General features: G+C 46.2%; 3 protein-coding genes and 1 long non-coding RNA gene across 14 annotated transcripts in view; 1 reads left to right on the top strand and 3 right to left on the bottom strand.

Annotated features, from left to right (window-relative positions):
• Nucleotides 1–64,692, bottom strand: part of LOC137532046 (Fc receptor-like protein 5) — a 238,957-nt gene extending 174,265 nt beyond the window's left edge. For 2 of the 4 annotated variants that reach the window (XR_011023844.1, XM_068252155.1), the window contains exons 1-8: nucleotides 50,946–51,118; nucleotides 48,831–48,851; nucleotides 36,488–36,748; nucleotides 32,578–32,838; nucleotides 28,272–28,535; nucleotides 23,945–24,247; nucleotides 17,551–17,802; nucleotides 14,832–15,098 (exon numbers count right to left, since the gene is read on the bottom strand). Coding sequence is in view for 3 of the 4 variants with exons in the window: in XM_068252155.1 (XP_068108256.1) it covers nucleotides 14,832–15,098; nucleotides 17,551–17,802; nucleotides 23,945–24,247; nucleotides 28,272–28,535; nucleotides 32,578–32,838; nucleotides 36,488–36,748; nucleotides 48,831–48,851; nucleotides 50,946–51,048 (1,732 nt within the window). In the remaining variant the exon portion in view is untranslated. Of the gene's footprint in view, nucleotides 1–14,831; nucleotides 15,099–17,550; nucleotides 17,803–23,944; nucleotides 24,248–28,271; nucleotides 28,536–32,577; nucleotides 32,839–36,487; nucleotides 36,749–48,830; nucleotides 48,852–50,945; nucleotides 51,119–64,654 lie in introns of those variants that run through there. The other 2 variants (XM_068252154.1, XM_068252157.1) reach the window with 2 other exon arrangements.
• LOC137532047 (low affinity immunoglobulin gamma Fc region receptor III-B-like) lies at nucleotides 51,221–64,590 on the top strand. Of its 2 annotated transcripts, none has more exons than XM_068252159.1 (6): nucleotides 51,221–51,284; nucleotides 54,523–54,543; nucleotides 57,339–57,599; nucleotides 59,573–59,830; nucleotides 62,612–62,872; nucleotides 63,982–64,590. In XM_068252159.1, the coding sequence occupies exons 1-6, from the start codon at nucleotides 51,260–51,262 to the stop codon at nucleotides 64,287–64,289; spliced, it is 1,134 nt and encodes a 377-aa protein (XP_068108260.1). In that variant the 5' UTR covers nucleotides 51,221–51,259; the 3' UTR covers nucleotides 64,290–64,590. The 2 variants fall into 2 exon arrangements, with proteins under 2 accessions (XP_068108260.1, XP_068108259.1); XM_068252158.1 differs by lacking the exon at nucleotides 51,221–51,284 and adding an exon at nucleotides 52,987–53,058.
• Nucleotides 64,693–167,515: 102,823 nt separating the features above from the next.
• Nucleotides 167,516–520,551, bottom strand: LOC137532040 (Fc receptor-like protein 5). Of its 7 annotated transcripts, none has more exons than XM_068252142.1 (18): nucleotides 520,499–520,551; nucleotides 513,559–513,579; nucleotides 507,368–507,391; nucleotides 471,737–471,988; nucleotides 455,145–455,414; nucleotides 425,309–425,590; nucleotides 415,226–415,480; nucleotides 375,791–376,057; nucleotides 351,706–351,987; nucleotides 302,840–303,091; nucleotides 278,597–278,854; nucleotides 262,328–262,624; nucleotides 243,140–243,436; nucleotides 208,665–208,943; nucleotides 183,977–184,279; nucleotides 172,483–172,584; nucleotides 167,994–168,054; nucleotides 167,516–167,890 (listed from the first exon to the last, which is right to left on the bottom strand). In XM_068252142.1, exons 1-18 carry the CDS (start codon nucleotides 520,527–520,529, stop codon nucleotides 167,866–167,868), a joined length of 3,558 nt encoding a protein of 1,185 aa, XP_068108243.1. In that variant the 5' UTR covers nucleotides 520,530–520,551; the 3' UTR covers nucleotides 167,516–167,865. The 7 variants fall into 7 exon arrangements, with proteins under 7 accessions (XP_068108243.1, XP_068108244.1, XP_068108245.1 ...); XM_068252143.1 differs by having other exon boundaries at nucleotides 167,516–167,887; XM_068252144.1 differs by lacking the exon at nucleotides 520,499–520,551 and adding an exon at nucleotides 516,794–516,813.
• Nucleotides 505,434–507,347, bottom strand: LOC137532041 (uncharacterized). The gene is made up of 2 exons (XR_011023843.1): nucleotides 507,213–507,347; nucleotides 505,434–505,590 (listed from the first exon to the last, which is right to left on the bottom strand). It is a non-coding gene; the product is annotated as an uncharacterized lncRNA (long non-coding RNA).
• Nucleotides 520,552–543,544: the final 22,993 nt, after the last annotated feature.

Raw genomic sequence — 543,544 nt, 5'->3', positions numbered from 1 at the left:
CAGCAGATGGAAGCATGAAGTGCTCCACAATCTCCTGATAGCTAGCTGCATTGAGCCTGCCCTTGATAAAACACAGTGGACAAACACCAGCAGCTGACATGGCACTCCAGAACATCACTGACTGTGGGTACTTGACACTGGACTTCGGGCATTTTGGCATTTCCCTCTCCCCAGTCTTCCTCCAGACTCTGGCACCTTGATTTCCGAATGACATGTAAAAGTTGCTTTCATCCAAAAAAAGTACTTTGGACCACTGAGCAACAGTCCAGTGCTGCTTCTCTGTAGCCCAGGTCAGGCACTTCTGCCGCTGTTTCTGGTTCAAAAGTGGGTTCATGCTTCCATCTGCTAAAAAGCTTTATGGAGATGAAGATTTGATTTTTCAGCACAACCTGGCACCTGCTCACAGTGCCAAAACCACTGGTAAATGGTTTACTGACCATGGTATTACTGTGCTCAATTGGCCTGCCAACTCTCCTGACCTGAACCCCATAGAGAATCTGTGGGATATTGTGAAGAGAAAGTTGAGAGACGCAAGAGCCAACACTCTGGATGAGCTTAAAGCCGCTATCGAAGCATCCTGGGCCTCCATAATACCTGAGCAGTGCCACAGGCTGATTGCCTACTTCTGCAAAAGGATTCCCGACCAAGAATTGAGTGCATAACTGAACATAATTATTTGAAGGTTGACTTTTTTTGTTTTAAAAACACTTTTCTTTTATTGGTCGGATGAAATATGCTAATTTTTTGAGATAGGATATTTGGGTTTTCATGAGCTGTATGCCAAAATCATCAATATAAAAACAATAAAAGGCTTGAACTACTTCAGTTGTGTATATTTGAATCTAAAATATATGAAAGTCTAATGTTTATCAGTACATTACAGAAAATAATGAATTTTATCACACTATGCTAATTTTTTGAGAAGATCCTGTATATATATAAAATCGGGTGTGTGTGTGTGTGTGTGTGTGTGTGTGTGTGTGTGTGTGTGTGTGTGTGTGTGTGTGTGTGTGTGTGTGTGTGTGTGTGTGTGTGTGTGTGTGTGTGTGTGTGTGTGTGTGTGTGTGTGTGTGTGTGTGTGTGTGTGTGTGTGTGTGTGTGTGTGTGTGTGTGTGTGTGTGTGTGTGTGTGTGTGTGTATGTGCCGAACGAAACTTGGTATGCAGATCCCTTACTACCTGGGATGATAGGTTCTGGGGGTCTCGCGGCCCCCCTGCACACGTGGGCGGAGCTAAAAAGAGCCAATCAGATTTCACCCATTCAAGTCAATGGAAAAAATGTAAAAGGCTGCCATTCTCACAGTAAACAAGCCAGAGTCCCCACACTTGCCACAGTTGGTCACTTGGTGACCGAGGTTACAAATCCAGGAAAAGTGGGCGGAGCATAAAACAGCCAATCAAATTTCAGCCATTCATTTTAAATGGGAAAATGTAAACTGCGACCATTCTTAGACTGTTAATCGCAGGGTTCTCAAACTTGCCACAGTTGGTTACTGGATGAATGCGATTCAGATTCAAGAAAGTAGGTGGAGCCTACAACAGCCAATCAAAATTCACCTATTGATTTTCAAGGGGAATATTTATACTGCTGCCATTCTTACAACTGTTAATGGCAGAGGCTTCAAACTTGCTACAGTCGGTCTTTGAGTGGCTGGGGTCAAAATTCACAAAAGGGGCGGGGCCACAAACAGCCAATCAGATTTCCTTGGTGGATAAACTGCTTCCATTCACACATTTTTGATGCCAGGAACCTGAAAGCTCACAAACCTGGTCATTGAGTGACTGTGTGTCCAGGTTACAAAAAGTGGGCGGAGCCAAAAATAAATTTTACTAGGAAAATATAAACTGTAGCCATACTTACACCGTTAATGGCAGTGTTCTCAAACTTTGCACAGTTGGTCACTGGGTGAATGAGATTAAGAATTTGGAAGGTAGGTGAAGCCTACAACAGTCAATCAGAATTCACCTTTCGGTTTTCAAAGGGAATATTTAAGCTGCTACCATTCTTATACTGTTAATAGCAGATGCCTCAAACCTGGTACAGTTGGTCACTGGGTGATTAGGGTTCAAATTCAGAAAGGGGACGGAGCCACAAACAGCCAATCAGATTTGTTTATTTTTCAATGGGAATATACAAAGTATTGATACCAAGGACCCCAAAGATGATACACTTGATAATTGAGTGACTGTATGTCAAGGTTAGAAAAAGTGTGCGGCGCCAACAACTTAATTTTTTACATGGCAGGGTTCCCAAACTTGACACAATTGGCCACTGGGTGACTGGGATTAATATTCAGAAATGTGGGTGGAGCCTAAAAACAGCCAATCAAAATTTACCTATTGATTTTCAAGGGGGAACATTTACATTGCTACCATTCTTACACTGTTAATGGCAGAGTTCTCAAACCTGATACAGTTATTATTATTTGACTGGGGTCCGAATTCACTAAAGTGGGTGGAGCCACAAACAGCCAATCTGATTTTTTAGATTGATTTCAGCCATTCTGTTATTGGCAGGGTTCTCAAACTTGACACAGTTGGCCACTGGGTGACTGGGACTAATATTCAGGAAAGTGGGTGGTGCCTACAGCAGCCAATCAAAATTAACCTTTTGATTTTCAAGGGGAATATTTACATTGCTCCTATTCATACATTCTTAATGGCAGAGGCATCAAATCTGGTACAGTCAGTCACTGGGAGACTGGGGTTTAAATTCTGAAAAGGGAGTGGGCCAAAACAGCCAATCAGATTTGTTTAATTTCAATGGTATTGATGCCAAAGACCCCACAGCTCATAAACTTGGTCATTGAGTGACCGTATGTCAAGGTTAGAAATAGTGGGCAGAGCCAAAAACAACTAACTTTTTACATGGGAAAATATAAATTGCAGCTATTCTTACACTGTTAATGGCAGGGTTCTCAAACTTGACACAGTTGGTCACTGGGGGACTAGGATTAATATTCGGAAAAGTAGGTGGAGCCTACAAGAGCCAATCAAAATTCACCTATTGATTTTCAAGGGGAATATTGAAACTGCTGTCATTCTTACACTGTTAATGGCAGAGGCCTCAAACCTGCTGCAGTCGGTCATCAAGTGACTGGGGTTCAAATTCACTAAAGGGGTGGAGCCACAAACAGCCAATCAGATTTGCTTTTTTTGGATAAACTGCTTCCATTCACACAATTTTGATGCCAGGAAGCCAAAAGCTCACAAAATTGGTCATTGAGTAGTGACTGTGTGTCAAGGTTACAAAAAGTGGGTGGAGTCAAAAACAGATTTTTCTGGGAAATTGTAAACTGCAGCCCTTCTTCGCTGTTAATGGCAGGGATCTCAAACTTTGCACAGCTGGTTACTTGTGACTGGGATTAATATTCAGAAAAGTGGGTGGAGCCTGAAAAAGCCAATCAAAATCACCTGTTGATTTTAAAGGGGAATATTAAAAATGCTACCATTCATTGCACTGTTAATGGCACAAGCCTCAAACCTGGTACAGTTAGTCACTGGGGTTCAAATTTAGAAAAGAGGACAGAGCCACAAACAGTTTCATTTCTTGGGAAAATACAAATTATTGATGCCAAGGACCCCAAAGCTCACAAACTTAGTCATTGAGTGACTGTATGTCCAGGTTACAAAAAGTAGGCGGAGCAAAAACCAAATTTCACTGGGAAAATGTAGACTGCGGGCCTTGTTACACTGTTAATGGCAGGGTTCCCAAACTTTGCCCAGATGGTTACTTGGTGACTGAGATTAATATTCAGGGGAGTGGGTGGAGCCTATAATAGCCATTCAAAATTCACCTGTTGATTTTCAAGGGGAATATTTAAATTGCTGCCATTTTTATACTGGTAATAGCAGATGCCTCAAACCTGCTACAGTTGGTCATTGGGTGACTGGGGTTCAAATGCTGGAGAGGGGAAGAGCCACAAACAGCCAATCTGATTTGTTTAATTTCTATGGGAATATACAAATGATTGATGCTAAAGACACCAAAGCTCACAAACTTGGTCATTGAGTGTTTGTGCGTTAGGGTTAGAAGAAGTGGGCGGAACCAACACAAGTCAAATACATACCCGGGCAACGTCGGGCAATCAGTGGGTGGAGACAAATACAAATTTTACTGGGAAAATGTAAACTGCAGCCATTCTTACACTGTTAATGGCAGGGTTCTTAAACTTTGCACAGTTGGTCACTCAGTGAATGGAATTAATATTCAGAAAAGTGGGTGGAGCCTACAAAAGTGTATTAAGCTTCACCTATTGCTTTTCAAGGGAATATTTAATTGCTACCATTTTTGCACTGTTATTGGCACAGGCCTCAAACCTGGTACAGTTGGTCATTGGGTGACTGGGGTTCAAATTCAGAAAAGGGGGTGGAGCCACAAACAACCCATCAGATTTTTTCATTTCAATGCAAATTATTGATGCCAAAGACTACAAAGCTCACAAACTTGGTCATTGAGTAATTGTGTGTTAGGGTTAGAAAGAGTGGGTGGAGCCGACACCAGCCAAATACCTACCCGTGCAACGCCGGGCAATCAGCTAGTATATATATATATGTATATATATATATATGTATATATGTATATATATATGTATATGTATATATGTATATATATATATATATATATATATGTATATGTATATATGTATATGTATATATGTATATGTGTATATATATATATATGTATATACAGTGGCTTGCAAAAGTATTCGGCCCCCTTGATGTTTTCCACATTTTGTCACATTACTACCACAAACATGAATCAATTGTATTGGAATTCCACGTGAAAGACCAATACAAAGTGGTGTACACGTGAGAAGTGGAACGAAAATCATACATGATTCCAAACATTTTTTTTACAAATAAATAACTGCAAAGTGGGGTGTGCATAATTATTCAGCCCCCCTGAGTCAATACTTTGTAGAACCACCTTTTGCTGCAATTACAGCTGCCAGTTAGGGTATGACTCTACCAGCTTTGCACAGCTAGAGACTGAAATCCTTGCCCATTCTTCTTTGCAAAACAGCTCCAGCTCAGTCAGATTAGATGGACAGTGTTTGTGAACAGCAGTTTTCAGATCTTGCCACAGATTTTAGATTGGATTTAGATCTGGACTTTGACTGGGCCATTCTAACACATGGATATGTTTTGTTTTAAGCCATTCCATTGTTGCCGTGACTTTATGTTTAGGGTCGTTGTCCTGCTGGAAGGTGAACCACCGCCCCAGTCTCAAGTCTTTTTCAGAGTCCAAGAGGTTTTCTTCCAAGATTGCCCTGTATTTGGCTCCATCCATCTTCCCATCAACTCTGACCAGCTTCCCTGTCCCTGCTGAAGAGAAGCACCCCCAGAGCATGATGCTGCCACCACCATATTTGGCTGTGGGGATGGTGTGTTCAGAGTGATGTGCAGTGTTAGTTTTCTACTACACATAGCGTTTTGCATTTTGGCCAAAATGTTCCGTTTTGGTCTCATCTGACCAGAGCACCTTCTTCCACATCTTTGCTGTGTCCCCCACATGGCTTGTGGCAAACTGCAAACGGGACTTCTTATGCTTTTCTGTTAATAATGGCTTTCTGTAACAATAGGTGTCAGCAACCAGAGAGAGAATCTGATCCTTGGCGATCTGCAGTATCCCCAAGAATACAGATATACCTGATTATTGGGGATCTGCAGAATCACCAATAATCAAATATGTCTAACCTATAGACACCTGAGTGTGTAAGTGTTTTGGTGCAACAGTAACCTTTGGACCACCAGGGTAGCAGGTGGTCCAATAAGAAAAAAAAGACTCTACTGCAGTCAAGGACACCTGCAGAGGCAGTCCCCGACTGATAAGGAGCAGTGTCCCCTCTGAAGAGCAGGGGACCCCTGCGGAAAGGCTGGACACCCTGCGGGGGGTGACAGTCAGAAGGTCAGACAGGCCGGGTCGGCAACAGAGTATCAGATATGCAAAGTACCAAATCAGAGATCAGAAGAATAGTCAGGAAAGCTGCAGGTCATAACAGATATCAGAACAAGGCCTAGTCTGGGGTGTGAGGGCCGTTATCTCAACACCCTGGAACTATTCTAGAGAATAACACAGATGATATACAGTATTCCTAGTCTGGGGTGTGAGGGCTGTGATCTCAACACCCTGGAACTATGCTAGAGAATAACACAGATGATATACAGTATTTCTAGTCTGGGGTGTTAGGGCCGTGATCTCAACACCCTGGAACTATGCTAGAGAATAACACAGATGATATACAGTAACTGGCTAAGTGTGGATTCCCAGGTCCTCCTGGTTCCACCACACTGAAAGATCTGACTAAGGTCTGAGTGCTAACACATAGGCGTTCGCAACGCCAGACAACCAGCAACTAAACAGCAGGAGATATATATAGTAAAGCGCTCCAAAACGCCGCCCAGCTCCCATCAACCAATCACTGACTGAGCAGGGATCAGCTGACCGCCCTGATCAGCTGATCTTCCTCCTAGTGGTATAAAGAGCTTGTCTTGCAGTGCGTGCGCGCGCGCGTAGCTCTCGATCTGTGTGCACTACTAGATCCAGACTGCCCAGACACATGTTGCTGCGGGGAAACCGCCGCACTGGACGCGGAATCCGCCGCCTTACCATCAGAACACGCGTCGGCCCCCACGCCATTCCTCCCATGTGCACCACCAGTTCCAGACAACCCAGACGCATGCTAACACGGACAAACCGCCGCATCAGACGTGGAATCAGCCGCCTTACTGTCAGAACATGTGGCGGCTTTTCCGCTATTCATCAAAGTATCCCCCCCCCCCCACCCTCACCCGAGGAGTGGACTCCGGACACTTTCCACCAGGCTTTCCAGGATGTAAATCATGGAACTCTTTCTTCAAATCCTCCGCATGCATGCGGCAATCTGGCACCCAAGATCTCTCCTCTATGCCATATCCTTTCCAGTGGACCAGATACTGCACGGAATTCTGCACCAGGCGAGAATCCAGAATCTTTTCAATCTCATACTCTGGTTGGTCATCCACCAACACAGGGGAGGGGGGGGGGGAGAGGAGTCCACCTGTACAGCTGGTTTCAACAGGGACACATGGAACGATCTCACACCTTTCATGCTGGGTGGGAGATCAACAGCATATGTGACATTATTACTTTTCTTGGCCACTGGAAATGGTCCTATAAATTTAGGACCTAGCTTGGGTGACAATTGTTTCAAGGCCAAATGACGAGTGGATACCCACACCAGATCTCCAGGGGAGAATCTCCACTCTACCGACCGATGTTTATCTGCCTGCTTCTTCTGGGTTTGGAAAGCTTTCCCTAGGTTTCTCTTAACCATTCCCCAAATCTCTTTTAAGGCCCTCTGCCAGTCCTCCAGAGCTGGAAAAGGAGTTGATGCGACTGGCAAAGGAGCAAACTTAGGTGATCTACCTGACACCACTTGAAAAGGGGAATACCCAGAAGAAGAGCTTTTCAGAATGTTGTGCGCAAACTCTGCAAACGGCAAAAACTTTACCCAATCCGTTTGCGCATCAGCAACATAGCACCTGAGAAATTGTTCCAGGGATTGGTTAACTCTCTCGGTCTGGCCGTTGGTCTGAGGGTGGTAGCCTGATGAGAATGCGAGTTCCATGTCTAATTGATGGCAAAAGGCCCTCCAAAATTTCAAAACAAATTGGACTCCCCGATCTGACACTACATTTTCCAGAATGCCATGCAGCCGGAAGATGTGCTGGATGAAGAGATCAGCCAGTTCCTGGGCCTAGGGGGAGTCCTTTCAGAGGGACAAAGTGCGCCATCTTACTGAAACGATCTACTAACACCCAAATGACCGACTTGCCTTCAGACCGAGGGAGTTCACCCACAAAATCCATGGAAATACAAGTCCAAGGTTCATTGGGGACTGGCAAAGACTATAGCGTGCCCACGGGGGCCTGACGAGAGGGCTTACTCCTCACACAGATCGTGCACTCCCTTACAAATTCCTTACAATCAGACGCCAAACTAGGCCACCAGGCACATCTAGCCAATAGAACCTGAGTTCTGGTGGCTCCAGGATGACCGGCGTTCTTGTGAGAGTGAAAAAACTGTAGGATTTGTAACCGAAAGGGCAGTGGCACAAACATGACCCCCTCTGGCTTCCCCTCTGGAACATCCTGTTGATAGGGACTCAAAGTGGTTGACCAATCTCTCCAAGTCTCAGTGGCTGCCAGGACTACCTTTGGAGGCAGGATAGTCTCCGGAGCAGTAGACTGCACTGACTCAGGCTCAAAACACCTAAAGAGTGCATCGGCCTTGATATTCTTACTTCCGGGAGTATACGTGATTATAAATCTAAATCTAGCAAAAAACAGGGACCACTGGGCCTGACGGGGGCTAAGTCTCTTAGCCCCCTCGATATACTCCAAATTCTTATGGTCTGTGTAAACCGTGATAACATGTTCTGCACCCTCAAGCTAGTGTCGCCATTCCTCAAAAGCTAATTTAATGGCTAGGAGCTCCCGGTTGCCGATGTCATAATTTTTCTCGGCAGGTGAAAATCTGCGAGAAAAGTAAGCGCATGGATGTAGCTTGCCCTGCAATCCTGACCTCTGTGACAACACCGCTCCTACCCCCACCTCTGAGGCATCAACCTCCACAATGAAGGGAAAGGCGACATCAACATGCCTCAGTATTGGGGCAGAACAGAACAGCTTCTTTAAAGTCGAGAAGGCTGTATGAGCCTCAGGTGACCAATGATGAGTATCAGCCCCCTTCTTGGTGAGACTGGTGAGAGGAGAGATAATGGTAGAGTACCCCTTAATAAACCTTCTGTAGTAATTGGCAAACCCAAGGAACCTCTGTAGTGCCTTCAGCCCCACGGGCTGAGGCCAGTCCAGGGCAGCAGAAACCTTCCCTGGGTCCATCGAGAGACCAGAAGTGGAGATGATGTAACCCAGGAAGGCTACCGATTCTACCTCAAAGAGGCAGTTCTCTAGTTTGGCATACAGCTGATTCTGTCGTAACCTCTCTAATACCCATCTGACATGCTTGCGATGTTCAGCTAGGTTGGACGAAAAGATTAGTATATCGTACAAACAGACCAGAACAAACTTCCCCAACACTTCCCTGAAAACTTCATTGATTAACTCCTGGAAGACAGCTGGTGCATTGCACAACCCGAAGGGCATCACCAGGTATTCGTAATGCCCATCGGGTGTGTTAAAGGCCGTCTTCCATTCTTCCCCATCTCTGATGCGAACCAGATTGTATGCACCCCTGAGATCTAGCTTAGAAAAAATCTTGGCGTTGGTCACCTGTGTGAATAAATCGTCAATCAATGGTAAAGGGTAGCGATTTTTCACAGTGATCTTATTCAGTCCTCTGTAATCAATACAGGGGCGGAGACCTCCGTCTTTTTTCTTCACGAAAAAAAACCCTGCCCCTGCTGGTGACCTAAAGGGACGTATGAACCCTTTCTCCAAGTTTTCCCTGATGTATTCCTGCATAGCTAGTTTCTCTGGCCCAGATAGATTATAAAGATGACCTCTGAGCGGCATACAACCAGATCTCAGATCGATAGGACAATCAAAGGCCCGATGGGGGGGAAGTTTGCAGACTCTCTCCATGTAAAACCCCCACCTTGAGATGCACATTAGGAGTCTGGGGCAAGGGGCGGTTACTCTGCAGAGGAGAGTCATCTTCCGCAGTGACCAAGATTGGTTGATTCAAGGGAAGCATGGGTATACCCAATCTTTTTGCAAACTCGTAATCGATAAAATTAGCTGCTGAACCAGAATCAATAAAGGCTTCCGTAGAAGCAGTCTGACCCTCCCATGTGACCGAACAAGGGAGTAACAGACGATCATTATGTAGAGGTAAAGACTGCGCGCCCAGGGTATTACCTCTGACTACACCTAGGCGGCAGCGTTTCCCGACTTCTTGGGACAGTTCCGCACTATATGACCCTCCTCTGCACAGTATAGACAAAGCTGCTCTGTCTTCCTACGATTCTTCTCTGAAGGAGTTAATTTGGAGTGACCAATTTGCATTGGCTCAGGTGGTGGTGTGGTAGGTGGGGACGTGGCATAAGAGACATATCTAACCCTGTCTTTACCACGGGTTTGCTTTTGGTATCGTAACCGACGATCCACATGCACTGCCAGAGAGATTGCTTCCTCAAGTGTCTTAGGTTCAGGGTATCCCAACATCAGTCCAAAAATTGCGTCTGACAACCCCGATAAAAAACAATCTAGTAGTGCAAAAGCCCCCCACCTAGCCGACACTGACCACTTCCTGAACTCAGCCGCATAGACCTCCACTGGATCCTTGCCTTGACGCAAGGTTTTTAGCTTTCGCTCAGAGGTAGACGCAATGTCTGGGTCATCATAAATTATGGCCATGGACTTGAAGAATTCTTCAACTGACCTAAGTGCTTCATGCCCTGTTGGTAAATTATACGCCCAGGTTTGAGCATCCCCTGAGAGTAAGGTTTTGATAAAGGTGAGTCTCTGTGCCTCTGTCCCTGACAGATTAGGCCTCAATTCAAAATATGACATCACACGATTCTTAAAATTCTGAAAGTCAGATCTATGGCCAGAAAACGTTTCCGGTACAGACATTCAGTCTGTGACTGGAGGGGATCGCACTGAATTGACAGTCGTCTGTAGGACTTGTAGTGACTTAGATAAAGCAGAGATCTGGGCCTGCTGACCGTCCATCACTCTGATGAGATTCTCCACCGAGGTGGTGAGTGTGTCCAGACGAGTGCTAAGTGCATCCATATTGTTTTGGTCTGGCGTTCTGTAACGATAGGTGTCAGCAACCAGAGAGAGAATCTGATCCTTGGTGATCTGCAGTATCCCCAAGAATACAGATATACCTGATTATTGGGGATCTGCAGAATCGCCAATAATCAAATATGTCTAACCTCTAGACACCTGAGTGTGTAAGTGTTTTGGTGCAACAGTAACCTTTGGACCACTGGGGTAGCAGGTGGTCCAAAAAGTAGAGAAGACTCTACTGCAGTCAAGGACACCTGGAGAGCGAGTCCCTGACTGATAAGGAGCAGTGTGCCCTCTGAAGAGCAGGGGACCCCTGCGGAAAGGCTGGACACCCTGCGGGGGGTGACAGCCAGAAGGTCAGACAGGCCGGGTCGGCAACAGAGTATCAGATATGCAAAGTACCAAATCAGAGATCAGAAGAATAGTCAGGAAAGCTGCAGGTCATAACGGATATCAGAACAAGGCCTAGTCTGGGGTGTGAGGGCCGTGATCTCAACACCCTGGAACTATGCTAGAGAATAACACAGATGATGTACAGTATTCCTAGTCTGGGGTGTGAGGGCCGTGATCTCAACACCCTGGAACTATGCTAGAGAATAACACAGATGATATACAGTATTCCTAGTCTGGGGTGTTAGGGCCGTGATCTCAACACCCTGGAACTATGCTAGAGAATAACACAGATGATATACAGTATTCCTAGTCTGGGGTGTGAGGGCCGTGATCTCAACACCCTGGAACTATGCTAGAGAATAACACAGATGATATACAGTATTCCTAGTCTGGGGTGTTAGGGCCGTGATCTCAACACCCTGGAACTATGCTAGAGAATAACACAGATGATATACAGTATTCCTAGTCTGGGGTGTGAGGGCCGTGATCTCAACACCCTGGAACTATGCTAGAGAATAACACAGATTATATACAGTAACTGGCTAAGTGTGGATTCCCAGGTCCTCCTGGTTCCACCACACTGAAAGATCTGAGTAAGGTCTGAGTGCTAACACATAGGCATTCGCAACGCCAGACAACCAGCAACTGAACAGGAGATATATATATAGTAAAGCGCTCCACAGTGAAGCCCAGCTCCCATCAACCAATCACTGACTGAGCAGGGATCAGCTGACTGCCCTGATCAGCTCATCTTCCTCCTATTGGTATAAAGAGCTTGTCTTGCAGCTCGCGCGCGCGTAGCTCTCCATCTGTGTGCACTACTAGGTCCAGACAGCCCAGACACATGTTGCTGCGGGGAAACCGCCGCACTGGATGCGGAATCCGCCGCCTTACCATCAGAACACGTGGCGGCCCCCACGTCATTCCTCCCATGTGCACCACCAGTTCCAGACAACCCAGACGCATGCTGACGCGGACAAACCGCTGCATCAGACGCGGAATCAACCGCCTTACTGTCAGAACATGCGGCGGCTTTTCCGCTATTCATCACACTTTCTTCTTGCCACTGTTCCATAAAGGCCAATTTTGTGCAGTGCACGACTAATAGTTGTGACTCCGCAGTTCGTCCAGAGTTGCCATGGGCCTCTTGACTGCATTTCTGATTAGCGCTCTCCTTGTTCGGCCTGTGAGTTTAGGTGGATGGCCTTGTCTTGGTAGGTTTACAGTTGTGCCATACTCCTTCCATTTCTGAATGATCGCTTGAACAGTGCTCCGTGGGATGTTTAAGGCTTTGGAAATATTTTTGTAGCCTAAGCCTGCTTTAATAACTTGATCCCTGACCTGTCTTGTGTGTTCTTTGGACTTCACGGTGTTGTTGCTCCCAATATTCTCTTAGACAACCTCTGAGGCCCTCACAGAGCAGGTGTATTTGTACTGACATTAGATTACACACAGGTGCACTCTATTTAGGCATTAGCACTCATCAGGCAATGTCTATAGGCAACTGACTGCACTCAGATCAAAGGGGGCCGAATAATTATGCACACACTACTTTGCAGTTATTGATTTGTAAAAAAATTTTGGAATCATCTAGGATTTTCGTTCCACTTCTCACGTGTACATCACTTTGTATTGGTCTTTCATGTGGAATTCCAATAAAATTGATTCATGTTCGTGGCAGTAATGTGACAAAATGTGGAAAACTTCAAGGGGGCTGAATACTTTTGCAAGCCACTGTATATATATATATATGTATTATATATATATATATATATATATATATATATATATATATATATATATATATATATACACACCTGATAGTAAAATATAGGGCGTTACTATAGGGCGCCTCCTACTGTGTATCTCTGCTACTGCACTGGTGCAGCATAGCTGTGCTCGTACATGAAAAGGAACCTGGTCATTGAACATATTGGAAAAGCTCTTATGAACAGATATGATCCGGGGTGGTCGCAATCTTCAAGAGAGTCCCAGGTAGCGGTGGTGGTCTACAGGAGGACATTGGAGGCCTCCAAGGGGATACAGAGGCTTATTAGGTAAGTATATTTTTTGTTTATAGGTTTGCCTTGGGTTTACTTTAAGCCTGGTACACACAAATATCATTTTGATTGGCCAATTCTATGACTTCCACGTCATATGAGGGGTTACCTAAATAATCTGTTGGCCCTCATGCTACATGGAGGTGGTATAATTAGTCAATCATTAGCTAATCAAAAGTGAATGTGTATCGGGCTTTAGGTTTTAGAGAAAAAAACTTTTGTCACATGGCTTGAGTTTGTTGTCCTTTGCTCTGCTTGGCTAAAAGGATACCCAAAGGGACATGTGACATGATGAGATAGACATGGGTTCATCATCCTGGGCGACTTCAACAATGCAAATCTGTGCCAGGAAATGCCCCGCTATAAGCAGCACATTACCTGCCCCACTGGGGAGGGAGGGGGCCACTGACACCACCAGGGAAGCTATATTTGGGAGGGAGGGGTCCACTGACACCACCATGAAAGCTATATTGGGGAGGGAGGGGTCCACTGACACCACCAGGGAAGCTATATTGGGGAGGGAGGGGTCCACTGACACCACCAAGGAAGCTATATTGGGGAGGGGTCCACTGACACCACCAGGGAAGCTATATTGGGGAGGGAGGGGTCCACTGACACCACCAGGAAAGCTATATTGGGGAGTGAGGGGTCCACTGACACCACCAAGGAAGCTATATTGGGGAGGGAGGGGTCCACTGACACCACCAGGGAAGCTATATTGGGGAGGGAGGGGTCCACTGACACCACCAAGGAAGCTATATTTGGACCATAAACCATTTTATATACCACCACCAAGAAATGCAGCTTACTTAGAACAGAGAGGAGCACAGTATGAATACAGGAAATCACAATCCCATAGAGATCTTCACATCATTCTACAGACAGTGACATCTTGTGGTTGCTTTACTATACTGCAGTTTAAAGTAATTCTGTTGATACTGCCAACAGTATTCATCACAGGTACACTTTAAGCAACTTCTATACAGATTGGAAATGTGCCAATCCAAACCTTCATGAAATGAATTTGATTGGCCTAGTTCCAAACGGCATACGATTTGCTTACAAGCCGGAAGTACTGGCATCTCATTGGCCATCTTTACTGACCTGTAAGGGGGACAAATTCACAAATTCCAAAACAATACCATCACCCAGCCCCCGTACAACAACCTACAGACATGAAAGTGGTATGGGTGGGTAGTGATGTGCATGTGCTCATTTGTGCTGCAAAAATCATCTTCCTATATGTTATAGTCTTTGAGATATTCACATTTTTATACAGGTCAAAAGTTCACTCAGCCCCCCCTACAACATCGCAAAGGCTGAGTAAACTTTTGACCTTTATAAAAATGTGAATATCTCAAAAACTATAAAAGATAGAAAAATGATTTTTGCAGCACAAATGAGCACATACACAGCAATACCCACCGATACCAGTTTCATGTCTGTAGGTTGTTGTATGGGGCTGGGTGATGGTATTGTTTTGGAGAAAATAAGTGCTACTATCTTCAAAATGAAAGCAGCACACATCTTAATTTTTGCAAATGGGCATAAACGTAGCACTAACCAATCATGATGGATTTTTTTATTTGTGCTGATTTTAAGGGGGGCAGCTTCCTGGAGCCTAAATCACATGGTACCTTTTACATAGATCTGGATCTCTGATGAGCCAGAGAAGAGAGTGCTGTTATAGGTCTGCAATAGCTGAGTACATCTGTAGACTCCACTGGAATTTCCGTCCAATCGACCAATAACGAGCTGTGGGTCATCGGTTGAGACATGGATCTCATCATCGTTCTTGTAGAATGTTGTGTTCATCCCGTTATAGCCAGAACGGCTGTGACATCTCAGAGTTATGGATTGACCTTCGTAGACAGAGGTGCTGGATCTCTGTAAGATGATATCAGCTGAAACAGAGGAATGTTATTGCAGTATATTAACCACCTCAAGATCCCATTTTTTTCCCCTTCAAAACCAGAGCAATTTTCACATCACGCTCCTCCCATTCATCCGCCAATAACTGCGCCTGTGCAGTACAGTCCTGATGACATCAGCGCGACCACGTGAGCCGCACGTTGGAGCGCAGAAGAAGCCAACCCGGAAGCTGATCTGACAAGGTTGGCTTCTGCAGCGGAGGAGACCGGGATTCACCGGAGCTGCGACGAGGGGAACAGGATGGCTGCCAGGGGCTGGAGGAAGCCCCAGGTAAGTGGATTTTTATTTAGCCTGGACGTAACCTTTAAGGTGTCGGGAAATTTGGTCGCAGGGTAAAGCTGAAAAAAGGCAGTGTTAATTACAATTCTCCCTCCGCACACACCGCCGAAAGACATAATTCTGCTTCCAGCTATTGCTGGTGGATGAATTTTGCGTTTTTTAATCAAAATTTGGGCTCTGTCTTTTGACAGCACCCAAATCACTGAGTGCTGCTGTAGCTGCAATTCACAATACGGCCTATGGCGGTGCCGGCGGCATCCAAATTTACAGAGCTGTTTTTGCCTAACTCACTGATAAACAACCCCATGCCATAACGGCAACACAGTGGTGTAGTGGTTATCAGTCTCTCCTTACATCAATTGGTTTCTGGTTCAGATCCCAGCCAGCCAGGACTCTATCTGGATGGCGTTTGTATGTCCTCCCTGTGTCTGCGTGGGTTTCCTCCGGGCACTCTGGTTTTCTCCAATATCCCAAAAACATACAGATAAGTTATTTGGCTTCCCCTTAAAGGGAGGGTCCACAGTGTTAAAAAAAAAAAAACTACTAATCCACTTACCTAGGGGCATCCTCCAGCCCGTGGCAGGCAGGACGTGCCCTCGACGCCGCTCCGGAGGCTCCTGGTCTTCTCCCGTGGCTCACCCGACCTGGTCGGGCTCTTCTGTGCTACAACATGCGTCTCAAGTGGTCGCGCTGACGTCATCGGACGTCCTACGGACTGTACCGCGCAGAGCAGTACAGCCTGGAGGATGTCCGATGACGTCAGCGCGCCTGCGTGAGATGCACGTTGGAGCACAGAAGAGCCCGACTTGGAAGCTGGCCTGGCCAGGTCGAGTGAGCCACCGGAGAAGACCGAGAGCGGCGTCGAGGGCACGTCCTGCCTGCCACAGGCTGGAGGAAGCACCAGGTAAGTGGATTAGTAGGTTTTTTTTTACCGTGAACCCTCCCTTTAAAGTGGATCCGAGATAAACTTTTACTCATTGCATAATTGTGTTCCTTTCATATAGTTTATAGGGCATTCCTCAAGCCAAATACATTTTTTGTTTTGTTTTAATACTCTAATTCCCTATAAACTAAGGCTAATTTCACACCAGGACGTTGCGTTAGAGGGGGCGTTAAGGTCGCATAACATCCCCCTAACGGAACGCCTGGTGGTGCTGGATCTGGACGTCAGAGTGAGCCGCGTTGTGCAGCTCACTCTGGCGTCAGTGATGCCGTGATGCGCACTCTTGTGCGCATGCGGCATCACGTGGTCCCGCCGGCCAATCGCCGCACAGAGCGGCCGCTCCAGGAAGTAAACACTGCACGTCACAACGTGCAGTGCATATTAATTAGCCATGTGCCTGGCCGCTCTCCGCTCCTCCACAAGATTACTGAGCATGTGCAAACAGTCTAACGCGGCTCAGCCGCGTCTAAAGTACTGCATGCAGTACGTTGTCTTGTGACGCAGCGTTACAATGTAACGCAACGTGGGCACTGTGAACAGCCCCATTGATTTTTCATTACTGTGCGGTGGGCTGCGTTACAGGCTGCTCTAACGTGCGCCTGTAACGTCCCACTGTGAAACCAGCCTAAACAAGCCTCGCCCACAGCTTTTCACAGTGCTTTGGCACTGTAGCAAGGGCTTATGGGAGCTCAGTCTGGGCAGGAGGAGGTTACTAGCCATTGATTTCAGAGGCAGAGGGGAGTAGGGAGGAGGAGAGGGGACTGAATTTACACACAGGCAAGCTGATAGCATCTCCAGCCCTCAGGCCTGTGACAATGTGACAAACAGAACATGGCTGCCCTCATTGTATCACAGGAATAAATAATGATAAACTTTAGAAGTTGTTTGCAGCTAGATATGCTTCAGATAAGATAGATAGACAAGTTACTGGTTATAGTTAGTTTTTCATCTCGGATCCGCTTTAACTTGGCCCTAGACTACAATACATACACTACTTGATATATACATAGACATATGACTATGGTAGGGATTAGATTGTGAGCCCATATTTGCGGTGATATAATGAATAATAATAATAACCCCACTTCCATCAAACTGTACTCATAAAATTATCGGATCACAATGTCGATCAGCCTGCAAAATCGAGTAACATATGGGCACCCCCTTAGTTCATAGTTTGGTACAACCCCACATATACTCACCATCGCTGACCTCCAGCAGGACAGGATAGCTCATAACACTGGTTCTGGTGCGGCACTTGTACTCTCCGGAGTCTCTCCAGGAAGCTGAGGGAATGGTGAAGTTCTGCTGGTGATGGTCCAGCACTCTCTCATCCCTGTACCAGTAATAGGGCTGATCGTCTTGCAATGCAGAGTCACATGTTATGGTCACCGATTCCCCTGATAAGATATTTCTCCAATGGGGTGTGAAGGTCACCACAGGTCTAACTGAAGCTGAAATCCAGACAATAAGGGGAAAAGAAGTATATTATGTTATCAGAGAACTCACACATAAAGGTATATGTTTAAAACAGTAAGGCTTTGTTTACATCTAAAATCGAAATCGCTGACGCCTGCATTTTTTTGCACGATTGTTTTTAGCGCTTCCCGGTACTTACCTGCGGGCTGCGGTTATGTATAAAGCGCTTTTCTAAATGCTTTTGCAGAGAGATTCTGCAAAACTCTTTCACCCGGAAATGAATAAATACAATGTATTTATCCATGAAAGCGCTGGGAAAATCGATATATAAAAAGCGTTTTTTCAGGCCCTTTGCAATTTCCCTATACCTTCCATTGAGGCAAATAGCCCTGAAAATGTTACAGGCAGTGCTTTGGTGAGCACAGATTGGGATCGAACCGCTCACATGTGAACACTATCATAGGGAATCATTGCACAAGCGCTTTTAGGGCCCTTTTCCACTAGCAATCGCTAGCGTTCACGCTGAACGCTAGCGATTGCTGAATTGCAATTACCGGCGATTCCCCGACGTTCGCGAGCCGCGATTTTGCTATGCTATGCACTGCATAGCAGAATCGCGGCAATTATCGCTCCGCCGCGCGTTCGCGTTCCCGGCAAAAACGAATCGCGGTAGTGGAAATGACCTACCGCGATTCCCATGTTAAAAAGCAAACCGTAGCGATTGTAAAATCGCTAGCGGTTTGCGTTTTTGCGATTCAGTTTGTTTGCGCTGGTGGAAAAGGGCCCTTAGGGTGATTTTTGCAAATTTGCGGTTTAAAAAAAAGCCGAAACTCCGCCTCTCGTCTAACTCACCTCTCCTCCCGCTCCTCTGGTGCTGCCCCTCCCCTCTTTGCCAAACCCTCCATTAGCTGCCAGTGGCCCAGACTATGCAGTTCAAACTTACAACCCTCTCCTCTAAAACTTTCTGAAGCTGTCCCCCCCTCTTTGCAGATATTATCCTATTCGCAAACTTCACTCCACACATGAATACTCCATTTTAGTCCCCGCCTCTCACTTTTGCACCCAGGAGTTCGCACAAACTTCATCCCTCATTTGGCATGCTTTTCTACACCTTCCCTGCCATTCTTAAAGCCTTGGGGCTGTCAGGCATACCCTTGAGGCTCCTTTCATACTTCCCAATTCACATTGCATTGTGGTACTCTTCCCTGCCGCAGTATGTTGCAGTGGCCATTAAAGCGAACCTCCAGACTAAAAATCTACTCAGCAGCACTGAAAAGGCTTGGTGTTTTAGGGCCCGTTTCCACTAGAGCCAATCTGCATGCGTTTCCTGCATGCAGATTCGCATAGACAATGCAAGTGGATGGGACTGTTTCCACTTGTCAGGATTTCTGAGCGTTTTTTTTGTGCAGAAAATTCGCATACAGCTATGTGATTCGCATGCAATGTATTTAATAGGAAATTCGCATGCGGTTTTGGTATGCGAATTTTCATGCGAATTTGCATATGATTTCGCATAGAAGCAATGGAAAGGCACACAGGCACTGCCATGGTTAAATTCACATACATAGTCATTTATGCGAAATCGTATGCAAATTCGCATGAACATTTTCATACAACCGCATGCGAAATTCGCACCTGCATGCGATTTTTTTTCCGTGGCGATTCCCAACGCACAGGTGGAAATGGTCTCTAACAGTTTCACAGCATCAGAACTTTGTTTTTCTTACTTAAGTCTTTTTTTTAGCTACACAGAAGAAAACTGCCCGGGCATTTTTCACCTGATGCTGTGCAAAGCATGATGGGATTTCTGATGTTGTTGTTCTCCTTCTGCTGGTTTGGCGCAATATTTTTTTGTTTTAATTTGGAATTTGAGATTTGAAGCCTAGCGCATGCAGCTGGGAGGGGTAATCAGCACACAGGACAGTTGGAACTGTCTCATGCTCCCTGTCACCTCCTTTCAACCAAAAACATGGCTGCCCCCATGAAGAAGATGGCTGCCCCCATGAAATCACAAACATTTGCCTGTTCTTTTAAAACAGGGTGGGTAAGAGTAGAGAGTATATTACCTATCTATTTTAATAAACATAACTAATGTAACTTAATGACAGTATGTAGAGTATGTTTATGCTGAAGTTCCCCTTTAATGTCTATGCCACAGTACCCGCAGTGCGAGGGAGGTGCTCTGGATACTGCAGAAGTAACGCACAGGCTGCTGTGCCTTACACTGCAATTCCTGGATCGGAAGTCCCATGCTATTTATTATTTTTACGGTCACACCGCGGCTATAACACTTGATTCAACTTGCCTAGCCTGGAAGAGGCCTTATGCTGTGCCTCAGGGCCGGGCCGAGGCATAGGCTGGATAGGCTCCAGCCTCAGGGCGCAGTGTAGGAGGGGGCGCGCAATTCATTCAGCTGTCATTCCTAATTGTGTTTGAAGCAGAAAGAAATAAGAAAAGGGAATACATGGAAGTGACTGCAGCCAGATAACTAGAGATAAAGGTGTTGGGGGCCCTGGGGTGCCTCTTAGTCTAATAACAATCAGTGTGTGATGGCTGGGGTGGGAGGGATGGAGGGGCGCACTTTGGTGTCTAAGCCTTGGGTGCTGGAGGACCTTGTCCCGGCTCTGCTGTGCCTGATGCTCCTCCTCCTATCCTCAGGGCGTGTGCCTACAGGGCCAGCACCCGATGGTGGTAAGGCAGCTCACTCCCCTCCCCTAGTGCCTCCCACCTTCCCTATGCAGAGTCCTGAGCGACAGCAGACACGGGTTACTGTGTAACAAAAAAGTTTTATTCATACACTCCACAATTTTTTGCCAAAAAAGCAAGTGTATCAATAAAACATTTTTTGTTATACGGTAACCCGTGTCTGTTGTCGTGTCGTTTGGAGATGGTAAGAGTCCACCTCCACCACCTCCATGGTTTAAACTTTTTATGTACTTTTACCCTGTTGGCGCCTCTGTTCACCCTCAGCTGCTGTGATGTCGGTGCACAGGCCCGGATTTACGTTACAGGAGCCTATAGGCACAGATGTCCTAGCACCCTAGACTTCACCCTCCACGAACCTACAAACTCCCGCCAAACTGCACCGCAAGTGTTCCAGTTTACCCAGCTGTCATTTCTCCCTTACTTCCCTTGCCCGTCCTAGGTAGCTATAGGTGCACCTTAGTATTAGGTAGCCAGAAGTACCCTCAATATTAAGTAGCTAGAGGTGCCCTCAAGTATTAGGTAGCTAGAGGAACCTCCGTATTAAGTAGCTAGAGGTGCCCTCAAGTATTAGGTAGCTAGAGGAACCTCAATATTAAGTAGCTAGAGGTACCCTCAAGTATTAGGTAGCTAGAGGAACCTCCGTATTAAGTAGCTAGAGGTACCCTCAAGTATTAGGTAGCTAAAGGAACCTCAGTATTAAGTAGCTAGAGGTGCCCTCAAGTATTAGATAGCTAGAGGAACCTCAGTATTAAAGAGACACTGAAGCGAGAATAATTCTCGCTTCAGAGCTCATAGTTAGCAGGGGCACGTGTGCCCCTGCTAAAACGCCGCTATCCCTCGGCTAAACGGGGGTCCCTTCACCCCCAACCCCCCCCCCCCCCCCCCCGCAAAATCAATGACCAAATTGGTCGTAAATTTTGCTCTTCCTGGAGGCAGGGCTAACGGCTGCAGCCCTGCCTCTCAGCGCGTCTATCAGACGCGCATCGACGCCTCTCCCCCGCCCCTCTCAGTGAGGGAAGACTGAGAGGGGCGGGGGAGAGGCGGAGGTACGCGTCTGATAGACGCGCGGGATGCAGGGCTGCGACGGTTAGCCCTGCCCCAATGCGGAAGAGATTCCGCGATGTACGGAGGGGATTTGGGGGTGAAGGGACCCCCGTTAAGCCGCGGGATAGAGGCGTTTTAGCAGGGGCACACATGCCGCTGCTAACTATGAGGTCTGAAGCGAGATTTATTCTCGCTTCAGACTCTCTTTAAGTAGCTAGAGGTGCCCTCAAGTATTAGGTAGCTAGAGGAACCTCAGTGTTAAGTAGCTAGAGGTACCCTCAAGTATTAGGTAGCTAAAGGAACCTCAGTATTAAGTAGCTAGAGGTGCCCTCAAGTATTAGGTAGCTAAAGGAACCTCAGTATTAAGTAGCTAGAGGTGCCCTCAAGTATTAGATAGCTAGAGGAACCTCAGTATTAAGTAGCTAGAGGTACCCTCAAGTATTAGGTAGCTAAAGGAACCTCAGTATTAAGTAGCTAGAGGTGCCCACAAGTATTAGGTAGCTAAAGGAACCTCAGTATTAAGTAGCTAGAGGTGCCCTCAAGTATTAGATAGCTAGAGGAGCCTCAGTATTAAGTAGCTAGAGGTGCCCTCAAGTATTAGGTAGCTAAAGGAACCTCAGTAATAAGTAGCTAGAGGTGCCCTCAAGTATTAGGTAGCTAGAGGAACCTCAATATTAAGTAGCTAGAGGTACCCTCAAGTATTAAGTAGCTAGAGGAACCTCAGTATTAAGTAGCTAGAGGTGCCCCCAAGCATACCTCCCAATTGTTTGAGATCAGAAAGAGGGACACTTAAGCCACACCCCTGCCACACCTCTAACCACGCCCCGACACGCCCAAAATCATGCACACTATAAAGATTTCATATGAAAAATATGTTTTAGAATTTAAATCACAGTGGTACTTTCTATCTTGGTCCATTTTCCTTCATAGTATCATTGGAAAATAAGAAATGTAGCAATTTAAAGTTCTTGGAATAAAGTTTAGAGTCAATTAAACACATCTTTCAGTAGAAAAATTACATATATTTACATATGTACGAGTCCTGAAAGAGGGACAAATAAGGAAGAAAGAGGGACAAAGGGACAGGGTTCCCAAAGAGGGACTGTCCCTCTAAAAGAGGGACAGTTGGGAGCTATGCCTCAAGAATTAGGTAGCTAGAGGAACCTCAATAGTAAGTAGATAGAGGTACCCCTGACTGAAGGGAGATATCATCAGTGGAATGCTGAGAGCTGGGTGCATAACCTTTCATTTGGACTCTCATCAGGACTCTGCATAGGGAAAGAGGGAGGGAGGTGCCTTTCCATCATCAGGCGCCTGTAGACACGTGCCTACACTGCCTTATGGTAAATCCAGCCTTGTCGGTGCAACAACAGGAGTGAAGTCGGCTTCCCGTATATGACTGCACTGGGTTCAGCGACCGGACACAGATGAATCATTCCCCACATCAGACGTGCCATTTGTATTGTCCCTGGTAATCCCTGGCGTTATCACCCCACTACCTATTTCTTCCTGGGAACTTTTAGGAAGATGAGTATAGATTTGTGTAGCGGGCAGGGGTCCTAGTAACAATGGGGCCCCAAGGCAAAATTAATCTGGGGGGCCCTTTCTTGCTGCCAAATTTCCCCACAGATCTGGCTGCTGTCCCTCTCCCTTCCCCCCAATTTAACTGTGCTCCCTGTGGCCCCTGCAAAGTCTTTGGCAGAGCAGTGTCTCACCTGTTCTGGTGGGCATACTGCTCTGTCAGCGCATGCCTCTCCATGCACTCCCAGGATGGCCTCATGGCACATGTTATTACGTCATATCATGCCACAGGTCACAGAGAAGATGCAGCCAGTGGTGGATGAAAACAGGAGTGCATGGAGCCCGGACAGGTGAGACACTGCTCTGCTGAAGACTCTGCAGGGCCGCCGCTACCAATAGTTAAGTTGAGAGGCAGACACCCCTTGGGGGCCCCTACAGGTTCTGGGACCCGGGGACAATTGCCTCCTTTGCCTCTATGGTAGTGCTCGCCCTGGTAGCGTGATCTACGTAGGGGAGAGGAAGGCTGAGGGTGGTTACGCCCCTGCTTGGAGGGAATCAGAACCTACTTAATACTGGGGGCACATCTGCTACTACCTATACTGGGATGGGCATAAATGGGGGGGGGGGGGGGGGGCATTTTGGAATCTCTGCCTCTGGTGCTGGGGTACCTTGTTCCGGCCCTGTTGGTGTGTGTGTGTGTGAGTGTGAGGGTGTGGCGGGGGAGGTTGTTGAAATACAACCCCTTGCATAAGGGCCTCCTAACTGGCTGGATCAGCATGGGGTGAGGGCCAAAGCATGTGGAGAAAGGAAAACCCCATCAGTGTTTTACTGTCTTGACCTTGCATTCTTCTAGTGGACATTATGCCCTTTTTGGGAGATTGTACGGACTTCATAGTCCCTGCTTACCTTTCACAGTTATGAAGGTCACAGCTGAATCTGTCAGGAAGCGTTCCTTAGGCCCCTTTTCTTCATGGGCTGAATATTTAATTTGTCTTCGTTGAGCACATCTGTAAATCCCACTCACACTCGCGTCTACTTTGTCGATGTGGAGCTCAGAGTCCGTGGGCGAGTGTTTGACCACTCTATCATCTTTGTAGAATGTTGTGCTCACCACTACATCATCCGGGTAACGATTTCGGCATCTCAGAGTGAGGGGGTCACCACTGTGGATGGAGGTGGGCTTTTGCAAGATGGTATAATCTGTTAAGTCTTAAAGATTGACAAAAAAAAACAAAAAACATTATAAGAGTGAACAGAGGCGCCAAAAGGATAAAAAGTTAAAACATTTTTTAAAATGTGGAAGTGGTGGAGTAGAAACGTGTTAACATATAACAAAAAGTTTATTCATACACTCCGCAATTTTTGCAACGCATTTCACGGGTGTGACCCCGCTTCATCAGGCAGTCAGACAGGAGTATATAGCTAATGCCGTCCAGGTCTATGCGAAGCGCCTATATTTTTGTATAAAATTACACTGAAAGTACACCTGTAATGGTTAAAAAAAAGATACTGTCACTTGTCAGGAAACTTGACAGGCAGCCTATTGGGCCAACAGGGGCTCGGGGCAGGACGAGTGGAGCTCTCGTCATTGCCAATTAGCAGGCATAAGTTAGTAACGCTCGCTATTCTACTCTGATAAGGCACACTAACTCTGATAAGGCACATTTACTCTGATAAGGCATGTTAACTCTGATAAGGCATGTTAACTCTGATAGGACATGTTAACTTTGATAGGACATGTTAACTCTGATAAGGCACTTAACTCTCATAAGGCGCGTTAACTCTGATAAGTCACGTTAACTCTGATAAGGCACTTAACTCTGACAAGGTACATTACCTCTGATAAGGCACGTTAACTCTGATAAGGTTCGCTAACTCTGATAAGGCAAGTTAACTCTAATAAGGCACAATAACTCTGATAAGGAACATTAACTCTGATAAGGCACGCTAACTCTGTTAAGGCACGCTAACTCTGTTAAGGCACGCTAACGCTGATACGACACACTAACTCTGATAAGACATGTTAACTCTGATAAGGTACGCTAACTCTGATAAGACAAGTTAACTCTGATCAGGCACGCTAAGCATTCAGTAAGGGGAGCAAAAGTAGATAGCGAGCGTTACAGGAGGTCAGGCTCGCCATTTGTTATAGTAAATCAACCCCTAGAAGTGCTATAATGAGGAGGCAGAGGACACATTACAGAAAATGGACGAGCTATTGAGGTTACTGGGATAGTAATGCTGATGAGCGTAATCTGCTAATCACAATTACGCCTAATTTCACGTACATTTTTGCCATTATGGCCATACGCAATCACAATTTGGACATTTCTGATTACATTTACATGCAAAATTAATTACGATTTTCCCGAAATTTAACATTATGATTTTGCACCATAATTTGCGTATTACAATGCAAAATTAAGATTACCGTATATACTCGAGTATAAGCCGAGTTTTTGTGACCAAAAAAGTGGCCCAAAAGTGGGGGTTTCGGCTTATACTCGAGTCACAAGCAGAGTCCCCCCATAACGCGCCGTCTACTGCAACATAAAAATCACATCTGCACATGCAGAGTGGCAGTGCCTCTCCAATTATTGCCTGTGCAGTCTCCACGGCAGTGTGACAAGTGCTACTAGTAACTGGAAACATTTTTGCGATTCCCCCCCCCCCCCAAGTATCTCCTGGCATATGTGCAGTATTTGGGCGCCGTTGCTCACGGTTAGCAGTGCACAGTGTGTGAGTAAACCCCCGCACGCTATAGTAGCATACCTCTTTGTGATCCCCTAAGTATCCCCCGGCATCTATACAGTACGGTAGTTGGGCTCCTTTGCTCTCGGTTACCGGCCCGCGCTGTACATTTTCCTCTAGAGCTTGTCTGCTGCAGTCTTGTCACTATGACGCTCTCTAGTGGCGCCACTTAACACGGGCGCTACTGTGAGATCAGTGTGATGAGTCTGCGGCTGACAAGTTGCAGAGAAAACTTTACTGCGCGGGCCGGTGACCGGGAGCAAAGGAGCCCGACTACCGTACAGTATAGATGCCGGGGGATACTTAGGGGATCACAAAGAGGTATGCTGCTCTGGCGTGCGGGGGTTTACTCACATACATCGTGCACCTCTAACCATGAGCAACGGCGCCCAAATACTTTACATATGCAGGGTGATACTTTTGGGGGGCGCATCGCGAGGAGGTATGCTGCGGGCCAGTAACCTGAGAGAAACGGAGCCCAAATACTTTACATATGCAGGGTGATACTGGGTGGGGTGGCATTTCGCGAGGAGGTATGCTGCGGGCCAGTAACCCGGGAGAAACGGGGCACGAATACTCTACATATGCAGGGTGATACTGGGGGGGTGTTTGGTCGCGAGGAGGTTTTCTGCGGGCCAGTAACCCGTGAGCAATGGCACCCAAATACTATACATATGCAGGGTGATACTGGGGGGGGGGGGGGTCGTGAGGGGGTATGCTGCGGGCCAGTAACCTGGGAGAAACGGGGCCCGAATACTCTACATATGCAGGGTGATACTGGGGGGGGGGGGGCGGATCGCGAGGAGGTATGCTGCGGGCCAGTAACCCGGGAGAAACGGGGCACGAATACTCTACATATGCAGGGTGATACTGGGGGGGGGGGTGTTTGGTCGCGAGGAGGTTTTCTGCGGGCCAGTAACCCGTGAGCAATGGCACCCAAATACTTTACATATGCAGGGTGATACTGGGGGGGGGGGGGGTTCGCGAGGGGGTATGCTGCGGGCCAGTAACCTGGGAGAAACGGGGCCCGAATACTCTACATATGCAGGGTGATACTGGGGGGGGGGGGGGAGGCGGATCGCGAGGAGGTATGCTGCGGGCCAGTAACCCGGGAGAAACGGAGCCCAAATACTTTACATATGCAGGATGATACTATGGCTGGTGGGGGTTTACTTTACCACCGCGTGGGCCAGTAACCGGGTGCAGTGGAGCCCAAGTACTGTACAGATGCCTGTATATATCTGGGGGAGTTCACAAAGAGGTATGCTGCTCTGGCGGGCACAGCGGGCAGGTAACCGGGAGAAACAGAGGCAGGGCTTCAAAGTTTACCATTAGCACTCATCACATTGCCAGGGGGACCATGCAGACAGTGATCGAAGAGAGAAATTATATAAACAGCTACTGGGCAATTACATTTCCTCATCTGGGTCACATTAGATTAGATCTTTGGCCCGGTGCACACCAAAACCCGCTAGCAGATCCGCAAAATGCTAGCAGATTTTGAAACGCTTTTTATTATTTTTCTGTAGCGTTTCAGCTAGCATTTTGCGGTTTTGTGAAGCGTTTTTGGTGTAGTAGATTTCATGTATTGTTACAGTAAAGCTGTTACTGAACAGCTACTGTAACAAAAACGCATGCAAAACCGCTCTGAAGTGCCGTTTTTCAGAGCGGTTTGCGTTTTTCCTATACTTAACATTGAGGCAGAAACGCCTCCGCAATCCAAAATCTGCAGCAGCCCGGGAGTATGCGTTTCTGCAAAACGCCTCCCGCTCTCGTGTGCACCAGCCCATTGAAATACATTACCCAAGCGTTTCCACATCCGCAAACGGATCGAAAAACGCTGCCGAAACCGCTCTGGTGTGCACTAGGCTATAGTAAGGATTGCTTTACAATTGCTTGCATACATCTGCAGGGAGAACTGTAATCAAGGACAACTTACATTTATGACAAAATTTGCAACTATGAGTGCATGTATGTGTTTGGAACAATACATTAACTGTCTTCAAACAATGCCTTTGTTCTGCCCCATGAAGCCATTTCTCACCCTTCGGCTTATACCCGGGACAAGCATTTTTCCCGCTGATTTTTGGTAAAAGTTGGGGGATCGGCTTATACTCGAGTATATACGGTATGCAAAATTTTGCTACATTGGAACAGAAGTTTGGTGGGTGCCAAAAAACTGAGACAGCAGATGGTTGTGATCCTGCTCACTTTTAGCCAGGCCCAGGGGTGTTTTGAAAAAAAAAATCATCAAGACATTAACTCATTAGCTGCTTCAAAGGCAATATTTCGTTTGAGATAAGTGCACTGCTTTTGACCTCAGCCGGCAGAAATTGTTGTGCTGTAAATTCTGTGAAAACTTTGATGTCTCTCTACTAGCAGAAAATATAGAAACTGAAAGCAGAATTCCTCTGTTAATGTCTGTTTGAGAACCACTATGGCCCTAAGAGTTTTACGAGGGAAGTGGGTAAATTTAACTCACCATAACCAACATCCAGTTTGGCAGGTTCACTGATATCGCTGGTATTGGTCCGGCACTGGTAATATCCATGGTCCATTGCCCAACTAGCGAGTGAAACAGTAAAGTTCTGCTGATTGTTATCCATCAGTTGGTCATGGTGGTACCAGTAGAAGGTCTCCTTCTCTTGGGAAGGAGCTGCTACATTACAAGTTATAATGACATGGTCTCCGTCCATTATATTCCTCCAGTCAGGGGTGAAAGTCACCACAGATCTGACAGTATTTCCTGCAACAACAAAACAGGAACAAAGCTCCTCCTAGTGTCACAAGTAAGCTACAGGGTGTTTTTAAAGAGAAACCATGACCAAGAATTTAGCTTCATTCCAATAGCTGATACCCCCTTTCCCATGAGAAATCTTTACCTTTTCACAAACTGACCATCAGGGCAGAGGGCTCTGTATGGCTGACATTGTGCTGAAACCCCTCCCACAGTGTGATGTCAGGACCATGGTCCAGGCAGTTTCCTGTCTGTGAACCTCATTGCATTGTGGTAAATAACAGCTGTTTACAGCTAGATCTAACTGCCAAAAAAGCCAAGCAGCATCTCCTTCCACTGACATCACCTGCCAGCGGTAAAAATGTCACCATGTGATAAAAGTCTGAATGTACATCAAGGAAAGGAAAGATTTTCCAAAGGGAAAACAATGACTAAATCATTTATACATAATTATTGTAAAAATATATTTTTTATTACTGGAGTTCCTCTTTAACCACTTCCCTACTAAGAGTTTTTTCCCCTTCTGGACCAGCGCAATTTTCACCTGTCAGTGCTCCTCTCATTCATTCGCTAATAACTTTATCACTACTTATCACAAATACATTATCTATAGCTTGGTTTTTCCTCATCAATTAGGCTTTTTTGGGGGTAGAACATTTCTTTAAGAATTATTTTATTCAAAATGCATTTTAACAGGAATTGTATAAAAAGAATTGGTAGTGCGTGTTTTGTACATAAAAACGGAACACCAAGAGCCCCAATAGTGTAATACGTACTGGGTAAGGTGGCAATAAATTTGTATTGCTAGATACTCACAAGTCAGGGTCACCAGCAGGTAACCACTGTAAAGGCAGGTGGGGAGATTGTCCTGACCCCACTCAGGATTAAAGTGCATCCGAGGTGAACTTTTACACATTGCATAATTGTGTTCCTTTCCTATTGTTTATAGGGCATTCCTCAAGCCAAATACTTTTTTGTTTTTTGTTTTAATGCTCTAATTCCCTATATACTAAAAAAACCACGCCCACAGGTTTTCAGAGAGCCAAGGCAGTAGCAAGGGCTCATGGGAGCTCAGTCTGGGCAGGAGGAGGGGGAGGTGTTACTAGCCATTGATTTCAGAGGCAGAGGGGAGAAGTCGCTCTCTGTAGACAGGAAAAAAGGGTAGCAACCCTCCACCAAGAGGCGCTTAACTTGAATCCTTGTGCAGATCGCTTGATACTCCTCCTTGTATTGCCTGATGAAGCAGGATTGAGCCTGCGAAACGCGTTGCAATTTTTTTGGCGTTTCTAATAAATGTGTTTGCCAGCTTGAATCGCAGTCGTTGTCGTGTCTGCTTGAGGGAGGTAAGACCACCACTTCCTCCTTCATTTTTGCCAATTAAGTTGGTTTTAAGCTCATTTAATCTAATTTTATACTTTTGCCGCCTCTGTTCATTATATACAGTGTTTTGTACATAAATTGTGAACCATATATAATATATAACTGTACATATAGAGTTTGTGAGTCCAATATCACATTAAAGGATTGGTAGCTCTTCAAGCTTGTTTGTCCCCACCACCTCGCCCAAAGAAAGGGACACTCTTCCAAGACCCACAGTTAGATGGGTATCGACAGTGCATTGTGGGTCATCTAGGCTGCCCCCGCCTTATCCAGACCTCTATGTCTATGTTCCCCAAGTGTTGACAACATTAATCCATTACAACTCAAATTAAGGACAATCGAGGAGCTTCCATAGCTTAAAACCGTTAATATAATCAAAATGCAAACTCACCAGAGCTGGGACAAGGTCCTCCAGCACCCAAGGCTGAGACACCAAAGTGCGCCCCTCCATCCCTCCCACCCCAGCATCACACACTGATTGCTATTAGACTAAGAGGCACCCCAGGGCCCCCAACCCCTCTAGTTATCTGGCTTGCAGTCACGGCCATGTATCCTCTTTTCTTATTTCTCTCTGCTTCAAGCACAATAGGGGAATGATAGCTGAGTGAGTTGTGCGCCCCCTGTTGTTACACTGCGCCCTGAGGCTGGAGCCTCTCTCGCCTCTGCCTCTGCCCTGGAACTCACATTCCATTAGCAGACAATAGCGCATAGAATTTTTCTAAAGGGCTCTCCCCCTTATGATGGCCGTTCGTCAGGCTTGGAGTTGCGCCCTTTCTACTAGTTAGAATATGCCAATTTATCACATGATGCAATGACAGGTTTGTGGTTTATATGATTTGGTGTCCCTTTGGGTTACAGTATGTAGGACGCACCACCAGGCCATTGAGGGAAAGGATAAGCAAACATATTTGTAATATCACTAATGGCCTGGTGGGGCACACGTTGTTGGCCCATTTTAAAGTAGTATATGGATGTGACCCATCACTGATTTTTTTTTGTGACCTTGATTATTGTAGTGGCCTATGATTGTTGTAGTTAGGCCACTACAATAAGTAGGTTCACACTAGGGGCTTGATTCACAAAGGCTTGATAACTGTTATCACGGTCGTGCTAGCGTTTTGCGCGCCCTATAACGCACGCAACACGAATAAACACGAATTTGCGCGCAAAATTGCGCCCGTTTTCTCGCACAAACACAAATTTTCGCGTGAAAATGGCCACGATTTCACACGCAAATTTGCGTTTGCCTGCGAAAAACGACACGCGCATCATAGCGTGCGCAATACGCTAGCGCGACCTTGATAAGAGTTATCAAGCTTTGAGAATCAAGCCCTAGGTCTGGGAACTTATCCATGGCTCGGTTTTTGAAACCTGATCCACGGATAGCAATGTTAAAAATAGCAGGTCCTCTTTACCTAGATCTATTTTCACGCAACGGATCTGGATCCTGAGACACGCAGGGGTAGTGAGAGGCAATAGGGAAACGGATCCCCCTCTACGCAGGCAGATTTGGACACAGAAACGGATCCGTTTCTGTGTGTCAGCCTGTGGGTGAGGAGGAGGCTGCCATGCTAGAAGAGGCTGCCATGCTAGAAGAGGAAGCAACCACGACGGGGGTGGCAGCGGGCAGCGGAGTCGTCCCCCCCCCCCTCACCTGGGTCCCCTGTCCCCACTCCCCCTCCAGTTATTTGTACAAAAACTTGTTTAAATGTAATTTCCGCAGCGAGCGAGGAAGCGCTTACCTTCTCTTTAGTTCCTCCGCTCGCCGCGTCACTTCCTGCAATGCCGCCCTCCGAAGTATATAGGGCGACAATGCAGGAAGTCTAGCGGCGAGTGGTGGAATGCAAAGAGAGAGGGTAAGCGTCCCCGCTCGCTGCGGACATTACATTTTAACAAGTTTTTGCGCAAGTAGCTGAAAGAGAGTAGGGACGGGGGACTCAGGTGAGGGGGGTCGGACGACGACCCGGAAACATATGCTCCAAACATATGGTAAACTTAAAAACAGAAAAGAGGGGAAAAAACAAAACAAAAAACAGATCCGTTACAAATAGATCCGATCTGTAGACGGACCTAGTGTGGACCTAGCCTTAACCTCCTTGGCGGTCTGATTCTTTACAGATTTTAGGGTCTAAAAGCGGTGCAATTTTTTTTCACTCTTTCAGACCCTAAAACCTGAAAAAAAAATCATTCTGGCAGGGAGATCTGCAGCAAAATAAAAAAAAATTTACCTTCCTGGGCTCCTGGGCTGCAGTTTTCTCTTTGCCCACAAGATGGCGCTAATATACATATAAACAAACTTCTCTATTTTTCTCTAATATAGAGAAGTTTGTTTTCAATGTTAGCCCCGCCCCCGATGACGTCACGCTGCCACCACCGCTCTGCTGCCACCACCACGGCTGCGCTGCTCCAACTGGCTGCCGGGTCCCCGGAAGAATAGCGGGGACATGGGGGATCCCGGCGGCCAGGGAAAGACCCCACACTGCCGGGGAGAGAGGCTGGAGTCCCGCCGTGCAGCGAGATCGCGTGCGGGACTCCACAACTACAGGTAAAGCTCTGCAATGCCTACCCCGACCTGAGCTCGGGATCACCGATAGCAGCTGCTTTTTTCTACCCCGAGCTCAGGTCGGGAAAACCGGCAAGGAGGTTAAAGAACTAACAAGTCAGAACTTACCTCTCACATAGACATAGGTTTTGGCAAACCAGTCAGAGTAGGTATGCTGAAGGGTCAATATCTGATTGCAGCTATACATCCTGATAGCACTTCTGTCTACCTTATCCATATGCAGCTCTGTGTCATTGACTGAGAAATGTATCAATTTGCCATCCTTGTAGAAGGTTGTGTTTTTCACAGAGAATGCAGGTGGGCTATAACATCTCAATGTCAGAGGGCCTCCTTCGTAAACTTCGGAGGGCTTCTGCAGAATAATTGAACCTAAAATAAGGAAACAAATATTCATAAATTACATTTTATACTACACTCTGCAGCCTTTTACAAACACCACCCTGCCATGTAGATCTGTATTTCACCAAGAGAAGCTGAAATTCTAGTGTTCCTTTAGATGAGTCATCCACAGCAGTCTCCACCCCTGAGCAGCTTCCATTTACAACTGTCTCCACCCTAGAGGAGCTGAAAGTCAACTGTTCACCATATTACTTATTTTCAACAGCCTGCGCCCCAGAGGAGCTTATATCCTAATAATTCCTAATTAACCCTTCATCTCTTCACCCCAGAGAACCACATAGTTCAATCTTCCCCAAATTAACGTGAACCTGAGGTGAAAAAATCAAATACTTAACTAAGGAGATGACATGCTGTCCTCTGGACCTTTGTCGCTGCCCAGAACCCTCCTGCACTTTGTGACTGCGCTCATGGGCGAGTGTGGCTGTTCTGCACGCACTTGAGCATGGCCACACCTGTGCAGTAGCTGAGCCTTTCATGCACGAGCAGCTCCAACTTACTACGCAGGCTCGACCGTGCCCACACAGGAGCAGTACAGTCAGCTTGTGCTTGAAGAGGAGCTTACAATCCAACAAGATCTTGTTGAATTCCTTTGGAGGGGCCGAGCTTCTCTAGGGGAAAGCCTAAAGAGGCTTTACACTCCTCCTCAGCAGAGGTTATCCTCTGCTGAGGAGGAGGCTGCCCTGAAAGTCCACTTGTTGGCAGTGTGCGCAGGCCCACTAACGGCTTTCCAGTCGGGCTCTGGTGAAAATAAGCAAGCCTGATTAGGTCCAGTCTACTGTGCAGGCATGAGAGCACCTGTGAAGTAGAACAGACCTGATTGGACTTGGCTATTTCTGCTGGAGCCCGAGCAGATAGCCGCTAGTGCGCCTGTGCAGGCAGGCCAATGTAGATATTATAGTTGCTGCTTGTATGGGGGAGACAGCGCTGGGTCAGGCTGGCTGAGGACATGGGAAGCCTCACTTAGATCCAGAAGCTGGTAAGCACTGGCATAACTATAAGGGATGCAGCCCCCACCCCTGCGGGTCTGTATTATGTTGCTGCTGATAATAGATGCTGGAGGGGAGTGCAGAGAGGAGAGCCCAAGCCCACCGAGGTGCGGCCATTCTTTCCTCTTGTGCTGCGACCCCTCCTACAATACAGACCTGGGGGGCAGGGGAGGGGGGCCTCATCCAAATGTTTGCAAAGAGGCAGGGACGGAGCAAGACCAATTTGCGCCTGGGGCAAGGTCATGTTTTGGCGCCTAAAGGTCAGGTTTTGGCGCCTAAACTGCCATTAATTTTGCCACCTTTTTAAGAATTCAACAAACTGTGCCTGGGGCAAGATACCCGCTCGCCCCCCCCCCCCCCCCCCTAGATCCGTCCCTGCAAAGAGGCCCGGTGATTTCTAGTTACTCCCCACTGGTAAGTATCTGTTTGTTTTTCCTTAGGTCACAGGTACAGTGGCTTGCAAAAGTATTCGGCCCCCTTGAAGTTTTCCACATTTTGTCACATTACTGCCACAAACATGAATCAATTTTATTGAAATTCCACATTAAAGACCAATTCAAAGTGGTGTACACGTGAGAACAGGGCCGGATTTAGGCCAAGGCCCCCTAGGCCATGGCTTAGGGCACCACAGGAGCAAGGGCACCAAAGCAGCAGGCTAAACTGGTGCAGCATTTGCAAGTTGCAATGAGGGGAGATCGGGCGAACGCTTGACCGCGGTACTCTGCTGCTAACCGGCTGTGCAGCAGCCACCTTGCTCTCTGTGCACATTTGCATTGTGGCCAGCTGCTATGGACTTGGGCAGCATTGAAAGGAGATTTATTTTATTTATTTATTGTATTTATAAAGCGCCAACATATTACACAGCGCTGAACATTAATTTAGGTTACAGACAATATTTAGTGGTGACATAAAGCAATACGACAATACAGGAATACAAGAAAACCAGATCACACAGCACAGTATGAGTACAAGATAATGCTTAGTCAGTCACTGGAGGGATGCACAATTGAAGGTAAAGAGGCGCCCTGGTTGAAATAAAAGCATCTAAAAACAGCTTAAAGGGAAAGTTCGGGGAGGGCTGTAAAAAAATCAAAATCAAAATCCACTTACCTGGGGCTTCCTCCAGCCCGTGGCAGGCAGGAGGTGCCCTCGCCGCCGCTCCGCAGGCTCCCGGTGGCCTCCGGTGGCCGACCCGACCTGGCCAGGCCGGCTGCCAGGTCGGGCTCTTCTGCGCTCCAAATGCCGTCACTTCTGCGTCCCACGCGGACGCGCTGACGTCATCGGACGTCCGCCGGGCTGTACTGCGCAGGCGCAGTAGTTTTGCGCCTGCGCAGTACAGCCCGGCGGACGTCCGATGACGTCAGCGCGTCCGCGTGGGATGCAGAAGTATCAAGGAAATAATATGAGGTGGCTTACCTCAATAACGAAATCCTTGTATATGACAAAAGATTTTTATTTAGCACAGGCAACGCGTTTCGCGGGTCCAAGCCCGCTTCATTAGGCCAATAAAAGTGCCTACAATAGTGAAAGAGCTCCTCAGTATAACTGTATCGACAGCGTTATAGGTTAATACAATGAATACTTATGCATTAGACATTTATATCCTAATAGTATACATACCATTATGGTTAAATGAAAAACGATCAAAGGATTCGATAGATCCATCAATCAGAAAAACGATTTTTTGAAAAAAGTAAATATAACCTAATTTAAGGATCTGGACTGCTGATCTAAAATGGGAGATGGTAAATATGCAAATGCAGTGTTCAGCTGCATTTGAGGCAGAGGCGCTGAGTGTCGTTTGTTTTGCTAGATGCTGTAACTCCTTTTTCTATTGAGGAAGCGGGCGCTGACCCGTGAAACGCGTTGCTTTGTTTTATCTGGAGTTCGTTAATAAATAGACTGAATGTACAGTCGTGTTGTGTCTGCTTGGAGGAGGTAAGTCCACCACTGCCTCCTCTAATTACCACATTTTTGGCTTTTAAGCTCCTTTAAAACCCCTTTTATCCTTTTGGCGCCTCTGTTCTCTCTTATATACTATAAATTCCTTGTAGGAGATGACACCTGGACCCCAGAACCATGGTACAGGCAGGCCCGGATTTACCTCACAGGAGCCTATAGGCACAGATGTCCAGGCAGCTTAGACTTCACACTCTATGAACCTACAAACCCCCCCACTGCAAGTGTGCTGGCTGCCCCCGCTGTCACTTCTCCCGTCATAGCTACAGGTGCCCCTTAGTATTAGGTAGCCAGAGGTACCCTCAATGTTAAGTAGATAAAGGTGCCCCCAAGTATTTGGTAGCTAGAGGAACCTCAGTATTAAGTAGCTAGAGGTGCCCCTGACTGAGGGGAGATCTCATCAGTATCAGTAGAATGCCGAGAGCAGAATAAGTAACCTCTCATTTACACTCTCATCAGGACTCTGCATAGGGAAGTAGGGAGGGAGGCACTCGGCGGAAGGGAGTGAGCTGGCTTTCCATCATCAGGCACCGGTACACTTGTGCCTACACGGCCTTATGGTAAATCCGGCTCTGGGTACAGAAGTGGAGTGATAACTATCGCTCCACCGTAATACCTGGATTGGTTTAGGTCCTCAGTATTCATCACCCTCGCTCATGAGCTGCACAACTTACTGTATTCAATATAAAGTGGAACAGGGTCACTGAAATCACTGGTAATGGTTCGACACTGGTAGTCTCCATAGTCATAATCCGAAAAAGCCAGCTTGATGGTCAGGTTCTGCTGATGGATGTTTAGCAGTTTCTCATTTCTGTACCAGTAATAGGTCTCATTTTCCAGTGGGGCCGAGCCCAGGTCACATGTCATATTTACATCGTCTCCGGACACTATGTGTCTCCATGGGGGTGTGAAGACCACCACGGGCCTCAACGAAACTACAATGAAAAACAAAAACACACAAAGAATTTAAAAGGGCTCTCCACATAAAATGAAAAGGAGATCCTTTGATGAGACCTTTAGAATACCAAAGTCACATTTCTGAGCTAGGCCAGCCTCATGGAATTCTGAGCATTCTGTTGACAAAATCCATTAAAATGGCTCAAATCGGCACAGATCAGAACGAAGGGCAATTTTTATTTCAGAAACAATTGGTTCAATGATCAGTTAGATTGATTGGTAAAGGCAGAAACAGGAACCTTTTGGAGATTGACATAGAAGTGTTTATTGAAATTGTATGGCTTCCATCTAAAGGTCATTAATGGTATAATTTTTTTCATCAGATGAGATCTTTCGATGCATTCTTTACGATTAAATGTAATAGGAAGGCACAGTGGTGTGAAAAACTATTTGCCCCCTTCCTGATTTCTTATTCTTTTGCATGTTTGTCACACTTAAATGTTTCTGCTCATCAAAAACTGTTAACTATTAGTCAAAGATAACATAATTGAACACAAAATGCAGTTTTAAATGATGATTTTATTATTTAGTGAGGAAAAAAAAAACTCAAAACCTACATGGCCCTGTGTGCAAAAAGTGATTGCCCCCCTTGTTAAAAAATAACTTAACTGTGGTTTATCACACCTGAGTTCAATTTCTGTAGTCACCCCCAGGCCTGATTACTGCCACACCTGTTTCAATCAAGAAATCACTTAAATAGGAGCTATCTGACACAGATAAGTAGACCAAAAGCACCTCAAAAGTTAGACATCATGCCAAGATCCAAAGAAATTCAGGAACAAATGAGAACAAAAGTACTGTAATTGAGATCTATCAGTCTGGTAAAGGTTATAAAGCCATTTCTAAAGCTTTGGAACTCCAGCGAACCACAGTGAGAGCCATTATCCACAAATGGCAAAAACAGGGAACAGTGATGAACCTTCCCAGGAGTGGCTGGCCGACCAAAATTACCCCAAGAGCGCAGAGAAAACTCATCCGAGAGGCCACAAAAGACCCCAGGACAACATCTAAAGAACTACAGGCCTCACTTGCCTCAATGAAGGTCAGTGTTCACAACGCCAACATAAGAAAGAGACTGGGCAAAAACGGCCTGCATGGCAGATATCCAAGGCGCAAACCACTTTTAAGCAAAAAGAACATTAAGGCTCATCTCAATTTTGCTAAAAAAAATCTCAATGATTGCCAAGACTTGTGGGAAAATACCTTGTGGACCGCCGAGACAAAAGTTGAACTTTTTGGAAGGTGCGTGTCCTGTTAAATCTGCCGTAGAAGTAACACAGCATTTCAGCAAAAGAACATCATACCAACAGTAAAATATGGTGGTGGTAGTGTGATGGTCTGGGGTTGTTTTGCTGCTTCAGGACCTGGAAGGCTAGCTGTGATAGATGGAACCATGAATTCTACTGTCTACCAAAAAATCCTGAAGGAGAATGTCCGGCCATCTGTTCGTCAACTCAAGCTGAAGCGATCTTGGGTGCTACAGCAGGACAATGACCCAAAAGACACCAGCAAATCCACCTCTGAATGGCTGAAGAAAAACAAAATGAAGACTTTGGAGTGGCCTAGTCAAAGCCCTGACCTGAATCCTATTGAGATGTTGTGGCATGACCTTAAAAAGGCAGTTCATGCTAGAAAACCCTCAAATAAAGTTGAATTACAACAATTCTGCAAAGATGAGTTGGCCAAAATTCCTCCAGAGCGTTGTAAAAGACTTGTTGCAAGTTATCGCAAACGGTTGATTGCAGTTATTGCTGCTAAGGGTGGCCCAACCAGTTATTAGGTTCAGGGGGCAATTTCTTTTTCACACAGGGCCATGTAGGTTTTGAGTTTTTTTTCTCACTAAATAATAAAAACCATCATTTAAAACTGCATTTTGTGTTCAATTATGTTATCTTTAACTAATGGTTAACGGTTTTTGATGAGCAGAAACATTTAAGTGTGACAAACATGCAAAAGAATAAGAAATCAGGAAGGGGGCAAATAGTTTTTCACACCACTGTAATTCTCGATTGTCTCCATAAACAGGTCAATTAGGGCATTTTCTCTCTTCAGATAGGATTGTAAAATCCATCTTTTGGATCAACCGAATTTTCAGTTCGACCAGAGAATCGTTGCACATCGATTTTCACCGAACACTGAGCTGTTTTCTGTACAGTTTGATTGTAAATACTGAGTCGAAGGATCGCATCTGATGCAGGGACGTAACTAGACTTAATATGGCCCCCCGTTCAGAAATGATAGCATGTGCCCCCCTTGGTCCCCGAACCCCATGAGGGTCACATGATAGGGAGTGGCACATGGCAGTAGGGAGTGTTCTGCTGTGAAGCAGGAAAACATTACAGACGCTCTCACTACTCGCTGCTCTGCATGGAGGGAGGAGGTGGCAGAGATGGTTAATGTGAGGAAAAGTGGTTTTTTTTTTGATAATTGGCTTCACTTGAGGTTGGGGAGAGGGAGGTGGGGCCACCTAAAGCCTCTGGCCCCCCCTGCGATGGCGGGGGTCGCAGGGGTAATTGACTGTTATGTCCCATGATCTGATGAAAATATTTTACCATTAATGGGCATGTGAAATGCTTGAAATAAATATTATTATTTTTTGTCCTAGATTTGGCACACAGAGTATGTACTGTACATTTCACCACAATTGCAGAAACCCGTATTTCAGTAACTGTTTGGCAATCCTTGCTTCGATGGGATCCAGACTAGGCTGGCTGCAATCTAATAGCATTTTTTTTAACCCTTCAGAAGCTTCAAACTAAATTTTTTATTTGAAAGCGGCTGTGCAACATAAACCTCTGTCGGCAAATCTCGTTTAGTTGCCGAGCGCAGCAAAACGAGCGGGCTGCAGGGAGCATTTATAGTTACCTTTTCCGGACAGCGTCTTCCCACCGCCGCTGCCTGTGTGCCTGCTCGCTCGTGTGTGCTGCCCGCTTGCCCGGAGATCAATGAATGGGCATGTAGTTCTATGAGAAGCCAGCTCGATCATTGTGGAAAAAAAGTTTCCTATTCTCAGTACACTTCCTGTAAGCATACATAGTATGCTTACAGGACCCTTTAGGCTGCTTACACACCAAGACGTTACAGGCGCACGTTAGTGCGCCTGTAACGCTCCCCCAACGCACAGCAATGTAACACAAGTGGGCTGTTCACACAGCCCACGTTGCGTTACATGTAACGCTGCACGTTCTGTGCAAAGTGCAGCATGCTACGGCGTTGGAGCGGCTATAGCCACGTTAGACTGTTTGCACATGCGCAGTGGGGGGCGGAGAGGAGGCGGGGAGAGCCAGCTACAGTAGCCTCGCACATGGCTACTTAATATTCACTGCACTGGCGGGCGCTGATTGGCCGGCGGGACCACGTGATGCGGAGTGTCTCGCTCCGCATCACGTGGTCCCGCTGGCCAATCAGCGCCACTCTGGGAGACATTATAGGACTCGAGCCGCCTAACGCGGCTCACTCTACCGTCGGCTCTTGCAGCACCATACGTTGTGTTAGGTGCACGTTATGCGACCTTAACGTGCCACCTAATGCAACGTCTTGGTGTGCAAGAAGCCTTAAAAAAATGACTAAGGCCATCTTGTGGCCAAATATTTTCATTAAAAACATTTTTTTTTTACATTTAAACATAACTATTTCCCTCCCACACTCTCCCCAAGGTACCCAAACTTTTTTTTTTTTATAGAAAACAAACAAATTGTCAAAAAAACCCCAAAAACATAAATAGTTACCTTCGGGACTGAACTTTTTTAATATGTACGTCAAGAGGGTATATTAGTTTTTTTTTTTTAAATTATGGGCTTAGTGATGTAAATAGTGATGGACGCAAAACTGAAAAAATGCACTTTTATTTCCAAATAAAAATTTGGCGCCAGACATTGTGATCGGGACATTATTTAAATGATGTAATAACCGGTACAAATGGGCAAATGAATTACGTGGATTTTAATTACAGTAGCATGCATTATTTAAAAACTATAGTGTCCGAAAACTCAAAAATAATGATTTTTTTTCTATTTTTTTTCCATTAAAAATGTTTCGAATAAAATAATTCTTGGCATAATGTACCACCCAAAGAAAGCCTAATTGTTGGGAAAAAAATAACAAGATATAGTTCATTTTATTGTGATAAGTAGTGATAAAGCTATTGACAAATTAATAAAATGAGCACTGAAAGGTGTAAATTGCTCTGGTACTCAAGTGGTAAAACCTAGTGTTGGGCGAACATCTAGATGTTCGGGTTCGGGCCGAACAGGCCGAACATGGCCGCGATGTTCGGGTGTTCGACGCGAACTCCGAACATAATGGAAGTCAATGGGGACCCGAACTTTTGTGCTTTGTAAAGCCTCCTTACATGCTACATACCCCAAATTTACAGGGTATGTGCACCTTGGGAGTGGGTACAAGAGGAAAAAATTTTTTAGCAAAAAGAGCTTATAGTTTTTGAGAAAATCGATTTTAAAGTTTCAAAGGGAAAACTGTCTTTTAAATGCGGGAAATGTCTGTTTTCTTTGCACAGGTAACATGCTTTTTGTCGGCATGCAGTCATAAATGTAATACATATAAGAGGTTCCAGGAAAAGGGACCGGTAACGCTAACCCAGCAGCAGCACACGTGATGGAACAAGAGGAGGGTGGCGCAGGAGGAGAAGGCCACGCTTTGAGACACAACAACCCAGGCCTTGCATGAGGACAAGAAGCGTGCGGATAGCAATTTGCATTTTGTCGCCATGCAGTCATAAATGTAATACAGATGAGAGGTTCAATAAACAGGGACCGGAAACGCTAACCCATCACAGATGTTCATTGTTCATGTTACTTGGTTGGGGTCCGGGAGTGTTGCGTAGTCGTTTCCAATCCAGGATTGATTCATTTTAATTTGAGTCAGACGGTCTGCATTTTCTGTGGAGAGGCGGATACGCCGCCGATCTGTGACGATGCCTCCGGCAGCACTGAAACAGCGTTCCGACATAACGCTGGCTGCCGGGCAAGCCAGCACCTCTATTGCGTACATTGCCAGTTTGTGCCAGGTGTCTAGCTTCGATACCCAATAGTTGAAGGGTGCAGATGGATTGTTCAACACAGCTACGCCATCTGACATGTAGTCCTTGACCATCTTCTCCAGGCGATCGGTGTTGGAGGTGGATCTGCACGCTTGCTGTTCTGTGTGCTGCTGCATGGGTGTCAGAAAATTTTCCCACTCCAAGGACACTGCCGATACCATTCCCTTTTGGGCACTAGCTGCGGCTTGTGTTGTTTGCTGCCCTCCTGGTCGTCCTGGGTTTGCGGAAGTCAGTCTGTCGGCGTACAACTGGCTAGAGGAGGGGGAGGATGTCAATCTCCTCTCTAAAGTCTCCACAAGGGCCTGCTGGTATTCTTCCATTTTGACCTGTCTGGCTCTTTTTTCAAGCAGTTTTGGAACATTGTGTTTGTACCGTGGATCCAGAAGGGTATAAACCCAGTAATTGGTGTTGTCCAGAATGCGCACAATGCGTGGGTCGCGTTCAATGCAGTCCTAGGCCGAAGAGGTCATAGCCTAGGGTCACAAAACCTGTTTATTGGGCAATTTCAATGGTGGCGAGTCTGACGTACATAAATCGCAGCAATGGCCGTTAGCAACGTCTGAATCTCACGAAATGTCTCATGCAGGTAGAAGACATATTGTTAGACTTGGGCTCCAAAGATGGGGTCCCTACATCTCTGCAAACCAGAGTTACAGGGCTCCAAATTTGGTAAAATCCCCCATAGGCTTTCATTGGGCCTCCTATTTACAGTTCCAAAATCTCACATCTTTTCAAAGGGCAATTACTCAGCAGTGGCAAATTTTCTAGCATTGTAGGGACCCTTAGGGGGAACATGACTGGTGAGTTTCGGGCCCCTAGGCCGAAGAGGTCATAGCCTAGGGTCACAAAAACCTGTTTATTGGGGCTATTTCAATGGTAGTGATGGTGACGTACATAAATCGCAGCAATGGCCGTTAGCAAAGTCTGAATCTCACGAAATGTCTCATGCAGGTAGAAGACATATTGTTAGACTTGGATTCCAAAGATAGGGTCCCTACATCTCTGCAAACCAGAGTTACAGGGGTCCAAAATTGGTAAAATCCCCCATAGGATTTCATTGGCTCCCTATTTCACTTTCCAAAATCTCACATCTTTTCAAAGGGCAATGGCTCAGCAGTACCAAATTTTCTAGCATTGTAGGGACCCTTAGGGGGAACATGACTGGTGAGTTTCGGGCCCCTAGGCCGAAGAGGTCATAGCCTAGGGTCACAAAAACCTGTTTATTGGGGCTATTTCAATGGTAGTGATGGTGACGTACATAAATCGCAGCAATGGCCGTTAGCAAAGTCTGAATCTCACGAAATGTCTCATGCAGGTAGAAGACATATTGTTAGACTTGGATTCCAAAGATGGGGTCCCTACATCTCTGCAAACCAGAGTTACAGGGGTCCAAAATTGGTAAAATCCCCCACAGGATTTCATTGGCTCCCTATTTCACTTTCCAAAATCTCACATCTTTTCAAAGGGCAATGGCTCAGCAGTATCAAATTTTCTAGCATTGTAGGGACCCTTAGGGGGAACATGACTGGTGAGTTTCGGGCCCCTAGGCCGAAGAGGTCATAGCCTAGGGTCACAAAAACCTGTTTATTGGGGCTATTTCAATGGTAGTGATGGTGACGTACATAAATCGCAGCAATGGCCGTTAGCAAAGTCTGAATCTCACGAAATGTCTCATGCAGGTAGAAGACATATTGTTAGACTTGGATTCCAAAGATAGGGTCCCTACATCTCTGCAAACCAGAGTTACAGGGGTCCAAAATTGGTAAAATCCCCCATAGGATTTCATTGGCTCCCTATTTCACTTTCCAAAATCTCACATCTTTTCAAAGGGCAATGGCTCAGCAGTACCAAATTTTCTAGCATTGTAGGGACCCTTAGGGGGAACATGACTGGTGAGTTTCGGGCCCCTAGGCCGAAGAGGTCATAGCCTAGGGTCACAAAAACCTGTTTATTGGGGCTATTTCAATGGTAGTGATGGTGACGTACATAAATCGCAGCAATGGCCGTTAGCAAAGTCTGAATCTCACGAAATGTCTCATGCAGGTAGAAGACATATTGTTAGACTTGGATTCCAAAGATGGGGTCCCTACATCTCTGCAAACCAGAGTTACAGGGGTCCAAAATTGGTAAAATCCCCCACAGGATTTCATTGGCTCCCTATTTCACTTTCCAAAATCTCACATCTTTTCAAAGGGCAATGGCTCAGCAGTATCAAATTTTCTAGCATTGTAGGGACCCTTAGGGGGAACATGACTGGTGAGTTTCGGGCCCCTAGGCCGAAGAGGTCATAGCCTAGGGTCACAAAAACCTGTTTATTGGGGCTATTTCAATGGTAGTGATGGTGACGTACATAAATCGCAGCAATGGCCGTTAGCAAAGTCTGAATCTCACGAAATGTCTCATGCAGGTAGAAGACATATTGTTAGACTTGGATTCCAAAGATGGGGTCCCTACATCTCTGCAAACCAGAGTTACAGGGGTCCAAAATTGGTAAAATCCCCCATAGGATTTCATTGGCTCCCTATTTCACTTTCCAAAATCTCACATCTTTTCAAAGGGCAATGGCTCAGCAGTACCAAATTTTCTAGCATTGTAGGGACCCTTAGGGGGAACATGACTGGTGAGTTTCGGGCCCCTAGGCCGAAGAGGTCATAGCCTAGGGTCACAAAAACCTGTTTATTGGGGCTATTTCAATGGTAGTGATGGTGACGTACATAAATCGCAGCAATGGCCGTTAGCAAAGTCTGAATCTCACGAAATGTCTCATGCAGGTAGAAGACATATTGTTAGACTTGGATTCCAAAGATGGGGTCCCTACATCTCTGCAAACCAGAGTTACAGGGGTCCAAAATTGGTAAAATCCCCTATAGGATTTCATTGGCTCCCTATTTCACTTTCCAAAATCTCACATCTTTTCAAAGGGCAATGGCTCAGCAGTACCAAATTTTCTAGCATTGTAGGGACCCTTAGGGGGAACATGACTGGTGAGTTTCGGGCCCCTAGGCCGAAGAGGTCATAGCCTAGGGTCACAAAAACCTGTTTATTGGGGCTATTTCAATGGTAGTGATGGTGACGTACATAAATCGCAGCAATGGCCGTTAGCAAAGTCTGAATCTCACGAAATGTCTCATGCAGGTAGAAGACATATTGTTAGACTTGGATTCCAAAGATGGGGTCCCTACATCTCTGCAAACTAGAGTTACAGGGGTCCAAAATTGGTAAAATCCCCCATAGGATTTCATTGGCTCCCTATTTCACTTTCCAAAATCTCACATCTTTTCAAAGGGCAATGGCTCAGCAGTACCAAATTTTCTAGCATTGTAGGGACCCTTAGGGGGATCATGACTGGTGAGTTTTGCCACTGCTGAGCCATTGCCCTTTGAAATGGTGTGAGATTTTGGAACGGTAAATAGGAGGCCCAATGAAAGTCTATGGGGGATTTTACCAATTTTGGACCCCTGTAACTCTGGTTTGCAGAGATGTAGGGACCCCATCTTTGGAATCTAAGTCTAACAATATGTCTTCTACCTGCATGAGACATTTCGTGAGATTCAGACGTTGCTAACGGCCATGGCTGAGATTTATGTACGCCACCATCACTACCATTGAAATAGCCCAAATAAACAGGTTTTTGTGACCCTAGGCTATGACCTCTTCGGCCTAGGGGCCCGAAACTCACCAGTCATGTTCCCCCTAAGGGTCCCTACAATGCTAGAAAATTTGGTACTGCTGAGCCATTGCCCTTTGAAAAGATGTGAGATTTTGGAAAGTGAAATAGGGAGCCAATGAAATCCTATGGGGGATTTTACCAATTTTGGACCCCTGTAACTCTGGTTTGCAGAGATGTAGGGACCCCATCTTTGGAATCCAAGTCTAACAATATGTCTTCTACCTGCATGAGACATTTCGTGAGATTCAGACTTTGCTAACGGCCATTGCTGCGATTTATGTACGTCACCATCACTACCATTGAAATAGCCCCAATAAACAGGTTTTTGTGACCCTAGGCTATGACCTCTTCGGCCTAGGGGCCCGAAACTCACCAGTCATGTTCCCCCTAAGGGTCCCTACAATGCTAGAAAATTTGGTACTGCTGAGCCATTGCCCTTTGAAAAGATGTGAGATTTAGGAAAGTGAAATAGGGAGCCAATGAAATCCTATGGGGGATTTTACCAATTTTGGACCCCTGTAACTCTGGTTTGCAGAGATGTAGGGACCCCATCTTTGGAATCCAAGTCTAACAATATGTCTTCTACCTGCATGAGACATTTCGTGAGATTCAGACTTTGCTAACGGCCATTGCTGCGATTTATGTACGTCACCATCACTACCATTGAAATAGCCCCAATAAACAGGTTTTTGTGACCCTAGGCTATGACCTCTTCGGCCTAGGGGCCCGAAACTCACCAGTCATGTTCCCCCTAAGGGTCCCTACAATGCTAGAAAATTTGGTACTGCTGAGCCATTGCCCTTTGAAAAGATGTGAGATTTTGGAAAGTGAAATAGGGAGCCAATGAAATCCTATGGGGGATTTTACCAATTTTGGACCCCTGTAACTCTGGTTTGCAGAGATGTAGGGACCCCATCTTTGGAATCCAAGTCTAACAATATGTCTTCTACCTGCATGAGACATTTCGTGAGATTCAGACTTTGCTAACGGCCATTGCTGCGATTTATGTACGTCACCATCACTACCATTGAAATAGCCCCAATAAACAGGTTTTTGTGACCCTAGGCTATGACCTCTTCGGCCTAGGGGCCCGAAACTCACCAGTCATGTTCCCCCTAAGGGTCCCTACAATGCTAGAAAATTTGGTACTGCTGAGCCATTGCCCTTTGAAAAGATGTGAGATTTTGGAAAGTGAAATAGGGAGCCAATGAAATCCTATGGGGGATTTTACCAATTTTGGACCCCTGTAACTCTGGTTTGCAGAGATGTAGGGACCCCATCTTTGGAATCCAAGTCTAACAATATGTCTTCTACCTGCATGAGACATTTCGTGAGATTCAGACTTTGCTAACGGCCATTGCTGCGATTTATGTACGTCACCATCACTACCATTGAAATAGCCCCAATAAACAGGTTTTTGTGACCCTAGGCTATGACCTCTTCGGCCTAGGGGCCCGAAACTCACCAGTCATGTTCCCCCTAAGGGTCCTTACAATGCTAGAAAATTTGCCACTGCTGAGTAATTGCCCTTTGAAAAGATGTGAGATTTTGGAACTGTAAATAGGAGGCCCAATGAAAGCCTATGGGGGATTTTACCAAATTTGGAGCCCTGTAACTCTGGTTTGCAGAGATGTAGGGAACCCATCTTTGGAGCCCAAGTCTAACAATATGTCTTCTACCTGCATGAGACATTTCGTGAGATTCAGACGTTGCTAACGGCCATTGCTGCGATTTATGTACGTCAGACTCGCCACCATTGAAATTGCCCAATAAACAGGTTTTGTGACCCTAGGCTATGACCTCTTCGGCCTAGGACTGCATTGAACGCGACCCACGCATTGTGCGCATTCTGGACAACACCAATTACTGGGTTTATACCCTTCTGGATCCACGGTACAAACACAATGTTCCAAAACTGCTTGAAGAAAGAGCCAGACAGGTCAAAATGGAAGAATACCAGCAGGCCCTTGTGGAGACTTTAGAGAGGAGATTGACATCCTCCCCCTCCTCTAGCCAGTTGTACGCCGACAGACTGACTTCCGCAAACCCAGGACGACCAGGAGGGCAGCAAACAACACAAGCCGCAGCTAGTGCCCAAAAGGGAATGGTATCGGCAGTGTCCTTGGAGTGGGAAAATTTTCTGACACCCATGCAGCAGCACACAGAACAGCAAGCGTGCAGATCCACCTCCAACACCGATCGCCTGGAGAAGATGGTCAAGGACTACATGTCAGATGGCGTAGCTGTGTTGAACAATCCATCTGCACCCTTCAACTATTGGGTATCGAAGCTAGACACCTGGCACAAACTGGCAATGTACGCAATAGAGGTGCTGGCTTGCCCGGCAGCCAGCGTTATGTCGGAACGCTGTTTCAGTGCTGCCGGAGGCATCGTCACAGATCGGCGGCATATCCGCCTCTCCACAGAAAATGCAGACCGTCTGACTCAAATTAAAATGAATCAATCCTGGATTGGAAACGACTACGCAACACTCCCGGACCCCAACCAAGTAACATGAACAATGAACATCTGTGATGGGTTAGCGTTTCCAGTCCCTGTTTATTGAACCTCTCATCTGTATTACATTTATGACTGCATGGCGACAAAATGCAAATTGCTATCCGCACGCTTCTTGTCCTCATGCAAGGCCTGGGTTGTTGTGTCTCAAAGCGTGGCCTTCTCCTCCTGCGCCACCCTCCTCTTGTTCCATCACGTGTGCTGCTGCTGGGTTAGCGTTACCGGTCCCTTTTCCTGGAACCTCTTATATGTATTACATTTATGACTGCATGCCGACAAAAAGCATGTTACCTGTGCAAAGAAAACAGACATTTCCCGCATTTAAAAGACAGTTTTCCCTTTGAAACTTTAAAATCGATTTTCTCAAAAACTATAAGCTCTTTTTGCTAAATTTTTTTTCCTCTTGTACCCACTCCCAAGGTGCACATACCCTGTAAATTTGGGGTATATAGCATGTAAGGAGGCTTTACAAAGCACGAAAGTTCGGGTCCCCATTGACTTCCATTATGTTCGGAGTTCGGCCATGTTCGGCCTGAACCCGAACATCTAGATGTTCGCCCAACACTACACGTGACCCGTTCGGCCAATCACAGCGCTAGCCGAACGTTCGGGTAACGTTCGGCCATGCGCTCTTAGTTCGGCCATATGGCCGAACAGTTTGGCCGAACACCATCAGGTGTTCGGCCGAACCCGAACATCACCCGAACAGGGTGATGTTCTGCAGAACCCGAACAGTGGCGAACACTGTTCGCCCAACACTAGTAAAACCCCCTCAGTTGTGAGGTGAATATATATGGATTTACTCTGTACTTACTCAGTTCTGATGGACCCATGGCTGAAAAACAAACCATGAAACACAAAATTAGATCTCTATAAATGTATTGTATACAGTTATACTGTTTCTATATTATAAATGCAGCCTCTCCAGATGTCATTGCATCAAACCCTAGACACCATCCCAAATGTAATTCTCTGCTCTGGAATCAGATTTCACTATCCTCTTATACACTCAAGTCTCCTCCTCCCACAATCACTTTCAGGACTTCTCACAAGCCGCCTCTCTTCTCTGAAACTCCTTTCCACAATCCATGTGACACTCACCATCCCTTGCAACCTTAAAGTGATACTGAAGCAAAAAAACAGGAAACATAAATGTATGCTCTAATGAATTGTATGTGTATAGCATGAATAATTAAAGGGGAACTGAAGAGAGAGGTATACGGAGGCTGCCATATTTATTTCCATTTAATCAATACCAGTTGCCTGGCAGTCCTGCTGATCCTCTGCCTCTAATACTATTAGCCATAGCCCCTGAACAAGCATGCAGCAGATCAGGTGTTTCAGACTTTAAAGTCAGATCTGACAAGACTAGCTGCATGCTTGTTTCTGGTGTTATTCAGATACTACTGCAGAGAAATAGACCAGCAGGGCTGCCAGGAAACTGGTATTGATTAAAAGGAAATAAATATGGCAATCTCCATATACCTCTTACTTCAGTTCCCCTTTAACAGAACATTAGTAGCAAAGAAAAGTTATATAGCTTTTATTTATAACATTGCATCATTCTGTCATATATGCAATTTGCAAACCACAATCTGTATTTTAAACTAGAAAACAGAGCAGAGCTAATACTCTTTGAACTTTCCTGCAGTAAAACCTTTGGGTGACTTTGCCTATCTGCAGGAACCATGCAGTGCCAGCTGGATTGTGAGAAGTTTTTTTTTGGCTACAATATCAGGCTTATCTAAGCATGTAAATAACTGAAGGCTTCCTACAGATAAGATAAGGACACTATGACCAGAAGGTAACTGAATCAGGAGGATTAGCCATACTATGCCAGGGAAAAAAAACATATATAAGTAGATAAATACTTGATCTACTTACATAACACATGTAACCACGTCCTTAGGCTCCTACCTTGGGGCTGGTAGATTGGTGCAATTTATGTTTGGTGATTAGGACTGCGATCCATTGATAGGTGGACTTTTATGTGGTAGTTTATTATATGTAATTGTATGTACGGTATACACAATATTTGTCTGCACACTATTTATTGTTCATTTATTTATCAATTGCACATTATTTCCCTTCAGCCCTAGATCTGATGACGTTCGGCATAGTTAAGGTGGCCATACACTGGTCAATTTGCCATCAGATCGACCAACAGATAGATCCCTCTGTGATTGAATCTGATCAGAGAGGGATCGTATGGCTGCCTTTACTGCAAACAGATTGTGAATCGATTTCCGCATGAAACCGATCACAATCTGTGGAGCTGCTGCTGCCGCTGCCGCCGCCCCCCGCCAGCTATACATTACCTGATCCGGCCGGCGCGAGACCCCCTCTGTCCCCGCTGTCTTCTTCTCCGCTGGGCTCCGTGTTCCGGCTGGCTTCACTTCCTGTCCGGGGAAGTTTAAACAGTAGAGGAAGTCCGGGACAGGAAGTGAAGCCAGCTGGAACCCGAGAAGAAGACAGCGGAGACCAGGGGACTCGCGGCGGCGGAACAGGTAATGTATTGCCGCTAGCATCGGTCATCGGGCATTCGAACGCCGCTATGGACGCACTCCCGACCCGCCGGCGATCGAGCAAAATCTTCCGCACAGACGGATCGACGGGAATGATTGATTTCGGACGGAAATCGATCTTTCTGTCAGCGTTTGCGCAACGATTTCACAGCAGATTCTATCACAGTGATCAAATCTGCTGTATATCGGCAGGAAAATCGTTAGGTGTATGGGCCCCTTTAGGGTCTCCATAGATCAGGTAATGTATGGGCAGATCGACCAAGAGACAGATCTCATCATAATGTGAATGTGCCAGGGGAATGTTTGTTCTACAAACTGCACAAAATGAAATGTTCCCCTGAGAGTTCTGAGAAGAGGCTGGATAGAAGCCGAGATGAAGGAATATCAGATTAAATTATACTCACATGCTATAATCAGGAACACAAGTTCAGACAAGACACCCATCTCACTCCAGCCGCGGAAACAACAGTGAAAGTATCCTTCGATTCCTCTGTGACGGGTTTCCATATCCTGTTGCAGTAAAACTCTGATTAATTCTCAGTGCTCTATGAGAATTCTCTGTCTCCCTTCCGCCCACTCACTCATTGTACTGCCAGATTATAAACACTGCGTACTGTATTATTGGTATTATTTACCTCTCACTGCCACTTTTATTATTATATGTGGGAGTGGTCCAGAGGATTGTGGCCGTGTCACGTGCGAGACAATCAGAACCAAGATGAACCCCCCAAAAGGGAGAAAGGGTTGGTACACCATACAGGAGTGTAGAAGGACAGCCACACACAGATCAATCTACCTTTCTGCTACCAGACCCCAAATTTACAATGTATTAGACAACTGGGCTACTTTGGGGTGCGTACCTCCCTGTCCCCTGACCGGTCCTTCCCTGGTATAATCTGCAGGTCGTTGCTGTCTGCCTATCATTGCTATCATCTACTTTTCATTGGTAATATCTGCATGTCATTGTTGTCTGCCTATCATTGCTGTTATCTGCTTGGCATTGGTAATAACTGCATGTCATTACTGTCTGTCCATCATTGCTAGCATCTGCTTAATATTGGTAATATCTGCATGTCATTGTTGTCTGTCTATCATTGCTATTATCCGCTTGTCATTGGTAATATCTTCATGTCATTGCTGTGTCTGCCCATCATTGCTATCATCTGCTTGTCATTGGTAATATCTGCATGTCATTGCTGTCTGCCCATCATTGCTATTATCTGCTTGTCATTGGTAATATCTGCATGTCATTGCTGTCTGCCCATCATGCTATTATCTGCTTGTCACTGGTAATATCTGCATGTCATTGCTGTCTGGCTGTCATTGCTATCATCTGCTTGTCATTGGTAATATCTGCATGTCATTGATGTCTGCCTATCATTGCTATAATCTGCTTGTCATTGGTAATATCTGCATGTCATTGGTAATATCTGCATGTCATTGCTATCATCTGCCTGTCATTGGTAATATCTGCATGTCACTGCTGTCTGCCTATCATTGCTATTATCTGCTTGTCATTGGTAATATCTGCATGTCATTGCTGTCTGCCTATCATTTCTATTATCTGCTTGTCATTAGAAATATCTGCTTGTCATTGCTGTCTGCCCATCATTGCTATTATCTGCTTGTCATTGGTAATATCTGCCCATCATTACTATTACTATATCTACTTGTCATTGGAAATGTCTGCATGTCATTGCTGTCTTCCTATGCCGCTCCAGAGTCTATGCTGCCTGATAAACCTGCGTCATCTGGCATCATGGGCCAACCGCCCCTACATATTGTTTCCAGTACAGGAAGAGTTAAGAAACGTCAGTTGCTATCTATGCAAAAGGGCTTCTCTGAGCTCTCCCACCCAACAAGTTGCTCGGCTACAGCGCTGTTTTCTGGAACACTTATACATCAAAGAAACAGTCAGAGATAGATTTAGATACTTTTTTTTTTTTGACTGCAGGAAAGTTGAAACGCTCTGCTTGTTTTATAGTTTAAAATAGAGAGTGTGACTTTTAATTGCAGACATGATAGAATGATGTAATGTTATAAAAGAAAGCGATATATCTGACAATAAAAATGAGACTATTTTCTTTGCTACTAAGGTTCTATCAATTATCCGTACCACATATACCATTCTTTATATCAGAAGTTTATTTTCCCTTCAATGTCAGTTTAAGGCGACTGAGCGTGTGGATTTGGACTAAGAAATGAATGAAAGCATACTTTGTTTTTCTCATGAATGTACCTATATCTTGGCAGATCCTTGAAAACTAAGTTCACTGTTTTTAAAATGTAGTATGTAGAAACTGAAGTTTAGTATGCTGCAATTTGTGAAGACAGATCCGGGAAATATTAGCAAACGCTGAGGCTTTTGAAACTCAGGAAACAAAGAAAGACAGACCAGTTTCCTAACAGGAAGTGACAGCCAAATATATTATAAAGGTTATAACATCTCCTTTATAGTCCAGATAGAATATCCTCCACCTGCCATCATGTTTACTTTGGCTCTCGTGGTTTTGGCCTGTAAGTACAAATGTTCGTGTTTGTTTTTCTTTGTCTGTCTCACACACCTCAAGTAACTTTTTGTGACTTAAAGTGTATCTGAGATGGGACTACAGGGTATATTCATACTCACCTGGGACTTGCTCCAGCCCCATGAGGTGTGTGAGCTTCCTCAACGTCTTCTCCAGTCGCTCTGTTGTCTTCTAATCCCCCCGGTAATTCGGCCGGCCTTGCTCTTCTGCGATATACTACTAGCACCAATCCCCTGCACCCTTTTACCAGGAGCCTTTTTTTCATGTATGCCCTGTAAGTGCCCCATCTCTTTACATTAATTTTTAAAGTGGTCTGAAAGTCAGCATTTCTACTTTGCTCCAAAAGATTCCTTACAGCTTTAAAGCTACTATCCCAGAAAAAAATTGTAGCAGAACATCACTGAAATGGTTAAACACAGCACTTTGTCCTGCTATGCAAAGGCTATTCAGCTTCAAATCCACAACCAGACTGGAGATAACAGTGTCTTTGGTTACATTCCAACGTTGTTACATTGGTGTATAAACAACTGAAAACACTCTCTCAGAAGTTCTCACACACACACAGTTCTGAACAGCACACTACAAGATTTTAATATATCACAAAACACAGCTGGTATAAAATGCAATGGCAGCTTTCAGGGCAAGATAAACAACACTTTGGAAACTTGTAATTTGTAAACAGACAATATTACTTGTGCACAAAAGCAAATTTGATAACTGTATGAGTAATAAAAAGTAGGAAAACACATTTTTGTTAAATGTTATGTCAGAGTTTCAGACCACTTTAAAATAACCTGGAACTGGGAAGTGGGTGAAGTTGAGACTGTAGATTGTTGTCTGTTCATCTTGGGGAAGCTATAATATGCCAGATATAGCCGGGTACAAACTGGCTATTTAGCGTGTAAAGATGGTGTGGCTATTGGCAGGGATAGTGACGGGGACGATTAGGGTTAAACATTGGTTCAGAAATTTGGCTAGGGATAGGCATTGTTTTGGGGGGTGGGGTTGGTTAGGGTTAGGCCATAGTTGCGGGATCGGTTAGGCATAAGGCATAGCGATAGGCATTTTTTCGGGGGGGGGGGGAGGGGGGGTTGGTGTTGGTTAGGGTTAGGCATCGGTTGGCTGTTGGTTAGGGTTAGACATCAGTTCAGGAGTTCTGTTAGGGATAGGCATGGTTTTTGTGGGGGGTCAGTTAGGGTTGGGCATTGGTTGGGGGTTGGTTAGGATTAGGCATGGGCTGGGAGGTTGGTTAGTGTTAGGCATCGGTTGGGGGGGAGTCAGTTAGGGTTAGGCATGGGTTGAGGGGTTTGGTTAAGGGTAGGCATCAGTTGGGGTAGGGGGGGGGCGGTTTGGAGAAGGCATCGATAGAAGGGGGTTATCTGCAAATGTTGCTTTAGAATTAATGATGGAAACCTAGAGGACCTGATTGTGTTTTCTCTCTTCTCTTTCCCAGCTCTGGCAACATCAGGATTGGGTAAGTAGAAAGTTGATGGTTGAGTTGATGGTTGATCAGTTTGCAAAGCCTCTTGGATTGCACACACAGTAACAAAGCACAGCAATAGCTGAAAGCAAACACTGCCCTGCAGAAATAAAAAAATAGAATAAAAACTTTATCTGCACCCTCACGCCATGCAAATAGATAAATAGTATTAACTTACTTACGTGTAAATAGACTGGTCATGTGACTGTGGGGAGGGCCTCAGCATCTTGCAGCATTGCAGCACCACGTTACCGGCGTCACCTTCTGAGAGGGGGCGGGGCTCATGCTGTCACTCCTCCTCCTGCATGCTACTGTGCCTGAAAAGGGTGTATTATTTTGTATCACGCTCTGAGGATTTAAAAATAGGCCACAACCCAGGAAATATTCATAAATCATGGTTATATATTTTATTTATATTTTTGTGAGTAAACTTATTTTGAACACTTATTATAATAAATTAATAAATTCAATTTTCTACCTTTGCTACCAATCGGCACCTGGAACCTTTAACCCTTCCAGATGTACTGACCTCCTGGGCAGGTGGCAAGGTCATAAAATTATTTTGAGTATTTTTCTTGCTTGCTGGTGGCTTGAAGGATACCCAAGGTGACATGTGACATGATGAGATAGACATGGGTATGTACAGTGCCTAGCACACAAATAACTAGGCTGTGTTCCTTTTTTTCTTTCTCTGTCTGAAAGAGTTAAATATCAGGTATATAAGTGGCTGACTCTGTCCTGTCTAAGACAGGAAGTGACTGCAGTGTGACCCTCCCTGATAAGAAATTCCAACTATAAAACACTTTCCTAACAGAAAATGACTTCTGAGAGCAGGAAAGAGATACAAAGGGTCAATATTTCATAGATTTTAGCTCTGGCACACTTCAATGAATGTGTCATTGAGCAAAAACAATAAAACAGTTAAAACTTAAAAAGTAGATTTAAACATGAAATAAAACTGTGGAATATCTTAAAAAGTAATTTTTAGGAGAAGGAAGATAGATACAATCGTTTATTTCACTAGTTTATTTTCACCTCGGGTGTCCTTTAACCTCCTTGCCGGTCTAAAAAATCCGGCAAGGAGGCAGCGCCGCACATTTTTTTAATTTTTTTTTTTTTTAAATCATGTAGCGAGCCAAGGGCTCGCTACATGATAGCCGCTAAGCGGCGGCATCCCCCCACCCACTCCGATCGCCTTCGGTGATCAGAGTATGCAGGGAATCCCGTTGAGAACGGGATTTCCTGCAGGGCTTCCCCGGTCGCCATGGCGACGGGGCGGGATGACGTCACCGACGTCATGGACGTCGGGACGTCATAGGGAATCCCGATCCGCCCCTCAACGCTGCCTGGCACTGATTGGCCAGGCAGCGCAGGGCTCTGGGGCGGGGGGGAGCGACTCGGCGCAGCGGATTGCGGCGGATCGGTGGCGAGCGGCGGCGAGCGGAAGTTACAAGCAGCTAGCAAAGTGCTAGCTGCTTGTAACAAAAAAAAAATTATGCAAATCGGCCCAGCGGGGCCTGAGATATCCTCCTGCGCAGGTTACCCCGAGCTGAGCTCGGGATAACCGGCAAGGAGGTTAAAAGGCATTTTATGGCAAAGGGCCTGATTCACAAAGCGGTGATAACTCAGTTATCACGCCTAAAAGACTTTAGGCATGATAACCTTTGCACCACACTGGTGAAAAGCCAGTTTAGGCGTGATAAGTTTAGGTGTGATAAGTTTAGGTGTGATAAGTTTAGGCATGCTAAGTTTAGATAAGTGTAGATAGCGTGCAAAGTCCCGCACGCAAAGCAGCGCCATTAAACTCTATGCGAAGTGCACCAGACTTTGCTAGCGCAAAACTTTTGATCAGCTGTGCACTGCGGTGCTAACGCAGTTGGTGCTTAAACTTATCATGCCTAAACTTATCACACCTAAACTTATCATGCCTAAACTTATCACACCTAAACTTATCACACCTAAACTTATCATGCCTAAACTGAGTTTAGGCGTGATAAAGGGCTTTTCACCAGCGTGCTAACTGTTAGCACCGCTTTGTGAATCAGGCTCAAAGTGTGAAAATATCACCTAGAAGAAATCTCAGGAGAAAAAGGGAATTGCATATTGGCCCCAGTGTCCTACTACCTGGAGGCAAGTCCACCTGTTCCTCCCTTTTAAACTGTTTTTAATGAATTTTATCCTACACTGGCCCTCTGTGTTTTTTTTACCTATGTGGCTTTGTAATTTTGCACACTACCCATGTGAGTAGGGAACCTTTTTTTTTCTGGTCCATGAAGTATAAGCACGTACCTCCTTGTTTAATTGTTACATCTTTGATTGTGATGAGTAAGAAGGCCAATATTTTGAGACCTCGCAGAGTCTCTTCATCAGGGTATGCTCTTCTTAACAAAATCTGGTGGGCTGCCAAAAAGAGTTCCAATAGGTGAAGAAGAGCATGGATGTGTTGAGTTCACCAAGTGGCAGCACCACTTGGACCAAACACACTGCTCTTGAGCCAATATTCAGAGGTGAATTCACGTCATCCATGTTCCTGACCTATTGAAACATCACGCCTTGATAAAGAGACCCTGGGAAGTTTTGAAACGTTGGCATTCTCACTCATCACAATAAAGTTTAACGATTAACCAAGGAGATGCCGATTTATACTTACTGGATCTATATTAGGATTGGCGTCATCCAGTTGTTTCAGGGTTTGTCACTCTATAACATCGGACTGTTGTCAATACTGATAGGAGTGCAGTATTCTTCTTCTGCCCTTTTAATGTTGTTCATGTTGTTCTGCGTTGTAGCTATCATCCGACCTGTAGTGACCTTCACTCCTGAGTGGAGGCATATTGTACTCGGAGACTCGTTGACCATCTCATGCGACTTGGGCTCTCCTGCTCAAGAGAATGAGACATTTATTTGGTACAGAGATGAGCGATTGATGGACTTCCACCAGCAGAACATCACCATCGAGTCAGCTTCAGCTGTGTTTCATGGAGGAGATTATCAATGCCGAACCAACACCAGTGATGTCAGTGACCCTCTCAAGCTGCATATTAGCCTGAGTAAGTAATCCATCACAGTCGTGTCTACATTGTAGCTAAAAGTAGCCAAGAAATGAGCTTGTTCACAGCTTAGTGTTCCAATCCTCTGGTGCCAGAGTCCTGGTTCAATTACCATTCATACCTGGGCTTTCCTGGATTTCCTCTCACAAACAAACACTGTAGTCCTTTTATTTATTCAAAGCTGCCTGACGTTAGCTGCTTGAATAATTGTGTTTTCGGAATCTAAGATCCTCTGGGGCGGAGACTTAATTAATTAAAAATTTAATTTAATTAAAAAAAATTAAAACATGTACAATTAAAAAAAATACATAAATAGTTACCTTAGGGACTGAACTTTTTAAATATTTATGTCAAGAGGGTATAACACTGTACTTTATAAACTATGGGCTTGTAATTAGGGATGGATGCAAAACTGAAAAAATGCACCTTTATTTCCAAATAAAATATTGGTGCCAAACATTGTGATAGGGACATAATTTAAACGGTTTTATAACCGGGACAAAAGGGCAAATACATTTCATGGGTTTTATTTACAGTAGCATGCATTATTTAAAAACTATAATGGCCGAAAACTGAAAAATAATTAATTTTTTTCCCAGATTTTTCCTATTTTCCCATTAAAACACATTTAGAGTAAAATAATTCTTAGCATAATGTCCCACCTAAAGAAAGCCTAATTGGTGGCGGAAAAAACAAGATATAGTTCATTTCATTGCGATAAGTAATGATAAAGTTATAGACGAATGAATGGAAGGAGCGCTGAAAGGTGAAAATTGCTCTGGTGCTCAGGGGGTAAAACCCCTCAGTGGTGAAGTGGTTAATAATATCTGTTTAAATACTGCTGTATGTAATAGGGTGTGACTTTATATGTCTGATGTTCCTGTGAATTAAATATATATATATATATATATATATATATATATATATATATATATATATATATATATATATATATAAAATCGGACGTGTGTGTGTGCGCGTGCGTTTATGTGTATGTATGTGTGTATGTGTGTGTGTGCATGTGTGTATCTGCCGCGATCCCTCGAAAACGCCTTGACCGATTTGAACGAAACTTGGTGTACAGATCCCTTACTACCTGGGATGATATGTTCTGGGGGTCTCGTGCCTCTCCCCTGTTTATCTGGGTAGAGCCACAAGCAGCCAATCAGATTTTGCCCATTCATGTCAATGGAAAAAATGTAAAAGGCTGCCATTCTCACAGCAATAAAGCCAGTGTCTCCAAACTTGGCACAGTTGGTCACTCGGTGACCATGGTGAAAAATTCAGGAAAAGTGGGCGGAGCATAAAACAGTCAATCAAATTTCAGCAATTCATTTTCAATGGGACATTGCAAACTGCAGCTATTCATACACTGTAAATAGCAGGGTTCCCAAACTTGCCACAGTTGGTCACTGGGTGACTGAGATTAAAATTCAGGAAAGTGGGTGGAGCCTACAATAGCCAATCAAAATTTACCTATTGATTTTCAAGGGGAATATTTAAACTGCTGCCATTCTTACATTGTCAATGGCAGAGGCCTCAAACCTGCTACAGTTGATCACTTGGTGTCTGGGGTTCAAATTCTGAAAAGGGGGCAGAGCCACAAACGGCCAATTGCATTTGTTTAATTGATTTTAGGAAAGTTTCAACTGCTTCCAATTTCACATTATTGATGTCAAGGACCCCAAATCTCACAAACTGGGCGGAGCTAACAATAAACAAATAAATACCAGGTATTCAGCCAGTAACAGAGATTAGTAAGAGATGGTGTTTGTGGTGGAGACATAAATATTTAAAAAACTCTGCAGTAGAGGTATGAATTATTATTATTTGCTATTTACCTGTATATAGCGCCAACATTTTCCATATCGCTGTATGAATAGTTGGTATCTTCAGTGTGTACTCTCCAGATACTGATGTTGGTGGATTGGTGTAAAGTATAGATTGTGATGTTATGTGTGAATATTTTTCAGCATGGGTGCTTTTGCAAAAACCACCCAATGTGTATGAAGGCAGCCCCCTGACTCTGAGGTGTCACAGCGCACCATTATACAACGGGACAAACACAACCTTCTACAAGGATGGCCAAGTGATACAATTCTCTGTCAATGATTCTGAGCTTCATATTGATAAAGTGGACAGAAGTGCTACAGGAATATACAACTGTACCAAAATTATACGATTCAATGACCCTGTTATCAGATCTTCTGAAGCCTATGTCTACGTGAGGGGTAAGTTATGGTTTGTTAGATCTTTAATAGTAATGAAGTAGTACTGTAGTTCCAAATAGGGATGCTCATTCAGATTCCGGGGAAATGCAATTTCCGAAAATTCCGATCGGAAATTACATTTCCACATCGGAATGCGGAAATCGGTAGTGCAAGTGCGGTAGGCGGATTTCCGCCGGAAATTGCGGAAATGTCTGCCGACTTTACCATCGATTTTCTCAAAACTATAAGGTCTTTTTGAAAACTTTTTTTGCATCTTGTTCACAAGATTCAGTTTAATAAACCCTGAAAATTTGGTGTTTCTAGGACTTACGGGGCTTTGCTATTAACCACTAAAGTCGGCAGATTTTTACTGTAATGTAACATGCAGAAAATCTGCATCTGCCTATTTTCTGCATTTTACATTACAGTAAAAATCCGCAGATTTTAGCGGTTAATAGCAAAGCCCCCGTAAGTCCTAAAAACACCAAATGTTCAGGGTTTATTAAACAGAATCTTGTGAACACGATGCAAAAAAAAAGTTTTCAAAAAGACCTTACAGTTTTTTAGAAAATCGATGTTAAAGGTGGGCGGAATTTCCGCAATTTCCGGCGGAAATTCCGCATTGGTAAGCGGAATCGGTAATTGGCAATGGCGGAATGCGGATTTACCGCGGAAACGGAAATTGGCATTTCCGACCATCCCTAGTTCCAAACCATCTATCTATCTATCTATCTATCTATCTATCTATCTATCTATCTATCTATCTATCTATCTATCTATCTATCTATCTATTCTTAAAGTATACCTGGAGTATGGACAGAGGTATGTTCATGCCGACTCCACATACCTCTGTGTATTGTCCATTCCTCTCCTCCCTATACTATACTAAGGGGAGGGGTCACCTGGCTACCTATACTGGGGAGGAGGGGGCACCTATGCCTGAGTGGGAATACATATAGCTACTTATACTTGGGGGGGCTAAGCCTGGCTGCCTATACTTAGGGAACATCTGGCTTCCTATACTGATGGAAGGGGGCTACCTATACTGGGGGCTACCTATACTGGGAGGGCTGGGTACATCTAGCTACCCAAACTGGGGGGAGGGCATCTGGCCACCTATACTGGGGGACTACGCCTGGCTACCTATACTTAGGGACCATCTGGCTCCCTATACTGGTGGAAGGGGGCAAGCTATGCTGGAAGCAACCTTCACGGGGGTGGAGGGGGGGGGGGGGGCTGTGATGGATGGGTACATCTAACTACCTTTACTGGGGGGGGGGGGGGGCATGTGGCTACCTATACTGGGGGACTGCATCTAGTTACCTGCAGCGATGGGCTTTCAAGTCCAGATGGACACCAATTCGGAATTCAAGTGAAGTCTAATGACTTCAGGTGTGACCACAGGCAGCAGAGAGAGCCCAGAGTCCACCTCAAAACCTTTGGAGACAGAGCCTTCTGTCATGCTGCCCCTACACTTTGGAACTCCCTGCCACACCCAGTCAGGACATCTCCATCCCTTTAAGCATTTAAGTCCAAACTGAAAAGCCACCCGTTTAGTCTGGCATTTATGAAACACCTGACTATATCCCTGTAACACAGTCCAGCCTCAGGGCCGGATTTGAACACTTTACTGCCCTAGTCCACTGTCAGCAGCCGGCCTGCTTCAGTATAGGTAGCCAGATGACCCCTGCCCTCCAGTATAGGTAACCAGAGCACCCTTCTTCCTCCCTCCAGTATAGCTATCTCCACAACCCTTTCCTCTAGTATAGATAGCCAGTCGACTCTTCTCCCCCATATAGGTGGCCAGATAACCCTCCTCCAGTGTAGATTGCCTGTTGACCCCCCCTTCCCTCCAGTATAGGTAGCCTGATATCCCCTCCCCCGTCCCTCTATTATAAGAAGCCAGATGACCCCCCCTTCTTCCGTATAGATAGCCTGATGACCCCTCTCCCTCCAGTATAGGTAGCCTGATATCCCCTCCCCTCTATTATAAGAAGCCAGATGAACCCCCCCTCCTTAGATAGACCCCCCTCCCTCAAGTATATGTAACCAGGTGACCCCCCCCCCCCCCAGTATAGCATGCTGCTCAACCACCCTTGATCCTGTAATGCCCTAGGCCATACATATTTATACATAGTTATTTTGGTTGAAAAAGACATACGTCCATCGAGTTCAACCAGAGAACAAAATACAACACCAGCCTGCTCCCTCACATATCCCTGTTGATCCAGAGGAAGGTGAAAAACCCTTACAAGGCATGGTCCAATTAGCCCCAAAAGGGAAAAAATTCCTTCCCGACTCCAGATGGCAATCAGATAAAATCCCTGGATCAACACCACTGGGCATTACCTAGTAATTATAGCCATGGATGTCTTTCAACGGAAGGAAAGCATCTAAGCCCCCTTTAAATGCAGGTATAGAGTTTGCCATAACGACTTCCTGTGGCAATGCATTCCACATCTTAATCACTCTTACTGTAAAGAACCCTTTCCTAAATAAATGGCTAAACCGTTTTTCCTCCATGCGCAGATCATGTCCTCTAGTCATATGAGAAGGCCTAGGGACAAAAAGCTTATCTGCCAAGCTTTATATTGCCCTCTGATGTATTTATACATGTTAATATGATCCCCTCTAAGGCGTCTTTTCTCCAGACTAAATAAACCCAGTTTATCTAACCTATGTGACTTAGGCTTAAATGCGGCCCTGCCCTGCATTGATCTGAGACATATCTATGTACTTTGAGCCCTATGGGAGAAAAGTGCTTTACAAATATTGTATTGTATTGTATCTTGCGTATCGCAGATCCTGTTAGACCTGTGGTGAGCTTCACCCCCAACTGGAGGAACATATTAGTGGGGGACTCTGTGACTATCACATGTAATGGGGGAACCTTCACGCCAGAGCAGGAAACCTATTACTGGTACAGAGATGACAAACTCATCGATATTCATCAGCGGAGTTTCACCATCCAATCAGCTCACTGGAGAAACGACAACGGCTATTACCAGTGCCGGACCAGTGCCAGCGGCGTCAGTGATCCACTCATGCTTCAAGTCAATAGAGGTGAGTTTTCTACCTGATTTAAAGGACCACTATCATGAAAAATTGTAAAATGTAAAATGCATGTAAACACATACAAATAAGGAGTATGTTTCTTCCAGACTAAAATGAGCCATAAATTACTTTTCTCCTATGTTGCTGTCAATAACAGTAGCAAGTAGACATCTGATGGAACTGACAGGTTTTTGACCAGTCAATCTCTTCTTGGGGGATTCTCAGTATTTTATTTATTCTTTACAAAAAAGCACTCCCTGGGAAGGATCTATACAAAGATGCAGGCAATCCCTCCTACCTGTTTGCACACTATTCTGGAAGTTGGACTGAGCAACTGCCGTGCACTAAGTGCTTTTAAAAATAAAGAAAAACTTGAGAATACCCCAAGAAGTGATGGGCTAGTCCAAAACCTGTCATACCAGGAGAGGGCGGCCAAGCCTCCCCCTCTCCCCAGAGCCCTTGTCCAGTTCGTGAACAAGGGGCTCTTCCCCACTTCCCGTCCCCCAGGAGGAGGTGGGAGCTGATGACGCCGGGCGGGGGGGCGGCAGTTTCATGGTGGCATCTGGGAGTCTTCTTTAAGAAGAGGACCCCCATGCCAGCCCCCTCCCCAGGAGAAATGAGTATAGGTGTACAGAGTACCCAAACCCATTTCCATAAAGAGTTAAAAGGAAATACAAACACAATAACGAGAAAAGTCCTTTAATGTTTGTAGTTAACAATAAATACCTTCAAAAAAAGTTCCCACTCCGATATCCTTGGAAACAGTCCCATGCCAATATTTTCTAATGTTGCTACTTTGATTGAAGATCTCCTCTGGCCGCCACATGCAAGTTGCAACGCTTCCCGCTGCAGCTCTCAGATATACTAAATATAGCCCTCAGCCAGTCAGTGAGGAGCAGGAGTGCAGGAGGAGAGAAGACAGGCAATGTACCAAATAGAGCCAGTCTGACTGAGATAAGATTTATTACAGCAGAAACATTTCTGATTAGATTGGCATGCTTGCAATGCAGGGTTAGGTTGCAGGCTGCATAATAAACACTGAGCAGTGAGTACATTGAATTTGATTTTGTGGCTGATAATCCTGCTTAAATGAAAGCTCTGATTTGTTTATCTGGCAGGTCGCATCATCCTGCAGAGGCCCAGCATTGTGTATGAAGGGGACTCCCTGACTCTGAGATGTCTGAGCAGCAATGAATATAATGCAGCAAACACAACATTCTACAAGAATGGGCAGGAAGTGAAGTTCTCGGCCAGCGATAATGAGTTGTTCATTGCCCGGGCAGATAGCGGCTCGACCGGGACCTACAAATGTGCCCAGCTCCTACAGCTCAAAGCCTCAGACCCAAATGGAGAGCTGGAACCGTACAGGAGACGCTTGGCTGAATCCAGTGTGTTTGTGCAGAGTAAGCCAATCTGTGGCTTCTAAAAACAGCTTTCCATGCAGCTTGGGAACACTTAAAGGACAAGTAAAGCGGAAAGAAAATTATGATATAATGAATTGGTTGTGTAGTGCGGATAATTACTAGAACATTAGTAGTAAAGAAAATATTCTTATATTTGTATTATTAGTTATATCGTTTTTTTTTTTAATAACATTGCATCATTCTCTAATATTTGTAGTATACACACTACTCAGCATTCTAAATAATTTCACAGAGCAGGCTCGTGAACTTTTGAACTGTACTCTGCAGAGAAAAATAAAATACGACTGACACTTAAAGAGAACCTGTACTGAGTAAAATATTTAAAATAAACACATGAGGTAACTTCAAATGAACATTACATAGTTACCTTGCCATCAGTTCCTCTCAGAAGCTCACTATTTTCTTCTGACAATAATCCCTTCCAGTTCTGACAACATTTTGTCAGATCTGAAATATATCAGTTGCTGTCAGTAAAATATCAGTTGCTGTCAGTTATAGCTGAGAGGAAAACTGATGCATCAGGTAATGTCCATGTTTCCCTATGGCTCAAGTGGGAGTGATGTTACAGTTTAACTGTGTGGTGACCAGAAAGCTGTTATGGGTAATGGCCATTTTCAAAATGGAGGACGGAAAATTTCCTTGATCACAGTGAACAAACAGGACGCGGGACAGGAGAGGAGAAAGACACTGAGGAGTAGAATACATGGAAGGTAAGTATGACTTATTTTGACTTTTCATTTTCAGTTCAAGTTTTCTTTAAGATAATAAGCTTCAGAAAACAGAGCTCTCTGCAACTTTGCAAGTCGTGGAGCTCAATGGCTCTTTTGCATAGATATCAATTGGAGTTTCTTAACTCTTCCTGTACTGGGAAACAATATTAGACTTATGTCTCTGCTCCTAATGTTTTATTTCTTAGCTGTACTACACATACAAATCATTTTCGCTTTAGTGTCTCTTTAAGGTGCTCATTAACGGTATACTTTTTCACTAAATGCGATCTTTTGATGCAATTTGAACAATCGTAACTGTAAGAACCTATACGCTGGTTGCTATTGGCAACAGCACAACACACCTTTTACTCCGGCACCAGCAACTCATTAGAGTTGCAGCTCACAGCGACAGCATACAGGAGATACAGCGGAGACAGCCACCTTCACCTTTCAAGGGGTTTATTCAGCAATCAGGCATCTTGTGTTACATGTCGATTTCTTCAGAGTATAAACAGTCTTTCCTATGTCCTGTGTACATCACATATATTTACAGCATACAGACAGGAAGCTAGTATTCTAACTAGGAAGCGTAGAGAGCAGGATACCATGCAGAAGACAAAGTAAAGTCTCTGCCATCCCGTCTATACTTTTATGTGAACATCAAAGAGTTAAATTCTGACATCACCCGAGCCATACCCCCAAGCCTACAATTGGCGGGCATGGGCATGTGACCCACCTCATCATCTAGTGCGCCAGTGCTTTATGCCCTAGATGCACGGAATGCAATGTTTTCCAAAATATCTGCTCTGTTTACCTGTTCGTAGTCTGAATGTCGGGACATTTAGACCTGATAATAACCCATTATGTGCCCTTCTAGAATCTAGAGTAGAGTTGGGCCGAACCTCCGATTTTAGGTTCGCGAACCGGGTTCGCGAACTTTCGCGGAAGGTTCGGTTCGCGTTAAAGTTCGCGAACCGCAATAGACTTCAATGGGGATGCGAACTTTGAAAAAAAAAAAAAATTATGCTGGCCACAAAAGTGATGGAAAAGATGTTTCAAGGGGTCTAACACCTGGAGGGGGGCATGGCGGAGTGGGATAGATGCCAAAAGTCCCCGGGAAAAATCTGGATTTGACGCAAAGCAGCGTTTTAAGGGCAGAAATCACATTGAATGCTAAATGACAGGCCTAAAGTGCTTTAAAACATCTTGCATGTGTATACATCAATCAGGTAGTGTAATTAAGGTACTGCTTCACACTGACACACCAAACTGTTCACTGAACAGAACAGGTATGCAGTGGCGGGTTCACTGAACAGGTATGCAGTGGCAGGATCAATGAACAGGTATGCAGTGGCAGGATCACTGAACAGGTACGCAGTGGCAGGATCACTGAACAGGTATGCAGTGGCAGGATCAATGAACAGGTATGCACTGGCAGGATCACTGAACAGGTATGCAGTGGCAGGATCAATGAACAGGTATGCACTGGCAGGATCACTGAACAGGTATGCAGTGGCAGGATCAATGAACAGGTATGCACTGGCAGGATCACTGAACAGGTATGCAGTGGCAGGATCAATGAACAGGTATGCACTGGCAGGATCACTGAACAGGTATGCAGTGGCAGGATCAATGAACAGGTATGCAGTGGCAGGATCACTGAACAGGTATGCAGTGGCAGGATCACAGTACAGGTATGCAGTGGGCTAAGGGCTCACTGAACAGAACAGGTATGCAGCCAGGAAGAAGTTAAGCCTAACTAATCTTTCCCTATGAGAGACTGCAGCAGCTCGCCCTACTCTCACTAATGCAGGCACACGAGTGGCCATAACGGCCGCCGCTGCCTGCCTTATATAAGGGGGGGTGGGGCTCCAGGGGCTAGTGTAGCCTAATTGGCTACACTGGGCCTGCTGACTGTGATGTAGAGGGTCAAAGTTGACCCTCAGGTGCATTATGGGGCGAACCGATTTTTTGCGAACTTTTGCCGCAAAACGTTCGCGTGCGACACCCGCACGCGAACCACCTAAGTTCGCGCGAACCACGTTCGCCGGCGAACCGTTCGGCCCAAGAGGAACATGCTTCTTGTAAATTACTTCATAATTTCTCTCCGAGAAACCATGCTTCGAGACCCTGCATCTCAAGTCTTTCCTAGACTTTAGCACCTGAGGCCTAGAATTCAAGTATACTTACATTCTAACAGTAACTATTTGGAAGGCAATTATTGAATGTTTACATTACATTTACTGAATGATTCTTACTTCAAATGTGAGCATAAAATCCAGCTTTGAGATCGACTTTATCCTATTTAGGATTCGACGAAAGAATCATTCCTTATCGATTGCCTTCTTAAACTGCAAATTTTCTATAAAATTTGATCGTAAAAATCGCATCGAAAGATCGTATTTGGTGAAAAAAATCGTGCCATTTAAACTTCACTTTTTATTTAAGCAGCAGGGACAGCCATACTATCCCAGGAAAAAAACAACACATACTGTACATAAGTAGATAAATACTTGTTCACACTGCGCGCGTTTCCAGCCGCGTTTTGGAAACGCGTGCGGGAGGCCGACACGCACGACATCAGACAGTGCATAGAGTGCACTGTCTGATGTTCACACTGCATGCGTTCCAGACCTGTGCGGTCCGGGAACGCATGCTGCACGCATTTTTTGTAAAAACGCGTGGCTGTCCCATTCACTTTTCAGTAATGGGATCAGCCGCTCAACGCACACAAACGCGGATGGCGTGGGTTCGCATGCGTTGCGTTCTGCACGCATGGCCATCCGCGTTTGTGATGTGAACGAGGCCTTACATAACACATGTATTGTACTGTCCACTGTTTGATTTCAGTGAATTTTACATAGTAGTATATAAAATGGTGTTTGCATTGCCAGACCTCCTCCCCACTGAGCTCTGTACTAAAAACTGCATTGTCATAATCAGCTTGCTTTGTAAACACAGGTGAGCACAGCATAGATCGTATTTCAGCAGCTTCTGCAGATGAGTGCGGTGTATTTCCCTTCTCAGCATCCTGTGAGGAGGATCTACTAAATATTGATTTCATTTCTTTTTTGTGGTGCCCAAATTTATGCACCTGACTAATTTTATTATATATATAAAATCGTGTGTGTGTGTGTGTGTGTGTGTGTGTGCGTGCGTGCGTGTGTGTGTGTGTGCCGCGATCACTCGAAAACGGCTTGACCGATTTGAACGAAACTTGGTATACAGATCCCTTACTACCTGGGATGATATGTTCTGGGGGTCTCGCATCCCCCCTGCACACCTGGGCGGAGCTACAAACAGCAAATCAGATTTCACCCATTCAAGTCAATGGAAAAAATGTAAAAGGCTGCCATTCTCACAGTAATTGAGCCAGAGTCCCCACACTTGGCACAGTTGGTCACTCGGTGACCGAGGTTACAAATCCAGGTAAAGTGGGCGGAGCATAAAACAGCCAATCAAATTTCAGCCATTCATTTTAAATGGGAAAATGTAAACTGCAGCCATTCTTAGACTCTTAATGGCAGGGCTCTCAAACTTGGCACAATTGGTCAATGGGTGAATGAAATTAAAGGAATACTTAAGTCAAAAAAAAAAAATGACATTTACTCACCTGGGGCATCCCTCAGCACCCCGAAGCTGGATGGTGCCCTCGCAGCCCCGCTCCGATCGCCCTGTCCCCGCCGGCGGCTACTTCCGGTTCGGCGACAGCCGCCGACAGGCTGGGAACGCGGCTGATTTTCCGCGTTCCCAGCCGCTGCTATCACCCTCTATGCTGCTATAGCGTATAGCAGCATAGAGGGTGATAGCAGCGGCTGGGAACGCGGAAAATCAGCCGCGTTCCCAGCCTGTCGGCGGCTGTCGCCGAACCGGAAGTAGCCGCCGGCGGGGACAGGGCGATCGGAGCGGGGCTGCGAGGGCACCATCCAGCTTCGGGGTGCTGAGGGATGCCCCAGGTGAGTAAATGTCATTTTTTTTTTTGACTTAAGTATTCCTTTAAGATTCAAGAAAGTGGGTGGAGCCTACAAATCTAAATTCACCTATTGATTTTCAAGGGGAATATTTAAACTGCTGCCATTCTTATACTGTTAATGGCAGAGGCTTTAAACTTGCTACAGTCGGTCATTGGGTGACTGGGGTTCAAATTCACTAAAGGGGCGGGGCCACGAACTGCCAATCAGATTTCCTTGGTGGATAAACTGCTTCCATTCACACATTTTTGATGCCAGGAACCTGAAAGCTCATACACTTGGCCATTGAGTGACTGTGTGTCAAGGTTACAAAAAGTGGGTGGAGCCAAAAACAAATTTCCTTGGGAAAATATAAACTGCAGCCATTCTTACACCGTTAATGGCAGGGTTCTCAAACGTTGCACAGTTAGTCACTGGGTGAATGAGATTAAGATTTTGGAAGGTGGGTGGAGCCTACAACAGCCAATAAAAATTCACCTTTTGATTTTCAAAGGGAATATTTAGGCTGCTACCATTCTCTTACACTGTTAATAGCAGATGCCTCAAACCTGGTACAATTGGTCACTGGATGACTAGGGTTCAAATTCAGAAAGGGGGCGGAGCCACAAATAGCCAGATTTGTTTATTTTTCAATGGGAATATACAAAGTATTGATACCAAGGACCCCAAAGCTGATAAACTGATAATTAAGTGACTGTATGTCAAGGTTAGAAAAAGTGGGCGGTGCCAACAATTTTTAACATGGCAGGGTTCCCAAACTTTACACAATTGGCCACTGGGTGACTGGGATGAATATTCAGAAATGTGGGTGGAGCCTACAACAGCCAATCAAAATGTACCTATTGATTTTCAAGGGGAATATTCACATTGCTACCATTCTTACACTGTTAATGGCAGAGGCCTCACACTTGATACAGTCAGTCATTGGGTGACTGGAGTCCAAATTCACTAAAGGGGGTGGAGCCACAAACAGCCAATCAGATTTGTTAGATTGATTTCAGCCATCCTGTTATTGGCAGGGTTCTCAAACTGGGTGGGTAGGTGACACAGTTGGTCACTGGATGACTGAGACTAATATTCAGGAATATGGTGGAGCCAACAGCAGCCAATCAAAATTCACCTTTTGATATTCAAGGGGAATATTTACATTGCTGCCATTCATACACTCTTAATGGCAGAGGCCTTAAATCTGCTACAGTCAGTCACTGGGAGACTGGGATTTAAATTCTGAAGGGAGCGGGCCAAAAACAGCCAATCAGATTTGTTTAATTTCAATGGTAAAATGCAACTTATTGATGCCAAGGACCCCAAAGCTCATAAACTTGGTCATTAAGTGACTGTATGTTAAGGTTAGATATAGTGCAGAGCCAAAAACCACTAACTTTTTACATCGGAAAATATAAACTGCAGCTTTTCTTACACTGTTAATGGCAGGGTTCTCAAACTTTGCACAGTTGGTCACTGGGTGACTAGGATTAATATTCGGAAAAGTAGGTGGAGCCTACAAGAGCCAATCAAAATTCACCTATTGATTTTCAAGGGGAATATTGAAACTGCAGTCATTCTTACACTATGGCAGAGGCCTCAAACCTGCTACAGTCGGTCGTTAAGTGTCTGGGGTTCAAATTCAGTAAAGGGGTGGAGCCACAAACAGCCAGATTTCTTTGCTGGATAAACTGCTTCCAGTCACACAATTTTGATGCCAGGAACCCAAAAGCTCACAAACTTGATCATTGAGTGACTGTGTGTCAAGGTTACAAAAAGTGGGTGGAGTTAAAAACAGATTTTTCTGGGAAATTGTAAACTGCAGCCTTTCTTCACTGTTAATGGCAGGGTTCTCAAACTTAGCATAGCTGGTTACTGGGTGACTGGGATTAATATTCAGAAAAGTGGGTGGAGCCTAATAATGCCAATCAAAAATCACATTTCGCTTTTCAAGGAGAATATTAAAATTGCTGTCATTCTTGCACTGTTTATGGCAAAAGCCTCAAACCTGGTACAGTTGGTAATTGGGTCACTGGGGTTCAAATTCAGAAAAGGAGACAGAGCCACAAACAGTGAATCAGATTTGTTTCATTTCATGGGAAAATACAAATTATTAATGCCAAGGACCCGAAAGCTCACAAACTTGGTCATTGAGTGACTGTACGTCCAGGTTACAAACAGTGGGCGGAGCCAAAAACAAATTTCACTGGGAAAATGTAAACTGCAGCCATTCTTACACTGTTCATGGCAGGGTTCCCAAACTTTGCCCAGATTAATATTCAGGGAGGTGGGTGGAGCCTATAATAGCCAAATTCACCTGTTGATTTTCAAATTGCTGCCGTTTTTACACTGTTAATAGCAGAGGCCTCAACCCTGCTACAGTTGGTCATTGGGTGACTGGGGTTCAAATGCTGGAGAGGGGGTGAAGCCCTAAACAGCCAATCTGATTTGTTTCATTTCTATTGGAATATACAAATTATTAAAGCCAAGGCTCACAAACTTGGTAATTGAGTGTTTGGGTTAGAAAGTGGGCGGAGCCAACACCAGTGAAATGCATACACAGGCAATGCCGGGTCATCAGTGGGTGGAGACAAATACAAATTTCACTGGGAAAATATAAACTGCAGTCATTCTTACACCGTTAATGGCAGGGTTCTTAAACTTTGCACAGTTGGTCACTGGGTGACTGGGATTAATATTCAGAAAAGTGGGTGGAGCCTACAAAAGTGAATCAAATTTCACCTATTGCTTTTCAAGGGGAATATTTAATTGCTGCTATTCTTGCAAAGCTCACAAACTTGGTCACTGAGTAATTGTGTGTTAGATTTAGAAAAAGTATGCGCAGCCAACACCAGCCAAATACATATCCGGGCAATGCCGGGCAATCAGCTAGTATGATATATTTAACTGACATGTTTTATCGTAACAACAAATGATTTATACAGGAAAATCATGACGATTAACAAGGTTACCCAGACTTTCTCATCCCACTGTACTTGGCTAGCTTGCTAGCATGCTTTAATCCTTACTTGCAAGCAAGCTGCTCCTCTGTGGACAGATCGCAGGCAAATCATTCCAGACCCCAGCCTGTGTCTCATGACTCTATAAGCTAGGGGAGGGGGAAGAGACAGGTGGGAGAGAAACACTAAGCATTGCTGGAGACTTGATTTTGTATTTTATAGACATTACATTTTGAATCAGAAATATTATCCTGATTCAAAATTTCCTGTAAGTAAAATACAAGCTCTGGTTTATTGGCTAATTTAACCACTTCTGTGCCAGGGGGTGGTTTGCCTGATCGGTGCTGCGTGGACTCTCCAGCCCGCAGCACCGATCAGATAGCAGCCAGGGCGATCGGACTACCCCCCTTCTTTCCCCACTAGGGGGATGTCCTGCTGGGGGGGTCTGATCGCCGCCGGCTGTTTGCGCTTGCGGGGGGGGGGGGGGGGTCTTCAAAGCCCCCCTCCGCAGCGCTTCCTGGCCTCCTTCTCCTTCCCTCCCTCTCCTTCCCCCTGTGAGCGGCGCAGGATGGAATTCCATCCTGCGCCGGATAGGACAGGCTTCAGCCTATCAGGTGCCGGCGATCCCCGGCCAATCAGAGGCCGGGGATCACCGATCTCCACTACGGCGCTGCTGCGCAGCAGCGCCGTATACATGTAAACAGCGGGGAAGATCTTCCCCGTGTGTTTACATTTACCCTGCGAGCCGCGATCGGCGGCTCGCAGGGTGTTCACTGAGACACCCTCCGTGAACTGACATGGAACGGCCGCTCGAAAGAGCGGCCGTTTCCATGGTATACACTTCAGGGTTCAGGGGCGTACTTAAGCGTACGCAGAATCCTGAAGTGGTTAAAAGAACCAAAAGTAAGCTTTCAGCTTGTAAGACTTCTTCAGACTCTATTACGGTTGACTGACAATGTAAGAACAAGCAATCAGAAGGCGGTATAGAGATTGTTTTTTTTTTTTGCAAATATACAGTAAATGTCACCCAGATACATTCATTACAAGGGATCTTGGAAGGATTGTAAGGTATTTATGGCAAATAGATCAGACCCTTGGTTTATTTAAAGCTTACATAGACTCAGGCTGACATGGAGAGTTTTATACAGACCCTACCCTGTTCGCTGTTAAAACCAGGGATCAGTTAATGGTTTGTCACTGAGCACTCCGAGGGGCACAATGATTCCCTGGGGGGGGGGGAGGGGGGGGGGGGTTACAGTGCCCTAGCGAGCTCCTGTGTAGCGATGAAGTCAACTTTCTAAACAACACTGATTGCAGTGTATCAGGATGCAAAGATGCAGAAAATAATAAAACAAGAGGGTAAACATCTGTGATAGGTAAGATCGATATAACGCCATCTTAAAAAAATTAACCGGGGGCGTGGCTAAGATGGCCGACTGAACAGACGCTTTTCACAGAGCTCTGCTGCCCAGCATCTCCCACACGGATATTCCACGGATTCTGGAGCGGTCTTTTATAGTCATAACTATTCCTATTACCCCCTGCAGTAGAGGAGGCCAATCTGGAGTCGTGGTGCGTACCTCCCCGGGAGGCAACTCAGCTAGATAGCCTTCCATCGGTCTCCACGTGGGACTCCTGTGCCGGCCCGGAGAGAACACCCAAAACCCAGCACCGGGCCTCCCCATATCCTGAGATGCCGCCTAAAGCAAATAAAAGCAATAAGGAAAAGGAGGACGGTGGAGAACATGCTGACCAACCCTCCGCAACACCACTACAGCAGAAACTAACTCATCGTGGTAGACAGCACAAAGATGGAGGCAGCCAGGAGGAAAGCGTGGAGGAGGGAGCGGACTTGCCATCTTCTGCTGAACTCCTGGAGGCAATCCGCACTTGCCAAACTACCCTGACGGTTAAAATCGACCAATTGGACACTAGCCTTAGCCTGTTAAGAGGCGACATGGGGAAGCTAAGGGAAAGAACGAAAGAGGTGGAGCGGCGCACGTCGGCCCTTGAAGATACAGTGCAGGCCCACAGAGTAGCAATCCCTGGCATGCAACTACGTCTTACCCACTTGGAGGAGAAGTCGGTGGACGCGGAAAACCGTAACTGCCGCAATAACCTGCGTATCATAGGGCTGCCGGAGGGAATCAAGGGAAGCAATGCAGTCACCTTCATGGAAGATCTTTTCCGAGAGCTGCTCCCAGATGACACATTTTCAAATCACTTCGTGATAGAACGTGCTCATCGAGTACCAACAAAAAAGGGACCCCCAGGCTCACTCCCTCGACCCATTATACTGAAGCTGCTCAACTTCAGGGATCGTGACGCCATATTAACAGCAGCAAGGAAATCTGGAGAGCTTCGCTACAACAACTCCAAGGTCATGATCTTTCTAGATTACACAATAGAGACTCAGCGCCAGAGGCAGTCTTTCCAGAATGCCAAGAATAAGCTTAAGGAAAAAGGCATCACCTATTCCATGCAATTCCCTGCTAAACTCCGGGTTGTGGACGGAGAAACTGTTCAATTTTTTGACAAACCTGCTGATGTGTTTAAGTGGCTGGACACCTTACCGGCCAAGTGAGTGAGTACACACATATAACTGGCTATGACTTTCAACTGTTTCACTTATGCTAATATTTGGGGTTGAATGTGCTTTGTTGCTGGAGGGAATGGAATAGAGTCCGATATGGTGCTTTAACTGTAACACTGGATGCAGTTCGAGTACAGGGGAGACACACATGGAAGAACTTAAAGATGGCCGCGGGTCTCTTATGAGCGGGCTGCTATCACTCATTCTGTTGTTCTTGCTGCTTAGACTTCCCGCTCTCCTTCTCCCGCCCTTGGAATTGGGCCAACTCCATAACAGTATGAGTGCTGGCCTGTGTGGGTGTGCACTGATAGACCCGCTGAACTTTTAACCACTTCCCGACCGCCGTATGTACAATTGGCGGCCGTGAAGTGCACCCCACAAGGACCGCCGTATTGACAAATGGCGGCGGTCCTTGTAGGGGCATGGGCGGAGCGATCGCGTCATCCGTGACGCGATCCTCCGCCTGGCGCCGCTCACCCGCCGCAACATCCCGCCGGCCATACGGAAGCGCCGGCGGGATGTCAACCCGACGATCGCCGCATACAAAGTGTATAATACACTTTGTAATGTTTACAAAGTGTATTATACAGGCTGCCTCCTGCCCTGGTGGTCCCAGTGTCCGAGGGACCACCAGGGCAGGCTGCAGCCACCCTAGTCTGCACCAAGCACACTGATTTTTTACCCCCCCTGCCTCAGATCGCCCACAGCACCCATCAGACCCCCCCCCTGCCCACCCCCTAGACCCCTGTTTGCACCCAATCACCCCCCTAATCACCCATCAATCACTCCCTGTCACTATCTGTCAACGCTATTTTTTTTTTATCCCCCCCCCTGCTCCCTGCCCCCTCCTGATCACCCCCCACCCCTCAGATTCTCCCCAGACCCCCCCCCCCCCCAGACCCCCCCCCACTGTTTACTGTATGCATCTATCCCCCTGATCACCTGTCAATCACCTGTCAATCACCTGTCAATCACCCATCAATCACCCCCTGTCACTGCCACCCATCAATCAGCCCCTAACCTGCCCCTTGCGGGCAATCTGATCACCCCCCCACACCAATAGATCGCCCGCAGATCCGACATCAGATCACCTCCCAAATCCATTGTTTACATCTATTCTCTCCTCTAAACACCCACTAATTACCCATCAATCACCCATCAATCACCCCCTATCACCACCTGTCACTTTTACCTATCAGATCAGACCCTAATCTGCCCCTTGCGGGCACCCAATCACCCGCCCACACGCTCAGATTGCCCTCTGACCCCCCCTTATCAATTCACCAGTGCATTAATTACATCTGTTCTTCCCTGTAATAACCCACTGATCACCTGTCAATCACCTGCCAATCACCTATCACCCATCAATCACCCCCTGTCACCCCCTGTCACTGCCACCCATCAATCAGCCCCTAACCTGCCCCTTGCGGGCAATCTGATCACCCACCCACACCATTAGATCGCCCGCAAACCCGCCGTCAGATTACCTCCCAAATGTATCGTTTACATCTGTTATCTTCTCTAAACACCCACTAATTACCCATCAATCACCCATCAATCACCCCCTATCACCACCTGTCACTGTAACCTATCAGATCAGACCCTAATCTGCCCCTTGCGGGCACCCAATCACCCGCCCACACGCTCAGATTGCCCTCAGACCCCCCCCCCCTTATCAATTCGCCAGTGCATTAATTACATCTGTCCTTCCCTGTAATAACCCACTGATCACCTGTCAATAACCTGCCAATCACCTATCACCCATCAATCACCCCCTGTCACTGCCACCCAACAATCAGCCCCTAACCTGCCCCTTGCGGGCAATCTGATCACCCACCCACACAAATAGATCGCCCGCAGATCCGACATCAGATCACCACCCAAGCGCAGCGTTTACATCTATTCTCTCCTCTAAACACCCACTAATTACCCATCAATCACCCCCTATCACCACCTGTCACTGTTACCCATCAGATCAGACCCTAATCTGCCCCTTGCGGGCTCCCAATCACCCGCCTACACGCTCAGATTGCCCTCAGACCTCCCCTTATCAATTCGCCAGTGCAATATTTACATCTGTTATTCCCTGTAATAACCCACTGATCACCTGTCAATCACCTGCCAATCACCTATCACCCATCAATCACCCCCTGTCACTGCCACCCATCAATCACCCCCTGTCACTGCCACCCATCAATCACCCGCTGTCACTGCCACCCATCAATCAGCCCCTAACCTGCCCCTTGCGGGCAAACTGATCACCCACCCACACCAATAGATCGCCCGCAGATCCAACATCAGATCACCACCCAAGCGCAGTGTTTCCATCTATTCTCTACCCTAAACACCCACTAATTACCCATCAATCACCCCCTGTCACTGCTACCTATCAGATTAGACCCCTATCTGCCCCTAGGGCACTCAATCACCCGCCCACACCCTCAGAATGCCCTCAGACCCCAGCCCTGATCACCTCGCCAGTGCATTGCTTGCATCTATTCCGCCCTCTAATCACACCTTGAGACACCCATCAATCACCTCCTGTCACCCCCTAGCACACCTACCTATCAGATCAGGCCCCAATTTGCCCCGTGTGGGCTCCTGATCACTCGGCCAAACCCTCAGATCCCCCTCAGACCCCCTTCCGATCACCTCCTCAGTGCATTGATTGCATCTATTTTCCCCTCTAACCACCCCCTGAGACACCCATCAATCACCTCCTGTCACCCCCCTAGCACTCCTATCCATCAGATCAGGCCCAATACAACCTGTCATCTAAAAGGCCACCCTGCTTATGACCGGTTCCACAAAATTCGCCCCCTCATAGACCACCTGTCATCAAAATTTGCAGATGCTTATACCCCTGAACAGTCATTTTGAGACATTTGGTTTCCAGACTACTCACGGTTTTGGGCCTGTAAAATGCCAGGGCGGTATAGGAACCCCACAAGTGACCCCATTTTAGAAAAAAAGACACCCCAAGGTATTTTGTTAGGTGTATGACGAGTTCATAGAAGATTTTATTTTTTGTCAAAAGTTAGCGGAAATTAATTTTTATTGGTTTTTTTTCACAAAGTGTCATTTTTCACTAACTTGTGACAAAAAATAAAATCTTCTATGAACTCGCCATACACCTAACAGAATACCTTGGGGTGTCTTCTTTCTAAAATGGGGTCACTTGTGGGGTTCCTATACTGCCCTGGCATTTTAGGGCCCCTAAACCGCGAGGAGTAGTCTAGAAAACAAATGCTTCAAAATGATCTGTGAATAGGACGTTGGGCCCCTTAGCGCACCTAGGCTGCAAAAAAGTGTCACACATGTGGTACCGCCGTACTCAGGAAAAGTAGTATAATGTGTTTTGGGGTGTATTTTTACACATACCCATGCTGGGTGGGAGAAATTTCTATGTAAATGGACAATTGTGTGTAAAAAAAATCAAACAATTGTCATTTACAGAGATATTTCTCCCACTTAGCATGGGTATGTGTAAAAATACACCCCAAAACGCATTATACTACTTCTCCTGAGTACGGCGGTACCACATGTGTGGCACTTTTTTACACCCTAAGTACGCTAAGGGGCCCAAAGTCCAATGAGTACCTTTAGGATTTCACAGGTCATTTTGCGACATTTGGTTTCAGGACTACTCCTCACGGTTTAGGGCCCCTAAAATGCCAGGGCAGTATAGGAACCCCACAAATGACCCCATTCTAGAAAGAAGACACCCAAAGGTATTCCGTACGGAGTATGGTGAGTTCATAGAAGATTTTATTTTTTGTCACAAGTTAGCGGAAAATGACACTTTGTGAAAAAAAACTATTAAAATCAATGTCCGCTAACTTGTGACAAAAAAATAAAAACTTCTATGAACTCACCATACTCCTAACGGAATACCTTGGGGTGTCTTCTTTCTAAAATGGGGTCATTAGTGGGGTTCCTATACTGCCCTGGCATTTTAGGGGCCCTAAACCGCGAGGAGTAGTCTTGAAACGAAATTTCTCAAAATGACCTGTGAAATCCTAAAGGTACTCATTGGACTTTGGGCCCTTTAGCGCAGTTAGGGTGCAAAAAAGTGCCACACATGTGGTATCGCCGTACTCAGGAGAAGTAGTATAATGTGTTTTGTGGTGTATTTTTACACATACCCATGCTGAGTGGGAGAAAGATCTCTGTAAATGGACAATTGTGTGTTATAAAAATTAACAAATTGTCATTTACAGAGATATTTCTCCCACCCAGCATGGGTATGTGTAAAAATACACCCCAAAACACATTATACTACTTCTCCTGAGTACGGCAATACCACATGTGTGGCACTTTTTTGCAGCCTAACTGCGCTAAGGGGTCCAAAGTCCAATGAGCACCTTTAGGCTTTACAGGGGTGCTTACAATTTAGCACCCACCAAAATGTCAGGACAGTAAACACACCCCACAAATGACCCCATTTTGGAAAGTAGACCCTTCAAGGTATTCAGAGAGGGGCATGGTGAGTCCGTGGCAGATTTCATTTTTTTTTGTCGCAAGTTAGAAGAAATGGAAACTTTTTTTTTTTTTTTTTTTTCTCACAAAGTGTCATTTTCCGCTTACTTGTGACAAAAAATAATATCTTCTATGAACTCACTATGCCTCTCAGTGAATACTTTGGGATGTCTTCTTTCCAAAATGGGGTCATTTGGGGGGTATTTATACTATCCTGGAATTCTAGCCCCTCATGAAACATGACAGGGGGTCAGAAAAGTCAGAGATGCTTGAAAATGGGAAAATTCACTTTTTGCACCATAGTTTGTAAACGCTATAACTTTTACCCAAACCAATAAATATACACTGAATGGGTTTTTTTTTATCAAAAACATGTTTGTCCACATTTTTCGCGCTGCATGTATACAGAAATTTTACTTTATTTGAAAAATGTCAGCACAGAAAGTTAAAAAAATCATTTTTTTGCCAAAATTCATGTCTTTCTTGATGAATATAATAAAAAGTAAAAATCGCAGGAGCAATCAAATAGCACCAAAAGAAAGCTTTATTAGTGACAAGAAAAGGAGCCAAAATTCATTTAGGTGTTAGGTTGTATGAGCGAGCAATAAACCGTGAAAGCTGCAGTGGTCTGAATGGAAAAAAAGTGGCCGGTCCTTAAGGGGTAGAAAGCCCTAGGTCCTCAAGTGGTTAATACTAGTGACTGTGGGACCCCAATCCTATGCCCCATCAGCACACCGGGTATTGAACTCTCACACTGCAACCCCAAGTGCTTATTCATCTACGGAATATGACTCCATAATGGGAATATATTCGCTAACGTTCTGCTACGAAGGAACTCATTGCCTGCTGGAAGTAGTATACGGACTTATGCATCTGCGCTTACGCTAACTGAAAATCAGCTTATCTGCCTACAAGTGAAACCCCATCTTGCCATGCAGGCTCTATAAATCGATTTTGCAGGAATAACGCACTGACACACACTATTATGTGACCGGAACTGTCTGGAATGCTGGGGAACATTTGCAAAAGTAACTGCAGATTATGTGATCCCTCTACTATAATATCATAAAGTGCTAACTGCTGGACACGCTCATATTTTGAATTTCCCGCTCTGGGTTTTCCCGCCACTGTGCACTCACTTCGGGGATTACGGTGGCGGCAGTTTATGCAGACCAGTACGTAACCAGCCTTTTATTATTACAAACTTTGATTCAGGAACCCTACTTCTGGTCGCGCCGTGGTCCGTGAGTGAGTGTACAGAGGACTAATATGCCACTCCATGATATACAGCAGCTGCAGGGTTAAATGTTAATGCTCCCGATACCAGCGGGTGAGGTTATACTGCAACTGAGAAATTAGTAGATGTTATACCCCAGATCGAGCTGACTCTTTGTATTCCTTCTAGGCTCTGGTTTACAAATATATTGTTTTATGTTAAAATGTTTATAGTTACCCCTTAAGTCTTTGCCTCTATGGTGGATGATATCGAGAATGATAATATAGCTGCCTATTGTTTCACTCTTCACCAAATATGATGAGCACCTTCCTTTTAACAATTCTGGGACTTCCTATATGATAGTCCTGCATAAATACTTTGGTACCAGTTAAGAAAGGAGGGAAGAGGATCTAGATAGCTAGGCTGGATACTATTTTTATTTCCTGTCACTAACTATCTAGGAGTGACAGGCAATATGGTTCACAGCTAGATATCCTATTTCAATATGTTATGTCATCCTATTTTCCTCCAGCAGATGGAGCTAAAGGATCATAATTGAAAAATATAGCAGATGATTAGTGCCGGGCCATAACAGACTGCCAGGCTGCATCGAGTTCTAACTTTGTTTTATGTTAAAATGTTTATGTGTACTCGTATTGGACTGCCCTTACGGCGACTTGCATCAACACCCATATCCCAGATTTACTCTCACTTTTATACCTGTCTAAATATGTGGGGCACTCCACTACCACTGCATATAGCCTTATAAATTACCCGATGCACCAGCTATTAGAAGCTCAGCTCTTGGTGGAGTAGCCCAACTGTTAATAACTTTTCAGGATCAAATAAGGGGGGTGGGGGAATGCAGTTAATTAGTTAAGCTTTATACCTCCTAGCAATAGCTGGGTGTTGCTGGGCAGTGGACCTCCTCAGCCCATCTGACCGCTCCCACACACAGGTGTGTAATCATATTACACACTAGTTTAGTAGTTAGAACCTCTCTGCTTGGCGGATAGCTAAGGGAAGGTTGGGGAGTTCAGGGACTAAGCTACAATACAAGTTAGTAGACGTAGCAGGGCGGGCGTTGGGGTTTATAAGTAGTGGATTATAAGTCTTTGAGGCTCCTGGGAACAGGAATGGTGCTCTCTCCCTTACTCTATCTTTTGTCTCGGTCCTCTCTTGGACCAATCTACATTAAAATAATGTCATATGTGCAGATATGCTTTCCAAATGTATATGATGGCAGCTTCACAACAGGTTGATATACCATCCAGCTTGACCTGTGTCTCTTGGAATGTTAGGGGTCTTAACTCTAAATTTAAACGGTCCCTGGTCTTCGATTTCCTTAAAAAATATCACCCCCATATATGTATTCTCCAGGAGACCCACCTTATTGGTAGAACAATTATGGCCTTGAAGAAACCATGGGTTGGTCACTATTTCCACTCTACGTATTCCACTCACTCAAGGGGAGTCAGTCTACTATTCCATAAATCCCTGCGCATTGCGATACACCAGGTCAAGCTGGATAACTTTGGCAGATATATAATGGTACAAGCAACTATTTTTGGTATACAGTTTATTATTATAGGTCTGTATCTTCCTTCTGCCGGTAACACTGAACTTCTCAATGAATTAATTGCTATAATTTCACAGCTTCCACCGGCAAAACTTATTTGGGCAGGAGACTTCAATTTAGCACCTAACCCTATCAAAGATAGACTTAAATTTACAGGTCCAGAAAGATTCAATTTAAGTAAATGGGCGGATACACACGCTCTAGTGGATGCCTGGAGATGGAAATATCTAACTGAACTAAAATACACTTGCTCCTCAGCCACACATAGGACTCTCTCCCGTATTGATCTCATATATACATCCAGTGATATACTACCTATGAGAACCAAAGTAGACATCTTGCCTAGTGGTATTTCCGACCATGCCCCAACATTACTTACACTTACTATTAGAGAAACATTAAAGGGGAACTTCAGCCTAAACAAACATACTGCCATTAAGTTACATTAGTTATGTTAATTAGAAGCGATAGTTAATATAATCTCTTACCCACCCTGTTTTAAAAGAACAGGCAAATGTTTGTGATTCATGGGGGCTGCCATCTTTGTCATGGGGGCAGCCATCTTTTTGGTTGAAAGGAGGTGACAAGGAGCAGGAGACACAGTTCCAACTGTCCTGTGTCCTGATTACCCCTCCCAGCTGCACACGCTAGGCTTCAAATATCAAATTAAAAATGTAAAAAAAAAAATTTGCACCAAAACAGCAGAACGAGAGCAACAACATCAGAAATCCCATCATGCTTTGCACAGCATCAGGGGAAAAAAGCCCGGGCAGTTTTCTACTGTGCAGCTAAAAATGAGGCTTGGGTAAGAGAAACAAAGTTCTGATGCTGTGAAACTGTTAAAGAAACACCAGGCCTTTTCAGTGCTGCTGAGTCGATTTTTAGTCCGGAGGTTCACTTTAACATCCAAATCGTGGAGACTGTCTAGGTTCTGGATTACGGAACCAACAGTAGATACTGCAGTGACTAAGGCACTACAAAATTATTGGACAGATAATGAGAGGACGGCCCCCCCAGACGTGGTTTGGGATGCGCAAAAAGCATGTATCAGAGGGTACTACATAGCTGAAATCTCCAATGCCAGAAAACAAGCTAATATTGTACTGGAAAACGCCGAGCAGCGTGCCACACAGGCTGAAACTACATATATTAATAATAAAATGGCTCAATCCTATAAGGATTGGCAAGCTTTACTCACTAAAGTGGAGCTTCTGTGGACTGCTGTAGACGTGCATTGCTGGCTAAATCCCAAACTATATTTGCTAAAGGGGATAAGAATGATAAACTTTTGGCCTGGATACTTAGAGATACAAGGTCAAATGCTGCGATCCCTGGGATCAGGTCTGGGGATGGCTGTCTACATGAAGACCAGCACACCATTGAGCAGACCTTTCTACAATACTACACAAACTTATACTCATCTAAAGTAGACTACTCCCCCTCACAACTAGATAAGTTTCTGCATAACATTGCATTCCCTACCCTTAGTGAGGAGCAAACCAAAATCCTGGATGCACCTCTTACCCTGGATGAGATCACAGACGCTATTGCAGAAATGCAGTGTGGGAAATCTCCAGGCCTAGATGGATACCCATCAGAATATTATAAGCACTACCACCTTATCCTTGCCCCCAAATTGCTAGCTGCCCAGAAGGCAGCGCTCGAGGATGGTATGCCCCCTACTTCCTGGTCGGAAGCATTAATCGTATTGATTTTAAAACCTGGTAAAGACCCCACCCTGTGCACCTCCTATAGACCTATTTCACTCATTAACATTGATGCGAAAAAAATAGCAAAAATCCTTGCTACCAGGCTTAATAAATGCATTCTTACCATAATCCACCAGGATCAAACAGGGTTTATGCCTGGAAAGGGAAACTGACATAAACCTTTAGGAGGTTACATTCCAATTTAGTTGCCAACCATAGCAATACCGGAGACAAGGTCCTGGCCTCATTAGATAATGAAAAGGCCTTCGACTCGGTTGAGTGGGGATACCTCTGGAAAGTAATGAGCAAATTTGGTATTGGTAGTAACTTTATTAAAATGGTACAGTTGCTATATGTAAACCCCATGGCTAGGCTACGGATTAACAACAAAATATCACAGCCTTTTCCGCTATTACGGGGAACTAGACAAGGGTGTCCCCTCTCGCCAAGTCTGTTCGCCATAGCTATTGAACCACTGGCTATAATGCTTCGAAGTTCTGACGGGTTTGAGGGGTTAAAATTGGGAAGGCTAGAGGAAAAAATCTCACTCTATGCAGACGACATACTACTATATCTTGCGGACTCAGGGCCTTCCCTCTCTACAGCTTTACATATAATAGACCACTTTAGTAGATGGTCAGGATTAAAAATCAATAAAACTAAGTCCATTCTCTTCCCTTTGAATCTATACAAGAGAATGCGTCCGCTACTCCCACAAAACCTATAGTGTGCTGGGGTTTGCACAAAACTTGTAAAAGAGGAAGAAAAAGACAACCCCTAAAATAGCACCACTCAGGACAATCCAAAATCTCAAAAATTAAATAAGTCTTTATTAGTAAATCAACATGATGTGAGCTACTATACTTCACAATTGATCCATGATATAAAAACAATTAAAATACGAAAAACAAACACATCAAAACCTCTGCCCCATCATGATAAATCCGCAATGCTTGGTAGGTACCATCTCATGATAAAATATCAACTCCTCAAAGGGCTCAGTGAATGAGCCCTAATCGGACAGAACCCGGGTTCAGTAAACATGAGTGTATTAAGATGAGAATCTCTCAAGGTGCATGAGTGTCAAACATATATAATATAATAGTCATACAATTATCAACAGTGTGCCCACAATAACAATACAATAAGTTATTATAAAGTGCTCATAATACATAGACAGGCAGGACCAATGAATGTGCAGTACGTCCTATAGTGAAAGAAAAGAACGTAAATAGGATACTTAGCCGGATAGGTAGTGGAGGCAAGAGGCAGAGCGGAGGCAGAGTGCGGTCAAGGACCCCTCAGATGGACCCACTAGTTTCGCGGGAGTGATCCCGCTTTTTCAAGGTAGGAGGGAGACGCCGTGCTGTTTCGCCGCCATTGCGGCGTTTAAATAATATCAGAGGGTAAGCGCAAGTAGATCCCCGCCCCCCGGAAGTGATGTCATCCGAGGCGGGGAACAGTAAAACAGGCATCCGGAACCACAGACCACGCTGGAACGCGGAAGTGTCAGGTGCGAGTTCCGCATAGCCAATAAAATCCATAGAATGCAGAAAGTCCGCATTAATGCGGAACTCCCAATGCATCATGTGTTCCATGGACAATAACGTATTCCGCATCGCCACACAATGTAAGCATCCGTGGCCATACGGAAATGTTCATCTGTCACTGCTGCGGAAATACCTATAAGAGGGTCCCCAATGCGCATTCCGCACTGCTCAATCGCAGAAATAAAATACATTTATATCTATCTATATGCTGCACATAGGGATTAACCCTAAATCAAGGGTGGTCTATATAACAATTGATTTCTATATTAACATATATATCAAGGAAAATGGGACATTGGGCAGGCCAAAATATCGGCTCACACCAGCCTGAAATAAAGTGCAGACCCCATAGAAAAAGAACATGGAAAAAGGAGAGAAAAAAGAAAAAAAGAAAAGAAAAGAAAGGGCAGTATATTGTATAAAAACACAGAGACAGAACAAGGCAACACCAATCCTATCCAAATTATTCAATACCCACATTTATCAAGATCTTATATTTAAATTAGAGCCTATTTCCTCCCATATAAGGATATTAACAATACATTAAACAAGTTCCTACAAGGAACAAATAACTAGGGACAAATTAATTAACGGGGTATGTCCCCCTAACATGACTTCAGGATGGGCAATCTTCCATCAATCAGATGACTCCTTCTATGATCAGATACTTCAAGATGGGCAATCTTCCATCACTCAAATGGGCTCTGGCGCAACCAAACCCTTCACGATGGGCAATCTTCCATTATTCAGATGAGAATTTCTGCAAACCAATATTTTAAGAAGGGCAATCTTCCATTATCAGTGGTTACAATCGCATTATTTATTCAGGGCCACTTCAAGATGGGCAATCTTCCATTATCTACTTTAATCTTCAAAGGGCACCATGACTGGTAATTCTCATCGAATCTTAGCATATAATTTCAGCAGTCGGTGTCCCACATGGATTAGTGGATATGATCGCGATCCGGGGCTCCATAGCAAGGTCCGCCCTGCCCATGCTCACCACAGGCACAAACCCTTCAATATGTAAAAAGAATAGAAGGACAAGAGGGAGAGGGCAACATCAATGTTATCCAGCTTCATATTCTACCATTTTTCTGAATCAACTCTATGGGGATATTTGACTAACTATTCTACAGCTTCCAGGCCTCATCCTAAAAAGCCAGACCAATCTATTTCTTCGTTTAACCCCGTAGGGGACATACTATTGAGCTGGCATATCCATCTCGCCTCCCTTCTCAGCAATGATTTCACTAGATCTCCTCCTCTAATGTTGAGTTTAATCTGTTCTATGCCACACACCTTAAGACCTCTACAAGAGCCGTGATGCTCCTGTAGGAAGTGCGATGCCACCGACGTCAACTTCTTCCCTTCCTCCAAATGTTTCGGGGCCAATCTTATATTTGATAGATGTTGCTGTATACGAGTTTTTAACATGTTCTTAGTTTGGCCTACATACATTTTTTGACATGGGCAGGTGATGGCATAAATCACTCCTGTACTCCTACAGTTGATATATCTCCTAATGTTAAACTTTTGATTTCCCCTGCACCTACTGATATTCATACACGGGTGCATGTACCTGCATATATTGCAGTCCCCGCATGGATGGCTGCCTCGAAGGGGGCCAGTGCACCTTCTCCTATCCATGTTCCTGTAGTGGCTTGAACAGAGTCTATCCTTGAGGGTAGGGCATTTCTTTGCTGAAATGGATGCATGAGGGCTGATGAATCTCGCCACAGTTTTGTCTGACTGTAGAATGGGCCAAGTACGATTTAAGATTTTGTACATATCTCTCCACTGATTATTATAGATTGAGCTAAATCTCACCATTTCATCAGTGTTCCTTTGGGTGTTGTGGAGTAGGTCGATTCTTACACTGGATTTGGCCCGTTGATAGGCCTTGGATATAACTTTCTGGGGATAGCCCCTTTCCCTAAACCGATTTGTAAGATTCCGTGCCTGTAACGAGAAATCAGTCTCATTAGAACATATACGGCGAGCTCTTAAAAATTGCCCTGTGGGGATATTATCCCGTAATGATCTAGTATGTGCACTTGTGTAATGTAGCAGCGAGTTCACTGCTGTTGGCTTACGAAATAGATCTGTTTGCAAGCGGCCCTCTGGATCGATTTTGATCTTAATGTCCAGGAACTCCATCTCTGTAAAGGAAATGTGTCTGGTTAAAACAATGTTCATCTTGTTGTTATTCAGAATGTTAGTGAATTCATCACATAATCCTTGGGGCCCATCCCACAGCATAAAAATATCGTCTATAAATCTGTGCCAACCTAATATATGTGGATGAAATCTTTCCATGGCTTGTCCAAATACGACTTCTCTTTCCCAGAGTCCAAGAAATAAGTTGGCCACCGATGGAGCGCACTTTGCGCCCATCGCAACGCCACATACCTGTTTGTAGTATGTGTTGTCAAATACAAAATAATTGTGTCCCAGCACAAAGTTAGTTAGTTGCAAGATGAATGATCTTAATTCTCCTTGCTGGTTATCTTCAGTCTCAAGGAAATATCTAATTGCTCTAAGGGCCCATTCATGGGTGATATTGGTATATAATGATTCAACGTCAAAACTCACCAAAATGGTGCCCTCTGGCACTGACAGATCTTCTAGGATCCTCAAAAGGTCCATACTATCTCGAAGATGGGAATTTAAGCTTAATACATGTTGTTGTAGGAAGAAATCAATAAACTCACAAGATGGTGCTGTGATACTGCCGATCCCAGAGACTATAGGCCTACCGGGAGGGCAGTTTTGATTTTTATGGATCTTAGGTAATAAATAAAATGTAGGCACCACAGGATGTTTGACAGTCAGAAAATCATATTCCTTCTTAGAGATTATACCTTTATCCCTTGCGGAAAATAGAATCTCCTCCAACAGGGCTTTATAGTACTCTGTGGGGTTACCAGGGAGTCTTACATAGTTTGTCCGATTATTCAGCTGTTTGTGTGCTTCCTCCAAGTACATCACCCGAGGCCAAAGGACAACGTTGCCCCCTTTGTCCGCTTCCTTAATAAGAAACAAATCATTATTAGACAGATTATTCATGGCCTTCAATTCATCTCTAGTGAGGTTCTGGCCCTGGTTTGGTACTAAAGGTAAGGATACTATTTCCTTCCATGTAGTTTCAAAAAATATTTTAATTGCTGGGCATATGTTGAAAGCCAACATACATTTAGACGGAGGACGAAATTTCCTGGTTCGTTGATTCACCCCTAGTTGTTGTTCATTCTCTTCCAACAGGCCAATTAGATCATCAAGGGCCTGTCTGTCTATTGCCTCCAAGTCTAATTGTGCTGAGTTTCCACTCTCAAAATATTTTTTAAAAAGTAATTTTCTACAAAATAGGTACATGTCTTTCAAAAATTCAAATTTGTCAAGGCTCTTTGTAGGTGAGAAGGATAATCCTCTTGCCAGCACCTTTTGTTCTGCATCTGATAGCTGATAATTTGACAGATTGATTACCCTCAATCCACCAGATGTTGTGTTCTCTGCCGTTTGTTGGGTTGCATCTGTTGGCCCCTGAGAATTCTTTGCCTTATATCTCCTACCCCCCCTCCTGGTTCGCTTTCTAGATCGGCATCGCTGTCCGATAAAAAATCACTTGCAGAGTCTATGGAATGTTGTGCATTCTCACGGTTATCTGCTGGTAGGGCCCTAGGCATATTGGGACCCTCTCCTTGTGGGTCCTGGGGTTTGGGGAACCTCCTCCGCCTCCTCCTGTTACCCCTATGCCTCCATCTATAGGCTACCCCATTCATATAGTCCTGCCGGTCCCTAAACATTTTCTTTTGTTTGCCATCGACTACAAATTGTTCAAAGTTAGCCATATCCCTCTTTAACTGTGCCAAAAAGGGCTGTATGACGGTGCTCCTATCTAGAGTTTGCATAGCAGTTTCTAATTCTTTCAACTCCTTCTTTTGTTTGATCAATAGTTTTTCATCATGTTCAATCAGCATGTCAATTATGATAACTGAACATTTGCCCAAGCCCTCCTCCCAGGTCTGTTTAAATTCATCAACCACCTCCCAAGTAGGGAAGATTTGAACTCTTAGGCCCCTGGGATATACCTGGTCCTTTTTGTATTGTTTAAGGCTATGTATATTCCACCAGGTTTTCAAAATAGATTTATTGGTGTCTTTGTAGGCCCTGCATAATTTTCTGGCTTCATTAGGAACACCGTCATTGCCCTGTGGATTCTCTCCTGCAAGAGCTATTTGTAATCTGTGATTCCATCCTGTTTCTAAAGATTCAATAAAACCCTCCATCATGGAACAATCAAATGAAGTACAAAGATATCACATAAACAATATAATGTAATCTATTTAACACTATTGCGGGGTGCTGGACAGAAAGGAGGGGCAATGGAAGGAAAGTGTCCCCCCAGAAAGGGAAACTATACAAGAGAATGCGTCCGCTACTCCCACAAAACCTATAGTGTGCTGGGGTTTGCACAAAACTTGTAAAAGAGGAAGAAAAAGACAACCCCTAAAATAGCACCACTCAGGACAATCCAAAATCTCAAAAATTAAATAAGTCTTTATTAGTAAATCAACATGATGTGAGCTACTATACTTCACAATTGATCCATGATATAAAAACAATTAAAATACGAAAAACAAACACATCAAAACCTCTGCCCCATCATGATAAATCCGCAATGCTTGGTAGGTACCATCTTGTGAGTTTATTGATTTCTTCCTACAACAACATGTATTAAGCTTAAATTCCCATCTTCGAGATAGTATGGACCTTTTGAGGATCCTAGAAGATCTGTCAGTGCCAGAGGGCACCATTTTGGTGAGTTTTGACGTTGAATCATTATATACCAATATCACCCATGAATGGGCCCTTAGAGCAATTAGATATTTCCTTGAGACTGAAGATAACCAGCAAGGAGAATTAAGATCATTCATCTTGCAACTAACTAACTTTGTGCTGGGACACAATTATTTTGTATTTGACAACACATACTACAAACAGGTATGTGGCGTTGCGATGGGCGCAAAGTGCGCTCCATCGGTGGCCAACTTATTTCTTGGACTCTGGGAAAGAGAAGTCGTATTTGGACAAGCCATGGAAAGATTTCATCCACATATATTAGGTTGGCACAGATTTATAGACGATATTTTTATGCTGTGGGATGGGCCCCAAGGATTATGTGATGAATTCACTAACATTCTGAATAACAACAAGATGAACATTGTTTTAACCAGACACATTTCCTTTACAGAGATGGAGTTCCTGGACATTAAGATCAAAATCGATCCAGAGGGCCGCTTGCAAACAGATCTATTTCGTAAGCCAACAGCAGTGAACTCGCTGCTACATTACACAAGTGCACATACTAGATCATTACGGGATAATATCCCCACAGGGCAATTTTTAAGAGCTCGCCGTATATGTTCTAATGAGACTGATTTCTCGTTACAGGCACGGAATCTTACAAATCGGTTTAGGGAAAGGGGCTATCCCCAGAAAGTTATATCCAAGGCCTATCAACGGGCCAAATCCAGTGTAAGAATCGACCTACTCCACAACACCCAAAGGAACACTGATGAAATGGTGAGATTTAGCTCAATCTATAATAATCAGTGGAGAGATATGTACAAAATCTTAAATCGTACTTGGCCCATTCTACAGTCAGACAAAACTGTGGCGAGATTCATCAGCCCTCATGCATCCATTTCAGCAAAGAAATGCCCTACCCTCAAGGATAGACTCTGTTCAAGCCACTACAGGAACATGGATAGGAGAAGGTGCACTGGCCCCCTTCGAGGCAGCCATCCATGCGGGGACTGCAATATATGCAGGTACATGCACCCGTGTATGAATATCAGTAGGTGCAGGGGAAATCAAAAGTTTAACATTAGGAGATATATCAACTGTAGGAGTACAGGAGTGATGTATGCCATCACCTGCCCATGTCAAAAAATGTATGTAGGCCAAACTAAGAACATGTTAAAAACTCGTATACAGCAACATCTATCAAATATAAGATTGGCCCCGAAACATTTGGAGGAAGGGAAGAAGTTGACGTCGGTGGCATCGCACTTCCTACAGGAGCATCACGGCTCTTGTAGAGGTCTTAAGGTGTGTGGCATAGAACAGATTAAACTCAACATTAGAGGAGGAGATCTAGTGAAATCATTGCTGAGAAGGGAGGCGAGATGGATATGCCAGCTCAATAGTATGTCCCCTACGGGGTTAAACGAAGAAATAGATTGGTCTGGCTTTTTAGGATGAGGCCTGGAAGCTGTAGAATAGTTAGTCAAATATCCCCATAGAGTTGATTCAGAAAAATGGTAGAATATGAAGCTGGATAACATTGATGTTGCCCTCTCCCTCTTGTCCTTCTATTCTTTTTACATATTGAAGGGTTTGTGCCTGTGGTGAGCATGGGCAGGGCGGACCTTGCTATGGAGCCCCGGATCGCGATCATATCCACTAATCCATGTGGGACACCGACTGCTGAAATTATATGCTAAGATTCGATGAGAATTACCAGTCATGGTGCCCTTTGAAGATTAAAGTAGATAATGGAAGATTGCCCATCTTGAAGTGGCCCTGAATAAATAATGCGATTGTAACCACTGATAATGGAAGATTGCCCTTCTTAAAATATTGGTTTGCAGAAATTCTCATCTGAATAATGGAAGATTGCCCATCGTGAAGGGTTTGGTTGCGCCAGAGCCCATTTGAGTGATGGAAGATTGCCCATCTTGAAGTATCTGATCATAGAAGGAGTCATCTGATTGATGGAAGATTGCCCATCCTGAAGTCATGTTAGGGGGACATACCCCGTTAATTAATTTGTCCCTAGTTATTTGTTCCTTGTAGGAACTTGTTTAATGTATTGTTAATATCCTTATATGGGAGGAAATAGGCTCTAATTTAAATATAAGATCTTGATAAATGTGGGTATTGAATAATTTGGATAGGATTGGTGTTGCCTTGTTCTGTCTCTGTGTTTTTATACAATATACTGCCCTTTCTTTTCTTTTCTTTTTTTCTTTTTTCTCTCCTTTTTTCATGTTCTTTTTCTATGGGGTCTGCACTTTATTTCAGGCTGGTGTGAGCCGATATTTTGGCCTGCCCAATGTCCCATTTTCCTTGATATATATGTTAATATAGAAATCAATTGTTATATAGACCACCCTTGATTTAGGGTTAATCCCTATGTGCAGCATATAGATAGATATAAATGTATTTTATTTCTGCGATTGAGCAGTGCGGAATGCGCATTGGGGACCCTCTTATAGGTATTTCCGCAGCAGTGACAGATGAACATTTCCGTATGGCCACGGATGCTTACATTGTGTGGCGATGCGGAATACGTTATTGTCCATGGAACACATGATGCATTGGGAGTTCCGCATTAATGCGGACTTTCTGCATTCTATGGATTTTATTGGCTATGCGGAACTCGCACCTGACACTTCCGCGTTCCAGCGTGGTCTGTGGTTCCGGATGCCTGTTTTACTGTTCCCCGCCTCGGATGACATCACTTCCGGGGGGCGGGGATCTACTTGCGCTTACCCTCTGATATTATTTAAACGCCGCAATGGCGGCGAAACAGCACGGCGTCTCCCTCCTACCTTGAAAAAGCGGGATCACTCCCGCGAAACTAGTGGGTCCATCTGAGGGGTCCTTGACCGCACTCTGCCTCCGCTCTGCCTCTTGCCTCCACTACCTATCCGGCTAAGTATCCTATTTACGTTCTTTTCTTTCACTATAGGACGTACTGCACATTCATTGGTCCTGCCTGTCTATGTATTATGAGCACTTTATAATAACTTATTGTATTGTTATTGTGGGCACACTGTTGATAATTGTATGACTATTATATTATATATGTTTGACACTCATGCACCTTGAGAGATTCTCATCTTAATACACTCATGTTTACTGAACCCGGGTTCTGTCCGATTAGGGCTCATTCACTGAGCCCTTTGAGGAGTTGATATTTTATCATGAGATGGTACCTACCAAGCATTGCGGATTTATCATGATGGGGCAGAGGTTTTGATGTGTTTGTTTTTCGTATTTTAATTGTTTTTATATCATGGATCAATTGTGAAGTATAGTAGCTCACATCATGTTGATTTACTAATAAAGACTTATTTAATTTTTGAGATTTTGGATTGTCCTGAGTGGTGCTATTTTAGGGGTTGTCTTTTTCTTCCTCTTTTACAAGTTTTGTGCAAACCCCAGCACACTATAGGTTTTGTGGGAGTAGCGGACGCATTCTCTTGTATAGTTTCCCTTTCTGGGGGGACACTTTCCTTCCATTGCCCCTCCTTTCTGTCCAGCACCCCGCAATAGTGTTAAATAGATTACATTATATTGTTTATGTGATATCTTTGTACTTCATTTGATTGTTCCATGATGGAGGGTTTTATTGAATCTTTAGAAACAGGATGGAATCACAGATTACAAATAGCTCTTGCAGGAGAGAATCCACAGGGCAATGACGGTGTTCCTAATGAAGCCAGAAAATTATGCAGGGCCTACAAAGACACCAATAAATCTATTTTGAAAACCTGGTGGAATATACATAGCCTTAAACAATACAAAAAGGACCAGGTATATCCCAGGGGCCTAAGAGTTCAAATCTTCCCTACTTGGGAGGTGGTTGATGAATTTAAACAGACCTGGGAGGAGGGCTTGGGCAAATGTTCAGTTATCATAATTGACATGCTGATTGAACATGATGAAAAACTATTGATCAAACAAAAGAAGGAGTTGAAAGAATTAGAAACTGCTATGCAAACTCTAGATAGGAGCACCGTCATACAGCCCTTTTTGGCACAGTTAAAGAGGGATATGGCTAACTTTGAACAATTTGTAGTCGATGGCAAACAAAAGAAAATGTTTAGGGACCGGCAGGACTATATGAATGGGGTAGCCTATAGATGGAGGCATAGGGGTAACAGGAGGAGGCGGAGGAGGTTCCCCAAACCCCAGGACCCACAAGGAGAGGGTCCCAATATGCCTAGGGCCCTACCAGCAGATAACCGTGAGAATGCACAACATTCCATAGACTCTGCAAGTGATTTTTTATCGGACAGCGATGCCGATCTAGAAAGCGAACCAGGAGGGGGGGTAGGAGATATAAGGCAAAGAATTCTCAGGGGCCAACAGATGCAACCCAACAAACGGCAGAGAACACAACATCTGGTGGATTGAGGGTAATCAATCTGTCAAATTATCAGCTATCAGATGCAGAACAAAAGGTGCTGGCAAGAGGATTATCCTTCTCACCTACAAAGAGCCTTGACAAATTTGAATTTTTGAAAGACATGTACCTATTTTGTAGAAAATTACTTTTTAAAAAATATTTTGAGAGTGGAAACTCAGCACAATTAGACTTGGAGGCAATAGACAGACAGGCCCTTGATGATCTAATTGGCCTGTTGGAAGAGAATGAACAACAACTAGGGGTGAATCAACGAACCAGGAAATTTCGTCCTCCGTCTAAATGTATGTTGGCTTTCAACATATGCCCAGCAATTAAAATATTTTTTGAAACTACATGGAAGGAAATAGTATCCTTACCTTTAGTACCAAACCAGGGCCAGAACCTCACTAGAGATGAATTGAAGGCCATGAATAATCTGTCTAATAATGATTTGTTTCTTATTAAGGAAGCGGACAAAGGGGGCAACGTTGTCCTTTGGCCTCGGGTGATGTACTTGGAGGAAGCACACAAACAGCTGAATAATCGGACAAACTATGTAAGACTCCCTGGTAACCCCACAGAGTACTATAAAGCCCTGTTGGAGGAGATTCTATTTTCCGCAAGGGATAAAGGTATAATCTCTAAGAAGGAATATGATTTTCTGACTGTCAAACATCCTGTGGTGCCTACATTTTATTTATTACCTAAGATCCATAAAAATCAAAACTGCCCTCCCGGTAGGCCTATAGTCTCTGGGATCGGCAGTATCACAGCACCATCTTGTGAGTTTATTGATTTCTTCCTACAACAACATGTATTAAGCTTAAATTCCCATCTTCGAGATAGTATGGACCTTTTGAGGATCCTAGAAGATCTGTCAGTGCCAGAGGGCACCATTTTGGTGAGTTTTGACGTTGAATCATTATATACCAATATCACCCATGAATGGGCCCTTAGAGCAATTAGATATTTCCTTGAGACTGAAGATAACCAGCAAGGAGAATTAAGATCATTCATCTTGCAACTAACTAACTTTGTGCTGGGACACAATTATTTTGTATTTGACAACACATACTACAAACAGGTATGTGGCGTTGCGATGGGCGCAAAGTGCGCTCCATCGGTGGCCAACTTATTTCTTGGACTCTGGGAAAGAGAAGTCGTATTTGGACAAGCCATGGAAAGATTTCATCCACATATATTAGGTTGGCACAGATTTATAGACGATATTTTTATGCTGTGGGATGGGCCCCAAGGATTATGTGATGAATTCACTAACATTCTGAATAACAACAAGATGAACATTGTTTTAACCAGACACATTTCCTTTACAGAGATGGAGTTCCTGGACATTAAGATCAAAATCGATCCAGAGGGCCGCTTGCAAACAGATCTATTTCGTAAGCCAACAGCAGTGAACTCGCTGCTACATTACACAAGTGCACATACTAGATCATTACGGGATAATATCCCCACAGGGCAATTTTTAAGAGCTCGCCGTATATGTTCTAATGAGACTGATTTCTCGTTACAGGCACGGAATCTTACAAATCGGTTTAGGGAAAGGGGCTATCCCCAGAAAGTTATATCCAAGGCCTATCAACGGGCCAAATCCAGTGTAAGAATCGACCTACTCCACAACACCCAAAGGAACACTGATGAAATGGTGAGATTTAGCTCAATCTATAATAATCAGTGGAGAGATATGTACAAAATCTTAAATCGTACTTGGCCCATTCTACAGTCAGACAAAACTGTGGCGAGATTCATCAGCCCTCATGCATCCATTTCAGCAAAGAAATGCCCTACCCTCAAGGATAGACTCTGTTCAAGCCACTACAGGAACATGGATAGGAGAAGGTGCACTGGCCCCCTTCGAGGCAGCCATCCATGCGGGGACTGCAATATATGCAGGTACATGCACCCGTGTATGAATATCAGTAGGTGCAGGGGAAATCAAAAGTTTAACATTAGGAGATATATCAACTGTAGGAGTACAGGAGTGATTTATGCCATCACCTGCCCATGTCAAAAAATGTATGTAGGCCAAACTAAGAACATGTTAAAAACTCGTATACAGCAACATCTATCAAATATAAGATTGGCCCCGAAACATTTGGAGGAAGGGAAGAAGTTGACGTCGGTGGCATCGCACTTCCTACAGGAGCATCACGGCTCTTGTAGAGGTCTTAAGGTGTGTGGCATAGAACAGATTAAACTCAACATTAGAGGAGGAGATCTAGTGAAATCATTGCTGAGAAGGGAGGCGAGATGGATATGCCAGCTCAATAGTATGTCCCCTACGGGGTTAAACGAAGAAATAGATTGGTCTGGCTTTTTAGGATGAGGCCTGGAAGCTGTAGAATAGTTAGTCAAATATCCCCATAGAGTTGATTCAGAAAAATGGTAGAATATGAAGCTGGATAACATTGATGTTGCCCTCTCCCTCTTGTCCTTCTATTCTTTTTACATATTGAAGGGTTTGTGCCTGTGGTGAGCATGGGCAGGGCGGACCTTGCTATGGAGCCCCGGATCGCGATCATATCCACTAATCCATGTGGGACACCGACTGCTGAAATTATATGCTAAGATTCGATGAGAATTACCAGTCATGGTGCCCTTTGAAGATTAAAGTAGATAATGGAAGATTGCCCATCTTGAAGTGGCCCTGAATAAATAATGCGATTGTAACCACTGATAATGGAAGATTGCCCTTCTTAAAATATTGGTTTGCAGAAATTCTCATCTGAATAATGGAAGATTGCCCATCGTGAAGGGTTTGGTTGCGCCAGAGCCCATTTGAGTGATGGAAGATTGCCCATCTTGAAGTATCTGATCATAGAAGGAGTCATCTGATTGATGGAAGATTGCCCATCCTGAAGTCATGTTAGGGGGACATACCCCGTTAATTAATTTGTCCCTAGTTATTTGTTCCTTGTAGGAACTTGTTTAATGTATTGTTAATATCCTTATATGGGAGGAAATAGGCTCTAATTTAAATATAAGATCTTGATAAATGTGGGTATTGAATAATTTGGATAGGATTGGTGTTGCCTTGTTCTGTCTCTGTGTTTTTATACAATATACTGCCCTTTCTTTTCTTTTCTTTTTTTCTTTTTTCTCTCCTTTTTCCATGTTCTTTTTCTATGGGGTCTGCACTTTATTTCAGGCTGGTGTGAGCCGATATTTTGGCCTGCCCAATGTCCCATTTTCCTTGATATATATGTTAATATAGAAATCAATTGTTATATAGACCACCCTTGATTTAGGGTTAATCCCTATGTGCAGCATATAGATAGATATAAATGTATTTTATTTCTGCGATTGAGCAGTGCGGAATGCGCATTGGGGACCCTCTTATAGGTATTTCCGCAGCAGTGACAGATGAACATTTCCGTATGGCCACGGATGCTTACATTGTGTGGCGATGCGGAATACGTTATTGTCCATGGAACACATGATGCATTGGGAGTTCCGCATTAATGCGGACTTTCTGCATTCTATGGATTTTATTGGCTATGCGGAACTCGCACCTGACACTTCCGCGTTCCAGCGTGGTCTGTGGTTCCGGATGCCTGTTTTACTGTTCCCCGCCTCGGATGACATCACTTCCGGGGGGCGGGGATCTACTTGCGCTTACCCTCTGATATTATTTAAACGCCGCAATGGCGGCGAAACAGCACGGCGTCTCCCTCCTACCTTGAAAAAGCGGGATCACTCCCGCGAAACTAGTGGGTCCATCTGAGGGGTCCTTGACCGCACTCTGCCTCCGCTCTGCCTCTTGCCTCCACTACCTATCCGGCTAAGTATCCTATTTACGTTCTTTTCTTTCACTATAGGACGTACTGCACATTCATTGGTCCTGCCTGTCTATGTATTATGAGCACTTTATAATAACTTATTGTATTGTTATTGTGGGCACACTGTTGATAATTGTATGACTATTATATTATATATGTTTGACACTCATGCACCTTGAGAGATTCTCATCTTAATACACTCATGTTTACTGAACCCGGGTTCTGTCCGATTAGGGCTCATTCACTGAGCCCTTTGAGGAGTTGATATTTTATCATGAGATGGTACCTACCAAGCATTGCGGATTTATCATGATGGGGCAGAGGTTTTGATGTGTTTGTTTTTCGTATTTTAATTGTTTTTATATCATGGATCAATTGTGAAGTATAGTAGCTCACATCATGTTGATTTACTAATAAAGACTTATTTAATTTTTGAGATTTTGGATTGTCCTGAGTGGTGCTATTTTAGGGGTTGTCTTTTTCTTCCTCTTTTACAACTCTTCCCTTTGAATAATAATACCCCTGGGGAACTCTGGTGGAGCGGGCCTACAATGGGTAACCAAATTTAAGTACTTGGGAATTGCGATACAGAAAGATACTAAACTATTTCTGGCAAATAACTTTTTCCCTATTATACAACAGGTTAAAGATAAATGTAACACCTGGCAGGACCTACCATTAACGTTAATAGGTAGAGTTAACGCGGTCAAGATGATGCTATTACCAAAATTCACGTATATCTTTCGCAATTCCCCAGTATGGATTCCCAAAAAATACTTTACCGAAATAAATAAACTCTTAATCCCCTTCATATGGTCCAGCAGTGGTGCTCAGCAGAGCTCGAATATTCGAGTAGCTCGAATATTCGAGCTCTTTTTCAGCTATTCGAGCTCGGTATTCGAGCTCCGAATAGCTGGAGCTATTCGAATGGGCTATCCGAGTACACTCGAATAGCCCATTCACTATTCGAGCTATTCGAGCAACCCGGCGCTATTCGAGCTCGGTACCGAGCTCGAATAGCGTCATAGCTAGTGTTGGGCGAACATCTAGATGTTCGGGTTCGGGCCGAACAGGCCGAACATGGCCGCGATGTTCGGGTGTTCGACCCGAACTCCGAACATAATGGAAGTCAATGGGGACCCGAACTTTTGTGCTTTGTAAAGCCTCCTTACATGCTACATACCCAAAATTTACAGGGTATGTGCACCTTGGGAGTGGGTACAAGAGGAAAAAAAAATTTAGCAAAAAGAGCTTATAGTTTTTGAGAAAATTGATTGTAAAGTTTCAAAGGAAAAATTGTCTTTTAAATGCTGAAAATGTCATGTTTCTTTGCACAGGTAACATGGTTTTTACCGCCAGGCAGTCATAAATGTAATAAAGATAAGAGGTTCAATAAACAGGGACCGGTAACGCTAACCCAGCAGCAGCAGCAGCACACGTGATGGAACAGGAGGAGGCGCAGGAGGAGAAGGCCACGCTTTTTGAGACACAACAACCCAGGCCTTGCATGAGGACAAGAAGCGTGCGGATAGCATGCTTTTTACCGCCATGCAGTCATAAATGTAATAAAGATAAGAGGTTCAATAAACAGGGACCGGTAACGCTAACCCAGCAGCAGCAGCAGCACACGTGATGGAACAGGAGGAGGCGCAGGAGGAGAGGGCCACGCTTTTTGAGACACAACAACCCAGGCCTTGCATGAGGACAAGAAGCGTGCGGATATAGCAGCAATGCTTTTTGCCGCCATGCAGTCATAAATGTAATAAAGAGAAGAGGTTCCATAAACAGGGACCGGTAACGCTAACCCAGCAGCAGCACAGAGCACACGTGATGGAACAGGAGGAGGCGCAGGAGGAGAAGGCCACGCTTTGAGACACAACAACCCAGGCCTTGCATGAGGACAAAAAGCGTGCGGATATAGCAATGCTTTTTGCCGCCATGCAGTCATAAATGTAATACAGATGAGAGGTTCAATAAACAGGGACTGGAAACGCTAACCCAGCAGCAGCACACATGATGGAACAGGAGGAGGCGCAGGAGGAGAAGGCCACGCTTTTTGAGACGCAACCCAGGCCTTGCATGAGGACAAAAAGCGTGCGGATATAGCAATGCTTTTTGCCGCCATGCAGTCATAAATGTAATACAGATGAGAGGTTCAATAAACAGGGACTGGAAATGCTAACCCAGCAGCAGCAGACGTGATGGAACAGGAGCAGGCGCAGGAGGAGAAGGCCAAGCTTTTTGAGACACAACAACACAGGCCTTGCATGAGGACAAAAAGCGTGCGGATATAGCAATGCTTTTTGCCGCCATGCAGTCATAAGTGTAATACAGATGAGAGGTTCAATAAACAGGGACCGGAAACGCTAAACCATCCCAGATGTTCATTGGTCATGTTACTTGGTTGGGGTCCTGGAGTGTTGCGTAGTCGTTTCCAATCCAGGATTGATTCATTTTAATTTGAGTCAGACGGTCTGCATTTTCTGTGGAGAGGCGGATACGCCGATCTGTGACGATGCCTCCGGCAGCACTGAAACAGCGTTCCGACATAACGCTGGCTGCCGGGCAAGCCAGCACCTCTATTGCGTACATTGCCAGTTCGTGCCAGGTGTCTAGCTTCGATACCCAATAGTTGAAGGGTGCAGATGGATTGTTAGACACAGCTACGTCATCTGACATGTAGTCCTTGACCATCTTCTCCAGGCGATCGGTGTTGGAGGTGGATCTGCACGCTTGCTGTTCAGTGGGCTGCTGCTGCATGGGTGTCAGAAAATTTTCCCACTCCAAGGACACTGCCGATACCATTCCCTTTTGGGTACTAGCTGCGGCTTGCGTTGTTTGCTGCCCTCCTGGTCGTCCTGGGTTTGCGGAAGTCAGTCTGTCTGCGTACAACTGGCTAGAGGAGGGGGAGGATGTCAATCTCCTCTCTAAAGTCTCCACAAGGGCCTGCTGGTATTCTTCCATTTTGACCTGTCTGACTCTTTCTTCAAGCAGTTTTGGAACATTGTGTTTGTACCGTGGATCCAGAAGGGTATAAACCCAGTAATTGGTGTTGTCCAGAATGCGCACAATGCGTGGGTCACGTTCAATGCAGTCTAGCATGAATTGAGCCATGTGTGCCAGAGTCCTACCAGAATCCTCATCATCCTCTTGTGAGCGTTGTGATAGTTGTTGTGATGCATCATAGTCGTCACCTTCCTCCTGGTCTGCTTCTGCTGACCATTCGCGTTGAATTGTGGAAGTCCAACGTGCACCGCTCTGGCCCTCGTCAGTGGTGGCATGAAACTCCTGCTCCAACTCCAGCTGTTCCTCCTCCTCTTCTTCGTCATAGCTGCTGGGGCCAGCGTTCCCTGAGGCGGATGGCCTGATGTTGGTACCATCACGCTGATCGTTTTCTCCTTCAGATTCCCCCAGTTGCATCATGACAGCTGTTTCCTTGATTTTTAACATCGACCTCTTCAGTAAACACAGCAGTGGTATGGTAATGCTGACTGAAGAGTTGTCACTGCTCACAAGCAACGTGGATTGCTCAAAATTTTGGAGGACTTGGCAGAGGTCCAACATGTTGGCCCAATCGGATCCACAGAAGCTTGGCAGCTGGCCGGATGCGCCTCGGTACTGCGCCGTCATGTACTGGACCACTGCACTCTTCTGCTCGCAAAAGCGGGCTAGCATGTGCAGCGTAGAATTCCAGCGCGTAGGGACATCACACAGCAAGCGATGGTGGGGGAGATTGAAGCGCTCCTGCATCTTGGCGAGTGCCCCCGAAGCAGTACTGGAAGTTCTACAATGTTTGGCCACTCGACGCACCTTCAACAGAAGATCGGCCACGCCTGGGTATGTCCTCAGGAACCGCTGAACTACTAGGTTCATCACGTGCACCAGGCAAGGGATGTGTGTCAGCTTAGCCAACCTTAAAGCGCGAATGAGATTACTCCCATTATCACACACAACCATGCCCGGTTTCAGGTCCAGCGGTGCCAGCCACAAATCCGTCTGTTCCTTTATTCCCTTCCAAATTTCCTCCCCTGTGTGCTGCTTATCCCCAAGGCAGATTAGCTTCAGCAACGCTTGCTGACGCATGCCAACAGCTGTGCTGCACTGCTTCCACGATCCTACTGCTGCTGGGTTAGCGTTTCCGGATGAGGTACAGCTTTGAGATGCGTTGGAGGAGAAGGAGTCAGAGAGGTAGGTGCTGCTGTTATCCAGTGTGAGGGACGGCGGTGCAGCTGTTTGTGGCGTGGGCAACACCCGTGCCGTAGCAGGTGAGGAATCGCTGCCAGGCTCCACAAGGTTCATCCAGTGCGCGGTAAGGGAGATGTATCGACCCTGGCCGAACGCACTCGTCCAGGTGTCAGTGGTGAGGTGAACCTTGCAGGCAACGGCATTCTTCAAGCTTCGGGTTATTTTGCTGACCACGTGCTCATGCAACTCAGGCACTGCAGAGCGTGCAAAGTGGTAGCGGCTGGGAACCACGTAACGTGGGATGGCCACTGACATCATGCCCTTGAAGCTGTTTGTCTCCACCAATCGATATGGCAGCATTTCGCAGGCCAGAAGCTTGGCTATGCTGGCTGTTACTGCCACGGCCCGGGGGTCATTTGCTGGCAATTTCCTCTTGCGCTCAAACATCTCCGACACAGACAACTGAACCGTAGCGCTGCACACGGAAGGGCTGTTGGTTGTTGTGTTTGAAGAACACTAGGAGACCTCAAGAGCACTACTCCGGAAAGTGACAGTGTCAGCGTCGTCTGATGTTTGTGAATGTTGTGAACCACGCAATGGCTGGGCTACTGCTGCTGCTGAGGCGGGTCTGGTGAACCCAAGGGAGGCAGTGTTGTTTCTGGTACCCTGTCCTGACGCGTTTGCCCAAAGAGTGGGATGTTTGGATAGCATGTGACGGCTCATGCTGGTGGTGGAGAGGTTGTTAATACTTTTCCCCCTGCTCAGGCGGGTCTTGCACACCTTGCAAATCGCCATGGTAACATCCTCAGTGCAGTCTTCAAAGAAAGCCCAGACTTTGGAGCACCTGCCTCCTTGCTGGCGATTTCTGTTTGCTCCTCTTTTGCCTCTCACTTGAACTTCCACGCTTGTGGTGCCTGAAATTGCGCGCCGCCTACCTTGTGGCACAAGGCGAGCTCGTGCAGCAGTGGGTTCTTCAACAGACTCATCTGTGCTGCTGCTACGACGGCGATGTTCTCGTTCACAAACAAAATCTGGGTCTCTGTCCACATTGTCCATACCCTCCTCTTCCATCTCCTCAAACTCGTCATATGTCATTGTGGGCCGCCGCCGTGGAGTAGAGCTCCCCACAACAACCTCTGCGCAGCACACTCCAACGTCGTCTTCCAGATCTTGTCGGCCGACCTCCTGCAATTGCAACCCCTCCTGCCCAAATTGCTCTGGGATTTGGGTTTCCGAGTCCTCTTCGGACTCGCCTTGTATTTCAGTGCGCGGTGCATTTCCCACAGTTAACGGTTGTGAATCCAGGCACAACATTTCTGGCTGTTCCTCCATTGACCTTTGAAAGGTGGAAGTTTGTTGGGCTGGGAATAGCTCCTGCGAATACCCCATTGTGTCCTGAGGTAATTCATCGGACTGGTTATCTGGCAGTTGTGTGCGTGGTGTCGCTGCCGGTTGTGTCAGCTTTGTGCCCACTGGCTCCTTGTAACTGGCTGAGGACTCGGACCTCGTGCGTGATGTGCTGGTGCTGCTTAACCCACTGCTGGACGCTTGAGAGGTCATCCAAGTAATTATCTGGTCCTGTTCTTTTGGATTTGTGAGGGTTGTTGTCCTGGACAACATGGGCGGTATTGAGTGGGTTTTCTTGGGTGCTCCCCTGTGGCCTGTACGTGAACCGTCAGGGGAAACACCTCTTCCCTTGCCCCTCCCTCTTTCACCGGATTTCTTCCTCATTTCACTTATCCTTACAGTACACGCTGACTGGCAGCAGTACAGTGGCAGTACAGAAATGCTATACAGTACCACTATTCCCAGCAGCGACACAGAGCACAATGCTATACAGTGACGGGTGAGCGGTGTACCACTATTCCCAGCAGCGACACAGTGCACAATGCTATACAGTGGCGGGTGAGCGGTGTACCACTATTCCCAGCAGACACAGAACAGTACACAGAATGCTATATAGTGTGGCTGAACGAGCGGTGTACTACTGTTCCCAGCAGACACAGAACAGTACACAGAATGCTATATAATGTGGCTGAACGAGCGGTGTACTACTGTTCCCAGCAGACACAGAACAGTACACAGAATGCTATATAGTGTGGCTGAACGAGCGGTGTACCACTATTCCCAGCAGACACAGAACAGTACACAGAATGCTATATAGTGTGGCTGAACGAGCGGTGTACTACTGTTCCCAGCAGACACAGAACAGTACACAGAATGCTATATAGTGTGGCTGAACGAGCGGTGTACCACTATTCCCAGCAGACACAGAACAGTACACAGAATGCTATATAGTGTGGCTGAACGAGCGGTGTACTACTGTTCCCAGCAGACACAGAACAGTACACAGAATGCTATATAGTGTGGCTGAACGAGCGGTGTACCACTATTCCCAGCAGACACAGAACAGTACACAGAATGCTATATAGTGTGGCTGAACGAGCGGTGTACTACTGTTCCCAGCAGACACAGAACAGTACACAGAATGCTATATAGTGTGGCTGAACGAGCGGTGTACCACTATTCCCAGCAGACACAGAACAGTACACAGAATGCTATATAGTGTGGCTGAACGAGCGGTGTACTACTGTTCCCAGCAGACACAGAACAGTACACAGAATGCTATATAGTGTGGCTGAACGAGCGGTGTACCACTATTCCCAGCAGACACAGAACAGTACACAGAATGCTATATAGTGTGGCTGAACGAGCGGTGTACTACTGTTCCCAGCAGACACAGAACAGTACACAGAATGCTATATAGTGTGGCTGAACGAGCGGTGTACTACTGTTCCCAGCAGACACAGAACAGTACACAGAATGCTATATAGTGTGGCTGAACGAGCGGTGTACCACTATTCCCAGCAGACACAGAACAGTACACAGAATGCTATATAGTGTGGCTGAACGAGCGGTGTACTACTGTTCCCAGCAGACACAGAACAGTACACAGAATGCTATATAGTGTGGCTGAACGAGCGGTGTACTACTGTTACCAGCAGACACAGAACAGTACACAGAATGCTATATAGTGTGGCTGAGCGAGGTACACAGTGGCAGTAAACAATGCTATATATAGTGTGGCTGAGCGAGCGGTGTACTACTGTTCCCAGCTGCGACACACAATGACTGGGGGGGACCCTGGCTAGCGTGGCTGGAGCGCGAACTACCCTGCCTGCCTACCCAAAGCTAAACCCACAGACAAATGGCGGAGATATGACGTGGTTCGGGTATTTATTTACCCGAACCACGTGACCGTTCGGCCAATCAGAGCGCGTTCGGGTCCGAACCACGTGACCCGTTCGGCCAATCACAGCGCTAGCCGAACGTTCGGGGAACGTTCGGCCATGCGCTCTTAGTTCGGCCATGTGGCCGAACGGTTTGGCCGAGCACCGTCAGGTGTTCGGCCGAACTCGAACATCACCCGAACAGGGTGATGTTCTGCAGAACCCGAACAGTGGCGAACACTGTTCGCCCAACACTAGTCATAGCCCAGATTGATGTCCTTAGAGCCAATCAGAGGGCTCCCAGGCCCTCTGACGGCAGCCAATCACAGAGGGGGACCCTGGCCAGCCCCTACCCTATAAATAGCGGCCGCCATGTTCCGTTTCTCCATGCTTGCCTGAGACTTGTACAGAGAGAGAGTTGCTCCTTTGTGCTTTGGCTTAGCAAGAGCTCTATTGTGGTCATTTACCTAGCGTTTTTGCTCACATACACCTCCTATACACACCTATATTGTTGTTAGTTATTTAGACATTGTATTTTAGTTAGTAGCTTGTGTGTTACATTAGAGACAGGCAGCTGCTGCAAGCTTACAGGTTTAGGCCTCAGGGGGGCCTTGCCTCTGTGGGCAGCTGTCCTCTGTTTATTTCTCTCATCTATACCAGTATTTCTGCTGTCCTTTACTAATAGTATTGTAGTTATACTGTACTAGGAGTAGGACACTCACTGACTGTCACTGTTTATAGGCTACTAGCTAGCTCCTGCGTGTGTGCACTCACTCACTGTCTGTGTGTACACACACTCTATTTCCTTCTGATTACTGATAGATTATTGTTAGTTAGTTGTAATTACTTACTACTTACTCTTACTGTACCCGTAGGGACACTCACTGTCACTGTTCATATAGGCTACTAGCTCCTGCGTGTGCGCACTGCACTCACTGTCTGAGTGTACACACACAACACACACTCTATTTCCTTCTGATCGCTGATTGATTATCGTAATTAGTTAGTTGTACTTACTGTTACTACTTACTCTTACTGTACTAGGAGTCTAGGACACTCAGTCACTGTCCATAGGCTACTAGCTCCTGCGTGCGTGCACTCACTGTCTGAGTGTACACACACCCACACTCCATTTCCTTCTGATCGCTGATTGATTATCGTAATTAGTTAGTTGTACTTACTGTTACTACTTACTCTTACTGTACTAGGAGTCTAGGACACTCAGTCACTGTCCATAGGCTACTAGCTCCTGCGTGCGTGCACTCACTGTCTGAGTGTACACACACCACCCACACTCCATTTCCTTCTGATCGCTGATTGATTATTGTAATTAGTTAGTTCTACTTACTGTTACTACTTACTCTTACTGTACTAGGAGTCTAGGACACTCAGTCACTGTGTTCATAGGCTACTAGCTCCTGCGTGCGTGCACTCACTGTCTGAGTGTACACACACCCACACTCCATTTCCTTCTGATCGCTGATTGATTATTGTAATTAGTTAGTTCTACTTACTGTTACTACTTACTCTTACTGTACTAGGAGTCTAGGACACTCAGTCACTGTGTTCATAGGCTACTAGCTCCTGCGTGCGTGCACTCACTGTCTGAGTGTACACACACCCACACTCCATTTCCTTCTGATCGCTGATTGATTATTGTAATTAGTTAGTTCTACTTACTGTTACTACTTACTCTTACTGTACTAGGAGTCTAGGACACTCAGTCACTGTGTTCATAGGCTACTAGCTCCTGCGTGCGTGCACTCACTGTCTGAGTGTACACACACCCACACTCCATTTCCTTCTGATCGCTGATTGATTATTGTAATTAGTTAGTTCTACTTACTGTTACTACTTACTCTTACTGTACTAGGAGTCTAGGACACTCAGTCACTGTGTTCATAGGCTACTAGCTCCTGCGTGCGTGCACTCACTGTCTGAGTGTACACACACCCACACTCCATTTCCTTCTGATCGCTGATTGATTATTGTAATTAGTTAGTTCTACTTACTGTTACTACTTACTCTTACTGTACTAGGAGTCTAGGACACTCAGTCACTGTGTTCATAGGCTACTAGCTCCTGCGTGCGTGCACTCACTGTCTGAGTGTACACACACCCACACTCCATTTCCTTCTGATCGCTGATTGATTATTGTAATTAGTTAGTTCTACTTACTGTTACTACTTACTCTTACTGTACTAGGAGTCTAGGACACTCAGTCACTGTGTTCATAGGCTACTAGCTCCTGCGTGCGTGCACTCACTGTCTGAGTGTACACACACTAAATTTACTTGTGATTACTACTGATTATTGTAACTGCTAGTTGTACTTCCTGACTGTTACTACTTACTTACTGTACTAGGGGACACTCACTCAGTCACCTCACCAACCAACCCACTCCATTAAAGTACCCCACTTTTCACCCGCCCTTTTAAAAAACTTTTGTCTATACGCCCAAAACATTGAAGATGTCTGGAAGTGGCAGCCAGCGCGGTTTGGGCAAGGGGAAGGGCAGCAAGGGAATCAGGAGGAGAGGGAGCAGCATTGTGGCAAGCCGCGGCCGCGGGCGCGCCACCATGCACAGTTCCGCAGCAGCAGCAGCAGCGTCAGTGGCTAACATTCCTCCCATAGCCACTGGCCGTGGACGCCTTGGGCGCCGCCCAGCAGGAGCATCTGCAACTCACGCTGCAGAGACACAGCAGCAGCAGCGTGTAGCACCTGCTCCCATTTTCCTCCAGCCGGGTCGGAAACGTCCCATTGAGGAAAAGGATGCAGACACTGTGGTGCAACTCATGACGGAGGATGAGCAGCCCGCCATCAGCTCTGCATCCGAGGCCTCCACCCTCACCACCACCACCACCACCACCACCACCCCTGTTCGCAGCAGCCGCCCAGCAGGGCCTGGGGAGGAGGCCAGTTCACCATCAGTCGCCGACCTGTCACTCAGCAGTCTTTTTACCCCAGGCACCATCAGGGTATTGTCTGCTGTTGTTGGCGATTTTGAGGAGGAGATGCTGATGGGCACTTTGGGGGAGGAGGGATTGGACAGCAAGACTGTGGCGACAGTCAAGCGTCCCATCCATGCATCAGGAGAGGAGTTTGGGGGGTCATCATCCCAGCAGGACATGTTTCAGGAGGGGCATGATGATGATGACCCAGTGACAGACAGAGACTGGGTGCCACCACCTCCAGGGGATGTCGTCCTCAGCAGCTCTGAGGAGGAGGAGGAGGATGCGCTTGTGGGCCTTGCAAGGAGGCGCATCATTGCAAGCATTGGCAGCGTCCCACAGCCTGCTGGTGTCTCAGGCTCAGCAGCAGCAGCAGCATCAGCCAGTACCACCACCAGCCGCACCCAAGCCCCCCCCCCAACCACCACAGGGAGACAGGCAGCAGCGCTTCCATGCCGTAGGGGGAAGTTTCTGTCACCAATCTGGCGGTTTTTCACCATGCCCACTGTGTACAGCAAGTACGCCACTTGCAACCACTGTCAGCGGAAGTTGAGCAGAGGTGCAGACCCCTTAAAGTTCAGCACCAGCTCGCTCATCAACCACCTTGCGGCTAAACATTTCCACCAGCATGAGGAGTTCCAGAGGCTGAAGGCATCTGCTGCTGGCAGTGGCACCACACCCATCACTGCACAGCCTTCAGCAGCAGCAGCAGCAACAGCAGCCACCCGCCCTCCTGCTCCTCCAGCAGCACCAGCAGGAGTGCGGAAACGCACTGCTCCTCCCCCCTCTGCAACTCCTGCCGCCGACACTGAGGCCTGTTCTGGCAGCCAGTCCTCAGTGGCCTCCTCTGCTGTGTCTGCTGATTCCCGTGTCAGCAAAAGGCCACGCCAGAGCCTTTTGAGCGAGTCCTTCCAGGGGGTGGTTAGGGCTCTGCCTCCCAGCAGCCATCGCGTGCGGCAGCTGAACGGCTTGCTGGCACGGGCCATGTGCTCCCAACTCCTGCCGTACACGCTCGTGCAGGAGGGGAGCGACATTCGTGCGCTGCTTGCTTGCGCAGCCCCAGACTGGCAGCTCCCCAGCAGACACTTCTTTGCCCGCAAGGCCATTCCTGCACTGCACCACTTTGTGATGGCCAATGTGGAGCGAGGGCTGGAGCACGCGGTTGGTGAAAGGGTCCACGTCACCATGGACTCCTGGAGCAGCCGCTTCGGGACAGGCCGCTACCTGTCCTTCACTGTCCACTGGGTCAGCTTGGTGGAAGGGGGTGAGGATGGGAGAGCAGCAGCGGGCACAGCAGCAGCAGCAACACAGTGGGTGGTGCCACCCCGCAGGGTCAGGGGAACTGCAACAGGTTCCTCCGATCCTCTGCCATCCTCCGGCACACCTGGCCAAACCCCCCGCCTCAGCAGCAGCGTGAAGGCCCGCCACTGCCAAGCGCTGCTGCACTTGGTCAGCCTTGGGAAGACCAAGCTGACGGCAACCCATGTGTTGGCCAAACTCCAGGAGCAGGAGAGGATTTGGCTGACCCCCAGAGGCCTCAGAGTCGGAGAGGTGGTGGCCGACAATGGGGCCAATCTGGTTGCCGCAATAGACAGGGGAAACCTGACCCACATCCCCTGTCTTGCCCACGTGCTGAACCTGGTGGTGCAGAAGTTCCTGCGCACCTACCAGGGGATGGGCGAACTGCTGGAAACGGCAAGGAATGTTGTGCGTCACTTCCGGCGCTCGGCTGCAGCCTGTGCGAGCCTGGAAGACGTGCAAAAGGAGCTGGATCTGCCACGCCATCGGCTGATCCTTGACGTTCCGACTCGCTGGAACTCCACCCTGGCGATGTTGGAGCGTCTGGTTGAACAGAGGCACGCTGTCAAACAGTACCTTGCCCTGGCCACTGTTTCCGCAGCTCAGAGAAGGGACAAGACCAGCAACATCCCGTCCATCGTCCCCGATGATGACTGGAGGCACATGCAGCAGGTGTGCTTAGTGCTGGCTCCCTTCCTGCAGGCCACAAACATGGTGAGCAGGGACCATGCTATGGTCTGCGAGTGGGTGCCCCTGGTTTCTCTGCTGAACAGGGCCCTCGATGCTTTGCTGGAACAGGGAGCGGCAGCCTTGGACCAGCAGGAGCGGCAACCAGCTGCGCAGTCCACCTCTGAGGGGGAGGAGGAGGAGGACTTGGTGGAGGTCCCTGACCTGGCTGCTGATGAGGGGGATCAGCACAGCGCAGCTGAGTTGGTGCGGGGGTGGAGAGAGGATGAGGCGGCAGAGGAGGCGGATGAGGACAGCACTGACGTCGATGTGCCAGCAGACATGGCCCGCCTCTTCCCAATGGCAGCGCACATGCTGACGTGCCTGCGCAGGGACCCCAGGGTGATCCAGATGAAGCAGAGGGAGGACATCTGGATCAGCATGATGTTGGACCCACGCCTCAAGGGGAAGTTGAGCCAGTTCCTGCCGCCTGCAGGAGGAGACCCAGCGCAACAAATAAGGAGCTTGCAGCAGGCCCTTGTTGAGCGCTTGGAGGAAGCCTTCCCCCAGCCTTCCACCCCCACTGTCCAGCAGCCAGCACAGAGGCAGCAGCAGGTGCCTGCATCCAGCAGCAGCAAGCGCCCCACAGACCTGCTGTCTCTCAGCCACGAGCTCTACAGGACTGTAGAGGCTCCGGCAGCAGTGACTAGAGAGGAGATGCATGCAGCAGCATCCTCCTCCGGTCACAGCCAGCGCCTGACCCGCATGGTGGCTGACTACATGGGGTCGTACAGCGGGCTTGACAGCGATGCCCCTGTTGATCCCATGGAGTATTGGGTCAAGCGCATGGAGATCTGGAGCGAGCTGGCGCAGTACGCCCTGGAAGTGCTGTCCTGCCCCCCTTCCAGCGTGCTGTCCGAGCGCTGCTTCAGTGCAGCTGGTGGCGTGGTCACCGAGAAACGCTCACGTCTGTCTCACAAGTCTGTGGACAGACTGACGTTTCTCAAGATGAACCAGGCGTGGGTGGAAGGCGAGTTCCTGGCCCCTGTTGTCGGCGAGAGGGGGACATGAACTGGCTGCCGGAACCATCGTTAATGTGCCTTACCACCCTTTACCACCTCCTGGCTCCTGCTCACTAAGCCAGCCTGGTTCACTTTGACTATTACGTCGCCTGCAGCCACACATTTTACACCTACAGTGGGCTGCTGTGTACTGCCCTTCTGCTGTCTGTCTGTGTTTCCCACTGCCAGGGTACACAGAATTACCTTCTTCTGCTGCCACTCTGCCACCAGCTATTACGTCAAACAATAGCTATATTGGTTGCAAAACCAAAACCAAACAAACCATTAAAAAAAAAAAAGGTTTAATTTTTCTGAGGTGCCCGGGTTGAAAACTGTGTTGTTCCAGTTGTGTATTGGACACAATGTGGGCTGCACGACCGCTGTCTGGGACCTCCTGTTGTGTTTATTTACAGCCCTGGTATCACCGCTAGGTACCAGGGCTATTATGTCACGCTGCCTACCTGCTGCCACACTCACACTGCTCCTCCATACCTCCTCCTGCTGCTGCTGCTGCTGTCTGTCTGTGTTTCCCACTGCCAGGGTACACAGATGATTTACCTTCTGCTGCCACTCTGCCACCAGCTATTACGTCAAACAATAGCTGCTCGCCTACTCCTCCATTCCTCCTCCTGCTGCTGCTGTCTGTCTGTGTTTCCCACTGCCAGGGTACACAGATGATTTACCTTCTGCTGCCACTCTGCCACCAGCTATTACGTCAAACAATAGCTGCTCGCCTACTCCTCCATTCCTCCTCCTGCTGCTGCTGTCTGTCTGTGTTTCCCACTGCCAGGGTACACAGATGATTTACCTTCTGCTGCCACTCTGCCACCAGCTATTACGTCAAACAATAGCTGCTCGCCTACTCCTCCATTCCTCCTCCTGCTGTTGCTGTCTGTCTGTGTTTCCCACTGCCAGGGTACACAGAATTACCTTCTTCTGCTGCCACTCTGCCACCAGCTATTACGTCAAACAATAGCTATATTGGTTGTAAAACCAAAAACCAAAAAACCATAAAAAAAAAAAGGTTTAATTTTTCTGAGGTGCCCGGGTTGAAAACTGTGTTGTCCCAGTTGTGTATTGGACACAATGTGGGCTGCACGACCGCTGTCTGGGACCTCCTGTTGTGTTTATTTACAGCCCTGGTATCACCGCTAGGTACCAGGGCTATTATGTCACGCTGCCTACCTGCTGCCACACTCACACTGCTCCTCCATACCTCCTCCTGCTGCTGCTGCTGCTGTCTGTCTGTGTTTCCCACTGCCAGGGTACACTACACAGATGATTTACCTTCTGCTGCCACTCTGCCACCAGCTATTACGTCAAACAATAGCTGCTCGCCTACTCCTCCATTCCTCCTGCTGCTGTTGCTGTCTGTCTGTGTTTCCCACTGCCAGGGTACACAGAATTACCTTCTGCTGCCACTCTGCCACCAGCTATTACGTCAAACAATAGCTATATTGGTTGCAAAACCAAAACCAAACAAACCATTAAAAAAAAAAAAAAGGTTTAATTTTTCTGAGGTGCCCGGGTTGAAAACTGTGTTGTCCCAGTTGTGTATTGGACACAATGTGGGCTGCACGACCGCTGTCTGGGACCTCCTGTTGTGTTTATTTACAGCCCTGGTATCACCGCTAGGTACCAGGGCTATTATGTCACGCTGCCTACCTGCTGCCACACTCACACTGCTCCTCCATACCTCCTCCTGCTGCTGCTGCTGCTGTCTGTCTGTGTTTCCCACTGCCAGGGTACACAGATGATTTACCTTCTGCTGCCACTCTGCCACCAGCTATTACGTCAAACAATAGCTGCTCACATTACTCCTCCATTCCTCCTGCTGCTGTTGCTGTCTGTCTGTGTTTCCCACTGCCAGGGTACACAGAATTACCTTCTGCTGCCACTCTGCCACCAGCTATTACGTCAAACAATAGCTATATTGGTTGCAAAACCAAAACCAAACAAACCATTAAAAAAAAAAAAAAAGGTTTAATTTTTCTGAGGTGCCCGGGTTGAAAACTGTGTTGTCCCAGTTGTGTATTGGACACAATGTGGGCTGCACGACCGCTGTCTGGGACCTCCTGTTGTGTTTATTTACAGCCCTGGTATCACCGCTAGGTACCAGGGCTATTATGTCACGGCGAGCTGCCTGCCTCATTGACTGCCTGCTGCCACACACTCATCCTCCTCCTCCTGCTGCTGAATTTACCTCCTGCTGTCTTTGTGTTTCCACTGCCAGGGAGCACATACAATGGCGCTTCCAACATGCGTGCGCCCACCAGCTATTTGTTACGCTCAAAAATAGCTGCATTTCTTTAAAAAAAAAATTGAAAAGAGAAATACGTGAAGAAGAAGAAGACGATATTGAAAAAGAAGGAGAAGGAGAAGATGAAGATGAAGAAGAAGATGAAGAAGAAGATGAAGAAGATGATGAAGAAGAAGATGAAAAAGAAGAAGAAGATGAAGAAGATGAAGAAGAAGAAGATGAAGAAGAAGAAGATGAAGAAGAAGAAGATGAAGAAGATGATGAAGAAGATGAAGAAGAAGAAGAAGAAGAAGATGAAGAAGAAGAAGAAGAAGATGAAGAAGAAGAAGAAGAAGATGATGAAGAAGAAGAAGATGAAGAAGAAGAAGATGAAGAAGATGAAGATGAAGAAGAAGAAGAAGAAGAAGATGAAGAAGAAGAAGAAGAAGAAGATGATGAAGAAGAAGAAGAAGATGATGAAGAAGAAGAAGAAGAAGAAGAAGAAGAAGAAGAAGACAATATAGAAGAAGAAGAAGAAGATATAGAAGAAGAAGAAGATCTAGAAGAAGAAGAAGAAAGATAAAGAAGAAGAAGAACAAGTATATACAGTAACACTACTGAACAAAATTAAGGACACAACTTCTCTTTCCACATTTTTTTTTAAAGGAACATCCCCACATAATCACTTGCTGTTGTTACTTGGAAAAAAAGATGTTTCTTGCATCATTCACCCTCAAAACAAGTGTTGGAAGCTATTTAAGGCCAATTCGAATAGTCAGCTCGAATAGTGAGCTCGAATACCGACTCGAATAGTGAGCTCGAAGTCCGAGGTCGAATCGAATAGTAAAAATTATTCGACTCGAATATTCGACTGACCTCGAATGATTTACTATTCGAATTCGACCAAACTCGAATTTTAAAAAGGGGTATTTGAGCATCACTATGGTCCAGTAAACTCCCCAGAATGTCTCTAAAAACACTGATGCTTCCGACCCTTGAAGGTGGGCTATCCATGCCTAATTTCCTTTATTACTTCTTGGCAGCACAGCTAGTCACAGTGCGGTGGTGGTTCTCCAGAAATGAACTCAATCCTGCAATAGTAGTGGAGGCGGCAATTATGGGATCATATGAGGCCCTCCTGAATCTCCCCTTTAGAGGTCCAAACTCATCCCCACACAACATCACTATAGTCATGAAAACCACGATCGGTGCGTGGCAATACCTCCAAAAGAAATTAGCTTCACCCCTAAGGAAATCCCCATACACCCCTCTTTGGGGCAACCCCAATGTCCCTCACTTTTCTACTATACCAGACCCGGCTCTATGGGCACAACATGGGGTCAAAGTATTAAAAGATATTACCAAGACAGGAACCCTACTTTCCTTCATAGAACTCGGACAACTCTACAATATTCCTCGACAAATGTATTTTAGGTATCTGCAGCTCTCCCATGCATTTACTGCCCAATTTGGTAGAGAGGGTATACAGCTAGAATCCGACCCACTGGAGTCTCTTCTTATACAGGAAAACCTTGAAAAGCCCCTATCAGCTATCTATACAGACCTACTAGTCCAAATTGGCCACAACACTGATAAATTACGCACACAATGGGCAGGCGACATTGGAGAGATAGAGGACGAGGAGTGGGAGGAGGTGGTGGGTAGGGGTGCTGGGATCTTGATCTCATCCAGGGATAGGTTAATCCACTTAAAGTATCTTCATAGAGTATACTTTACTCCAAATAGGCTGCATAGAATCAATCATACCCACTCTGATATCTGCACTAGGTGTGGCACACAAGTGGGAACTTACTTACATATGTTCTGGGCATGTTCAAAACTTAAAAGGTTCTGGGAACAGGTCGAAAAGACTATTGGGAAAGTAGTAGATCTACCGTTCAAATTAGATACAAGAATGGCAATGTTAGGAACATTTGCTAAAAATAGCTATAATAAATATAAACAAGCCATGATATTCACACTCTGTCATGTTGCTAGAAAAATAATTCTAATTCACTGGAACCAACCAGTAGTGCCCTCTAAGACTGAATGGATCTCTACCGTCAATCATATGCTCCCCCTGTGCAAAATGACATACAAAAGCAGAAACTGCCCTAATAAGTTTGCGAATATATGATCTCGGTGGTGTGATAAGAATTGCAGGAGTCTCCAAATAGATATCTGAACATTTAATTTATTGATTATTATATACAAGATACACTATGTATATTCTCCTACAGTAGTGAGTTAACCATCTTAGCGGTATGGACGAGCTCAGCTCGTCCATCACCGCCGATGGCTGCCGCTCAGGCCCTGCTGGGCCGATTTTGCTGAAATAAAGAGCAGCACACGCAGCCGGCACTTTGCCAGCCGCGTGTGCTGCCCGATCGCCGCCGCTCTGCGGCGATCCGCCGCGAGCAGCGGCGAAAGAGGGTCCCCCCAGCCGCCTGAGCCCTGCGCAGCCGGAACAAATAGTTCCGGCCAGCGCTAAGGGCTGGATCGGAGGCGTCTGACGTCAGGACGTCGGCTGACGTCCATGACGTCACTCCGCTCGTCGCCATGGCGACAGGAGAAGCCAAACACGGAAGGCTGCTCATTGCGGCCTTCCGTGTTACTTCTGGCTGCCGGAGGCGATCGGAAGAACGCCTCCGGAGCGCCATCTAGTGGGCTTTCATGCAGCCAACTTTCAGTTGGCTGCATGAAATAGTTTTTTTTTTATTTAAAAAAAACCCTCCCGCAGCCGCCCTGGCGATCTTAATAGAACGCATCTCTATAGGCAATCGAATAACAGGATATACCCCATCACTTTGGTCATAATACATTCATAGACACCCTTTGTGAGCAATATGATGTACTGTCACGTATGACATATCGATAATTGATCTGTGTTAATATATTTCTCTTCTGATGAATAATCTACTATAAGCAACAACAATTAAGATTCCTTCATATCTTTTCTCTCTGTCTGATCTTCTTTACTCTTCTCTTCCTTTCTTCCTCACCTCCTCCCCCGTCTTCCGGGGACCTTGACTTACCACAACTTATTGTTCTGGGTAATATGTTCAATGGTTGTAATAAAAGTATATGTTGTACTGTTGTACTGAAAAGAAAATCAATAAAAAATTTACCTGTTAAAAAAAAAAAAAAATTAACCATGGATTTAAATTCTTACAAACCCTGTACCCATTTGTCATCCTCCCTTCTCTGTGGTCTCCAGTCGTGGTGGTAATATCCACTCAGTTACCTTCATGAAAAGTCATGACTCATTTGCATCATATGAGGTAAATACTCTCGCACGTCACATGATTGATATGTTTACATCAATGTGATTACATGAGATTTTTAAAAGTTCATAATTACAAAGAACATGGATAATTTGCCTCTATAAATATACATATATTAAATCTGATCAAGCAGGAAGTATTGAATCTGAAAGTATGGACCTGAAGGACACCTGCTTATGATGTCATATCCTTTTCTCTCAGCTCTTCACATCCTCTGGGAGTTTCCACCACTTCAGAGTTCCAACCCTGTGGGAGTGGCCACTAATCTACACACACCTTTGACCTTACACAGCTGAAATCATACGCCACAGGAATGTTCCTCTCCAATACACTTTCATTCACCCTCCCGCTTGTAATTTCACATCTCTTACACACAATCCCATGTCACTTACACCCAGTTCCGGTTCTAGATTTTTTTTGCTGCCCGAGGCAAACAGTGCGGGTGCTCCCTCCATTTAGAATGATCGCATAGCACTCGACCATTTGTACTGCACGTTATAGATGCGGTTCAACCAAAAAATAAAAAACATCCTCAGTATAGGTAGGTAGGTAGCCAGGTATAGGTGTCCCCTGTATAGAAAGCCAGGTATAGGTGCCCCCAGTGTAGGTAGCCACGCATAGGTTACCTCAGTATAGGTTAGCCAGGTATATGTACCCCAGTATAGGTAGCCAAGAATAGGTGCCCCCAGTATAGATAGCCAGACATAGGTGCTGCCAGGATAGGTAGCCAGGCATAGGTGCCCCCAGTATAGACAACCAGGCATAGGTGCCTCCAGTATAGACAGTCAGGCATAGGTGCCCCCAGTATAGACAGCCAGGCATAAGTACCTCCAGTATAGACAGCCAAGAATAGGTGCCGCTAGTATAGACAGCCAGGCATAGGTACCTCCAGTATAGGTAGCCAGGTATAGGTGCCCCCAGTATAGGTAGCCAGGCATAGGTGCCTCCAGTATAGACAGCCAGGCATAGGTGCCCCAGTATAGGTAGCCAAGCATAGGTTACCTCAGTATAGGTTAGCCAGGTATAGGTGCCCTAGTATAGACAGCCAGGCATAGGTACCTCGAGTATAGGTAGTCATGTATAGGTGCCCCCAGTATAGGTAGCCAGATATAGGTGCCTCCAGTATAGACAGCCAGGCATAGGTGCCCCAGTATAGGTAGCCAAGCATAGGTTACCTCAGTATAGGTTAGCCAGGTATAGGTGCCCTAGTATAGACAGCCAGGCATAGGTGCCTCCAGTACATGGGTGCCTGCTTACTGTAAGCAATGTGACATTCAAGAAAATAATTTATAGTGCATTTTACTCTGGAAGAAATGTACTTCTTAAATGAATGTGTATACATATATTTCAAGTTCTACAATTTTCTCAATAGTGGTAATTTAACCACTTTCCTACTAAGGGGTTTTTCTCCTTCTGTACCAGAGCAATTTTTACCTGTCAGTGCTCCTCCCATTCATTCTCCAATAACTTTATCACTATATATCACAACAAATCAATCTACATCTTTTTTTCCCCACCAATTAGCCTTTCTTTGGGTGGTACATTTTGCTAAGAATTATTTTATTCTCCATGCATTGTAATGGGAAAAATGAGAAAAAATGGAAAACAAAAATCATTATTTCTCAGTTTTTGACCATTATAGTTTTAAAATAAACTGTTCTACTGTGGATAAAACCGTCACATTCTATTTGCCCGTTTGTCCCAGTTATTGCAACGTTTAAAGTATGTTCCTAGTACAATGTAAGGCGTCAATATTTTATTTGGAAATACAGGTGTATTTTTTCTGTTTTGCATCCATCACTAATTACAAGCCCATATTTTAAAAAATAACAGTAATATACCCTCCTGACATAAAAAATAAAAAAAAGATCAGTCCCTGAATTAACTATTTATGATTTTTTTTTAATTGTCATTTTTTTTAAATGCATATGTTTTATTTGGGTAACTATGGGAGAGTGTGGGAGGTTAGGGGTTAATTTTAAGGTTATGTATGTGTATACCAGCTGATATGACCTTGCTGTGTGCTGGGATTACAGGACTGGTGCCCAATTGGTACCGCACCGCTATGTCCTCACTTGCTGGCCACCTCTTCCTCCTCTTTAACTCCCGCTAGGGCTTAATTTTGGGGTAGGGCTTATATTTCAAGCTTGCTCAAAATTCCAGCTAGTATTTTCAGGGTAGGTCTTATTTTCAGGGAAAGAGGGTATTATTAAAAAAAAAAGTATGTAGGTTTAATTTTACTATTTGGCCACAAGATGTCCTCTCACATTATATTCTTTAACCTACTATTGGTATATTAACAGGAAGTAATGCGTAGCTTACTTTGTTACAATGACCACAGGCATCTCATTGATGACAGCGATCATTGATACCAGCAATGGGCGTAGATATACTACCACGAACGGCATAAGTAGTTAAACATAAACATACAGTATGTAACTGTGAGGAAACGCGGAAAAGCCGCCGCAAGTGCTCAGAGTGAGGCAGCTGTTTCCGCGTCCAACATGGCGGCACAACGCGAAGGAACCGCCGCATGCCGCATGGGCAGAGCGGTGGAGTCCGCGTTGGACGCGGCGGATTGCGCGCATAGCAATACTGCTGACACTGTGGGTGGATGCGGGGAAGCCGCCGCTTGCTTGGAGAGCAGTGCGGCGGTCCCCGCACCCGAATCAGTGGATACATTGCAAAACATGTCTGGTGTGGCTGGGACTACTAGTCCACACAGGTTCAGAAGGACGCGCGCGCGTGCTGAGAGGCAGAGCTTATATGACAGCCAGAGAAGAGTCAGCTGACCAAGCTGGTCAGCTGACATTTTTACCACCTTCCATTGGTCCAGCACTTTAGGGTGGCGCTGGAGAGCACTTTAGTATATATACTGGGTGCTGGTCATTTCTCTGGTGTCTGGCGTTGCGATCACTACGTGGTAGCACTCAGACCTTGTCTGTATCTGTGTTCTAGCATAGTTTCCAAAGGTGTTGACATCAAGGAGCTCACACCTTAGCATTAGGAATATTACCTGTATTATTTGTTATGACCTTCTGCCTGCCTGACTATTCCTCTGAACTCTGATCCTGTACCTTGCTATTTCTGATTTCCTGTTGCCGAAACTCTGCTCATTCCTGGACTCTGTATTTGCCTCCTGATTCTGTACCCTGCAATTCTGATACTCTGTTGCCAAACCCTGCCTGTTCATCGGATTCCGTATCTGTCTCCTGAATCTGTACCTTATCTGTCTGTGTGTTAACGACCTGGCTTGCCCGACCTCGAGAACTGGCCTTACTGTTAGAGGCAGTTCCCAGACCTGTTACTGACACCCTCTCTCTGGTGTCACTCACACTCTGTCCTTCCTACTCTCAGCCGAGCTCCTCCCCCGGGAGAGTCTAGGCCAACGGAAGGGACATACTTCTGTGCAGTACTAGGTATTGCTGTTGCACTTAACACTCGCTTAATATCTCAGGTGTCCAGAGGTTAGTAGATATATCTGATTATTGGTGATACTGCAGATCATCAATAATCTGGTATATTCTGTATTCTCGGTGATACTGCAGTTCACCGGTAATCAGACCCTCTCTGTGTTACACCGATCGTTACAGTAACCTATTTTTTTTTTTAAGTCTCCCCCACAGGTACAATTTGTAAAATAGTTTTTGTCAGTTAAAAGGTATCATGTATATTTTTAAATAAAAAAAAAAAACGTATAAATATATGACTGTGGTGCACTGCTAGAACTATAAACATAAACGAATACTTAAAGAAAACCGGAACTGTCTTTCTCCTCACTTGTATCCTGTTTGTCCACTGTGATTGTCATGATCGCTTCTGCAGCATGTACTGCTGGCTGCAATTGTACTGCAGCCAAGCAGTTCTGATTTATTTACATGCATTTGCTTGCATAGCTTTGCTTGCACTCACATTAAGTGTTGCTTCCATCTGCAATAGCTCTGCAGTTCATGGCAGCTTGAGATGCTCTTGTGAATTCAAACATTGCCTGTTGCAGCTGAGCTGCAATTCCTTTCATGCAGGTTGCATAGTTTTATCTGCCTTTTTCTGCTGCCAGCTTGTGACTGATTGCCATTCACCTGTGTGGGAATCTGCATGTCCACTCCCATTGGATGACCTCAGCATAAAGAGTTGCTTCCTGCTGTGCTCCCTGCCCGTCATAGTTTCAGTCTCAGTCTGTCTAAGCTGCCTGTTACTCCTGGGCCCCTGTTCCTGGTTCACGTGTTATCTCATGTGGATTGCACTGGCTCCTGCAGAGGAGCAGTGAATCCTTTCAGTCTTGTTCCTGGAGATTAGTCATATAGCTGCGGTTGCTATTGACTATCTCACTCCTGTGTGTTTGTCTACGTATGAACACTTGCTGTTGCAGAGGCAGTGACTAGATTAGCAAGCGTTCATTCCGTTTGTCTCAGTCCTTGTTTATGTGTGTTCTTTGGGACTGTAGTTAGTTCCTGATACGTGCATATATATTGGTTTGCCAGTATATTCGTATCTCAGTTAGATTTGTTATTTTCCTAGTCTTGCGTCATATACTGGTTCATTGCAAATATATACGCATACTAGCGCGTTTGTTATTTTCCATATTGCGACGCAGATGATTTCATCTTAGTTAGTGTTGTGTCATATATTGGTTCATTGCCAATATATACGCATACTAGCGCGTTTGTTATTTTCCGTATTGCGAGGTGGATTAATGTATATATTTGTGTATTTGCTTTACTTGTTTCTTGCTCTGCCTTTGTCTTGCCTTGTGGATTGCGCCATCTCCTGCGGAGGAAAAGCGAATCCTTCCAGTCCTGTTCTTGCGAGGTAAGCCTTCGCTGCGGTCGCGATTGGCTGCCTCGTTCCAGTCTGTCCTGTTTGTGAATGCTTGCTGTCACTGAGGAGTGACAAGATTAGCAAGTGTTCATTCTGTCAGCCTGTCCTTTTCTCTCTGAGTTCTGGTTAAGAACGCTCAGCGCTGCTTTTACGCTGAGCAACCTTTCAGTGTATTTTGTGGTTGCTCGGAACTATGCCTGCTCTGGGCGCAACATCTCCTACTGGAGTCAGTCCTCTCCTCCACCAGTGCGTTTGCACTATAACTGGGGAGATCCTTGTTCCTTGCTTTATGCTTGCATGCATGTCTCCTTCACGTCAGGGTGTGCATTGCGCGCTGACTGTAGAGGATACACCGCCAAGCGTTACATTATGACAGGGCCAACACAAATCCCCATAGTGGAGGAGACCTCCAGCAAAAATGACACTGTTAATTATGATTCCTGTTCCTTTAAGAAATTTGAAAAACTTAACCCTGAAACAGGAGAGGAGTTTTTGTCTGAATGTACTAGGTTTCTAGCTAATCCTGAACTCCAAGCCACTCCTGTTTCTACCTGGGCACCCCAGATAGTTTATATCCTGTTTAAAGGGTACCTGTTTATCTGGGCCTATGATGTTTTGGATCACAGCGACCTGAGAGAAAAACCTTTGGAATTTCTAGCCTTTGTGATCCATAACTGGCTCAGAATAACTCCTTTGCCTTACCCTCTTAATGAGCTCCTGTCAGCTAGTCAATCAGCTGTTTCTTCTACTGCTTGCACAAACAGTCAGCAAGCAGGTGGTTGCACTGACAGTTTTCCTTCACCTTTGAAAAAGTCACCAAAAGCTGCTAAGCCTAAAATTTCGAATAGAGCTAAACGGAAAATATCCCAAAAAGCAGAGCTGGGACAAGGTCCTCCAGCACCCAAGGCTGAGACACCAAAGTGCGCCCCTCCATCCCTCCCACCCCATCTGTCACACACTGATTGCTATTAGACTAAGAGGGCCACAGGGCCCACAACCTCCCCAACACCTTAATATCTAGTTATCTGGCTTGCAGTCACTGCCATGTATCCCCTTTTGTTATTTCTTTCTGCTTCAAACACAATTAGGGATGACAGCTGAATGAATTGTGCGCCCCCTCCTACACTGCGCCCTGAGGCTGGAGCCTCTCCAGCCTATGCCTCGGCCCGGCCCTGCCAAAAAGTTTCCCAGCCCATAGTTTCGTTACCCATAGCAACAGCATGTGAGAAGTCTAAGTCTGTGAAATCTGTAACCCCGTTACCCATGGCAACCAGACCTTTATTTCTCAGCAGTGGGTTGAGACGTTCCAATTATGATCCTGTGATGGTTAAAATCCCTAGACAATTTTATCTTGTTAAGAAATCTGCCAATCTACTGCTAAATGAATCTATCCATGTTCCTGTCCCAGCTCCACTTGCAAACTGTGCTCACTATGATGGCTCAGCTTTTGTCAAGTGTGCATGGGAGCCCCCGTTTGAGAAATGGGAGATTGAAGCTCTGGTCTACGAATTGGAGTGTGATTGGAAGTAGTTTTGTTATTATTACATTGCTAAGAGTGAAGCAGTTTTTAATGCATGCATTGAGTCTGCTTATACTTTAATAAAAACTGGTGAGTGTATGTATGACTTTGTGATTCCGTTGATTGACGTGTGGGAAATGATTTTGGATGAACTACATGCGCTTCAATCTGCTGATACCTGGGGAAGCACACTGTCAGCAGGAGATTGTTCCAGTTCTTCAGTTCCCGAGGCTCAGCAATCCAGTCTGGTGACCTCAGAGCCCCTGTCTCTGAGTTTTCCAGTTTCACAATTGAACTTGACTCCAGATTCGCAAATTTGGTGTTCTGATCCACCTGCTTCAGCACTTTTGGCTGATTCAGTGAATGATTCAGAGCTCCCGCTATGTGAAACTGAAGCTCCAGTGTCCTTGTCTTGTCCAGTGAATGTTCCTGTAATTTCACCCTGTACCATGGATAACTCAGTGTTACTTTCCAGTAAGACTGAAGCTACAGATTTTTCCTTAGCCTTGCCCTGCACAAATTTCTCAGCAGAGGACTCAGAAGTCCTGCTGACTTCTGTTGGTATCGCAGTAATATTCACCTGTTTATCAGCCATTTTAAAATTACAGTCTAGTTTAGCTAGTACTCATGATTCTTTGTTCAGTGAAACAGAAACCAAAGAATCATTGCCCTCTTCAGCAAACACTTTTGTGGAGTTAACCTGTGTTGATAAAGTTCAGTCCCTGTCTGTTGCAGAGACACCCATGGAACTCCAGCCCTGTTCCTTGAATGTTTTTAGAAGTCCTGTCCTGTAACATGGATAGTTCTGACCCACTGGTGAATTGAACAGAGATTCTGTCTTGTTTTATGTATTCTCCTGAGGCCTTGCCTTGTATCATGGAGAATTCTGATTCTCTGTCCAGTGTGGCAGAAGTTCCAGGGTACCTTTCCTGCCACTCGAGTTCCTCAGAAGTGTCGCCCACTTTAGAGGGCATTGCTGAAATGCCTACCTGTTTAGCAGTAGTAAAGCAACGTTGGAGGCTGGCACTTCCAAAAATAGAAAAAGCTCTTTTATTGAAACATTAAAATCAGTGGTAATTCAGCGACAGCCCGCTGTTTCAGGTATCAGCCTTTCTTCAAGCTGTTTCAACCACAAGTGAGATAGCACACATATACAACATATATAGTGTCAACCCACCACATTATCCAATCAGTTTAAATTTCTCACAGCCAATCACATTCCCTGTACTCTCCGGAGGACCTGAGAGGAGACTGTGAGTGAGAGTGAAGTCTCCTCTCAGGTCCTCCGGAGAGTACAGGTAATGTGATTGGCTGTGAGAAATTTAAACTGATCGGATAATGTGGTGGGTTGACACTATATATGTTGTATATGTGTGCTATCTCACTTGTGGTTGAAACAGCTTGAAGAAAGGCTGATACCTGAAACAGCGGGCTGTCGCTGAATTACCACTGATTTTAATGTTTCAATAAAAGAGCTTTTTCTATTTTTGGAAGTGCCAGCCTCCAACGTTGCTTTACTACATGGTCTGGATTCAAAGGTGTGAGGATCCTTTGAGGCTTGGGCACCCTTATCCCTGTTTTTGTGAGTGCCACTCTTTTTACCATTGTTTCTACTACCTGTTTGGCAGCTCATTTGAAATGCCGGTCGAGTATACTCATTGATGAATCTCTGTTTAGTCCAGAAGTCACAGAGGCCCTGTATATACCTGAAGAATTGTCTTGTCCTGTTGGTGCCTCAGAAAGTGTTTCGTCATTAGTCCTAGTTAAGTCAGTGACTTTGTGAAAATCCAGTAGTTGAGACTGCTGGTCAGGATGGTTCCTTGCCCTGTTCTGGTCCTGGTCTGGCTGTGACGGTTTCAGAGGTCCACGGTTCCCCAACGTACCCTAAAGTTGCTCTTGTGCCAGTGTGCCCAGACGTGCTCCATGAGTCAGGTTGCCCAGATGTGCCCAGTGTGTTAGTGTGCCCTGATGTTCCCCTGGTGGTGCCGTGTCCAGATGGTGTCGGTAGTGCCACATGTCCTGATACGCGTCTGATTCCTGAAAACTCTGATCAAGACAGTTGTCCACGTGAGTCTGGCCTGGGAGTTTCTCTGAGTTCCATTGGGGGTCTCGATAGATCACCATGTGACCTCCAGGGATGTTCTAATCGCTTAGAGTCTCTTTGGAACTTCAAAGTGTTCTGGGAGATCTCTGAGGAATCTTGCCTTGGTACTGGTTCGACAATGAGTGTTTTGGAAAGGACATCTGGAATTCGCCTTTAAAGGAGGGGGTACTGTCATGATCGCTTCTGCAGCATGTACTGCTGGCTGCAGTTGTACTGCAGCCAAGCAGTTCTGATTTATTTACATGCATTTGCTTGCATAGTTTTGCTTGCACTCACATTAAGTGTTGATTCCATCTGCAATAGCTCTGCAGTTCATGGCAGCTTGAGATGCTCTTGTGAATTCAAACATTGCCTGTTGCAGCTGAGCTGCAATTCCTTTCATGCAGGTTGCATAGTTTTGTCTGCCTTTTTCTGCTGCCAGCTTGTGACTGATTGCCATTCACCTGTTTGGGAATCTGCATGTCCACTCCCATTGGATGACCTCAGCATAAAGAGTTGCTTCCTGCTGTGCTCCCTACCCGTCATAGTTTCAGTCTCAGTCTGTCTAAGCTGTTACTCCTGGGCCCCTGTTCCTGGTTCTCGTGTTATCTCGTGTGGATTGCACTGGCTCCTGTGGAGGAGAAGTGAATCCTTTCAGTCTTGTTCCTGGAGATTAGTCATATAGCTGCGGTTGCTATTGACTATCTCACTCTTGTGTGTTTGTCTACGTATGAACGCTTGCTGTGGCAGTGACTAGATTAGCAAGAGTTCATTCCGTTTGTCTCAGTCCTTGTTTATGTGTGTCCTTCGGGACCGTAGTTAGTTCCTGATACGTGCATATATATTGGTTCGCCAGTATATTCGTATCTCAGTTAGATTTGTTATTTTGCTAGTCTTGCGTCATATATTGGTTCATTGCCAATATACAGCATACGCATACTAGCGCGTTTGTTATTTTCCATATTACGACGTGGATTACTGTATATATTTGTGTATTTCCTTTACTTGTTTCTTGCTCTGCCTTTGTCTTGTTTTGCATATAAACTTTTCAAGTTTCTTCAGTTTTTTGCTACATATATCCTTTTTATTAGTATAAAGTCTATGTAGGTGTTGTGGCACACCTGAGAGGATATTATTACCACTTCTTTTGTTTCCCAGTATATGGAATATATTTTAATCTCAGTCACCCAGTGACCATCTGGGCAAAGTTTGGGAACCCTGCCATAAATAGTGTAAGAAGGGCTGCAGTTTATATTTTCCCAGTGAAATTTGCTTTTGGCTCCGCCCAATTTTTGTAACCTTGACACACAGTCACTCAATGACCAAGTTTGTGAGCTTTGTGGTCCTTGGCATCAATAATTTGTATTTTCCCAAGAAATGAAATGGTTTGTGGCTCTGTCCCCTTTTCTGAATTTGAACCCCAATGACTAACTGTAGCAGGTTTGAGGCTTGTGCCATTAACAGTGCAAGAATGGCAGCAATTTTAATATTCCTCTTGAAAATCAACAGGTGATTTTGATTGGCTTTTTTTTGGCTCCACCCACTTTTCTGAATATTAATCCCAGTCAATTAATCCCAGTCACCCAGTAACCAGCTGTGCAAAGTTTGAGATCCCTGCCATTAACAGTGAAGAAAGGCTGCATTTTACAATGTCTCAGAAAATAAAAATCGGTTTTTGACTCCACCCACTTTTTGTAACCTTGACACACAGTCACTACTCAATGACCAAGTTTGTGAGCTTTTGGGTTCCTGGCTGGCATCAAAATTGTGTGAATGGAAGCAGTTTATCCAGAAAAGCAAATCTGATTGGCTGTTTGTGGCTCCGCAATTTTTAGTGAATTTTAACCCCAGTCACTTGATGACCGACTGTAGCAGGTTTGAGGCCTCTGCTATTAACAGTGTAAGAATGACAGAAATTTCAGTATTCCCCTTAAAAATCAATAGGTGAATTTTGATTGGCTCTTGTAGGCTCCACCTACTTTTCTGAATATTAATCCTAGTCCCGCAGTGACCAACTGTGTCAAGTTTGAGAACCCTGCCATTAACAGTGTAAGAATAGCTGCAATTTATATTTTCCCATGTAAAAAGATAGTTGTTTTTTGCTCTGCCCACTATTTCTAACCTTGACATACAGTCACTCACTGACCAAGTTTATGAGCTGTGGGGTCTTTGGCATCAATAAGTTGCATTTTACTATTGAAATTAAACAAATCTGATTGGCTGTTTTTGGCCCGCTCCCTTTTCAGAATTTAAACCCCAGTCTCCCAGTGACTGACTGTACCAGATTTGAGGACTCTGCCATTAAGAGTGTATGAATGGCAGCAATGTAAATATTCCCCTTGAAAATCAAAAGGTGAATTTTGATTGGCTGCTGTAGGCTCCACCCACTTTCCTGAATATTAGTCCCAGTCACCCAGTGGCCAACTGTGTCAAGTTTGAGAACCCTGCCAATAACAGAATGGCTGAAATCAATCTAACAAATCTGATTGGCTGCTTGTGGCTCCACCCCCTTTAGTGAATTTGGACCCCAGTCACCCAATAACTGACTGTATTAGGTTTGAGGCCTCTGCCATTAACAGTAAGAATGGTAACAATGTAAATATGCCCCTTGAAAATCAATAGGTGAATTTTGATTGGCTGTTTTAGGCTCCACCCACATTTCTGAATATTAATCCCAGACACCCAGTGGCCAATTGTGTCAAGTTTGGGAACCCTGTCAAGTAAAAAATTAAGTTGGTGGCGCCACCCACTTTTTCTAACCTTGACATATAGTCACTCAATTTTTAAGTTTATCAGCTTTGGGGTCCTTGGCATCAATACTTTGTATATTACCATTGAAAAATAAACAAATCTGATTGGCTGGGGCTCCACCCCCTTTCTGAATTTGAACCCTAATCACCCAGTGACCAACTGTACCAGGTTTGATGCATCTGATATTAACAGTATAAGAATGGTAGCAGCTTAAATATTCCGATGCTCAAGAAAAAAGCAGGTGCGGCACCAGTCTCAATACTTCAAAAGTAATTTAATCCAACAGGTACAGTAAGGTCATTAGGGGTACAGAAAGAGCGGCCTGACAGCCGTTTCACAGGTCTCCCTGCTTCGTCAGAGGCACACACACACACACACACACACGATTTTATATATATATAGATATGTGTGTGTGTGTGAGTGTGAGTGTGAGTGTGTGTGTGTGTGTTTGAGTGTGTGTATATGAGTGTGTGTGAGTGTGTGTGAGTGTGTGTGTGTGTGTGTGTGTGTGTGTGAGTGTGTGTGAGTGTGTGTGTGTGTGTGTCACTTGTTTATGTCATCAGTTTATTTTCACTTTAATTTTAAGTGCAGACATTCCTTCTGAAGGCTAGACTTGTGAACGAATCATGAGTTTCTGAAATAATAAATGATTTATTAATGATTTTTGCAATAAAAACATATTTTTGTATATTGTATATATTTTTTTCATCATTATGCCTTGTAGGTTTTTATGAAAACAGTAATTTAAATAATATGCTAACAATTTTTGAAGTCCATCCTGTGTCACCCCAAACTGATCTTTTTAACTTGTTCTGTATGTGGTTCACTCTTCTTTTATTCACTGAAATCTGCCGGAGAAAATACAACATTAATCACTTTTATAGAAATTTTCTTAACGGACTAATTTACAGAGTTAAAGACGAATGCCAAAGCAAGCCAAATGACACTGACCCTTGCACATTGTCCACGCTTTCCATACATAGGGAGTCATCTTCATCTCGTTTCTTGAAGACTGAAAATAAAGTTTAATTACACATTAATTAGAATGCACAATTATTAGCAGTGATGAATGAAAATTCCGATATTCTTTTCGCATTCATTTTCGTGAAAAAAATGTAATGTTCGACTTCCAAGCAAAAATGCCTTTGATAATCGTTTTGTAATAAGTTTATTATTATTTCAATTATTTAGTATTTATATAGCACCAACATTGTACGCGTCGCTGTACAGAGAATATAGTTTTGTCACTAACTGTCCCTCAGAGGAGCTCACAATCTAATCCCTACTATAGTCGTATGTCTATGTATGTATTGTGTAGTGTATTTAGTGTAGTCTAGGGCCAATTTAGGGGAAATCCAATTAACTCATGTGTATGTAAGTTTATGATTTTTTGCTTTAAAAGGTGTTGTTAGAATCTATATGTTGGTTGCTATTGGCAACAGCACCACACACCTTTTGCTCTGGCACCAGCAACTCATCAGAGCTGCAACTCACAGCGACAGCATACAGGCGAGAGAGCGGAGACAGCCTTCTTCACCTTTCAAAGGGGTTTATTAAGCAATCAGGCATCTTGTGTTACAGAATGATTTCTTCAGAGTATAAATAGTCTTTCCTATGTCCTGTGTACATCACATATTTTTACAGCATACAGACAGGAAGCTAGTATTCTAACTAGGAAGCGGAGAGAGCAGGATACCATGCAGAAGACAAAGTAAAGTCTCTGCCATCCCGTCTATACTTTTATATGAACATCAAAGAGTTAAATTCTGACATCACCTGAGCCATACCCCCAAGCCTACAATTGGCGGGCATGGGCATGTGACCCACCTCATTAATTAATATTCCATTGCTTTATAACCTAGTTGCAAAGAATGCAATGTTTTGTAAATATCGGCTTTGTTTACCCTTCATGTCGTCTAACTGTCAGGGGCAGTTAGACCTGATAACCCATTATGTGGCCTTCCACAAGGAACATGTTCCTGGTACATGACTGCATCATTTCTCTCCGAGAAACTCTGCTTAAAGAGAACCAGAGTTGATTTAACCAGTTCACCCCCAAGGGTTTTTATCCTAACGGACCAGAGCAATTTTCAGTTGTCAGTGCTCCTCCCTTTTATTCCCTAATAACTTTATTACTACTTATCACAATAAAATGATCTATACCTCGTTTTTTTCCGACACCAATTAGGCTTTCTGTGGATAGTACATTTTGCTAAGAATTGTTTTATTCTAAATGCATTTTAATGAGAAAAACAGAAAAAAAAGAAAAAAATCATTATTTCTCAGTTTTCAGCCATTATGGTTTTAAAATTAAACATTCTTCTGTGGATAAAACAAACACGTTTTATTTGCCCAGTTGTCCCGATTATTAAACCATTTAAATTATGTCCCTATCACAATGTATGGCGACAGTATATTATTTTGAAATATAAGTGTTATTTTTCTGTTCTGTTTTTTTTTTCTGGCCATAATTACAAGCCCCTATGTAATAAATTAAAATTAATTTCCCCCCATAAAATATAGAATAAAAAAGCTGAGTCCCTAAGGCAACTATTTTTTTTTTAAGCTGTTTTTTTTTTTTTTTTACATGTGTTTTTTTTTTTGGGGGGGGGGGGGGGGAGGGTTGGAAGTGTAATTTTATTAATGATGTGTATATACTTGAAAATTCATGTATTTTGTAGGTGTAATGTACTTTTTGGCCACAAGATGGCGCTAGCAAACACGTTACAGGTAGTGTTCACTTTTTTTTTTTTTTTACTACACTTTATTTAATTGTTACATTTCCTGTTTTTGTGAATAGACGTAGCCGCTGTTCGCGGTCACGTCCATTCACTCCAGGCACTGCGATTGGGGTAGAGGACCGTTCGGTCTTCTTCCCCAATCACCCAGCACGGGATCCTGACGGGAACAGCGGCGGTAGCGGCCTGCACACGGCGGTAGCAGCGGTGGGAATGCGCGACATATTAAAACGTCATGTTGCCGTTAATAGCGGTAAGCATGACGTTTTAATATGATAGGATGCCGTTAAATGGTTAAAAAAAGCTTTTATACATACCTGGGGCTTCCTCCAGCCCCATACGCACGGATCGCTCCCACGCCGCCGTCCTCTGCTGCCTGGATCCGCCGGTACCGGGTCCCGTCATTGCCGCCAGTCGGCCAGTTGGCCAGCGGACGCGGCCGATTCTCCGCATCACACGGCACTCCCTCTATACAAGTACGCATGAGGCTGCCTACTGCGCAGCCGCATGCGTACGGGTATGGAGGGAGCCCCTGTGATGCGGACAATTGGCCGCATCCGCCGGAAGTGACGGGCCCGGTACCGGCGGTTCCAGGAAGCGGAGGATGGCGGCGTGGGAGCGATCCAGGCTTATGGGGCTGGAAGAAGCCCCAGGTATGTATAAAAGCCTTTTTCTATTTTTAACCAGCGTTCCTCTCTGGTTCCCTTTAACGAGACCCTGTATCTCAAGTGTTTACTAGATTTCAGTACCTGAAGCTCGAATTTAAGTATACTTACATTCTAACAGGTGTGGGTTTTTTTGTGCTATTTTTTGCTTTAGAGGGTAAGTTGAACTTAACTCATGAATGGCAATTTAGGCAAACATTCTGGCAATTTTGGCGGAAATTTTGGCAAATTGTTTGTGTGAAAATTGACACATATTTTCGAACTTAAAAATAGTATTTTGGACGCGAAAATGACTTTAGCAAGAATTCGCAAGCAACACTGATTATTTGTATTTATTTATTGTTTATGAGGCTTAGCACAAAAAGCTAACGTTAAAATATGTTTTCTATGGATGAATGTTTCATTTTTTCAGTTTTGTCTCCTGATTTGACAGTGTCTGTAAGTGCAAAATATATGTACAGACACATTCAGAGGCTTCATTTTCAGCTTAACTTTACTTTTTAGTCATTACTGTATTGTGCAGAAGTGAAATAACTATCTTCTCTAGTTACACATCTTCAATAGTAAAATTTAAAATACGTATTTATTAGAAGTACATTTCTTTCAATTAACGCACTATGAATTACTTTTCTCCTATGTTGCTGTTACTTACAGTAGGTAGTAAAAAATCTGACAGATCTGACAGGTTTCGGACTAGTCCATCACCTCATGGGGACTATTAGTATTTCCTTTTAGCTGTACAAAAGCCCTCTAGGTAAAGGATCTATATAAACATGCAGACCAGGGTCCCTACTCACTATTTTGCCAGTTGGACTTAGCAACTGCCATTCAGTTAGTGCTTTTAAAAATAAAGAAAGCCCTGAGGAGTTGGACTAATCCAAAACCAGTAAAATCTGTCAGATTTTCAGTATCCACTGTAAGTGACAGCAATGCAGGAAAAGGGTAATTTGTAGTACAAATTATTCTGTAATAAAACAACATTTCAAACATTGGCATAATAATTTTGAATTTTATAATTGTTGTGATAGTGGTGCGTCAAGCTAAGTACCCACAATTTATGCTGCAAAGATTGTGGCTCAATCTTTTGGGCGACAGTTCATGGCCAATCTCTATGTTTGTCATACAGACTAGTGACCAGTGTTGCTGGCAAATTTTCACCATAGTCATTTTTGCATCGTAAATGCTTTTTTTTTTTTATTTCGAGAAAATATTCACAAAATACTTTTTATTTTTGTAATATAGGATCAAAGAAAATGATTTTTCTTTCTTTCCAATGTGTAAATCCACAAAAAAACCATTATTTTTAAAGTGAAATTTCACAAACAGTGCAAAAATTGTTTTATTTTAGCATGAAAATTTGTGAAAAATTTGAAAAATCCCAACCTTATTACAAGATGATTTTCAATGGCTTTTTCACTCGAAAGTCAAATTTTACATAATTTTTTTTTTTTTTGCGAAAATTGGTGCCAAAATAATATCCTCATTTTTGCTCATTACTGCTAGTAACACATTTGTTTCTTTGGAGGGGTGGCATAAGGAGTGGTTTTCCACTTGGATGGGGCCCACGGGACCAGGGCAAGGGAAGCCCTGGTCCCCTGGACCCCCCATTCATTAGTAATGGACCAAAATGTTTGCCAGCAGACAGTTCCCAGGGACCATCGGCCGTTTGCAAATATTGTGCAGTTCCATCTGCCCCATAGACTTGTATGGAGACAAAAAATTACCCCTCACCCTAGAGTCAGCAGACACATGGCAGCCAATCAGGTATACCTCCCTCCTGGACCCCCCCCCCCATAAAAACAGGAGCACAGCAGACATTGTACATTCTGCATGTGACTGCTGTGCTAGGCAGAGTAGGGAGAGCTGTGCTGCTGAGTGAGGGATAGCATAGATAGCTTGCTGTTCAGTGTGTCCAGTGCACTTAAGCTGTTGTAGACAGGTGTGCAGTAGAGATGGCCCGAACCTCCGATTTTCGGTTTGCGAACCGCGAAAAGTTCGGTTCGCGCGAACTTTCGCGAACTGCAGTAGACTTCAATGGGGATGCGAACTTTGAAAACTAGAAACACTTATGCTGGCCACAAAAGTGATGGAAAAGATGTTTCAAGGGGTCTAACACCTGGAGGGGGGCATGGACGAGTGGGATGGATGCCAAAAGTCCCGGGGAAAAATCTGGATTTGACGCAAAGCAGCGTTTTAAGGGCAGAAATCACATAGAATGCTAAATTGCAGGCCTAAAGTGCTTTAAAACATCTTGCATGTGTATACATCAATTTGAGAGTGTAATTAGAGTACTGCTTCACACTGACACACCAACACACTGTGTAACGCACCGCAAACAGCTGTTTGTGTAGTGATGATCGTGCTGGACTGGTGTGCACCATGGCGAGAGTGCAGGCCATGGCGGTTTTCAAGCCCATATGGACGCCGGGCTATGGTAGCTCAATGATAGAACAACAGTGACTGTCCAGCTGATCAAATTTGGTCTGTCCACAATGAAGCAATGACCTTATTATCTTCTTGTATGTAGGTAGGCATAGGTAGGTGCCCCAGTATAGGTAGGTAGGCATAGGTAAGTCAGTGATGAGCGAAAATGCAAATATTCTTTTCGCCGAATTTTCGCGAAAATGAGTACTATTTTCGTTTCGAAAGGCGAAAATTCGAAAAGTCCATTTTTTCGCGTTGAATTTCTAAGCCCCCTTACAAGCTAGAATCACCAAATTTGCAGGGTATATTAAGGAGATATGTGGGTACAAGAGGAAAAGGAAATTTTTCAAAAAGACCTTATAGTTTTTGAGAAAATCGACTTTAAAGTGTCAAAGGAAAAAAGTATACATTTAAATGCAGTAAATGACAGTTACTGTAGCAAACCTAGCAGTAGTGTAAATTTACTAATATCAAAAGAAAGGGCCAAGTGTAAGTGCCATGGGCTAAGTGCCAAGTGCAAACTGCCAAGTGCAAAGGGCTGAGTGCCAAGTGCAAAGGGCCAAGTGCCAAGAGCAAGTGCCAAGTGCAAACTGCCAAGTGCAAAGGGCCAAGTGCAAAGGGCCAAGTGCCAAGTGCAAAGTGCAAACGGCCAAGTGCAAGTGCAAAGGGCCAAGGGTCAAATGAAAAGGGCCAAGTGCAAAGGGCCAAGTGCAAAGAGCCCTTGGCTCTTGGCCCTTTGCCTTTGCACTTGGCCCTTTTCATTTGACACTTGGCCCTTTGCACTTGCACTTGGCCCTTTGCACTTGGCCCTTTGCCTTTGCACTTTGCCTTGGCACTTGGCCCTTTGCACTTGCAATTGGCCCTTTGCCTTTGCACTTGGCCCTTTGCACTTGGCCCTTCGCACTTGGCCCTTTGCACATGCAATTGGCGCTTTGCACTTGGGCCTTTGCACTTGGCCCTTTGCACTTGGGCCTTTGCCCTTGCACTTGGCCCTTTGCACTTGACCCTTTGAACTTGACCCTTGGCCCTTTGCACTTGGCCCTTTGCCCTTGCACTTGGCCCTTTGCACTTGGCCCTTTGCACTTGGCAGTTTGCACTTGGCACTTGGCCCTTTCTTTTGATATTAGTAATTTTACACTACCTCTAGGTTTGCTTAAAGGGATACTGTAGGGGGGGGGTCGGGGAAAAATGAGTTGAAGTTACCTGGGGCTTCTAATGGTCCCCCGCAGGCATCCTGTGCCCGCGCAGCCACTCCCCAATGCTCCGGCCCTGCCTCCGGTTCACTTCTGGAATTTCAGACTTTAAAGTCTGAAAACCACTGTGCCTGCGTTGCCGTGTCCTCGCTTCCCCTGATGTCACCAGGAGCACACGGCGCAAGCACAGACCATACTAGGCCTGCGCAGTATGCTCCTGGTACCATCAGCGGGAGTGAGGACACGGCAACGCAGGCGCAGTGGTTTTCAGACTTTAAAGTCTGAAATTCCAGAAGTGAACCAGAGGCGGGGCCGGAGCATTGGGGAGTGGCTGCGTGGGCACAGGATATCTGTGGGGGACCATTAGAACCCCCGGGTAACTTCAACTCATTTTACCCCGACCCCCTCCAACAGTATCCCTTTAAGTAACTGTCATTTACTGCATTTAAATGTATACTTTTCTCCTTTGAAACTTTAAAATCGATTTTCTCAAAAACTATAAGGTCTTTTTGAAAAATTTCTTTTTCCTCTTGTACCCACATATCTCTTTAATATACCCTGCAAATTTGGTGATTCTAGCTTTTAAGGGGGCTTAGATATTCAACGCGAAAAAAACGGACTTTAGGCGAAAATTAATGCGAAAATATTAATGCGAAATTTCGCCTTTTGAAGCGAAAATAGTACTTATTTTCGCGAAAATTCGGCGAAATCGAAAATAGGATTTTCGATGCGAAAATGGCTTTGGCGAAAATTCGCAAGCAACACTGAGGTAAGTGTCCGAGTATAGGTAGGTAGGCATAGGTAGGTGTCCCAGTATAGGTAGATAGGCATAGGTAGGTGCCCCAGTAGTTAGCTAGGCATAGGTAGGAGTCCCAGTACAGGTAGGTAGGCATAGGTAGGTGTCCCAGTATAGGTAGATAGGCATAGGTAGGTGCCCCAGTAGTTAGCTAGGCATAGGTAGGAGTCCCAGTATAGGTAGGTAGGCATAGGTAGGAGTCCTAGTATAGGTAGGTAGGCATAGGTAGGTGTCTCAGTATAGGTAGATAGTCATAGGTAGGTGCAGGGCCGGCCCACCCATGAGGCGGGGTGAAACTTTTGCCTCAGGCGGCACTTCTGGGGGGCGGCACCCGCCCGTCCGTGGGTGTGGGGGGCCGCCTGAGCTGGAGGGGATAGGGGGCAGGAAGGGGGTATTGGGCCTAGCGGTATTGGGCCTGAGTCCCCCGTCCTCCGCTCCCCTCCAGCTTTAAACAGTTACGTCGCTGGCTGCAGCTATAAGAGGCAATGGCCGGGGATCACTCACCTCTTCCTCGTTCCAGCGTGCGCTCCACTGACGTCACTTCCTGCGGCATAGCCCTGCCCGCTATCCCCTCCAGCTCGGGCGGCCCCTCACACCCACGGCTTGGGGGGGGGGGGGGGGTTCGGCGATTTCTTGTAAGCTTGCCTCAGGCGGCAAAAAGTATAGGGCCAGGCCTGGGTAGGTGCCCCAGTAGTTAGCTCGGCATAGGTAGTAGTCCCAGTATAGGTAGGTAGGCATAGGTAGGTGCCCTAGTATAGGTAGGTAGGTAGGCATAGGTAGGTGTCCCCGTATAGGTAAGTAGGTGCCCCAGTAGTTAGGTAGGCATAGGTAGGTGTCCCAGTATAGATAGTTAGGCAGGGCCTGGCTGGCACAGTAATAGCAATTACCAAGGTCCAGCTGCAACAGATAGGGCTGTATAATGCAGTGTCAGTTGGAGACACAAAAAAACAAAAAACACACATCAGGAGAACATTAGCTCTCAAAAGAGCTGTTGAGGGGTGCTATTTTAGCAATAACAATCAGCCAGGAGCAAGCTAACAAGCCTACAAGAGCCTAACTAATCTTTACCTATGAGAGTCTGCCAGCAGCTGTCCCTTCACTAATTAATGCAGGCACATGAGTGAGTGTAATGGCCAGCGCTGCCTGTCTTTTATAAGGGGGGAGTGGCTCCAGGAAAGAGTGTAGCCTAATTGGCTACAATGTGCCTGCTGACTGTGATATAGAGGGTCAAAGTTGACCCTAATGGCGCACTATGAGGGCGAACCGAACTTCCGCAAAAGTTCGCCTTCCAGGGGAGGACTGGGACCTTTTGGCCTGGGGGGAAACACAAATCAGAGGCCCGTTATCGCAGCCCCAGCCAAAATGATGTCTCAATACTAAATAATAATATCAATAATTTGCCTCACCAGGTTTGCACTTTTATTTAGCTTTCCTGTATAAGAAGAAGACACAGACACCCAGCACTAGGGGAAAAGGGAAACAAAGGTGAATGAGAGAGGGCTGGTGCCAACCAAGAGGGCTTCTGAGCATTTTTCAAATCGACAGTGATTTGAAAATTGCTTGGCTAATGTTACCCTATGAGCGTGTTCTCACAGCAGTGTTCTGATTTTTTAAAAATCGCAAACACACTGCATGTAGCATTTTTTAGAGCAATTCATTCAAAAATCGCTTCACAAAATCGCAAATTGCTAGCGATTGCTATTGTGATTTTGGCGTGTACTAGCCCAGAGAGAGAAGGAGTGGAGAGATACTGAGAATAGCCTGAGATGGAGCAGAGAACTTATCTGTACACATCACACAGAGGCTACTTGCCTGTAATAGGACTCCTGTCCCTGCTGGTCTCTCACACAAGTCAGAAAGCAGCCCTCCTGGAGTCTAGGGACTGTCAAAAACTTTTCAACTTTTTTAACACCTTATCCAGGGGCGTAACTAGAAATCACTGGGCCCCCCTGAGAAAATTTGGATGGGGCCCCCCATAGGTACCAAATAATTGTAATGGGGCAGCGTTTCACTATAAAATAATTGTAATGGGGCAGTGTTTCACTATAAAATAATAAATGCACCAGAAATTCATCGTAAAGTGGGCAGCATTTCACTGTAAAATAATCGTAAAGTGGGCAACATTTCACCAGAAATTAATCGTTAAGTGGGTAAAGTGGGCAGCCCGCCATAAAATAATCGTAAATAGGGCAGCATTTCACCATAAAATAATCATAAAGTGGGCAGCATTTCACCATAAAATAATCATAAAGTGGGCATCATTTCACCATAAAATACTCGTAAAGTGGACAGCATTTCACCATAAAATACTCGTAAAGTGGGCAGCATTTCACCATAAAATAATCGTAAAGTGGGCAGCAGTCACCAGAAAATCGCAATGTGGGCAGCAGTCACCAGAAAATCGTACAGTAGGCAGCAGTCACCAGAAAATCGTACAGTGGGCAGCAGTCACCAGAAAATCGTACAGTAGGCAGCAGTCACCAGAAAATCGTACAGTGGGCAGCAGTCGCCAGAAAATCGCAATGTGGGCAGCGTTCACCAGAAAATCGTACAGTTGGCAGCAGTCAACAGAAAATTGCAATGTGGGCAGCGTTCACCAGAAAATTGTACAGTGGGCAGCAGTCGCCAGAAAATCGTACAGTTGGCAGCAGTCAACAGAAAATCGCAATGAGGGCAGTGTTTACCAGAAAATCGTACAGTGAGCAGCAGTCACCAGAAAATCGCAATGTGGGCAGCGTTCACCAGAAAATCGTACAGTTGGCAGCAGTCAACAGAAAATCGCAATGTGGGCAGCGTTCATCAGAAAATTGTACAGTGGGCAGCGCTCACCAGAAAGTCGTACAGTGGGCAGCGCTCACCAGAAAATCGTACAGTGGGCAGCGCTCACCAGAAAATCGTACAGTGGGCAGCGCTCACCAGAAAATCGTACAGTGGGCAGCGTTCACCAGAAAATCGTACAGTGGGCAGCGCTCACCAGAAAATCGTACAGTGGGCAGCGCTCACCAGAAAATCGTACAGTGGGCAGCAGTCACCAGAACATCGTACAGTGGGCAGCATTCACCAGAAAAATCGCAATGTGGGCAGCGTTCACCAGAAAATCGTACAGTGGGCAGCAGTCACCAGAAAATCGTACAGTGGGCAGCAGACACCTGAAAATCGTAATGTGGGCAGCAGTCACCAGAAAAATCGCAATGTGGGCAGCAGTCACCAGAAAAATCGCAATGTGGGCAGCAGTCACCAGAAAATCGTACAGTGGGCAGCGTTCACCAGAAAATCGTACAGTGGGCAGCAGTCACCAGAAAATCGTACAGTGGGCAGCAGTCACCAGAAAATCGTACAGTGGGCAGCGCTCACCAGAAAATCGTACAGTGGGCAGCGCTCACCAGAAAATCGTACAGTGGGCAGCGCTCACCAGAAAATCGTACAGTGGGCAGCGCTCACCAGAAAATCGTACAGTGGGCAGCAGTCACCAGAAAATCGTACAGTGGGCAGCATTCACCAGAAAAATCGCAATGTGGGCAGCAGTCACCAGAAAATCGTACAGTCGGTCGGCAGCAGTCAACAGAAAATCGCAATTCCCTTGGGCTGGCCCGGGTCAGAATTGTATTATGTGGGGGTGGCAACTGGCAACAACAAGAAGTACACAATCAAAATGTATAAAAAACCTTGCCTGGCGAGTGGCGACCTGGACCCGACCTGATCCCTCCGAGTCTGACTCCTCCTCCAGTCAGCCCAGCAGAAGGCTCCCTCTGACAGCCAGGCTTCTCCTCAGCAGATCAGTGAGCTGAGCGGGAATAGCTGATGGCTCCAGGCGGGGGGCGAAGTCAAGTGAAGTCCCGACTCCCAACTCCCAGCCAAATAGCGTGAACACGCTCATGCAGCACGCTGCCTGCACGCAGCCTGCACGCAGCCACGCACCAGGGCACGCACGCCACGGCCATGCCGCCTCAGCCCGATTGGTTACTTGAATTACAAGGGGAGGATGGAGGCAGACCGATGCAAGCCGTGCATCTTTATTCATCAGCCTCTGCTCCGCCCATGCAGTAAGTCTGTCTTGTCTGACTATAACAGGGGGGTGGGCTGGGGGCTGGCTATTGAGCGGCCGTGGTAAACATCGCGCGTACAGCTCACTACTGTAACTATTCACTGCGGTCTGCACAATTGTCCTGTGCCCGCACGCGCCGCCGGCCCTAAGTACTTGGTATCTGAACGGCCCGGGGGGCAATTGCCTCCCGTCCCCCCGGGTCAGTCCGCGCCTGTCGCCTTCGCTGGCGGACGCGAACCACCGACAGTTCGCCTGGAACCATTCGCCGGCGAACCGTTCGGGCCAGCTCTAGTGTGCAGCAGGGTTGCTCTCCAGGACTCCCGAATGCGAATCTCGGGTAGATTTCAGCGTTGCCGAAGTTGAAGCCGAACCCAAAGATTAAGCGTCATGCCGAGTCCAAATGCGAAGGTTCCCGAATATGCCCACTCGAATTCGGCTGGATGACACGGTGGGTTCGGCATCGGGATTCGGGAGTGACGTGGCAGGTAACTTGGGTCAATCAAAAGTCCTTCAGCTGAGGCCCTGGTAACGCTAGCAACCAATCAGAAGAGGGGAGCCTGGCCCTCCCCTCCTCTATATAAGGCGGCGGCCATGTTGCGGAGCCACAGACTTGTGTGACTGTGCTGGTACTGAGAGTATCTCCAGTGCTGTGCTGCGTCTGAGCAAGTGCATTCTCATTGCTAAACCTAGCGTTTTGCTTCCTAAACACCTCCTAAACATTGATTGTACTCTTACATAGATAGATAGTAATTTGATTTGTTTTTAGTCAGCTAGTGTATAGTGTATACTGTGCTAGGCTAGTGTTAGTCTGTGTGCAGGCTAGGCCTGCTAGCCTAGGGCAGCCTTAGCCTACTACTAGCTTAGGTAGGTTAGGGATTCTAGTTAGTTGTGTACTAGTACTACTTTAGTTAATTATTTAGTACTGTTGTAGTCTGTTAGTTTATTAGCTTCAATACTGTGTTAGTTAGCTACTGACTGTGTACAGGCCAGCAAACATCCATTGTGATCTGTGACAGTCATCTGCCCGACCCTATTGATTGAATGCGTCTGACCGTGTGTGACCGACTTTAATTGTCACTAACTGTCTGCCGCACAACTTAGTTATTGTATAGTACACTAGGGATTTATTAGTTACCTGCGTACTACTAGTCTAGTACTACTACTACCCGTTCAGTAATTTTTTTCTACTGTTAGTCTGTGATTTATTTAGCTTTTGTACTGTGTAACAAATAATCGTTACATCACAGGCCAGCATCCGTTGTCAGTGGCGCACGGAGGGGGTTGTTCTGAGTGTCTAGAACAACCCCCTGGACCGGAAGTGGGGCTGCCGCATGGCCCGGCCGGCTGGGGAGAGAAGACAGAAGAAAATGATGGAGGCGCCAGCCGCGCTAATAAGGGATGCAGGAGCTTTATTCCTCCCTCCCTCCCTCTGAATGCCCCTCACCTGCAGTGAATGTGTGCCCGGCTCCCCCATGAGTGTGTGCGCAGCGGAGCGGTAGGTCCTCTTACCGCAGATCAGGCGCACCAGCAACTGGAGTCTCATGCTTCCTGTTTACCATGACGTCACAGGAAGCATGAGACTCCAGTTGCTGGTGCGCCTGATCTGCGGTAAGAGGACCTACCGCTCCGCTGCGCACACACTCATGGGGGAGCCGGGCACACATTCACTGCAGGTGGGGGCATTCAGAGGGAGGGAGGGAGCGAGGAATAAAGCCGGTTCCCGCATCCCTTATTAGCGCGGCTGGCGCCTCCATCATTTTATTCTGTCTTCTCCCCCAGGCAATCTTCTCCCCACACAGGGGGCGGGCACCTTCCTTCACCTATCTTATACTGGGGGGCATATACCTATCTAATCTATCCTGGGGGGGCATATACCTATCTAACCTATACTGGGGGGCATATACCTATCTAATCTATACTGGGGGGCATATACCTATCTAACCTATACTGGGGGGCATATACCTATCTAACCTATACTGGGGGGCATATACCTATCTAACCTATACTGGGGGGCATATACCTATCTAACCTATACTGGGGGGCATATACCTATCTAATCTATACTGGGGGGCATATACCTATCTAACCTATACTGGGGGGCATATACCTATCTAACCTATACTGGGGGGCATATTCCTATCTAAGCTATACTGGGGGGCATATCCCTATCTAAGCTATACTGGGGGGCATATCCCTATCTAAGCTATACTGGGGGGCATATCCCTATCAAACCTATACTGGGGGGCATATCCCTATCTAACCTATACTGGGGGGCATATACCTATCTAACCTATACTGGGGGGGCATATACCTATCTAACCTATACTGGGGGGCATAGCCCTATCTAACCTATACTGGGGGGCATATCCCTATCAAACCTATACTGGGGGGCATATACCTATCTAACCTATACTGGGGGGGCGTATACCTATCTAACCTATACTGGGGGACATATACCTATCTAATCTATACTGGGGGGCATATACCTATCTAACCTATACTGGGGGCAACTATATGGGCTACCTATACTGGGGGGGACCTATAGCTGGCTACCTATACTGCGGGCACCTATACCTGTCTCCACGTTGGGGGCGCATTTTACGCCCTCACCCTGGGTGCAATTTAGCCTAGAAACTGCTAGTATTTGGCTCCACCCACACCATATTTTGGCCACGCCCACACGCCACTTTCAGGAACCCCCCCCTTGGAAATCCTGGATTTGCCCCTGCTTGTGACCTGTGAGTCACTGTCATTTGCCCAGCCCTATTGATTGGGTCTTACCTGTCTGACGTCTTCTTCGTCCGTCCCTCGGCGCCTCCCAAGATGCGCTCCACGCGCGTCACGTGATTACAAACACTTCCTCCTTCAACCCGGAAGGAGGAAGTGTTTGTAATCACGTGACCGCAGCTTGGAGCGCATCGTGGGAGGCGCCGAGGGAGGGAGGAAGGCGTCAGACAGGTAAGATTGGCCCCCCAGCAAAGGTTTACTGGGAGATATCCAGATAGAACTATCCGGATGTCTCCCGGTTTCAGATTTGAGCAGCCCTGGTCCTTGGCATCAATAAGTTGCAATTTCCCATTGAAATTAAATAAATCTGATTGTCTGTTTGTGGCCCGCCCCCTTTTCAGAATTTAAACTCCAGTCTCCCAGTGATTGACTGCACCAGATTGAAGGTCTCTGTCCTTAAGGGTGTAAGAAGAGCAGCAATGTAACTACTCCCCTTAAAATCAATAGGTGAGTTTTGATTGGCTGTTGTAGGCTCCACTCACTTTCCTGAGTATTAATCCCAGTCATCCAGTGACCAACTGTGTCAAGTTTGAGAACCCTGCCAATAACTGAATGGCTGAAATCAATTTAACAAATCTGATTGGCTGTTTATGGCTCCACCCCCTTTAGTGTATTTGGACTCCAGTCACCCAATGACTGTTTTAGGTTTGAGGCCTTTGGCATTAACAGTGTAAGAATGGTAGCAATGTAAATATTCCCTTTGAAAATCAATAGATGAACTTTGATTGGCTGCTGTAGGCTCCACCCACATTCCTGAATATCAATCCCAGTCACTCAGTGACCAACCGTGTCAAGTTTGAGAACCCTGCCATTAACAGTGTAAGAATGGCTGCAGTTTATATTTTCCCTACACTTTATAGAGAATTTATGTGTGCATCAAACCAAGTAACACCTGACAAATCTGGCTTTGCAAATTTGGCCTAATTGGCTACTCACGAGACATAGCTCATGCAAATATGCATTTGCTTTCGCTTGCCAAAGTTTGCAGGGTTAAAACCAATACCGCTGTCACGATCGGTGTAGCAGAGAGGGTCTGATTCTCGGTGATCTGCAGTATCACTGGGAATACAGATATATATCCGATTATTGATGATCTGCAGTATCACCGATAATCCGATATAACCAGTGGCGGACATACGGCCGTGCAGGCCGTGCCGCCGCACGAGGGCCCCTGAAGTTCTGCTGCTTCAGGGGCCCATTAAGTATTGCAGTTTTTTTTTTTTTGTTTTTTTTTTAACCTGGGGGGCCCAACTCCTGTCCTCCCCCCTCACCTCGCCCCCCCCCCCCCTCATGCGGCGGGAGAGCGGAAAATACAAGAAGTCTCCGGCCGGGGCGGCAGCTGCCGCTTGGTCTCCAACTTTGGAGACATATCGGAAACTAAGCAGCAGCTGCCTCTAGCGTCTGCTGCAGCCCCGGCCGGAGACTTCCTGTATTTTCTGCTCTCCCGCCGGCTGCAGCGCATACCGGGAGGGGGGGCCCCGAGGTGAGTGAGGGAGGATAGGAGTCGGGCCCCCCACCCGGATAGCTACCCACCCGGCTACCTTACCCACCCACCCGGCTACCTACCCCGCTACCTAACCATCCACCCGGCTACCTACCCGGCTACCTAACCAGGCTACCTACCCACCCACCCGGCTACCTAGCTACCCACCCGGCTACCTAACCACCCTGCCGGCTATCTACCTGGCTACCTACCCACCCGGCTACCTAACCACCCTGCCGGCTATCTACCTGGCTACCTACCCACCCGGCTACCTACCCACCCGGCTACCTAGCTACCCACCCGGCTACCTAACCACCCTGCCGGCTACCTACCTGGCTACCTACCCACCCGGCTACCTAGCTACCCACCCGGCTACCTGACCACCCTGCCGGCTATCTACCTGGCTACCTACCCACCCGGCTACCTACCCACCCGGCTACCTAGCTACCCACCCGGCTACCTAACCACCCTGCCGGCTACCTACCTGGCTACCTACCCACCCGGCTACCTAGCTACCCACCCGGCTACCTGACCACCCTGCCGGCTATCTACCTGGCTACCTACCCACCCGGCTACCTAGCTACCCACCCGGCTACCTAACCACCCTGCCGGCTATCTACCTGGCTACCTACCCACCCGGCTACCTACCCACCCGGCTACCTAGCTACCCACCCGGCTACCTAACCACCCTGCCGGCTACCTACCCACCCGGCTACCTAGCTACCCACCCGGCTACCTAACCACCCTGCCGGCTATCTACCTGGCTACCTACCCACCCGGCTACCTAGCTACCCACCCGGCTACCTAACCACCCTGCCGGCTATCTACCTGGCTACCTACCCACCCGGCTACCTACCCACCCTGCTGGCTACCTACCCACCCGGCTACCTACCCACCCACCCGGCTACCTACCCACCCACCCGGCTACCTACCCACCCGGATACCTACCTACCCACCCGGCTACCTACCCACCCACCCGGCTACCTACCCACCCGGCTACCTAACCACCCTGCCGGCTACCTACCTGGCTACCTACCCACCCGGCTACCTAGCTACCCACCCGGCTACCTGACCACCCTGCCGGCTATCTACCTGGCTACCTACCCACCCGGCTACCTACCCACCCGGCTACCTAGCTACCCACCCGGCTACCTAACCACCCTGCCGGCTACCTACCTGGCTACCTACCCACCCGGCTACCTAGCTACCCACCCGGCTACCTGACCACCCTGCCGGCTATCTACCTGGCTACCTACCCACCCGGCTACCTAGCTACCCACCCGGCTACCTAACCACCCTGCCGGCTATCTACCTGGCTACCTACCCACCCGGCTACCTACCCACCCGGCTACCTAGCTACCCACCCGGCTACCTAACCACCCTGCCGGCTACCTACCCACCCGGCTACCTAGCTACCCACCCGGCTACCTAACCACCCTGCCGGCTATCTACCTGGCTACCTACCCACCCGGCTACCTAGCTACCCACCCGGCTACCTAACCACCCTGCCGGCTATCTACCTGGCTACCTACCCACCCGGCTACCTACCCACCCTGCTGGCTACCTACCCACCCGGCTACCTACCCACCCACCCGGCTACCTACCCACCCACCCGGCTACCTACCCACCCGGATACCTACCTACCCACCCGGCTACCTACCCACCCACCCGGCTACCTACCCACCCGGCTACCTAACCACCCTGCCGGCTATCTACCTGGCTACCTACCCACCCGGCTACCTACCCACCCGGCTACCTAGCTACCCACCCGGCTACCTAACCACCCTGCCGGCTATCTACCTGGCTACCTACCCACCCGGCTACCTAACCACCCTGCCGGCTATCTACCTGGCTACCTACCCACCCACCCGGCTACCTACCCACCCGGATACCTACCTACCCACCCGGCTACCTACCTACCCACCCGGCTACCTAACCACCCACCCGGCTACCTAACCACCCACCCGGCTACCTACACACCCACCCGGCTACCTACCTACCCACCAGGCTACCTACCTACCTACCCACCCGGCTACCTACCAACCCACCAGGCTACCTACCCACCCACCCAGCTACCTAACCACCCACCTACCCACCCACCAGGCTACCTACCCACCCGCCTACCCAGCCACCCACCAGGCTACCCACCCGGCTACCCAGCCACCCACCAGGCTACTTACCCACCCGGCTAAGGGCTACCTACCTACCCACCCGGCTGCCTACCTACCCACCAGGCTACCTATCCACCCAACCACCCATGGGAGCTGCGCGCCGGATGGAGGCTGGGACAGGAGGTCTGCTGCTGCAGGTGAGTAAATGTTTTTTTTTTATTATTTATTTTAGCAGGTGTATGTTCTGGGCAGGTCTGCCACATGATTGCGTGTATGTTCTGGGCAGGTCTGCCACATGATTGCGTGTATGTTCTGGGCAGGTCTGCCACATGATTGCATGTATGTTCTGGGCAAATTTGCTACATGATTGCATGTGTTTTCTGGGCAAATCTGCCGACATGATTGCACGTATTTTCTGGGCATATCTGCCGACATGATTGCAGGTATTTTCTGGGCATATCTGCCGACATGATTGCAGGTATTTTCTGGGCATATCTGCCGACATGATTGCACGTATTTTCTGGGCATATCTGCCGACATGATTGCACGTATTTTCTGGGCATATCTGCCGACATGATTGCACGTATTTTCTGGGCATATCTGCCGACATGATTGCACGTATTTTCTGGGCATATCTGCCGACATGATTGCACGTATTTTCTGGGCATATCTGCCGACATGATTGCACGTATTTTCTGGGCATATCTGCCGACATGATTGCACGTATTTTCTGGGCATATCTGCCGACATGATTGCACGTATTTTCTGGGCATATCTGCCGACATGATTGCACGTATTTTCTGGGCATATCTGCCGACATGATTGCACGTATTTTCTGGGCATATCTGCCGACATGATTGCACGTATTTTCTGGGCATATCTGCCGACATGATTGCACGTATTTTCTGGGCATATCTGCCGACATGATTGCACGTATTTTCTGGGCATATCTGCCGACATGATTGCACGTATTTTCTGGGCATATCTGCCGACATGATTGCACGTATTTTCTGGGCATATCTGCCGACATGATTGCACGTATTTTCTGGGCATATCTGCCGACATGATTGCACGTATTTTCTGGGCATATCTGCCGACATCATTGCACGTATTTTCTGGGCATATCTGCCGACATGATTGCACGTATTTTCTGGGCATATCTGCCGACATCATTGCACGTATTTTCTGGGCATATCTGCCGACATCATTGCACGTATTTTCTGGGCATATCTGCCGACATCATTGCACGTATTTTCTGGGCAAATCTGCCGACATGATTGAATGTATTTTCTGGGCAAATCTGCTCACATTATGTGTATTTTCTTGAGAAAACCTGCACAATTATGTGAATTTTCTGGGGAAAGGGTCACCAAAACTTGGGCCCACTGTCTTTGCGTTGCACTTTTCAAGGGAACCTGAGGTGAGAATAATATTGAGGCTGCCATATTTCTCTCCTTTTAAGCAATACCAGTTGCCTGGTTGCCGTTCTGGTCCTCTGCCTCTTATTCTTTCAACCATAGACCCTGAACAAGCATGCAGCAGGTCAGGGGTTTCTGACAATATTGTCAGAACTGAGAAGATTAAGCTGCATGCTTGTTGCTGGTGTAATTCAGTTTATTACTGCAGCCAAATAGATCAGCAGGGCCGCCAGGCAACTAGTATTGTTTAAAAGGAAATAAATATGGCAGCCTCCATATCACTCTCACCCCGGGATCACTTTAAATTACAGTTAGCTCCGCCCTTATCCGGTCATTGCCACGCCCATTTTTTGCCGCGGCGCTATGCGCCGCAGGTTCTATCCACGCCCATTTTTTGCCGCGGCGCGCTTAGCGCGCCGCAGGTTATAGCTGCACCCATTTTTGGGCGCGGCGCGCTTAGCGCGCCGCAGGTCAGGGGGGCCCACAATTGATATTTTGCACAGGGGCCCACTGCTACCTGTGTCCGCCACTGGATATAACGCTAACCTCTGAACACCTGAGTAGTGTGAGTGCTTGGTGCAACAGTAATACCGTGAGGACTAAGCCTCAGAAACAAGTGCCGTACAGTATGAAGTACTGCAGCAATACAGATTCCTTCCGAAGGCCTGGACTCTCCCGGGGGAGGAGTCAGGCGGAGCGTAGGAAGGACAGAACATGAGTGACACTTAGGAGAGAGTGTCACTAACAGATCTGGGAACTGCCTCTAACAGTAAGGTCAGTTCTCGAAGTCGGGCAAGCCAGGTCGTAACACACGGACAGATACAGTACAGATTCAGAAAGCAGAGGCGGAGTCTAATAAACAGGCAGGGTTCGGCAACAGGGTATCAGAAATATCGGGGTACAAGATCAGAATACAGAAGAATAGTAACAAGCTTGGGGAACCTGAGGAGCGAGTTCCCAATGAATACAGGATGGGCCCTGAGGCAGCAAATACAGAGCTGGCCCTGTGGAGCAGGTGCCCAACAAATACAGAGCTGGCCCTATTGGGCAGGTGCCCAGCAAATACAGAGCTGGCCCTGGGGAGCAGGTGCCCAGCAAATACAGAGCTGGCCCTGTGGAGCAGGTGCCCAGCACATACAGAATTGGCCCTGTGGAGCAAGTGCCCAGAACATACAAAGCTGGCCCTGTGGAGCAGGTGCCCAGAACATACAAGGCATGAACTATCTCCTAGTGATAGAGATAGTTCTCAGGGTCGGGAAGGCCCTGGGGCGCAGGTGCCCAGCGAATACAGAGCTGGCCCTGTGAAGCAGGTGCCCAGCACATACAGAGCTGGCCCTGTGGAGCAGGTGCCCAGCGAATACAGAGCTGGCCCTGTGAAGCAGGTGCCCAGCACATACAGAGCTGGCCCTGTGAAGCAGGTGCCCAGCGAATACAGAGCTGGCCCTGTGAAGCAGGTGCCCAGCACATACAAGGCATGAACTATCTCCTAGCGATAGAGATAGTTCTCAGGGTCGGGAAGGCCAGGTCGGCAACTCACAGACAAACAAAGTACAGGATCAGAAGACAGAGGCAGAATTAGGGGCTAGCGGAGGTTGGCAACGGAGTATCAGAAAGGCAAGGTACAGGGTCAGATATCAGGAGAGTAGTCAGACAGGCAGGGCCGGCCTTAGGTTTCACAGCGCCCTGAGCGAAGCCAGATTTTGGCGCCCCCCCCCCCACCCATCCTCTTAACACACACACCCATGCACGCACGCGAGCACACACACACACACACACCCATATGCAATTCACCTTTTCTCTAGAGTTATCTCTTAGTAAATTTTCATCTTCGCTTTAAAATAACTTTTCAGCATTTTATAATTTAAAAAAGGACTTAAAGAGAGTCTGAAGCGAGAATAAATCTCGCTTCAGACCTCATAAATAGCAGGGGCACGTGTGCCCCTGCTAAACTGCCGATATCCAGCGGCTTAACGGCGGTCCCTTCACCCCCAAATCCCCCTCGATACAGCCGGGGAGCGCTTCCTGGTTGGGGCAGGGCTAACCGCCGCAGCCCTGCCCCACGCACGTCTGTCAGCGCGTATGTAACGATTGTGGGATATCTCCGTGTTCAGCGCACAAAAATGTGTGCTGACACTGCGGAGGTCCTCCACAAGCGTGTCAAGATACTAGAACCCAGCTTTTGGTGCTACGCACCAGTAGAGGGAAAATTCCTGTCGGCAGATGGCGCTGGGGAGTGCAGAGGAACCAATCCTCTGTACCTCCACAAATGCCAGACAGGAATTTGTACGAAGCGCAGAACGCAATCGCAAGAGAGGCGATTGCGAATGAGAATGAGCAAAGGGACAGATTGTATGTGTGTGCGCCAATCTAGTCGCCACCCCGCGACCACGCATACACAACAGCAGATATGAAATAGGAACGCGATCGCGAGAGGTGCGATCGCCAGACGTGACACAAGGCAGATCAGAACAGAATACGAGGTTAGCAAAGGCACAGCAAATAATACAATGAGAATATACGGAAAATAATAAACGCTAGCTAACCGCGAACACCGCACTCATTCGCAACAGTGCACGCGGTTATGCGCGGTCTCCACGTGATAAGCACAATAGAGACAAGCACGCCTAACTAACCATCAACAGACAAACACGAAACAAAGAACGTGAACGCTTGCTTAACGGTTACCTCATCGAGCCTACAGCAAGCGCCCGTATCAGACAAGACAGACAAACGAGAAACAGGAACTAGGCAGAAAGGATCCACCGCTCTTCCGCCAGAGTAAGTGTGATCCAAGCAGGAACACAGATCAGAAAGATCCACAGCCGCTAACGCTAGCGGCTAGTGCGATCTAAACAAGACAGATCAGATGAGGTAGCCGGTAGCAACCGCTGCTCCAGCTTACACTCCAGGAACTCAGATCAGAAGGATCCACAGCCGCTACCGCTAGAGGCTAGTGAGATCCAAACAAGACAGAGCGATTCGCTATCAACCGCCACTGGTGACAGCGCAATCGCGACAGACAAGACAAGACAGAATAGGCAGTACAAATTATACACAAACTGACTGCACTAACTAGGAATGCAAGGAGCACTCCCCAAGAATTAACTATACTAAGATAGCAGTGGCTGACACTCCAGGTGAGTCCAGCAGGAACAAACCTCTATGAGCAGCGAAGCATTGTGGGACACACATAGTACTTATAGTACACGCCTCCAATGAATGTGGCCAGGCAATTTGCATGACAACGTATGCAAATTCCTCAGCAAGCACAAGCTGCAAAACTGACAGAAGGACTTCTTTCCAGAGTCCTGCAGCATGCAGACCTGAATAATGATCAAAAGGCTGCCTGCCTGCGCAGGCAGCTGAGCGGATCGTTACAGTACCCCCCCCTCTAGGGACGAATTCCAGACGTCTTTCAAAACTGGCGTTACCAAAAAACTCTAACTGAAGACTCATGAAGGTCGGGGCAGCCCGACAAGGTCCAATTCCAGAGTCAGTCCACCCGAAACCGACCTCATCGGAAACAGAAGCCACCGAAACATGCCCATCAGTACTACCAGTCTTAGCGTAACACCCATCAGGACTGTGGATACCAGAGAAAAAGCCATCGACACCCTCCAGACAATACCCACCACCTTCCAACGAGCGTCCGAAAATACCAAACCTGCCACAATACCTGTTCGAAGTGTCCCTTACAACACAAAAGCCACCGTTGATCTTATCCAGGGGACCAAGCAAAATCTCTCCCGGAATCTCCCAGAACCTTTTGAAGCTCCACAGAGATCCCAAGAGGGCAGAACAATCACCAGGCTCACATGGAGAATTACCAAGAACCCCCATGGAACCAATGACAATTCCGGATTCAGAATTACGAGGACACCCATCAAGATCAAGACTTTCAGGGACCACTTCTGGGCATGCAAGCAGGCAGGCTAAATCAGAGCATGTCTCCACCGAGGAAGCATCTGAGTACGCTGGTAACCGAGGCACACTTGGGCTTTCTGGGTCACAGAGCACACTGGGGTACACCAGCACAGGAGAAACCTCAGTACATGTCGGGGAACTGCCAACCTCAGAGTCCGGCACGACAAGACCAAAACCAGTACCGGACAGAGAATCATCATGAGTGGAGGTCACAGGCACTGTACTTTCACAAGAAGACTCGGATACAAATTCAGAAATTTCTGTGACAATAATATCATCATTGACTACATATGAGTGAAGCTCCATCAGAGCTGAAAAGGTAGCCAGCAAGGCAGCAATGCCTACGGAAGAGGGTAACACCTCAGAAGGACTTGGGGGCCAGGAGACATCTCCTACAAGTTCTGCACCCTTTGGGAGGAACTCTGAGACCTCCAGAACCTCAAACAAGACCTCAGGAACATCATTTTTCAAGTTTTCTCGGAAGGATTCTGAACTATCCATGTTACAGGGCAAAACTGGAAGTTTATTTTGTGGACAGGGCAGATGTCCCAGGAATGGTTCCACCATAACCTGAGGCTGGATCTCATCATCATGAGGGGAATGTACAGGTATATTTACTGGAACACACACTGACTCCCTAACTTCATTCTCACTGTACCCAGAATTCTGTGTGGCAGTCAAACTAGCTTGTAACTCCAAAACTGCAGAAAAACAGGTGAGTATAGTGGCAATACCTAGACGAGCCTCTAGGGACACTGCAGGAGACTCTAAACAAGGCCATCTTAACTCATCCAGAGTACAGGGTGCAGAATCAGCACTTTCCTCAGAACAAGAAAGGGACTCACAAATGTCAGTGTGATTGGACATCATATTGTTATTCATGGTACAAGGCAGGCTCAGAGAAACTTTCTCTGGACCCAGCAAAGATGTTTCAGAGTCAGATTCGCAAAACCGAAGCGCTGTCTCACTCTTAGATTCGGCTAACAATGTCAAATCCGAGGAGCCAGAACGCAAAACCTGCGAATCCAAGATCGCTTTAGGTTGTGAAACTGACGCTTCCATAGCGCAAATCTCCGCGATCTGCGGAGCAGACTGCAAGGCATCTAGGGTCGAAACACTGGAGCAATTGTCCCCAGGCAACGGGCCCTTACAGGTGTGAACAGGGTGAGACAGAGACTCATCTGCAGAAGAAATAGCGACATCAACAGAATAAACTTTATTAGGCATATTAATTTCACTTTTGATGCTGCATAGTTTAGGAATTTTTCCCATAGCAGGATCATAGATGGAAGATCTTAAAGATCTGTTCTTAGATGACAAGGGATCCCACATATCTTTGAGAAAACTGGCACATTCATGTTGATCACAATCTGCAGGAACATCTGAGAAACAGGCATTACATCGCATAGATTCAAACTTCACGCAATCAGGAGAGAATCTTTCAAGATTCGCACAAGAATCAACCACAGTAGTGCACCCATTCATGTCAGGTCGCACAATATCTAGACTCACATGCTTTACCCCAGAAAGGCAGGAACAATCATCCGATAACGATGTCTCTTTATTGAAGTCAATTGATTGGTGTGTGTGCAATTCATCCAAAATCGTCTGCCACACATAAGTCACCGGATTCACAAAACATTCGTCACACTCATCAGAGTCAATCAAAGCGTACACCGAATCAAGACAAGCATAAAGAATCTCTGCGCTTTTTGCGATGTAAAAATCGCAAAACGCCTTCCAATCAATCTCGAACTCCTCAATTAATGCTCCAATATCCCATGGAGCAAATGGGGGTTCAAACAACTCGGTTTCCAAGAAACCCTCATAAGGGTTGGGGTCAGGAACATGCAAAGACTTTCTCACTCCTTTAATATAGAAAATAATTCTGCCTATCAAAGGATCCACAAATGCCCTTTCTTGGGGTAATGAAACCTGAGACTGAGAAATTTCAGACTTTACAGAAACAATTTTTTTATTTGTAATTGCTATGGGCAACGGTTTTTTCAGCTGAGAAGTCTTCCTTTTTTTCCTGCTTTTAGTCCTTGCTGCTTTAGGTGGCTGCTGTTTAGACACAGGGGAATAGTTACTGCATTCATTTTCAAACTGAATGGTTTTGCATGAAGTAGGTAGAGCAGCTGACTCATTAGCAACTACACACTCATACAGGGCAGGTGGCAAGCAAGGCAACTCAAACCAGTAGGAGAATGTAAATGTAAGAAACTGATATAGATTATCATTCCAAGAATTGTCTTGCAAGATTTCATGAGCCCATACAAACAGATCGTCTTTCAAAAGCACATAAGCTAATTGGAGAGCAGACGTGGACGGATCAGTAATTTGAAAAGTAGGATTCAGACAAAATTTTACGCATTCAGAGAGAAAATCCTCTTTCGTCTCTGAATTTAATATTTTGAAACTCTTAAAGACACAGGAACCATACTCAGCAAAATCGTACAAATCAGAAATTCCCTCTACACTGGGGTTTTGGGTTGGGCTGCTCATAATGTAACGATTGTGGGATATCTCCGTGTTCAGCGCACAAAAATGTGCGCTGACACTGCGGAGGTCCTCCACAAGCGTGTCAAGATACTAGAACCCAGCTTTTGGTGCTACGCACCAGTAGAGGGAAAATTCCTGTCGGCAGATGGCGCTGGGGAGTGCAGAGGAACCAATCCTCTGTACCTCCACAAATGCCAGACAGGAATTTGTACGAAGCGCAGAACGCAATCGCAAGAGAGGCGATTGCGAATGAGAATGAGCAAAGGGACAGATTGTATGTGTGTGCGCCAATCTAGTCGCCACCCCGCGACCACGCATACACAACAGCAGATATGAAATAGGAACGCGATCGCGAGAGGTGCGATCGCCAGACGTGACACAAGGCAGATCAGAACAGAATACGAGGTTAGCAAAGGCACAGCAAATAATACAATGAGAATATACGGAAAATAATAAACGCTAGCTAACCGCGAACACCGCACTCATTCGCAACAGTGCACGCGGTTATGCGCGGTCTCCACGTGATAAGCACAATAGAGACAAGCACGCCTAACTAACCATCAACAGACAAACACGAAACAAAGAACGTGAACGCTTGCTTAACGGTTACCTCATCGAGCCTACAGCAAGCGCCCGTATCAGACAAGACAGACAAACGAGAAACAGGAACTAGGCAGAAAGGATCCACCGCTCTTCCGCCAGAGTAAGTGTGATCCAAGCAGGAACACAGATCAGAAAGATCCACAGCCGCTAACGCTAGCGGCTAGTGCGATCTAAACAAGACAGATCAGATGAGGTAGCCGGTAGCAACCGCTGCTCCAGCTTACACTCCAGGAACTCAGATCAGAAGGATCCACAGCCGCTACCGCTAGAGGCTAGTGAGATCCAAACAAGACAGAGCGATTCGCTATCAACCGCCACTGGTGACAGCGCAATCGCGACAGACAAGACAAGACAGAATAGGCAGTACAAATTATACACAAACTGACTGCACTAACTAGGAATGCAAGGAGCACTCCCCAAGAATTAACTATACTAAGATAGCAGTGGCTGACACTCCAGGTGAGTCCAGCAGGAACAAACCTCTATGAGCAGCGAAGCATTGTGGGACACACATAGTACTTATAGTACACGCCTCCAATGAATGTGGCCAGGCAATTTGCATGACAACGTATGCAAATTCCTCAGCAAGCACAAGCTGCAAAACTGACAGAAGGACTTCTTTCCAGAGTCCTGCAGCATGCAGACCTGAATAATGATCAAAAGGCTGCCTGCCTGCGCAGGCAGCTGAGCGGATCGTTACAGCGTATCTCCGCCTCTCCCCCGCCCCTCTCAGTCTTCCTTCACTGAGTGGGGCGGGGGAGAGGCGGCGATGCACCGCTGATAGACGCGACTGGAGGCAGGGCTGCAGCCGTTAGCCCTGCCTCCGTCAGCGACCAAGTCTGCGACCAAGTGTCGCAGTGGGGGGTTTGGGGGTGAAGGGACCCCCGTTAAGCCGCGCTATATCGGCGGTTTAGCAGGGGCACACATGCCCCTGCTAACTCTGAGCTCTGAAGCGAGATGTATTCTCACTTCAGAGTCTCTTTAATAGTTGTTGAAAAAGTGGCTTGATTGATGGTGGCGCTTCCGCAAGTGCACTAGAGGAGACAGCGGGACCCCTGGCTGGCAGCTGCGAGCAAAGATGCGGCGTGGGACATGTCGGCTGCAAGGGGCTGGAGGAAGCCCCCGGGTAAGTATATTAGGGGGCAGCATTTTAAACTTGATAATACCTTTAAGTGTATCTGGGCAGATTGCACCCCCCCTCCTCTTTAGCGTGTATAGTTATACCCAACCTTTAGCATTGGGTAGATCCCCTTTTAGTGTAGATAAGCCGATTCCTTGCCCCCTTCCTCCCCCCCCCCCCCCCACATAGACATTTCCCCCTTTTAGCATTGGTAGATCCCCTTTAGTGTAGATAAGAGCAGTTCCCCACCCCTGTATAGGCATAAACCCCTCATTGGCAGATCCTTAGTGTAGATAAAAGTAGATAAGAGCAGATTCCCAACCCCCCCCCCCCCCCTGTATATAGGCATAACCCCTTCATTGACAGATCCCTTAGTGTAGATAAAAGTAGATAAAAGCAGATTCCCATATCATCTCCCCCCCCCCCCTGTATATAGGCACATTCCCCCTTCACTTACTGTGCAGTCATAGTGTACCAGAAGAAGATGGCCAGTCCAGGACCAGGAGGAGTGTCACACAGTGGCTCTCGCTCCGTCACTGAATGCAGATGTGCTGGCTGCCTATGCGCAGCTCCGGTCCAGGACCAGCGTAGCCTGTGATGGGAGGGGCGGCGCTACTGTCTCACTTCAAGATAGAGGCAGTAGCAGCCGCCAGTCGCTTCCTGGTCTTCGCCCCCATCACCCCCAGCGGCACCAGGGGGCGTAGCACGGCTACTCGTACCCGCCCGCAAGCCGCAGCCAGATCGTGGACGTTACGTGACGTCACAGACCCGGCGCCCAGCCGCAAAACAGGTAGATGCGGCCAGATGACCTGCGCGTATGGCGCCTACCTGGAAGCCGGCGCCCTGTGCGACCGCTCCGGTCGCACAGGTCAAAGGCCGGCCCTGCAGACAGGCAGGAAGTCATAACAGATAATCACAATCAAACTAGTACTTTAAGCTATCAACAGAATCTAGCTAAGTGTAGGATTACAGCTTCAGCTGGTCCCGGCACACTCAAGGATCTGACTAAGGGTCTGCGTGCTCCCACATTGTGATCGCAACGACAGGCAACCAGCAACTGACCAAGCAGCAGAATATATAGTTGCTGGACACTGCCGCCCCGCCCGAACCATTCAGCCAATCATGAGTCCTGCAGGAATCAGCTGACCTTCCTGATCAGCTGACACTTCCCCTGCTAGTATAAAGGTTCTGGATTCAGGCCCGCGCGTGCATAGCTCTCCATCTGCCTAAGTGCACTAACAGACCCAGCCACACCAAGCACACGCTGCTGCATGCAAACAGCCGCTTTTCTGTCAGGACATGCGGCGGCTTTTCCGCGTTCCACCACACACCCAGACGCATGCAAACCGCCGCGTCGGACGCGTAGTCAGCCGCCTAGCTCTTGGCACACGCGGCGGCTTTCCGCGTTTCCTCACAGTACCCCCTCCTCCCGAGGTGTGGACTCCGGACACGCCCCAGACAGATCCCCAGGAGACAATGATAGCGACGTCAGCTACCAAAGTCGAGGACCGTCCTGTGTCAGATTCAGGATTTTGGAACAAGGCATAAATGTGATAGTCACTAAATTCCTCGCATTCAGAACATAAATACAACCTTTCACAGGTGCGAGATTTCTCATGAGTGACAACCGGTGGATCAGGCGAAAAACATTTCCCACACTCAGAACATTAATGGGATTTCTCATCAGTGTGAGACTTCCCATGACTGAGAAGTTCTTCCTCACATACAGAACACCAGTACAGCTTCTCACCGGTGTGAGATCTCCCATGGGCTACAGGCGGTAGATCGGGTACAAAAGGGACCCCACACTTAAAACATGAATACGTTTTCTTATTGGTGTGAGACTTCCCATGACTGAGAAGTTTCTCCTCACATACAGGACACACGTATAATTTCTCACCTGTGTGAGATTTCCCATTAGTCACAGGTCGTCCCTCAGGTACAAAAGAGTCCCCACACTTAGAACATGAGTATGTGTATCCCTTAAAGTGGGGCCTACTATGATTAACAAGATCTAATTTCTGCTCAGAACATGAATGTGGTTTCTGGTTACTTAGAATCTGGTCAGATGATGGAGCTGAAGACTGTACGGTTTCAGACTCCTGAACTCGATTTGCTGCAATAAGCAAGCTTGACCCTTGCGCAGCAGATTCATGACTATAGATAGAGCCATCACTCTCATAAAGTTCGGAAATGTTATCCGCATAGTAGCTCTCTATCTGTTCTTCAAAACTATTTTCCGCTCCCAGTGAGGTCATACTTCCCCTATATGAGTTCTCACCAGAACGTGATTTCTCAGGAATCATAGGTTGTGCAGGATGTACGTGGGACTTTCTATGATTGAGGAGATCCGCATAATATACAAAATCCTCTTTACACTGTGAACATGGCAAGGATTTATCAGACGGACGGGAGGTATCTAAATCGGGGAAAGACTTGAGCGACAGACTTCCCACCAGGAGTTCAGATACACCAGCACATGGTTTCTGGAGACCGGGATCTGAACTAGCACCAGATCCCGTATTTCCCGGGGATGGCGCAGGAGACTCCTTAGAACTCGGGCCTCTCACCACCATCCCCCAAAAAATTTTTCTTGATTTTTTCCTGCAATCTCGTACCCAATGGTCATGTTTTCCGCAATAGAAGCAAAGACCCTCTAGGCGTCTTCGCGTCCTCTCTGATTCAGATAACCTAGAGTGGTGCCCTACAAATTTCCCTGGTGAGGGTACTCTAGATTGAATTACAGAGGGGGGTGACACTGGTGTAACAGAGTTTAAAATACACTTAATTGACTCAGTCAGTTGGTTAACCTGAGTCTGCAATGTATCAACCGTTTTCCTAACCTCCTTAAGAGTAGCGGTTAATACATTGATCCGTTCATCAAGTGTCACCATGTTTTTTTTGGGCCTGTCGTTCTGTCACGATCGGTGTAGCAGAGAGGGTCTGATTATCGGTGATCTGCAGTATCACTGGGAATACAGATATATATCCGATTATTGATGATCTGCAGTATCACCGATAATCCGATATAACGCTAACCTCTGAACACCTGAGTAGTGTGAGTGCTTGGTGCAACAGTAATACCGTGAGGACTAAGCCTCAGAAACAAGTGCCGTACAGTATGAAGTACTGCAGCAATACAGATTCCTTCCGAAGGCCTGGACTCTCCCGGGGGAGGAGTCAGGCGGAGCGTAGGAAGGACAGAACGTGAGTGACACCTAGGAGAGAGTGTCACTAACAGATCTGGGAACTGCCTCTAACAGTAAGGTCAGTTCTCGAAGTCGGGCAAGCCAGGTCGTAACACACGGAAAGATACAGTACAGATTCAGAAAGCAGAGGCGGAGTCTAATAAACAGGCAGGGTTCGGCAACAGGGTATCAGAAATATCGGGGTACAAGATCAGAATACAGAAGAATAGTAACAAGATTGGGGAACCTGAGGAGCGAGTTCCCAATGAATACAGGATGGGCCCTGAGGCAGCAAATACAGAGCTGGCCCTGTGGAGCAGGTGCCCAACAAATACAGAGCTGGCCCTATGGGGCAAGTGCCCAGCAAATACTGAGCTGGCCCTGGGGAGCAGGTGCCCAGCAAATACAGAGCTGGCCCTGGGGAGCAGGTGCCCAACACATACAGAACTGGCCCTGTGGAGCAGGTGCCCAGAACATACAAAGCTGGCCCTGTGGAGCAGGTGCCCAGAACATACAAGGCATGAACTATCTCCTAGTGATAGAGATAGTTCTCAGGGTCGGGAAGGCCCTGGGGTGCAGGTGCCCAGCGAATACAGAGCTGGCCCTGTGGAGCAGGTGCCCAGCGAATACAGAGCTGGCCCTGTGAAGCAGGTGCCCAGCACATACAGAACTGGCCCTGTGGAGCAGGTGCCCAGAACATACAAAGCTGGCCCTGTGGAGCAGGTGCCCAGAACATACAAGGCATGAACTATCTCCTAGTGATAGAGATAGTTCTCAGGGTCGGGAAAGCCCTGGGGCGCAGGTGCCCAGCGAATACAGAGCTGGCCCTGTGGAGCAGGTGCCCAGCACATACAAGGCATGAACTATCTCCTAGCGATAGAGATAGTTCTCAGGGTCGGGAAGGCCCTGGGGAGCAGGTGCCCAGCGAATACAGAGCTGGCCCTGTGAGCAGGTGCCCAGCAGATACAGAGCTGGCCCTATGGAGCAGGTGCCCAGCACATACAAGGCATGAACTATCTCCTAGTGATAGAGATAGTACTCAGGGTCGGGAAGGCCAGGTCGGCAACTCACAGACAAACAAAGTACAGGATCAGAAGACAGAGGCAGAATTAGGGGCTAGCGGAGGTTGGCAACGGAGTATCAGAAAGGCAAGGTACAGAGTCAGATATCAGGAGAGTAGTCAGACAGGCAGGAAGTCATAACAGATAATCACAATCAAACTAGTACTTTAAGCTATCAACAGAATCTAGCTAAGGGCTCGTTTCCACTATAGCGAATCCGCATGCGGGCACTGCATGCGGATTCGCTTACTTAATGTTAGTGGATGGGGCTGTTTCCACGTGTGCGGCGGCGGCGGCGTTTTTCGGTGCGGGGAAAATCTGCACGACAGGGTCGTGCAGATTCGCGTGCGGCAGGAATGCGGGCGAATCGCCGCTAATGTATTTAATAGGGAAATCGCATGCGGCTTTGTCATGCGGATTTCCCCGCGATTTCGCATGCGATTTCGCATGAAAGCCAATGGAACTTAACACAGGCAGTGACATGGTTAAATTCGCATGGCTCCTTGCCATGCGAAATCGCATGCGAAATCGCGGGGAAATCCGCATGGAGAAACGCAGCCGCATGCGATTTCTTCAGCGGTGGAATCCAGGCGATTCCGCACCGCTACAGTGGAAACAAGCCCTAAGTGTAGGATTACAGCTCCAGCTGGTCCCGGCACACTTAAGGATCTGACTAAGGGTCTGTGTGCTCCCACGTATGTGATCGCAACGACAGGCAACCAGCAACTGACCAAGCAGCAGAATATATAGTTGCTGGACACTGCCGCCCCGCCCGAACCATTCAGCCAATCATGAGTCCTGCAGGAATCAGCTGACCTTCCTGATCAGCTGACACTTCCCCTGCTAGTATAAAGGTCCTGGATTCAGGCCCGCGCGTGTATAGCTCTCCATCTGCCTAAGTGCACTAACAGACCCAGCCACACCAAGCACACGCTGCTGCATGCAAACAGCCGCTTTGCTGTCAGGACATGCGGCGGCTTTTCCGCGTTCCACCACACACCCAGACGCATGCAAACCGCCGCGTCGGACGCGGAGTCAGCCGCCTAGCTCTTGGCACACGCGGCGGCTTTCCGCGTTTCCTCACAACCGAAAAGTGGTTGCCCTGCGGGAATTAGTTCATGCTACATTAGCACTATCCAGGAGCGCCACGGGAAGGCTTCCCAATGCCCCCATACAACCAGTATGCCGCGGGGCCCCAAGCGCTCTCACTGCCTGGAAACCACAGCGGCATCCTGGAGGGGGAGGCTGGGAGGTGCAGGCGACCCCCCCAAGTGTGGCCAGCGCCGGGAAGAGCCGCCCGCACCTGCCTCCCAAAATTTAAATCAGGCACTTACCTTAACGTCCATTGCATTCTGCTACATGAGCACGACTTGGGAGTGAACACACATGAAAGGAGTGAAGCATGGGACACTCCAAGCTTTGGAGCTCAGAGCTGGCTTTCACACAACACTCCAAGGGGGGGAGGGCAGGCGCAGACAGGTCGCTCCAGGGCTCTCACCTCCTAGAACAAGCCATCCACCACCCGCCTCCAAAAGGGGATAGAAATGAAACACTGCACGTTATAGAGAATTTATAGAACGTATCGTCCCAGCTTGTAAGGGATCTGTATACTAAGTTTCGTTCAAATCTGTCAAGCCGTTTTCGAGTGATCGCAGCACATACATACACAAATCCGATTTTGTATTATACTAGCCGACCCGCGTCGTAGCATATGCCGCATCTTCTATCTATCTAATAGAGTACGTGCCTCAACCTTGAAGCAAGAAGAATAAAGGTGGGTACACACATCAGATAAAAGTCTTTGGAAAATCAAAGATCACAGACCAATTTTACCCCCTTCCATGTAGTATGAGAGCCATACTCTACACAGTCTATTCTATGGAGCTGCACTCCCCATCAGACAGAAATCTTTGCAAGATGCTACACACAAAGATGCTGTACACATGCAACAGATCATTATCTGCAAAAGATCAGCACCTACAAAATACATTCATAGTCTATGATATCTGCAGATCTCATACACACCTTGTTTAACGGACAATCATCTGCAGATCAGATCAACCAGGATGGATCTTTGGATCTGCAGATGATTGTCTGATCTGCAGATGAATGTCCGTCAAACAAGGTGTGTATTATGCTGGGCATACATGGTACGTTTTCTACCGTGTAATCGAGCCGCTGGCTCGATTCCCGCTCGATCCCCGCGGGCGCCCGGATCGATTCCCGCTCGTCCCCGCGAGCACTTTCTTATTTTCCACTCGTTTCTTCTTTTGTCCTGCCCGCCGGTATCGAGCGCAGAATCGATCCGACAGGGTATCGGGCACGTCGTAAATTATCAATCGAGCCATCAGCGGCTTGATTACATGGTAGAAAACATACCGTGTGTATGCCCAGCATGGGATCTGCAGATATCATAGACTATGAATGCATTTTGCAGAAACTGATTTTTTGCAGGAACAGATCTTTGGCAGATACTGATCTGTTGCATGTGTACAGCATCTTTGTGTGCAGCATCTTGCAAAAAATGTTATCTGATGGGGAGTTCAGCTCAATAGAATAGACTGTGTAGGTATGGCTCTCATACTACATGGAAGGGGGTAACATTGGTCTGTGATCTTTCATTTTCCAAAGACTTTTATCTGATGTGTGTACCCACCTTTAGGCTTTCCATTAGAAAATGTATGCGTGCTCAAACACCAAGTTTAACTCTAGCAAGTCTGGCTTTCCAAATCTGGCCTAATTGGCTATTCATGAGGCAATGCTCATGCAAATATGCATTTGCTTTCGCATGCCAAACTATGCAGGGTCAAAAAACCAATACTGCAAAGCGGTCGCCCTGCGGGAATAAGTTCATGCCACATTAGCACTATCCAGGAGCGCCACGGGGAGGATTCCCAATGCCCCCCTTTTTATACAACCCAGGGGACCGCAGGGTCCCAGGCTCTCTCACTGCCTGGGAACCACAGCGGCACTGCGGAGCCACCCCCCCCCCCCAAGTGTGGCCAGTGCCAGGGAGAGCCGTCTGCACCCACCTCCCAATATTAAAAACAGGCACTTACCTTAACGTCCATTGCGTTCTGCTACATGCGCATTAATTTTCTCATGGAAAGCATTTTTTGCAGTTTGTATCCTTTGGAGGCAAGTGGTCGATGGCTTGCTCCGGCGGTGTGAGCCCTGGAGTGAGTTGTCTGTGCTTGTCCTTCCCCCCCCCCCCCCCGGAGTGTTGTATGTGAGCCAGCCCTGAGCTCTAAAGCTCGGGGTGACCCATGCTTCTCTCCTTTCTCATGTGGTGCCCCCAAGTTAATGCGCATGTAGCAGAACGCAATGGACATTAAGGTAAGTGCCTGTTTCTAAGATTGGGAGGTGGGTGCAGACGGCTCTCCCGGTGCTGGCCACGCTTGGGGGGGGGGGTCGCCTGCACCACCTAGCCTTCCCCTCCGGGGTGCCGCTGTGGTTCCCAGGCAGTGAGAGAGCCTGGGACCCGCGGTCCCCCCGGTTGTATAAAAAGGGGGCATTGGGAATCCTCCCTGTGGCGCTCCTGGATAGTGCTAATGTAGCATGTAGCAGTTTTGCATAGAAAATCCCATTTTCATTTTTGAAAATCTTCAGAAATATTTGCGTTTTCGACCAGCATCGAAAATTCATTGTATGCGGATGCTTATGCCCTTATGCAGAAAAATGTCCACAATAATCCGCATGGAAATTCAGTCTATGCGGACGTTTATACGGAAAAATGTCCGCAATAATGCGCAAGAAACTTCTCTGAATGCGGACGCTAATGCCCTTATGCGGAAAATGTCAGCAATAATATGCAACGTGAAAATGACTGGCATTAGGCGAAAATAAACGCGAAAAAAATAGATGGAAAATTTGCCTGTCAAAACGAAATTGACGAAAATTCGGTAAAAATTTGTCGAAACAAATTTTTGCATTTTCGCTCATCACTGGCATGTAGCAGGGCGACCGCTTTGCGGTATTGGTTTTTTAACCCTGCATAGTTTGTCATGCAAAAGCAAATTTGCATGAGCATTGCCTCATGAATAGCCAATTAAGCCAGATTTGCAAAGCCAGATTTGCTAGGGTAGGCCTCTTTACCACGGACAGTTGATAGGCAGTAAAATGCCTCTCAAACTCTTACAACTGCTCACTACTGCCCGGTAACAGCTTGCTGCTGCCTGGTAACTGCTTGCTGCTGCCTGGTAACTGCTTGCTGCTGCCTGGTAACTGCTTGCTGCTGCCTGGTATGGTAACTGCTTGCTGCTACCTGGTAACTGCTTGCTGCTGCCTGGTAACTGCTTGCTGCTGCCTGGTAACTGCTTGCTGCTGCCTGGTAACTGCTTGCTGCTGCCTGGTAACTGCTTGCTGCTGCCTGGTAACTGCTTACTGCTGCCTGGTAACTGCTTGCTGAGCACACAGCTTAACAGCCCGTGGAAAAGAGGCCTTAAACTTGGTGTTTGAGCACACAAATTTTCTCATGCAAAGTACTTCTTCTTCTTGCTCGAAGGTTGAGGCACTTAGTCTATTATATATATAGATAAATAGGGGATGAAATTGGAGAAATAGTGTATTAGCCTTGTTTTTCCCTTTTAAAATGCATAAAAAAATAAAGTAATTACTGAAAACAAATATTAACCCCAAAAAGCCTATCAGGATTGCTTGTGAGGACCTTGTGATCACGGATAACCCGTGATCACGAGTAGTTTTTCATGATCACTGGCTCGGTATTAGGATCCCGTGATCGATGGCGATCACAGGTCTGAATTCGAATGTACCCGGATTTTGCACTCAAATCCGGCCATGATCCATGAAATAAAGGAGCACTGGGTCAGCCCATACCTAAAATAAATAATAAAACAACAATAAATGACATAAAAGATATACATGAGCACAAATCACCTTAAAGAGGAACTCCAGTGAAAATAACATTTTGAAAAAGTGCTTAATTTTTACAATAATTATTTATAGATGATATCAGATGTCAGTGTTTGCCTATTGTAATTTTTTTTCTCTCCCTGATCTACATTCTGAAATTCATCACATGGCGACATCTTTACTACTGGCAGGTGATATCAGTGGAAGGAGATGTTGCTTGCTTTTTTGGCAGTTGGAAACAGCTGTTTTCCACAATGCAACGAGGCTCCCACAGTGTGATGCCAGGACCATGGTGCTCACATGACACTGTGGGAGGGGTTTCACCACAATATTAGCCACACAGAGTCCCCTGATGATCTGTTTGAGAAAAGGAATCTCATGGGAAAGGGGGGTATCAGCTATTGATTGGAATGAGATTCAATCCTTGGTTACGGTTTCTCTTTAAACAATGCCAGCACATAAGCTGAATATTCACCTGCAGATGGATCTGGGAACCTCACAGTGATGCCTCCTGACCCCCGATCCATCTTCCTATCCGTGGGAACAAATGACAGGCATAAATGGGAGATCATCAAGATTGCAGTACTTTGAGCGTGAGTTGTTAAGGTTCTTAAAGATCCAATCAGCCACGACGGTTGTAATCTCCACGTGGTTTGTGTAATCGCACGCCTGTACCTACATTGCAAGATTGTGGAAATGATGGGCGGCACTCAAAAAGATTGCCGGTGCTTGTAAAAGTCACGTAGTTGGTACAGACCGTTACAATTTGTAACTGGCTACACCACCTGTACTGGAGTGGGGGGTCTGGCTGAGGGGCCTGCCAGTGTCATTGTAACCTGCACTGAGAGGTGGGTCTCTGGCTGTCGGGGCGAGTGCGCACAGGCACAGTCCAGGCGCTCCCTGGACTGGGAGCATTCAGTGCCTGCACAGAAGCCCCAAGTATGTATAAAAAACTTTTTCATCCTTTCGTCTCAGGTTTACTTTAAGTATTTTTCTTTTTTTTACCTCTAAACCTAGGTGCGTCTTAAATTCCGGAATGTTTTACATTCCAAAAATGACAATGGCTTCAATTCATCAAGCATTACCGCATTCGGTAATGCTGAAAACAGCTGACTTTACGGAGCACTTAGTAAAATGTTAATTCATCAAAGCAGTTACCGCATGAGAAGCAGACATTCCTGTGCAGAGAGATAAATTACCGACTTGTTAAGTGATTACCTCAACACATGTCAGTAAAATGTCAGCAAATGTTAATTCATCAAGCTCACAGCATTCGATAACATGTGCGGTGTTTATCTCCAGCTCTCCCCTGTCGATAAGGAGCTTGGAATGCCTTCTGGTGTGTGACAGTACCATAGAAACCTCCCCTGTCCCCTGCAAGTGCTGCTGATAGGTTGGCCAGGCTTCTCGGTGGAACAGACACCCCCAGGCAGCCAGGGGAGAGAAAATAATTAAAGTTATTTTCCAGGCACCCTTCTTTTCTAGGCACCCTTCGGTAGTGTAACCCCTTGAGTGCCTGTTTAAATATGCAGGGATGCAAGTGGGAGCTTGTGGCAAAATGACCTAAGCAGGGAATGTGTAATGTTTCTCAGCAGTTCATCTAAGCTGTGGCAAGTAAATAGAAACTTAAGACTAATGAGACAGATTCAGCAAGAGCAGAGGCAGCACAACAAATATAAAAGGCACATGTATAGGGATGTCAGTGCTGCCTCTTTCCTATTGTAATGCCCTCACTGCACGGACCTCTTCGGTAACTTACCGAACATCTACCACATGTGTGAAAATATTGATGAATTAGCACAGTGAAGTGTAAAATACCGAATGCGGTATTTTAAGGACTGGGATTTTGTTATCGAACACCCTTTGATGAATTGAAGCCAATATATATTATAGTATATATATTATATATTATAGGAATAAACCATGATTATGCACACATTCTTTGTATTAAGCTTTAAATTAATTAAGAATTATTCAGATTTGTTTATCTATAATTTCTTATTTTTCATGCTCAGAATTTACAAAAATTGATCGGTTTAGAAAATATCAGATGCTCCTTTAGCGCAGCACAAGTATATCCTGGTATATACATATTACTCATTGAGAATTTAGGCACTAGCTGCTCCTCTAGCAGAGAATTGTGTTGCTTGACCGCTGCAATAAATCTTTAACTTCCCGCCCCATGACATGAAAATAACTCTTTGCACTCCCCTCTCTACAAAATCCTAGATAACACTGTTTATTTATCTCTGAGCTGATAACAATGCTACACAGTTGTAAAGAAATGACAGCAAACCCCTCTCTTCCTCCCAGGGAATTCAATGGCAGGATTAATGTGTAAACAAGTGTAAACCAAACATTCCAGGAGCAGACATATGTAGCAAGAGGGTAGGGTATATACAACATGTTACTAATACATATTAAAACAAATGGACTGTTTAAATAAGCAGGAGGAATAGACAAATAAAATGTGTGTCTTTAATGTACAATAGAACTGTTTACATTAAAGCTATAATGTGTGAAAGTGGATAAATGATGTATTTTTTCACTTTTGTCCTTATTTTCCTTTTAAAATACAAAGAAAATAACGTCATTACTAAAAACAAATATCAGTCACAAAAAGCCTAATTTGTCCTGAATAAAACAATATATATATCACTTAGTTGTAATATTTATTGATAAAGTTATTGCTAAAGTAATCAGAGATGAGCTGAACTGTGAAAATGACCAGGGTAGGGAAGTGGTTAAAGTCCATCCTGTGTCAAACCAAACTGATCTTTTTTACTTGTTATGGGTTCCACTCTTCCTTTATTCACCGGAATTGAAAAATCTGCTGGAGAGATATAGCATTAATCACTTTTATAGAAAATAAAGTTAATTTTTAAAATATTTATTTACAGGGATAAAGGCAAACGCCAAAGCCAAATTACACTGACCCTTGCACGTTGTCCATGCTTTCCATACGTAGTGAGTCATTTTGATCTTGTTTCCTGGAGGCTGAAAATAAAGTTTAAGTAAACATTAATCAGAATGCACGATTATTAGCAGTGATGAGTGAAAATGCCGATATTCTTTTCACATTCATTTCTGCAAAAAATAATGTAAAAATTGACTTTTAAGCAAAAATGCCTTCGAAAAATCTTTTTGAAATATTTTTATGATTTTTCACTTTAACCACTTAAGGACCATAGGCTTACAACCCCCTAGTGACCAGGCAATTTTTTACAATTCAGTGCTCTGCAGCTTTAAAAAACTTGCTGCAGAGCCGTACAACTTAGCACACAAATGACATTTTTCCCCTTTTCATGCCACCAACACAGCTTTTTGTTGGTGGCATCTTATTGCTGCTGTTCTGTTTTTTGTTTAAATTAATTGTATTCTTATTTTTTTTTAAATAAAAATGCATATTTTTTATTTATTAAATCCTCCCCCCCCCCCCCCCCCCCCGATCCAATCACAGGGATTCCTTTCATAAGCATCAGCCTATAAGAGGGGATCACGATCGAAGCCGGCGATCCCCAGTACAGCGATGTACAATGTAAATAGATGCCGTTTTTACTGTCTAACAGTCTGCTAGGGGCGATCTCTAGTAAAACTCCATCATTCAAGCAGGGATGTGCGCGCATCGGCAAGTACGATCCCTGCTAATCTCCGCCCATCACTCTTGACGTCTTTCGGCAGGCTGGCGGTCCTGGGGCTGCCACTTTCCCGACGCCCATCAGCGTTAGGCAGTTGGGAAGGGGTTAAAAGGTGTGATTTTTTTTGTGGCTTTTCAAAAATGTTTTGCTATTTTTAGCTTTAGAAAGTAACTTGCTCTTAACTCATGAATGGCAATTTAATAGAAAATTCTGGCAATTTTGGTGAAAATTTTGTTAAAATATTTTTTTGCAAAAATTCTCATGTTTTTGAAGTCCAAAATAGCAAAAAACATTAGCAAACAACACTGATTATTTGTATTTATTTATTGTTTACCAGGCTTAGCACTAAAAGCTGAGGTTAAAATGTTTTCTACGGATGAATGTTAAATATTCTAAATATTTGTAAGTACAGACACATTCAGAGGCAATCTTAAGCCCCATCTACACCATACGATTCTTTGTGCGATTCGATTACGATTCTATTTACAATCCGATTAAATCCGACATGTCTGATCAGGATTCGATTCGATTAGATTTGCCATTGTAAAATCGCAAATCGAATTGAATAGAATCCCGATCGAGTTTAATCGGATCGTAAATAGAATCTTAATCAAATTGCACAAAGAATCGTATGGTGTAGATGGGGCTTTAAATGCACTTGTTCATTTTCACCTTAACTTTATTTGTTTGCCATTATTGTATTATGCAGAAGGGAAATAACAATCTTCTCTAGTTACAGAACTTAAAGGACCACTATTGTGAAAATTTTTTAAATTAAAAATACATATTTATTATGACTTTTCTCCTATGTTGCTGTCACTTACAGTAGGGAGTAAAAATCTGAGAGGTTTGGGGCTAGTCCACCACCTCATGGGGCTATTCATATATCCTTTTAGCTTTACAAAAACACTCTCTGGAAAGGATCTATATAAACATGCAGACCAGGGTCCCTACTCACTTGCACATTATTTTGCCATTGCTGCCGTTTAGTTAGTGCTCTAAAAAATAAAGAAAACCCTGAGAATCCCCTATAAGTAGATGGACTAGTCCAAAACGTGTAAAATCTGTCAGGTTTTTACTACTTACTGTAAGTGACAGCAACACAGGAAAAAGGTAATTTGTAGTGCATTTTATTTTGAAACATGAGCATTTAAAACATTGACATAATCATTCATTTTGAAATGTATAATTTTTTGCAATAGTAGTAGTACACACGATTTCTGTTGCAGAGATTGTGGCTCAATCTTAAAAAAGATGCACTGCACAGAGAAGAAATAGGAAGCCCAGTCAGCTGACACCTACCTATTATTTTAAAGGTGGCCATTTACGGTACAATTTTTAATGAAAAATCACATTTGTGATCAGATTTTTCAGATCGTGGCATATGGAAATCGAGAAACTGGTGGGCCCAATCAATCCTGAACAATCACATTATCAATCAATTCCTTAAAGAAATGGTTGATTGGCATGGCAGATTCCTCATATATATGACCGTAAATGGTAGATGCAGCATTAAAGAGTTGGATTATTTAATACTCTAGATCATTCACTAAAAATTGTGCTGTTGTTGGTCACCTTTCGACAGGGCCGCACTCAGAAATGTATGGTCCCCATACCGGGCAAACTTGGCCCCCTTATTCCCTCTGCCCCCCCCCCCCCCCCCAACGAAAGCAGTGTTTCTCCATAAAAAAACATGATGTCAGTGCTATATAGATACATAACAATAATAGTATGATAAGACATTAAGCTATGGTAGGATTAGATTGTGAATTTTGTGAATTCCTCTGAGGACAGTCAGTGACAGGACTATGTACTCTATAAAGTGCTGCAGATGATGTCAGTGCTATATAAATACATCATAATAATATGGTAGGACAGATATTAGAGTTAGTGCAAGCTAGCAGTATTCTAGATTTTCTAGTATTTGCGGTTGCCAGAATGCATATCGGCACTTACAGTATGTGTAGAAGCTCTGTACTACTCTGTAATGTGACCTGCTGTTCAGAAAAACATTTAGTCTATAACCAATACAAAATCTTCTTTTTGTTTACCTAATCTAAAATGGTCTGGATAGCCAGTTAATTAATGAGCTGATACCAGGAGAATTCAGCTGTGGGACTGAAAAAAAAAGCTCGGTGTTTGGACAACTGTTGAACGCAAAAGGAAAAGACATGCCTGGATGGAATCGAACCTGTAACCTTGCTGTTACCAGCCAGACACACTAACCAATTGCACCACAGCCAGGCTAGCTGTGACCTAACTCTACATGGCTATCTGGGGCTCTGTTGGCTCTGTTTGGACAACTGTTGAACGCAAAAGGAAAAGACATGCCTGGATGGAATCGAACCTGTAACCTTGCTGTTACCAGCCAGACACACTAACCAATTGCACCACAGCCAGGCTAGCTGTGACCTAACTCTACATGGCTATCTGGGGCTCTGTTGGCTCTGTTTGGACAACTGTTGAACGCAAAAGGAAAAGACATGCCTGGATGGAATTGAACCTGTAACCTTGCTGTTACCAGCCAGACACACTAACCAATTGCACCACAGCCAGCCTAGCATTTAGCACTGTGAAACCATCCTCTGCTAGGCATGATTTCATTTTTGCACCTCACTCTATCGCATGGTCCAATCACAAAGCCCTGCACCCAGCATGTGTCTCATATGACTGTCTACAAGTAAGATTTAGGTTAGCAGTTTATTTAGTGTGTGTTTGGTGGTATGGTGGTGAGCATAGCTGTCTTCCATGTGGTTGGCCTGGGTTTGATCCCTGGACATGTCATGAATGTGAGTATGGTTTTGAAATACTACAAATCTCTGGGGAGAGAGAGAGGGAGGAGGAGGAGGAGGAGGAGGAGTTGGTTGGTTATTCATTTTAGGCATCTAGAGGGATAGAAACCTTTGCAAACTTTAAAATACTAAATTTCGTAATTACGAAAATTTGCGTAATTTGCGAAAATTACGAAATTTCGATTACTGCTAAAATCGTAATTGTAGTAATTTCGCGAAATTTCGGAAATTCGTAATTAGGTCATTACGCTCATCTCTAATTGGAAGTTTAAAGTGACCATCCCTACACTTCATTTTTACTCCATATCTCCTTTGGTATATTGGTAGCCAACCTACCCCAACATGGGGTCACATAGCAGCATTTCAGGGGTGCTGCTAAGGTTTCTGTGGCCCCAAGTGGTAGATTAGTTGTGCCATACCCCTCAGTCATAGGTCCCTTCTTCCATAATTATATGTAGCTAAAGGTTCCACCCCCTCAAAAAAGGAATATGTAACCACCCAGTATAGGTAGGTATCCAAAGGTTAACCCCCTAGTATATGTAGCAACACCCGGTATAGGTAGTCAAAGTGTCCCCCAGTATAGGTAGCCAAAGTGTCCTCCCATTATAGATCGTCACCCCCAGTATAGATAGCCAAAAGATGTGTAGCACATTTGGATGTGTTTTTTTGCTGCTGACAACGCAGGTATAACCTGTGAATCAGCTACCCTTTTTATGTTGTCTGTCAGTTTTGTGAGGATGTATTAATGGTGATGCTGGTCCTGAAACCTGTGGTCTGGTGCCCAGATTCTTTCCACTTCAAATGCTGTAGTGATCACTAATGGTCTGGAGGCACAGTCCTCTTCACCTGATGTCCTCTGGTGCTGACCCTCTACACCTATCTGAATTATACGGGATCATAAATTCATTTTGTAAATCATAACAACAGATACGATTGTAGTTATGCCTCTAGAAACCTCCATTGTATACCATTACAAAAAAAAATATTTTTTTTACCTTGACTTTGCCTATGACGATATTTGTAGACCACAACAGCAGTGAGGATGGTTGCGACTACCAAAGCCACAGCATAAAGTGAAGGAGCCAGGTAAGGATTCCCTAAGAAATAAACATATACCATAATTGATTAGGTGTTTATATACATTTCTTTGCATGTTTGTCCATTGTAGTTTTGAGCTTAAATTTTGCATAAATGTGATTTTGAAATTCGCAAGCATGATGCAAAATTGTATTACAACAATTCTGGCAAATCCATAAACTCACGCATAACTGTAATTATATTTTTTAATTTTGCAATTACATGTAATTGTACACAAAATTGAAGTAGGATTCTGTTGGAACAAGTTGGATTCTGTTGGAACATTTCTTTTTCAAAAAATACCTTGTAGTTTTTGATAAAAATCGATTTTAACCACTTCAGCCTTTAGTGTTTTTTCACCTTATGTATCCGAGCAACTTTCACCTCCCATTCATTCGCCAATAACTTTATCACTACTCATCACACCAAAATGATCTATAATCTTGTTTTTTTCACCATCATTTAGGCTTTCTTTGGGTGGTACATTTTGCTAAGAATTATTTTATTCTAACTGCGTTTTAACATGAAAATTAAGAAAAAATTGGAAAACATTAATCATTTCTCAGTTTTCGGACATTATAATTTTAAAATAATACATAATTAAAACCACTGTATTTTATTTACCCATTTGTTCCAGTTATTACACCATTTAAATTATGTCCCTATCACAATATATGGCTCCAATATTTTATTTGGAACTAAAGGTGCTTTTTTTTTAGTTTTGTGTCCATCACTAATTACAAGCTCATAATTTAAAAAGTGACAGTAATATACCTTCTTGACATACATATTAAAAAAGATCAGCCCCTACGGTAACTATTTATGTATTTTTTTAATTGTGTATTTTTTTTTTTTTTACAAAAACATTTTTTATTTTGACCACACTTGGTCATAGATGGGAGCATGATCGCAAACATCTACAGGGTCCTATTGAGGGATCAGTGTTCTTGAGGAGAACATTGGTAAGCTTCTTGAGGGTCCTTGAGGATCTTCTTGAGGTATTCAGAACTCAATATATATTAATGTGTACCACAGCAAAAAGTAATTTTACCAAGTTTGAGGCTTGGAACCCACTAGAGCCTTTTTTTGAACGTTTAGGGAGTGCTTTAAATTGCTAGCAATTTCCCTAAATAACCAGCCAATGTAAATGGATGGGACAAATTCCAGTACAGTGATTGAGATTAAGCAAATTGCAATCGCAGGACCTGCAGCAATTTGGGAGCGTTTCCATTCTAATTAATTGTATAGGGGCCGGGAAATCGCTCCCAAAATCGCTTGCAAAATGCTATTACAAATCGCTTGCGATTGTGATAGCGCTTTGTACTTTATAGTGGGTTCCAGGCCTGAAAAAGTTTTTTTCTTTGAAATTTTAAAAATCTTTTTTTTTTTTTTCAAAAACGACTCTCTGCAAAAAAAATAAATAAAAAAAAAATGGGGTTGTTCCTACTTGCTTCTGGTTTGTACAAACATATTTGTGCATAAAAATTGTTTATGACGTCCGCGTTCATGATTTTGTAAAAACATGCAAAATTATAAATAGATTACATGAAACAAATTCAAGTTCAAAATCGTAATTATTTATAATCGTAATTTAGAAATGTTATGCATAATTTAATGTAAGAGAAATTAGCACATTACGGTCATCACTAACCAGGGCCGGGCCGAGGCAGAGGCGAGAGAGGCTCCAGCCTCAGGGCGCTGTGTAGGAAGGGGCGCACTCAGCTCAGCTATCATCTCTATATGGTGTTTGAAGCAGAGAGAAATAAGAGAAGTGGATACATGACAGTGACTGCAAGCCAGATAACTAGAGATTAAGGTGTTGGGGGGGGTTGGGGGCACTGGGGCGCCTCTTAGTCTAATAGCAATCAGTGTGTGACGGCTGGGGTGGGAGGGATGGGGGGCGCAGTTTGGTCTCTCAGCCTTGGGTGCTGGTGGATGTTGTCCCGGCTCTGTCACTAACCCATAATGTCTATCAAGATGTAAAAAACAGCCAGTGCTTTACCACACACCAAAAATTGATATTCAAAGCAATAATTTTGTTATACAGAGTTTAACCTTGTTCCGCAGCACTGCTCCACATATCTACAGCCCCGGAGACTCCACTTCAGCAGCGGGGGCGTAAATACAGGTGTATTAAAAAAGTATTTTAAAAAGATCTGTGCTCTACCAAGAGGAAAGTTCCAAGGGTAGATATCCTATAGGTGGCACAACGTTGCTGCTCTATAAAAACCTCCCAGGATGGTAGACATTGATGTCTAGAAAAAAAGTGGAAACTAGAGCACTCTCTAGTGCAATAAACCATTTTCTCAAAATGGATAATTAAAATTTCACTTACAGGAAGCATGCAAGTATCAAGCATATCGCTCTGCCCAAGCATATCGCTCTGCCAGTGTGCAGGATCATGCTCTCATCGGGGTGCCAGTGTCCAAGCGGTTCCCCTTCACTTCACCATGGCCAGCAGTTTAGCTAAAGATGGTCCATGGGTACTTGGCATTGGGGTTGTTTTCCACTTTTTTTTCTAGGAATAGATAGACATATCTGCCTGTTTACAGTGGCAGAGTACTGATAAGGGAATGGGAAAATCTGTTCCCAAAGCTGATCAAAGAGCCCATAGTAAATGAGCACCGCCATCAATGAGATGCCTGTGGGCAGGAGCATAACATTAGGGGAAGCATTCACGGGGAGTGGGGGGGCGGGGCTCGCTCAGGGCCATTTTGAGGGGGCAGGAGGGGTCGCAGCATGAGGGGAGAGCATTGCACTTTGGCAGAGAGGAGGGACAGTCCCTCTGTGCCCCCCCTCTGCATCTATTAGCGGCAGCAGCAGCTATAAATACCTCCATTTACCACGGAGGTCTCTGGTCTGTAAGGGCTTTACACTACTTCCTATTAAAGCAGGAAGTAATGTGAAGCCCTTACAGATTGGAGACCTCCGGCGGGGAATGGAGGTATTTATGGCTGCTTCCGGCTGCTGCCAAAAATAGATGCAGGAGGGAAGTACAGAGGAGAGAGCCCGAGGTGAGGAAGGCGGGGTGGACTGTCCCCCCTCCCTGAAGATGTGCAATGCTCTCCCCTCATGCTGTGACCCCTCCTGCCCCGCAAAATGGCCCTGAGTGGGCCCCCCTTAAATTCTTGCAGGGGGGCCCGTTGACTTCTAGTAACACCCCCGTCTGTGGCCATTTAAAAAGTAAAAATATAAACACACTACTCCCTGTGTACTGTTCAGTACACTATATAGTGCGGGAACATCTAGTGGCTGAAAATAAACAATTTGTAAGGAAACGCGGAAAGGCCGCCGTCTCTTGAGGTGAGGCGGCTGTTTCCGCGTCCAGCATGGCGTCACAACGCGGAAAAAACGCAGCATGCCGCATAGGCAGTGCGGCGGAATCCGCATTGGTAATGGCGGAATCCGCATCAGAGGTGGCCCCCGCACTAGATACATTGCAAGACAGTACTGGTGTGGCTGGGACTGATAGTCCACCAAGATTCAGACTTACACGCGCGCGAGCACAGAGGCAAAGTTTAAATAGCTGTTAGAAGGGAGTCGGCTGATCAGCTGGGTCAGCTGACAAATTCCACTGCTCTCATTGGACCAGCAATTAGGGAGGTCCTGGAAAGGTCCTAGAGTATATATACTGCTGGTTGTTCACTTGCTCTTTGTCTGGCGTGCGATCACATATGTGGGAGCACCCAGATCCGTAGTCAGATCCGCAAGTGTGCCGGGACCAGCTGGAGCTGTAATCCTACACTTAGCTAGATTCTGTTGATAGCTAAAGTACTAGTTTGATTGTGATTATCTGTTATGACTTTTGCCTGCCTTGACTATCCTACTGAACTCTGATCTTGTACCTCGATATTTCTGATACTCTGTTGCCGAACCCCGGCTCGTTCCTTGACTCTGCTTCTGCCTCCTGTTTTTGTACCCCGATATATCTGATACCCCGTTGCTGAACCCTGCCTGTACTTTGACTCCGCCTTTGCCTCCTGATCTTGTACTTTATCTGTCCGTGTGTGTACGACCTGGCTTGTCCGACCTCGAGAACCGACCTTACTGTTAGAGGCGGTCCCTCGCTCTGTTAGTAATCCTTCCTCCTGAAGGTTACTTCCAGTCTGTCCTTCCTACTGTCAGTCTGACTCCTCCCGTCTTGGAGAGCTCAGGTCTGCGGAAGGAATCTGTGCAGTACTCCTTGCTGCACTGAGGCCTAGTCCTCTAAGTGTTACTGTTACACCTAACACTACACTCTACTCAGGCGAACAGAGGTTAGTTTGTATATCGGATTATCGGTGAGACTGCAGATCACTTATAATCTGGTATATATCTGTATTTCCGGTGATACTGCAGATCACCGGTAATCAGATACTCTCTGCGCCCACCGATCGTTACAGAACGCCAGACCATAAAACAGATGGAACGCGCTGATCCTCTGACTGTGCTTGCCACTTCGGTGGATAGCATTCATCAAGCACTGGGCCAGCACAAAGCTTTGATTGATTCCCTATCGGGCTCTGTGCGAACCCTCCAGATGTCAGTTGATTCAGTGCGATCCCCTCCTAGTGATGACATACGTATGCCTGTACCTGATAAATTTTCCGGCCACAAGTCTGACTTCCGGAATTTCAGGAGTAGAGTGTTGTGATACTTTGAGTTGAGACCCCGATCCTCGGGACTGAGACCCAACGGGTCATTTTTATTAAAACACTGTTAACTGGGGATTCCCAATCCTGGGCATACAACCTGTCTCCCACAGATACAGCTCTGACCTCAGTAGAGGATTTTTTTAAGGCTATGGCCATGATATACGACGACCCTGACCTTGCGGCAACTTCTGAGCGGAAGCTCAAACTTTTGCGGCAAGGCAGAGGGTCAGTCGAGGATTACGCGGCAGAATTTCGTAGGTGGTCTGTTACCACCAGATTTGACAATTTTGCTCTGATGGATTATTTTCTGTCTGGGTTGTCGGAGGAGGTCTCTGACTTGATGTTAACCTTACCCGAGCCCAAGACAGTCGATGAGGCCATATCATCGGCCATCCGAGTCGATCGTCGACTACGCCATCAGAGGCAGACTAGGGGCAGTCACCGGGTCAGGGTGACTTCATATGTGGCACCTTCTGCTACATCCGCAGTAACAGCATCTCCGCCTGTGTCACCCTCTCCGGCCTTACCTCCACCCGAACCAATGCAAATTGGTCGATCTAAACTGACCCAGGTGGAACGTAGGCGGAGAATAACAGAACAACTGTGCCTGTATTGTGCAGAAGCAGGGCATAGGGTGCGAAACTGCCCTAACAAGTCGGGAAACGGGTCTGCCTAGGAGTAGTGGGGGGTGACACCCTAGGCACATCATTCTCACCCCAAAAAGAGAAGAAGTTACTTCTCCCCTGTACTATTACATGGGATAATAAGTCTGTAGCCACTGAGGCTTTTATTGATTCCGGCTCAGCGGCCAATTTTATGAACCTTGAATTTGCTCAGGAGTTGGGTATTCCTCTCACTCCAGTAAGTCCCCCCATTCAGGTCACGGCAGTAGACGATTCCCCTCTGCAACGGGATCGTCCCCTGTCACAGACTCCGCAGGTGAAGGTCACGATAGGGGTACTGCATGGGGAACAACTACAGTTTTTCGTTTTACATATGTCAACCTCCACCATTATCCTAGGCATGCCTTGGTTACAAGCCCACTCTCCACAAATTGACTGGGCTACGGGCCAGGTAACCAGATGGTCCGATCATTGCCATCAGCAGTGTCTGGGGAAGGTGACATTGGGTCAGACCAAGGTTTACGTGGAGGGTGTTCCCGAGGTATATTCCGATTTTTCTGATGTTTTTTTGTCCCAAGTCTGCTGATCAATTACCTCCTCATCGCCCGTTCGATTGCCCCATTGATCTCCGTGCTGGTTGTATGCCCCCTAGGGGTCACCTGTATAACTTGTCCGGTCCCGAGAAGTTGGCTATGCAGGAATACATTCGTGACAACTTGGCCAAGGGGTTTATTCGGCCCTCTCGGTCACCTGCTGGGGCCGGTTTCTTTTTCGTTAAGAAGAAAGACGGGGGTCTTCGACCTTGTATCGATTACCGAGGTCTCAATAAAATCACGGTGAAGAATCGCTATCCGTTACCATTGATAGACGACTTATTCACGCAGGTCACTACTGCTAAGATCTTTTCTAAGTTAGATCTGAGGGGGGCATACAACCTAATCCGCATTAGAAGGGGCGATGAATGGAAGACGGGCTTTAACACACCCCACGGGCATTACGAGTACTTAGTGATGCCCTTCGGGTTGTGCAATGCGCCAGCCGTCTTCCAGGAACTAATCAATGAGGTATTCCGGGAGGTATTGGGTAGATTCGTACTGGTATACCTCGATGATATACTAATTTACTCCAATAACCTCTCCAAACACAGGGTCCACGTGAAATTTGTCCTAAACAAATTAAGACAGAATAGGCTCTACGCTAAGGTGGAAAAGTGTATATTTGAAGTGACCACGGTCACGTTTCTGGGATATGTAATTTCCACCTCGGGCCTCTCAATGGATCCTGCCAAGGTCACAGCCGTGTTGGAGTGGCCACAGCCAGTGGGGTTGAAGGCCCTGCAGAGATTTTTAGGGTTCGCGAACTATTACAGGAGGTTCATTAAGGGATACTCCACGTTAGTTGCCCCCCTTACCAGTCTCACGAAAAAAGGGGCGGATACCAACCACTGGTCTCCTGAAGTCGTGGCGGCATTTGCGCTATTGAAAAAATTATTTTGCTCAGCACCAATTTTGAGGCATGTTGACACGTCCTTTCCCTTCATTGTGGAGGTTGATGCCTCAGAAGTTGGGGTGGGGGCGGTGCTGTCTCAACGGTCTGGGTTGCAGGGCAGATTACACCCATGTGCTTATTTTTCCCGCAGGTTTTCACCTGCAGAAAAAAATTATGATATAGGCAACCGGGAACTTCTGGCTATTAAGTTGGCATTTGAGGAGTGGCGTCACTGGTTAGAGGGGGCAGAGCACACAATCACTGTTTACACTGACCACAAGAACTTGGAATACATCGAGGGGGCTAAGAGGCTGAGTCCCCGTCAGGCCCGGTGGTCCTTATTTTTTACGAGATTCAGGTTTATAATCACGTACACTCCAGGCAGCAAAAACGTCAAAGCAGATGCCCTCTCCAGGTGTTTTGAACCTGAGACAGCACAGCCCCCCGCTCCTGAATCCATCATCCCGCAGAAACTGGTGTTAGCAGCCACGGAGACTTGGGAGGATTGGACAGAGATTTTGGGTCCCTTTCAGCGGGATGTTCCTGAGGGGAAACCCGAAGGGGTCTTGTTTATCCCACTGCCATTCCGGTTACAAGTTCTGCAACTCTTTCACACCCACAAGAATGCTGGTCATCCTGGAGTGGCCAGAACGCAGGATCTGATTGCCAGGTGTGCTTGGTGGCCTTCCTTGGCAACAGATTGCAAGGAGTTTGTTAAGGAGTGTGCGGTATGTGCCAGGAGTAAACCCTCCTGGCTGGCACCTGTAGGAAGGTTGCAGCCTTTGCCCACCCCGAGTGAGCCATGGACCCACCTGTCCATGGATTTTGTGGGGGAATTGCCCAGGTCTGAAGGCATGTCTGTTATTTGGGTGGTAGTCGACCGGTTTAGCAAGATGGCCCATTTTGTGCCCCTGAAAGGACTTCCCTCGGCTCAAGAATTGGCCGAATTGTTTATCATTCACGTCTTCCGGCTGCATGGCATTCCGGAAGACATTGTGTCTGATAGGGGAGTCCAGTTTGTGTCTGGATTCTGGAGGGCATTTTGTCACCAAATGGGCATGAAATTGTCGTACTCGTCAGGCTACCACCCACAGACGAATGGGCAGACAGAACGCGTTAACCAATCTCTGGAGCAATTCCTGAGATGTTACGTTGCGGAGGCACAAAGTGACTGGGTGAAATTTTTGCCCTTCGCGGAATTCGCCCAAAATAATTTAAAGAATTCCTCGTCTGGGTTTTCCCCATTCCAGATTGTAACAGGGAGGTCACCCAAATTCTCCCCTTTTCCAGTTGTCTCGTCCCCATTTCCTGCACTGGAGGATTGGCAGAGGTCACTCAGGGACAATTGGGGAACTGTTAAGGGGAATTTGCAGAAGGCGTTCCAGAGTCAGAAGGGTCAAGCAGATAAGAGACGGTCCGTGGAATGGAAGTTTCAGCCAGGGGATCTAGTCTGGATGTCCACACGTCACTTGACCCTAAAGCAGCCATCTGCCAAACTGGGTCCCAGGTTTGTGGGCCCATTTTCCATGACCAAAAAGATTAACAATGTTACGTATACCATTGACCTTCCCACCAGCATGCGGGGGGTAAAGTCCTTCCACGTGTCCCTTCTTAAACCTGCAGTCCAGGTGGGTCCTACTCCTCCTCCTCCCGTGTTGGTAGATACCCAACCCGAATATGAAGTGGAAAAAATATTAGATTCTCGCAAGGTACAAAACTCGGTACAGTACCTCGTACATTGGAAAGGATATGGCATCGAGGAGAGGCAATGGGTACCTGGGAACCGTATGAATGCGGATGAGTTGGTGAGGGAGTTTCATGCCTTACACCCCGAGAAACCTGGTGGGAGTTGTCCGGAGTCCACTCCTCGGGGGGGGGGGGTACTGTAAGGAAAGGCCGCCATCTCTCGAGGTGAGGCGGCTGTTTCCGCGTCCAGCATGGCATCACAACGCGGAAAAAACGCAGCATGCCGCATAGGCAGTGCGGCGGAATCCGCATTGGTAATGGCGGAATCCGCATCAGAGGCGGCCCCCGCACTAAATACATTGCAAGACAGTACTGGTGTGGCTGGGACTGATAGTCCACCAAGATTTAGACTTACACGCACGCGAGCACACGAGCACAGAGGCAAAGTTTAAATAGCTGTTAGAAGGGAGTCGGCTGATCAGCTGGGTCAGCTGACAAATTCCACTGCTCTCATTGGACCAGCAATTAGGGAGGTCCTGGAAAGGTCCTAGAGTATATATACTGCTGGTTGTTCACTTGCTCTTTGTCTGGCGTGCGATCACATATGTGGGAGCACCCAGATCCGTAGTCAGATCCGCAAGTGTGCCGGGACCAGCTGGAGCTATAATCCTACACTTAGCTAGATTCTGTTGATAGCTAAAGTACTAGTTTGATTGTGATTATCTGTTATGACTTTTGCCTGCCTTGACTATCCTCCTGAACTCTGATCTTGTACCTCGATATTTCTGATACTCTGTTGCCGAACCCCGGCTCGTTCCTTGACTCTGCTTCTGCCTCCTGTTTTTGTACCCCGATATATCTGATACCCCGTTGCTGAACCCTGCCTGTACTTTGACTCCGCCTTTGCCTCCTGATCTTGTACTTTATCTGTCCGTGTGTGTACGACCTGGCTTGTCCGACCTCGAGAACCGACCTTACTGTTAGAGGCGGTTCCTCGCTCTGTTAGTAATCCTTCCTCCTGAAGGTTACTTCCAGTCTGTCCTTCCTACGGTCAGTCTGACTCCTCCCGTCTTGGAGAGCTCAGGTCTGCGGAAGGAATCTGTGCAGTACTCCTTGCTGCACTGAGGCCTAGTCCTCTAAGTGTTACTGTTACACCTAACACTACACTCTACTCAGGCGAACAGAGGTTAGTTTGTATATCGGATTATCGGTGAGACTGCAGATCACTTATAATCTGGTATATATCTGTATTTCCGGTGATACTGCAGATCACCGGTAATCAGATACTCTCTGCGCCCACCGATCGTTACACAATTCACATATATAATAAAAATGGATAAGTAAAAGAAAAATCCCCCATTAATTTTAACCTCTTATTTCCTCTCCGCTATATTTACCAAAGTAAAACACTTGTTAAAAAAAAGTGACATCATAAAATAATTATTTCCCTAAATAGTTACCTTGGGCTTTTTTAATATGTATGTCACAAGGGTATATCACTATTATTTCTGCAAATTAGGCCTTGTAATTATTGAATTATTAAAGAAACATAAAATGGAAAAAATACGGACACAATATTTTTTTTTGTATTCTTATTACCTTTAAAATGCATATAAAATAAAATAATTTTGTAACGATCGGTGAAGCACAGAGAGGATCTGATTTCCGGTGATCTGCAGAATCACTGGGAATACAGATGTATGCCAGATTATAAGTGATCTGCAGTATCACCGATAATCCGATATACCAGCTAACCTCTGTTCACCTGAGTAGAGTGTAGTGTTTTGGTGTAACAGTAACACTTTGAGGACTGAGCCTCAGCGCAGTAAGGAGAACTGCACAGATTCCTTCCGAAGACCTGGACTCTCCAAGACGGGAGGAGTCAGGCTGAGAGTAGGAAGGATTGTCTGAAAGCAACACCCTGAAGGAAGTGTCACTAACAGAACAGGGAACCGCCTCTAACAGTAAGGCCGGTTCTCGAGGTCGGGCAAGCCAGGTCGTACACACACGGACAGATAAAGAACAGTATCAGGAGGCAAAGGCGGAGTCGAGGTACAGGCAGGGTTCGGCAACAGGGTATCAGATATATCGAGGTACAAGATCAGGAGGCAGAAGCAGAGTCTTAGGACGAGCCGGGGTTCGGCAACAGAGTATCAGGAATATCGAGGTACAAGATCAGAGTTCAGGAGGATAGTCAGGCAGGCAAAGGGTCATAACAGATAATCACAGACAAACTAGTACTTTAGCTATCAACAGAATCTAGCTAAGTGTAGGATTACAGCTCCAGCTGGTCCCGGCACACTTGCGGATCTGACTACGGATCTGGGTGCTCCCACGTATGTGATCGCACGCCAGACAACCAGCAACTGAACAGCCAGCAGTATATATACCAGAACACTCTCCAGGCCCCTCCCTAATTGCTGGACCAATGAGAGTTGTAGAAAATGTCAGCTGACCAGCCTGGTCAGCTGACTCACTTCTGGCTGTTATATAAGCTCTGCCTCTGTGCGCGCGCGTGTCACTCTGAGTCTTGGTGGACTATCAGTCCCAGCCACACCAGTACTGTCTTGCAAAGTATCCCGTTCCAATGCGGATTCTGCCGCTCCCAATGCGGATTCCGCCGTTCCCAATGCGGATTCCGCCGCTCTGCCTATGCGGCATGCGGCAGTTTTTCCGCGTTGTGACGCCATGCTGGACGCGGAAACAGCCGCCTCACGTTGAGAGACGGCGGCTTTTCCGCGTTTCTTCACAAATTTTCAGCAAAAACTACCACTCAAAGAAAGCCTAATTTATGGCAAATAAAATATATAGATCATTTTGGTGTCATAAGTAGTGATAAAGTTATTGGAGAATAAATGGGAGGAGCTTGATGTGTGAAAATTGCTCTGTTTTTTAAGGAGAAATAACCTGTGGTGGGAAAGTGTTAATATTATAATATGTTACACTCATTTCAACAATTCATCTGCAAGAAGTAGACATACCTAAGACATGGATATTTATTATATTGCTCTGCGATTTCAGTTCTTTTGTGGAGATATATTGTATGGTCAGGCACTGGTATTGTCCTCCATGGCCAGCATTTAAAGACTTTATATATAAAAGCTTCCCATTATCTCTGACCTCGTGAGTTTCGGATATTTCCTCGAGTCTCACACCATTATGCAGCCAAATAAACGGTGATGAGGAGTTTTTAGCTGCAGAACAAGTGAGTGTGTAAGGTTCACCAGATCTCATCTCTAAAACATCCTTGTTGTCAAAACCAAGTGTGACATCATGTACAGGATCTACAAGAAATTATTACATTGCATTATTATTCTACTCAGTTTATTTAGTGATAAAATATGACATTGGACATGATTCACAAAGCTTTTTCACCTGTTTTCCTCTGTTTTCACTTTATCTATGTTACTATCTAAGCTCCCAAAGAGCAAAAATATAATAAAATTAAGGTAAGAAAAGTAATATTGAAATGAAGTTTGTCAGGGACAACTTTGAGTGATTATTTTGCTTGCAAATGTGCTAAAAGTTATCAATTAGGTGATAAATAAGTCATTTATGGGAAGTTTTGTGAATAAAGCCCGTTGTCTTACCAAAATATTTTTAGGATATCTTAAAGAGCAAAAAATAAAAATAAAAAACACATATTCGCTAATTAATGTGTTCCAATCCTGTAAAAGTGTTCGTGCAATTAAGTTACTGTGCTAAAATGTCCTAAAATGTGGTTCTTATTTCTTAAAATAATTTATTATTTTAGAGTTTTTTATAATCCATTGTAATCAGCAATTATTGCTTTAAATGGTGAGGCAGTAAATTCAGAATTCAAAAGAAAATTATATTGTAATGATCGCTGCTGCAGCAGCTATTACTGGAAGTAGTAGTGCTGCAGCTCAGGCAGTTCTGATCTATTTCCATGCAGGCTGCATAGCTTTGTCTGTCTTTCCCTGCTGTCAGCTTGTGACTGATTATCATTCACCTGTGTGGGAATCTGCATGTCTGCTCCCATTGGATGACCTCAGTATAAAGATCTGCTTCCTGCAGGGTTTCCTTGGGTTTTCATAGCTTCAGCCTAAGCCTGTCTTGCTGTCGCTTTAGCCCCCAATCGTGTTTCTTGTTATAAAGATACTTTGCTGGTCTTTGCATTATATATTGGTTCATTGCCAATATATATGCATACCAGCACGTTTATTATTTTCCTTGTATTTGTGTTACGTTAATACATCAGTGTCGCTGATGTATACGTACACGAACTGTTTATATCCTGTGTGCAGTTAGTCAGCTTTCCAGCACGTTTTGGTAGGTTGCGCGTACCGTGACCACCCGTGCTGAGGTAGTTACCCTGCTCCTGGTTCTGTTTGTGGATTGCGTTCATCTCTGCGAAGAGATAACGAATCCTTCTGAATCCTGTTCTGTTACCGTTTGTGGATTGCGTTCATCTCTGCGAAGAGATAGCGAATCCTTCTGAGTCCTGTCCCCTGTATTACTCCAGTCCTAGTCAGCGTTCCTGCTTATGTCATATATCGGTTCATTGCCGATATATACATATGTTAGTCAGAAGTTACAAATAGTTTCATTGATAGCTGTAATTGTAATACGCTAGGAAAACATACTTATTGTATATTTATCTGTGTTACGTTCATCTATCTTAATCCTGCTATTTTCTGACTGTCCTGTCCTGTCTTTGTGAGGCACGCCATCGCCGCATCGCATTGGCTGCCTCATTCCAGTCTGTCTGGTTTTGGACGCTTGCTGTCGCTAAGTAGCCGCTAGCTAGCAAGCGTTCATTCTGTCTACCTGTCCTGATCTCCTCAGTTCTGGTTTATGCGCTCAGCGCTACTTTGCGCTGAGACGTTATAACGAAAGCATTGTTTGTGGCTGTCAGATCTGCACCGGCTCTGTGCGCCACAATCTCCTATTGGAGTCAGTCCTCCCCTCCACTATACTAGGGATAGCCTGTTTCCTGGTGCTAGTGTGTGTACCTCCTCCACGCCAGCTCATGCGTTGCATGCTGACTGTGGAGAATACACCACCAAGCCTTACATTATGAAAACCCCATTACCAATCCCCATTGTGGGGGGGATTTCCAGAAAGTATGACACTGTTAATTATGGTTCCTGTTCCTTTAAGAAATTTGAAGAACTTAGCTCTGAAACAGAAAATGAGTTTTTCTCTGAATGTGCCAGGTTCCTGACCAATCCTGATCTCCAAGCGACTCCTGTTTCAACCTGGGCACTCCAACTAAGTTATATTTTGTTTAAAGGGGAATTATTCCAGTGGGCATTTGATGTTCTCAATCATTCCGATTTGAAAGATAGACCGCTGGAATTTCTAGCGTTTTTGATCCATAACTGGTTGCGCATAGATCCATTGCCTTTTCCTCTTAATGAACTCCTGGCAGCAGGCCAATCAGCTGCTCCTTCAATTGCTTGCAAGAATGAGCAGCAAGCAGAAAGTGTTACTGATAATTTTCCTGCAGCTTTGAATAAATCACCAGCAAGGTCAAAGGCAAAACGCAAACGTTCTAAGAAACGTGTCCAATCTGCAGAATCGTTATCCTTAGCGACTGAGACCTATAATGAGATTCTGCCATTAACAGATAATGAAATGCAATTGTCTTTCAGGGGAGTTAAATGGACTTATGAAACTACTAATGAACTTTCCTCCCTGGCTAGGGAAAATAAAGATTTTTGTTTAAAAGAATTATCTGAGTATGATTATGATGAGATATTACAGAGTATTGAACAAATCAACTTATTTGTGAACCAAGGGAAGTTTGCATACACTACAGTTCAACACTTGCTACAGGTATTGGAGATTCTTAAGAATAAGGAATCTGCCAATCACCTGCTAATTAACCCTATACATGTGCCTGCCACAATCATATCTGCAGACTGTGATCAGCCTAAATGTTTCGCTGTTAAGTATGCATGGGATCCTCCATTCGAGAGGGTGGAGAGATGGAAGCCCTGGTCTGTGAATGGAAGAATGATTCAAGTTCATTTTGTCAATTTTACAGTGCAAAAAGTGAAATGGTATTGAACGCATGCATTAAGTCAGCCTATAACCTAATAGAGGCTGGTGTGTGTAGGTATGACTGTGTGGCTCCTTTGATTGATGTGTGGGAACTGATTTTGGATGATTTTTATGTGACTCCGAATTAGCAAATTTGGCGTTCTGACCCGCCTGCTTCAGTACCTTTGGCTGATTCAGCAGGTGATTCGGAGCTCTTTTTGTGTGAAATTGAAGTTCCTGCAATTCCACCCTGTACCATGGATAACTCAGTGTTACTTCCCAGTAAAACAGAAGCCACTGATACATTCTTAACCTTGCCCTGCGCAAATTTCTCAGCAGAGAATCCAGAGGTCCTGCTGACTTCCGAGTCCAGCCTAGCCAGTACTCATGACTCTTTGTTTAGTGAAACAGACACCAGAAAAATCTTGCCTGTCTCTGCAAACACTTCTGCAGAAATTACCTGTGTTAATAAAGTTCAACTCCTGTCTGATCCAGCAGATGCCAATAGATGCACTACATCAGTTTCCGAGTCCCAGCAATCCTGTCTAGTAAACTCAGAACCCCAGCATCTGAATTTTCCAATTTTACAAATGAATGGTGATTCAGATGCGCAAACATTGTGTCTTGATCTTCCTGTTTCTACACCTCGCTCTAGTTTCGTGAATAGCTCAGAGCATCTGCTATGTGAACCTGAAATCGCAGAATTATTACCTTGTTCAGAAAATTTTCCAATAAATTTGCCCTGTACCATGAATTGTGCAGTAGATCTCTCCAATGAAACTCAGGTCACAGAGTCATTATGCTGTCCAGCAGGTGCTTCCATGGTTTTGCCCTGCAATATGGACTGTTCAGTGATCCTGTCCAGTGAAGCTGTGGTCGCAGAGTCTTATGCTTCACCCAGTACTTTGGATATTTCAAACCCTCTAGCAGAAGGGTCTGAGGCACTGCTTATCTCAGTTGGTGTTGCAGTAATATTCACTTGTCTAGCAGCTGTTTTGGAATTACAGTCTGCTCTAATAAAACTTGGTGAATTTCTGCCCAGCAAAGCAGAAGCCATTGAAATATTGTCCTCGTCAGCAATTGTGTTAGATACCTTGCCCTGTACACAGTCTGATTTAACCAATGTTGAGTCCCTCTCCAGTGTTGTAACAGCCGAGGAACTCCAGCCCTGTCCTCTGAATGTTTCAAAAGTCTTGCCCTGTAACATGGATAATTCTGATTCTCTGGTCAAAATAATAGAAATCTCAGAATTTCAGTCCGGTCTGATGAGTGTTCCTGAAACCCAGCCCTGTATCCTGAAAGATTCTGGTTCTCTGGCCGCTGTGGCAGAGGTTCCAGAGTCCCCTTCCTGTCCAGGGAATTCCTTAGTTTTGCCTAGTCCAGTGGGGGCTGCTGCAATACTGACTTGTTCTGCAGCGCCTCATGAGCTCCAATCCAGTGTATTAAATGAGTCTCTGTCCAGTCCAGAGGTAGTTGTGGAGTCCCTATCTGGTTCAGTGCATACATCAGAAGATTTGTCCTGTCTTGTTAGTGCCCCTGAATCTGATTTGTTACTGACTTTGCTGGAATCAGCGACATCTAAGTCTGATCCAGCATTCTCGTGTAAAAGTCCAGTAGTTGCGAAGTTTAGTCATGATGATTTTTTTTGGCCAGTCCTGGTTTTGGTCCTGTCTTGGCTGACCCTGAGGCTCACAGTTCCTTGACATGCCCAGAGGTTTCTCTTGTGCCAGTGTGCCCAGATGTTCTTTGTGTGCCAGAATGCCCAAGTGTGTCTAAGGTGTTAGCGTGCTCTGATGCTTCCTTAGTGGGAACACGTTCTGATGTTGCCAGTCTGCCTGCATGCCCAGAGATGGTTCTGGTCCCTGAAAGCCCTGATATTGATGTTTGTCCTTGTGGCCCTGACTCGGGAATTGCCCTAGGTTCCATAGGGGTTCTTGATAGTTCTCCATGTGAGCCTAAGGGGCATTCTGACCTATGGGGATCTCTTTGGAGCTTCAAGGTGTTCTGGGAGGTCTCTGAGAAAACTTGTCCTGGTGCCTTGGACTGGTTCAACAGTGGGTTTTGTGTTGGTAAAGACAGTATCGGTGGGCATTGCAAAGGCTTTGGCGTTTCTGAACGGTTCCTGGAAGGCGGTGGGTATCGCTCAGGGAATTTCGGAGGGCTTTCTTCTGGAAATCATGGTTCTGATGGGTGTCACACTGGGGCTTGTAGTACTGATGGGCATGGTTCTGTAGGTTCTGGTTCTGATGGGTCCAGTCTTGTGGGGACTGATTCTGGAATTCGGTCTTGCCGGGCTGTCCCGGTCATCATGAATTATCAGTCAGACTGTTTTGTTGGGAATTTCGGTTTTGAAAAGCGTCTGGAATCCGCTTTTAAAGGCGGGGGTACTGTAATGATCGCTGCTGCAGCAGCTATTACTGGAAGTAGTAGTGCTGCAGCTCAGGCAGTTCTGATCTATTTCCATGCAGGCTGCATAGCTTTGTCTGTCTTTCCCTGCTGTCAGCTTGTGACTGATTATCATTCACCTGTGTGGGAATCTGCATGTCTGCTCCCATTGGATGACCTCAGTATAAAGATCTGCTTCCTGCAGGGTTTCCTTGGGTTTTCATAGCTTCAGCCTAAGTGTAACGATTGTGGGATATCTCCGTGTTCAGCGCACAAAGATGTGCGCTGACACTGCGGAGGTCCTCCACAAGCGTGTCAAGATACTAGAACCCAGCTTTTGGTGCAAGCACCAGTAGAGGGAAAATTCCTGTCGGCAGATGGCGCTGGGGAGTGCAGAGGAACCAATCCTCTGTACCTCCACAAATGCCAGACAGGAATTTGTACGAAGCGCAGAACGCAATCGCAAGAGAGGCGATTGCGAATGAGAACGAGCAAAGGGACAGATTGTATGTGTGTGCGCCAATCTAGTCGCCACCCCGCGACCGCGCATACACAACAGCAGATATGAAATAGGAACGCGATCGCGAGAGGTGCGATCGCCAGACGTGACACAAGGCAGATCAGAACAGAATACGAGGTTAGCAAAGGCACAGCAAATAATACAATGAGAATATACGGAAAATAATAAACGCTAGCTAACCGCGAACACCGCACTCATTCGCAACAGTGCACGCGGTTATGCGCGGTCTCCACGTGATAAGCACAATAGAGACAAGCACGCCTAACTAACCATCAACAGACAAACACGAAACAAAGAACGTGAACGCTTGCTTAACGGTTACCTCACCGAGCCTACAGCAAGCGCCCGTATCAGACAAGACAGACAAACGAGAAACAGGAACTAGGCAGAAAGGATCCACCGCTCTTCCGCCAGAGCAAGTGTGATCCAAGCAGGAACACAGATCAGAAAGATCCACAGCCGCTAACGCTAGCGGCTAGTGCGATCTAAACAAGACAGATCAGATGAGGTAGCCGGTAGCAACCGCTGCTCCAGCTTACACTCCAGGAACTCAGATCAGAAGGATCCACAGCCGCTACCGCTAGAGGCTAGTGAGATCCAAACAAGACAGAGCGATTCGCTATCAACCGCCGCTGGTGACAGCGCAATCGCGACAGACAAGACAAGACAGAATAGGCAGTACAAATTATACACAAACTGACTGCACTAACTAGGAATGCAAGGAGCACTCCCCAAGAATTAACTATACTAAGATAGCAGTGGCTGACACTCCAGGTGAGTCCAGCAGGAACAAACCTCTATGAGCAGCGAAGCATTGTGGGACACACATAGTACTTATAGTACACGCCTCCAATGAATGTGGCCAGGCAATTTGCATGACAACGTATGCAAATTCCTCAGCAAGCACAAGCTGCAAAACTGACAGAAGGCCTTCTTTCCAGAGTCCTGCAGCATGCAGACCTGAATAATGATCAAAAGGCTGCCTGCCTGCGCAGGCAGCCGAGCGGATCGTTACACTAAGCCTGTCTTGCTGTCGCTTTAGCCCCCGATCGTGTTTCTTGTTATAAAGATACTTTGCTGGTCTTTGCATTATATATTGGTTCATTGCCAATATATATGCATACCAGCACGTTTATTATTTTCCTTGTATTTGTGTTACGTTAATACATCAGTGTCGCTGATGTATACGTACACGAACTGTTTATATCCTGTGTGCAGTTAGTCAGCTTTCCAGCACGTTTTGGTAGGTTGCGCGTACCGTGACCACCCGTGCTGAGGTAGTTACCCTGCTCCTGGTTCTGTTTGTGGATTGCGTTCATCTCTGCGAAGAGATAACGAATCCTTCTGAATCCTGTTCTGTTACCGTTTGTGGATTGCGTTCATCTCTGCGAAGAGATAGCGAATCCTTCTGAGTCCTGTCCCCTGTATTACTCCAGTCCTAGTCAGCGTTCCTGCTTATGTCATATATCGGTTCATTGCCGATATATACATATGTTAGTCAGAAGTTACAAATAGTTTCATTGATAGCTGTAATTGTAATACGCTAGGAAAACATACTTATTGTATATTTATCTGTGTTACGTTCATCTATCTTAATCCTGCTATTTTCTGACTGTCCTGTCCTGTCTTTGTGAGGCACGCCATCGCCGCATCGCATTGGCTGCCTCATTCCAGTCTGTCTGGTTTTGGACGCTTGCTGTCGCTAAGTAGCCGCTAGCTAGCAAGCGTTCATTCTGTCTACCTGTCCTGATCTCCTCAGTTCTGGTTTATGCGCTCAGCGCTACTTTGCGCTGAGACGTTATAACGAAAGCATTGTTTGTGGCTGTCAGATCTGCACCGGCTCTGTGCGCCACAATCTCCTATTGGAGTCAGTCCTCCCCTCCACTATACTAGGGATAGCCTGTTTCCTGGTGCTAGTGTGTGTACCTCCTCCACGCCAGCTCATGCGTTGCATGCTGACTGTGGAGAATACACCACCAAGCCTTACATATATTTAGGCAAAATGGGCAGACTCTCTGTACCAAATATAGAAAAAAAAAAACTATAATGCAGCATAGCTAGCTCCCCTGGCCTATCCCAAATCTATGCACAAACACTGCTCTGCTCACTCAAATGGGAGGGTCTACTATGGGCCAAAGACCACAACACAAAAGTCCTTGGAAACAAACTGCCCGCACTATAGATACATGGCAACCTCAGATTTAAAGTTAACTTTCAGCCACACCCTTCCCAACTTCTGGAAATATGGGGGTTAGAGCTGATCAAAGAGCACCCTGAAGACACAAAAAACACACAACAACGGGAGCTCCAATGGTGCAGTATGTCACAAAATACTGAGAGAAAGATGTAGGTGGTGGAATAGGATACTCCCAAAGGAGGTTGCAGAAGGGCAACCAACCACTGTAGGCAGGTGGAGATCAACAAACCCAACTCCACTCGTGTATCCAGCAGGCTGAATGAAGGTCCCACTCTAGTAAAATTAGGCTAGATGGTCCACTGCATCGTGATACCACAAGGGGCCGACCAGAACACCTCTTAAAAGGAGGATGTAGATGCGCAAGGGAGGGAAGAGGCGGGCAGTGATAAAATTTCGTTAAAATCAATAAAATAAAAAAAGAGTTGAGGTGGCTTACCTCAAATGAAAACAAATTCATGGAAACAATACATTTTATTATGCACTGGCAACTCGTTTTGTGCATCTAAGCCCACTTCCTCAGTAAATCAAGTGTCGGGAAAGGGCAAAAAGCTTTCCTCAGGCCTTGACTTGGTCTGAGGATGTGGGCTTAGACCCATGGAATGTTGCTCTATTTCATTTTATTGATTTTAATGAAATGTTATCACTATCTGGGTGACACTTCCCTCCCTTGAACTTCTGGAGATATTTCATCATCGTGATTTCTCAGAAGGTACTAACTGCCTGGCATTCACCTAGTGGTATTAAAGTTTTTTTAACCAAAGCTGCTACACTGAGCTCCTTGTACCAACTTGTACCAGGCCTTAGTGTTGGGCGAACATCTAGATGTTCGGGTTCGGGCCGAACAGGCCGAACATGTCCGCGATGTTCGGGTGTTCGACCCGAACTCCGAACATAATGGAAGTCAATGGGGACCCGAACTTTTGTGGTTTGTAAAGCCTCCTTACATGCTACATACCCCAAATTTACAGGGTATGTGCACCTTGGGAGTGGGTACAAGAGGAAAAAAAAATTTAGCAAAAAGAGCTTATAGTTTTTGAGAAAATCGATTTTAAAGTTTCAAAGGGAAAACTGTCTTTTAAATGCGGGAAATGTCTGTTTTCTTTGCACAGGTAACATGCTTTTTGTCGGCATGCAGTCATAAATGTAATACATATAAGAGGTTCCAGGAAAAGGGACCGGTAATGCTAACCCAGCAGCAGCACACGTGATGGAACAGGAGGAGGGTGGCGCAGGAGGAGAAGGCCACGCTTTGAGACACAACAACCCAGGCCTTGCATGAGGACAAGAAGCGTGCGGATAGCATGCTTTGTACCACCATGCAGTCATAAATGTAATAAAGATAAGTGGTTCAATAAACAGGGACCACGCGGCAACGCTAACCCAGCAGCAGCACACGTGATGGAACAGGAGGAGGCGCAGGAGGAGAAGGCCACGCTTTGTGAGACACAACAACCCAGGCCTTGCATGAGGACAAAAAGCGTGCGGAGAGCATGCTTTGTACCGCCATGTAGTCATAAATGTAATAAAGATAAGAGGTTCAATAAACAGGGACCACGCGGCAACGCTAACCCAGCAGCAGCAGCAGCAGCAGCACACGTGATGGAACAGGAGGAGGCGCAGGAGGAGAAGGCCACGCTTTGTGAGACACAACAACCCAGGCCTTGCATGAGGACAAAAAGCGTGCGGATAGCATGCTTTGTACCGCCATGTAGTCATAAATGTAATAAAGATAAGAGGTTCCATAAACAGGGACCGGCAACGGTAACCCAGCAGCAGCAGCAGCAGCAGCAGCACACGTGATGGGACAGGAGGAGGCGCAGGAGGAGAAGGCCACGCTTTGTGAGACACAACAACCCAGGCCTTGCATGAGGACAAAAAGCGTGCGGATATAGCAGCAATGCTTTTTGCCGCCATGCAGTCATAAATGTAATACAGATGAGAGGTTCAATAAACAGGGACCGGAAACGCTAAACCATCCCAGATGTTCATCGGTCATGTTACTTGGTTGGGGTCCAGGAGTGTTGCGTAGTCGTTTCCAATCCAGGATTGATTCATTTTAATTTGAGTCAGACGGTCTGCATTTTCTGTGGAGAGGCGGATACGCCGATCTGTGATGATGCCTCCGGCAGCACTGAAACAGCGTTCCGACATAACGCTGGCTGCCGGGCAAGCCAGCACCTCTATTGCGTACATTGCCAGTTCGTGCCAGGTGTCTAGCTTCATGCCCGGTTTCAGGTCCAGCGGTGCCAGCCACAAATCCGTCTGTTCCTTTATTCCCCTCCAAATTTCCTCCCCTGTGTGCTGCTTATCCCCAAGGCAGATCAGCTTCAGCAACGCTTGCTGACGCATGCCAACAGCTGTGCTGCACTGCTTCCACGATCCTACTGCTGCTGGTGCTGGGTTAGCGTTTCCGGATGAGGTACAGCTTTGAGATGCGTTGGAGGAGAAGGAGTCAGAGAGGTAGGTGCTGCTGTTGTTATCCAGTGGGAGGGACGGCGGTGCAGCTGTTTGCGGCGTGGGCAACACCCGCGCCGTAGCAGGTGAGGAATCACTGCCAGGCTCCACAAGGTTCACCCAGTGCGCGGTAAGGGAGATGTATCGACCCTGGCCGAACGCACTTGTCCAGGTGTCAGTGGTGAGGTGAACCTTGCAGGCAACGGCATTCTTCAAGCTTCGGGTTATTTAGCTGACCACGTGCTCATGCAACTCAGGCACTGCAGAGCGCGCAAAGTGGTAGCGGCTGGGAACCACGTAACGTGGGATGGCCACTGACATCATGCCCTTGAAGCTGTTTGTCTCCACCACTCGATATGGCAGCATTTCGCAGGCCAGAAGCTTGGCTATGCTGGCTGGCTGTTACTGCCACGGCCCGCGGGTCATTTGCTGGCAATTTCCTCTTGTGCTCAAACATCTCAGAGACAGACAACTCAACCGTAGCACTGCACACCGAAGGGCTGTTGGTTGTTGTGTTTGATGAACACTGGGAGACCTCAAGAGCACTAGTCCGGAAAGTGACAGTGTCAGCATCGTCTGATGTTTGTGAATGTTGTGAACCACGCAATGGCTGGGCTACTGCTGCTGCTGAGGCGGGTCTGGTGGTGAGTCTGGTGAACCCAAGGGAGGCAGTGTTGCTGGTGGTACGGTGGTACCCTGTCCTGCCGCGTTTGCCCACAGAGTGGGATGTTTGGATAGAATGTGGCGGCTCATGCTGGTGGTGGAGAGGTTGTTAATACTTTTCCCCCTGCTCAGGCGGGTCTTGCACACCTTGCAAATCGCCATGGTAACATCCTCAGTGCAGTCTTCAAAGAAAGCCCAGACTTTAACTGGCTGAGGACTCGGACCTCGTGCGTGATGTGCTGGTGCTGCTTAACCCACTGCTGGACGCTTGAGAGGTCATCCAAGTAATTATCTGGTCCTGTTCTTTTGGATCTGTGAGGGTTGTTGTCCTGGACAACATGGGCAGTATTGAGTGGGTTTTCTTGGGTGCTCCCCTGTGGCCTGTACGTGAACCGTCAGGGGAAACACCTCTTCCCTTGCCCCTCCCTCTTTCACCGGATTTCTTCCTCATTTCACTTAAAGTACACGCTGACTGGCAGCAGTACAGTGGCAGTACAGAAATGCTATACAGTGGTGGGTGAGCGGTGTACCACTATTGTCAGCAGTGACACAGAGCACAATGCTATACAGTGGCGGGTGAGCGGTGTACTACTGTTCCCAGCAGAATCAGAGTGGCAGTAAACAATGGTATATAGTCTGGCTGAGCGGTGTACACAGAGTGTCAGTAAACAATGGTATATAGTCTGGCTGAGCGGTGTACACACAATGCTATATAGTCTGCTATATAGTGTCAGTAAACAATGGTATATAGTCTGGCTGAGCGAGCGGTGTACTACTGTTCCCAGCAGAATCAGAGTGGCAGTAAACAATGGTATATAGTCTGGCTGAGCGGTGTACACAGAGTGTCAGTAAACAATGGTATATAGTCTGGCTGAGCGGTGTACACACAATGCTATATAGTCTGCTATATAGTGTCAGTAAACAATGGTATATAGTCTGGCTGAACGAGCGGTGTACTACTGTTCCCAGCAGACACAGAACAGTACACAGAATGCTATATAGTGTGGCTGAACGAGCGGTGTACCACTGTTCCCAGCAGACACAGAACAGTACACAGAATGCTATATAGTGTGGCTGAACGAGCGGTGTACCACTGTTCCCAGCAGACACAGAACAGTACACAGAATGCTATATAGTGTGGCTGAACGAGCGGTGTACTACTGTTCCCAGCAGACACAGAACAGTACACAGAATGCTATATAGTGTGGCTGAACGAGCGGTGTACCACTGTTCCCAGCAGACACAGAACAGTACACAGAATGCTATATAGTGTGGCTGAACGAGCGGTGTACCACTGTTCCCAGCAGACACAGAACAGTACACAGAATGCTATATAGTGTGGCTGAACGAGCGGTGTACTACTGTTCCCAGCAGACACAGAACAGTACACAGAATGCTATATAGTGTGGCTGAACGAGCGGTGTACCACTGTTCCCAGCAGACACAGAACAGTACACAGAATGCTATATAGTGTGGCTGAACGAGCGGTGTACTACTGTTCCCAGCAGACACAGAACAGTACACAGAATGCTATATAGTGTGGCTGAACGAGCGGTGTACTACTGTTCCCAGCAGACACAGAACAGTACACAGAATGCTATATAGTGTGGCTGAACGAGCGGTGTACTACTGTTCCCAGCAGCGACACACAATGACTGGGGGGGACCCTGGCTAGCGTGGCTGGAGCGCGAACTACCCTGCCTGCCTACCCAAAGCTAAACCCACAGACAAATGGCGGAGATATGACGTGGTTCGGGTATTTATTTACCCGAACCACGTGACAGTTCGGCCAATCAGAGCGCGTTCGGGTCCGAACCACGTGACCCGTTCGGCCAATCACAGCGCTAGCCGAACGTTCGGGGAACGTTCGGCCATGCGCTCTTAGTTCGGCCATATGGCCGAACGGTTTGGCCGAGCACCGTCAGGTGTTCGGCCGAACTCGAACATCACCCGAACAGGGTGATGTTCTGCAGAACCCGAACAGTGGCGAACACTGTTCGCCCAACACTACCAGGCCTACCAAATATCACTCTACTTTATTACATTGTGCTCTATATGCTCTGAAAATACTATACTATTGGGCTACCATTGTCCCTGTGATTACTTTTTTTAAGGTAGCCAATCCTTATCCCAGCAATCCACTGATGAATATTTTTGGGCAAGGCAAATGTACCAATAATTTGCTTGAAATAATAAAACCAGCCCAAGAGACTCTTTGTCTCATTGATCCACTAAACTAAAGAATAGGATAAAGGGGAGAGAGGTGCCCAGGGAAGATAAGGCGCTTTATTTGTGGCTACAAGCATTATTAGGCACTAGAGATGTCGTGAACCTCCGATTTTCGGTTCGCGAACCTCCGCGAAAGGTTCGGTTCGCGAAAAAGTTCGCGAACCGCAATAGACTTCAATGGGGAGGCGAACTTTGAAAATTTAAAAAAATTCTATCAGCTGGAAAAATGATAGAAAACATGTTTCAAGAGCTCTAATACCTGGAGGCACACCTGATTGAGTGAAATACACATCACTGCTGGAAGATCCTCCCTCCTCCAAGCTAAGTCCTTATTCTGCCTACACTAATTAATTATGGGACAGCTGCTACACACTCTGCTAGGGAGATTTTAATTAGCCTCTTGTGGGCTTCCTCCCACCTCCCTCCTACCTCCTACCTCCTACCCTTCTACCTATTCCCTTCTTCCTCCTACCAGAGGGAGGAGGGTCTCTTCTGCCAGGGAATTATACTATTTTAAAAACCAGTATACATCATACCATAGCTGGGAATCGAACCCAGATCTCACTGTGTGGTGGGCAAGTCACCCTAACCACTGTACCACTACAGTAGTAAGTGAAGCTGGCCTAAAAATTACCATTTATGCTCAATGCAATAGAAACATTAGGTTACTTAAAGGAGAACTGTAGTGAGAGGTATATGGAGGCTGCCATATTGATTTACTTTTAAGCTATACCAGTTGCCTGGCAGCCCTGCTGATCTATTTGGCTGCAGTAGTGTGAATCACACCAGAAACAAGCATGCAGCTAATCTTGTCAGATCTTACAAAAATGTCAAACACCAGATCTGCTGCATGCTTGTTCAGGGTCTAGGGCTAAAAGTATTGGAGGCAGAGGATCTGCAGGATAGCCAGGTAACTGGTATTGCTTAAAAGGAAATCAATATGGTAGCCTCCATATACCTTTCACTACAGTTCTCCTTTAAAGGGAACCTTAACTGAGAGTGATATGGATGTTTCCTGTAAACAATACAAGTTGCCTGGCAGTCCAGCTGATCTTTGTGACTGCAATAGTGGCTGAATCACACCCTGAAACAAGCATGCAGCTAATCCAGTCTGACTTCAGTCAGAGCACCTGATCTGCATGCTTGATCAGGGGCTGTGGCTAAAAGTATTAGAAACACAGGATCAGCAGGCGATTCAGGCAACTGGTATTATCTTAAAAGGAAAAATCCAAATCCTTCTCCGTTTAGGTTCCCTTTAAGGATTTGTAGCATAAAAGCCAACTCACATTGGCTGGGATTTGAACCTGGGTCTCAATGTGTGGTGGGCATGCACCTTAACCACTGTACCAACTGAAGCTGGCCTAAAAAATACCATTTATGCTCAATGCAATAGAAACAGGTTGCTTACAGGGAACCTTAACTGAGAGTGATATGGATGTTTCCTGTAAACAATACTAGTTGCCTGGCAGTCCAGCTGATCTTTGTGACTGCAATAGTGGCTGAATCACACCCTGAAACAAGCATGCAGCTAGCTAATCCAGTCTGACTTCAGTCAGAGCACCTGATCTGCATGCTTATTCAGGGGCTGTGGCTAAAAGTATTAGAGACACAGGATCAGCAGGCGATTCAGGCAACTGGTATTATTTTAAAAGGAAAAATCCATATCCTTCTCCGTTTAGGTTCCCTTTAAGGATTTGTAGCATAAAAGCCAACTCACATTGGCTGGGATTTGAACCTGGGTCTCACTGTGTGGTGGGCATGCACCCTAACCACTGTACCAACTGAAGCTGGCCTAACATTTACCATTTATGCTCAATACAAGAGAAAAAGTAGACAAGACAAATAACATTTATATCACACTTTTCTCCTGGCGGACTCAAAGCACCAGAGCTGCAGCCACTAGGGCATACTCTATAGGCAGTAGCAGTGTTAGGAAGACTTGCCTAAGGTCTCCTACTGAATAGGTGCTGGCTTACTGTACAGACAGAGCTGAGATTTGAACTCTGGTCTCCTGTGTCAGAGGCAGAGCCCTTGACCATTACACCATGCAGCCACTGCTTACAGATATGTAGCCAGACATGGCCTTGTCTTTCGTGTTCAACAGTTGTCAAGAGAAAAATTAGACAAGATAGCAGTGTTAGGAAGACTTGCCTAAGGTCTCCTACTGAATAGGTGCTGGCTTACTGTACAGACAGAGCTGAGATTTGAACTCTGGTCTCCTGTGTCAGAGGCAGAGCCCTTATCCATTACACCATGCAGCCACTGCTTACAGATATGTAGCCAGACATGGCCTTCTCTTTTGTGTTCAACAGTTGTCCAAAGAGAACCCCAGATAGCCAGGTAGATTCATATCTCTCTCTCTTCCTAACACTGCTACTGCCTATAGAGCATGCCCTAGTGGCTGCAGCTCTGGTGATTTGAGTCCGCCAGGAGAAAAGTGTGATATAAATGTTATTTGTCTTGTCTACTTTTTCTCTAGTATTGAGCATAAATGGTAAATTTTAGGCCAGCTTCAGTTGGTACAGTGGTTAGGGTGCATTTCCACCACACAGTGAGACCCAGGTTCAAATCACAGCCAATGTGAGTTGGCTTTTATGCTACAAATCCTTAAAGGGAACCTAAACGGAGAAGGATATGGATTTTTCCTTTTAAAATAATACCAGTTGCCTGAATCGCCTGCTGACCCTGTGTCTCTAATACTTTTAGCCACAGCCCCTGAACAAGCATGCAGATCAGGTGCTCTGACTGAAGTCAGACTGGATTAGCTGCATGCTTGTTTCAGGGTGTGATTCAGCCACTATTGCAGTCACAAAGATCAGCTGGACTGCCAGGCAACTGGTATTGTTTACAGGAAACATCCATATCACTCTCAGTTAAGGTTCCCTTTAAAGGAGAACTGTAGTGAAAGGTATATGGAGGCTACCATATTGATTTCCTTTTAAGCAATACCAGTTACCTGGCTATCCTGCAGATCCTCTGCCTCCAATACTTTTAGCCCTAGACCCTGAACAAGCATGCAACAGATCTGGTGTTTGACATTTTTGTAAGATCTGACAAGATTAGCTGCATGCTTGTTTCTGGTGTGATTCACACTACTGCAGCCAAATAGATCAGCAGGGCTGCCAGGCAACTGGTATAGCTTAAAAGGAAATCAATATGGCAGCCTCCATATACCTCTCACTACAGTTCTCCTTTAAGTAACCTAATGTTTCTATTGCATTGAGTATAAATGGTAATTTTTAGGCCAGCTTCACTTACTACTGTAGTAGTACAGTGGTTAGGGTGACTTGCCCACCACACAGTGAGATCTGGGTTCGATTCCCAGCTATGGTATGATGTATACTGGTTTTTAAAATAGTATAATTCCCTGGCAGAAGAGACCCTGAAGGAGGAGGGAACCCACAAGAGGCTAATTAAAATCTCCCTAGCAGAGTGTGTAGCAGCTGTCCCATATCTAAATAGTGTAGGCAGACAACTGAGTCAAATTGTATAAAGGACCTTGCTTGAAGGAGAGAGGGTGGGCGGGTCCTCCAGCAGTGAGAGAAGTGTGTTTGGCAATAATGTGTCTGCTGACAGTGATATGGAGGGTCAAAGTTTTGCTCAATAGAGCATTATGGGGCGAATCGAACTTCCGCAAAAGTTCGCCTGATGCAGGCGAATGCGAACCCCCAAAGTTCGCCTGGAACCGTTCGCAGGCGAACCGTTCGCGACATCTCTATTAGGCACGGCTATTTGGCCTGAGGAAGTGGGTATGCACCCACAAAATGCATTGCCGGTGCAATATAATTCTATCAATACGTGTATTTCTCTTCATTGAGGTAATCCACCTCACTTTTTTTTTCATTTTATTTGTTTTGAATGCATTTTATCTTCTCTGGGCGCCTCTTTCCCCTTTATCCTGTGCCTTCACCCTTCTTTCTGAGGGGGATCATCCCTCTTTGACCAATTTAGGTCATTTGAGGTTTGTTTTTTACCAAGAGTGCGGCCATCACCAGCTCCATCTGGACACCCAAGTGGAGTCTAGGATATACATCTCAAACTGCTTCTAGTGGTTGGGTTGCCCTTCTGCAACCCACCTTTGTGAGTATAATCCATCCGCATATTTTATATACTTCTGGTACTGAGACATACTGCACCATTTGGGCTCCTGTTCTCTCTGTGTTCTCTTTTTGCAGGGTGCAATGTTTATTATCCCAACTTTTTATCCACTAAAGAATAGAACTCTTTTCTCTCTCTATTCATTGCAAAACTAACCCCCCAAATTTACAGACAAAAATATATGTTAAAATGAGAACAAAACTCAAGTTCAATTTACCTGCAATAATTGTGTTAATGCTTTAAAACCTTATCAAGAGATTGACCTCAATTTACTAAGATTATGCTGGTGATAAGAAGGCAAGACAAAACTTATCACCACACATCGATTGGTATGTTAAGTGTTAATTCATTAAAGAAGCTTGCCTTATGAAGGTGTAGAGATAAGTTTTCACAGTGAGATCTTATCTTATTACTTCAGTCCTTAAAGAGAATCTGTATTGTTAAAATCGCTCAAAAGTAAACATACCAGTGCGTTAGGGGACATCTCCTATTACCCTCTGTCACAATTTCGCCGCTCCTCGCCGCATTAAAAGTGGTTAAAAACAGTTTTAAAAAGTTTGTTTGTAAACAAACAAAATGGCCACCAAAACAGGAAGTAGGTTGATGTACAGTATGTCCACACATAGAAAATACATCCATACATAAGCAGGCTGTATACAGCATTCCTTTTGAATCTCAAGAGATCATTTGTGTGTTTCTTTCCCCCATGCACTGAAGTTCCAGGCTGCTCTTTTCTTCTTGCAAACAGCTTTGCCCTTGTTTGTAATTCCTCAGTATGTGAAAGCCCAGCCAGCTCAGAGGACGATTTATCCAGCTGATTAGAGCAGCTTCTCTCTTCTCTCTTATCTAAATAACACACAGGCAGTGTGCATAGAGGGGCCTGGAAGGGGGAGTTCATAGCAGAACCACAACACTGAAGAACTTGGCAGCCTTCCAGACACAGGCCGACAAGTCTGACAGGGGAAAGATACATTGATTTATTACAGAGACTGTCATAGTAGAAAGTGCTGCAGTAAGCCAGAACACATTAGAATAGCTTTTGGAACATGTAGGATGATAAAAAACAGGATGCAATTTTTGTTACGGAGTCTCTTTAAGTTAGTTACCTCCTCTGTAGTTATTTTCACATGCAGTTAATTAACATCCCATCTTTAACTTTAGAATTCTGTAGTTATTTTAAGGATTGAAACATTAACTTTAGGCTACTTTCACAGTAGGACGTTGCGCTTGATGTGACGCTAAGGTCACACAACGCGGCCCTAACGCAACGCATATACACTTTCACAGTGCGACGTTAAAGTCGCACGTTAGAAAACCTATTTACTATGGAACAAAAACAGGGCATGCGGAACATTTTAAAAAAGGACAAAAAACATTACTGAGCATGTGCAACACACATAACGTAGCATATTCATTGCTAAATGCACAGCATGCAGCACCTTCTAATAACGCTACACGTTACACGCTAACACAACGGGCCTGATTCACAAAGCGGTGCTAACAGTTAGCACGCTGGTGAAAAGCCCTTTATCATGCCTAAACTCAGTTTAGGCATGATAAGTTTAGGTGTGATAAGTTTAGGTGTGATAATGTTAGGCGTGATAAGTTTAGGTGTGATAAGTTTAGGCATGATAAGTTTAAGCACCAACTGGGTTAGCACCGCAGTGCACAACTGATCAAAAGTTTTGCGCTAGCAAAGTCTGGTGCACTTCGCATAGAGTTTAATGGCGCTGCTTTGCATGCGGGACTTTGCGCGCTATCTACACTTATCTAAACTTATCACGCCTAAACTTATCACACCTAAACTTATCACACCTAAACTTATCACGCCTAAACTTATCACGCCTAAACTGGCTTTTCACCAGCGTGGTGCAATGGTTATCACGCCTAAAGTCTCTAACTGGGTTAGCACCGCTTTGTGAATCAAGCCCAACGTGTGCACTGTAAATGTCGCACAGACTTTGCATTGCTGTGCGTTACTCTGCAATAAAATATTTTATAACGTGCAACTTTAACGTCGTACTGTGAAAGAGGCCTTAAAGATCTCTCCTTAACTTATGCTGGATACACACAATGGCCTCAATTCTGGTAGCTATGTGAGGTCAATATTTTTTTGTAGGTAAAATACCTCATGAGGCGTTTACCTCTTTATATAGCAATTCTGAAAGATTTTTCTCCATTTCCGAACATGAGGTAAAACATGAGGTAAATGCATAAAGTGAGGTAAAACATGAGGTATTCCAGTGGTAAGCATGCAGTAAATAAATAACAGTAGCCTTTAATTGTCTTCCATAAGTTAGGATTTGGATTTGTCTTCTATAAGTTTGGAATATTTTTTTTTTTTTTTTTTTAGGGAGGAAGGTGTATTTGATTATGTAGCAACCTATGAAAAGTATAATTATAGGCATCCCTTATTAAAAAAAATAAAAAATAAAAATCAGTAAATATTTGGAGTTTTATTTCCACGGTTCTTTTCTATTACACAGCCTGAATAGGAACGACACTAAAACAGCAATAGGAACTCCACTAAAAACTGCAAAATGCATGCAAATTGACTTTACCTCCAGGTACAGGCAGGTCTTAAACTGATCGGTAAATTATGTGCTAACATGCCCCCTAATTTTCATGAGAATAGCTATTTTTGGTAAATTACCTCATCATTTACCTCATGAGGTAAAACATGACTAAAACCTACCAGAATTGCTAAATGTCATTACCTCATGAGGTAAATTACCTCACATGAGGTAATTTGTTTGATAACCCTACCAGAATTGAGGCCAATGTGATTTCTCACTCGATCGACTGGTCGATGGATTATTTCTGATGTGTGCGTGTGCATGTATCGATTGAGACCCGATTGAAAATGTCAGAAATAATCCCATCGATTGAGTGGAAAATCGCATTGTGTGTACCCAGCATAAAAGACAGAAGAGTTAACTTAAGGTTTGCCTGACATAAAATGTTTCTTGAATACTGCATGCCTTATCACCATGGTGATAATTCTAGAAAAAGCTCAGAAACGTTATTAAAAACAGGACATGAGCTTTGGAAATGAGTACCCAATATTTACCATTTTCTGTGGCGCTGGATATTTGTTTTTTTTTTCTGCAACAGGGAGGGGTTAAGGTTAGGCATCCATGGGGGTGGTTAAAGTTAGAAGGGGGGAGGGTTTAAGGTTAGGCAGTGGTGGGAGTGGTGTTAGGCATTGGTAGGGAGGGCAGTTAGGGTTAGGTATCAGCAGGAGGGGTAGATAGGGTTAAGCATCAGAGGGGGGATGTCTAGGGTTAAAGAGAAACCGTGACCAAAAGCATAAAGCATTTACTGCATGCGGTAATGCTGAAAACAGCTGACTTTACAGAGCACTTAGCAAAATGTCAATTCATAAAAGCTGTTACCGCATGAAAAGCTCAAATTACCAAGCAGTGAGGTAAGTGACCGCCTTGAGCGGTTATTACCTCAACACGTCAGTAAATGTCAATTCATAAAGCTTAGAGCAGGCGGTATTGGGACGCACGCAGAATACCGGCGCCGCCTGCTTTGAAGAGGCGATAAGGGTGCTTATAACAGCTAAGTTAATGGAGACAGATCTCCCAGGCAGCAGTGGTGAGAGCAGAACAAAAAAGGATTTCCAGAATACCCCAGGCTGTGTTTTTAACCTCTTGGGCACCTGTTTTCATATGTTTTTTTTTCACATCAGAAAGCCTGCATGTGTAACATTTCTTGAAGTTATTCTAAGCAGTGGCACTTAAATAGATTGTTTAGAAAGACTAATAGACAGATTCAGCGCAGATTCAGGGCAAACAGAGGCAGTTTTAAGAAAAATGCACATCTAAAGGGAAGTTGGGTCTGCCTCTTTTATTGTAACGCTGTCTCTGCAGGAGAAAATGTATCAACTCAGGTAGCTTCTCATGTTACCGCCAGCCTTAGTTCGGGAAAATACCGAACTTCTATCGCAACTGTAAACATTTTTATGAATTACCACACAGAAATCTAAAATGCCAAATGCGGTATTTCCTGCCCAGATTTTTTTTTACCGAACATAGTTTTATGAATGATGCCCATTGTGTTGAAACCTCTCCCACAGTGTGATGTCAGGACCAAGGTCCTGACATCTCACTGTGGGAGTCTTGTTGCATTGTGAGAAATAACAGCCGTTTACAGCTGTTTCCAACTGCCAAAAAAGCAAGCAGCATCTCCTTCCACTGACATCACCTGCCAGCAGTAAAAATGGCACCATGTGATAAATGTCAGAATGTAAATCAGGGAGAAGAAATATTTTACAATGGACAAACACTGACTTAATCATTTATACATAATTATTGTAAAAATTAGGCACTTTTGTTCATTACGTTACTTTCACTGATCCTTTTTAAGCATCATCAGGGGAGTAGTAAAGGTTAGGCATTAGAGGTGCGGTGGCTGGTGACACGGACGGTTGCGTGGCTGCAGACCGCGTCCGTGAACCGCCCGTGGAAAAATGCGATCGCAATCGATTTTCTGCACCGATTGCGATTAAGATAGAATCTGAATTGGCTGTCTGTGGCTATCTGCAGTCAAGCTTGGGATCTCTCCTCCTCTCAGCAGAGAAATAGTTCAGTAACCTAATGCTGAATACACACGTTGAGATTTCCAGTTTGATTCCTGGGATCGAACGGATCAAATCGATTATTTCCAACATGCTCGATTCGGATTTCGATCGTTTCTGCCGTCGATTTGGCATACTTAAAGTGAACCGTAAGCCAGAAAAAAAAATGAGTTTTACTCACCTGGGGTTTCTACCAGCCCCCTGCAGCAGTCCTGTGCCCTCACAGCCACTCACTAATCCTCTGGTCCCCCGCTGCCAGCTAGTTTCGTTTTTGCCAGCAGGCCCATCAGGACTGGCCACGCGTAGCTTTTTCCGCATTCCCGACTGTAATTAGTGCTATTGCGGGCCGCAACGCGTACAAAAATACGCATTGCCGCATATCTATGCGTTCGTAATGCGGCAACGCAATTGCGCTAATTGCAGTCGGGAATGCGGAAAAAGCTACGCATGGCCAGTCCTGACGGGCCTGTCGGCAAAAACAAAACTAGCTGGCAGCGGGGGACCAGAGGATTAGTGAGTGGCTGCGAGGGCACAGGACTGCTGCAGGGGGCTGGTAGAAACCCCAGGTGAGTAAAACTCATTTTTTTTCTGGCTTAAGTGTCTCTTTAACATGCAAATCGACGGCAGAAACGATCGAAATCCGAATCGAGCATGTTGGAAATAATCGATTCGATCCGTTCGATCCCGGGAATTGAACGGGAAATCTCAACGTGTGTATTCAGCATAAGGTACAGGATGCCTGTGATTTGTAATTAGCATATGACTGGAATCTGGGCCTTAACAGAGGTGTCAATTGCTCAGCCATATGGCTGCCTGAAAGGAAGCCAGCAAGCTAGCTCCCCAGGTGGCCTGGACGAGCTAGGCAGTGCGGCATCGCTAGGGGCAGATTCAGATGCATGTGTTATATGATTTTTTGCATATTTACAGAATACCGTAAATAGGATAGTTATGAGAGTGGTATCATTGGATTTGTAGAGTCGTGCTGAATCTCTTGATACCAGTCTAGAGGGGCCAGGGGCCCCTACAACCAAGTTATTAAACTTCTCAAGAACTGGACCCTCGACCCTAATCAAGTCTGATGTCATAGGAATTGTCATCATCTGATGAATGTTAATCTGTTATCAGCGCCAATGTGGCATTTATCGGTTTTGAATTACAGTGTTTTATAGGTTTAAACCTAAATCTCTCTCAGAGGGAATGAACTTTGATTGGTTTGTAGTTCAGAGGGGGCAGACATTGCCACACCTCCAAACCAGCTTAATCAAAAGCACATTGCTAGCAGGCGGGCTTTAGTCCTCCAAATCCCATCGTCACGAGAGCCTACTGCTAGCCAGAGGACCATGTGGTTAGCGGCCATCTTTACTCTGGAACTGAAACAAAGGAATTTTACAAGTTTTCCCAGAAAGGACATATTTCCACGAACTTTAAGTATCCGTTTTTCTTCCCTTTTATTTTTTATACTGTGCTATTAATGTTTCTATAATTGTTGATTTTAACGATTTTCTGTATATATTAATTATTTATATTGCGTTTTAATAAATGACGCTAAACGTCCTTTATTTATCCAGCTACCCTGCTATTCAGCCGCACAAACTGAACCTGGTCTTTGAAGAGTTGCTACTATTGTTGCTAGCTAGACAGAATAGAGTGTGTTTAACCGTTTTTATGTGCAGGTCTAGACTCAGCTAGTCAGTGGGCTCCTCTGTTCCATGGTAACAGAGGTGGTGGCAGTTATACCCTGAAATAGTGTGTAATTTGTAATTACCGTAACTCACAGGCTCCCTTCTAGTCGGTCTGCTGCCAAAAATTCCAGCAGTTTCTGTGCACCGATTGCGACCATAGCTTGCATGGTCTGTGTGCTGAAACCGAATGGAAGGCATTTTGCGGTCCGTTCACTAGGGGCCCTGTGACAGCTGGGGTTAAGCATCAGCAGGGGGAGAGTGGTTAAGGTTGGGCATAGAGAATAGGGTTAGGTTTAGCTGTAGTAAAATATCAGTATAATTTACCCATATTTTACTACCGTAACTTGCACTTCATAATATTAATATACCGGTAAATTTACAGATATTCTACTAGCCGATGTTTTCGGTGCCCAAATTTCCAGGCGCCCTTTTTGCATGTACATTACATGTTTTTTGTTCCTCTTTTTCTTGTATGACCTGTCTGTCCCTCCTATTCATAATGGTCTGTTGCCCTAATTATTGTCCAGGTGCTTTATAAATACTACGCCTCTGATGAAGCAGGGCTAGTCCCTGCAAAACAGCTGTCAGACTTGTCCTCCCCCCCCCCACTGCTGTAAGCTTTTTTGTGTCAACCCAGTCACAATAAAGGGTATTTTAGCAGCTGTGCCCATCTCCTTCTTCTCTGCTGATTGAAATTGTGGACTACCATTGGAGCACGCTGCAGATAAGCCCAGTGTAGCAGTATCCACTCCTGCTGCATTTTGTGCAAGTGCTTTCTGCTCTCCATATTTGCTTTATAAATACAATTAACAAAAATAATAGAAAGATTAGTTTTGTACTTTCTCACCTATTACATTGATTGTTATGTTTTTGCTTGTGATAGAAGAAAAGTCATTGGTGGCCTTACACTGGTAGCTCCCAGAATGATGTGGCTGAATGGAGTTCATGAGCAGCAATTTTCCTCCATCTTTGACATCATATAGAATGTGGTCAATCTCCTTGTTGTTATGGAACCATGTGATTGAGACAGCGGTGCCTTGCGTAGAGCACTGGAGTGACATGCTGTCCCCAGCCAACATCTCGTGCTCCCCTTTGTAGATTCTAATGTTTATAGCTGATAGCGGCACTGTTGGAATAGAACGCCATGTGAAAAAAAACACAAAAATCTACTTCTGATTTTGACAGAAAAACACATTTTTTTTTCTTTTTAATATTTCAATGAATGCGGTAAAGAGTATAACAATCAATTATTCCACATATACAATAAAAATAAGATTACCAACATCATCATTTTGTTAACAAAACAAACCACACATGATATACGTCCAATGAGTATAGATCTGCCAGATTGTGGCATTCTTCCAGGTAAATAAATCAGCAATCTATGATTCCATATTGTAATGATCAGCTCTGCTGTCTGCACAGGCAGGCAGCTTTTTGACCATTTTTCAGGTCTGTATGATGCAGGTCCCTGGAAAGGAGACCTGTTTTCACTCTACAAGTTTCAGACTTTCTGTTCTGGTGAGGGATTTGCATTCACTTATCTGGTTATGGATAGCTCTGCCTCTCTTGAAGGTTTGCAGTATAAATGCCATTTCCTCCCAGAATTTCCTGCTGGCCATAAACGTTTGGTTCTGCTGGACTTACCTTGAGTTTCAGCCCCTCTGCTAATTGTTTGCTAAATATGGTCTTAGAGTAGTTTTTCCTTGGGAGTGCACTTAGCATTCCTTCTAGTGCAGTCAGTGTGAAGAAGCGCGGAAGAGCCGCCGCCATGAGTCAGCGGCAGGCGGCTCTTTCCGCGCATAGTGTGGTTGCACACGGAGAGGCAGCCGCCTCCTCTCAGTGTGAGGCGGCTGTCTCTGTGCAGGGTTCAGCGGAGCGCGGAGAGACCGCCGCGTTGGACGCGGCGGTTAGCACGCATGTCCCCGCTGCAAAGACTCCGCAGAGCGGGGCTGCTGTGGCTGGGACTCGTAGTCCCTCTAGCATTAGAGTGACGCGCGCGCGCGCACTCAGGCAGGAATTATATGGCAGGCAGAAGTGAGTCAGCTGACCACGCTGGTCAGCTGACTCTGGCTCCACTCCTCGTTGGTCCAGCACTTAGGTTGGTGCTGGAGAGAGGCCTGTGTATATATACTGCTGGCTGGTCATTTCTCTGATGTCTGGCGTTGCGATCACATACGTGGGAGCACTCAGACCCCTAGTCAGATCCGCAAGTGTGCCGGGACCAGCTGGAGCTGTAATCCTACACTTAGCTAGTTTCTGTTGATAGCTAAAGTACTAGTTTGATTGTGATTATCTGTTATGACCTGTTGCCTGCCTGACTATCCTCCTGAACTCTGATCTTGTACCTCGATATTTCCGATACTCTGTTGCCGAACCCTGGCTCATCCTTAGACTCTGCTTCTGCCTCCTGATCTTGTACCTCGATATATCTGATACCCTGTTGCCGAACCCTGCCTGTACCTCGACTCCGCCTTTGCCTCCTGATACTGTACTTTATCTGTCCGTGTGTGTACGACCTGGCTTGTCCGACCTCGAGAACCGACCTTACTGTTAGAGGCGGTTCCCCGTTCTGTTAGTGACACTTCCTTCAGAGTGTTACTTTCAGACAATCCTTCCTACTCTCAGCCTGACTCCTCCCGTCTTGGAGAGTCCAGGTCTTCGGAAGGAATCCGTGTAGTACTCCTTACTGCGCTGAGGCTTAGTCCTCAAAGTGTTACTGTTACACCAAACACTACACTCTACTCAGGTGAACAGAGGTTAGCTAGTATATCGGATTATCGGTGATACTGCAGATCACTTATAATCTGGTATACATCTGTATTCCCAGTGATTCTGCAGATCACCGGTAATCAGATCCTCTCTGTGCTTCACCGATCGTTACAGTCAGGTTGTTTATTATCTGTATTGCCTAGTTTTGTCTTGTCTTATCTGTTGCAATTTCTCCAACGGTGGCTGATAGTGAATCGCTCTGTCTGTTTGGATTGCATTCGCCCTAGCGGTAGAGGCGGTGGATCCTTCTGTACTCTGGGAGTGTAAGCCAGAGCAGTGGTTGCTACTGGTTGCTCCATGTGTCTGTCGGTTTGGATCGCATTCGCCCTAGCGGTAGAGGTGGTGGATCCTTAGGTACTCTGTTTTGTAGTGTAAGCCAGAGCAGCGGTTGCTCCATCTGTCTGTCTGTTCGGATCGCATTCGCCCTAGTGGTAGAGGAGGTGGATCCTTCTGACCTATGTTCCTGGAGTGTGGGCCAGAGCCTTTGTCTGGTGTGAACGCTTGCTGTTGTCTGGTGTTAGGCAACCGATTAGCAAAGCGTTCTCGCCATCTGTTTGTCTTTTTGTTCTGTATTCAATAGTTAGTTAGGGTTGGTACGCTTTGTCGCTGTTGCGCTTAACGCGCGGTGACCGTGCCTTGAACGCGCTTTGTCGCTATTACGCTTAACGTGTGGTGACTGCGTTTAGCTAGTCCTGTCAGTTCCTTCGTGTTGGATTGCAGTTTGCTAATTGGTTCTGTCTTTATTCATTCTATGATCTGTCTTTACTCAGTCTTGTATCTCTGTTAGCAATCGCCATTCTTGCGATTGCTTTCTCACTTTGGTCTTCGCTTGTTGTATGTCAATCGTCGCCGGGTGGTGACTAGATTGGTGGACATACATACATTCTGCCTCTGTGCTCACTCTCTCTCGAGTGGCTATCTTTCCCTGTATTGCTTCACTCCGTGCAATGTCCATCTGACATCTGTGGTTGTGCAGAGACAGTGTTCCTCTGTACTTCACAGTTCCTTTTGAAATTTCTCTCTACAGGTGCATTTGCACCAAAGCTGGGTTCCCTTATCCAAGCGCTTGTGGAGGGTTTCCGCAGTGTCAACGTACATGTTGTGCGATGACCACGGAGATAATTCTACAACCGTTACACGTATTCAAAGAAGATCAAATCCATCAAAGTTTGATAGTTGCAAAAAGTTGGATATATTATCAGTACCAATAGTATGTAAACCTAAAACAGTTTCATAATATTAACCCTTACAGTGCCCTCATTTACCTCATCTCACCCCATTTCATATGTCTCTCCCTGCTCCCTCGCCTCCCTTCCAAACATGTGTAATCTTTGCCAAGTGGGGGAGGGGGGGGGGTGAGGTGAAGAATCACCTTAGAAAAAAAAAACAGAGAACACAGGAGACCAATAGCCCAATAAAGTGACTTTTAGTCACTTTCTGTTTCCCTGTAGTCCTTGATATAGTTACGGTAAACATTGCCTATCAACTGCGTGGCTTCTTAGTCCTCCTTACAGTCGCCAGCAGCACTGAGACAGGTTGACACTTATCCATCTCCATCTGCTGTGGATTCCTTCCAAAGAGATCAACGGTCACGTCTAGCTACACCACACGTCCCTTCCTCCATCCTGGACTCCTCAGTGAGTTCTGGTTCCCACTGCTGACTGAAGAGCCCAGTCCCACTCCCCAGCTGTCATCTAAAAGGGACACAAGCTGACGCAGGCTGATCCTTACCGAAAGCCACTACTTTCCAGGTGAGACCTGTCCTGGATAGGACAGTGTGATTGCAACTTACTGCCAGTCTCAGAGCGCTCTTTTTGTTTGTTTGTTTTTAGCCATGTTCATTGAACTACAGAGCTGCATATGAGCAGGATTGCATGATCGCACCAAAAGGGGATACTCCAAAACCCCATTCTATTGCTCACAATAAGTAAAAATGGCTCGAACCTCCGTTTTGCGTTGCCGCAATAGGCAATGAGCAGGCGAACTTTCAAAACTACAAACACTAATTCTGGCCACAAAAGTGATGGGAAAGATGTTTCAAGGGGTCTAACACCTGTAGGGGGCATGGCAGAGTGGGATACATGCCAAAAGTCCCGGGGAAAATTATGGATTTGATGCAGAGCAGGGTTTTAAGGGCAGAAATCACATTGCATTCCTAAATTGGAGGCATAAAGTGCTTTAAAACATCTTGCATGTGTATACATCAATCAGGTAGTGTAATTAGTGTACTGCTTCACACTGACAGACCAAACTCACTGTGTAACGCACTGCAAACAGCTGTTTGTGTAGTAATGGCCTTGCTGGACTGGTGCGCACCATGGCCAGAGTGCAGGCGATGGTGGATTCAAGCCCATATGGTCGGGCTGAGCTAGCTTAATGACAGAACAACAGTGACTGTCCAGCTGATCGAATTTCGTCTGTCCACAATGAAGCAATGACCTTATTATCTTGGGTCAGGTGTTGCTTTGCTTTTGTGTGCTGCTTTTCTTCAGTTTGTCATCCCATTGCAGTTTGTGCTTTGTAATCATGTGCCTTCGAAAGACAGTTGTCCCTACGCGGGTCTTGGTCTTTCCACGGCTCAATTTTCGGTGGCAGAGAGTACAGATGGCATCGCTATCATCAGAGGTAGACATACAAAAATTTTCCACACTGCGAAGCCCTGGGATGATGGCACTTTGGTGGCTGCCGACTGAGTGTTAAGTGGGGTACCAGAATCAGAGCAGGAGGAGGAAGATATGTCACGGTTTCATGCAGAAGCTGAGGAAGATGAGGTGTTCTGTGTTAAATAGTCAACTGCGTCCTGACAATCTTGGGGGTTGATGGCACGTGCCTTCTGAACACTGCTCTTTGGTCCAGGGCCACACAAAATCATGACAGCACGACCTCAAACAGACCTTGTCAGTAGCAAAATTACCTCGGCAGCTGAGAGCAGCGCGTCCGCCGCTCTCGCGTCTGACATCACGGCGGATGCCGCCGCCGTCTCCTCGGCATTGCTTCCCACCAGGTCAGGTCTCTCCAGGGCGCATCACAGCAGAAGGGCGCGCGCGCACACACACAGAGGCAGGACCTTTATATGCGCTGAGGAGAAAGGTCAGCTGACCAGCTGGTCAGCTGACACCTGGGGACTGACCTCTGCCATCTGATTGGCTGAGAGGTGTGGGCGGATCGGCAGGGATTACCTGTGCATTTAAGTCCCGGGTTGTCAGTAGTACGTTGTCTGCTGTTGCTGATACTTTGCGGTTAAGCTCTCAGACCTTAGATAGTTCCGGTGTGCTTTGATCCGGGAGGAAACCGGGTGTTACGATTCATATTGTATCATCTCCTGCCTGCTGGTGGTGGTATTGAGTTGGACTGCCCTGGACTTCCACTATCCACCAGCAGGTGGTTTATCATCACATTTAAGGACTTGCAGTTCTTTGTATGGCCTGCAGAGGCCTCTAATGTGTCTCTGAGCAATTACCACCAGATGCTTCCTATTACATGGACTATATAAGTCTGCCTCTTCCTGCAAGTCATTGCCAGAACTTCCTTTCTACAGGTCTGAGTCTCTGGTCACCTCTGTTGTTTGATACCTGGTTTCCTGTACCTGCTCTGTGATCTGATTACCTGCTGCTGAACCTCTGCTAGTCCTGACTCTGCTTCTGTCTATTCTTTTGTACCTTGCTTGTATCTGATTACCCGTTGCTGACTCTGTTATTCTGTTTTGACCTGTCTTTGCCTGCTCCCTTTGATACCGCGTTATTGTATATATATTTGCTTGTACATATATATCTCCTGCATGCCGTTTGTAGTTAGATAGATAGTCAGGGTTTTGGTTTATGTGTGCACACTGTTTTGTTTGGTTTGCGGGAGATTCACTGTATATATTGTTTGCATATGGTTGTATGTTATTTGCATGATTTGGTTCTTAATAAATCATTATTTTTGCACCTTAATTCCTGGTTCCAGTGTCTGTATGCTGCAAACTGTGGTCAAACCCTGTTTCTCCGTTCAGGCCCCTGACAGTAAGTTCTGGCCATATATACACTGACCACTGCAGCTATACTGCACACTGATACCTGGCTGTTCTGTCCAAAAATGGATCTACAACAAATTGATTATTATGCATTGCTTGCTGATGAGGATGAAGCTGAGTGTCGTGCAGATTTTGCTGATTTCTCTAAAGCTGAATTGCAGCAGTTGATTAGCCAGACATATAGTTATGTCAAATTAGGAATAATTCGTACAGAAGATATTGAAAATTTAGCCAGGATCTGGAATGATCTTGCATACCCCAAAATGACAAATATTTGCATGCAACCTGATTCTGACCAAGGTGTAGTCAGTGATTATGATCCACCGTTTGACAATTATGCCATAGAAGCTCTGATTAACTTGTTTGAGGATGACAGGGAATATTTTCTTGATCATTACTCAAACAAAGGTAAACAGAGCGTGCAGGCTTGCATAGATTCCCTCCAGTCCCTGATCACTCAGGGAATATGCAAGTATGGGAAAGCCTCCCTTCTGTTAAATGCTTGGCAGAAGATTATTTCTGCAGGTTCCACAACCCTTACCTCACCTGTTGTGAATCCAGTTCAGGTTGATTTTACCTCAGAACAAGTGAACATGTATTCCAATTATTTAAAGAGAGACAAAAATGCCTTTTTTGAATTCTATAAAAGACAAAGCTTTGAGTTTGTAAGGGGGTGTAAATGTGCAGTCGAGAATCTGTTGTCTGACAGAAAATGTAAGCCTGAGTCAGCCCATGCTTTGATCAATGCATATTCAGAAATCTTGTCATTATGCACACCTCCTGTTAACCCTCTGAATGCCACTCACTCCCAGTCCACTGCAGTTAAACAGCTGCAAAGTCAGTCTCCCAGCAAAGAAGAATTTAATTTTATTTTTGACTCTGAACTGATTGATGATTTGTTTGATTTTCTGAGAAAGGATAGAGAAGGATTTATTAAGTATTACTGTGACAAAAGTGAAGGTTTTGTGTCTGCCTGTATATGTGCAACTGAGACATTGATTGCGCATAGGCTTTGCAAGTATGAATCCGCTTCTGCCTTAATTGCTGCCTATTTAGAAGTCCTGCAAGTAATACATTCTTTAGTTAACCCTCCGAATGTCTGTCACATTCAGAATCCTCAGCCCACAGCCACTAAACAGCTTAAATGCCAATCACCCATTAAAAAACAATTTGATTTCATTTTCAACTCTGATCAGATTGATCACTTATATGGTTATTTAAAGAGAGACAAACAAGGGTTTTATGAATCTTACTTTGAGAAGGGGGAATTGTATGTGTCTGCCTGTGTTCGTGCAACTGAGTCATTGATGCTGCATAAGCTCTGTAAGCGTGAATTTGCTTCTATGTTGATTACTGCCTGGCGTGAAATCCTTTCTTCCTGTTTCCACTCTCCTCCTTCTGCTCATTCTCCATGTGTCTCTTCTTGTGTCCAGAACTCAGAACCTGCAATAGTTAAAAAACCTGTAAAATCAGCAACATTACAAACCGCTATCAGATCCACACCTTGGTCCTGGCAGTGTCCAGTTATACCAAGAGAACCTGCTGTTCCAGTTTCCAGAGTGGTCACCAAAACCAGACGCAAATACTTTCCTACAGCTTCCATTACTCCAGTCATCTCACCTCCCGTGCAGCCTCCAGTCATCTTGTCTTCCGTGCAGCCTCCAGTCATCTCGCCTCCTGTGCAGCCTCCAGCCATCTCGCCTCCTGTGCAGCCTCCAGCCATCTCGCCTCCTGTGCAGCCTCCAGTCATCTCGCCTCCTGTGCAGCCTCCAGTCATCTCGCCTCCTGTGCAGCCTCCAGTCATCTCGCCTCCTGTGCAGCCTCCAGTCATCTCGCCTCCTGTGCAGCCTCCAGTCATCTCGCCTCCTGTGCAGCCTCCATCCAACTCCTGTTTGGTGCAGCCTCCAGTTAATGTTCCTGTGACACTTGTTATACAGACTCTTGCCTTCCTCTCACAACTCTTGCAGACTTTGCCTCCGTCTCCAGAGCCTTGTGCTCAGTCTGCAAAACCTCATTTCCAACCTACAGAGACTTCAAAACAGCTTGCAGAATCCTGTTCACAGTCTGCAGAACTTTGCATCCAGTCTGCAGATCCCTGTTCCCAGTCTGCAGAATATTGCTTCAAGCCTGCAGGGACTCTGTCTTCATCTGCAGAGCCTTGCCTCCAGTCTGCAGAGACTTCAAATCAACCTGCAGAATCCTGCTCGCAGTCTGCAGAGCTTTGCATCCAGTCTGCAGAACCTTGTTCCCAGTCTGCAGAATATTGCCTCCAGCTTGCAGGGACTTTGCCTCAGTCTGCAGAACCTCACTTCCAGCCTGCAGAGACTTTGATCCAATTTGCAAAAGTTTGCATCCAGTCTACAGAAAACGGCATACAGCCTACAGAATTTCAATCTAGTATCCTGCCCACTCAGTTTCAGTTCCAGCTCGCACAGGCCCAGTCCGCACAGGCTCAGTGCCAACTCGCACAAACTGTATCAGGGTCTCAGCCAAAGGTCCAGTCAAGCGCTCAGCCAACGGTTCAGCCATGCGCTCAGCCAACGGCCCAGCCAAGTACTAAGCCAAAGGTCCAGATCCATGAAGTTATGCAGGATGGTGCCCTGCCTGAAACTACTGAGCCTGTTGCCCTGTCTGAAGTTTCCCAACCTGTTAACCTGCCTGAAGTTTTCCTGCCTTCTGTTTCACCTGATGTTATGCAATCTGCTGCCCTGTCTCCACAGACTTTTGCTGCTGCCCAGTCTCCACAGACTTTTGCTGCTGCCCAGTCTCCACAGACTTTTGCTGCTGCCCAGTCTCCACAGACTTTTGCTGCTGCCCAGTCTCCACAGATGTCTGCTGCTGCCCAGCCTCCACAGATGTCTGCTGCTGCCCAGCCTCCACAGATTTCTGCTGCTGCCCAGCCTCCACAGATGTCTGCTGCTGCCCAGCTTCCACAGATTTCTGCTGCTGCCCAGCTTCCACAGATGTCTGCTGCTGCCCAGCTTCCACAGATGTCTGCTGATGCCCAGCTTCCACAGATGTCTGCTGCTGCCCAGCCTCCACAGATGTCTGCTGCTGCCCAGCCTCCACAGATTTCTGCTGCTGCCCAGCCTCCACAGATGTCTGCTGCTGCCCAGCCTCCACAGATGTCTGCTGCTGCCCAGCCTCCACAGATGTCTGCTGCTGCCCAGCCTCCACAGATGTCTGCTGATGCCCAGCCACTAGAGACTCCTGTTATCAACGCTCCTGATGCTTCCAAGACTGCTGTCTGCCCTGTTGGTACCAAGCCTGCTGCAGCGCCTGATGTCTGCCAGTTTCCTGCTCTGTCTGAGACCTGCCAACCTGTTGTCCACTCTGATCCTGTCCAGTCTCCTCCTCAGCCTGATGATGCATTCCAGTTTCCTGCCAAGCCTGTTGGTGCCTGCCAGTCTCCTGTTCAGCCTGATCTTGCTCATTTTCCTGCCAAGACTGATGATCCTGTCCAGTCTGCTGTTAAGCCTGTTCCTGTCCAGTTTCCTGCTCAGCCTGATGATGCCTGCCAATCTCCTGCCAAGCCTGTTGGTGCCTGCCAGTTTCCCGTTCAGCCTGATCCTGTCCAGCCTTCTGCTCAGCCTGACGATCCTGTCCAGCCTTCTGCTCAGCCTGACGATCCTGTCCAGCCTTCTGCTCAGCCTGACGATCCTGTCCAGCCTTCTGCTCAGCATGACGATCCTGTCCAGCCTTCTGCTCAGCCTGATGATCCTGTCCAGTCGCCTGCTCAGTCTGAAGATCCTGTCCAGTTTCCTGTCAAGCCTGATGATACCTGTCAGTCTCCTGCTCAGCCTAATGGTCCTGTCCAGTCTCCTGCCAAGCCTTATGCCTGCCAGTCTCCGGTCCAGCCTGATACCTTGTCTGATATCCTCCAGTTTCCTGAGATCCTGTTTTCTAAATTGCTCTCTGTCCAAAAGATGCTGGTCTGGATTTGGTTGGCATTATTTCCCTCCCTGCCCACCCAGGTTTGCCTTTTACTGCCTCCTGTATTTGTTGCTGCTTTCTGGGTCCTGCCTGATGTTGTACAGTCTTTTATCCAACTTGCCATCCTGCTTGGACGTTTACAGCTTATGTTACAACATCCAAAGACCAAGTTTTCAAAGTGTTTTCCCTCCCAAGCTTGGCCTCTGCGACCCACCTGGCCAATGTTTGGGTTGTCTGCCCTCTTGTGGGACCCTGGTGGACATTTTCTAAAGACACTGTGGAGCGTCCTGAGGCCGCTTCTTCAGGGGGGGGTACTGTTACGATTCATATTGTATCATCTCCTGCCTGCTGGTGGTGGTATTGAGTTGGACTGCCCTGGACTTCCACTATCCACCAGCAGGTGGTTTATCATCACATTTAAGGACTTGCAGTTCTTTGTATGGCCTGCAGAGGCCTCTAATGTGTCTCTGAGCAATTACCACCAGATGCTTCCTATTACATGGACTATATAAGTCTGCCTCTTCCTGCAAGTCATTGCCAGAACTTCCTTTCTACAGGTCTGAGTCTCTGGTCACCTCTGTTGTTTGATACCTGGTTTCCTGTACCTGCTCTGTGATCTGATTACCTGCTGCTGAACCTCTGCTAGTCCTGACTCTGCTTCTGTCTATTCTTTTGTACCTTGCTTGTATCTGATTACCCGTTGCTGACTCTGTTATTCTGTTTTGACCTGTCTTTGCCTGCTCCCTTTGATACCGCGTTATTGTATATATATTTGCTTGTACATATATATCTCCTGCATGCCGTTTGTAGTTAGATAGATAGTCAGGGTTTTGGTTTATGTGTGCACACTGTTTTGTTTGGTTTGCGGGAGATTCACTGTATATATTGTTTGCATATGGTTGTATGTTATTTGCATGATTTGGTTCTTAATAAATCATTATTTTTGCACCTTAATTCCTGGTTCCAGTGTCTGTATGCTGCAAACTGTGGTCAAACCCTGTTTCTCCGTTCAGGCCCCTGACACCGGGGATTTCACACAAGATAGGAATTGATTGATAGCTATAATTATAATTGATATTTATATTGTCTTTATGTGTATGAACCTTGCCTGAACTCTCGACTGTCCTTTGCCTCACGATTCTGTACGCTGTCTGTCTGTCTGGTTGCCGACCCCGGTCCGACCTTGACACTGCTCTTGCCTTCTGATTCTGTACTACGCCTATCTGATTGCTGCCGACCTTGGCTATCCTCTGACTACGTACTGGTTGCCGATTCTGTACCGCTGCCTGACCAATCAGTTACCGACCCTGCCTGTATGACCTTCCTGTTCAGGTGATAGTCAGGGGCTATCACCTGGAGTGCTACTGAGTACTGTGCTCCTAATCACGTGTGACCACTCTGATTAAAGTACTGACTGTTCTGTCTATCTCTGCATTATTGGTGATTCTGCAGATCACCACATAATCAGATATAGCTTCTGTATTATTGGTGTAAGCTGTGCAGAGGCGCCAAAAGAATAAAAGTATACTAAAAAGTTTAAAACATTCGGGTGGCGGCGGTGAACCGGTCACTCCAAAAAGGACACGATATTTGTCACTTGAAGAACATACGATTTAATTAAATACTCCACAATTAATTCGCAACGCGTTTCACGGGCACAATCCCGCTTCATCAGGCAATAGACAAACGGAGTATCACGGCTAGACGTCCAAAACACGCTTGGCACACTCTGCTAGGGAGATTTTATCCTTCTCCCTCCTTCTCCCTCCTTCTGCCAGGGAATTATACTATTTTAAAAACCAGTATACATCATACCATAGCTGGGAATACATACATGAGTATACATCATACCATAGCTGGGGATACATACATGAGTATACATCATACCATAGCTGGGAATCGAACCCAGATCTCACTGTGTGGTGGGCACGTCACCCTAAGCACTGTACCACTACAGAAGTAAGTGAAGCTTGCCTAAAATTTAACATTTATGCTCAATGCAATAGAACCATTAGGTTGCTTAAAGGAGAACTGTAGTGAGAGGTATATGGAGGCTGCCATATTGATTTCCTTTTAAGCTATACCAGTTGCCTGGCAGCCCTGCTGATCTATTTGGCTGCAGTAGTGTGAATCACACCAGAAACAAGCATGCAGCTAATCTTGTCAGATCTTACAAAAATGTCAAACACCAGATCATACCATAGCTGGGAATTGAACCCAGATCTCACTGTGTGGTGGGCACATCACCCTAAGCACTGTACCACTACAGAAGTAAGTGAAGCTTGCCTAAAATTTAACATTTATGCTCAATGCAATAGAACCATTAGGTTGCTTAAAGGAGAACTGTAGTGAGAGGTATATGGAGGCTGCCATATTGATTTCCTTTTAAGCTATACCAGTTGCCTGGCAGCCCTGCTGATCTATTTGGCTGCAGTAGTGTGAATCACACCAGAAACAAGCATGCAGCTAATCTTGTCAGATCTTACAAAAATGTCAAACACCAGATCATACCATAGCTGGGAATCGAACCCAGATCTCACTGTGTGGTGGGCACGTCACCCTAAGCACTGTACCACTACAGAAGCAAGTGAAGCTTGCCTAAAATTTAACATTTTTGCTCAATGCAATAGAACCATTAGGTTGCTTAAAGGAGAACTGTAGTGAGAGGTATATGGAGGCTACCATATTGATTTCCTTTTAACCACTTGAGGACCCACCCTTTACCCCCCCTTAAGGACCAGCGCTGTCTTAGCTGATCTGTGCTGGGTGGGCTCTGCAGCCCCCAGCACAGATCAGCGTGCAGGCAGAGCGACCAGATCGCCCCCCTTTTTTCCCCACTAGGGGGATGATGTGCTGGGGGGGTCTGATCGCTCCTGCCTGCCGGGTGTTGCGGGGGGGGGGGGCACCTCAAAGCCCCCCTCCGCGGCGAAATCCTCCCCCTCCCTCTCCTACCTGGCCCCCCCTGGAGATCCGGGCTGCACAGGACGCTATCCGTCCTGTGCAGCCAGTGACAGGCTGTCTCCTGTCACATGGCGGCGATCCCCGGCCGCTGATTGGCCGGGGATCGCCGATCTGCCTTACGTCGCTGCTGCGCAGCAGCGCCGTACAATGTAAACAAAGCGGATTATTTCCGCTTGTGTTTACATTTAGCCTGCGAGCCGCCATCGGCGGCCTGCAGGCTATTCACGGAGCCCCCCGCCGTGAATTGACAGGAAGCAGCCGCTCGCACGAGCGGCTGCTTCCTGATTAATCAGCCTGCAGCTGGCGACGCAATACTGCGTCGCTGGTCCTGCAGCTGCCACTTTGCCGACACACGGTATAAGCGTGCGGTCGGCAAGTGGTTAAGCAATACCAGTTACCTGGCTATCCTGCAGATCCTCTGCCTCCAATACTTTTAGCCCTAGACCCTGAACAAGCATGCAGCAGATCTGGTGTTTGACATTTTTGTAAGATCTGACAAGATTAGCTGCATGCTTGTTTCTGGTGTGATTCACACTACAGTGGCTGGATAGTGTACTGGTTAAGGGCTCTGCCTTTGACATGGGAGACCAGGGTTTGAATCCTGGCTAGGTCAAGTACCTATTCAGTAAGGAGTTCAAGGCAAGACTCCCTAACACTGCAGGGTGGCCTCTTGAGCGCGTCCCTGTGGCTGCAGCTCTTGAGCACTTTGAGTCTGACAGGAGAAAAGCGCTATACAAATGTTTGGATTATTATTACTGCAGCCAAATAGATCAGCAGGGCTGCCAGGCAACTGGTATAGCTTAAAAGGAAATCAATATGGCAGCCTCCATATACCTCTCACTACAGTTCTCCTTTAAGCAACCTAATGGTTCTATTGCGTTGAGCATAAATGTTAAATTTTAGGCAAGCTTCACTTACTACTGTAGTGGTACAGTGCTTAGGGTGACGTGTCCCCCCACACAGTGAGATCTGGGTTCGATTACTGGCTATGGTATGATGTATACTGGTTTTTAAAATAGTATAATTCCCTGGCAGAAGAGACCCTCCTCCCTCCGGTAGGAGGGAGGTGGGAGGCCAATTAAAATCTCCCTAGCAGAGTGTGTAGCAGCTGTCCCATAACTAATTAGTGTAGGCAGACAACTGAGTCAAATAGTATAAAAGGACCTAGCTTGAAGGAAGGGAGGGAGGGAGGGTGGGTGGGGTCTTTAGCACTGAAAGCAGTGTGTTTCACAATAACATGTCTGCTGACAGTAAAATGGAGGCGAAAAATTTTGCTCAATACAGCTTTATGGGGCGAATCGAACTTCCGCAAAAGTTCGCCTGATGCAGGCGAACGCGAACCCCCAAAGTTCGCCTGGAACCGTTCGCCGACGAACCGTTCGGCCCATCTCTACCAGTCACCCAGTGACCAACTATGCAAAGTTTGAGAACCCTGCCAGAATGGCTGCAGTTTATATTTTACCAGTGAAATTTGTGTTTGGCTCCACCCACTTTTTGTAACCTGGACACACAGTCACTCAATGACCAAGTTTGTGAGCTTTCAGGTTCCTGGCATCAAAAATGTGTGAATGGAAGCAGTTTATCCACCAAGGAAATCTGATTGGCTGTATGTGGCCCCGCCCCTTTAGTGAATTTGGACCCCAGTCACCCAATGACTGACTGTAGCAAGTTTGAAGCCTCTACCATTAACAGTGTAAGAATAGCAGCAGTTTAAATATTCTTCTTGAAAATGAATAGGTTAATTTTTATTGGCTCATGTAGGCTCCACCCACTCTCCTCAATCTTAATCCCAGTCACCCAGTGACCAAGTGTGCCAAGTTTGGGAACCCTGTGATTAACAGTTTAAGAATGGCGGCAGTTTACATTTTCCCATTAAAAATGAATGGCTGAAATTTGATTGTCTGTTTTATGTTCTGGCCACTTTTCCTGAATTTGTAACCTCGATCACCAAGTGACCAACTGTGGGGACTTTAGCTTGATTACTGTGAGAATGGCAACCTTTGACATTTTTTCCATTGACATGAATGGGGGGAATCTGATTTGCTGTTTGTAGCTCCGCCCAGGTGTGCAGGGCGGACGCGAGACCCCCAGAACATATTATCCCAGGTAGTAAGGGATCTGTGTACCAAGTTTCGTTCAAATCGGTCAAGCCGAGTGATCGCAGCACACACACACACACACACACACACACACACACACACACACACACACACACACACACACACACACACACACGCACACACACGCACACACACGCACACACACACACACGCACACACACACATATCCAATTTTATATACAGTGGCTTGCAAAAGTATTCAGCCCCCTTGAAGTTTTACACATTTTTTTCACATTACTGCCACAAATATTAATCAATTTTATTGGAATTCCACGTGAAAGACCAATACAAAGTGGTGTACACGTGAGAAGTGGAATGAAAATCATACATGATTCCAAACATTTTTTACAAATCAATAACTGCAAAGTGGGGTGTGCATAAATATTCAGCCCCCTTTGGTCTGAGTGCAGTCAGTTGCCCATAGACATAGCCTGATGAGTGCTAATGACTAAATAGAGTGCACCTGTGTGTAATCTAATGTCAGTACAAATACAGCTGCTCTGTGACGGCCTCAGAGGTTGTCTAAGAGAATCTTGGGAGCAACAACACCATGAAGTCCAAAGAACACACCAGACAGGTCGGGGATAAAGTTATTGAGAAATTTAAAGTCAGCTTAGGCTAAAAAAAGATTTCCAAAGCCTTTAACATCCCATGGAGCACTGTTCAAGTGATCATTCAGAAATGGAAGGAGTATGGCACAACTGTAAACCTACCAAGACAAGGCCGTCCACCTAAACTCACAGGCCGAACAAGAAGAGCGCTGATCAGAAATGCAGTCAAGAGGCCCATGGTGACTCTGGATGAGCTGCAGAGATCTACAGCTCATGTGGGGGAATCTGTCCATAGGACAACTATTAGTCGTGCATTGCACAAAGTTGGCCTTTATGGAAGAGTGGCAAGAAGAAAGCAATTGTGAACAGAAAAGTATAGGAAATCCCATTTGCAGTTTGCAACAAGCCATGTGGGGACACAGCAAACATGTGGAAGAAGGTGCTCTGGTCAGATGAGACCAAAATGGAACTTTTTGGCCAAAATGCAAAACGCTATGTGTGGCGGTAAACTAACACTGCACATCACTCTGAACACACCATCCCCACTGTCAAATATGGTGGTGGCAGCATCATGCTCTGGGGGTGCTTCTCTTCAGCAGGGACAGGGAAGCTGGTCAGAGTTGATGGGAAGATGGATGGAGCCGAATACAGGACAATCTTGCAAGAAAACCTCTTGGAGTCTGCAAAAGACTTGAGACTGGGGCGGAGGTTCACCTTCCAGCAGGACAACGACCCTAAACATAAAGCCAGGGCAACAATGTAATGGTTTAAAACAAAACATATCCATGTGTTAGAATGGTCCAGTCAAAGTCCAGATCTAAATCCAATCTGCGGCAAGATCTGAAAACTGCTGTTCACAAACGCTGTCCATCTAATCTGACTGAGCTGGAGCTGTTTTGCAAAGAAGAATGGGAAAGCTGGTAGAGACATACCCTAAAAGACTGGCAGCTGCAATTGCAGCAAAAGGTGGTTCTACAATGTATTGACTCAGGGGGCTGAATAATTATGCACACCCCACTTTGCAGTTATTGATTTGTAAAAAACGTTTGAAATCATGAATGATTTTCGTTCCACTTCTCACGTGTACACCACTTTGTATTGGTCTTTAACGAGGAATTCCAATAAAATTGATTCATGTTTGTGGCAGTAATGTGGCAAAATGTGGAAAACGTCAAGGGGGCCGAATACTTTTGCAACCCACTGTATATATATATATATATATATATATATATATATATATATATATATATATATACATATATATACATATACACACACACACACACACACACACACACGCGCACACACACACACACACACACACACACACACACACAAATAATAGTATGTGTGTATGTGTGTAGGTGTTTATGTATGAGCCGCAATCACTCGAAAACGGCTTGACCGATTTGAACGAAACTTGGTATACAGATCCCTTACTACCTGGGATGATATGTTCTGGGGTCTCGCGGCCCCCCTGCACACCTGGGCGGAGCTACAAATAGCAAATCAGATTTCACCCATTTGTGTCCATGGAAAAAATGTAAAAGGCTGCCATTCTCACAGTAATCAAGCCAGAGTCCCCACACTTTGCACAGTTGGTCACTTGATGACCGAGGTTACAAATCCAGGAAAAGTGGGCAGAGCATAAGACAGCCAATCAAATTTCAGCCATTCATTTTAAATGGGAAATGTAAACTGCAGCCATTGTTAGACTGTTAATCGCAGGGTTTTCAAACTTGGCACACTTGGTCACTGGGTGAATTGAGATTCAGGAAAGTGGGTGGAGCCTACAACAGCCAATCAAAAATCACCTATCGATTTTCAAGGGGAATATTTAATCTACTGCCATTCTTACATGGTTTATGGCAGAGGCTTCAAAATTGCTATCAAGGGGTGACTAGGGTCCAAATTCACTAAAGGGGCGGGGCCACAAACAGCCAATCAGATTTCTTTGCTGGATAAACTGCTTCCATTCATACATTTTTGATGCCAGGAACCTGAAAGCTCACAAACTCGGTCATTGAGTGACTGTGTCAAGGTTACAAAAAGCGGGCGGACCCAAAAACAAGTTTCACTGCTCAAATATAAACTGCAGCCATTCTTACATTGTTAATGGCAGGGTTCTCAAAATTTGCACAGTTTCTTCACTGGGAGACTGAGATTAATATTCAGGAAATGGGTGGAGCCTACAACAGCCAATCAAAATTAATCTGTTGATTTTCAAGGGAAATATTTACATTACTGCCATTCTTACACTGTTAATTGCAGATGCCTCAAGCCTGGTACAGTTGGTCACTGGGTGACTGAGGTTCAAATTCAGAAAGGGGGCAGAGCCACAAACAGCCAATCAGATTTGATTAATTTCAATGGGAATATACAAATTATTGATATCAAGGACCCCAAAGTTTATAAACTTGATCATTGAGTGACAATATGTCAAGGTTAGAAAAAGTGGGCGGCGCCAACAACTAATTTTTTTACATGGGAAAATATAAACTGCAACCATTCTTACACTGTTATTGGCAGGGTTCCCAAACTCGACACAGTTGGCCACAGGGTGACTGGGATTAATATTTAGAAAGTGGGTGGAGCCTACAACAGCCGATCAAAATTCACCTATTGATTATCAAGGGGAATATTTACATTGCTGCTATTCTTACACTCTTAATGGCAGATGCCTCAAATCTGGTACAGTCAGTTACTGGGAGACTGGGGTTTAAATTCTGAAAAGGGGGCGGGCTACATGTAGCCAATCAGATTTGTTTAATTTCAATGGAAAAATGCAACTTGTTGATGCCAAGGACTCCAAAGTCATTGAGTGACTGTATGTTAAGGTTAGGAACAGCCAAAAAACAACTAACTTTTTACATGGAAAATATAAGCTGCAGCCATTCTTACACTGTTAATGGCAGGGTTCTCAAACTTGACACAGTTGGTCACTGGGTGACTGGGATTAATATTAAGAAAAGTAGGTGGAGCCTACAACAGCCAATCAAAATTCCCCTATTTATTTTCAAGGAGAATATTGAAACTGCTGCCATTCTTACACTGTTAATGGCAGAGGCCTAAAACCTGATACAGTCATCATTGAGTGACTGGGGTTCAAATTCACTAAACGGGTAGAGCCATAAACACCCAATCAGATTCCTTTGCTGGATAAACTGCTTCCATTCACACTTTTTTGATGCCAGGAACCCGAAAGCTCACAAACCTGGTCATTGAGTGACTGTGTGTCAAGGTTACAAAAATTGGGTAGAGTCAAAAACAGATTTTATGGGAAAATGTAAACTGCAGCCCTTAAAGAGAATCTGTACTCTAATATTCTTACAATAGAAAGCATACCATTCTATTCCTTATTTTCTCCTGTGCCCCTCTGTGCTGTTTCTGCCACTCTCTGCTGCAATCCTGGCTTGTAATTAACAGTTTTAGGCAGTGTTTACAAACAAACTAACCAGCTTCTAATAGGCTCAGCTAAGCATAGTGTATGAGTCATTCAGAGTATGCAGGGGGCCTGCAGAGGGTGTGTATCGCTTCTACCAATCACAAGCAGCCCTGCACATTCCACACAATCAAGCTTTAGCCCGACAAACAGGACAGAGGAAAGATACATTGATTTATTACAGAGACAGTGCAGTTAGGAAAGACTGCAGTAAGCCAGAGCAGATTAGAACAGGCATAGGAACTTATAGGATAGAAGAACTAAGGCTGAAAAATTTGTTACAGAGTCTCTTTAATGGCAGGGTTCTCAAACGTTGCACAGCTGGTTACTGGGTGATTGAAATTCATGTTCAGAAAGTAGATGGAGCCTGAAATAGCCAATCAATATTCACCTGTTGATTTTCAAGGGGTATATTAAAATTGCTGCCTTCTTGCACTGTTAATGGCACAAGCCTCAAACCTGCTACAGTTGGTCATTGGGTGACTGGGGTTCAAATACTGGAGAGGAGCAGAGTCACAAACCTCCAATCTGATTTATTTAATTTCTATGTGAATATACAAATTATTTATGCCTAGGACCCCAAAGCTCACAAACTTGGTCATTGAGTCTTTGGGCTCGATTCAGTAAATGGTGCTTACCCAGTTAGCATGCCTAAAGGCTTTGGGTGTGCTAACTAGAGTGCTAAGTAGTTAGCACATACAAACTACTACTTAGCACCGTGCTAACTAGGGTGCTAAGCTCCATGGTTAGATACCCCTGGTCTTGCTAATTATGATCTTGTAAAAGATAGAATATTTGGAAATTTAAATTCAATCTGAGCTCTAAATATTATGTGACGATCATTATATTATTGTTAACAATACCTCTCATCTTCCACAGTGATAATTGATGCTGAAGCTACTGTTGGAAAAGTTAGGAGGCGCACTGCTACACTGCATATTCTGTCATATGTTCCTTTTTTTTGTTCAATAAACACTGATTTTTTTTAAACTAGGGTGCTAAGTAGTTTGCATGTGCTAACTACTTAGCACCTGTAACGATCGGTGTCAGCAAGAACAGATTTTCTGATTATTGGTGATCTGCAGTATCACCAATAATACAGATGTTATACCTGATTATGTGGTGATCTGCAGAATCACCAATAATGCAAGTATAGCAAGACACAGGACACCCAGGTGTAAGATAAGTGTTTGGTGCAACAGTAATATAGAACACTGGAACCAGTACTCCAGCAGGCTGGAGACACGGATGAGCAGTGACCGGTTCACCCGAGGAGTGGATGAAGCACAGTAGGACTATGTAGACTGATCACTCGTGGAGCTGGTGATTCAGACTGTACTGCAGCAGATGATCCCCTGATGGGCAGGAGATCAAGACTGTACTGCAGCTTCTGATCACCTGTGGAGCAGGTGATGAGGACAGTACCGTAGTAGCTAATCACCTGAGGAGCAGGTGATTAAGACTGTACTGCAGCTATCAACCTGAGGAGCAGGTGATTCAGACTGTACTGCAGCTATTGACCTGAGGAGCAGGTGATTCAGACTATACTGCAGCTATCAACCTGAGGAGCTGGTTGGACTCGATGGACGTATGTCTTTTTTCAACCAAAATAACTATGTAACTATGTATCAACCAAAATAACTATGTAACTATGTATCAACCTGAGGAGCAGGTGATTAAGACTATACTGCAGCTATCAACCTGAGGAGCAAGTGATTACTAAACTGAGAATCCCTCACCAGAACTAAACTCACTGGTGAGGGCAGAAGAGTCAGACAAGCAGGACCGGCAACACACAGTACAGTACAAAGACAGAAGACTGAATCAGAGTGAGGTATAAGCTGAGTCGGCAACTAGATCAGATAGGCATAGGCACAGAATCAGAAGACAGAAGAGTAGTCAAGGCTAGCGGAGGGTCATAACAAATAATACTATTTAATTAGTACTTTAAGCTATCAACAGAATCTGGCTAAGTGTGGATCCCCAGCTCCTGCTGGTTCTAGCACTGTATCTGACTAAGGGTCTGAGTGCTAACACGTAGCATTTGCAACAGCAGACAAAGAGCAACTGACAGGCAGGTCCTATATATACTCAAAGCGCTCCACAGCGCTGCCCCAGTCACTCAGCCAATCCGGAGCACTACTGGAGTCAGCTGACCGGCTGATCAGCTGACTCCCCTTCTACTTGCATAAAGGTCCTGTCGCCTGGCGCGCGCGCGCGCGTAACCCTCAGTCTATGTGCAGTCTATGTGCAACTGAGGGACCAGGCACAACTCCAACATGTAACCGCGCGTCGGAGGCCGCCAGTTGAGACGCGAATATGGCCGCCATGCTGCTCACTGCTGCGGCGACCTCACCGCCATACCTTACAGTACCCCCCCATGAGGAGTGGACCCCGGACACTTCTTACACGGCTTCTCAGGGTGTAACTCGTGAAACTCTTTTTTTAGTTCCTCAGCATCCGGCACCCAAGTTCTCTCTTCCCGGCCATACCCCTTCCAATGGACCAGGTACTGTACAGAATTCTGCACCAACCGAGAATCTAAAATCTTCTCGATCTCATACTCGGGTTGGCCGTCAATTATCACAGGGGGGGCGGGGGAGGAATCCACATGCACAGCAGGCTTCAGCAAAGAAACATGAAATGATCTCACACCTCTCATGCTAGCTGGGAGATCAATCACATATGTCACATCATTAATCTTTCTGGACACAGGATATGGGCCTACAAATCTGGGTCCTAACTTAGGTGATGGTTGCTTTAACGCCAGATGCCGAGTAGACACCCACACCATGTCTCCTGGGGAAAACCTCCACTCTACAGACCGCCTGTTATCCGCCTGTTTTTTCTGAGTCTGGAAGGCTTTCCCCAGATTCCTTTTAACTAGCACCCAAATCTCCTTTAATGCCCTTTGCCAATCCTCTAGAGCTGGGAAAGGAGAAGATGCCACTGGTATTGGAGAAAACTTGGGAGATCTCCCCGAAACCACCTGGAATGGAGAAAAACCTGAAGAGAAACTCTTTCGGTTATTATTTGCAAATTCTGCAAACGGCAGGAACTTTACCCAATCTGACTGTGCATCTGCCACATAACACCTAAGAAATTGCTCCAGGGACTGGTTAACCCTTTCGGTCTGTCCATTGGTCTGTGGGTGGTAGCCTGATGAAAATGACAGGTCCATACCCAGCTGATGGCAAAAGGCTCTCCAGAATTTAGACACAAACTGGACTCCCCTATCTGACACCACATTCTCCGGAATGCCATGCAGCCGGAAAATGTGCTGAATCAAGAGATCAGCCAATTCCTGGGCCGAGGGGAGTCCTTTCAACAGGACGAAATGAGCCATTTTACTGAACCTATCAACTACCACCCAGATGACCGTCTTGCCCTCAGACCTGGGGAGTTCTCCTACAAAGTCCATGGACACATGAGTCCATGGTTCACTTGGCACTGGCAACGGTTGTAGCGTACCTACTGGTGCTTGACGAGAGGGCTTATTTCTGGCATACACAGAGCACTCCCTCACAAACTCTTTGCAATCAAGTGCCAAAGAAGGCCACCATACACATCTGGCCAGTAGATCCTGAGTTCGAGCAGCCCCGGGATGCCCTGCATTCTTTTGGGCGTGAAACAACTGTAGGAGTTGTAAGCGAAAAGGAAGTGGCACAAACAGTACCCCTCGGGCTTCCCTTCTGGGATATCTTGCTGGTAAGGCCCTAGAGTAAGCGCCCAATCCTGCCAGGTTTCCGTGGCTGCTACCACCAGTCTTTGAGGTAAAATGGTCTCAGGGGTTGATGGCTGAACTGTCTCGGCCTCAAAGCACCTAGATAATGCATCTGCTTTGACATCCTTACTTCCTGGAGTATACGTTATAATAAATCTGAACCTTGAAAAGAACAAGGACCAGCGAGCCTGTCGGGGGCTAAGCCTTTTGGCCCCCTCGATGTACTCCAAATTTTTATGATCAGTATAAACTGTAATCGTATGTTCTGCCCCTTCAAACCAATGGCGCCATTCCTCAAAGGCTAACTTAACCACTTGAGGACCCACCCTTTACCCCCCTTAAGGACCAGCGCTGTTTTAGCTGATCTGTGCTGGGTGGGCTGTGCAGCCCCCAGCACAGATCAAACACCAGGCAGAGCGACCAGATCGCCCCCCTTTTTTCCCCACTAGGAGGATGATGTGCTGGGGGGGTCTGATCGCTCCTGCCTGCCTGGGTGTTGCGGGGGGGGGGGGGCACCTCAATGCCCCCCTCTGCGGCAAAATTCCCCCCCCTCCCTCTTCTCCCTCCCTTCCCTGGAGATCCGAGGCTGCACAGGAACGGATCTGTCCTGTGCAGCCTCTAACAGGATCCTGCCTGTCATGTGACAGCGATCCCCGGCCGCTGATTGGCCGGGGATCGCTGATCTGGTACAACGCTGCTACTGTTAGCAGCGTTGTACAAATGTAAACAAAGCGGATTATTTCCGCTTGTGTTTACATTTAGCCTGCGACGGCGGCCCGCAGGCTATTCACGGAGCCCCCCGCCGTGAATTGACAGGAAGCAGCCGCTTGCGCGAGCGGCTGCTTCCTGATTAATTAGCCTGCAGCCGGCGACGCAGAACTGCGTCACTGGTCCTGCAGCTGCCACTTTGCCGACGCGCGTTATGAGTGCGTGGTCGGCAAGTGGTTAATGGCCAAGAGCTCCCGATTGCCGATATCGTAGTTCCTCTCGGCTGGAGAGAACCTACAAGAAAAGAAGGCACAGGGATGTAGTTTGCCTTGAAGGCCAGAGCACTGAGACAGCACTGCCCCAACCCCAACCTCTGATGCATCCACCTCAACAATGAAGGGGAAGGTGACATCTACGTGTCTCAAAATGGGAGCAGAACAAAATAACCTTTTCAATGTAGCAAAGGCAGACTGTGCCTCTGCTGACCAATGGTAAATGTCAGCCCCTTTCTTGGTAAGGTTGGTGAGGGGTGACACTACAGAGGAAAATCCTTTGATGAACTTCCTGTAGTAATTGGCAAAGCCCAGAAACCTTTGGAGTGCCTTCAATCCTACAGGTTGAGGCCACTCCAATACAGCAGAGACTTTTTCAGGATCCATAGAGAGACCTGAAGTGGAAATAATATATCCCAAGAAAGGGACTTTAGTGACTTCAAACAGGCATTTCTCTAACTTCGCATACAACGAGTTCTGCCTCAATTTTCTTAAAACAAACTTCACGTGTTTCCGATGTTCTGTCAGATTGGGTGAGAAAATCAGTATATCGTCCAGATACACCAACACAAATTTTCCTAGAACTTCTCTAAAAACTTCGTTGATCAACTCTTGGAAGACGGCAGGGGCATTACACAACCCGAAGGGCATGACCAGATACTCGTTGTAACGAGCAGTGCATGCAGATTTGCACTGAATGCAGAATGTCACTTAATGTGGAAATACTGAAGACCAAAACCAGGGTAAATGTGAAATAAAGTAATGATTTATTTACAAGGACAGGATATATACACAAGTGATGCTGCAATTGGTGCATGAACATAAATACAAATGAATTGTACAACTAGCAATATGATTGCAGGCAATTGTCTTGCGATCAGACATACACAAACCAATAATAATATATACAGTGTGCACACAGTGAACCCCGAACCCTATCTAACTAAGCTAACTAACTAATATATACACAGGATAATATACAACCAAGCGCAGGACATATGCAGCAGGCAATAGGTTAGTCAACAAGCCGAGATCAGATACCAGGACATCAAGCAATACAATCAGTGAGCAGAAGAATAGTCAGACAAAGCCAATATCATAAACCAGGGAATCAAGCAATCAGGTAACAGGCAGACAGGTTACAGGTAACAGGAAACAGGTATCAGGAAGCAGGTAACAGGAGCAATGACCAGAACACAGGCTCTAGGGCTATCCACATCAATGAACTAGCAACAGTGTTCTGTTGTAGCTGGACTTATATACTCTGCAGGATGGTCATGTGACCTCTTCCAAGGCTGCAGAGACACAGTTCTTGAATACAGAGACCTCTGCTGGTGGGCAGAGGGAACTTCAGGAGGAATGTAAAATGTTCTTGAAATGAGGGGACATCTGCTGGTGAACAGAGGAAGTCCATACAGTTCACAAACGTCACCAGCAGGAACAGATCGTGACAGTACCCCCCCCTTGAGGAGCGGCCTCAGGACGCTCCACCAGACTACCAATTCACATCCACCTGGGTCCCAAGAAACATTGGGCGAAAAGGCAGACAGCAGACTGGAGACCGTCAGGCAACAAGGCAAGATGCACAGCAGTCTGAAGAACATCAGGAAGGACCAGGAATCAGATGTCATCAGGAACGTCAGCAGGCAGAACCAGGAACCAGATATCAGGAAAGGCAGCAGGCAGAACCAGGAAGCAGATGTCATCAAGCAGGGCAGCAGGCAGAACCAGGAACTGGATGTCATCAGGAAAGGCAGCAAGCAGAACCAGGAACCAGATGTCATCAGAAACAGAAGCAGGCAGGACCAGGAACCAGATATCAGGAAAGGCAGCAGGCAGAACCAGGTAGCAGATGTCATCAAGCAGGGCAGTGGACTAGACACCAGCAGGAAGGACAGCATGTAAACAAGTCTCCAGCCAAACAGTTCAATAGTATACCTCCACCAGGACAACCGATTTGGCTTTAGCAGAGGTCTGCAAAACTGGGCTTTGTTGTCAGAAGTCTGTAGGAGCTGAGGAACAACAAAAGTCTGAGGGTGGGCATCAACAAAAGTCTTTAGAGGGTGGGCATCAAACAAGGTAGCAACAGGCTGGCTAGCTTCAGGCAGGGTGGCAACAGGCTGGCTAGCTTCAGGCAGGGTGGCAACAGGCTGGCTAGCTTCAGGCAGGGTGGCAACAGGCTGGCTAGCTTCAGGCAGGGTGGCAACAGGCTGGCTAGCTTCAGGCAGGGTGGCAACAGGCTGGAAAGCTTCAGGCAGGGTGGCAACAGGCTGGAAAGCTTCAGGCAGGGTGGCAACAGGCTGGAAAGCTTCAGGCAGGGTGGCAACAGGCTGGAAAGCTTCAGGCAGGGTGGCAACAGGCTGGAAAGCTTCAGGCAGGGTGGCAACAGGCTGGAAAGCTTCAGGCAGGGTGGCAACAGGCTGGCTGGCTTCAGGCAGGGTGGCAACAGGCTGGCTGGCTTCAGGCAGGGTGGCAACAGGCTGGCTGGCTTCAGGGGTCTGGACCATTAGCTGAGCGCTTGGCTGGGCCGTTGGCTGAGCACCTTGCTGGGCCGTTGGCTGAGCACCTGGCTGGACCGTTGGTAGACACCCCAATACAGTCTGTGCAAGCTGAAACATATCCTGTGCGGGCTGGAGCAAAACCTGTGCGGGCTGAAGCAAAGTCTGTGCGGGCTGAAGCAAAGTCTGTGCGGGCTGAAGCAAAGCCTGTGCGAGCTGAAGCAAAACTTCCGCTGTACCTGTTGGCAGAGATGCAGCTGGACAGGATGGCTGAGATGCAGCTGGACAGGAGGGCAGAGATGCAGCTGGACGGGCTGACAAACTTACTGCTGGACTGGTTGGCAAAGATGCAGCTGCACAAGATGGAAAAGATGTAGCTGGGCAGGATAGCAAACTTTCTGCTGGACCTGGTGACAGAGATGCAGCTGGACTGGTTGGCAAAGATGCACCTGGACAGGCTGGTAAACTGGTTGGCAGTGGCTGGAGCGAAGTGCTGTCCCTTGCAGACTTGGCAGGAGCTGTAGGCTGTGTAGACATGTCAGAAATTGTAGTTTGCAAAGATCTGGCAGGAAGAGATGAAGTTAACCACTGCTGTACCGAAAGTAAGAAGACTGTGAGCTGAATACAGGTTTCTGCAAGCTGGATGCAAAGTTCTGCTGGCAGGATGCAAGAGTCTGCAGGCAGCTGGAGACAAGGTTCTGCAGATGGCTGTATGCAAAGTTCATCAGGCGGCTGGGTGCAACAGTCTGCAGGAGGCTGGATGAGAGGTTCTGCAAGCGGCTGGATGAGAGTTTCTGCAGGCGGCTGGATGAGAGTTTCTGCAGGCGGCTGGATGAGAGTTTCTGCAGGCGGCTGGATGAGAGTTTCTGCAGGCGGCTGGATGAGAGTTTCTGCAGGCGGCTGGAAGCAAGAGTCTGCAGGCGGCTGGAAGCAAGAGTCTGCAGGAAGCTGGAGACAAGGTTCTGCAGATGGCTGTATGCAAAGTTCATCAGGAGGCTGGGTGCAACAGTCTGCAGGAGGCTGGATGAGAGGTTCTGCAGGTGGCTGGATGAAAGGTTCTGCAGGTGGCTTGGTGCAAGAGTCTGCAGGCGGCTGGAAGCAAGAGTCTGCAGGAAGCTGGAGACAAGGTTCTGCAGATGGCTGTATGCAAAGTTCATCAGGAGGCTGGGTGCAACAGTCTGCAGGAGGCTGGATGAGAGGTTCTGCAGGTGGCTGGATGAAAGGTTCTGCAGGTGGCTGGATGAAAGGTTCTGCAGGTGGCTTGGTGCAAGAGTCTGCAGGCGGCTGGGTGCAAGAGTCTGCAGGCGGCTGGGTGCAAGAGTCTGCAGGCGGCTGGGTGCAAGAGTCTGCAGGCGGCTGGGTGCAAGAGTCTGCAGGCGGCTGGGTGCAAGAGTCTGCAGGCGGCTGGGTGCAAGAGTCTGCAGGCGGCTGGGTGCAAGAGTCTGCAGGCGGCTGGGTGCAAGAGTCTGCAGCAGGCTGGACGAGAGGTTCTGCAGCAGGCTGGACGAGAGGTTCTGCAGCAGGCTGGACGAGAGGTTCTGCAGCAGGCTGGACGAGAGGTTCTGCAGCAGGCTGGACGAGAGGTTCTGCAGCAGGCTGGACGAGAGGTTCTGCAGCAGGCTGGACGAGAGGTTCTGCAGGCTTTGGTGTCAAAGTTTGTAAGGTGATTCCACCTGGATCTGGTGCAACAGGTAGTGAATGGTGAATAGATGAAGTTGGGAAGTATTTCCGTTTATGCTTTGCTTTCTTGACAGTTCTCAAAGCGAGAACAGGCTCTTGGTATGTAACTGGATACTGCTTTAACCAAGGTGTAGATCTTTTTGCAGTCTGAAGGGGAACTGACTTGTGATTAGAAGCAGGTTTAGCCACTGAGCACTGTGTGAGCTGGTCATTAGAAATATTAGCAGAAGGAAAGTAAGTGGACAGAACTCTCTCCCATGCATCAATTAAAGGAGAAACAGACCTTTGCATGCATACACCCAAATCAACCAAAGTTTTTGCAGATTTTATACATGCGGAAACAAATTGTTCATCTTTTTGAGCATAATAGCTAATAAAAGACCTCCAATCATCATTCAAATCATTAAACAGACACTCAATTTCCCATTTTCCAAACGGAGGGTCCCAGTCACTTTTAATGGGAGCAGATAGATTACTCTGAACATAGTTTAAAGGGTTAATTGGCTTAATCTGTTGATTAGGCTGATAATAGGTTGTTGTAGCTGGATTTTTAGCTACCAAGAGACTTTGCAGAATTTGCAGCAGGGCTTGTACATCAGACACTGAAAAAATATTTTGCTGCACAAAATAATTAATTTGTGAAATTAATTGCTGCAATTCATCATAAGAGTAATCTAAAAACTCTTTATAACAGTGTTTTCTATCCTCCTCTGCAAATATGGCAAAGTAATCTATGTCCTGCGGAGTCCAGTTTAACCCCATGGCTGGAACAAATGAACCTTCAGTATTTCCTAGTGACTGTTTTGGCTAGTTCATTCTGTAACGAGCAGTGCATGCAGATTTGCACTGAATGCAGAATGTCACTTAATGTGGAAATACTGAAGACCAAAACCAGGGTAAATGTGAAATAAAGTAATGATTTATTTACAAGGACAGGATATATACACAAGTGATGCTGCAATTGGTGCATGAACATAAATACAAATGAATTGTACAACTAGCAATATGATTGCAGGCAATTGTCTTGCGATCAGACATACACAAACCAATAATAATATATACAGTGTGCACACAGTGAACCCCGAACCCTATCTAACTAAGCTAACTAACTAATATATACACAGGATAATATACAACCAAGCGCAGGACATATGCAGCAGGCAATAGGTTAGTCAACAAGCCGAGATCAGATACCAGGACATCAAGCAATACAATCAGTGAGCAGAAGAATAGTCAGACAAAGCCAATATCATAAACCAGGGAATCAAGCAATCAGGTAACAGGCAGACAGGTTACAGGTAACAGGAAACAGGTATCAGGAAGCAGGTAACAGGAGCAATGACCAGAACACAGGCTCTAGGGCTATCCACATCAATGAACTAGCAACAGTGTTCTGTTGTAGCTGGACTTATATACTCTGCAGGATGGTCATGTGACCTCTTCCAAGGCTGCAGAGACACAGTTCTTGAATACAGAGACCTCTGCTGGTGGGCAGAGGGAACTTCAGGAGGAATGTAAAATGTTCTTGAAATGAGGGGACATCTGCTGGTGAACAGAGGAAGTCCATACAGTTCACAAACGTCACCAGCAGGAACAGATCGTGACACTCGTAGTGCCCGTCAGGCGTGTTGAATGCCATCTTCCATTCGTCACCGTCCCTAATACGAACAAGGTTGTATGCCCCTCGTAGGTCCAACTTAGAGAAAATACTGGCATTGGTCACTTGGGCAAACAAATCGTCAATCAACGGCAGTGGATAACGATTCTTTACTGTGATCTTATTCAACCCCCGATAGTCAATACAAGGTCGAAGCCCACCGTCCTTTTTCTGTACAAAAAAGAACCCAGCCCCTGCAGGTGACCGGGAAGGATGGATAAAGCCCTTGGCCAAGTTTTCCTTAATGTATTCCTGCATCGCCAGCTTCTCTGGCCCCGACAGATTATAAAGATGACCTCTAGGAGGCATACAACCTGATCTGAGCTCTATTGGACAGTCAAAACTCCGGTGTGGTGGGAGTTTATCTGCTGACTTGGGACAAAACACGTCAAAAAATTCTGCGTACTGCACTGGCACCTCTTTCACCTGAACCTTGGTGGCACAAACAGCAACTTTCTCTAAACAATGATGACGACAATGGGCTGACCAGCTCTGTAGCTGACCTGAAGCCCAGTCGATCTGAGGGGAGTGTAGTTGCAACCAGGGCATACCGAGGATTATGGTACAAGTAGCCATTTGCAGGACAAAGAACTGTAGTTTCTCCTTATGTAGAACCCCTATTTCACACAATAACAAGGGAGTCTGGGAAAGAGGCTGTCTACATTGTAATGGAGAGTCATCTACCGCCGTGATCAGAATCTGACGGTCTAACGGGAGTAAAGGAATCCCCAATTTTTTGACAAAGTCATAATCTATAAAATTGGCTGCAGAACCTGAGTCTACAAATACTTCTGTGGGCGTGGCCCGACCCTCCCAGGTAATGGAGCAAGGAAGGAGCAAGCGACTATTATTTAGAGGTACCAACGGCTCGCCTAGGGCATTATCTCTGACTACACATAGGCGGCAGCGTTTTCCCGACTTTTTAGGGCAATTCTGGACAATGTGACCCTCCTCAGCACAATATAGACAGGGTCTCTCTGACCTTCTGCGATTCTATTCCACTTGTGTTAACCTAGACTGACCGATTTGCATCGGTTCGTCTTGTGGTGACAGAGGTGGAGAAGAGGCGTAGGAAATAGATCTTACAGCGTTTTTCCCACGGGTTAGTTTTTTATAGCGAAGGCGGCGATCAACCCGCATCGCCAATGAAATTGCCTCGTCTAGGGATTTAGGCTCAGGATGCCCTATCATCAGATCAGAAACTGCATCGGACAATCCTGACAGGAAACAATCTAATAAGGCATACGTTCCCCATCTAGCTGACACAGCCCACCTCCTAAACTCTGCGGCATAACTCTCCACCGGATTACGACCCTGCCTGAGAGTCTTTAGCTTCCTCTCAGCCGTGATAGCAATATCCGGATCATCGTAAATAACGGCCATGGCCTTAAAAAACTCCTGAACTGATGATAAAGCCTCATGCTCTGCATGTAGACCATATGCCCATGTTGGTGAATCTCCTGACAAAAGGGTCTTTATAAAAGTTACCCTCTGGTTCTCAGATCCTGACAGATTAGGCTTTAGCTCTAAATAGGATAGCACACGATTTCTAAAATTATGAAAGTCAGATCTATGTCCAGAAAACTTTTCGGGTACGGACATGTGAAGGTCTGTGACTGGAGGGGATCGCACTGCATCAGTAGTCGTTTGAAGTACCTGAACTTTCCCAGACAGTTGGGTGATCTGAGGCTGTTGGGTAATGATCTCCCCTGTAAGACTGTTTACCGCAGTGGTCAGGACTTCAACGTGACTACGCAGTGCGTCCATAATGTTTGGTCTGCTGTTCTGTAACGATCGGTGTCAGCAAGAACAGATTTTCTGATTATTGGTGATCTGCAGTATCACTAATAATACAGATGTTATACCTGATTATGTGGTGATCTGCAGAATCACCAATAATGCAAGTATAGCAAGACACAGGACACCCAGCTGTAAGATAAGTGTTTGGTGCAACAGTAATATAGAACACTGGAACCAGTACTCCAGCAGGCTGGAGACACGGATGAGTAGTGATCGGTTCACCCGAGGAGCGGATGAAGCACAGTAGGACTATGTAGACTGATCACTCGTGGAGCGGGTGATTCAGACTGTACTGCAGCAGATGATCCCCTGATGGGCAGGAGATCAAGACTGTACTGCAGCTTCTGATCACCTGTGGAGCAGGTGATGAGGACAGTACCGTAGTAGCTAGTCACCTGAGGAGCAGGTGATTTAAGACTGTACTGCAGCTATCAACCTGAGGTGCAGGTGATTCAGACTGTACTGCAGCTATCGACCTGAGGAGCAGGTGATTCAGACTATACTGCAGCTATCAACCTGAGGAGCAGGTGATTAAGACTATACTGCAGCTATCAACCTGAGGAGCAGGTGATTACTAAACTGAGAATCCCTCACCAGAACTAAGCTCACTGGTGAGGGCAGAAGAGTCAGACAAGCAGTATCGGCAACACACGGACAGATACAGTACAAAGACAGAAGACTGAATCAGAGTGAGGTATAAACTGAGTCGGCAACTAGATCAGATAGGCATAGGCACAGAATCAGAAGACAGAAGAGTAGTCAAGGCTAGCAGAAAGTCATAACAAATAATACAATTCATTTAGTACTTTAAGCTATCAACAGAATCTGGCTAAGTGTGGATCCCCAGCTCCTGCTGGTTCTAGCACACTTTCGGATCTGACCAGGGAAGGACTGGGACCTTTTGGCCTGGAGGGAAAACACAAACTAGAGGCCCATTTTCACGACAGCCCCAGCCCAAATGAGGTCACATATGCACCCCACGTGCTATATGCCAGTAGTCATGTGGGGCGCCAAAGCAGAAATACAGCAAGGACACTTGAGGGACAGCATGACAGGTAAAGTATAATGAATGCACAGGAGCCGGGGGGCACATATTACATTTTGAGGGACAACGCCAGGGGTTTCCGTCACGTTCATCGTTCATGATTATTGCACTTGATCGACCTGTGATTTCCCAGCATCCCAGATCAATACATTCAGCTAATTTCCACACAAAATCAGTCAAATAGTTGATTGGGCATGCTTATGGCGGCACAGATTTTCATTTGATTCGATAATAATTATTGATCGGCCAGCCCTAAATCATTAAATTAGAGGCAGCCTGGGGGGAAATCTCCCCCCTTCCCCCCTGGCCAGTCCTCCCCTGGATCTGACTAAGGGTCTGAGTGCTAACACGTAGCATTTGCAACAGCAGACAAAGAGCAACTGACAGGAAGGTCCTATATATACTCAAAGCGCTCCACAGCGCCGCCCCAGTCACTCAGCCAATCCGGAGCACTACTGGAGTCAGCTGACCGGCTGATCAGCTGACTCCCCTTCTACTTGCATAAAGGTCCTGTTGCCTGGCACGCGTGTAGCCCTCAGTCTATGTGCAACTGAGTGACCAGGCACAACTCCAACATGTAACAGCGCGGCAGAGGCCGCCGGCTGAGACGCGGATACGGCCGCCATGCCGCTCACCGCTGTGGCGGCCTCACCGCTATCCCTTACAGCACCCTAGTTAGCACGTGCAAAGCATGTTAGCACATGCAAAGTGGCTTTTCACTGGTGTGCTAACACTTAGCACCCTTTTCTGAATCAAGCCCTTTGTGTGTTAGGGTTAGAAAAAGTCAGCGGAGCCAACACCAGCCAAACACAAGGATCACATGGGGCCGGGCAGCCAATGAGAGTCGAGTTAGGCTCAATCCTCTATCTCACTGGTTGTCCACCCCATGTGATTCCCAGCCAAGCTACAAGTGTCTGTATCTCCTCAGTCATGCTTTGCAGCCATAGAAACGTTCGGGGCACTGTCGGTGGGCACTCCGGTCCCCTTTATCCCAGGCACTTTTGCACAGATCAGGGGCACAAGCCCCGGTTCCAAGTCCCTAGTGACACCTCTGCTACTACATACTACTTTATATATGATTCTATTCCTCCCCATATACTGTATACCTTGATTTCAGAGGCAAGGAGATGGAGAGGGGAGGGGAGTTTTCACAGGCTGAGGGGTGGAGATACAGAGCAGCTTGCCTGTGTGTGAAGATGACAAGCAAAACATGGATGCACTCATTGAATCACAGGAGGAAATAATCATATACTGTTAAAGTTATTTGCAGCTGGATTTACTGTGTAAACCATCTAAACTTTAGATAATATATATAGACCAGTTACTTGCAATAGTTATTTTTACATCTTGGATCCGCCTTAAGAAGACCAAAAATCCCTCTATTAAGAAGCAATGCTCAGTGTAATTCAGCCTTCTCAAAACAGAAGGTATTTGCAATAATTCAGCTGTAAGTGAGCAAATGTGGTTTCCCATGATGCATTACTCCCAAATATGCAAATCACCTGTTTATGATTTTGAAAGCAAGACTGCACATCCATAACAGGTGGTGTATAGTGAGCCTGTAGCTAATAAATTGTACAGAGCCAAAACAGTCCAACATGCAGACAGCCTGTTTCAGACTTATTGGTCCTCATCAGTGCATGGCATGGGTTGATATGGCTTTATTGCATAGGGAATGGACCAGAACTCAGGTATACCCAGACAGCTCATGGTGACCCAAAACCATCTGGAAGGTCTAAAAGAGACCAAAAAGCCCTCTATCATAAAGCAAAGCTAAATCTAATTTTGTAAATTAAAACAAAGTATTTGCAATAAATAAGCTTTAAGTTAGCAACTGTTGTTTCCCATGATGCATCACCCATGCATATGCAAATCACCAGTTTCTGCCCCTGAAAGCCGGACTGAAGGGATGATTTGTATATTCAGGAGAGATGCATCATGGGAAACAGTTTCTCACTCAAAGATACTTTTGCTAGTTAGGTGAAAATACATTAGTAGATTCCATGAGCGTAATCTTGCGTCACCTGCTAAAATTACGTGAAATCAAGATTACCCACAACATCGTGATTATGATCAGAATTGTAATTGCCAAAATTATGCCAACCTTCACAAAAAGCCACATTACCCATTATGAGTCTGCACACCTTGCACTAGAACATTTCTTATGTTGCTTCTCTTGACGATGTTAGCCTTGTAGGTGGAATGGCCGACGTAAACAGAAACTTCGCAGAAATAGTTTCCAGAGTCCTTTTCGTTAGACATTTTTGAGTAATCCGTGGAAAATTCATTTTTCTGTAAAGGATTCCCGTCCTTGTAGAAAGAATAGCTCAATCTGGTATTCGACCTCTCTGGATGGCATGTTGTATCACATGATAGAGAAAAGAAAAAAAAATCTCCTACTTTTGTGTAGGAACCCTCTAATATTGGAGTGGAAAACAAATCTGAAACACAAGAAAGTAGTTTGTTGTTGACAAGGGCCGGCATGATGAAAGTTATTGCTGCCTATCATATTGTACAACTTGTCATACTGTGCATGTGCGCAGTATGGACAGCGCCAGTGGTGCTCAGCAGAGCTCGAATATTCGAGTAGCTCGAATATTCGAGCTCTTTTTTCAGCTATTCGAGCTCGAATACCGAGCTCGAATAGCTGCAGCTACTCGAATGGGCTATTCGAGTGAACTCGAATAGCCCATTCACTATTCGAGCTATTCGAGCAAACAGCGCTATTCGAGCTCGAATACCGAGCTCGAATTGCGTCATAGGCCAGATTGGTGTCCTTAGAGCCAATCAGAGGGCTCCCAGGCCCTCTGACGGCAGCTAATCACAGAGGGGGACCCTGGCCAGCCCCTACACTATAAATAGCGGCTGCCATGTTCCGTTTTTCCGTCCTTGCCTGACTTTGTACAGAGAGAGATCTGCTCCTTTGTGCTTTGGCTTAGCAAGAGCTCTATTGTGGTCAATTACCTAGCGTTTTTGCTCACATACACCTCCTATACACACCTATATTGTTGTTAGTTAGATAGACATTGTATTTTAGTTAGTAGCTTGTGTGTTACATAGAGACAGACACAGCTGCTGCAGGCAAGCTTACATTGCTTTAGGCCTCAGGGCCTTGCCTGTGTGGGCAGCTGTCCTCCTGTCCTCTGTTAGTTTTTATACCAGTGTTTCTGCTGTCCTTTACTAGTACTGAGTGATTGTATTTTGTAGTAACTGTACTAGGACACTCACTGTCACTGTTTGTTCATAGCTCCTGCGTGTGTGCGTGCAGTACACACACTCTATTTCCTTCTGATTACTATTGATTATTGTAATTTCTAGTTGTACTTACTAACTACTTAGTACTAAGGACACTCAGTCACTGTTCATAGGCTAGCTCCTGCGTGTGTGTGTGCGTGCACTGTCAGTACACACACTCTATTTCCTTCTGGTTACTACTGATTATTGTAATTTCTAGTTGTACACTTACTTACTACTTACTACTAGGGACACTCAGTCACTGTTCATAGGCTAGCTCCTGCGTGTGTGTGTGCGTGCACTCAGTACACACACACACTCTATTTCCTTCTACTTAATCTGATTACTACTGATTATTGTATTTTCTAGTTAGTGTACTAGGGAACACACTCACTGTTCACTGTTCACACTTATACTGATTACTGAATTATTGTATTTTGTATTAGTACTGTACTAGTAATCACTTAGCGATCTAATCACTTAGTGATTAGTGTCACCTCACCCACCAACCCACTCCATTAAAGTACCCCACTTTTTCACCCGCCCTTTTAAAAAACTTTTTTGTTTACGCCCAAAACATCAAAGATGTCTGGAAGGGGCAGCCAGCACGCTTTGGGCAAGGGGAAGGGCAGCAAGGGAATCAAGAGGAGAGGGAGCAGCATTGTGGCAAGCCACCATGCATAGTTCCGCAGCAGCAGCAGCTGCGTCAGTGGCTAACATTCCTCCTATAGCCACTGGCCGTGGACGCCTTGGGCGCCGCCCAGCAGGAGCAACTCACGCTGCAGAGACACAGCAGCAGCAGCAGCAGCGTGTAGTACCTGCTCCTATTTTCCTCCAGCCGGGTCGGAAACGTCCCATTGAGGAAAAGGATGCAGACACTGTGGTGCAACTGATGACGGAGGATGAGCAGCCCGCCATCAGCTCTGCATCCGAGGCCTCCACCCTCACCACCACCACCACCACCACCCCTGTTCGCAGCAGCCGCCCAGCAGGGCCTGGGGAGGAGGCCAGTTCACCGTCAGTCGCCGACCTGTCATTCAGCAGTCTTTTGACCCCAGGCATCATGAGTCAATTGTCTGCTGTTGTTGGCGATCTTGAGGAGGAGATGCTGATGGGCACTTTGGGGGAGGAGGGATTGGACAGCAAGACTGTGGCGACAGTCAAGCAGCCCATCCATGCATCAGGAGAGGAGTTTGGGGGGTCATCATCCCAGCAGGACATGTTTCAGGAGGGGGATGATGATGATGACACGGTGACAGACAAAGACTGGGTGCCACCAGCTCCAGGGGATGTCGTCATCAGCAGCTCTGAGGAGGAGGAGGAGGATGCGCTTGTGGGCCTTGCAAGGAGGCGCATCATTGCAAGCATTGGCAGCAGTAGGCAGGTCCCACAGCCTGCTGGTGTCTCAGGCTCAGCAGCAGCAGCAGCATCTGCCAGTACCACCACCAGCCGCACCCAAGCCCCCGCCCCAACCACCACAGGGAGACAGGCAGCAGCGGCTCCAGGCCGTAGGGGTTTTTTTTTGTCACCAATCTGGCGATTTTTCACCATGCCCACAGTGTACAGCAAGTACGCTACTTGCAACCACTGTCAGCGGAAGTTGAGCAGAGGTGCAGACCCCTTAAAGTTCAGCACCAGCTCGCTCATCAACCACCTTGCTGCGAAACATTTCCACCAGCATGAGGAGTTCCAGAGGCTAAAGGCATCTGGTGCTGGCAGTGGCACCACACCCATCACTGCACAGCCTTCAGCAGCAGCAGCAGCAATAGCAGCCACCCGCCCTCCTGCTCCTCCAGCAGCACCAGCAGGAGTGCGGAAACGCACTGCTCCTCCCCCCTCTGCAACTCCTGCCGCCGACACTGAGGCCTGTTCTGGCAGCCAGTCCTCAGTGCCTCCTCTGCTGTGTCCGCTGATTCCCGTGCCAGCAAAAGGCCACGCCAGAGCCTTTTAAGCGAGTCCTTCCAGGGGGTGGTTAGGGCTCTGCCTCCCAGCAGCCGTCGCGTGCGTCAGCTGAACGGCTTGCTGGCATGGGCCATGTGCTCCCAACTCCTGCCGTACACGCTCGTGCAGGAGGGGAGCGACATGCGTGCGCTGCTTGCTTGTGCAGCCCCAGACTGGCAGCTCCCCAGCAGACACTTTTTCGCCCGCAAGGCCATTCCTGCACTGCACCGCTTTGTGATGGCCAATGTGGAGTGAGGGCTGGAGCACGCGGTTGGTGAAAGGGTCCACGTCACCATGGACTCCTGGAGCAGCCGTTTCGGGACAGGCCGCTACCTGTCCTTCACTGTCCACTGGGTCAGCTTGGTAGAAGGGGGTGAGGATGGGAGAGCAGCAGCGGGCACAGCAGCAGCAGCAACACAGTGGGTGGTGCCACCCCGCAGGGTCAGGGGAACTGCAGCAGGTTCCTCCGATCCTCTGCCATCCTCCGGCACACCTGGCCAAACCCCCCGCCTCAGCAGCAGCGTGAAGGCCCGCCACTGCCAAGCGCTGCTGCAGTTGGTCAGCCTTGGGAAGACCAAACTGACGGCAACCCATGTGTTGGCCAAACTCCAGGAGCAGGAGAGGATTTGGCTGACCCCCAGAGGCCTCAGAGTCGGAGAGGTGGTGGCCGACAATGGGGCCAATCTGGTTGCCGCAATTGACAGGGGAAACCTGACCCACATCCCCTGTCTTGCCCACGTGCTGAACCTGGTGGTGCAGAAGTTCTTGCGCACCTACCAGGGGATGGGCGAACTGCTGGAAACGGCAAGGAACGTTGTGCATCACTTCCGGCGCTCGGCTGCAGCCTGTGCAAGCCTGGAAGACGTGCAAAAGGAGCTGGAGCTGCCACGCCATCGGCTGATCCTTGACGTTCCAACTCGCTGGAACTCCACCCTGGCGATGTTGGAGCGTCTGGTTGAACAGAAGCACGCTGTCAACCAGTACCTTGCCCTGGCCACTGTTTCTCGCTCAGAGAAGGGACAAGACCAGCAACATCCCGTCCATCGTCCCCGATATTGACTGGAGGCACATGCAGCACGTGTGCTTAGTGCTGGCTCCCTTTCTGCAGGCCACTAACATGGTGAGCAGGGACCATGCTATGGTCTGCGAGTGGGTGCCCCTGGTTTGTCTGCTGAAGAGGGCCCTCAATGCTTTGCTGGAACAGGGAGCGGCAGCCTTGGACCAGCAGGAGCGGCAAGCAGCTGCACAGTCCACCTCTGAGGGGGAGGAGGACTTGGTGGAGGTCCCTGACCTTGCTGCTGATGAGGGGGATCAGCACAGCGCCGCTGAGTTGGTGCGGGGGTGGAGAGAGGATGAGGCGGCAGAGGAGGAGGATGAGGACAGCACGCCGTCGATGTGCCAGCAGACGTGGCCCGCCTCTTCCCAATGGCAGCGCACATGCTGACGTGCCTGCGCAAGGACCCCAGGGTGATCCAGATGAAGCAGAGGGAGGACATCTGGATCAGCATGATGTTGTACCCACGCCTCAAGGGGAAGTTGAGCCAGTTCCTGCCGCCTGCAGGAGGAGACCCAGCGCAACAAATAAGGAGCTTGCAGCAGGCCCTTGTTGAGCGCTTGGAGGAAGCCTTCCCCCAGACTTCCACCCCCACTGTCCAGCCAGCACAGAGGCAGCAGCAGGTGCCTGCATCCAGCAGCAAGCGCCCCACAGACCTGCTGTCTCTCATCAATGAGCTCTACAGGACTGTAGAGGCTTCCGGCAGCAGTGACTAGAGAGGAGGTGCATGCAGCAGCATCCTCCTCCGGTCACAGCCAGCGCCTGACCCGCATGGTGGCTGACTACATGGGGTCCTACAGCGGGCTTGACAGCGATGCCCCTGTTGATCCCATGGAGTATTGGGTCAAGCGCCTGGAGATCTGGAGCGAGCTGGCGCAGTACGCCCTGGAAGTGCTGTCCTGCCCCCCTTCTAGCGTGCTGTCCGAGCGCTGCTTCAGTGCAGCTGGTGGCGTGGTCACCGAGAAACGCTCATGTCTGTCTCACAAGTCTGTGGACAGACTGACGTTTCTCAAGATGAACCAGGCGTGGGTGGAAGGCGAGTTCCTGGCCCCTGTTGTCGGCGAGAGGGGGACATGAACTGGCTGCCGGAAGAACCATCGTTAATGTGCCTTACCACCCTTTACCACCTCCTGGCTCCTGCTCACTAAGCCAGCCTGGTTCAGTTTGACTATTACGTCGCCTGCAGCCACACATTTTACATCTACAGTGGGCTGCTGTGTACTGCCCTTCTGCTGTCTGTCTGTCTGTGTTTCCCACTGCCAGGGTACACAGATTTACCTTCTGCTGCCACTCTGCCACCAGCTATTACGTCAAACAATAGCTATATCTGTGTAATTTGCTGTAAAAAATAAATAAAAAGTAAACCATTAAAAAAAAAAAGGTTCAATTTTTCTGAGGTGCACGGGTTGAAAACTGTGTTGTCCCAGTTGTGTATTGGACACGATGTGGGCTGCACGACCGCTGTCTGGGACCTCCTGTTGTGTTTATTTACAGCCCTGGTATCAACGCTAGGTACCAGGGCTATTATGTCACGCTGCCTACCTACCTGCTGCCACACTCACACTACTCCTCCATTCCTCCTGCTGCTGCTGCTGCCTGTCTGTGTTTCCCACTGCCAAGGGTACACAGATTTTACCTTCTGCTGCCACTCTGCCACCAGCTATTACGTCCAACAATAGCTACTCTCATTACTCCTCCATTCCTCCTGCTGCTGCTGCTGCCTGTCTGTGTTTCCCACTGCCAGGGTACACAGATTTACCTTCTGCTGCCACTCTGCCACCAGCTATTATGTCAAACAACAGCTATATCTGTGTAATTTGCTGTAAAAAAAAAAAAAAGTAAACCATTAAAAAAAAAAAAAAAGGGGGTTTAATTTTTCTGAGGTGCCCGGGTTGAAAACAGTGTTGTCCCAGTTGTGTATTGGACACGATGTGGGCTGCACAACCGCTGTCTGGGACCTCCTGTTGTGTTTATTTACAGCCCTGGTATCAACACTAGGTACCAGGGCTATTATGTCACGCTGCCTACCTACCTGCTGCCACACTCACACTACTCCTCCATTCCTCCTGCTGCTGCCTGTCTGTGTTTCCCACTGCCAAGGGTACACAGATTTTACCTTCTGCTGCCACTCTGCCACCAGCTATTACGTCCAACAATAGCTACTCTCATTACTCCTCCATTCCTCCTGCTGCTGCTGCTGCCTGTCTGTGTTTCCCACTGCCAGGGTACACAGATTTACCTTCTGCTGCCACTCTGCCACCAGCTATTACGTCAAACAATAGCTACTCTCATTACTCCTCCATTCCTCCTGCTGCTGCTGCTGCTGTCTGTGTTTCCCACTGCCAGGGTACACAGAATTACCTTCTGCTGCCACTCTGCCACCAGCTATTACGTCCAACAATAGCTATATCTGTGTAATTTGCTGTAAAAAAAAATTAAATTAAATTTAAACAAAAAGTTTAATTTTTCTGAGGTGCCCGGGTTGAAAACTGTGTTGTCCCAGTTGTGTATTGGACACGATGTGGGCTGCACGACCGCTGTCTGGGACCTCCTGTTGTGTTTATTTACAGCCCTGGTATCACCGCTAGGTACCAGGGCTATTATGTCACGCTGCCTGCCTCATTGACTGCCTGCTGCCACACACTCATCCTCCTCCTCCTGCTGCTGAATTTACCTCCTGCTGTCTGTGTGTTTCCACTGCCAGGGAGCACATACAATGGCGCTTCCACCATGCGCCACCAACTATTTGTTACAATCAAAAATAGCTGCATTTCTTTAAAAAAAAACAAAAAAAATATATATACTTTTTATTTATACTTTGTGATATTATTTTTAGAGGTGTCCGGGTTGAAAACTGTGTTGTCCCAGTTGTGTATTGGACATGATGTGGGCTTCACGACCGCTGTCTGGAACCTCATGCTGTGTATTTACGGCCTGGAACCACCGCTAGGTACCACACAGCCTATTATGTCTCGCTGCCTGCCTCATTGACTGCCTGCTGCCACACAATCATCCTCCTCCTCCTGCTGCTGCTGCTGAATTTACCTCCTGTTGTCTGTGTGTTTCCACTGCCAGGGAGCACATACAATGGCGCTTCCAACATGCGTGCGCCACCAGCTATTTATTACGCTCAAAAATAGCTGCATTTCTTTAAAAAAATATATATAAAAGAGAAATAAGTGAAGAAGAAGAAGACGATATAGAAGAAGAAGAAGATATAGAAAAAGAAGAAGAAGAAGAAGGAGAAGAAGAAGAGGATATAGAAAAAGAAGATATAGAAAAAGAAAGATATAGAAGAAGAAGATGAAGAAGAAGAAGATGATGAAGAAGAAGATGATGAAGAAGAAGAAGAAGATGATGAAGAAGAAGAAGAAGATGATGAAGAAGAAGATGATGAAGAAGAAGAAGATGATGAAGAAGAAGAAGATGATGATGAAGAAGAAGAAGATGATGAAGAAGATAATGAAGAAGAAGATGATGATGAAGAAGAAGAAGATGATGATGATGATGATGATGATGATGATGATGATGATGATGATGATGATGATGATGATGATGATGATGATGATGATGAAGAAGAAGAAGAAGAAGAAGAAGAAGAAGAAGAAGAAGAAGAAGAAGAAGAAGAAGAAGAAGAAGAAGAAGAAGAAGAAGAAGAAGAAGAAGAAGAAGAAGAAGAAGAAGAAGAAGAAGAAGAAGAAGAAGAAGAAGAAGAAGAAGAAGAAGAAGAAGAAGAAGAAGAAGAAGAAGATGAAGAAGAAGAAGAAGATGAAGAAGAAGAAGAAGATGAAGAAGAAGAAGAAGAAGAAGAAGAAGAAGAAGAAGAAGAAGAAGATGAAGAAGAAGAAGAAGAAGAAGAAGATGAAGAAGAAGAAGAAGAAGAAGAAGAAGAAGAAGAAGATGAAGAAGAAGAAGAAGAAGAAGAAGAAGAAAAAGAAGAAGATGAAGAAGAAGAAGAAGAAGAAGAAGAAGACGATATAGAAGAAGAAGAAGAAGAAGAAGACGATATAGAAGAAGAAGAAGAAGACGATATAGAAGAAGAAGAAGAAGAAGATATAGAAGAAGAAGAAGAAGATATAGAAGAAGATATAGAAGAAGAAGAAGAAGGTATAGAAGAAGAAGAAGTATATACACTACTGAACAGAATTTTGGACACAACTTCTCTTCTCTTTCCACCTTTTTTTTTTTTTTTAAAGGAACATCCCCACATAATCACTTGCTGTTGTTACTTGGAAAAAAAGATGTTTCTTGCATCATTCACCCTCAAAACAAGTGTTGGAAGGCTATTTAAGGCCAATTCGAATAGTCAGCTCGAATAATGAGCTTGAATACCGACTCGAATAGTGAGCTCGAAGTCCGAGGTCGAATCGAATAGTAAAAAATATTCGACTCGAATATTCGACTGAATTCGAATAATTTACTATTCGAATTCGACCAAACTCGAATAATAAAAAGGGGTATCCGAGCATCACTGGACAGCGCAAGCGCTGCTTCTTTCGGTCATTATGCATGTAATTTATTGCAACCACAGTTCCCTCCGGGGGGGGGGGGGGGGGGGGCTTATAAATTGAGCAAGAAGGGGGGATTGTTCCCTCCAGGGAGGGGGGTGTTATTAGTTGAGCAAGAGGGGGGATTGTTCCCTGCGGGGGGGTTGTTATTAGCTGAACAAGAAGGGAGTTTAGTTCCCTCCAGGGGGTTATTAGTTGAACAAGAGGGGGGTTTAGAACCATCCAGGGGGGTATTAGTTGAGCAAGAGATTGTTCCCTCCAGGGGGGGATTTTTTTAGTTGAACAAGAGGGGGGTTTAGTTCCCTCAGGGGGGGGGGGGAGGGTTATTAGTTGAGCAACAAGGGGGGTTTACTTACCTCCAGGGGGGGTATCAGTTGAGCAAGAGGGGAGGGTTCTGTGTGAGAATGTGTTTGTCAGCATGCACACAGCTTATGCTGGTGTATGTGCATGGTGCACATGGATACATTATGATAGCTCCCTTGTGCGATTGGTAAGATGCGCTATCTGTCCCAGGAGAGGACGTCAGGATGTGTGCTCCTAATCCATTGATAGGTTTGATGCAATGAATGTGTTTGCATGTCTGCACTATGCATGTTACAGGGCCAGAGTTAGGACACCTATGTTTACCTGGGTACTTCTGCGCAGTATAGGTGACTAAGCATAAGAATGCATTCTTCTGTGAACTAAGACCCTGGCTTTTAACTTAGCTGTAGGGATAACAGTTGTGCCTGGATGAGTGAATCTGTGAATGCATTTGTTTGAACATTTGCATGCGAGAGTGCGAAGGGTTAATAGATTTTTGCTGTTTTCTAGCCACACCGCCTTCAGCACCTCCCCTTCCTTAAGAGCTTATTTAATGTCCTAACTAGATGCGATGTGCCTGGATATATGTATTTTTTTCTGTGTGAGAATCGGGTTAAGTTGTGTTGCATTTTCTGATACACATAGCTTGAAGTCAATGGTAAGGTTGCACTTTCTGATAGGTATACCTATAAATAAGTGCAACCGGTTGCAAAATCTTATAAAGTTGCAAAAAATTTCACCACACCGGTCTGAGGCAGAGGCGAGAGAGGCTCCAGCCTCAGGGCGCAGTGTAGGAGGGGGCGCTCAACTCACTCAGCTATCATTCCCCTTTTGTGTTTGAAGCAGGGAGAAATAAGAAAAGGGGATACATGGCAGTGACTGCAAGCCAGATAACTAGAGATTAAGGTGTTGGGGGCCCTGGTGTGCCTCTTAAGGTGGCCACACACGATACAGAAAAATGATCCAATTTTATAGCAATTCGATAAAACCAATCATATCTCCTGAAAAAAAATCGAAAGCTTTATCAGTAGTTATTACAACGAAATTATCTATACCTTGTTTTTTTCCGCCACCAATTAGGCTTTCTTTGGTACAAACACCTCTGGGAGGCTTAGTCTGGGAGGCGTGGCTTCACATGGGAGGGGTGGATTAGTTCAGGGGCAGGTGGGCGTCGGAATCACTATTTTTCCACTCTCGCCTTTGGTGCAACTTAGCCTAGAAACTACCCTGGTCAGCAATGGGTATTCTGACTGGTCTGCACTCTGCAGCAATTCACAAGGCTATAACTATAGGAAAGCAGATGTTATAATCACTTGGGACTCCATGGCAGTGGGTTACTAACCTTCACGCCGTCCTAAGCAAGGATCCATACTCCAGATCAGGTTTTGTTGTAGCTATACTTGTTGGCCCTTGCAAGATGAGCCCCTGGCTATGAGGGTCACCAAGGGGAGGCAAGGGAAGGGGGATTGGGAGGCCCCCTGGCTACTCATTTTCATTCCCAGCCAGATAGGATTATTAACCCCCTTGCCGTTCCAATTATTGCGGCAAGGGGGCAGCGCAGCACTTTTTTAAAAAATGGTTGTTTTTTTTTAAATCATGTAGCTAGCCTAGCGCATCAGAACGGGATTTCCTGCAAGGCTCCCCCCGTGGCCATGGGGCGGGATGACGTCACCGACGTCATGGATGTCGAGACGTCAGAGGGAATCCTGATCCACCCCTCAGCGCTGCCTGGCACTGATTGGCCAGGCTGCGCAGGGTTCTGGGGGGTGCGGCTGGTGCGGCGGGTAGCAGCGAATCGGCAGGTAGCGGCGGCGATTGCATACTACATGCAGCTAGCAAAGTGCTAGCTGTGTGTAGGAAAAAAAATTGCGAAAATCGGCCAAGTAGGGCCAAAGCAATCCTCCTGCGCAAGTTACCCCGAGCTCAGCTCGGGATAACCGGCAAGGAGGTTAAGCTTTCTGATGCTTCTCTATCATGGCCAGCATTAAAGGGACACTGAAGTGAAAGGGATATGGAGAATAGCATATTTATTTCCTTTTAAACAATGCAGACTTAATGGCTGCCCTGCTGATACTCCGTCTCTAATACTTTTAGCCATAGGCCCTGAACAAGCATGCAGCAGATCAGGTGTTTTTGACTGAGGTCTGACTAGGTTAGCTGCATGCTTGTTTCAGGTTTGCAGTTCAGACACTACTGCAGCCGAATTGGTCAGCAGGACAGCCAGGGGACTGGTAATGTTTAAAAAGAAATACATATGGCAGGCAGCCACCGTATCCCTCTCACTTCAATTTCACTTTTTGAGAAATGTGTACTCCAGTAGCAGTTCTGTAAGACCAGACCAAAAAGCCTAGTCTTTCTTTCTCATGTGCATCAATCAGTTTGTGAGCACCCCCGACCCTGTCTCCGGTCCACAAAGTGTCCTTTTTTGGACCACTATTGGCAGGGATTAACTACTGCATACTGGGAAGTTGGGAACAATCCACATGAGCTGCTGTTTTGGCCATTGTGAAGATGCTTGAAATCGGTCATCAACCCAACCATCACAACAATCTATGTAGCTTTTACAGAAGCCTTTCTGTGAAAGCTACATAGATTGTTGTGCTTGCCCATTTTTCCTGCTTTCAAAATCCTGATCTCAAGAACTGACTGTTCACTTTTGCTTGTTTGAAGGCACCCAAAATATGCTAAAATTACTAAAAACTAGAGACTATTTAAAACAGAGAGGTAGTGTTGGACTTACCTATCCTGAAAAACTTAGCCAAAAGTGTCTTTGAAAAATATAAGTTTTTAAAGAGAACCAGAGATGAAGCACCCTCATGTATTTTACCATATATGTCAATGGAAACATGACAGTAAACACCTACCCTGCTTTCTGTTTCATTCTTCTCTGCTAAATCTGCCTGTTATCAGCTCTGATACGAATCCCCAACTGAGACTGACAGACGGCCGGGTGGGCAGTTAGGCAAATAGGTAGCCAGGTGGGCAGTTAGGTAGCTGGGTGGCATGGTAGGCAGATAGGTAGACGGGTGGGAGGGTAGGTAGATAGGTAACAAGGTAGGCAGTTAGATAGCAGGGTAGGCAGATAGGTAGCTGGGTGGCAGGGTAGGCAGTTAGGTAGCTGGGTGGCAGGGTAGGCAGATAAGTAACTGGGTGGCAGGGTAGGCAGATAGGTAGCTGGGTGGCAGGGTAGGCAGATAGGTAGCTAAGTGGCAGGGTAGGCACTAGGCAGTTAGGTAGCTGGGTGGCAGGGTAGGCAGTTAGGTATCTGGGTGGGACGGTAGGCAGTTAGGTAGCTGGGTGGCAGGGTAGGCAGATAGGTAGCTGGGTGGCAGGGTAGGCAGATAGGTAGCTGGGTGGCAGGGTAGGCAGATAGGTAGCTGGGTGGCAGGGTAGGCAGGTAGGTAGCTGGGAGGCAGGGTAGGTAGTTAGGTAGCTGGGTGGCAGGGTAGGCAGTTAGGTAGCTGGGTGGGAGGGTAGGCAGTTAGGTAGCTGGGTGGGCAGTTAGGTAGCTGGGTGGGAGTGTGGGCAGTTAGGTAGCTGGGTGGGCAGTTAGGTAGCTGGGTGGGAGGGTGGGCAGTTAGGTAGCCGGGTAGGCAGATAGGTAGCCAGGTGGGAGGGTAGGCAGTTAGGTAGCCGGGTGGGAGGGAAGGTAGACGGGTAGTTTAATGGGGTAGGGGCCCGACTCCTATCCTCCCTGCCTCACCTCGGGGCCCCCTCCTTTTATGAGCGGCGGGAGAGCGGCATATACAGCAGGCTCCGGCAGAGTAATCAGGCGCTAGATGTCCAGCTGCTTCCTGGGCTACAGTGTCTCCTCTGTATGCTGCTCGCAATAAACCAGGAAGCAGAGCAGTGTACAGAGGAGACAGCGTAGCCCAGGAGGCAGCTGGACATCTAGTGTCTGATTACCCCGCCGGAGCCTGCTGTATATGCCGCTCTCCCGCCGCTCATAATAGGAGGGGGGCCTCCGAGGTGAGGGAGGGGGGGATCAGAGTCGGGCCCCGGGGGTGAGGGGGAAAAAATGTGGTAAACCCCGGCCCTGGACATTTCAAAAACCCGAGAGGATGACCCGGACAGGTCTGAAAAAGTGGAGGACACCTGGTCAGCCTAATTAAAGGAAATAAAGAGAGAAGTGTGCAGACTGGACAATGGTGCAAATCTCAGACTTTAAAAGATAAACACAACCTAGTCTCTCATCTGGAAAGCTAACAGAAAACAATCACCCAGGGATGATCGTAGTGAGCCAACTACACTATGCTGGAAATACGCGTAGTTTGCCGCAATTACGCTTCGCCAAACTACGACTTCTAAATCAAATTTCAACTATGGATGCATTTCGTAAACTACGCGTTAAAATATTTAATGACGTGTAGCGCGAAGCGTAGTGTATGCGATGCTTAAGCCCCCGATGCAGAAACATTTCTGCATTCATTTCCCTTTAACTACCTAAGGACCACTTCACACCCATGGGCATGGCCGTGGCGGCAGCCCCAGGACCGCCCAATGCTAATTGGCGTCAAGTCCTGGGGCTGCAGTATGCAGGAGATCGCGCGCAGGCTGCGCGCTCATCTCCTGCTTGGGCGGTGGAGCTCCTCCCCGCCTTAATTTTCCGAGCGGGACTGTTAGTCGGCATAACCGCCGTCTATTTACATGAACAGCGCTGCGATCTGCAGCAGCGCTGTACTAGGGACAGCCATGTGACATGGCTGTCCCCCTGGGGAACTTGAGCAGACATGCTCAGATGTACCATAATTCGGTTCGGGTACATTCGGATTCAGGTCGGCATGACATTCGGATTCGCCTTCGACCACGAGATTCGATTCGGATTCGGTTCCGGTGTGGGGCTCAAAATTCGGCAAAAAATTTGTGTTTGGGAATTCGGATGCGTTTTTTTTTTTTAACCTCCCTGGCAAGCCGCGCAGGAGGTTTTCTCAGGCCCTTCTGGGCCAATTTGCTTAATTTTTTTTTTTGCTGCACGCAGCTAGCACTTTGCTACCTGCGTCAGCACACTGATCGCCGCCGCCCCGCACTCGATCGCCGCTATCCGTCGCGCCGCGCCACCCCCCCAAGACCCCGTGCGCTGCCTGGCCAATCAGTGCCAGGCAGCGCTGAGGGGTGGATCGGGACTCCCAATGATGTCACAACGTCGCTGACGTCATCCCGCCCCGTCGCCATGGCGACGGGGGAAGCCCTCCAGGAAATTCTGTTCTTTGAACGGGATTTCCTGATCGGAGATTGCCGAAGGCGCATGAAGCGGGCCCTGGGCTCGCTACATGATTTAAAAAAGACAAAAACAAAAAAAACTGCTGCGCTCCCTCCTGGCGAAATTAATTAGACCGCCAGGAGGGTTAAAGGGAAATCACATTGAAATAGGTGTATTAAAAAAAAAAAAAAAAGTGACGTGTGGCACTGGCAGCAGGCAATGCATTGTGTGGACCCTGGCGGTGGGACCACTGACAGCAGGAGGATAAATACAGCAGCAGTAGGAGGAGGAGTGACGTGTGGCACTGGCAGCAAGCAATGTATTGTGTGGACCCTGGCGGTGGGACCACTGACAGCAGGAGGATAAATACAGCAGGTAACTAAGAAATCCCTAGCGTACTACACAATAACTAAGTCAAGTGACAGACAGTTGATGACAATTACAATCGGTCCCATACGGTCAGACGCAATCAATCAATCAATCACAATAGGCTCGGGCAGGTGACAGTCACAGGTCACTCACAACGGATGCTGGTGGTGGCCTGGCCTGTACACAGTCAGTAACTAACTAACTAACACAGTACTGAAACTAATAAAGTAACAGACTACAGTAGTACTAAATAATTAAATAATTAACTAAACTAGTGCTAAGTACACAATTAACTAGAATCCCTAACCTACCTAAGCTAGTAGTAGGCTAAGGCTACCTAGGCTAGCAGGCCTAGCCTGCACGCAGATTAACACTAGCCTAGCACAGTATACACTATACACTAGCTGACTAAAAACAATCAAAATACTAGCTAACTATATAAGACAACAATAAATGTGTTTAGGAGGTGTTTAGGAAGCAAAACGCTAGGTTTAGCAGTGAACTGCACTTGCTTAGACACAGCACAGCACTGGAGAATCTCTCAGTACCAGCAGCAGTCACACAAGTGCGTGGCTCCGCATTATGGCCGCCGCCTTATATAGAGGAGGGTAGGGCCAGGCTCCCCTCCTGTGATTGGTTGCTAGGGTTGCCAGGTCTTCGCGTGGAGGACTTCTGATTGGCCCAATGACGTCATGCCCGAATCCCGAAGCCGAAACCGAACCCACCGCGCCATCCGGCCGAATTCGAGTGCGCACTTTCGGGAAACTTCGCATTCGGACTCGGCATGGATTGAATTCTTCGGGTTCGGGTTCGCATTCGGCAAACCTGAAAAATCGCCCAAATTTTCGGGTAAACTTCACATTTGGGGTCCTGTTGAGCACCCCTGCAGTTGAGAGTGATCGGCTCTCATAGGCAGAAGCCTATGACAGCCGATCGCCATAATTGGCCGGCTGGGGGGAAGGAGGGGTTTGGAAAAAAAATAAAATAAAGAAATTGTCAAAAAATAATACAAAAATAAATATTTTTTAAAAAATAAATAAACACTGGGGGGGGGGGGGGGGGAGGGGGGATCTGACCCCACCAACAGAGATCTCTGTTGGTGAAAGAAAGGGGGGGGGGGATCACTTGTGTGCTGTGTTGTGCGGCCCTGCAGCTTGGCCTTAAAGCTGTGGCCATTTTACTAAAAAAAGGCCTGGTCTTTACGGGGGTTAACCACTGTGGTCCTCAAGTGGTTAAATGCTCGTACATGGAACTTTTGTATGCGTACATTCCCCTTTCCGTAATTTTATACGCATACAATGAGCAATAATGTTCTAGGCATGCAAAAGTGAACATTTCATCCGTACTCAGAAAAATAGACGCATTTACCACATTCGTAGTTTAATTTGCAAAACACATGTCAACTGTGCATAAAATAGGCATAGCGGTACTTCGCTACGTGTAAATGCGTACGTGTAGTTTTGAAACTTAGCCTATGAACTACGATGCGTAGATGCGACCTACAAAGCGTAAATTCGCACTGGCGTAGTTTCTGCTCATCCCTGCAATCACCAAGAAAAAAATCCTCTTACATAGGCTATCACAGGAGATCGCAAAGGCTGCCAGCAGGTCAGCCCAGTTATTCCAGACAGTTGATTGCCTCTTTAACCCATCCTGTTAAACTCCTGGCTGCACCAATTCCTGGCAATATACTGTATACTGGTTGCACGTATTCCTAGCTACCTATGCTAGCTGCACCTATTCCTGGCTACCTGTACTGGCTGCACCTATTCCTGGCTACCTATACTGGCTGCACCTATTCCAGGCTATCTATACTTGCTTCACCTATTTCTGGTTACCTATACTGGCTGCACCTATTACTGGCTGCACCTATTCCTGGCAACACCTATTCCAGGCTACCTATACTGGCTGTACTTGTCAGATCTGACAATAATGTCCGATACACCTGATCTGCTGCATGCTTGTTCAGGGTCAATGAGTAAAGGTGTTAGAGGCAGAGGATCAGCAGGACAGACAGGCAACTGGTTTTGCTTAAAAGGAAATAAATATGGCAGCCTCCATATTCCTCTCACTTAAAGGACACCCGAAGTGAAAATAAACTAATGAAATAAACAATTTATCTATCTTTCTTCTCTTGAAAATGACTTTAAGATATTCCACAGTTTTATTTTATGTTTAAATCTACTTTTTAAGTATTAACTGTTTTATTGTTTTTGCTCAATGACACATTCATTGAATTATGCCAGAGCTAAAATCTATGAACTATTGACCCTTTTTATCTATTTGCTGCTCTCAGAAGCCATTTTCTGCTAGGAAAGTGTTTTATAGTCAGAATTTCTTATCAGTGAGGGTCACACTGTAGTCACTTCCTGTCTGAGTCAGGACTGAGTCGGCCACTTACATACCTAATATTTAACTCTTTCAGGCAGAGAAAGAAAAAAAGGAACACAGCATAATTATTTGTGTGCTAGGCACTGTACATACCCATGTCTATCTCATCATGTCACTTCGGGTATCCTTTAAAGAGACACTGACGCGAAAAAAAATTATGATATAATGGTTTGTATGTGTAGCACAGCTAAGAAAAAAAACTTTAGCAGCAGAGATACAATATCTTATATTGTTTCCAGTAAAGAAAGAGTTAAGAAACTCCAGTTGTTCTATGCAAATTAGCCATTGAGCTCCATGACTTTAAAAGTTGCAGAGAACTCTGAGTGCTGGAACCCACTAGAGCGATTTTTTGAGCATTTGGGGAGCGCTTTGAATCACTAGCGCTTTCCCTAAACGATCTGCCAAAGTAAATAAATGTAACAAATTCCACAGTAGCGATTGCGATTAGCAAAATCGCAATCGCAGGACATGCAGCATTTTGAAAGCGTTTGCGCTTCAATGCAATGTACTGAAGAGCTGGCAAATCGCTCATGAATCGCTACACATAGTGATTTGAGTGCGATTGCAAATTGTAAATAAAATTATGATACATTGAAAGGACCAATCAGAATTAAAATCACTAATCGCAAATCGCTACACAATCGCTGGCAAAAAGCTTACAGTTTTTAAAATAGATCCCAAAAGCGCCGGAAAACGCTCATTAAATCGCTTAAAAATCGCTTCTTAAAAACACTAGCGATTGAACTCGCGATTTGCAATTTGTAGTGGGTTCCAGGCCTGACAGACACTTGAGATTATAAGCTTTAAATGACATTGGCCTCAATTCACTAAGATCATGCTGGAGATAATAAGGCAAGAGAAAACTTACCTCCACTAGTAAGAGAGTTATCTTATCTCTTCATTCCTTAAGTTGCCTCCTCTGTAGTTAAGTTGCCTCCTCTGTAGTTAATTTACCTTCTCTGTAGTTAAGTTACCTCCTCTGTAGTTATTTTCACACGCAGTTAATGAACAGCCTGTCTTTAACTCTGGAGTTATTTTAAGGATTAAAGAGTTAACTTAAAGACAGAAGAGTTAACTTTAGGTTTGCCTGAGGTAAAATGTTTCCTGAATACTAAATGCCTTATCCCCATGGTAACAACTCTAGAAGAGTTATTAAAGACAGGAGATAAGCTTAGTGAATTGAGGCCATTGGCCTCAATTCACTAAGCTTATCTCCTGTCTTTAATACTGTTTCTAGAGTGGTCACCATGGTGTGACACAGAGGTGCCAAGCTTTATTCAGACCACACGCTGTGTATTGCTCCTGTCCCTTATTGCCTGAAGAAGCGGGTTCTTGCCTGCGAAACGCGTTGCGACTCTTGTACTGGGAGTAATTGAATAAACTGTTTATATGTTTTGAAATTCGACAGCTTTTGTCCGTTTATGGTTGGTCGGTCCACCACCGCAACCAGAACAATTTTAAACTTTTTAGTTATTTTTTATCCTTCCGGCGCCTCTGTACACCTTGAAGAGATAAGATAATTCTCTTACTGTGTGGAGGTAAGTTTTCTCTTGCCTTATTATCTCCAGCATGATCTTAGTGAATTAAGGCCTATGGCCTCAATTCACTAAGATGATGCTGGAGATAAGGCAAGAGAAAACTTGCCACCACACAGTGAGAGAGTTATCTTATCTCTTCATTCCTTAAGTTGCCTCCTCTGTAGTTAAGTTACCTCCTCTGTAGTTAAGTTACCTCCTCTGTAGTCAAGTTACCTCCTCTGTATTCAAGTTACCTCCTCTGTAGTCAAGTTACCTCTTCTGTAGTTATTTTCACACGCAATTAATTAACAGCCTGTCTTTAACTTTAGAATTCTGGAGTTATTTTAAGGATTGAAGAGTTAACTTTAAAGACAGAAGAGTTAACTTTAGGTTTGCCTGAGGTAAAATGTTTCCTGAATACTACATGCCTCATCACCATGGTGATAGCTCTAGAAACGACAGGAAATAAGTTTAGTGAATTGAGGCCAATGTATCTTTTTTTTCCTCTGCAGAGAAGATTTTACAGAGCAGGCTAGTGAACTTTTGAACACATTTAGAATGCTGAGTAGTGTCTAAACTGCAAATATTAGAGAATGATGCAATGTTATAAAAAAACAATATATAACTGAAAAAAAAAATATGAGAATGTTTTCTTTGCTACTAATATTCTAGTAATTATCCGTATTACACAACCAATTCATTAGATCATTTTTTGTTTTATTCGTTTTAGTGTCTTAAGTTGTCCTTTAAATAAGGAATTCACAATGTTAACTATGAGACTGCCCTCCACATTGCAATATGTGTCTCATAGTCACCTTGTATATCAACAGAGAGTGCCGAGCTCATTCTCGTTACGCCATTTGTAGAACTTTTAACTTCACAAGTGTAGTTTCCTGCATGTTTCTTCTCAGCTGATGATGAGATCAGATATTTGTTGAGGGGACTGAAGGCACGGATAATCTCTCCATCTTTGTAGAAAGCGAATGTTAGCTCTGTTTTGCCACGAAGGAGTCTCATGGCTGAATGTAAAGCTGCTTGACAAGACAGCACCAGTTTGTCCCCCTCTACGAAAACGTCTCGGTTTGCTTTCAGTTGTAGGTAAGAGAAAGTATCTGAAAAAGTAAGTTAATTAAAACAAAGTCCTAATCAACTTTTCAATATTCACTAGTGATTTCACAGTAAATACATCTTTTTAAAAAAAAAAAAAGGTAATCGGTATGTTTGTACTACATTTCATACAAACAATATTGCCCAAATGATTGTAATAGCTTGCCTTTAACCACTTAAGTACCAGTGGTCTCTGTCCCCTTAGGGACCAGAGGCTGCTGGTACAAGTCACGGAGGAATACCGACAAATACTGACGAATCGCCACACATACCCGCCACAACCGTCGTCCACGCCGCATGCCGGGAACCTCAGCAAAGGCAGCCCGAAGGAGGAAGTGCTCCATAGCGAGGCTTGCAACGCGTCCAATAGACGATCCAGACAGCAAGTGAACACAGCTCCACTCCACCGCTTCTACTGCAGTGCTCGACCCAGGTTAGCAAGACCAAAGGATTCAGGACAGAGGAAATGGTCCGCACTTATCAGATAGAAGCAACCTTTATTGAGGACATATCCCAATTAAAATTCGACAGGCATCATAGCTGACATGTTTCGGACTCAACTGTCCTTAATCATAGCACACATACAAATGGCAGTTTAGACACATAAGTAGTAGTGTGGGCGTGTGGTACCCGCCCTAGGATCATCCCCATTTGGGGAGTGGTTACTCCACAGGAAGTATGGCTGAGGATACCACAACCGCCCACACATACATGCAGATAAAATTAGAATGCATCCAAACTTTGAAATACATGTAAAAACAATTATATGTACAATCTAAAAACCAGGAGCAGGTAACCTGAAAGCTCCCAAAATACAAGACAACAAAACCACATATTGGGAGGTAACAGCCTCAGCAGCTAGAGAAGAAAGATGACAGGGGGGGGGGGGGGGGGTTTGAGTCAATGACACGGTTGTCTTGGGTCTGGACTCTGGAGGTCAGGGAAGGTATTACAACTAAGTAATGGTGGCCAAATCCCATCTGGCATTTAATCCATATGGGACTCTGGTGTTAAGCTTAAAGATCCACTCTGCCTCCTTTCTTAGAAGCCTTTTATACAAATCCCCTCCCCTTTTGGATGGCGTGACCTTCTCTATCCCGCAAAAGGAGAAACTAGTCATGCTCCCTCCATGAACCTCTCGGAAATGCCTGGCGACATTGGTAATGTGAGTTGTGTGCCAATGTGCTCCTAAATAATGCTCTGCCACCCTCTGCCTCAAGGGCCTAGTGGTGCACCCCACGTACTGCAGGGAACATGCTCCACAGGAGATGAGGTACACCACATATCTTGTGCCACAATTAATAAACTGTGAAATGGGGAAACTTCTGCCACTGGTAGCAGAAACGGCAGTTTTAGATCTAGTATGAACGTGGCAGTATTTGCAGGTCGCCAGCCCACATCTGTGAGAACCAACTGTGGTTAACCACGTTTTGCCTGTGACCCCCGTGGTGAACATGCTGGGGGACAAAGTTTGACCCAAGGTTGGTGCACGTCTACTTGCATATCTAACTCCATTGCTAAGTATGCTGGAAAGATCCATATCAGTTTGAAGCATTGGAAGATATTTAGCAATAATTGCATTCACCTGTCTATATTCACTTGAGTACATGGTGACAAAGGTTGGTTTCCAGGGTTCAGGATTCTGTGGTACCCGAGGATTGACCAATTCGGTCCTGGACTTCTTGGCTACTCTGTCCCTCCCCCTCTTAATACACCACTCTGGGTATCCCCTTGCTCTTAAGCGGAAAGCAGCTGTGTTTAGCTCTTGTTCCATGTGATAAACGTCAGAGCAATTACGTTTCACCCTCGTGAACTCACCCACAGGAATACCACGAATTGTGTGTGTAGGGTGGCAGCTGTCTGCCCTTAAGACTGTATTGCCACTAGATGGTTTCCTGTAGGTAATGGTCAAGATGCTGCCCCGCTCTATATCGCCTCTTAATTCCAGATCTAAATAACTGATGGAGTCAGTACCCACCACATGTGTGAATTGGAGATTTAAATCATTTAGATTGAAGTACTCCATCAGGTCCCCAACTTGATCCACGTCACCCTTCCAAATAAGTAAGAGGTCGTCGATGTACCTCCCGTACCACACAACGTCCTCCATGCGACGGCAGGCACCCCCAAAGACGTAGCGCTCTTCCCACCATCCCATGTATAGGTTGGCTAGGGACGGGGAGAACTTAGCGCCCATGGAAGCGCCACGCCTCTGGAGGAAAAACCTGCCGTCAAACATGAAGTAATTGTGGGCCAGGAGGTACTCGACAGCCATGAGTATAAACGTGCAGAGATCTGCAGAGTAATTGGAGTAACGGGTGAGGTGGAAATTGAGTGCCTGAAGGGCTAATGTGTGGGGAATACATGAGTACAATGACTTCACATCTATAGTAACCCACACATAGCCCCTCTTCCACTGGAAATTATCCAGACTGGCCAAAAGGTGCTTAGTATCCTTAACGTACCCAGGCAGCCGTCGGACAAGAGGCTGCAACAGGGAATCCACCCAGCAGCCCAGACGTTCGCCCAGGGACCCAATGCCTGCCACTATTGGTCTACCCTCAGGGGGGTAGCCAGGTTTGTGGATCTTGGGTAAGTGGTGAAATATAGGAACCACAGGATACTTTACCCCCAAATATTCACACATCCTGTGGTCAAAGATGCCCATGCTCTCACCACAGGACAAGAGGCTCAACAACTCGGCCTGAAATTCAGATGTAGGATCTGCCGTCAGGCCAAGGTAGGTGTCCCCATTATTGAGTTGTCTGAGAGCCTCATCTCTGTATGCGTCACTGTCCAGAATCACTACTGAACCGCCTTTGTCTGCATTTCTAATCACAATGGTGTTGTTATTTTGCAGACTTTTTAATGCAGCACGTTCAGCAGCAGTGATGTTGGATGGACCTGTTCCTAAGGAGCCCCAGGCCAACGAGAGGAGATCCCTCTCAACCAGTTCTTGGAACTGTTCCACACATGGGGATCTCTCAGAGACAGGATAAAAATCCAATAGACGCTTGCAAGCTTGTGAAACGCTGGGCGGAGAGCGGCATTATGGGTAATTAACCCTGCCGTATCTAGCCACTCAGCTGCGCCAATTAAAGCTAATTTGAATCACGAGTAACCAGCGTGGTTACTCATGATTCCTCTGTGATGAGCATCCCTGCCATGAAGTGTAAAGCAGCAACACTACAGAGGAGACAAAAGGGACTTGCATCCCCTGGAACCCAGTGGAGGTGATTGAGTGTGCAGCCTGTTATCCTCCCCACACTGTGCTGGGACACATCTGACTATTACACTGGGGGAGAGGGAGAGAGGGAGGGCACTTAGGACTACTATACTGGGGAGAGGTAGGGAGGACTACTATTCTGGGGAGAGAGAGGGAGGGAGCACTAAGGACTACTATACTGGGGGAGAGGTAGGGAGGGGAGCACTTAGGACTACTATACTGGGGGAGAGGGAGGGAGGGGAGCACTTAGGACCACTATACTGGGGGAGAGGGAGGGAGCACTTTTGACTAATATACTGGGGAAGGAGGAGGCACTTCTGAATACTATATTTGTGGGAGAGGGAGAGAGGGGACACTTTTGAATCCTCTACTGGGGGAGAGGGAGGGGGCATGTCTGACTTCTGTACTGGGGGAAAGGGAGGAAACACTTATGATTAACCACTTTACCCCCGCGCATACGTATTTCTCCGCCCCTTTTTCCATCCTTTAACAACCAGGGACGGAGAAATACGTACTTTCCGCGTTCCCGACGCTGTCCGCGCTCCCGCTCGTAAACACGCCGCCCGCCGCTAGTAAACACGCCGCCGCCCGCTCGCCCAGAGATCAATGAACGGGAAAATCCATTCCCGTTCGTTGATCTAAGCCCCGCAATGATCCGCTGCTCTCCTATGGGCAGCGCGATCATTGTGAGAAAAAACTCACGTGTCCAGCCTCCTTATACTTCCTCCAAGCTTCCGGAAGGAAGCTTGGAGGTCGCATTAAAACAAAAAGTTACTGTGGCCATCTTGTGGCCAAATAGTAAACTACACCGTACACATTTTTCACATACAAATAAATGACTTTTACACATAAAATTAACTAATTACCTCCCACACTCCCCATTTTTTTTTTTTTTTTGTAATTAAAAAAAAATTAAAAAATTTACAATTAAAAAAAATACATAAATAGTTACCTTAGGGACTGAACTTTTTAAATATTTATGTCAAGAGGGTAGAACACTGTTACTTTATAAACTATGGGCTTGTAATTAGGGATGGACGCAAAAATGAAAAAAATGCACCTTTATTTCCAAATAAAATATTGGCGCCAAACATTGTGATAGGGACATAATTTAAATGGTTTTATAACCGGGACAAAAGGGCAAATACATTTCATGGGTTTTATTTACAGTAGCATGCATTATTTAAAAACTATAATGGCCGAAAACTGAAAAATAATTATTTTTTTCCCCACATTTTTCCTATTTTCCCATTAAAACACATTTAGAAAAAAATAATTCTTGGCATAATGTCCCACCTAAAGAAAGCCTAATTGGTGGCGGAAAAAACAAGATATAGTTCATTTCATTGCGATAAATAATGATAAAGTTATAGACGAATGAATGGAAGGAGCGCTGAAAGGTGAAAATTGCTCTGGTGCTCAGGGGGTAAAACCCCTCAGTGGTGAAGTGGTTAATATTCTGTGGAAGAGGAAGGGGGGGGGGGGGGCACTTCTGACTGCTAAACTGGGGGAGAGGGAGGGGGTAATTCTAACATACTGGGGAAAAAGGAGGGAGGGGGCACTTCTGACTCATATACTGTGGGAGAGGGAGGCACTTTTGACTACTAACATACTGGGGGAGGGGGCACTTAAGACTAATATACTGGTGAGAGCGAGGGAGTGGGGCACTTCTGATTATTAAACTGGAGAGTGGGAGAAAGGAGGGCACATCTGACTATTATACTGAGGGAGAGGGAGGGGGCACTTAGGACTACTGTACTGGGGGAGAGGGAAGGAGGGGACACTTCTGACTACTATATTGGGGGAGAGGGAGGAGGCACGTCTGACTAGTGTATTGGGGAGAAGGAAACACTTCTGACTACCATACTGGGAGAGAGTGAGGGAGGGGGGCACTTCTGAATTCTATACTGGGGGAGAAGGAGGGAGGGGGCATGTCTGACTACTGTACTGGGGGAGAGGGAGGAGGGCACATCTGATTATTACTATGCTGAGGAACACAGTTTGGGGGAGGGGGGGCACACTTTGGGTCCTCTCCATCTATTGCTGGAAAACCTTGTCCTGGCCCTGTCTGCAGTGCCTGATATTTTTTATTCTCATGATTATATATTGGGTTTATGGTGTGGGGGGTGGAAAGGGTTAAGCGTTGGTGGGGGGAGATTAGTTTTACTTACTTGGGGCTTCGTTGAACCCTAGCAGTCTATCGGGTGCCTTGAAGAGATGGCCCGAACAGTTCGCCAGTGGACAGTTCCCGGCAAACCTGGGCTGTTCGCCATTTGCGTTTAACGCAAATTTGTTTTACAAAAGTTTGCGTTCACATTTTACATTAACCTATTTTGGTTCCTGGACGTAGAAACTACGTCCAGGAACCATGCGCGCTACCACGCGCTCCCGCGGCCACCCGGCCCGTGGTTCGTTAGTCAGGCAATCAGTGAATCGGGCTATGGTGCCCGATCACTGATTCCTCTCCCCCGCTGAAAAAGCGACAGCTTCTCTCGGACTTCGCCTTTTCTGGCTGTTCCCTCCCCGATGCGTCACTCTAAGCGTGTGTTACGCTTAGAGTGACGTCATGTAAACAAACTCATGGCTGCCATCTTGTGGCCAAAAAGTAAAACTACAACAAAAAGTAAAAAAAATTTAAATCAACTCACAATTACATTAAAAAAATATGGTTTACATCCCACCCTCCCAAAAATACCCAAATAAAATGTTTAAAATAAAAAAAGAAACCATTACAATAAAAAAAAACCATGTAAATATTTACCTAAGGGTCTAAACTTTTTAAATATCAATGTAAAGATGAAATATTTCTATATTTTTTTTATTTTAAACTTGTAAATAGTGATAGATGCAAAACGGAAAAAATGCACCTTTATTTCCAAATAAAATATTGTCGCCACACATTGTGATAGGGACATAATTTTAACGGTGTAATAACCGGGACATATGGGCTAATACAATACGTGAGTTTTAATTATGGAGGCATGTATTATTTTAAAACTATAATGGCTGAAAACTGAGAAATAATGAATTTTTTCCGTTTTTTCATATTCTTCCTGTTAAAATGCATTTACAGTAAAGTGGCTCTTAGCAAAATGTACCCCCCAAAGAAAGCCTAATTGGTGGCGGAAAAAAAAAAGATATAGATCAGTTCATTGTGATAAGTAGTGATAAAGTTATAGGCTAATGAATGGGAGGTGAACATTTCTCAAGTGAAAACGACGGAACGCGAATGGGTTAAAGTCAATGGCCCCCAAATTTAGAGGTTATTAGCATAGCCCCCTTATATGCTAGAAACATTACATTTGCAGCATGTTTGGAGGAGGACAGTGGGTACAAGAGGATTTTTTTTTTCAAAAAGACCTTATGGTTTTTGAGAAATGCCATTCCGGACCCCCCCCCCCCTCTCCCCCCAGGGCGTCGGCGACCACTCCTCCTCCTAGGTCACTGGAGGTGGATAAAAGCCCCTTATCCATGAATTGGACAAGGACTCTGGGGGAGACTAGGCCTCCCCTCCCCCCGAGCCCTTCATACCATGGACCATGCAGGCTGGTATTAGAGATGTCGCGAACCTCCGATTTTCGGTTCGCAAACCTTCGCGGAAGATTCGGTTCGTGGAAAAGTTCGCGAACCGCAATAGACTTTAATGGGGATGCGAACTTTGAAAAATAGAAAAATTTATGCTGGCCACAAAAGTGATGGAAAAGATGTTTCAAGGGGTCTAACACCTGGAGGGGGCATGGTGGAGTAGGATACACGCCAACAGTCCAGGGGAAAAATCTGGATGTGACGCAAAGCAGCGTTTTAAGGGCAGAAATCACATTGAATGCTAAATTGCAGGCCTAAAGTGCTTTAAAACATCTTGCATGTGTATACATCAATCAGGTAGTGTAATTAGAGTACTGCTTCACACTGACACACAAAACTCGCTGTGTAACGCACCGCAAATAGCTGTTTGCGTAGTGACGGCCGTGCTGGACTGGTGCGCAACATGGCCAGAGTGTAGGCCGTGGCGGTTTTCAAGCCCATATGGTCGCCAGGCTGTGGTAGGTCAATGATAGAACAACAGTGACTGTCCAGCTGATCAAATTTGGTCTGTCCACAATGAAGCGACAACCTTATTATCTTCTTGTATGTAGGTAGGCATAAGTAGGTGTCCCAGTAGTTAGCTAGGCATAGGTAGGAGTCCCAGTATAGGTAGGTAGGCATAGGTAGGTGTCCCAGTATAGGTAGATAGGCATAGTTAGGTGTCCCAGTAATTAGCTAGGCATAGGTAGGAGACCCAGTATAGGTAGGTAGGCATAGGTAGGTGTCCCAGTAGTTAGCTAGGCATATGTAGGAGACCCAGTATAGGCAGGTAGGCATAGGTAGGTGTCCCAGTAGTTAGCTAGGCATAGGTAGGAGACCCAGTATAGGTAGGTAGGCATAGGTAGGTGTCCCAGTAGTTAGCTAGGCATAGGTAGGAGTCCCAGTATAGGTAGGTAGGCATAGGTAGGTGTCCCAGTATAGGTAGGTAAGCATAGGTAGGTGTCCCAGTAATTAGCTAGGCATAGGTAGGAGACCCAGTATAGGTAGGTAGGCATAGGTAGGTGCCTCAGTAGTTAGCTAGACATAGGTAGGAGACCCAGTATAGGTAGGTAGGCATAGGTAGGTCCCCTAGTATAGGTAGGTAGGTGTCCCCGTATACGTAAGTAGGTGCCCCAGTAGTTAGGTAGGCATAGGTAGGTGTCCCAGTATAGATAGTTAGGCAGGGCCTGGCTGGCACAGTAATAACAATTACCAAGGTCCAGCTGCAACAGATAGGGCTGTATAATGTCAGTGAGCAACACACACACAAAAAAAAACACATATGGAAAACATTATCTCTCAAAAGAGCTGTTGAGGGGTGCTATTTTAGCAATAACAATCAGCCAGGAGCAAGCCAAGACCAAGAGCCTAACTAATCTTTCCCTAGGAGAACAAGTCTGCAGCAGCTGTCCCTAGTCTACCTCTAGCAGGCACACGAGTGAGTGTAATGGCCGGCAAACCTGCCTTATATAAGGGGGGGGGGGGGGGCTCCAGGGCTTAGTGTAGCCTGAATGGCTATAATGTGCCTGCTGACTGTGATGCAGAGGGTCAAATTTGACCCTCATAGTGCATTATGGGGCGAATCGAACTTCCGCAAAAGTTCGCTTGGTCCAGGCGAACGCGAGCCCCCAAAGTTCGCCTGGAACCGTTCGCCGGCGAACCGTTCGCTACATCTCTAGCTGGTATAGCTCTGGGTGTGAAGCCCCACCTGGCTATCCCAGCCTGCATGGGGGACAAGGGGCTAAAGATGCTTGGGAGGGGGGACCCCATGTATTTTTTTTTTTAATCCCACGCTCTGAACTTAAAAAAAAAAAAAAGTATATATGTGTTAATACATTATCTGTCATTTTACCACATTTAACTCCAAACTTTTTCCCTCTAGCTTTAGCATAGATTTTCTCAAAATCTACAAGGTCTTTTTAAAAAAAAAACACTGCCCTCCTTAACATATCCTACAAATGTGGTGTTTCTAGTACCAGGGCCGGCCCTAGACTTTTTGCCGCCTGAGGCAAATGTAGGAGAGAGCTGCTGCCACCTCCCCCCCCCCCCCCCGCCCGTGGGTGCGGGGGGGGGGCGGCCGCCGAGCCGGAGGGGTAGCGGGCAGGTTGGGGGTATTGGGCCTAGCGGTGGGGAGGGGGGTCAGACCCCCCCTCCCTTGCCTGGGTCCCCCGATCTGCGCTCCCCTCCAGCCTGTAATTAGTAAGCCGCTGCCAGATCGTAAGAGGCACGGGCGGGGAGGATTCACCTTATCCGCGTTCCATCGTGCGCTCCACTGACGTCACTTCCTGCATCGCCGTCCACTTACAATACAGTGGGCGGCGATGCAGGAAGTGACGTCAGTGGAGCGCTCGCTGGAAAGCGGAAAAGGTGAGTCCTCCCCGCCTGTGCCTCTGTGGACCTGCCCGCTACCCCTCCGGCTCGGCAGTCGGCCCCCCCGGGCGGGTGCCGCCCCTAGAAGTTTGGCGCCTGAGGCAAATGTTTCACCCCGCCTCATGAGCGGGCCGGCCCTGTCTAATACGTAAGGGGACTTTGCTATTAACCACTAAACTCAGCAGCCATTGAAACATTTTTCACACTCAGAACGAGAACTTTAACCATCTCCTGACCAGCTAACGCCGTTGGGCTTTAAGAGAGTGGGGCCTCCAGGACTTCCTATTGCCTAACCAGGGCAGCCATTAGGGGGGGGACAACTGACACTGCAGTGAGGGGACCCGGGCTTCTGGGGGCCCTGGGCCCCCCAAAAGCGCTGGAAGGGCCGCATGTGCTGGCTGCAGGCCTGTGGCTCACTAACTAGCATACTGGGCCACCACCTATACCTGGCTATCTATACTGGGGCTGGAACCACCTATACCTAGCTACCTACTCTGGGGCACCACCTATACCTGGCTACCTATACTGGGGCACCACCTATACTTAACTACTTATACTGGGGCGCCTATAGCTTGCAACCTATAGTGGGAGCACCTGTACCTGCCTAACCTATACTGGTGCACCACCCATACCAGGCTACCTATATGGGGGGGAAACTATACCAGGCTACCTATGCTAGGGCACCACCTATAGCTGGCTACTTATACTGGGGGAACCTATACCTGGATACCTAAACTGGGTGCACCTATGCCTGGATACCTATACTGGGGGCACCTAAAGAAGCACAGGGGGAACAGAGGCAGACAAAAGAGGCACAGGGAGAAAAGAGATGAGATGGGAACGTGGTCACACAGAGGGACACAAAAGAGGCACAAACTAAGGTGAGACAGAGGGGGACAAAAAAGGTACAGGAAGAAAGGAGAGGGGCAAAAGAGAACGGATAAAGGATAAGAACGGACCTAATCTCATTTGTTAACCAGACACTACCTGTATTTTGCTAGTATTTGGCTCCACCCACAACATGCCATGGTCACGCCCACTTTTTGCCGCATCACGCTGTGCATGCCGTTATCTTCAGTGTCGAAGACATGCACATTTTTCGTCGCAGCGCACTTCGCACAGGGACACGGGGGTGGGGTGGCTAGTGGACGGGTACAGCAACCAGTGGGTTGGCCCAGGGAGGGGGGCCCAGGCCTGATGATGTGTGAGGGGCCCCAAAATTTCTGATGGCGGCCCTGTGCCTAATGCTGATTGGTGTCAAAGTCCTGGAGGTGGGGGTAGCAGGGAACAAGCGCTCACTTGCATGCCCCTTCCATGCCGCTGTAACCACTAGGAATCCGTTAACAGCCTGCCAGCCACAATAGGAGCTGGCAGGCTGCAATATTAAAAAAAAGGCAAATTCACATTTGTACAGTGCTGCGATCTAGTGCAGCGCTGTACAGGGGACAGCCCTGTCACTTAACACTCCATCTGAATGGCTCACAAACTAATCCCTCTCATCGACTGGTGCCCATGAGAGTGGAATCTAGTGTATTAGGCAGTGCTGGGGCGAAATTACGCATGAGCATAATTACGCACCATAATTCAATGCAAATTTACGCGTAAGCGATACGCGTAACTTACGGTCTTACGCGTAATTATTTACGCGTAAGCAGTTAAGTGGTGTCGTAATTACGCTGTGTACCGTAATTGCTAGGTATGCGTAATTTTACGAAGACTTACGCGTAATTACTAACGTAAAAACTTCCCTTTTCTAAGAGTAGCCAATCAGTCAACATCCTAAGCAACCAATAGTATCTTCTCCCGCCCTTCAGTATATAAGCATACGTTTTGACGCATACGAATGATGTGTACGCAATAGCTGTCACATTGACGGCTATTGCGTACACATCGTCCGCATGCGTCAAAAAGTACGCATTCATGGGTATTACGGCACTACACGTAACATCGTAGTGTAAGCACCTACATTACGATAACCTTACGCGTAACTGCGTAAGTTAACACGTAACTACAGTGATCAACCGTAGATAATTTCTAACACCGTAACCGTAATTGCGTAATGCGTAATAGCGTAAAATTACGCGTAATGATTCGTAAGCGTAGATTTTTCCATTACGACCAGCACTGGTATTAGGTATTTTTTCATTAATTTAAAAAAATAAATAAAAATTGCAGCAGCAATAAAATCCCACCAAAAGAAAGCTGTATTTGGTAGAAGAAAAGGAGGTAAAATTAATTTGGGTGCTAAATTGTATGGCCTAGCAATAAAGCATTAAAGTGCTGCATTGTTGAGTTGTAGAAAATCGCCTGGTTACTAGGGTAGTATAAACTTGTGGTCCTCAAAAGGTTAAAATCGATTTTCCTCAAAAACTATGTCTTTTAGATTTTTTTCCCTCTTTTACCCACTGTTCTCCTCCACATATCCTGCAAATTTGGTGATTCTGGCACATAAGGGGGTTTTGCTATTAACCGCTAAAGTCAGCAGCCATTCGCCAGCAATTTAAGTCTATGGAGTCTGCCACGAATGACCGGTTCGCAAACATTTATGGTATATTCGGTTTGCAAACCAAAAATGTGATGTTTACCACTACATTACTAGTGCCTTGCTGTCCTTCCACTGCCCTCCAGGTGATATTTCTATGTGGGAACTAGAGCTAGCCTGAATGGTTCATCGGCGTTCGCGGCAAACCGCGAACACATAGCGAGTTCGACCCGCCCCCTATTCCGCATCATTGGGCTAAACTTTGACCCTCTACAACACAGTCAGCAGACACATGGCAGCCAATCAGGCTGCACTCCCTCCTGGACCCCTGCCCCCCTATAAAAAACGCTGCTGCGTCTGCCAATTTCTCACTGTCTGCTGCCTGCTTAGTGAGAGAAGGGAGACGTTGCTGGAGAGATAGGGAAAGCGTTAGTTAGGTCCCAGCACAGTCAGTGCATACCATTCACTGCATCTCTGTGACTGCACATTGTATTATACCAGCAGTCAGTGCATACCTTTCACTGCATCTCTGTGACTGCACATTTGTATTATACCAGCAGTCAGTGCATACCTTTCACTGCATCTCTGTGAAGGGGCTTGCATATCACAATGAAGCAATGACTATATGAGTGTGTTGGGGGCACACCCAAGATAATAAGGTTGTTGCTTCATTGTGGGCAGACCAAATTCGATCAGCTGGACAGTCACTGTTGTTCTGTCATTGACAACCTCAGTCCGACCATATGGGCTTCGCCATCGCCTGCACTCTCACCATGGTGCGCACCAGTCCAGCGCAGCCGTCACTACATAAACAGCTGTTTGCGCCTTTGCGGTGTGTTAGACAGTGAGTTTGGTCTGTCAGTGTGAAGCAGCACACTAATTACACTACCTGCTGATTATACACACACAAGATGTTTTCAAGCACTTTATGCCTCCAATTTAGCAATGCAATGTGATTTCTGCAATTTAGGGATTATAACCCTTCTGTGCGTCAAATCCGTGATTTTCCCCTGGACTGTTGGCGTGTATCCGACTCCGCCATGCCATCCTCCAGGTGTTAGACCCCTTGAAACATCTTTTCCATCACTTTTGTGGCCAGAAACAGTGTTTGTAATTTTTTACGTTTGCCTGCCCATTGAAGTCTATTGCGGTTTGCCAAGTTGGCCTGGTTCGCGAACTTTTTCGGAAGTTCCCGTTCGCGGTTTGCGAACACAAAATCTGAGGTTCGAGCCATCTCTAGTGGGAACAAACTTGCCACGATGTAAGTGTCGCTATATGTGGTGCATTGCAGTGTGGCAAGCTGCGTTACAAAGCGGTGGTTATGCCGTACCACAATGCACCACTGTGAACAGAGCCTAGCTTACACAACTGTTAAGTTCATGTACATTTGGCCCTATTTTCATGCCCCCTTTCCCAACACAAGGCCACGCCCAACACAGACTTGGTGCCCAAAGGTGCCTTGGATCTCCCGGAGCCATAACAACACTCTGTCCTTACTCAACTTGGGGGTGGGAAGGATCACCAAATAATGCTGTCTGCGTGGCCTTACATAATACTTTCATTTGTTAGCCCATCCAAACTTAATACTACTATTTGAGGGGCCCTACCTAATGCTAATATCTGAGGAGCACTTTCTAATACTGTTACCTCAGGGGTGGCTATCTAATACTGGTAGGTTGGCCCTGGCATATGTGACATGTGAGTAATGATAGCATGTATGGGGACTTTGCAATCAACCATGAAAGTCAGTGTCATAGAGTTTAATGCATAATCCACTCCATCCATGGCTACAATTACTAGGTAATGCCCAGTGGTGTTGATCCAGGGATTTTATCTGATTGCCATCTGGAGTCAGGAAGGATTTTTTCCCTTTAGGGCAAATTGGAGCATGCCTTGTAGCCTACAAGTTGTAGGGTTTTTTTTCGCCTTCCTCTGGATCAACAGGGATATGAGAGGGAGCAGGCTGGCATTTGTAACAAACGTAGAAGAGACAGCTGAGGTGAATAGCGATACCACCGCAGCTGCCTCCATCTCCCTGTCTAGTGATCTATCCGTGCCTCGGGCGTCAAGCACGCCGAGGACGGGTCTGTCACATTGTCGCGTGCGCGCGCGCACAGAAAGGACCTTTATGCGGGGAGGAGGCGCGTCAGCTGACCGGCCGGTCGGCTGACATCAGAGGAGACGCTCGGCGCTCCTCATTGGCTGATGAGAGAGGGCGTGCCGGAGGAGTCTCCTCTGCTTCTTAAGCCGCGCAGTTTCACTTGCAACTTGTCTGCTGTTGCGAATACTTCGTGTTAGCGCTCAGACCTTAGTTAGGTCGCTTTGATCCGGGAGGAAACTGGGGATTTCACACAGAGATAGGATTTGTTGATAGCTATAATCATTAACTGAAATACTGTTTATTATCTGTGTATGACTCTTGCTCGTTCTGACCACTCCTCTGTTCTGTGATTCTGTACTCCTGCCCATCTGATCTTGTTGCTGACTTTGCCTGTTTATACCTTCCTGCCTTTGCCTTCCGATTTTGTACTGCATCTGTCTGTCTGTTGCCAACCTAATTAGTCTGACCACTCTACTCTCACCAGAGGGCCCTTGTCTCTGGTGAGAGGCTCTGTACTGTTAGTGCCCACCAGCTCCTCTGGTGAGGTATAGCTAAAGCTATCAGTACTACTGTTGCACCAAGCACTATACTTGCTATCACATTAGCTCTGTCTGGTATACTTGTATTATTGGTGATTCTGCAGATCATCATATAATCAGGTATATATCTGTATTATAGGTGATACTGCAGATCACCTGATAATCAGAACTCTGTTACTTGCTGACACTTATCGTTACAGCATTGTACTTTGTTCTCTAGTTGAACTTGATGGACGTATGTCTTTTTTCAACCCAAATAACTATGTAACTGTAACTATACCTGGTGAATTATTTGCAAATTTGGGGTGGTTTAGCAAACAGCTGTTCAAATATAATTTGGAAAGATTTGCTCTTCCCTACCACCAAATCTTTATGCTGTACCAGTGTCTGTATGATGTAGCCATGATTGTTTTTTTAATTTGTACAGCACCAAGGAAGATGAAGGTCCAATAGACAGGCCCGGACTTGTGGCAAGGCCACATAGGCTAGTACCTTAGGCAATGAAAAAGTATGAGTGGCTGGCACTGAGGCAGTTAATATGCTGGCCGTCAGTGCACACACACAGCCACCCTGATATATGTGGCTACAGAATCAGCACAGACATTGCAGAGTCATGTGAGCAGAGCTGAACTGCAGACTGTAGCTCTCCCTTTCAGGCTCCACTAGCACCGTCATTTCTTCTTCTCCTCCACCGGCCGCTGGACATCTTAGTTGGCATCAGCATGTGACTCTTAACGTGTAAACCCATCACATGATGATGCCAGAGAGAGAGATGCACAGTGACTGGAGGGAAAGAGGAAGTTTCTGTGCTTGAGCCCGGAGAGGTGAGTAACTGACTGCTGGCTGCTGCTTCAGGGGTGAGAGACTGCAATCTTCACTGTACTGAAAGGATGGGGAAGACAGCTACTTATGCTAAAGGGAGGGGGGATCAGGGAGTGATCTACCTACACTGAAGGGAGGGGATGGGGAAGAGAGCTAGCTATACTGAATAGAGGGGGCATAGCTCCTCTTTCAGGTGGACAGTCGCTCTTTGGAAACCAAATCCGATTGTCCCTCTTTCTCCCTATTTCTGGACTGGTGTACGGATGTATGTAAATGTTTGTGGTTTTTTTTTTTTTATTGAAAAATGTGTTTAATTAGCTCCAAACTTTATTCCTATCCTTTAATTTGGGTTGAATTCTAAAATTACTTGCTTTGCTTATGGATTTTTAGTGGTATGTGTGACTAGGGGTGTGATTAGAGATGTGGCAGGGGTGTGTATTAAAGTGTCCCTCTTTCTCATCTCAGAAAGTTGGGAGGTATAGGGGGGGGGGGGGAGAGATGGCTATTTATATGGAAGGGAGGGGTAGATGGCTACCCATGTTGAAGGGATTGGGGGGGGGGAGAGATAGTTTTACTGAAGAGAGGGGCAATGGGGGGAGAGAGCTACCTGAAGGGGGGGGGGGCATCTGGCTCATGTTGCTCCCTGTGTCATCATGCTACCTTTGGGAGAGGAAGTGGGGGGTGGGCGAATGGTTTTCTGTTGGTCAGGGGGGCAGCTGGTGACGGTGGGCCTTAGGCGGTAGAATGTAAAAATCCGGCCTTGCAGTTAGAAATAAAAAATATTAATTATTAAAATCACAATCTGTTTCCTACGGCTCTACATTGAAAATAAGCAACCTCTACACCAATAATGATATGGGAGCATGTTCTTACCTGTGACTGAAACAAAGGTTTCCGCAATGTGTGTCTCAATGAAACGCCTGCCATGCAGGTTTCTCAAACAACCATAAGATCTAGTCATATTTCTGTGGGCTTTACCAAACCGCAAACTTGCCTCTTTTATTTTTCTTGGGAAAACTCCACACTTGATACATTGTGTAGTACTAAAAATCAGGCCTTTCCTTCCTTGACATTGCAGAGTTAGGTCATCGCCTTCAATGATGATGGGAGGAGCTTGCAAGAGGAGGTTACCTGAAAACCACACTACATTAAAACTTACTAAAAGTTTAAAAAAATGCAATAAAGAAAAACAAAGAAAAACTCTAGGGATACTTACTTTGGAAGGTGAAGCTTCTGGATCCTAATCAGGCTTCCCCCCATCCTACTCTGTCCCTCACTTCCAGCACTGACTCCCTGAAACCACAAGGTGCAATAGTTACCTTCCCCGACTCCAGTGCAGGTGCAGCAGTGGCTTTCCGATTGGGTTTTTTCCCACAATCGTGCAGTAGAGCTATTTCTGCCTGAGCCCCATTGGAAAGCCGTTACTGCACCTGTGGTGAAACACGGTAGGTAAATATTTGTCTCGCTGGGGGCTAATGTAGCTGAGAGAGAGGGATGCAGGAGACGGGGGAAGCCTCTTTGGGATCCAGAGGCTTCCCCCTCCTGAGGTAAGTATCCCCTGGGGAAGGCGGGGGTTATTACAGGTTTTCTTTAAATAGAATAAAGCATACAATTTTGAAAACTTGACAAACAAACCCCCCCTAAGTCATGCATGTCAAACTCTGGCCAAATCTGGCCTGCAGAGACATCAGATTTGGCCCCCAATTGATTTCCTCACTTTGCATTATGTTTGGCCCTCTATAGACCACCAGCCAGAGAAACTACAGTGGAGGTGAAGCCTTAGATCCCCAGGGACGATATATGGGGGAGAGGGGGGAAAGCACTTATCCCTTGGGAATGCATCCATTATAAAAGGGAGCCTGGAGATTTGGACGCACAGGAAAGCCGATAGTAGAATGTCAGTAAATTTACAGATACTCTACTATTTAAGTGTAAAGATGGGTGGTAAAATATTGGGATTAAATACTAATATTTTACTATAGCTGAACCTAGCCCTACTCTACCATAGAACCCTAACACCCCCCCCCCCCCTCACCCTCTGCACAGACACCCTTCCAGACACCTAACTCTAACCGCCTGCCTAAACAAACACCCTGCCTGGCGCCTAACCATAACCACCACCCCCCATGCCTAACCTTAACCACCCATGCTTTAAGAGAACCAGAGACGAAGAGCCCTCATGAATTTTACCATATAGATCAGTGGGAATATGACAGTAAACACCTATTCTGCTCTTTGTTTCATTCTTCACTGCTCAGTCTGCCTGTTATCAGCCCTGATAACTAGAATCCCCGACTGAGTCATGTTCCCATTGATATATATATAGTAAAATACATGATGATGCTTCGTCTCTGGGTCTCTTTAACCTTAACCAACTATGCTGCCAGTCGACCCAGAAAAAAAACATCTTTCTTTTTAACTAGTAGAAGTGAGTAGTAGTTTGGCCCGAGGCTGGACCAAGCACCCGCTATTTATCAAGAGCCGCATGCGCCCAAATTTACCCTTAATACCAATATTTCAATGGGTGTCTATGGCAGCGTCCAAACTCCTGTCCCTAGTGGGTGCCCAAATTTCCTGCTACCCTGGGAACTGTATAGGGGAGGGAGGGGGCCACTGGCCACCAGGGAACTGTGTATGGGAGGGAAGGGGGCCACAAGATACCTGGGAAGTGTATAGACGAGGCAGGGAATTAACAGCAGGGAACTACATAGGGAAGGGAGGCTCGCTAGACACTAGGGAACTGTATAGGGAAGGAAGGAGGCATTAGACACTAAGGAACTGTATAGGGGAGAAAAGTGGGCCACTAGACACCAAGGAATTGTATAGGGGATCGGGGCACTAGACAACAGTGAACTGTATAAGGGAGGGAGGTGGCTACTAGACACCAGGGAACTGTATAGGAGTGGGAGGAGTGGCCGCTGCACACCAGGGAACTGTATAGGGGTGAGAGGAGTGGCCATTACACACCAGGGAATGGTATAAGTAACGGAGGTGGCCGCTAGACATTGAGGTCGGCCCGTGACTTGGTCCCAGTTGTCAGGAACGATATGGAAGTCATGCGCAATCGCAACCAATTTCATATTGTCCCAGTGCAGCTGTGCTGTCAGTTTCCGTTTAAATGTAACTCAGAAGGTTTTTTTTTCCTCTCTTCCCCCTCATAGACCAGCTTTACACCTAGCCTTTTCACAGCTCCATGTCACAACCAAATGGTCTGTTCATTCGAGACCAGACCAGTTCAGATAAAGATCTCCCTCCAAAATCTGAATTCAAGGCAATGAGAAAATCACAGTTATTTACAGTGGCGTAGCTAAGGAGCTGTGGGCCCCGATGCAAGTTTTACAATGGGGCCCCCCAAGCACTCTATACATAACAATTGATACGGCGGACCAAAACCTGCCAATGGCAACTACAGTGTCAGAGGTGCAAGAAGGGGATGGGGAATAGCTTGTTAATGATTACCACTGTTCAAAGTATCTATAGAAGTGATTATTATGAGCACAGGACCAATAGAGAGCTAATACTGTAATTGAGGGTGGGCCCTTCGGGGCCCCTCTGCCCCAAGGGCCCCGATGCGGTCGCTACCTCTGCACCCCCTATTGCTACGCCCCTGGTTATTTATAACTAGGGAAGGGATTTTAAGAGACAGAAGACAAATATATCACCATGCTTCTAAAATATCAGTGTAATGTCTAGTTACAATTATAACCTTCTAGCTGCTATGGAAACAAAGCTATGTAGCACTTGCTGATCACACTGGGTAACCTGTCAGTGTTTGATAAATTTTCATAAAGCGTCACTTGCAGGTTATACATCTGCCCTCATATTCGTTGTAGGCCAATCTGAGAGAAATAACAAAGATTATTAATAAATCGTGTAATTTCGGCTTGTAAAATCTGGATCCCACCTTCCTCCCCCTGGAGGCTGGAACGCCCACTTTATAGTCAAGACCTCCTCCACAGATCAGATCCTATATAGGTTCCTCCCATATAATCTTCCAAAAATTCCAGCGACTAAGAACTTTACACGCATGTGTTCCAGGAAGGTCGGACACATGGGCCTACATACTTTGCTTTGATTTAAAGAACTTTCACCTCATGACTAGTGTTGGGCGAACATCTAGATGTTCGGGTTCGGGCCGAACAGGCCGAACATGGCCGCGATGTTCGGGTGTTCGACCCGAACTCCGAACATAATGGAAGTCAATGGGGACCCGAACTTTTGTGCTTTGTAAAGCCTCCTTACATGCTACATACTCCAAATTTACAGGGTATGTGCACCTTGGGAGTGGGTACAAGAGGAAAAAATTTTTTAGCAAAAAGAGCTTATAGTTTTTGAGAAAATTGATTGTAAAGTTTCAAAGGAAAAATTGTCTTTTAAATGCTGAAAATGTCATGTTTCTTTGCACAGGTAACATGGTTTTTACCGCCAGGCAGTCATAAATGTAATAAAGATAAGAGGTTCAATAAACAGGGACCGGTAACGCTAACCCAGCAGCAGCAGCAGCACACGTGATGGAACAGGAGGAGGCACAGGAGGAGAAGGCCACGCTTTTTGAGACACAACAACCCAGGCCTTGCATGAGGACAAGAAGCGTGCGGATAGCATGCTTTTTACCGCCATGCAGTCATAAATGTAATAAAGATAAGAGGTTCAATAAACAGGGACCGGTAACGCTAACCCAGCAGCAGCAGCAGCACACGTGATGGAACAGGAGGAGGCGCAGGAGGAGAAGGCCACGCTTTTTGAGACACAACAACCCAGGCCTTGCATGAGGACAAGAAGCGTGCGGATATAGCAGCAATGCTTTTTGCCGCCATGCAGTCATAAATGTAATAAAGAGAAGAGGTTCCATAAACAGGGACCGGTAACGCTAACCCAGCAGCAGCACAGAGCACACGTGATGGAACAGGAGGAGGCGCAGGAGGAGAAGGCCACGCTTTGAGACACAACAACCCAGGCCTTGCATGAGGACAAAAAGCGTGCGGATATAGCAATGCTTTTTGCCGCCATGCAGTCATAAATGTAATACAGATGAGAGGTTCAATAAACAGAGACTGGAAACGCTAACCCAGCAGCAGCACACATGATGGAACAGGAGGAGGCGCAGGAGGAGAAGGCCACGCTTTTTGAGACGCAACCCAGGCCTTGCATGAGGACAAAAAGCGTGCGGATATAGCAATGCTTTTTGCCGCCATGCAGTCATAAATGTAATACAGATGAGAGGTTCAATAAACAGGGACTGGAAATGCTAACCCAGCAGCAGCAGACGTGATGGAACAGGAGCAGGCGCAGGAGGAGAAGGCCAAGCTTTTTGAGACACAACAACACAGGCCTTGCATGAGGACAAAAAGCGTGCGGATATAGCAATGCTTTTTGCCGCCATGCAGTCATAAGTGTAATACAGATGAGAGGTTCAATAAACAGGGACCGGAAACGCTAAACCATCCCAGATGTTCATTGGTCATGTTACTTGGTTGGGGTCCTGGAGTGTTGCGTAGTCGTTTCCAATCCAGGATTGATTCATTTTAATTTGAGTCAGACGGTCTGCATTTTCTGTGGAGAGGCGGATACGCCGATCTGTGACGATGCCTCCGGCAGCACTGAAACAGCGTTCCGACATAACGTTGGCTGCCGGGCAAGCCAGCACCTCTATTGCGTACATTGCCAGTTCGTGCCAGGTGTCTAGCTTCGATACCCAATAGTTGAAGGGTGCAGATGGATTGTTAGACACAGCTACGTCATCTGACATGTAGTCCTTGACCATCTTCTCCAGGCGATCGGTGTTGGAGGTGGATCTGCACGCTTGCTGTTCAGTGGGCTGCTGCTGCATGGGTGTCAGAAAATTTTCCCACTCCAAGGACACTGCCGATACCATTCCCTTTTGGGCACTAGCTGCGGCTTGCGTTGTTTGCTGCCCTCCTGGTCGTCCTGGGTTTGCGGAAGTCAGTCTGTCTGCGTACAACTGGCTAGAGGAGGGGGAGGATGTCAATCTCCTCTCTAAAGTCTCCACAAGGGCCTGCTGGTATTCTTCCATTTTGACCTGTCTGACTCTTTCTTCAAGCAGTTTTGGAACATTGTGTTTGTACCGTGGATCCAGAAGGGTATAAACCCAGTAATTGGTGTTGTCCAGAATGCGCACAATGCGTGGGTCACGTTCAATGCAGTCTAGCATGAATTGAGCCATGTGTGCCAGAGTCCTACCAGAATCCTCATCATCCTCTTGTGAGCGTTGTGATAGTTGTTGTGATGCATCATAGTCGTCACCTTCCTCCTGGTCTGCTTCTGCTGACCATTCGCGTTGAATTGTGGAAGTCCAACGTGCACCGCTCTGGCCCTCGTCAGTGGTGGCATAAAATTCCTGCTCCAACTCCAGCTGTTCCTCCTCCTCTTCTTCGTCATAGCTGCTGGGGCCAGCGTTCCCTGAGGCGGATGGCCTGATGTTGGTACCATCACGCTGATCGTTTTCTCCTTCACATTCCCCCAGTTGCATCATGACAGCTGTTTCCTTGATTTTTAACATCGACCTCTTCAGTAAACACAGCAGTGGTATGGTAATGCTGACTGAAGAGTTGTCACTGCTCACAAGCAACGTGGATTGCTCAAAATTTTGGAGGACTTGGCAGAGGTCCAACATGTTGGCCCAATCGGATCCACAGAAGCTTGGCAGCTGGCCGGATGCGCCTCGGTACTGCGCCGTCATGTACTGGACCACTGCACTCTTCTGCTCGCAAAAGCGGGCTAGCATGTGCAGCGTAGAATTCCAGCGCGTAGGGACATCACACAGCAAGCGATGGTGGGGGAGATTGAAGCGCTCCTGCATCTTGGCGAGTGCCCCCGAAGCAGTACTGGAAGTTCTACAATGTTTGGCCACTCGACGCACCTTCAACAGAAGATCGGCCATGCCTGGGTATGTCCTCAGGAACCGCTGAACTACTAGGTTCATCACGTGCGCCAGGCAAGGGATGTGTGTCAGCTTAGCCAACCTTAAAGCGCGAATGAGATTACTCCCATTATCACACACAACCATGCCCGGTTTCAGGTCCAGCGGTGCCAGCCACAAATCCGTCTGTTCCTTTATTCCCTTCCAAATTTCCTCCCCTGTGTGCTGCTTATCCCCAAGGCAGATTAGCTTCAGCAACGCTTGCTGACGCATGCCAACAGCTGTGCTGCACTGCTTCCACGATCCTACTGCTGCTGGGTTAGCGTTTCCGGATGAGGTACAGCTTTGAGATGCGTTGGAGGAGAAGGAGTCAGAGAGGTAGGTGCTGCTGTTATCCAGTGGGAGGGACGGCGGTGCAGCTGTTTGTGGCGTGGGCAACACCCGTGCCGTAGCAGGTGAGGAATCGCTGCCAGGCTCCACAAGGTTCATCCAGTGCGCGGTAAGGGAGATGTATCGACCCTGGCCGAACGCACTCGTCCAGGTGTCAGTGGTGAGGTGAACCTTGCAGGCAACGGCATTCTTCAAGCTTCGGGTTATTTTGCTGACCACGTGCTCATGCAACTCAGGCACTGCAGAGCGTGCAAAGTGGTAGCGGCTGGGAACCACGTAACGTGGGATGGCCACTGACATCATGCCCTTGAAGCTGTTTGTCTCCACCAATCGATATGGCAGCATTTCGCAGGCCAGAAGCTTGGCTATGCTGGCTGTTACTGCCACGGCCCGGGGGTCATTTGCTGGCAATTTCCTCTTGCGCTCAAACATCTCCGACACAGACAACTGAACCGTAGCGCTGCACACGGAAGGGCTGTTGGTTGTTGTGTTTGAAGAACACTGGGAGACCTCAAGAGCACTACTCCGGAAAGTGACAGTGTCAGCGTCGTCTGATGTTTGTGAATGTTGTGAACCACGCAATGGCTGGGCTACTGCTGCTGCTGAGGCGGGTCTGGTGAACCCAAGGGAGGCAGTGTTGTTTCTGGTACCCTGTCCTGACGCGTTTGCCCAAAGAGTGGGATGTTTGGATAGCATGTGACGGCTCATGCTGGTGGTGGAGAGGTTGTTAATACTTTTCCCCCTGCTCAGGCGGGTCTTGCACACCTTGCAAATCGCCATGGTAACATCCTCAGTGCAGTCTTCAAAGAAAGCCCAGACTTTGGAGCACCTGCCTCCTTGCTGGCGATTTCTGTTTGCTCCTCTTTTGCCTCTCACTTGAACTTCCACGCTTGTGGTGCCTGAAATTGCGCGCCGCCTACCTTGTGGCACAAGGCGAGCTCGTGCAGCAGTGGGTTCTTCAACAGACTCATCTGTGCTGCTGCTACGACGGCGATGTTCTCGTTCACAAACAAAATCTGGGTCTCTGTCCACATTGTCCATACCCTCCTCTTCCATCTCCTCAAACTCGTCATATGTCATTGTGGGCCGCCGCCGTGGAGTAGAGCTCCCCACAACAACCTCTGCGCAGCACACTCCAACGTCGTCTTCCAGATCTTGTCGGCCGACCTCCTGCAATTGCAACCCCTCCTGCCCAAATTGCTCTGGGATTTGGGTTTCCGAGTCCTCTTCGGACTCGCCTTGTATTTCAGTGCGCGGTGCATTTCCCACAGTTAACGGTTGTGAATCCAGGCACAACATTTCTGGCTGTTCCTCCATTGACCTTTGAAAGGTGGAAGTTTGTTGGGCTGGGAATAGCTCCTGCGAATACCCCATTGTGTCCTGAGGTAATTCATCGGACTGGTTATCTGGCAGTTGTGTGCGTGGTGTCGCTGCCGGTTGTGTCAGCTTTGTGCCCACTGGCTCCTTGTAACTGGCTGAAGACTCGGACCTCGTGCGTGATGTGCTGGTGCTGCTTAACCCACTGCTGGACGCTTGAGAGGTCATCCAAGTAATTATCTGGTCCTGTTCTTTTGGATTTGTGAGGGTTGTTGTCCTGGACAACATGGGCGGTATTGAGTGGGTTTTCTTGGGTGCTCCCCTGTGGCCTGTACGTGAACCGTCAGGGGAAACACCTCTTCCCTTGCCCCTCCCTCTTTAACCGGATTTCTTCCTCATTTCACTTATCCTTACAGTACACGCTGACTGGCAGCAGTACAGTGGCAGTACAGAAATGCTATACAGTACCACTATTCCCAGCAGCAACACAGAGCACAATGCTATACAGTGACGGGTGAGCGGTGTACCACTATTCCCAGCAGCGACACAGAGCACAATGCTATACAGTGGCGGGTGAGCGGTGTACCACTATTCCCAGCAGACACAGAACAGTACACAGAATGCTATATAGTGTGGCTGAACGAGCGGTGTACCACTATTCCCAGCAGACACAGAACAGTACACAGAATGCTATATAGTGTGGCTGAACGAGCGGTGTACTACTGTTCCCAGCAGACACAGAACAGTACACAGAATGCTATATAGTGTGGCTGAACGAGCGGTGTACTACTGTTCCCAGCAGACACAGAACAGTACACAGAATGCTATATAGTGTGGCTGAACGAGCGGTGTACTACTGTTCCCAGCAGACACAGAACAGTACACAGAATGCTATATAGTGTGGTTGAACGAGCGGTGTACCACTATTCCCAGCAGACACAGAACAGTACACAGAATGCTATATAGTGTGGCTGAACGAGCGGTGTACCACTATTCCCAGCAGACACAGAACAGTACACAGAATGCTATATAGTGTGGCTGAACGAGCGGTGTACTACTGTTCCCAGCAGACACAGAACAGTACACAGAATGCTATATAGTGTGGCTGAACGAGCGGTGTACTACTGTTCCCAGCAGACACAGAACAGTACACAGAATGCTATATAGTGTGGCTGAACGAGCGGTGTACCACTATTCCCAGCAGACACAGAACAGTACACAGAATGCTATATAGTGTGGCTGAATGAGCGGTGTACTACTGTTCCCAGCAGACACAGAACAGTACACAGAATGCTATATAGTGTGGCTGAACGAGCGGTGTACTACTGTTCCCAGCAGACACAGAACAGTACACAGAATGCTATATAGTGTGGCTGAACGAGCGGTGTACCACTATTCCCAGCAGACACAGAACAGTACACAGAATGCTATATAGTGTGGCTGAACGAGCGGTGTACTACTGTTCCCAGCAGACACAGAACAGTACACAGAATGCTATATAGTGTGGCTGAACGAGCGGTGTACTACTGTTCCCAGCAGACACAGAACAGTACACAGAATGCTATATAGTGTGGCTGAACGAGCGGTGTACCACTATTCCCAGCAGACACAGAACAGTACACAGAATGCTATATAGTGTGGCTGAACGAGCGGTGTACCACTATTCCCAGCAGACACAGAACAGTACACAGAATGCTATATAGTGTGGCTGAACGAGCGGTGTACTACTGTTCCCAGCAGACACAGAACAGTACACAGAATGCTATATAGTGTGGCTGAACGAGCGGTGTACTACTGTTCCCAGCAGACACAGAACAGTACACAGAATGCTATATAGTGTGGCTGAACGAGCGGTGTACTACTGTTCCCAGCAGACACAGAACAGTACACAGAATGCTATATAGTGTGGCTGAACGAGCGGTGTACCACTATTCCCAGCAGACACAGAACAGTACACAGAATGCTATATAGTGTGGCTGAACGAGCGGTGTACTACTGTTCCCAGCAGACACAGAACAGTACACAGAATGCTATATAGTGTGGCTGAACGAGCGGTGTACTACTGTTCCCAGCAGACACAGAACAGTACACAGAATGCTATATAGTGTGGCTGAACGAGCGGTGTACCACTATTCCCAGCAGACACAGAACAGTACACAGAATGCTATATAGTGTGGCTGAACGAGCGGTGTACCACTATTCCCAGCAGACACAGAACAGTACACAGAATGCTATATAGTGTGGCTGAACGAGCGGTGTACTACTGTTCCCAGCAGACACAGAACAGTACACAGAATGCTATATAGTGTGGCTGAACGAGCGGTGTACTACTGTTCCCAGCAGACACAGAACAGTACACAGAATGCTATATAGTGTGGCTGAACGAGCGGTGTACTACTGTTCCCAGCAGACACAGAACAGTACACAGAATGCTATATAGTGTGGCTGAACGAGCGGTGTACCACTATTCCCAGCAGACACAGAACAGTACACAGAATGCTATATAGTGTGGCTGAACGAGCGGTGTACTACTGTTCCCAGCAGACACAGAACAGTACACAGAATGCTATATAGTGTGGCTGAACGAGCGGTGTACCACTATTCCCAGCAGACACAGAACAGTACACAGAATGCTATATAGTGTGGCTGAACGAGCGGTGTACTACTGTTCCCAGCTGCGACACACAATGACTGGGGGGGACCCTGGCTAGCGTGGCTGGAGCGCGAACTACCCTGCCTGCCTACCCAAAGCTAAACCCACAGACAAATGGCGGAGATATGACGTGGTTCGGGTATTTATTTACCCGAACCACGTGACCGTTCGGCCAATCAGAGCGCGTTCGGGTCCGAACCACGTGACCCGTTCGGCCAATCACAGCGCTAGCCGAACGTTCGGGGAACGTTCGGCCATGCGCTCTTAGTTCGGCCATGTGGCCGAACGGTTTGGCCGAGCACCGTCAGGTGTTCGGCCGAACTCGAACATCACCCGAACAGGGTGATGTTCTGCAGAACCCGAACAGTGGCGAACACTGTTCGCCCAACACTACTCATGACATACATTTAAAAACTGAAACGTTTCTAGACTTTTTGCTGCCTGAGGCAAACGTCTGAGGATTTGTCCACCTCACCTCTGATTTGGAATGATCACAAAGCACCTGACAGTTTAATCTGCTTCATTTAATGTTCTCACTTGATATGCTGCAGTTCAACACAATAGCACAATGGCTGGCTGCGAGTCTATGGCAAACAAACTACTCACCCTCAGCCACTTCAGTCCTCCTCAGTCAGGACAGCAGTGCTACCTCCTCCCTTCTGATGTGCAAGTCAAATGAAAGACCATTGCTCTCCTGCCTCCCCCCTCCTCCCTCACTGTCAGATTCCTCACACAGCACAACAAGCTGCTTTTCCTCAATGATGACCTCTTCACCTCGCCCGCTCTCCTCTCGCTAATCCTCCTACTCTGACCGCATGCTGTAAGTGTAAACACACAGTACAAAAATGCTGCCCCTGTAATCTCTGCGCCTGATGCAAGTGTTTCACATTGCTTCATGGGAGAGCCGGCCCTGCAAATTGCTTTTGTTGAGTGTGTGTATGAGGCTTAACAGACAAGAAAAATATACACAGTAAATATGTACAAAATAGGCACAGTACGGAAGGTAGCAAGAAAGGAGCAAGGTCAGTAGAGAACGCAAGTTCAGGAACAGATAAGCAGGTACAGGGACAGAACAGAAACAAAGTCAAGGATCAAGAAGAGGACCAGGGATGACCAGATATTCAGGACAGGCAGTTCTGGCACTGCTGCGTTTTTGCATAGCTCTTAAAGTGACCTGACCACCAGAACTTTTTTTTTCAATGAACCTTCCCATGAGGGAGGCTTGTAATGGTATGTGCTGTTTGGGAGGCGGGAGTTGGGAGGAGCATCAATACATACCTCCTCTTGCCCCTGGCCCATATGATCCATCTTCTCCAACTGACCGGGAGCTTTTGTCGGCTTTTGTAATTCCCAGCAGTGTCAAGCATGCGCTGCCATGTCCTCTCTATGCCAACAAATATATACACCATTACAGCGCTGCATTATCATCACTTACACAGTGATGTTCCCACATTAGTATAGAAACACACTATCAAATAAAATATAAATGTAAAATATGCATGTAAAGAATTTACATAGTTATTCTTAAAATGGTGTATATATTTGTTGGCATAGAGAGGACATGGCAGCGCTGTATTTGCATATGTTGTTTGCATGTTGCTATGGCAATGAAATGAATTGGATTGTGAGGGAAGAACTACTTCCTGGATGGTGGCCGGGAGGCTTTTAGGATTTAAATAGGGCAGCGTGGACGTCACAACGTTTAGCCACTGATGAGCTGTTACCAGCGAAACGCGTAGGGCGTGGCTTGTGTGACGTCAACGCGTACATGCGTAACGTGTGACGCGTACGCCATCAACAGCAGCCGAGTGGTGTCACTGGTATGATCCCCGGGTTTTTTACTCTTTGTAGCTGCGGCGTGGAAGGCGGTTTGGACAGCGGGAGGCGGCCACCCGGGAGCTAATTCCTCCTAGCCTATAGACTTTGTAGTCCACTAGTCCGCAACTTTAAACTGTTTTGCTTAAGTTTGCTTTTAAACTTTTTACAAAAATAAAAGAAGATAATGCACGAGTAGAGGCGGGTCCTCTTGTTTGTTTTTTATCTCCATATTACACACGATTGGAAAGGAGAGTCCAGCAGAGCCCAGCAGAGCTAGCAGCTGCGGGGAGACACCTGAAAGCCAGAGAGGCGACGGGGGGGCCAATACCCCCGGAAGCGAGACTTGGTCACTTGAGACCTTAGGATCTGGTGAGTCTGTACCCGCAAGGGGATTTGCACCTCCTTACTGTATCAAGTGTTTACTGTGGATGAAGGGGGAGCGCATGATTTTTTCCTATATAGACTGTCACCAGAACAACCTGGTTTATCTTGCAGCACCTCCCATCAAATTTATCTTGGACTTTGTGTTTAAGTATTTGTGGACACTTATAAAGGTGGTGTTATACCATCTAGGTTGATCATTATATATCGTGAGCGCTGAAACTTTTTTCCATTTGGCTCCATGATTAGATCAAAGAGCCAGCTCAATACCAGCAGGTAGGCAAGGGCAACACAAGGCTGTTTCTGCAGACAGGACAAAGCCAACTGACTATGGACAACGTAAATCCAAGACAGCCACCAACAGACAGAAATAGATAAAACATTGTTCCTAACAACTCAAGGAGAAGGTGTAGTTTAGTTTATATTTTTCTTATCTTTTTTTTCCCTGTGGTTTACAGGATATAAACCATTTTGGTGCAAAGGAAAGAAAATTAGAGTAAAATCTTGTCTGTACAGCATCAGCCCTGAGGGTTTGAGTCCCGTTCCCTGCAGGGAACAGTCCTTGGGCTTGATTCACAAAGTGGTGCTAACTGTTAGCACGCCTGTGAAAACCCCCTTAGCACGTCTAAACAAGCTTTTCGCGCATAAAACTTTACGCGCGTAAAACTTTGCGCTCCTAAAACGCAAAGTTAGCGCGCGATCTGATTGAGAAATCCGGTGCTAACCTACTTAGCACCCTGGTTAGCGCGTCTAAAGACTTTAGACGTGCTAAGTAGGTTAGCACCGCTTTGTGAATCAAGCCCCTGGTATGTCTATGTTTATTCCTCACATTCAAGTGCTGCCAATCTATATGCATTTTTTGGGAACCGATGCCAATCGAATTATATTTTCTGGAAAACTGATGCCAATCTAATTGCATTTTGTGGAAACTGACACAAATCTAATTGCATTTTGTGGGAAGCTGCTGACAATTTGTTTTTATGTTTTTTTCTTCTTGGGGTGGGGGTGGTGCTGCGCTGCACTAGCAAGAACCCTATTTATTGAAGTTGGTCCTCCACTATGTGGACTGAAAAAAATGGCCCTCCATGCCCATGAAATTGGAACGCACTGCTCTAGAATAACCTCCTCACATTCATCATTCATGTATACAAGGTTTCTCATGAGCCTCAACCCTCATCTGGAATCCCCAACACATCCTTCACTCTCCAATCTTTGAAATCTTTAAGCGCTCCTGTAATGATCTGCGCTGATCTCTGCACTGGCAGCCAGCTGTTTGACCATTTTTTAGGTCTGAGTGCTGCAGGTCTCTGGAAAAGAGATCTGTCTTCACTCTGCAAGTTTCAGAGCTGCTGTTCTGGGGAGGAATTTGCATCCACTTGTCATGCAAATTGCTCAGCTGCTTCCTTGATGGCTTGCAGTATAAATACCATTTCTTCCCAGAATTCCCTGCTGGTCATACTGGTTTGTTCCTGCTAACTTACTTGGAGTCTCAGCCTTTGCTAATCGTTTGCTAAGATTATCTTAGAGTAATTCCTTGGGAGTGCACTAGGCATTCCTTCTAGCGTAGTCAGGTTGTATTATCTGTATTGCCTTGTATTGTCTATCTGTTGCGATTGTCTTGTCGCCAGCGGCGGTCGACAGGAAATCGTTCAGTCTCTTGGGATCGCATTCACCCTAGCAGTAGTGGCGGTGGTTCCTTCTGTCTGGGAGTGTAGGCCAGAGCTGCGGTTGCTACTGGTTACTCCTTCTGTTTGTCTTGTCTGGAACGACCGCTTGCTGTGAGCTCGGTGAGGTAACCGTTTAGCAAGCGTTCGCGTTCTCTATTCGTTTTCGTGTTTCATTGGTTAGTTAGGGTTGGCGTGCTTTGTCTCTGTTGCGCTTTTCGTGCGGAGACCGTGCCATTAGCGTGCTTTGTCGCTGTTGCGCTTTTCGCGTGGCGACCGTGCTTAGCGAGTGCGTTTGTTATTTTCCTTGGCGTTCTGATTATTGTTATTTGCTGTGTCTTTCTTGCTACACTTGTGCTCTGTCTTACTCGGTCTTGTGTCACTATTGGCAATCGCCACTCTTGCGATTGCGTTCCCACTTGGTTTCCGCTGTTGTGTGTTCACCATCGCCGGGTGGCGACTAGATTGGTGGACACACATACATTCTGTCTCTGTGCTCACTTTCTCTCTACAGGTGCATTGCACCAAAGCTGGGTTCTGTCGTTTTACACGCTTGTGAAGGACTTCCGCAGTGTCAGAGCAAATCTTGTGCGCTGACCACGGAGATAATTCCGCAATTGTTACAGCTCCCTTAAAGGGACACTTAAGTCAAACAAAAAAAAAAGAGTTTTACTCACCTTGGGCTTCCAATAGCCCCCTGCAGCTGTCCGGTGCCCTCGCCGTCTCCTTCCGATCCTCCTGTCCTCGCCGGCAGCCACTTCCTGTTTCGGTGACAGGAGCTGACAGGCTGGGGACGCAAGTGATTCTTCGCGTTCCTGGCCACAATAGCGCCATCTATGCTGCTATAGCATATATCATATACCATATAGCAGCACAGAGGGTGCTGATGTGTCTGGGAATGCGAAGAATCACTAGCGTCCCCAGCCTGTCAGCTCCTGTCACCGAAACAGGAAGTGGCTGCCGGCGGGGACAGGAGGATCGGAGTGACACGGCGAGGGAACCGGAGAGCTGCAGGGGGCTATTGGAAGCCCCAGGTGAGTAAAACTCATTTTTTTTTTGTTTGACTTAAGTGTCCCTTTAAAACTTACTTTTTTAAACAGGAATACGCTGTACCTTAGGCAATTCCTCATCAACCTCTAAACAAATTGTGTGTGAGGACTGGCAGATCTCTTATCGTCTTTCAGCTTCTACACCCCGATGTAATTCCATGCTCTTCACCTATAGACAAGCCCCAGGGAGACAAGTACGCCCTCCTAACTATGGTTACCCCCAGGATTTCAGCATGCAAAATATATAGACTAAGGCCGGGAAGAAAGAAGTACCACCAGAACCCACTAAACAAGATAAATGTTACTGGATAATATAGGCGGTAGCGCAGAGTGCTCTTGAGGAGGAGACAACAGATCACAGCAGGAGTAGTAGATTAGAGACAGGAAGGAATGTTGCTCATAGTGACCGCTGCTCCAAGTTTCTGGTTTTGCTGCCACAATGAATAGGACAAGGACAGACAGAAAGGAACATTTGCCAATCTAATTGCTAACGCACCAATGGCAAATATCCACTCAGGCACAAACAAAACAGAACAGGTATTAGCGCAACTAATAGCAATCGCTGCTATTGTCACATTCAATGGAGCAGAACTATCAGGGGCCCTGGCCAATCACTACCACAGTCAGGCCTGAAGTGACAAAAAGGCTAGAAACGCCCCGGAGGCAAAGTGTGAAGGGAGGAAAGATTGTGAGCTCACAAGGGTAGGGCTCTTTCACCCTTTTGTGTCTTGGAATTTGCTAAACATTTTGATCAACATGCTACATTTGTCACTGTTATTGCTGCGTCTACCAGTTCTGTATGCTGTACCAATGTGTACATTTTGTTTACACCATTGTCTGCCTTATTTAAATACTCCAGGGCAGGGACGAGGCAGAGGCGACAGAGGCTCCAGCTTCAGGGCACAGTGTAGGAGGGGGGCACAGAACTCACTCAGCTATCATTCCCCTATTATTTTTTAAGCAGAGAGAAATAAGAAAAGGGGATACATGGCAGTAACTGCAAGCCAGACAACTAGAGATTAAGGTATTGGGGAGTTTGGGGGCACTGGGAAGCATCTTAGTCTAATAGCAATGACTGTGTGACGGCTGGGGTGGGAGGGATGGATGGGTGGTCTTTGGTGTCTCAGCCTTGGGTGCTGGAGGACCTTGTCCCAGCTCCAAAAGTCTCCATGTTGTTGTTACTTTGTACAGTGCCACAGAATATGTTGGTGCAGGGGCGTAACAATAGGGACCATTTTGGGTGACTGAAGGGGTCAAAGCATGAGGGAAAAACCATGGCCACACATCGGGGGAGAGGGGGGACTCTCCCCCCTCCCTCACCTCAGGCTCTCTCCTCTGTGCTCCCCTCCAGCATCAATCAGTGTCTGTGCAGGCGGCGGGCAGAAACACACACCTTCCCGATACCTTCCTGCGTTCCACCGCAGATGTTCCTCTCTCTAGTGTCTGATGCTACTTCCTGTAAAAACAGGAAGTAGCGTCAGACACTAGAGAGAAGAACATCCACGGTAGAATTCAGGAAGGTATGTGTTCCTGCCCACAGCCTGCACAGATATTGATTGATGCTGGAGGGGAGCGCTGAGGAGGGAGCCCGAGGTGATGGGGGGACCGTCCCCCCTCCCTGCCGATGTGTGGCTATGGCTTTTCCCTCATGCTGCGACCCCTCCAGCCCCCCAAAACGGCCCTGAGCGGGCACCGGGGGGGGGGGGTCAGAATTTTTGCAGGGGGGCACAGTTACACCCCTGTGTTGGTGCTTTATCTATATATATAAAATCGGATGTATGTGTGTGTGTGTGTGTGTGTGTATGTGTGTGTGTGTGTGTGTATGTGCCGCGATCACGCGAAAACCGCTTGACCGATTTGAACGAAACTTGGTACACAGATCCCTTACTACCTGGGATGATAGGTTCTGGGGGTCTCGCGGCCCCCCTGCACATGTGGGCGGAGCTACAAACAGCCAATCAGATTCCACCCATTCAAGTCAATGGAAAAAATGTAAAAGGCTGCCATTCTCACAGTAATCAAGCCAAAGTCCCCACACTTGGCACAGTTGGTCACTTGGTGACCGAGGTTACAAATCCAGGAAAAGTGGGCGGAGCATAAAACAGCCAATCAAATTTCAGCCGTTCATTTTAAATGGGAAAATGTAAACTGCAGCCATTCTTAGACTGTTAATCGCAGGGTTCTCAAACTTGCCACACTTGGTCACTGGGTGAATGCGATTAAGATTCAAGAAAATGGGTGGAGCCTACAACAGCCAATCAAAATTCACCTATTGATTTTCAAGGGGAATATTTAAACTGCTGCTATTCTTACACTGTTAATGGCAGAGGCTTCAAACTTCCTACAGTCGGTCATTGGGTAACTGGGGTCCAAATTCACTAAAGGGGCGGGGCCACATACAGCCAATCAGATTTCCTTAGTGGATAAACTGCTTCCATGCACACATTTTTGATGCCAGGAACCTGAAAGCTCACAAACTTGGTCATTGAGTGACTGTGTGTCAAGGTTACAAAAAGTGGGTGGAGCCAAAACAACTTTTACTGGGAAAATATAAACTGCAACCCTTCTTACACCGTTAATGGCAGGGTTCTCAAACTTTGCACAGTTGGTCATTGGGTGACTGAGATTAAGATTTTGGAAGGTGGGTGGAGCCTACAACAGCCAATAAAAATTCACCTTTTGATTTTCAAAGGGAATATTTCATCTGCTACCATTCTCTTATACTGGTAAAAGCAGATGCCTCAAACCTGGTACAGTTGGACACTGGGTGACTAGGGTCCAAATTCAGGAAGGGGGCGGAGCCACAAACAGCCAGATTTGTTTATTTTTCAATGGGAATATACAAAGTATTGATACCAAGGACCCCAAAGCTGATAAACTTGATAATTGAGTGACTGTATGTCAAGGTTAGAAAAAGTGGGCAGTGCCAACAACTTCATTTTTTACATTGCAGGGTTCCCAAACTTTACACAATTGGCCACTGGGTGACTGGGATGAATATTCAGAAATGTGGGTGGAGCCTACAACAGCCAATCAAAATGAACCTATTGATTTTCAAGGGGAATATTCACATTGCTACCATTCTTACACTGTTAGTGGCAGAGGCCTCAAACCTGATACAGTCAGTCATTGGGTGACTGGGGTCCAAATTCACTATAGGGGTGGAGCCACAAACAGCCAATCAGATTTGTTAGATTGATTTCAGCCATTCTGTTATTGGCAGGGTTCTCAAACGTGACACAGTTGGCCACTGGGTGACTGGGACTAATATTCAGAAAAGTGGGTGGAGCCTACAGCAGCCAATCAAAATTCACCTTTTGATTTTCAAGGGGAATATTTACATTGCTGACATTAATGCACTCTTAATGGCAGAGGCCTAACATCTGCTACAGTCAGTCACTGGGAGACTGGGGATTAAATTCTGAAAGGAGCGGGCCAAAAACAGCCAATCAGATTTGTTTAATTTCAATGGTGAAATGCAACTTATTGATGCCAAAGCTCATAAACTTGGTCATTAAGTGACTGTATGTCAAGATTAGAAATAGTGGGCAGAGCCAAAAACAACTAACTTTTTACATGGGGAAATGTAAACTGCAGCTTTTCTTACACTGTTAATGGCAGGGTTCTCAAACTTCACACAGTTGGTCACTGGGTGACTAGAATTAATATTCGGAAAAGTAGGTGGAGCCTACAAGAGCCAATCAAAATTCACCTATTGATTTTCAAGGGGAATGTTGAAACTGCAGCCATTCTCGCACTGTTAATAGCAGAGGCCTCAAACCTGCTACAGTCGGTCGTTAAAGAGAACCTGAACTGAAAATAAAAAGTCAAAATAAACATGCACAGGTCATACTTACCTCCCATGCAGTCTACTCCCCAATCTCTTTCTCCTCTCCCGTGTCCCATTTGTCCACTGTGATCAATGGAATTCTCCGTCCTCCATTTTAAAAATGGCCATTACCCCATAACAGCTTCCTGCTCATCACACTGTTAAACTGTAATATCGCTCACTTGAGCCATAGGGAAACATGGACATTACCTTGTACATTCAGTTGTAACTGACAGCTGCTGATATATAACTGACAGCAACTGGTATATTTCAGTTCTGACAAAATATTGTCAGAACTGGAAGTGATCACTGTAAGGAGAAAATGGTGAGCTTCTGAGAGGAACTGACAGTGAGGTAAGTATGTAATATTCATTTGCAGCGACGTCATGTGTTTATTTTAAATAATTTTACTCACTTCAGGTTCCCTTTAAGTGTTTGGGGTTCAAATTCAGTAAAGGGGCGGAGCCAAAAACAGCCAGATTTCTTTGCTGGATAAACTGCTTATATTAGCACAATTTTGATGCCAGGAACCCAAAAGCTCACAAACTTGGTCATTGAGTAGTGACTGTGTGTCAAGGTTACAAAAAGTGGGTGGAGTTAAAAACAGATTTTTCTGGGACATTGTAAACTGCAGCCCGTCTTCACTGTTAATAGCAGGGTTCTCAAACTTAGCATAGCTGGTTACCGGGTGACTGGGATTAATATTCAGAAAAGTGGGTGGAGCCTAAAAATGCCAATCAAAAATCACATGTCACTTTTCAAGGAGAATATTAAAATTGCTGCCATTTTTGCACTGTTAATGGCACAAGCCTCAAACCTGGCACAGTTGGTCATTGGGTCACTGGGGTTCAAATTCAGAAAAGGGGACAGAGCCACAAACAGTGAATCAGATTTGTTTCATTTAATGGGAAAATACAAATTATTGATGCCAAGGACCCCAAAACTCACAAACTTGGGCATTTAGACTTTGTGTCCAGGTTACAAAAAGTGGGCGGAGTCAAAAACAAATTTCACTGGAAAAGTGTAAACTGCAGCCCTTCTGTTTATTTCAGGGTTCCCAATCTTTGCCCAGATGGTCACTGAGTGACTGAGATTAATATTCAGGGAAGTGGGTGGAGCCTATAGTAGCCAATCAAAATTCACCTGTTGATTTGCAAGTGGAATATTTAAATTGCTGCCATTTTTACACTGTTAATAGCAGATGCCTCAAACCTGCTACAGTTGGTCATTGGTTGACTGGGGTTCAAATGCTGGAGAGGGGTGGAGCCACAAACAGCCTATCTGATTTGTTTAATTTCTATGGAAATATACAAATTATTGATGCCAAGGACCCCAAAGCTCACAAACTTGGTCATTGAGTGTTTGTGCGTTAGGGTTAGAAAGTGGGCGGAGCCAACACCAGTCAAATACATACCCGGGCAACGCCGGGTCATCAGTGGGTGAAGACAAATACAAATTTCACTGAGAAAATGTAAACTGCAGCCATTCTGTTAATGGCAGGGTTTTTAAACTTTGCACAGTTGGTCACTGGGTGACTGAAATTAATATTCAGAAAAGTGGGTGGAGCCTACAAAAGTGAATCAAACTTCACCTGTTGTTTTTCAAGGGGAATATTTAATTGCTACCATTCTTGAACTGTTAATGGCACAGGCCTCAAACCTGGTACAGTTGGTTATTGGGTGACTGGGGTTCAAATTCAGAAAAGGGGGTGGAGCCACACACACCCAATCAGATTTGTTTCATTTCAATGCAGATTATTGATACCAAAGACCGCAAAGCTCACAAACTTGGTCAGTGAGTAATTGTGTGTTAGGGTTAGAAAAAGTAGGCGGAGCCAACACCAGCCAAATACATACCCGGGCAACGCCGGGCAATCAGCTAGTAAATCAATAATAATATAATATTAAAGTGGACCCAAACTAAAAATACAAGATTTCAGAAATAAAATCTATTTTCTCAATTATAATAATAAATAGCAGCCTTTTTTCAGCTGCATGATGACAAATATAAAATATTTTACATTTATTGGAGAAACCCCTCTCTTCTTTTCATATTGCCGGGACAGGATCCGGCAAACTGGTGGAGTAGATGGTGTCGGGCAAAGGAGGAATTGCTAATGGCTGCCACCTGTATAACCCTAGTTATGGAAAGAGGAGGGTGAAAAGCATGCACTGAAATGCTCATAGGCTTGAAGGAGTGTTTATTTATATTTGTACTAGCCGACCCGCGTCGTAGCATACGCCGCATCTTCTATCTATCTAATAGAGTACGTGCCTCAACCTTGAAGCAAGAAGAATAAAGGTGCGTACACACATCAGATAAAAGTCTTTGGAAAATCAAAGATCACAGACCAATTGTACCCCCTTCCATGTAGTATGAGAGCCATACCTACACAGTCTATTCTATGGAGCTGAACTCCCCATTAGACAGAAATCTTTGCAAGATGCTGCACACAAAGATGCTGTACACATGCAACAGATCAGAATCTGCAAAAGATCAGTACCTACAAAATACATTCATAGTCCATATCTGCAGATCTCATACACATCTTGTTTAACAATCATCTGCAGATCAGATCAACTAGGATGGATCTTTGGATCTGCAGATGAATGTCAGTCATTAGTGTATTATGCTGGGCATACATGGTACGTTTTCTACCGTGTAATCGAGCCGCTGGCTCGATTCCCGCTCGTCCCCGCGGGCGGCCGGATCGATTCCCGCTCGTCCCCGCGAGCACTTTCTTATTTTCCACTCGTTTCTTCTTTTGTACTGCCCGCCGGTATCGAGCGCAGAATCGATCCGGCGGGGTATCGGGCACGTCGGAAATCATCAATCGAGCCATCAGCGGCTTGATTACATGGTAGAAAACATACCGTGTATGCCCAGCATGGGATCTGCAGATATCATAGACTATGAATGCATTTTGCAGAAACTGATTTTTTGCAGGAACAGATCTTTGGCAGATACTGATCTGTTGCATGTGTACAGCATCTTTGTGTGCAGCATCTTGCAAAAAATGTTTTCTGATGGGGAGTTCAGCTCAATAGAATAGACTGTGTAGGTATGGCTCTCATACTACATGGAAGGGGGTAACATTGGTCTGTGATCTTTCATTTTCCAAAGACTTTTATCTTATGTGTGTACCCACCTTTAGGCTTTCCATTAGAAAATGTATGCGTGCTCAAACACCAAGTTTAACTCTAGCAAGTCTGGCTTTCCAAATCTGGCCTAATTTGGCTATTCATGAGGCAATGCTCATGCAAATATGCATTTGCTTTCGCATGCCAAACTATGCAGGGTCAAAAAACCAATACTGCAAAGCGGTCGCCCTGCGGGAATAAGTTCATGCTACATTAGCACTATCCAGGAGCGCCACGGGGAGGATTCCCAATGCCCCCTTTTTTATACAACTGGGGGGACCGCAGGGTCCCAGGCTCTCTCACTGCCTAGGAACCACAGCGGCACCCCGGAGGGGGAGGCTGGGCGGCGCAGCCGCCACCCCCCCCCCCAAGTGTGGCCAGCGCCAGGGAGAGTCGTCCGCACCCACCTCCCAATATTAAAAACAGGCACTTACCTTAACGTCCATTGCGTTCTGCTACATGCGCATTAATTTTCTCATGGAAAGCATTTTTTGCAGTTTGTATCCTTTGGAGGCAGGTGGTGGATGGCTTGCTCCGGCGGTGTGAGCACTGGAGTTAGTTGTCTGTGCCTGCCCTCTCACCCCCCCCCCCCCCGGAGTGTTGTATGTGAGCCAGCCCTGAGCTCTAAAGCTCGGGGTGACCCATGCTTCACTCCTTTCTCATGTGGTGCCCCCAAGTTAATGCGCATGTAGCAGAACGCAATGGATGTTAAGGTAAGTGCCTGTTTTTAATATTGGAAGGTGGGTGCAGACGGCTCTCCCGGCGCTGGCCACGCTTGGGGGGGGGGGGGGGTCGCCTGCACCACCTAGCCTCCCAGGCAGTGAGAGAGCCTGGGACCCGCAGTCCCCCCGGTTGTATAAAAAGGAGGGCATTGGGAATCCTCCCTGTGGTGCTCCTGGATAGTGCTAATGTAGCATGTAGCAGTTTCGCATCGAAAATCCCATTTTCATTTTTGGCGAATTTTCACGAAAATCTTCAGAAATATTCGCGTTTTCGACCAGCGTCGAAAATTCATTGTATGCGGATGCTTATGCCCTTATGCGGAAAAATGTCCACAATAATCCGCATGGAAATTCAATCTATGCGGACGTTTATACAGAAAAATGTCCGCAATAATGCGCAAGAAACTTCTCTGAATGCGGACGCTAATGCCCTTATGAGGAAAATGTCAGCAATAATACGCAAGTAAAGTGAAAATGACTGGCATTAGGCGAAAATTAACGCGAAAAAATTAGATGGAAAATTTGCCTGTCAAAACGAAATTAGGCGAAAATTCGGCAAAAAATTGTCGAAACAAATTTTTGCATTTTCGCTCATCACTGGCATGTAGCAGGGCGACCGCTTTGCGGTATTGGTTTTTTGACCTTGCATAGTTTGGCACGCAAAAGCAAATTTGCATGAGCATTGCCTCATGAATAGCCAATTATGCCAGATTTGCAAAGCCAGACTTGCTAGGGTAGGCCTCTTTTCCATGGACAGTTGATAGGCAGTAAAATGCCTCTTAAACTCTTACAACTGCTCACTACTGCCTGGTAACTGCTTGCTGCTGCCTGGTAACTGCTTGCTGCTGCCTGGTAACTGCTTGCTGCTGCCTGGTAACTGCTTGCTGCTGCCTGGTAACTGCTTGCTGAGCACACAGCTCAACAGTCCGTGGAAAAGAGGCCTTAAACTTGGTGTTTGAGCACGCATAAATTTTCTCATGCAAAGTACTTCTTCTTCTTGCTCGAAGGTTGAGGCACTTAGTCTATTATATATATAGATGTGTCAGGGTGGTGCAACTAAATATTTTGAATTAAAAACATTTTTGGTTTGGGTCCACTTTAATAATAATAATAATACACAAACTTGTCTCGTGCACTATCACTCCTTACCTATTTCATACCATATCTATAAAAAATGTGGCTGTTTGTAGGCAATAAAAAATTGTATACAAGGGGAAAAAAGTTGAGAGTAGAGCAGGTAAATATATCTAGTAGAGTTGTCCTCTTAGCTTACCATCAGAGACATCCAGCCTCATAGCTTCACTTAAATGAGTCCCACTTGACTTGCATTGATAATGTCCACTGTCTTCCACGCTTGCAGATTGAATCGTAAAGTTCTGTTGGGTTTCATTCAACTTGATGCTGTCTCTGTACCAGTTAAAGTTATGTTTTACTTTCATATCAGAATGCACATTACACGTGAAAGTCATTGATTCCCCGGTAAAAATTTTTGCCACGTTTGGCGTGAATGCCACCGAAGACATCCCTACAAAAAAGCAAAAATTATCTTTTTTTTTTATATAGTAAAGATAAAAGCAAAAATATTTCAACTTCCTCGAATAGCTTCAACTGTCTCTTAACCACTTCACCACTGAGGGGTTTTACCCCCTGACCACCAGAGCAATTTTCACCTTTCAGCGCTCCTTCCATTCATTCGTCTATAACTTTATCATTACTTATCGCAATGAAATGAACTATATCTTGTTTTTTCCGCCACCAATTAGGCTTTCTTTAGGTGGGACATTATGCCAAGAATAATTTTTTTCTAAATGTGTTTTAATGGGAAAATAGGAAAAATGTGGGGAAAAAAAAAATTATTTTTCAGTTTTCGGCCATTATAGTTTTTAAATAATGCATGCTACTGTAATTAAAACCCATGAAATTTATGTGCCCTTTTGTCCCGGTTATAAAACCGTTTAAATTATGTCCCTATCACAATGTTTGGCGCCAATATTTCATTTGGAAATAAAGGTGCATTTTTTTCAGTTTTGCGTCCATCCCTAATTACAAGCCCATAGTTTATAAAGTAACAGTGTTATACCCTCTTGACTTAAATATTTAAAAAGTTCAGTCCCTAAGGTAACTAATTATGTATTTTTTTTAATTGTAAATTTTTGAATTTTTTTTTAATTACAAAAAAAAAAAAAATGGGGAGTGTGGGAGGTAATGAGTTAATTTTTTGTGTAAAAGTCATTTATTTGTATGTGAAAAATGTGTAGGGTGTAGTTTACTATTTGGCCACAAGATGGCCACAGTAACTTTTTGCTTTATTGCGACCTCCAAGCCTCCTTCCGGAAGCTTGGAGGAAGAATAAGGAGGCTGGACACGTGAGTTTCTTCTCACAATGATCGCGCTGCCCATAGGAGAGCAGCGGGTCATTGTGGGGCTTAGATCAACGAACGGGAATGGATTTTCCCGTTCATTGATCTCCGGGCGAGCGGGCGGCGGCGGTTTTACTAGCGGCGGGCGGCGTGTTTACGAGCGGGAGCGCGGACAGCGTCGGGAACGCGGAAAGTACGTGTTTCTCCGTCCCTGGTTTTTAAAGGATGGAAAAAGGGGCGGAGAAATACGTACGCGCGGGGGTAAAGTGGTTAAATTAATCAGGTTTTTGTAAAGATCGGTGTAACACAGAGAGGGTCTGATTACCGGTGATCTGCAGCAGTGGCGTACCTAGGGCATTTGGCACCCGGTGCTGGGTATTAAAAGACACCCCCCCCCCTAAAAAAATGGGCGTGACCACAACCCGCGGCGTGCTTCGTGGCAAAAATTGGCGTTGTCATGACCGGATGAGGGCGGAGCTAACTGTAATTTAAAGTATTAGCTAGTATAGTTGCCCCAGTATAGCTAGTAGTTTCCCCCAGAATAGCTGCCCCCAGTGAAGCTAGTATAGTTGCCCCCAATGAAGTTAGTATAGTTACCCCCAGTATAGCTAGTTTAGTTGCCCCCAGTATAGCTAGTATAGTTGCCCCAGTATAGCTGGTATAGTTGCTCCCAGTATAGCTGGTATAGTTGCCCCCAGTATAGCTAGTATAGTTGCCCCCAGTATAGCTAGTATAGCTGCCCCCAGTATAGCTAGTATAGCTGCCCCCAGTATAGTTGCCCCCAGTATAGCTGCCCCCAGTATAGCTGGTATAGCTGCCCCCAGTATAGCTGGTATAGTTGCCCCCAGTATAGCTAGTAGAGCTGCCCCCAGTATAGCTAGTAGAGCTGCCTTCAGTATAGCTGGTATAGTTGCCCCCAGTATAGCTGGTATAGTTGCCCCTAGTATAGCTGGTATAGTTGCCCCCAGTATAGCTGGTATAGTTGCCCCCAGTATAGCTGGTATAGTTGCCCCCAGTATAGCTAGTAGAGCTGCCCCCAGTATAGCTAGTAGAGCTGCCCCCAGTATAGCTGACCCCCAGTATAGCTAGTTTAGTTGCCCCCAGTATAGCTAGTTTAGTTGCCCCCAGTATAGCTAGTATAGCTGCCCCAGTATAGCTGCCCCCAATATAGCTGCCCCCAGTATAGCTGGTATAGTTGCCCCCAGTATAGCTGGTATAGTTGCCCCCAGTATAGCTGCCCCCAGTATAGCGAGTATAGTTGCCCCCAGTATAGCTGGTATAGTTGCCCCCAGTATAGCTAGTATAGTTGCCCCCAGTATGGCTAGTATAGTTGCCCCCAGTATAGCTGGTATAGTTGCCCCCAGTATAGCTAGTATAGTTGCCCCCAGTATAGCTGCCCCCAGTATAGCTCGTATAGTTGCCCCCAGTATAGCTAGTATAATTGCCCCCAGTATAGCTGCCCCCAGTATAGCTAGTATAGTTGCCCCCAGTATAGCTGGTATAGTTGCCCCCAGTATAGATGTCCCTGGAGGGGGGAAGCAGCGCTAGAAGGAGGGGCAGTGGGGGCAGCGGTGGGGAGGGGTGAAATATCCCCCCCCCCCCCCTCCCTCACCTGGGACCCATCCTTCTGCCTCTCTCCCCCTCCATTCAGCGGTGGCAAGGGCGGGCTCGGCGACAGGGACGAGGAGACATGCGCAGAATTACTCACCACTTCCACGTTCCAAGCGCCGGCAGCGTCATGTCGTCACAGATCTCCGCCTTCAATGAAGGCGGAGATCTGTGACGACATGACGCTGCCGGCGCTTGGAACGCGGAAGTGGTGAGTAATTCTCCCCACCGCCGAGCCGCACTTGCCTACTGCTGAATGGAGGGGGAGAGAGGCAGAAGGAGGGGTCCCAGGTGAGGGAGGGGGGGGATATTTCCCCCCTCCCCACCACTGCCCCCACTGCCCCTCCTTCTAGCGCTGCTTCCCCCTCCTGCTCTGTGCTGTGGGGGGTCGTGGGGACAACCCCTGGGTGTCCGTCACCCGGTGCGCCCCGCCCCCCTGCGCACTACAGTAGGAACGCCACTGATCTGCAGTATCACCGAGAATACAGATATATACCTGATTATTGATGATCTGCAGTATCACCAATAATCAGATATATCTCTAACCTCTGGACACCTGGGTAATAAGAGTGTTTGGTGCAACAGAAATACTTTGAGGACTGCACCTGAGGAGCAGGTGCACAGCAGTAAGGAGTACTGCACTGTAACACGTTCCTTCCGCAAGCCTGAGACTCTCCCCAAGGGAGGGGTCAGGCTAGGAGTAGGAAGGACAGAGTGTGAGTGACACCAAGGAAGGGTGTCACCCACAGGTCTGTGAGCTATCTCTTGACTGAGGAGATAGCTCTCGAGGTCGGGCAAGCTGGGTCGGCAACAGACAGACAGATCAGGGACAGAGACAAGAGACAGATGCGGAATCCTAAGACAAGCAGAGTTCGGCAACAGAGTATCAGATATAGCAAAGTACCTAATCAGAGATCATAAGAGTAGTCAGGAAAGCAGAAGGTCATAACAAATAATCAACAATGCCTAGTCTTGGATGTGAGCTCCTTGATCATCAACACCCTGGAACTGGTCTGAGTATAACTAGATGGTAAAGCTAATTCCTAGTCTGAGGTGTGAGGTCCCTGGTCATCAACACCTAGGAACTGGTCTAAATAATAACACAGATAATATACAGTTTTCCCTAGACTGAGGTGTGAGGTCCTTGATCATCAACACCTAGGAACTGGTCTAGATAATAACACAGATAATATCACAGATACTGACAAGGTCTGAGTGCTACCACGTAGTGATCGCAACGCCAGACACCAGAGAAATGACCAGCACCCAGTATATATACACCAGCGCTCTCCAGCGCCTCCCCTAACTGCTGGACCAATGAAAACTAATAGAATTGTCAGCTGATCGGCTAGATCAGCTGACACCCTTCTGATTGCCATAAAGGCTCTGCCTCTCAGCGCGCGCACGCGTCCTTCTGAACCTGTGTGGACTATCAGTCCCAGCCACACCAGACATGTGTTGTAATGCATCTGTAGGTTTAAACGCAGGGCCAGCCGCACTGCTGTCAGAGCATGCGTTGGTTTCCCCGCGTTCAGCCATACTGCTAGTGGTAAACCCATGCATGCAAACCGCCGCGCCGGACGCGGAATCCGCCGCCTTGTTCACTGGGCATGCGGCGGTTTCTCCGCGCTCCATCAGGCTAGTGGATGCAGGCTCATGCGCGCCAGCTGCCATGTTGAACGCGGAATCAGCCCCCTTACTCTGAGTACTTGCGGCGGCTTTTCCGCGTTTTATCACAGTACCCCCCCCCCCCCCCTTGGGAAGTGGTTTCTCAGGATATAAAGCGTGGAACTCCCTCCTTAATTTATCCGCATGCATGCGACACTCAGGTACCAATGTTCTCTCCTCAATACCATACCCTTTCCAGTGAACTAGATACTGCACTGAGTTATGTACAACACGTGAGTCTAAAATCTTTTCTACTTCGTACTCAGGTTGGTCATCTACCATCACAGGAGGAGGAGGAGAGGGACCTACGTGAACTGCTGGTTTAAGCAGGGACACATGAAACGATCTTACACCACGCATGCTGGCAGGGAGATCAATGGCATAAGTAACATTGTTGATCCTCCTGGTCACTGGAAAAGGGCCTACAAATCTGGGTCCTAACTTGGGCGTGGGCTGTTTCAGGGTCAAATGATGTGTGGACACCTAGACCAAGTCTCCTGGCCGGAACTTCCACTCTAAGGAGCGTTTCTTGTCAGCTTGACCTTTCTGACTTTGAAAAGCCTTCTCCAAATTATTTTTCACGATCCCCCAAATGTTCTTAAATGACTTTTGCCAAGCCTCCAAAGCTGGAAACGGAGTGGAAGCTACTGACAGTGGGGAGAACTTAGGCAACTTTCCAGTTACCATCTGAAACGGAGAAAATCCAGAGGAAGAGTGTAACGATTGTGGAACTTTCCCCGTGATCAGCGCACAACGCGTGCGCTGACACGGCGGAAATCCTCCACAAGCGTATAATTTGCAGGAACCCAGCAAAAGGTGCTACGCACCCGTAGAGGGAAAATTCCTGTCGGCAGATGGCGCTGGGGAGTGCAGAGGAACCTGTACCTCCACAAATGCCAGACAGGAATTGTACAAAATGCAGAACGCAATCGCAAGAGAGGCGATTGCGAATGAGAATGAGCAAAGGGACAGGTTGTATGTGTGTGTGCCAATCCAGTCGCCACCCCGCAACCGCACACACACAACAGCAGATATGAAATAGGAACGCGATCGCGAGAGGTGCGATCGCCAGACGAGACACAAGGCAGATCAGAACAGAATACGAGGTTAGCAAAGGCACAGCAAATAATACAATGAGGAGATACGGAAAATAACAAATGCTAGCTAACCGCGAACACCGCACTCATTCGCAACAGTGCACGCGGTTATGCGTGGTCTCCACGTGATAAGCACAATAGAGACAAGCACGCCTAACTAACCATTAACAGACAAACATGAAACAGAGGACGCGAGCGCTTGCTTAACGGTTACCTCACCGAGCCTCCAGCAAGCGTAGCAGACAGACACACGAAAACAGGGACAAGCGAGAGATAGGATCCACAGCACTAGCGAAAAGTGGCTAGCGCGATCCAAGTACAGAGTAGCAGAACAGAAGGATCCCCAGCGCCAGCGAAAAGTGGCCAGCGCGATCCCAGAAGACAGAACAGAAGGATCCCCAGCGCTAGCGAAAAGTAGCTAGCGCGATCCCAGGAGACAGAACAGAAGGATCCCCAGCGCTAGCAAAAAGTAGCTAGTGCAATCCCAGGAGACAGAACAGAAGAGATAGCTGGTAGCAACCGCTGCACCAGCTATACTACAAGAACAGAGATCAGAACCATTTCCTGTCAACCACCATAGGGACAGGACAATGGCAAACAGGCAAGACAAGACAGAACAGGCAATACAGATAATACAATCCTAACAGCACTAGGGAAATCTGCCTAGCGCAGATTTAGGAATTACTCTAAGCTGATGTTCAAACAGAGAGCAAGGCTGACACCCCACCAGGAGTGTTACATAGGACGAAATCCTTATGAACAGCGAAGCATTGTGGGAAAGACATAGTACTTATAGTACACGCCTCCAATGAATGTGGCCAGGCAATTTGCATGACAACATATGCAAATTCCTCTGCAAGCACAAGCTGCAAAACTGACAGAAGCTGTTCTTTCCAGAGTCCTGCAGCATGCAAACCTACACAATGGTCAAAAGGCTGGCTGCCTGCACAGGCAGCTGAGCAAATCATCACAGTACCCCCCCCCCCCCCTCCAGGGTCGAATTCCAGACGACCCTCAAAACTGCTATTAGCAACAGACTCAAACTGAAGACTCATGAAGGTCGGGGCAGCCCGACAAGGTCCAATTCCAGAGTCAGTCCACCCGAAACCGACCTCATCGGAAACAGAAGCCACTGAAACATGCCCATCAGTACTACCAGTCTCAGTATAACACCCATCAGGACTGTGACCGCCAGAGAAGAAGCCATCGACACCCTCCAGACAATACCCACCACCTTCCAAGGAGCGTCCGAAAATACCAAACCTGCCACAATACCTGTTCGAAGTGTCCCTTACAACACAAAAGCCATCGTTGATCTTATCCAGGGGACCAAGCAAAATTTCTCCCGAAATCTCCCAGAACCTTTTGAAGCTCCACAGAGATCCCAAGAGGGCAGAACAATCACCAGGCTCACATGGAGAATTACCAAGAACCCCCATGGAACCAATGACAATTCCGGATTCAGAATTACGAGGACACCCATCAAGATCAAGACTTTCAGGGACCACTTCTGGGCATGCAAGCAGGCAGGCTAAATCAGAACATGTCTCCACCGAGGAAGCATCTGAGTATGCTGGTAACCGAGGCACACTTGGGCTTTCTGGGTCACAGAGCACACTGGGGTACACCAGCACAGGAGAAACCTCAGGACATGTCGGGGAACTGCCAACCTCAGAGTCCGGTATGAGGAAACCAAAACCAGGACCGGGCAGAGAATCATCACGAGCATTGGTCTCAAGCACTGGACTTTCAAAAGAAGACTCGGATTCAAATTCGGAAATTTCTGTGACTGCAATATCATCATTGACTACACATGACTGAAGCTCCACCAGAGCTGAAAAGGTAGCCAGCAAGGCAGCAATGCCTACGGAAGAGGGCAACACCTCAGAAGGACTTGGGGGACTGGAGACATCTCCTACAAGTTCTGCTCCCTTTGGGAGGAACTCGGGGACCTCCAGAACATCAAACAAGACCTCAGGAACATCATTTTTAAAGTTTTCTAGGAAGGATTCTGAACTATCCATGTTACAGGGCAGAACTGGAACTTTATTTTGTGGACAGGGCAGATGTCCCAGGAATGGTTCCACCATAACCTGAGACTGGATCTCATCATCATGAGGGGAATGTACAGGTATATTTACTGGAACACACACTGACTCCCTAACTTCATTCTCACTGTACCCAGAATTCTGTGTGGCAGTCAAACTAGCTTGTAACTCCAAAACTGCAGAAAAACAGGTAAAAATAGCAGCAATACCTAGACGAGCCTCTAGGGGCAGGGCAGGAGATATTGTACAAGGCAATATTGACTCATCCAGAGTACAGGGTGGAGAGTCAGAACTTCCCTCAGGGCAAGAAAGGGGCTCACAAACGTCAGTGTAAAAGGAACACATGTTTTTATTCATGGTACAGGGCAGGTTCAGAGAAAGCGTCTCTGAATAAGGCAAAGAGGGTTCAGCATCAGATTCGCAAAACCGAAGCGCTGTCTCACTCTTAGATTCGGCTAACAATGTCGAATCCGAGGAATCAGAACGCAAAACCTGCGAATCAAAATTCACTTTAGGTTGTGAAACTGACGCTTCTATAGCGCAAACCTCCGCGATCTGCGGAGCAGACTGCAAGGCATCTAGGACCGAAACGCTGGAGCAACTGTCCCCAGGCATCGGGCCCTTACAGGTGTGAACAGGGTGAGACAGAGACTCATTTGCAGAAGAAATGGCGACATCAACAGGATAAACTTTATTAGGCATAATAATTTTACTTTTGACGCTGCATAGTCGAGAAATTTTCCCCATAGCAGGGTCACAGACGGAAGATCTCAAAGATCTGTTTCTAAATGACAAAGGATCCCACACATCCTTGAGGAAACCGGCAGACTCATGCCGATCACAATCTGCAGGAACATCCGAGAAACAGGCATCAGATCGCACAGATTCAAACTGCACACTGTCAGGAGCGAATCCTTCAGGATTCACACAGGAATCAACCACAGCGGCACACTCATTCATTTCAGATTGCACAAAGTCAAGACTCTCATGCTTTACCCCAGAAAGGCAGGAACAATCATCCGACAACGATGTCTCTTTATTGGAATCAATTGGTTGGTGTGTGTGCAACTCATCCAAAATCGTTTGCCATACATAGATCACCAGATCCACATCATCCTTGTCACATTCATCGGAATCAATCAGAAGGTACATCGAATCGAGACAAGCATTCAAGACATTTTCGCTTTTTGCGATGTAAAAAAATCGCAAAAGGCTTTCCAATCAAAATCGAATTCTTCCAGCAAGGCCCCAATATCCCAGGAAGCAAATGGGGGTTCAAACAGGCCAGTATCCAAATAATCTCCATAGGGGTGGAGTTCAGGAACAAGAACAGATTTTTTAACTGCTTTAATGTAGTGTGCGATCCTACCTATAGCAGGATCCACATAAGCTTTGGACTGGGGCAAAAAAGCCGGAGACGGAACAACATCATTACAAACATCAATAGGGAGTGTTTTATTCCGATGCTTGCGTTTTTTAGTTTTTCTCTTTTTCGCCACTTTGCATGTCTGCTGTTTAAAACCTGAAGTGGCAACAGACACATTGAACTGATTGTCATACTGAAAGGTCTTGCATGGAAGGGAAAGATCAGCTGACTTATCAGCAGCTACACACTCAATCAGAGCAGGTGGTAAGCCAGGCAGTTTAAACCAGTGAGAGAATATCTCTGCAAGAAACTGATACAGATTACCATTCCAAGAATAGATTTTTAACAGATTATATGCCCAGGTGAACAAATCGTCTTTTAAGAGCACATAGGCAAACAGAAGAGCCGACGTGGACGGATCAGAAATCTGAAAGGTGGGATTCAGGCAAAACCTCACACATTCAGAAAGAAATTCCGCCTTGGTCTCTGAATTAAACCTTTTAAAGCTCTTAAAGACACAGGACCCAAACTCGACAAAATCGTACAAATCGGAATTTCCGTCTACACTGGGGTTTTGGGTCGGGCTGTTCATACTGTAACGATTGTGGAACTTTCCCCGTGATCAGCGCACAACGCGTGCGCTGACACGGCGGAAATCCTCCACAAGCGTATAATTTGCAGGAACCCAGCAAAAGGTGCTACGCACCCGTAGAGGGAAAATTCCTGTCGGCAGATGGCGCTGGGGAGTGCAGAGGAACCAATCCTCTGTACCTCCACAAATGCCAGACAGGAATTGTACAAAACGCAGAACGCAATCGCAAGAGAGGCGATTGCGAATGAGAATGAGCAAAGGGACAGGTTGTATGTGTGTGTGCCAATCCAGTCGCCACCCCGCAACCGCACACACACAACAGCAGATATGAAATAGGAACGCGATCGCGAGAGGTGCGATCGCCAGACGAGACACAAGGCAGATCAGAACAGAATACGAGGTTAGCAAAGGCACAGCAAATAATACAATGAGGAGATACGGAAAATAACAAATGCTAGCTAACCGCGAACACCGCACTCATTCGCAACAGTGCACGCGGTTATGCGCGGTCTCCACGTGATAAGCACAATAGAGACAAGCACGCCTAACTAACCATTAACAGACAAACATGAAACAGAGGACGCGAGCGCTTGCTTAACGGTTACCTCACCGAGCCTCCAGCAAGCGTAGCAGACAGACACACGAAAACAGGGACAAGCGAGAGATAGGATCCACAGCACTAGCGAAAAGTGGCTAGCGCGATCCAAGTACAGAGTAGCAGAACAGAAGGATCCCCAGCGCCAGCGAAAAGTGGCCAGCGCGATCCCAGAAGACAGAACAGAAGGATCCCCAGCGCTAGCGAAAAGTAGCTAGCGCGATCCCAGGAGACAGAACAGAAGGATCCCCAGCGCTAGCAAAAAGTAGCTAGTGCAATCCCAGGAGACAGAACAGAAGAGATAGCTGGTAGCAACCGCTGCACCAGCTATACTACAAGAACAGAGATCAGAACCATTTCCTGTCAACCACCATAGGGACAGGACAATGGCAAACAGGCAAGACAAGACAGAACAGGCAATACAGATAATACAATCCTAACAGCACTAGGGAAATCTGCCTAGCGCAGATTTAGGAATTACTCTAAGCTGATGTTCAAACAGAGAGCAAGGCTGACACCCCACCAGGAGTGTTACATAGGACGAAATCCTTATGAACAGCAAAGCATTGTGGGAAAGACATAGTACTTATAGTACACACCTCCAATGAATGTGGCCAGGCAATTTGCATGACAACATATGCAAATTCCTCTGCAAGCACAAGCTGCAAAACTGACAGAAGCTGTTCTTTCCAGACTCCTGCAGCATGCAAACCTACACAATGGTCAAAAGGCTGGCTGCCTGCACAGGCAGCTGAGCAAATCATCACAAAGAGCTTTTCAAATTATTGTGCGCAAATTCTGCAAACGGCAAGAACTTGACCCAATCATTTTGTGCATCCGCAACATAACACCTTAAAAACTGTTCCAATGACTGATTAATTCTCTCAGTCTGACCATTGGTCTGTGGGTGGTAGCCCGACGAAAATGACAGTTCCATGCCCATTTGATGACAAAATGCCCTCCAAAATTTAGAAACAAATTGGACTCCCCGATCTGACACAACATTTTCCGGAATGCCATGTAGCCGGAAAATGTGGATGATGAAAAGATCGGCCAACTCCTGGGCTGAGGGGAGTCCTTTCAGGGGCACAAAATGGGCCATTTTACTGAAACGGTCGACTACCACCCAAATGACCGACATGCCCTTAGACCTCGGAAGCTCACCCACAAAATCCATGGACAAATGGGTCCATGGTTCACTCGGTGTGGGCAAAGGCTGCAACGTTCCCACAGGTGCCAGACGGGAGGGTTTGCTTTTTGCACATACTGCACACTCTCTAACATATTCCTTGCAGTCAGTTGCCAGTGAAGGCCACCAAGCACACCTAGCAACAAGGTCCTGTGTTCTGGTGGCCCCAGGATGTCCAGCATTTTTGTGGGAGTGGAACATCTGCAATATCTGGAGACGAAATGGCAGTGGTACAAACATCACCCCTTCAAGCTTTCCTTCAGGGACATCCTGCTGGAAGGGACTTAAAGTCTCCATCCAGTTTTTCCAGGTCTCTGTGGCTGCCAACACTACTCTCTGTGGGATAATAGTCTCTGGGTCTGAGGGCTGTGCTGTCTCTGGCTCAAAGCATCTGGACAAAGCATCCGCTTTAATGTTTTTACTACCCGGAGTGTACGTAATTACAAATCTGAATCTCGAGAAAAACAGTGACCACCGAGCCTGACGGGGACTCAATCTCTTAGCCCCCTCAATGTATTCCAAATTTTTGTGATCAGTGTAAACGGCAATCGTATGTTCTGCTCCTTCTAGCCAATGACGCCATTCTTCGAAGGCCAATTTAATGGCTAGGAGCTCCCTGTTGCCTATATCGTAGTTTTTCTCTGCCGGTGAAAACCTACGAGAGAAATAGGCACACGGGTGTAATCTTCCCTGCAACCCAGAACGCTGAGACTGCACAGCCCCTACCCCGACCTCCGAGGCGTCCACCTCCACAATAAAGGGATAGGAGGTGTCGACGTGTCTCAAAATGGGCGCAGAGCAAAACAATTCTTTCAAAGTGGAGAAAACAGCCAGAGCTTCGGGTGACCAGTGGTTGGTATCTGCCCCTTTCTTTGTGAGACTGGTGAGGGGTGCTATGACTGTGGAGTACCCCTTTATGAACCTTCTATAGCAATTAGCGAATCCTAAAAATCTCTGGAGAGATTTCAGTCCCACTGGCTGAGGCCATTCCAGGACAGCAGAGACTTTGGCAGGATCCATAGAAAGACCCGAGGTGGAAATTATGTACCCCAGAAAAGTGACAGATGTTACCTCAAAAATGCATTTCTCCAATTTGGCATAAAGCATGTTCTGTCTTAACTTGTGCAGCACAAATTTGACATGAGCCCTGTGCTCAGAGAGGTTATCTGAAAAGATAAGTATATCATCCAGATATACCAGAACAAATTTACCCAACACCTCCCTGAATACTTAATTAATGAGTTCCTGAAAAACGGCCTGGGCGGTACACAACCCGAAGGGCATCACAAGGTACTCGTAATGCCCATCGGGTGTGTTAAAGGCCGTCTTCCACTCATCGCCCTCTCTGATCCGCACCAGGCTGTATGCACCCCGCAAATCCAATTTCGAGAAAATCTTAGCATTGGTGACCTGAGTGAATAAATCATCTATCAGAGGCAATGGATAGCGATTTTTTACTCTGATTTTATTCAGGCCCCGGTAATCAATGCAGGGCCGAAGGCCTCCGTCTTTTTTCTTTACAAAAAAGAAACCTGCTCCGGCAGGCGACCGGGAAGGGCGAATGAAACCCCTAGCTAAGTTTTCACGGATGTACTCTCGCATGGCCACTTTTTCTGGCCCAGACAAATTGTAGAGATGACCTCTAGGGGACATACAACCAGATCGGAGATTGATGGGGCAATCAAAAGGGCGATGTGGAGGTAGTTTATCTGCAGCTTTGGGACAAAACACATCTGAAAATTCAGAATATTGTTCCGGTACTCCCTCCACATGGATCCTGGTCTGACCCAAGGTTACCCTCACTAAACAATGATGAAAACAATAGGCTGACCAGCTTGTTAGCTGACCAGTGGCCCAATTAATCTAAGGGGAGTGAAGGTGTAACCAAGGCATGCCAAGGATGATAGTGGAGGTTGTCATGTGTAACACAAAAAAAAAAAACTTCTCCCTATGCAGCACCCCTATAGTGACTCCCACCTCTGGTGTCTGAGACAGAGGACGGTTACGTTGCAGGGGGGAATCATCCACTGCCGTAACTTGGATAGGTGGTGTTACCGGGGTGAGCGGAATACCCAATTGTAACGATCGGTGTCAGCAACCAGAGAAAGAATCTGATCCTTGGCGATCCGCAGTATCCCCAAGAATACAGATATACCCGATTATTGAGGATCTGCGGAATCATCAATAATCAGATATGTCTAACCTCTAGACACCAGAGAGAGTGTAAGTGTTTGGTGCAACAGTAAGAACTCTGAGTAAAGACCACCAGAGGAGCTGGCGGCCTATACTCCTGAGGAATTCACCCCTGAGCGGTGGGTGATATTCCTGTAGCCTGTGGACCCCTGAGCGAGGGACCAAGGCTGGGACGCAGGAAGCCCTGCTGCTAATATGTAAGGCTTTGCCCTGAACTGGGCTAACGTAACACAGTAATAACACAACCTAGTCTGGGTGTGAGGTCCGTATTCACAACACCCTGGAACTAGTCTGGAGTATAACATAAATGATAATACAGTTCCCTAGTCTTGGGTGTGAGGTCCGTATTCACAACACCCTGGAACTAGTCTGGAGTATAACATAAATGATAATACAGTTCCCTAGTCTTGGGTGTGAGGTCCGTATTCACAACACCCTGGAACTATGCTAGAGAATACACAGAAGAAACACAGTATTCCTAGTCTGGGGTGTGAGGGCCTTGATCTCAACACCCCGGAACTGGTCTAACAAATAATACAATTCAATTAGTACTTTAAGCTTTCAAGAATCTGACTCAGTGTGGATTCCCAGCTCCAGCCGGTTCTGGCACACTGTCGGGTCTAGCTAAGGTTTGAGTGCCTTCACGCAAGTGTTCGCAATGGCAGACAATCAGCAACTGACAAGCAGCAGAATATATAGTTGCTGGACTCTGTCGCCCCGCCCGAGCCATTCAGCCAATCATGAGTCCTGCAGGAATCAGCTGATCTTCCTGATCAGCTGACACTTCCCCTGCTGGTATAAAGGTCCTGAGTTCAGGCCCGCGCGCGCGTAGCTCTCCATCTGCCTATGTGCACTAACAGACCCAGCCACACCAAGCGCATGCTGCTGCATGCAAACCGCCGCGTTGGACGCGGAAACAGCTGCTTTGCTGTCAGGACATGCAGCGGCTTTTTCGCATTCCACCATACTACCAGACGCGTGTCCATGCGTGCAAACCGCCGCTTTGGACGCGGAACAGCCGCCTCGTTCTTGGCATATGCGGCGGCTTTTCCGCGTTTTCTCACACCAATTTCTTAGCAAATTCATAATCCTTAAAATTAGCCGCTGTGCCCGAATCAACGAAGGCCTCAGTGACTTCAGATTTATCTTCCCATGTAATCGTACAAGGAAGAAGCAACCTTTTATCATCTAGGGTTAAAAGTTGTACGCCTAGGGTATTACCCCCAACTACTCCTAGGCAATAGCGTTTCCCGATTTCTTAGGGCAATTCTGTACTTTATGACCCCCCTCTGCACAATAAAGACATAAATGCTCTGAAATCCTGCGTCTCCGCTCCACTTGGGACAACTTTGACCGACCAATCTGCATTGGTTCGGGTGGAGGTGAAACGGGAGGAGGTGGAGTCACAGGAGGCGCAGCGTAGGACACCATCCTTACATGGTTTCTACCCCGGGGCTGTCTCTGATAGCGTAGCCTACGGTCGATCCTGATGGCCGATGAAATGGCCTCATCAATGGTCTTAGGTTCAGGCTGACTTAACATAAGATCAGAGACCTCATCTGACAACCCTGATAAAAAACAATCTAACAGGGCAAAGGTGTCCCACCTGGCTGATACTGACCACCTTCTGAATTCAGCAGTGTACTCCTCGACCGGACTCTTGCCTTGACGTAACAACTTGAGCTTCCGCTCAGAAGTTGAGGCAATGTCTGGATCGTCGTAAATTATTGCCATGGCTTTAAAAAATTCATCTACAGAGGTTAGGGCTAAGTCTCCAGCAGGTAGACTGTACGCCCAGGTCTGAGAATCGCCTGATAAAGTCTTAATAAATGTGACCCTTTGGGCCATAGTGCCTGAGGACTTAGGTCTTAACTCAAAGTATGATAACACTCTACTCCTAAAATTTCGGAAATCAGATCTGTGACCAGAAAGTTGTTCAGGTACAGGCATGCGTATGTCTGTGCTAGGAGGAGATCGCACTTCATCCACAGCCGTCTGGAGGGTTTGTAAAGACCCGGACAAAGCATCAATTAACGCTCGGTGATTACCCAGCACTTGGTTGATGGTATCCACCGAAGTGGTAAGTGCGCCCAGACGGTCGGTGTGTGCGTCCATTTGCATTTTTCGGTCTGGCGTTCTGTAACGATCGGTGTAACACAGAGAGGGTCTGATTACCGGTGATCTGCAGTATCACCGAGAATACAGATATATACCTGATTATTGATGATCTGCAGTATCACCGATAATCAGATATATCTCTAACCTCTGGACACCTGGGTAATAAGAGTGTTTGGTGCAACAGAAATACTTTGAGGACTGCACCTGAGGAGCAGGTGCACAGCAGTAAGGAGTACTGCACTGTAACACGTTCCTTCCGCAAGCCTGAGACTCTCCCGAGGGAGGGGTCAGGCTAGGAGTAGGAAGGACAGAGTGTGAGTGACACCAAGGAAGGGTGTCACCCACAGGTCTGTGAGCTATCTCTTGACTGAGGAGATAGCTCTCGAGGTCGGGCAAGCCGGGTCGGCAACAGACAGACAGATCAGGGACAGAGAAAAGAGACAGATGCGGAATCCTAAGACAAGCAGAGTTCGGCAACAGAGTATCAGATATAGCAAAGTACCTAATCAGAGATCAGAAGAGTAGTCAGGAAGGCAGAAGGTCATAACAAATAATCAACAATGCCTAGTCTTGGGTGTGAGCTCCTTGATCATCAACACCCTGGAACTGGTCTAAGTATAACTAGTGTTGGGCGAACAGTGTTCGCCACTGTTCGGGTTCTGCAGAACATCACCCTGTTCGGGTGATGTTCCAGTTCGGCCGAACACCTGATGGTGTTCGGCCAAACTGTTCGGCCATATGGCCGAACTAAGAGCGCATGGCCGAACGTTCCCCGAACGTTCGGCTAGCGCTGTGATTGGCCGAACGGGTCACGTGTAGTGTTGGGCGAACATCTAGATGTTCGGGTTCGGGCCGAACATGGCCGCGATGTTCGGGTGTTCAAGCCGAACTCCGAACATAATGGAAGTCAATGGGGACCCGAACTTTCGTGCTTTGTAAAGCCTCCTTACATGCTACATACCCTAAATTTACAGGGTATGTGCACCTTGGGAGTGGGTACAAGAGGGAAAAAAATTTAGCAAAAAAGCTTATAGTTTTTGAGAAAATCGATTTTAAAGTTTCAAAGGGAAAACTGTCTTTTAAATGCGGGAAATGTCTGTTTTCTTTGCACAGGTAACATGCTTTTTGTCGGCATGCAGTCATAAATGTAATACATATAAGAGGTTCCAGGAAAAGGGACCGGTAACGCTAACCCAGCAGCAGCACACGTGATGGAACAGGAGGAGGGTGGCGCAGGAGGAGAAGGCCACGCTTTGAGACACAACAACCCAGGTCTTGAGGACAAGAAGCGTGCGGATAGCAATTTGCATTTTGTCGCCATGCAGTCATAAATGTAATACAGATGAGAGGTTCAATAAACAGGGACCGGAAACGCTAACCCATCACAGATGTTCATTGTTCATGTTACTTGGTTGGGGTCCGGGAGTGTTGCGTAGTCGTTTCCAATCCAGGATTGATTCATTTTAATTTGAGTCAGACGGTCTACATTTTCTGTGGGGATGCGGATATGCCGATCTGTGACGATGCCTCCGGCAGCACTGAAACAGCGTTCCGACATAACGCTGGCTGCCGGGCAAGCCAGCACCTCTATTGCGTACATTGCCAGTTCGTGCCAGGTGTCTAGCTTCGATACCCAATAGTTGAAGGGTGCAGATGGATTGTTCAACACAGCTATGCCATCTGAAATGTAGTCCTTGACCATCTTCTCCAGGCGATCGGTGTTGGAGGTGGATCTGCACGCTTGCTGTTCTGTGTGCTGCTGCATGGGTGTCAGAAAATTCTCCCACTCCAAGGACACTGCCGATACCATTCCCTTTTGGGCACTAGCTGCGGCTTGTGTTGTTTGCTGCCCTCCTGGTCATCCTGGGTTTGCGGAAGTCAGTCTGTTGGCGTACAACTGGCTAGAGGAGGGGGGGGGATGTCAATCTCCTCTCTAAAGTCTCCACAAGGGCCTGCTGGTATTCTTCCATTTTGACCTGTCTGACTCTTTCTTCAAGCAGTTTTGGAACATTGTGTTTGTACCGTGGATCCAGAAGGGTATAAACCCAGTAATTGGTGTTGTCCAGAATGCGCACAATGCGTGGGTCGCGTTCAATGCAGTCCTAGGCCGAAGAGGTCATAGCCTAGGGTCACAAAAACCTGTTTATTTGGGCAATTTCAATGGTAGTGATGCTGACGACGTACATAAATCTCAGCCATGGCCGTTAGCAACGTCTGAATTTCACGAAATGTCTCATGCAGGTAGAAGACATATTGTTAGACTTGGATTCCAAAGATGGGGTCCCTACATCTCTGCAAACCAGAGTTACAGGGCTCCAAAATTGGTAAAATCCCCTATAGGCTTTCATTGCCTCCCTATTTCACTTTCCAAAATCTCACATTTTTTCAAAGAGCAATTGCTCAGCAGTGGCAAATTTTCTAGCATTGTAGGGACCCTTAGGGGGAACATGACTGGTGAGATTCGGGCCCCTAGGCAGAAGAGGTCATAGCCTAGGGTCACAAAAACCTGTTTATTTGGACTATTTCAATAGTAGTGATGCTGACATACATAAATCTCAGCCATGGCCGTTAGCAATGTCTGAATTTCACGAAATGTCTCATGCAGGTAGAAGACATATTGTTAGACTTTGATTCCAAAGATGGGGTCCCTACATCTCTGCAAACCAGAGTTACAGGGCTCCAAAATTGGTAAAATCCCCCATAGGCTTTCATTGCCTCCCTATTTCACTTTCCAAAATCTCACATCTTTTCAAAGGGCAATTGCTCAGCAGTGGCAAATTTTCTAGCATTGTAGGGACCCTTAGGGGGAACATGACTGGTGAGTTTCGGGCCCCTAGGCTGAAGAGGTCATAGCCTAGGGTCACAAAAACCTGTTTATTTGGGCTATTTCAATGGTAGTGATGCTGACGTACATAAATCTCAGCCATGGCCGTTAGCAACGTCTGAATTTCACGAAATGTCTCATGCAGGTAGAAGACATATTGTTAGACTTGGATTCCAAAGATGGGGTCCCTACATCTCTGCAAACCAGAGTTACAGGGCTCCAAAATTGGTAAAATCCCCCATAGGCTTTCATTGCCTCCCTATTTCACTTTCCAAAATCTCACATCTTTTCAAAGGGCAATTGCTCAGCAGTGGCAAATTTTCTAGCATTGTAGGGACTCTTAGGGGGATCATGACTGGTGAGTTTTGCCACTGCTGAGCCATTGCCCTTTGAAATGGTGTGAGATTTTGGAACGGTAAATAGTAGGCCCAATGAAAGCCTATGGGGGATTTTACCAATTTTGGAGCCCTGTAACTCTGGTTTGCAGAGATGTAGGGACCCCATCTTTGGAATCCAAGTCTAACAATATGTCTTCTACCTGCATGAGACATTTCGTGAAATTCAGACGTTCCTAACGGCCATGGCTGAGATTTATGTACGTCAGCATCACTACCATTGAAATAGCCCAAATAAACAGGTTTTTGTGAGCCTAGGCTATGACCTCTTCGGCCTAGGGGCCCGAAACTCACCAGTCATGTTCCCCCTAAGGGTCCCTACAATGCTAGAAAATTTGCCACTGCTGAGCAATTGCCCTTTGAAAAGATGTGAGATTTTGGAAAGTGAAATAGGGAGGCAATGAAAGCCTATGGGGGATTTTACCAATTTTGGACCCCTGTAACTCTGGTTTGCAGAGATGTAGGGACCCCATCTTTGCAATCCAAGTCTAACAATATGTCTTCTACCTGCATGAGACATTTCGTGAAATGTAGACGTTGCTAACGGCCATGGCTGAGATTTATGTACGTCAGCATCACTACCATTGAAATAGCCCAAATAAACAGGTTTTTGTGAGCCTAGGCTATGACCTCTTCGGCCTAGGGTCCCGAAACTCAACAGTCATGTTCCCCCTAAGGGTCCCTACAATGCTAGAAAATTTGCCACTGCTGAGCAATTGCCCTTTGAAAAGATGTGAGATTTTGGAAAGTGAAATAGGGAGGCAATGAAAGCCATTGGGGGATTTTACCAATTTTGGAGCCCTGTAACTCTGGTTTGCAGAGATGTAGGGACCCCATCTTTGGAATCCAAGTCTAACAATATGTCTTCTACCTGCATGAGAAATTTCGTGAAATTCAGACGTTGCTAACGGCCATGGCTGAGATTTATGTACGTCAGCATCACTACCATTGAAATTGCCCAAATAAACATGTTTTTGTGACCCTAGGCTATGACCTCTTCGGCCTAGGACTGCATTGAACGCGACCCACGCATTGTGCGCATTCTGGACAACACCAATTACTGGGTTTATACCCTTCTGGATCCACGGTACAAACACAATGTTCCAAAACTGCTTGAAGAAAGAGTCAGACAGGTCAAAATGGAAGAATACCAGCAGGCCCTTGTGGAGACTTTAGAGAGGAGATTGACATCCTCCCCCTCCTCTAGTGTTACGAGCCTGAACGGAGAAACTGGGATTGATTGCAGTTTGCAGCAACACAGACACTGAGACAGGAATAAACTATGCAGGAAGGTTTATTTACAATTGTGCATACAGGATTATGCAATATCAATGCAGCAGCACACATAACACCATGTACAGTAGTCAGAGAATATGGTGGCAATTATATACAAGAACGCAACCACCACATACATACACACCATACAATCAAGGCAAGATGCAAAACCCCCAAACCCTATCTATCTATCTATCTATCTATCTACCTAAATATATACAGGATATATACACACAGATACACCGGACAAAGATATACAATATATACACCAATCGCAGTACAAGAAGGCAGGCACAAAATCACAGTCAGGACAAAGCATAGGTCGGCAACAATCGAGCAATCACGGTACACAAGGAGCAGGCAGTAAACGAGGTCAGACAGAATCTAGGTTCAGAAACAGGATAACAGATACAGGGATACAGGATACCAGAGAACCAGGGTTGTCCAGATACTCCAGCTAGCGAGCACAAAGTTCTGGCAAAGGTTGCTCCTTGCAGGGCTCTTAAATAAGGAGGACACACCTGCAGCATGATCGACAAGCAAAGTCCATAGAGAGCAACCCTTGCAGTGGCAGAGCTGTTTCCAGCCAGCATAGAGCCACCCAGTGGTGGAACAAGGAAAGTTCAGGTCCTGCAAAGTCTCTAGAGCCACCTGCTGGTGGAATAAAGGAAGTTCAGGGTTCAACACGATGCTGCCACCAGCAGGCAAGAAGTGGTATGACCATATTCCTAACATAACCCCCCCCTTAAGGAGCGGCCTCAGGACGCTCCAATAAGACCATATACCACTACCGCCAGGATCCCAAGAGGCGGCAGACAGGAAATCATACAGGAAGGTTGACAATTTATGCCAACACTGGGTGGGCAGGGAGGGAAACAAAAAATTAAATTTTTCACTTTGTATCTCAGGATGCTGAATTAGGAACTGGAGACAAAAGACATCAAGAAGAACACCAGGCTGGTAGGCATCAGACAGCATGGTAAACTGGCATATATCATACAAAGCACCAGGCAGAGCAGTGGCCTGGTAGACATCAGGTAGGAAAGTGCCCTGCCAGGCAATAGGCAGGTCCTCACTCAAGCAAATATCAGGCTGGTAGACCTTAGGCATGGCAGTGAAGTGGCAAGAATTAGCCGTAGACTGGGTGCCATCAAGAGGAAGAGCAGGTTCAGGAGGTAGCTTGGCAGTGGACTGGCAGACATCAGGCTGGAAAGAAGACAGGAAACCATCAGTCGGGGCAATGGACAGGAAACCATCTGGAGGAAGATCAGCAACAGATTGAGGTAACTGGACAGCAGCAGCAGCAGGAGTCTGTAGTGGCTGGCCGGCAAAAGCAGCAGGAGTCTGTAGTGGCTGGACCACAACAGCAGCAGGAGGAGTCTGTAGTGGCTGGACCACAACAGCAGCAGGAGGAGTCTGTAGTGGCTGGACCACAACAGCAGCAGGAGGAGTCTGTAGTGGCTGGACCACAACAGCAGCAGGAGGAGTCTGTAGTGGCTGGACCACAACAGCAGCAGGAGGAGTCTGTAGTGGCTGGACCACAGCAGCAGCAGGAGGAGTCTGTAGTGGCTGGACCACAGCAGCAGCAGGAGTCCGTGGTGGCTGAGCAGCAGCAGTCTGTGGTGGCTGAGCAGCAGCAGTCTGTGGTGGCTGAGCAGCAGCAGTAGCAGCAGTCTGTGGTGGCTGAGCAGCAGCAGTAGCAGCAGTCTGTGGTGGCTGAGCAGCAGCAGTAGCAGCAGTCTGTGGTGGCTGAGCAGCAGCAGTAGCAGCAGTCTGTGGTGGCTGAGCAGCAGCAGCAGCAGTCTGTGTAACCTCATGGATCTGGACCTTTGGTTGAGCGTTTGGCTGAACCGTTGGTTGAGCGCTTGGCTGGACCGTTGGTTGAGCGCTTGGCTGGACCGTTGGTTGAGCGCTTGGCTGGACCGTTGGTTGAGCGCTTGGCTGGACCGTTGGTTGAGCGCTTGGCTGGACCGTTGGTTGAGCGCTTGGCTGGACCGTTGGTTGAGCGCTTGGCTGGACCGTTGGTTGAGCGCTTGGCTGGACCGTTGGTTGAGCGCTTGGCTGGACCGTTGGTTGAGCGCTTGGCTGGACCGTTGGTTGAGCGCTTGGCTGGACCGTTGGCTGAGCGCTTGGCTGGACCGTTGGCTGAGCGCTTGGCTGGACCGTTGGCTGAGCGCTTGGCTGGACCGTTGGCTGAGCGCTTGGCTGGACCGTTGGCTGAGCGCTTGGCTGGACCGTTGGCTGAGCGCTTGGCTGGACCGTTGGCTGAGCTCCCAATACAGTCTGTGCGAACAAGGAGCAAAGTTCTGCGGGCAAGGAGCAAAGTTCTGCGGGCAAGGAGCAAAGTTCTGCGGGCAAGGAGCAAAGTTCTGCGGGCAAGGAGCAAAGTTCTGCGGGCAAGGAGCAAAGTTCTGCGGGCAAGGAGCAAAGTTCTGCGGGCAAGGAGCAAAGTTCTGCGGGCTGGATGCAACACTCTGCGGGCTGGATGCAACACTCTGCGGGCTGGATGCAACACTCTGCGGGCTGGATGCAACACTCTGCGGGCTGGATGCAACACTCTGCGGGCTGGATGCAACACTCTGCGGGCTGGATGCAACACTCTGCGGGCTGGATGCAACACTCTGCGGGCTGGATGCAACACTCTGCGGGCTGGATGCAACACTCTGCGGGCTGGATGCAACACTCTGCGGGCTGGATGCAACACTCTGCGGGCTGGATGCAACACTCTGCGGGCTGGTTTGCAGGACTGGATACTGCAGGATGAACATGCTGGGGCTCTGCAGGCCTGTCGGGCTGACCCATAGTCAGCAAATCTAGTCCATGAAAAAGTCCACAAAGAAAGGCGAGGAACTGCTCAGGACTGACTGGAGATTGCTGAGGACAAAAATCAACTGGAGTCTGTATGGAGCTGCATGGAGTCTGCACCGATCTGCATGGAGTCTGCACCGACCTGGATGGAGTCTGCACATGACTGGAATCGGCTGGAGGCTGCACAGGAGATGAAGCGACTGGAGGCTGCACAGGAGATGAAGCGACTGGAGGCTGCACAGGAGATGAAGCGACTGGAGGCTGCACAGGAGATGAAGCGACTGGAGGCTGCACAGGAGATGAGGCGACTGGAGGCTGCACAGGAGATGAGGCGACTGGAGGCTGCACAGGAGATGAGGCGACTGGAGGCTGCACAGGGGATGAGGCGGATGGAGGCTGTACAGGAGCAATAGAGGCTGTAGGGAAGTATTTGCGTTTTGGTTTCCTCAGCACTGGGACAGACTTTAATGCAGATACTGGATACTGTGAGGACCAAGGTGTAGATCTGATGGCCGTTTGCTTAGTAGCGCATTTCTTCTGGTCAGTAGAGACAGGCAAGTCATAATAAACAGATTTAGTTATTACTGGTAATGTAGGTACAAATTGTTCAACTGTTGCAGGCTGTGAGTATTGGACATGGTTCGAGGTATATGAAGGGTTAACAGGAGGAAGAGAGTGAAAATGAGAGGACAGAATCTCAGACCAGGCATCAAGAAGCTTTGCAGCTGATTCACACTTGCAGAGTTTTTGCACATTCAGAGACTGAGTCGCACACATACAGGCCCTTATAAATTCCTCTTCTTGATTGGTATAATATTCAACAAACCTCTGCCTGTCCCTCCTCAAATAATCAAATAAATGTTCAATTTGATCAGAATTAAATATAAATTCAAATTTATTTTTTACAGGCAGGGCATGAGATCTGGAGCTGGGAGATAACACTTTCTGCCAAGCAGACAATAAATGTGAAGCCTTTCCAGATTTGCATAGGCCTTGATTGATCAAGGATTGCAGAGAGTTAATGCATGTTTGCACAGTTTGTTTATCCTTGTTGTTGTAATAATCAAAAAAAACCCACTTGATCATCTTCTAACAAATTAATCAAGGCTTCAATTTTATGCAAATCGTAAGGTGGTAAATACCCATCAGAAACTGTAGGGAACGCAAGATCATACCAGATTTTGATTAGGCATTCAAAATCCTGTGAATCAAACGATCCATCCTTAACAAGTCCATAAACCTGGCTAATTAACTTCAGCAGATCTTCCCTAGGATAATCAGCAAAGAAAGTGCGGCATTCTTGCTCAGATTCCTCAGCCAAGAATGCATAATAATCAAGATCTTGTGGACTCATTCTGACAGATAACTCAGTATACAGTGTAGCTGCAGCAATCAGTAGTTGGCCAGAACTTCTGTTACGAGCCTGAACGGAGAAACTGGGATTGATTGCAGTTTGCAGCAACACAGACCCTGAGACAGGAATAAACTATGCAGGAAGGTTTATTTACAATTGTGCATACAGGATTATGCAATATCAATGCAGCAGCACACATAACACCATGTACAGTAGTCAGAGAATATGGTGGCAATTATATACAAGAACGCAACCACCACATACATACACACCATACAATCAAGGCAAGATGCAAAACCCCCAAACCCTATCTATCTATCTATCTATCTATCTATCTATCTATCTATCTATCTATCTATCTATCTATCTACCTAAATATATACAGGATATATACACACAGATACACCGGACAAAGATATACAATATATACACCAATCGCAGTACAAGAAGGCAGGCACAAAATCACAGTCAGGACAAAGCATAGGTCGGCAACAATCGAGCAATCACGGTACACAAGGAGCAGGCAGTAAACGAGGTCAGACAGAATCTAGGTTCAGAAACAGGATAACAGATACAGGGATACAGGATACCAGAGAACCAGGGTTGTCCAGATACTCCAGCTAGCGAGCACAAAGTTCTGGCAAAGGTTGCTCCTTGCAGGGCTCTTAAATAAGGAGGACACACCTGCAGCATGATCGACAAGCAAAGTCCATAGAGAGCAACCCTTGCAGTGGCAGAGCTGTTTCCAGCCAGCATAGAGCCACCCAGTGGTGGAACAAGGAAAGTTCAGGTCCTGCAAAGTCTCTAGAGCCACCTGCTGGTGGAATAAAGGAAGTTCAGGGTTCAACACGATGCTGCCACCAGCAGGCAAGAAGTGGTATGACCATATTCCTAACATCTAGCCAGTTGTACGCCGACAGACTGACTTCCGCAAACCCAGTGTAATGATCGCTGCTGCAGCAGCTATTGCTGGAAGTAGTGCTGCAGCTCAGGCAGTTCTGATCTATTTCCATGCAAGTTGCATAGCTTTGTCTGTCTTTCCCTGCTGTCAGCTTGTGACTGATTATCATTCACCTGTGTGGGAATCTGCATGTCTGCTCCCATTGGATGACCTCAGTATAAAGATCTGCTTCCTGCAGGGTTTCCTTGGGTTTTCATAGCTTCAGCCTAAGCCTGTCTTGCTGTCGCTTTAGCCCCCGATCGTGTTTCTTGTTATAAAGATACTTTGCTGGTCTTTGCATCATATATTGGTTCATTGCCAATATATATGCATACCAGCACGTTTATTATTTTCCTTGTATTTGTGTTACGTGATACATCAGTGTCGCTGATGTATACGTACACGAACTGTTTATATCCTGTGTGCAGTTAGTCAGCTTTCCAGCACGTTTTGGTAGGTTGCGCGTACCGTGACCACCCGTGCTGAGGTAGTTACCCTGCTCCTGGTTCTGTTTGTGGATTGCGTTCATCTCTGCGAAGAGATAACGAATCCTTCTGAATCCTGTCCTGTTACCGTTTGTGGATTGCGTTCATCTCTGCGAAGAGATAACGAATCCTTCTGAATCCTGTTCTGTTACTGTTTGTGGATTGCGTTCATCTCTGCGAAGAGATAGCGAATCCTTCTGAGTCCTGTTCCCTGTGTTACTCCATTCCTAGTCAGCGTTCCTGCTTATGTCATATATCGGTTCATTGCTGATATATACATATGTTAGTCAGACGTAACAAATAGTTTCATTGATAGCTGTAATTGTAATACGCTAGGAAAACATACTTATTGTATATTTATCTGTGTTACGTTCTTCTATCTCAATCCTGCTATTTTCTGACTATCCTGTCCTGTCTTTGTGAGGCACGCCATCGCCGCATCGCATTGGCTGCCTCATTCCAGTCTGTCTGGTTTTGGACGCTTGCTGTCGCTAAGTAGCCGCTAGCTAGCAAGCGTTCATTCTGACTACCTGTCCTGATCTCCTCAGTTCTGGTTTATGCGCTCAGCGCTACTTTGCGCTGAGACGTTATAACAAAAGCATTGTTTGTGGCTGTCAGATCTGCACTGGCTCTGTGCGCCACAATCTCCTATTGGAGTCAGTCCTCCCCTCCACTATACTAGGGATAGCCTGTTTCCTGGTGCTAGTGTGTGTACCTCCTCCACGCCAGCTCATGCGTTGCATGCTGACTGTGGAGAATACACCACCAAGCCTTACATTATGAAAACCCCATTACCAATCCCCATTGTGGGGGGGATTCCCAGAAAGTATGACACTGTTAATTATGGTTCCTGTTCCTTTAAGAAATTTGAAGAACTTAGCTCTGAAACAGAAAATGAGTTTTTCTCTGAATGTGCCAGGTTCCTGGCCAATCCTGATCTCCAAGCGACTCCTGTTTCAACCTGGGCACTCCAACTAAGTTATATTTTGTTTAAAGGGGAATTATTCCAGTGGGCATTTGATGTTCTCAATCATTCCGATTTGAAAGATAGACCGCTGGAATTTCTAGCGTTTGTGATCCATAACTGGTTGCGCATAGATCCATTGCCTTTTCCTCTTAATGAACTCCTGGCAGCAGGCCAATCAGCTGCTCCTTCAATTGCTTGCAAGAATGAGCAGCAAGCAGAAAGTGTTACTGATAATTTTCCTGCAGCTTTGAATAAATCACCAAAAACCGCAAGGTCAAAGGCAAAACGCAAACGTTCTAAGAAACGTGTCCAATCTGCAGAATCGTTATCCTTAGCGACTGAGACCTATAATGAGATTCTGCCATTAACAGATAATGAAATGCAATTGTCTTTCAGGGGAGTTAAATGGACTTATGAAACTACTAATGAACTTTCCTCCCTGGCTAGGGAAAATAAAGATTTGTGTTTAAAAGAATTATCTGAGTATGATTATGAGGAGATATTACAGAGTATTGAACAAATCAACTTATTTGTAAAGCAAGGAAAGTTTGCATACACTACAGTTAAACACTTGCTACAGGTATTGGAGCTTCTTAGGAATAAGGAATCTGCCAATCACCTGCTAATTAACCCTATACATGTGCCTGCCACAATCATATCTGCAGACTGTGATCAGCCGGAATGTTTCGCTGTTAAGTATGCATGGGATCCTCCATTCGAGAGGGGAGAGATGGAAGCCCTGGTCTGTGAATGGAAGAATGATTCAAGTTCATTTTGTCAATTTTACAGTGCAAAAAGTGAAATGGTATTGAACGCATGCATTAAGTCAGCCTATAACCTAATAGAGGCTGGTGTGTGTAGGTATGACTGTGTGGCTCCCTTGATTGATGTGTGGGAACTGATTTTGGATGATTTTTATGTGACTCCGAATTCGCAAATTTGGCGTTCTGACCCGCCTGCTTCAGCACCTTTGGCTGATTCAGCAGGTGATTCGGAGCTCTTTTTGTGTGAAATTGAAGTTCCTGCAATTCCACCCTGTACCATGGATAACTCAGTGTTACTTCCCAGTAAAACAGAAGCCACTGATACATTCTTAACCTTGCCCTGCGCAAATTTCTCAGCAGAGAAGCCAGAGGTCCTGCTGACTTCCGAGTCCAGCCTAGCCAGTACTCATGACTCTTTGTTTAGTGAAACAGACACCAGAAAAATCTTGCCTGTCTCTGCAAACACTTCTGCAGAAATTACCTGTGTTAATAAAGTTCAACTCCTGTCTGATCCAGCAGATGCGCAAACATTGTGTCTTGATCTTCCTGTTTCTACACCTCGCTCTAGTTTCGTGAATAGCTCAGAGCATCTGCTATGTGAACCTGAAATCGCAGAATTATTACCTTGTTCAGAAAATTTTCCAATAAATTTGCCCTGTACCATGAATTGTGCAGTAGATCTCTCCAATGAAACTCAGGTCACAGAATCATTATGCTGTCCAGCAGGTGCTTCCATGGTTTTGCCCTGCAATATGGACTGTTCAGTGATCCTGTCCAGTGAAGCTGTGGTCGCAGAGTCTTATGCTTCACCCAGTACTTTGGATACTTTAAACCCTCTAGCAGAGGAGGCTGAAGCACTGCTTACCTCAGTTGGTGTTGCAGTAATATTCACTTGTCTAGCAGCTGTTTTGGAATTACAGTCTGCTCTAATAAAACTTGATGAATTTCTGCCCAGCAAAGCAGAAGCCATTGAAATATTGTCCTTGTCAGCAAGTGTGTCAGATACCTTGTCCTGTACACAGTCTGATTTAACCAATGTTGTCGAGTCCCTCTCCAGTGTTGTAACAGCCGAGGAACTCCAGCCCTGTCCTCTGAATGTTTCAGAAGTCTTGCCCTGTAACATGGATAATTCTGATTCTCTGGTCAAAATAATGGAAATCTCAGAATTTCAGTCCGGTCTGATGTGTGTTCCTGAAACCCAGCCCTGTATCCTGAAAGATTCTGGTTCTCTGGCCGCTGTGGCAGAGGTTCCAGAGTCCCCTTCCTGTCCAGGGAATTCCTCAGTTTTGCCTAGTCCAGTGGGGGCTGCTGCAATGCTGACTTGTTCTGCAGCGCCTCATGAGCTCCAATCCAGTGTATTAGATGAGTCTCTGTCCAGTCCAGAGGTAGTTGTGGAGTCCCTATCTGGTTCAGTGCATACATCAGAAGATTTGTCCTGTCTTGTTAGTGCCCCTGAATCTGATTTGTTACTGACTTTGCTGGAATCAGCGACATCTAAGTCTGATCCTGCATTCTCGTGTAAAAATCCAGTAGTTGCGAAGTCTAGTCATGATGATTTTTTTTTGGCCAGTCCTGGTTTTGGTCCTGTCTTGGCTGACCCTGAGGCTCACAGTTCCTTGACATGCCCAGAGGTTTCTCTTGTGCCAGTGTGCCCAGATGTTCTTTGTGTGCCAGAATGCCCAAGTGTGTTTAAGGTGTTAGCGTGCTCTGATGCTTCCTTAGTGGGAACATGTTCTGATGTTGCCAGTCTGCCTGCATGCCCAGAGATGGTTCTGGTCCCTGAAAGCCCTGATATTGATGTTTGTCCTTGTGGCCCTGACTCGGGAATTGCCCTAGGTTCCATAGGGGTTCTTGATAGTTCTCCATGTGAGCCTAAAGGGCATTCTGACCTATGGGGATCTCTTTGGAGCTTCAAGGTGTTCTGGGAGGTCTCTGAGAAAACTTGTCCTGGTGCCTTGGACTGGTTCAACAGTGGGTTTTGTGTTGGTAAAGACAGTACCGGTGGGCATTGCAAAGGCTTTGGCGTTTCTGAACGGTTCCTGGAAGGCGGTGGGTATCGCTCAGGGAGTTTCGGAGGGCTTTCTTCTGGAAATCATGGTTCTGATGGGTGTCACACTGGGGCTTGTAGTACTGATGGGCATGGTTCTGTAGGTTCTGGTTCTGATGGGTCCAGTCTTGTGGGGACTGATTCTGGAATTCGGTCTTGCCGGGCTGTCCCGGTCATCATGAATTATCAGTCAGACTGTTTTGTTGGAAATTTCAGTTTTGAAAAGCGTCTGGAATCCACTTTTAAAGGCGGGGGTACTGTAATGATCGCTGCTGCAGCAGCTATTGCTGGAAGTAGTGCTGCAGCTCAGGCAGTTCTGATCTATTTCCATGCAAGTTGCATAGCTTTGTCTGTCTTTCCCTGCTGTCAGCTTGTGACTGATTATCATTCACCTGTGTGGGAATCTGCATGTCTGCTCCCATTGGATGACCTCAGTATAAAGATCTGCTTCCTGCAGGGTTTCCTTGGGTTTTCATAGCTTCAGCCTAAGCCTGTCTTGCTGTCGCTTTAGCCCCCGATCGTGTTTCTTGTTATAAAGATACTTTGCTGGTCTTTGCATCATATATTGGTTCATTGCCAATATATATGCATACCAGCACGTTTATTATTTTCCTTGTATTTGTGTTACGTGATACATCAGTGTCGCTGATGTATACGTACACGAACTGTTTATATCCTGTGTGCAGTTAGTCAGCTTTCCAGCACGTTTTGGTAGGTTGCGCGTACCGTGACCACCCGTGCTGAGGTAGTTACCCTGCTCCTGGTTCTGTTTGTGGATTGCGTTCATCTCTGCGAAGAGATAACGAATCCTTCTGAATCCTGTCCTGTTACCGTTTGTGGATTGCGTTCATCTCTGCGAAGAGATAACGAATCCTTCTGAATCCTGTTCTGTTACTGTTTGTGGATTGCGTTCATCTCTGCGAAGAGATAGCGAATCCTTCTGAGTCCTGTTCCCTGTGTTACTCCATTCCTAGTCAGCGTTCCTGCTTATGTCATATATCGGTTCATTGCCGATATATACATATGTTAGTCAGACGTAACAAATAGTTTCATTGATAGCTGTAATTGTAATACGCTAGGAAAACATACTTATTGTATATTTATCTGTGTTACGTTCTTCTATCTCAATCCTGCTATTTTCTGACTATCCTGTCCTGTCTTTGTGAGGCACGCCATCGCCGCATCGCATTGGCTGCCTCATTCCAGTCTGTCTGGTTTTGGACGCTTGCTGTCGCTAAGTAGCCGCTAGCTAGCAAGCGTTCATTCTGACTACCTGTCCTGATCTCCTCAGTTCTGGTTTATGCGCTCAGCGCTACTTTGCGCTGAGACGTTATAACAAAAGCATTGTTTGTGGCTGTCAGATCTGCACTGGCTCTGTGCGCCACAATCTCCTATTGGAGTCAGTCCTCCCCTCCACTATACTAGGGATAGCCTGTTTCCTGGTGCTAGTGTGTGTACCTCCTCCACGCCAGCTCATGCGTTGCATGCTGACTGTGGAGAATACACCACCAAGCCTTACACCCAGGATGACCAGGAGGGCAGCAAACAACACAAGCCGCAACTAGTGCCCAAAAGGGAATGGTATCGGCAGTGTCCTTGGAGTGGGAAAATTTTCTGACACCCATGCAGCAGCACACAGAACAGCAAGCGTGCAGATCAACCTCCAACACCGATCGCCTGGAGAAGATGGTCAAGGACTACATGTCAGATGGCATAGCTGTGTTGAACAATCCATCTGTACCCTTCAACTATTGGGTATCGAAGCTAGACACCTGGCACAAACTGGCAATGTACGCAATAGAGGTGCTGGCTTGCCCGGCAGCCAGCGTTATGTCGGAACGCTGTTTCAGTGCTGCCGGAGGCATCGTCACAGATCGGCGTATCCGCATCTCTACAGAAAATGCAGACCGTCTGACTCAAATTAAAATGAATCAATCCTGGATTGGAAACGACTACGCAACACTCCCGGACCCCAACCAAGTAAAATGAACAATGAACATCTGTGATGGGTTAGCGTTTCCGGTCCCTGTTTATTGAACCTCTCATCTGTATTACATTTATGACTGCATGGCGACAAAATGCAAATTGCTATCCGCACGCTTCTTGTCCTCATGCAAGGCCTGGGTTGTTGTGTCTCAAAGCGTGGCCTTCTCCTCCTGCGCCACCCTCCTCCTGTTCCATCACGTGTGCTGCTGCTGGGTTAGCGTTACCGGTCCCTTTTCCTGGAACCTCTTATATGTATTACATTTATGACTGCATGCCGACAAAAAGCATGTTACCTGTGCAAAGAAAACAGACATTTCCCGCATTTAAAAGACAGTTTTCCCTTTGAAACTTTAAAATCGATTTTCTTAAAAAGTGTAAGCTCTTTTTGCTAAATTTTTTTCCCTCTTGTACCCACTCCCAAGGTGCACATACAGGGGCAAACGCAGGATTTTTAAGGGGGGGGTTCCTGAAAGGTCCAGAAGCACGTATGTCCCGAGTGCTTCCGAATACAGGTGGCTCCATACTGCCCATGCACAAAAGTGCGCTGGCGTATTACGGAGCTGCCTATCTTTGGAAGTACTCAAGGACACGAGTGTTTCTGAGGGCTTCTGGTAGCAGCAAATGTGAACGGGGGACAGCGCTGGAACAACTCCCCAAGAGAGGAACAGGAGATAGACTTAGTTTGGACAATTCAGTGGAATATGCTACATAGTTTCACATAGCGCAAGCGATACCCATATGATGCAGGGATATATGCATCTGCGGAAGATGTCGGCGCTACATAAATACTAAATAATATTATTTTGCCTCACCAGGATTGCACTTTTATTTAGCTTTCCTGTAAGACAAGAACACACAGTCAGCCAGCCAGCACTAGGGGAAGAGGGAAACAAAGGTGAATGAGGGAGGGCTGGTGCACACCAAGAGTGCTTCTGAGCGTTTTTCAAATCAACAGTGATTTGAAAAGCGCTTGGCTAATGTTACCCTATGTGGGTGTTCCCACAGCAGCGTTGTGATTTTTTCAAAATCGCAGGTATACTGCATGTAGCATGTTTTTGAGCAATTCATTCAAAAATCGCTCTGAAAATCACTTCACAAAATCACACTCACAAATTGCTAGCGATTGCTATTGTCATTTTGGCGTGCACAAGCCCAGAGAGAGGAGTGGAGAAATTGAGAATAGCCCCGGAGATGGAGCAGAGAACTTATCTGTATTGAAGTCCCACATCACACAGGCTACTTGCCTGTAATCGGACTCCTGTCCCTGTCAGTCTCTCACACAAGTCAGAAAGAAGCCCTCCTGGAGTCTAGGGACTGTCAAAAACTTTTCAGCTTGTTATCCACAGTTCCACACCTTATCCACACATGCAGTCATTATAACAATGGGGAGAGACCAGACAGATGTTTGCACACGGACCCTGAGTCCAGGCAAGCTCTGCATCATGCTGTGCATATTTACCAGCTTGCCTGCACTCTAATTTCATCATGTCTGACACTTCTGTGCTGTGGAGAGTCCAGGACTCCATAATCAACATTCTCTCACTGTAGGCTGCATCTTCTTGTGAGGGTTGTGAGGGAAGCTCGGCTGCCTCTCTCATTCTATTAGCTGGAGGGAAGCACCAGAAGTAAGAAGGGAGGGAGAATGAGGCTGTTTATATTATGCGGGCTTCCCTGGCTGAATACACAGCTCAGTGCAGGGGGGAGGTTCCAGACACCCGGAACAGCCCCCTGAGTTCGCCAGTGCACATACCCTGTAAATTTGGGGTATGTAGCATGTAAGGAGGCTTTGCAAAGCGCGAAAGTTCGGGTCCTCATTGACTTCCATTATGTTCGGAGTTCGGCTCGAACACCCGAACATCGCGGCCATGTTCGGCCTGTTCGGCCCGAACCCGAACATCTAGATGTTCGCCCAACACTAAGTATAACTAGATGGTAAAGCTAATTCCTAGTCTGAGGTGTGAGGTCCCTGGTCATCAACACCTAGGAACTGGTCTAAATAATAACACAGATAATATACAGTTTCCCCTAGACTGAGGTGTGAGGTCCTTGATCATCAACACCTAGGAACTGGTCTAGATAATAACACAGATAATATCACAGATACTGACAAGGTCTGAGTGCTACCACGTAGTGATCGCAACGCCAGACACCAGAGAAATGACCAGTACCCAGTATATATACCCACACGCTCTCCAGCGCCTCCCCTAAGTGCTGGACCAATGAAAACTGATTAGAATTGTCAGCTGATCAGCTAGATCAGCTGACACCCTTCTGACTGCCATAAAGGCTCTGCCTCTCAGCGCGCGCACGCGTCCTTCTGAACCTGTGTGGACTATCAGTCCCAGCCACACCAGACATGTGTTTTAATGCATCTGTAGGTTTGAACGCGGGGCCAGCCGCACTGCTGTCAGAGCATGCGGCGGTTTCCCCGCGTTCAGCCATACTGCTAGTGGTAAACCCATGCGTGCAAACTGCCGCGTCGGACACGGAATCCGCCGCCTTGTTCACTGGGCATGCGGCGGTTTCTCCGTGCTCCGACAGGCTAGTGGATGCAGGCCCATGCGCGCCAGCTGCCATGTTGAACACGGAATCAGCCGCCTTACTCTGAGTACTTGCGGCGGCTTTTCCGCGTTTTCTCACAGTTTTAAAGTACACTCAACTACAACATGGATTTTAACTTACCTGGGGCTTCTTCCAGCCCCTCATAGTCCAGTAGCTCCCTTGGCATCCTCCAAACCCCCTCCGTTCTCTCACTGACAGTTGTGAAATTCCTTTGAGTGGAGGTCCAGTTTAGTTTGTCTTGAACGGTTCGCCGGCGAATGGTCCCAGGCGAACTTTGGGTGGTTCGTGTTCGCCGACGAAGGCGAACTTTTGCGAAAGTTCGATTCACCCCATAATGCTCCATTAGGGTCAACTTTGACCATCTACATCACAGTCAGCAGGCACGTTCTAGCCAATCAGGCTACACTCAGTCCTGGAGCCACTCCACTTTATTTGGGCACTGTCAATGGTGGAGATTCTGACGAACATAAATCGCAGCCATAGCCGTTAGCAACGTCTGAATCTCACGACTTGTCTCATGCAGGTAGAAGGCATATTGTTGTACTTTCACTCCAAAGATGGGATCCCTACATCTCTGCAAACCAGAGTTACAGGGGTGCAAAAGTGGTAAAATCCTCTATAGGCTTTCATTTGGCCTCCTACTTAACTTTCCAAAATCTCACACTATTTCAAAGGGCAATGGCTCAGCAGTGGCAAATTTTCTAGCATTGTAGGGACCCTTAGGGGGAACATGACTGGTGAGTTTCGGGCCCCTAGGCCAAAGAAGTCATAGCCTAGGGTCACAAAAACCTGTTTATTTGGGCAATTTCAATGGTGGAGATTCTGACGAACATAAATCGCAGCCATGGCCGTTAGCAACGTCTGAATTTCACGACATGTCTCATGCAGGTAGAAGACATATTGTTAGACTTGTATTCCAAAGATGGGGTCCCTACATCTTTGCAAACCAGAGTTACAGGGGTGCAAAAGTGGTAAACTCCCCCATAGGCTTTTATTGGGCCTCCTATTTAACTTTCCAAAATCTCACACCATTTCAAAGGGCAATGGCTCAGCAGTGGCAAATTTTCTAGCATTGTAGGGACCCTTAGGGGGAACATGACTGGTGAGTTTCGGGCCCCTAGGCCGAAGAGGTCATAGCCTAGGGTCACAAAAACCTGTTTATTTGGGCTATTTCAATGGTAGTGATGGTGACGTACATAAATCTCAGCCATGGCCGTTAGCAACGTCTGAATTTCACGAAATGTCTCATGCAGGTAGAAGACATATTGTTAGACTTGGATTCCAAAGATGGGGTCCCTACATCTCTGCAAACCAGAGTTACAGGGGTGCAAAATTGGTAAAATCCCCCATAGGCTTTCATTGCCTCCCTATTTCACTTTCCAAAATCTCACATCTTTTCAAAGGGCAATTTCTCAGCAGAGGGGGATCATAACTGGTGAGTTTCGGGCTTGGGGGATTTAACCACTTTAGCACCCCTGTAACTCTGGTTTGCAGAGATGTAGCCACTGTACATACAGGGTACATTTCTCTGTTTTCCTTCTGTCCTGTGCAAGAGTTCAGCTCCAGTTTAAAGCATCCGAATGACATTTATTTATATTTGCTGAACAATCTATGTATCCCTTTTTAATGCTGAATGTACATATGGTGATGTGCTCTAACATATTGACAGTATACGGCAACAAAGTCTGAAGAAGGCTTATTAGCAGAAAGATTACTCTTTTTCTTTTAAGCCAATAAATGGTATCATCCTGATTCAAAACTCTCTGCTTTCACTGATGGCTAAGATGGTAGTGGTACAATTCCACAGATTCCAAACAAATCACAGGGCTTTAAATGAACAATTATTCTTTATTCTTCTCAGTAAAGAGAAGACTGTAGTACTACAGCAGTAGTCTACATAGCTATATGTAAATGTAATGCATTCTATATTGGCAATGGCCCTTTCACACCAGAGGCTAGTTTCGGCGTTTTACAGCCAAGACCATAGTTGGTGTTTTCCAAGGTAAAATAAAAGTCCATAGACTTTCATTTTACCTTTCACACCTAAAGCAGCTTTTTTGGGCGTTGCGTTTTGAAGCTCCCCGGAGCTTTTTCAGGGCTGTTTACAGCCGAAGTTGGCTGTTGGCGTTTCAATGATAGTCAATGGAAAATGCCAACTTCAGCGTTTTCAAAGCGTTTTCAAAGCGTTTTACAGCTGACTTGTTCACTTATTTTTATAGAAAAAAAAAAAAGGACGTTTTCATATGAGCTGTAGAACGCTTTGAAAACGCTTTGAAAACGCTATGTATTGGTGTTAAGCAAAAGGCTAAGTTTCAGCCTTTTCTACCGCAGCCTCTAGTGTGAAAGAGACCTAAGACAAAAAGAGGCTTTAGAGGAAGGATGTATGAACATCTTTATGATACTGGAAAAAAGGGGGAAAAATCTGCGATAGCTAAACATCTTATAGAAGCTCTCTCTCTCTCTCTCTCTCTCTCGTAGGGAATTGCAGATTTTCAAAACAGCTTATATACCATAGCTGGGATTTGAACCTAGTGTGTAGTAGGTATCTGTCTTACCCTCTAGACCATGACCCACACTACATGCTAAAGCTGGCGGTAGCATAAACCATACTTCCATTATGATCAATTCCATAGAAAAAGTAGCATGATTAAGGATTTGTACTTTTTGAAAAGCATGCTTATATACCATAGCTGGGATTTGAACCCAGGACCTAGTGTGTAGTAGGTATCTGTCTTACCCTCTAGACCATGAACCACACTACATGCTAAAGCTGGTGGTAGCATAAACCATACTTCCATTATGATCAATTCGATAGAAAAAGTAGCATCATTAAGGATTTGTACTTTTTGAAAAGCATGCTTATATACCATAGCTGGGATTTGAACCCAGAACCTAGTGTGTAGTAGGTATCTGTCTTACCCTCTAGACCATGACCCACAATACATGCTAAACCTGGCGGTAGCATAAACCATACTTCCATTATGATCAATTCGATAGAAAAAGTAGCATGATTAAGGATTTGTACTTTTTGAAAAGCATGCTTATATACCATAGCTGGGATTTGAACCCAGGACCTAGTGTGTAGTAGGTATCTGTCTTACCCTCTAGACCATGAACCACACTACATGCTAAAGCTGGCGGTAGCATAAACCATACTTCCATTATGATCAATTCGATAGAAAAAGTAGCATCATTAAGGATTTGTACTTTTTGAAAAGCATGCTTATATACCATAGCTGGGATTTGAACCCAGAACCTAGTGTGTAGTAGGTATCTGTCTTACCCTCTAGACCATGAACCACACTGCATGGTAGTAGGTATCTGTCTTACCCACTAGTAAGGCTGAGGCTGGAGAGGCTGCAGCCTCAGGGCGCAGTGTAGGAGGGGGTGCACAATTCATTCAGCTGTCATTCCCAATTGTGTTTGAAGCAGAAAGAAATAAGAAAAGGTGATACATGGCAGCGACAGCAAGCCAGATAAGTAGAGATTAAGGTGTTGGGGGTGGGGGGGGGGGTGGGGGCCCTGGTGCACCTCTTAGTGTAATAGCAATCAGTGTGTGACAGCTGGGGTGGGAGGGATGGGGGGGCGCACTTTGCTGTCTCAGCCTTGGGTGCTGAAGGACCTTGTCCCACCTCTGACCACACTACATGCTAAAGCCTGGCCCTGAGTGTGGTTGATGGTCTAGACTAGAGGGTAAGACAGATACCTACTACACACTAGGTTCAGGGTTCAAATCCCAGCTATGGTATATAAGCATGCTTTTCAAAAAGTACAAATCCTTAATCATGCTACTTTTTCTATCGAATTGATCATAATGGAAGTATGGTTTATTCTACCGCCAGCTTTAGCATGTAGTGTGGGTCATGGTCTAGAGGGTAAGACAGATACCTACTACACACTAGGTTCTGGGTTCAAATCCCAGCTATGGTATATAAGCATGCTTTTCAAAAAGTACAAATCCTTAATCATGCAACTTTTTCTATTGAATTGATCATAATGGAAGTATGGTTTATGCTACCGCCAGCTTTAGCATGTAGTGTGGGTCATGGTCTAGAGGGTAAGACAGATACCTACTACACACTAGGTTCTGGGTTCAAATCCCAGCTATGGTATATAAGCATGCTTTTCAAAAAGTACAAATCCTTAATGATGCCACTTTTTCTATCGAATTGATCATAATGGAAGTATGGTTTATGCTACCGCCAGCTTTAGCATGTAGTGTGGGTCATGGTCTAGAGGGTAAGACAGATGCTTACTACACACTAGGTTCTGGGTTCAAATCCCAGCTATGGTATATAAGCATGCTTTTCAAAAAGTACAAATCCTTAATGATGCCACTTTTTCTATCGAATTGATCATAATGGAAGTATGGTTTATGCTACCGCCAGCTTTAGCATGTAGTGTGGGTCATGGTCTAGAGGGTAAGACAGATACCTACTACACACTAGGTTCTGGGTTCAAATCCCAGCTATGGTATATAAGCATGCTTTTCAAAAAGTACAAATCCTTAATCATGCCACTTTTTCTATCGAATTGATCATAATGGAAGTATGGTTTATGCTACCGCCAGCTTTAGCATGTAGTGTGGGTCATGGTCTAGAGGGTAAGACAGATACCTACTACACACTAGGTTCTGGGTTCAAATCCCAGCTATGGTATATAAGCATGCTTTTCAAAAAGTACAAATCCTTAATCATGCCACTTTTTCTATCGAATTGATCATAATGGAAGTATGGTTTATGCTACCGCCAGCTTTAGCATGTAGTGTGGGTCATGGTCTAGAGGGTAAGACAGATACCTACTACACACTAGGTTCTGGGTTCAAATCCCAGCTATGGTATATAAGCATGCTTTTCAAAAAGTACAAATCCTAAATCATGCCACTTTTTCTATCGAATTGATCATAATGGAAGTATGGTTTATGCTACCGCCAGCTTTAGCATGTAGTGTGGGTCATGGTCTAGAGGGTAAGACAGATACCTACTACACACTAGGTTCTGGGTTCAAATCCCAGCTATGGTATATAAGCATGCTTTTCAAAAAGTACAAATCCTTAATGATGCCACTTTTTCTATCGAATTGATCATAATGGAAGTATGGTTTATGCTACCGCCAGCTTTAGCATGTAGTGTGGGTCATGGTCTAGAGGGTAAGACAGATACCTACTACACACTAGGTTCTGGGTTCAAATCCCAGCTATGGTATATAAGCATGCTTTTCAAAAAGTACAAATCCTTAATCATGCCACTTTTTCTATCGAATTGATCATAATGGAAGTATGGTTTATGCTACCGCCAGCTTTAGCATGTAGTGTGGGTCATGGTCTAGAGGGTAAGACAGATACCTACTACACACTAGGTTCTGGGTTCAAATCCCAGCTATGGTATATAAGCATGCTTTTCAAAAAGTACAAATCCTAAATCATGCCACTTTTTCTATCGAATTGATCATAATGGAAGTATGGTTTATGCTACCGCCAGCTTTAGCATGTAGTGTGGGTCATGGTCTAGAGGGTAAGACAGATACCTACTACACACTAGGTTCTGGGTTCAAATCCCAGCTATGGTATATAAGCATGCTTTTCAAAAAGTACAAATCCTTAATCATGCCACTTTTTCTATCGAATTGATCATAATGGAAGTATGGTTTATGCTACCGCCAGCTTTAGCATGTAGTGTGGGTCATGGTCTAGAGGGTAAGACAGATACCTACTACACACTAGGTTTTGGGTTCAAATCCCAGCTATGGTATATAAGCATGCTTTTCAAAAAGTACAAATCCTTAATGATGCCACTTTTTCTATCGAATTGATCATAATGGAAGTATGGTTTATGCTACCGCCAGCTTTAGCATGTAGTGTGGGTCATGGTCTAGAGGGTAAGACAGATACCTACTACACACTAGGTTCTGGGTTCAAATCCCAGCTATGGTATATAAGCATGCTTTTCAAAAAGTACAAATCCTTAATCATGCCACTTTTTCTATCGAATTGATCATAATGGAAGTATGGTTTATGCTACCGCCAGCTTTAGCATGTAGTGTGGGTCATGGTCTAGAGGGTAAGACAGATACCTACTACACACTAGGTTCTGGGTTCAAATCCCAGCTATGGTATATAAGCATGCTTTTCAAAAAGTACAAATCCTTAATCATGCCACTTTTTCTATCGAATTGATCATAATGGAAGTATGGTTTATGCTACCGCCAGCTTTAGCATGTAGTGTGGGTCATGGTCTAGAGGGTAAGACAGATACCTACTACACACTAGGTTCTGGGTTCAAATCCCAGCTATGGTATATAAGCATGCTTTTCAAAAAGTACAAATCCTAAATCATGCCACTTTTTCTATCGAATTGATCATAATGGAAGTATGGTTTATGCTACCGCCAGCTTTAGCATGTAGTGTGGGTCATGGTCTAGAGGGTAAGACAGATACCTCCTACACACTAGGTTCTGGGTTCAAATCCCAGCTATGGTATATAAGCATGCTTTTCAAAAAGTACAAATCCTAAATCATGCCACTTTTTCTATCGAATTGATCATAATGGAAGTATGGTTTATGCTACCGCCAGCTTTAGCATGTAGTGTGGGTCATGGTCTAGAGGGTAAGACAGATACCTACTACACACTAGGTTCTGGGTTCAAATCCCAGCTATGGTATATAAGCTGTTTTGAAAATCTGCAATTCCCTACTGGATGGATGGATGAGAGAGAGAGAGAGAGAGAGAGAGAGAGAGAGAGAGAGAGAGAGAGAGAGAGAGAGAGAGAGAGAGAGAGAGAGAGAGAGAGAGAGAGAGAGAGAGAGAGAGGGAGAGAGAGAGGAATTAACCTAATTCCGGCCGGAATCACGGAATTTATAATTCCGCGGAATTTTCCGAGCATCCCTAGTACCCAGATAGCCGGATCCGATTCGGGTATCTGGAACCGACCTTGCGGGTACCCGAGTGAATTCGGATATCCGACCAAATTACCCGCGGGTACCCGACCTATTCGGGTACCCGGATAGAAAAACCGGAAGTGCCCTTTAAATAGCTTTAAAAAGGGTTTTTAGGGTAAATGATGCATGTAGCATCATGTTTTTTTTAAACAGAAAAACTAATTTATTATTTTGTTAACATAAATTGAAAAAAAAAAAGGGGCCTGTAAATTATTAACATCAGGATAGGTTCCAGACAGCGGTCGACGGTCGTGCAGCCCACATTGTGTCCAAAGTCCAAGCGCACAACTGGGACATGACAGTTTTCAGCCCAGACACCTCCAAAAATGACACCGCAATTGTGTTTAGGGTTGAATATAGGTGGTGGTATCAGCAGCAGTGGCCTGTGGCACCGTGGCGGTGGGAGCCAGCGCCAGCTTGCTTCAGCCTCTTGAACTCCTCATGCTCATCCCTCCTCAAAAAACCCAGAACATCCTCCTCAAACTCCTTGCAGCTAATAGCCCTGAGTTCAATCGTGGCGCCTGGAGCGAAAAGCTCGCTGACTGAGGGTAGGCTGCCCGCTGGGGTCGACACTGACACAGCAGACCTTCTGAGGGTGGCCGTAATGTTGCACCCTGTCCTCTTGGCCTCGCTGCCCCTCCCCCGGCTGCAGGTGCCAGCAGACATAGTACAATTTATACGTGATGATGTCACCAGATGATGTGGGGTACTTTTACTTTAATGAAATCGGGGTTGGACTTTAAATCAAATCAGCACGGAGTGACAGACCGCAGAGTAGAGGACAGACAGTGCACACTATCTGTCTAATGGTGTGCACTGTCTGTCCTCGATTTCCAGCTCGATTCCCGTCGACTCGATTATTTCCGACATGTCTGTTTTGCGTTTCGATGGATCGTTAGGTCGATTTGGCATACTTTACATGCGAATCGACCTAACGATCCATCAAAACGCAAATCGGACATGTCGGAAATAATCGAGTAGACGGGAATCGAGCGGGAAATCGAGTGCGGGAACGCACCGTGTGTATCCACCATAACAACTAACTGCAGTACTGACTACAATACAATAACACAGTAATCCTCCTATTCCCTATACTGTCCTGCTGGCCTGCACAGCACACACAGACACAGACAGGACCTAACTGAGTGAATGAAATCAAACAATTACAAGCTAGCTAGCTAAAAACACAATAGAACAATAGTGTAGTGAAGGTGTTTAGCACTCAAAGCTTTAGGATTATCACTGTATACAGCACTTGCTAAGCCAACAGCACTGGCACAAGTCTGTCAGTGAGCAGCCAGCCAGCCACACAAGTCTCATCATGCCAGCCCTCCTTACTATACAGGGGGGCTGGCCAGGGTTCCCGTCTGTGATTGGGTGCCAGGACTTAGGCTGGGAGGCCTCTGATTGGCTCAATGAGGTCAGGTGGGGCTGGCCAGGGTTCCCCTCTGTGATTGGTTGCTAGGGCTTCTGCTGGGAGCCCTCTGATTGGCTCAATGACATCATCTCCTTACTTTCACTACCCGGACCCGGATATCCGCGGGTACCCGGGTTTTGCGGCCAGTTATCCGCAGATAGCTATCCGGATCTGGGCCCAGGTATCCAGATCCGGATCCCACCCGGATAGCGGAAAAATGGTCGGGTACCCGGGATCCGGATGAGCATCCCTGATTTGGAAGCTTGCAGCAGAAGAAAAACCGGGACTCAATGATTTTATTAGCTATAAGATGTTTCTGTAATTTGTGATAGAGATTAGCTATCCTTTTTGTAATGTTTGATTGATCTAATTTCATGTACAGAATATGGGTATGATAGGGACAGGCCGGAAATTTTTTGCACTATGTATCTTCAAATGACCCTATATAAAATGTTTTCAGTATTTATATAAATATATATATATTTTTTATATAATTTTATTTTTTATATATATATTTTTTTCATTATATATTTTTTGTTAATTCTGCTGCTTTAGCTCTATGGGCCAGTATTTAGATGACAAAATATTGACAGTTTTTTTTTGTTTGTTTTTTTTATATACATATTGAATGTGGAGTGATATACCCACACATGGGCCCATATGCAATTCACTTTTTCCCCTGAGTTTTCTCTTAGGAGATAATTTTTCATCTTCTATTTAAAACAACTTTCCAGCACTTTTCAACTAAAAAATTACCAAAAAGTAATTGAAAAAAGTACTCTCAAAATTATTTTGAGTATTTTCTTGCTTGCTGATGGCTTAAAATGAATTTTATTGACAAATTTAAAAATATCACCTAGGAGAAAACTCAGGTGAAAACGTGAATTGCATATGTGGCCCATGGTATCTGTGCAGTTTGTGTGTATTGGACTGTGGTGACTAATTTGCCTGGATGCCATGGGTGGGTGTTGCTCAAGTTAGATAGAGGTGGGATGTGGGCGTGCCCTATATGGCCTGCTGCAGTTCTATCTGGCTGCACTGCTTAGTGCTAGTACAGATATGGATGCATTGTATTAATACCTAGCGCCGGTACTGTGCGCTATATGCGCCTGCGCCGGTTTTTGACTGGATGCTATGTCTGCGCATCGGGCAGCGTCCATCTATTGGCATATCACTCCCGGAATGTGCTGACACACTTCCGGGTTTTTGGAGCCTCTGCGTTCCAGATGATGTTGGAGCCTGGGCGTACGGGCCAGGACGGCGTGTTGATTCTTCCGCGATTGGCCACGCCTCCCCCACACCCTGTCTTTGCGACTTCTTATTGACCAGAGTAGGCTTTTTATGATCACGAGGGTCACTACTGGATGCTTGCTACTATTCATGGATGTATGAAAGTCCATGCTATCGTTCATGAATACTCACTTTTTATCTTCTGTCAGGTAATTTCACTACTTTACTATTTTAAACACTAATTTTCTATAAGGTTTGGTTTGTGCACATAACTTTGAACACATTGGACCAGTTTATGGGACCAGACTGTGTGTATTTGAGGATTAAGCTACTTACACACCAAGACGTTGCGTTTAGGGGACGTTATGGTCGCATAACGTGCCCCTAACGCAACGCATGGTGGTGTTGAAGTTGGACGTCAGATTGAGCTGCTTTATGGAACTCTCAAAGCAGCCGCTCCAGGTTAGTGATAGGAAGTCCGGATCTTTTTAAGGATTCGGATCATTTGAATCGGATTATTGAAAAGATCCATATCTTTGAACCGAATCATTTGAATCATTTTACTAGGGAAGCAGACTGGATGAAATGACTAGCAGGACAGGACTTTCCCTGCACTGTACATTCTGTTTGTTCCTGTTTCTTCCAGACAGACATCCACTGTGAACCGAATCTTTCATTGTGATGACCTGGATGATTCAACTCACTAAAAAGATCTGGATCAAATGAACGATTCGTTCATGATCCGGAAAAACACTATGAGTCCTACCACGAGTCTCTGCAGTGCAGTGAATATTAATTAGCCATGTGGCTGGCTGCAGAGGAGGAGGGGAGACCTTCTCCTCCAACATTACTGAGCATGTGCAAGCAGTCTAACGCTGTATAACGTACAGCATGTATAACGTACAGCATGCAGCACTTTGTTTAAACGTGCTGCGTTACAATGTAACACAACGTGGGCACTGTGAACAGCACAATTGATTTTACAGTGCTGTGAGTTAGGCTGCGTTACTGGCTGCTGTAACGTGGGACTTTAATGTCCCACTGTGAAACCAGCCTTAGGCTGGCACATAGGGGAAATGATGCTACATAGGGGGTCCTGGTGACCATTTAGGTACGTGGATAACTATATGGATTATGCTGATCCGTATGTGCCCCCCAGGAATATGGATATATCTGTATTTCCTTATCTTTTTTCACTGTGGTGCATTATTAAGTATATTGGATATCTTGTATATCTTTGGGAATATGGTTCTATGGCCACTACTGATTGGAAGATGGTTGGCTATGCCTTGGAGGGTGATATGTTTCCTGCACGGTATTACACTATTTACTGATTAATCACGTATGGCTGCTGATCACGTGATCACTACGATCGCCGTCGGATCGTAGTGATCACTCTGACAGTGGTGGCGGCAGGGGGGAAAAGAAGAGGATCCACTCACCTCCCTGCCGTTCCAGCGACGATCGGCGCCCCCCTCTGCTCTGGCCGGCATCTCTGCTCCGTCTGACGTCAGCGCCGGGTCCCGGCTTGATGACGTCATCAAGCCGCGACCCGATCTGAGCGTCATTTAGAGCGGAGATGCCGGCCGGAGAAGAGGTGGCTTCTGCGGCTCATCGCTGGAGCCTGGAAGGTAAGTGATGGCTGCCAGCTACAAGGCGGACACTTGCCACCATGGGGGGGGGGGACACTGCCCAGCCAGCCACAGAGGGGATCCGGCCGCCTGACCCCCCCAAACGCGCGCACCCCTTCCACTGCAAAATGCCCTGGTCCTTAAAGGGGGTTAGGCGGCCGGTCCCGAAGTGGTTAAGCAGCGTCCCTGTACTGTACACAGACCGGAGCTGTACACGGTAAAGGAGAGTGTGCGGCTACTGCTGGACAAAGTGAGTAAATCCAATTTACTCTAAGTGCCAGGGATTTGGGGAGGGAGGGGAAAGCACCTGACTTCCTATACTGTGGCATCTATACCTGGCTACCTAGACAGCATCAGCTATACCTGGCTACCTATGCTGTGGCATCTATACCTGACTAACTATACAGTGGCATATATACCTGGCGACCTATACTGCGGCATCTATACCTGACTACCTATACAGCATCATCTATACCTGGCTATCTGTACAGCGGCATATATACCTGGCGACCTATACTGCGGCATCTATACCTGGCTACCTAGACAGCATCATCTATACCTGGCTATCTATACTGCAGCATCTATACCTGACTACCTAGACAGCATCATCTATACCTGGCTATCTGTACAGCGGCATATATTCCTGGCGACCTATACTGCGGCATCTATACCTGGCTACCTAGACAGCATCATCTATACCTGGCTACCTGTACAGCGGCATATATACCTGGCGACCTATACTGCGGCATCTACACCTGGCTACCTAGACAGCATCATCTATACCTGGCTATCTGTACTGTGGCATCTATACCTGGCTACCTATACTGCGGCATCTATACCTGGTAATCTATACCGCGACATCTATACCTGGCTACCTATACAGTAGCATCTATACCTGGTGACCTATACTGCAGCATCTATACCTGGCTACTTAGACAGCATCATCTATACCTAGCTACCGAGACAGCATCATCTATACCTCGCTACCTATACAGCGGCATCCATACCCGGCTACCTAAACAGCATCATTTATACCTGGCTAACTATACAGCTGCATCTATACCTGGCTGTCTAGACACCATCATCTTTACCTGGCTTCCTGTACTGCGGCATCTATACCTGGCTACCTATACTACAGCATCTATACCTGGCTACCTATACTACAGCATCTATACCTGGCTACCTAGACAGCATCATCTATACCTGGCTACCTAGACAGCATCATCTATACCTGGCTACCTATACTGCAGCATCTATACCTGGCTACCTATACCGCGGCATCTATACCTGGCTACCTAGACAGCTTCATCTATACCTGGCTACCTATACCGTGGCATCTATACCTGGCTACCTGTACTGCGGCATCTATACCTGGTGACCTATACTGCGGCATCTCTATCTGGTGACCTTTACTGTGGCATCTATACCTGGCAACCTATACCGCGGCATATATACCTGGCTACCTATACTGCGGCATCTATACCTGGTTACCTATACCGCGGCATCTATACCTGGCTACCTATACTGCGGCATCTATACCTGGTGACCTATACTGCGGCATCTCTACCTGGTGACCTATACTGTGGCATCTATACCTGGCAACCTAAACTACGGCATTTATACCTGGCTACCTATACTGGGGGGGGGGGATAAATACTGCATTGCAAATAATGTTTTTGAGCCTGCAGGTGGGAGGTGCAATTTTACACCCTCCACTGGGAGCAATTTAGCCTAGAAACTTCGCTGATTCCAATGCGCACCCTGCATCATGCACATGGGGAAGACTTGATAGGGTCTTATACTCACCATTGCCATGCTGATCCCTTGTCCCCCACGATCGGTGTCGTGTACACCAGGGTCACGCAGTGTCATCAACATCTCGAAGCAAGCACTTTTTTTTTGTTATTGAATTCAATACAATAACCTGTATTGAATTGAATATTTTAAAAAATTGATTACAAAAAAAATGCTTGAAAATTATTTGAAATTAACCATTTATGCCGCCTGGACGTGATCCTCACATCCAGGCGGCTGCTCTGCTGCGGTGCCGCGCTTCGGCACGCTCCCACGCACAATCGCGGGCACGCCCCCGTGCTGCTCCCCGGTAGCCCTGAGATCAATGAAGGGGAACATGGTTCCCCTTCATTGATCTAAGTCCACAGCAGAAAAAAACAACAGTCTCTTATCTGAAGCCGCGGTCTTTTTTTTTTTTTTTTAAACAGTATCCTGTCCTCTTTATGCTTCCTGGGAAGCGAGATGGACAAAAAAACAACAACTCAATATGGCCATCTTGTGGCCAAATGGTAAAACTGCATCTACATACATTTTTCTATGTAATATACACACATTATAACATTTAAAATTAACTGTTTACTTCCCACACCAAAAAATTACCCAAATACAATTTTTAGTTGAAAAAAAAATGACCATTAAAAATAAAAACAAAACAAAAACATAAATAGTTACCTAAGGGTCTGAACTTTTTAAATATGCATGTGATGGAGGTATACTACAAACATTTCTTAAATTATACGCTTGTAGTGATGGACGCAAAACTGAAAAAAAAATGCACCTTTATTTCCAAATAACAAATTGTCGCCTAACATTGTGATAGGGACGAAATTTAAATGCTGTAATAACAGAGACAAATGGGCAAATAAAATACATAGGTTTTAAATTATTAATTTAGCATGTATTATTTTAAAGCTAGAATTGCCGAAAACTGAGAAATAATTCATTTTTTTCTTAATATTCCTGTAAAAATGCATTTGGAAAAAAATAATTCTTAGCAAAATGCACCACCAAAAGAAAGCCTAATTAATGGCAGAAAAAACAAGATATAGATCAATAAATTGTGATAAGTAGTGATAAAGTTATTAGTGAATGAATGGGAGGTGAAAATTACTCTGATGCATAAGGTGAAAAATCCCCGCGGGCTGAAATGGTTAATTGAATCACTTTTTGCATAGAAATCCTTGATACATTGTACTCTACAGAGGTTAACAGATGTTTTTTCTTAGCCAATTTCACCCCTCTGTCACCACTGCACTCCACCCACTCAGCTGTGTCTAATGACTCTGTGATCACTGTGTGCCAATCATAGTGATCACAGTACTTAAAATGGTCTTTCAAGAGAACCTGAAGCATTGAAAAAGGTCAAAAGGTAAATACTTACCTAAGGAAAGGAGCTGTCCCCGGGTATCTGCTGCTGTCTGGTACCCTCCTGTACATCAGACTGCGCTCCTCTCCATACACGGGTGCGGCCAAGCTAAACCAAAGCAAGCGTAGCAGCTCCTGTGCAGTAGCACTGAACCACTTAATGTGCAGTAATGGCCGTACTTGCACAGGTGCAGTATGGCTGCCCTTGTGCCTGAACAAGAGTGTGACCCCGCTGTTCATTCTGACAAGCCTTTCCGGAATTCTTTGTGGAGTTTTTGCTCGGCAACGGGGGAACCAGAGAACAACATGGGAGGCATCTTTAGGATCCAGAGCCTTCCCTCTTTATAGGTAAGTATGTCTTTTTGTACCCAAGGTTTCTTTAAGGGACAAGAGCCTGATGAATCCTGAAAGGTTAGTGTATGATCGGGGTTACTTTGCTAATCACACAGCTTTGAATAACACAGGGGTACTTGATCAGACTCATAATGTAACAAAGCAAACCATCTCACATCTGTAACACTTACCTTGCATTTGTACTGATGCTGGGTTGCTCAGCTTGCTCACGCTTCCTTGCTTGTTCTGCACTTTACAAGTATAATTCCCAGAATCCTCTGGCTGTACCTGTGGCACTTTATACTTATCTGATGAGCTCATGGCCTGCACAGTCTCCCCATTTTTGTAGAACTCAAACAGCAGCTGTGTATTTCCTCTCTGTGAACTAAGAATAGTGTGGCATATAAGGGTCATGTCTGCTCCCTCAATGATGGACTTTGGACGGACTCTAAGTTCTGGTGGAGAAAAAAGTTCTAGAAGAGAATAATCATATCATCAGGTTAGTATGATTTTTATTTAAATCTTAACTTCCTGAAATAAGAAAAAGGGATGCCTTAAAAACGCCCCTGCCACAACTCCAGACATGCCCCTGACACACCCCTAGTCATGCATACTACAAAGAGTTTCTAAGCAGCAAGATGTCGTTTTATAATTCATACCACACTGGTCCTTTCTATCATCATTAGGTTACCTCACTTAAGTACCGACATATAAAACCTACAGTGCTTAATCGCAAATCCGGCCCTGCATGTGAATCAGTTTGCCAAGTTTCAGTACAGATCCCTGCCCTGTTTTGAAGACCAGGTGTCTGTGGTCATATGGACCTTATGAGGAGGGTGAGGGAACATTGGCAGCAGAAGTGGTGGAATGGTGACTGAGCCAGTCAACCACCTCTTATACATTTTGCAAATGCATATCTTTCATCTTCTGCAGAGGCTCATATATATGCCACAGCAACAGGATGACGCACCACCACGACCCCTAGTATCTCTACACTTTGGCCTGCCTCCGCCTGCCATGTTTGATATGGTGAGTGACCGACCAGCCAAGGGGTATTGTAACAAATCTAATCTTTTTGACACACTGACATCACCTATAACACACAGCAGTGCTGTACCTAGGGTATGCTGGTTCTGGTTATCGTCATACTCCCCCCCCCCCCCCAAAAAAAAAACCACACCTTTTTTTCTATGGAGTTTGTATGTTCTCTCCGTGTCTGTGTATATTTCGTATATTTCCTAGGGGCACTTTCCTCCCACAATCCAAAACCATGCTGATCAGTTAATTGGCTTCCCTTTTAATTGACCCTAGATCAGGGGCGTAGCTAGAAATGACTGGGCCCCATACCAAAAAAAAATTATGCCCCCCCCCCCTCCCCCCACGACCTTCCAACCCCACGGACCTCGGACCTCCCACGCAAACATTTTGTGGGGAAATCTGATTTCCCCACAAAATGCAACCAGATTGTCGGCAGATTTCCCTACAATATGCAACCAGATTGTCGGCAGATTTCCCTACAATATGCAACCAGATTGTCGGCAGATTTCCCTACAATATGCAACCAGATTGTCGGCAGATTTCCCTACAATATGCAACCAGATTGTCGGCAGATCTCCCTACAAAATGCAACCAGATTGTCGGCAGATTTCCCAACAAAATGCAACCAGATTGTCGGCAGATTTCCCAACAAAATGCAACCAGATTGTCAGCAGATTTCCCAACAAAATGCAACCAGATTGTCGGCAGATTTCCACACAATATGCAACCAGATTGTCGGCAGATCTCCACACAATATGCAACCAGATTGTCGGCAGATTTCCACACAATATGCAACCAGATTGTCAGCAGATTTCCCCACAAAATGCAACCAGATTGTCGCCAGATTTCACCACAAAATGCAGTATATGTAGTTAGGTCTATAGTGGGCTAACATTAATTACCTGGAGGGAGGGTGGTTGGGCAGGCTGGCACACTATTTGCGGTGCAGGCAATGCACTGGGTAGGCAGTTAGGTAGCTGGGTGGGAAGGTAGGGAGATAGGTAGACGAGTGGGAGGGTAGGCAGATAGGTAGACGGGTGGGCAGTTAGGTAGACGGGTGGGCAGTTAGGTAGCCGGGTGGGAAGTTAGGTAGAAAGGTGGGCAGTTAGGTAGCCGGGTGGGAAGTTAGGTAGAAAGGTGGGTAGTTGGTAGCCGGGTGGGAAGTTAGGTAGAAAGGTGGGCAGTTAGGTAGCCGGGTGGGAAGTTAGGTAGCCGGGTGGCAGGGTGGGCAGTTAGGTAGCCGGGTGGGCAGTTAGGTAGCTGGGTGGCAGGGTAGGCAGATAGGTAGCTGGGTGGCAGGGTAGGCAGTTAGGTAGCTGGGTGGGCAGTTAGGTAGCTGGGTGGCAGGGTAGGCAGATAGGTAGCCAGGTGGGCAGCTAGGTAGCTGGGTGGGCAGTTAGGTAGCCGGGTGGGCAGTTAGGTAGCCAGGTGGGAGGGTGGGCAGTTAGGTAGCCAGGTGGGCAGTTAGGTAGCCGGGTGGGCAGTTAGGTAGCCCTCAGTTAGGTAGCCGGGTGGCAGGGTGGGCAGTTAGGTAGCCAGGTGGGAGGGTGAGCAGTTAGGTAGCTGGGTGGGAGGGTGGGCAGTTAGGTAGCCGGGTGGGAGAGTGGGCAGTTAGGTAGCCTTCAGTTAGGTAGCCCTCAGTTAGGTAGCCGGGTGGGCAGTTAGGTAGTGGGCAGTTAGGTAGCCGGGTGGGAGAGTGGGCAGTTAGGTAGCCGGGCGGGTGGATGGGCAGTTAGGTAGCCGGGCGGGTGGGTGGGCAGTTAGGTAGCCCTCAGTTAGGTAGCTGGGTGGGAGGGTGGGCAGTTAGGTAGTGGGCAGTTAGGTAGCCGGGTGGGGTAGTGGGCAGTTAGGTAGCCAGGCGGGAGGGGAGGTAGCTGCCTCACCTGGGGTCCCCCCTCCTTTTATCAGCGGCGGGAGGTGCGTCATATACAGAAGGCTCCGTCGGAGTAATCAGCCACTAGAGGTTCAGCTGCCTCCGGGCTACGGTGTCCCCACTGTATTGCTGCTCGCAATAAACCAGGAAGTGGTGCGAGCAGCAATACAGTGGGGACACCGTAGCCCGGAGGCAGCTGAACCTCTAGTGGCTGCTTAGCTTACCCCCGCCGGAGCCTTCTGGATATGACTCATCTCCCACCGCTGATAAAAGGAGGGGGGACCCCAGGTGAGGAGGGGGGGGGCACTGAGGTGAGGGAGGGGGGCCCCAAACAAAAAGTAAACAAAAAAAATAATAAACAAAAAAAAATTCCTCTCGGGCAGCTGCGGGCCCCCTGTGACGTAGCGCTGCCGCGGGGCCCCGTAGCAACGCTATGGCGGCTATCCCCATTGCTACGCCACTGCCCTAGATATAACTATGGTGAGCCCTGGAGCGACATTCCACCTGCACCCCACCCGCGGCCGCCGCTTGTCTTATCTTCTGAGGCGATGGTCCCCGGCTGGCCCCCTCTACTCCATCATAGACCTCTATCACAGCAGCGCAACCTGCGGCTGCTGTGAAGAGGAAGGAAGGAGGACAGTGGCTCCCTGTAGCAACGATGTATATTGACTTCACGCTGCCGTGTCAGAGGTCTATTACGGAGGAGAGGGGACTATCATAGATGATGCGGCTGCCAGCTCAGAAGGTAACATGGGCAGCGGCCACGGAGAGGGAGGAAGGGAGGGGGGAGCAGAAACCTGAGATGCTTTTCATCTTAGGTACCCTTTAAGTGTTCTCCCTGCGGCCCCATACAAAGTCTTTGATAGTGTAGTGACTTTCCTGCCCGCCAGCACAGCAATTCTACCAAAGACTCTGCAGAGGCTGCAAGGAGCAAAAGTTAAGATGGGGGAGACACTTGAGGGGCCCTGGGGCGATTGCCCCCTTTGCCTCTATGGAAGCGCCGGCCCTGGGGGTAACTATACTAACTATACTGGGGCAACTATACTATCTATACTGGGGTGACTATACTATCTATACTGGGGCAACTATACTAGCTACCTATACTGGGGCAACTATACTACCTACACTGGTGCAACTATACTACCTATGATGCTGCACCTATACTACCTATACTGGGGGCAACTATACTGCCTATGCTGCAGCAACTATACTACCTATACTGGGGGCAACTATACTACTTACACTGGTGCAACTATACTACCTATACTTAGGGCAACTGTACTACCTATACATGGGTCAAATAAATTGGCTACCTATACTGGGGCAACTATACTACCTACACTGGTGCAACTATACTACCTATGATGCAGCACCTATACTACCTATACTGGGGGCAACTATACTGCCTATGCTGCAGCAACTATACTACCTATACTGGGGGCAACTATACTACTTACACTGGTGCAACTATACTACCTATACTTAGGGCAAGTGTACTACCTATACAGGGGTCAAATAAATTGGCTACCTATACTGGGGGCAACTATACTAGCTACCTATATTGAGACAACTATACCGCCTATCTATACTGGGGGCAACTATACCTGGCTACTCTATACAGGGGGCACCTATACCTGGCTACCTACCTACCTATACTGAGGGTGGAAGTTTTGGTTGCTGTGCAATCATTCCAAATTGGGGGGGAGGGGGGAAGCGCATTCTCACAAGTTTGCCTCAGGCAACAAAATGTCTAGAACCGGTCCTGATTGTGAGCCCCTCTGAGGGACAGTTACTGACAAAACTATATATACCATATATACAGTATATACTCTGTAAAATAGTGAAACTATATATACTCTCTGTAAATCTACAGTTAGGTCCAGTAAAATTTGGGCAGAGAAAACTTTTTTTTTCTAGTTTTGTTCTGTAAATTACAACAATGAACTTCAAATGAAACAACACAGGTGCAGTTGAAGTGCAGACTGTCAGCTTCAACTCAGTGGGGTGAACAAAACAATTGCGAGACAACTAAAGCATTTTTTAACACAATGCCTTCATTTCAGGGGCTCAAATGTAATTGGACAATAGACTCAAAGGCTATTTCATGGGCAGGTGTATGTAAGTCCGTCGTTTATGTCTTTATCAACAAAGCAGATAAAAGGCCTGGAGTTGATTTGAGGTGTGGTGCTTAAAGCAGTTATTAGCCCCCCCCCCCCAAAAAAAAAGCATTACTCACCTTGGACTGTCTCCAGGACCCTTGCTGCCGTCTGTCCCACGCCGACCGCTCCACTCTCTGCCACAGTCCCGGGCTCCCCGCACGCTGCAGAAACCGACCACGGGGTCGGCCTTACTGCGCCTGTGAGAAACTGCCGCTGACAAACATCGTCCGGTGATCCGAGGCGCACTGCGCAGGCACAGTAGTTCTGCACCTGCGCAGCGCACCGCGGACCACGTGGCGATGATTGACAGTTCGTGCAGGCAGTAAGGCCGACCCCGTGGTCTGACGGTTCACGCAGTCGGTCTCTGCACCATGCTGGGAGCCCGGGACGGTGGTGGAGAGTGGAGAGGTTGGCGTGGGACAGTCAGCAGCAAGGGGCTGGAGAAAGCCCAAGGTGAGTAATGCTCATTTTTTTTTTTTGGGCTGATAACTCCTTTAAATATGGAAGATTTTGCTGTGAATAGACAACATGCAGTAAAAGGAACTTTCAATGCAGGTAAGGCTGCTCCTATTCTCTGGAACTCACTACAAGCAGCCAGCAGACTTGCCCCATCTTTAATACCTTTAATCAAGCTCTCAAGACTCACCTTTTCACGTTCGTGTACTGTACCCCCTACATCAGCAACATAATGCGTTCTGTTGGGCACCCTCTCAACAGACGCACCTATTGTCTCTACCCCCACTAAAGATAGCCTGAACATCAGATTTTGGGTTCGTGAACCGCAAACGCGAACTTCTGCAAAAGTTTGAGTTTGCATGAATCGGGCGAACCACCATAGACTTCAATGGGGAGTTGAATTTTAAAACATACAGGGACTATTTCTGGCCACAAAAGTGATGGAAAAGTTGTTTCAAGGGGTCTAACACCTGGAGGGGGGCATGTCAGTGTGGGATACATGCCAAAAGTCCCGGGGAAAACAACGTATTTGACTCAGAGTGGGGTTATAATTCCTAAAGGGCAGAAATCACATAACATTCCTAAATTGGAGGCATTAAGTGCTTGAAAACAACTTGCATGTGTATACATCGATCAGGTAGTGTAAGTAGTGTACTGCTTCACACTGACAGACCAAACTCCCTGTTTAACGCACCGCAAACAGCTGTTTGTGTAGTGATGGCCATGCTATTGCGCACCATGGCGAGAATGCAGGCCATGGCAGTTTTCCAGCCCTCAGCATATGGTCGGGCTGAGGTAGCTCAATGACATAACAACAGTGACTGTCCAGCTGATCGAATTTGGTCTGTCCACAATGAAGCAACGACCTTATTATCTTGGGTGGGCCCCCAACCCACTCATATAGGTCATTGCTTCATTGTGATACACAAGCCCCTTCACCGCGGCAAGATAATGATCATGAAGGAGAATTGACACATGTACATGCCTTTTGTTCTGTTGTTGTTGCAGTCACAGTGCAGCCAGAAAAATTAGGCATGTACACATACCAGAAAAAATATTATTTTTGGTAGCAGCCGCTGCTAGCAGCAGCCTTAAACATTCAGGAATCCACATGGAGCCCTGGACCCTGGTCATGGTGGTGGTGGCGGAGAAGGCAGTCAAGAGGCCTGAAGGCCGACATGCTGTGTGGGGACTTAGTCTTCGGGCAGGCAATCATGTGGCATGCAGGCAGAGATGCCATTTGGGGACTGACTTAGTTTTCGCTTCCATCTGAAAATGGCGCCTGTGAATAATGGCGCACGGTGTTGCCGCTAATCCGTTTGCCGCTTATCGCTATTTAACGTTAAAGCCTTATTGTTATTTAGCGTTAACACACAGAACCCTCTCTGTACCTATCCCTAACCCATAAACCCCCCCCTGGTGGTGCCTAACCCTAACCACCCCCTGGTGGTGTTATAGGGATGGTCGGAAATGCCAATTTCCGATTCCGCGGTAATTCCGCATTCCGCCATTGCCAAATACCGATTCCGCTTTCCGCTACCAATTTCCGCATTCCGATGCGGAATTTCCGCCGGAAATCCCGGAAATTCCGCCCGACTTTAACATCAATTTCCTCAAAAACTATATGGTCTTTTTGAAAACTCTTTTTTTGCATCTTGTTCAGAAGATTCTGTTTAATAAACCCTGAAAATTTGGTGTTTCTAGTACGTACGGGGGCTTTGCTATTAACCGTTAAAGTCGGCGGATTTTTACTGTAATGTAAATGCAGAAAATAGGCAGAAGCAGATTTTCTGCATTTTACATTACAGTAAAAATCCGCCAACTTTAACGGTTAATAGCAAAGCCCCCGTAAGTCCTAGAAACACCAAATTTTCAGGGTTTATTAAACAGAATCTTCTGAACAAGATGCAAAAAAAGTTTTCAAAAAGACCTTATAGTTTTTGAGAAAACGATGTTAAAGTCGGAATTTCCACGTTTTCCGGCGGAAATCCGCCTAACGCACTTGCATTACCGATTTCCGCATTCCGATGCGGAAATGCAATTTCCGATCGGAATTTCGGAAATTGCATTTCCGCGGAATACGAATGAGCATCCCTAGTGGTGTATATTGTACTGTATACCTAACCCTACTCTCACACAGAACCCTCCCTGTACCTATCCCTAACCCTAAGACCCCACTGGTGGTGCCTAACCCTAACCACCCCCCTGGTGGTGCCTAACCCTAAGACCCCCCCCTGGTGGTGCCTAACCCTAAGACCCCCCTGGTGGTGCCTAACCCTAAGACCCCCCCTGGTGGTGCCTAACCCTAAGACCCCCCCCAGTGCCTAACCCTAACCTTGACAGTGTTACACTAAATCCATTCACCGTTTTGCAGTTAAATAACGTCTGCAGTTTGGCTTATGTAGGGCACTTTTTTCTTCTTTTTTCCCTGTGCGCCATTATTATGCAGTACTAACGATAAATAGTGATAAGCGTATCTTTTTAATGCGGTGCCATTTTTATGCATAGGCGCTGTGCGCCATTATTCATTGATCCCTAGTTTTCGGGCAGGCAGTCATGCGGCATGCAGGCAGAGATACCGTGTGGGGACTGATTTAGTCTTCAGGCAAGCAGTAGTCCTCCGGGATCCATGCCTCATTCATTTTAATAAAGGTGAGGTGCTGAACACTTTTTTGACCTAGGCGACTGCTCTTGTTAGTGACAATGCCTCCTGCTGCACTGAAGGTCCTTTCTGACAGGATGCTTGAGGCGGGGCAAGACAGAAAATGGATGGCAAATTGTGAAAGCTCTGGCCACAGGTCAAGCCTGCTCACACAGTAGTCCAGGGGTTCATTGCTGCTTAGAGTGTCTATATCCGCACTTATCCTGCTGGTTGAGGCGTTGTCAGAGGGTGGATTCCGAACGGCTGAGATGAGGTGTTGGACTAAAGAAAGTCTGCATGTCCGACGTCACCATCAGAGAGCGTCCTGTCCTTGCCTGTGTGGACATGGGAGAAGGAGGAGGATTACTGGCACCTTTTTCCTGTGGTGCTGTGACATGACCCTTAAACGCAGTGTAAAGCATACTTGCCAGATTGATGTGCAAGTGCATCCTTTCAGCCTTCTGGTGATTTGGTAAAATCTCTTCCACTTTGTGCTTATACCGAGGGTCTAGTAGCGTTGTCGGGTTTACTTGAAAAGGGCGCCTGGAAAAAAGGGCGCCTGGTGGAGCCCATATAACAACTTCGGCTACAAAGGGCACCTGGTGTAGCACATATATGCCAAATTCAGCTACAAAGGGTGCCTGGTGTAGCCCATATATGTCAAATTCGGCTACAAAGGGCACCTGTTGTTGCCCATATATGCCATATAGTTTTAGTTTATAAAAAGGATGCTGTTATAGGCAAAATTTGTTGGGCTATAAAAGGGCTGTAGATATAGCTGAGAAAATTTATTTGTTACGGACGGTTGCGGGGCCGCAGGCGCGTCCTGTAACCGCCCGTGAAGAAAAGCGATCGCACTCGATTCTCTGCATCGATTGCGCTTCAAATCGATACCATCTGGGTTGAGTGTGTAGGAGCAGCTGAGTTACCAGCAGAGAGGTAGCATCAGCCGAACTGCAGGATGGCTCTTTTGATATGCTAATGAGCCTGGGCCCAGAGAGTCCCTGGCTTCAAGCTGTGCTGATGGCCCATCCATCAGGTATAGACCATGACAGAAGCAATCTAGTTGGGGGAAAAGCCAGACCTCTGGCTCCCTCCCAGCAGGGGAGCTGACACCTAGCTAGGTGCCCCAAACTTCAAAGAGCCTTTGCCTGGGAATGACCTGCCATAAATCCCAGGGGTATGTCATATTCCATAAACTGCTATATGTATCATATTTTCTGTGTTGCCAGGCTGGAAGACCCTCCAAACTAACAGAGCATGTAGGGCCCGGTCTGGCGTTGGTTCTGAGAACATTTCAGAACCTTCTGAGGTAAAGACTGCCCGTTAGGCAGTTCAACAGTGCCCTAATGATACCACAGGGGTCCCACCCCTCATGTTTGGTATCAGGCTGCTGGGTACATCGAGGCAGACCTGAAAATATTAGTAAATCTGCCCTGACCTGTACGGTTCTGTGAGATAGAGCCCATATATGGTTAAGGCATGATTTCTGGTCCCCAGGACAAGGGGAGGACTCATCTCATGTTCTAAGGGGGTGTGTGGGCCCACCCTCACTCCCTCCTACTGAATCAGGGGCATAAGAATGGCAGAGGAGCCAAACTCAGTGTCCTCCACCCTGAAAACATCTTGAACTCATCGGTGCCAGCTTGAGGATATGCTGGCATCCACCTGGTCTGAACTCTGAACTTTGATTGAAACCCAGAACTCTGATTTTTCCCACAAAAAGGACATCTTTCCAGGAACTAAGTATTTTTCTCCCTTCTTTTATTTTTTATACTGGCTATTACTGTTTTAATAATTGTTGATTTTAATAATTGTCTGTACATATTAATTATTTATATTGCGTGAATAAACGACTTTCTCCAAGTCATTCACTGTCCGCTACCCTGCTTATCAGCACACACAGAACTGATCCCAGGTCTCTGAAGATACGCTACTGTTTGTTTGTTGTTGGCTAGACAGAATATCGTGTGTTTAACCGTTTTATTCGCAGGATTAGTCAGTTAGTGGGCTCCACGGTCCCATGGTAACCGCGGTGGTGGCAGTTTACCCTGAACCAGTGGGTGAAGTTGTAATCACCCATATCTCACAGGCTCCCTTCTGGTTTGTCTGCGGCTAATTCTTAGCGGTTCCTGTGCATTGACTGCGACCAGAGTTCGCACGATCTGTGCGCTGGCACCGTTTAGAAGGCCAATTGCGGTCAGCCACCAGGGCTCCTGTGACATTATTACTATGACCTAACTTCTCCCTACTCTCACACAGAACCCTCCCCTGAAGGTGCGTAACCCTAACCCCTCCCTGGTGGTGCCTAACCCTAACCCCTCCCTGGTGGTGCCTAACCCTAAGACAGCCCTTGGTGATTACTATGACCTAACTTCTCCATACTCCCACACAGAACCCTCCCCTAACCCTAACTCCCCCCTGGTGGGGCCTAACCCTAAGACTCCCCTGGTGGAACCTAACCCTAAGACCCCCCAGGTGGTGCCTAACCTTAAGACTCCCCCCAGGTGGTGCCTAACCCTAAGAACCTCCCAGGTGGTGCCTAACCCTAAGAAACCCTGGTGGTGCCTAACCCTAATACTCCTCAGGTGGTGCCCAACCCTAAGACACCACAGGTGGTGCCTAACCCTAAGACCCCCCAGGTGGTGCCTAACCTTAAGACTCCCCAGGTGGTGCCTAACCCTAAGCCCCCCCCCCCCTGTGGTACCTAACCCTAAGGCCCCCCTGGTGGTGCCTAACCCTAAAACTCCCCTGGTGGTGCCTAATCCCCAGAATCAAAAACCTTGTATTCGAAAATCTTGTAGCTGAATAAAAAGTATGGGCTACAAAGGGGCGCCCTTTTGTAGCAGAATCAAAAACCTTGTAGCCGAATAAAAAATATGGGCTACAAAGGAGTGCCCTTCTGTAGCCGAAAAAAATATGGGCTACAAAGGGGCGCCCTACTGTAGCCGAAAACCTTTAAGCCGAAAAAATATGGGCTACAAAGGGGTGCCCACTTGTAGCCTATATCAAAACTCAGGTGCCCTTTTCCCCACCTTTTAGCCCATATTTCCAGAAATAACATTGATGTCTATGGAGGCGCCCTTTTCATACAGGCAGCTCAGGCGCCCTTTTCAACTGATCCCACGTTGCCACCCAGTACAGTTCATTCTCCTTGAGTTTTTTTATACGGGGGTCCTTTAACAGGCTGGACAGCAAGAAAGACCCCATCTGCACAAGGTTGGATGCGGACCTATTAGTCATGTCCTCTTCCTCACTGATGTTAGGTAAGTTCTCCTCCCCCCAGCTACGAACAATAACACGGGTACCCGAAAGGTGAGCAGCACAAGCCCCTGTGACACCTGCTGCATTTGTTCTTCCACCTCCTCCTCAAAGCCACCTTCCTCCTCTGACTCCTCTTCCCCAATGCTGCCGCAGGTGTTGATGACAAATCTGGTTCTGGTGACGGTTCCCACAACTCTTCCTCCTTTTCCTGTTTACGCTCCTCTACAGCTTGATCCACCACACTACGCACGGTACGCTCCAGGAAGAAAGCGTATGTGATCAGGTCACTGATGGCATCTTCACTGTGACCCACCAGGTTTGTCACCTCCTCAAACAGATGCATGAGCCTGCGGGCAATACACATGAGTGTTGTAGCTCTAAAGAAAAAAGTGTGGTAGGTGTGGCACATCCCACACATGAGTGTCCAGTACCTCGGCAAGAAAATCCCCAGCTCCCTAGAGCCTGCCCTAGCACCGTAGCTATACAGATACTAGTTGACGGCTTTATCCTGTTGTAACAGGCGGTCAAACATGAGGAGCATTGAATTCCAGCAAGTCGTGCTATCGCAAATCAAGTGCCTCACTGGCAAGTTCTTTTACTGCTGAATTTCGGAAAAGTGCGCCATGGCCGTGTAGGACCGCCTGAAATGCGCACACACCTTCCTGGACTGCTTCTGGACCTCCTGTAAGTCTGGGAACTTACACATAAATCATTGGATTATAAGATTCAGCACATGTGCCATGCAGGGCACATGCGTCAACCTGCCCAAACTCAAAGCCGATATGAGATTGCAGTTGGTGCGAGGTCAGCCTACTGATCCCCCTGTTTGTTCAGAGTGGCCAGGAGTGCTGGTCTGGTGTGACCCTCGGCTTTGAGGCAAGACATGTCCAAGATGGCGTGACACCATCATAGCTGGCATGCAAAATAGGCCCTGGGGAGCTGGGGGTGTGCAGTTGGAGAGGAGAGTGCAGCAGTAGAGTAGCACTCAGCCGAGGAGGAGGAAGAGAGTTAACAACGATGTAGGAGGAGGAGGAGGAGAAGAAGAGGAGGTGGCAGCAGGCCTGTAGAGATGGCCCAAACTGTTCACCCGGCGGGTAGTTCGCACGAATCTCAGCTGTTCGCGTCCGCGGCTAGCCGAGTTTGGCACGCCTCTGTAGTCCGCCACTGTCTTCCAGAACACTGTATTATACCAGTCCATAGCTTTCAACTGTATTTGTGATTGAACTTACTAAAGCATAGCTCTTTTTGTGGGTGACACTGCATAGGTACAGCCCACAGTTCCCAGCTGGCATTTATACCAGTGTTGCTTGTGAATTTTCGCCAAAGCCATTTTCGCATCGAAAATCCCATTTTTGATTTCGCTGAATTTTCGCGAAAATAAGTACTATTTTCATTTCAAAAGGCGAAATTTCGCCAAATATTTTCGCCTAAAGTCTGTTTTTTTCGCGTTTAATATCTAAGCCCCCTTACAAGCTAGAATCACCAAATTTGCAGGGTATATTAAGGAGATATGTGGGTACAAGAGGAAACACTTTTTTTTTCAAAAATACCTTATTGTTTTTGAGAAAATGGATTTTACAGTTTCAAAGGAAAAAAGTATACATTTAAAAGCAGTAAATGACAGTTACTGTAGCAAACCTAGCGGTAGTGTAAATTAACTAATATCAAAAGAAAGGGCCAAGTGCCATGGGCCAAGTGCAAACTGCCAAGGGCCAAGTGCCAGTGCCAAGGGCAAAGGGCCAAGTGCAAAGGGCCAAGTGCAGGGGCAAAAGGCCAAGTGCAAGGGCAAAGGACCAAGTGCAAGTGCAGGGGCAAAGGGCCAAGTGCAAGTGCAAGGGCAAAGGGCCAAGTGCAAGTGCAAGGGCAAAGAGCCAAGTGCAAGGGCCAAGTGCAAAGGGCCAAGTGCAAAGGGCAAAGTGCACTTTGCAATTGACACTTTGCACTTTGCATTTGACACTTTGCACTTGGCACTTTGCACATTGCATTTGACACTTTGCACTTGGCACTTTGCATTTGGCACTTTGCATTTGACACTTTGCACTTGGCACTTTGCATTTGACACTATGCACTTGGCACTTTGCATTTGACACTATGCACTTGGCACTTGGCCCTTTGCACTTGACAATTTCATTTGATGCATTGCACTTGGCCCCTGGCCCTTTGCACTTGCACTTGGCTCTTGGCACTTGCACTTGGCCCTTTGCACTCGGCCCTTTCTTTTGATATTAGTAAATTTACACTACCACTAGGTTTGCTACAGTAACTGTCATTTACTGCATTTAAATGTATACTTTTTTCCTTAGAAACTTTAAAATCGATTTTCTCAAAAACTATAAGGTCTTTTTGAAAAAAAAAAATCCTCTTGTACCCATATATCTCCTTAATATACCCTAAAATATTTAGGCGAATTTTCGCCTTTCGAAACGAAAATAGTACTTATTTTTGCGAAAATTCGGCGAAAAGAATATTTGCATTTTCACTCATCCGGATCCGGACTTCCTATCACTAACCTGGAGCGGCTGCTTTGAGAGCTGCATAACGCAGCTCAATCTGACGTCCAACTTCAACACCACCATATGTTGCGTTAGGGGCACGTGATGCGACCATAACGTCCCCTAAAACGCAACGTCTTGGTGTGAAAGTAGCCTAACTGTATTTTTTTCCTTTGAAACATTAAAAATCGATTTTCTCAAAAACCATAAAGTCTTTTTGAAATTTTGTTATTTCTACCACTATCCCCCTCCCCATACCCTGAAATTTTGGCATTTCTAGCACATAAGGGGGCTTTGCTATTAACCGTTAAAAGTCAACTGCCGCTTGCCTGGCATTGAAGTCTATAGGGAAACTGCGAACACAATTTTATTTTTTTTAAAAATTGGGTTAGGCGCGGATTTCGAACACCCCCTGTTTGCTGCAAACTATTCTTTGGCAGAAAAGTTCGGCCCATCTCTAATGTCAGACACTAATTCCCTTTAATGCAGTGATTGTGGGCTATAACAGTGACACAGCTACAAACTACAATGCATATGGGGGTGTTGTGTTGCTTTAACACACCACACCACAAAAAAAGCAGCATGACAAATAAGTATAGTAGGGTCAATGTAATTGTCAGTCCTCAAAAGGACTATTGGGGTATCCCTAGTAGAGTTGGGCCGAACGGTTCGCCTGCGAACGAATCTATGCGAACTTCCGTGGTTCGCGTTCGCGTCCCGCAGGCGAACGTTTGCGGAAGTTCGGTTCACCCCATAATGCGCCATGGAGGGTCAACTTTGACCCTCTACATCACAGTCAGCAGGCCCAGTGTAGCCAATTAGGCTACACTAGCCCCTGGAGCCCCACCCCCCTTATATAAGGCAGGCAGCGGCGGCCATTACGGTCACTCGTGTGCCTGCATTAGTGAGAGTAGGGTGAGCTGCTGCAGACTGTCTCTCATAGGGAAAGATTAGTTAGGCTTAGCTTGTTCCTGGCTGCATACCTGTTCTGTTCAGTGAGCCCACTGCATTCCTGTTCAGTGAACCTGCCACTGCATACCTGTTCTGTGAACCCACCACTGCATACCTGTTCTGTGAACCCACCACTGCATACCTGTACTGTGAACCCACCACTGCATACCTGTTCATTGAACCCACCACTGCATACCTGTTCAGTGAACCCACCACTGCATACCTGTTCTGTGAACCCACCACTGCATACCTGTTCAGTGAGCCCACCACTGCATACCTGTTGTGTTCAGTGAACCCACCACTGCATACCTGTTCTGTTCAGTGGACCCGCCACTGTATACCTGTTCAGTGAACCCGCCACTGCATACCTGTTGTGTTCAGTGAACCCGCCACTGTATACCTGTTCAGTGAACCCGCCACTGCATACCTGTTGTGTTCAGTGAACCTGCCACTGTATACCTGTACTGTTCAGTGAACCCGCCACTGCATACCTGTTGTGTTCAGTGAACCCGCCACTGTATACCTGTACTGTTCAGTGAACCCGCCACTGCATACCTGTTCTGTTCAGTGAACCTGCCACTGCATACCTGTTCTGTGAACCCGCCACTGTATACCTGTTCTGTGAACCCGCCACTGCATACCTGTTGTGTTCAGTAAACCCGCCACTGTATACCTGTACTGTTCAGTGAACCCGCCACTGTATACCTGTTGTGTTCAGTGAACCCGCCACTGTATACCTGTTCAGTGAACCCGCCACTGCATACCTGTTGTGTTCAGTGAACCCGCCACTGTATACCTGTTCAGTGAACCCGCCACTGCATACCTGTTGTGTTCAGTGAACCCGCCACTGTATACCTGTACTGTTCAGTGAACCCGCCACTGCATACCTGTTCTGTTCAGTGAACCTGCCACTGCATACCTGTTCTGTGAACCCGCCACTGTATACCTGTTCTGTTCAGTGAACCCGCCACTGTATACCTGTTCAGTGAACCCGCCACTGCATACCTGTTGTATTCAGTAAACCCGCCACTGTATACCTGTACTGTTCAGTGAACCCGCCACTGCATACCTGTTCTGTTCAGTGAACCTGCCACTGCATACCTGTTCTGTGAACCCGCCACTGTATACCTGTTCTGTTCAGTGAACCCACCGCATCAGTGCGCATACCTGTGCAGTTAAGTGAACCCACCTACCTATGTGAGTGCACGCAGTGTGATATACCACTCCGTGCATACCCGATATGGACAAAACAGGTAGAGGAAGAGGTAGTGCCAGAGCCAGAGGAAGGCCACCCGGCAGGTCTGCGCGAGGTCGGGTAAATGTAATTTCGTGTGGACCTGGCCCACAGTACAGTGCTCGGAAGAAGGCACGTCCCATCACCTCCCAAGATTGTCAGGACGTGGTTGAGTATTTAGCGACACAGAACACCTCATCTTGCTCAGCCACCAGCGCTACTACTAGCACCACTTCCGCTGCATTTGACACTTCGCAAGAATTATTTAGTGTTGAAATCACTGATGCACAGCCATTGTTGTTACAGCCAGATGAATTTTCACCAGCTCATATGTCTGAGTTACGCGGCAACACTATGGATGTAACGTGTAAGGAGGATGAAGGACCTACTGATGGTGCATGTTTGGATTTGTCTGAGGCAAGCGAAGCTGGGCAGGATGATTACAATGATGACGATAATAAGGATCCTCTGTATGTTCCCAGAGGAGATGAAGAGGGGGACAGTTCAGAGGGGGAGTCAGAGAGTAGTAGGAGGAGAGAAGTTGCTGAAAGAAGCTGGGGCAGCTCTTCGTCAGAAACAGCTGGTGGCAGTGTCCGGCACCATGTATCGCCACCTATGTACAGCCAGCCAACTTGCCCTTCAGCATCAGCTGCTGAGGTCCCCATAGTGCCCACATCCCAGGGTGGCTCAGCGGTGTGGAAATTTTTTAATGTGTGTGCCTCAGATCGAACCAAAGCCATCTGTTTGCTCTGCCAACAGAAATTGAGCCGTGGAAAGGCCAACACTCACGTAGGGACAAGTGCCTTACGAAGGCACCTGGAGAAAAGGCACAAACAGCAATGGGATGGCCACCTGAGCAAAAGCAGCAGCAGCACACAAAAGAAAAGTCACCCTCCTTCTCCTCTTCCTCCTTCAGGTGCATCATCTGCTTCTGCCGCTTTCTCCCTTCCACCTTCACAGGCACCCTCCTCCACTCCGCCTCTGCCCTTGAGCGCTTCCTGCTCCTCTGCACACAGCAGCAGTCAGGTGTCCGTGAAGGAAATGTTTGAGCGGAAGAAGCCAATTTCGGCCAGTCACCCCCTTGCCCGGCGTCTGACAGCTGGCGTGGCGGAACTGTTAGCTCGCCAGCTGTTACCATACCGGCTGGTGGACTCTGAGGCCTTCCGTAAATTTGTGGCCATCGGAACACCGCAGTGGAAGATGCCAGGCCGCACTTATTTTTCGAGAAAGGCCATACCCCAACTGCACCGTGAAGTTGAGAGGCAAGTGGTGTCATCTCTTGCGAAGAGCGTTGGGTCAAGGGTACACCTGACCACGGATGCCTGGTCTGCCAAGCACGGGCAGGGCCGCTACATTACGTACACAGCCCATTGGGTCAACCTGGTGGTGAACGATGGCAAGCAGGGCGCAGCGGACCAAATTGTGACACCTCCACGGCTTGCAGGCAGGCCTCCTGCCACCTCCTCTCCTCCTGCTACATGCTCTTCGCTGTCCTCCTCCTCCTTGGCTGAGTGGCAGTTCTCCTCTCCAGCTACACAGCCCCAGCTCCGCAGGGCCTATGCTGCATGCCAGGTACGACGGTGTCACGCCATCTTAGACATGACTTGTCTCAAAGCGGAGAGTCACACTGGAGCAGCTCTCCTGGCTGCTCTTAAGAAACAGGTGGATGAGTGGCTGACCCCGCACCACCTGGAGATAGGCAACGTGGTGTGCGACAACAGCAGCAATCTGCTTGCCGCTTTGCATATGGGGAAGCTGACACACATACCCTGCATGGCACATGTCATGAATCTAGTTGTTCAAAGATTTGTGGCAAAGTACCCTGGCTTAGCGGATGTCCTGAAGCAGGCCAGGAAGTTCTGTGGGCATTTGAGGCGGTCTTACACAGCCATGGCACGCTTTGAGGAAATTCAGCGGAAAAACAACATGCCGGTGAGACGCCTCATTTGCGATAGCCCGACTCGCTGGAATTCGACCCTGCTCATGTTCTCCCGCCTGCTAGAACAGAAGAAAGCCGTCACCCAGTACCTCTACAACTACAGTAGAATGAAACAGTCTGGGAAGATGGGGATGTTCTGGCCCGACAACTGGACACTGATGAAAAATGCATGCAGGCTCATGTGGCCGTTTGAGGAGGTGACCAACCTGGTGAGCCGCAGTGAGGGCACCATCAGCGACTTAATTCCCTACGCTTACTTCTTGGAGCGTGCTGTGCGTAGAGTGGCGGATGAAGCTGCGAATGAGCGTGACCAGGAACCGTTACGGCAGGAACAGGCATGGGACCAATTTTCATCAGACCCAGCTGTTTCTTCAACACCTGCGGCAGCACAGAGGGGGGAGGAGGAGGAAGAAGAGAAGTCGTGTGCAGAAGAGGAGTCAGACTCAGAGGATGATGAGCAAGGTGTTTCTTTGGGGGAGGAGGAGGAGGAGGGGACGGCGGCAGGAGAACACCCGCAGCAGGTGTCGCAGGGGGCTTGTGCTGCTCAACCTTCCCGTGGTATTGTTCGCGGCTTGGGGGAGGAGGTTGACTTACGTGACGTCACTGAGGAAGAGCAAGAGGAGATGGAGGGTACTGGATCCGACTTTGCGCAGATGTCGTCTTTTATGCTGTCCTGCCTGTTGAGGGACCCCCGTATAAAAAACCTCAAGGGGAAGGAGCTGTACTGGGTGGCCACACTACTAGACCCTCGGTACAGGCACAAAGTGGCGGACCTGTTACCAACTCACCTGAAGGCGGAAAGGATGCAGCACATGCAGAACCAGCTGTCAACTATGCTTTACAATGCCTTTAAGGGTGATGTGACAGCACAACGCCAGCAAGGTACCACTGCCACTAATCCTCCTCCCGTGTCCACGCAGTCAAAGACAGGACGCTCCAGCGATCTCATGGTGATGTCGGACATGCGGACGTTCTTTAGTCCAACGCCTCGCCGTAGCCCTTCCGGATCCACCCTCCACCAACGCCTGGAACGGCAGGTAGCCGACTACCTGGCCTTAAGTGTGGATGTAGACACTGCTGTGAACAGCGATGAGGAACCCTTGAACTACTGGGTGCGCAGGCTTGACCTGTGGCCAGAGCTGTCCCAATTTGCCATCCAACTTCTCTCCTGCCCTGCCGCAAGCGTCCTGCCAGAAAGGACCTTCAGCGCAGCTGGAGGCATTGTCACTGAGAAGAGAAGTCGCCTAAGTCACAAAAGTGTTAAGTACCTCACCTTTATCAAAATGAATGAGGCATGGATCCCGGAGGGCTGCTGCCCGCCCCAAGACTAAGTCAGTCACCGCACACACAGCATCTCTGCCTGTGAGCTCTTGCAATGGATAACTCCAGATCTGAGCAGTCAGGGAATATGGCTTTAAGGAGCTTATATAGGTGCTGTTTAATCTCCATATTGGATACTGTCTCTGGGATTCCCCTAAACTTCAAATTGCATCTACGATTCCTGTCTTCAGAATCTGTGGCTTTCTGCTTCAGCCAGGCAATATCTGTAGTGTGGGTCTCTAAAGCGTCTACCCCCTTGTTGTGCTCTATAGTTAGTTGGGATAGGCCCTCCTCAGCTTGAGACATTCTGTTCTCCAGCTCACCTATAGAGGATTGCATATTAGCAGTAAAAGATTGGAGGTCTGCTAGTAATGAGGTTTTAAAGGTGAGTAAAAAGTCTTTAAGGTAGGTTTGTGAGATTGTTTCTCCAGACGCTGGAAAGCTCTCTATAGAAACCTGAGAGAGTACTGTGACGTTACTGGCAGGCTCCGTGAGCTCTGCTCGTGAGTCATGTATCTTTTGTTTAGATTTTAGGGGGCTGCTGGTGGAAGGCGAGCCTGTACCTGTGGGAGATGGAGGATCTGAAGCGGCTTCTTCTCCCCATGATGTTAGGAGCTGCTCTGCCAGCCCTTCAGCCTGTTGCTGCAGAGCGGGAGTTTGGAGCTGTGAGCTGCGTGGTGAGCCGCCGCCATCTTTGCTGGTTCGTTCTGCCCTCTGCTTCATTGCCGCCAGGAAATCTGTGAGTTTTTGCAGTTTCGGCTGTTGTTTCTTCCTTTTCCTGGAGCTCTCTGTCTCCATCTCTGTTTCCCCAGTAGTTTGATTCTTGTTCGGCATAGTTGGCACTGCTGTGAGCCGCTTTAGTAGGTTTGTGTGCTCGGAGCGCTCTTGCTACGCGTCCAGCTCTGTGCTCGGCAGGCCACGCCCCCAGCATCTCTGCCTGCACGCCTTGTGACTGGCTGCCTGGCCTGCCCCAAGAAGACTAAGTCGCTCCCAGTCCCTCCACACAGCATGTCTGCCTGCAGGCCGCTTGACTACCTTCTCCGCCACCACCAACAGGGTCCGGGACTCCAGGCGGATTGCTGAATTTTTTAGGCGCCGCTGTAATAATTTTTCTGGTGCGTGTACATGACTGCCTAATTTTTCTGGCTGCACTGTGGGCAGCTGCAACAACAAAAGAAAAGGCATGTACATGCGCCCATTCCCCTTCGTGATCATTACCTTGCCGTGGTGAAGGGGCTTGCGTATCACAATGAAGCAATGACCGGCGCCTAGATGAGTGTCTCGGGGGGCACACAAAAGATAATAAGGTCGTTGCTTCATTGTGGTCAGACCAAATTTGATCAGCTGGACAGTCACTGTTCTGTCATTCAGCTACATCAGCCAGGCGACCATATGGGCTGTAAAGCCACCAAAACCTGCACTCTCGCCATGGTGCGCACCAGTCCAGCACGGCCGTCACTACACAAACAGCTGTTTGCGGTGCGTTACACGGTGAGTTTGGTGTGTCAGTGTGAAGCAGTACCTTCATTACACTACCTGATTGATGTATACACATGCAAGATGTTTTAAAGCACTTTAGGCCTGTCATTTAGCATTCAATGTGATTTCTGCCCTTAAAACGCTGCTTTGCGTCAAATCCAGATTTTTCAAAGTTCGCATCCCCGTTGAAGTCTATTGCGGTTCGCGAACTTTTCAGCGAACCGAACTTTCCGCGAAGGTTCGCGAACCCGGTTCGCGAACCTAAAATCGGAGGTTCGGCCCAACTCTAATCCCTAGTTGGTGAATGGCAAGTAGCAGAGCACCTAGGAAGCAGCTACATTGCACAATATATCGCAAAAACTACATATCTCTTACTGTCCTATCTGCAACAGCAGTACCTCTCCCTTCACTGACAATGTAGAATGAAAATGGCCGCTGGGATCATGCCTTTTAGTGGGGGTGGGGGGGTGGGGGGGGGTCATTTCTGATTGGCCATCTTCTTCCACCTGACTTCAGGGAAAGGGTCACAAAATGGCACTATGGGATTAAGCAGGCTATTCAGCACTTACTGCGAGACCGGGCAGTGCCGAAGTTTGGCTAATCAATAGCAGTAATGCTATGGTCCGCACCCCACGGACGGGGAAATTCAGGGAATCAGCAATTGCTCGACCCCGAATTACATTTACCCCTGAATAGCGCCAACTTGGAGGGGGAATAGTATTTAAACTCCCCTCCCCCCAAATTTGTGTCGGGGGTGGATTCAGTGTTGTCCCCCTCGCCCAATTTGTAGACAAACTATTACAACCAATGGTACAGTCTATTGACTCATACTTACGGGATACCAGCATGTTAATTGAAAGATTAAATACCCTAACAGCAATTACGCCAGAGTCTCTTTTAGTGACTTTAGATGTTGAGAGCCTCTACACCTCCATCCCACATGATGGAGGTGTAGAGGCAGTAGATTGGTATTTGTTGACACACTCAGATTTATCAATCCCCCAGAGAAAGTTTGTGACCTCACTGCTATAGATCATTTTGCAAGATAATTATTTTCTTTTTGAAGGTTATTTTTATGTACAGTGTAGGGGAACAGCAATGGGGTCGAACGTGGCCCCGTCCTACGCAAATCTCTTCATGGGGCAATATGAAGAAGCATTTGTTTATAACAACGCCCTGTTCCACCAGCATGCTAAATGCTGGTGGAGGTTTACTGATGATGTTTTTTGCGTGTGGGCGGGGCCACCTTCGACCCTTGACACCTTTATCTGTGAATTAGGACTTAAGTGTCCACCCATTAGATTGACTGTGCATGTGGCATTGGATAGGGTGCCATTTCTGGACACCATGGTGTACAGGTCTGGTGATAAATTACTCACGGACCTGTACACCAAACCGACAGACCGTTATTTTTATTTTGGAACACGGAAGCTTTCATCCAGGGCACATAAAAGACAAAATTCCCAGTGGGCAATTGACCAGGGTAGAAAGACTGGTAGCTGATCCAGAGAAAAAAAGAATTAGGATCCAACAAATGCAGGATAAATTTAAAAGAAGAGGGAGGAAACATCTAAATAATGGGCGACTAAGTGGTCCGAGAATCCCGTTTGTCACTACGTATAATAGCTGGAGTAATCAGATTAGTACAGCTATTAAAAAACACTGGAAATGATTGCAAGACACTTTCCCTCATATTGAGGAGTTCAGACACCCGCCCTTGATGTTCTTCAAATGCCCCCCAACCATTAGAGACAAGGTTATGAGCACCTTTGAACAAACCAGGGAGAGAGGAATTAGAAGTGGTACCTTACCCTGTCTCCATTGTCACATGTGCAGCCTGGTGAGTAAAGGAAACTGCTTCACTCATCCCTCTAGCGGACGTAAATTCTATGTAAACGGTTATTTTGATTGTGATTCGACGTTTGTCGTATATCTTTTAAAGTGTCCATGTGGACTCGGATACGTGGGCAAAATGACGCTAAGGATAGGATCTCGTCGCACAAGAGCGCGATTAGAAAAGGAGATGAGGATCAGGCAGTTTCCTCGCATTTTAAACAAAATGGTCATTTTGTTACATAGTTGAGGGTGTAGGTTATAGATCATGCACCCCAACATCCTAGAAGGGGAGATAGAAATAAATCCTTATTAGTGAAAGAAGCGAGTTGGATCCGGAGACTTAGCACTATGGGGAGAGGAGGTTTGAATAAAGAATATGACATATCAGCATGTATTTAGTAGAATAGAGAGGTTGCTGTGCCTTTAATGGGAATGTGTAGGATTTATTGTTAATATTGTATTTATGTTTTTACTTTTAGTGCCTTGGAGGCCAGGAACGAGCATCGGTGGTCTGTAATTCCCCCCTCCCCCTGACATCCTGACCAGTGGTGATACTTGGGAGCCGGCGGTGAGTACTTTAACCCACTCAGTATAACTTCGTGTTTGATACTGTCATTATGCGCATAGCCAGCTTATTAGCTGGCTGCGCTTGTATATTGTCACCATGGTGATAGAGTGTCTGGTAGACGCCCCCTGGTGACATAGGCAGCACATGATAGAGTCACATGACGCTGGACGTCATGATCACTCATGCAGGAAACGGGGTCGGAGGATGAATCGCCGTCTCTCTAGGTGTCAGCTCCTGGTGAGTTTTGCGCAGATGCGCATATATTAGTATGTGCAATGAGCGGTTTTCTATGTGGTCCGCTCCACTCTATAGGGGAGGGATGTTTACACTTAGGGGCTGGTTTGGCATATTATGGGATGTTTCCCATTTACATATTAGATACTGCAGTCTTCTATGCAGTCCGCCTGACCACCGCTGTGAGCTGATTGGTCACAAGACACTTGCACCTGATTGGTGCTTGAGCTCAGTAACCACTATATAAAGGTATGTGGTGTATTGTATGAGTGTGATACGATTCTATACCGCTTGAAAAAGGTCTGGGGACCGAAACAGCGAGGCTGTCGCTGAACAGGATGACTGTCATGCTGCTGTTTTAATCAATAAAGAGCTATATTTACTGATGGTGCTGACTTGACTGGAAAGGAAACTGGGGAGAGTGTCCATTGGTGCAGGGACGCTGCAAGTCATAGCACATCGCAACTCCACTCCTTGGGTGCTTGCTTTACACTGAGATAACCCCTAAATTTGTGCGGCAGCTGGGTGAGCCGTCATTCATCTCACCCTGTGCCGAAAAGCCCTGGAGCTAGGACGCCATGTTCACCTAGAGGAAAATATAGTATGCGATACTTACGAGCATTCGCCAGGAACTGTTCACTGGGGAACGTGTTCAGATATCACTTGTGTTTAGCTTCATGCCTATTTTCTCATGAGACTGGCAACTCACCTAGTCAAATGCAAAAATACCTACTGTACAATAATAATAATGAGAAAAAAAATGTTAGGTGAAATACAGTAATATAAATGTACCTGCCACTACTATGGATTCTTCTGCGGTGTACATTTTTTCTTCCCAATTCCCAACCAGAGTTGCTGTACATTTGTATCTTCCAGTTGCATTGTTAGTGACTGTTGGAAGCTTTAATTCTGAATTGAATCTGCCATCCAAAAAGGAAATCATCTTATCATCTTTGTAAAATCTGATGTTTCTGGCTTTCAAGTAGTCCAAACCTTGACAGTTCAGTTCAACGTCGTCTCCTTCATAGATGGAGGTGGGAACTTGCAGGATAAGCCAGGCTGAAATCATAAAATATGGAAATAGAAGGAAGGCTTTCATACAGACAACTATTACTTAATAGAAAAAAATGGAGATATACAAGTACAAATAAATTACAGTAGTTTGCAAAATACCAACCAATCAAAACACAAATAAAGGGAGGGTCACTGAGATGCTAGTAATTTCTGCTTGCAGACAAATCTAAAGCAAATCTGTAGCAACTAGTAATGATCGTAATCAGCCAATTAAAGGGATACTTAAGTCAAAAATAAAAAATGATTTTTACTCACCTGGGGCATCCCTCAGCCCCCTGAAACTGTATGGTGCCCTCGCAGCCTCGCTCCGATCCACCTGTCCCCGCCGGCGGCTACTTCCAGGTTCGGCGACAGCCGCTGACAGGCGAGTGATTCTCCGCGTTCCCAGCCGCTATATCACCCTCTATGTTGCTATAGCGTATAACATATACGCTTTTGCTGCATAGAGGGTGATATAGCGGCTGGGAACGCGGAGAATCACTCACGTTCCCAGCCTGTCAGCGGCTGTCGCCGAACCCGGAAGTAGCCGCCGGCGGGGACAGGAGGATCGGAACGAGGCTGCGAGGGCACCATCCAGCTTCAGGGGGCTGAGGGATGCCCCAGGTGAGTAAAAATCATTTTTTATTTTTGACTTAAGTATCCCTTTAATACACAATTTTTTGTGTACATTTATGCAATTTCGCCTATACGTAATTATGATTTGTACATGTAATTGATTTCATATAGTCATTCGTAATTTCGTGTAAAATTTTGCGTAATTTTCGCGTAAAATTTTGTGTCGTTTTTATGTAATTTCATGCTGACTTTGGCAGTGAATAGCAAAGTCCCCGTACATGCTATTAACACCAAAATTGCTACATATGTTAAAGTGAACCTCTGGACTAAAAATCTACTCAGCAGCACTGAAAAGGCTTGGTGTTTGTTTAACAGTTTCACAGCATCAAAACTTTGTTTTTCTTACCAAAGCATCATTTTCAGCTGCATTTTTAGCTAAGCTCCACCCATCAAAGAAAAAAAAGCCCAGGCTTTTTTCCCTGATGCTGTGCAGAGCATGATGGGATTTCCTATGTTGTTATTCACGTTGCTTAGCAACTGGGAGGGGTGATCAGCACACAGGACAGTTGGAACTGTGTATCATACTCCCTGTCACCTCCAGGGCTGGTTCTAGGAACCATGGGGCCCCAGGGCAAAATTAATCCAGGGGCCTCCCAACAGACACCCTCCGACTAAAAAGTGACAGAGGCCCTTTGTTGCAGCCACATTTCCCTCCTTGGCCCCTGACCCTGCTGTTGACCCTCCCTCCCAATCATCTCCCAACTTAATTGTGCTCCCTGGGGCCCCTGCAGAGTTTTTGGCAGTAAAGCTTCCAGGGCTGTGGAATCGGGGTCGGAGTCAGGGCAATTTTGGGTGCCTGAAGTCGGAGTCGGGAAAAAATGCACCAATGAATTACTCCTAATGAATTTAAACTGTAATTAAAATAGAAAATATGATAAAATGTTCTATTTCTCAGATAATAGTCATCATAAATAATTTATACATACAGTAATAGTTGTGCTTAGTCCACAAAAATGAAATAAACCAATTAAAATTAGTTACTTGTGCTGCTTCAATAAAGCAGTCCTCATATTTTTAAAGTCAGATATACACGTAAAAGTACGCACTCTCTTTGCTCATGAAATCAAATAATTTGATATGTTGTTAAAATTTGGTTTGGTGACTATGAATTAAATGGTACCTGAGAAGGATGAAAAGAAAAGTTTTATACATACCTGGGGCTTATTCCAGCCCCACAGCCAGGAGCGTTCTGCACCTGCTCAATAGTGCTGCACAGGTGTAGTACGCTCCCAGCAGTGGAGTGTGTGCATGCGCACTACGCCAGACTGGCTCAAGTACCTGGACTCATAGCAGAAGATCCAGGTGGAGGAGGAGGACAGCGAGGGACTGATTAGCCTGAAGGGGACTGGAGGAAGCCCCAGGTATGTATAAAACTTTAATTTCATCTGTCTCAGGTTTACTTTGTTACACAGTAGTACTATACTCTACATATGCACTCTCCACAGAGCTGCAGGGAATCCACTGAGAATGTTGTGCACATTGAACACAGAGGTGTTGTCTATCACCCATAAACCTGGTTCAGATTGTGCATGAACAATGTGTAATAGAGGAAGAATCTCCTTATTCCCCTGCAGAGTACCTGCACATCACTCTTACATGTACCCACACTTACATTGCCTAGGGCCTGATAGATGTTATTTGTTCCGGCCTGTACCTTTTACAAGTACTCTTACCAAGGACTAGTTTTAGTTTATGACTAAAGGGAATAAATATGGCAGTCTCTATATCCTTCTCACTTCAGTTGTCTTTTAAAATTCCTAAGTGTTGGCAGTTAAGAGACGAATTTCATCTTACATACTTGCAATCAACAATATTGTAATATGCAAATTAGAGGAGTCGGAGTCGGTGGAATCCTAAACCGAGGAGTCGGAGTCGGTGGATTTTTGTACCAACTCCACAGCCCTGATAGCTTCTCACCTGCCTGCCAGCACAGGTGAGATGCTACTGTGCCAAAGACTCTGCTTAGTCCTCGGGGAGCAACAGTTAAGATGGGGGAGACACCTTGGGGGGCCCTACAGGCTCTGGGGCCCTGGGGCAATTGCCCCCTTTGCCTCTATGGTAGCGCCGGCCCTGGTCACCTCATTACAACCAAAAAGGCTGCCATCATGAAATCAAACATTTGCCTGTTCTTTTAAAACAGGGTGGGTAAGAGATTATATTAGCTATCTATTTTAATTAACATAACTAATGTAACTTAGTGAAAGTATGTTTGTTTAGGCTGAAGTTCATCTTTAAGGAGAATAGTGGATACAAGTAAAAAATAAAGAATTTGCCAAAAATACCTTGTAGTTATTGAGATTAGCAAATTTAAAAATGCAAAGAAAAATGGTTTTTAAACTGTCATTTTTTATTTGAAAAAAACATACTATTTCTTTGCATTTTTAAAATCAATTTTTTCAAAAACTACAAGACCTTTTTCAAAATTATTTTTTTGTCTTGTACCCACTATTCTCCTTAAAGTGGACCCAAATTAAAAATACAAGATTTCAGAAATAAAATCTATTTTCTAAAGTATAATAATAAATAGCAGCGTTTTTTCAGCTGCATGATGACAAATAAAAAATATTTTACATTTATTGGAGGAACCCCTCCCTCCCTTTCATATTGCCGGGACAGAATCCGGCAGACTGGAGGAGTAGGAGGTGTCCGGCAAAGGAGGAATTGCTAATGGCTGCCACCTGTATAACCCTAGTTATGAAAAGAGGAGGGTGAAAAGCATGCACTGAAATGCTCATAGGCTTGAAGGAGTGTTTATTTATCTTTGTATGTGTCAGAGCAGAGCCGGGACAAGGTCCTCCAGCACCCAAGGCTGAGACACCAAAGTGCGCCCCTCCATCCCTGCCACCCCAGTCATCACACACTGATTGCTATTAGACTAAGAGGCGCCACAGGTCCCACAACCTCCCCAACACCTTAATATCTAGTTATCTGGCTTGCAGTCACTGCCATGTATCCCCTTTTCTTATTTCTTTCTGCTTCAAACACAATTAGGAATGACAGCTGAATGAATTCTGCGCCCCCTCCTACACTGCGCCCTGAGGCTGGAGCCTCTCCAGCCTATGCCTCGGCCCGGCCCTGTGTCAGAGGGGTACAACTAAATATTTTGAATTAAAAAATGGTTTGGTTTGGGTCCGCTTTAACATATGTATCATTTTGGTATGCTGTTTTGGTGTCAATATCATGTATGGGGGGCTTTGCAATTAACCACTAAAGTTGGCACAAAGTTATGCGAAATTTCATGAAAATTACACAAAAAATGATGTGAAACTATGAAATATTACTATTACATACAAAATTCATTATGATTTTCTCTGACATTTCGCATTACGGTGCATAATTGCGAATTTTGATGCAAAATCCCCCACCACTGGTAGCGACTGTAAAGAAAAAAGTCAGATACCTATGGGGGGAGGGGAGGCCTTTTAAATCTTATAGAGCCTTCCCTCTCTTCTCTCTATTTCCTGCTTCCACCGCTGTCCATTGTTCATATTACCCAGTAGCCACCCATCTTTGTAAGAACTCGGGATATAGTGATGGTCAGAAATGCCAATTAAGATTCCTCGGAGATTTAAAATTTTGCTAATGCCGATTACCAATTCTGGGGATTTCCAATTTCTGATTTCCGAGTAGGTTTTTTTGGGTCATTTTTTGCATTCTCTTAATGGGTCCAAAGATTCCAAGTTCTGTGACTGGTCTCAAATTACTGACTTGCTGCACTGCGGTATTTCTGCAGAAGTCCAATTTCCAATTTCTGAGTTCTGGTTGGAAAATTATGTTTTCCACTTGGAAATGCTGAGATTTAATTTCCTTGGTATCCAAATGAGCATCCCTACTTGGGAACACGAGTGCTTCTGAAGCCTTCTGGGAATCCCCAAAGGCATATTTGAACTGTTGGCCAAATGCCTACAATGCAGCAACAATTAAAAACTACTATTATTTATTTACTGCATGCTTACCGCTGAAATACCTCATGTTATACCTCACTTTTTGCATTTACCTCATGTTTTACCTCATATTCAGAAATGGAGAACAATCTTTCAGAATTGCTAAAAATAAAAAAGAGGAAATACCCCATGAGGTATTTTACCTACAAAAAAATATTTACCTCACATAGCAACCAGAATTGAGGCCAGAGAGGTGCTGGTAGTCTCTATAGCACAGGCGCAGGCCAAATGTGCCCCTCCTTGCCATATGTGGTCTACAGAGCATTAACCACTTCGCATCCAGGCTTATTTCCCCCTTATGGACCATAGCAGTTTTAACATTTTAGATAACTTTATCGCTACTTATGACACCTAAATGAAATATACAATACAGGTAATCCCCGGGTTACGAATGCCCGACTTACGAACGACTCGCCGATACGAACGCCGCGACCATAGCTCCGCCCCGTCGCATGATGTCACGCCCGCCGGGGACTACCTGTTCTGCCCCGTTGAAAAGGAAGAATATGGGCAGCGGAAGGTAAATAGAGGCCTACTCACCTGATCCTCGGCGGTAGAAGGTCCCCTCGTGGTGCCCGGAAGGTCCGCAGCCCGTCCTCTCGCTTCCTCCATTGTTCCCCGGCGGCTCCTGGCTTCACATGCGGCGCATAATGACGCAATTAGGAAGCGCCGCCACTAGGGGGCTCTTCCTGATTAAGTCATTATGCGCCGCATGTGAAGCCAGGAGCCGCCGGGGAACAATGGAGGAAGCGAGAGGACGGGCTGCGGACCTTCCGGGCACCACGAGGGGACCTTCTACCGCCGAGGATAAGGTGAGTAGGCCTCTATTTACCTTCCGCTCCCCATATTCTTCCTTTTTAATGGGCCAGAAAAGGTAGTCCCGACATACGAACAGATTCAGTTTAAGAACGAGTGGGCAGACCCTATCTCGTTCGTTAACCGAGGACTACCTGTATATTGTTTTTTTCAAGTCAAACTAGACTTTCATTGCATGGCATTTTTTCCATCAAACATTACTATTTTGTATGCTTTTTTAATGGGAAAAAATATAGAAAAAAGCACAATATCTCTTAGTTTTTCCAATTCCAGTTTGAAAATAAACCTAGATTATGTTCCTGTCACAATTTATGGTTAACATATTTGTTTCTGAAATCATGCTACTGTGTGTATTTTTCACTATGAACTGAGAAAATAAAAAAAAAAATTAATGTTAAAATCAGTCTTATTGGTTCAGAAAACATATATTCCCTTTCACCAATTAGTGCCGCATCAGATTGTGCTAGATGTGTGCAGAGGAACAAGCCCAATCCTGCAGAGAACTGCTTCAGCTACAAGGCATATATCTAAGTCCTCGTGGCTTAGATGAAGTCCTCCCATGGCTGGGAACATTCTCCATATGCTAAGTTGGTTAAGACCTTAACTGCATTTACACAGAGCACTCCCAGCTATGGGAGCATGAAGGAGGAGGCGCAGCCTGGAACAGTGCATGCGCAGGGCCCCACAACCCAGCTGGATTGTGTGGACTTCACAGGAGCACAACGGATTGGACTAGAAGGGTATGGAGGGAGCTGATGGACGCTACATGGGCTGGTAGGAGCCCCAGATAAGTAAAAATACTTTTCTCCAGTCGGTATCAATCAATCCTTTTCTCCCAATTGTCTTAGGTTTACTTTGATCACTAACAGACTAAGTGACGTGTGGTCCGGTGTTAGTCGAGAAGCAGAAATAGACATCAAACCAACAAACGTTGTGTAATGATCTGCGCTGCTGTCTGCACAGGCAGACAGCTGTTTGAGCATTTTTTAGGTCTAAGTGCTGCAGGTCTCTGGAAAAAAGAGACCTGTCTTCACACTGCAAGTTTCAGAGTTGCTCTGCTGGTGAGAAATTTGCATCCACTTGTCATGCAAATTGCTTAGCTGCTCCCTTTGATGGATTGCAGTATAAATACCTTTTGCTCCCAGAATTCCCTGCTGGTCATAGAGGTTTGTTCCTGCTAAACTCACCTGGAGTGTCAGCCATTGCTATCTTAGTGTAGTTAATTCTTGGGGAGTGCTCCTTGCATTCCTATTTAGTGCAGTCAGCTAGTGTATAATTTGTACTGCCTATTATGTCTTGTCTTGTCTGTGCGATTGCACTGTCGCCAGCGGTTGGCGATAGTGAATCGTTCTGTCTTGAACTTACAGTAGATCGCATTTGCCCTAGCGTTAGAGGCGGTGGATCTTTCTGGCCCTTATCTTGGTCTGCGGTTGCTACTGGTTACTCCTTCTGTCTTGTGATTGTCTTGTCGCCAGCGGCGGTCGACAGGAAATCGTTCTGTCTGGATCGCATCCGCCCTAGTGGTAGTGGCGGTGGTTCCTTCTGTACTCTGTCTGGGAGTGTAGGCCAGAGCTGTGGTTTGCTACTGGCTACTCCTTCTGTCTGTCTTGTCAGGTACGAACGCTTGCTGTAGGCTCGGTGAGGTAACCGTTTAGCAAGCTTTCGCGTTCTCTATTTCGTGTTTGTGTTTCATTGGTTAGTTAGGGTGGCACGCTTATCACCGGGCGCCTAACGCGCGGTTATCGTGTCTTAAATGCGTTTGCTGTCACGAATGAGTGCGGTATTCTCGTTTAGCTAGCATTTGTTATTTTCCTTGATGTTCTGATCATTGTTATTTGCTAAGTCTTTCTTGCTACACTTGTGCTCTGTCTAATTCAGTCTTGTGTCACTATTTGGCAATCGCCACTCTTGCGATTGCGTTCCCACTTCGTTTCCGCTGTTGTGTGTTCACCGTCGCTGGGTGGCGACTAGGTTGGTGGACACACATACATTCTGTCTCTGTGCTCTCTCTCTTTAAGGGCTATCTTTCCCTGCATTGCTTCAACTCGTACAATTCCCATCTGGCGTCTGTGGCAGTGCAGAGGCTTTGTTCGTCTGTACTCCACAGCTCCATCTGCCGCTGGGAATTGCCCTCTACAGGTGCATAGCACCATAGCTGGGTTCTGCCAAATTACACGCTTGTGGAGGATTTCCGCAGTGTCAGCGCGCATCCTGTGCGCTGACCACGGAAATAATTCCGCAATCGTTACACGTTGATTTCGGTGATACCATTAAGGACTAACTGTACATGGTTTATAGCAAGCTTTCGAAACGTTAAGTTTCTTCTTCAGGCATTATACAGAACTGGATCAGAACCGTACAATAACAGACTAAGGTAACTCCTGGATGAACCTCCTGTCATTTCTCACCGCATTAAGGCCAGAAACCCACTAGGAGCAATTTCTAATCGCTAGCGATTTGAAAAAGCTCTTGCAAATGCAATGCTATTGGGATTTTTATAAAATCACATCCCTCTAGTAGGATCACACCCATAGCATTACATTAGCAAGAGTTTTCAAATCGCAAATCGCTGACCAGGGGCAAATCCAGGATTTCCCAGGGGGGCGTTCCTGAAAGCGGCGTGTGGGCGTGGCCAAAACATGGTGTGGGTGGAGCCCAATACTAGCAGTTTCTACGCTAAATTGCACCCAGGGCGAGGGCATAAAATGCGCCCCCAACGTGGAGACAGGTATAGGTGCCCGCAGTATAGGTAGCCCATATAGTTGCCCCCAGTATAGGTTAGATAGGTATAAGCCGACCAGTATAGCTTAGATAGGTATATGTCCACAGTATAGGTTAGATAGGTATAGCCCCAGTATAGATTAGATAGGTATATGCCCCAGTATAGATTAGATAGGTATATGCCCCCAGTATAGATTAGATGGGTATATGCCTCCAGTATAGATTAGATAGGTATATGTCCCCCAGTATAGGTTAGATGGGTATATGCCTCCAGTATAGATTAGATAGGTATATGTCCCCCAGTATAGGTTAGACAGGTATATGCCCTCCAGTATAAGTTAGACAGGCATATGCCCCCCAGTATAAGTTAGACAGGTATATGCCCCCCAGTATAAGTTAGACAGGTATATGCCCCCCCCAGTATAAGTTTGACAGGCATATGCCCCCCAGTATAAGTTAGACAGGCATATGTCCCCCAGTATAAGTTAGACAGGTATATGCCCCCCAGTATAAGTTAGACAGGTATATGCCCCCCAGTATAAGTTAGACAGGTATATGCCCCCCAGTATAAGTTAGACAGGTATATGCCCCCCAGTATAAGTTAGACAGGTATATGCCCCCCAGTATATGTTAGGTTAGGCGGAGGGAGCGGGGAGAGCTGCGGGGAGAGAGGAGATTCCACTTACCTGCCTTCATCCTGCACGCAGCTTCTATCTTCAGCCTCTCCCGGCGCGCGTCGCATCGGTAAGAGCTCCCCCTGTGATGACATACGGTACGTCATCACAGGGGGCGCTGTTACCATAGCGACAGACGCCGGGACAGGACGTAGATAGAAGCTGCGCAGGATCCAGGCTCCGTAAGTGGAAAGTTTCTCTCACCGCAGCTCTGCCTGGTGCCCGTACGCCCGCTGCCCACCGCCACCCGCAAGCGAGGCCCCCCGCAGCGTGAGGCCTGCTAATACAGACCCTCGCCGCACACACCCCACTTCCGGTCTCGGTGCAGGGGGGTGTTTCAGACACCCGGAACACCCCCTTCCGTGCGCCCAGAAAATTGTTCCTAGTGGGTTTCTGGCCTAATGGACAGCCAGAAGGACAGACACAGACTGCAGCTGGGGCCTGTTTGTGGCACTGTTAGCTGGGCCCCAGATTCATTTGGGCCCCATACAGCAGTCCCCCCCCCCCCCCCCCCACGATGCCCTGAAGGCAACCCGGACCAGAAATATTAGCATTTCATTAACCACCTGTGCTGATGCTGACATAATGAGATGTTACAGCTTTTCATTTTGTCAGCTTTTTGTCTCTCAAAGAAGAACCTGAGAAACTGCTATGTTAGTCCAAAACAAGCATTTGTGAATGATGCAGTTATACTAACATAGGTTTGGTGGGTTTTCTTTTCTTTTACTATATTTTCATTGAAACATTTCTCACATTGTTGCAGTATGCAGCAAATGCATGAAATTATTCTATGCTGTACATTCTTTTTTAAGAACTAGAATGGTACAAAAAGCAAACGTGGCAATCAGTGGTGCTCATTCAGATTCCGAATATCTGGGTAACCCGGATATCCAACCTTTTTTCAGCTATCCGATTCAGATTAGGATTCCAGATGTCTGTGCAAATCCGGATAGCAATCCGCGGATATTTGGTCGCATACCCGGATATCCGGCGGATATCCGGACCTGAATACTGTAACTAAGGAGATGACATCATTGAGCCAATCAGAGGGCTCCCAGCAGATGCCCTAGCAACCAATCACAGAAGGGAACCCTGGCTAGCCCCACCTGACCTCATTGAGCCAATCAGAGGGCTCCCAGCCTAAACCCTGGCACCCAATCACAGAAAGGAACCTTGGCAAGGCCCCCCTGTATAATAAGGAGGGCTGCCATGATGAGAAATCTTGTCCTTGCTTGTGAATGCTCACTGAGAGACATGCTCCAGTGCTGCTGGCCTAGCAAGTGTTGTATACAGTGATAAACCTAAAGCTGTTCCGTGATTAACCCCTTCACTATCACTACACTATTGTTATATTGTTAATTAGGTAGCAGCCAGCTAGCTTGATTTCATTCAGTGAGTGACAGTCAGAGTGTGTGCTGCAGGGCTGCTGCAGCTGCTATGTGTCTGTGTGTGCTGTGCACAGACCAGGCCAGCTGCTGCCTGCTGGTAAGCTAGACTTAGCTACAGTATAGGTTAGGTTAGGTTATGGAATAGGATTACTGTGTTATTGTGTAGTTAGTACTGTAGTACTGCAGTCAGTGCTAGTAGGTGTTAGAGTAGTAGTACTACTGTGTTAGCTTTCTACAAAACTGCTGTGCTGTCAGCAGTGCCAGTGTGACAGTTAGTGTGCACTAGTGTTTTCTCCTCTGCTGTCTGACTGTCACTCGGCACTTTGCATTTGGCACTTTGCACGTGGCACTTTGCACGTGGCACTTGGCACTTTGCACGTGCCACATGACATGTGCCACGTGCAAAGTGCCACGTGCCAATTGCCACATGGCAAGTGCCATGTGCCAAGTGCTACATGCCAAGTGCCACGTTCCACGTGCCAAGTGCAAAATTGCACATGCCAAGTGCCACATGCCTGCCACGTGCCAAGTGCCACATGCAAAGTGTCACGTGCCAAGTGCCACATACAAAGTGCCAAGTGCAAAGTGCCAAGTGCAAAGTGCCACATGCCAAGTGCCACGTGCCACTGCCAAGTGCCAAGTGCAAAGTGCCACATGCCAAGTTCGGCATGCTCCTGGCAGACCTTACACCTGCTGCTGCTGCATCAGGGGCGTAGCTAGGGAGGGTCGGGGTAGGACACGTGCCCCCGGGCGCTAGGTCTCCAAGGGCGCCCAGCTGAGCTGCAGGGGGTTTTTTTTGGGGAGGGGAGCAGCGCAGAGAAGAGGGAGAGCTGTGAGCAGCGGTGGAGAAGGGGGGCCTTCTCCCCCCCTTCCCTCACCTTAGTGCTCTCCCTCCCTCACTCTCCCCTCCACAACTAATGTCCGGGTGGCTGGTGCAGCGGGCGGGACTTACCTCCGTCTCGCTCCAGCGCCGGAAGTTTGGGTCCTGCAGCCGCTGCTCTGGTCTGGACCAGACCAGAGTAGCGGCAAATCCATCCCGCGCTGCGACGAGACGCAGGTAAGTTCCGCCCGCCGCTGCCAGCCACCCGGACATTAGTTGTGGAGGGGACAGCGAGGGAGGGAGAGCCCCCTAAGGTGAGGGAAGGGGGGGAAGACGTCCGCCCTTCCCCACTGTCCCCATAGCTCTCCCTCCACTGCGCTTCTCCCCTCCTGCTGGGTGGACACCTGGCTACCTAATCTGGGGACATATACCCCTGCCTACATATACTGGGACATATACAGCTGCCTACATATACTGGCCACATATACCCCTGACTACATATACTGGGCACATATACACCTGCCTACATATACTGGGACATATACCCACTGACTACATATACTGGGCACATATACACCTGCCTACATATACTGGGACATATACCCCTGCCTACATATACTGGGACATATACCCCTGCCTACATATACTGGGACATATACCCCTGCCTACATATACTGGGACATATACACATGCCTACATATACTGGGACATATACCCCTGCCTACATATACTGGGACATATACCTCTGCCTACATATACTGGGACATATACCGCTGCCTACATATACTGGGCACATATACACCTGGCTACATATACTGGGCACATATACCCCTGGCTACATATGCTGGGCATATATACCCCTGGCTACATATACTGGGCATATATACCCCTGGCTACATATACTGGGCATATATACCCCTGGCTATATATACTGGGCACATATACCCCTGACTATATATACTGGGCACATATTATACCCCTGGCTACATATACTGGGCACATATAACCCTGACTACACATACTGGGCACATATACCCCTGGCTACATATACTGGGCACATATACACCTGGCTACATATACTGGGCACATATACCCCTGGCTACCTGTTCTGTGGACATCTCTACCCCTGGCTACCTGTTCTGGGGACATCTATACCGCTGGCCACCTATTCTGGAGACATCTATACTGCTGGCCACCTATTCTGGGGACACCTATAGACCTGGGGCTACCTATTTTTGGGGAACCACTGCTGTTGGATTGAGTGTATTTTGGGGAACTGCTGCCAGGTGAGAGGTGTCTACCATATTAAGGGGGCATTCTGCCTATTTATGTGAAATGCTGTCTATTTATGTACCCCATGACTGCTGAATTTGTCTTGTTGGGGGCCTCATGGTTACTGAATTTGTCTTGTTGGGGGCCTCAAGATCGCTGAATTTGTCTTGTTGAGGGCCTCATGATTTCTGAATTTGTCTTGTTGGGGGCCTCATGATTGCTAAATTTGTCTTGTTGGGGGCCTCATGATTGCTTAGTTGGTCATGTTGGGGGCCTCATGATTGCTTAGTTGGTCATGTTGGGGGCCTCATGATTGCTGAATTTGTCTTGATGGGGGGGGGCTCATGATTGCTGAATTTGTCTTGGAAGATGCTGGAAGGTACATACTGAGGGAGGGTGGGTGAGCGTGAACCTGCTAACTTCCTGTACATTTGGCTCCACCCATAACTACGCCCACATTTTATGTGGCCACGCCCCTTTTTTGGCGCTGCGCGCGCCGCAGCCTTCACCTTAGGGGGCGCATTAATAGTATTTGTCCCCGGGCGCTGAAAGCCCTAGCTACGCCTCTGTGCTGCATTGCCCTGTTCCTGCTGCCTTTGCTGCTCCCACCGCCAGGGTGCCACAGGCCACTATTGCTGTGCTGATACCACCTATATTTAACCCAAAACACAATTGCTGAATAATTTTTTGGGAGGTATCTGGGCTGAAAACAGTCATGTCCCAGATGTGCGGTTGGACTTAGAACACAATGTGGGCTGCATGACCGCTGTCTGGAACCTAGTCCTGATGTTAACTGACAGCCTTTTTTTTGGGGGGGGGGGGAGGGGGATTTTAAGTCCCCACATCATCAATTTGTGTTTCCCTTTAAAAAAAAAACATGATGCTACATGCCTCATTTACCCTTAAAAACGTTTTAAAAGCAATTTAAAGGCCACTTCCGGTTTCCCTATCCAGATATCCGAATCCACCTGGATATCCCGGATACTGGGGTCGGATATCCGATTCTATTCGGATAACCAAAAGTTTGGATCTGGATATCCCATCCGGATCTGGATATCTGGGTATCCGGATCCGGATCAATTCAGATTTTTGAGTTGAAAAGGGGTATCCGAGCACCCCTGGTGGCAATACCGTACCGCATAGAAAGTCTGCCTCAGAAGAGAGAGCATACAACAAAAAACTCAGCTCAAACTAATTGGGCTATCCAAAGCAATCATAAAACTGCTAGAAAACAGAGAGTTGTCCTAATGGGAGTCAGGCAATCCTCAGAGCCCATATTTTGTGAAATATATTTAAAGGGTGAGCCTCAGAGTATGGGAAGTCTGTTCCATGTGATAAATCATACTTTCTGCATAAACCATGACACAAAATAATCGTTTTATAAGATAATTGTATAATCATTTTTTTGCTGTTTTTTCTCTCTGTTTTTAAAGGGAACCTAAATTGAAAAGCAGTAGGGTATTGTATCGTGTTAGCCATCAGTAAAAGCAAGAAGTTTTAAATCAGGATGATACCATTTATTGGCTAACTACAAATGAATAAGAATAAACAAGCTTTCGGCCTTGCAGCCTTCATCAGGTTTACATCCTGTTAGTTTGCAAGCTGGTGGTACAGACAGCTTTATACATGCAACATCAAAAGGGAAAACAGATACTTTTTTCAAGCATAAATACATGTCATTAAGATGCCTTAATTCAAACAGACCATCTAAATGGGGTAAGATAAGGATCCTTGTTTACTCCATTGCTCACAGACCTGGTATTAGGATTGACCCAGAGGTATCGTAAATTCTTAGTTCACAAGTTCAGCTAGAATGGCTTAGACAGTTCAAAGATCATCAATCTCATACCAATATAGAAAGTTGTTGTCCTTATTCAAACCATTCTGCACAGCTTTGAACCAATTTATAAATTTTGTTTCTGCTATTAACCTCCTTAGCGGTAACCCCGTGTGTGACACGGGGTAAGCCGCCGGAGGGTGCCGCTCAGGCCCTGCTGGGCCGATTTACTTAATTTTTTTTTTGCTGGACGCAGCTAGCACTTTGCTAGCTGCGCCAGCACCCCGATCGCCGCCGCCGCGCGCCCGATCACCGCTATCCGGTGCGGCGCGCGCCCCCCCCCCCCAGACCCCGAGCGCTGCCTGGCCAATCAGTGCCAGGCAGTGCCGAGGGGTGGATCGGGTCTCCCAATGACGTCCCGACGTCGCTGACGTCGGTGACGTCATCCCGCCCCGTCGCCATGGCGACGGGGGAAGCCCTCCAGGAAATCCCGTTCTTTGAACGGGATTTCCTGATCGGTGATCGCCGAAGGCGATCGAAGCGGGCGGGGGGATGCCGCTGAGCAGCGGCTATCATGTAGCGAGCCATCGGCTCGATACATGATAAAAAAAAAAAATAATTTTAAAAACTGCTGCGCTTCCCCCTGGCGGTATTTTTCATACCGCCAAGGGGGTTAATCGACGTTTGAAGCCACCCTTCACTGCCCTGAAGGGTGGCTTCAAAACGTCAAATGATCGATTAATAGCAGAAACAAAATTTATAAATTGGTTCAAAGCTGTGCAGAATGGTTTGAATAAGGACAACAACTTTCTATATTGGTATGAGATTGATGATCTTTGAACTGTCTAAGCCATTCTAGCTGAACTTGTGAACTAAGAATTTACGATACCTCTGGGTCAATCCTAATACCAGGTCTGTGAGCAATGGAGTAAACAAGGATCCTTATCTTACCCCATTTAGATGGTCTGTTTGAATTAAGGCATCTTAATGACATGTATTTATGCTTGAAAAAAGTATCTGTTTTCCCTTTTGATGTTGCATGTATAAAGCTGTCTGTACCACCAGCTTGCAAACTAACAGGATGTAAACCTGACGAAGGCTGCAAGGCCGAAAGCTTGTTTATTCTTATTCATTTGTAGTTAGCCAATAAATGGTATCATCCTGATTTAAAACTTCTTGCTTAAAGGATACCCGAACTGAAATGTGACATAATGAGATAGACGTGTGTATGTACGGTGCCTAGCACACAAACAACTATGCTGTGTTCCTTTTTTTCTTTCTCTGCATGAAAGCGTTAAATATCAGGTATGTAAGTGGCTGACTCAGTCCTAACTCAGACAGGAAGTGACTACAGTGTGACCCTCACTGATAAGAAATTCCCCTTTTTTTTACCTCTTTCTTACTCTCAGAAGCCATTTTCTGTTGGGAAAGTGTTTTATAGTTGGAATTTCTTATCAGTGAGGGTCACACTGTAGTCACTTCCTGTCTGAGTTAGGACTGAGTTAGCCACTTGCATACCTTAAATGTAACTCTTTCAGGCAGAGAAAGAAAAAAAGGAACACAGCATAGTTATTTGCATGCTAGGCACTTCACATACACATGTCTATCTCATTATGTCACATTTCAGTTCGGGTATCCTTTAAATTGAAAAGGATATGGATTTTTCCTTTTAAAATAATATCAGTTGTCTGACTCTCCTGCTAATCCTGTGTCTCTAAGGCTAGCACACTGTCCTAACACACTGAGCAGAAACGCTAGCGTTGCGGAAAATGCAGTGCTATTGCCGCTGATGGAAGTCAATGGGCGGCATCAAAAAATGCATACAAAAAAATGCATATGCATTTTGTTTGCGTTTTCAAACGTGTTTTTTTAAAAACGCTGGTTTTGTTGCATAATTTTCAGAAACACATCAAAAGCCCACATAATGAAAGACAATGGTAACACAATATATTGCGTTTTGTATGCGTTTCTCATCTGTTTTTATATGCTTTTTTTTATTGTTTCGTGATATAATTCTGCTTATTTTCCAGTTGTCTTCCTAGTGATTTGCATAAAACGCAATATAAATAAAAAGTACGGAAAAAGCATACAAAAGCTTATGTGTTTTGTACAGGGATGCTCTTAACTTCGAATTCGGATGAAATTTGAATAGGGTTCGAATTTCATTCTACTAATTACAGCAGCTGTGCAAGTGGCCAAGGGGGGGTTAATCTTACCCATCAGGCGTCTTCTTTGCTTGTTCCTCGGCGCCTCCCACTCTGCGTTCCAATCCGGCGTCACGTGATTACATACACTTCCTCCTTCCAGGTTGAAGGAGGAAGTGTATAGTCACGTGACGCCGGATTGGAACGCAGTGCGGGAGGCGTCGAAGGACGAGCGAAGAAGGCGCCTGATGGGTAAGATTAACCCCCCCCTTGGCCACTTGCACAGCTGCTGTAATTAGTAGGATGAAATTCGAATAACCCTATTCCAATTTCATCCGAATTCGAAGTTAAGAGCATCCCTGGTTTTGTATATGCATAAAAATGCATGCAAAACTAATAAATGGAAAAAATGCAAACACACTAAATACACACATGACAAATAACACGGCCTTTTAGGCACAGCCATGTGTGCACCCTTTTAGCCACAGCGCCTCAACAAGCATGCAGATCAGGTGCTCTGACTGAAGTCAGACTGGATTAGCTGCATGCTTGTTTCAGGTGTGTGATTCAGCCACTACTGCAGCCAGAGAGATCAGCAGGACTGCCAAGCAACTGATATTGTTTAATAGGAAATATCCATATCCCTCTCAGTTACATTTCCCTTTAAAGCGGAATATAACCCAGCATTTCAACTTTGCTCTAAAACATTTACAGCATATTATATGCAACCAGCATTTTTTTTTACTAGACCAGCATTGGAAGGGTTACACACTTTAAAGCTTTAAAGTTCCAAGGAGAGAAATGCAGACGCCTCCGAAGTTTAGATAGATACATTTAAGTAAACACAATGTAACAAGTGGTGAATTTGACACACTCTCTGACTGTGCAGGAGCCGTTAGATTGCTTGCACATACTCAGTAATGTTGGGGAGGAGGGGAGAGCGGCCAGACACATGGCTAATTAATATTCACTGCACGGTGTGACATGCATTGTTTATTTCCTGGAGTGGCCGCTCGATGCGGCGATTGGCTGGCGGCACCACGTGATGCCGCATGCGTCCAAGAGGATGCTTCACTGCATCACGGACGCTAGAGTGAGCTGCAAAACGCGGCTCAGTCTGACGTCCACATCCAGCACCACCAGGCGTTGTGTTAGGGGCACGCTATGCGACCATAACGTCCCCTAAAATGCAACATCTTGGTGTGAAAGTAGCCTTAAGGTAGTGACAAAGAGGAAATTCTTATCCTCTCTTTTTTTTGCGGTTTCTTTATTCGTGTGTGTGTGTGTGGTTAGATGTTGGAAAGGGGGTTTGTGCAGGTGGGGCGGTTAGTGTTTGGTGTCAGGAAGGGAGTTTGTATGTGAGGGTTATGTTATGGTTAGGTGTTAAGAAGAGGGTTTCTGCAGGGGGGAGAGGGGACGGTGGTTAGATACCACCACGGGGGTCTTAGGGTTAGGCACACCACCTGGAGAAATCTTGGGGTTAGGCACCACCAGGGGGAGTCTTGGGGGGGGATCAGTTGAAAAGGGCGCCTGAGTCGCGTGTATGAAAAGGGTGTCTCCATAGACATGAATGTTATTTCTGCAAATATTGGCTACAAGGTGGTGAAAAGGGCACCGAGTTTTCATTTCGGCAACAAGTGGGCACCCCTTGGTAGCTCATATTTTATTTGGCTACGTTCGGCTACAGTAGGGCGCTCCTTTGTAGCCCATATTTTTTATTTGGCTACAAGGTTTTTGGCTACAAGGTTTTTGATTCTGCTACAAAAGGGCACCCTTTTATAGCCAAGATTTTTGATTTGGGGGGGCAGGGGAGGTTAGGTCTGTTATTAGACCAATGGGGAGCTCTGTAGTCAAAATTCTAAATTCAAAGATGCTTTCCCTCTAGCTATACTAACTATAGCTAGAGATGCGTGGGGAATGCTCGGTGGAGATCTTCAATGAAGGTGAAGGTCGCAAGATTAGAGGATATTGACGTGGGACATTTCCGAGGATATTGCTTTGGAAACATTTTCTTAAAGGTACAGGTAAGTATTTATGGTTAATTAAGAATAATGAAGGACTTTTTTCATTGCTTTTATTTCATTTAACCCTTTGTGGAAATGCATAAGGGGTACTCTGTACCCCTACACTCCTTTCTCCTGTGAGGGGGTAGGCATCTGAGGGTTCCCTTTCTAAAGGGGATCTCCAAATACCACCATGAACCCCCCAGGGAGTCGTTAGCCCCACCTCCTCCTGTGACATCAAAGGTGGGGTTTAGCCGCTTGTCCATGGATTGGACAAGGACTCCGGGGGAGAAGGGGAGGCTTGCCGGTACCTCCCCCGAGCCCCCCGATACCATGGACCATGTGGGCTGGTTTAGCTCACGGTGAGAAGCCATACTCGGCTACATATAGCAGAGAGCCCTGTCATGTCTGAGGCTCCACTGCAGGCTCACGCTGTCCTCCCCGACCCCCAACTATCATCCACACCCATGCTGGCACCTAGTGCACCAGCTCTCCCCAAGCCGACCTTCGTACCATGGACCATGCAGGCTGGTATAACTCAGGGTGCGAAGCCCCACTCAGCCGGGATTCCACATTTTAGCTATCCCAGCCTGCATGGGGTACAAGGGGTTAAATAGGCAGAGGAAGGTGGACCCTACGTCATTTTTTTTTATATTCCCCCACTCTCTGAACATACAGGATCTTCTAAAAAAATTAGCATATTGTGATAATGTTCATTATTTTCTGTAATGTACTGATAAACATTAGACTTTCATATATTTTAGATTCAAATACACACAACTGAAGTAGTTCAAGCCTTTTATCGTTTTAATATTGATGATTTTGGCATACAGCTCATGAAAACCCAAATTTCCTATCTTAAAAAATTAGCATATTTAATCCGACCAATAGTGATGCTCAAATACCCCTTTTTAAAATTCGAGTTTGGTCGAATTCGAATAGTAAATTATTCGAGGTCAGTCGAATATTCGAGTCGAATAATTTTTACTATTCGATTCGACCTCGGACTTCGAGCTCACTATTCGAGTCGGTATTCGAGCTCACTATTCGAGCTGACTATTCGAATTGGCCTTAAATAGCTTCCAACACTTGTTTTGAGGGTGAATGATGCAAGAAACATCTTTTTTTCCAAGTAACAACAGCAAGTGATTATGTGGGGATGTTCCTTTAAAAAAAAATGTGGAAAGAGAAGTTGTGTCCTAAATTTTGTTCAGTAGTGTTACTGTATATACTTGTTCTTCTTCTTCTTTATCTTTCTTCTTCTTCTAGATCTTCTTCTTCTATATCTTCTTCTTCTTCTTCTTCTTCTTCATCTTCTTCTTCTTCTTCTTCATCATCTTCTTCTTCTTCTTCTTCTTCTTCATCATCTTCTTCTTCATCTTCTTCATCTTCTTCTTCATCTTCATCTTCATCTTCTTCTTCTTCTTCATCTTCATCTTCTTCATCTTCTTCTTCTTCATCTTCTTCTTCTTCTTCTTCTTCTTCTTCATCTTCTTCTTCTTCATCTTCTTCTTCTTCATCTTCTTCTTCTTCATCTTCTTCATCTTCTTCTTCTTCATCTTCTTCATCTTCTTCTTCTTCTTCTTCATCTTCTTCTTCTTCATCTTCTTCTTCTTCATCTTCTTCATCTTCTTCTTCTTTTTCATCTTCTTTTTCATCTTCTTCTTCATCTTCTTCTTCATCTTCTTCTTCATCTTCTTCTTCTTCATCTTCTTCATCTTCTTCTTCTTTATCTTCTTCTTCTTTTTCATCTTCTTCTTCATCATCTTCACGTATTTCTCTTTTCAATTTTCTTTTAAAGAAATGCAGCTATTTTTGAGCGTAACAAATAGCTGGTGGGCGCACGCATGTTGGAAGCGCCATTGTATGTGCTCCCTGGCAGTGGAAACACAAAGACAGCAGGAGGTAAATTCAGCAGCAGGAGGAGGAGCATGAGTGTGTGGCAGCAGGCAGTCAATGAGGCAGGCAGCTCGCCGTGACATAATAGCCCTGGTACCTAGCGGTGATACCAGGGCTGTAAATAAACACAACAGGAGGTCCCAGACAGCGGTCGTGCAGCCCACATTGTGTCCAATACACAACTGGGACAACACAGTTTTCAACCCGGGCACCTCAGAAAAATTAAACCTTTTTTTTTTTTAATGGTTTTTTGGTTTTTGGTTTTACAACCAATATAGCTATTGTTTGACGTAATAGCTGGTGGCAGAGTGGCAGCAGAAGAAGGTAATTCTGTGTACCCTGGCAGTGGGAAACACAGACAGACAGCAGCAGCAGGAGGAGGAATGGAGGAGTAGGCGAGCAGCTATTGTTTGACGTAATAGCTGGTGGCAGAGTGGCAGCAGAAGGTAAATCATCTGTGTACCCTGGCAGTGGGAAACACAGACAGACAGCAGCAGAAGCAGCAGGAGGAGGTGTGGAGGAGCAGTGTGAGTGTGGCAGCAGGTAGGCAGCGTGACATAATAGCCCTGGTACCTAGCGGTGATACCAGGGCTGTAAATAAACACAACAGGAGGTCCCAGACAGCGGTCGTGCAGCCCACATTGTGTCCAATACACAACTGGGACAACACAGTTTTCAACCCGGGCACCTCAGAAAAATTAAACCTTTTTTTTTTTTTTTAATGGTTTGTTTGGTTTTGGTTTTGCAACCAATATAGCTATTGTTTGACGTAATAGCTGGTGGCAGAGTGGCAGCAGAAGAAGGTAATTCTGTGTACCCTGGCAGTGGGAAACACAGACAGACAGCAGCAGCAGGAGGAGGAATGGAGGAGTAGGCGAGCAGCTATTGTTTGACGTAATAGCTGGTGGCAGAGTGGCAGCAGAAGGTAAATCATCTGTGTACCCTGGCAGTGGGAAACACAGACAGACAGCAGCAGCAGCAGCAGGAGGAGGTATGGAGGAGCAGTGTGAGTGTGGCAGCAGGTAGGCAGCGTGACATAATAGCCCTGGTACCTAGCGGTGATACCAGGGCTGTAAATAAACACAACAGGAGGTCCCAGACAGCGGTCGTGCAGCCCACATTGTGTCCAATACACAACTGGGACAACACAGTTTTCAACCCGGGCACCTCAGAAAAATTAAACCTTTTTTTTTTTTAATGGTTTTTTGGTTTTTGGTTTTACAACCAATATAGCTATTGTTTGACGTAATAGCTGGTGGCAGAGTGGCAGCAGAAGAAGGAAATTCTGTGTACCCTGGCAGTGGGAAACACAGACAGACAGCAGCAGCAGGAGGAGGAATGGAGGAGTAGGCGAGCAGCTATTGTTTGACGTAATAGCTGGTGGCAGAGTGGCAGCAGAAGGTAAATCATCTGTGTACCCTGGCAGTGGGAAACACAGACAGACAGCAGCAGCAGCAGCAGGAGGAGGTGTGGAGGAGCAGTGTGAGTGTGGCAGCAGGTAGGCAGCGTGACATAATAGCCCTGGTACCTAGCGGTGATACCAGGGCTGTAAATAAACACAACAGGAGGTCCCAGACAGCGGTCGTGCAGTCCACATTGTGTCCAATACACAACTGGGACAACACAGTTTTCAACCCGGGCACCTCAGAAAAATTAAACCTTTTTTTTTTTTAATGGTTTGTTTGGTTTTGGTTTTGCAACCAATATAGCTATTGTTTGACGTAATAGCTGGTGGCAGAGTGGCAGCAGAAGGTAATTCTGTGTACCCTGGCAGTGGGAAACACAGACAGACAGCAACAGCAGCAGGAGGAATGGAGGAGTAATGTGAGCAGCTATTGTTTGACGTAATAGCTGGTGGCAGAGTGGCAGCAGAAGGTAAATCATCTGTGTAGTGTACCCTGGCAGTGGGAAACACAGACAGACAGCAGCAGCAGCAGCAGGAGGAGGTATGGAGGAGCAGTGTGAGTGTGGCAGCAGGTAGGCAGCGTGACATAATAGCCCTGGTACCTAGCGGTGATACCAGGGCTGTAAATAAACACAACAGGAGGTCCCAGACAGCGGTCGTGCAGCCCACATTGTGTCCAATACACAACTGGGACAACACAGTTTTCAACCCGGGCACCTCAGAAAAATTAAACCTTTTTTTTTTTTAATGGTTTTTTGGTTTTTGGTTTTACAACCAATATAGCTATTGTTTGACGTAATAGCTGGTGGCAGAGTGGCAGCAGAAGAAGGTAATTCTGTGTACCCTGGCAGTGGGAAACACAGACAGACAGCAGAAGGGCAGTACACAGCAGCCCACTGTAGGTGTAAAATGTGTGGCTGCAGGCGACGTAATAGTCAAAGTGAACCAGGCTGGCTTAGTGAGCAGGAGCCAGGAGGTGGTAAAGGGTGGTAAGGCACATTAACGATGGTTCCGGCAGCCAGCTCATGTCCCCCTCTCGCCGACAACAGGGGCCAGGAACTCGCCTTCCACCCACGCCTGGTTCATCTTGAGAAACGTCAGTCTGTCCACAGACTTGTGAGACAGACGTGAGCGTTTCTCGGTGACCACGCCACCAGCTGCACTGAAGCAGCGCTCGGACAGCACGCTGGAAGGGGGGCAGGACAGCACTTCCAGGGCGTACTGCGCCAGCTCGCTCCAGATCTCCATGCGCTTGACCCAATACTCCATGGGATCAACAGGGGCATCGCTGTCAAGCCCGCTGTACGACCCCATGTAGTCAGCCACCATGCGGGTCAGGCGCTGGCTGTGACCGGAGGAGGATGCTGCTGCATGCATCTCCTCTCTAGTCACTGCTGCCGGAGCCTCTACAGTCCTGTAGAGCTCGTGGCTGAGAGACAGCAGGTCTGTGGGGCGCTTGCTGCTGCTGGATGCAGGCACCTGCTGCTGCCTCTGTGCTGGCTGCTGGACAGTGGGGGTGGAAGGCTGGGGGAAGGCTTCCTCCAAGCGCTCAACAAGGGCCTGCTGCAAGCTCCTTATTTGTTGCGCTGGGTCTCCTCCTGCAGGCGGCAGGAACTGGCTCAACTTCCCCTTGAGGCGTGGGTCCAACATCATGCTGATCCAGATCTCCTCCCTCTGCTTCATCTGGATCACCCTGGGGTCCCTGCGCAGGCACGTCAGCATGTGCGCTGCCATTGGGAAGAGGCGGGCCACGTCTGCTGGCACATCGACGTCAGTGCTGTCCTCATCCTCCTCCTCTGCCGCCTCATCCTCTCTCCACCCCCGCACCAACTCAGCTGCGCTGTGCTGATCCCCCTCATCAGCAGCCAGGTCAGGGACCTCCACCAAGTCCTCCTCCTCCTCCCCCTCAGAGGTGGACTGCGCAGCTGGTTGCCGCTCCTGCTGGTCCAAGGCTGCCGCTCCCTGTTCCAGCAAAGCATCGAGGGCCCTGTTCAGCAGAGAAACCAGGGGCACCCACTCGCAGACCATAGCATGGTCCCTGCTCACCATGTTTGTGGCCTGCAGGAAGGGAGCCAGCACAAAGCACACCTGCTGCATGTGCCTCCAGTCATCATCGGGGACGATGGACGGGATGTTGCTGGTCTTGTCCCTTCTCTGAGCTGCGGAAACAGTGGCCAGGGCAAGGTACTGGTTGACAGCGTGCCTCTGTTCAACCAGACGCTCCAACATCGCCAGGGTGGAGTTCCAGCGAGTCGGAACGTCAAGGATCAGCCGATGGCGTGGCAGATCCAGCTCCTTTTGCACGTCTTCCAGGCTCGCACAGGCTGCAGCCGAGCGCCGGAAGTGACGCACAACATTCCTTGCCGTTTCCAGCAGTTCGCCCATCCCCTGGTAGGTGCGCAGGAACTTCTGCACCACCAGGTTCAGCACGTGGGCAAGACAGGGGATGTGGGTCAGGTTTCCCCTGTCTATTGCGGCAACCAGATTGGCCCCATTGTCGGCCACCACCTCTCCGACTCTGAGGCCTCTGGGGGTCAGCCAAATCCTCTCCTGCTCCTGGAGTTTGGCCAACACATGGGTTGCCGTCAGCTTGGTCTTCCCAAGGCTGACCAAGTGCAGCAGCGCTTGGCAGTGGCGGGCCTTCACGCTGCTGCTGAGGCGGGGGGTTTGGCCAGGTGTGCCGGAGGATGGCAGAGGATCGGAGGAACCTGCTGCAGTTCCCCTGACCCTGCGGGGTGGCACCACCCACTGTGTTGCTGCTGCTGCTGTGCCCGCTGCTGCTCTCCCATCCTCACCCCCTTCCACCAAGCTGACCCAGTGGACAGTGAAGGACAGGTAGCGGCCTGTCCCGAAGCGGCTGCTCCAGGAGTCCATGGTGACGTGGACCCTTTCACCAACCGCGTGCTCCAGCCCTCGCTCCACATTGGCCATCACAAAGCGGTGCAGTGCAGGAATGGCCTTGCGGGCAAAGAAGTGTCTGCTGGGGAGCTGCCAGTCTGGGGCTGCGCAAGCAAGCAGCGCACGAATGTCGCTCCCCTCCTGCACGAGCGTGTACGGCAGGAGTTGGGAGCACATGGCCCGTGCCAGCAAGCCGTTCAGCTGCCGCACGCGACGGCTGCTGGGAGGCAGAGCCCTAACCACCCCCTGGAAGGACTCGCTCAAAAGGCTCTGGCGTGGCCTTTTGCTGACACGGGAATCAGCAGACACAGCAGAGGAGGCCACTGAGGACTGGCTGCCAGAACAGGCCTCAGTGTCGGCGGCAGGAGTTGCAGAGGGGGGAGGAGCAGTGCGTTTCCGCACTCCTGCTGGTGCTGCTGGAGGAGCAGGAGGGCGGGTGGCTGCTGTTGCTGCTGCTGCTGCTGAAGGCTGTGCAGTGATGGGTGTGGTGCCACTGCCAGCACCAGATGCCTTCAGCCTCTGGAACTCCTCATGCTGGTGGAAATGTTTAGCCGCAAGGTGGTTGATGAGCGAGCTGGTGCAGAACTTTAAGGGGTCTGCACCTCTGCTCAACTTCCGCTGACAGTGGTTGCAAGTGGCGTACTTGCTGTACACAGTGGGCATGGTGAAATATCGCCAGATTGGTGACTTAAACATCCCCCTACGGCATGGAAGCGCTGCTGCCTGTCTCCCTGTGGTGGTTGGGGGGGGGGCTTGGGGGGCTTGGGTGCGGCTGGTGGTGGTACTGGCAGATGCTGCTGCTGCTGCTGCTGAGCCTGAGACACCAGCAGGCTGTGGGACCTGCCTACTGCTGCTGCCAATGCTTGCAATGATGCGCCTCCTTGCAAGGCCCACAAGAGCATCCTCCTCCTCCTCCTCAGAGCTGCTGAGGACGACATCCCCTGGAGGTGGTGGCACCCAGTCTCTGTCTGTCACCGGGTCATCATCATCCTCCCCCTCCTGAAACATGTCCTGCTGGGATGAGGACCCCCCAAACTCCTCTCCTGATGCATGGATGGGCTGCTTGACTGTCGCCACAGTCTTGCTGTCCAATCCCTCATCCCCCAAAGTGCCCATCAGCATCTCCTCCTCAAGATCGCCAACAACAGCAGACAATTTACTCATGATGCCTGGGGTCAAAAGACTGCTGAATGACAGGTCGGCGAGTGACGGTGAACTGGCCTCCTCCCCAGACCCTGCTGGGCGGCTGCTGCGAACAGGGGTGGTGGTGGTGGTGGTGGTGAGGGTGGAGGCCTCGGATGCAGAGCTGATGGCGGGCTGCTCATCCTCCGTCATGAGTTGCACCACAGTGTCTGCATCCTTTTCCTCAATGGGACGTTTCCGACCCGGCTGGAGGAAAATGGGAGCAGGTGCTACACGCTGCTGCTGCTGTGTCTCTGCAGCGTGAGTTGCAGATGCTCCTGCTGGGCGGCGCCCAAGGCGTCCACGGCCAGTGGCTATGGGAGGAATGTTAGCCACTGACGCTGCTGCTGCGGAACTGTGCATGGTGGCGCGCCCGCGGCCGCGGCTTGCCACAATGCTGCTCCCTCTCCTCCTGATTCCCTTGCTGCCCTTCCCCTTGCCCAAACCGCGCTGGCTGCCACTTCCAGACATCTTCAATGTTTTGGGCGTATAGAGAAACGTTTTTTAAAAGGGCGGCTGAAAAGTGGGGTACTTTAATGGAGTGGGTTGGTTGGTGAGGTGACTGAGTGAGTGTCCCCTAGTACAGTAAGTAAGTAGTAACAGTCAGGAAGTACAACTAGCAGTTACAATAATCAGTAGTAATCACAAGTAAATTTAGTGTGTGTACACTCAGACAGTGAGTGCACGCACGCAGGAGCTAGTAGCCTATGGACAGTGACTGAGTGTCCTAGACTCCTAGTACAGTAAGAGTAAGTAGTAACAGTAAGTAGAACTAACTAATTACGATAATCAATCAGCGATCAGAAGGAAATAGAGTGTGTGTTGTGTGTGTACACTCAGACAGTGAGTGCACGCACGCAGGAGCTAGTAGCCTATGAACACAGTGACTGAGTGTCCTAGACTCCTAGTACAGTAAGAGTAAGTAGTAACAGTAAGAAGAACTAACTAATTACAATAATCAATCAGCGATCAGAAGGAAATGGAGTGTGGGTGTGTGTACACTCAGACAGTGAGTGCACGCACGCAGGAGCTAGTAGCCTATCAACACAGTGACTGAGTGTCCTAGACTCCTAGTACAGTAAGAGTAAGTAGTAACAGTAAGTAGAACTAACTAATTACAATAATCAATCAGCGATCAGAAGGAAATGGAGTGTGGGTGTGTGTACACTCAGACAGTGAGTGCACGCACGCAGGAGCTAGTAGCCTATCAACACAGTGACTGAGTGTCCTAGACTCCTAGTACAGTAAGAGTAAGTAGTAACAGTAAGTAGAACTAACTAATTACAATAATCAATCAGCGATCAGAAGGAAATGGAGTGTGGGTGTGTGTACACTCAGACAGTGAGTGCACGCACGCAGGAGCTAGTAGCCTATGAACACAGTGACTGAGTGTCCTAGACTCCTAGTACAGTAAGAGTAAGTAGTAACAGTAAGTAGAACTAACTAATTACAATAATCAATCAGCGATCAGAAGGAAATGGAGTGTGGGTGTGTGTACACTCAGACAGTGAGTGCACGCACGCAGGAGCTAGTAGCCTATGAACACAGTGACTGAGTGTCCTAGACTCCTACTACAGTAAGAGTAAGTAGTAACAGTAAGTAGAACTAACTAATTACAATAATCAATCAGCGATCAGAAGGAAATGGAGTGTGGGTGTGTGTACACTCAGACAGTGAGTGACCGCACGCAGGAGCTAGTAGCCTATGGACAGTGACTGAGTGTCCTAGACTCCTAGTACAGTAAGAGTAACTAGTAACAGTAAGTAGAACTAACTAATTACAATAATCAATCAGCGATCAGAAGGAAATGGAGTGTGGGTGTGTGTACACTCAGACAGTGAGTGCACGCACGCAGGAGCTAGTAGCCTATGAACACAGTGACTGAGTGTCCTAGACTCCAAGTACAGTAAGAGTAAGTAGTAACAGTAAGTAGAACTAACTAATTACAATAATCAATCAGCGATCAGAAGGAAATGGAGTGTGGGTGGTGTGTGTACACTCAGACAGTGAGTGACCGCACGCAGGAGCTAGTAGCCTATGAACACAGTGACTGAGTGTCCTAGACTCCTAGTACAGTAAGAGTAAGTAGTAACAGTAAGTAGAACTAACTAATTACAATAATCAATCAGCGAACAGAAGGAAATGGAGTGTGGGTGTGTGTACACTCAGACAGTGAGTGCACGCACGCAGGAGCTAGTAGCCTATGAACACAGTGACTGAGTGTCCTAGACTCCTAGTACAGTAAGAGTAAGTAGTAACAGTAAGTAGAACTAACTAATTACAATAATCAATCAGCGATCAGAAGGAAATGGAGTGTGGGTGTGTGTACACTCAGACAGTGAGTGCACGCACGCAGGAGCTAGAAGCCTATGAACACAGTGACTGAGTGTCCTAGACTCCTAGTACAGTAAGAGTAAGTAGTAACAGTAAGTAGAACTAACTAATTACAATAATCAATCAGCGATCAGAAGGAAATAGAGTGTGGGTGGTGTGTGTACACTCAGACAGTGAGTGACCGCACGCAGGAGCTAGTAGCCTATGGACAGTGACTGAGTGTCCTAGACTCCTAGTACAGTAAGAGTAAGTATTAACAGTAAGTACAACTAACTAATTACGATAATCAATCAGCGATCAGAAGGAAATGGAGTGTGGGTGTGTGTACACTCAGACAGTGAGTGCACGCACGCAGGAGCTAGTAGCCTATGAACACAGTGACTGAGTGTCCTAGACTCCTAGTACAGTAAGAGTAAGTAGTAACAGTAAGTAGAACTAACTAATTACGATAATCAATCAGCGATCAGAAGGAAATGGAGTGTGGGTGTGTGTACACTCAGACAGTGAGTGCACGCACGCAGGAGCTAGTAGCCTATGGACAGTGACTGAGTGTCCTAGACTCCTAGTACAGTAAGAGTAAGTAGTAACAGTAAGTACAACTAACTAATTACGATAATCAATCAGCGATCAGAAGGAAATAGAGTGTGTGTTGTGTGTGTACACTCAGACAGTGAGTGCAGTGCGCACACGCAGGAGCTAGTAGCCTATATGAACAGTGACAGTGAGTGTCCCTACGGGTACAGTAAGAGTAAGTAGTAAGTAAGTACAACTAAATAACAATAATCTATCAGTAATCAGAAGGAAATAGAGTGTGTGTACACACAGACAGTGAGTGAGTGCACACACGCAGGAGCTAGCTAGTAGCCTATAAACAGTGACAGTCAGTGAGTGTCCTACTCCTAGTACAGTATAACTACAATACTATTAGTAAAGGACAGCAGAAATACTGGTATAGATGAGAGAAATAAACAGAGGACAGCTGCCCACAGAGGCAAGGCCCCCCTGAGGCCTAAACCTGTAAGCTTGCAGCAGCTGCCTGTCTCTAATGTAACACACAAGCTACTAACTAAAATACAATGTCTATCTAACTAACAACAATATAGGTGTATATGGCAGGTGTAGGTGAGCAAAAACGCTAGGTAAATGATCACAATAGAGCACTTGCTAAGCCAAAGCACAAAGGAGCAACTCTCTCTCTGTACAAGTCTCAGGCAAGCATGGAGAAACGGAACATGGCGGCCGCTATTTATAGGGTAGGGGCTGGCCAGGGTCCCCCTCTGTGATTGGCTGCCGTCAGAGGGCCTGGGAGCCCTCTGATTGGCTCTAAGGACATCAATCTGGGCTATGACGCTATTCGAGCTCGGTACCGAGCTCGAATAGCGCCGTTTGCTCGAATAGCTCGAATAGTGAATGGGCTATTCGAGTGTACTCGGATAGCCCATTCGAATAGCTCCAGCTATTCGGAGCTCGAATACCGAGCTCGAATAGCTGGAAAAGAGCTCGAATATTCGAGCTACTCGAATATTCGAGCTCTGCTGAGCACCACTGCCGACCAATAAAAGAAAAGTGTTTTTAAAACAAAAAAAGTCAACCTTCAAATAATTATGTTCAGTTATGCACTCAATACTTGGTCGGGAATCCTTTTGCAGAAATGCGGCATGGCATGGAGGCAATCAGCCTGTGGCACTGCTCAGGTGTTATGGAGGCCCTGGATGCTTCGATAGCGGCCTTAAGCTCATCCAGAGTGTTGGGTCTTGCGTCTCTCAACTTTCTCTTTACAATATCCCACAGATTCTCTATGGGGTTCAGGTCAGGAGAGTTGGCAGGCCAATTGAGCACAGTAATACCATGGTCAGCAAACCATTTACCAGTGGTTTTGGCACTGTGAGCAGGTGCCAGGTCGTGCTGAAAAATGAAATCTTCATCTCCATAAAGCTTTTCAGCAGATGGAAGCATGAAGTGCTCCAAAATCTCCTGATAGCTAGCTGCATTGACCCTGCCCTTGATAAAACACAGTGGGCCAACACCAGCAGCTGACATGGCACCCCAGACCATTACTGACTGTGGGTACTTGACACTGGATTTCAGGCATTTTGGCATTTTCCTCTCCCCAGTCTTCCTCCAGATTCTGGCACCTTGATTTCCAAATGACATGTAAAAGTTGCTTTCATCCGAAAAAAGTACTTTGGACCACTGAGCAACAGTCCAGTGCTGCTTCTCTGTAGCCCAGGCCAGGCGCTTCTGCCGCTGTTTCTGGTTCAAAAGTGGGTTCATGCTTTCATCTGCTGAAAAGCTTTATGGAGATGAAGATTTCATTTTTCAGCACGACCTGGCACCTCCTCACAGTGCCAAAACCAGTGGTAAATGGTTTACTGACCATGGTATTACTGTGCTCAATTGGCCTGCCAACTCCTGACCTGAACCCCATAGAGAATCTGTGGGATATTGTGAAGAGAAAGTTGAGAGACGCAAGACCCAACACTCTGGATGAGCTTAAGGCCACTATCTAAGCATCCTGGGCCTCCATAACACCTGAGCAGTGCCACAGGCTGATTGCCTCCATGCCACGCCGCATTGAAGCAGTCATTTCCGCAAAAGGATTCCCGACCAAGTATTGAGTGCATAACTGAACATTATTATTTGATGGTTGACTTTTTTTGTTTTAAAAACACTTTTCTTTTATTGGTCAGATGAAATATGCAAATTTTTTGAGATAGGAAATTTGGGTTTTCATGAGCTGTATGCCAAAATGATCAATAAGAAAACAATAAAAGGCTTGAACTACTTCAGTTGTGTGTATTTGAATCTAAAATATATGAAAGTCTAAAGTTTATCAGTACATTACAGAAAATAATGAACTTTATCACAATAAGCTAATTTTTTTTAGAAGATCCTGTATATCTATATATATAAAATCGGATGTGTGTATGTGTGTATGTGTGTGTGTGTGTGTGTGTGTGTGTGTGTGTGTGTGTGTGTGTGTGTATATGTATGTATGTGTATGTATGTGTGTATGTATGTGCCACGATCACTCGAAAACGGCTTGACCGATTTGAACAAAACTTAGTATACAGATCCCTTACTACCTGAGATGATATGTTCTGGGGGTCTCGCGGCCCCCTGCACACGTGGGCGGAGCTACAAACAGCAAATCAGATTTCACCCATTCAAGTCAATGGAAAAAATGTAAAAGGCTGCCATTCTCACAGTAATCAAGCCAGAGTCCCCACACTTGGCACAGTTGGTCACTTGGTGACTGAGGTTACAAATCCAGGAAAAGTGGGCAGAGCATAAAACAGCCAATCAAATTTCAGCCATTCATTTTAAATGGGAAAATGTAAACTGCAGCCATTCTTACACTCAGGCCTGGATTTCTGCAAAGGCCACAAAGGCCACGGCCTAGGGCGATAAAATCAGATAAGATCAGAAGGGCGGCAGGACTTGGAGAGAGAAGAGGTCATATGTCAAAGTAAATCATCTCCTCTGTTCCCACAGCGCAGCCATCCAGCGCCCTGCTCTGCACTAATAGATGAATTCCAGAGTTCCCCAATCCCTGCACCTCTCACTTCCTGATGTGTTATAACAATCAGGATCAATCATAACTGTTACCTGATGATCCAATTATGATCGACATACAGTACAAGTGGATGTGAGAAATACCAGGGATTTACATTACAAAGCAGATAAAACTAAGTTCAGCTGAGTTCTAATGCAGGCATTCACAAACATTTCTGCTAGTTTCTTTGCCTTCTATTTTACAGCTGTGACACTGACTGACCCCGGCAGTTGTAAATTACACTTTCTTATCTAGCCGTAATTTATTGCTTTTTTTTCTTCCTAGCCAGTCTCTGCTTAAGTTAACTCTTTCCTGACTCATTTTCTGTCCGTCAGCTCCGACCATCTATGAGAACTGCTGCAGCCTGGAATAAAAATGCTGTATGCTTCCCTTTCATTGCTAAACTGTCACTGTCAGGGCCGGGCCGAGGCATAGGCTGGAGAGGCTCCAGCCTCAGGGCGCAGTGTAGGAGGGGGCGCAGAATTCATTCAGCTGTCATTCCTAATTGTGTATGAAGCAGAAAGAAATAAGAAAAGGGGATACATAGCAGTGACTGCTAGCCAGATAACTAGATATTAAGGTCTTGGGGAGGTGGTGGGTCCTGTGGCCCTCTTAGTCTAATAGCAATCAGTGTGTGACGGCTGGGGTGGGAGGGATGGAGGGGCGCACTTTGGTGTCTCAGCCTTGGGTGCTGGAGGACCTTGTCCCAGCTCTGGTCACTGTCACCTGAGCTGTTACTACCTCTATGCTAGTGTGTATGAATTGGCATCCTTCTGCTTTCCTGTAGCATTAGAGCATTCTACCATCTTAGCCATCAGTAAAAGCAGAGAGTTTTGAATCAGGATGATACCATTTATTGGCTTAAAAGAAAAAGAGTAATCTTTCTGCTAATAAGCCTTCTTCAGACTTTGTTCCCGTATACTGCCAATATGTTATTATTATGTACATTCAGCATTCAAAAGAGATACGTAGATATTTCAGCAAATATAAATAAATGTCATTCAGATGCTTTAAAGTGGAGCTGAACTCTTGCACAGGAAAGAAGGAAAACAGAGAAATGCACCCTGTATGTATTTAGAGAGCCTTTCGAATTCTTCCACATCTGTGTCTAATCACAAATTTGATATCTTCCCTGTGTCACCTGACTGCCACAGCATATAAGCTTATTTTAAAGCACAAGATGTTAATATATTTGCTTCCATGAAAGTAGGAATTAGACACACTGTCTATTTATTGCAGGATTTGTATCAGCTGTAACAAAAATGTTTTTATGTAAAGGTTATGTTGTTGCATATCTTTTAGAGCAGAGAGGAAGTTCTGAGTTCAGGTCCACACTAATTACAACCAAACATCCAAAGTGGGTCTTGACAGGATGTTTGCTACTTACCTGTTCTCTGTTTTGGATGGGCTTCTCTCCATTGCTCTGCCCTGCCACTTATTTGTGGTTCCGACTGCAGCCAGTCGCACAGAGGACAAAGAAGCAGCGCATGCTCTGGCCACTCACGCTCCCTGACACCTGTTTGTGGCTCTGACTGCTGCCAGTCGCACAGAGGATAAAGAAGCAGTGCATGCTCTGGCCACTTGAGCTCCCTGTAATTTCCTGCTCCTGCCCAGATGTGCACAGCAACCGAGGCCAGTATAGTGTTATGCATTCTTGACAAGTACCGATCATACATCACCGTAATTTCTCAAGTATGCATGCCCAGAACACTATCGGCTGCTGTGCACATTCGGGCAGGAGCGCAAATTTCCATCGTGAGAGGACAGAGAGCATCCACTGATTCTTTGTTCAATGAGGGGCACAGCAGCACAACTGAAATGGGCCCATTCAAACCAGTGATCGCTAGTCAGATAGTTGGCCAGAATGTTTTTTGGTGGTGGTGGTTGCAGGGGGGGGGGGGGGGGCGCTTGGTGACAGCAGGCCTAGGGCACTGGTAAGTACAAATCCGGCCCTGCTTACACTGTTAATCGCTGGGTTTCCTTGGTCACTGGGTGAATGAGGTTAAGATTCAGGAAAGTGGGTGGAGCCTACAACAGCCAATCAAAATTCACCTATTGATTTTCAAGGGGAATATTTAAACTGCTGCCATTCTTACACTGTTAATGGCAGAGGCTTCAAACTTGCTACAGTTGGTCATTGGGTGACTGGGGTCCAAATTCACTAAAGGGGCGGGGCCACATACAGCCAATCAGATTTCCTTGGTGGATAAACTGCTTCCATTCACACATTTTTGATGCCAGGAACCCGAAAGCTCACAAACTTGGTCACTGGGTGACTGTGTGTCAAGGTTCCAAAAAGTGTGCGGAGCTAAAAAAAACAAATTTCACTGGAAACTATAAACTGCAGCCATTCTTACACTGTTAATGGCAGGGCTCTCAAACATTGAACAGTTGGTCACTGGGTGAATGAGATTAAGATTTTGGAAGGTGGGTGGAGCTTACAATAGCCAATAAAAATGCACCTTTTGATTTTCAAAGGGAATATTTAAGCTGCTACCATTCTTATACTGTTGATAGCAGATGCCTTAAACCTGATACAGTCAGTCATTGGGTGATTAGGGTTCAAATTCAGAAAGGGGCAACAAACAGCCATATTTGTTTATTTTTCAATGGGAATATACAAATTATCGATACCAAGGACCCCAAAACTGATACACTTGATAACTGAGTAACTGTATGTCAAGGTTAGAAAAATTGGGCGGTGCCAACAACTAAATTTTTAACATGGCAGGGTTCCCAAACTTTACACAATTAGCCACTGGGTGACTGGGATGAATATTCAGAAATGTGGGTGGAGCCTACAACAGCCAATAAAAATTTACCTATTGATTTTCAAGGGGAATATTCACATTTGCTACTACTCTTACACTGTTAATGGCAGAGGCCTCAAACCTGATACAGTCAGTTATTGGGTGACTTGGGTCAAAATTCACTAAAGGGGTGGAGCCACAAACAGCCAATCAGATTTGTTAGATTGATTTCAGCCATTCTGTTATTGGCAGGGTTCTCAAACGTGACGCAGTTGGCCACTGGGTGACTGGGACGAATATTCAGGAAAGTGGGTGGAGCCTACAGCAGCCAATCAAAATTCACCTTTTGACTTTCAAAGGGAATATTTACATTGCTGACATTCATACACTCTTAATAGCAGAGGCCTCAAATCTGGTACAGTCAGTCACTGGGAGACTGGGGTTTAAATTCTGAAGGGAGCTGGCCAAAAACAGCCAATCAAATTTGTTTAATTTCAATGGTAAAATGCAACTTATTGATGCCAAGGACCCCAAAGCTCATAAACTTGGTCATTGAGTGACTGTATGTCAAGGTTAGAAATAGTGGGCGGAGCCAAAAACAGCTAACGTTTTACATTGGAAAATATAAACTGCAGCTTTTCTTACACTGTTAATGGCAGGGTTCTCAAACTTCACACAGTTGGTCACTGGGTGACTGGGATTAATATTCGGAAAAGTAGGTGGAGCCTACAAGAGCCAATCAAAATTGACCTATTTATTTTCAAGGGGAATATTGAAACTGCAGACATTTTTACACTGTTAATGGCAGAGGCCTCAAACCTGCTACAGTCGGTCGTTAAGTCGGTCGGTCGGGGTTCAAATTCAGTAAAGGGGCGGAGCCAAAAACAGCCAATCAGATTTCTTTGCTGGATAAACTGCTTCCATTGGCACAATTTTGATGCCAGGAACCCGAAAGCTCACAAACTTGGTCATTGAGTAGTGACTGTGTGTCAAAGGTTACAAAACCTGGGTGGAGTCAAAAACAGATTTTTCTGGGAAATTGTAAACTGCAGCCTTTCTTCACTGTTAATGGCAGGGTTCTCAAACTTTGCACAGCTGGTTACTGGGTGACTGGGATTAATATTCTGAAAAGTGGGAGGAGCCTAAAAATGCCAATCAAAAATCACATATCGCTTTTCAAGGAGAATATTAAAATTGCTGCCATTCTTGCACTGTTAATGGTACATGCCTCAAACCTGGTACAGTTGGTCATTGGGTCACTGGGGTTCAAATTCAGAAAAGGGGACAGAGCCACAAACCGTAAATCAGATTTGTTTAATTTCATGGGAATGTACAAATTATCGATGCCAAGGACCCCAAAGCTCACAAAATTGGTCATTGAGTGTTTGTGCGTTAGGGTTAGAAAGTGGGCGGAGCCAACACCAGTCAAATACATACACGGGCAATGCCGAGTCATCAGTGGGCGGAGACAAATACAAATTTCCCTGGGAAAATGTAAACTGCAACCCTTCTTACACTGTTAATGGCAGGGCTCTCAAACTTTGCCCAGATGGTCACTGGGTGACTGAGATTAATATTCAGGGAATTTTTACACTGTTAATAGCAAATGCTTCAAACGTGCTACAGTTGATCATTGGTTGACTGGGGTTCAAATGCTGGAGAAGGGGTGAAGCCACAAACAGCCAATCTGATTAGTTTCATTTCATGGGAATATACAAATGATTGATTCCAAGGACCCCAAAGCTCACAAACTTGGTCATTGAGTGTTTGTGCGTTAGGGTTAGAAAGTGGGCGGAGCCAACACCAGTCAAATACATACACGGGCAATGCCGAGTCATCAGTGGGTGGAGACAAATACAAATTTCACTGGGAAAATGTAAACTACAGCCATTCTTACACTGTTAATGGCAGGGTTCTCAAACTTTGCACAGTTGGTCACTGGGTGACAGATTAATATTCAGAAAAGTGGGTGGAGCCTACAAAAGTGAATCAAACTTCACCTATTGCTTTTTAAGGGGTATATTTAATTGCTACCATTCTTGCGCTGTTAATGGCACAGGCCTCAAACCTGGTACAGATGGTCATTGGGTAACTGGGGGTTCAAATTCAGAAAAGGGTGTGGAGCCACAAACAGCCAATCAGATTTTTTCATTTCAATGCAAATTATTGTTACTAAAGACCGCAAAGCTCACAAACTTGGTCATTGAGTAATTGTGTGTTAGGGCTAGAAAAAATGGGCGGAGCCAACACCAGCCAAATACATACCCGGGCAACGCCGGGCAATCAGCTAGTCTATATATATAAAATCGGATGTATGTGTGTGATGTATGTACAGTATGTATATATGTATGTATGTATGTGCCGCGATCATTTGAAAACGGCTTGACCGATTTGAATGAAACTTGGTATACAGATCCCTTACTACCTGGGATGATAGGTTCTGGGGGTCTCGCCACCTCCCTGCTTACCTAGGCAGAGCTACAAACAGCAAATCAGATTTCACCCATTCATGTCAATGGAAATAATGGAAAAGGCTGCCATTCTCACAGTAATCAACAGTTGGTCACTTGGTGACCAAGGTTACAAATCCAGAAAAATCCAGAAAAAGTGGGCGGAGCATAAAACAGCCAATAAAATTTCAGCCATTCATTTTAAAATGGGAAAATGTAAACTGCAGTCATTCTTAAAAACTGTTAATTGTAGGGTTCTCAAACTCGGTACACTTAGTCACTGGGTGAATGAGATTAAGATTCAGGAAAGTGGGTGGAGCATACAACAGCCAATTAAAATTCACTTATTGATTTTTAATGGGAATATTTAAACGGCTGCCATTCTTACACTGTTAATGGCAGAGGCTTCAAACTTGCTACAGTTGGTCAATGGGTGACTGAGGTCCAAATTCACTAAAGGGGTGGGGCCACAAACAGACATCAGCGGCGAATCGCCGCCTCTCCCCCGCCCCTCTCAGTCTTCCTTCACTGAGAGGGGCAGGGAGAGGTGGAGATACGCGGCTGATAGATACGTGTGAGGCAGGGCTGCAGCTCATAGCCCGGCCTCACACGGAAGCGCACAGGGGCAGAAAAGTCAACTACCAAGTTGGTCGTGAATTTTGCAGGGGGGATTTCGGGAGTAAAGACCTCTCGTTATGCTGCGGGATAGTGGCAAACATGCCTCTCATGTGTATAAGGTATAAAGCCATTTTTAATATGGCTTCAGATTCTCTTTAATATTCAGGGAAGTGGGTGGAGCCTATAATAGTCAATCAAAATTCATTTGTTGATTTTCAAGGGGAATATTTAAATTGCTGCCATTTTTACACTGTTAATAGCAGATGTCTCAAACCTGCTACAGTTGGTCATTGGGTGACTGGGGTTCAAATGCTGGAGAGGGGCAGAGCCACAAACAGCCTATCAGATTTGTTTAATTTCTATGAGAATATACAAATTATTGATGCCAAAGACCCCAAAGCTCACAAACTTGGTCAATGAGTAATTGTGTGTTAGGGTTAGGAAAAGTGGATGGAGCCAACACTAGCCAAATACATACCCGGGCAACGCCGGATCATCAGCTAGTAATCATATAAAATCAAAAAGGCAAAACAAACCAAATAAAATTTATATCACACTTTTCTCCTGAGGGATTCAAAGCGCCAGAGCTGCAGGCACTAGGACTCATTCCATAGGCAGTAGCAGTGTTAGAGAGTCTCTCCCAAGGTCTCATACTTCATAAGTTCTATCCAGCACACAGGCATGTGCTAAAAAAAACCACCAGTAATGCCTACAACATATAGACCCTATTAACTACCATTTAAGTTATTTACCTACCTTTTTTACTTGACCATGAATTCTAGCCTGTTTGTGTTACTGATGAATTTTATGCATTTATGATGAATTATATTTTTTTATAATGTATCAATCTCAATCTCAACTCTTAGGGCCCATTCACACCTGAGCGGGAATCGCGCCACAAACGCCCTCCTTACAGCAGTTTGCCGGCGATTAGCGTTCTGCGATTAGCGATCGTGATTAGCGTGCAAAGCACGCTAATCGCGATCGCTCCAAAACCGCCGCAGTGTCCAGTGATTTTTCCGCGTTAATCGTGGGAAGATCACTCCCGCAAAACGCCGGCGGTAATCGCCAGCGTTCTGCGGTTTCAGATGTGAACGGGCCCTCATTAACATTTTTTTTAATTAGCAAGGATATATGTAGGCACAGATTTACAGTATACAGTATGTTGTAGGTATTACTGTTGTTCTTTTTGATTTTATATGATTAGTGTGCTAAGGAGCCCCTGTATTATAACTCTTTGCAGACACCTTGTTACTGATATGTAGAAGTGTACTGCGATCCACGAAAAACACCTTATCAATTTAGCATCTAATACGTTTTAAAAAATATATATTTTTACTTCATATTGGTGTTGTTTTGACAACAAGCTAAATCCTATCATAAGGCAATGATGAAAAATGCTGGGCGGAGACTAGGCTAACAAGGAAGTGTGATATGATCTGGGCTAGGAGGCAAACTGAGAAGCTTAGAAGGATGCACGCACCTGACTGAGAGGTCGGGGGAAGGGGGAAAGATCACGTACCAAAAACTCTGGACCTGTTTTTATCCAAAGAGCATGTGAGTGTCATTTTAAAATAAAGTTTATATTTATCATACAGAGTTACGTTATGTGAGGCATTATTTTATTTGAGGCACATATTGGTCCATGCGGAGATCCTGAGACACTTGAATCCTGATGAACTAAGGTATCCTGGCATGAAGCCTGTATGACCAGTCTAATAGTGGTCACTTCCAAAGGGAGAGATCGTTCCCCGATGGTTGTTCTGGTGGTGGTTTGATTAAACGTCTGGAGGCTGCGCATGAACAGTGTGAACAGAATAGTGTGAACTCATTGTTGATTTGCGCTTGAACCATTATTTGCTAAATCATCTTTGTATTTTTACTCACCAAAGCAAATATCGAGATGAACAGAATCACTTTTCTCACTAGAACCGGCACGGCACTGGTAATTCCCAGCATCAATTTCAGTTCTTGGTAAACCCAAGTTTTTATCCTTCTTCCAAGGCATACGGATGTTATTTCTATACCATGTATACTCCTCTATCCGTTTCTCAGTAGATATTTCACAGGATGCAGTAATATATTTGTTGATGAAGGTCTTATCCCAGTTTGGTTGGAAGGTAACCACAGGTTTTTTTATGACTGCGAAAAAGAAGTGACATACTTGCAATGGTTAACCACTTAACATTTCAGGACGTACCACGTACGTCCAGTTCAAGGCTGTTGTACGTTTCTGGACGAACAAGGTACATCCAGAACTGAACTCTTCCATGCATGCTGTGGTGGTGGTCGAGAGGAGTTTGAGGCTAGTAGTGATGTAGCAAACCTCCGATTTTCGGTTAGCATGAACTTCCGCGAACCGCAATAGACTTCAATGGGGAGGCGAACTTTGAAAACTAGAAACATTTATGCTGGCCAGAAAAGTGATGGAAAAGATGTTTCAAGGTGTCTAACACCTGAGATCTTTCAGTGACTACAAGAGGGGAAAATTTTTTTACAAAAATACCTTATAGTTTTTGAGAAAATCATTTTAAAGTAACTCCTTCTGACCGTGGGAAAATTAAACGCCCGCCGACTTTAGCAGTTAATAGCAAAGCCCCTTTAAAAGCTAGAAACACCAAAATTACTGGGAATGTTAAGAAGAACAGTGGGAACAAGAGGATTTTTTTTTCAAAAAGACCTTATAGTTTTTGAGAAAATCAATTTTAAAGTTTCAACGTAAATTCTCCTTCTGACCGTGGGAAAATATACCCCCGCCGACTTTAACGGTTAATAGCAAAGCCCCTTTAAAAGCTAGCAACACCAAAATTTCTGGGAATGTTAACAAGAACAGTGGGAACAAGAGGAAAAATAATTTTTCAAAAAGACCTTATAGTTTTTGAGAAAATCGAGTCGATTCATAAAAAAAAGAACCGATTCATTAAAAAGATCCGTCTCATTCATGAGCCGTTAGTATAGCAGAGAATGCGTCCTCGGCAGGACGCATAGCTGCTGGATCTCGCTGCTGTCTCTCCCCACATGCCTGCACCTGTCAACCCCCACCTAGGCTGGCACCCAGTGCACCCATGGGTGCACTGGGTGCCAGCCTAGGTGGGGGTTGACAGGTGCAGGCAGGCAGGTGGGGAGAGACAGCGGGAGCTAGCAGCTATGCGTCCAAAAGGATGCATTCTCTGCTATGTGGGTGGGGGGCTTCGGAGATCTTCAATCAACTTAATAGAAGATCGCAACATAAGAGGATACTGGCGTGGGAACATTTACCGTGGATATTGGCGTGGGAAATTTTTTTTAAAGGTACAGGTAAGTATTTCTGGTTAATTAAGAAAATTAAAGGACTTTTTTCATGGTTGTGTTTTTATTTCATTTAACCCTTTGTGGAAATGGGTAAGGGGTACTTAAGGGTAAGGGTAAGGGTAAGGGGTTGGCATCTGGGGTCCCCTTCTTAAAGGGGACTCCCAGATGCCACCATGAACCCCCATATATATATACATTTTTCTTTTGTAACCACCTAACGACCATGGTCAGCCGATCGGCGGACCTAGGTGTTAAGTGGTTTTACATGGAAATGGCCGCTCGTTCGAGCAGCTTTTCTATGTCAGTTCACGGAGGGTGTCTCCGTAGACAACCTGCGAGCCACCAATCGCGGCTCGCAGGCGAAATGTAAACACGCAGGGAAACAAATCCCTGCTATTTACATCATACGGCGCTGCTGCGCAGCAGCACCGTAAAGGAGATTGCCGATCCCCGGCCTCTGATTGGCTGGGGATTGCCGGAAGCTGATAGGCTGAAGCCTATTAGAGGCGGTGCAGGACGGATCTCCAGCCTGCGCCACCCAGGGGAAAGAGGAGAGGGAGGGAAGGGGAAGGAGGCGGAAAATAGCTGCGGAGGGGGGCTTTGAGGAGCCCCCCCCCCACTGATTGAAAATAGCCGGTGGCGATCAGACCCCCCCAGCAGGACATCCCCCTAGTGGGGAAAAAAGGGGGGAAGTCTGGTCGCCCTGGCTGTCTGCTGATCTGTGCTGTGGGCTGGAGAGCCCACGCTGCACAGATCAGCGCAAACAAGCCCGGACTTACGAGGCCACAAGTATGAAAAAAGTTAAATACCATTTCATAATCCAGATCCATGGAGGACGCCATTTGCGCCCTCTTGTTTATTCCGCCATGGCACCCGCAGTAATAACGGCCCCGGGTCGGGTCCCGACCCCTCCAAACGGGTCAGGTTCTTATTCCTCCCTCAATATGGCCGCCACAGACTGCTGCGGCTGCGCAGTCCGCATAGACATAATTGCGGCTGCACAGCTCTAGGGCCTCCTCCCGATGCGTCCAATGTATGCACGCATATTGATGACGCGGCAGGAGGAGGCCCTAGAGCTGCGCAGCCGCAATCGTGGCTATGAGGACTGCACATCCGCGGCAATCTGTGGTGGCCATATTGAGTGGGGAATGAGAACCCGACCTGTTTGGAGGGGTCGAAAGTCGGGACCCGACCGGGGCCGGTAATACTGCGGGAGCCATGGGGGAATGAACGGGAGGGCGCGGATGGCGTCCTCCATGGATCTGGATTATGAAAAGGTATTTAACTTTTCACATTTGTGGCCTCGGAAGTCCGTTAAATATTGTTTCCTGCTAGCTTTTTAACATATCCTGCAAATTTGGTGTTGCTAGGATGTAAGGGGCCTTTGCTATTAACTGCTAAAGTCGGCGGGTGATGATAACCAACCAGAATTATAGGGGTGCAAAAGTGGTAAAATCCCCCATAGGCTTTCATTAGGCCCCTATTTCACTTTCCAAAATCTCAAATCTTTTCAAAGGGCAATGGCTCAGCAGTGGCAAATTTTCTAGCATTGTAGGAACTGTTAGGGGGATCATAATTGGTGAGTTTCGGGGCCCTAGGCCAAAGAGGTCATAGCCTAGGGTCACAAAAACCTGTTTATTTGGGCAATTTCTATGGTGGCGATTCTGACGAACATCAATCGCAGCCATGGCCGTTAGCAACGTCTGAATCTCACGACATGCCTCATGCAGGTAGAAGGCATATTGTTATACTTGGACTCCAAAGATGGGTTCCCTACATCTCTGCAAACCAGAGTTACAGGGGTGCAAAAGTGGTAAAATCCCCCATAGGCTTTCATTAGGCCCCTATTTCACTTTCCAAAATCTCAAATCTTTTCAAAGGGCAATGGCTCAGCAGTGGCAAATTTTCTAGCATTGTAGGAACTGTTAGGGGGATCATAATTGGTGAGTTTCGGGGCCCTAGGCCAAAGAGGTCATAGCCTAGGGTCACAAAAACCTGTTTATTTGGGCAATTTCAATGGTGGAGATTCTGACGAACATAAATCGCAGCCATGGCCGTTAGCAACATCTGAATCTCACGACATGTCTCATGCAGGTAGAAGACATATTGTTAGACTTGGATTCCAAAGATGGGTTCCCTACATCTCTGCAAACCAGAGTTACAGGGGTGCAAAAGTGGTAAAATCCCCCATAGGCTTTCATTGGGCCTCCTGCCAGCCCCTTTCCAATCGGAAGGGGCAGAGAGGAGAGGGGCAGCGCAGCGGGAATGGAGGACGCCGCAACGTCATAGCTGGGGGTGGTGCTGGGCACAATGCGTCAGCGCACGCTGCCCGCCGCCCCCTTCGCTCGCCGGAGTCTTCTTCTATGCCGCGCATCCAGCACGGCCGAAGGAGGGGAGACCAGGAGGAGCCCAAGACGCCGCCGCTGGAACTGGAGGGAGGTGAGTGGCATCTAAACCTAACTACTCTATACCTGGCTAACTATACTGAAGGCACGCACACCTAACTACACTATACCTGGCTAACTATACTGAAGGCCCCTAAACCTAACTACACTATACCTGGCTAACTATACTGAAGGCCTCTACACCTAACTACTCTATACCTGGCTACCTATACTGAAGGCCCCTATACCTAGCTACCTAAATGTTGGTAGATCTCCTGGGCTTGGCAAATTTTAAAGTAGCTCGCGAGCCGAAAAAGTGTGGGTGCCCCTGCCCTAGGCTATGACCTCTTCGGCCTAGGGGCCTGAAACTCACCAGTCATGATCCCCCTAAGAGTCCCTACAATGCTAGAAAATTTGCCACTGCTGAGCCATCACCCTTTGAAAAGATTTGAGATTTTTGAAAGTGAAATAGGGAGCCTAATGGAAGCCTATGGCAGAATTCAGCACTTTTGCACCCCTATAATTCTGGTTGGTTATCATCACCCGCCAAGTTTAGCAGTTAATAGCAAAGGCCCCTTACATCCTAGCAACACCAAATTTGCAGGATATGTTAAAAAGATAGCAGGAAACAATATTTAACGGACTTCCGAGGCCACAAATGTGAAAAAAGTTAAATACCTTTTCATAATCCAGATCCATGGAGGACGCAGCACTTTTGCACCCCTATAATTCTGGTTGGTTATCATCACCCGCCAAGTTTAGCAGTTAATAGCAAAGGCCCCTTACATCCTAGCAACACCAAATTTGCAGGATATGTTAAAAAGATAGCAGGAAACAATATTTAACGGACTTCCGAGGCCACAAATGTGAAAAAAGTTAAATACCTTTTCATAATCCAGATCCATGGAGGACGTCATCCGCGCCCTCCCGTTCATTCACCCATGGCTCCCGCAGTAATACCGGCCCCGGTCGGGCCCCGACCCCTCCAAACGGTTCGGGTTCTCATTCCCTCCTCAATATGGCGGCCACAGATTGCCGCTGTTGTGCAGTCTGCATAGGCGCCATTGCGGCTGCGTAGCTCTAGGCCCTCCTCCCGCCGCATCATCAATATGCGTGCATACATCGGACGCATCGGGAGGAAGCGCTAGAGCTGTCTATGCGGACTGCGCAGCCGCTGCAATCTGTGGCGACCATGTTGAGGGGGGAATGAGTTGAGAACCCGACCCGTTCAGAGGGGTCGGGACTCGACCGGGGCCGTTATTAGTGCGGGAGCCATGGCGGAATGAACGTGAGGGTGTGGATGGCGTCCTCAATGGATATGGATTATGAAAAGGTATTTAACTTTTTTTCACATTTGTGGCCTCGGAAGTCCTTTAAAAAATGTTTTTATTTTTTTTAATGTGCTGAGTGTGGGAAATCTGAAAAAAAAATGGCGTGGGGTCCCCCCTCCCCAACCTCTTTAACCCCTTGTCCCCCATGCAGGCTGGGATTGCCAGAATGCGGAGCCCCGGCCGACTGGGGCTTCGCACCCTGAGCTATACCAGCCCGCATGGTCCATGGTATGGGGGTGCTCGGGGGGGGGAGGGGCGGCCAAACCTTCCCCTCCTCCCCCCCTCGGAGCCCTTGTCCAATCCATAGACAAGGGGCTCTTCCCCACCTCCGGTGCCCCAGGAGGAGGTGGGGGCGACGACTCCCTGGGGGGGGGTTCATGGTGGCATCTGGGAGTCCCCTTTAAGAAGGGGACCCCAGATGCCCTCCCCCCTCCCAGGAGAAATGAGTATAGGGGTACAAAGTACCCCTTACCCATTTCCACAAAGGGTTAAATGAAATAAAAACACAACCACGAGAAAAGTTTTTTATTATTCTAAATTAACCATAAATACTTACCTGTACCTTTAACAAAAATTCCCATGCCAATATCCACGGTAAATGATCCAACGAACTGTATCCTCTTATGTTGCGATCTTCAATTACGTTGATTGAAGATCTCCGACGCCTCCCACATAGCAGAGAATGCGTCCTTTTGGACGCATAGCTGCCGGCTCCTGCTGTCTCTCCCCACCTCCTCACCTGTCACCCTCACCTAGCCTGGCACCCATGGGTGCACCGGGTGCCAGGCTAGGTGAAGGTGACAGGTGCAGGCAGGTAGGGAGAGACAGCAGCGGAGCCAGCAGCTTCACGTCCTGCTTAGGACGCATTCTCTGCTATACTAACGGTTCATGAATCATCCGGTTCTTTTTAATAAATCGGTTCATTTTACTTTGATACTTTAAAATAGATTTTCTCAAAAAGTATAAGGTGTTTTTGAAAAAATATTTTTCCTCTTGTTCCCACTATTCCACTTAACATTCCCGACAATCTTGGTGTTTCTACTATGTAAGGGGACTTTGCTATTAACCGTTAAAGTCGGCGGCCATTAAAGTCTATGGGCGAACCGAACTTTGAAAAAAAGTTCCCGGTTCTCGGCGAACGCGAACCACCAAAGTTCGCCTGGAACCGTTCGCCGGCAAACCATTCGCTACATCTCTAGAGGCTAGTAATGATCATATTCAACTAATTACGATTATGCAAAATTTCATTCAAATTTTCACAATTATGCCTATGAGTAGTTACAATTTGTAAATTAATTTGATTTTTATAGTCATTCATAATGTCGTTTAAAATTTTGCATAATTTTCGTGTCATTTAGTCCCAACTTTAGCAGTGAAGACCAAAGCCCCCATACAAGCTATTGACACCAAAATTGCTACATTTGTTAAGGAGAAAAGTGGGTACAATAAAAAAAATGCAAAGAAAAAATGGTTTTTAAACTATGAAAAATTATGGTTTAAAAAACATTTTTCTTTGCATCTTTTTAATAGATTTTCTAAAAAACTGCAAAGTATTTTTGAAAAATAATTTTTTATGATTTATTGACCCACTATTTTCCTTAAAAGAAATGTCAAGTAAAATAAGCTAGGCAAGCTTGACTTACCCAGGGTTTCCTCCAGCCACTTGCAGCCGATAGGTCCTTCGTTAGAGAAAGCCCAAACATCAAATTTTCGGTTCACAAACTTCGAATGCAAATTTCCGCAAAAATTAATGAACAGACTGTTCACAGTGGGCTCCATAAACTTTACTGGCAGGCGAATGGCAACCCGACTTTAGCGTTCAATAGCAAAGCCCCCTTACGTGCTAGAAACACTAAATTTTCAGGCTATGTGGAGGAGAACAGTGAGTACAAGAGGAAAAAACATTTCAAAAAGACCTTTGAGACCTTTGAGTTTTTTTAAAAAAAAATCAATTTTTTTATTTTTTAGGTTCGGAGTGTGGGAATTAAAAAAAAAATGACATAGAGTCCCCATCCTCAGCCTCTTTAAAGAGAATCTGTATTGTTAAAATCGCACAAAAGTAAACATACCAGTGCGTTAGGGGACATCTCCTATTACCCTCTGACACAATGTCGCCGCTCCTCGCCGCATTAAAAGTGTTTAAAAACAGTTTTAAAAAGTTTGTTTATAAACAAACAAAATGGCCACCAAAACAGGAAGTAGGTTGATGTACAGTATGTCCACACATAGAAAATACATCCATACACAAGCAGGCTGTATACAGCCTTCCTTTTGAATCTCAAGAGATCATTTGTGTGTTTCTTTCCCCGTTCTCATGCAGTGAAGTTGCAGTGAAGTTTCAGGCTGCTCGTTTCTTCCTGCAAACAGCTTTGCCCTTGTCTGTAATCCTTCAGTATGTGAAAGCCCAGCCAGCTCAGAGGACGATTTATCCAGCTTGTAAAAGATAAGAGAGAAGAGAGAAGCTGCTCTAATCTAAATACACAGGCAGTGTGCATAGAGGGGCCTGGAAGGGGGAGTTCATATCAGAACCACAACACTGAAGAACTTGGCAGCCTTCCAGACACAGGCCGACAAGTCTGACAGGGGAAAGATACATTGATTTATTACAGAGACTGTCATAGTAGAAAGTGCTGCAGTAAGCCAGAACAGATTAGAATAGCTTTTGGAACTTGTAGGATGATAAAAAACAGGATGCAATTTTTGTTACGGAGTCTCTTTAAAGCAGGTCCGAGATGAAAAACTAACTATACCAAGTAACTTGTCTATATGTCTTATCTAAAGTTTACATAGTTTACACAGCAAATCTATCTGCAAACGGCTTTAATAGAATATGATTATTTCTTCCTGTGATACAATGAAAGCCGCCATGTTGTTTGTAAACATTACACAGAGGCAGGCTTATCTGCATCTTCAGCAAAAAAACCTAATCCCCCTCCTCCTGCCTCCTCCCCTCTGCCTCTGAAATCTCTGGCTAGTAATACCACCCCCTCCTGCCCAGACTGAGCTCCCATGAGCCCTTGCTACTGTCTGAAAGTGCCTTGGCTCTCTGAAAACCTGAGGGCGTGGCTTGTTTAGTTTACAGTGAATTCGAGTATTAAAACAAAAACAAAAAAGTATTTGGCTTGAGGAATGCCCTATAAACTATAGGAAAGGAACACAATTATGCAATGTGTAAACGTTCATCTCGGATCCACTTTAACCCCTTGTCCCCTAGCAGGCTGGGATAGCTGGAATGCAGAGCCCTGGCCTCGTGGGGCTTCACACCCTGAGCTTTACCAACCCGCATGGTCCCTGTTATGGGGGGGGGGGCTCTCTGAGGGAGGGGTGGCCAGGGGTTACATTTACATACATGTTAAAATACATTTATATACATTATCTGTCATTTTAGTGCAGTGATTTTGCTATGGGCTGCTATTTTTTCCCTGTAACTTCAAAATCGATTTTCTCAAAAACTATAAGGTCGTGTCGTGTCCTCCTAAACATACCCTGAACATTATGTGTTTCTAGCATGTAAGAGGGATATGCTATTAACCGCTAAAATCATCAGCAAGTGATTTCAATGTAAAAAGTGCAAACTTCATTTTTTTTTTTTTTGTAAATTGTGTCAAACTCGTACGGCGATCTCTATCCCTCGTCGCTGCTCTGCTCCCAGCCTCCGGCCCAGGGTCTTTGCTGGTACAGATGCCAGCCTTGCGTAGTCATCCTCTACTGTGCCTGCTCAAGCGCCACTGTCAATCACTCACACATGGGCTGGAGTGTTCTACGTAGGCGCCGAACTACTGGACCTAAGCAGAACGCTCCAGCCCATGTAATTGACACAGCGGTGCTCGTGCAGGTGCAGTAGAGGATGACTTCACAAAGCCGGCATCTATATCGGCAGGCAGGGTCGGACTGGGACACTGGGGGCCCACCAAAGAAATTTCAACCTAGGGCTCACACATCCTATGATTGCAGTGAAAAAAGGGTGTGACCATGCACCGGAAGGTGGGCGTGGTCATGATGTATTATGGACAGGGCCAAATGTACATGATCTTAGCAGCATTGTAATTCAGAGACACTGCTGCCCAGCAAAACTTTGCATAGTGTCCCCTCCTTCAATATAAAGTAATGTCCTACTTTGCAGAGGTTGCGACCGCATCGGGGCCCTTGGGCCAAAGAGCCCTCCCTCAACTACAGTATTACCTCTCTATTGGTCCTGTGCTCATAATAATCACTTCTATAGATACTTTGAACAGTGGTAATCATTAGCACACTTTCCCCCCATCCCCTTCTTGCACCTCTGACACTGTAGTTGCCATTGGCAGGTTTTAGTGCGCCATATCAATTGTTATGTATAGAGTGCTTGGGGGGCCCCATTGTAAAATTTGCGTCAGGGCCCACAGCTCCTTAGCTACGCCACTGCTCTCAGCATGAGTGATTACAGCACTGAGAAGAGAATTCTTGGGCTGCAGGCAGCAATTGCATCTCTGTCAGACAAGGAGGGGGGGGCCCACCAGAGACCTGGAGGCGGGGCCCACCGAGGGAAAAACTGTACTACTGTGGCCCAGTCCGACCCTGTCAGCAGGGACCCCGGGCCGGGGCTGGGAGCAGAGCTGCAGTGAGGGAACTATCGGCTGCAAGGGGCTGGAGGAAGCCTCAAGGAAGTAGAGCTTGCCTAGTTTACTTTGGCTGACATTTCCTTTAACATATGTAGCCATTTTGGTAGCAATCGCATGTATAGGGCTTTGATATTAACCGCTTACGTTGGCACAAAATAACACAAAATGACGCAACATTATGAAATATTACAACTGCATACAAAATTATAATAGAATTATAATTTGTCCCCAAAATGTTGCATTACGATGCACAATTGCGAATTATGATCTGGATTATGCATAGACATAATTTCTGCTCATCACTAGCCTTCTTTTTGTTCGGTTGGTATTATGATCTGTAAGTCCTGTTGGACATTTCACACTGACCTTGTACCTGTATGGATGACAACTTGCTCATCTTGCTGACGCTGTTAGTTAGCGTTCTCACTTCACAGGAATAATCCCCAGAATCCTCTGCGTTTACAGAGAGGATTGTGAAATAATTATTTGAGCTGAATCCTTGCACATGCCATCCATCCCTGTAAAAGGCAAACTGCAGCTCTGTGGAAGCTCTGAGAGGGTGAAGCTTGGCAACACAAGTCAGGATCATGTTGGAACCCACCTGGATGGGGTTTGGATTTATTACCAGTTCTGGAGGGGAAAACAGCTCTGGGGAAAGTAAGGAGCCAAAAAAATTGTTAGGTTTATTCTAAAGCAAGACATTTAAAGAGGAACTTTACTGAAAGATAATAGTAGTGAGAAAATAAATAAATCAAGGCATTGCAAAGTGAGAAGTAAAAATATAAACAGTAGATCAAGAAATGATCGATCCCAGGGGCGTAACTAGAAACCACTGGGCCCCCCTCTATATTCTACCACTAACCGCCCAACCCCCAGCCCCCTCTCCCCCGGAAATCAGGCGGGATAAACATACATACACAACACTGACACACACGCTAAACACACATACACCACACACATCTACTATACACACATACTACACACACATTGGGCTCTATTCTCAATGACTTCCCGCATGCGGTAAAGAACATGCGGGAAGTTTGCGACCAAAACATCGGCAAGTTCACATTCACAAAATGTTCCGCATGTTTTTTCTGCATGCGGAAAAAGTGCGGTAAAAGTGCGGGATTCAGGGGGGCGGAGCTTGCTATGCCCGCGTGAAGACGTCTCTGATGAGAGCTCCCGCTCCCACTCGCTGATTTTATGATAAACAGTAAGCTTGCAGCCAACTTTATGGACTCAAACCATGTCCAGGAGATCTAAGAAGGCCCAAGATACAACTTCGTCGCAAAGAAGCTCAAAATCACAGCAGCTCTCGGTGCTACAGCTCCTGACAAGGAACTCGGCTACGCAGACACCAGCCAAGATGGCCGCTGCTGCTTCTCCTAAGCCCCAGAGTCCGCAGGCACCAGAAGCTGACTCTGCCACAACCAAATCCCTAAATGAAATAAAAGACTACCTGCACAGCTTAGCGACAAAGGAGGACCTCTCTGACCTGGCAGAACGTATCAACTCGGTCACACGCGCAGAGTTACAGGGGATCCAGGACACTGTGGGAGAACATGGCGGGAGAATTGCCGCGCTGGAGGCGGAATCAGCCGCATTGAAAGCGGAGACGGCTGCTATGAAAGCTGAGCTTAGGGAACTGGCAGCAGAGCGGAAACAACAGGCGACTACCAACTCCCTGCTGAGATCGGGGCTGGAGGACCTGAAAAACAGGAGCCGCAGGTGTAACATCCGAGTGCGCGGCCTCTCGGAAGAAGTTCCTCCCCAACAACTTGAAGCAACCCTATCAGCCATTTTCAATGACCTCCTGAATTAACCAGATGGCTCAGAAATAAAGTTTAACAGAGTGCACAGGGCTTTGCGTCCTATGCCAGCTGACGGTGAACTGCCCAGAGATGTCATTTGCAGACTACATCATTACAGTACTAAGGATGCAATCATGGCGGCGTCACGAAAGGCAAACGGCATAGAACACAATGGCTGCCAAATCTCCTTATACCAAGATTTGGCGCCAAGTACGCTGGCACAGAGAAAAGCTCTCCAACCACTACTAAAAGTCCTGAGGGAAGAAGGAGCCACCTACCACTGGGGATTCCCCTTTCAATTACACATAAAGAAAGATGAACAAAACTTACTTCTAATTGAAATCCCCGTCTGAGCTCCCTGATCTTTTTCAAAAGCTGAGCATTCCTACAGTGGAGGTACCGGAATGGCAACCTGAAAAAATGCTGCTGGGCCTACCACAACGAGTGAAACGTAGATGAAACGGAGCCCACAATCCGCAACCGGTGGAGTGATTCCTGAACAAGGACAAGGAGTGATTCCTGAACAAGGACAGTCCTAAAGTCACCCCCTGTGACTGCAGATAAGTACTCCGGAGACCTACTCCGCATTATTATACTGGTGAGAGGTGAGAGGGGAGCCTTTCTCTTTAGCTCCCCTCTCACCTCGGTTGATCACCTTTGTCACCCCTTCCATCCCCCTCCACCTACTAGCAGGTCCCAAACGATCCCCCCGCAATTCACAAAAACCTAAAGATCACACGGGGACTATTGGGGTAAAGAGGCCCTTCTTCGTTTGGGAGGGGGTTTCTATGGGGGGTTCGGGGAAACATCCGTTACTGGACATTCACTTGGATGCAACTGATAAACTCTCCAGGGCGCACATAATAGGCTTTAATGGGGGTCCCTTCTGAAGGAAGAAAACACCATTCTGAGACCCCGTTCACGGCACATCTCCACCTAGATGAATCTGCGCAGCTATCATTTGTCACTAATGGATTTGTGATCTTGCCACTCGCCAATTTTTGTTCACATCTACAGGATCTTCTCAAAAAATTAGCATATTGTGATAAAGTTCATTATTTTCTGTAATGTACTGATAAACATTAGACTTTCATATATTTTAGATTCAAATACACACAACTGAAGTAGTTCAAGCCTTTTATTGTTTTAATATTGATGATTTTGGCATACAGCTCATGAAAACCCCAAATTCCTATCTCGAAAAAATAGCATATTTCATCCGACCAATAAAAGAAAAGTGTTTTTAAAACAAAAAAAGTTGACCTTCAAATAATTATGTTCAGTTATGCACTCAATACTTGGTCGGGAATCCTTTTGCAGAAATGACTGCTTCAATGCGGCGTGGCATGGAGGCAATCAGCCTGTGGCACCGCTCAGGTGTTATGGAGGCCCAGGATGCTTCAATAGCGGCCCTAAGCTCATCCAGAGTGTTGGGTCTTGCGTCTCTCAACTTTCTCTTCACAATATCCCACAGATTCTCTATGGGGTTCAGGTCAGGAGAGTTGGCAGGCCAATTGAGCACAGTAATACCATGGTCAGTAAACCATTTACCAGTGGTTTTGGCACTGTGAGCAGGTGCCAGGTCGTGCTGAAAAATGAAATCTTCATCTCCATAAAGCTTTTCAGCAGATGGAAGCATGAACCCACTTTTGACCCAGAAACAGCGGCAGAAGCGCCTGACCTGGGCTACAGAGAAGCAGCACTGGACTGTTGCTCAGTGGTCCAAAGTACTTTTTTCAGATGAAAGTAAGTTTTTCATGTCATTCGGAAATCAAGGTGCCAGAGTCTGGAGGAAGACTGGGGAGAGGGAAATGCCAAAATGCCTGAAGTCCAGTGTTAAGTGCCCACAATCAGTGATGGTCTGGGGTGCCATGTCAGCTGCTGGTGTTGGTCCACTGTGTTTTATCAAGGGCAGAGTCAATGCAGCTAGCTATCAGGAGATTTTAGGCCACTTCATGCTTCCATCTGCTGAAAAGCTTTATGGAGATGAAGATTTCATTTTTCAGCACGACCTGGCACCTGCTCACAGTGCAAAAACCACTGGTAAATGGTTTACTGACCATGGTATTACTGTGCTCAATTGGCCTGCCAACTCTCCTGACCTGAACCCCATAGAGAATCTGTGGGATATTGTGAAGAGAAAGTTGAGAGACGCAAGACCCAACACTCTGGATGAGCTTAAGGCCGCTATCGAAGCATCCTGGGCCTCCATAACACCTGAGCAGTGCCACAGGCTGATTGCCTTCATGCTACGCCGCATTGAAGCAGTCATTTCTGCAAAAGGATTCCCGACCAAGTATTGAGTGCATAACTGAACATAATTATTTGAAGGTCAACTTTTTTTGTTTTAAAAACACTTTTCTTTTATTGGTCAGATGAAATATGCTATTTTTTTGAGATAGGAATTTTGGGTTTTCATGAGCTGTATGCCAAAATCATCAATATTAAAACAATAAAAGGCTTGAACTACTTCAGTTGTGTGTATTTGAATCTAAAATATATGAAAGTCTAATGTTTATCAGTACAATACAGAAAATAATGAACTTTATCATAATATGCTAATTTTTTTGAGAAGATCCTGTACATGCTTGACACCTATCATTGGTATATATGTGTATATTTAAATATGTAACCATGCTGATATTTGTCCTGTACTCATAGAGGCTGATATTTGTAAGATACTCTCGGATGGGGATAAGTGGCTGAAATGTTCAGAGGACACTGACAGTAGTTGTGAGAGCGTTACTGGGGATATACATTCCAGATATCTATCTCTGAGTGAAGGATTACTGTAACCTGTAACGAATGTGGAATCGTCTCCGTGGTCAGCGCACCAGACGTGCGCTGACACGGCGGATTTCCTCCACAAGTGTATAATTGTGGACACCCAGGCTAGGTGCTATGCACCCGCAGAGGGCAATTCCCACCGGGAGATGGCGCTGTGGAGTGCAGGCGAACACAGCCGCTGCACAGCCACAGATGCCAAATGGGAATTGTACAGATCCAGGACAAGGTACAATCAGGCAGGGTTGGATAGCCCACAGGGAACAGAGCAAAGGGACAGAACCAATGTGTGCCCACCAAATTAGTCGCCACCCAGCAACGGCGAACACACAACGGCAGAAACGAAGTAGGAAACGCAATCGCAAGAATGGCGATTGCCAATAGCGACACAAGACTGAGCAGGACAGAGCACCAGGGTAGCAAAGGCACAGCAAATCATGCAAAGAGAAAGACAAGGAAAATAACAAACGCTAGCTGAACGCGAACACCACACTCATTCGCAACAGTGCACGCGTTCGTGCGCGGTCTCCGCGTGTTACGCACAACAGAGACAAGCACGCCTAACTAACCAAAGACAGACAAACACGAAACAGAGAACGCGAGCGCTTGCTTAACGGTTACCTCACCGAGCCTCAGACAAGACAGACAAACGTGAAACAGGAACTAGGCAGAAAGGATCCACCGCTCTTCCGTCAGAGCAAGTGTGATCCAAGCAGAAACACAGATCAGAAAGATCCACAGCCGCTACCGCTAGTGGTTAGTGCGATCCAGGAAGACAGATCAGAAGGATCCACAGCACTAGCGCCAGAGACTAGTGCGATCCAGGAAGACAGATCAGAAGGATCCACAGCACTAGCGCAAGGCGAGTGCGATCCAGGTAGACAGATCAGAAGGGGCTACCAGTAACTACCGCTGTTCCGGTTAGCACCCAGACACACAGAACGACTTCCTATCGACCACCGCTGGGACAGGACAGTCGCAACAGACAAACAAACAGATAAGCAATCCTAACGGCACTAAAGAAACTGCCTAGTGCAGTCCCCAGAATTACTCTAAGATAACTTCAACAAGAAGTAGCATGGCTGACACTCTCTAGGAGTGTTTACTACAAACCCTGAAGGAATGACCAGCAAAGGACTGTGGGTAATCCCCACCTTTATACTGCCAGTCATCACAGGAGGCAGGTAGGGGATTTGCATAACGAATGTATGCAAATTCCTCAGCAGCAAGCTGCAGAACTGACAAAAGGTCTCTCTTAAAGAGACCTGCAGAATGCAGACCTGAACAGTGGTCAAAAAGCTGCCTGCCTGCGCAGGCAGCTAAGCGAATTCTCACAGTACCCCCCCTTCTAGGGTCGAATTCCAGACGACCCTAAAAACTGATATCTCCAAACAACTCTAACAGAAGACTCATGAAGGTCGGGACAGCCCGACAAGGTCCAATTCCAGAGTCAGTCCACCCGAAACCAACCTCATCGGAAACAGAAGCCCCCGAAACATGCCCATCAGCACTACACGTCTCAGCGTAACACCCATCAGGACTGTGGATCCCAGAGAAGAGGCCATCGACACCATCCAGACCATACCCACCACCTTCCAAGGAGCGTCCGAAAATACCAAATCTGCCACAAAACCTGCTCGAAGTGTCTTTTTCAAAACAAAAGCCGCTGTTGATCGTATTCAGGGTACCAAGCCAAACTTCTCTCGGAATCTCCCAGAACGCCTTGAAGCTCCGCAGAGATTCCAAGAAGCCAGAACGCTCACCAGGCTCACATGGAGAGCTACCAAGCACCCCCATGGAACATATGACAGTTCCAGATTCAGAATTAGCAGGACACCCATCAAGATCAGGACTTTCAGGGACCACTTCTGGGCATGCAAGCAGGCAGGCTAAATCAGAACATGTCTCCACCAAGGAAGCATCTGAGTACGCTGGTAACCGAGGCACACTTGGGCTTTCTGGGTCACAGAGCACACTGGGGTACACCAGCACAGGAGAAACCTCAAGACATGTCGGGGAACTGCCAACCTCAGAGTCCGGCACGACAAGACCAAAACCAGTACCGGGCAGAGAATCATCATGAGTGAAGGTCACAGGTACTGGTCTTTCAAAAGAAGACTCGGACATAAATTCAGAATTTTCTGTGACTGTAATATCATCATTGACTACATATGAGTGAAGCTCCACCAGAGCTGCAAAGGTAGTCAGCACAACAGCAATGCCTACTGAAGTGGGCAACACCTCAGAAGGACTTGGGGGGCAGGAGACATCTCCTACAAGTTCTGCTCCCTTTGGGAGGAACTCGGAGACCTCCAGAACATCAAACAAGACCTCAGGAACATCATTTTCCAGGTTTTCTAAGAAGGATTCTGAACTATCCAAGTTACAGGGCAAAACTGGAACTTTATTTTGTGGACAGGGCAGATGTCCCAGGGAAGGTTCCACCATAAACTGAGACTGAACTTCATCATAATTAGCGGGATGTACAGGAATATTTACTGGAACACACACTGACTCCCTAACTTCATTCTCACTGTACCCAGAATTCTGCGTAGCAGTCAAACTAGCTTGCAATTCCAAAAGTGCAGAAAAACAGGTGAAAATAGCAGCAATACCTAGACGAGCCTCTAGGGACACGGCAGGAGATATTGTACAAGGCAATATTGACTCATCCAGAGTACAGGGTGGAGAGTCAGAACTTTCTTCAAAGCAAGAAAGGGGTTCCCAAATGTCAGTGTGATTGGACATCATTTTGTTATTCATGGTACAGGGCAGGCTCAGAGAAACCTTCTCTGGACCCAGCAAAGATGCTTCAGAGTCAGATTCGTAAAACCAAAGTGCTGTCTCACTCTTAGACTCGGCTAACGATGTTGAATCCGAGGAGACAGAACGCAAAATTTGCGGATCCAAGATCGCTTTTGTTGCAAAACTGATGCTTCCATAGCGCAAACCTCCGCGATCTGCGGAGCAGACTGCAGGACATCTAGGACAGAAACACTGGGGCAACTGTCATTAGGCAACAGGCCTTCACAGGTGTGAACAGAATAAGACATAGATTCATTTGCAAAAGAAGTGGCGACAACAACAGAAGAAACTTTATTAGACACATCAATAATTTTCTTAAAGTTGCATAACTTAGGAATTTTCCCCATAGCAGGTTCATAAATGGACGATCTCAGAGAACCTGAGGGAAAAGATCTGTCTTTCTTAGACAAAGGACCACACAGACCTTTTGCAGCCATACGTGCGGTGGCGACATCAGACCGCACTGGTTAAACTTCCACACAAGCAACTGCTCTGAACGACTTGCACTCAGGCTTCAAACACTCAGTTGCTTTGGGAAAGGAAATGCATTCAAAACTCACTTTCTTTAAATCCAGAGGATTGGAACAATCGTCCATTGACAATGTGTCTTTACAAGAATTAGCAGATTGAAGCGCATGTAGTTCATCCAAAATCATTCTCCACACGTCAAACAGCGGAGTCACAAAGTCAGAGATACATTCACCAGTCTTGATTAAAGTGCACGCAGACTCAATGCACGCATGCAAAACTTCTTCATTTTTAGAAAGGTAATGATTGCAAAACGATCTCCAATCACCTTCCAATTCATAGACCAGGAGCTCGATCTCCTATTTCTCAAACGGGGGCTCCCATGCACACTTTACAAAGGATGAACAATCATAGTGCGCACAGTCTACAGATGGAACTGGAGCAGGAACAGAACGGGAAACTTTTACTTCTTTATTGGGATCAATTGATTGGTGTGTGTGTGTGTAATTCATCCAAAATGTTCTGCCATACAAACATCACCAGATCCACAACACACTCGTCACATTCATCAGAATCAATCAAAAGGTACATAGAGTCAAGACAATCGTTCAGGACATCCGCGCTTTTTGCGATATAAAAATCGCAAAAGGTTTTCCAATCAAAATCAAATTCTTCCACCAAGGCCCCGATTTCCCATGAGGCGAATGGTGGTTCAAACAACCCGGTATCTAGATAATCTCCATATGGGTGGGGATCAGGAACGAGTACAGATTTTTTAACTGCTTTAATATAGCGTGCGATCCTACCTATAATAGGATCCACATACGCTTTTGTCTCAGGCAATGACATCTGAAGCAAATCAAAGGTTCCCTCTGCCCTGGGAATTTTGGTTGGGCTGGTCATTCTGTAGCGAATGTGGAATCGTCTCCAGGGTCAGCGCACCAGACGTGCGCTGACGCGGTGGATTTCCTCCACAAGCGTATAATTGAGGACACCCAGGCTAGGTGCTATGCACCCGCAGAGGGCAATTCCCACCGGCAGATGGCGCTGTGGAGTGCAGGCGAACACAGCCGCTGCACAATCACAGATGCCAAATGGGAATTGTACAGATCCAGGACAAGGTACAATCAGGCAGGGCTGGATAGCCCACAGGGAACAGAGCAAAGGGACAGAACCAATGTGTGCCCACCAAACTAGTCGCCACCCAGCAATGGCGAACACACAACGGCGGAAACGAAGTAGGAAACGCAATCGCAAGAATGGCGATTGTCAATAGCGACACAAGACTGAGCAGGACAGAGCACCAGGGTAGCAAAGGCACAGCAAATCATGCAAAGAGAAAGACAAGGAAAATAACAAACGCTAGCTGAACGCGAACACCGCACTCATTCGCAACAGTGCACGCGTTCGTGTGCGGTCTCCGCGTGTTACGCACAACAGAGACAAGCACGCCTAACTAACCAAAGACAGACAAACACGAAACAGAGAACGCGAGCGCTTGCTTAACGGTTACCTCACCGAGCCTACAGCAAGCGTTCGTATCAGACAAGACAGACAAACGTGAAACAGGAACTAGGCAGAAAGGATCCACCGCTCTTCCGTCAGAGCAAGTGTGATCCAAGCAGAAACACAGATCAGAAAGATCCACAGCCGCTACCGCTAGCGGTTAGTGCGATCCAGGAAGACAGATCAGAAGGATCCACAGCACTAGCGCAAGGCGAGTGCGATCCAGGTAGACAGATCAGAAGGGGCTACCAGTAACAACCGCTGTTCCGGTTAGCACCCAGACACACAGAACGACTTCCTATCGACCACCGCTGGGACAGGACAGTCACAACAAACAAACAGATAAGCAATCCTAACGGCACTAAAGAAACTGCCTAGTGCAGTCCCCAGAATTACTCTAAGATAACTTCAACAAGAAGTAGCATGGCTGACACTCTCTAGGAGTGTTTACTACAAACCCTGAAGGAATGACCAGCAAAGGACTGTGGGTAATCCCCACCTTTATACTGCCAGTCATCACAGGAGGCAGGTAGGGGATTTGCATAACGAATGTATGCAAATTCCTCAGCAGCAAGCTGCAGAACTGACAAAAGGTCTCTCTTAAAAAGACCTGCAGAATGCAGACCTGAACAGTGGTCAAAAAGCTGCCTGCCTGCGCAGGAAGCTAAGCGAATTCTCACATAACCTAATGATTTACATTTGCTATTATCACATCTCCACCATTTCACACGACAAAATCAGCCAAGCAGAAAGTTTAGAACGTAATTGGGGAGAATTGGTTCTTTAAGCTCCAATAATACGTATTATATCTGCCCTTAGTTACCTAAACGTGATTAGTGGGATTAAGCCAACTCCCTGTTAACATTTGTTGTGAGAACTGGAAACACAGGTTCTTTACGACACACATAGGCCAATTCGCTGAAGTCCCGTGGGGTGATTGAATGTAGTCTTATAGGGGCAACCTAATAATGAGTGCTACTTGCATGTTTGATAGTTATTAGTTCCGCACGGCGAGTGGGAGGGGAGATCCCAGTCTCACATTAGAGGCATGGTATCTTACATCCCATGTAGGTGCACCCTGTTCTACAGGGTTTTGTTCTTAGCGAAAGCTTACGTTATAGTTTTCTTCATGTTGAAGATATGGATCTGGTTACAAGATTTTTTCTACCTAATTGTTTGGTATTGTGAGATCAGATCGTTGGGGTTTTCTCTGGTCAGGGCCCCGGGCTCAGGGCAGAACAGAAATTTACTGCGATGGCTCACATGAAAATTATGTCCATTAACTCCAAGGGCCTTAATATTCCTGAGAAAAGAAGAATGCTATTGACAGACATGTGGAAACAGAAAGCACATATAATCATGATACAGGAAACGCATTTTAAACAAAATTGTCACCCTAAATTGAAAGACAAACATTTCCCCACTTCATATTTCAACTTCTAAATCTAAAGGCACTGAAATAATTATTGCAGACATGCTTCCTTTCACTGAAATTGATATTAAAAGAGACACCCTAGGCATATTTATTCTGGTAAAGGGCCTCATAAAAGACCAGAAATATACCTTGGGTTCTGTTTATGCCCCTAATGAGGAGCAAGACAAATTCCTCCTGAGATTTCTCTCAGAACTAGAAGGTTTCATGGAGGGCAGCGTCATCATTGGCGGGGATCTGAATGTGGCACTAAACCCACAAACCGATACCTCACATGGCAGATCCTCCATCCCATACGCAAAGTTAAACAAAATTAAAAAGGCACTACATGAGAATCAGCTGGTGGACGTATGGAGGGTTACACACCCGGATACGAAAGATTACACTTTCTACTCAAACGTACACAATGTATACACAAGGCTCGACTACATCCTCCTTTCGCACAATCTCTTGTCTGAACATGTGGCAGCAGACATAGGCGTTATCTCGTATTCAGATCACGCCCCAGTAAGCGTAGTCCTCAACTGCAAATCTAAGACAGAGAAGCCTTTCACTTGGAGGCTAAATGTTGCCATGTTACAAGATGACTCTGTCAAGGAGGTTGTGGAAAAGCAAATACGCAATTATTTCCACCACAATGACACCCAGGGTGTGTCCCCTTCCATCATATGGGAAGCGCACAAATGTGTGTTACAGGGATTTCTGATAGGACTGGGAGCAAAGCGTAAAAGGGAGAGAGGAGAATTGATCCAACAATTATTGGGAGAGATACGCAACCTCGAAAGCATACACAAAAACAACCTTAGAGGGGACGTCTTGTTAAAACTACAGACAACAAAAAATAGACTTAATAACATACTAAAAGACAATGCTAAACAGGCAACCAGAAGATGCCAACATCTTTTTTACATACACGACAATAAGTCGGTGAAACTGCTTGCCAGGGCGCTCAAACGACAGCAACAACGTACCTACGTAGCCCAGGTTATAGACAAAACAGGCACTAAACATTACAAAAGTGAAGATATTGCGAATGCTTTCAAAGATTTTTATTAAAAATTATATAATCTAACAGAGCCCCATAGTGAAAATCTTAAAACACCCACCTCGGAAGAAATAGACACATATTCTAAACCAAGCTGATATGACACAATTAAATGTCGAGATGAGGCAGGCACTCGAAGAACCTTTCTCAGAGGAAGAAATTCAGGGGGTTCTGGCTGGGATGAAAACAGGGAAGGCTCCAGGGCCTGACGGCTTTACGGCAGAATATTATAAAAAATGTAGGGTGGTCCTGGTCCCTCATTTGTGTAAGACCTTCAACGCTCTAGCCTCAGAGGAAGAACTAAATAAGTTTCCGCAACAAACCCTGGAATCCCATGTTGCCGTCATAGTCAAGCCAAATAAAGATCCAACAGCATGTGGTAGCTATAGGCCAATATCCTTACTAAACTTAGATCTAAATTTTTTTGCAAAAGTATTAGCTAACAGGTTGGCCAAACACATGGGTCATTTAGTACACTGGGACCAAGTGGGTTTTATACCCAATAGAGAGGCTAGGGACAATACCATTAGGGCCCTGGACCTGTTGCAGTTCTCGCGGTCAAAGGAAAAACCCTGTATGTTACTATCCACAGACGCCGAGAAGGCATTTGACCGCGTGGGCTGGGACTGGTTAAGTGCTGTTTTAAAACACATAAATTTGGGTGACAGAATGCTACGCTGCATAGACTCCCTATATTCCAAGCCCCTAGCAAGAATAAAAGTCAATGGCATCCTCTCAGAACCTCTGCAAATTAATAATGGGACCCGGCAGGGCTGCCCGCTATCCCCTCTTATTTTCGCCTTGGCCCTGGAGCCCTTCCTTTGTCATGTTAGAAAGAACATCTCTGGACTGAGTGTAGAATCCACAGAACATAAAATTGCCGCTTATGCAGATGACCTACTCTTCTTCTTAACAAAGCCTATTACATCACTACCCAACTTGATGAAAGAGTTTGAGCGCTTTGGGAAGTTGTCTTTTTTTAAGATAAACTTTGATAAGTCTGAGGCACTTAATGTTGGCTTACCTGAGGAACAGGTTACATTGATTAGGCAAAACTTTCCCTTCAAATGGAACCCTACTTCTTTGCGTTACCTGGGGACAAATATCACCAGCTCTCTTAAGGCTGTCTTCCGGTTAAACTTACCCCAGATCCTAGCGACGTTAACAGCAGACTTGCAACGCTGGGACTTACCACAGATTTCATGGATGGGGAGGATAGCAGTAATAAAGATGAACGCCATGCCCAGGTTGTTATATCTCTTCCAGACTCTCCCGGTTAAGATCCCTCTCTCCTTTCTGCGAAAAACTCAACAGACCTTTAACCTCCTGAGCGATAATCCCGAGCTGAGCTCGGGGTATGTCGCGCAGGAGGATTTCTCAGGCCCCGCTGGGCCGATTTGCATAATTTTTTTTTCACGCAGCTAGCACTTTGCTAGCTGTGTGTAACTTCCGATCCGCCGCTACCCGCCGTGCAGCGCAGCCCCCCCCTCCCCGACCCCTTGCGCAGCCTGGCCAATCAGTGCCAGGCAGCGCTGAGGGGTGGATCAGAACTCCCTCTGACGTCACGACGTCCATGACGTCGGTGACGTCATCCCGCCCCGTCGCCATGGCGATCAGGGAAGCCCAGCAGGAAATCCCGTTCTGAACGGGATTTCCTGCTTACTCTGATCGCCAAAGGCGATCGGAGTGGGTGGGGGGATGCCGCTGCGCTGCGGCTATCATGTAGCGAGCCCTGGGCTCGCTACATGATTTAAAAAATAAAAAAAATTAAAAAATAGTGCTGCGCTAACAGATATGTTTGGAAGGGGAAACCCCCTCGCCTCCGGAAAGAAATAATATACAGCCCAAAACCTGAAGGAGGTCTAGCCTTACCTAGCGTAGAAAGATACTATTATGCTTCCATACTGACTAGGATTGTAGACTGGAATAGACATGACCTACATAAACAGTGGGTAGTCCTAGAAAAGAACCTCTCACCTCACTCTCTCACAGACCTAGTCTGGATGCACCAAAAGTTGCTCCCAGACTGGCAACTCCCTCCGCTCCCACAACCACAAGTTACCCTGAACACCTTCTACAATACAAATGTCGCTTACCATTTAGCCCCTAGCCCTTCACCTTTACTCCCGCTTACGGAGAACCCTTGCATTGGCCAAGATGGTTTAACACCTAACAGAAATAGAAGGGAGGGTCTAAAGAGACTGAAATTCTCTGACATGTGTTCCTCTAGACAATGGGCGACGTTAGTTGAGATCAGACAGAAACCGCATTGTGCAAACACGAAGTGGTGGGAGTACCTCCAGTACAGGTATTACCTAATGAGACAAAATGTAAATCCATCCAATTTGAGGCAGCAGACTGACTTTGAAGACCTGTGTACAGCAGAAGGCCCTAACAACAAAACACTTTCCAGAATTTACAAGATAATTGCCCTATTAGCCATACCAGAATTACCATTCTTATACTCCTGGGAAGCAGACATGGGGATATCACTCTCCCCAAACCAAAAAACTTGACTATGCATCTTTGCGCACAAATCTTCAAGAACGATTTGAATGCAGGAGATGAACTACAAAATACTCACTCAATGGTATTTCACCCCATATAAGCTTAATAAAATCTACCCAGACAAATCAAACATCTGTTGGAGATGTGACCAAAACATAGGCACGCTACTACATATTCTGTGGTCTTGTCCTCTACTCACAGATTTTTGGAAGGGTGTAGAAAGATTGATAGAAGCGGTGTCAGACAGAAATGTTTACTCTGTTTACTCCTGAGTTTTATCTCCTGCGTCTCAACAAGTGGACCATGAAGCAGTATAAAAGATCTGTAATACGTCACATTTTAAACGCTGCAAAGCGCCTAGTCATACGACATTGGAAAAAAACAGTTGTCCCAGTAATGGAAGAGTTAGTTCGGGAAATTGATGAGCTACAATATATGGAAGAACTTTCTCATACCGCATTTGATAAATATGAAGCCTATAAAAAAAACCTTGGAATTATTGGACGTACTTTAGGCATTCTGATGACTTTGTTAAAGAGACTCCGTAACAAAAATTGCATCCTGTTTTTTATCATCCTACAAGTTCCAAAAGCTATTCTAATGTGTTCTGGCTAACTGCAGCACTTTATACTATCACTGTCTCTGTAATAAATCAATGTATCTTTCCCCTGTCAGACTTGTCAGCCTGTGTCTGGAAGGCTGCCAAGTTCTTCAGTGTTGTGGTTCTGCTATGCACTCCCCCCTCAGGGGGGAAAGAAACACACAAATGATCTCTTGAGATTCAAAAGGAAGGCTGTATACAGCCTGCTTGTGTATGGATGTATTTTCTATGTGTGGACATGCTGTACATCAACCTACTTCCTGTTTTGGTGGCCATTTTGTTTGTTTATAAACAAACTTTTTAAAACTGTTTTTAACCACTTTTAATGCGGCGGGGAGCGGTGAAATTGTGACAGAGGGGAATAGGAGATGTCCCCTAACACACTGGTATGTTTACTTTTGTGCGATTTTAACAATACAGATTCTCTTTACGGTCCTTAATAACCAATGTGATAGCTCTCTGACATAAAAGACATTAGGCCAAGGAGTGAGAATGGATATAAGTCCACCGCAAGTGTTATGCCCAACCTTACACAAACAGGTGCGACCCTGGAAACCAAGACCAGAGGAAAAGGTGGGTGGGGGGAGGGGAATGTAAAAGTTTTAAAGTTAAGTGTGGAAATTATTCAGAACACAGGCATTTAGTGCGCTTATTTGACAGCAAACTAGATGTATCTTAAGCTATATCGTGTGATTTCATCATCAATAGTGACACTGCCTGTGATGTTAGATACTCTATGTATATTTGCGATATTTCCGTTACAGCCATTTGTCATTTGCACATGTGTATGGAAGCTGCCTTTTGTATTTGCAACTCTTTTGTGTTTTATCTGCACTTATTACAAATAAAGAATATATTTTTTAAAAAGTGCGGGATTCCTGCGGAAAAATTTCCGCAAAAGTCGGTATTTTCCGCACACAAACATCAATTCACAAAGCATTTCAGGCTCCTCATATCGACGTTATTTACCGTTTTTTTTAATCACCTACAAGTAGTAGGTGATATATTGCGCATCCCATTGACTTTAATGAAGTCTGGAGGCTTAAGGGCTGTGCTTGCTGGACTTGTCTTTTTTGTAACACTTTCATGCAACCTTTTTACCGCATGTTTACCACACGTTTAATGGCTGCTTCCGCATCTTTTTTACCGCATGCGGAAAACATGCGGAAAATTTTAGTGAATGCGGAAAAAATGCGGAGCTTACCGCTGGCGGAAATTTTGCGGTAATATTTTGCCATAATTTGGCTTCTTTGAGAATAGAACCCATTGTATACTCACACATACTGTACTCCCACACTGTACACACATACACTGTATACACACACATACTGTATATACACACACAATGTACACATATACACACACTACACACAACCCCCCAGACAGGCTGTGTCTCACAATTTGCAGCGGCAGCTTCCTGTCCCGGATTACTTCTGTCCTGCGTGCTTGAGGAGGCGGGGAGGAGGGCCCTACAACGGATCCAAGCAGGACACTCAGGAGGTAGAAAAGAAGGATGCCTCCATGTCCTAGTGCTTGTTGCCGCATGCAGCTGAAATTAAACAAATCTGGCGTTTTGTGGCTCCACTCCCTTTTCAGAATTTGAACCCCAGTCACGCAATGACCGACCAGATTTGAGGCCTCTGCCATTAACAGTGTAAGAAAGGCAGCAATGTAAATATTCCCCTTGAAAATCAATAGGTGAATTTTGATTGGCTGTTGTAGGCTCCACCCACATTTCTGAATATTCATCCCAGTCACCCAGTGGCCAAGTAAAGTTTGGGGTCCTTGGCATCAATAATTTGCATTTTACCATTGAAATTAAACAAATCTGGCTGTTTGTGGCCCTGCCCCTTTTTTAGAATTTGAACCCCAGTCACCCAATGACTGACTGTACCAGATTTGAGGCCTCTGCCATTAACAGTGTAAGAATGGAATGGCAAGTATCCCCCTTGGAAATCAATAGGTAAATTTTGATTGGCTGTTGTACGTACGCTCCACCCACTTTCCTGAATACCCTGCCAATTATTTTGCACTTTCTGTAAATCCAATAAACTTCATTTCACTTCTATATATATAGATAGCAGTAGGGTATTGTACCGTGTTAGCCATCAGTAAAAGCAAGAAGTTTTAAATCAGGATGATACCATTTATTGTCTAACTACAAATGAATAAGAATAAACAAGCTTTCGGCCTTGCAGCCTTCGTCAGGTTTACATCCTGTTAGTTTGCAAGCTGGTGGTACAGACTGCTTATATACATGCAACATCAAAAGGAAAAACAGATATTTTTTTCAAGCATAAATACATCATTAAGATGCCTTAATACAAACAGACCATCTAAATGGGGTAAGATAAGGATCCTTGTTTACTTTATTGCTCACAGACTTGGTATTAGGATTGACCCAGAGGTATTGTAAATTCTTAGTTCACAAGTTCAGCTAGGGTGGCTGAGACAGTTCATATATCATCAATCTCATACCAATATAGAAAGTTGTTGTCCTTATTCAGACCCTTGTGCACAGCTTTTAAACAATTTATAAATTTTGTTTCTGCTATTAATCGGTCATTTGACGTTTTGAAGCCGCCCTTCAGGGCAGTGACACGAAGATCATCCATGCTGTGTCCGTTGGACCGAAAGTGTGTAGCAACTGGGAGTCCAGATTTGGTATCATTAATAGTGTGCCTGTGTCCATTCATACGTTTGCGCAGAGTTTGTCCAGTTTCTCCCACGTACATAACATTGGGGCATTTAGCACACATGATCAGATATACCAGATTGGTGGACCCACAAGAAAATTTACCTTGTATTCTGTACCCTGTTGTGAACCTGGTATCGTTACCCTGTCAGTGGAGTAAATGTGTCTGCAGGTCCCACATATTTTTTGTCGTTGTTGTATTTGGCTGGTGTTGGCTCTGCATACTTTTTCTAACCCTAACACACAATTATTCACTGACCAAGTTTGTGAGCTTTGCGGTCTTTGGTATCAATAATTTGCATTGAAATGAAAAAATCTGATTGGCGGTTTGTGGCTCCACACCCTTTTCTGAATTTGAACCCCATTCACTCAATGACCAAATGTACCAGGTTTGAGGCCTGTGCCATTAACAGTGCAAGAATGGTAGCAATTAAATATTCCCCTTGAAAAGCAATAGGTGAAGTTTGATTCACTTTTGTAGGCTCCACCCACTTTTCTGAATATTAATCCCAGTCCCCTAGTGACCAACTGTGCAAAGTTTAAAAACCCTGCCATTAACAGTGTAAGAATGGCTGCAGTTTACATTTTCCCAGTGAAGTTTGTATTTGTCTCCACCCATTGATGACCCGCCATTGCCCGTGTATGTATTTGGCTGGTGTTAGCTCCGCCCACTTTCTAACCCTAACGCACAAACACTCAATGACCAAGTTTGTGAGCTTTGGGGTCCTTGGCATCAATAATTTGTAAATTCCCATAGAAATTAAACAAATCAGATAGGCTGTTTGTGGCTCCATCCCTCTCCAGCATTTGAACTCCAGTAACCCAATGACCAACTGTAGCAGGTTTGAGGTATCTGCTATTAACAGTGGAAAAATGGCAGCAATTTAAATATTCCACTTGAAAATCAACAGGTGAATTTTGATTGGCTATTATAGGCTCCACCCACTTCCCTGAATATTAATCTCAGTCACTCAGTGATCATCTGGCCAAAGTTTGGGAACCCTGCCATAAACAGTGTAAGAAGGGCTGCAGTTTACACTTTCCCAATGAAATTTGTTTTTGGCTCCGACCACTTTTTGTAACCTGGACACAAAGGCACTACTCCAAGACCAAGTTTGTGAACTTTGGGGTCCTTGGCATCAATAATTTGTATTTTCCCATGAAATGAAACAAATCTGATTCACTGTTTGTGGCTCTGTCCCCTTTTCTGAATTTGATCCCCAGTGACCCAATGACCAACTGTACCAGGTTTGAGGCTTGTGCCATTAACAGTGCAAGAATGGCAGCAATTGTAATATTCTCCTTGAAAAGCGACATGTGATTTTTGATTGGCATTTTTAGGTTCCACCCACTTTTCTGAACATTAATACCAGTCACCCAGTAAGTAGCTATGCTAAGTTTGAGAACCCTTCCATTAACAGTGAAGAAGGGCTGCAGTTTGCAATTTCCCAGAAAAATCTGTTTTAACTCCACCCACTTTTTGTAACCTGGACACACAGTCACTACACAATGACCAAGTTTGTGAGCTTTTGGGTTCCTGGCATCAAAATTGTGGTAATGGAAGCAGTTTATCCAGCAAAGAAATCTGGCTGTTTTTGTCTCCGCCCCTTTACTGAATTTGAACCCCAGACACTTACGACCGACTGTAGCCGGTTTGAGGCCTCTGCCATTAACAGTGTAAGAATGGCTGCAGTTGCAATATTCCCCTTGAAAATCAAAAGGTGAATTTTGATTGGCTGCTGTAGGCTCCACCCACTTTCCTGAATATTAGTCCCAGTCACCCAGTGGCCAACTGTGTCACGTTTGAGAACCCTGCCAATAACAGAATGGCTGAAATCAATCTAACAAATCTGATTGGCTGTTTGTGGCTCCACCCCTTTAGTGAATTTGGACCCCAGTCACCCAATGACTGACTGTATCAGGTTTGAGGCCTCTGCCATTAACAGTGTAAGAATGGTAGCAATGTGAATATTCCCCTTGAAAATCAATAGGTAAATTTTGATTGCCTGTTGTAGGCTCCACCTACATTTCTGAATATTCATCCCAGTCACCCAGTGGCCAATTGTGTAAAGTTTGGGAACCCTGCCATGTTAAAAATTTAGTTGTTGCCACCGCCCACTTTTTCTAATCTTGACATACAGTCACTCAATTATCAAGTTTATCAGCTTTGGGGTCCTTGGTATCAATACTTTGTATAATCCCATTTAAAAATAAACAAATCTTATTGGCTGTTTGTGGCTCCGCCCCCTTTCTGAGTTTGGGCCCTAGTCACCCAGTGACCAGCTGTACCAGGTTTGAGGCATCTGCTTTTAACAGTATAAGAGAATGGTAGCAGCTCAAACATTCCCTTTGAAAATTAAACGGTGAATTTTTATTGGCTGTTGTAGGCTCCACCCACCTTCCAAAATTTTAATCTCAGTTACCCAATGACCAACTGTGCAAAGTTTGAGAACCCTGCCATTAACGATGTAAGAATGGCTGCAGTTTACATTCTCCCAGGAAAGGTTTTTTGGCTCTGCCCACTTTTTGTGACCTTGACACACAGTCACTCAATGACCAAGTTTGTGAGCTTTCAGGTTCCTGGCATCAAAAATGCGTGAATGGAAGCAGTTTATCCACCAAGGAAATCTGATTGGCTGTATGTGGCCCCGCCCCTTTAGTGAATTTGGACCCCAGTCACCCAATGACCAACTGTAGCAAGTTTGAAGCCTCTGCCATTAACAGTGTAAGAATGGCAGCAGTTTAAATATTCCCCTTGAAAATCAATAGGTGAATTTTGATTGGCTGTTGTAGGCTCCACCCATTTTCTTTAATCTTAATCGCATTCATCCAGTGACCAACTGTGTCAAGTTTGAGAACCCCGCGATTAACAGTCTAAGAATGGCTGTAGTTTACATTTTCCCATTTAAAATGAACAGCTGAAATTTGATTGGCTGTTTTATGCTCCGCCCACTTTTCCTGGCTTTGTAACATCGGTCACCAAGTGACCACCTGTGCCAAGTGTGGGGACTCTGGCTTGATTACTGTGAGAATGGCGGCCTTTTACATTTTTTCCATTGACTTGAATGGGTGAAATCTGATTTGCTGTTTGTAGCTCCACCCAGGTGTGCAGGGGGGACGCGAGACCCCCAGAACCTATCATCCCAGGTTGTAAGGGATCTGTGTACCAGGTTTCGTTCAAGCCGTTTTCGAGTGATCGCGGCACACACACACACACACACACACACACACACACACACACACACACACACACACACACACACACACACACACACACACACACACACACACACACACACACACACACACACACACACACACACACACACACACACACACACACACACATGTATAGATAGATATATATATATACACACACACAGTATCTATACACATACAAAGGTAGATTCTGTTTGGTATTTGGCTGGCACCATCCAATCTCTCACAATGTAATGAGATTCACAGACAGGAATCAGTCATGGCCATGGCAATGAAATCACACTTTGGGAGGGATTTCACCTCAATTCCATCCACACAGACATTCCTGAATCTATTCAAGAAAAAGAAAGATTTTTTTTTGTGGGAAAGTGGGGTATTGGCTACTGATTGGGATGAAGTTTAATCCGTGGTCAGGGATGGTTCACAAGGGGGTGTTTGCGCCATGTGTCTTGTTCCACAAAGCGTTAATGCAGCGTCACCCTATGAGGGTGCTCCCACAGCAGCTTTTTGCTTTTTCTGAAAATCCAAATTTTGCTGCATGTACCATTTTTCAGAGTAATTCAGCTTAAAGAGAACCCGAGGTGGGATTTAATTATGTTAGTGGGGCACAGAGGCTGGTTGTGCACACTAACACCAGCCTCTGTTGCCCCATGGTGTGCCTCCAGGACCCCCTGCGCGCCGCTATCCCCCCCGCAGTGCTAGCGACACACAGCGTGTCGCCAGCACAATGTTTACCTATGCCTGTCTGTTAGCGCCGCTCCCCCGCCTCCTCTGTATCGGCGCTACCTGCCCGCGTCCCTTCCCTCCATTCAGCGGGAGGGAAGGGACGCGGGCGGGTGGCGCCGATACAGAGGAGGCGGAGGAGCGGCGCTAACAGACAAGCATAGGTAAACATTGTGCTGGCGACACGCTGTGTGTCGCTAGCACTGCGGGGGGGATAGCGGCGCGCAGGGGGTCCTGGAGGCACACCATGGGGCAACAGAGGCTGGTGTTAGTGTGCACAACCAGCCTCTGTGCCCCACTAACATAATTAAATCCCACCTCGGGTTCTCTTTAAAAGAATGTGCTAAAATGAAAATGCCTTGAAAAATTGCAATCAGTAAGTACTTAGCAATTACTTTTTGCAGGGTAAACCTAAGTTCTTCTTTAAGGCCTCTTTCACACCAAGACGTTGCGTTTTAGGGGACGTTAAGGTCGCATAACGTGCCCCTAACGCAACGCATGGTGGTGTTGAAGTTGGGCGTCAGATTGAGCCGCGTTATGCGGCTCTTGGTGCGCTGTTTTGGTTCTATCTATACTGATAGAACAGCCGCTGCAGGTTAGTGATGGGAAGTCCGGATCTTTTCAAGGATTCGGATGATTCGAATCGGATCAATGAAAAGAGACGGATCTTTGAACCAAATAATTTGAATCATTTTACTAGGGAAGCAGACTGTGGGTGAAATGACTAGCAGGACACGACTTTCCCTGCACTGTACATTCTGTATGTTCTTGTTTCTTCAAGACAGACTTCCACTGTGAACCGAATCGTTCATTGTGATTCATTCATGATCCGGACAACACTAGGAGTCCAGGTTACGTCACCACAGTGCAGTGAATACTAATTAGCCATGTGGCAAGTCACTGAGCATGTGCAAGCAGTCTAACGCAGCTAAAGCCCAGTATAACGCACAGCATGCTGCACTTTCATTCAACGTGTAGCGTTACAATGTAACGCAACGTGGGCACTCTGAACAGCCCATTGATTTTTCATTACTGTGAGTTGGGCTGCGTTACAGGCTGCTCGCCTCTAACGTGTGCCTGTAACGTCCCAATGTGAAAGCAGCCTATGTGTCGAAAATCCTAGAAAAATGGGAAAGAGCCATATGACCTGACACTGTTGTTGAGTTTGGCATCAATTACCTATAGTATGCATTCTCTTCTATACAGGAGGCCAGCACTGTAGATAAGAGGTATAAGGAATCTTGCAAATATCATTTTGCAAAGCACAGCTTTACTTTGGATCATGACCATCTTCAGAGCAATCAAAACTGATAACATTTTTAATAATATCAGTAGAACCCTGGGTGCTTTCACACTGGCTCAAATAGTCTCAATAAATAGCCTCTAGTCACCTCTAGGGTTTATATACCCCCTAATCACATCACACACAGTAAAGAACGAAAAAAGGAGTGAGGTGTTACCAGTTTGGTAATATAATCCAAATGTATAAACGTAACTTTTAATTACAATACTTGTTAGTGGTCAGACACAGCATGACATAATAAAAAGAGTCATTCAACCACTTGAGGACTGTGGTGTTAACCAACCCCCCCCCCCCCTTAGTGACCAGGCCATTTTTACTTAATTGGGCAACTGCAGTTTTAAGATTCCCCCCTCCTTTTCTCCCCACCAACAGAGCTCTCTGTTGGTGGGGTCTGATCGCCCACACATTGTTTATTTATTTTTTTTTATAAATATTTATGTCTTTTATTTTTAAATACATTTTACTAATTTTTTTTTTTTTTACTTTACCCTTCCTCCCTTTTCCCTGCCGGCCAATCACGCGATCGGTTGTCATAGGCTTCTGCCTATGAGAGCCAATCGCTCTCTTGTCCCCCGGGGGGATAGCCGTGTCACACGGCTGTCCCCAGTACAGCGCTGCTACAGATCACAGCGCTGTACAAAGTAGTTAGATGGCGAAACCGCCATCTAACAGTCTCCTGAGTGGCGATTGCGGCGTGGAGCGGTCCTGGGGCTGCCGCACTGCTCATGCCACTTGGCGTGGAGCAGTCGGCAAGTAGTTAAGACACGTTTCGTTTAACATAGATCGCCTAATGCACATTTCGCAGCCCTATATATGGTCGCTTCTTCAGAGGAACAATTTGGCAAGTGCATATATTTGTGACAAAGGATAATTGAAAACATATGATATTGGGTTTTGTGTACCACCGCATCGGAAATATGTACCAAGTGTCCTTATCCTCTAAGCCAGATATCGATATGATAGTTATATCCAATAAAAGTACCCGTAGCTGCATTTAGTTGACATGAAGTGACAATGGCCTCAATCCACTAAGCTCATCTCCTGCCTTTAATAACGTTTCTAGAGTGATCACCATGGTGATGAGGCATGTCGTATTCAGAAAACATTTTACCTCAGGCAAACCTAACATTAACACTTCAATCCTTAAAATAACTCCAGAATTCTAAAGTTAAAGACCGGGGCCAATATGCAATTCACTTTTTCTCCTGCGTTTTCTCCTAGGTGATATTTTCAAAACTTGTCATAAAATACCTTTTAAGCCACCAGCAAGCACCACCCCCCTGGTGGTGCCTAACCCTAACCACCCCCCTGGTGGTGCCTAACCCTAAGACCCCCCTGGTGGTGCCTAACCCTAAGACCCCCCTGGTGGTGCCTAACCCTAAGACCCCCCTGGTGGTGCCTAACCCTAAGACCCCCCTGGTGGTGCCTAACCTTAACCACTCCCCTGGTGGTGCCTAACCCTAAGACCCCCCTGGTGGTGCCTAACCCTAAGACCCCCCTGGTGCTGCCTAACCCTAACCACCCCCCTGGTGGAGCCTAACCCTAAGACTCCCCTGGTGGTGCCTAACCCTAACCACTCCCCTGGTGGTGCCTAACCCTAACCACACCCCTGGTGGTGCCTAACCCTAAGACCTCCCTAGTGGTGCCTAACCCTAAGTCCCCCCTGGTGGTGCCTAATCCTAAGACCCCCCCATTGGTGCCTAACCCTAACCACCCCCTGGTGGTGCCTAACTCTAACCACTCCCCTGGTGGTGCCTAACCCTAACCACACCCCTGGTGGTGCCTAACCTTAAGACCCCCCTAGTGGTGCCTAACCCTAAGACCCCCCTGGTGGTGCCTAATCCTAAGACCCCCCCATTGGTGCCTAACCCTAACCACCCCCTGGTGGTGCCTAACCCTAAGCACCACCCTGGTGGTGCCTAACCCTAAGCACCCCCCTGGTGGTGCCTAACCCTAAATCTCCCCTGGTGGTGCCTAACACTAACCACCCCCCTGGTGGTGCCTAACACTAACCACCCCCCTGGTGGTGCCTAACCCTAAGACCCCCCTAGTGGTGCCTAACCCTAAGACCCCCCCTGGTGGTGCCTAACCCTAAATCTCCCCTGGTGGTGCCTAACCCTAACCTTGAAAGTGTTACATTAAATCCATTCACTGTTTTGCAGTTAAATAATAGAGATGTCGCGAACCTCCGATTTTCGGTTCGCGAACCCTGTTCGCGAACCTCCACAAAAGGTTCGGTTCACGAAAAAGTTCGCGAACCGCAATACATTTCAATGGGGAGGCGAACGTTGTAAAAAAGAAAAAATTCTGACACCTAGAAAAATGATGGAAAACATGTTTCAAAGGCTCTAATACCTGGAGGCAGACATGATTGAGTGAAATACACATCAGGCTAACATCTAGGTTCTACCCTTCCACCCTTCCACCCTTCTACCCTTCCACCCTTCCACCCTTCCACCCTTCCACCCTTCCACCCTTCCACCCTTCCACCCTTCCACCCTTCCACCCTTCCACCCTTCCACCCTTCCACCCTTCCACCCTTCCACCCTTCCACCCTTCTACCCTTCCACCCTTCCACCCTTCTACCCTTCTACCCTTCTACCCTTCCACCCTTCTACCCTTCCACCCTTCTACCCTTCTACCCTTCCACCCTTCTACCCTTCCACCCTTCCACCCTTCCACCCTTCCACCCTTCCACCCTTCTACCCTTCTACCCTTCTACCCTTCTACCCTTCCACCCTTCCACCCTTCTACCCTTCTAACTATTGCCTCCTACCGGAGGGAGGAGGGTCTCATCTGCCAAGGAATTCCAGTATTTCAAAAACCAGCTTATATACCATGATAGGGATTTGAACCCAGGCCTCAGTGTATGGTAGTAGGCAACTAACATATCCATTGTACCACCAACACTACTAGCTGAAAGTAGCTGAAAGTAGCTGAAAGTAGCTGAAAGTAGCTGAAAGTAGCCTAGCATGTACCATGTATGCTTTAATGCAAGAGAAAAATTAGACAAGACAAATAACATTTATATCACACTTTTCTCCTGGCAGACTCAAAGCACCAGAGCTGCAGCCACTAGGGCACACTCTATATAGGCAGTAGCACAGATATGTAGCCAGACACGGCCTTGTATTTTGTGTTCAACAGTTGTCAAGAGAAAAATTAGACAAAATAGCAGTGTTAGGAAGACTTGCCTAAGGTCTCCTACTGAATAGGTGCTGGCTTACTGAACAGACAGAGACAAGATTCGAACTCTGGTCTCCTGTGTCAGAGGCAGAGCCATTCACCATTACACCATGCAGCCACTGCTTACTGACATGTAGCCAGACATGGCCTTGTATTTTGTGTTCAACAGTTGTCCAAAGAGAACCTCAGATAGCCAGGTAGATTCATATCTCTCAGAGCCAACACCAGCCAAATACATACCCGGGCAACGCCGGGCAATCAGCTAGTATATATATATATATATATGTATATATATATATATATATATATATATATATATATATATATATATATATATATATATATTCTCTCTCTCTCTCTCTCTCTCTCTCTCTCTCTCTCTAGTAGGGATGGTCACCGCTTTCCGCGGAATTGTATTTTGAGCATAAATGGATTGAGCATAAATGGTACATGCTAGGCTGGCTTCAGCATGTAGTGTTGGTGTGAGAGAGAGAGAGAGTGAGAGAGAGAGAGAGAGAGAGAGAGAGAGAGAGAGAGAGAGATGAATCTACCTGGCTATCTGAGGTTCTCTTTGGACAACTGTTGAACACAAAATACAAGGCCATGTCTGGCTACATGTCTGTAAGCAGTGGCTGCATGGTGTAATGGTGAATGGCTCTGCCTCTGACACAGGAGACCAGAGTTCAAATCTTGTCTCTGTCTGTTCAGTAAGCCAGCACCTCTTCAGTAGGAGACCTTAGGCAAGTCTTCCTAACACTGCTATCTTGTCTAATTTTTCTCTTGACAACTGTTGAACACAAAATACAAGGCCATGTCTGGGTACATATCTGTGCTACTGCCTATATAGAGTGTGCCCTAGTGGCTGCAGCTCTGGTGCTTTGAGTCTGCCAGGAGAAAAGTGTGATATAAATGTTATTTGTCTTGTCTAATTTTTATCTTGCATTAAAGCATACATGGTACATGCTAGGCTACTTTCAGCTACTTTCAGCTACTTTCAGCTACTTTCAGCTAGTAGTGTTGGTGGTACAATGGATATGTTAGTTGGCTACCATACACTGAGGCCTGGGTTCAAATTCCTATCATGGTATATAAGCTGTTTTTTGAAATACTGGAATTCCCTGGCAGATGAGACCCTCCTCCCTCCGGTAGGAGGGTAGGAGGGTGGAGGGAGGAACCCACAAACAGGCTAATTAAAATCTCCCTAGCAGAGTGTGTAGCAGCTGTCCCGTAATAAGTGTAGGCATAAGGACCTTACTTGGAGGAAAAGGAGGAGGAGGAGGAGGAGGAGGAGGAGGGGGGGTGGGCCTCCAGCAGTGAGAGCAGTGTGTATGGCAATAATGTGTCTGCTGGCTGTAATATAAAGAGTCAAAGTTTTGCTCAATAGAGCTTTATGGGGCGAATCGAACTTCCGGGAAAGTTCGCGTTTGGTAGGCGAACGCGAACCCCTGAAGTTCGCCTGGAACAGTTCGCGACATCTCTATTAAATAACTTCTGCAGTTTGGCTTATGTAGGTTAGCTATTGATAAATAACGTTACTGTGTGCCGTTTTCCTTCTTTTTTCCCTGTGCGCCATTATTATGCAGCACTAACGATAAACAGCGATAAGCGTATCTTTTTAATGCGGCGCCATTTGTATGCATAGGCACTGTGCCCTATTATTCACTGATCCCGTTAATTAACTGCATGTGAAAATAACTACAGAGGAGCTAATTTAACTACAGAGGAGGTAACGTAAGGAATGAAGAGATAAGATAACTCTCTCACTGTGTGGTGGTAAGTTTTCTCTTGCCTTATTATCTCCAGCATGATCTTAGTGAACTGCAGCCAATATATTTAACAGTGGAGATCTCATCCATTATTCTGTGAGGTGGTACGTGACCGATGGCGTCTCAATAATATAGGTAGTACTCGCATAGCTGGAGTCCGCTTGTGGTTAAGTTATGTTTTATATTTTGACGTTATTACTGAGCCGATAAGCCCTCAGTTTGTTTGTCGTTCTTTGCTGTATGTACTGTTTAATGCAGAGTAACTCTGTGTGATTTAATAAAGGGACTTAAACTTGGGATTGAACTGCATCCCAATCAAAATCTGATTCCCCCTTTTTCACGAGAAATCTTCACCTTTTCTCGAACAGATTATCAGGGCCGTCTGTATGGCTGATATAGTGGTGAAACCCCTCCCACAGTGTGATGTCAGGACCTAGGTCCTGACAGTTTCCTGTCTGTTAACCTCCTTTCCAACTGCCAAGGAAGCAGCATCTCCCTCTGTGCATTTATACATATGAAAAAAAAAAAACCTTTTATCCTAACACATTTTTAGTGGGTGTTGGAACTGTATGTTTTGTTTTTTGTCTGCCAATAGTAACGATGATGACCCCCAGGCTCATGGCAAATCAAACAACATGAACAAATTACACCCCAAGCATTAATCTATTGTTGATCTATTTTCTATTTTTGAGCGCCAAAACAGCCTGCTTTCTCCAGGAAAAGTGCTGGTAAGCTCAGAGCCTTGGCAGACACATAGAGCTACCATTCGCTAGATCACTTGCCTAGCAACAGGAAGGATTCTCATTGGTCCACCACTCAGTGAACCAATGAAAGTCCACCCTGGTTCAAACCAAAGATAGCCTTATGGTTCTGCCAGGACTTCGATACCAGTGCTTGTTCCCAGCTCATCAGCAGTCAAAGATGTGTTTAAAGGGGAACTTCAGCCTAAACAAACATAATGTCATCAAGTTACATCAGTTATGTTAATTAGAATAGATAGGTAATATAATCTCTTAGCCACCCTGTTTTAAAAGAACAGGCAAATGTTTGTGATTTATGGGGGCTGCCATCTTTGTCATGGGGGCAGCCATCTTTTTGGTTGAAAGGAGGTGACAAGGAGCAGGAGACACAGTTCCAACTGTCCTGTGTCCTGATTACTCCTCCCAGCTGCACACGCTAGGCTTTAAATGTCAAATTTAAAATGTAAAAAAAAAAAAATTGCACCAAAACAGCAGAACGAGAACAAAAAAAAAAAATCACAGCATCAGGGGAAAAAAGCCCGGGCAGGTTTCGTCTGTGCAGCTAAAAATGAGGCTTGTATAAGAGAAACAAAGTTCTGATGCTGTGAAACGGTTAAAGAAACACAAAGCCTTTTCAGTGCTGCTGAGTCGATTTTTAGTCCGGAGGTTCACTTTAAGCATAGGATCCATTTACACTTACCAATTTCAATGGAGTGGAAAAGAGCGGGAGCAGAATACGTGACCCGACCACTGCGACCAGCACAATTTTTTTCCAGAGCCCACCTATGGAAGTGCAAGCCTATGGGAATGGTCCTTTCCCACTAGGTTGCTTTCCCCTTCCATTCCAGATCAATTTACCTCACCCTTCTTTTGAGTCTTTTGCTGCTATTTGGGTCTTAAAGAGTAACTGTCAGGCTGCAGAAGCTAATTTAAACCTCTAGTCTCCTGTGTTAAACAGTTTAGAAGGAAGCCAAAAAGACATTACTGAAGATAAAGATCTATCTTACCTTTGATGTATGCTTATCAGCAAAGCTTAGAGCTAAGCTGGACGCAAGCCGCATAACATACTGCAAAGCATTCTGGGGCCCTCCCCTCGGCTGCTAAGGAGAAGACGGGATCAAGTTTCAGCAGCTTCTAAAACTCAGTCCAGCCACAGCACAGATAAATCTCGGGGCAGCGTAGACTGCAGGAGTCCGCTATTGTTCCTAGCCACATGGCTCATTAATATTCACTGCAAACTAGTGTTATTCAGTATGAGCTGTTCTGTGATCAGAAGCAGGCAGGACATGACGACACATTTGGCTTCACAAACATGGAACCTGCCATGAGCTGTCAGGAGCATCATTCTCTGCATATACTATATACAAATTCTGTGAAATCCAAATGTGGACAGTGAAATGCATATGTAATGTAAGTACAGCCAATCTTTAGCTACTGATATATGTGTTTATTTTCTCTGAGACCCCTTACCTAACAGCTCCTCTTTAACTAAGGATCCATTTACACTTCCGCTTCCGCCCTGAAGGATCAGAGCGTTTTTTTGGCACAGTGTGAACAGGCACTGAGGTTTAGTTCTTATGCTTTTCAAGATCAAATAAACACAGTAATACCTGCAAATGAGATTGTTTCTTCATCATCAACATCATAACTGTAAAATTGACCCGAATCAGTTAACTTCTTGCAACAATAGTCGCCAGACACGCTGCTGTCAACTTTTCCAATAAACAAAGACATCTCAGAGGTTGATTCTTTTAAATAAAAGGAGTCCTTGTAAAATTCCATCTTCAAATTGAAAGTGCCTACATCAGGACCGCTGTCACACCTCAGCGTGAGGTCATCGCCTTCAAACACGAGACGTGGCACCCGCATGTTGGCCGGACCTGAGGAAGAGATGTGGACAAAGCTGTAAAGATAAGTTCACAAGCAGAAGATTATGACAGGAAGTTGCAGCATTAAACCAACAACTGAGCATTTAAAGGACAACCGAGGTGACATGTGACATGATGAGATAGACATGTGTATGTACAGTGCCAAGCACACTAATAACTAGCCTGTGTTGCTTTTTTTCTTTCTCTGCCTGAAAGAGTTAAACATCAGGTATGCAAGTGACAAGTGACATGGCAAAAGTCCCACCAAAAATTACGTAGTCAACGCAGAGTCGAGTTTTAATCGCTAAAGGGCAGAAATCACATTATGTTCCTACATTTGAGGAATAAAGTGCCTCTTTTAAATGTCCTGGAGTGGTACTGTGTCTGCAGCTTAATGTGGCAACAATAGCAGTAGTGTGCCCTGCTCTAGGTGTCAATAGGCTGTGGAATGTCACACACAGAGAAATGCAAAGTATTATCAGAATACAGTGAAATATAATGCACTGGAGTGGTACTGTGCCTGCAGCTTAAAGTGAAACTGCTGGCCGCAATAGCAGCATAGGGGGCGATATACAGGCTGGGAACGCGAAGAATCACTCGCGTTCCCATGCCTGTCGGCCGGTGACGGCCAAACCGGAAGGGTTTGCCGGCAGGTCCTGGAGCGTCAGAGCGGGGCTGCGAGGGCACCGATCGGCTGCTGGGGGTTGAGGGAAGCCCCAGGTGAGTAAATCTCATTTTTATCGTTGACTTAAGTTTCACTTTAATGTGGCAACAACAGCAGTAGTAGGCTCTGCTCTGGGTGTCAGTGGGCTGTGGAGTGTCACACACAGAAATGCAAACATACTATCAGAATACAGAGAAAAATAATGCACTGGAGGGGTAATTAATGTGCGCACCTTAATGTGGCAACAGTAGCAGTAGTGTGCACTGCTCTGGGTGTCAGTGGGCTGTGGAGTGTCACACACAGAGAAATGCCATAGTACTTTCTGAATACAGTGAAAAATAATGCACGGGGGTAGTACTGTGCCTGCAACTTAATGTGGCAACAATAGCAGTAGTGTGCACAGCTTAACAACAACAAAAAACAGGAGACTGATGTACTAGCCCTTAAAAGGGCTATTTGGGGTGCTTTCACAGCAAGTAGATGAACAAGAACACAGACCTAGCTAATGCTTTCCCTAACTGCAGCTGCTCTCTGACCCTGCTCTCACTATCACTGCAGCCGAGCAATGTGTCCAAAATTGCTGGCGCAACTGCATTTTTATAGGGGGTGGCGGGTCCAGGAGGGGTGCTAGCTGATTGGCCGCCATGCGTCTTAGATACAAATCTGTGCCGTACGTACAAATCTGTACACAAGACCTGCCCAACCTACATTTCTGAGCTCGTCAACAGATATATACCTGCCCGCCCCCTCTGGTCTTCCAATGATCTCCACCTGAGCTCCTCACGCATTTCTCAATCCCATGCATGCCTACAAGATTTCTCAAGAGCTGCCCCCACCCTATGGAACTCCCTTCCGCTCCCCTTCAGACCCCCACATCTACCACACTCTAACCCCATCAACCACCTTTTCCACAACACTACCTTATGTGTCCCTCCCCACCCTTTAGATTGTAAGCCTTTAGCAGTCCCCCCTACCCCCTTCCCAGCGTGTCCTTCTTAATTTTGCTACCCCAGCAATGGCACCCTTCTCATGGACAACGCACAATTGGAGGAAAGCGGCGTCCTGGTTGGATAAAATCGTCTAAAAACAGCTTAAAAACGACAAAAACACTTTTCGTGGGTCTGAGCCCACTTCCTCGGGCCAATAGTAGGGCCAAATGAAGAAAGTCTGTATGGCAAAGGGAGCCTCTTTAGGCTCCCCTTTGCCGTACGGACTTTCTTCATTTGACACTGCTATTGGCCTGAGGAAGCGGGCTCAGACCCACAAAACACGTTGCCTGTGCTAAATAATAAATATTTTGATTAATTACAGAGATTTCGTCATTGAGGTAAGCTACCTCATATTATTTGTCATTTTTAGATGTTTTTATCCAACCAGGGCGCTGCTTTCCCCCAATTGTGCTTAGTACACCCCCGTGCTTTCCTTGTCCGAGGGGTGGTGACAGACCACCGGTGGTGTGCACCACGATGGACACCTGTCCCCTTCTTCTTTTCCTAAGAGAGTGACCGCATCCAGGTCCTAGTGAGGACCATCCCGAGTGGAGTCAGGTTCATTGTCTCCACCTGCTTCCTGTGGTCAGTTGCCCAAAGCAACCCTCCTTTGTGAGTAGTACTTTGCATGCATTTTATACCCTGATTGCATGTATAACCTTGCTATGTTGTATAACTGTTTGCTACCCCTCTGTCTGTCACCCCTTGTTACAATGTATGTATCCCCATTTATTGTCCAACGCTGCGTAATATGTTGGCGCTTTATAAATACAATAAATAATAATAATAATGGCCTCAATTCACTAAGCTTTATCAAACACTTTATTAAACGTTTGATCATTTACCTCATGGGTAAAACCTAATTTTGAATTCACTAAGGTGTTATATATTGATTGAACGTTTTATCGTTAAAACATTTGAAATTCAAAATTAGATTTTACCCATGAGGTAAATTATCAAACGTTTGATAAAGTGTTTGATAAAGCTTAGTGAATTGAGGCCAATGTTTCTGCTGACTGTGAGGTAAGGGGTCAAAGTTTGGCTCCATGGTGATGTATAGGGGCAGGTCGAACACACCATGTGTTTGCCTGCTGACGCAAACACACGTTATTCGCCGGAGATTTTTTGCCGGCAAACAGTTCGGGCCATCTCTAGAGGTGACCAGCACTGAAGACACAGGAGAGCTGTGTCACTGCCTGCTAGCATGCGTGTACAGGAAGTGACATCTTACTTCCTGTATACGCGTGCTAGCAGGCAGGGACACCGCTCTCCTGTGTCTTCAGTGTTCATCACCACTGATATGAGGGGATCCATACTCCATAGGCAATGCCAGAGAAGGTAAAGGAGTGGTGGCTGGGGGTTTGGGAAAGTGAGCAGGCACACACGTGGCTCTGGTCTGGCGGCATCATGGGTGGTCTGGCCCTGACTACAAATGATGTGCAGGATGTATGAGGGCAGGGACGGATCTAGGGGGGGCAAGCGGGTATCTTGCCCCAGGCCCAGTTTGTTGAATTCTTAAAAAGGCGGCAAAATGAATGGCAGTTTAGGCGCCAAAACCTGACCTTTAGGCGCCAAAACCTGACCTTGCCCCAGGCCCTACTTGGTCTTGATCCGTCCCTGTATGAGGGTAGAGGAAAGTGGGCGGGCAAGATGCTGCCCCTTGGAAGATTCTGCCTGACGCACGCGATTCAGGCGGGGTCATGCACGGGCCGGCCCTGACTGCAAATAACGTATGGAACCCAATAGCAATTCAATAATTATATCTGTTCTCCAAATTACATAAAAGTCAGACATACCTTTATTGTACAGAAATCCCACCCCCTCTATCACAATCACTTCCATATCTCTAACACTAACAGTAATCAACAATTCCATAGTTAAGCCCACAACAGGCCTGAAATGCTGCTGCTAAGTTGGACCACTCCCACACACTATTTGCAATCACCAGGGCAGTTTCTAGGCTAAATTGCACCCAGGGCAAGGGTGTAAAAATGGTGCCCCCACCCCGTGCAGGGCCGGTTTAAGCCACACGGGGGCCCTGGGGCAAATGTAACTTGGGGGCCCTCTACTCCCCCAGCAAAGTCAGCCCCCAAACCAGCTGCCACCCTTCGAGGTCTCCCACCAACTGCTCTCGTGGCCAGCGCACACTGTGTAGCTCAGCTGCCTTTTAATAACTTACCTGTCCCGGCTGCTCCACCCCGCGCTTCGTCTTTAGCCCCGCTGCCTGCGTCTTCTCAATCTGGCATGTGTTACGTGTACATAAAATGTGCCGGGTCATAGAGGCAGGCAGCAGGCTGGAGAGGGAGCACAGGATGAAGCAGAGACAGGTGAGTTATTACAAGGCAGCTGAGCAGGGGTGTAACTACAATACATCAGGCACCTCTGATGCCTCGTGTAAAAAAAAAGAGGCAGAGTCTGAACCTCTTGGACCAAAACAGATATACAAGCAAAGTCAATCAGGAAACCTATTAAAATAATGTCACCCAAGACTGTCCCACAAAGCTATGCCATGCTCTAATGTAACTACAAGCTATTCAGGCAACTATTCAATGTATTAAAAAACCTGCAAATACACAGAATATACACACACTTTACACACATAGACACACTGTACATACACCACACACACAGACACACTGTACACTCAGACACGGTAATACACACACTTGTAATACAGACACTGCACACACACACATTCTGTAACCTCTACCCAGCGCACACAGCAAACTAGATCCACCCTCTCTTCTGTACATCAGGTGGGTGCACTATGGCTGCTGTCTGCATGCTGCCAAGTGTCCCCGGGAAGCTCCAATCTCAGATTACAGCCAAGTCCTCTTAGCTGTGGGCAGGGCCAGATTTGTATTCTTTACCGCCCTAGGTCACTGATTCCAGCCGCCCTCTTCAGTATAGGTAGAAAGATGATCCCTCCCTCCTTCCCTCTACAGGGACGGATCAAGACCAAGTTGCGCCTGGGGCAACGGCAGGTTTTGGCACCTAAAGGTCAGGTTTTGGCGCCTAAACTGCCATTTATTTTGCCGCCTTTTTTAGAATCCAACAAACTGCGCCTGGGGCAAGATACCCGCTTGCCCCCCCTAGATCCGTCCCTGTCCCTCTAGTATAGGTAGCCTGATGACCCTCCCCAGTATATGTAGCCAGATGACTCCTCCACCCTTTCCCTCCAGTATAGGTAGCCAGATGACCCCTGCCCCTTCCCTCTTGCATTTGTAGCCAGATGACTCCTCCCCCCTTTCCCTCCAGTATAGGTAGCCAGATGACTCCTCCCCCCTTTCCGTCCAGTATAGGTAGCCAGATGACTCCTCTCCCCTTTCCCTCCAGTATAGGTAGCCAGATGACTCCTCTCCCCTTTCCCTCTAGTATATGTAGCCAGATGACCCCTCCCCCTTCCCTCTTGCATTTGTAGCCAGATGACTCCTGTCCCCTTTCCCTCCAGTATAGGTAGCCAGATGACCCCTTCCCCTTCCCTCTAGTATATATAGCCAGATGACTCCCTTAATCCCTCCCTCCCCTTCAGTATAGGTAGTTAGCTCGCCTTCTCACCGCAGCAGCCATCAGTGGCACTCCTCAATAATAGATTATTATTAAAACAGCGTTTGCACACATCACACATTTTTTCTGGTTTAAGTGTTTCTGTGATGTATCATGGTTTAATGTAGCATGGAATATACAGTACATTTTATGCAGTCCAGAGCACAAAAATACACCAGGTGTGTAGGGCACGCATACTGGAGGAGGCATATGCAGAAGCAGGGCCGCATAATTAGCTCATACAGGGTGCAGGGTTTAAAGCTGCAAGATACTAAATCACGGGGCCTAGACAGTTTAAGATTACATTCTATCTAGTCTATTTTTGGAACAAGATTCCATTCCAGTCACCACCTCTCCTTAGGCGGTGAATACGTTGTATGCTTAAATTCCGGCATGCAGGAACACCAATATGATTCTTTTTTGAAAAATTCACAGCAATAGGACTGTCCTCCACATTGTTCCAATTTATCATTCAGATATCCATATATACGTTTTTTTAAATCTGATTTAAGGTGTATTAATGATTGTCTCTTCTACTGCCTAGAGCCAGCACTACAAGTAAATAGAGATGGCCCAAACTGTTCGCTTGCCTTGGCTGTTCGCATTTGCATTTGTTCATGAACATATGATATGTTCGACCCACCCCCTATACATTATAATGGAACCAAAAATGGACCCCTCATCCCATTGAGTCGGCAGACACATGGCAGTCAATCAGCTATCCCCAGGGCTGGATTTATGGGAAGGCCACAAAGGCCATGGCCTAGAGAGATACATTTAGAAAAGAAGGGCAGCAGGACTTGGAGAGAGAAGAGGTCATATGTTAAAAGTAAATCTCTTCTGGTCCTGCCAGCCAGCGCCCTGCTCTGCATTGATGTCTAAATTCCTGAGTTCCTGTAATCCCTGCATATCTGATGATGATCCAGTCCTCTGTATGATGGACATTCATGCTCCTGTGCAGGGGTGCCTCTAGCCATTTTGTCACTCCAGGCGAGAAAACCTTGTATTGCCTATCCCGTAAGGCGCCCCTGCTCCTGTGTGAGAAGTGCCAGTTTACAGTAAAGCAGACAGAACTGCATTCAGTTTTAATGCACACATTCACAGAGGAATTTCAGAAATGCAGACATCAAACCAACAAATGTTGATTCTGGTGATACCTTTAATGACTAACTGTACAGGGTTTATTGCAAGCTTTCGAAATGTTAAGTTTCTTCTTCAGGCATTATACAGAACTGGATCAGAACTGTTCATTGTATGGTTCTGACCCAGTTCTGTATAATGCCTGAAGAGGAAACTTAACGAATTACGTCTTTCCCCACTATCCAACTGGACCTGGAGGGAGAATAGCAATTACCGTTGACGGGACTTGTTCAAGACCTAAGTAAGTGCCGTTTTTATATGTATCCTTTTAGACAGAATGGAGTTGGGAAAGGGGGGGGTTGGTGACACCTGGCCTTGGGCACTGGAAAGTACAAATCCGGCCCTGGCTATCCCTCCCACCAGGACCCCCCCTCACCTACCAGAAAGCCAGCACAGCAGCAATTTTGCAGTCTGTGTTTGGCTTCTGTGCTAGGCAAATCAGGGAGAGTTGCTGCTGACAGTAAGAGAGTTAGGTAGTGTTCAGTGTCCTGAACAGCTAAAAGCCTTTCTTAGAGATAGCACATTGTTTTTCTTGCTATTGTATTGCTGATCTGTGTGTCTAGTGCACAATTTAGCTGTTGGAGACAGGTCTGCTGGTCTTAGTAGTGCAATGACTAGATGATCCAATAATCCTACACCATAACTACTGCCACTATCAATATCCACTACTGTCAATATCCACTACTGTCCTGCATAAGGTCTCACTGGGAAGGCCTATATTTTGAGGTGAATGTTTGTTGCACATGGCATAAATCGGTCACCTGACCTGCATGAAGTGACAATCAGTTCCTCCCTGGCAGAGTTTTTCTTTTTTTCTTGATATTGTAATATTGTAAAAAAAAATAAAAAATGACAGGCAGAGGCAAGCCACACTGCAGGGGTCGTGCTGCTGTGATTTCCTGTGGCCCTAGCATTTTGCCCAGTGTTCAGAGGCCACGTACCTTGAACTCACAAAATGCCACAGAAGTAGGTGACTGGCTTACACAGTAGCATACCCCATCTTCTACCGCTTCTGCTAGGAACCTTGCCGCAAGCTTATCATCCTCCTCTGATATGGGCACTCCACAGTGTCATTGAACTACCTCAACCCAATCATAGGGGCTAGAAAACCACGATCTCCTGCACTCCCAGCGACCGTCAGCACTACACTAAGATTGCCACAGACAGGGCTAACATTTACATCCTGCGGTGTCAACTAGTAAAAACAATAATTCACTCGCCTGATGTTATCACTAAAGCTCTTTGAAGTTATTTGCATTGCGGTAAATGTGTCTGTCAGTGTGAACTGGGCCTTACCCTTACACTACCTGATTGACGTGTACACATGGCGGATGTTTTAAAGCACTTTATTCCACAAATTTAGGAATTTTATGTGATTTCTGCCCTTTTGAGATTAAAATACGATTTTGGGTCAATTATGTGATAGGACCATTTAACGGTCCAGGTGATAGGACCGTGTAAACAACTTTTCCATCACTTTTGTGGCCGGAAACTGTCCCTTTAGGTTTTAGAATTTGCCTGCCCATTGAAGTTTATGGCGTTTTGAGCGGGTCAACGGTTTTCTAATGTGTGTGGCCAATTCGCATGCGAACTGAAAATTTCAAGTTTGCGACATCACTATAATTAAACATGTCCGTTCTTTACACATGCCCACATACAGTACAACCACCACATGAAAACATGCCTACAACATTTCTCCTAAGCCAATCAATACCACCACCAGTTAATTCAATCTGCACACCAATATTTGACTTGACTAAGCGATCTTACAAATCTTGTGCTTGCCTGGCTGTGAGTAGGCAGTGGGGTTAGATAGTTTCCAGGTCCTCAAAGATTTACACCTGAATTTCAGATGAGTAATGCTAGGTCTCATGTATCCTGACCGACTAGGTATGGTTCCATGAGGGCTCGGAACACAACCTCCCCCGGAGAGTAAAGGAGTGTTTACTTTAATTGGATTTGGAAGCCTTGGGCGATGAGGGATACAATGATATTTCTAGTAAAGGTGAAACTCAAGAGGTAATAATCAGGCATGCTCAAATAATGAATTTTGGATGAAATCCGAATAGGTGTTATTTGGATTTTATCGATTTAATTAAATCACCTGTGCGGGTGGGCGAGGGGGTTTAATCTTACCCATCAGTCGTCTTCTCGCTCCGTCCCTCGGCGCCTCCCACGATGCATTCCAAGTGAGTCACGTGACTACAGTACAAACACTTCCTTCTTCAAAGCAGAAGGAGGAAGTTTTTGTAGTCGTTATTTGAGCATGCCTAGTAACAATCTCCATTAAAAAAGTCATGCTACATGCCCCTTTGTCCTATAACCGCATTTTAAATGTCATTTTAGATTTGGTGACTGATGATCTCAGGCAAGTAAACTGGAGGCTGAGGCAATCACGGGAAAGGAACAGTTGGTACTCTCTGAGTTGGAGGATCTGGTTGACATGGTCATCAAACCCAAAGACAATGGGGTAGTGTGGTTCTGAGGGATAAGGAAAAGTACTTGAATGAGGTTGGGAGACAGTTAGGAGATACTGACATGCTCTTTCATCTAGACCAGGCATGGGCAAACTCGGCCCTCCAGCTGTTACGGAACTACAAGTCCCACAATTCATTTGCCTTTGAGTCATGACTGTGGCTGTCAGACTCCAGCAATGCATTGTGGGACTTGTAGTTCCTTAAAAGCTGGAGGGCCAAGTTTGCCCATGCCTGATCTAGACTCTAATCCCATTTCAGGCATTGTTGAAAAGTTAATTTCCATCAAAGGGGGTCTAAGAAATTAAGCTATTACTAAGCAGTACTGGGATTTTATGAGCGTTGTGGGCGACGGTCGGATACACTATTCCTCTCTTCTACATAATTCCTTAAATTCAAATGCGAAAACACCACCAAGCAGGCCTATCGTGACTGCAATCAGCAGCCGCTTTGAGGTATTCAGCAAGTTTTTAGATCATAACTTCCATCAATATATGAGTACACTACCATCATTTGTACAGGATATGATGGATGCGTTACATGTCTTGTATCTGCCCCTCTGATTTATTATTGGGGGTAGACGTGGAGTAATGTTACATGTCCATCCCTCATGACTAGGGATGGCGCTGCTTAGGAGAACTCATGGAGAAGCATGTGATCAGTTTGATCGGCTGATAGATTTGTAAGGTCCTGATTTGCTGTGATAACTTCCTGGTTTAACACATGATCAGGACCTGTCATGATCGCTGCTGCAGCAGGTATTGCTGGAAGTAGTAGTGCTGCAGCTCAGGCAGTTCTGATCTCTTTCCATGCAAGCTGCATAGCTTTGTCTGCCTTTCCCTGCTGTCAGCTTGTGACTGATTATCATTCACCTGTGTGGGAATCTGCATGTCTGCTCCCATTGGATGACCTCAGTATAAAGATCTGCTTCCTGCAGGACTCCTCGGGTTTTCATAGCTTCAGTTTAAGCCTGTCTTGCTGTTGCTTCAGCCCCCAATCGTGTTTCTTGTTCTAAAGATACTTTGCTGGTCTTTGCATCATATATTGGTTCATTGCCAATATATATGCATACCAGCACGTTTATTATTTTCCTTGTATTCGTGTTACGTGGATACATCAGTGTCGCTGATGTATACGTACACGAACTGTTTATATCCTGTGTGGCGTTAGTTACTCTGCTCCTGAATCTGTTTGTGGATTGCGTTCATCTCTGCGAAGAGATAACGAATCCTTCTGAATCCTGTTCTGTTACTGTTTGTGGATTGCGTTCATCTCTGCGAAGAGATAACGAATCCTTTTGAATCCTGTTATGTTACCGTTTGTGGATTGCGTTCATCTCTGCGAAGAGATAGCGAATCCTTCTGAGTCCTGTTCCCTGTATTACTCCAGTCCTAGTCAGCGTTCCTGCTTATGTCATATATCGGTTCATTGCCGATATATACATATGTTAGTCAGACGTTACAAATAGTTTCATTGATAGCTGTAATTGTAATACGCTAGGAAAACATACTTATTGTATATTTGTCTGTGTTACGTTCATCTATCTTGATCCTGCTATTTCCTGACTATCCTGTCCTGTCTTTGTGAGGCACGCCATCGCTGCAAACGCATTGGCTGCCTCATTCCAGTCTGTCTTGTTTTGGACGCTTGCTGTCGCTAAGTAGCCGCTAGCTAGCAAGCGTTCATTCTGTCTACCTGTCCTGATCTCCTCAGTTCTGGTTTATGCGCTCAGCGCTACTTTGCGCTGAGACGTTATAGCGAAAGCATTGTTTGTGGCTGTCGGATCTGCACCGGCTCTGTGCGCCACAATCTCCTATTGGAGTCAGTCCTCCCCTCCACTATACTAGGGATAGCCTGTTTCCTTGTGCTAGTGTGTGTACCTCCTCCACGTCAGCTCATGAGTTGCATGCTGACTGTGGAGAATACACCACCAAGCCTTACATTATGAAAACCCCATTACCAATCCCCATTGTGGGGGGGGATTCCCAGAAAGTATGACACTGTTAATTATGGTTCCTGTTCCTTTAAGAAATTTGAAGAACTTAACTCTGAAACAGAAAATGAGTTTTTCTCTGAATGTGCCAGGTTCCTGGCCAATCCCGATCTCCAAGCGACTCCTGTTTCAACCTGGGCACTCCAATTAAGTTATATTCTGTTTAAAGGGGAATTATTTCAGTGGGCATTTGATGTTCTCAATCATTCCGATTTGAAAGAGAGACCGCTGGAATTTCTAGCGTTTGTGATCCATAACTGGTTGCGCATAGATCCATTGCCTTTTCCTCTGAATGAACTCCTGGCAGCAGGCCAATCAGCTTCTCCTTCAATTGCTTGCAAAAATGATCAGCAAGCAGAAAGTGTTACTGATAATTTTCCTGCAGCCTTGAATAAATCACCAAAAACAGCAGGGTCTAAGGCAAAACGCAAACGTTCTAAGAAACGTGTCCGATCTGCAGAGTCGTTATCATTAGCGACTGAGACCTATAATGAGATTCTGCCATTAACAGATAATGAAATGCAGTTGTCTTTCAGGGGAGTTAAATGGACTTATGAAACTACTAATGAACTTTCCTCCCTGGCTAGGGAAAATAAAGATTTTTGTTTAAAAGAATTATCTGAGTATGATTATGAGGAGATATTACAGAGTATTGAACAAATCAACTTATTTGTGAAGCAAGGAAAGTTTGCATACACTACAGTTCAGCACTTGCTACAGGTATTGGAGATTCTTAGGAATAAGGAATCTGCCAATCACCTGCTAATTAACCCAATATATGTCCCTGCCACAATCATATCTGCAAACCATGATCTGCCTGTTAAGTATGCTTGGAATCCTCCATTTGAGAAAGGAGAGATGGAAGCTCTGGTCAATGAATGGAAGAATGATTCAAGTTCATTTTGTCAATTTTACAGTGCAAAAAGTGAATTAGTATTGAATGCATGCATTAAGTCTGCCTATAACCTAATAAAAACTGGTGTGTGTGGGTATGACTTTGTGGCTCCTTTGATTGATGTGTGGGAACTGATTTTGGATGATTTTTATGTGACTCCGAATTCGCAAATATGGCGTTCTGACCCGCCTGCTTCAGCACCTTTCGCTGATTCAGCAGGTGATTCGGAGCTCTTTTTGTGTGAAATTGAAGTTCCTGCAATTCCACCCTGTACCATGGATAACTCAGTGTTACTTCCCAGTAAAACAGAAGCCACTGATACTTTCTTAACCTTGCCCTGCACAAATTTCTCAGCAAAGAATCCAGAGGTCCTGCTGACTTCCGAGTCCAGTCTAGCCAGTACTCATGAGTCTTTGTTCAGTGAAACAGACACCAGAAAAATCTTGCCTGCCTCTGCAAACACTTCTGCAGAAATTACCTGTGTTAATAAAGTTCAACTCCTGTCTGATCCAGCAGATGCCAATAGATGCACTACATCAGTTTCCGAGTCCCAGCAATCCTGTCTAGAAACCTCAGAACCCCAGCATCTGAATTTTCCAATTTTACAAATGAATGGTGATTCAGATGCGCAAACATTGTGTCTTGATCTTCCTGTTTCTACACCTCGCTCTAGTTTCGTGAATAGCTCAGAGCATCTGCTATGTGAACCTGAAATCGCAGAATTATTACCTTGTTCAGAAAATGTTCCAGTAAATTTGCCCTGTATCGTGAATAGCTCAGAGCATCTGCTATGTGAACCTGAAATCGCAGAATTATTACCTTGTTCAGAAAATGTTCCAGTAAATTTGCCCTGTACCATGAATTGTGCAGTAGATCTCTCCAATGAAACTCAGGTCACAGAATCATTATGCTGTCCAGCAGGTGCTTCCATGGTTTTGCCCTGCAATATGGACTGTTCAGTGATCCTGTCCAGTGAAGCTGTGGTCGCAGAGTCTTATGCTTCACCCAGTACTTTGGATACTTCAAACCCTCTAGCAGAGGAGTCTGAGGCACTGTTTACCTCAGTTGGTGTTGCAGTAATATTCACTTGTCTAGCAGCTGTTTTGGAATTACAGTCTGCTCTAATAAAACTTGATGAATTTCTGCCCAGCAAAGCAGAAGCCATTGAAATATTGTCCTCGTCAGCAAGTGTGTTAGATACCTTGCCCTGTACACAGTCTGATTTAACCAATGTTGTTGAGTCCCTCTCCAGTGTTGTAACAGCCGAGGAACTCCAGCCCTGTCCTCTGAATGTTTCAGAAGTCTTGCCCTGTAACATGGATAATTCTGATTCTCTGGTCAAAATAATAGAAATCTCAGAATTTCAGTCCGGTCTGATGAATGTTCCTGAAACCCAGCCCTGTATCCTGAAAGATTCTGGTTCTCTGGCCGCTGTGGCAGAGGTTCCAGAGTCCCCTTCCTGTCCAGGGAATCCCTCAGTTTTGCCTAGTCCAGTGGGGGCTGCTGCAATACTGACTTGTTCTGCAGCGCCTCATGAGCTCCAATCCAGTGTATTAGATAAGTCTCTGTCCAGTCCAGAGGTAGTTGTGGAGTTCCTATCTGGTTCAGTGCATACATCAGAAGATTTGTCATGTCTTGTTAGTGCCCCTGAATCTGATTTGTTACTGACTTTGCTGGAATCAGCGACTTCTAAGTCTGATCCTGCATTCTCGTGTAAAAGTCCAGTAGTTGCGAAGTCTAGTCATGATGATTTTTTTTTGGCCAGTCCTGGTTTTGGTCCTGTCTTGGCTGACCCTGAGGCTCACAGTTCCTTGACATGCCCAGAGGTTTCTCTTGTGCCAGTGTGCCGAGATGTTCTTTGTGTGCCAGAATGCCCAAGTGTGTCTAAGGTGTTAGCGTGCTCTGATGCTTCCTTAGTGGGAACATGTTCTGATGTTGCCAGTCTGCCTGCATGCCCAGAGATGGTTCTGGTCCCTGAAAGCCCTAAATTTGATGTTTGTCCTTGTGGCCCTGACTCGGGAATTGCCCTAGGTTCCATAGGGGTTCTTGATAGTTCTCCATGTGAGCCTAAGGGGCGTTCTGACCTATGGGGATCTCTTTGGAGCTTCAAGGTGTTCTGGGAGGTCTCTGAGAAAACTTGTCCTGGTACCTTGGACTGGTTCAACAGTGGGTTTTGTGTTGGTAAAGACAGTTCCGGTGGGCATTGCAAAGGCTTTGGCATTTTTGGACGGTCCCTGGAAGGCAGTGGGTATCGCTCAGAGAGCTTCGGGGGGCTTTCTTCTGGAAATCATGGTTCTGTGGGTTCTGGTTCTGATGGGTCCAGTCTTGTGGGGACTGATTCTGGAATTTGGTCTTGCCGGGCTGTCCCGGTCATCATGAATTATCAGTCAGACTGTTTTGTTGGGAATTTCAGTTTTGAAAAGCGTCTGGAATCCGCTTTTAAGGGCGGGGGTACTGTCATGATCGCTGCTGCAGCAGGTATTGCTGGAAGTAGTAGTGCTGCAGCTCAGGCAGTTCTGATCTCTTTCCATGCAAGCTGCATAGCTTTGTCTGCCTTTCCCTGCTGTCAGCTTGTGACTGATTATCATTCACCTGTGTGGGAATCTGCATGTCTGCTCCCATTGGATGACCTCAGTATAAAGATCTGCTTCCTGCAGGACTCCTCGGGTTTTCATAGCTTCAGTTTAAGCCTGTCTTGCTGTTGCTTCAGCCCCCGATCGTGTTTCTTGTTCTAAAGATACTTTGCTGGTCTTTGCATCATATATTCGTTCATTGCCAATATATATATGCATACCAGCACGTTTATTATTTTCCTTGTATTCGTGTTACGTGGATACATCAGTGTCGCTGATGTATACGTACACGAACTGTTTATATCCTGTGTGGCGTTAGTTACCCTGCTCCTGAATCTGTTTGTGGATTGCGTTCATCTCTGCGAAGAGATAACGAATCCTTCTGAATCCTGTTCTGTTACTGTTTGTGGATTGCGTTCATCTCTGCGAAGAGATAACGAATCCTTCTGAATCCTGTTATGTTACCGTTTGTGGATTGCGTTCATCTCTGCGAAGAGATAGCGAATCCTTCTGAGTCCTGTTCCCTGTATTACTCCAGTCCTAGTCAGCGTTCCTGCTTATGTCATATATCGGTTCATTGCCGATATATACATATGTTAGTCAGACGTTACAAATAGTTTCATTGATAGCTGTAATTGTAATACGCTAGGAAAACATACTTATTGTATACTTGTCTGTGTTACGTTCATCTATCTTGATCCTGCTATTTCCTGACTATCCTGTCCTGTCTTTGTGAGGCACGCCATCGCTGCAAACGCATTGGCTGCCTCATTCCAGTCTGTCTTGTTTTGGACGCTTGCTGTCGCTAAGTAGCCGCTAGCTAGCAAGCGTTCATTCTGTCTACCTGTCCTGATCTCCTCAGTTCTGGTTTATGCGCTCAGCGCTACTTTGCGCTGAGACGTTATAGCGAAAGCATTGTTTGTGGCTGTCGGATCTGCACCGGCTCTGTGCGCCACAATCTCCTATTGGAGTCAGTCCTCCCCTCCACTATACTAGGGATAGCCTGTTTCCTTGTGCTAGTGTGTGTACCTCCTCCACGTCAGCTCATGCGTTGCATGCTGACTGTGGAGAATACACCACCAAGCCTTACAGGACCAGTAAATGAGAGCCTTACAAATCTATCAGCTGTACAGTCGGCGCTACCATAGAGGCAAAGGGGGCAATTGCCACTGGGCCCCTAAGTTCTGCTGGGCTCCCCAGGTCTCCCCCTTCTTGTGTTGTGCTCCCCAGGGCCCCTGCAACCTTTTGTCAATATAGGAGATCAACTGTCCTAGCGTGCTGCTCCATCCATTCTTATCATCTTCATCCCTGTTCCCTGCCTCTCCATGAACCGGTCAGGTCATTATGCAATAATATGTTCTGGGTCACTGAGAAACAGCGTCCCTGCAAGGATGAAGATGAGAGTGCGTGGACTGGAACAGCGCTATGCTGACAAAAACGGTGCAGGGGAGTCGGGGAGTACAGTAAAGCTGAGGGATGAAATCTGGGGTGTGGGCAACAGTTGACTCAGGGGCCAGTGGGGTAAATATGCTGCGTGAGTGGTGGCAGGGTCAGAGAGGCCTCCCAGGTCAATTTTGCCCTAGGGTCCCATTCAGCTGATCAAACTGATCACATGCTTCTCCATGAGTTCTCCTAAGCAGAGACTTCCTTACTCATGACATTAGTCTTGGAGCAGTGGAGTTCATTTTGGCACAAGATTGACTGGTGCGTCCAGTCAGAAGGCAGTTCTTCAGAGACAGGCTGGACTGGGTTCTAACAGAGAACTGAATCAGTTTTTTGAAGACACCAAGTCAAGGAATAAACAATAAGTAATTCAAAAATGTTTTATGCATAATTAACTAGACTTTTTGCCACGCAAATTACAAACTATTGCACACAATACTAAAACATTGCCCTAGGTCTTTTATTAAATTATAAAAAAAAACAAAAAAACAACAACAACAACAAAAAACGTGGTAGTAGTGTATTATGGTATTTTAAGTCTTGAATTGCAAGTAATTCTTTGGTTAAGCATTGGCTGCCAGTGGTACTTCTGAATACTTCTGAATAATCTTACTCACCAGTTTTGATATTCAGTCGGAACTGATCACTTCTTTCACCATTGCCAATTTTGCATTGATAATTTCCTCGGTCAAACTGCTGCACCGACGATACAGTGAAGTTCTGTTCTGTTACATTCAGCTTAGCATTGTTCTTGTACCAGGTATATGTTTGGTTTCCTTTTCCTCCGAGACAACCTATAGTCACTGTCTCATTGTAGAACATTTTCCTGAAATCCGGTTGGAAGGTGACCCATGGCCTATTTGAATATCCTGTAAAACAACATGGCTTCCAGTTAGGTACCCAAGACAATACATGGTTCCTTGTACATCTATCATTATTATTTCATTTCCAGACATAATTTTTTACCATTAGTAGATATATATAATCAGATGTGTGTATGTATGTATGTACGTGTGTGTGTGCGTGTGTGTGTGTGTGTGTGTGTGTGTGTGTGTGTGTGTGTGTGTGTGTGTGTGTGTGTGTGTGTGTGTGTGTGTGTGTATGTGTCGCGATCACGCGAAAATGGCTTGACCGATTTGAACGAAACTTGGTACACAGATCCCTTACTACCTGGGATGACATGTTCTGGGGGTCTCGCGGGCCCCCTGCACACGTGGGTGGAGCTACAAACAGCAAATCAGATTTCACCCATTCAAGTCAATGGAAAAAATGTAAAAGGCTGCCATTCTCACAGTAATCAACCCAGAGTCCCCACACTTGGCACAGTTGGTCACTTAGTGACCGAGGTTACAAATCCAGGAAAAGCGGGCGGAGCATAAAACAGCCAATCAAAATTCAGCCATTCATTTTAAATGGGGAAATGTAAACTGCAGCCATTCTTAGACTGTTAATCGCAGGGTTCTCAAACTTGGTACACTTGGTCACTGGGTGAATACGATTACGATTCAAGAAAATGGGTGGAGCCTACAACAGCCAATCAAAATTCACCTATTGATTTTCAAGGGGAATATTTAAACTGCTGCTATTCTTGCACTTTTAATGGCAGAGGCTTCAAACTTGCTACAGTCGGTCATTGGGGTTCAAATTCACTAAAGGGGCGGGGCCACATACAGCCAATCAGATTTCCTTGGTGAATAAACTGCTTCCATTCACATATTTTTTATGCCAGGAACCTGAAAGCTCACAAACTTGGTCATTGAGTGACTGTGTGTGTCAAGGTCACAAAAAGTGGGCGGAGCCAAAAAAAACGTTTATTGGGAAAATATAAACTGCAGCCATTTTTACACCGTTAATGGCAGGGTTCTCAAACTTTGCACAGTTGGTCACTGGGTGACTGAGATTAAGATTTTGGAAGGTGGGTGGAGCCTACAACAGCCAATAAAAATTCACCTTTAGATTTTCAAAGGGAATATTTCATCTGCTACCATTCTCTTATACTGTGAAAAGCAGATTCCTCAAACCTGGTACAGTCAGGGCCGGATTTGTACTTTTTACTACCCAAGGCCCACTTTCAACAGCCGCCCCTCCCATGTGGCAATAAAGCCTGTACATGTGAAATAGCCCTGCATAGGATTAGCTACAACACAGAATAAAAGCTGGTCACATGGTGGGTTAGGGTAATTATATTTTCCCAACATCACATGCCCGATAAGGAATCATGTTCACATTTCTCAATAGCATAACTTGCAGTACACTGCAGGCGATAGTACTGCCAACTGCATGTGTGCGCTGTCTCTGCACAGCAATACAGCAATATTACTGCTGGTTACTGCAGTAACTCCTGAGTTTCCTTCGTTTAAAGACAACACGGTGGCATAGTGGTTAACAATCTTGCCTAGTAACGCTGGGTCCCCAGTTCGAATACCAGCCACGGCACCATTTGCATGGAGTTTGTATGTTCTTCCCATGTCTGCGTGGGTTATCTCCGTGCACTCTGGATTCCTCCCACATCCCCAAAACGTACAGAGAAGTTAATTGGCTTCCCTCAAAATTGGCCCTAAACTGTGATACATACACTACACGATACATAGACATATGACTATGGTAGGTTTAGATTCTGAGCCCCACTGTTCAGTGACCAGACATTATACACTATGAATAACTCTGAGGAAGATGTCGGTGCTAAATAAATAGTAAATAATAATATGAGCATCTGTAAATAAGCTACATATCAATTCAGAGGATAGAAACAAATGTCAAGTCTTATAAACTCATTCCAGTAGAAGGGTACATATATTATCAGTCAGAGCCGGGACGAGGTCCTCCGGCACCCAAGGCTGAGACAGCAAAGTCCGCCCCTCCATCCCTCCCACCCCAGCCGTCACACACTGATTGCTATTAGACTTAGAGGTGCCACAGGGCCCACAACCTCCCCAACACCTTAATCTCTAGTTATCTGGCTTGCAGTCACTGCTATGTATCCCCTTTTCTTCTTTCTTTCTGCTTCAAACACAATTAGGAATGACAGCTGAATGAATTGTGCGCCCCTCCTACACTGCGCCCTGAGGCTGGAGCCTCTCCAGCCTCTGCCTCGGCCCGGCCCTGTTATCAGTATATACATCAGTCCCAAATAAGGCTTCCTCTGTAAAAGAACAGCTAGCACCCAATTTTTTACAAAACCTTTGAAGTGATAAAAAAATGTTCATTAACACTACGCAATGCATGCATGAACGCAATTTCATACATGCATCGAAACGTGCTAAATCACCTAGTTCCGCGGCTTTTATTGTATTAAAAAAAAATGCATGTGTCTGTGCTTGGATGTTCCTGTCTGCATTACAACGCAGCACACAGGAAAGGACACTGTAGTGTGAATGGTAACACGAAAGTCTATAGACTTTTATGCTACTTGCGTTGTGGGCACTATGTGCAGTTCTGTCTGTCATGACACCCTGCACATGGTGTGAATGAGCCCTAAAGCAATACCAATAATGTCTTCAGCAATGAATGGACTAACAAACCCTTTCAGTTGTGCTGGAACTTTTAACAGCTAACTACAACACAGCATAAAAATCAAACATATCTCCACATTAATGTTCACATCCGAAGACACTTTTTGTCACACGGGTGCAATTCATGGCAGCACAGAGGATCACTAATCAACTCAACAAGTCTCTGCAGACACAGCCAGCGCTCATGTCCTTTCCCCTGGGCTTTCATCCTGTTCTTTTATATTACACTGCAATGATAAGCAAGCCTGCTAAGGAATTTGGGGTATGCAGTAGTGTTGGGCCGAACGGTTCGCCTGCGAACGGTTCCATGCGAACTTCCGTGGTTCGCGTTCGCGTCCCGCAGGCGAACGTTTGCGGAAGTTCGGTTCGCCCCATAATGCACCATGGAGGGTCAACTTTGACCCTCTACATCACAGTCAGCAGGCCCAGTGTAGCCAATTAGGCTACACTAGCCCCTGGAGCCACTCCCCCCTAATAAAAATCAGGCAGCGGCGACCATTACGGTCACTCGTGTGCCTGCATTAGTTAGAGTAGGGCGAGCTGCTGCACACTCTCTCATAGGGAAAGATTAGTTAGGCTTAGCTTGTCCCTGGCTGCATACCTGTTCTGTGAACCCACCACTGCATACCTGTTCAGTGAACCCACCACTGCATACCTGTTCTGTGAACCCACCACTGCATACCTGGTCTATGAACCCACCACTGCATACCTGTTTTGTGAACCCACCACTGCATACCTGTTCTGTGAACCCACCACTGCATACCTGTTCTGTGAACCCACCACTGCATACCTGTGCTGTGAACCCACCACTGCATACCTGTTCTGTGAACCCACCACTGCATACCTATTCTGTGAACCCACCACTGCATACCTGTTCTGTGAACCCGCCACTGCATACCTGTTCTGTGAACCCACCACTGCATACCTGTATTGTGAACCCACCACTGCATACCTGTTCTGTGAACCCACCACTGCATACCTGTACTGTGAACCCACCACTGCATACCTGTTCAGTGAACCCACCACTGCATACCTGTTCTGTTCAGTGAACCCGCCACTGTATACCTGTTCTGTTCAGTGAACCCGCCACTGTATACCTGTTCTGTTCAGTGAACCCGCCACTGCATACCTGTTCTGTTCAGTGAACCCGCCACTGAATACCTGTTCTGTTCAGTGAACCCGCCACTGTATACCTGTTCTGTTCAGTGAACCCGCCACTGTATACCTGTTCTGTTCAGTGAACCCTCCACTGTATACCTGTTCTGTTCAGTGAACCCGCCACTGTATACCTGTTCTGTTCAGTGAACAGTTTGGTGTGTCAGTGTGAAGCAGTACCTTAATTACACTACCTGATTGATGTATACACATGCAAGATGTTTTAAAGCACTTTAGGCTTGGCATTTAGCATTCAATATGATTTCTGCCCTTAAAACGCTGCTTTGCGTCAAATCCAGATTTTTCCTGGGGACTTTTGGCGTGTATCCCACTCCGCCATGCCCCCCTCCAGGTGTTAGACCCCTTGAAACGTCTTTTCCATCACTTTTGTGGCCAGCATAATTTTTTATTTTCAAAGTTCGCATCCCCATTGAAGTCTATTGCGGTTCGCGAACTTTAACGCGAACCGAACCTTCCGCGAAAGTTCGCGAACCTAAAATCGGAGGTTCGGCCCAACTCTAGTATGCAGGAGGGAGACACTTTTACAGGGTAAAGGTTCTGCAGGAAAAGATCAGTATACCAAGCAGGGATGTCTGGACGGACTGGCACTAGCACAGAGTGTTTAGAGGCACTCAGCAAGACTAGCACAGAAGCTGGAAGCAGAAAGTTGTTGCATTATTATTACCAGTCTAAACAGCGATGTCTTCCTTCATCTCTAATTTCCCGGGTCTCCGACCTGCTCAGTCACGCCCCTCAGTGTCAGAGTGAAGGGGAGGGGCGGGAGGGAAGAGAGAAAGAGCAGTGCCTGAAGGAGAGAAGCAAGGAGAAAGAAAACAGCTGCGTGCAGAGAAGCAATGACAGAACAGCTGATTTACCGATGGCTGCCTGCAACCCCGCCCCAGTCCTTGCCCCGCCCTAGTCCTCAGCCTATGTGGCCTGCCCACAAATCCGGCCCTGGGTACAGTTGGTCGCTGGGTGACTGGGGTCCAAATTCCAAAAGGGGGCGGAGCCACAAACAGCCAGATTTGTTTATTTTTCAATGGGAATATACAAAGTATTGATACCAAGGACCCCAAAGCCGATAAACTTGATAACTGAGTGACTGTATGTCAAGGTTAGAAAAAGTGGGCGGTGCCAACAACTACATTTTTAACATGGCAGGGTTCCCAAACTTTACACAATTGGCCACTGGGTGACTGGGATGAATATTTAGAAATGTGGGTGGAGCCTACAACAGCCAATCAAAATGTACCTATTGATTTTCAAGGGGAATATTCCCATTGCTACCATTCTCACACTGTTAGTGGCAGAGGCCTCAAACCTGATACAGTCAGTCATTGAGTGACTAGGGTCCAAATTCACTAAAGGGGTGGAGCCACAAACAGCCAATCAGATTTGTTAGATTCATTTCAGCCATTCTGTTATTGGCAGGGTTCTCAAACGTGACACAGTTGGCCACTGGGTGACTGGGACTAATATTTAGAAAAGTGGGTGGAGCCTACAGCAGCCAATCAAAATTCACCTTTTGATTTTCAAGGGGAATATTTACATTGCTGCCATTCATGCACTCTTAATGGCAGAGGCCTAAAATCTGCTACAGTCAGTCACTGGGAGACTGGGGTTTAAATTCTAAAGGGATCAGGCCAAAAACAGCCAATTAGATTTGTTTAATTTCAATGGTAAAATGCAAAAATGTTCAAATTCAGTAAAGGTGCGGAGCCAAAAACAGCCAGATTTCTTAGCTGGATAAACTGCTTCCATTAGCACAATTTTGATGCCACGAACCCAAAAGCTCACAAACTTGGTCATTGAGTAGTGACTGTGTGTCAAGGTTACAAAAAGTGGGTGGAGTTAAAAACAGATTTTTCTTCACTGTTAATGGCAGGGTTCTTAAACTTAGCATAGCTGGTTACAGGGTGACTGTGATTAATATTCAGAAAGGTGGGAGGAGCCTAAACATGGCAATCAAAAATCACATGTCACTTTTCAAGGAGAATATTAAAATTGCTGCCATTCTTGCACTTATGGCACAAGTCTCAAACCTGGTACAGTTGGTCATTGGGTCACTGGGGTTCAAATTCAGAAAAGGGGACAGAGCCACAAACAGTGAATCAGATTTGTTTCATTTCATGGGAAAATACAAATTATTGATGCCAAGGACCCCAGAGCTCACAAACTTGGTCATTGAGTAGTGACTTTGTGTCCAGGTTACAAAAAGTGGGTGGAGCTAAAACAAATTTCACTGGGAAAGTGTAAACTGCAGGCCTTCTTACACTGTTTATGGCAGGGTTCTCAAACTTTGCCCAGATGGTCACTGAGTGACTGAGATTAATATTCAGGGAAGTGGGTGGAGCCTATAATAGCCAATCAAAATTCACCTGTTGATTTTCAAGTGGAATATTTAAATTGCTGCCATTTTTACACTGTTAACAGGCATGGGCTTCCGAATTCCGCGGAAGCTAAAATTCCGAAATTCCGCCGGAATTGGGGTTTCCGCATGGTTCGCGGAATTCGGAAATTGCAATCCGGAATTCAGAATTCCGGCAAAATCGGAATCGGAATGAATTGACCAATCAGGAGATGCGGAATGAGTTGACCAATCATAATCAGCGGAAAGTTACCGCGCTAAAATAACGGTTTCAACATTTTTTTATCCAAATTTACAAAATACAAATCAACTTTATTAACAATAGACTGTTATCAACAGTATTGATGATCATCTTAAATTTCAGATACAAAAACGATATTTCAAATGAGCGATTGAGTAATTCCTCCTAAATTTACGGAAATCCGTTTAAAAATACGGAAAGTGCACGTGGCGGAATACCACGGAATTCCACGGAATGTAGCGGAATTCCACCGGAATGTAGCGGAAGCGGAATTTTGTTATGGCGGTATACGGAATTACCGCGGAATCGGAAATTGGCTCTTCCGACCATGCCTGACTGTTAATAGCAGATGCCTCAAACCTGCTACAGTTGGTCATTGGGTGACTGGAGTTCAAATGCTGGAGAGGGGTGGAGCCACAAACAGCCTATCTGATTTGTTTAATTTCTATGGGAATATACAAATTATTGATGCCAAGGACCCCAAATCTCACAAACTTAGTCATTGAGTGTTTGGGCGTTAGGGTTAGAAAGTGGGCGGAGCCCACACCAGTCAAATACATACCCGGGCAATGCCGGGTCATCAGTGGGTGGAGACAAATACAAATTTCACTGGGAAAATGTAAACTGCAGCCATTCTTACATTGTTAATGGCAGGGTTCTCAAACTTTGCACAGTTGGTCACTGGGTGACAGATTAATATTCAGAAAAGTGGGTGGAGCCTACGAAAGTGAATCAAACTTCACCTATTGCTTTTTAAGGGGAATATTTAATTGCTGCTATTCTTGCACTGTTAATGGCACAGGCCTCAAACCTGGTACAGTTGGTCATTGGGGTTCAAATTCAGAAAAGGGGGTGGAGCCACAAACAGCCAATCAGATTTTTTAATTTCAATGCAAATTATTGATACCAAAGACCGCAAAGCTCCCAAACTTGGTCATTGAGTAATTGTGTGTTAGGGTTAGAAAAAGTATGCAGAGCCAACACCAGCCAAATACATACCCGGGCAACGCCGGGCAATCAGCTAGTATATATATATATATATATATATATATATATATATATATATATATATATATATATATGTACATATATATATATATATATATATATATATATATATATATATATATATATATATATATATATATATATATATATTCTCTCTCTCTCTCTCTTTCTCTCTCTCTCTCTCTCTTTCTCTCCCTCTTTCTCTCTCTCTCTCTCTCTCTCTCTCTCTCTTTCTATATATATATATATATATATATATATATATATATATATATATATATATACTAGTAGGCTCCACCCACTTCCCTGAATATTGATCTCAGTCACTCAGTGACCATGTGGGCAAAGTTTGTGAACCCTGCCATAAACAGTGTAAGAAGGGCTGCAGTTTACACTTTCCCAGTGAAATTTGTTTTTGGCTCCGCCCACTTTTTGTAACTTGGACACAAAGTCACTACTCAATGACCAAGTTTGTGAGCTCTGGGGTCCTTGGCATCAATAATTTGTATTTTCCAATGAAATGAAACAAATCTGATTCCCCATTTGTAGCTCTGTCCCCTTTTCTGAATTTGAACCCCAGTGACCCAATGACCAACTGTACCAGGTTTGAGACTTGTGCCATAAGTGCAAGAATGGTAGCAATTTTAATATTCTCCTTGAAAAGTGACATGTGAATTTTGATTGCCATTTTTAGGCTCCTCCCACTTTTCTGAATATTAATCACAGTCACCCAGTAACCAGCTATGCTAAGTTTAAAGAGACTCTGTAACATTAAAAAGATCCCCTGGGGGGTACTCACCTCGGGTGGGGGAAGCCTCCGGATCCTAATGAGGCTTCCCACGCCGTCCTCTGTCCCACGGGGGTGTCGCCGCAGCCCTCTGCCGACTGTCAGTTCAATATTTACCTTTGCTGGCTCCAGCGGGGGCGCTGTGGCGGCTTTCCATTCCGAACTACACGGAAATACCCGATCTCATTCGGGTCCGCTCTACTGCGCAGGCGCAGGAAACTTGCGCCTGCGCAGTAGAGCAGATCCGACGGCGATCGGGTATTTCCGTGTAGTTCGGAGCCGACAGCCGTCAGAGCGCCTGCGCAGGAGCCAGGAAGGTAAATATTGACGTCTACGCTGCACGGACTCCACGGAGGGCTGCAGCGAGACCCCTGACGGATGGAGGACGGCGTGGGAAGCCTCATTAGGATCCGGAGGCTTCCCCCACCCGAGGTGAGTACCCCCCAGGGGATCTTTTCATGTTACAGTTCCTCTTAAAGAACCCTGCCATTAACAGTGAAAAAAAATCTGTTTTTAACTCCACCCACTTTTTGTAACCTTGACACACAGTCACTACTCAATGACCAAGTTTTTGAGCTTTTGGGTTCGTGGCATCAAAATTGTGCTAATGGAAGCAGTTTATCCAGCTAAGAAATCTGGCTGTTTTTGGCTCCGCACCTTTACTGAATTTGAACATTTTTGCATTTTACCATTGAAATTAAACAAATCTAATTGGCTGTTTTTGGCCTGATCCCTTCAGAATTTAAACCCCAGTCTCCCAGTGACTGACTGTAGCAGATTTTAGGCCTCTGCCATTAAGAGTGCATGAATGGCAGCAATGTAAACATTCCCCTTGAAAATCAAAAGGTGAATTTTGATTGGCTGCTGTAGGCTCCACCCACTTTTCTGAATATTAGTCCCAGTCACTCAGTGGCCAACTGTGTCACGTTTGAGAACCCTGCCAATAACAGAATGGCTGAAATGAATCTAACAAATCTGATTGGCTGTTTGTGGCTCCACCCCTTTAGTGAATTTGGACCCCAGTCACTCAATGACTGACTGTATCAGGTTTGAGGCCTCTGCCACTAACAGTGTGAGAATGGTAGCAATGGGAATATTCCCCTTGAAAATCAATAGGTACATTTTGATTGGCTGTTGTAGGCTCCACCCACATTTCTGAATATTCATCCCAGTCACCCAGTGGCCAATTGTGTAAAGTTTGAGAACCCTGCCATGTAAAAAATGTAGTTGTTGGCACCGCCCACTTTTTCTAACCTTGCTATACAGTCACTCAGTTATCAAGTTTATCGGCTTTGGGGTCCTTGGTATCAATACTTTGTATATTCCCATTGAAAAATAAACAAATCTGGCTGTTTGTGGCTCCGCCCCCTTTCAGAATTTGGACCCCAGTCACCCAGCGACCAACTGTACCAGGTTTGAGGAATCTACTTTTCACAGTATAAGAGAATGGTAGTGTCATGATCGCTGCTGCAGCAGGTATTGCTGGAAGTAGTAGTGCTGCAGCTCAGGCAGTTCTGATCTCTTTCCATGCAAGCTGCATAGCTTTGTCTGCCTTTCCCTGCTGTCAGCTTGTGACTGATTATCATTCACCTGTGTGGGAATCTGCATGTCTGCTCCCATTGGATGACCTCAGTATAAAGATCTGCTTCCTGCAGGACTCCTCGGGTTTTTCATAGCTTCAGTTTAAGCCTGTCTTGCTGTTGCTTCAGCCCCCGATCGTGTTTCTTGTTCTAAAGATACTTTGCTGGTTTTGCATCATATATTGGTTCATTGCCAATATATATGCATACCAGCATGTTTATTATTTTCCTTGTATTCGTGTTACGTGGATACATCAGTGTCGCTGATGTATACGTACACGAACTGTTTATATCCTATGTGCAGTTAGTCAGCTTTCCAGCACGTTTTGGTAGGTTGCGCGTATCGTGACCACCCATGCTGAGCTAGTTACCTTGCTCCTGGTTCTGTTTGTGGATTGCGTTCATCTCTGCGAAGAGATAACGAATCCTTCTGAATCCTGTTCTGTTACCGTTTGTGGATTGCGTTCATCTCTGCGAAGAGATAACGAATCCTTCTGAATCCTGTTCTGTTACCGTTTGTGGAATGCGTTCATCTCTGTGAAGAGATAGCGAATCCTTCTGAGTCCTGTTCCCTGTATTACTACAGTCTTAGTCAGTGTTCCTGCTTATGTCATATATCGGTTCATTGCCGATATATACATATGTTAGTCAGACGTTACAAATTGTTTCATTGATAGCTGTAATTGTAATACGCTAGGAAAACATACTTATTGTATATTTGTCTGTGTTACGTTCATCTATCTTGATCCTGCTATTTCCTGACTATCCTGTCCTGTCTTTGTGAGGCACGCCATCGCTGCAAACGCATTGGCTGCCTCATTCCAGTCTGTCTTGTTTTGGACGCTTGCTGTCACTAAGTAGCCGCTAGCTAGCAAGCGTTCATTCTGTCTACCTGTCCTGATCTCCTCAGTTCTGGTTTATGCGCTCAGCGCTAATTTGCGCTGAGACGTTATAGCGAAAGTATTGTTTGTGGCTGTCGGATCTGCACCGGCTCTGTGCGCCACAATCTCCTATTGGAGTCAGTCCTCCCCTCCACTATACTAGGGATAGCCTGTTTCCTTGTGCTAGTGTGTGTACCTCCTCCACGCCAGCTCATGCGTTGCATGCTGACTGTGGAGAATACACCACCAAGCCTTACAGTATGAAAACCCCATTACCAATCCCCATTGTGGGGAGGATTCCCAGAAAGTATGACACTGTTAATTATGGTTCCTGTTCCTTTAAGAAATTTGAAGAACTTAACTCTGAAACAGAAAATGAGTTTTTCTCTGAATGTGCCAGGTTCCTGGCCAGTCCTGATCTCCAAGCGACTCCTGTTTCAACCTGGGCACTCCAACTAAGTTATATTTTGTTTAAAGGGGAATTATTTCAGTGGGCATTTGATGTTCTCAATCATTCTGATTTGAAATAGAGACCGCTGGAATTTCTAGCGTTTGTGATCCATAACTGGTTGCGCATAGATCCATTGCCTTTTCCTCTAAATGAACTCCTGGCAGCAGGCCAATCAGCTTCTCCTTCAATTGCTTGCAAAAATGATCAGCAAGCAGAAAGTGTTACTGATAATTTTCCTGCAGCCTTGAATAAATCACCAAAAACAGCAGGGTCTAAGGCAAAACGCAAACGTTCTAAGAAACGTGTCCGATCTGCAGAGTCGTTATCCTTAGCGACTGAGACCTATAATGAGATTCTGCCATTAACAGATAATGAAATGCAGTTGTCTTTCAGGGGAGTTAAATGGACTTATGAAACTACTAATGAACTTTCCTCCCTGGCTAGGGAAAATAAAGATTTTTGTTTAAAAGAATTATCTGAGTATGATTATGAGGAGATATTACAGAGTATTGAACAAATCAACTTATTTGTGAAGCAAGGAAAGTTTGCATACACTACAGTTCAGCACTTGCTACAGGTATTGGAGATTCTTAGGAATAAGGAATCTGCCAATCACCTGCTAATTAACCCAATATATGTCCCTGCCACAATCATATCTGCAAACCATGATCTGCCTGTTAAGTATGCTTGGAATCCTCCATTTGAGAAAGGAAAGATGGAAGCTCTGGTCAATGAATGGAAGAATGATTCAAGTTCATTTTGTCAATTTTACAGTGCAAAAAGTGAATTAGTATTGAATGCATGCATTAAGTCTGCCTATAACCTAATAAAAACTGGTGTGTGTGGGTATGACTTTGTGGCTCCATTGATTGATGTGTGGGAACTGATTTTGGATGATTTTTATGTGACTCCGAATTCGCAAATTTGGCGTTCTGACCCGCCTGCTTCAGCACCTTTGGCTGATTCAGCAGGTGATTCGGAGCTCTTTTTGTGTGAAATTGAAGTTCCTGCAATTCCACCCTGTACCATGGATAACTCAGTGTTACTTACCAGTAAAACAGAAGCCACTGATACATTCTTAACCTTGCCCTGCGCAAATTTCTCAGCAGAGAATCCAGAGGTCCTGCTGACTTCCGAGTCCAGCCTAGCCAGTACTCATGACTCTTTGTTCAGTGAAACAGACATCAGAAAAATCTTGCCTGCTTCTGCAAACACTTCTGCAGAAATTACCTGTGTTAATAAAGTTCAACTCCTGTCTGATCCAGCAGATGCCAATAGATGCATTACATTATCTTCTGAGTCCCAGCAATCCTGCCTAGAAACCTCAGAACCCCAGCATCTGAATTTCCCAATTTTACAAATGAATGGTGATTCAGATGCGCAAACATTGTATCTTGATCTTCCTGTTTCTACACCTCGCTCTAGTTTCGTGAATAGCTCAGAGCATCTGCTATGTGAACCTGAAATTGCAGAGTTATTGCCTTGTTCAGAAAATGTTCCAGTAAATTTGCCCTGTACCATGAATTGTGCAGTAGATCTCTCCTATGAAGCTCAGGTCACAGAATCCTTATGCTGTCCAGCAGGTGCTTCCATGGTTTTGCCCTGCAATATGGACTGTTCAGTGATCCTGTCCAGTGAAGCTGTGGTCGCAGAGTCTTATGCTTCACCTAGTACTTTGGATACTTCAAACCCTCTAGCAGAGGAGTCTGAGGCACTGCTTACCTCAGTTGGTGTTGCAGTAATATTCACTTGTTTAGCAGCTGTTTTGGAATTACAGTCTGCTCTAATAAAACTTGATGAATTTCTGCCCAGCGAAGCAGAAGCCATTGAAATATTGTCCTCGTCAGCAAGTGTGTTAGATACCTTGCCCTGTACACAGTCTGATTTAACCAATGTTGTTGAGTCCCTCTCCAGTGTTGTAACAGCCGAGGAACTCCAGCCTTTTCCTCTGAATATTTCAGAAGTCTTGCCCTGTAACATGGATAATTCTGATTCTCTGGTCAAAATAATAGAAATCTCAGAATTTCAGTCCGGTCTGATGAGTGTTCCTGAAACCCAGCCCTTTATCCTGAAAGATTCTGGTTCTCTGGCCGCTGTGGCAGAGGTTTCAGAGTCCCCTTCCTGTCCAGGGAATTCCTCAGTTTTGCCTGGTCCAGTGGGGGCTGCTGCAATACTGACTTGTTCTGCAGCCCCTCATGAGCTCCAATCCAGTGTATTAGATGAGTCTCTGTCCAGTCCAGAGGTAGTTGTGGAGTCCCTATCTGGTTCAGTGCATACATCAGAAGATTTGTCCTGTCTTGTTAGTGCCCCTGAATCTGATTTGTTACTGACTTTGCTAGAATCAGCGACATCCAAGTCTGTTCCTGCATTCTTTAGTGAGAGTCCAGTGCTGGTGAAGTCTAGTCATGATGAATTTTTGTCCAGTACTGGTTTCGGTCCTATCTTGGCTGACCCTGAGGTTCACAGTTCCTTGACATGCCCAGAAGTTTCTCTTGTACCAGTGTGCCCAGATGTGCTTTGTGTGCCAGAATGCCCAAGTGTGTCTAAGGTGTTAGCGTACTCAGATGCTTCCTTAGGGGAGACATGTTCTGATGTTGCCAGTCTGCCTGCATGCCCAGAGATGGTTCTGGTCCCTGAAAGCCCTGATCTTGATGTTTGTCCTTGTAACCCTGACTCGGGAATTGCCATAGGTTCCATGGGGATTCTTGATAGTTCTCCATGTGAGCCTAAAGGGCGTTCTGACCTTTTGGGATCTCTTTGGAGCTTTAAAGTGTTCTGGGAGATCTCTGAGGAAGCTTGTCCTGGTACCTTGGACTGGTTCAACAGTGGGTTTTGTGTTGGTAAAGACAGTTCCGGTGGGCATTGCAAAGGCTTTGGCATTTTTGGACGGTCCCTGGAAGGCAGTGGGTATCGCTCAGGGAGTTTCGAAGGGCTTTCTTCTGGAAATCATGGTTCTGATGGGTGTCACACTGGGGCTTGTAGTACTGATGGGCATGGTTCTGTAGGTTCTGGTTCTGATGGGTCCAGTCTTGTGGGGACTGATTCTGGAATTTGGTCTTGCCGGGCTGTCCCGGTCATCATGAATTATCAGTCAGACTGTTTTGTTGGGAATTTCAGTTTTGAAAAGCGTCTGGAATCCGCTTTTAAGGGCGGGGGTACTGTCATGATCGCTGCTGCAGCAGGTATTGCTGGAAGTAGTAGTGCTGCAGCTCAGGCAGTTCTGATCTCTTTCCATGCAAGCTGCATAGCTTTGTCTGCCTTTCCCTGCAGTCAGCTTGTGACTGATTATCATTCACCTGTGTGGGAATCTGCATGTCTGCTCCCATTGGATGACCTCAGTATAAAGATCTGCTTCCTGCATGACTCCTCGGGTTTTTCATAGCTTCAGTTTAAGCCTGTCTTGCTGTTGCTTCAGCCCCCGATCGTGTTTCTTGTTCTAAAGATACTTTGCTGGTTTTGCATCATATATTGGTTCATTGCCAATATATATGCATACCAGCACGTTTATTATTTTCCTTGTATTCGTGTTACGTGGATACATCAGTGTCGCTGATGTATACGTACACGAACTGTTTATATCCTGTGTGCAGTTAGTCAGCTTTCCAGCACGTTTTGGTAGGTTGCGCGTATCGTGACCACCCGTGCTGAGCTAGTTACCTTGCTCCTGGTTCTGTTTGTGGATTGCGTTCATCTCTGCGAAGAGATAACGAATCCTTCTGAATCCTGTTCTGTTACCATTTGTGGATTGCGTTCATCTCTGCGAAGAGATAACGAATCCTTCTGAATCCTGTTCTGTTACCGTTTGTGGATTGCGTTCATCTCTGCGAAGAGATAGCGAATCCTTCTGAGTCCTGTTCCCTGTATTACTCCAGTCTTAGTCAGTGTTCCTGCTTATGTCATATAACGGTTCATTGCCGATATATACATATGTTAGTCAGACGTTACAAATAGTTTCATTGATAGCTGTAATTGTAATACGCTAGGAAAACATACTTATTGTATATTTGTCTGTGTTACGTTCATCTATCTTGATCCTGCTATTTCCTGACTATCCTGTCCTGTCTTTGTGAGGCACGCCATCGCTGCAAACGCATTGGCTGCCTCATTCCAGTCTGTCTTGTTTTGGACGCTTGCTGTCACTAAGTAGCCGCTAGCTAGCAAGCGTTCATTCTGTCTACCTGTCCTGATCTCCTCAGTTCTGGTTTATGCGCTCAGCGCTAATTTGCGCTGAGACGTTATAGCGAAAGTATTGTTTGTGGCTGTCGGATCTGCACCGGCTCTGTGCGCCACAATCTCCTATTGGAGTCAGTCCTCCCCTCCACTATACTAGGGATAGCCTGTTTCCTTGTGCTAGTGTGTGTACCTCCTCCACGCCAGCTCATGCGTTGCATGCTGACTGTGGAGAATACACCACCAAGCCTTACAGGTAGCAGATGAAATATTCCCTTTGAAAATCTAAAGGTGAATTTTTATTGGCTGTTGTAGGCTCCACCCACCTTCCAAAATCTTAATCTCAGTCACCCAGTGACCAACTGTGCAAAGTTTGAGAACCCTGCCATTAACGGTGTAAAAATGGCTGCAGTTTATATTTTCCCAATAAAAGTTTTTTTTGGCTCCGCCCACTTTTTGTAACCTTGACACACACAGACACTCGATGACCAAGTTTGTGAGCTTTCAGGTTCCTGGCATAAAAAAATATGTGAATGGAAGCAGTTTATTTACCAAGGAAATCTGATTGGCTGTATGTGGCCCCGCCCCTTTAGTGAGTTTGGACCCCAGTCACCCAATGACTGACTGTAGCAGGTTTGAAGCCTCTGCCATTAAAAGTGCAAGAATAGCAGCAGTTTAAATATTCCCCTTGAAAATCAATAGGTGAATTTTGATTGGCTGTTGTAGGCTCCACCCATTTTCTTGAATCGTAATCGTATTCACCCAGTGACCAAGTGTACCAAGTTTGAGAACCCTGCGATTAACAGTCTAAGAATGGCTGCAGTTTACATTTCCCCATTTAAAATGAATGGCTGAATTTTGATTGGCTGTTTTATGCTCCGCCCGCTTTTCCTGGATTTGTAACCTTGGTCACCAAGTGACCAACTGTGCCAAGTGTGGGGACTCTGGCTTGATTACTGTGAGAATGGCAGCCTTTTACATTTTTTCCATTGACTTGAATGGGTGAAATCTGATTTGCTGTTTGTAGCTCCACCCATGTGTGCAGGGGGGCCGCGAGACCCCCAGAACATATCATCCCAGGCAGTAAGGGATCTGTGTACCAAGTTTCATTCAAATCGGTAAAGTCATTTTTGCGTGATCGCGGCACATACATACACACACACACACACATACATACATACACACATCCGATTTTATATATATAGATATATAGATATATATATATACAGTGGGTTGCAAAAGTATTCGGCCCCCTTGAAGTTTTCCACATTTTGTCACATTACTACCACAAACATGCATCAATTTTATTGGAATTCCACGTGAAAGACCAATACAAAGTGGTGTACACGTGAGAAGTGGAACGAAACTCATACATCATTCAAAACATTTTTTACAAATAAATAACTGCAAAGTGGGGTGTGCGTAATTATTTGGCCCCCTGAGTCAATACTTTGTAGAACCACCTTTTGCTGCAATTACAGCTGCCAGTCTTTTAGGGTATGTCTCTACCAGCTTTGCATATCTAGAGACTGAAATCCTTGCCCATTCTTCTTTGCAAAACAGCTCCAGCTCAGTCAGATTAGATGGACAGCGTTTGTGAACAGCAGTTTTCAGATCTTGCCACAGATTCTCGATTGGATTTAGATCTGGACTTTGACTGGGCCATTCTAACACATAGATATGGTTTGTTTTAAACCATTCCATTGTTGCCCTGGCTTTATGTTTAGGGTCATTGTCCTGCTGGAAGGTGAACCTCCGCCCCAGTCAAGTCTTTTGCAGTCTCCAAGAGGTTTTCTTCCAAGTTTGACCTGTATTTGGCTCCATCGATCTTCCCATCAACTCTCACCAGCTTCCCTGTCCCTGCTGAAGAGATGCACCCCCCGAGCATGATGCTGCCACCACCATATTTGACAGTGGGGATGGTGTGTTCAGAGTAATGTGCAGTGTTAGTTTTCCGCCACACATAGCGTTTTGCATTTTGGCCAAAAAGTTCCATTTTGGTCTTATCTGACCAGAGCACCTTCTTCCACATGGTTGCTGTGTCCCCCACATGGCTTGCGGCAAACTGCAAACGGGACTTCTTATGCTTTCTTTTAAAGAGAACCTGAGGTGGGAATTATTAATACTATTGGGGCACAGAGGCTGGTTGCGCACACTAAGACCAGCCTCTGTTGCCCCATCGTATGCCTCCATGTCCCCCCTGCTCGCCGCTATAGACCCCGCAGTGCTGGCGACACGCAGCGCGTCGCCAGCACAATGTTTACCTAAGTGCTGTCAGTCAGAGCCGCTCCCCCGCCTCCTCCGCATCGCCGCTACCCGCCCGCGTCACTTCCCTCCTATCAGCGGGAGGGAAGGGACACGGGCGGGTGCGCCGATGCGGAGGAGGCGGGGGAGCGGCGCTGACAGACAGCGCTAAGGTAAACATTGTGCTGGCGACACGCTGCGTGTCGCCAGCACTGCGGGGTCTATAGCGGCGAGCAGGGGGGACATGGAGGCACACGATGGGGCAACAGAGGCTGGTCTTAGTGTGCGCAACCAGCCTCTGTGCCCCAATAGTATTAGTAATTCCCACCTTGGGTTCTCTTTAACAATGCCTTTCTTCTTGCCACTCTTCCATAAAGGCCAACTTTGTACAGTGCATGTCTAATAGTTGTCCCATGGACAGAGTCTCCCACCTGTGCTGTAGATCTCTGCAGCTCGTCCAGAGTCACCATGGGCCTCTTGACTGCATTTCTGATCAGCGCTCTCCTTGTTCGGCTTGTGAGTTTAGGTGGATGGTCTTGTCTTGGTAGGTTTACAGCTGTGCCATACTCCTTCCATTTCTGAATGATCGCTTGAACAGTGCTCCGTGGGATGTTCAAGGCTTTGGAAATCTTTTTGTGGCCTAAGCCTGTTTTAAATTTCTCAATAACTTGATCCCTGACCTGTCTTGTGTGTTCTTTGGACTTCACGGTGTTGTTGCTCCCAATATTCTCTTAGACAACCTCTGAGGCCCTCACAGAGCAGCTGTATTTGTACTGACATTAGATTACACACAGGTGCACTCTATTTAGTCATTAGCACTCATCAGGCAATGTCTATAGGCAACTGACTGCACTCAGATCAAAGGGGGCCGAATAATTAAGCACACACCACTTTGCAATTATTGATTTGTAAAAAATGTTTGGAATCATGTATGATTTTCATTCCACTTCTCACGTGTACACCACTTTGTGTTGGTCTTTCACGTGGAATTCCAATAAAATTAATTCATGTTTGTGGCAGTAATATGACAAAATGTGGAAAACTTCAATGGGGCCGAATACTTTTGCAAGCCACTGTATATACTAGTGACCTTATCCCGTTTAAAAACGGGCTAGGTCTGTCTCCACGCACCTGTCGCACACGTCCGCCATGCACGCGCACCTGCCACCTCACACGCACCCGCCACGCACACCCGCTCACACGCCCGCCTTGCTCCCTGGCCCCGGCCCTGTCCTCCTGTCTGTGTGAGGCTGGGTCCGTGCTGCACACATGTGCAGTAGCAAAAGGCAAAAAGCACGGACCCAGCTACACAGAGACAACTGTCATTATTATATAGGATATATATATATCTTTTTTTTTAATTCTATCTTATATTTTAATTTCAGTAAACATGGAAGTCATGTGGCAAACATGATAAGAAGTTGCCAATGAGATCAAAATAATTCCAACTTGCATGCAAAACTACAGGAAGTGCATTGAATTTGCCCAGTTCTAAGCTGCATACAAATCTCTGTAAATTTGCATGCAAGACAGGATTATATGTATCTCACAGACCAGCTAACTATGATATGAAACAGCTTGTGAACCTTATTGGAGGATAAGGGTTAGAACCACTAGCCACTAATTGCCCCACTTCCTGTTTTGATGACTGGTGGTGATAGCTGAGGTGAAAATAAACTAAGGAAATAAACAATTGTATCTATACTCCTTCTCCTAAAAATGACTTTTTAAGATATTCCACAGTTTTATTTTATATTTAAATCTACTTTTTAAGTTTTTACTGTTTTATTGTTTTTGCCCAATGACACATTCATTGATGTATGCCAGAGCTAAAATCTATGAACTATTGACCCTTCTTATCTATTTCCTGCTCTCAGAAGCCATTTTCTGCTAGGAAAGTGTTTTATAGTTGTGATTTCTCTTATCACACTGTAGTCTGACCCAGCCCTGACTCAGACAGGAACTGCCACTTACATACCTAATGTAATCTAAAAAGGAACACAGTATAGTTATTAGTGTGCTAGGCACTGTACATACACACGTCTATCTCATCATGTCACCTCGGGTACCCCCTAAAGAGGAGCTTTAACCCAGGATTGGACTTCATCCCAATCAGTAGCTGATACCCCCTTTCCCATGAAAAATGGTTACCTTTTTTTTTGAACAGATCATCAGAGGGGTCTATGTAGCTGATATTGTGGTGAAACCCCTCCCACAGTGTGATGTCAGAGTAATGGAAGGTAAAGGTCTTCTGGCAGAAACAACATGTTGTTCGGGCAATAGGCACATTAAATTGCTACAATTGCACAACATCTAGGTAAAGATCCAGTCGTTCTTTTCTATTGATGTCAGAGCAATGGCCCTAACAGTTTTTCTGTCTGTGAACCCCATTGCATTGTGGGAAACTGCCAAGCAGACAGTATCTCCCTCAATACATAGAACTCTCAGCAAATGAATGTTCTGCAGAATTCACCTGGAAGGACCAGTGATGTAGCGGACATCAAATTTTAGGTACGCAAATGTAAATTTACTGCAAGTGTTCACAAGCCATTTGCGATGGGCTCCATAGACTTAAATGGCAGGGAGATAGCCACTGACTTTCGCAGTTAATAGCAAAGCCCACATAAGTGCTTGAAACACCAAATTTGTAGGGTATGTTAGAGGGAACCTAAACTAAGAAGGATATGGATTTTTCCTTTTAAAATAATACCAGCTGCCTGACTCTCCTGCTGATCTAATACTGTCAGCCACAGGCCCTGAACAAACACGTAGCAGATCAGGTGCTCTGACAGAAGTCAGACTGGATTAGCTGCATGCTTGTTTCAGGTGTGTGATTCAGCCACTACTGCAGCCAAATAGGTCAGCAGGAGTGCCAAGCTACTGGTATGGTTTAAATGGAAACATCCATATCTGTCTCAGTTTAGGTACCCATTAAGGAAGACAGTGGGGACAATAGAAACATTTTTTTTTTTAAAGACCTTACGTTTTGAAGAAAATCAATGTTAAAGTTAGCGGGAAAAAGTAGCAAAGTCACTGCGCTAAAATAACTGATAATGTATTAACATGCACATAAATGTATATATATATATATATATATATATATATATATATATATATATATATATTTCATAGTGTGGGACATATAAAAATAAATGATGTCTTTAGCCCCTTGTCCGCCATGTAGGCTGGTATAACCAGAATGCGGAGCCCCGGCCGACTGGGACTTTGCACCCTTTGCTATACCAGCCTGCATGGTCCATGGTATGGGTGGGCTCCGGGGGAGAGGGGCGGCCAAGCCTTCCCCTTTTCCCCCGAGCCCTTGTCCAATCCATGGACAAGGGGCTCTTTCCCTCCTCCGGTGCCCTAGGAGGAGGTGGGGGTGACAACTCCCTGGGGGGGGGGGTCCATGGTGGCATCTGGGAGCCCCCTTTAAGAAAGGGACCCCCAGATGCCCACCCCCACCCCCCCCAGGAGAAATGAGTATAAGGGTACAAGGTACCCCTTACACATTTCCGCAAAGGGTTAAATGAAATAAAAACACAATAACAAAGAAGTATTTTATTATTCTAAACTAACAATAAATACTTACCTGTACCTTTAAAAAAAAGTTACCATGCCAATATCCTCTAATCTTGCGATCTTCATTGGCTTGATTGAAGATCTCTGCCGCCACACACGACACCCCCGCGCAGCTATACTAATTAGCATAGGTGAGAATGCGTCCTTTAGGATGCATAGCCGCTGCCCCCGCTGTCCTCCCTGCCTCCCTCATCTGTCACCCTCACCTAGCCTGGCACCTGGTGCGCCCATGGTGAAGGCAGGCGGCGAGGACAGCGGGAGGCACCGGCTATATATCCGCATAAGTGTATAGCTGAAAAGCATCTTTAAATTTTGGCTCTAAGGCTCCCCATTGGTTCTTTAACAGACCAATGGGGATTCTCCTGACCCCCATTGGTCTGTTAAAGAACCAATGGGGAGCCTTGGAGCCAAAATGTAAGGATGCTTTTCAACTATACACTTTAGTATAGCTGAGAAGCTTGTCCTACGCAGACGTATAGCCACTGCCTCCCACTGTCCTCCCCGCCTGCCTTCACCTGTCACCCTCACCTAGCCTGGCACCTGGTGCACCCATTCCTTTAATGTAAAAAATGCAAACAAAATCATTTTTGAAAAAAAAATAGTGTTAGATGTGAATGGCCCAAGTTAGGCCTTGTTCACATCATACGCGCTTTCGTGCGGATATGGAAGCGCGTATGATGTGCTGAAACGCAGGAACGGCAGAAGGGCATAGACATCCCTTCTACTGTTCACATCTACTGCGCTGCGCAGCAGTACGATGCACTGGGAAGCGCTTGCGTACTGCTGCCTGCAAATTGCCCGCAAGCGCCGAGCTGATCCCATCACTGTCAATGGATGGGATCAGCAGCGCAGCAGACAGCAGATGGCGTGCAATCGGATGCGCTGCGTTCGGATCGCACGACCATCTGCGCTCCTCAGATGTGAACGAGGCCTAAACCAGGAACTGTTCGCTGGTGAATAGTTAAGGCCGTCTCTAGGCAGGACTAAAGATTTCTCCACCTGTGATAAATTTCAGAACATAAACAAGGGAGAGGAAAGATTTACAATAGGCAAATACTGACTAAATCATTTATAAATTGATATTGTAAAAAAAAATGGATTCATTATATTATTGTTACTGCTGTTCCTTTTTAAGCTTATCAAAGCCAGTAGCTGATGAACTTCTTAGGGTGCGTACAGACATGCGACTATAGTCGTTTAAAACGATCTTTACCGACATCATTGCCCGACGATCGTTCGTAAAAAGTGCACGAACGATCATTAAAACGACCGACCAACGAGATATGTCGTTGGTAAAGAACGATCCATTCTGCCAGATCTTTTCCAACGACCATCGTTCAAAAAGTAATGTCTGTACAACGATCGGTCGTTGATCGTTCGTTCTCAAAGCTTTGCACATGCTCAAACAGTTCTTTTTGACACTTGTGTTTGAAATCAGTTTATACATCATGTTGCGCACGCAACGCTCGTTCCAAGATCGTTCATACACGAACGATGTTCAAAGTGGCCTTTCTTCAAACGATCATCGGTCGATACCTCCTTTAACATCGTTCGTCGTTCAGAACGAACGATCGTTATCGTATGTCTGTACGTACCCTTAGAATTGCTATTGGCATGAGTGACATGAGAATACCATATTAACTGAAAAAAAAGAAATCAACCAATAAGACATTACCTATTAAGCTTATCTATATTGTTGTTTTTGGTACTCACTGTCAGATTTAGGAGAAATGTGATATGAAAAAAAAAGAATTAATATTTCTGCTGGTTTCTATCTTTACTGCTTCTCTGGGAGTTCATTTTTCCTCCCTACTTCCACAGCTTACTTTCCCTCCGACAGCACACATAACCTAGACCAGGGGTCCCCAACCACCGGGCTGCGGCCCACTGCCGCTCTGTGGGCAGTTTTCAGCCGGGCCACGGCGGGTCTGTCATCTCAACCCCCCCCCCCCCCTCCGGGGCCGCCGCTCCTGTTACCTTATGATCTGGCGGCCGCTTTCTCTCTTAGATTCCCCATAGCGTCTCTCCTCTTTGCAGCATCTCCTATTACAGCAGCTTGTCCCACGGCTGCTGTATGGAGGGAAGGAAGCGGTACAGTGGCTTCCTGTAGCGGCGATTGCCGTTACCATGGGAACCGCTGTCCTTCCTTCCCTCATTACAGCAGCCGTGGGGCGAGCTGCTATAATAGGAGATGCTGCAAAGAGGAGAGATGCTACGGGGAATCTAAGAGAGGAAGCGGCCGCCAGATCATAAGGTAACAGGAGCGGCGTCCGCGGGGGGAGTGGGATATACTGGGGCAACTATACTAGCTATGTGGGTGCAACTATACTAGCTATGTGGGGGCAACTATACTAGCTATGTGGGGGCAACTATACTAGCTATACGGGGTCAACTATACTAGCTATACGGGGGCAACTATACTAGCTATGTGGGGGCAACTATACTAGCTATGTGGGTGCAACTATACTAGCTATGTGGGTGCAACTATACTAGCTATGTGGGTGCAACTATACTAGCTATACGGGGGCAACTATACTAGCTATGTGGGGGCAACTATACTAGCTATGTGGGGGCAACTATACTAGCTATACGGGGGCAACTATACTAGCTATGTGGGGGCAACTATACTAGCTATGCAGGGCAACTATACTAGCTATGTGGGGGCAACTATACTAGCTATGTGGGTGCAACTATACTAGCTATGTGGGGGCAACTATACTAGCTATGTGGGTGCAACTATACTAGCTATACGGGGGCAACTATACTAGCTATGCAGGGCAACTATACTAGCTATGTGGGGGCAACTATATTAGCTAGGTGGGTGCAACTATACTAGCTATGTGGGTGCAACTATACTAGCTATACGGGGGCAACTATACTAGCTATGCAGGGCAACTATACTAGCTATGTGGGGGCAACTATATTAGCTATGTGGGTGCAACTATACTAGCTATACGGGGGCAACTATACTAGCTATGCAGGGCAACTATACTAGCTATGTGGGGGCAACTATACTAGCTATGTGGGTGCAACTATACTAGCTATGTGGGGGCAACTATACTAGCTATGTGGGTGCAACTATACTAGCTATGTGGGGGCAACTATACTAGCTATGTGGGTGCAACTATACTAGCTATGTGGGGGCAACTATACTAGCTATGCGGGGGCAACTATATTAGCTATATGGGGGCAACTATACTAGCTATGTGGGGGCAACTATACTAGCTATGTGGGGGCAACTATACTAGCTATACGGGGGCAACTGTACTAGCTATACGGGGGCAACTATACTAGCTATGCAGGGCAACTATACTAGCTATACGGGGGCAACTGTACTAGCTATACGGGGGCAACTATACTAGCTATGCAGGGCAACTATACTAGCTATACGGGGGCAACTGTACTAGCTATACGGGGGCAACTATACTAGCTATGCAGGGCAACTATACTAGCTATGCAGGGCAACTATATTAGCTATATGGGGGCAACTATACTAGCTATACGGGGGCAACTATACTAGCTATGCAGGGCAACTATACTAGCTATGCAGGGCAACTATACTAGCTATGTGGGGGCAACTATACTAGCTATGTGGGTGCAACTATACTAGCTATACGGGGGCAACTATACTAGCTATGCAGGGCAACTATATTAGCTATATGGGGGCAACTATACTAGCTATACGGGGGCAACTATACTAGCTATGCAGGGCAACTATACTAGCTATGCAGGGCAACTATACTAGCTATGTGGGGGCAACTATACTAGCTATGTGGGTGCAACTATACTAGCTATGTGGGTGCAAGTATACTAGCTATGTGGGGGCAACTATACTAGCTATGTGGGGGCAACTATACTAGCTATGTGGGTGCAACTATACTAGCTGTGTTGGTGCAACTATACTAGCTATACGGGGGCAACTATACTAGCTATGCAGGGCAACTATACTAGCTATGCAGGGCAACTATACTAGCTATACGGGGGCAACTATACTAGCTATACGGGGGCAACTATACTTGCTATACAGGGCAACTATACTAGCTATGTGGGGGCAACTATACTAGCTATGTGGGGGCAACTATACTAGCTATGTTGGTGCAACTATACTAGCTATGTGGGGGCAACTATACTTGCTATGCGGCGACAATTATACTAGCTATGTGGGTGCAACTATACTAGCTATACGGGGGCAACTATACTAGCTATGCAGGGCAACTATACTAGCTATGTGAGGGCAACTATACTAGCTATGTGGGGGCAACTATACTAGCTATGTGGGTGCAACTATACTAGCTATGTGGGGGCAACTATATTAGCTATGTGGGTGCAACTATACTAGCTATACGGGGGCAACTATACTAGCTATGCAGGGCAACTATACTAGCTATGTGGGGGCAACTATACTAGCTATGTGGGGGCAACTATACTAGCTATGTGGGGGCAACTATACTAGCTATGCAGGGCAACTATACTAGCTATGTGGGGGCAACTATATTAGCTATGTGGGTGCAACTATACTAGCTATACGGGGGCAACTATACTAGCTATGCAGGGCAACTATACTAGCTATGTGGGGGCAACTATATTAGCTATGTGGGTGCAACTATACTAGCTATACGGGGGCAACTATACTAGCTATGCAGGGCAACTATACTAGCTATGTGGGGGCAACTATACTAGCTATGTGGGGGCAACTATACTAGCTATGTTGGTGCAACTATACTAGCTATACGGGGGCAACTATACTAGCTCTGCAGGGCAACTATACTAGCTATACGGGGGCAACTGTACTAGCTATGCAGGGCAACTATACTAGCTATGTGGGGGCAACTATACTTGCTATGCGGCGACAATTATACTAGCTATGCGGGCGAAACTATAATAGCTATGCGGGGGCAACTGTACTAGCTATGCAGGGCAACTATACTAGCTATGTGGGGGCAACTATACTTGCTATGCGGCGACAATTATACTAGCTATGCCGGCGAAACTATAATAGCTATGCGGGGGCAACTATACTAGCTATGTGGGGGCAACTATACTAGCTATGTGGGGGCAACTATACTAGCTATAAAGGGGCAACTATACCTAGATACCCTATACAGGGGACATTTATACCTCGCTACCTACCTATCTATACTCTCCAAATGGGGGGGCACCCGCTGCTAACCCCATTAACCCTCCGCTAACCCCGACTTCACCGTCCGTTCTCCCCCCCCCCCCCCCGACTAACCCCGACCACAGCCCCAGAGAAAAGTTTGGCCTGGATAGAGGTCCTCGGGCTGAAAAAGGTTGGGGACCCCTGACCTAGACAACAGGCTTACATCACTGTGTAAACTCTTCAAAGGGAGACAGGGATTCAATTACCTTCTGGTCTTAGGGCTGGTGCACACCAGAGCGGTTCTGGAGCCTTTTTAAAAACACTAGCTGTTTGAAAACCGCTTGGGTGATGTATTTTAATGGGATGGTGCACCCCAGATCAGTTTGTTTTTTCCACAAACGCAAACTCGGGGGCTGCAGCATTTTTTAGATTTCTGAGGCGTTTCTGCCTCAATGTTAGGAAAGTGGAAAACAGCTCTGAAAAACACTAGATTAGAGCGGTTTTCCAGGCGTTTTTGTTACAGAAGCTGTTCAGTAACAGGTTTACTGTAACAATATTTGTAATCTGATACACAAAAATGCTCCAAAAAAAACACGCTAAACATGTTTAGAAAACCTCTCTAAACATGCCTAGGAAACGCTCTGAAAATCTGCTTCAAAAACCTCTATCGTTAGCAGATCTGCTACAGGTTTTTGGTGTGCACTGGGCCTTAGGATTTATTTATTTATTGTACTTATAAAGCGCCAACATATTATGCAGCGCTGGACATTAGTTTAGGTTACAGACAATATTTAGGGGTGACATTCAGCAATATCACAATACAGGAATACAAGAAAGACCAGATCAGGCAGCACAGTATGAGTACAAGGTAATGCTTAGTCAGTCACTGGATGGAGCATGGAGATTAGGCAAGTTAGGTTCACTCAGATGCATAGCATGGGTGCACAGTAATGGAGGTGCATGATCAGGTAGGACTCAAAAGGAGGAGGACCTTGCCCAAAGGCTTACAATCTAGAGGGAGAGGTAAGGACACGAAAGGTAGGGGACCAGAGTTCAGCTGTGGGTTTAGAGCACTTGTGAGGGGTGGTAGGCCAGAGTGAAAAGGTGAGTTTTGAGGGCCTTCTTGAAGATGTTGAAGGAGGGGGCTGCACTAATGGGTGGAGGTAGGGAGTTCCATAGTGTTGGAGCAGCTCTTGAGAAGTCCTGGAGGCGTGCATGGGACTGGGTGATGCGGGGGACGGTCAGGCGAAGTTCATTGGAGGAGCGGAATGAGCGGCTAGGTGTGTCCCTCTGAGTAAGATCGGAAATGTAGGTTGGACAGGTTTAGTGAACAGGGTTGGTTCACACTTCTTTCAAAACCTTATCCGTGGCTCCATTTTTTTTGCCTGGACAAAAACGGAGCAACGGATACCAATGTTAAAAATAGCGGCCATCTTCACACACTTAAAAAACCAGATCTGTGGGCTCTGTTTTGGAAAACTGAACGGAGAGTCCGGATTTGCCACATTTTCATGGAGCCCAGATACCAAAAATGGATCTGCCTCTACACAGAGAACACACAAAACGGATGCCAAAGCCGATTGCTTACTGACTGCGCCTCCCCTCTGCATCAAAAGCAAAAGCACACTGATCAGCTTTTAGAAAAACTGATCCATTTAAAAGGTTTTCCGATCTGCAACCTGACAAGTGTGGACAAAACCTTAGTGTCCTTATCTTATCAAAGATTGGAAGCTTTCATTTTGCATGCTGTGATAAGCTTGTTACTGTTATATAGTGCAATTAGCATGAAACAATTGTCGACTACTTGTCCCTGTGACTAGCAGCAGCCCTGAAAGGGTGATATATATGTGATTTATCATCTAACAAGCACTGTTCACGTAACTGGATTAACTACTTAAAGACCACTCCACGCAATTGGCGTGGACACGGCGGCAGCCCCAAGACTGCCTAACGCCAATTGGCGTGCAATCCTGGGGGCACGTCTTGCAGGAGATTACGCTTGCCAATGCGCGCGCATCTCCGCTTGAATGATGGTGCTCCGCTCTGTCATCAGTCTCCCAGCGCCATCAGTCTCCCAGCGCTATGAGACTGGCGAAATTGCTGTCTATTTACACTGTAAAGCACTGCGATCTATGGCAGTGTTGTGCAGGGGACAGCCGTGTCACTCGGTTGTCCCCTTGGGAGGCTCACAGAGCAATCGGCTCTTATAAGCAGATGTCTATGAGAGCTGATCGCTGTGATCGAAGGCGGGAGGGGGAAGGGATCGGGGATATATATATATATTTTTAAATTGTCATTTTTATTAGTAAAAAAAGCTAATTAAATTAATAAAAAAAATAACACTGCCTGCAGCAGCAATCAGAGCCCACCAACAGAAAACTCTGTTGGTGGGCAGAAAAGGTGGGGGGGTAAAGCCTGTGGTCCTTACCTGCTTAAATTAAAGCTTCTGGTAATGGTGCCCACGTTTCTCTTTCTTATGCATTGGTTATATAGTGCTAGGCTTTCGCTGTTGTGAAATACTGGAGGCAGGCCCAGGAACTTAAAACAATAACCCGCATAGAGGGACAACGCGAAATCCGCGCTCTAGTCGAATGTCCCGCTATGCGGGACATTTAATTCAGCGGTGTTTTGCGGCGCATCTGGCCGCACGGAAAGCCTGATCTCTGTCCCTATACTTAGTGGGCATGTAAAACTACATGCCAACACAGATGGTACCCCCTTCCCCTACACAGGAAGTGGGTGATCAGCGCTGGCAGGAAGTAGCAGCATCAACTCTGCTTTGTTGTTGCTGATTGTTCCTGCTTTTCTGCATGGCCTTTTTTTGCAGATTCCTGGCATATTCCTGGCAGAAAACTTCTGACAGATTCCTGGCTTATCCCTTGCATATTCCTTCTTGCAGATCCCTTCCGGTTATTTTTTTGAAAATTCCTTGCAAATACCTTACACAGCGGAGCAATGGAATCCTCTGCAGCACGTAAAAGAAAAATGACAGCGTTTGAGGTGGCACAGCAGATTATGAATGACAGCAGCTCAGAATCAGGTGTGCAGGATTCTGGTGATGACATTGACTATACTGTCACTGATGATGAGGATTATTGCTACAGTGATGACACTGATATTGATGAGGCTGATGAAGGTGGGCAAGCTGCTGAAAGTGGGGAGGGTGATGGTGATCACAGAAAATGGGCAAGCTTCTCTCCTACCAGTGACTGCTTGCTGCATAATTTTCCCTTTACTGTGTGTAATGCAGGGGTACAACTGCCTGCAGCTAATGTTCCAGAAACTGTCAGTGGTTTTTTTTTAGCTTTTTTTTTTACACCGGCCCTTTTAGAAGAAATTATTAATGAAACAAATGTTTATGCCAAAAGGAAGTTAGAAAATAACCCTCCTTCACCCAGATCCATCTGGAGGAGCTGGACTGATGTTACTATGCAGGAAATAAAAGCATACTTTGGAGTCATTCTTAGGATGGCACTGCAAGAAAGGGGATCTATCCAGGATTTTTTCTCAACTCAGTGGATCAATTACACCCCCTTTTTTGGAGATATCTTTTTTCGTGAGCGATTTAGTCAGATCCATTGGATGCTACATGTTTCTCCACCCATCAGTGGTCCTGAAGGCCCTCAAACTAGTGGTTGGGAGGTCAGGAACTTGACAGAGCATATGAAAGAAAGACGCAGAAGTCTGTTTATACCCCATAGGCAGGGGCGTAGCAATGGAGGTCGCAGAGGTCGCATTCGCGACAGGGCCCGCCGACCTGAAGCCTTGAGGGGGGGCCCGGCCGCCGGGCCCCCCCTCCCTGTTTGCATAAAATAATGTTTTTGCGAGGACGAGGATTGCAGCGCGCAGGGGCGTTGTTAGGCCTGAAGATCCGAAGCACGTGCTACGGACCCTCCTCACTGTGCCACGAACCTCAAGCCACATGATGCGCTGAGCAGAAGCGGTGTCCCGGGCCGTCAGCATCTGTTATTATGGCAGCCGCTTTCTGCTCCTCATGCAGCGTCTGTTGTTGCTATGGCAGCCGCTCTCTAGTACTCCCCATGTATCGCAGTGGCCAGGTAGCTTGTAGTAACAAGCCGCTCTGCCCCTTCTCCCTGTCGCCTGCTGCTCTGATGCTACAGCTGTAGCTCCGCCCCCAGAAGTGTTTGAATGGAGCCCGGGCTGATGGGGAGCAGGAAGGGAGAGTAGACTCTGTGCTGAGCCAGGCAGCCCACAGCCCAGGACCAGGAAGGCAGCACATCGGGACACGGAGGATGCAGGGGCAGGTCAAATGACAGGGAGGAGGATGCCACTGTCAGCCTGAAGAAAGGATCCATTTTCACTGCAGCCGGTAGATTGTCTACTGAAATATTGCAGATGCACCTGTTATTGTGACATGTCAGCCTCAGTCTAGAGATGTAGCAAAGTCTGGTCTGTACTGTGCAGTGCTCATTGTGTTATCTAATGTTCTCTGTTATCATGCCACTTGAGACTGAGTTGGAGATTCACGGAAGTCTGTCTGGGAGAGGCTGACACTACAGTGCTGTAAACTGACAGTCATACCCTGCTGAATAATGCAAATGCTGTTGGATTGAATCACTGGAGAAATCTGATCTGGGAAATTCCTCTACAGGGCACAAACAGGTTGCACTACTTAAAGAGAACCCGAGGTGGCTTTGTATAACGTTAGTGGGGCACAGAGGCTGGTTGTGCACACTAACACCAGCCTCTGTTGCCCCATGGTGTGTGTCAAAGACCCCCCTGCTCGCCGCTATACCCCCGCAATGCTGGCGACACGCAGCGTGTCGCCAGCACAATGTTTACCCTAGCGCTGTCTGTCAGCGCCGCTCCCCCGCCTCCTCCGCATCGCCGCTACCCGCCCTCGTCCCTTCCCTCCCGCTGATTGGAGGGAAGGGACGAGGGCGGGTAGCGGCGATGCGGAGGAGGCGGGGGAGCGGCGCTGACAGACAGCGCTAGGGTAAACATTGTGCTGGCGACGCACTGCGGGGAGGATAGCGGCGAGCAGGGGGGTCTTTGACACACACGATGGGGCAACAGAGGCTGGTGTTAGTGTGCCCAACCAGCCTCTGTGCCCCACTAACGTTATACAAAGCCACCTCGGGTTCTCTTTAAATACCCACAATAAAGAACATTATTTTCAGATTTTTTTGCCTCATTTGCACAGATTTCTCACCAGCTAATTGTAGGTGTGTGTGTGTGTGTGTGTGTGTGTGTGTGTGTGTGTGTGTGTGTGTGTGTGTGTGTGTGTGTGTGTGTGTGTGTGTGTGTGTGTGTGTGTGTGTGTGTGTGTGTGTGTGTGTGTGTGTGTGTGTGTGTGTGTGTGTGTGTGTGTGTGTGTGTGTGTGTGTGTGTGTGTGTGTGTGCATGCGTGCCCTGTCCTCTGTGCCTGTAATGACAGTAAACTAGCTGCAGTGCTTGCTGACCTCTCCTACCTCCAGTATGTACAGTATAAGCTGTTCTGTGCCTGTACTGATAGTAAACTAGCTACAGTGTGTGCTGATCCCTGCTGCCCCCAGTATGTACAGTATAAGCTGTTACTCTGGGCCTGTACTGATAATAAACTATCTGCAGTGTGTGCTGATCTCTGCTGCCTCCAGTATGTACAGAAGAAGCTGTTACTCTGTGTCTGTATTGATGGTAAACTAGCTGCAGCATGTACTGATTTCTTCTGTCTCCAGTATGTACAGTATAAGGTATTACTCTTTGTCTGTATTGATAGTAAACTAGCTGCAGCATGTGCTGATCTCTGCTACCGCCAGTATGTACAGTAGAACTTATGTATGCATCAGGGTGTGTGTGTACAATGTGTGTGTGTGTGTGTGTGTGTGTGTACAATGTATGTGTGTGTGTGCGTGCGTGTATCAAAGTGGGTTACTAGTAAATTGGCGTGTGTGTATCAAAGTAGGTTGCTAGTAAATTGGCGTGTGTGTTCATAGGGGGGGGCAAGGGGTGGCGGGGGGGCCCTCATACAGATTCCGCATCGGGGCCCAGAGGTTTGTAGCTACGCCACTGCCCATAGGAATGTAGTGATTGACGAAAGCACAATTAGTTTCAAAGGAAGATCAAAGTAGCAGATGTACAATCCTCAGAAACCAAGCTAGTGGGGACTACGAGTGTTTTCTATGGCTGATTGTGAGACTGGATACCTCTTTGCGTTTGAACCGTTTTATGAATCTGCAACTACGGAAAGCTTGCCAAGGCCAGACTTGCCATTTTCAGCTCGCATTGTCCTTCATCTTTGTACAAATCTGAAACAAGCCACTCCTGGACATGGATACCATTTATTTACAGATCAATTTTATACCAGTCACATATTAGTTACATTTAGAGTAACTAAAAGAAAAAATTCACATAACTGGAACGGTCATGCCCAATCGGTCTACCAAGTGAAATAAAAAAAACTGAAACTGAAGAGTTGTAAAGTTCGTGCTTGGAAACTTGACAGTGAAGAGATGGTATTGGCATGGAAGGATAAGCGTATTATACACATGCTTAGCACTTTCTACCCTGCTACTACAACGACAGCAGAGAAGAAGAAAAGGTAGAGTGACTGAAAATGTTGAGAAGCCCACAGCAGTTGTAGAATATACTAAACACATGGGAGCGGTTGACCGATTTGATCATTACACCAGTAGTTACTCTTTCAACAGGAAGTCAGTGAAGTGGTGGAGGAAGACCTTTTTTTGGTTGTTGGAGCTGGCAGTAGTGAATAGCTTCATAGTTTACAACCAGTTGCATCCACATGAACCAAAGGATCATATCAGCTACCGCAAGAACCTAATTCTTGAGTTGGTTCACGAACAACGAGCCTCTAGGCCTCAGCAAAGATATGGCCGCCCTTCTTCATTAGACGTGGAGGAGCGTCTAAATGGTATCCAGCATTTTATTGCTAATTATTCCGATCGCGAAACTTGCTCACACAGGCCAGGATTACACCCAGGAAATTGTTTTAAAGTGTACCATACTTTGGACAACTTCTCTGCTGCCAGCTAATAGAAGACACCAAACTGTCCAAATAAGGTATGAAATGAAACGTTATAATGTGTTCTTTAAAATAAGATATACCATGTTACAGTGTTTCGTTCCATGTAAGAATGGGAGAGAGAGTAATTTCAGCAAGGCTTGGTGTACAGAGGCGCCAGAGTAGAATAAAAACGTTTAAAAACCGTCTAAAAGAGGGGGATGTTCAGGTTGACTTACCTCCCTCAAAAATATAAAACTCAATTGAGTCACAATATATCAATACAAAAATATTTTATTGAACTCCACTTAGTGCAACGTGTTTCGCAGGTGTGGTCCTGCTTCATCAGGCAAACAGGAGTATAACTCAATGGGTCTAGATACAGAAGTGAGCGCCTCTGTCTGGGAGAGAGAGTAAGAGGGAGAGTGCATTTCTGTAATAAAAAAACAAAAAAAACTCAGCGTAGAAACGACTCCCTTTAGCAAAAAAAACTCTGAGTGGAAAGGGTTAAAAAAAAAAACAACAACAACCTCTTTTAAATAACTAACATTTTTATCTTCTGCCAGTATTTGGAGATAAAATAACAGCTGTGAAGCAGTTTTAAACATTGAGCATTATATAACTGTTCTATTTGAAATAAAAGCATTTTTGCAGATGGTGATAAAATACTCTAAAAACTCTATCTATATATATAAAACCGTGTGCGTGTGCGTGTGCGCGCTTGTGTGTGTCTCAGACTTCATACAGTTGGTCACTGGGTGACTGGGATTAATATTCAGAAAAGTAGGTGGAGCCTACAACAGCCAATCAAAATTCACCTATTAATTTTCAAGGGGAATATTGAAACTGCTGCCATTCTTACACTTTTAATGACAGAGGCCTCAAACCTGCTACAGTTGGTCATTAAGTGACTGAAGTCCAAATTCACTACAGGGGCAGAGCCACAAACATCCAATTAGATTTCTTTGCCAGATAAACTGCTCCCATTCACACATTTTTGATTCCAAGGACCCAAAAGCTCACAACCTTGGTAATTGAGTGACTGTCTGTCAAGGTTACAAAAAGTGGGTGGAGCCAAAAACAAATTCCACTGAGAAAATATAAACTGCAGGCATTCTTACACTGTTAATGGCAGGGTTCTCAAACTTTGCCCAGATGGTCACTGGGTGACTGGGATTAATATTCAGGGAAGTGGGTGGAGCCTATAATAGTCAATCAAAATTCACCTGTTGATTTTCAAGGGGAATATTTAAATTGCTGCCATTTTTACACTGTTAATAGCAGATGCCTCAAACCTACTACAGTTGGTCATTGGGTGACTGGGGTTCAAATGCTGGAGAGGGTGGAGCCACAAACAGCGAATCAGATTTATTTATTTTCAATGGGAAAATACAAATTATTGATGCCAAGGACCCCAAATCTCACAAACTTGGACATTGAGTGTTTGTGTGTTAGGGTTAGAAAAATCGGACGGATCCAACACCAGCCAAATACATACCCGGGCAACGCCGGGTCATCAGCTAGTGCTCTATAAAATCCTCTATAAATAGTTTCAAACTTATGTGTTGGCTTACCTTAAGGAAGTACAGTGACAGCAAGAGCTGAGCAAAACAATTGCATGTAGACGAACAACGCTTTGTTGCTTGCCACAGACACTCATATTGACTGAAGGAAGCGGGATTTCAGCCTGTGAAATGGTTGAAAACCTGTAACGTTACCAATAAAATTGTTTCGCTCGCCTCCTTGAGATAAGGCAACCCTTACTCTTTAGTGTTTTTAGAATATTTTATCACAATTGGGGTACATCCTCCTATCCCTTATGTTCTTAACTCTTAAGGGGACTGTGCCAAATTAGGAATTAATTAAGTAGGATCTATGCGGTGACGTTTTTTTGTTTTCTGGAGATTGACAATCAAGATCCTACGATTACCCACGTTCTGAGGGGAGATGGACTGAAACATTTACTCAAGCACATTACCGTGGTTACCGCTGTTGCAGCCTGGACTCTGAGAGTATATTATTACACCACATTTATTCACTCCAATCTCAACTTACTCAATCTTTCTTAACCTTCATAGGGCTCCTGGTGTCCCTCTGCTTCTTTTGTTTGTTCTCTGAAAGGCACATTGTGACGTCCAGAACCTCCCCCTGCAATCATTGTAATCGGACTAAAATGAGTACCAATGTGCTTTAATAAACATACTGCTTACCTGGATGTTCAGTGTCTGTGCTTGCTGCAGAAACAAACAAAAAAAAGGTGAAAACTAAAATAATAACAAAAAGACAAATTAATTCAGCCCTCACAAAAAAAAAAACACATTGGAATATTTTTTTTCAAGCAACCACTTAAGGACCGGGCTATTTTGGATTGATCTGTGCAGAGTGGGCTCTCCAGCCCACAGCACAGATTGTATTTGCAGCAGGGCGACCAGACTTCCCCCCTTTTTTCCCCACTAGGGGGACGTCCTGCTGGGGGGGTCTGATCGTCGCCGGCTACCTGCGTGTTGCGGGGGGGGGGGCTCCTCAAAGCCCCCCTCCGCAGCGATATCAGGCCTCCCTCTCTTTCCCTCCTTCCCCTCCTTCCCATGGGTGGCACCGGACGGCAACGTCCTGCACCGCCTCTGATAGGCTTCAGCCTATCAGATGCCGGCGATCCCCGGCCAATCAGAGGCCGGGGATCGCCGATCTCCTTTACGGCAGCGCCGTATGATGTAAATACCGGGGATTTCTTCCCCGTGTGTTTACAATTAGCCTGCGAGCCGCGATCGGAGGCTCGCAGGCTGTTCACGGAGACACCCTCTGTGAACTGACATGGAAAGGCCGCTCGTACGAGCAGCCGTTTCCATGTAATACCACTTACGACCTGCCGCCGCCTATCGGCGTTAGGCGGTCGTTAAGTAGAACTCTGATACCTTATGCATTTTGATGCAAATGTAGGACAGAAATAATAGGCATAAAACATTAGGCACAATATGGATATTCTGCTGCTTTCCACTCAGTGGTGATTTATAGGCCCTGAATTACTGAGGAGGAAACCTTGGCTGGAGAACTCAGCCAAAACAAAATGTGGCAGATTCAGGAAGCATCAGTAAAATGTACATAAAATGTACATGAGTGCTCAGCACATGTGAAGTTTACTGCTGTTTATGCAAACATGGGCTTACTGCAGCAGTAATCAAAATCTCTTGGATATTTTAGCTCAATCAAGGAGCTTTAAAGAGACACTGAAGGAGAAAAAAAAATATGATATAATGATTTGTATGTGTAGTACAGCTAAGAAATAAAGCATTAGGAGCAGAGACATAAGTCTAATGTTGTTTCCAGTACAGGGAGAGTTAAGAAACTACAGTTGTTATCTATGCAAATTGCCATTGAGCTCCACGACTTTCAAAGTTGCAGAGAGCTCTGTGTTCTGAAGGCTGTTATCTTAACTGTATTGGTTTTTCTTTTGCAGAGAACAGTTCAAGACAAGTCAAAAGTTTACTGCCTGTTCTGTAAAAAACATTTAGAAAGCTGAGTAGTGTGTAAACTGCAAATATTAGAGAATGATGCAATGTTATAAAAAAAAAAAAAAAAAAAAAAAAAAAAAAGCTGTATATCTGAAAATAAAAATATGAGAATATTTTTTTTTGCTACTAATGTTCTAGTAATTATCCGTATTACACAACCAATTCATTATATCATACATTTTTTTTTCGCTTCAGTGTCTCTTTAAGGATACCCGAGGTGAAAATAAACTGATAAGATAAACAGTTGCATCTATCCTCTTTCTGCTAGAAATTACTTTTTAGATAGCCCATAGTTTAATATCATATTTAAAGAGACTCCGTAACAAAAATTGCATCCTGTTTTTTATCATCCTACAAGTTTTAAAAGCTATTCTAATGTGTTCTGGCTTACTGCAGCACTTTCTACTATCACAGTCTCTGTAATAAATCAATGTATCTTTCCCCTGTCAGACTTGTCGGCCTGTGTCTGGAAGGCTGCCAAGTTCTTCAGTGTTGTGGTTCTGCTATGAACTCCCCCTTCCAGGCCCCTCTATGCACACTGCCTGTGTATTATTTAGATTAGGGCAGCTTCTCTCTTCTCTCTTATCTTTTACAAGCTGGATAAATCGTCCTCTGAGCTGGCTGGGCTTTCACATACTGAGGAATTATAGACAAGGGCAAAGCTATTTGCAGGAAGAAAAGAGCAGCCTGAAACTTCAGTGCATGAGAACTGCAGGGGGAAAGAAACACACAAATTGGCTGATGGTGTAATGGTGCAGTTGGCTGATGGTGCAATGGTTAAGGGTTCTGCCTCTGACACAGGAGACCAGGGTTCGAATCTCGGCTCTGCCTGTTCAGTAAGCCATCACTAATTCAGTAGGAGACCTTTGGCAAGTCTCCCTTACACTGCTACTGCCAATAGAGCGCGCCCTAGTGGCTGCTGCTCTGCTCTGGCGCTTTGAGTCCGCAAGGAGAAAAGCGTAATATAAATGTTATTTGTCTTGTCTTGTCTTGTCAAATGATCTCTTGAGATTCAAAAGGAAGGGTGTATACAGCCTGCTTGTGTATGGATGTATTTTCTATGTGTGGACATACTGTACATCAACCTACTTCCTGTTTTGGTGGCCATTTTGTTTGTTTATAAACAAACTTTTTAAAACTGTTTTTAACCACTTTTAATGCGGCGAGGAGCGGCGAAATTGTGACAGAGGGCAATCGGAGATGTCCCCTAACGCACTGGTATGTTTACTTTTGTGCGATTTTAACAATACAGATTCTCTTTAAATCAAGTTTCTTGTGTTTCAATGTTTCTGCTCAATGTCACATTCATTGAAGTGTGCCAGAGCTAAAATCTATGAACTATTGACCCCTTTAATCTCTTTTCTGCTCTCAGAAAAAAATTTCTGCTTGGAAACTGTTTTATGGCTGTAATTCCTTATCAGAGAGGGTCACCCTGTTGTCCGACCCGGTCCACCCAGACAGAAACTGTCTGTTACATACCCGATTTTTAAACCTTTCAGGCAGAGAAAGAAAAAAAAGCAACACATAATTATTAGCATGCTATGCACTTTACATACACATGTCTATCTCATCTTGTCACATGTCTCCTCGGTATCCTTTAAAGCATTGGACCAATCGCAGGCTGCAGAATTTTTCAGTGGAAATGGAAATACTGTGGAAATTTTAGACCAATCACAGGACTGTAAAATTCGGTAGTATCTGTGTCTTGTGAATGGTCTATAATTTCCGTGGTGTTCTGATTACCGCGGTAAATCCCCGTGTTCTCTGATTCGTCCAATACTGCTCAGTATTTTGAAATGTCAAGTGTTGTGATTAGTCTAAAATGGGAAATTTTAGGCCAATCATAGAACAGGAAACTTTAGGTGAATCGCAGGACTTGGAAATACTTGGTAGTATTGGATCAATAAGAGAATACACCAGAAATTTTAGACCAATCACAAGACTTGGATACTACCAAATTATACCAAGTCTTATGATTGGTCTGAAATTTCCACAGTATTTAAATTTTTTCATGGAAAAATTGTGCAGCCTGTAAATGGTCCAATGCTTCCAACTCTAAAGTAATTGAGAGCATTCAGTAATGCATCCAGGATGTCCGCATAATACAAAACTTGGTCCACAAGAACAGGGAAAAAAATCGGCACAAGATGAGCTCCTGGCAGGTCGGAAGATGTAGGTGCAAAAAGCAAATGTGCCTTAGGCTGATCTTTACTGCATTTATGTTTTTGAAGGTGTTGGGAGTATAGATTAAATGTGACTACTTATGCAAATTGGTGCTCGGAAACCCTCTGTTCTTTTTCATTTTTGCATAATACAAAACAAAAACATATTTTTCTAAATTACATAACTTACAAAAATGATTAAAAAATATTTTCCGTGGAAATGGGTATTGGAAATTAGGATTTCCCGTAAAATCTGTGGAATCAGTTATCTGCATTTTCGGTAATTGTAATTATACGGAATCAGAATTTGGCATTTCTGATCATCCCTATTGTGTACATTGGGCTTGATTAACAAAACAGTGATAACTGAGTTACAGGGCCGGGCCGAGGCAGAGGCAGAAGAGGCTCCAGCCTCAGGGCGCAGTGTAGGAGGGGGCGCAGAATTCATTCAGCTGTCATTCCTAATTGTGTTTGAAGCAGAAAGAAATAAGAAAAGGGGATACATGACAGTGACGACTGCAAGTCAGATAACTAGATATTAAGGTGTTGGGGAGGTTGTGGGCCCTGTGGCGCCTTTTAGTCTAATAGCAATCAGTGTATGACGGCTAGGGTGGAGGGATGGAGGGGCGCACTTTGGTGTCTCAGCCTTGGGTGCTGGAGGACCTCGTCCCGGCTCTGCTCAGTTATCACGCCTAAAAGCCTTGTACTTGTAGATGTTCACCCCCAAGTGGATATAGAGTTAGAACATAATGTTTTCCGAGCAACAATAGAGGGAGCATTATCTGATATTACACCAACCGGGCAGAGCCAAGAGCCGCAGGGTGTAACAGACAGTGGAGGTATTGGTAGGTTTTTAGAAATTTGTGCAGAACTTAACCTTAACCACTTCACCCCAAGGCGGTTTTTACCCTAACGGACAACAGCGATTTTCACCTTTCAGTGCTAATCCCTTTCATTTGCCAATAGCTTAATCACTACTAATCACAATTAAATGATCTATATCTTGTTTTTTTCACCACAAAGTGGGCTTTTTGGGGTTGATATTTGTTTTCAGTAATTACTTTATTTTGTATGCATTTTAAAGGGAAATACAGGGAAAAAATGAAAAAATACACTATTTCTCCAATTTCATCCCCTATAGTTTTAATATAAACACGGCTACTGTACATAAAACCCACACATTGTATCTGCCTATTTGTCCTGGTTATCACAAGATTTTAATTATGTCCCTAGTAAAAAGTATGGTGACAATATATATATCGTTTGGAAGTAAAGGTGTATTTTTTTCACAATTTTCACGTGCACGGGGATGCACGTGCACCCGCGATCCCCGTGCACACGCATATGCACAGCAGCACTGTCTGACTTATAAAAACGTCCTGGAGCCATTAAGAGGCTCTAGCAGGACGTTTTTATAAGTCAGCATGTCATTAAGTAAAAATCACCAGATAGTGCAGTTTCCTTCTTCAACTGTGATTACATAGAAGGGGTTAGGAAGGTTTCTCAGACAGTGCAGTGTGTGAGGGAAATTGCTGTTGCTGAGGTAACCAACACACCTGCTGTATTGATACCTGCAGGCTCTGAGGAGGAATTCAGCAGGGAGGGAGGAGCACATCACAAATCATGTGTAGTCTACACTTCACTATCTTTAGAAGTGCTATGATGCACTTCTTAATATGCGGCAATTTAGAGATGGATTTGCATGTTTCTTAAACTGTAGTGCAGTTCTAGTAATTCACGCTAAACTGCTGCTATTAAGTAGCTTATAAAGGACTTCCGATACGAAAATTAATAAACAGCTTTTACTCACCTGGGGCTTATTCCAGCCCTTAGCAGCAGTCTTAGTCCCTTGTTGCAGCCCCCCGGTCCTCCGCGTTGTCCCACTGGCCGCCGGTAAAGATTGTGACCCCGCCGGCGGGTTGGGTCTTCTGTGCTTGCGCAGGGATTTGTGCTTGCGCATCCACGTCATCTGGGCATACTGCGCCTGCGCCCACTACTGCGCAGATGCAGTACATGCCAGATTACATGCATGCACAGGCACAAATGCCCGCTCTGGCGCAGAAGACTGGACCCGCTGACGGGGTCGCAATCTTTACCAGCAGCCAGTGGTACAACGCGGAGGACTGGGGCTGCGGCGAGGGACTGAGACTGCTGCTAGGGGCTGGAATAAGCCCCAGGTGAGTAAAAGTTGTTTATTAATTCTCGCATCAGAAATCCTTTAAGAATCTTCTCATTATAACAGTTCCTCCTGCTGGTGGTTAGAACTGTTTAAGAAGAAAAAACTGTCACTAATGCTTTCATAAATCTGGCCTACTGAGTGCTGTGACACAGTGACATGAGGTGCAAGGAGCAACTGAGGCCCCCTCTATAGTGAGTCCCCAAGCAACAGCTTGCCTTGCTTGTGCCTGGCTGCGGAGCTGGGAATAAGATTGGGATAGTGCATACAGGTGTTTTCTTCATTTTGTTTCCTGTCAATTCAGGTACTGTTTTTTTACAGCTTCTAAAAAAACTTAGCAAATCAGGCTTTTAGTTTGACGATTGGCTTCTCTGAAAAAAAAAAAGGAACTATCTGAATTTCGCCCTAATATACTTTCACTTTTATTTTCACCAAATTTATATTTTTGAAATAATATATGTATTGTGCCTTTCTAAACAAAAAAAAAATGATAATTTATTAGTTGAGCTATGCGATGCAAATAGTAATATCAATTAAAAAAAAACATTACTCACCTGAAATGCACAGAATAGTTGCTGTACAAAAAGAAATGAAAGAAGTTATTTTTTAATTCCTCCTACATATACAGTATATACTCAAATGATAACGTGTCACTGTACAATTTTTTGGGTCACTCTTTGGCAGCTATCATACAGCCCGCCTCCACCCAGGTTCAGCATCTTCCAATGTGAAGTCTCAGCTGATAGTCTTGAAATAAGTCTAGGCACAGGTAATCTGCTAGTTCCGCCGGTTTTGATTGTACATTTAATAGAGACGCCTGTCAATTTAGACATTAAATTTTGCAAACAGTAGAATACCATTAACAATACTCTGCTATAGGCTTCCATAACGTAACACGTCCTCACTTTAACAACACGTTAAAGTGGAATGCAACCCAGTATTTCTTCTTTGCTCTAAAAGATTATTTACAGCATATAATATACTAACGCAATGTTGTTGTTTTTATTTTTTATTTTTTTTTTAGTAAAACAGCATTTAAAGGGTTACATCACAGGACTGACTTTTTCTCCTGCAGGGGCTGCCGCATCCGAACTGGTGATTAGCTTATCTTCTGTATACATTCTTTACTTGATACAATTAAGTAAACATTCTCTGGCTGTGAAGAAACTTATGCTAATGAGTCCTGGAGTGAAACACAGGTCAGTAATCACTGATGGCTGCGTTTAAAACAGAATTACAACAGTTATGAATAAAATGCACCAGCAGCTTTCAAAGTAAATAAACTGAACTTTGGAAAGTTAACATTTGTAAATAAATTATAATACTTGTGCACAAAAGCTAATATGATAATTGTATGGGTTATAAAAAGTAGGAAAACACATTTTTGTTGAATATTTTGTCAGAGTTTTAAACTGCTTTAACCCTATCCTACTCATGCCAAACACTACCCTTCTCCCTACCTACGCATAACACTAATTACCCCCTACCTACACTAGCTCAGTGCTCACCACTTTTTCATAACCCTTATTATGCTGCTATAGCCAAACCCACATTGCCGAAACAAACCTTTGGCACTTGGGTATGTTATAGCCATATACTCAAAAGAACTGCTGCTGCCTGCAGTGGAACCAAGCTGAGCTATAGCTGAGCACTTGCTGACGCAGCACCGCCACTATCGCTTGCCAGGGTTAGGCTATACAATAGTCAAACTCTCAGCTGAAACACCAGAGCCATATGGTGTTCAGGTTTACTGTAGCCAACCACTCATTACCACAGCGCAGCCACTATCACTAGCCAGAGTATAATGTACCATTGTGGAACTCTGGTGTCCAAATTACCCTGTCTGTGACGCCATAACCAGAGATGGACTTTTGAGCAATTCTGAGTAGCAAGTTACTCGGAATTTAAATGCTAATGCCCCACTGATTACACAAGTGTGGCCACAGGCTACAGGGGGTTAACTTACCCAGAAGTCTTCACAATCGTCTGCGCTCCATTCGCCCACAATCGTCCGCATCATAGGCAAACTGTTGGCCACATTCCGCGACTCACTGTGATTCCTCCTTTCAGCTTGAAGTCATGGAACGTGGCCAACAGTTAGCCTATGATGCGGAATGGAGCGCAGACAATCGTGAAGACTTCTGGGTAAGTTAACCCCCCATAGCCTGTGGTTACACCGATGTAATCAGCGGACATTAGCATTTCAATTCCGAGTAGCTTGCTACTCGGAATCGCTCAAAAGCCCATCTCTGGCCTTAACTGCTAATTACATCATGGCCTATGGTGGGCCTAATTTACCAGGTGTGCATTACACCCAATTTACCTGTTTTGGGTTTTATTATTATTATTTAGTATTTATATAGCAACGACATCTTCCGCAGTGCGCTGCAGAGTACATATATATTCTTGTCACTAACTGTCCCTCGGAGGAGCTCACAATCTAAGAGGTATTCATACACATGGCTCTATTTGTATGGGGATATGTCACTGCTCATCAAAGTACCCGAGTCGAAGCATGTGGCTCCGTGCTACTGCACATGCACGGGCGGGACTCGAGCTTACCATGCGCCGTCATGATTGCAGAAGAGGAGCCGCGCAGCCAGGACAAGGAGGTCTGCGCTTAGCATCAGGGGCACCAAGGGAAGCCTCAAATGGATCCTGACCTTCCCTCTCTGAGAGGTAATTGTTCATTTTGAACCCGAGCTCCGGCTCAGGTTCTCTTAAATGCAGCAACAGGTTTAGGGAATTATTTATTTTTCTCTTGTTTAATTTTTTTTATTGAACATAAATACATTACTTCCTGTAAGCGTACTCATGGTAGGCAGGATTATAAAGTGGGGGGACATCTAGTAGCCAAATAGTAAAAATACACGCTGATACATTGAATTAAATAAAAATAAATAAACCCCTCATTAAAATTAACACCTAACCTCTCCCACCCTCTCATAGTTACCAAAATAAAACATTTGTATATAAAAAAAAGGACATTTAAGAAAAATAGTTACTTCAGGGATTCAATGTTTTTAATATGTATGTCGTGAGGTTATATTACTGTTATCTTTGCAAATTAGGGCTTGTAATTAGTGACGGACGCAAAACTGAAAAAATACACCTTTATTTCCAAATAAAATGTTGTCGCCATATATTGTACTAAGGACAAATGTTGAAATAACCAGGCAAATGGGCAAATAAAATGTGTGGGTTTTATCCATAGAAGCACATTTGATATTAAAACTATAATGGCTGAAAACTGAGAAATAATTATTTTTTTTCCATTTTTTAAATTACTCTTGTTAAAATACATTTAGAATAAAATAATTCTTAGTAAAATGTAACACCCAAAGAAAGGCTTATTGGTGGTGAAAAATTGTTCTGGTGCATAAGGGGAAATATAGTGGTGAACTGGTTAACTTCATTCGTCTAGGACAGAAATTTCCATGTTGTCGGGTTCACCGTGTGTGAGGCCTATGAGCAGTTGAAACTACCGTAATTGCTGCAGTGTCAGTCCTTGTAGAGCTTATTATTGGCTAATGAGGTTCAGGACGTCTTAGAAAGTCTTAGAAAGAAAGAAAAAATAAATGTTAGAGGTGGAGGGGACTAGCAGGAGAGGACGTGGGCACCCTGGGAGTGATGGGGTCCTATTGTGTATTACGAGCAAAACTGGAGTGTATGGTGTAGTTAAGGATCTTATATGTAGAGGGTCCTAGGGGCTCACATCAGAACCGTAGTAATTGTCTACCAAGTGAGACCAGATTTTTTTAACCTCACACTCCCCTCTTCTGCCCGTACTTGGTGTCATTGTGGCTCTGGCTTCCTGTAGCTCCTGCTTGGGCTCCAAACCATAACCTCTGGCTCCTGTGCTTACCACTAAGTGAGTGGCTGTTCCAGCTGCCCGTAGACATTGTCACCTGGAAGATGCAGCAATTTTAAAAGCTGGAGTAGGAACCTGTTGAACGCTGCTCACCCCACCAGCTGACAACCCCTTTATCACCTTGCTGCGGCTGCTGTAAAACAACATTCAATCCAATGTTACCCTTTACTCTATAGCATGGCTGTTACAATAGTGTTTGCCTTTGGTATGCTTTAGTTTTTTTCACACTGCCTATGCCTCTTTGAGTTGTCCTCTGCCTATCTTCTGTCCTTCACCTGGATTAGTGCCTTCTCCTTTTCTTTTCACATATTCTGTAGGCCCCTCACGATTAGTGGCGGGTCCTCTCTTTTACTTTGGCTGCATAGCTGTCAGGTGGAACCCATTGCCCAGTAAGCAGGCAAATTGCAGCCCCCGAACCCTGCTTATTCCCGAGATAGGTTTGCTGTAATCAATCTCAGGAACCAGCGGGGATCGGGGGCTGCAATTTGATGCAGATGTAGTTCAGAGAGTCCCCTCCCTACCCTGAAAATTTGGGTAGTGTAGGAGGTGCAGAAATTGAGATATTTTGAAAAAATAACATTTATGTCTCCAATGAGCATGCGTGATACTCAGTGAGGAAGGCTGCTTCCGGACGGCACTATCTGTCAATACACCCGCGAGACAGCCTGCTCGCCACTGATAGTGGAAAGTGGAGGAGTGGCGTCCGACCGCATCAAGCCACCACCCACTCTTAGTATGAAGGAGGTGTCAGTGAAAGTGGGTTTACCAGGCCGGGAAGGCAGCCTTATTCACCGCTATGGTGGATAGCGGGAGATGGGCGTCTGCCTGTGTCATGCTGCTACCTGGAGAATAGCATCACCATTGCTAGGCAATGCTAAGGCATCTAGAAAGAAGTATGGCGGGGGGATTTTTGGGTGGGAAAAAAGTTTTGTTATGACAACGCGCTTCAAGTAGGACCACTCTCCATTTCATCAGGTCATTAATTAAAACAACATGGCGGCAATACAATTTATACAAAGTACACACATATTTTAAAATTAGCCAATAGGCATAAAGAAGGTGGAGCTATTTAAAAATATTGAATATTCATAAATACATCTTGGAGAATAAAATGTCTCCCTTTAGGGATGGTTTATGCAAATACAATCTTAGTTGAGGGGGTGGGAAATAAAGGGATAAAGGAGTGGTAATTTATGGCAAAAAAAATTTGATCTGAGGCTCGGAAGATAACAGAAAAGGGAGAGGGTGGGGACAAGTGGAAAGGGGGAGGGACTTGGTGGTATAATATGGGAAGTGATTAATAGAATGGTAACTGTATGGGTATACAGGTGCTATATAGGGAGGCATATATAAGGGTTTGGGAACCAACTGCTATTGGCTGTTACAAAATCACAAAAAGCTACAAACACTGCACATACACAATCAATTTCCACTGGCCCATGTTTCAATATACATGTCGTACTAAGCTAAAGTACAACACCCTAAAGAAATATATAAAGGTATTATATAGCAGAGCAGGAAAGATATGTATATGTATATGGAAAAAAATGATATGTAAGGAAAATCTGCTAGAAAATTGTGTGGTGTGTACCTAGCATTATATATGTTACAGAGAGCATTCCTGCCGACTTGGCTTTTAACAGACCATAAAGAGTTACTTAAAGACCACATGAACAGGGGCAAAAAAATCTTGATTGGGGCTGGCGGGCCCCTGACCTTTTACTAGATCAAAAGCAACTGCTTCCGATGCCTGGTGGATAATCCGGCTCTGGAGGGCCCTGATCTACCGTAAAGTTCAATGCCTGCCAGGCTATGGAGAGAAGAGCTGCTGCTCTTGGGACACTCCAACGTGATTGGTCTATTCAGGCTGCAGCCACTGTACATGAACACGGAAAGAGAGCGGGAGGTATCAGCCTAGCCTAGTGATCTGCAAACTTGTCTCTCCAGCTGTTAAGGAAATACGAGTCCCACAATGCATTGCGGGAGTCTGACAGCCACAGTCATGATTCATAAAGGCAAATGCATTGTGGGATTTGTAGTTCCTTAATATCTGGAGAGCCAAGTTTGCAGATCACTGGCCAAGCCTAAGGACATTGCGGCTGTCACAGCTCCAGGAATCCAGCAGCAGCATGAGTGGCAAGTGTCAATCTGCAGCTGCGATGCACACATGGCTGGTTCTAGTAACAATGTGGCCCCAGGGCAAAATTAGCCCTGGGGCCCCCAACAGACACCCTCCGACCAAAAAGTATTAGGGGTCCTTTTCTGCAGCCAAATTTCCCTCCTGTGCCCCTGAACCAGGTGATGATAATCCCTCCCAACTTAAAGGACAACTGTGATGAGAGTGATATGGAGGCTGCCATATTTATTTCCTTTTTCACAATGCACATTGCCTGGCTGTCTTGCTGATCTTCTGCCTCTAATACTTTTATCCATAGACCCTAAACAAGCATGCAGCAGATCTAATGTTTCTGACAGCATTGTCAGATCTGATAAGATTAGCTGCATGCTTGTTTCTGGTGTGATTCAGACACTTCAGATGTCCGTGGTAAATAAATACACAATAATAATATGGTAGGACATTAGACTATGAGGTAGGATTACATTGTGAGCTCCTGTGAGGACAGTCAGTGACATGACTATGTACTCTGTACAGTGCTGCAGAATATGTCACAATATTAATATATTAGGACATTAGACTATCTATGATTGTGGTAAGATTAGATTGTGAGCTCCTCTTAGGACAGTCAGTGACATGACCATCTATGTACATGTAAAGTGCTCTAGATAGAAGATGTCAGTTAAAGAATAATTGCAATCAATATGACATCTAAGTACACGATTATTTTCTTTCAAATAGAATTGGCAGATTCTCTTATGTTTACCTGATACTGAGTTTATAAATATCCCATAGCCCCAATACATGTATAACAAAGAAAAGTGCAATGAAATCAAAGTAAAATCAAGTATTTTTCATCATAAAAACACATTGTGGTTACTGTTTCAGAAATGCATAATTTGTTATGACTCCATGAAACAAATATAACACTTAATGGCTGCTATTCAATAAACTTTTCCTCTAAAGTTTTCCCCTAGGTGATATTTTAACTCCCTATCAATAACTTGTCTTTTAAGCCACCAGCAAAAAAGAAAACACTGAAAATAAATCTGACAGGACTTACGTTATTCACCTACTTTTGGTTTTTTATCCATTGCAGAGCCCCGAAAACCATACACTGCACATCAATTTCCAATAGATTTCAGCAGGGAATCTATTGAAAATCAGTCGAACAGCTGCAGAGTTGTACTGTTCGAAGCAGTGCAAAGCTATAGGCCATCGATCTGCCAATGCTCTTGCCCCTCCCCTGATTGTTTTAAATTTTCCATCTTGTCCCATCGATAGCTTTGATCGATTTTTAGTCAAAATCGATCTGCCATTTTGGTGAATCGATTCCCAACAGAATAATTGAATCTACAAGGAATCGATGAGAAAATCAATGAGTGTATGAACAATCATAGGAGAAAAAGTGAATTGAATAGGGGCCAATGTAACAAAAAGTATTCCACAGTAAAAAAAAAATACATTTAAAACAACACCCATGCCTAAAAAATATAAATGTACTTACAAGTTAAAATCACAAGTAGATAGACAGGCATGTTCCTTAGCAAAGTCCATACAGAATGCTATTTTCTTTTTTTGTTTCTGAAAGCAAGGTTTCAGCTTCCTGTTTTGTAGGAAATCAGATTAAGAAGTTGCAGAGTGGTCATTTATTGCAGAAAGCTCACATGACATGAGGATAAACCATTTCTAAAACATTATTATGAAAAAATAACTCCAGGAGGTAAAGGAGTGAAGGCCAGGGAAGGAGGTTGGGACAGGTTGGCTTCCTATACTGGGGCAGATAAACCTGGCTAACCTATACTGGGGGAAACTAAACCTGCCTAACCTATACTGAGGGCATCTATACCTAGCTATGACTAACCTATGCTGGGGGAAACTAAACCTGCCTAACCTATATTGGGGGCCTCTATACCTGGCTAACCTATACTGGGGGCACCTATACCTGTCTAACCTATACTGGGAGCACCAATACCTGGCTAACCTATACTGGGGGCACCTATACCTGGCTAACCTAAACTGGGGGCACCTATACCTGGCTAACCTATACTGGGGGCATCAATACCTGGCTAACCTATACTGGGGGCACCTATACCTGGCTAACATAAACTGGGGGCACCTATACCTGGCTAACCTATATTGGGGCCATCTATACTTGGCTAACCTATACTGGGCACTATATACAAATCCAATCCGGACTCATCCACTCATATGGGAGGAATTCAATTATTCATGTCTATTTTCAGTGGTTATACCAGCACAACTTTTCAGGCAACACACCTTTTGCAAAGTGCTTGACAAAGGTGTGTTGTCCGAAACATTGTGCTGGTCCATATATGCTGTATAACCGCTGAAAATAAACATGAATAATTGAAGAATTCCTCCGATATGAGTGGGTGAGTCCGGAATGGATTTGTATATAATGCACTGGATTTCTGAGATGTGATGGATCTGTGATTTCCAGTGTTAAATGGACTCCAGCTGAGGACCGCACGTTAACTTTTTTTTGTTTTTGCTAAATTAAACTATATTGGGGCCACCTATACTTGGCTAACCTATACTGGAGGAACCTAAATCTGGCTAACCTATACTGTGGCCACCTATACCTGGCTAACCAATAATGGGGGCAACTCTACCATACTAACCTATACTGGGGCCACCTATACTTGGCCAGCCTATGCTGGGGTCACCAATACCTAGCTAACCTCTATTGGGGCCACCTTTACCTGGCTAACCTATACTGGGGGCACTTATGCCTGGCTACCTATACTGGAGGCACCTATCCCTGGCACCTAAACTGGGGGCACCTATGCATGGCTACCTATACTGGGGCACCTATATCTATACCTGGCTACCTATACTGGGGACACCTATGTCTGACTACCTATACTGGGGCACCTATACCTGGCTAACCTATACTGGGGGCACCTATTTTTGGCTACCTATACTGGGGACACCTATCCCTGGCTACCTAAACTGGGGGCATCTATGCCTGGCTGTCTATACGCGGGGCTCCTATATCTATACCTGGCTACCTATACTGGGGACATCTATGTCTGACTACCTATACTGGGGCACCTAAACCTGGCTAACCTATACTGGGGGCACCTATTTTTGGCTACCTATACTGGGGACACCTATCCCTGGCTACCTAAAACTGGGGGCATCTATGCCTGGCTGTCTATACTCGGGGCTCCTATATCTATACTTGGCTACCTATACTAGGGACACCTATGTCTGGCTACCTATACTGGGGCACCTATACCTGGCTAACCTATACTGAGGGAACCTATGCTTGGCTACCTATACTTGGGGGCACCTATACCTGGCTTTCTATACATTGGGTCCCTATACCAGGCTACCTACCTACCTACCTATACTAATAGGTATAGGTATACGTTTTGGGGGGGTTGCATCATGACTATAACATGTGGTGCAAATTTTTGGGTGCTGTGCAATCATTCCAAATGGAGGAAGGGGGGGGGGGGCGCATCCTCCCAAATTTGTCTCAGGCAGCAAAAAGTCTAGAACCGGCCCTGGGTGTAAGTAAGTGACATGGGGGTGTAGCCTGGTCAGCAGCTGTGATGGAGTTGCTGCTGACACAGGACTGTCTGCCTGGCAGGTGAATCGCTGGTTGGTTGTGGTTACAGAGAGAAAGGGGGCGTGTACGCATACTTATTGATGCATACGCCCCTTCCTTGTTACTAAGTAGTGGGGACGTGAGCAAAGAGAGTGAGGTGGAAAGCGCTCGAGCGGACGGCTGGATTGGGCGCGTGAGGAAACCATTGGCGAAATAAGAGTAAGTGAACAGTTAGCAGTTAGAGATGGCTCGAACGGTTCGCCCGGTGGGAAGTTTGCGCGGATATCAGCTATCCACGTCCGTGCCGGGTAGCGGAAACATGGCGCGCTTCGCCCCACCTTCCCATACTTGTCATTGGACTAAACGTTAACCCTCTACATCACAGTCAGCAGACACATGACAGCCAATCAGGCTGCACTCACCCAAGGACCCCTACCCCCCCCCCCCCCCTATAAAAATGCTGCAGCGTCGGCCATGTTCTCAGTCTGCTGATCTCTTGCTAGTTAGAGGAAGGGAGAGACATTTGGAGATAGGTAAAGCATTAGTTAGGCTGTTGTTGTTAGCTTGCTCCTCGCTCAATCTTGTTGCTGAAAGCACCCCACAAAAATTACTTTTGAGAGCTAATAGTCTTCTGATCTGTTTGTGTGTGTGTGTGTGTGTGTGTGTGTGTGTGTGTGTGTGCGTGCGTGCGTGCGTGCGTGCGTGCGTGCGCGCGCGCGCGCGTGTGTGTGTGTGTGTGTGTGTGTGTGTGTGTGTGTGTGCGTGCGTGCGTGCGTGTGTGTGTGTGTGTGACCACAGACAGGCATAGATACAGCCCTGTTGCAGCTGGGCCTAGTTGCGGTACTGTGCCAGGCCCACACTCTGTATTACCTTTTCACTGCATTTGTCATTTAACTTACTAAAGCATAGCATGGCTGTCTTTGTGGGTGACACTGCATATACCCAGAGCCCACAGATAGTTGCCAGCCAGGCTAGCTGGGATTTGTAGTCCCACACTGTATTACCATTGCATATCTTTTCACTGCATTTGTCATTTAACTTACTAAAGCATAGCATAGCTGTCTTTGAGTGACACTGCATATACCCAGAGCCCACAGGCAGTTGCCAGCCAGGCTAGCTGGGATTTCTAGTCTCACACTGTATTACCATAATGTATCTCTTTTTAGAAGCAAAACCCTGACATAATCAGACTACCAGGGAGGGTAACCTCCCTGCCTGTATGTTTTTTTGGGATATAGTGTAAAACTCATGCAAGCAAGGGGACAGCATACAAATTCAATGGAGACAGTGTCCTGGCCAGGGATTGATCCTTGCATTATAGTGAAAGTGCAATCCACTGTGTTGCCCTACTGTTCTTTACCGAGTACTGCAACTAAAGTGGGCCTTTCTTGTCCTCGTAAACCTTACCAGACAAGCCACTAAGTGGACCTGTAAGCAAATCTCACATTTAATTTTGTTATATATTTAATATTTTCATTATTAGTAATATCTATGCACCTTTAGACCTATGTTTAACCACTTCAGCCTACAGGGTTGAGAATTTTTTACATCTGAGCAACTTTCACCTCCCATTCATTTGCCAATAACTTTATCACTACTCATCACAATGAATTGATCTATATCTTGTTTTTTTCTGCCACCAATTAGGCTTTCTGTGGGTGTTACATTTTGCTAAGAGCCACTTTACTGTAAATGCATTTTAACAGGAAGAATAAGAATAAAACGGAAAAAAATCATTATTTCTCAGTTTTCAGCCATTATAGTTTTAAAATAATACATGCCTCCATAATTAAAACTCACGTATTGTATTTGCCCATATGTCCCGGGTATTACACCGTTAAAATTATGTCCCTATCACAATGTATGGCGACAATATTTTATTTGGAAATAAAGGTGCATTTTTTCAATTTGCATCCATCACTATTAAGAAGCCCATAATTTAATAAATCATATTGATATACTCCTTTGACATGAATATTTAAAAAGTTTAGACCCTTAGGTAACTATTTATGTTTTTTTTTTATTATTGTCATTTTTTATTTTATTTTTGATTAAAACTTGTGGGTAATTTTTGGTGTGGGAGGTAAACAGGGGAATTTAAATGTTGTAAAATGTATTTATTCAATGTTAAGTGGTTTTTTTTGGTGTAGTTTGCTATTTGGCCACAAGATGGCCACAGTCAAAAAGTCCTGGGAGCGATCGATCTCGCTCCCAGGAAGAAGAAAGAAGACGGGGAACTTTTTGATCTCAGAAAAGCCGCAGCGTCTGAAGAGACGCTGTCGGCTTTTCTCCGAGGGGGGGGTCCGATCAGTGAAAGGGATTTATAATCCCTTTCACTGATCGCTGGGCTAACAGCCCCAGTGGGAGCGCGCACGGGGAGGCCCGCGGGAGCGCGCGCGACCCGTGGGAGTGCGCGCAGCCTAACTGGACGAAAATTTTCGTCCAGTTAGGCTGAAGTGGTTAAACCAAACACATAAAAAACAGTATTTATTTTCTTTAAGGCTAAAGTGCAGACTTTTCTTCAGAATGTCAATCTCAGATTAGTCTTTAGTTTGGGAAATAATACGGTGTTTCCCCTAAAATAAGATACCGTCTTATACAGGTCCTTCTCAAAAAATTAGCATATTGTGATAAAGTTCATTATTTTCTGTAATGTACTGATAAACATTAGACTTTCATATATTTTAGATTCATTACACACAACTGAAGTAGTTCAAGCCTTTTATTGTTTTAATATTGATGATTTTGGCATACAGTTCATGAAAACCCAAAATTCCTATCTCAAAAAATTTGCATATTTCATCCTACCAATAAAAGAAAAGTGTTTTTAAAACAAAAAAGTCAACCTTCAAATAATTATGTTCAGTTGTGCACTCAATACTTGGTCGGGAATCCTTTTGCAGAAATGACTGCTTCAATGCGGCGTGGCATGGAGGCAATCAGTCTGTGGCACTGCTCAGGTGTTAAGGAGGCCCAGGATGCTTCGATAGCGGCCTTAAGCTCATCCAGAGTGTTGGGTCTTGCATCTCTCAACTTTCTCTTCACAATGTCCCACAGATTCTCTATGGGGTTCAGGTCGGGAGAGTTGGCAGGCCAATTGAGTACAGTAATACCATGGTCAGTAAACCATTTACCAGTGGTTTTGGCACTGTGAGCAGGTGCCAGGTCGTGCTGAAAAATGAAATCTTCATCTCCATAAAGCTTTTCAGCAGATGGAAGCATGAAGTGCTCCAAAATCTCCTGATAGCTCGCTGCATTAATCAGTATTAATTTTTCCTAAAAAATATGTGCTAGGGCTTATTTTTGGGGGAGGTCTTATATATGGGGGTAGTCAGATCCCCCTTTAGTATATAGCCAGATCCCCCAGTATATAACCAGATCCCCCAGTACAAAGCCAGATCCCCCTCCCCCCACATATATAGCAAGATCCCCCCAAGTATATAGCCGGTTCCCCCAGTACATAGCCAGATCCTCCTCCCCCCATGTATATAGCCAGATCCCCTAGCTAGTATAAGTAGCAGATAACTGCTGTGGCTGATTTACCTCCCCTGCTTCTGCCCCTAAAGTTGTACAGTAACAGCACCGCCCTCTACAGGAAGTAAATAGAGATCACTTCTTGTACACGGCTCTGTTACTGTTCAAGTTTAGCTGTCTTCACCTCTGATCTAAGATCTGAATTATGCACAGCGCGAGCCGCTGCCCGCAGGGGGATCCGAGTTTCTGGAGGAGAGGGGCAGAAGCAGGGGAGGTAAATCGGTCGCAGCAGTGGCTGCGTGGTGGCGGGGGCAGGTATTACCCCAACTTTCCTCACTCTGTACGCAATTAGGTCTTATTTTCAGGGGATGGTTTATATTTCAAGCATGCTTGAAATATAAGGTAGGTCTTATGTTCCTTATATTCCTTCGTAAGGTAGTTGTCCCTACGCGGGTCTTGGTCTTTCCACAGCTCAATTTTCGGTGGCAGAGAGTACAGATGGCATTGCTCTCATTGAGGCAGTGTAACGATCCGCTCAGCTGCCTGCGCAGGCAGCAGGCCCGGATTTACAATTCAGGAGCCTGTAGGCACAGGGGTTCTGGCGCCCTAAGCTCCACCCCCTCAGAGGCCACACCCCCTTCTAACCTTATGACACAAAGCACTCAACCTGGTTTTGGAATCAAAATGTCACTAACAGTCACAATCAAGCCAAAAAAAAGGTTTAGCTATAGTAAAATATCATTATTTAATATTAATATCTTACTATCATTTTTACATTTTAAAAGTAAAATATCTGTAAATTTACTGATATTCTACTACTGGGATTACTGGTCTCCCAAATATCTGGGCATCCTTTTTGACACACTTATGGCCTTCCGATGTGCCCCCACACTCCCTTGTCCACCCCACTCAGTCTCTGTAGGATAGACCGCGAGATACCCACAATTTTGGCCTGCATGCAAGCGATCAAATTGCATGCCTACAGACAGTACAGCAGCAACCATTAACAACCACATCTGGGGACACTACTAGATGGTCAGCAAAATTTTTGCTAAACATCTGGTAGTGTCCCCAGATTTGATGGCTCCTCTGGCTGTACACTGTCTGTAGCATACAATTTGATGATGACCTGCATGCAGGCCAGAATTGTGTCAGGCATCTTGCTGACCATCTGATACTGGTAGTGCCCCTAAATTTGATGGCTCATCATGGCTGTACTGTCTGTGGGCAACAGCATGCATTTAATGGCCTGCATACAGGCCAGAATTATGCCCCACAATTCGGGCCTGCATGATGCAGGCGGCAGGCCATCAAATGGTATGCTACAGTGTACAGTCATGATGAACTATGTACCTAGGGTCACTAAAACCCTACAACATGCTATCTAGGTGTCACTTGCAGATAGCTGGCTCTATCTCCACAACAGTGTGTCCCATGTGCAGGCAGCATCAATAGCATTCACAGATGGGGGTTGAGGAGCTGTAGCCTGTACAGGGGAAGGGGGGAAAGGGTCAGAGCTGTAGCCTGCATAGGGGAAGGGGAGAAAGGCTCAGAGCTGTAGCCTGTACAGGGGAAGGGGAGAAAGGCTCAGAGCTGTAGCCTGTACAGGGGAAGGGGGGAAAGGCTCAGAGCTGTAGCCTGTACAGGGGAAGGGGGGAAAGGGTCAGAGCTGTAGCCTGTACAGGGGAAGGGGAGACAGGGTCAGAGCTGTAGCCTGTACAGGGGAAGGGGGAGAGGGTCAGAGCTGTAGTCTGTACAGGGGAAGGGGGAGAGGGTCAGAGCTGTAGCCTGTACAGGGGAAGGGTCAGAGCTGTAGCCTGTACAGGGGAAGGGTCAGAGCTGTAGCCTGTAATGGGGAAGGGGGGAAAGGGTCAGAGCTGTAGCCTGTTCAGGGGAAGGGGAGACAGGGTCAGAGCTGTAGGCTGCATAGAGGAAGGGGAGAAAGGCTCAGAGCTGTAGCCTGTACAGGGGAAGGGGGGAAAGGGTCAGAGCTGTAGCCTGTACAGGGGAAGGGGAGACAGGGTCAGAGCTGTAGCCTGTACAGGGGAAGGGGGAGAGGGTCAGAGCTGTAGTCTGTACAGGGGAAGGGGGAGAGGGTCAGAGCTGTAGCCTGTACAGGGGAAGGGTCAGAGCTGTAGCCTGTACAGGGGAAGGGTCAGAGCTGTAGCCTGTAATGGGGAAGGGGGGAAAGGGTCAGAGCTGTAGCCTGTACAGGGGAAGGGGAGACAGGGTCAGAGCTGTAGCCTGCATAGGGGAAGGGGAGAAAGGCTCAGAGCTGTAGCCTGTACAGGGGAAGGGGGGAAAGGGTCAGAGCTGTAGCCTGTACAGGGGAAGGGGAGACAGGGTCAGAGCTGTAGCCTGTACAGGGGAAGGGGGAGAGGGTCAGAGCTGTAGCCTGTACAGGGGAAGGGGGGAGAGGGTCAGAGCTGTAGCCTGCACAGGGGAAGGGGAGAAAGGGTCAGAGCTGTAGCCTGTACAGGGGAAGGAGGGAAAGGGTCAGAGCTGTAGCCTGTACAGGGAAAGGGGAGAAAGGGTCAGAGTTGTAGCCTGTACAGGGGAAGGGGAGAAAGGGTCAGAGCTGTAGCCTGTACAGGGGAAGGGGAGAAAGGGTCAGAGCTGTAGCCTGTACAGGGGAAGGGGAGAAAGGGTCAGAGCTGTAGCCTGTACATGGGAAGGGGAGAAAGGGTCAGAGCTGTAGCCTGTACAGGGGAAGGGGAGAAAGGGTCAGAGCTGTAGCCTGTACAGGGGAAGGGGAGAAAGGGTCAGAGCTGTAGCCTGTACAGGGGAAGGGGGGAAAGGGTCAGAGCTGTAGCCTGTACAGGGGAAGGGGAGAAAGGGTCAGAGCTGTAGCCTGTACAGGGGAAGGGGGGAAAGGGTCAGAGCTGCAGCCTGTACATGGGAAGGGGAGAAAGGGTCAGAGCTGTAGCCTGTACAGGGGAAGGGGGGAAAGGGTCAGAGCTGTAGCCTGTACAGGGGAAGGGGGAGAGGGTCAGAGCTGTAGCCTGTACAGGGGAAGGGTCAGAGCTGTAGCCTGTACAGGGGAAGGGGGGAAAGGGTCAGAGCTGTAGCCTGTACAGGGGAAGGGGAAAAAGGGTCAGAGCTGTAGCCTGTACAGGGGAAGGGGAGAAAGGGTCAGAGCTGTAGCCTGTACAGGGGAAGGGGAGAAAGGGTCAGAGCTGTAGTCTGTACAGGGGAAGGGGAGAAAGGGTCAGAGGCAGAGCTTTAGCCTGTACATGGGAAGGGGAGAAAGGGTCAGAGCTGTAGCCTGTACAGGGGAAGGGGAGAAAGGGTCAGAGCTGTAGCCTGTACAGGGGAAGGGGAGAAAGGGTCAGAGCTGTAGCCTGTACAGGGGAAGGGGGGAAAGGGTCAGAGCTGTAGCCTGTACAGGGGAAGGGGAGAAAGGGTCAGAGCTGTAGCCTGTACAGGGGAAGGGGGGAAAGGGTCAGAGCTGCAGCCTGTACATGGGAAGGGGAGAAAGGGTCAGAGCTGTAGCCTGTACAGGGGAAGGGGGGAAAGGGTCAGAGCTGTAGCCTGTACAGGGGAAGGGGGAGAGGGTCAGAGCTGTAGCCTGTACAGGGGAAGGGTCAGAGCTGTAGCCTGTACAGGGGAAGGGGGGAAAGGGTCAGAGCTGTAGCCTGTACAGGGGAAGGGGAAAAAGGGTCAGAGCTGTAGCCTGTACAGGGGAAGGGGAGAAAGGGTCAGAGCTGTAGCCTGTACAGGGGAAGGGGAGAAAGGGTCAGAGCTGTAGTCTGTACAGGGGAAGGGGAGAAAGGGTCAGAGCTGTAGCCTGTACAGGGGAAGGGGAGAAAGGGTCAGAGGCAGAGCTGTAGCCTGTACATGGGAAGGGGAGAAAGGGTCAGAGGCAGAGCTGTAGCCTGTACATGGGAAGGGGAGAAAGGGTCAGAGCTGTAGCCTGTGCTGGGGAAGGGGGGAAAGGGTAAGAGCTGTAGCCTTTACGGAGGGAGATGGGGGCAGGGCAGAGCTATAGCCTGTACAGAGATAATTGTTTCTGAGCTGCTCCACGCTGACCCCCTCCCCTCCTGCCTGTCACTTATACACCAGACCAGTCTGCCGTATCCTGCCTGTACCAAGTTAAAAACGAAGCTATAGTCTGTACAGGGATACTGGTCAGCTGTCAATAAACTGCCCCACGAAGCCCCCTCCTACCTGTCACTGTGCACTAGGCTGCTATATCCCTGCACCATGTTAAAAACAGAGCTATAGCCTGCTCCACGCTCAGGGCCGGATTTCTGGAAAGGCCAGAAAGGCCACGGCCTAGGGCGAAAAAATTAGATAAGATAAGAAGGGCGGCATGACTTGGAGAGAGAAGAGGTCATATGTCAAAGTAAATCATCTCTTCTGGTCCCGCAGTGCAGCCATCCAGCGCCCTGCTCTGCACTAATAGCTGAATTCCAGAGTTCCCCAATCCCTGCATCTCTCTCTCACTTCCTGATGTGTTAAAACAATCAGGATCAATCATAACGGTCATCTGATAATCCATTCCTTTCTATGATGGACTTACAGATCGATGTGAGAAATACCAGAGATTTACATTACAAAGCAGATAGAACTAAGTTCCGCTGAGTTTTAATGCTGGCATTCCCAAACACCAGTGAGCTCTGCAGTTTCTTCTCCTCTTTTTACAACTTTGACACTGACCTCAGCAGATGTTAATTTATCTACTCCTAATTTATGACTGTTAAGACTTTTTTTTCCTAGCTAGCAGTGGTCTCTTCTGTTCCTTAGTTAACTCTTTCCTGACTCATTTTCTGTGCTCCAGCTCCTAAAATCTATGAGACTGCAGGATAAAAAAAATGCTGTTTTCTTCCCTTTCATTGCTAAATTGTCATTTTAAATGACACCTGAGCAGTGGTGCTCATCCAATATTTGGGTATCCGAACTACCCAGATAATCTGAACTTTTTCCACTACCTGAACTTTGAATAGCAATTCGGATATTTTTAAAATCTGAATAGCACTATCTGAGCAAACTCGGATTTCCCATCTGAGAGAGAGAGAGAGAGAGAGAGGGATTTTAAGTCCCCACATCATTAAAAAAACATGATGTTACATGCCTCATTTACCCTAAAAAACGTTTTAAAGGCAATTTAAATAAGCCTTCTTCAGACTTTAGGTGCCCATACACTCGTCAGATTGGCAGCAGATAGATAAGAAATGCGTCTGATGATCTATCTGATGCGTTTTTAGAACATTTTTTACCAGGATAGAATTCCAATAGATTTCAGTTTGAAATCTATTGGAATTCTATCTGATGGCATTTTTTTGCCATCAGATTTCCATTAAGGCCAATGCAAACTGATAAGCAATCTCATCAGATCGACCTAAATTTTCCATCCTGCCAGCTCGATGAAAATCCATCGAAATCGGCCATCGATCGGTCGATTGGCCAACCGATTTGCAAACGATCAATCGATCGATCGGGATCGATCGGTCGGCCAGAAAATCGGCTGAGTGTATGGGCCCCTTTTGTTCCCGTATACTGTCAATATGTTAGAGCACACCACCATATGTACATTCAGCATTCAAAAGAGATGCATAGATTTTTCAGCAAATATAAAATGTCATTCAGATGCTTTAAAGTGAAGCTGAACTCTTGCACAGGATAGAAGGAAAACAGAGAACTGTACCCTGTATGTATTTAGAGAGCCTGTCTAATTCCCCCTCCTCTGTGTCACAAGTTGTAATTTAATCTCTACACTGTGTCACCTGACTGCCAAAACAGCTAAGCTCATTTGAAAGCACAGGATGTTAAAAATATGTCTGCTTCCATAAAAGCAGGAAGTAGACACACTGCAGATTTATTGCAGGATTTGTATCAGCTGTAACAAAGAAATGTTTTTATTTAAAGGTTATGTTGTTGCGTATCTTTTAGAGCAGAGAGGAAGTTCTGAGTTCAGGTCCACTCTAATTACAACAGAACAGCCAAAGTGGGTCCTGACAGGATGTTTGCTACTTACCTGTTCTCTGTTTTGGATGGGCTTCTCTCCATCGCACTGCCCTGCCACCTGTTTGTGGCTCTGACTGCAGCCAGTCGCACAGAGGACAAAGAAGCAGCGCATGCTCTGGCCACTCGTGCTCCCTGTCACCTGTATGTGGCTCTGACTGCAGCCAGTCGCACAGAGGACAAAGAAGCAGCGCATGCTCTGGTCACTCGCGCTCCCTGTCACCTGTCTGTGGCTCCATCTGCAGCCAGTTGCACAGAGGACAAAGAAGCAGCGCATGCTCTGGTCACTCGCGCTCCCTGTCACCTGTTTGTGGCTCTGACTGCAGCCAGTCGCACAGAGGAAAAAGAAGCAGCGCATGCTCTGGCCACTCACGCTCCCTGTCACCTGTTTGTGGCTCTGACTGCAGCCAGTCGCACAGAGGACAAAGAAGCAGCGCATGCTCTGGTCACTCGCGCTCCCTGTCACCTGTATGTGGCTCTGACTGCAACCAGTCGCACAGAGGACAAAGAAGCAGCGCATGCTCTGGTCACTCGCGCTCCCTGTCACCTTTTTGTGGCTCTGACTGCAGCCAGTCGCACAGAGGACAAAGGAGCAGCGCATGCTCTGGCCACTCGCGCTCCCTGTCACCTGTCTGTGGCTCTGACTGCAGCCAGTCGCACAGAGGACAAAGAAGCAGCGCATGCTCTGGCCACTCGCGCTCCCTGTCACCTGTGTGTGGCTCTGACTGCAGCCAGTCGCACAGAGGACAAAGAAGCAGCGCATGCTCTGGCCACTCGTGCTCCCTGTCACCTGTGTGTGGCTCTGACTGCAGCCAGTCGCACAGAGGACAAAGAAGCAGCGCATGCTCTGGTCACTCACGCTCCCTGTCACCTGTCTGTGGCTCCAACTGCAGCCAGTTGCACAGAGGACAAAGAAGCAGCGCATGCTCTGGCCACTCGCACTCCCTGTCACCTGTTTGTGGCTCTGACTGCAGCCAGTCGCACAGAGGACAAAGAAGCAGCGCATGCTCTGGCCACTCGCACTCCCTGTCACCTGTTTGTGGCTCTGACTGCAGCCAGTCGCACAGAGGACAAAGAAGCAGCGCATGCTCTGGCCACTCGCACTCCCTGTAATTTCTCGCTCCTGCCCAGATGTGCACAGCAACCGAGGCCGGTACAGTGTTATGTATTCTTGACAAGTACCAGTCATACATCAGCGTCATTTCTCAAGTATGCATGTCCTGAACACTATCGGCTGCTGTGCACATTCGGGCAGGAGCGCAAATTACAGGAATTATTTGTTGAATGGGGGGCAGAGCAGCACAACTGAAATGAGCCCATTGAAACCAATGATCGCTAGTCAGTGTTGGGGGGGGGGCACTTGGTGACTGCAGGCCTAGGGCACTGGAAAGTACAAATCCGGCCCTGTCCACGCTGCCCCCCTCCTCCCTGCTCCCTGCCTGTCACTACGCAATAGGCTGCTGTATCCCTGCACCATGTGAAGAGCTGTAACCTGTGCAGGGATACTGGTGGTCAATGAGCTGCCCCACGTTTCCCTCCTCCTCTCCCCTCCTGCCTGTCACGCTGACTGCAGTGTCCCCGGACCATGTGAAAAGTAGTACGCGCAGCTTTTCACATCATCCTACCTCTGCTCTTTCTCTTCCCGACACCTTTTTTTGCAGGAGAATGGCATACGGTTCACAGAAGCAGCCAGAGACTGAGCCAGTGTGCCGCCCCCCGGGTGCCTTTGCACGCAGCTGAAGTTGCAGAGCTGCGTCAATCTGAACACAGCGGCATCGGGCAGCTGCTAGAAACAGGACACACACTAGCCTCACTTGTGCGGCTGCAGACTACAAGGCGCGATCGCACGTAAGTGGGCGGGGCGAGTGGGAGTGATAATGGCATCATACTCCCGGCTTTACAATTGCGAAGGGGACCTTCTGAAAGCCCGCCCCTGCTCTATAAGGCGCCTGTAGGCACGTGCCTACAGTGCCTTATGGTAAATCCGGCCCTGGCAGGCAGGCAGCCTTTTGATCATTATTCAGGTCTGCATGCTGCAGGACTCTGGAAAGAAGACCTTCTGTCAGTTTTGCAGCTTGTGCTTGCTGAGGAATTTGCATACGTTGTCATGCAAATTGCCTGGCCACATTCATTGGAGGCGTGTACTATAAGTACTATGTGTGTCCCACAATGCTTCACTGCTCATAGAGGTTTGTTCCTGCTGGACTCACCTGGAGTGTCAGCCACTGCTATCTTAGTATAGTTAATTTTTGGGGAGTGCTCCTTGCATTCCTAGTTAGTTCAGTCAGTTTGTGTATAATTTGTACTGCCTATTCTGTCTTGTCTTGTCTGTCGCGATTGCGCTGTCACCAGCGGCGGTTGATAGCGAATCGCTCTGTCTTGTTTGGATCTCACTAGCCTCTAGCGGTAGCGGCTGTGGATCCTTCTGATCTGAGTTCCTGGAGTGTAAGCTGGAGCAGCGGTTGCTACCGGCTACCTCATCTGATCTGTCTTGTTTAGATCGCACTAGCCGCTAGCGTTAGCGGCTGTGGATCTTTCTGATCTGTGTTCCTGCTTGGATCACACTTGCTCTGGCGGAAGAGCGGTGGATCCTTTCTGCCTAGTTCCTGTTTCTCGTTTGTCTGTCTTGTCTGATACGGACGCTTGCTGTAGGCTCGATGAGGTAACCGTTAAGCAAGCGTTCACGTTCTTTGTTTCGTGTTTGTCTGTTGATGGTTAGTTAGGCGTGCTTGTCTCTATTGTGCTTATCACGTGGAGACCGCGCATAACCGCGTGCACTGTTGCGAATGAGTGCGGTGTTCGCGGTTAGCTAGCGTTTATTATTTTCCGTATATTCTCATTGTATTATTTGCTGTGCCTTTGCTAACCTCGTATTCTGTTCTGATCTGCCTTGTGTCACGTCTGGCGATCGCACCTCTCGCGATCGCGTTCCTATTTCATATCTGCTGTTGTGTGTGCACGGTCGCGGGGTGGCGACTAGATTGGTGCACACACATACAATCTGTCCCTTTGCTCGTTCTCATTCGCAATCGCCTCTCTTGCGATTGCGTTCTGCGCTTCGTACAAATTCCTGTCTGGCATTTGTGGAGGTACAGAGGATTGGTTCCTCTGCACTCCCCAGCGCCATCTGCCGACAGGAATTTTCCCTCTACTGGTGCTTGCACCAAAAGCTGGGTTCTAGTATCTTGACACGCTTGTGGAGGACCTCCGCAGTGTCAGCGCACATCTTTGTGCGCTGAACACGGAGATATCCCACAATCGTTACATTATGAGCAGCCCAACCCAAAACCCCAGTGTAGAGGGAATTTCTGATTTGTACGATTTTGCTGAGTATGGTTCCTGTGTCTTTAAGAGTTTCAAAATATTAAATTCAGAGACGAAAGAGGATTTTCTCTCTGAATGCGTAAAATTTTGTCTGAATCCTACTTTTCAAATTACTGATCCGTCCACGTCTGCTCTCCAATTAGCTTATGTGCTTTTGAAAGACGATCTGTTTGTATGGGCTCATGAAATCTTGCAAGACAATTCTTGGAATGATAATCTATATCAGTTTCTTACATTTACATTCTCCTACTGGTTTGAGTTGCCTTGCTTGCCACCTGCCCTGTATGAGTGTGTAGTTGCTAATGAGTCAGCTGCTCTACCTACTTCATGCAAAACCATTCAGTTTGAAAATGAATGCAGTAACTATTCCCCTGTGTCTAAACAGCAGCCACCTAAAGCAGCAAGGACTAAAAGCAGGAAAAAAAGGAAGACTTCTCAGCTGAAAAATCCGTTGCCCATAGCAACTACAAATAAAAAAATTGTTTCTGTAAAGTCTGAAATTTCTCAGTCTCAGGTTTCATTACCCCAAGAAAGGGCATTTGTGGATCCTTTGATAGGCAGAATTATTTTCTATATTAAAGGAGTAAGAAAGTCTTTGCATGTTCCTGACCCCAACCCTTATGAGGGTTTCTTGGAAACCGAGTTGTTTGAACCCCCATTTGCTCCATGGGATATTGGAGCATTAATTGAGGAGTTCGAGATTGATTGGAAGGCGTTTTGCGATTTTTACATCGCAAAAAGCGCAGAGATTCTTTATGCTTGTCTTGATTCGGTGTACGCTTTGATTGACTCTGATGAGTGTGACGAATGTTTTGTGAATCCGGTGACTTATGTGTGGCAGACGATTTTGGATGAATTGCACACACACCAATCAATTGACTTCAATAAAGAGACATCGTTATCGGATGATTGTTCCTGCCTTTCTGGGGTAAAGCATGTGAGTCTAGATATTGTGCGACCTGACATGAATGGGTGCACTACTGTGGTTGATTCTTGTGCGAATCTTGAAAGATTCTCTCCTGATTGCGTGAAGTTTGAATCTATGCGATGTAATGCCTGTTTCTCAGATGTTCCTGCAGATTGTGATCAACATGAATGTGCCAGTTTTCTCAAAGATATGTGGGATCCCTTGTCATCTAAGAACAGATCTTTAAGATCTTCCATCTATGATCCTGCTATGGGAAAAATTCCTAAACTATGCAGCATCAAAAGTGAAATTAATATGCCTAATAAAGTTTATTCTGTTGATGTCGCTATTTCTTCTGCAGATGAGTCTCTATCTCACCCTGTTCACACCTGTGCAGGCCTGTTGCCTGGGGACAATTGCTCCAGTGTTTCGACCCTAGATGCCTTGCAGTCTGCTCCGCAGATCGCGGAGATTTGCGCTATGGAAGCGTCAGTTTCACAACCTAAAGCGATCTTGGATTCGCAAGTTTTGCGTTCTGGCTCCTCGGATTTGACATTGTTAGCCGAATCTAAGAGTGAGACAGCGCTTCGGTTTTGCGAATCTGACTCTGAAACATCTTTGCTGGGTCCAGAGAAAGTTTCTCTGAGCCTGCCCTGTACCATGAATAACAATATGATGTCCAATCACACTGACATTTGTGAGTACCTTTCTTGTTCTGAGGAAAGTGCTGATTCTGCACCCTGTACTCTGGATGAGTTAAGATGGCCTTGTTTAGAGTCTCCTGCAATGTCCCTAGAGGCTGGTCTAGGTATTGCCACTATACTCACCTGTTTTTCTGCAGTTTTGGAGTTACAAGCTAGTTTGACTGCCACACAGAATTCTGGGTACAGTGAGAATGAAGTTAGGGAGTCAGTGTGTGTTCCAGTAAATATACCTGTACATTCCCCTCATGATGATGAGATCCAGTCTCAGGTTATGGTGGAACCATTCCTGGGACATCTGCCCTGTCCACAAAATAAAGTTCCAGTTTTGCCCTGTAACATGGATAGTTCAGAATCCTTCCGAGAAAACTTGAAAAATGATGTTCCTGAGGTCTTGTTTGATGTTCTGGAGGTCTCCGAGTTCCTCCCAAAGGGTGCAGAACTTGTAGGAGATGTCTCCTGCCCCCCAAGTCCTTCTGAGGTGTTACCCTCTTCCGTAGGCATTGCTGCCTTGCTGGCTACCTTTTCAGCTCTGATGGAGCTTCACTCATATGTAGTCAATGATGATATTATTGTCACAGAAATTTCTGAATTTGTATCCGAGTCTTCTTGTGAAAGTCCAGTGCCTGTGACCTCCACTCATGATGATTCTCTGTCCGGTACTGGTTTTGGTCTTGTCGTGCCGGACTCTGAGGTTGGCAGTTCCCCGACATGTACTGAGGTTTCTCCTGTGCTGGTGTACCCCAGTGTGCTCTGTGACCCAGAAAGCCCAAGGGTGCCTCGGTTACCAGCGTACTCAGATGCTTCCTCGGTGGAGACATGCTCTGATTTAGCCTGCCTGCTTGCATGCCCAGAAGTGGTCCCTGAAAGTCTTGATCTTGATGGGTGTCCTCGTAATTCTGAATCCGGAATTGTCATTGGTTCCATGGGGGTTCTTGGTAATTCTCCATGTGAGCCTGGTGATTGTTCTGCCCTCTTGGGATCTCTGTGGAGCTTCAAAAGGTTCTGGGAGATTCCGGGAGAGATTTTGCTTGGTCCCCTGGATAATATCAACGGTGGCTTTTGTGTTGTAAGGGACACTTCGAACAGGTATTGTGGCAGGTTTGGTATTTTCGGACGCTCCTTGGAAGGTGGTGGGTATTGTCTGGAGGGTGTCGATGGCTTTTTCTCTGGTATCCACAGTCCTGATGGGTGTTACGCTAAGACTGGTAGTACTGATGGGCATGTTTCGGTGGCTTCTGTTTCCGATGAGGTCGGTTTCGGGTGGACTGACTCTGGAATTGGACCTTGTCGGGCTGCCCCGACCTTCATGAGTCTTCAGTTAGAGTTTTTTGGTAACGCCAGTTTTGAAAGACGTCTGGAATTCATCCCTAGAGGGGGGGGGAGGTACTGTAACGATCCGCTCAGCTGCCTGCGCAGGCAGGCAGCCTTTTGATCATTATTCAGGTCTGCATGCTGCAGGACTCTGGAAAGAAGACCTTCTGTCAGTTTTGCAGCTTGTGCTTGTTGAGGAATTTGCATACGTTGTCATGCAAATTGCCTGGCCACATTCATTGGAGGCGTGTACTATAAGTACTATGTGTGTCCCACAATGCTTCGCTGCTCATAGAGGTTTGTTCCTGCTGGACTCACCTGGAGTGTCAGCCACTGCTATCTTAGTATAGTTAATTCTTGGGGAGTGCTCCTTGCATTCCTAGTTAGTGCAGTCAGTTTGTGTATAATTTGTACTGCCTATTCTGTCTTGTCTTGTCTGTCGCGATTGCGCTGTCACCAGCGGCGGTTGATAGCGAATCGCTCTGTCTTGTTTGGATCTCACTAGCCTCTAGCGGTAGCGGCTGTGGATCCTTCTGATCTGAGTTCCTGGAGTGTAAGCTGGAGCAGCGGTTGCTACCGGCTACCTCATCTGATCTGTCTTGTTTAGATCGCACAAGCCGCTAGCGTTAGCGGCTGTGGATCTTTCTGATCTGTGTTCCTGCTTGGATCACACTTGCTCTGGCGAAAGAGCGGTGGATCCTTTCTGCCTAGTTCCTGTTTCTCGTTTGTCTGTCTTGTCTGATACGGGCGCTTGCTGTAGGCTCGATGAGGTAACCGTTAAGCAAGCGTTCACGTTCTTTGTTTCGTGTTTGTCTGTTGATGGTTAGTTAGGCGTGCTTGTCTCTATTGTGCTTATCACGTGGAGACCGCGCATAACCGCGTGCACTGTTGCGAATGAGTGCGGTGTTCGCGGTTAGCTAGCGTTTATTATTTTCCGTATATTCTCATTGTATTATTTGCTGTGCCTTTGCTAACCTCGTATTCTGTTCTGATCTGCCTTGTGTCACGTCTGGCGATCGCACCTCTCGCGATCGCGTTCCTATTTCATATCTGCTGTTGGGTGTGCGCGGTCGCGGGGTGGCGACTAGATTGGTGCACACACATACAATCTGTCCCTTTGCTCGTTCTCATTCGCAATCGCCTCTCTTGCGATTGCGTTCTGCGCTTCGTACAAATTCCTGTCTGGCATTTGTGGAGGTACAGAGGATTGGTTCCTCTGCACTCCCCAGCGCCATCTGCCGACTGGAATTTTCCCTCTACTGGTGCTTGCACCAAAAGCTGGGTTCTAGTATCTTGACACGCTTGTGGAGGACCTCCGCAGTGTCAGCGCACATCTTTGTGCGCTGAACACGGAGATATCCCACAATCGTTACAGGCAGACACACAAAAATTTCCACACTGCTGAGCCCTGGGGTGATGGCACTTTGGTGGTGGCGGCCGACTGAGTGTTAAGTGGGGTGCCAGAATCAGAGCAGGAGGAGGAAGATATGTCACGGTTCCATGCGGAAGCTGGGGAAAATGAGGTGTTCTGTGTTAAATAGTCAACTATGTCCTGACAAGCTTGGGGGTTGATGGCATATGCCTTCTGAACACTGTACTTTGGTCCAGGTCCGCACGAAATCATGACAGCACGACCTCAAACAGACCTGCCGGGTAGCCTGCCTCTGTCTCTGCCTCTGCCTGTTTTGTCCATATTGGGGGGGGATGAAGTGAAAGGTATGCACTGACTTGACTAATACAATGTGCAATCACACAGGTACAGTGAACAGGTATGCAGTGACTGGTATATAAAACTGCATGCTGTCACGCAGGTGCAGTGAACAGGTATGCATGGACTTGTATCAATACAATGTGCAGCTGTCACACACACACAGGTGCAGTGAAGAGGTATGCACGGACTGGTATTACAAATGTGCAGTTGTCACACACACAGGTACCATGAACAGGTATGCAGTAACTGGTATATAAAACTGTGTGCTGTCACGCATGTGCAGTGAACAGGTATGCACGGACTGGTATTACAAATGTGCAGCTGTCACACACACAGGTACCGTGAACAGGTGTGCTGTGACTGGCATATAAAACTGCGTGCTGTCACACAGGTGCAGTGAACAGGTATGCACAGACTGGTATTACAAATGTGCAGCAGTCACACAGGTCAGATGCAATGAACAGGTAGGCACGGACTGGTAATACAAATGTGCAGATGTCACACACACAGGTACCATGAACAGTTATGCAGTGACTGGTATATAAAACTGCGTGCTGTCACACAGGTGCAGTGAACAGGTATGCACAGACTGGTATTACAAATGTGCAACAGCCACACAGGTCAGGTGCAGTGAACAGGTAGGCACTGAAGGGCCAGCTGCGACAGACAGTGCTGTATATGCAAGTGTCAGTGGGCCACACAAAAAAAACAGATCACAAGAACATTAGCTTTCAAAAGTATCAGCAAGGAGCAAGCTAACAAGTCTAACAAGAGCCTAACTAAGCATTCCCTAATCTCTGCAGCAATCTCTCTCCCTTCTCTCACTAATTCTGCAGCACACAGTGAGAACATGGCTGACCCTGCTGCCTTATATAGGGGGGGCTCCAGGAGGGAGTGCAGTCTGATTGGCTACCATGTGTCTGCTGACTATGATGTAGAAGGTCAAAGTTTAGCCCAATGATGTAGTATAGGGGGCGGGTCAAACTCACATAAAGTTTGCATTTGATCGCGAACGCGAACCCGTGATGTTTGCGCGAATAAGTTCGCATGCGAACCGTTCGGGCCATCTCTACTGAAAAGCACCCCAAAAAAGCTCTTGAGAGCTAATGTTCTTGTGATGTGTGTTTTGTGTGTGTGTGTGCGTGTGTCACTGACACTGCATATACAGCCCTGTCTGTCACAGCTGGCCATTGCTATACTGTGCCAGGCCTAGCACAGTCAGTGCATACCTTTCACTGCATTTGTGACTGCACATTGTGTTATACCAGTCAGTGCATTTCACTGCATCTGTGTGACTGCACATTGTGTTATACCAGTCAGTGCATACCTTTCACTGCACCCGTGTGACTGCACATTGTATTATACCAGTCAGTGCATACCTTTCACTGCATCTCTGTGACTACACATTGTATTATACCAGTCAGTGCATACCTTTCACTGCATCTGTGACTGCACATTGTATTATACCAGTCAGTGCATACCTTTCACTGCATCTCTGTGACTGCACATTGTATTATACCAGTCAGTGCATACCTTTCACTGCATCTCTGTGACTGCACATTGTATTATACCAGTCGGTGCATACCTTTCACTGCATCTCTGTGACTGCACATTGTATTATACCAGTCAGTGCATACCTTTCACTGCATCTGTGACTGCACATTGTATTATACCAGTGCATACCTTTCACTGCATCTCTGTGACTGCACATTGTATTATACCAGTCACTGAATACCTTTCACTGCATCTGTGTGACTGCACACTGTATTATACCAGTCACTGCATACCTTTCACTGCATCTGTGTGACTGCACACTGTATTATACCAGTCACTGCATACCTTTCACTCCATCTGTGTGACTGCACACTGTATTATACCAGTCACTGCATACCTTTCACTGCATCTGTGTGACTGCACACTGTATTATACCAGTCACTGCATTCCTTTCACTGCATCTGTGACTGCACATTGTATTATACCAGTCAGTGCATACCTTTCACTGCATCTGTGTGACTGCACACTGTATTACACCACTCACTGCATACCTTTCACTGCATCTGTGGCTCCCTCTCTGGACCGGAATCGAACCCTGATTCCCCGGCCATTACTCGTGGTCACCATGGTACTGAGAAAGTACCATGGAAAGTCTATCACACAGTTCAATGAATGGCAGACTTGCCCTCCATAACAGATTCTCGTTAAAGGATTTCAAGTGTATTAGTCTCATCATTATACAGCAGGGCCTTCGAAAGAGTCCCCCTGCAATGTTGTTTTTCGTCACTACCTCCCTGAGTCGGGACTTGCGTGCCGTGCCTGCTGCCTTCCTTGAATGTGTGGTGGTAGCCGTTTTTCAGGCTCCCACTCCGGACCGGAATCGAACCCTGATTCCTGGCCCATTACTCGTGGTCACCATGGTACTGAGAAAGTACCATGGAAAGTTTATCACACAGTTGAATGGCAGACTTGTCCTCCATAACAGATTCTTGTTGAAGGAACTGCCCAGATAGCAGAAAAAGTAATTTAGAAAAATAGATGTAAGCTTTAACAATGGTACAGTTGCCTACAATTTAGGAATGCAATTTCTGCCCTTTAGGGATGATAACCCTGCTATGCGTCAAATCTGTAATTTTCCCAGGGACTTTTGGCATGTATCCCACTCTGCCGTGCCCCCTCCAGGTGTTAGACCCCTTGAAACATCTTTTCCATCACTTTTGTGGCCAGAAACAGTGTTTGTACCTTTTCAAGTTCATCTATCCATTGAAGTCTATTGCGGTTCGCCAAGTTCGCCGGTTCGCAAACTTTTGTGGAAGTTCACGTTCGCGAACCCAAAATCTGAGGTTTGAGCCATCTCTGTAGGTGACTTCTCTTCTCAGTAACAATGCCTCCTGCTGCGTTGAAGGTCCTCTCTGACAGGACGCTTGAGGTGGGGGAAGCCAGAGGTTCGATGGCAAATTGCGACAGCTCTGGCCACAGGTCAAGCCTGCGCACCCAGTAGTCCAGGGGTCCATCGCTGCACAGAGTGTCTATATCCGCACTTAAGGCCAGGCAGTCGGCTACCTGCCGCTGCTGGTTGAGGCGTTGTCAGAGGATGGATCCCAAAGGGCTGAGATGAGGCATTGCACTAAAGAAAGTCTGCATGTCCGACATTCACATCAGATCGCTAGAGTGTCCTGTCCTTGCCTGTATGGACGTGGAAGGAGGAGGAGGATTACTGGCACCTTTTTCCAGTTGTGCTATGACATCATCCTTAAAGGCAGTATAAAGCATACTTGCCAAATTGTTGTGCAAGTGCTGCATGCTTTCAGCCTTCTGGTAATTTGGTAACATCTCTGCCACTCGAGGGTCTAGTAGTGTTGCCACCCAGTACAGGTCATTCCCCTTGAGCCTTTTTATACGGGGGTGCATCTTATTTTGGCGCCGCTCAGTTCGTTGCGGTGAGAGCCGAATGACGCTAAATTCCGAGGCGGCATTAAATACTATCCTCCCCTCCGGCAGCCACCAGAACCCCAAATTACCGTTATGCGCCCCGTGCAGCATAGCATTACTGCTATGGGGCGCCCAGTTCGGCGCTCGGCTCT

This window comes from Hyperolius riggenbachi, chromosome 9 (assembly GCF_040937935.1).
Source record: "Hyperolius riggenbachi isolate aHypRig1 chromosome 9, aHypRig1.pri, whole genome shotgun sequence".
Lineage (NCBI taxonomy): Eukaryota > Metazoa > Chordata > Amphibia > Anura > Hyperoliidae > Hyperolius > Hyperolius riggenbachi.
Note: the sequence above shows the minus strand (reverse complement) of the source record. Positions and strands in the feature narration are given on the sequence as shown.

What these genes read in the sequence shown, in the direction of transcription:
- LOC137532047 (XM_068252158.1), top strand. Translation starts at nt 53,028, where the DNA reads ATGTTTACTTTGGCTCTCGTGGTTTTGGCCT. An exon ending in TCTGGCAACATCAGGATTGG is followed by an intron (nt 54,544 to 57,338) that starts GTAAGTAGAAAG and finishes TCTGCGTTGTAG; the next exon opens with CTATCATCCGACCTGTAGTG. An exon ending in AGCCTATGTCTACGTGAGGG is followed by an intron (nt 59,831 to 62,611) that starts GTAAGTTATGGT and finishes TGCGTATCGCAG; the next exon opens with ATCCTGTTAGACCTGTGGTG.
- LOC137532040 (XM_068252142.1), bottom strand. Translation starts at nt 520,529, where the DNA reads ATGCCTGTCTATCTACTTGTGATTTTAACTT. An exon ending in TCTACTTGTGATTTTAACTT is followed by an intron (nt 513,580 to 520,498) that starts GTAAGTACATTT and finishes CTTTTTGTACAG; the next exon opens with CAACTATTCTGTGCATTTCA. An exon ending in AGAAACAATCTCATTTGCAG is followed by an intron (nt 425,591 to 455,144) that starts GTATTACTGTGT and finishes TACTTTCCCCAG; the next exon opens with AGCTGTTTTCCCCTCCAGAA.